We start from the raw sequence: 560,901 nt of genomic DNA on the forward strand, positions 1-560,901 counted from the left end.
AGATTTTAACATCTCTCTACAAGTCTATGCAGTAAGTGTGTCAGTTCTGTTTCTATTGATGGTGCAATTCCCATCACTTCATTTACCAAGAGCAGCGACACGGACGAGACCCCGCTCATTTCCATTTATCGAAATCCCATTTCTATTCCATCTGCCAGCTAGTCACCTGTGAAACTAGTTTTTAACCATGATTTGGAAGCGCGCTTGCTTTAGATGTCTACCCCCATCCCCTCGGCTAGTGTTTATTCCCAACCATAAAAACTGCTGGAGGGGCACACACTGCCAGCACAGGTCGTTACATTGTATAACATAGTGGAAGGGAAGCACACAACATTGGGCATTGAGAAGCTAAGTGTGTCGGGGAGGAATTAAAGAATAAATTTCCCATTCCAATTAAAAGGGGAATTTGTGCAATGTGAACGGAGGCCGGGAACATTATCAATGAGGAAAAGAAAACACACAGGCACAATTACTGAGGCTGGTAGTATGCAATTAAATAGTGCTATTTAGACAGCACTACTCCTCACTAATAAACACTGAACATATAGAGGAGACAGGCTTTGGATGTACCCCCGAATCTTAACAGCTGGGGGAACAGATGACTGAAAAGTAAACACAAACTCCTCCAAAATGCCTACAAAGGAACATGAGGCAACAAAACGTTACATTTACATAAAAACTAAATTCCAATAAACACTATTATCCACAATCTTAAGCCTTTAAGGCAAAATCAGCACTCCTGCAATAAACAAAGACAACACTTCTGGAAAAAAAAGAACATCATAGGTTTTATTGTGAAAGATGTGGGTTCTCAGGGTAGATCCAAATGAATTGTATGTAGGGCAAGCAACACACTACTCCCACACTGTATTAAAGCATGTTTGAGTCATCACCCTCCCTCTCTGCAGCCCAAGTCATACTGTGTGCGGGAAGAGTGGAACACACTGGCATTCTCAAAAATGTACACTTAAAAGCTTTAGGCGAGCAACAAGTCGAAATGTGTCAGAGAAGTAATACGAGTGGAAATCAATCGGCAGATGAGTCCTTTTTATTTGTGTCAACCCTTCTTACATTTTCAGAATATCTCAAAACATCAGATACTAGAATATACTCCTAACCCTCCCTGTTCTCTCCCTACCTTCTTGATTTTTATGACTATGCCTGCTCCTTGTACTGGTGGTGCAGCATGAGCACATCTTCCTGGGAAACCCTGGTCCATCCGTCACTGTGGACATGGTACAGGTTGACCTGCCCTCCACTGTATGCGTCACGGTATGTGGCCTGGTAGATGGCGCGGCGGCCAAGTTCGCAGGCCTCCTCCACGGACAGATCTTGCCTTAGGCCACTGTCCATCACACCGTAGGCGTACATGGAGCCTGAGCCGACAGCGAACAGGTCGCCGCACACCCGGTTTCCCTCTGAGTCAACGTAGTACAACCCTGAGGACAGAGGACAAAAGGTTGGTCAAGAGGGCGGGAAGAGGGAGGAAATCTTGGAAAGGGAGTTGTGTTTGTAGCAAAAGCACCCTCCTTTATCCTGACTCAGGTGTAGTAGAGCTTTGTCAGAAAAACTGAGATGGTGTACGTATAAAACTGCCGCTCTCACACAAACAAACACACAAACTTGGAAGCGCACACACTCCAGGTCCTCCAGAGAGAAAATATGAACAGCTGCAACCTCTCCAAGTGAAGAAAGGCTGGCAGATATGAACAGCTGCATCCTCTTCAAGTAAAACCAACCGGCCACAGAACCTGCTGACAAGGCACGGGCCACATCGCTGTCTGCCCAGGGGTCCTGCTCCAGGCCTTATTGATCCCTGCAAACACGCCAAAAATTAACTATCGACCCGCAACCTGAGCTGTACAGGTAACTGCACCTCGCACCTCAAGGGGGAGAAAAAAACCCCCCAGCAAATCCTGTGGACATCTGACGAGTACAGCACATTCATCTCTTTCCACACATCCACACACTTTCTTCTGCACAGACATTTATTTCATCTCCACACATACGCACACTTGAATGACACATGGAGGCTCGAGTTCACTCCACACAAAAACCGACCAAAAATGTAATCCCACATGCACTGCAGACCCAAAATGCTGATGGACCTGTGAGGGACAGTTTGCGCCACACCACGCTCCGTGGACACATGCGAGACATTTTGTTCCGCGCTGTGACACACTCACTATGCCTGATCCCAGAGTGACGTGGAATGGGTGACTAGCACCAGCCTGTGAGCTCGCCCACAGTCTGCCTGCAGATGGTAAAAAGACAGCCAGCAGAAAAGGCATGTTTTTCATCACACTTCACCAAGTGAAACCTGTGAAAATGATACTCACACAGAGAGACACAGCAACACATGCATTTAAATTGCTTAATATCCACAGCTATCGCTCAAATCTCACATTAAAAAGCACCTCAAACTGCCCTCAGATTGCACATCCTCGCCTACTGAGTTTCTCGGCTAAAGCAGCGACAGTCTATTAGAGGAGAGAGCCACTTGCCACAACTGGCAAATTGTAGCTTCCTCAGCCTGTCGTTCGCTTGCCACAATAGTAATCCAGTGCCTGCCTATGCATGGGGTAATTTGCCATTCTGAGACCTGCCTGTTCCTCTTGAAAACAGCAAGGCACTCGTTAAAAACATAATAGTCAGGGGTAGAGAGAGTTGTAAAGGCGGCCTCTTGTGTTGAGTAGTGCGCTTGTCGGAGGTGGATGAGGACTCTTCAGTAGGTCCAAGTTTAGAAGCAGAGCGGCACCAAAAAACACTTTGCCAAACCTATTCCTTTCCATAGGCACCTGGGGTCTTTGTAGAACCCTATGCCAGATCAATTAACACTCTCTGCACCTTGAAAACATGCGTAGAAAACACAAGGAATCCATAAGGGCCACTTAAAGTAGAAGCGGAGGCCAGGCTGCCTGGATGGTTAGGCGTTGCACCAGTGGCGGCCAAGTGAGGCTCCTTCCACTTCATTGATCAACTGACAGGTGCTTAAGGAGCCTTTTCTGAACAGAGGCCTGTGCAGCTGGCTGGACTGACAGCCTTTAGAGGCCGTTGAGGAGCACAGAGATGTGAGATGGGTGGCTGACAGAAAATGGGTGCATTTTTGTCCGTCATCTGTCCTTCCCACTAAATTTCTCCCCTGGTTTAGGAGTACAAAGAGAGCAGTGGTTATACTGCCAGGCAAAAAAAAAAAAAACTATTACATCACTCTCCTGGGAGTGGCGGTAAAACTGACTGCCACATGGGTCTCATTTCATAGACTTTTATTCTTTGTCATCATGGGTGCTACATCCAATTTAATCACATAGAAAAGGAACCCTTCCTGCCCTTGTGGGGAGAAGAAGGGATGCTGCTGCGTAGAGTATAGCCACTCTTCTCTGTCAATTACAAAGCCACTATAGAGTTATCAGGAATTAACTATACACTGATTACAAGTGTCATAACATTTAATGTTATAACAAAGAGCCATATTTGACAAGCTCTTCAACACAGCTTTTATTTGATTTATTTAGCATGCAGCTTAAGACACTCCATCAGGGGAATAAGTGCTCTTGACATGATTGTAGCCAGCTAATGAGCTTCCCACCTAATCGGGATTGATTTAATTTACATGACATTTACCTCTCCATTCAATCATCAGCATTGAGGGCCATGGCAAAGCTCCCACACCTATTGAACTTATAAAGGGATCATTATTTCCCCAATTGATTGCTCGAGATTTAACACGTGTCATTTAGGTTTGTTGGCATAACGGCCGGGCTGTTGTTGTTCACACAGCCCTGTGCGCTTTCCAGACAAAGCCAGCATCGATCTCAGCAGGTGCATGGGCATTATGCATGCGACCCAATTGTCCAGGGCTGAGACCCAACGTCCATCATCCAGCCGCACTTTCTCTGGCCCGCACTCCCAGCCTCATCGATTTCCCATTACTGTGTCACTGTGGCAGCCTCCTTAAGCACACGTTCTGTGATGTATGGCCTCACACTGCGAGGCATCAAAAACTCACAGCTTTAAGTACAGTGAGGGGCAGAACAAGAGAAAGGCTGCAGTGCCATCTAGTGGGGATCTCTGGAAACTACAAATGTGTGTCTAACTCAATGAAACAGAACAAATTCTAAAAAAAGCAACATGAATAGACGGATCTGGATGAAAAACAATGAAGAACAGAAGGAAACAAGACAAAACTTTAAAATGATTCAAGACAGATGACTAAAGTTTGGACTTTGGTTGAACAGTTTAGCTCTCAGTTTTGGAAGTGATGACTGCCATCATATAAGCTTCTTGTTTGCAACTAAATTACCAGATTTAACACCATTAAAAGCTTCAAATATAACAGAGCTGTTTATTATGCACATTGTTGAGCTTAAACAAAATTTAAAATGCAAAAACACAAACCACATGCCTAAATTGGGCAGGTAATGCATGCACACTTTTGCCTCAGAGACAAATTATATTAGTGATCACTTCATAGACTGTATATAAGAGTTAGGGGAAAGAATCAATGCAGCATAGTATCACTATTTTGCATGGTGATATTATATCGATTCATGGCGCCATGCAAGCATATTTTTATTATATTAATAGAAAATGTGTTTGTTTTTTTTTAATTGCTGAAGGGGTTGCATAATTCATCTTGAACAAGTTGCATTGTTAAAAATTACTGCAGTCTTCCATACGTGTTTGTGTCCAGTTAAGTTCAATTAGACTGAAATACCAACAGTTCAGATTGTGAGATGCATGCAGCCTTTTGCAGGGTTTTACTTTTATCACAGTGTTGGTCAGTCTGGGGGCTTGACTCACATTGTAGAGAAATATAAAGACTGAGATGAATAGACTAAGAAGGTTTTCTTATTTGACAGTTCTTGATTACTTTAATTTTGTGGCCATAATATGCAGTTAAAAAGTGAAATCGCAATATATTGTATTGCAATTCTCAGCATATCCCAAAATGTTTAGAATCGCAATAATATCGTATAGTGACTCAGGTATCGTGATAATATCATATAGTAGGGCCTCTGGCAATTCCCACCCATACTGTCTATAAACATGGGCAAAGTCAAAGTGACATCACCCATTGGTTTCTGACCCACTGTCTTGAAAGCTCATACATGGTGGATGCCATTATGGAAATGTTGACCATCAAACTTTTGTTCAACCTAACAGACAAAGGGTTGAATCTGAGGCGGGCCTCAATTCTCTTGGCCAGCTGCTACAACACGCTGTAGTCATTGTAACAGCCATGGTTTGAATCTGACTTCCGCCCTTTGCTGCATGTCTTCCCCCACTTTCTCCTACCAACACTTCCTGTCTCTGTTCGGCTGTCCTATCACATAAAGGCAAAAATGCGCCAACAAAAATGTTAAGCTTTGACCAAACTACATGCTTGAGGTCTGATCAAAATCTAATTTTTTTTCAAGAGCATAAAAGTTATCTTCGAAAATTCTAGTCGGTAAGACTTTTCATTGTTTATCAGCGTTCTGATATGTTTATACATATTTTATTATATCGTCTTTTATCCTATTAAAAGTCACAATATGGAGCGCTGGTTGTGCAGTGGTTAGTGCACGCACCCCATGTATGGAGGCTATGGTCCTCCATGTAATACCCTACTCTCTCTCCCTGATTTCCAACTCTATACACTGTCCTATCTGTCCATTTAAGGCACAAAAAGGTCAAAAATAAGTCTTTAAAAAAAAAACTAAGGAAATTATTGAAGTGGATCCTTAACTCTATACAAAACCATAAATTGGTCAACCTGTTACCAGCTGTAGTTGTTTAACTAGTTATATCATAAACTCAAATAGGCCATATATGCATTTCATGATTTTCTATTATTTTTACCTGGACCTCTCTTGTCCCAGCCACACACCATGGTTCCCATGCTGAGTCCCATGCCCTTGTACTGGTACACCATGTTAGCAAGCAGTTTGGAGGCTGCTGCCACAGAGATGCGCTCCTTGTTACGAAGCTCATAGATGCGGCACTGGCGGGCCAGCAGGCGCTCCCAGAAGCTGCAGTCTGCGGCTCCTCCAGCCATGGTACCCAGCAGGTAGGGATTGATCTCGATCACCTTCTTCACTGTCTGTGAGGCGATGTAGGAGCCAGCTGTCGCCCGAGAGTCCACCGCCACAATGACACCATGCTGGAACTGAAAGAGGCAACAGCAGGTGAAGTATGTGTAAGAGAAGCACAAACACTGATAAATCTGTGAGCACTATGTACACAGCAATATGTCTCTAAAACCCTCTTCTATCTGTTCAGACAAAGCAAAAATGTGCTTTTGCTCTTCAGCTGTCAGAGAGAAAATATATATTATTCAGCTCTGTCATAAAGCTGCGTATTTCCTCAAAAAGCTCTGTGTTACTAAACTGACAGGCATAACAGTATAGCGCTGAAGTAAAAACAACAGAAACGGCCAGCAAGAAAGAGATGTCTGCTGAGGAGGGTTTCATCTAACACTCTCTGGGATTAAGGGATAAAGATGGTGTTATTTTATCTTTGCTTTTCATCAACAAATCCCCTGAAGAGACAAACATCAACTACAGGGATCTTGCTCAGTATTTACTCTGCGCTGCCAGAGGAAAACGCTACACTGTTCTCACTGTAATAAAATGAAATGTCATCCAAACACATAGTTCTCCTTTATGTGTTTTTAATAGTTTTGGACCCAGTGGGGTTCCCAGGCACAGAAGGAGATCTTATATCAGGCTTTACACAATCTTGTTAGTAGCATGAATTTATTGTTGGCTTGCTGAGAATAGCAAAATAGTGTTATCCATCCTTTATCTAAGTTGAATGTAATGACACTTCATTCCGGTTTAAGGTTGATTTTAAATCTTAGTGACACAAATAAGCTGTCTTGACCATTAAAAACTCAATTCAATCTTTGTTGACATGATAAATTAGGGCTTTAGGAGCGCCACCTCTTTATTTCAAAAACGATTGTCACAACAGTTGTTGATTTGTTATGAGGTCAACTCAATCACAGGAAGTTTTTAATAGTACATGGGCAAATAATTAATGTGTAAATGTAATTCATTTAGATCCCGGAATAAACTGGTTGTTAACTCATTGCAAAAGCAAACCGTGACACATCAACACTGAATGTATTGACCAACATTAGACACGTTACATGAACCAAAGGTGTACAATCAAAGAACAATAGTATGAATAGTTACTAGAGTTAATAAATAATTCCAACTGGTTTTGCCTTCATATAAAAAGATAAAATACACAACATCTCACTAATAGTGTCAAATAAGTGTGCAATACTAACCTTAAAAACAAAAAACAGCGCAATTATACAATGTGAAAAGTGTGTGCAATAACCTCAGGTGCAATAAGAGATGTAGAAAGTTAGAGACAAGAAAACAGATTTATATTTTCATTTCATTGTGCAGTGTTCCCCTTTGTATTATATCTTTGCTTTAATATAGTGTATAGCTTCTGTACAGTTTATTTTAAATCACTCAGCTGTTACTACAACTTGTTTTGTTTTACTTTTTTTGTACTTTTCTTCTTACAATGTTATTCTATATTATATATAATTAACTTTTTTATGTAGAAGCTGACTCAGGGAGAAACGCACATGTACCTGTACTGTCCCGTACCTGTTGCAAAAGGCAATAAACATCTATTCTAATATGCATCACTCCCTTTACCTTCATAGACATGCAAAAACTGACAGCTCTTTACATGAAAGGTTTTTATAAACAACACAAAAATAGAGCACCTGTGCGATAATAGTACATATATCCAACTAGAACCGGATTTAAGCCATGTTTAGATTTATTTTTTAAGACAAAACTCAAAGCTTTGTTAAATGTCTGTCATGTGTACATTACAATGAGAAAGCGCTTTGTAGCCACGTTAGCATGCTAAAGCTAGCATGCTAACGCTGGAGACGGTACGTTTGTGCCGTTAAGAGTTTAAGGTCCAAACTATTTGCCAATTTAGACATTATTACACATTGTTTTGCTTTGAGTTGCCAGGCATATAGAAAAACACACTCAAAATACGTACTTTGAATGCTAAGGTGGTGGTTCCATGCAGAAACTCTATTTTCCTCTCCACACCGTCGTCGTCCCCGGCTAACAGCGGGTTTTTAACCGAGAAACTGAGCCCGTCTCCCGGCGTAGAGTCGAAGCCCAACCCGCTCTGTCCGGGCCCACATCGAAAACCAAAAGGCTGACATTTGTCAAAAGAAAAATCCGCACAATCACTGTTTAACACACTAGCAAGGGCCATCTTTGAAACTGTCTGAGGATGATCAAGCAACTTCCGCCGTTTAAGGACAAAATGATTGAGTCAAACCCCAACAGCGCCCCCTGTGGTCGTGGCGGACTGTAGTGTAGTGGTGTATATTTACAGTCTATGATGTAGACATTGATAAAAGGTGATACAAACTTTTACTTTCACAAACTGAAATAACGGCTCAGGATTACAACAATTTGAACTTTTATGTCTATTAAGGAATTATGATCCTAACACTATTCTAGAAAGCTGTTAAAATAAACTCAAACAATGATCTGATTCTACACTATTTCTATATTGCCCCCTATAAGCACCACGTTTCCTCATTATCCTGAAGCAGCTTATTTGATCAGTCTTTTTCTTTCCTCTGCTACCTTCTCTCTCCTTTTCATGTCTCTATAATATTCCTCTTTTAGATCCTCTCTCGCTCTTCGGCTCCATCCCTGAGCTGTGATGTGGAAGAGGTCCACGTTGTTCCCTGAGTATGCATCCCTGTGAGTGGCTCTGAAAACTGCTTCTCTTGCCAAAGAGATGGCCTCTTCTTTACTTAGACACCACCTCAGCTCTCTATCCAGGACTCCATAAGCATAAGGAGAGCCTGAACCCACAGAAAAGACATCCCCCTGCAGTCGTGCTCCATCACTGCACACGTATATTAACTTTGGACCACTGTTAGTGGCTGCAGTAACTCCCTTATCCCAGCCACACAGTGTAAGAGCAACACACACTTCAGTTCCTTTAAAGGGATGCAGCATAAAGGATAGGAGTTTAGCAGTCCCACATATTGAAAGGCGACGTCTGTGCCGCAGTTGGTAGAGTCTGATCTCTCTGGCCAGAATTCTCTCCCACAGCATGCAGTCTGCACCACTCCCAGAGGAGGTGACCACTAAATGGGAATGAATTGGAGTTATCTTATGAACAGCTGGGCATGCAACAAGCCCCCCAGCACTGGCACGTGTGTCTGCAGCTGCGATGACCCCACCTTGGAAGACAAATCCAAGGGTAGTTGTTCCGTGAGACAGTGGAAAAGGCCTACGGACCATCGCTGAATATTTTGCTGGTGGAGAAGGTAAAGGCCTGTGGTTGAAAGATGCAGAGTTAGGTAAAGTTGGAATAAAAAAATCCATAGGGATCCCACCATTTCCCTCAGATTTCTTTGGTTTCCTCAATCCAAAGGTGCAATTGTCTGTTAAATGAATAGATGAGATTGAATCTTCAAAAAGAGAGGTAGGAAACCACTTGGCATGCACAGGGGTGTCTGTGAAACCACAAATATCTTCCAAAGCCATAGCCAAACGAAGTAATATCCACAGGGTATATGTATGACTGCTGCATGTATTTCAATGTTGAATTCACTGGTCTGTCTAAAACACCAAGACAACGCTTTTATAGCCCTCCCCAAATATGACACCTTGCAGAAACACACAAGCACAGCCAAAGCCATCAAGTATCCTCTTTCTGCTGTGAAAGTAATAACTAGAGAAGCCACTATCTGCAAACTTCATTACTGCTGAGTGTCCAAGTTATCTTGGTAACTGACTGAAATTGTAAACTATATCTTTCGATGTGATTTCGTTTTGATTTCAGAGGAAAGCTACAAGCAGCAACAACATTAGTGATTTTCTGTGAACCAGTTTTCCAAACTGTGAAATATCATCAATGAGACAAAAAGATGCATGACAAAAAGTGTCCAAAATAAACTGGGCTTTCAGTGAACTTATCTGTAATAACAAATATTTGAATGTTGTGTTGTCACATTGCAAATAGCCTAAATAGGAAATTACATGAGGATTAAATATTGAGGATCAGTGAAGTAAAGTTTAACTGAGTGCATAACAATGAGATGTTTTTCAAAACAAGTGGACAAAAGATTTATTTATGACTATTCCTTCAGAATATGAGGGACAAAAAATGACTAAAGTATAAATAAATAAATGCATATATATAATTTACATATATACTTTTCCTCTTACAACCTGGACTCAGAAATAAATAGATGTGTAAATGTAAAAATACGGAAATAAATTAATAACTCAATTAATGTGTAAATGTATGCATTGATACATATATAACTGTAGAAATACACTAATAAATGAATAAATACATGTAAAAATATATGAATACCCTTTTTCATTAACAAAGTGTATTCATTATTTATTCATTGATGTATTGTTTTCAGCATTTACATATTTATTCATATATTTATTGATGCATTATTTATTTATTTATTTATTTATACAATATTGTATGCATTTCTCCCAACATTTATTTATTTATACTTTAATCATTTTTTGTCCCTCATATCAGAATGTTGCAGCATATTTGAAAAAAATCGTCTTTAAATGTTAATAGAAAGTAAAAAAATAAATTAAAAAAAAAGACAGGTTAATATCAATCAACCTGTTGAGCTGAATATTCATAAACTGGGGACCGAAGGTTCTTAGCTATCGCGGTAACTCACGCCATGTGGAACTGAGCTACTCGCAGAGCCATTTTGGCTCTAAACAGCTTTGTCGCCCAATGAGCTCGTATGTCGTTGCAGATCCAATATGGCGTCAGTTTCCTCGGGAGCAACGAGACGATCCATTCAGTCGGCTAAAACCATGGCGTCCGGCAGTACGGGGAGCAGAGTGTCCTGCGGGAGAGATTTGAATTGTGTGTCGGAGGTAGCAGATACGTTAGCCGCGGTCGCCAAACTAGGGTGAGGAGAGTGCTGCACTCTGGAAGTCGTTTTGTTATTAGAAATGAGCTGGTTTTCTGTCATACTGTCAGTGAGTGGGTCTACTAGCATAGTGCCTGCTTGATGCTAAGCTAGCCTGTAAATTACCAACACGTGCACAATCACAGTGATGCTTGACTCTGGTTTGTAACACTTTATACAGCCTGCTTGTTCAAACTCGTGTCTGTCTAGAGAACAAATCCCACCTCTGTTAAACATTATAAACTAAACGGATATATTTTGTTTAAATCATGTGGGTTTTTTTGTCCTCTGTCTTGCAGGTTTGACTTCCTCTGCATGCCCCTGTTCCACTCGAGGTTCAGGAGAGAGTTTGTGTCGGAGCCCGCTAAAACCAGAGCCGGTGCCCAGACCCGATCAGACCTGCTGTTGTGTGGAAGAGGTCAGTGTTTCTCCCCTCTCACCAGAAATAAGATACTATTCATTTACTGTTACTGTACCCCAGGATGCTGCACGTATAGGGCCCTGTGACACTATTAAATTAAAGATATTGTACAACTGGTCGAGCATCCATGCAAAATAAAGTAATAGAAATGAGCTCCTAATTGATTTGAATACTTCCTTCATTACTGACAATTGTACAGTTTTTAATTGTGCGCTGTCATTGTCAAACACTTTCCATTACTGCACTTGAAATATAACTTTTAAGGGACTGGTCGTACTTTTATGTTCAAGTTATTTTTTTCCCCCAAATAAGTTGTCTTGGTTTGTCGAAACCACGCAGTTATTTACATTTATATCCAAAATTTTAAATTAAAGAGCACTGACTTTTTCAAGGATAAATGGTCAACTCTATCCCCCCCAATCGTTCCCCTATTTTTACACAATCCTGCTTCATTTCATCTCGGTCATGACAGGGATTAAATGTCCTACAATTAGAATACAGAAATGGGAGCTATAAAGCCACAAAGCTCAGTCAAAAGATCAAACTATTTATATAAATTTAATATACAGGAAACAGACAAGAGACAGTACAATAGATTAGTTAAAAAAAATCATAGTAGATAGCAGTTGGTTGACAAATCTTAGAAATCAAGGTAGTGAAGGAGTAGTAATTGTGGTTTATTTGTTATGATGCATTTTTGATTTTTCTTCTGTGACACCAGATCTCTAGACCAGCACTAAGCGAGTCAGTGGTTTCACTGTGATACCACTGACTCGAAGCATTTCATCAAAGATTCTGTCTGTCTCCCTCACCCTTAATATCAAAATTGAAGTCACACAATAAAACACGAGCATGTTGTCACTGAGAGCTTCAGTGACTCCCTGGTCTGACATCTTTTTAGTTATTTTTTTTCTCTATCCATTATGTGTTGAATAGATTGGAATACTCTTATTGTCGGGAAGCTCTCTCCATGGATCGACGCAGATTCAGAAATCGAAACAGAACGCAGAAACTCAGAGGCGGTATGTACTGCAATTTGGTTTCTTTTTTCACCTTTGCTGATTTTGTTGCTGTCAAGGATTTTTTGATCCAAAATCATTTGGCATCTGTGGATATACTGTATATAGTTCATTCTCTCGCTCTCTGACCTCTCAATGCATCTCTTTGTATAATCCACCTGGTTCCTTCATTATTGTCCCCGTCTCTCTCTCTCTCTCTCTCCAGGCTCTGGTACAGGAGTTAAACTTCTCAGCCTACCTGGGTCTGCCTGTCTTTATGATCCCTATAAAGGGCCCTCATAATGCCAATCTTGCTCGCCTGCTGCTAAACCACATCCACACTGGACACCACACCTCAAATGTAAGAAGAACTGAATTAAAGAGTTCAGCATGAACATGTAGATGTTTGTGTTATAAAGCAGAGAAGCCAGACAAAGAGCTGACTTCTGTTTTCCTCCGTGTGTGATTAGTTCTGGATTCGTGTCCCGCTGATGGCTCCAGAGGACATGCGCGAGGATCTAATTGAGAACGAACCGCACACTTGCATTGACGATACAAGTGTGGAGGAGAAGACCTGGAGCTGGTTAGTTTCACACAGTCCACTTCCCGAGCAGCCGAGTGCTGTCTGCATGCTAAAACAGCTCTTATTGATTTCCTTTTAAATCCTGATGCATCGTGTTTACTCGCCTCTGGTCTTTTAGGTGGCACTCATTGAGAACCCTTTGTGATTACAACAAGAGGATCTGTCTCGGTGAGAGGACACACTGTGAAGGAACAGCCTGTGGCAAAGTCAGTGCATTAAGAAATAATTATGGTGTAGTCCTCCTCTGAAAACGTGCTTTCTGTTTGTATTCCTGAAGCTATTGAAGTTGGAGCTGACATGCCATCAGAAGCTGTGATCGATAAGTGGCTCGGGGAACCTATCAAAGCAGCTGTACTTCCCACCAGCATCTTTCTCACCAATAAGAAGGGCTTCCCTGTGTTGTCAAAAGCCCATCAGCGAATCATCTTCTCTCTCTTCAAGGTACAATCCAGTAGATTCAACCATAATAAATCACCTACCAAATGAGAAAGTGCTTCAATACAAATCTCTTTTCTCAGTTGGAGGCCCAGTTCATCTTCACTGGAACCAGTCGCCACACTGAGAAGGACTTCCGATCCTATCTGCAGTACCTGGAATACCTCAACCAGAACCGTCCTGCACCCAACGCCTACGAGCTCTTTGCTAAGGGTTACGAAGACTACCTGCAGTCTCCCCTCCAGGTGAGGAAGTCTCATTTGTGTTGAAGTACCTTAAATATATGAGCACGTGTGTGATTGTTGTCCTTTTTGTTGATGGAAGACTGAAGGTATGTTTGTCCTTCCTCCGTTCAGCCACTCATGGACAACTTGGAGTCTCAAACGTATGAAGTGTTTGAAAAGGATCCTATAAAATATTCTCAGTACCAACAGGTAAGGCCATCGCACACAGCTGCTGCCACTCCCCTTTTAAAAACATTTCACAGAATTTGAACACAAAAGAACAATTGTTCTTTCAAAAGAGAGATTGTCCATCAGGTCAGGTAGGACAAAATAAAGATACAGCAATATATCTATCCTGGTAAAAATTGTTATTGTGGGCCATGTGTCCTGTTTGGTGAGTTACCCTACGACTCCCACCACTACTACAAGACCGTCATGCAAAAACAATGTTTATTTGCTGCTTTAAAGCCACCCAACAGACCCACTGAGGGGTCGCAAGAATTGTTGATGCCAGGCTGGGCCCATTGAGCTTCTATTACATGTATGAACAGATATGCTCCTGTTTTAACTCATAAGTCAGGGGTTTATATCGATTTGAAGTCGGTTCATTACAGTTGCAGTTCACTCTTTGAGTTGTGAGTCTAAAATGATCATTAAAGACTGTTTTGATTAAAGATCTGTTTTGATCAAGTCAACTTTGAAGTCAAAGGAAAAATTTTACTTACTGAAGACTGCTTTATCTACAGGAGACCCACTGGTCTGACTCAAGAGAAAAAACGTTTAGTATTATAGTTGTTCTTGTATCCATTATTACTTTTTAATTCTGTCTTGATCATCTTCCCCTTAATCAATAAATGATTAAACAGACGAGCTAGAGGGACACTCATATTAAAGTGCTTTTTTTGTGTACCAAATGGAAAAAACATACATTTAGTCTTAGTTTAATGTAGCCTATTGACAAGAATCAATCACTAAATGTGTTGCTTCTTACCACATTGCTCTCTGACAGGTAATGGATATTGTATCTATATTGATTAATCGACACAGTAAAAAAACAATGCAGTGAAAACTACGGGTTTTGCTCTCAAGCTCTGCTCACCTACATTGAGTTCATTGTTTGAATTTTTCTCATAACATAACTTTATTTGAAACAACCCGTCTTGCTGTTGGTTTCTGCTTTCAGTGAAATGTTCACTTGTTTACCATTTGCACAGTTATTCATACTTTGGTCTTTGTGTCTACAGGCTGTATATAAATGTCTACTTGACAGAGTTCCAGAGGAGCAGAAAGACACTAATGTTCAGTAAGTAGCTGTGCCCTGTGCCTGAATATTGACAATGAAAACACCCAAGTTTTATGTAAAGTATGGAAATACTGGTCACTGTTTTATCATTTCTGTAACATATGGGAGGACTTGGGCTGTTTTCAAAACCGCATACTATACTACTAGTACATACTGATTTGGCCAAAATGCAGTTTGCAGTATGCAGTATGTGAACAACTGCGAGATCTGCAGTATGCCAAAAATACCAGGATGTCATACTGATTCGGGAAAATTGTACAGTATGCATCGGACTAGTCTACATCGCGTACTGTTTCCCACAATGCAAAGTGCCAGGTCAGAGATCAAAATGCCGGAGCGCAGCTGTTTGAACTCGTGCGTGGCGGTGACTGAATATCTTGCCACATTATGAACCAATAACAAATATGACATGTTCATATATTTATAAGTCTTACCACCTCGGATTTTCCTGCTTTGTAGACTGTACAGTGCATGTGCCACAGCTGGACAAGCAGCTGCAATTACAGGGTCCTTGGCTTGCTCTATTACTACAAATTATTCACAGCTGAGTAAAACCAGTTTAACCGTGCCAAGCATACTGCAAAATAACTGACGACTGGCAGTCATACTACATACTACTGTTGAACTCAGTATGCAGTATATACTGCATACTTAGATAGTAGTATGCGGTTTCGAAAACAGCCATAGTTTATGTTGTTAAAAGTCTTTCCATAAGATGCGTCATGGAGAAGTGATTGCAGCATCCTCAAAATACTCTTGTCCCTTCCTTAAAGGGTGTTGATGGTGTTGGGAGCCGGTAGGGGTCCACTGGTCAATGCGTCGCTGCGTGCTGCCAGACAGGCAGACAGGAAGCTGAAGGTGTATGCTGTGGAGAAAAATCCCAATGCTGTAATCACGTGAGTGAACCACTACTCTTTATGCTCATGTCTGTGCCCATGTAGGAAATAATCCACTGCTCAGTATTTACTAATGTGTATAGTTCTATCATTTAAACATACCAGGAAAAATCATGAAGTTGGGAAAGTTTTCAGCCTTCTGATGTGATCAGTTATGAGATGCGAGTTGTGTATCTGTGGAGTGGAGCCTTGGAAATAATGACGGTAAATGCTGATGCGATTGTGTCTTTGATCAGCCTGGAGAACTGGCGCTTCGAGGAGTGGGGCGATCAGGTGACAGTTGTGTCATGTGACATGCGGGATTGGGCTGCACCTGAAAAAGCCGACATCATCGTCAGCGAGCTGCTGGGATCTTTTGGTGACAATGAACTCTCCCCCGAGTGCTTGGACGGAGCGCAGCACTTCCTCAAAGGTACTTTGGTGCTTGTCCTGACTCAATAATCAGATGTACCGACAAACTAACGCTACACTATTAAACCAACCTATTCTATGACAAAGGATTAATTTGTAAGGGATTATGTGACATGCAGGGATTATTTGTCTCAAAAAGGTTTTTATTGCCATTTGCAGCACTCTGACTCTTACATGAGGATTTTTATGCCAGTTTCTAAGTTGTGAGTTAATCTATGTTTGTACACCAAACTGGTATATTAAAGCAGCAATCACTTTCCCCTACACAGTAATGTGAAAAAATACATAAAAATAAAATAAAGTTCTAAATAATTTGAGGTGTGAACGTTTGACTGAATTCAGAGCTATCATCACTTGCCTACCAATTCAAACATGTTTAAAGCATCAGTCATCCTCCATTACTCTCCATGCTTCTTTGAATCTCAAAACACTTTCATTTTCCTGCGTCCCATCATGTTACTCTTAGATGACGGTGTGAGCATCCCGTGTTCCTACACCTCCTTCCTGGCTCCCCTCTCCTCCTCCAAGCTTTACAACGAAGTACGGGGTTGTCGGGAACGTGACAAGGACCCAGAGTGCCATTTTGAGACGCCGTACGTGGTGCGCCTCCATAACTTCCACCAGCTGGCTGAGCCCAAGCCTTGCTTCACCTTCACACACCCCACAAAAGGTAGACACAAACACTCTAAACTGTAATAATACCCCAAGAAAAGAGAACACTTTATAAACCTCGGCACAGTGTTTTGAATGTTTTCACAACTCTCCCTTTCTTCTTTCAGAAATGAACAATAACCGGTATCAATGCCTCAGGTTCTCAGTGGGATGTAACTCAGTGCTCCACGGTTTTGCTGGTTACTTTGAGACCACGCTGTACAAAGATGTCACTCTTAGTAAGTTATCTTCATAAAGAGTACATAACACACTGCTGGCATTAGATCTACATATGAATGGTTTTATTGTGTGTTTGTGGCAGGTATAAAACCAGAAACACATTCACCTGGGATGTTCTCCTGGTTCCCCATCCTCTTCCCCCTCAAGGTCAGTCCCACAGGCAGTGTACCTGTGCTATTACATTTTTAAGATTTCTTCATGTTGAACTTGCAACCAAAACCCTTAAAAGCCTCCAACTATGTGATTTAAGGCTCATATCCACAATTATACAGATATTATGACTGTCAGAAATATAGTTATTACAATTTCAATCAAGTTTTCTGATACTGGGTTTTGGTTTGGTTAAGCTTGGACATGTATTATTAAAAGTAGGTAAGAACAGTCACATAACAGCTGTTTGTCATTTTACACAGAACATAAATGTTGTTATTGGACCAGGTATCGATGTCGTGTAGAGTATGGACTGCAGTTGTCTCTGATGCAGGAGTTTAGTTAGTGCAGTTTAATATTTCTGCCACCTGTTAAGATTAGAAGAGGGGAGTTTAGTTTGGTAATTATAAGGCACTAGTTTAAAAAAAAAAAAAAATAGCATTAAGCATTGTTTTCATGGCTTTAAAAAAAAAAAAGAGGGTATTTGAGCAAATGTTGCATGTTCTTCTGATCCACTAAACTCAATCATATGGTACAGGGTGGCAATATGGGCAGCTTGGTTGATATAACCTAATGTTACGTCACAATCTGAATAATATCTGCAGGGATGACACTGCTTCTTACTTGGTCACATTTTCTCTTAGCATCATTCATCCCTGTCCTCTTCCTCTTCGCCTTAGTATCCAACTGTACATAGACGGGCTAACTGGCTAGTGATGTTTCAAAACACCAATAGTTGTGTGAAGTCAGGGGGAGATCAATCATAACAATGGATATGTCAGTCGAAGTGTAAGGTTAGTTCCATCAGTCTTGAGAAATGTTCTAAACAGCAGAATGAGTTGCTTAGTATGTCTGCTAGGTTTTTGGGGACGCATATTGAACCTCTTGACTATGATATGTACAGGCTTTAACCAAAATGGTAATTTGCGTATTAATCCTCCCTGTGCATATAATTGTTCTCAACAGCAACCCATCTCCATATCCCGGGATGATTATGTCACAGTGCGGTTCTGGCGCTGCAACAACGGGAAGAAGGTGTGGTATGAGTGGGCCGTGACCGAGCCCTCCTGCTCTGCCATCCACAATCCAGCAGGACGCTCCTACACCATCGGCCTGTGAAGACGACGCATCAAAACACGCGTCGGCAGGAACACACACGTTACTGTAAGACCCGGTGGCAGTTAAAGTGAAGGTGGCTCTTTACATACACAAGAGTGTAACCTGGGTTTAAAAAAAAAAAAAAGCCCAGCGGTGGGCACTTTTGAGCTGGCAGTGAAAAGGTTAATGGGATAAACCAGATATCACGGTGTGTGTTTTTGAGAGGTCTGTTTCAGCAGACGTGGACTTTATCCTGTACACGAAGTGTATCGTTGCTGTGAGAGTTAATGTCAAATGCGCCACTGTTCCTTTCTTTTCTTTTTGTTTTTTACAGTCTGTTTTCTCCTTTTCTTCTGGTCGTCTTAGAAAATTCACACTCAATCCTACCGGACCTTTGCCTTGTCAAACACACATTCCATACGATGCACACACACACACACACACATGAAATGCCCCTCTCCTGACACAAACTGGATCAGAGGAAAGTTATGCAGTTCAGGTCACATGCTAAAAGGTTTATCTAAATCATACCTTCTGTTATTCTGTTGCTGTATGTTTGAACCATGTCAATAAAGACAACCCTGTAATGTTATCCATGTGCTTTGGGAATCAAAATGTGAACGTTTTAAAATATATATGACTTTAATCATGCACCAACTTCAAACTGACAACTGAAGTGTTTGAATTAAAATTATACAAGTGAGATTGCAACTTCAGCTGAAATGATGAAGTTGTCCAGTAGATGTCACTCCAGATGTCAACGTGTTAGAGGACAAGTAATCAACACTCGCAGGCTTCAAAGCCTACACTACACTGACTAATGTATTTAAACCAATAGAGGAACCACTGATACTGATGGGTGTCACGTTTAGATGTGTTTGGTTTTATTGCAAATATTTTACTGTAAAAAGAAATTCTCCCTCAAAAATTAGGAAGGAGTGCAGGCTGGTCTGAGGATGAATGTAGGATTTATGTGCTCTCTGGAGTGGGATACAAGGAGGCATAGAAAAAAGAGGATTAACTCTAAGGCCAGTTTCTTTTAAACTATTAAAATGCTTTTATTTTCTCACGTCATGTGGACCTTAAGAACTATCCATGACAAACCTGTCATATATAAAAAACAAAAGTCCCACCATGCTGGACACAACATTGTATCGTACAAGTGAGTCTGCATCAATAAGATAAACCTTTATTCATCCTACAATGGAGAAATGTACAGCGTTACAGCAGCAAAGAGTAAGGATCTCCAACAAAAGAAACACTGCACAATTGATTAAAAAAAACAAATCTCATGAGCTGTCAAGATCAAATCACACACTTAACCTCCTGACACCAATCTATTGTTTACCCCTCATTCACACAGTCTCTCTTGAAACCTCTCCTTAGAAGTCTGAGTGTTGGCCCAGGCACACGTCCTGTCTGCTCTCATCATGTTGCAGACACCTATTGCACATATCTAACGAGTAACGTTTGCTGAAGACGACACAACTGAGGTCAAAAGAGGATTTTGCCTGTATAAACTTAACATGAAATCTTGATCATTTTAAGCAATTACTTACAGTTATTTGACAATTGTTTTAAATTGACAATCATGTAATTTTTTCTGTTATACTATATTGAGATGTCCACATGCAGCTTTCAGATAATTATCGGTTAAGCTTTTGTGAACTTTTTGAGGAGTGGTCGAGGAGGACTGGACTAAATCCATGTGTGGTCCTAGGTGTGAAGTTGGCAAATTATGCAGATAAGTTGTTGACATCATACTGCCTGAAACCAACCCAATAAATACCTTTATTATTGTTTATTTTAAACATCCCCCAAAAAATCTGTATTAAAATAAAACAAGAATTATTAGCTTTAACATGTTAAACTATAAAACTGACGGTATACCCTCAATTAGAAAAGGTTGTTCTGCTGACAAAATGTTCATTCTTTCGATATATTTATTTTTTAAAATACATTTTCAGTTTGTAATAAGATTATCAAGCTTATTTATTCAGGTTGTAAATTTTGTCAATGGGTCTCAGTGGGCGGGGCCTGATCCGGAGTTGATAATTAAGCCTGCACTGATTGGCTGAAAATAACCAGCTTTTCTATTTATCGAGGCTGTCAGCTGGAAGTCTATTGTTACCCCGCTCCTCATCACGGCCAGCAATCAGGAACAACGCCGAACATGAAGTCCGTCACATAACACGAAGATTTCTGACGTTTTACAAGTTACTGCAGCTGACCGAGAAGGTGGGTCATCACGTTATGACTTCTTATTTTTTTAAAGTTAAACCAAAGAAACGAGTTGCCTCCCGGGAGCGTAGTGCTGATAGGATAATTGTTTGATACACGCGGAGGAAACTTGTACACCGGGGTGAAGATGGTTTCATATTTGACATTCGCCTGTTTTCGCGTCGATTACCTTCAATAGCTCAGAGTCAAAGCCTCGATTTCTCACAGTTTGGGGATATGTTGGAGAGCAGATTAAGACAGACGTTTTACAGTTTTGACAAACTTCAAATAACCAAAGATGACGATGCAGCTGGGAGCGCAAAGAACTGAATGTCTGTCCAATAGGTGACTATAGGCGGAGTTAGGGATCAATATTCAATATCTTCTTTGTTTTTCAACATAGACATCTCAATCCACTGCTGTTATAGAAGGTGACAGCCCTTAACATTTCACATCAATTAATACACAATAAGAATAACTCTGCAAATCATCATTATCAATGACATATTGCCTTAAATAAGCACATTTCAAGGTTCTCATTTTTGATTTTATTGACATCAAATCACCTCTCATGTGTCTTGGACATCCTCTCACAACTTTCACAGCTGTTGGTTTCTCAAGAAGACCTTAAATGTTTCAAACCACCTTAACCCACTTTCTAAAAAACTCTTATCTTTTCAATCTTGTATCTACTTTCATCCATGAGCTCTCAGATCTTTTCCAATGTCTAGTTGCATTACTTTTTTCCTTAGATGCATTATTGGTTACAAGTTTGTCAATGGAGCCAAGACAAAAAGTAAAAGTATATTTTTCAGAGAATTACAATATTATCAATCATTAACTTTAAATAAATAATAATGCAGAAATAAGTATCAAGAAAATATGTTTTATTTAATTTATTTTGAGTTATAGAGATAATGCTCCAGAGATAATGCATTGCTACATATTGTAGAAAAAAAAAAAAACATTAACTCCGTACTTTTTGAACCACAGAAGATTGGTGACTGCACCAGATTCTGATTGTGAAGAGTAAGTATACAGAGTAAGTAAGTATACACAAAGATAGAGGTACAATGATAGCCTGGCAACTTGGGTCTTGTGACGCAAAAAACGTCATTTTGTGTCACTGGAAGCTCCTTTTCAGACTTAGCAATACAAAGATTTCCCATCTCAGGGGAAATGAGGGCAGGATGCACGACCATTCAAAAATACTACCAGGTTTCTAATGATACAAAGCTTAATGCAAATGGGTGAAGTATCCCTTTAAGTATAAAGCCATAAACCACATACTGTTACTGTCAGTCACAAGCTCTCAATCCAACAGAGCACTCATAGTCTCATAGCACTGATAGTCACTCATCGTCTGGGGTACAATCATCTAGGTCACACAGACAGACACAACATTTCTTCAAGGAGTGTGTGTCAACAGGGAACCAGTACACATTCATTGAATATTAATTTTCCATTCCAACCTTGAAAATTGCACATTTAAAGCGACAGGCCCTTGATAATGGTATTAAGGCATTTTTTAATGGCCTGTTTCACAAACTATGAGCTGTGAAAGTTGTGAGAGGATGTTTGGGACACATGAGAGGTGATTTGATGTCAATAAAATCAAAAATGAGAAATTTATTGAGATTATAACCTTGAAATGTGCTCGGACACTAGGACCGTGAACATTCTAGACTCCCCTCCAAGCGCCGCAGCCGTCTGTCAGACGGCATATGCAAATGTAATTGTTTGTGCTCAGAAGCACACAAATAATGCGTTTCTTTGCGTGAGTTAAATACAACTTACTTTTATCTATAAACCAAATAGACTATCATCATTTAGGTTTAGTTTGCTTTGTTCTTGCTGTTTGTCAAAGCACTTTGTAAACCTGTGTTTTTAAAAAGTGCTATATAAATAAAGTTATTATTATTATTATTATTATTATAAGGCAGGATTGGTAACCTTTTAAATGTCCCATGTCAATTTACAATGTCTGTCGGCTTTTTTAGTGCTCCGTTTTTTACTGCTGCTCCACGTCTCCCGTTGCTAAAACACATTCTACAATAATGAAACATACATAACATTTAGTCTATTATATTGTTGGCTATATTAGGCTATGCATTTTAATGAAAACACTGCAAAAAAAAGAGATAAACACTGATGCTCCTCCTCCTCTCTGCAAATGGGTTTGTTTCCCCGACATAGAGGAAATCATTTCCCAACACACGCACGCCAAAAAACAACAAAAAAAACACGGCTATCTATGGGCATGACAAACTGTATAGCCTACAAAAAGAACTGCAGAAATCCATAACAGATGCAGCGGCGAACAAACAAACAGATGAACAAATGAACGATCGGCACCTTGGACAGCGCCGCGGCACGTAATGCACAAACCTGCGGCAAAAGTGCTCAACCTTTACGGTGCACTTTGCACTCACAGGGTGCTTGCACCCCTCGCAGGAGACGACGGTCATATTTTTCTTGCAGTGCGTGTTTGTCTGACACTGCCTCCTTCTCAGCTCTTGTGGATGCTGTGGCTCAGTGGGCACCGACGTCAGACTGGCCTTAACACACAGGTGTTTCTCTCTCTGTTCCTTTGCCAGCTCAAGAATGAGCATGTATCTATCTGTCTGTATATCTGTCTGTCGCGCATATATATGAAGTCTATAAATAGAAATAATAACTAATAAAAAATAAAACGACGTGCAATAACAATCCAGGGAAATGTATCATTTTCAACTGCCGTCAATATGACGACGGTGGCGGTTAGAGGTATAAATGCTCAGAAATCTTGTGTGTTTTATTTTAGTTACACACAGGCTTCAGAAAACATACAGGACACATATTTAAGAAAAGTCATAGGATGAGAGGCTCGTAGTTTTTATTTAAAAGAGTTATTTGTATTATAAAAACCCAAACCGTCTTTCAGATATGTTTGGCGGTTCTAGTGTTAAGGCAATATGTCATTGATAATGATGATTTGCAGAGTAAGTTTTATTTTGTATTCATTGGTGTGAAATGTTAAGGGCTGTCACCTTCTATAACAGCAGTGGATTGAGATGTCTATGTTGAAAAACAAAAGATATTGAAATGAGCCATATTGCACTTTTACGACGGTCCCTAACTCCGCCTATAGTCACTTATTGGACAGACATTCAGTTCTTTGCGCTCCCAGCTGCATCGTCATTTTTGGTTATTTGAAGTTTATCAGAACTGTAAAACGTCTGTCTTAATCTGCTCTCCAACATATCCCCAAACTGTGAGAAATCGAGGCTTTGTCTCTGAGCTATTGAAGGTAATCGACGCGAAAACAGGGGAATGTCAAATATGAAACTATCTTCACCCTGGTAACATTTATAAGTTTACAGTATCCTTATGTTGCTTAACAAACTGCATTCATTTAAAAGTCTGTTCGTCTTATAGCCGTAGCATAACCCCTTTTTAGCTGAAGTCTCCGCCTGGACCTCTGTTTGTGTGCACTCTGAATTATTAATGTGGTGTTTCTAATTTTAGCTCCACTGTAGTCGACTAAAGATAGAAGCCACTGGCATTGCTTTCCATTTAATGGGCAGGAGGGGAATTAGTCAGCACGTGTATGGTGGGAAAGAAACGCAGAACTTTAAACAATTCCGATTTAATAGCCTACTTAATTTATGTTTTAATGATAGGGTAAGTTGGGCGTACCACAGGTACCCGGACTTTAAAGAGGGGGACACACTGGACAGGTCTGCAGGATGACGAAGGGCCCGAGGAAGAGGAGCAGCAGCACCGGTGGGGGAGATCAGTCGGAGTCCCGAGACCCTCTGTCTTGTACGAGTGAAGATGCAGGAGGATCCGGGGTGGCTCTGAAGAAACGGATCGGCTTAGTCAGCGCTTGTGGCATTATAATCGGTAAGTGCACCCATGTGGTTTTATCCCATCACTCGTATGCAAACATTTATTATAAAAGTCCATCTCATAATCATTTGAGTTGAGTATTTCATGTGTCTGCATTGCTGTATGATCTGGAGACATGCTACACCCTATACACTTGTCTTACAGGCTCACTGAATACAGGTTGGAATTAAACACTTAGTGGGAAAAATAGCGCTTATTGATGAAAACCATCCCATGCCCTAATGATCATTCACATAAACTACCACATGGCCCCTTGTGGCCACCACAACAAAATAAGTATTGCCACTTTAGACAGACTCAGGCTCATTTGTGTGCTGGCCAGGTAGTGACAACCCCAATACTTCTACAACATGGCCCCTGATGCCCCCCACCAGATAAATAGATGGGTATCGAGAGCCAGGACATAAACAGGGTTATCAAGTGGGCACCTCCCCTCGCTGTTGTTGCTTTAAGTTAGGCCCACGACACCTTGGGGGGAGGCTGAACCGTTTGCTGTGGTGACCTGGAGCCACCCACCTCAATGCTAGGTCTCTCCACACATCAAGGAGCCTGTCTATGCTCACCCCGTCAGGTCGGTCTTATTCTCTTCCTTCCCCTATATAAAAAATAAACACGCAATCCTACAAATGGCTGAGTATCCACCGTTTTCCAGACAAATCTATCTGCTGTATTATAATACCATGCCTTGTTTGATCCTGGTTCTTGCTAAGAAGTAGCTATACCGTCGTGTTCAGGCTCATATCATTTCTACATTTTCAAATGAGTAAAAAAAAAACCTGTACAAATGTCTTACACCTTGCTCTAAGGCTTTCTTACGAATACTTGGTAAATGGTTTTAAATCTATGACACAAACATTAAAAATGAAGATATTAGATGAACTGAAATGAATCAATAAGAGACAAACTGTCTGACCCTCTCTGTACCCCTGGCCATGTTGAGCCAGAATTTGCAAAGCAGTCTATTTGTCACTGTTGCAAAATAACTATCTCCACCGTACAACCAGTAATTGAAAACTGTTGCCATCACAGGTACAGTGTTTTTATTTTATTCAAACTTCATACAACAGCAAGTTAAATGAGCCCCTCTGCCTTTTCTCACATATTCCCAGCTACTGAAATCTACACTGTGGATGTTTTTGTAGTAGAGAAACGATCTGTATTTCTATTCAGACTTTGTTGCTTTGTGCTGGTCCCTGCAGGCACAACATATGAACTCATTCTGCCATCTCTTCAGGCATTCAAAAAGATGGCTCAGACATCTTTCTGCTAGAAAAGGCTGCAAATAAAAATAAGTAACTGTCTGTTGCAAAAAAAATATGTGAAAGCTTTGCACTGTGTTCAAACACCTCAGATTTAAATTCCAAACACAGCTGGCATGCATGTCTAAGTTTAATTTTATTTGCCTTGAACTGAAGATTTCAAAGAAGCCAACAGTTTTCCCACAGGGGCTGACCAACAAATCCACATAAAGCTCAAGTTAATTTTATGATTGGAAACTGTAAACAGGAGCACTCAAGGAAAGGGGCAGCTTGTAGCAGGAAATTGTATCTTTTCCTTTGTGCCTGCACTTGTAGTAGATGCTTTGAGCTTGTTTTCAGACTGTTTTTGTCTCCCTGTGAATATGCAGAATATCAACAATTGTGGTTTTTGTGCATTTTAAAAGGATGCCAGAAGTTTCTGAATTGGTCTTTCTGGGTTTTTTATTTTATTTCCTCAGGCAACATCATTGGATCTGGAATTTTTGTGAGTCCAAAGGGGGTCCTGGAAAATGCCAGCTCAGTGGGCGTTGCCATAATTGTGTGGGTGAGCACAGGAGCCATCACAGCCATCGGTGCTCTCTGCTATGCAGAGTTGGGTGTCACCATTCCAAAGTCAGGAGGAGACTACTCATACGTAAAGGACATCTTTGGAGGACTGGCAGGGTGAGCATAAAAAATATGTGATTATCAAGCAAAGATTAAGGGAATCGAGGCCACAACTAAAGTTGACCAATTATGCTGAGCCCAATTTAAAACGTACATGTAGTGTTACAATTCTGGATTCCGATTATAAACATAAACAATGTGGGAAAAGTTTCAGCTCATGAGGTACTCGTATGTTGGTGTAATCCCAGGATAAGTCTGCAGAGTGCCCTAAAGGTCTTCTGCTAATCACGTGATAGATTTGAAACCAGTCTAACAAGAACAAAGACTTGTACCCTGCCATCCCTGGACACCCCTCAGCGTTCTGCCGAGGCCTGCAGCATGTGAGGCCTCTTGCAGACCATCTCATAGGCGAAAGAATTAAATGCCAAAGAAGTGAAGTGCATGGGTGACCTGGTTATCTTGCTACACAGTTGAACAAAGCTTTTCAGTTTGTTCTTGATTTTGACAGACACTTGCATCAAGCACTGAATAGACAGTCTGTACACTCTAAGTAAAGGTTTTGTTAAATAGTATATCCAAAGCTCTGTTCACCTCAAAACTTTTTAAAAATGGAGACGCTTTTGAGCCTTGAAGATCTTGCACCCCCATGCTCATAAATTTTGGGGTATTTTTTTCTTCTCTCATTGCATTGTTGTTTTGTAGTTAGTTTGTTGAAACATAAATCCAAGCTTTAACTGCTCCAAATAGACAAAAAATATCTGCAAAAACTGCAGGTATATAGCATACGGATCGGTGAGGTAGGAAACTGTATAATCTTCCTGAAAAGGCTGAATGTAAATCATATTTATTGTGAATTGTTAAACATGGCTTGGTTGGTAAAATACAGACTTAGCCAGTTTTTAACTGGGATTGCAATTCTCCATGAACAAAAACCTCAGTCCTTTTGTAACCGTCTAAAAATGACATGATTATCTACACAATGGATTTTACAGACATTACATGGGTTCCTGTATGATAAAGCTTTGCCCCAGTCCATTGTTCTTGCAGCAGTATTATGTCAAATGATGCATGAAAGAACTTGTAATGTACATTACAATATTGCATCGAGCCTTTTGTAATTAATGAGAATATTCAGTAGACCTCCACCCCCTCCCTCCGCCTCCAGCACCAGCTCACCATGTAATTAAAGCCTCTTTAATGTACTCCCAGCATCCCACAACGTTGCTGACCCAGTTCTAGGCAATCCTCTTGTCTTTAAAAACAATGCTCCAGTGCATTCCTATAATGCACTTGTCTAATATGTCTATTAGCCTTTGTTTTTCCATTACATTTAACTGTAATAAGGGATGGTATTCTCACACACTGTTGTTTTGAAAATGTGTGTGACACAGGTCTGTTTCACGGCTCATTGAACGCCCCTCTGTGTTGTCCCTCAGTTTTCTTCGGCTATGGATAGCAGTGTTGGTTATCTACCCGACTAGCCAGGCTGTAATCGCTCTCACCTTCTCCAACTACATCCTGCAGCCGCTCTTCCCCTCCTGCCTCCCCCCAGAGAACGGCCTCCGCCTGCTGGCTGCTGTCTGCCTGCGTGAGTCATTTAATAAAACTGAGGATTAAATGGTTGTTGGTTTAATGTTTAAGGTTTGCATTTACAGATACAGATCACGGGTAACCAACTTTGAAGTTTAATATCAGGCATTGGGTAATATAAGGCCTTGTTTTCAGTCTTTCCTCATTCATCGTTTATCCCTCGTAAGGGGTTCTCTTTTGTCGGAGAAAGCCCCGCCCATAGGTGGCAGATGAAATGTTTTCGAGTACGAAGGACTGTTTTGTGCTGTGTTGAGCTTTTCACACAGCTTGTTTAACAGATGTGGTCAGGGGAGTGAAGAAAACCGGACTTTAACTGTTTTCCAGTTTTTATTTTCTCCTGCAGAAGACAAAAGATTTTCAATTTGCCTTCTGGACATTTGTTTTCTGCACCTCTGCTCCCTCAGCAATGCAAAACGGCATTGTCAGAGCTCATAACACATTTATATTACATAGACGTACATTACAATCATCATTACAGTATTTTAACTACATGTACATATTTATAACCAAGAGCTGCTTCAAATGGCTGAAAAACTTCAGTTTTACAGTGTATACAATAAATCTTTAAAACAGTATACCAAATGGTAAAACAGTGACACCTAGTGGAAAAAATAAGCGACAACATGCGGCTATAAAACGAAACAGAAAATAAGAAAAACATACCTGCAGAAGACAAAAGAACATTCAATTTGCCTCGTAACCAGTTTAAAAACTTCCCAGAGGAGCTTTAATGAGGGCCTATTTATTTCCAAGCAGCTGTGGGAGTTGGGGTAGCATTTGGATATTTATGTAGGCTAATATGACAAAATATCAAAAACCATGTGGTTGATAAATTAAAATAAGACCATTCAGTGGAGAGTTAAATTTCAGGTGTAACCGGAAGTTGTGTAAGTGGTGTTGTCTACCTTGACACTACATGGATTCGCAGGATTTTCAGCCAACTGTCTACTGCCGAGTATTGGAGGGGGGTCGGCTGAATCGGTTGACTTTTTAAATCCCGGGGAGTCTCCGTACAGTGAAGAGGTACGTCGATATTTTATAGACTGAATCGTTAATGTAAACACAACAACATGCTAACTTTAGCTGTTTAGCTCCACAGTCTCTCACTGACATCTGCAAGGTTAGCTCTGCTCGGTCAGTTTGCTAGCCCCCCCTGACTCATTTCACTGACCTGTACTGTCGACTGGAGGAGTGCTGTGCTAACTTGACTGTCAACTAGTTCACTGAAAGGTTTCTTTACACAGTTATTAAGTATCACAGACGCAGATATTTGACAGCAACTTTCTGTCAAAGCAGCCTAAGGAATGAAACAATGGTACTAAAGGTACTAAACAGTATACAGCACGGATAGTAGGTACTGTCTACTGACTACTGAGAGATTGAGTAGGTACTTGGCAATTCGGATGCAGCCACGTGTTGACGATAAGTCTGTTTATGGACGCCATATTGTATAACCCCTTGTTTACCAGCAGATGGCGCCACTGTTACTTTTAAACCTAGGCGGTAAAGTTTATGTGGAGTAGTTAATTTACCTAAAGAGCTAATTTCTGCCATTTATATTTGTTGTACTCTAATAATTCTAATGAATATATTTATGTTAGAAATGATTGTTTGTTTACTAATCAATCTTTGTACTATAGCCTTAATTTGTTTACCTTTTTTTGTTACAGACTAAATACAATACTGGATGTCTACGTCTCCTCATCACTTATTACCTCTCAAACAACAACCATGTCTATCAGTCCAACTCCAACACTGTACCAGCTGGTTTTGCTTTCGACCGCAAACAGGAGACTTACAAGGGAGGGTGATTTTTCTACAACAGTGTTCCGTGTCAGGGAGAGGGCCCTTCTTTACGTTGCGCCCGAGTATCGGGACAACATTGAACTAACTCGTGCGTTAGTTATTGCCGTAGAAGCCCTTTTATACCTGCCGGTAACAGAAGCGGAGGCGAGTGGCGCACTATTGAGTGCACTACTGACAATAGGAGTCTCCAAAGCAGATGATTTCCTTAGAGCAGTAAGCAACCGGATGGGATGCCCGTCCACTCCTTATCCCATGGTGATTCAAAACGGTGTGCTAGCCGTTGCGGACAACTACAACCCACTTGCCCGCCCTATAAGGCAGGCCACAACCCAGGCTGTTGCCGCATTTCACCAAAGACGCCTGGAAAGCATCCGTGACCCCAACACCTTTGATCATCAAAGAGCCAACCCGCACATCATTCTCACGTCCCTGTGCGCTTATGTCTATGCGCTGGCCGCGAAGGCCGTCTCATGTTACAACTCAGCCGTTGACAACGTGCTAACTCGAATTCGCGAAGAGAACTTCAGCGGATATTGATCCTTGTTACCGATTGAGCAGGAGAATGATGACCATTCTTGCACAGTTGATCCGAGGACAAATGACGGTCCGATGGGTAATTGTTGATTTATCCCTGAGGATAAAACTCGAACCCACCGAGCCATGGATGAAGGTGGTTGTATACCTGTCTGAGTACATGCAGGATGCCGGGATTGCCATGTTTCTTCTAATAAGAGACGTCCTGATCGTGACTCGACTGCGTGAGCTCACTTGCCCACTTTTCAACAGTGACCTTTTTAAGTTCAAGGAGGCCTGCTCTGCGCATGTCTCGCTGGAGGAGTATGGCCCCTATGTGAGGTTTCTTGAGCTCCCACAAGCAACCCTGTTTCAGGCAGGCAAGTTCCCAAACTTGGTGCAGTTCATGAGAGGATTTACCTCAGAGTTTAACCCGCGTGCAGGTGATCTGTTGACAGGAGGCGGGAGGGAGGTCCTGGTCCGCCAAATCTACGACATGGGGGTAAGGGCAGGGCGCCGGGCAGCCGAACAAGCGGCCAGGGAATCCGGAGAAGCCATTGCATGACAGGCCAATGAACGGGCACATGGCGGGATGGACGCCTTCCTGTACAGGGCTGCAGCCAGGAGAGTCTGAACCTGGGACTTCTTTTTTCCTTTTTGTGTATCCCTTTTTTCCTTTTTTTTTTTTTCATTATGAAAGTTATGTGGCCTTTCTGTACATAGTTGTTCAAAGGCAGTGTTTTTTTTGTCCTTATATTTAAAGTGGCATTGTTATTTTAAAATCTGATTTCTTTTAGTACTTAAGGACACATTTTCCTTTTATGATATAGTTATTTAGAAAAACTTTAGCACTCAATGAGTGAAGTTCTCGGAGCAGTGCACCAAAACACCAGTCTTTCTTTTCTTGTTCTCAAAAATAAAGTGCATTTGAACTCTGTTACACTTGTACATGTCTTTTCTGTATATGAAGGAGGCTCAATATGTAAACCTACAGGCAGATAAACATTTACAAACTTAAGTATGTATGCACAATTTTTTTGCATTGCTCTGTGCAGGAGAATTTGTGGACTTCGGGTAGGACCTTTATGTTTAAAACAAATCAGACTATCCAACAGAGGACTTCCTCGGCCAAATAAAAAAGATCTTCTTGTAATCAGCAGTTGGGTACACTAGCTTTCCAGCGTTACTTTGATGCGAAACAACTGATACACAACCAGCTTGACTTTGGTGCATGGCATAATATTTGTTGATGGGCAGATGTCTGTCAATAGGGCTGATACTGATGTTCAGCCGATACATTGGTGCATCCCCATACAGTCATACAAATGCTGTTGAAATTGCAGGTTTATCTCATGTTTTCCTGAGACATATTCCCCTGGGTTTGATTTATCCATTAAGTTGCACTCAGGCAAAGCATCATTTGGACTTCTTTAAAAATCCATTCCAAAATACTTTTCCGAATATACTACATCCTTGCCTCCCTCTCATCTATGCTTGAGTAGGTCAGCACAAACCCATGAATAGAATCCTTTATATTGGAGGCTTTTAAATATTATTCACACAACTGTTACTCTCCTGCATTTACCCCCAGTTGGAATTCCTGAAGTTGAAACTTGTCTGGACACTGGCCTATGTCATACTATTGCAATAAAATTTTCTCTCTGTGCAGAGTGATGTTTATTGGCTTGGTCCTTAGGATGAGTCATTCCAAACCTTTCAATTGCATTGCGTTTCAAAATTGCAGATTAAACCGTACTATTTAAAGGAATTACGTGTATAATTTATACATGGGGCTAGAGTATCCTTTCCTCTACCCAGAGATACTACCATTGCAGTAATTAATTTTTCGCTCCTTTTAGTGTTTTTGACGTGGGTGAACTGCCACAGCGTGCGCTGGGCGACATGTGTCCAAGATGTCTTCACTGGGGGCAAGCTTTTGGCTCTGGGCCTCATCATAATCATGGGTTTGGTCCAAATATGCAAAGGTAAGGTTTGCTCCCTCCCTCCATCATATCACGACTCCTCCATTTTAACTGAACCCCAATTTGAAAATGACTTCTTCATAACACTAAAATAGAGGAAACCTGTTTTTAAAGAGGCAGCACTTAATTTACAACATGCACACTGTGCCCACACAGCATATATATCTCAGCTTTATGTAATCTGTTTTGGATTGTGAGAGAGTATGAATTGGGCTAAATTCTAAAGGTGATAAAACTGGGCTAAATCAGTGTGTAGAGTTGACTGAATAAAGAGCCTTTGATTTCAGCTAATTTAATACTTTCTAAAACATAACAGACAGAACATCACCTGTCTCTGAATGGACAAGGAGAGATTTCTTTGTTGATGAAATGCATAGTGAACACATACTTAGCAACACATACTCTGCATCTTTAGTGACAAGGCAGCAGGTCACAGATAATCATCATAATGATCATGTTTAAAGCCTGTAAAAAAAACAACAACATTAAAAGCATTGTTGTCTGCTGCACAGCTTGGGTTACACTTCATTGCATATCTGAGTTTTTATTTGTGTTGTTTTTTGGATCATAGGCCACTACTACTGGTTGGAGCCCGTCCATGCCTTCGAGACCTTCAAAGAGTACAATGTTGGTCATATAGCTCTGTCCTTCCTACAAGGCTCCTTTGCTTATGGAGGCTGGAACTTCCTCAACTATGTCACAGAAGAGTTGGTTGACCCGTACAGGTAACACAAGCACAATTTTTTTTAATTATTTTTTTTGTAAGTGATACTTCACCCGTTGAAACATGAATCTGTATTGACATTGGGTCATATATGTGAAATACATTTTGAAGTTGGTGCCTTCTTGACTGAGAAAAGTCAGAAATTGTCTTTTTGGCTCATGTTAATGAAAGACACCAAATCCCAGAATGCACAGCACTGCAGGCCACTCCCACTAAGGTCCGCTAGTTCAGAATCAGAATCAGAAATACTTGATTAATCCCAGAGGGAAATTCAATCGATACAGTTTCTCCAAAATATAAGATATAGCAGTAGAAATATAGTAATAAAAACATTTACAGACATATTTACTTCAACACATGAGGCCATTTCCTCAATAGATTCAGAGATTTCTTCCAGAATTGATCTTGGAAATTCTTGGCAGACAACAGACTCTATGTCTGTGTCCATAGGCAAACAGTGAGAGCACCGACACTACCAGTCCGCCCCAGCTCGAGCCAGGCTTGTGGCGGCCAGCGCCTGGCAGCCACAGTAGCCAAAACACAAGACCGGCCTGTCGACAGCAGCCGTCTCGCCGGTATATTTATATTTTTTCCGCCATTACCAGCTTTCTCCATAGAGCCTGTTAGCATAACTTCTAAGCAATATGGCAGACATTTAGTTCCGATTCTGGGAGTGAGTTCCCACCCACTGATCTGTGATTGGTCTGTAGCTTCAGTGGTCGAAAATATGAGGAACTAGCGTTGTAGTTTCACCCTGCTAACCGCAACAGCTTCCATTGACGCAAAAATCATCATTTTGCGTCACTGGAAGCTCCTTTTTCAGACTTAAATAATGAGCTATCTCAGTAACAAGTCGTGCGTTGCATGTGGACAGCTAAATTTGTTTTCAACAAAAAAATTGTTTTTATTGGTACCAGAAAAATCACACACTTTTACCAGAATAAAATATTTATATACACTATTATAATCACACACTTTTACCAGAATAAAATATTGATATACACGATGTCCACTTAATGCTGTGCGCTCTAAAACAATTCAATTAGTTCTGGCTTATTTGCTTCCACGTGCGTCTCTAATATTCTGCCCTCAGCTTAGCTGTGCTTGTCCCGTAAGTGTCAAATGTTTGTATAAAAAGAACCAAAACGTCACAGAAAACAGGATAAAAACATATATGATGATGCTGTAACTAAGTCATTAAAGTATATTGACAACAAAAAATGTCCACAAATTGATCCCTGAGGGATACCATAAATGTTAACAATTGATTTTCTGAGTAGTTATTCAAAGTTTATTGCTGTTTTTCTTTTGGTACATCAAACCTCTGTCACAGAAAGAATTTACATACAATGAACTGCGATCTTTCTTTCACCCACACAGAAATCTACCACGTGCTATTTTCATCTCTATCCCTGTGGTGACCTTTGTTTACGTGTTTGCCAACGTGGCCTACGTCACTGCCATGAGCCCGCAGGAGCTGCTGGCATCAAATGCTGTGGCAGTGGTGAGAAAACAAAGAATATGTGTGATTATGCATGAAAAGAAAGTGTCTTATAAGCTTATTATTCTCTAAAAGTAGTAGCGTCTTTGCAGCAGCCATCTAGAGTAACATCATTGATCTGAGGCATGTTCAATCTGTCGGCCTTTTACGCTCCTTTTAAAGATGTCCTGATTAGCTTGCTGTTATTCAAGTGTTCATGTTTTCTTCTCTATCTCTACTCCTAATATTTCTCTCAGACATTTGGAGAGAAATTGCTAGGAGTAATGTCATGGATCATGCCCATCTCTGTGGCGCTCTCCACCTTTGGGGGAGTCAATGGCTCCCTCTTCACATCATCGCGGTCAGTTTGTCCCTCACGTCTCCACCCACTCTGTCCTTCCTGTCTTCTCCGTCTAGCTTCTGTGACTGCTCTGATTTTATTGTTTTGAGTGTTGTTCCTTTGCTGCTTTTGAAACCTTGCACTTGGTAATCAAGGTGTAAATTAAAATCTCTACAGGAAAGTAATACATTGTAGAGTTATTGCTCATTTCTTGGGGTACTAACTCTGTCAGATTGAAGTGAAAAGGGCTGAGCCTAAATCTTTATTCTTCTAGAAGTCTTTTCAACCTGCAAAAATGAGCTCATCCAAAAGCACTGAGCCCATTTTACTCCTGTTTTTTGTTCAAGTTTTTACCCAGCATTTGCACCTGTATACTTTTCTCTTCACTGGTGCTGTCATTAGATTTGTTTTCTGAGTGTTACTCGCGGCTGGTGAGTGCACATGGCAAGCAGGCACCAGCTGGCTCAGCTCTCATGACTTAACCTCTCTTGTCTCTCAGGCTGTTTTTCGCCGGAGCGAGGGAAGGCCATCTCCCGCGTCTGCTGGCCATGATTCACGTCCAACGTTGCACTCCCATCCCAGCGTTGCTGTTTACTGTAAGTCTAAACAAAAACACATCTGCTCTTCTGCTTATATGTGACCTCTGCGCTCACCTTGTGCAGAAATGATACTTCTCTCCTCTCGCACCACATTCAGTTGATCTCCACTCTCCTGATGTTGTGCACAAGTGACATTTACACCCTCATTAACTACGTGGGTTTCATCAACTACCTCTTCTACGGCGTCACTGTTGCCGGGCAGATTGTGCTGCGTATCAAAGAGCCCAAGTTGCATCGACCCATCAAGGTAAAGAAACACATGGAACAACTTAATATGACCTTTTTAAAAACCCAACATGCCATTTTATTATAACCTCTGTGTCCATCCCCACATCCTCCAGGTGAGCCTATTTTGGCCAGTGATCTACCTACTGTTCTGGGCTTTCCTACTGGTCTTTTCTCTCTACTCTGAGCCCGTAGTCTGCGGTACTGGTCTGGCCATCATGATAACAGGCATCCCTGTGTATTTCCTGGGAGTCTACTGGGAAAACAAGCCACAGTGTTTTGATATCACGATGGGTAAGGCAACAAGCTGATGTGGGTTCAAGCATACGGATGCTCAGTTTTCACATTTCAAGTAAAGGCAAATGGGTGTAGATGTATCCCTAGAATTTAAAGTTAGAGGCCTCATAGCTATATTGGACTATTGGAATATTGGACAATATTGCACGATATTGGACTCCCTAAAATCACAACACATGATACAGATAGCTTGGTTTTGTTTTCACCCTAAAGACCACAGTCAAGTGATTTTATATTTCAGCCCAAACTCTGATCCTTTGTAAATGTAACGGAAGTTTTGGTGCTTAAAACCCACCCACATAATATTATTTAATTCTAATTAAAGAGGGAAGTGCATCACTGAGGGCTGAAGGTGGTCTATAGCAGCCTGCAACAGTAATGTGCAGCCTTTTTGAAACCTCAAGAGCCAGGAATTAAAATTGCTTAGTAGTCAGTGATTTGGAGATTAAGTACATCGAAATGTATAAATGGCCAAAATACTCAAGCAACACTTGTAGTATGAAGATCAACTTTACTGACAAATTAGTCCGACGCGTTTCGTCTTGTGGCCCTGCGTGTGACCCTGATGAAGGCCACAAGCCCAATGTTGGTGTTATCAGCCTTATTCTGGTTGGAGTGAATATTTGTAAATCAATGGTTCAAATGAATGCCATCTCTGTTTTGAAGGTACAATTAGGGGTGAAGTTTTCTGTGGGTTTAATCTCGAGGTTAAGGCAAACATTATGTTAGAGTATGATTTTACTAGCTTTTACAAAAAAAAGGTGTTTAACCAAATGTGAGCCAATCACAGCAGGCTTAAGTCACAGCACTGTGACTCATGACATATGGCACTGCAGCTGGTTTAAATGTGTTTTTATAAGAGGTGCCCAAGTTTTTACAAAACACTAAAAGACTGTTTAAAGGGTATAATTATCAGGATAAATGTCAAGTTAACTGAACCACAAATCACTAAATACATTTTTCTGGTCTCTTCTAACTGTATCCAGGTAAAATTACTCATCTGTTCCAAAAGCTCTGCTCAGTGGTCTACCCTGTCATGGACGAGAACCCAGAGCCTCCTGGGCCTCAAAAGACGGACGGCGCTGGTGAAGATGGAAACGTTTCTGATGATTTGTGATTGATGATTGAACATTTGCATAAAGACTACCTCACATTCACTTACGAGGTTTGGATGAAAAAAAGACACTTAAGTTTGACCCCAAGAAAAATGCACAGATGGAAAACATGCTCACTTCTTGTTCTGCATCCCTGGACTTTCAGCCTCTGTTTTTGACCGGCCTTAATCCTGACGTCTCTGATTTTTACTTGTAAGGGTGGGGAAATGTGATTGAAATGACACTGACTTGAAACATTGAAACTGCAATGATGGACCGCAGTCTTGGTTGTTTTTACATTACAATTGAAACCTTTTCTACTTGTTTATCTGCACTAGTTGTTTGTTAGTTTTGGAGCACAGTTGGAAAACATTATTGATATGCAAAATGTGTATTGTTGTTTATAATATTACCTCACTAATATAACACTAAAAGGACTTTTTCCAAAGGTTAAAGGCTTTTATACACATGAACTCCTAACATGAAGTGCATTTGTATTGTCATTGGAAGCGTAATATCTTGATGTGCATAATGCAATCAATCAATAAATAATTCAGAGAGGACAGACCTGGCTGTAGAGAGGAAATGTTTCTGAGTTACTAACTTGGTCTTATTCCACATTTTTCCCTGTGAGCCTTCAAATACACTCCAGCAGCTTTTCCTAGAAAATAAACAGACAAGACTTGCAGGATAGCAGCTATGGTTATTTGAATGCACAGAAGGCCCATAATGGTGAATTCTGAATGTTTTCATGGTACATATGCCAGATATATATATATATATATATATATATATATATATTCACCTCTGTGTTTAGAATTGATAATTTCTTGCAGCAGGTTTTTTTTCTTATTCCACCTAGATTATGTTTAGCTGGCTTACCCAGTGCCCAGTTTCTTTCACAATACACTCTGCTGCAGTAGTGTTGGTATTATGCTGCCTGCTGCACTTCCTCATCAATGTTTCATCCACCTGCTGGAACACCTGACGTAGGAGGGGCGGAGTCCACGTACACTGAGCGATCACATTACGGAAGTCACGGTCGGCTTTGACAAGCCTAGGCGGGTCAATTGTTACTTTCCCCGAAATACATCAGGATAGTGGATGGACAAGCCTTCAGAATAAAAGCCCGAATCTCCGCAAACAAAAACAAAGCTCCCTGACTTGTAGAATTTGCGTGTGTTAAAACAGCCATAATTTAAAACTCGTGCAAGGGTGGTAAAATAAATAAGGTGATTGTAATTGTCTTTGGCAAAAGATAAGTTCTGATTAAAATGTCTGATTGGGAAAGATAATATGCACCCTGAATCCAGATAAATTAGTCAAGGCTTCTACAAAATATAAAACTTGTTCACTGCACAGTTGTCCTGTCACAGAATGCAAAGTAGGGATGTAATTAACATTAGGACTTCTGAAGAGGGGTATACAGACTACATAAAGGTCCTTGTGGGGATTCAGGGCTTTTGATGAGCACTAAACAACATTTAGGACATATAAGAAAATTGTGTTGGATATGGAATTGAATTAAAATAAATCGAACTATTTAGTATTTCTTCCAGAAGGTTTTGACATTTTCAGAGTTTACAATTTACAGTTGATACTTTACGGCAGAAGAGCTCAGTTGTAAATCAATTAAAATAGCTGCGTTTTATTTAGGCTAGTCGCTTCAATTTGAGCATCCTGACATTGCATATGCTGACTTGCTGTAACAAAGTAACCAGTGCCCCCCTCCTGTTTTCATTTAAAGTTCCTGTGAGGAACTTAAATCAATTCAAGTGACCCCCTTCAGACAAAGACTTGCCTTTGTTTTTTACATGTGAAAGTATTGTAGGCCTAGGCTGCTTTCGACAAAAAAACCCTCCTTAAGAATCTTATAGGCAGTGTTAAAAAAATGTCTGTTTCATTCTCATGCATTCAAACTACTACACAGAAAGTCTGTCTTTATGCTGATGCTCTCGTATGCTAATGAAGCTCATAAAGGAGGGTTTAATTTCATGTCCGTCTGTGTCGTAACCAGTTTAAAAACTTCCCAGAGGAGCTTTAATGAGGGCCTATTTATTTCCAAGCAGCTGTGGGAGTTGGGGTAGCATGTAGGCTAATATGACAAAATATCAAAAACCATGTGGTTGATAAATTAAATCTACAAGAAAACAAATTAATTGCTGCATAGTTTTCTTTATGTTCTTTTTAAGACCGTTCAGTGGAGAGTTAAATTTGCACAGCTGAAAGGAACGACACCCAAAAACAGTTTAATAACAACCATACAATATCCTAATGCCAAATATTATGGAAAATATAAAGACTCTTTAAAAACAATGCCCTCTTTAAGAAATACACGTATTCCCAAAGTCTGCGTATCCAAAGAGATTTATTTTGAAAGGTGTAACCGGAAGTCGTGTAAGTGGTGTCGTCTACCTTGACACTACATGGATTCGCAGGATTTTCAGCCAACTGTCTACTGCCGAGTATTGGAGGGGGGTCGGCTGAATCGGTTGACTTTTTAAATCCCGGGGAGTCTCCGTACAGTGAAGAGGTACGTCGATATTTTATAGACTGAATCGTTAATGTAAACACAACAACATGCTAACTTTAGCTGTTTAGCTCCACAGTCTCTCACTGACATCTGCAAGGTTAGCTCTGCTCGGTCAGTTTGCTAGCCCCCCCTGACTCATTTCACTGACCTGTACTGTCGACTGGAGGAGTGCTGTGCTAACTTGACTGTCAACTAGTTCACTGAAAAGGTTTCTTTACACAGTTATTAAGTATCACAGACGCAGATATTTGACAGCAACTTTCTGTCAAAGCAGCCTAAGGAATGAAACAACGCAGCAGCAATCTGTCACTAGACATGGACATGGGTCACTTTACAAGACCTGGGTGGCATTTTAAGCATTATGAGCTTTTTATTTTATATATAAGAACAGTAGTCGTATGTTTTTGTGACAGTACATCTCTTTAATAGATGTATTATTAGTAGTAGTAACAGCTTTGTCTTTGCATATGAAGCCTTTTCAGATTGAGGAAGTGAAGTCACACAACACTATACTTCTCAATGAATGGGTTTGGTCTCTTTGAATGCTTTAGTTTAACCGTCTCTCTCTCTCTCTCTCTTTCCCCCCCTCCTCCTCTCTCTCCCTTTGTCTCTCTCTATCTCAATCACACACACACACACACACACACACACACACACACACACACACACACAGCCATGTCTCCATCAGTCCAGCTGCAGGAGATGATCCGGGCCATCAGGTCAGCCAGGACACAGTGTGAGGAGCGGGGCGTCATCCAGAGGGAGTGTGCAGCCATCCGGGCCCAGTTCAGACAATCGGACAACGGTGGACGATCTCACAACCTGGCCAAGCTTCTCTATGTGCACATGCTGGGCTACCCTGCTCACTTTGGTCAGGTGAGGGGATTTGGCTAATGCCTGTCATGGGTTTGCTTGTGTTGAGAGTTCCCTGTCATTACAGCTCGAGGGACTGTGGTTGATTCCCTCAGGCAAAGTCTGGAGCATCACTAACCCATATCTTTAAAAAAAAAAAAATGGGTCACTGAATCCATCCCACAGGGAGGGAGCTGCAGCACCAGGTCCAGCTAGGGCTGCTGCTAAAGACCCACGCCTGACCTTTTCTCTGAGCTCTATGAGGGAGAAATATCCCCCTCGGCCTTAACAGCGTGAGTGTTTCAAGTGACTTCACGTTAAAGGAGTTGTCGTTCTTCCTGTTAGATGGAGTGTGTTCGGATGATAGCCAGCCCTCGCTACAGTGAGAAGCGTGTGGGGTATCTGGGAGCCATGATGCTGCTGGATGAGAAGCAGGACGCTAGTTTGCTCATCACCAACTCCATCAAGAAGTGAGGACTGTCATTTTGACTTTAAATCTGCAAACGAAAATAGTTATAGGTCCTATACCAATATATATTTTTTTCAATTATTTGTCAGTTAAAAGGAACTTCATCAATTTAACACATGAACGTCTGTTTATGGGTCTCTGAGGTGCAGATTCATAACTGAAAATAAAATTGTATAAATCTCTCGTGGCCCTAGAGGTTGCTGAGTAAAGTCTCTTGCATTTCTTGACATAATATCACTGGAGAGGTTTTTAGTGTTGAATAAGAAAGAAGGGAGCGACTTGAAGCAACTAAATAACCTGATGGTAGCTTAAAAACACTAAAAACTCCAACTTAACAGTCAACGTTTATTTTATGAAGTTGACAGATTTAGATAAAAATTAATGTTTGCATTGGGAAAAAAAAGGAATACTGTAAAACTTCTGATAAATGTCCATCACATTTTAAGGCCCCCCTCCCCTTTTCTAGCCTGGTGTTACTGCACCATTTGACAAATGAATGCAGCTCTCAGTTAGAGGCCCCGATGCATTTCAGTGTTGAAATAGTTTCCAAACAAATATAAGGAGAAAGAGCAGCAAGACACAAACAATGAAGATGCAAGAACATCCCTTATGCTTCATTTTTAAAGCTATAAAATAAGCTTTAAAAATGAAATGTTCACACAGCTCCAGCACTGCGCTCATTAGTTGCTATAGTAACGAGTTAACTTTGTACACAATTACATATTCTGTCTGGTGTGGATTTACAATGTTATAGTCTTTCCTATCTCAATAAAAAACATAATTTAAAGCCTGTCTCATATAATGGCAGGGTGATGTCATAGGCTAAAGTAAATAAAAGCCCAGGCGACTATTAGAAGTTTTACGGTATATCATCCACCTTATATATATATATATATGTACAAACAATATTAGCTTCTATTACCATGAACGAACGCTAGATATAACTATTGAATCTTCTACACACTAAATTCAAGAGTTAATTGATCATTATTTAATTGACATAATTAACAGCAGCACACTGTCATGCATTCTAGTTTGTGCAAAAGATGATGAATGTGAAACTGTAAACATTTAGAAGAATACAGGCTGATGAGCGCTGTCCTTCTGTCTGTCCTTCAGTGACCTCTCCCACAGTAACCAGTATGTGCAGTCTCTGGCTCTGTGCACTCTGGCCTGTATGGGTTCAGCTGAGATGTGCAGAGATCTGGCGCCAGAGATCGACCGTCTACTCCGAGCCTCCAACTCCTACATCAAGAAAAAGGTGGGAAAAAAAGAAAAAACCCAGCTGCGGGGGTTATTGTTGTTTTTTCTCTTGCTCTCAGCAGCAATTAAGAACATGAATACAACTATCTCTGCAATCACCCTTTGACTGCTTCTACAGTCACTGCTCATAAATAGGCTTCATATTTAAGTTTACAGTACTTGCTCTTACAAGGTCGTTATCACAACTGACCGTTTGTTAAGCCCTGACCTCCTCGGTTACTGTCACTAGGTAAGACAAAATCTCTTTTCACCGGGTTCTTTCTCATTTGAGACAATTGAAACTGCCTTGAGATTTGACAGACTTGTATATGTCCTCAATTGATTCTTTAAGAAACATGGCCCCTGTGAAAGAAATGTGTAAAAATCATTTGGCTTCAAGCCGTCTCACATGTACTGACTTTCCTCTGGACTCAATCAGTGACCGTTTCTGAAGCCAGGGCTCTGAAATATCCTCTACGTGTCAGCAACAGGGCCTTCAATATGTAGTTGAGAGTTATGTGCGCAATTCTGTAAGAGTCCCTCTTGAAAACCCTCGAGCACCTTCATAGCCGTGTTCAGTAATAAAATTAAGGTCCAGATTTCACTGTGACACACTGAAAAGACTTGGCCCGGGCAAAAGTTTGTCCAGCAACGGTTGCTATGAGAGGGAGCTCTCTGATTGGTGGTCAGCAGACCAATCGGAGAGCCAACAAAGGGTTAAATATTGAAATGTTAAAGACAGATTGAGTTTTCCTCCTCTGTGAGGCAGCCTTTATGAAATGATGCTGCATTTTTTGATGATGCAAGATGTATGATCATCTTCTCTTTTCCAGTATTGTGATGATATGTTATCCATCTATTTTCAGTCGATGCAATCATCCAGCTGAATGTAATATTACTTGTTGGCCGTTTGTAATTCCTTGTACTCACAGGGTCCTACAGTCAGCTGCTGAGTGTAGTGTTGATGTGATTTTGTTGACGACTGTTCCCTCCAGGCGGCTCTGTGTGCTGTTCACATTGTAAGAAAAGTCAACGAACTGGGTGAGCTCTTCGCCCCGGCAGCTCGAGCCCTACTCTCTGAGAAAAACCACGGTGAGCTGCTCCATCTTTACGACACGCCTATGTTACCACCTTGTGTCACGTTGCTAACTTGACTCACTAATACCCATGTATCCCATGATCCTTCGTGGACTGCCCTGTGTTTACTTGTAGGCGTGTTGCATGGTGCCGTGGTGCTCATCACTGAGCTGTGTGAAAGGAACCCAGAGACTCTGGAGCGCTTCAGAAAGGTGCAGAAAGAAGAAACATCACCACTTTTCATTACATAAGAAGTTGTGTATCTCGACTCTCTCTTTTCTCAATCTCTCTGCTCTAACGTGTTTGTGCTGTGTGTGTGTGTGTGTGTGTGTGTGTGTATCTCAGACCGTACCAGATCTGGTTCAGATCATGAAGGGTTTGGTCATTTCTGGTTACTCTCCGGAGCACGACGTGGCAGGAATCAGTGATCCCTTCCTACAGGTCAGTCTGTCACACACCATCACATCCATCCATTTAAATGTCTTAAAAACACATGTCCGACTTGTTTTACGAGATATGTCTTGTGTCAATTCAAAGTCAAAGTCAAAGTCAACTTTATTGTCAATTTCAAAATATGCCAGACATACAGTGGAATCGAAATTTCATTTGTCTCCGTCCCACGGTGCAATACAACCAAAATAAGGTAAAATAAGATCAGGTAAAATAGATAAAATAAAATGAGGTAAAAATAAGATAAATAATATTTACAGTAATAAATTCTAAATTGTGCAAAAGGTACAAAATGGTAAATAAAATAATGTGTAGTAAACTGATTGTACTTTGAAAAGTTAGCTTCAGAGTTATTAGTCCAGAGTTCTTGGTGGAAAACGGGAGGGGGTTTCAATGTCCAGTGTTCGTGGGGGCAGAGGGGAGGGAAGGAAGAGAGGGCAGAGAGTTAAGCTTCCTGACAGCTTGGTGGAAGAAGCTGTTTCCCAGTCTGGTGGAGCCGGCCTGCAGGCTGCGGTACCGTCTCCCAGATGGCAGGAGGCTGAAGAGGCAGTGTGAGGGGTGGGTGGGGTCACGCACAATGCTGGTTGCTTTTCGGGTACCGTAGAGGTCCAGAAGAGAGGGGAGTGGGACACCGATAATCCGTTCAGCAGCCTTCACTGTGCGCTGCAGGGTCTTGCGGTTGGCAGCAGTGCAGCTCCTAAGCCACACAGTGATGCAGCTGGTCAGGATGCTCTCGATGGTGCCTCTGTAGAAGGAGCACATGATGGATGGGGGGGGCTCGTGCTCTCTTCAGCTTGCGGAGGAAGTAGAGGCGCTGCTGGGACTTCTTGGCCAGTGATGTGGTGTTGGTTGTCCAGGAGAGATCCTCACTGATGTGAACTCCCAGGAACTTGGTGCTGCTCACTCTCTCCACAGCAGCACCGTCGATGGTCAGTGGGGGTTTAGGAGTGGGGACTCTCCGGAAGTCGACAACAACCTCCTTGGTCTTGTCGACGTTCAGGAAGAGGTTGTTGTCTCTGCACCACGTGGCCAGTTGGCTGACCTCCATCCTGTAGTGCGTCTCATCGTTGTTGGAGATGAGACCAACCACTGTTGTGTCGTCCGCGAACTTCACAATGTGGTTGCTGCTGAAGGATGGAGCGCAGTCGTGGGTCAGCAGCGTGAAGAGCAGGGGGCTGAGCACACAACCCTGGGGGGCCCCAGTTCTCATGACGGTGGTTTTTGATGTGTTGCCGCCGATCCGCACTGTCTGAGGCCTCTCGCTGAGGAAGTCCAGCAGCCAGTTGCACAGGGAAGTGCTGAGCCACAGCTGGTCCAGTTTGCCGATCAGCTGCTGAGGGATGATGGTGTTGAATGCTGAACTGAAGTCTATGAACAGCATTCTGACGTATGAGTTTTTGGTGTCCAGGTGGGTGAGGGCTGGGTGAAGAGCAGAACAGATGGCATCCTCAGTGGATCTGTTACCTCGGTATGCAAACTGGTAGGGGTCCAGGGTGGCGGGGAGGGTGGATTTGATGTGGGCCATGACTAACCTTTCAAAGCACTTCATGACGACGGGGGTCAGTGCAACGGGTCAATAGTCATTGAAAGTGGTGAGGGCTTCTTTGGAACGGGTATAATGGTGGTGGCTTTGAAGCACGACGGAACAACAGCCTTTACATGTAATACCCCTTCCAAACGATTCACAAGACTTACAAGCCGGCTAGCCGCCATGGGTGGTGTCTGTGCTTTGGTTTGTGAACACATGTTTGTTGATCTTATACATTCTTTGTGTTTAAAACACATTAAAGCATAGAGAAACATATCATGTAGAACAACACTCACTCAGAGAAGACGGCAGCTTATAAAAACACAAGAATAATAATAATGATACTTCTTATAGTAAAAAAATCTGTTTGAATACACTTAAAATCAAAACACAATCTGCATCAGTTGAAAGAGTAGTGGGGATTAAAATGATGAATACAGAACTTTACAGTCAACATTTAGACTTTAAAAACAGCAGTACACAAATACACATAGACACACGTCCAGTTTAGACAAACATTCCTCTCACTAAAATGTATTTATTTGTGTCCTTTGCCTCTTTGTCTAACACTTCCGATGCTTCTGAAATGTCAACATTTTTGACAAATTCCAAAAATGTCTCCAAAACATCAACAAACTCAGAATGTTTTTGCCTCACTATTTCAAGAGTCAAACCTTCTGTTAATTCTGTTAACCATCTGGACTTTAGTTTGGATGTTCTCACATGAAGCTTGATTGACTGCTGTGAATGCAATTATAGTGAAATCTGTATTAAGTATTACTTTCCATATCAGTGTGGCTCTGTTCATTCCTGATTTAAGACCAAAGACTGTAAATATTAATGGACGTAGCCTGAGTGACGTCAGCCATCTGTTACTGCAGGGGGCTCTGGAGGCTCAGCAGCAGCCGCCATGTTGGAAATCCTGTCTCAGCCCAACTTTCAGTCAACCTAACAACAGAATGAGAGCTGGAGCTGAGGCGGGTTTTAAGCCTTACGACAAACCATTCATAAAATCAAAACTTTGCCATTTGACAATAAGTAATCAGACTTATTGTGTGTCGTTTTTGTACCAGGCTGTAAACATGTTTGTTTCTTCAGTACAAATGGCTTTTTTTTTTTTTTTTTAGTTGTGGTGTGTATGTGATTTATGGGGCTTTTGGAGCCAGCCTCAAGCGGACACACGACGTACTGCAGGATTTTATACTTCCACATTGGCTTCACTTGTCAAGACCAGAGGTTGCTGCTTGTTTAAAACAAACAAATAAATATGCAGAACCAAAAAGGACTCTGCGAACTGATTAAACTGCAACAGATGCTTGACCTGCATTCTGTGTTGAATGACATTGACTGTAGAGACTCTATAGATTCAGATTCTATGTAGACTTGTTGAATTAATTTCAATGTAAAGCAGCAGCCATTCAGCACTTGACTGATGCTCTCAAATCCAAATGTTGTGACCTTTTCTTCCTCCATCGCTCTGATTCAGTCTTCAGAGGGTTCAGACTGATTACCCCTTGTTAGCGTTTCTTTTTTTTTTTTTTCTCTCACTAAACAATGTTTATCTATCCTCTCATCCTTCCTCCTGTTGTCCATCATTCAGTCTACCAAAATAACTCTTCTGTCTGTTTTCTTCATCCTCAGGTACGCATCTTGAGGTTGCTGAGGATTCTCGGTCGCAACAACGAAACAGCCAGCGATGCCATGAACGACCTCCTAGCTCAGGTACGAGGGTCCCTGTCAAAAACAAAACAACATGAAGTTTTACTTATTCGTATGTTTAAATTTTCTTTGTCATTAGACAACTTTTGGTGTCAAAATGTGAAGAGGCCACTGATTACAAGAAGTCTAACGCCATCAAACCGCATAAAACCATGACTCTCACTTTCTCTATCACCTGAGAGATGACTTTTCAGTTCTGTTATTCTGGTGTCGTCATGCCCGAGTTAACTGCATTCCAATAACAAACTGTGCAACAAGTCAGACAAGCCACATGGACGCCCCTCAGTACATTTATTTTCTTAGCTAATACCAGGCGATGACCACACACTACGTGATAGTTTGCACAGGAAAGTAAAACGACAACATGTCCACCAATAGATTCTGCACAATGCTATCAGTGTGATTTAATTACACAAAAACAAGACTTAAGATGCTAATAAACATTTTAGTGTACAGTTCAAATGTTACTGTTGATACACGGAGCAGCCATGTTGGATTTTACCTCGGGCCACTGAAGTTCCTCAAAGTTTCCGAGTCAGAGTTCCTGATGAAGTATCCGACTGGCAACTCGGAATTTTCTGCCTTCTGAGATCAAATGGACTGCACCATCTGTCTCCCTCTATGCTACATTACAGTAACATAACAGTGATATAAGTGACACAACTTAAGTTGTCTTAATTATTGTCTCATATTAAATAGAAGATAAAGATGGGTATGCTTTAGTGTGTGGTTACACGTGACTGACCAGATCTCCGCAGCCCTTCAGTACAGGCACAGAAAAGTGTGTTTCCCCTCTTGTCCAAATGTTGCCACTTCTGTTTCCAATGGGGACGGCCAAAATGCAAAAAAAAATGGTCATCAAAATGTGACGACTGAGGTCACTGTAGTTCAGTCTGTTTCTTATATACAGCCTTTTTATTTGAATACATCTTATCCAGCCCTGTAAGAGCACATACTTTATTATATTATATAGTATTATTATACTTTACTTTATTTATTGAGCACATGTTTATTGATTAACTGTGTACGCTGCTGTCAATCCTTTCTTGTTTACTTCTCATGCTCACTACCCGGTTGTTTACTAAAAAAAAGGTAAACAAAGCATCACCTCTGTGTTTCTCCTGAAAGAATCACCACAAACTGTGTGGTCAGAACAACAAAAGTGAAAACGGGAATGGTTTTATCAATTGATGGAAGAGAGATGAAAAATGTCTCTTGCTAATCAGCGAGTGTATGTTGTTGTATTAATGATATTTTGACTCGTCTGACTTGTCATACAGGTGGCTACAAACACCGACAGCACAAAGACTGTTGGCAACGCTGTTCTCTATGAGACGGTTCTCACTGTGTTGGACATCAAGTCAGAGAGCGGCCTCAGGGTGAGACACTCCTCAGTGTGTTTTCATACAAAGGGATTAATGCAGCCTCATTGTTCAATCCACTCAGACATGCTTCTCTTGACTTGTGCCACAGGTTCTGGCTGTGAACATCCTGGGAAGATTCCTCCTGAACAACGACAGGAACATTCGGTTAGTTTCTGTTTTGTTTTTTAGTTTTTTAGTCTTTTTTTTCTCTTCCATCTCAAATTCCTTGCGATTGCGATACGGCACGATACAATGCGATATGATACGGTTCAATAGGGAAATCTGTTTTTGACTCCGGTGCTGCACACATAGCTGCCTCGACAGTAGATTAAAAAAAAAATAGAACGTTAAAACTAAAAACAATCCACATATGAACAACATATTGCACATTATCCTTACAGCACAAAATCTGCATAGAAACAAAACTGAAATAATACAAAAAGATAACAACCACATGACACTATTGCACATACAGCCTTAAAAAACATTCAACATTTTGTTGAAGGTGGGCACACCTTACTTCTTTTTCCCCATCCTCCCCTCCTTCCTCTCTTATCTCTCTGGGTCACTTTACCTTTTCCGTTGCACAAGGCCAACAGCAAACTCGCTGCAGCCAGAGAGAGAAACCTCCCCGCTGGCCGTTATCAGTCTGAGCCCACTAATCACTTTCCCCTCAAGCCTCAGTGGCAGGTCTCTGTCAGCCTGAGGAGCTGATCTCTTCATTTCTCATGAGACAGGGTGGAGGCCTGTGGCAAGTTGACTTTGTCTCCAGAGGGGCTGTGTGGTCACGCAGGCCTGTCTGGTTCTACCTGCAGGATACAACCAGACAGGACTGGTTCATTCCTCCGAGCAGTGCACCGCTAGATAACATCTCCCCCGTGCTCACATCAATACTTAATAAGTTCACGAGACATTTCAAGGGGAAAGATCAATAATTTATAATGCCAGGTTCAGAAAGTGAAGTTTGTACAGAGCTGTTTAATAATCTAACAAACTATTAATACTGAAAACACGACTTCTGTGTTATATCATGATGAAGTATAAAGATTAGAGATCTTTATTTGTGTCTCTCTTTTTACGTCCAGGTACATTGCCATGATCTCTCTACAGAAGATTGTTGGGACAGACCACAATGCAGTGCAGCGCCACAGGGGGACCATCGTGGACTGTCTGAAGGACCAGGACGCTTCTGTCAAACGGTAACTTTCACCTCCTCATTGCTTGTCAGGAACAACTGGTTTACCACTGATGTTTATCTGGAAAAACAAAGTCGGAGAAACACTTTAAAAGATCCACTGGAGATGATCAGAGTCTGATACAAACACAGTTGTTTGTGCCTTCAACAGCAAACGATAAAAACTTGAGCTACACCTGGAACTCCACTTTCAGAGTCTGCTCTTTTATAGCCTCTTAAAGGAGATCTATGAAACTCACTTTCACCATTAAAGGCCCAGACACACCAAGGAGATCGTCGGTCCTAGCTGGACCGTCGGTAAGCGGTCGTCACCCTAGTTTTTGCCTGTGTCAGCTTGCTACCCGTTGGCCTTTTTTTGGCCCGATTCGACATGTTGTATCAGCGTCGGTAGTCTGTGAGAGGAATCTCTCTGATTGGCTGTTTGGAGGTTTCATTTATCTCCAGCTCTCACAGGTTCAGGAAAGCCCCTTGAGCCTGACTCTGTACTATCCATGCTTTCACTCATTAGTGCGGTTTCTACTTATTTGTTGCCTCCGCCTCTTCTTTTCTTTTTTTTCTAAAAGACCAAGGGCCGACAACGCCAGCGCCATTTTCAGCGTTTTATCAGACATTATTCTCGATTAGTAGGTTCCCTATAACACGAGTGGTGAGCGACAGCGGTGTGTAAACGGTCTTCTTGTATCATAACAACGAACTACCACCTGCTGGCATGGAGAGTTATTTCCTCTCGCACATGTGCAGAACGTACTTCGTTGTGGTTGGCCATCAGCTGTAGTCCTTACGGTGTGTTCAAGTGCAACTTTTAGGCCAAGACAAGAGGCGAAGTGAGGTGACTAGTTCTTTGCCGTCTGCTGTGTCAGGGCCTGTATGATGTCAGGCTGGTACACCTACTGAGGTGGTTGAGAGATGTGTAACTCCTTATTTATCTTTGACTGTCGTTTTTAAAGCCCTCATTTCAGCCTCTACCTAAAACTCTTCACTTTAGCTGCTGTCTCTTTAAGGGCCCCCCCTCCCCATGTGCCCGCTTTCCTCCGATTGGCCAGCTTTGTTTACAGTCGCAGGGAGATTAGAGTGAGCGTCCGGGTGGGAGTCAAAAGATGCCAGGGTGGGCATGTAATAAAGCTTTGCTCCACGCTTCCGTCTAATATGTCGGCTGGCCAAGTTTACGCCACGGCCAACATCGTAACATTATATGTATTTATATAAATATGGATCAGTGGAATAGATCTCCTTTAATGGAGGATTGAAAAAAACACATACTGTCAAGCTTTTGTGGATTTACAATATGCTTAAAGGTGAACTTTTACAAAAGGCTCACCCTTCTTTTCACACACACATAAGCATAAAATGCAGCCTGTACAATCCACAACGTGTTCTCACAGCCCTCTGTGCTTTCACTTCCAGCGCATCTGCCCTCCACACAATGTGCAAGCCTAAGCAGATTTATATCTCACAGTTTCCCACGTACACATCTCTCCTATAACTCACTGATATTCCCAAGACCGTTTGTTCCCCCTCCTTCTCTGAAGCGCCTCTTCTAAAAGGTCCTCCAACCTTTAGCTCCTCCTATCTGGCATTCATGATACTCCCTGTCCTGCAGGGCCTCTGTAGCTGTGCTCTGAACGCACTCAGTCTATAGAAGACCTTTTAATGGCAGTAACATTATTTATATACTGTAGGTGATTATAAATGTAACACAGATGATATAATCTTAACAGAATAACAGCTCTCATAACAGAATATGTCACTTTTGACGATAGATACACTAAAGCTAATTTTTATGTAAAGTTTGTGACATTTTTCGGATGCTCTTAACAAACATAATAAATGGATACTTAAAGTTTTCTGAAGAGCTGCATCACTGCTCCCTAATCGAGGTTCAACAAAGGCACAGAACATAACTGTGTATTCTGCATTTTGATTGGGCAACAGCACAGTGATGGAGGCTATCTCCGAAACTCATTAGACAGCCAAACAGAACGTAATGTATCTTATAATAGGGAATGGTGAGCAGTATGATGCGACCCATGTAGCAAGTTTAGCTTCTATGTATTATAATATGATATCCAGACCACATTTATTAACTCAAAAACAAATGTTGAAATGAGGATAGTAAAAGAACAATCCTTACATGGTCTAGATCCGCAGGAAGGTCTATTACATAAAAGACCCCAGTGAGCAATAACAAGTCAGTTTGTAGGCAAAGGGCACTCACACAGGAGGCTTTCTGTTTACATAGGAGCGTCTTCCTCACCAAAACGGCCTCTGTTGAAATTAAAGGGGACATATGATCCCCCTTCTCCACTTTTTCAAACAGTCTTATGTAGTCTAAATGAAACATCTGTGCTGTGCTTTGGTCAAAATAAAACACGAATCAAGCACCAGAGGAGGTTTGTGACCCTGTATAAACCAGCTCTCTCAGAACGCTCCGTTTTGGTGTGTGTGTCTCTTTAAATGCAATAAGCCCCCCCCCCCCCCCCCCCCGAGTTTTCCCGGTAGACATCATCTCTCTGTAGCAAGATTAAAAATGGCAGACCTGCAGAAAAGTTTTGTTCTATGCTGGGGGTGGAGTCCATGGGTGGAGATATCAGGGGAGGGGAGGGGAGGGGATTTTGTTTTTTACCAGAATCCCACTGTGACATCACAAGCTGAGCAAATTTGAAATGGAGTATTTTACTCTGTGTTGTAAGACTTATGCAGACTACATACAAAGGACTGGATGGATGTATTTCACATTTTGTGAGTCAGTAGACACTCACAGGTTACCCAAATATATGTTCAAAAACACTGTAAAGTGGATTTTTCATAATATGTGCCCTTTAAGGATGTGTATGGATGCAGAGGGATGGAACACAAGTTTTCTGCACCTACTGAGTTTAATATAAATAACCAACAATAATCCTCTCTTTTAATCCCTCCAGCCGTGCGTTAGATCTCTCCTTAGCGTTGGTGTCAGCCTCCAACATCCGCTCTATGATGAAGGAGCTGCTCATCTTTCTCTCCTCCTGCCCGCCTGAGCTCAGGTCTCAGGCTGCCAGCGGTATATTCAATGCTGCAGAGAGGTGAGAGACACACTGCATGCAGACAGATACATATGTATTATACACACAAACTTCATGCATGCAAGGCCACATACGTTCATGTGCACGTGAGGACTCCAGCTGGGATAGTGTACGCATTAATGTGAGGCAGCTGTTTAAGTGTTAAGGCTGGTACAAAAAGTCTCTGTGCTAGTTAAGATTCACTGTCTCTCCACATGTCTCACTCTGTGTCTGTCTCCACTCTCAGTGAGGACACCCCCTCTCTTTTTGTTATGATGAACAGCCCTCTCTGTTTCTATTTTATATCACTCTGCTACTTAATGCTTTTTGTTTTTGTGTGTGAATGTAGCGAGAGGATACAGATGTGTGTGTGTGTGTGTGTGTGTGTGTGTGTGTGTGTGTGTGTGTGTGTGTGTGTGTGTGTGTGTGTGTGTGTGTGTGTGTGTGTGTGTGTGTGTGTGTGTGTGTGTGTGTGTGTGTGTGTGTGTGTGTGTGTGTGTGTAAGACTCCCCCTTAAGCACCACTGAGTGTGTGTGTCTCTGTCTCTGTCAGGTATGCGCCCTCCCAGCGCTGGCACATTGACACCATCCTGCATGTCCTCACCACGGTAAATACAGACTGAGCCGCTCACCCTGCTGCACTCTGCTATAGAGCCTGTTTACACCTGGTGTTAACATGCGCTCAGGTGATCCAATCACAGGCTCCACATGTGGCGTTCAGTAAACCTACACAATCTTAGAATAATATGCACCTGGGATTGGATCACCCACGTGTTAAAACGAGGTGTAAACTGGGTCTGAGTGTTGAATCCAGGGGCCACGAGGATGAAAGCTGTGTACTAAATGTTTGTTTTTATCAGAAAAAAAAAAAATCCAAATTGTGTGCACCTCTAAAAACTAACGCTCTTCCTTTTGCACATGGTTGCATCCTTACTCCTCATTCTGTACTCCATGGAGGTGAGGAAATAAAGTAAAGACCAAGCTGCTTTCAGCTGATGAAGGATGCAGAGAAAGAGATATAGAGGAAAGCTGAATACATGTCTGTAAATGACCTCCACAATGTCTATGAATGAACTGTGATAGAAACATCCCAAGTGGGTTCATTGTGTCTGGGAAAAGGACGACCCATATACTTGGGCCAGCTGTCTAGCTAATGGAGTTTAGTGTGTTTGAGTGTGAGTGTGTGTGTGCTTGTTAGTGTGTGCTAGAGATTGACTCTGGTCTTCACTCTGTCAGGCAGGGGGCGACGTAAGGGATGAGACGGTACCCAACTTGATCCAACTCATCACCAACGCCTCAGAGCTGCACTGTTACACCGTCCACAAGCTGTACAGAGCTCTGCTCACCGACATCTCTCAGGTGTGTGATTGTGTCTTTGTTTTTAATGTTCTTAAAGAAGTGATCAAACGTTTCAGCAGATGTACCTGTGGGTATTAACCGTCTATGAGAAGTCACTGTAGCCTTTCTGTTTCGTAACTAAAGCCAATATGGAGAGCACCTTAAACCTGTATTATTTCTAATGGCCAGCAGGGGGCAACTGATGCAACACCAAAAAAGGTTTATGGTTTTCATTGCTAGTTTCAAGTTTTTGCCTTTGAGACAATATGTTCATTTTGTAAAACTATGATGCAATGTCTATTTTATACTGAAGTCCTGCATTATGCTGCAACACGGGCTCGTGATTATTCCGGTTTAAATTATTTGAGCTCAAAGCATATTGTTTCCCTGACAAAAAGATGATGTGAAATACACCATCATTGGTGCATAGTTTGACTTATAATGAAACCAGATGATCCAACAAGTTTCATATCAAAGCAGAAAGATTAGAAATCAAGTGTTGTCTAGTTCAAACACAGTAATATGACAGATGTTTATAGTGATGACTTCCTTTTTATTCATAGCTATTTCAAGATTCAATATGAACTTTATTAACACATTTGTCTCGGGCTCTTGTCCCATACTGCAGTCATAAAAAGACAACATTCATCATTCACATTAAACTGAAAACATTGAATATTATTGAATAATGTCGGTAAAAAAGAAAAGGATAAATAACATCAGGTTCTTAAAACACCAGTGCAACAACAATTTTATCAACTTAATGGCATGTATTAGAGTTTAAGACATACAGTTAATCCTATAAATGGATGTTTTGTTTATCATCTTTTAGTTTATTTAAATCCTCGGAAAACACATCGAGGGAGAACCCTCGTTTGCCATGGTGCAGAGGTACAGACAACAATAGAAAAGAGGCAAGATACAAATAAAACGAGAGAACACAACAGGAAGTACATTCAATTAAAAGGCAAGAGAGGGCGTGGTCACACTGGCCATCCGTACCGTGCTGTACTCAAGTACGATTGCCCCCCCGCAGCGCCATTCCCCCGCTGGCCGGCGCGGCCCGCGGTCACACTACACAGGACTATCCGTGCCTAAGCACGATTACCTCTTGTACATAACGTCGTAATACAACACATGCACGCTTTATGTTATTATGGAGCGTGCTCAGTTTACAAACAGGCGGACGAGAGAGAGAGAGAGAGAGAGAGAGAGAGAGAAAAAGAGACGTGCAGTCGAGTCCGTGTCTGCACATCAGAGAAAAACACAGAGCATGACAGCTACTTTACTGACTTTACAGCTTATTCTAAGCCATTTTAATCACACACAGCAATAAATAAATTGAAAAATAAAATAGACGCGCGGCCGAGTCCACAGGCGAGTCTGCGGCCGCACATCGGAGAACAACACAGAGCATGACAGCTACTTTGTGGCTTATATTGAGTCATGTTAGTCAGATACAGACATGAAACTCTGGATTTCTCCATAATGAAGGCTGTCAGCGTTGTTTACCTGCGTGCTTGTGCTCGTGCATGAAGTGTACCGTGCTGAAGCACACCTCTCCGAAGTGTGCCAAAGCCAAGGAAGTGTACCGAGCCTGAGCACGATGCGGAGCGGTCACACTGGCCAAACAAACTGGACTTTAGGGTTGAAGCGTGCTTGGGCACGGTACGGATGGCCAGTGTGACCGTGCCCTGAATACAACGAACATCGAGTAAAAATAATTTGAACATTTCAAATATTAAGAGCAAAAACAGTTCAGATCACAAGATCAGAAATGAAAACTTTGAATTGTCTCAGTGTTCTTAATGTGTTGATCTTAAAAGATCTTTGAAGCAGATTCTAAGTGTTTCTCTGCATAGTAACTAAAAGCAGCATAGGTGAAAGATATGGAGGAAGTTTATTTAAAAGGGCTTCATGAATAAATAAATAAATGTGCTGGTCTCCTCTAATAGTAAGAGCAGGCAGGTCAGTTTTCTGATACAGATGACAATGATGTGTCCCATAGCTGTCTCCAGAAATGAATTTGAGTGCAGACTGATACACTGTATCCAAAGGTTTGAAAGCTGTGCTGCTGGCTGCACGTCCATAAATATCATCCCCATAATCACTGACATTTTAATATGAGAGAGAAAATAATCCTTTAATGAAATAACATGGATGTTCTAATATGTGAACATGCAGACATCAGAAGCAGGGGTTTTCTCTGTGCAGAAAAAAGGTCTGCGTCAGTCGGAGCTGCTGTGCTTCATGGCAGTGGGAATTGTGAGGCTTTCAGTTTAAAACTGGCTGATGCAACCAGGTTTATTTTTGGAACCGAGTCGGATGAGCAGCAGACGTGCTCTCCTCTGCAGTATGCTGCAGCTTCCACCACATTACCATTACACCATTAAGTGTATTGTGGTAAAAAAAAGTAGCTGTAATGTTTCAGACTGAATGTAAGGAGAAGAACATGAAGAACTCTGTGTACTCTTCTCTATGAATCTGTGATTACTTTAAGTGTTTTATTTGTGTCTGCAGCCGTCCCTGGTGCAGGTGGCGTGTTGGTGTATCGGAGAGTACGGAGACCTGCTGCTGAGAGGAGAGTGTCAGGACACTGAGCCTGTTCAGGTACACGGAGCACCAACACAGAACTAAACAACAGAATAAACTAAAGGAGGCTTATTTCAAAATGATATTTCCAGCTCAATAATGTCATCATGACAAAGCAGTCCAAAATGTTGCATTTCATTGTTTCTATAACAGAGTAAGGTTTCTAGTGCAGTGTTTTAGTATGAAGACTTACAGGGCAGATTTATTCTATCAGATCAGATTCTGTGTCTTCATTATTCACTTCATGCAATTCATTTAAGCAAATTTAACACCAGAACCAAAGATGTGCTGTGTTTTATCCTTTATAAAAAAGATAAAGAAATGTTCACTTTTGGACTCTGACATTGACATGTTTTTCAATCAGGTCACTGAGGATGACGTCCTTGATGCCTTGGAAACGGTTCTGCAGTCCCACATGTCGTCACCGGCGACCAGAGGTTTCGCTCTGACCGCCACCATGAAGCTGAGCACACGCATCACTGATAATGTGGAGTAAGAAACACTCACAGCAACCTCAGACTGCATTTAAAACACAGAAACAAGACACAGTGACAAACTAGAGCAGCAATAAGACAGACATGATTTTTTATTGTATTTGTTTATTATTTCAAAGGGAAGAGAAGCATTCAGTAGAAGATCTACATGGTCTGTGTTTGTCACAGCCTGTTAGTTAATGGTTAAGTGGTTAATCACCACCAGGCTGCATTCAAGTGCTACAACCCTTTTCAGTGAGGGCTGAATTCTGCCCTCTCAATTTAAAAAGGCTGATCACACTAACAAAAAAATGTTGAAAATCATTTATTTTCCTTTGTTTTTATAAACTCCTGGCAAAGATTTGATGCTTAAAGGTCACATATAACGAGTGGGCCTCGTTCTTTAACTGAGAAGAAAAATTCACCAAAGTTTTCTTATCTTAACTACCGGTGTATAAGACGCACTTTGAATACCTTTTTTTTTTTCATCTTAAACGTTGGCTTATACACCAGTGCGACCAATATACCAGTATATGCATTTACAGAAAACATTTGTATTGTTCCATAAATAAACCTTGTGGAGTGCTCTTTTGATTGATATTATATTAAAGTTAAAAGAGTGACCAGCGGAGTCGGGAAGAGAGCTCTTGGCTCTGGCAGCCTTGGAAGAGATGTGCTTCAGCGCGGTACAGTTCATCCATTCGCACAAGCATGGGCACACAACCTTCATTGTCGAGAAATCCTGCAGTGTTATGGCTGTATCTGACAAAAATGACTCAATATAAGCCACCAAGTCAGTAAAGTAGGTGCCATGCTCTCTGTGTTAGCTGTACAGGAACCCGACAGTGCATCCCTTTTCTTTTCTTTTTTTCTGGAGTCCTGTCTGGTAAACTAAGGACGCTTCATAATTACGTAAAGTCATGCATGTGTTGTATTACGACCTTATGTACAAACGGTAACCGCGCTCGGGCCCGGTTAATCCTGGAGCAGTGTGAGTGCAGGCCAGCAGGGGAATGGGGATGGGGGGAAATAGTGTTTAAGTACAGTACGGGACAGTTTTGCATTTTGAGGGGCATGGCTTTATTAAATTAAGAACACAGGTGCAAGGATGTCATTACATTTTTTTCTTAGGAACTTTTGTAACAAATCTTGAGGAGGTGAATGAGGCCCAGTGTGATAGGAACGTTCTTCTGTTCCCTAAAAGACACTCACCATGTTGTACATGTTTTGTTGTGTGCATTTAAGTTAAGCAAAATAAATAGGACAACCATACCCCTAGTTTATAAAAATGTAAAGTGCAGTGATTTATCGCTGATTCTCTTACGTCTGCTCTTTCTCCCCGTCAGTCGGATCAGAAGCATTGTCAGCATCTACGGCAGCTGTATAGACGTGGAGCTCCAGCAGAGGGCAGTCGAATACAACGCCCTGTTTAAGAAATATGACCACATGAGGTACGCAGAAGCTTTTTCAAAAAGTGGTGAACTTTTCCTGCTCTTTGTCATGTGTCCATGTGTCTAATCTTCTCTGATGTATGAACTGGGATTAAAGCGTTCAGGGGTTTCTTTACAGGTGGTAGTAGAAACTCTTCTTCTTCCTGGCCATGTCAAGCTGAGATGTGTCCTCTGTCTGCAGGGCGGCTGTGCTGGAGAGGATGCCAGTGATTGAGAAGAACTCTCCGGGTCATACCAACGGAGAGTCAATGGGCGAGACCGTTAAGGAAATCCAACCAGCCAAAGTCAAGCAGGGCGAGCCACTGCTGCCCCCCCAACCTGCTAATCAGGTACATTATAGACCCCAGCTGTAAGATAAGTATGTTGTGACTGTGGAAACATGTATGAAGCAGCAGAGGCTGATATTTTTTTAATGTGCTTAGCTTCAGTTTTTAAATATTTCTGAGTGACATTATCATACCCTCTGTTTCTCAGGAAGTTTATTTCTACAGCACATTTCAGCAGGACGGCATTCACACGAAACATCGAAAGCATCATGACAAAGAGAAAAAGAACATTTAAAAATCACTAAAACGACCAATCAACACAGAGGAAGTTCAATTTGAAAATATTGAATACAATTCAAATGGAAAGATCCAGAAGAACTACAGACATGTGACATTAAGTGGAAAAAAAGACATTTACATAAAATATCTATAAATAACCTCACATGTGTAATGGGGATGTTATCTGCTCTGAAGACCCCGACTACAGGGTCTTGCTGTCCCGACACTGATTCACCTGCTGGTTTTGCCTAATTGAGATTGGTTTAGGCTCACAGTTTGCTCCATCTGTGGAGGCCCTTGAAACCCCACCCAAGGGTGCTGTGGTGGTGAAAATCCAGTCATGTCTTTCTTGCTGTTTCAGAAGTACAGCCTGTTTGTTAAAGCACTGAGCAGATTTTATTTTACTTACTACAGTGTCTTCAACTAACATTTCCAGTTCCATGGTGTGTTTTTATTCATGGTAAGTCCAACTCAGCAGTTGTCTCCTCATGTTGGTACTTTTCCTCAGGTGTGTGACCTGCTCGACCTGCTGGGCGGCGCTGAAGAGACTCCGCAGCTGAGCCCAGCGGTGAGCGGTTTAGCACCAGGACTGCCCATCAACACACTCAGCACTGCTGGAGGAGACCTGCTGGATCTACTGGGAGGGTTAGAGCCTGCGCCTGCCGCACCAGGTCTGACCCTCACACACACACACACACACACACACACACACACACACACACACACACACACACACACACACACACACACACACACACACACACACACACACTATGCAGAAAGGGTTAAGGAAAGTGTAAGCAATTGTCTGGACAAAAAAGTAGGGAATGTAAAATCATTGCTCAGTTGACATTCTTTGTTTTCTTTTTTTAAATCAGCTCTTTTTCTCCACAGCTCCCACAGTGCCGGCATATGAGAAAGACGGCGTGACTCTGACACTAAGTTGTGAGAAAACGTCAGACTCAGGCCTCACAGTCACACTAACAGCCTCCAACTCCACCGACTCTGACATCAGCAGCTTCACCTTGCAGGCTGCCGTGCCCAAGGTTTGTCTCACTGCATCGTGTTCATCGTGTTCACCACGTTCACCACGTTCACCACGTTCACCACGTTCAGATAAACTCACCAACAAGTAGCCATCTCTGTCAACAGGGAGGTTTGTCCAAGGTTTACAGAAAAGATAAAGGCATAACGGACATTTTTAGGAGTTATATATTTCACACTGCTGTGTCGCATACAGACATGCATTTGTCATACACATAAAATACAACTTTTAAAAGGAAACATAGTAGAAAGACTGTGTCTGGTGAGGTAAGAAACCTGAAGAGGACTCTCTCTGTCTCTCTGCTTCAGTCATAGACACACACACACACACACACACACACACACACACACACACACACACACACACACACACACACACACACACACACACACACACACACACACACACACAGCGACATTGCTGCATGTGACGTCTTTGTTGTTGTTCTTTCCTGATGCTGTTCGGTTTAGGACCATTCGCACCTGAAACTGACTCAGGCCACATGGTTAAGAAATGAATGTAAACATGGGCTATAAATCAGAATTGAGGCTTGAGGCATGCAGTGTGAACGTAGTCTAATACACAAACTGTCTTTCTGCACCGGGTAGGAGTTGTTTGCAGGGTTGTAAACATGTTTCCATGGTAAGCCTGTGCTAGGTGCAGTTCATGAAGCGGTGAAACATGCAAATGTTTAGTCACGCAATGCTTCAAAGTTCTCTTTGTCCTCCCCACACACACACACACACACACACACACACACACACAGAGTGTCCAGTTACACATGAAGGCCCCCAGTGGAGATGCTCTTCCTGCAAGAGGTGCAGCGAAGGTGACACAGATGGTCATCCTCAACAACCCCAACAAGGTGGGTTTGATTTAAGATATTTTACGATCCTCTTTTTCCCCATACCGATTCTCATATGTAGACTGGAGGATTTGGTCGGTAATAGTCGGTTACCAAACTCTATTGAAGAGTCCCTGTAAGGAAAAGCTGGCGACCAAGCTCTTTCAGGAACCACCTACACAGTAACAATATTGATGCCATGTGATGTTGATTCATTGTTTTATGGCCTGCTTCAGGACACTGAAGGAATCCTAAACAGATATACAAAGTCAGAATTAGTTACAGCAACTTGTGGCCTCTTCCGAAGTCTGGAGACCGCAGAAGAGTTCTTTAGGAACCTTTTTTTTTGTTCTGCTTCATTCAGAGTTTTTACTGCTGTAAATTATTGAAACTTTGAAAATGTTATCTGAAACATTGCCGACATTATGCTAACTTGACCAATGTTACCCTTTCTACAAGTTTTTTTTGGGGGGGGGGCTGCTAATAGATTGATGGATTGACATGCATTCCTACTCATACCCAATCAGTGTGTAAAGGTCACATATTCTCCTCCTTTTCAACAAGTTTCAAGTCTCAGAGCTCCACAAAACATGTCTGTGAAGTTTCTTGTTCTAAATCCACTCTGATCCTGTATTTGATCATGTCTATAAAGCCCTCTATTTCAGCCCTGCTCAGAACAGGCTGTTTCTGTAGCTTTAAATGCAAATGAGCTGAGTCTGACCACGCCCCTCTAGGGAAGGGGATGTGGCTTGGGTTCTCTTGCTCCATGTCCGATTGTTTACGGTGAGAAGGCAGACTCAGAGGGCAGAACAAACACCTAGCTGTGGGAGGGTCACCCACCTGGGGGAGGGGCTACTGCCCTTTGTGATGTCATGAAGGGAAAATCTTCAAACAGCCTGTTTGAGCACACATGCTGGGGATTTGTAGACAGACTAGGGACACATATTAGAGTTAGAAAAACATGGTCATGTGTATTTTTCATAATGTGTGACCTTGTTGTGATAGAGAAAAACATCAAAGTTTTAGTTTTAAAATTTATGTTTCATATTTATCCCTCTCACATTGGAAACAGAGCTTACACTAACTGTCTGTACTGTTCTCACAGGTGAACCTGAAGATGAGGATCCGCATATCTTACACCAGACAAGGCTCGGCCTTTCAGGACACGGTTCAGATCGACTCCTTTCCTTGAGTCGTTGCTGCCAGACACTGACAGCAGCCTGTCGGTCTAACAGGACTATGACGACTGTCCCTGGTTGAGTCAGCTTCGTTCTGCTTTTGACAGCCCCGACCCTGCAGTCCAAACTGCTGGGACTTTCTCTCATTACTGATTTGATTCTCGTTACCGCAGAACACTCGTCCCTCACATGAACTCATCGTTTCTCCCTCCTCTTGATTCCAGGTGTAAACGGCACTGATGGTGTTGTTTGATACACAGCTTTCAAAAAGGCTGGTACAAGATGGAAACACTCAAATATATATATGAGATCTATGAAATGACATCTGTCAGTGGAAAGTTTGAACCATTCAGGGATATTTAACAGCTGCTTTTCTATAAAATGTTATACTCCATAAAAGTTGACTTCCTGGGTCTCCTGTCACTCAGATCGAGCCACTAGATCAACTTTCCCCTCATGTTTCCTCCCACTGAAGCGTTTTCTTTAATCTAACACTTGCTTCTACCATTGTCATTAAAAAGGTAGATTAACAAATGACACTACTACTATTAAATCATGCTCTCATCCAATACACGTGGTTTTAATGGGAAATGCACGGACTTGATTTAGAAATGGAAGGATTTTTATCACCACCTTGTCTTCAGTTGTTCCCGTTTTCCAAGCTTCATTCAGCTAACCCATCTCCTAAGTAATTCCCCTGTGCCTTTCATTCTTTCAAGAACTGCGGGTTTTTATCATGTACGAGAGAATATTTAGTTTGAGAAAGCAAAGAAATGGTTTTAAATGTAAGTGGTGTTGCTGTTTTAACCTGTCTGTCACTCCTGTTGATAGGTTTCACCTTGACTACTGTTTACAGAGGCTTCAGAGTTTATTTTATGGAGACTCTATAAATATAAGAGATGGCCATGACGCCGTCCGAAAGTTCTCTATTTTACCTGTTAAGCACATTAAGAGTTTTGAGAATCTCTTACACAACCGTTTTTGTAGAAGGAAAATGAAATGAGCTGTAAAACACACTTATCATTTATTTCTTAATCATGGAGCTCTGTAAAAAAAAAAAAAAAAAAAACACTCTGGAGACTGTTAATGTCAGTGATGGTGCTCCACTTCAGTGAAATTTCTACCAGACTGTTTCAAATCACATTAGCTAAACTGTAAAGAAAAGGCCATGAGGAGTATTCTGTGCGGTGTGTACACTGTCTTTAAATCTTCAGTTTCATGTCATTTTCTTATAAAAACAAAATCAGTTTTCAGGATCCTCAGCTGTGACTGGTCTTGGTGTCTGTGTTTGGAGTGTGTAAGTGTGTGCTGCGTCAGAGGACCACGCTTCAATCAACTTCACCATTTATTCACAAGCAAAAAAAAGACCACAGTGATGTAAAACTGTCTTTTGTACAGCATGGGTGCCTGCATCAACTGGTCAAACTCAGAATGCCAATGTGGGTTTACAAAAAGAAAGAAAGAAAAACGTCTACATAGGAATCAGAACGTCCTTTTTATCTTTGTTGCTGTTGGTGGATTTTTGTATTTGCTGCGGTCCGGGAGCGTGGGATGTCAGATCTCTGTGTTGTAACATGGTTAGACTGAGACAGACACCGTAAGCATTGGCACTCAGCCGGCCAAATCACAACAGCCAATCAGGACAAGGAGGAGAGGAGTGTGTGGGGCCTGTGGAGCGTAGAGCCGCCTCTTAGCGCCAACACAAGATGGAGCACAGAGCCTCCCTGGATCTTGTAGTCTGCAGCCGTCTTCTCATCATTCCTGAGGGGCAAAAGAACACAGGAGTGAGCGCGTGATGGTTCAGGAGAGATCTGCAGTTCAAGGTAGTTCATGGTGGGGGGAACTCACATCTGTTTTCCACTGTAGATGAGTCTCTGTTGCTGTGGAGGGATCCCTTCCTTCTCTTCCACCCGTTCTTTAATCCGCTCCACCTTCATTAACACAGAAAAAACAACAACATTTAGAAGTCGTAAAGCTTCTCCAGAGTCTTTTTTTTTTTTTATCTCACAGGGAAAATCTTTAGTCACCTTGTCTGTGGGCTCAATGTCGATCTCTATTTCTTTTCCAGTGAGAGTCTGAAACATAACGTTGACATGATCAATAAGAAACTTTGGTACAACATAAGAAAAAATCAAACCATAACGATACCTGCTTCAATAGCACGGCAGGTAGAGGTGGGGAAGAAATTGATTAATGTAAAAATCAAGATTCTTATCTTCTATAATTTAAAATCGATTCAGAACATTCCAAAAACCTGCTTTTTTAATTATTTTGGGCTAATCAGTCACGAGCTCTTTAACTCAGAAGAATACCAAATAGAGCAACAATAAATGTAGCCAGTCTCACAGATGACTGTTAAAGATCCTGAAGTATGTACTCATTCATAAATAGACTTTGAATCATGAATTGTTTTGAATCAAATCGTGAGAGACCCAAAGATTCCCAGCCCTAACAGCAGGTAATAAGACCAAGACACTCATTGTTTGGTTGTTTCTTGTTTTGGATTCACAGAAATTGCAGGAAAACGTTTAGATAACTTCAATATATTTGTAAAGTTTATACCATGTCCTCCCCTCTGCTCGCTGACTATGTGACATCCACGTAACTTTCACATGTAAATGAGATGAAAAGAACTTGAGAAATGTCAGTATTTGCCGCCCTTCAAATTCCCTCTCTCCCTCAAGAAACATGACTGAAGGTCTGTAGGCATTTTAAAGCTTTGGTACTTTTCGGTTCTATTGATCGTTGAAAAATCAGAGATTGTATCGGTTTAACACACAGTATCCAGAAATTATTGAAAAAAGATTAAAATTGTTGAAAACTTAATTACTTAGTTTTTTAAACAATATTGTCACAGTTAATGTTTTTCACATGGCCACACGTTGTATTTTCACAGCTGTTAGCAGAAAAGGTTCTATCAAGCATGTAAAAAAGGGATGACAATGATTTATACAGGGCGGCTAGTGATTCATTTTATTACCGATTTATTGTAAAGCCATTATACATGAGGAAATGGGAGACAAAAAACCTTGTCACACTCAAATGTTACTAACGGGGCCTAAATAGACGTCATTAGAAGTGCTGTTCCTTTCATAACCCTGACTTTAAATGACAGCTGAGTTTTCATGTGCACTGACTCGCCCTCCACCACTCTCTCACGTTGCTGTTGAGTAAGTAATGCTTCTCTTTCTTAACGCTCCTCTCTGTGGGACAGAGGCTACTCCACAGCTGGGACTCACCCCTCACATATTCAGGACTGCACTGACCCATCCACATTCAAATCACACATCACGACTAGTTTATACAGTGTTAGTTATTTGACCTGTGTGTAAAGTCTGTTCCGATCTTTTTATTTTTAAACTAATGCACAGTGTCTGTGTGCTTGAAAAGCGCTTTATAAATAAAAACTTATTATTTTTTACTCTTGGTGCAACAACAATAACAGAGCTTTTTGTTGTTGAGTAAGATTTGGTTCGCTTAATCATCAAGTAGAGTTTGTCTGTGTTGAAATTGAACAGACCCAGGGACAGAAATGGATGTAGAGATGCTGACTTCACCTGCTCAATGTGAGAAAAAGACACAATGTGCGATAACATCGTTCAGTATTGCAGTGACGACGTGAATCGCAATAAATAAACAGAAAACTAAAAGAGTGCATATTAGCCAAAAAAAGCAGTTTCAATGTCTATCTACTGTTTGTTTCTTTTCATCACACAACACAAGTGTTTACATGTCCCTCCTGTTTCTCAAATAAATTGGCACCAATTAATCAACCCTCAACGTGGCCCTCAGGTCAATTTTTTACACATCAATTAATTGAAAACATGAAGAAATCTGCCATGAAATCATAAAAAAAACAGAAATATGTCCATAATAATATTTGATCACTGGTATATGTTGAGTTAAATTTGAGACATAATCGTTTTTGTATTCTCTGGCAGTGAGAATTAAATGAATGTGGCCCCCTGCTGTGACCCATCCCTGCTCTAAGGGGAACTTTGGGTACCATGGATTAATATGGTGTGAACACAGAGTATATACCCACTTATTGTTCAGTCTCCATGGGGTATCCACACTCTGATTCACACCATTGATGGATTGGAAATATTCAGCAGTAGCAGGTATGAAGGGACGACCCTCCTAACTCTGTCTATACACACTCACTGGATGAGCCTCTTAAAATAAGAGTATATCCACTTCTTTAAGCAACACCACACCACGTATGTGAACATCCAGCCGGTTAAACACATGCTGACTCTGCTCGGTGTGTTTAATTGTTCCTCAGTCCTCTCAGGTTTTGTTTTGGAGGCTAACCTGCTGATGAAGTTTAGCAGGCTATCAAATAACAAAAGCTCCCGACCGGCGCCCAAAATAGAAGCATGCCAAAAGCTCGTTGGTGTCCAAACATACCCACAAAGAAATGAAACCAATGTCAGCAGAGTGTGAATCACATGTGAACAAGATTTAATTATAAAAACCCAAAAATAGATTAAGCGGACTGGCCAGTGGTGTTAGCATGCTAGCCAGCGTTAGCATCTAGGAGCCGGCGTAGAAGTAGAGCCGTAAATAAAACAATGTTCTTACCTTAACTTTGATCAGCATGTTGACTGAAGAGTGAATTTATATACTAAAAAGTGTAATCTGACCAAAACACTTGGTAAACTAGCGAATTACAACCTGCTCGTCTGGATGACTTGAATTTGCTTCCTGTGTACACAACTAAGCGATCCGGACTGATGTGACGTCAGAGCGCACGGAAACAAGGTTCCGCTCTATCAAATAAAGTCAGCTATTCTCTTTTTTTATTCCTCAACACTTACGCAGTTTAAAAAAAAAGGTTCAATTAAAATAGATATTTTAGTAGAAAACTGAAAGAAAACCCCGCTTAAATGAAACGAATGATAGTGTTTTTGTTATTGTCACTATTATGCCCTTAAAAGTAAGTACTAATGTTAGCCATCGGTTTTTGAAATATTTCTGTTAGTTTATTTCATGACAGTAAAATAAACACATACAATACACAAAAAGCACACATGCTCACATGTTCATTCAAAATAACACAAAGAGTTACTAGAACTTGCACTTGAGTGGTTTAATCAGAATAATATTGTTTTAAAAAGGAAACCAGTTTTGAGTGTAAAAATATTAATCTGTGAAATAATAGCTGTTAAATGAGAAAAAACACAACATCTGCCAGGTAACATATGAGAGGTATAATGAGTAAATTAATATGGAAACACTAGTGAATTAAAATTCAACTTTAAACAAAACTTAATTAACGTTTTACATTTCAACCCTGTGTTTAAAGTGAAGGGAATACAAATACAACTGTGAGAATGTTGAAAAACACCACAGAGGAAGAAGAGAGGGGACTAAATGCTGTGCTGATCCCACACAGATGTTGATCATTCAGCTAATTTGTCAGGAAGTCTATATATTGTGTGAGCTCTAGTGGGAGCAGGGTCCTTCAGTCATGGTGACTCATCTCTACCTAGGTGTGATAAGCGTGGCTGTTTTTGCAACAGTTGCAAATGCAGGTAGGTATCTGTGTTATGTGTGCTATTAATGTTTTTTTGGAACATTTAATGTGGAGAAACAGGGGTCAAAATTAGAATTTGTTTGCAGAGATCAATGTTGTCTGTGAAAAAGACTCTGTGAAGATCACATGGAGGATCCCTGCAGAGGGCGTGCCACATGCAGCTCGTCTGTTCCTGGGAAACTGTATGGCATCTCAGTTTAAAGTTCTGCCCACCGGGGAGGGCGAAGCTCAGTTCAACTACAAGTTTGTTGACTGCAAATTTACAAAACTGGTAATCTTGTGCCTTTATTTCACTAAAACAGTTTTCAGTCACTCCTGGAGTCCTAATATCTGTTTTTCTACAGCTGAAAGGAAAGAAGCAGCTTTTTCAAAATGAACTGACCTACAGGCCAAAAGCAAAGGGTCAACCTGCAGCGTTTGTGTATCCCATCGAGTGTGTTTATAAAAGGTAAGGTTAGCACTGTATTTATCTTTGAATGCACAAGACTCATACTGTTTAGATGTCATGAGTTATTTCCTGCTTTAATGTTGTGAGTTCAGCACAGATTTATCTTATCTGTTTTTGGACACTGAAAGCTGAAATGACTGCATAGGAAACACTAATTTTATATTTCAGGCCTGAGGGCTGGGTCCCCCCTTTCCTGAACCCTGGATCAGGACTTTCTGAAGGTCGAGGCGGACTGGTCTTCCACATGGCGCTCCTCGATGGTACATTTTCACACTGCTGAACACAGCTTGAGGATAAGAAAGACATTTCAAACATCTTTACTTACCCCCCCCCCCCTCCCCCCCAACAGAGCAATTAACTGGTATAGCAAAGACTAATATCATCCCGCTGGGCTCCTTCATGCCGATATGGGCGGCAGTGGAGCAGAAGTCCCATCAACCCTTGCTGCTGCTCATGGAGGAATGTTTGGCCACCACCACTCCAGAGCTGCAGCCTAATAGCCAGGTTCACCCAATCATCACCAACAAAGGGTAGGCTTGGATGTAGATGTGTCTTTGAGTTGTTAAAGAATTAAAATTTTTAAGCTAAGGTAACATTTAAATTGAATCCCTCAGGTGTCTGGCGGAAAGCATGACGGGGAACTCAAAGTTCCTCCCTCGGTACCACTCGTCTTCTGTCGTCCTTTACCTGCAGTCCAAGTTTGGTCTTGGACAGGAGGTGAGAGGGGGTTTAAAGATCATTGTGACAGAGAATATTTTGAACATAACCATTTTGAACAAGGCTGATGTGTTCCCTAGGTTTACATTCACTGTAAACTGGTCGCATGGGATCCACAAGTTCTAGATGAAAGCAAGAAGGCCTGCCATTATGTGAAGCCAGACATGAGGTAAATCATAAGACTGGATTTGCCATGACTTGAAACATGTTAACATTTGATTGAGATCATGAGAAATACAAATTATTTTCATGTTCTGTGCTAATGCAAAACATAAACTATTTTGTGCCGGTTGGCCTAACGGATAGCTTGCTCGTCTGAGATTTAAAATCCTTTCCCAAATGTCATTCCCCACTTTCTCCCTCTCCCAGTTACTGACTATAGCCACTGGCTCATTCCAATAAAAGCATAACGTTTGAATATTAGTGATTAAAGAAAAAAACATGGCTGTTTAAAATTTCTCAGTATCCTTAGATTTCAATGACTCTCTCTACGTCTGCTCAGATGGGAACTACTTGATGACCCTGCTCGGAGCTCCATCTGTAGCTGCTGTGACTCAACCTGCAGGTCTCGCTCCAGAAGAGGAGTTGATACAGGTAGTAATTTTTCAAAAAAAAATCTGAGGGAGTTTTTCTTTGCTTATTTCATGTTTCCTTGAGCCTCTTGTTCCCTGTCAGACTCCCGTGGCTTCAGTTACAATTCTGTGTTGGGACCTCTGATCATCGTGGATCCATCTGACTCAAATGCTGACAGCATGTCTAAGGTCTGTCCCTAAAACTGTAATGATGTGCCATTAGGGTTTATGGAGTGTTTCCTGTTTAACACTGGATGTGATGACTGATGTTTAACATTTTCTCGACAGAGTCCATTGTAAACTGAAGGATGCGCTTATGATCGTGCGAAACAGGAGAGCCGGATGCAGACAACCTCAGCATCCCGACTAATACTTGTTGTGATGTCAGCTTCCATATGCTCTATTAAAACCTCTGCATTAGTAAATCTGGTTAAACTCCTGAGATTCTGTTTTTCCCCCCCCTCTGTGTAGCTGTAGTCTTTTTGTCCCTCTGCTCTTGAAACACACTTGAAACTGCTGCTTTTTCAACACTTCACAATTTCTATGGAGGTGATTAGTGATGACAAAGCTAATTTGAAAATTCAAATGCATTAACAGAAATGCTTTTTAATTTTCAGAATGAGTGCATTATTTGACTCAAAAATAAAATTATGATTAATTTCACGTTGCGTTTTCAACTTAGAAAATGCACATTCTCTGACTAAATTAAAATGACATTTGCTTTATCATTTAAAAAAAAAAAAAATGCCCTGATAAATTTGTATCACAATTGAAATGAAAATACAGTGAAAGAAACACGTTTTAATTTTCAGAATATAGGTGCATTATTTGACCTATATTCAGTCATCCAGTTTGCATTATACTTTTGCTCTCTATGTATGCATATTGTATGATATAATTCAAATGAAAACGAAAAGGTCTTTGGCTTTTTGTTTTCAAACTTGCCGTGCTAAAAGTGATTGATTAATTAATTCAAACCAACTCAAAAACGAAATGGCGACGTGGACAGTGCAGGAAAGGCATGTCAGACTCCAGCTCCCAGGCAGGCGTTTTTTTTTTCATTTGAATGATGTCATACAACATGCATAGAGAGTAAAAGTATAATGCAAACTGGATGATTGAATATTCATTGTAAATATAGGTCAAATAATGCACCTATATTCTGACAATTAAAACACGTTACTGTATTTTCATTTTAAAATGAGCTTTTTCATTTGAATTATGATACCAATTTAGTGGGGCATTTTTTGAGAATGATAAAGCAAATGTCATTTTTTTTTTCTTTATAATTTAGTCAGAACATGCATTTTTGAAGTTGAAAACTAAAATTCAAATAAATTAATCATTTTATTTTTGAGTGAAATATTCTGAAAATTAAAAAGCATTTCTGTTAATGCATTTGAATTTTCAAATTAGCTTTATCATTTGAATTCTGATCACTAATCGCTTCCATAAAGGATCACATTTTAAGGAATTATCTTGAACTAAAACACAAGGATGGAGACTTTCAAGTCCTACATTCACATACTGAATGTTTTGATCAAGCTGTTGGTTCTCTGTATTGTCAAATGAACTTGTCCAATATCATGTCGACTAACTTGATTACAAACTTGGGCTTCACACTGAAAGAGCTGCCTGAATTATTTGTCCTGTTATGTAGATGATGTGACCTTGAGGTAAACATGACTATCTCTGTGGTTTGTGATTTAGATGATGTACAGTAGCCTCTGCATTGGGGAAACTGATATTCAATTTCCCACCAAGTCATTCAATTCTGATGCAGTACTTTCACACTGAGGAAGCATTGCATCGGACTATTTACAACTGAGCTCTAAAAAGAACATGTGTCTCAACATGGTGAAAAATGTTCTGTCTGTTACCGCTTCAGTTGAATGTCTATCACTTCATAAACATAAAATCAACATGTAACCATTAAGAGACAGTGGTTATGTAGTTAAAAGATGATAAAACCACAACTTTTCTAAAATGTAAGAAATTACAATTATATATCAAACAGCATGACATATTATTTCATAATACATATGCTGCTGATCAAGGTTCACCTCAAATGAAATCCTTCCCAAGCTGTCTTGCATCAGGCTGATCATTGCTGCGCCTGAGATCGTCAGGTGAAAGAGATTGTCTTAATTGAGGTTTCCTAGTTAGAATGAATAAAACCAAACACAGCAATGATAACAAGTGTTCAGTCATGATGATGTCTATAGGTGTACTGCTGTTCAGCCTGGTAGCTGCCATGTCAGTATATGCAGGTAGTACTGGAGTGAAAGTCAGGGTTTTTGGTGTTTGTCAGTGAAACGAAAGTCCTTTGTGTTTAAACTTACGGTGTGTGTGTTGGAACCTTTTCAGACATGAACCTGGACTGTGGGCCTGGTTTTGTGACCGTCGTGTGGACAGAGCACAGAGCTCAGGTTGACACGTCACTCTTTCGTCTTGGGAACTGTTACCCCACCAGCCTGTCTGCTAGGGAGGCTGTTTTCAATGTGGATGTCAATGATTGTCACTTCAAGAGACTGGTGAGCTGCTGACTGATCTGCCAATTTAAACTATATTTCCTACAGCTGCTTGACATGTTTCTCTCTGGTAGGTTACTGGTAATCAGATGACTTACACCAATGACCTGGTCTACATTTCCTCTCCTGATTCTCACATTGCTCCCTTCACTCACCCGGTCGTCTGTGCCTATGAGAGGTGGGTGTTCAATCAATCAAACCAATGTTAAGTGGTAATCACTTCTGCAGATGTTTGTGTGTAAATGTGTTTTTTTATTTTTTTTTTATTATTCTGTTCAGGCCCAAAGACTGGTACCCCATGATCTATGACCCAGTGTTTAACACATATGGTGACGGAGAGCTGGTGTTCCACATTGGACTAATGAATGGTGGGTGTCAAACATGACCTCATGGGGAATTGCAGACTTTGTGCAGGAACTCCTGCAACTTAAAGACTTCGTTTTTCATGTACTGCTTCAGATGACTTCTCAGGCCCGGCTGAATCCACCAGCTTCCCTCTTGGCTCCTTCATCCCCGTCATGGCCAGTGTGGAGCAGAAAACCCATCAGCCCTTGCTGCTGCTGCTGGAGGAATGTGTTGCTTCAACTACACCAGAGCTGCAACCTGGGAGCCGTATGTTCCCAATTATCACCAATAAGGGGTACGTTTGCTACTGTACGAAAGCAAAAAGGATTTTTTTTTTTTTTTTTTTTTTTTTTTTTTTTAAAAAGCTGTAGAGAAAGTGAGTAACACCGACTGTGTCAAACCTGCAGATGTTTGATGGACAGTAAGGTAGCCAGATCACGATTCGAACCAAGGCAAAAATCTTCAGAGATCCACCTATCCCTTCAAACCTTCAGATTTGCTCTGGGAGAGGAGGTATGCTTTATGTTCTGTTAATACTGCATGTGCATTTTTCAAAAGCTGGGCTTTATTATTTTTAGTAATTTAAAAATGGTGGCACTCAAATGTGTTGCCAATGACGATCTTGTCATCCTCAACAGGTTTTTATCCACTGCCAACTAGTCGCTTGGGCTCCCGAGCTTCTTGACCACACCATGAAAGCCTGCCACTATGTCAAGGATTACGGGTGAAATATCAGAGTTTCAACTACATCTGAATACAAAAATGAAGTGCTGTTTTCAAGAGCTGTAACATGACGAATTCAATTCGATGAGTCTTATCAACTGAAGTTGGAAATCTGCTCAACGTTTCTTGTTCATTATCATCCCTCAAACCTCTTTGAATTCAGTTGGGTGCTGCTGGACAATCCTGACTACAACAATCTTTGTGACTGCTGTGAATCCAGCTGCAAATCCAGGAGGAGGAGGAGTACAATATCTGGTATTTATTTGTATTCTTACTCGCATGAGTCCGCTTTTTTTTTTTTTTCCAGCTGTACTGAAGTTGTTTATTCTTGCTTTCAAAAGGGAACCATGGAATAATGCAGAAAGCTGTGCTTGGTCCGTTGACCATCACTGATGTGACGTCCTGACGTGTCTTTGGGGTATGATTAATTTACCTTGTAATTAAAGGCAGATAATTTGTTAATGGCAAGATAGAGAGAGATATATATATATATATATATGGCGTAAGAAGTTCTGTATTTAACTTTGAAAGGAAAAGCAATAATGACTTGACACAAACACTCACTTTTTCTCCATATTTTACAAAGTGTTTCTCCCCACAGGCCTGGCTCCATGTCAAGACTGGTTCCTTCTGAATTTTGTTTTTATTCTTGGTTTAAAGCTGAATGCCTGCCTGTATCTACATTTCAGATTGTAATATAAAGATGTTGCAAAACACAAACTCACTTGGCTCCTTGATTAATTTGGAAGAGCATAATGTTTCTGACAGTATAAACATCTTGTCAGGAGCTTCATAAATGAGAAGGTAAAGGTGGGATTTCTGAATGAAGCAGTTTTGAATATATAGCTATTACCAAGATGTCTTGTAGTACTTGACCTTTCGCTAACCTGCTTATTTGTACAATGAGCATCTGTAATTCTTACAGCCACTGTCAGGGGAGAAGATCCTTTAAACTTATTAAGCCATATCTTGACACTTTTGACAGGCTACATGGAACAACCATTTCCTGTGCTACGAAGACCAGGGCCATGACTTGGATAAAGGTGGATGGACTGAATTAAATCACACCTAAAATGTTGATGAATGGTACTATAGATGCATAATCACTTTGAGGCATGCAGCCAACACTGTGAACCCATTGGGTGAAGGAACCATGTTCCAACAAGAGCTATCTCACACACAAAACCTTGCCAAGGTATCTTGTTTCATATACCTGTATTTTTGAGAAATTAAAGCCTTGTTGATTTTACCAGATAATTGAGACCAATAGTTCTCACAAGGTGACTGGCTCTAGAGCAGCAGCACACACAAATGTTACATGATTAAATGGGTTACAAAGTAAAAGCAAATTATTAAACTGTGCAAATTACTTTGAAAATGAAGTGCAGTTGTTATGACAGGGTAAGAATTACTGGCTAGGCTAGATCACAAATATCTCTTTTTACATTTACCTTACTCATAAACTTCACCTGAGTGTTTAAGGATGACGTTAACCATTCAATTGAAAAACTTCTGCTTATTAACAAATCAACACAGCCGTAAATCACTGACTGTACGTCACTCCGCCGATCAACAGAGTGGAACTATCGCGAGAGGAGGAGACGCGCGGGATTTGAGCCGACTGAAAAAGTTCAGTCCAGAGAACTCCCACTAGTTTAACACTGAGAGGAGCATAATGTAAGTAATTATAAACAACACAGAATTAACGAGTGGCAGACGACCATTTCAGACAACTCCTGAAAGTTGTGTTTATTTCTTCGACCTTTGTTGATGAATATTCATCTAAACAAACAAGGGGATTTGACCGTTTTAAGCTAGCGAGCAAACCCGGACGGTTGGTGGTCTATAATAGTTTATTTTATTATTATTATTATTATTATTATTATATTACAGTATATTCTGTTTTGTGTGAAGTGGTATCTTCAGTAGATAATTCATACAAATGCTGAACTGGTTCAGAGTTTGGGTGTAAGCTTTAAATCTTAGGTTTTTGAGTTTTAGTTTAAGTCCTAATTCTTGAGTTCAGGTAATAAAAATGTTAAAAACATTTAACTGACAGCAGTATACAGAATAAACCTCTATAGTTTCATTTACCTTTAGCATAGTCATCTCAGTAAGTTCAGTGACAAACAAAAAGTCAGACCTGTGGTTGTTATCAGTCTCCATTGTGCTGTTTCTCAAGTGATCCAACACACATTGAACCCCTACAGTACATTATAATATCTCATTTCTGGATCAAAAATGTAAATAAACAGGTTGTTTGGTGTTCATGGATAGACTTTGTAAAAAGGAGACTTTTCCTTTTGGTTTCAAGAGCAGGCAGTGCAGAAATGCCTCAGGTGTTCATTCACGCCACAGTTTGTGAAAGAAAATCCAATTGTATGGCAACTCATCCTTCTTTCTACTTGATTCATTACATCAGTCGATTACTCTTAATGAGGTTTTGGTCTCAATATCTCCATTGGGGACCTGCCAAGCATGATAGAGTCATAGCATCATGTCTCAGTCCTCCTGTCCAGACATGGTCTCTCCTGGCTAAAAAACAAACTAGGATGGCAACAGCAAACATGCGGGTCTTGAGGGTCCAGGCTGGTAATCTACAATCCAGTGAGGCTATGTCAACATTGTGTACATCATTTTCTTTTATGAAACATTGCAGGACCTTTCCTAAACTGTTGCGACAGAGATACAATGATGTTTAAAAGATTGTATCATTATCATGATTCGCTGTTTCCTCTGAGGCCGAGTCAAAATATAGGAAAACAACCCCGTACTATATATACAAAAATAATGTGATGGTGTTGTCCTTCTACTTATTGTCATTTTGTGTGATATTTGTTGTTACATATTTACATCTGTGTATTGAAATCTAATGATTGCAGACAAATAAACCAGCAGAACTAGAAATGGACTGGTTCCACTGCAACCAGTGCTTCACGAGGAGGGGGTCCAAGTTTGCCGTGTCCAGCTGTGGCCACATCTGCTGTGAAGCATGCATCAAAACTAGTAAGAAAAATAATCCACTTCCTGCCCTGAATGATAAGTTCATTTTTAAAAACTATGATTACCAGACATTTCAAATTAAGAATGACTTTCTGGCTTCTTATGTCTCATCCTTTCCCCACAGAGCAGTGCAGCATATGTGGAACGAGCTGCAGTTATTTGCCCATCACAGAGGAGGTTGGTGAAGTAACTGTCTGAGACCACCACGAGAGAATGACCTTATTTAACATAAACGCCTTCTTTCTTTCAGATGAAGCCACAGGAAAAGGTGTTTTTCAAGGACCCTGTGAAGCTCATCCAATCACGGCTGGAGCACATTTTGCAGGTCCGTCCCTCTGTGCAGCGCTCGCCCAAAGCTCCCTCGCTGTTGCCCTTTTAATTGCAGCACTAGTGTGTTAAATGTCAGAGCAGTCAGTCAATTAATGAGTCATTCGACAAGAGACTGCTGGAGTCACAGTGATAGTTGACAAGGTTAAAAGCATCATTTAGGATTTATGTAAAATCATTTAGGATCTCTGAGTTACGACACCAAAGTCAGTGTTGATTGTTATCTTTTTTCACTTTTTGAAATATTTGATGTTGAGGTCTTCATTTCCGCCCAGGTTGCCCTTTTTCAGCGATCACAGATGGAGCGAGTTACAGCGTACTTCAAGCACAAGTCTGTTGAACTGGACAAGCGTCTGAAAGAGGTCACCGAGCAGAGTTACAGGTGATTTTAGTCGGTCTTTTAGTTGTTCTGCTGTGGCTGTATAAGTATAACCTCCCACATAGTACAACGCAACTCTTCCTACGTCTGCTATCATAAGGCAACTCTCCGAACTGAAGAGAGAGAATGCTGACTTGAAAAAGCGGCTTTCAGAGCTGAAGAAGGAGACCGCTGAATTGAAGAAGCCACTTTCTCAGAGGAGGGTAAGTGAGCCAACAAAAAAACAAAAAAACTGTTCAGGTTAAAGGTGTGTGTATAATTAATCAAGCTTGTTCTGTTTGTAACAGATTTCTCCAGGACAGTTTCTAATGGAAGGGTAAAAATTATTTCGATTTGAGGACCTTCTTTTTTATTTTTCAGTAGTTTCTTCAAAGTCATTTTGGACGATGTATTTATAACGTTTTGTCTTTTTTTTTTTAGTTCTCAAAGAATGTCCCTTCCCGTCGCTGTCACGTCTCCAGGTAAACCTGTTGATAAAGTAATGATTGTTTCAACTGTTGTTTGTCATTTTATATTTTTTTAATCAAGTTGATGAGTGTTTACATGTTTTTTTGTTACCTAGTTACCCCTCGCTCCAGGCCGATGAGGTATGTATTCCATGTTCCTGCTATTGTAGAGTTTGCGCTTAATTTCCACGATTATGAAAACAAGAATATCGAGATTAAACAATCGCTTTTCCGCGTGCCATGTTGCATCGTGTTGAATAATGGTGATCTCAACATCAATCTAAATAATCTTGATTATGATTTGTGCCATAATGGAGCAGCACTAAGGTGCACTATGTGGTACAATCACTCAGTTTACATTGAAGCATGCTGTTTGATATGAACGTTTATTAGGCCCAGTGGATTCAGGTTTTGTATGAAGTTGGGAAGTAGAAAGCCTTGATTACATTCAATAAAAGTCCATGCAAATCATTAGAAGGTTTCCCTGAGTCCCTCTATCTTAAAGGGATTGGTCTCTTGAAAGCTACAATCTCACCATCCAAGGGGCAAGAGGGGTCATGGAAGTGTCAGAGAAAAAGAGTAGTGTGAATATAAGCTCTGCCTTCACTGTCCAAGACATCAACTGACTTGAACACCGATGGAAGATTTTGAATCAATGTGCTAGACAGCTCTCCGCCACCATACTCAAACTCCAAATGAAGGAATATCATGAAGAGGAATGGTGTTAATCCCTCCCGAAGGGTTCAGTGACTTGTATATTTAATGACAAAGACATGATGGCTCCAAACACTACAAGACATTTTCTGGTCATTTGTCTGACTCTACACTTTACAGTTAAAATGTGAAAATATGTCATAGTTCAACATTTGGTCTCTTTTGTTTTTCGCAGTTTAGGCTCAGGAGAAACGCAGGGGTGGGCCAGAGATAGAGGTCCTAGTCTGTCCTCCCTCATAGTAAGTCTTTCAGTCCTCATGTTTGGAGGACCTACTCTAAAGGAATAACACAACTGACCTTTTTAAAAACATTCCTGAACTCTGTGTCAACATTTTCAAAGACCCTGGTTGACCTTATTAGAGCTTGGCAATAGAAACTAGCCATTAGGTGTTTTCGGACCGCAGAAACTTTTTCATAGTTCTAGGAACTGTTGGAACACTCCGCCTTTTTTTATTGATTATGCATCGCAGGAACTATGAACTTTTTTAGTTCCTAGAACCCCGTTTTGAGGAACCCATGGTTCGTAGTCCGCAGGGAAGACCCTAGTGAATAGTTCCACTTTGAAAAAGGCCCCAGAACAGTTTGGTTTGAAAACAACTATTGTCAACTCAAAAGCTTTTTTTCTCTAGCTTTACAAGAGGTTTTGATTTCCCTGTCTCAGCTCTTGTGTTTATGAGCTCAGTGGATTTAAACTTGGTAATTTAAACTTACTTACTTGGTAAATAACTAAAACCCGCAGATGGAACTTCTAAGTTGACCTTAGGTTGAGATGTTTTCCTGTCAAACTACAGTTTCCAAGGTCCAGAATCAGGTCCTCGTTTACATGAAATATTCTACTACAAACTTACTTTACAGCAGAAATCATACCGTCACACCTTGTGTTACTTATGATTAAAGGAAAACTTTGACCTTTTGTGTTTTTGTCAGACTCCTGGATCAGCTACGTCGATTTCTAGTCACAGTTCTCTGCATGAACATGTATACAGTAAGTCTGGCCATCACTCAAACTCTTGTTCTATGATTAAATCAAATAAATTCACCATGCTTTATTAATTTAGAAATAAAATGCAGTGTATTTTTTAATTCAAGTCCCTTTCACCTCTGCTTTATAAAGGAACACCAACATCCTACAGAACTTCTACGAGGTAAGAAGTGATTAGCAGAAAAACGTCTGCAATGAAACCTGCAATCTAATCAAAATGTTCTTGATGTACTCGCTGGGTCAATCTGTTTTTTTCCATCCTCAGAACTCAGCGTCAGACTCCTGATGTTTTCCAGCTCCAGTTTATGAGTGGATTATCAATACTGTCACCCAGGCATTAGTGACAGAGGTCTCTAATATGTTAACACTTTTGTCATTTAAGGAGTCGTTAGCGGAATATGTTCATCACTGTCACATCTTTGTTTGGTAAAGGTATTTTGTAAAAACACACAAAGGACGTTTTTCTGATTTTACAAAGTTGTTCCTCTGTCAAGATATTACAGTACTGCAACATTACAGTACTGATAGACTCGTCATGCATGATTCCTGGAAATGCAATCTTTATCTGCAACTGAATAAAAAATTGTTTTTGCAGAGACATTTCACAGCTGCTGTTTTCTCCTACAAACCCAGAGTTATCAGCTAGACCTAGCCGGAACAGCCATAGCACGCAGAAAAAACACAGCTTACACACGTGATTATAAAGGCAAATCCTTTACTGGTTTCCAGTGACACAATTGTGCAAATGAGATCAGGAAAATACATTGAAAACACCTGCAAAGAAAGACATTAAATGTTACATGACATGTTCCTACAGCATGACATTGCATTCACTTTTCATTACTAATAGAATGAGCTTCCACGATATTGAGGTCATTTGACCTTTGCCAAGACTTTTCTAACAAACTAAACTCAAACGTGACTCCGTTCAAAACTCACCTCACCCTCTGGAGGTCGATGACGCATGTCCATTAAGAGTTTTTCTCAACTCATAACTTGATGTACAATTTTTGTGCTGTAATTTGGAATATGAATTGACTGTTATATTTCTGCTTTGGATTCAAATGCTTTGCCTTTGCAGACCCCATCAGTTATGTTTATGTCTAGTTTACCTACGTCTTAAATCAACAAACTCACACCCTACACTCAGACATGAAACAGATGTAGCCCAAAATACTGACTGAATCAATATGTAGAAATTGAAAATGGCATTATTTACATCTGTATGACATCTGCATGTTTCCTGTACTGTGAGCCTTGACTGTTTGAAGGTGCAGGGAGGTGTATCATATTCAGACAGTTCATACAGAAATGACTTCAGTGTTTATCAAATTGGGAATGTAGTTTTTCTAAGTATGCTTAACAGTAGAAGATGTACTACACTGTTTTCAATAAGCGTGATAATAGATTAAGAAGGACACTGTTTAGATAGAAATTAAACTTTGGTGAAAGAATTGGGTTTAATGAAAATAACGGCTTCAGGTTTCACAACCAAGTGCAAGATGTCGATTTAAAGTGTACATGTCCAGTGTGCTTTCTATGACAAGGAATTATTGGCTGTTAAGGAATGATTACACACAGTGAAAAGTCGACAAATCCATCAACAGACATTTGTTCTGGAGGAGTTACACACAGTATCTGCTATAGTCAGGTACCAAAGGTAAAACCAGTTTAAATTATACTGCTACAATAGCATACTAAAAATATCTGTGACTGTGATAGCTAAACAAAAATAATGAGCTCAAAAAAAATAAAGCAAACCAGTGTAGAAGTTTCTGTCCTATTTACAGCAACACAGGCAGCACACTTAACAATTCAAGTCAAAATATATTAGGATAAGCAGGAAATGCAGCATGTACATAAAAAAACACAAACCTCTCTTTATTTGGCTTGTACTGGGAAGACTGGATGTTACAAACCTGCTGAATTAAAGCAATTAAAACCAAACTAATGACTATGCTTGTTGGTGTAAAGAACGTGAGTTAATAGCCTTAATACAAGTTCTCAGGTCTGCTTCCAGTGTGTTAATCAGTCACAACGGGTTCTTGGTCTGTCACCACGGCGTCCTGAGCAGCAAACCAGTCTCGCACTTGCTGGTAGCTCATTCTTGATTTCTTGCATAGAGAATCAAGATCTTTTTCATGAAGTTGTCCTATTGAAAGATAGTATGTTTCTAATGGCTGGATATCTGGAGAATCAGTACTTCTTCCATTTGCTTGAGATTTTCGTTTGCGACCACCCCCCGGCCGAGAAGCTGTTCCACCTCCGTTAGTTAAACCACTGCTGCTTTGCTGGACTGCCAGGTCTGCCAAGAACTGGTCGCGGACCCCTTTAACCCAGCGCAGCTGGCCGTTTTTAACCGCATAACGTGTGTCACCAAACCACTGAATAACGTCTGCACGGGGTAAAGCTGTAAGCTTCACAAGCTCAGTGTAATCTTCACTTTTGGGCCACTGGCAGCGTAAGAAGTGTTGCTTTAAAACATCCAACTGCTCCTTGGTTTTTCTTGGTCGCCCAGCAGGAGTGAGAGCAGGGGATGTGGATGCGGATGAAGAAGCCCCTGTGAAGCGAACAGGCGTTTCTGAGGGACTGGATTTGGCTGAGTGGGCTTTCTTTGATGTGCTGATGCTCTTTGAAAGAGGTTTACTGGGTGACGTAGACAGTGGTGGGCTGCCAGAGGGGGAAGAGCAGGGAGAGGATTCCAATATTTCTGATGGTTCCTGAGGAACGTCTGGCTCAATCTTGCAGATCTTGATCAGTTGTAAGGGTTGTTCTTCACTTTGTTCGCCATCACCAGAAAGCTCCTCCATAACAACATAACTTTCTGCATCAAGGACCCGTTCTCCAAACGCTTCGATGCTGTTTGACAAAAAAGTCTGAAAGAAATGGGAATTTCTTATCCCGTTGCTGCGGACTCCTTCCTGGCACTTCTCCCCATTTAGTGGATGAATCTTTTGCGTAATAAGTGAAAGAGGTTCACTTTGTTGATCTTGTTTACCTCCGACTACAGTCTGCTGAGAGTGAGTTTGGGCTGCTGCCAGGCTTCCTCGGCCAACCCTAAGCTGATACCGGCTGTCGCTGAACCATTTACGAATGTCGTTACGGCTCAGCCCAGTTTCTTCCTGCAGGCGCCTAAGCTCCGTCTCTGCAGGCCAGTTCTCTTTCAGAAAGCTCTTTCGAAGGGCAGCAAGCTGAACTTTAGTCTTTTTGTAGCGCCCATGACGATGTTGTTGTGTCGATGACAAAGAAAGGTCAAGGGAGACATCAGCAGCTGTACTTGCTGGTGTGTCTGCTGGCGGGCGGTAGAAATAAGAATCCTGAGGAGGAGGGAGGGTGGAACTGAAACACGGGACAGTGGATTTGGCTGGTTTATAGGAATCTGGTGACTCACACTTTGGTTTCTTTTTTTTCGGAGTGAAGCTGGGGAGAACGACCTCTATTGCACTGCTTTCATCATCCTCAATTACCAATTCTTCACAACTTCTGCTCTTGCTCTTCAGCTTTGCTTCCTCATTTGTTTCAGTAGAGTCATCAATAAGCTCGGGCACTGCCAGCTTTTTCCGCGTCTCCTCGATCTCCTCTGAGGACCAGCTTATACCATATTTAATCCTCTGCACCATAAACCACACCTTCACTTTGTCCAGTGGCAAGGCACATTCCCGGGCCAGGGTGTTAATCTCACGGGATGATGGATATGGAAATAAATTGAAGGCCTGAACAAGCTCTGGGATTGCATCAAGTTCACGGGTTTGGTCTGACTGTGTCCACACCAATTTCAGTCCCTCGGACACAAGAGGCAGGCACACAACGGAGTTGTGGTTGGTGGTGAAACTGGCCACACCACTTGCGCTGCTTTCATTTGAGCTGACAGAGTGGTCCAAATCCTTGGGGGAACATTTTTCTTCAAGCTTTTCTTCACATTCTGTCTTTGTAGCTTTCACTTTAAACGACTCGTTCATGACCACAAGAAGTCCGTTTCTGCCATTACGTTCACTGTAAGTTGCCATCTGGGATACCAAAGAGGTGGCCTCAACTACAAAAGAAACAAATATGCTGATTTTAGTACCAATGTTTTTACTTATTTCAACTCTTAAGATGTTTGCATTTAACAGACGAGGCATACAGTTAAGAGCTTTTTGTTCTCATTCAATCTCAAAGTCAATTATCTGACAGCTGTTTCCCCTCCCCCACTACTTTGCAACTCCTAGTTCTGAACTCCTATTGAAACTAGTCGTAGCCCAAACTCTGTCCAGACTGGGTACCCCTCCCCCAAAGTGTGGGGACTAACTTTTGTTTTGTGTGAGTGGGTGGGGGGAACAGGTCGCAAAAGGGTGGGAGCGTGGGGAATGGGCGGGGGGGGATCTATGAGAAATCCATCACGGTCTACTTTTTCTCACCCTTTCCCAGTCAGGCTTTGTTCCAGTCTCCCAAAGTGAAGTGTAGCCTCTTCACAAACCACAACCAGATACCACAACAGAAACCTGTGGAAGAGGAAACGACTCCGTTAGTCACATTCGAGTCAGAGTCGAGTCACCATACAGATCAGGATTACACATCAAATACTCTTTATGAAAAAAAGTTGATATAGTTGTAAGTTAGTTTTGAAGCAACAGGTGTTAAACACAGAGAAACACCACATATAAAATGCCAGTTTTCTTGTAAGAAGGCTAAAATAACCAACCAATTTTGATTAATATCTTTTTTTTTGTTGACATTATTTGCATTTATTACCTAATCGTATTAATAGGATGTTGGTAGCGACATATGTAACCGTGTATGACAAGTAACTTCCCCTTTTTAATTAAGTAGGAAGAGATTTTGTGACAGCTGAAGAAATGCGGCGTATTAAGTACGATTACGCCACGGCAGAACATTTGGGTCGCTTGAGCCACGAAAGAAATGTAGCAAAGTGTAGCAGAAACATAGACAAACAAGTATGAAATCACCGTGTTAGTCATACGTGATACATCAAAAAAAACCCCGCGGGTATGAGGTCATGCGGCGGTCCCACCAGTGTCTCATGTTTTTACTTTCACACTGGAGTAGTTGAAATTGTGTATCTTCGTTTTAGTGTAATGAAAAGCTGTAGAAGTTGCTCCAGGGGGGCAAGTAGCAGTCCAGCGACTCCCCCCCCCCCTTTATGGCGTACTAACTAAAACACTTCACACTGCACAGGCGCACTTCACCGTCAGACACGCTTCACTGAAACATAAAAATAAACTTACCCACTAAGCCAAAACAAGCCTTTTCTTCCCGAGGTCCGTGTGTGCGTAAAGACGAACGAAACCCGGAGTTTCCCACCCCCCTCCCCAAGCCACACTCCGCTTTTTACAGCCGAAGTTTAGAGGAAGAGCTGGGAAACAATACCGTCTGTCTGCCTGTTTGACCCTTGTCTTATTTATCAAGCTCCTCGACGGATTACGGTCAGCATACAAAGATGCGAGGCGACCAAGTTTGTCGCCTTCCGTAGGAGTTAGGTCCCCGAATCAATCCGGCCGAAGAGCGCACAAATATCTCAATCCGTGAGATTTAGGTTTGGATGATGAGTCGCCGTTACTTCTCCCCCCCTCCGTCCAAAAACCGTGGTTGCTTTTGTTCTTTAACTGAGAAGTGTTTTTTTTTTTCTCTGTCCGGCCAGATCGAGGCGAGGCGGAGCCGAGGACCAGGAAGCCCACAAGGCCCGACTCTCCCACAGTGACGGCGGGGTGGGTGTGCCAGTCTGAGAGCTGGCCGTGGATTGGTGGGAGGAGGCGCCTGTTTAATAAATCCGTGGCAGTAGGCTAAACAGTTTCACGTCAACCACCCACTGGTCACCCCCCGAAACCAGACAAACAAACATCTCTCATGATTTGCGATGATGTTCTAGGCTACGTCTTCTTCTTCTACTGTCTTTACCAAGAGCATTTAATAACAAAAAGTGTAGCCTACAGGGAGTTGTAGATTGATAGGCCACATGTCTGTGGATCCTAAAAACAGTAAAAACGTAATATTATACTCCTAAATTAACATAATAAATAATTCCTGGTGCGTTCAAGGTCAGATTCTGATCTTTTTGTACCAAGTATATCTGAAATTTAAAACTTTGGCTGAAAAAATAAGTTGGGTGACAGCATTCTCGTATCATTTTTTATCCAGGCAGCATAAAGAAGGCTTTTAAAACATCATTTAAACATTTGGTTTAAGTTTGGCAACAAAACTTAGAAGAAACACAATAGAATAGTCGACTGAACATTTAAGTTAAAAAAAACATACAGATAAATATCAAACCCAAATCTTATGATTAACATACTCATGATGTACCACAGCTCCATGAATAAATAACTTTATAACATGTTAGGTCATCTTTTTAATGTGAAGATGTGATATTCTGGGGCACCGATGGCCTATCGGTTATGTACGGAGGCTGTAGACCTCGCCGTGTTGACCGTGGGCTCGAATACGACCTCGGCTCTTTGCTGCATGTCGTCCCCTGATCTCTCCTCTCAACATTTACTTTCTCTCTTCACCTGTCCAATCTAATGAAGGCAAAAAAGGCCCCGAGAATACCTTGCAATATATTATTTCAATAAAAAAAAAAGATGCAATATTCTAAATTGAAATATGCTTCATACATGATCTTCTACCACTAAAAATAAAGCTGCTCTTTGAAAGTGATTTCTATCAAATCAAATTAAACCCAATGATGAATTGAATCATTATTAAGACAATATGTAAATGTTCATATCCCTGCAACACTTCCTTCATATTGTTTTCAGTTTGGGGATGTGAGGACTTTTGGAAAAATGAATGAGAAGTGTCACCAGCTGAGTGTTAATATTTCTTTATTTGAAATGTAATGATTTAATCCTACAAATCTACTTCAACTGTACTACTAATCAATGTCAAATAAAATGGTAGTGTTATGAGTACATGTTCATTCAATAGAAAAATTACAAATATGTGCAAAAATATGTAAACATACAAATTCGAATGTTTATTCTGAATGCTTTAGATCGCTGTGATATATTTGTATACTGCTCAAGACAATATATGGCATGTCATAATATAGAGTTCCCATTTTCACATTGTGTGGCTTCTCCCACATGAACACCAGCGTTCATGTTGAATGCTGAAAATGTTGTGGAGCGTCCTTCATGTTAAGCTTTTTTACCTTGACCTTCATCAAATGGCCTTCATCAGTACTCAAGAATGTAATATACAAAGTTAAATGACACATACTATACTCCTTCAAAATCATTTTGGCAGTCTTAATTGTTAAAGTCAGCCTTTAGTCATCCATGTACTTGTAGCTCAGATACTGCCACTGCAGCGCTGAAACACAAAATGTTTAGAAACGGCTATATGCCATTGAGAGCATGAAGCGTGGGACGCGTATGAATGAAGGCACAACAGCTGATAACCAGGAGACATATGGGGCCTGGGACAGCAGGAACTTCAAGGAAGTGTAATCCACTACACCCCGCCCTTGAAACAAAAAAAAGATTCACCGTACATAACGGTTAAGTTAAGTTCAAATTTAAGAATAAAACATCTGGAAAACACCTCAGCAGATAATACAAACTCACCATCAATATCTTGGATCCCATAGCGCCTTGCCAGGTCACAGGTCATAAGTACTTTCCCAGTCAGTGACATCAGATTTTTGTCTTTCAGAAACAAAATAGAACCAAAGTTACTTCATTTGATAGAGAACAACACTGATGTCATGGAAGGATCCAACATGTGAACAGAGTGACTGAAATGCTCTCTTCTATCAAGCCTTTGTGGCTCCCTTTCACAGTCTGACTGTTAGGGGAATATTTCATCTCATTCACCGCATACACACAGTGGACATTTTCCTCTGACATCACACTTGGAGTGGGAAGCTCAAAAGCTGTTTAATGTTGTCCTGCTGATCTGGGTGATAAACATGGAATATCACACATTTATATCATTTCATTGTTATTATCAGCAACCAAAAAGACAAAAGATGAAGACATGGAGGGACATTAAATAATAAATAAATAACATTAGCAATAGTTAGACATCAACTTTAGAAAGAACCATTAACATAACTGTTTGATAGTTTTACAAGACACTATAAAATAAGTTATTTATAGCTAAAATGATCATTAACTACTGCAGGGTGACGTACATCAGGTTGCTAAACAGTTTACATTTATTTGCCAATTTTGACGTGTAACAGTTTCTACGTAGCGCAACAGGATTAGTACAATTTCTGTACAGCATAGGGCTTTCCTATCGTCAGGCATGGGAGCTGCAGAGCTACCCCTGGAGGGTTGGCACAGGTGATAGTACTGCTGGTGCCGTCATAAAGAAGCGTAAAGCTTACTCTGGAGATTCATGCTTGATGTACGCTTGCTGCTCTGCGTTTTGTGGTGACATGGCATTGCACGGACTGAGGCTAAACGAAGAGGGAAGAAGTTGTTGATGGTGCGCAAGCTGTAAGATCTGATTGCCTGATTGCATTTTGTATGTGTCTAGGCGGCGCTGGTGTGATGCAAGTTGACTGAAGCCGGGGGAAAAGTGTCTGCTTTGTGGTGAGATCAGTACGTGTTTTGTTTACTTAGGTGATTTGCTTCACTCTGATTATTAGATATGGTTTTAGTCTGTGTCCTGGTTTTAAAGGAGAGTCGGGTGGAACGGAGTCAAGTGAAAACATATGCCACTATTTTTATTATTGTGTGTGTGTGTGTGTGTGTGTGTATAGATTAGTTTGTAAACCAACTGGCCATTAAATACTGCTTGAATGAATTTATAATGAATAAAGTTGCTTATTGACAAATTTATCTTGGGCTTGTGCCGATGCTTTTGTTGCGGGGCTGCATTTCTATATTACACCATTGTATTCAGGATCCCCAACTCCAGTTCTAGCTTGAAAGTGGTGTAATCAGTGGTCGTCTAATAGTAACTTTACGTTAACTTATATGTTGTTTAACTTGAAATACAGCCCAGTTTTCCCTATACTATACTATACTATACTATACTATAATTTTCTACGGCTTTGTTTGCTGATCGATCAAGAATCTGTGATAGGATAATAGTTTGTCAAATGATCTATACATGTTCATTCATCACATTCATTCAGCACATGAGCTTCCCACCCTGAGTGGCAGTTCTTTCAATATAATGATGAAAGTGACATCTTACCTTTTGCCAAGTTGACAATGCACTTCCCACTCATTTCTGTGGTTTCTCCATCGGCAAAGGCACTTTTGAACTGTGGGGGAGAGAATTAGTAAAGAAAAAGAGTACGCTTGACTTTTTTTTTTACCATGGATATGGACTGGCTGTTAAGACACAAGTCTACCTTAGAGTTGACACCCTCTGGGGATTCTTTCTCCAGTACTAACTGAGTCACCAACTCAGTCTGTACTGCTCCCGGCCACAGGCTGACAGAAGCTACTCCTCGACTTTTCAACTCATGACCCATGTCTGCTGCGAGCCTGTCACACTGGAAAGAAACCAGGAAACAAAAGTTTGTTTATTATGCTGACCTAAATACACAGAGATAAAGGGAAATCTTACGAGGGAAGAACTTACAGCTGCTTTGCCAACACCATACGGCACACTGAAGAGATAATAAAGCCCCCCAAAAGAGGAAATGGTGACTATCAGACCTTGACCTTGGGCCACCATCAGCCGGGATGCATACACTGAGAAGATATAGTGGCCCCTGTCGGACAAATATTATTACAAGTCAGTCACATTCTCTTCTATCCAGTTTTTAAACATCTCTAATTCAATGCAAATGAATTCAACTTGTATTTACAGTAAACATATCTCAAAGTATCTCAATGCTCCTCATCGTGGTATTTGGTTATGATTACTGGGAAAGCTACAACTGACGCAGTAAATGCCCCCTAACTCATAGCTAAAATTGACAACAAACCATGAGTAATAATAAATATCAGGAAATGTGTTACCAGACGCCAGAAGATGATTCAGCATTCTTCTGACTGACTCATTGGACACATCAGACATGACTAAGCAAAAAGCGTACCTGAGGCCCGTGTTGTTGACTGAATCCCAAACGGACGGCTCTGTTTCCCAGAACTTTTTCCCCATGTTTTCAAAGATGGCCTGGAATAAAAAGTCGTTTTTTTTTAAAGAGTTGTCGTACTAAGGTCACACAGGGGTACTTTTACAACATAATGACACAATCTAAATGTACACACTTAGCATTGTTTTAACTCCTAACTTTGCGAGAGATTTCTAAGTATGAGAGGCAAAACCCAAAATTCAGCGAGTCCTCATTGAGACCAGACAGAAGGGAGGCTTCACCAGACTTTAGTCATTTAGTCACCCACGTTGCATTGCAATACAGGTTGCAGTTTCTTAATTGCCAATGAAACTACAAAGATGAAGGTGTTAAACAATCGCTTCATTATGATGTATTTTGAAACATACGAGTCAGAAAATTATACTACTTTCATTACTGTGGTCTTTAGACCTGTCTATTAGCTGGTTATATCTTTATGGAGTTTCACATCCATGCAGACTAGGAGCACATCTGGAGTGTGTGAGGACTCATTCTGGAGTTCAAGGTGATAGACATTTAGATTCAGCCTAACTGTTCCCATAATCATTTGACTATTTCATGAATGCAGCACACCAAGTCCTGGGTCATGACAGTGCAGTAATCCTATACCTGTACTCCAGCGTAGGCATTGTTAACCAGGATATCCAGCCTGCCATTCTGTTCCTGTTTGATCCGCTCAAACAGATCTTCAACGTCTTTGTCTTTTGTGGAATCACAGATAACTGGCACACAGTTTCCACCCCTATCCTTAACCTGTTTTGAGAACAAACAAATCAGCTGTGAAAAAATTCAAACGGAAACACTTGCAGGAAAACAATAGATCATTTTTCTAAGTCATGGTGCTCTTAAAAAAGAAGGTGACATTTCTTGTATTTTTAGGAATACAATTTTGATAGCACCAACATCAGCGAGACACATAGTCAAATGTATGTTGGAAATCTGTCTGTTATAGTTCTGATAAGATGCTAAAGCTCAAGATGTCACCTCTTCAGCGGTCTTTTTCAGCGTGCTCTCCTGTCGCCCTGTGATGTAGACGGTTGCTCCTGCCTCCGACAGCTGGAGAGCTATTCCCCTGCCAATACCTCTGGAGGCACCTGTTACCACACACACCCAGCCAGACAAGGCCATTTTCTCTGGGGGGGATACAAAAACACCCACCTACAATAAACAGTAAGATCAAATTCCTCTTGTTGATTAACCAGATGTTAATGTTTGTTAAAAATGACCAGAGGTCAACAAAGATATCAGGAAAAATGAAATTGCAACATGGTTGCATAAAAGAAAATCCCCACCCACTGTCCATAGTTCACTTGAAGGCTGAAGGAACTTTTGTCTTGCGCAATCGATTTGATGCGTCATTGACATCTGACGTTGATTAAACCATGACGACGATCGATGATCATCGGTGATTGAGCATTGATATTAGGTTAGGCCTACTTAAATTATTAATTCAAAAATGGAAACTCTATCTTCAAAAATACTAATAATAAAATAATATTACCACAAAAAATAAATAGCAAACAAGCAATTGTATCTCAAACAGCTCTTATGTAACACAGCTCCTTTTACTTTTTAATAACGAACTTTCTTACCATATGGTCTCATTTATCTCCTTCTTTTGGTCTATCATAATCTTTAAAAAAAAAAAAACATGAAATACTTTTTCTTCTCCACGAAACAGTAGTTCTTTTGTTACATTTACATTTCTCTTGTTAAAGGTAATTTGGCATTTGCGATACGCTTTCAATACCGAGAAAGATTCGGTAATAGACGAAGAGTTTGGCGATTCGTTTTACAGGGTTTTGATGAATTGTAAGGCATGCGTATCTTCTGGGAAACTCTGGTTTTAATAAGCATAGTAGATAATGAAATAAAAAACATGAAAATACAGAATAGGTCAACAGCATAACAACGTCGATACCTTATTCTGCAGAAAGCGTTGGATCTGGTTTGTCTCGTTTGCAACGAGGAAGCGTCTCAGTGTAAATGTCACGGCTGTTGTATGAAGCTGTGATTAAATCATAATATTTGTGAACTATGTCACAGTTACACGGCTATCATTAACAAAGTCAACCCCTCGAACGTAATATCGCGAGAAGAAAGCGCCGACACGTACTGTGGTTTCAGAAAACATTGAGGGTTCACTTTAGCTAACTTCCTCTTTCGCTTAAAGTTTTGCAGGATGACGATACACACACTCCCACCAGCTAGGCTTTTTTTTTTATTTTTTAAAGCTAACACTGAAATAACTAATTTGTTTTAGACTTTTGTGAGCTGCTAATGTCATCTTGAATATAGGCTAAATTAAAATGACTTTTTAAACAATACCGATGCTGTGTTTTATCTGTTAACTGTTGTGCTTGGTGATTACGTATTAGACCCATAGACCAAATTCAGTGAACTATCTTGCCAGTCAGTGTCGAGTGTGGTCTTTGGTTTGGACGCATGATGGCGCTGTAGCACTCCTCGCTATAGGCCTACACGGAGCCAATCATGTGGTGAAATGAAACGTGTTCAGTGATTTAATTAAATGCTGCTAGTAGTTGTGAGTGAGAGTGTATGTTTTGATTGGTGGGTGTTAAAATGCTGCAAAATGAACGTGGAAAAAAACCAAAAAAAACCCTGTTTATAGCCCATTGTTAAGGCTACTTCTCTGACCAAACATTGTACTGCACATGCCCTTGATTTTCATTGTTGAATTTATTATACTGATACCCAATTGTGAAGTCAAACTCTGGCGTGGCAACAGTAATGTTCCCTCTAGCTGCAGGAAATATAAGTTCATTCACTTTCTCTTCATCGTTGTATCTAACTGTTCGGTTGTACACCTATTTATTACCAAATGTATCTCTTGGACATTACTCTGGATAACGTAGAACTGGTTTGTTGTTAACAGATATATGCCTTTTTCATAGCCTACTGTTGATTTATTAGCAGATGTGGTTGGTGGGATCTCAAATGTGTTCTTATTATATTCTAATAAAACAAGAATTACTGTAGATTTAACTTTCTTTTTATTATTTGTTTATATGATAGGGCGGTGGACAGAGTAGTAAATCAGGAGAGAGAGAGTGGAGAATGACATGCAGGAAAAGATCAGCAGGTTGGACTTGTACCTGGGCCGCAGTCTTGGAGGACTGTAGCCTCTGTAGGCTATATAGATAGATAGAATCTTTATTATCATTGTATACAAGGACACAACAAAACTTTGTTAGCAGCAATCCTAAACTAACTAACTAAATATGGGGTGCGACCTTACTTATTATTTGAATTTGCTTGGATAGTTCTGTTTTATGGTAACTTAGTGAAACGTCAAAACTTACTTAGTTTTTGTTTTTGAAATGTCCTCATTTCATATCTCTGGGGGGAGCTAATGATTGATTGGCAGTGTGCAGTTGTTTCTCTTTTCTATGATATGTCCCAGAAGCCCTGTAACGACTGATTCGGTGTTGTGTATATTGTTACATTCCTCAGTTAGTGGAGCACCATCAACTTGTATTGGTTCGGGGAATGGCAGCGCCGGGGTTTGCACTTGACAGGAATGGGGTCCTTAGGGTCCCTTAGTGAGCTGAAGTGGATTACGGATCAACTTTGATCTGATTCACCACTAAGTGACATTAATATCCCGCCTTGAACTGGAAATATAGTCTGTATGTGTAGGAGCTATTCAGTGGTTGTTAGAATTAGTTTGGTCTTTAGTTTACTAGTATTTGAGTGGTGTTGTTTATTTAGTTATTCGACATGTTTTATTTAAGGTTTTGGGTAGAAATGTATTTAGCTAGTTATTGTTTAGTCATTTTAGTTTTGCATTAGTATTTTTGTTAGGTATTTGGGTAACACTATGGGCACCTGAGGTTATTTAGGTAAGAGGCAGGTAGAGGACCAGCTTGCACCTGGGTGGGCCTATGTTTTTTTTTACCAGCGCAAGAGAGGTGGCCGGATCCATGATTTCTTTGTTCTTTTGTTTGTTTGCTTGCTTTTGACCAAACAAACCACCAGAAACGCAGATCTTTCGAATGGACAATGGACTTTTTTTTTGCCTGCATACATCACACTCCTGTGGTGCATCAGTGGTCATTTGATTATGTTTGATATAAGTTTATTTTGATTTTTTTTTTCAGACAAATAGCCACTACAATATGTTTCCCCTTACTCTTCTTTTGTCTTCAGCTCAAAGACCTGCTAGTGAGGAGGAGCCAAGATCTGGCATGAGTTTGAAAAACATTAACGACACAACAATAATAATAATAATAATAATAATAATAATGATAATATAATTTTAGGAACTTAAAGGCACTGTACATCCATTGAAAAAAAAAAAAGATCAAGACAACACAGTAAGAACAAACCAACAAACAGTGGTTGAGGGCTTTATGTGTGAGGAGAAGGATTATGAATTGTACACTGTACGGGACAGGGAGCCAGTGGAGCTTTTGCGAGGTCACGGGATTGGTGTGGGTGAGAAGGCGTGCAGCAGCGTTCCGGATGTATTGGAGTTTAATAAATGTCAGTGTTACATTGTCAGATCAAAGTTATTGAGCAAACAACCCTCATAATAACAATAATAACTTTATCTATACGTATAGCACCTTTCAAGAACAGAGAATAGTAGGTCTACTGAGTTCTGTGTGTACTGTTCTTTGGTGATTGTCTGTGAGACAGAAATGGAGCTGTGAAAAGGAATTTCCCCATGGGGAAAAAAGTAAAAGTCGAGGAGAGATTAAACCCAGTAACTTGGGTTCCCGTCTTCTAATAACAAAACAAGCTCTGAATCGAAATTAATTGAGCAATCTTTGTCAACACATTTTTCCAGTAAGCCCACTCAGGAATACTGTGAACATTAAAAAGACAAACAAGGTCAAAACTGGATCTGAATAGCAGAAAAAATATTCTGCTTTGTGGTAAACACAGCTCTTTTATGGTGTCAAAATCCAATTGCATGTTTTTCCAGAAAGTGGTAGGCCCCATATTCTGTGGCATATTCTTCCTTTATAATAAAGATTATCATGCACAGTAACAGAAAACACGTGTCAGAGAAAAGACGGCATTGTGATGCAGTATACAGTTGCAAGAAAAAGTATGTGAACCCTTTGGAATTTCTTAGTTTTCTGATTAAATTGGTCATAAAATGTGTTCTGATCTTCATCTAAGTCTCAACAATAGACAAACACAGTCTGCTTAAACTAATACCACACAAACAATTATATGTTTTCATGTTTTTGTTGAACACAACATGTAAACATTCATAGTGCAGGGTGGAAAAAGTATGTGAGCCCCTAGGCTAATGACTTCTCCAAGAGCTAATTGGAGTCAGGAGTCAGCCAACCTGGCGTCCAATCAATGAGACGAGATTGGAGGAGTTGGTTAAAGCTGCCCTGCCCTATAAAAAACACACTCCAGTTTTGAGTTTGCTACTGTCAAGAAGCATTGCCTGATGTGAACCATGCCTCGCACAAAGGAGCTCTAAGAAGACCTACGATTAAGAATTGTTGACTTGCTTAAAGCTGGAAAGGGTTACAAAAGTATCTCCAAAAGCCTCGATATTCATCAGTCAAGACAAATTATCTATAAATGGAGGAAGTTCAGCACTGTTGTTACTCTCCCTAGAAGTGGCCGTCCTGTGAAGATGACTGCAAGAGCACAGCGCAGAATGCTCAATGAGGTGAAGAAGAATCCTAGAGTGTCAGCTAAAGACTTACACAAATCTCTGGCACATGCTAACATCTCTGTTGACGAATCTACGATACGTAAAACATTAAACAAGAATGGAGTTCATGGGAGGACACCACGGAGAAAGCCACTGCTGTCCAAAAAAAACATTGCTGCATGTTTGATGTTTGCAGAAGAGAACCTGGATGTTCCTCAGCACTACTGGCAAAACATCCTGTGGACAGATGAAACCAAAGTTGAGTTCTTTGGAAGGAACACACAACACTGTGTGTGGAGAAAAAAAGGCACAGCACAGCACACCAACTTCAAAACCTCATCCCAACTGTGAAGTATGGTGGAGGGGGCGTCATGGTTTGGGGCTGCATCAGGTCCTGAACAGATTGCTATCATCGACGGAAAAATTAATTCCCAAGTTTATCAAGACATTTTGCAGGAAAACGTAAGGCCATCTGTCCACTAATTGAAGCTCAACAGAAGATGGGTGATGCAACAAGACAACGACCCACAAAGCACAGAAGTAAATCAACAACAGAAGAAAATACGCCTTCTGGAGTGGCCCAGTCAGAGTATCTGACCTCAACCCGATAGAGATGCTGTGGCATGACCTCAAGAGAGCGATTCACACCAGACATCCCGAGAATATTGCTGAACTGAAAAAGAGGAATGGTCCAACATTCCTCCTGACCGTTGTGCAGGTCTGATCTGCAACTACAGGAAACGTTTGGTTGAGGTTATTGCTGCCAAAGGAGGGTCAACCAGTTATTAAATCCAAGGGTTCACATACTTTTTCCACCCTGCACTGTGAATGTTTACATGTTGTGTTCAATAAAAACATGACAACATGTAATTGTTTGTGTGGTATTAGTTTAAGCAGACTGTGTTTGTCTATTGTTGAGACTTAGATGAAGATCAGAACATATTTTATGGCCAATTTATGCAGAAAACTAGGACATTCCAAGGGGTTCACATACTTTTTCTTGCAACTGTATATACTGTATAGGCCTACAATTAATTTTGTGTGGTCAAAAAAGCAGAAGTAAAGCTTTTTGGGTATTTATTTATCGCCCACATGAGAACTACCCAAAACATTTAATCACTAACTCAGTGTAAACATAGGTGCATTTTTTCAATTCATATTCTCATCATAAATAGAGGACTTGTTAATGATTTTTGAACCAATCACTAAGCATTTATAAACAAAATAAACTGAAGTTTACATTCGCAAAAGATATCGCTACAGTATTTGCAATTTACAAAGAATTTAGACTTAGATCTTTATTTTTCCGTCATTTATGTTTCAGTAAAAGTCTAAAGTCTAGGAGAGATTAAACCCAGTAACTTGGGTTCCTGTCATCTAATTACAAAACTAGCTCTGAATCGAAATAAATTGGGCAATCTTTGTCAACACATCTTTCCAGTAAGCCCACTCATGAATACTGTAAACATTAAAAAGACAAACAAGGTCAAAACTGGATCTGAATAGCAGAAAAAATATTCTGCTTTGTGGTAAACACAGCTCTTTTATGGTGTCAAAATCCAATTGCATGTTTTTCCAGAAAGTGGTAGGCCCCATATTCTGTGGCATATTCTTCCTTTATAATAAAGATTATCATGCACAGTAACAGAAAACACGTGTCAGAGAAAAGACGGTATTGTGATGCAGTATATGTACTGTATAGGCCTACAATGAATTTTGTGTGGTCAAAAAAGCAGAAGTAAAGCTTTTCGGGTATTTATTTATCGCCCACATGAGAACTACCCAAAACATTTAATCACTAACTCAGTGTAAACATAGGTGCATTTTTTCAATTCAAATTCTCATCATAAATAGAGGACTTGTTAATGATTTTTGAACCAATCACTAAGCATTTATAAAAAAATTAAACTGAAGTTTACGTTCGCAAAAGATATCGCTACAGTATTTGCAATTTACAAAGAATTTAGACTTAGATCTTTATTTTTCCGTCATTTATGTTTCAGTATGTATTTTGTTACTGCCATTTCAAAACATAATTAAGCATCCTCTCCTAATTATCCCTAAAATGAACTAGTTTAACATTACTAAAACACATCTGTTATATTGGAACTAAAAAAGACAATCTGTGGCCCAAGTTGTATTATACTATCTTCGCCTCTTAATTCTTGTCAACTGTTTTGCCAATTCATAAAAGGCTGAAACGAGTGGCCCAGTTTTTCGTACAAAGCTTCTCCTTACCGTGAAGTCTTGTGACAAGCGAGGGGGTTGCACAGCCTTTTCCAGGAAGTCAACAACACCCCCAGAAATCAATAAATCAGTGAAGTATAAACAGCATTTGGACTCTTGATAGAAGAGGACTCTTTAACAGGATTTCTTTTTGACACAAGAGAAATGGCTGAAGGTTTTCACCTCATTTGGTTTCCCCTGCTTCTTTCCTGTGTTTCTCAAGCCTCAGACAACAGACATGGTAAGGAACAGTTATCCATTTACACTGCACTTAGTAAATAAATCAAATTCCAAAAATTAAAAACCAGAATTTTACATCTAGATGATTGTTTATAATGACGTTTCTCCATTTCTTAGTCTATCAACAAGTGGTCGAGCTAACAAGTGCCATAGGACATCCTCTGTTGGACAGACTTTTTTCAAAGAGCCAGGTGAGTCCTTCATGAAAAAATTAATCAATGGTGTTTGTATCAACAGTGATGTTTAGCTTTTATCACATTATCTTGTTTGTCTCTTTGCACTTAGTCAACTTATGAAATATGTTTGTTCCCTTGCAGCGAGTAAAATGTTATGGTGAGTTTACATTTTAATCTTTATGTATGCAAACTCATTATAATCTGTGAAATATATTAAGGTTCCTGTGGTATTAAGGTTTTAGTTGGTTATTAAACTGATTGAAATGAATAATGATGCTTCTATATCACCTAAGCAAACAAGACCATCAGGGACAAGACTGATTCTTTAATATTTTTACTATAAAGGCCTGAAACCACAGTCATGGGGCACATGTCAGACAAGGTGATTAACTGCACACCAACAAAAATGTTTCTTTATTCAAACTTTTTTACAGCAAAGATTCCCATAAGTGTTAAAATACAGCAGCAGTATGAGGATTTGTTTAAAAACATTGCTTACAGGCAGGACACAATTAGCAATGAGTTAAGATGGTATACTTTGTCAACAGGGGGCACCAAAATTGACACTAACAGAAAGATCCTCATCAGAGCTTTAAAGAAGCAACATGTCACTTTTATATGTAGCATTTAAAATGGGTACTGCAGTCAAAATTCAAAACATTGGAGAAAGCTGTTTCACCCTAGCCCTCTCCTCCCTAGAGTTGATTCGCATGTGGCCACATGTGTGAAGCTTCAGTGTTTAGCCAGCTCTGCATCGATCTCAAAACCTTTCTTCATTCTAACCTTTCTCCATTTTTCAAAAGCATCTCCAATATTTATCCCAGTTTGACCATGTTTCTGCTTGTGGAGCTTATTAGAACAATACTGAGGAGTATTATCTGAACCAGTTCACTTGCCTGCTTCCATCGCTGCAAAACCTGTTGGTTTGTAGTTTTTCTGGCAAACAGTAGCGCCAGAAAAAACTAACATGTTTTCTTAATTTTTGATGAAATAGTAAGGTCGTTTTATGATTTAATTCAGTAGATATCTTATTGGTCCTTTAAGCAAGTGTTTTATCATCAATTACAGTTGCAGAAGTAAGGATAGAAAGAAATTTGTTTTTGTATATTATTGGTTTAACATGAGTGTAGGGCACTATGTTGGAGTACAAATGGTTTCCTTTTTTTGTTGGTGGAACTTTCTTTGCATATAGCACGGCGCCTTTAAGACCCACCATCATGAAAATACTTTTTGTACTGTTTAATTAAAATAATTCACTTTTTTCTGTATCAATTGAATCTATTTTTTGCAATGTATATGTAAATGTAAACATTCCCACTGAAAATGTGTAAACAGGGGTCTAGGCTGGTGTAGAGGACTGAATGTAACATAAGAACATACTGTGAGTTTCTCTTTATTTGAAACTGAAACCCTTCTCAGGTACCAATGGACAGCAATCAGCTACGAACAACAGCCAACTAGGTGAGTATTAATTCTGTTAGAAGCAGAGGTGTGACACTTGTCGGGGATGGTGGGCTTAATATTGCTCTAATATAACCTAGTTCTTTGACTCTTTCTCTGATATAACTTTGACTCTGATATAGCCTTGACTCTCTGATATAACTTTGACTCTTTCTCTGATATAACTTTGACTCTCTGATATAACTTTGACTCTTTCTCTGATATAACTTTGACTCTCTGATATAACTTTGACTCTCTCTCTGATATAACTTTGACTCTCTGATATAACTTTGACTCTTTCTCTGATATAACTTTGACTCTGATATAACTTTGACTGTCTCTGGTATAACTTTGACTCTCTCTCTGATATAACTTGGACTCTTTCTCTGATATAACTTTGACTTTTTCTCTGATATAACTTTGACTCTCTCTGATATAACTTTGACTCTCTCACTGATATAACGTTGACTCTCTCTTTTTGATATAACTTTGACTCTCTCTCTGATATAACTTGGACTCTTTCTCTGATATAAATTGGGACTCTCTCTCTCTTTGATAAAACATTGATTCTCTCTCTATTTAATTAGCTTTGATTCTCTCTTTCTTTGATATAACTTTGACTCTCTCTTTCTCTCTATGATATAACTTTGACTCTCTCTCTCTCTCTGATATAACTTTGACTCTTTCTCTTTGATATAGCTTTGACTCTCTTTCTTTGATATAACTTTGACTCTTTCTCTTTGATATAGCTTTGACGCTCTTTCTTTGATATAACTTTGACTCTCTTTGGTATGACTTTGATTCTTTCTCACAGATAATGAAGCCTTTGAGTTGAGGAGTGATTTAAGACTCCTCAAACTGCAGCTTGCCACATGCAGTTCGACAGTCTCAGCTATAACCAACTGTAAGCTTGTCATTGTGAGCTACTCTCTGTATGATATATAATTAGATGATATCTACTTAAACCAATGTTTAACTATATTTTCATTTAACTGACAGCTTATCAAATCCATCATGAAAACAAAATGAAACAGCTTCTGGACACTTATGATGATGATGATGATACTTTTCTGAGTAAGTTCACCTCACCTGCACGTAACCAAGTTATTTATTAATTATTATTTTCAGCAAATAATTGCACTGCAGCGCTTCTGTTTAACACAATATAACGTTTTTTCCGTAGTTCTGAAAGTGATTGCTCTCACCAGTGAGGTGAATACATTACAGAATAAGATCGAACATGCCGCTAATGTAACCAAAACTACTGAAATTGATGGTGAGTTTTGTATTGCTCTACATCTGCTGGCAAATTCAAACTACTGAGCGCTCTTCTCCTCTGTTACTGTCAAACAAGATTTCTAACTCCAGCTGCTGAATATATTTATTTCCATAAAGCTAACTCTTTTGTTAGCCATTGGGAGACTGACTTTGTTATCATAGGCTAAACATCTTTGAATTAAAATACTTCATAACCCAACTCTTGTCTCACAGCCCTGCAGAGCAAGTTACAAGTGAAAACTAATGAACTGAATGAGAAGATGAAGCACATAAATACACACCACATAAATGGAACACTGAGTAAGAGCATTTTATTTTATTTACAGGACATTTGAAGAAAATATTTTAAGCAGAGATTGAGGTTAAATTGTATTAAAAGTTCTGAATTTACATGTTTTTATATGTTATTACAGTTGTTGATTTCATCTCACTGCTAAATCAAATCTGGGATCTGGAACAGGACGAAAAAAGAAGAGGCCAAGATAGTCTTCGAAGCAGATTTCTGGGTAAATGTTTGCCTATTTGACTGAAACATTTGCATTTGTTTAAGCTATGAAAAATCCCCCTTATAGATCATGTATAATGTGAATCATTGGATTGTGCTGCCACAGTCGTACTTTGTGTGGTATTACCATTAGCTCACGAGGCTAATGTTAGCTGGTTTTTGCTCACTGTATGTAGATATGTCTGTATGATTCATATTACTGCCTCAGTTTGCTAACTTAAAGACTCTTCTTGATATTCCAGTAAGGCAGATGTTACCAGACGTCTCATAGTCTCACCATCACATTATTTCACACTGTATCTACTTTCTGTTTAGCTGCTACTGGCCATCTATTTTAGCAACTAATTACTTTGTTTATTTCATTTTTCTCATCATCAGTTCTACTCGGACAAATGTCCAATACGACCTATGACCTGCAAAGCAAAAATGATCAAATCCAAGAAAGTCAGTGCAACTCTCCAGCTTTAATATTTAACTTTAAAAATGATGTTGTTGATCTAAGATTTCCTGACAGCCATGTTCTGATCCTCATTCAGCGCTGGCACTGATATTTTTTCAAAGTGCTGTCGCTGCCGATCAGAGGCACATCAATGCTGTCATTGAACAATCCAGAGCTGAAGCTGCCGGTGAGATACGTAATGAGATTGCACAGTGTTGAAGCTTCTGTCTGATCTTGTATGTAACATTACTATAAAATACTTAACACTACTGAGGCTTCATTTGGTTTCTTTTTCAGACCGCCAGAGGCAATGGAAGCAAAAAGTCAATCTCCTTAAAATGAAGATTATGCAGTTGAACAGTGACGAGAAAAATTTTCAACTTAGTAAGTGAGAAACTTATTAAAATGATCACTACTTACTTCTATAACCGTGGCGATTATCTGGCATCATCTGTCTTTTTTTTCTGCAGCCAAAGACATTTTGGTTTTGCAGAAGGAGTTGGAGCTTTTTAGACAATCAATGCTGGACGCCAAAAAGACAACTGATTCCAAACTTGCAGGTGAACGACCGAACAGCTCAATGAAACCTGATTTACTTGTATTTATGTAGAAAAACATTATTGTGTTGACAATGAGTAAAATCAGAACATTTTTGAAAAACTGTTTGCTTACGCATCAAAGTCAGAAATTAATAGTGAATACTAAATAGTTTGTATTTTTATCACAGAGCTTAAAGTAACTTTGGAAGCGAAGAAGAAACAGGAAGACTCCGCGCATAAACGACTGGAAGAAGAAGACTATCCCAAAGCACAACTAAGTACAAAAACTAAGTGCATCTATGCTTTACATTTTCCAACCTTAAATGAAATTCAAACTTATTTTCTATTATTTATGGTGAACAGATCTTCAAAAATTTAAGTTTCCTTCTAAAAACCTTCCATAACTCTTTTTCAATTTAAATGTAATTTTCACAAGGATAAAACAAAAAAGTACCTGTAAACAGTGCACAGTATTGCTTCAAAGTCTGAACATTGGGATTTTTTCTTTTACTTCAACCAGTCTTCAAAATCCTCAGCATAATGAAAGAGCTGAGAGAGATGCAGGCTGTTGAGCAAGACCAGCTCACAACAGATACAAGTCAATCCACCAGTGAGTCCAACCCTAATATTTTATTGATCTATTTACTATTTTCTATCAGATTTCTGTTCAAATCGGGCTGAAGAGCAGCTGATAAATGCTCAAACCAGATGCCTTATATATTGATGACCTTGATCTCTTACATAACTGCTTTAAATCAGCTCTACAGAACCTACTTCAAACCAGAGAAAAGGAATATGCGAAAGCTCAGGCTGAGATAAATGGTGAGTTTATTTAAACTACTCTAAAAACTGCTGCATGTCAGAGCTGCATGTCAAAATGTTTCAACCTTGCTTTACCAGGATTTTTTTCCTGCCAGACCACTATTAAAATATCCGTGCTATATGGAGGTGTGCTGATTTGAGAATACTGCAGGAAAGTTCATCTTGAACAAGTGGGCGTCGATCATGACATTTATATCCTGCTACCGTCATGTAACCTGTGCACACTATGAAGCTGCTTCAATGTGTTTTTTTCTTCAATGATATATATATATATATATATATATGTATATGTGTGTGTGTGTGTGTGTGTGTGTGTGTGTGTGTGTGTGTGTGTGTATATATATATATATATACACACACACACACACACACACACACACACACACACACACACACACACAGTATGGGTGAATGTTTCTCTGCTATTTTGTTGATATGGTTAATATGTTAAACTACACGTAGCATTGATATAAAAACAAAAATTATCAACATAGCGTTGGTCTCTGTTGTTTCATCCTCCATTTCTATGTCGTTCTTTGACGTCCTGTCCTGGCTCCTGTCAGACAGGCAAAGTCTCCTTATGTGAACAATAAACTCAGGAGGATTTCAAGGGCAGTCAGACATGCTCCCCCTGAATTCTTCCTGACTTGCCTGTTTGCATCGCTCACAGACGCAATGGAAAATAACTTACTTGCATCAAAAAGTAATATGAAGCAGCTTCACTACGTGCACAATGATGGCACTGATTGCTCACCCGTATTGAGATATCGTGTCATCATCCCTGCCTGCTCACTCGAGTTGATATTTCTTGAATGCTTCCTGCTGCGATCACAAATCACTCAACTTCACACAGAAATGTACTCGGGGGCTGGCAGGAAATATCTTGGGTAAAGTCAGCGAGAAAAATGTGTCCATCAGCATATACATACGCAGCTCACCCCGAAAAGTTTTGTGAGTTTTCCGAAGTTTTGTGTTTGTGTGAAAACACCATTAGTGTGATTTATAGGCATTTTGAAGATCTGACTTTAAGTTTCTGTTCAACAGAGCTGCAGAAGAAACTGCAGTTAAAGAGTGAAGAGCGCTCTGGACCTCAAGAGAAACATGAGGGTAAATTTGACAGATTTAGTTTCAGCCCTGACTTTTGTGAAATGTGTGTGTGTACATAGGTAGGTGTGTGTGTGTGTGTGTGTGTGTGTGTGTGTGTGTGTGTGTGTGTGTGTGTGTGTGTGTGTGTGTGTGTGTGTGTGTGTGTGTGTGTGTGTGTGTGTGTGTGTGTGTGTGTGTGTGTGTGTCTATCTTTGATTATGTTTCAGAGATAAAGACTGAATTTGATCAAAATAGGACGTTTTACATTTCTCTAAGCAAGTTCAAATCTAAAGAATCAAAATTTCTCTCTGGGGTCCCACAAGGATCAGTTCTTGAGCCTTTGCTGTTTAATCTATACATTCTTCACCTTGGTACATTTACAAGAAACACAACATATACCAATTAAAAGGAAGGAGTCAAGTCCAGCTGAGCGACCTCTACAGTAGGCAGGTGGTCAGAAAGGCGACTTCCCTCCTGCAGAGCACAGATCACCCTCTCTTTGCAGAGTTTAGTCTTCTCCCCTCAGGCAGACGGTACAGACTGCCTGTGGTGAAGACTAAAAGGCATCGGGTCTCGTTTGTACCTGCTGCTATTTGTCTGTTTAAAAGCAGTTGAATTCTAATTCCTTGCTCATTGCACTTGCACTTCATCATTTTTATCGTGATGCTGGAGCATCTCTGCCGGGCTTCATGTTTCATGTTGTATGTACTTATGCACTTGAGGTTTGGATGATTTATTAGTTTTGTTTATGTATTTGTATGTCTCCAGCTGCAAACAAATTTACCTGTGGGGACAATAAAGATACCTTTGACTTTTGACCTTTGAATCTGTAGGAAGACTTCAACTTATTCAAAATTCAACAGCCAGCAGCAGAGTCCTGACACAAACAAGAACATTTGAACACATCACTCTTGTCCTTAAAACACTCCATTGGCTCTGCATACAATACAGAATCACTTTTAAAATCCTAGTTCATAAAGCTCTCCATGGTTCAGCTCCTGAGTACATTTTTGACCTGCTCACAGACTACAACCCAACCCTGCCTTTCAAGTCATCAGGTGGAGTTTTTTTTTAGCCGTACCCAGAATGAGATCAAAGTCTGGAAAGGGGGGCTTTAGTTACTGTGATGCTTCTCTCTGGAACAAGCTACCTGTTGAGGTCTATCTGAGGTTTGTATTGTACTGTGTGTAAGTGTGTATGACTGTATGTGTGTTGGACCCCAGGAAGAATAGTCAATGTGTATGCTGGTGCTAAGGGGGATCCTAATAAAGAAAGGAAAAAAAGGTCCATTAAAAATGGAGCTAAACTGCAAACCTATATATTCTCCCAAGCATATAAATAGTTGTTCTTAGTGTGTGTGTATACTGTATGTGATCACTTGTGTGGTTATAAATGTTTGCTTTGTGGTGTGTATGATTCTGTTGATTTGATTTCTGTGTCTTTTTCATGACTGTGGACATTTTCTTATTTATTAATTATGGTATTCCAGTGTTTTTAACATCAGTGTAAAGCACATTGAGCTAACCTATGAATGAAATGTGCTTTATAAATAAAAATGCTATTGCTAATATTTCAGAACTGGACAAATACGAGGGCTCAAAGGCAGAACTTGGTGAGAGATGTTAAATTACAGCACTGCCTCCATCACTTTAGTTCAGTGTTATAATGAGATACTGCTCAGTCTGCCTCAGATGGCTGCGTGCTGATTTTTTTCTGTGTTTTTTCTGAGTCAGTTCTGAACGTGATAAGCCTGCATGATGATATGTGGAGTCTGAGTTGTCATTACACATATTCAAGAAACCCCAACGAGACCTTAGGTGAGTAGTCGTGATCACAATCAATCCTTTGCACTAAAATGTGTTTTCATTAACTCCTCAGTTTAGCTTTGGAAAATGTGTGTTCATAAAAAAGATGTTTACAGATCACGCAGTGGAATGAGATTATTTCACTTGAACATTTGCGCTGAAAGACGGAACAGAAATTTACGACAGCACTGATTAGTCAATTAGTAGTCAGCAATTGCTTTATTTAAACAATTTGCTTCAGAAAAAGGTGTAAATGTCTTCTAACATCATGCTTTCCTTTGTATTATTGGATTTGTCAATTTTAATTGTTGTCTGCTCTTAACTTCTTGTTTGTAAACTGATTCTTAATCATGTAATGTAATATTCATTATGACATTTGCTGGTTCCCTCTTGGCCAGGATCCAATTGCGGACATTCTCTTGAAACCAGCGGGGTAAATCCCAGGGAAAATAAAGGTGAAAGCACTATGAGTGGTCAGAAGACTGAAAAAGTGATATACAAGCTCAAGTCCATTTACCATTTGTGTTGTATTATTTTCAATTAATAATACTTCTGCTACATATTCATCTATTATTGTTTTATTTTGACCACTGTTATGACTTTGTACCTCAGAGCTCAGGCAGCTTGAAGAGAAACAACGTGAACTGAACTCCAAGACTGAAGAAATAGAGAGACGCTTTACCGACCCAAAAATAAGTAAGCTCAATGATTTGATCCTTTGTTTCATCCTGTGTCTCCGTGTATGTCCTAGGCAACTATGAAAAACACTGCGCCATAAAGCTGTTTTTTGTATCATGCACTTTAGTAAATCAAGGTGCTGATATATATTGAGCCCTTTTTTTATATTTATTTGAATATTAATTAAAAAAAAAACATTAACAGAAATAACCTACAAATAATACAAGTGACAAGAGTGACAATTTCTACATATAAATTTACCTTCCCATTAATGTGAATGTCATGGGACTTAATGGGCAAACAAAGTGATCCCAACAGAGGCGTTACAAGGGTGAGGTGGGATCGGTGGAGCCAGTGGGGGAGAACAGCACTGTGTGTGTGTGTGTGTGTGTGTGTGTGTGTGTGTGTGTGTGTGTGTGTGTGTGTGTGTGTGTGTGTGTGTGTGTGTGTGTGTGTGTGTGTGTGTGTGTGTGTGTGTCTATCTTTGATTATGTTTCAGAGATAAAGACTGAATTTGATCAAAATAGGACGTTTTACATTTCTCTAAGCAAGTTCAAATCTAAAGAATCAAAATTTCCCTCTGGGGTCCCACAAGGATCAGTTCTTGAGCCTTTGCTGTTTAATCTATACATTCTTCACCTTGGTACATTTACAAGAAACACAACATATACCAATTAAAAGGAAGGAGTCAAGTCCAGCTGAGCGCGCGCGTGTGTGCATGTCTGAGTGTATGTGTATCTAAAGCTCCTGCTGTTTCTCTACATGCTGGGCTTCGCCAATGCCGTCAGTCACTGTTAATTCACAGACTGGTACACCAATATCGTGCTGTTGTGGAATCAATGAATGTACAAAGATGTAAAGACGGCAGAGCTTCGTTACAGTGCTGGCACGCAGGGACTGCATTGACACGTTTGACTGTTGAGAGAAAGATGGATGACAATTTTGGTAATTACTAGTCATGCATTTACAGGACAAGATCAGCAAAGAAATAATAAATACTGTTTGTTCACAGGGGACAAACAGAAAGTTCCTCACAGGAGCGTTTACTATTTTTAAAAGTCAGATTCATCTTTATGAGTGTAACTTATCACCACCACAGCATTCCCTGGCTCCTAAAATATCAATTTTGTTTCTGCAGTATCAGGTGACATGTAAAGTTTTACACACAGAATATATATATGCTTTATGAAATGTAATTAATCTTTTAAACTGTGGTTTAAACTTTAAAGTTGCTATCGCAACCTTGGGGGCTAATCATATCTGCCAACTGCTTAATATCTTTGATACAATGGCAACTCCATCACAAATAAAATAATTTATGAAACTTTATTATGTGTCACAAATTGAGCCTTAAATATGCTAAATGTTTAGCACTGAATACTTGACTGAAGGTTTAGGAAGAGGATAGTATGAGATCAAAATGATCTTTTGTAGGTTAGAAATATTAAAATATTTAGAAGAGGATTAGTTGGTATTCTTCTCAAATTTTCACAAAGGTAAAAAAAACACACGCACATCCCTCAGTGGGTGCTGGAACCAAAAAACACGACTAGGTAGAGAAAGCAAAACAAGATCCACTCAACAAGAAGCTCCCGTTTGAAGGATTTATTAAATGATGTTTCGAGCCAACATGCTCTTTCTCAGACTACTAGGAGCACATTGGCTCAAAACATCACTTGATAAATACTTCAGACGGGAACTTCTTGGTGTGCCGATCTTATTTTGCTTTCCTTACCTAATGAAAGAAAATGAACCAAACAATGATGTATAATGAATTAATGAAATATTGCCTGGCACAGAGAGCATAAAACAAGTGACATAAGATGACGTTACATGAGAAATTAGTTCATATCAAGTATTTAGCCGCTCTTTAATCAACTAAATACTGCATGGTACAAAAGATGTAATGTCTCTTTTAGTCCTCTTCCCGGGTCATTCTGTATGTGCAGCATGATGTCAAGTGTTCATACTCAGACCAAAGGGGGTGCAGAGTTGTAATTTTGTTGAATGAATGACAAATGTGGTGGAATAAACATAGAAAAAGACACGTTAACAAAATGGTAATATCTGTGTTGCTTACAAAACCATGTCACTAAAAAACTACACAAAGCATGAATGACTGTTAATTCAACAATGTCCTTTGACATTTTAAAATGACAATGTGCCTTATTCGACGAATCACGAGAAACATGACAAGGTACCCCTAAGCAGAACAAATCTGCTTCAACTGATGTATAAATGGAGTACATCATTTGAACAATGATGGAGAAAAAAGTAGTACATAGACATTATGTCTTTAATCAGATGGAGGACTGATTATAGAGATTTCTGTCAAACTCACTGAATGTTTCTATGTTTCAGTTCTAACAGTAATTGAGTTGCAGAATGAAATATGGAACCGACTTCACGCTGTTTACCATGGGATGGATGCTGGCAATATAGATGGTTAGTCTTTGTAAAATGCCAATGTGTGATTTTGAAATGAAAGCACAGAGAAATCAATAAAACTATATTGAAGTGTACTTTTTCCTAGAGGACCAGAGCAGAGTGGATAACCTCATCAGTAAAATAATTGACGAAAGCACAAAACTTGGTGAGCCGTTCATTCCTTCACTCGTCTCTCTGATGAAATCTCTGGTACCTATGTTGATATTACAGTATCTCTTGGTGTGATCTTCATTTTAGCCCTCTCTGTATTTCAGTTCTTCAAATCATGACACTAAATACACAACTAGAAAACAATAATTTACTAGGTAAGTGTCTCTCGAGCATTCATAACGAATCCCCAACAGGCAAATCATGACCAGCTGATTAGATTGTTTTGAAGTTTTCTTGTTGTATCTAAATCTCCTGCAGGTATCTACTAATAAACAAAAATTATAATGTCTTTTAGTGTTCTCCAAAAACAAATCTGATGGCCTGATAAGTAAGAGGCAAGAGCTGCTGAAACGTCTCGACTATCTGATTGTGAGGAACCCGACAGAAAACGAGCTGAGTAAGTGAAAGGTGATCAAAGTGTCGAAATCCATTCATAAGAAATTTCTTTACAGTGTGTTATATCTGTTCTTCAGTTGCTAAAGCCACTGATGTGCAGAAGAAACTCAGAAACTTAAATCAAGAAAAACAAACTCCGGACCAGGCAGAATCCGTCACAATTACTCGTAAGTAGCCTATCTCGTTTTCTACTGACATTACTGAATTCATGTATCAGCAGTGGCTCCGTATGAAGCTAAATCATTTCGTCATTTCTTTCCAGAGCTAAAAAAACAACTTAAGGACAAAGAGGAGGAGCACTCACGCGATCAAGCTGAGATCCAGTGTAAGTACATGTTTCAGCAAGTGTAGGTTAAAATATGATCGAAGGAGATCAAATACATGATGAATGTGTTTTTTTGTGTATTATAGCTCTGAAGAATCAGCTCAACCACACAGCGGATCAGTGCAGTAATGAGCAGAATGTTAAAGGTGTGTCACCTAACTGATGTTACTTTCTGTCACTCTCACGTCCTTCTGTGGTCAATGTTGCTAATCAATGAGTATTTTCTCTTTTTTTCTTGTAACTATCATTAATCATCATCCCTTTCTTCTGATTTATTGCCATATAGAAAAGCAGGATTACAAAGTGCCCAACATTAATATAGTTAAAGGTTGGAGGTAGAAGACTAAGGCCCCATGTCCACCTAGTGTTTTTTCTGAGCGCCATTGTCTTTTTTCTATTGTGTTAAATGCATAGAGAGTGTTCGCAGCAGAAAGGGGCTGTCCGGAGAAAAAGCGCAATGCCCAAGGTCTTTTTTCCGAGCTCTCCGGCAAATTTTGTGGCCGCTCCACGCACTCAAGTTAAAAATCTTTAAACTTTTCAGAAAGGAGCTGTTGACGTCACTGGCGCTCTTTTCAAAATGTGTAACATTCACTGTTGTTTTGTCGCCTGCAGATCGAGTCTTGTACCCACATCCTGTTTTCTCTGTGTCTGATCAGGAATCTCAAATAAAAAACATAACTCTATTAAAAAGTAACAGAGCTGTGCCGGTCAACAATCTGTTGTCATAGAGACAGGACCGACAAACACTTCATGCAAGCGTTCCCAAGCGCACAGCAAGCGCTTTTCCGCCCAGAATAAACGCTAGGTGGACACAGGGCCTTGTTTTTAAAACGTTGTGGCTTTTACTGTCCAATAAAAAAAACTGATTGATATTAGGGAGACCAAAGTGAATCACTGAGGGTTAATAGGTTGGTACATTAACAGGGTTTCACTTTCAACCATTCTTATTAGTGTTTTTAATATACCAAAGTTAATAGTCTTAAAATAATGAATACCTGAGAATTGATTTACCCTGTGAAAAAATCAAAAGAGATAAGACATGTACAAGGAGGAAACAGTGGTCCTTCATGCACAAATATCAGAGAAACAAACATCAGAGTATTTGTAGATATAGGACAGAATCATCTGCATAACATGATAGAAAACTGGGTTTGATATCGGGTCATTGTTTCTCAAGAAAACCTGCACAAGTGACTGGAGAAGTGAAATGAATTAGGATAATGGGTGGTGGGTGGTGAGAAAATATAAATATTCCTATCAAAACTAAATCTTTTGATTATCAAGAGAAACTTGTATTTTCATCGTTCACCTTCCACAGAGCCCCCTATTCAAGGCATTCAGATTTCTGACGATACAAATGTGTCCTTATAGATCTGCAGAATAAGCTGGATACCAAAATAGAGGACCTGCAGTCAAACTCTAACTCCGTTACTTCACTTGGTGAGTGCTGAAGCTGTGTTACCATGCAATTTAAATTTCTGTAAACAAGAGTTTGTTTGAATAAAAGATCTTGGGTGAAGTAGTAGTCTTTGCTGAGTTTAATTCTCTTGCAAGTAGAAGGAGCAAAGATCTTGGGTGAAGTGAGTGGGTGAAGAGTGTAAGGACAGTCTGCAGTAAAGTTCAAAGAAGACAAAGAGAAACACGCTTTTATAGTTGAATCAAAAGAAGGGGGTGGGTATCAGTAATCTCTGTTGTTGGGCAGATTGAAGAGTTTGCTGACTGTTGACTTCTTTTTCATCCTGTTTCTTTCAGCTCTTCAAGTTTCCACGTTAACCCTACAGGTGGAGGAGCTGAAGAGACAACTACAGAACACTGAATCGCAAAGCAAGATTGCAGGTCAGAGTCTCTGTCTTGAATTTAAACTTTTCAATTTAATATTAACAGTCATTTTTCCATCATAATTTGGTCCATATGGAGTCTCTACACTGTTTCTGACATATTCAGTTACAATGTTGTTCAAGCTAAGAACTCAAATGTGTGCTCAAAATCAGGTTATGATAGAGTAAAAACCATCAACCCTTTTCACCGTGCAATTCCCCTGTAACGAAGCTCAGTGGTCATTAAGCCTTGACACACTAGCCCTATTCAAACTGTCGTTTCCAGACGCAAAAACGTCCCTGTGACGTTTCGCCTTCAATCTGAATGTCGCAGATAGTGTTGTAGTACTCCAAATTGGTCCTGGTCTCAATATTGGTCTCGAGACCCCTTTTTGAAGTTCATGGCCTCGTCTCGGAATCAAAAGCATCTTTACTCGGTCTTGTCTCTGTCTCAGACTGGGTGGACTCCAGATTTTAAATCAAGACCAGTCAAGACCACCACTGACTGTTTTTTCATGTCATTACTGTGATTAGAAGGAAAACACTCCTTTCTGAAAAAAATGAATACCTTAAATTCATTTGTAGTTTGATTTTTATCCCCCGGTTACGCCTTTTAGGTGTTACGTCCTAAGTGAGTGACACACCTGCTGCACAGAAAATGATAATTTTTCAGTGATATTTATGGTGCTGGTCTTGTTTCGATTTCGCCCTGCCTTGGTATTGGTCTTGGTCTTGACTTAGTCTCGATCCCTAAATGTCTTGGCCTTCTCTTGGTCTCTGAGCACTCTGGTCTCAGGTATGTCTCGGTTAGTGTGGTTTTGACTACAACAATTTTCGCCGATCTGTAATGGGGGGATGACGTGTTCCCCCTGAGCCAGCAGAGGAGTGTAAAGCTGTGTGTGTGTGTATGTCTGACTGCGTGTACTCGGAGTTCCAGCTGTGCTTCCTGCAACACCAAAATGCAATTTGATTTCCAGACATCAATAAGACGCCGTGGCAGAATCAATATGAATGTACGAAGACGACTGAGCTTAGTTATGGCGCTTTTGCGGAAACACAATCTGAAAGGGGCTATTCATATTTCTTTTGGAACAGCTCGGGGACAGATAAACATATTCATAACAATTTTTGTTGTTTGGTTGTTTTTTAAAATGTTTTTTTGTTCTGCAGAAATTCAAAAATCGATTAGTGCGAAAACGGTTGAGCTTGCCAAAAAAAAGGAAGCGTTGAAAGAAGGAAGTGCTCAACCACAAAGACGTGAGTAGAATCTTAACCCATCAAAAGCATCATAACCGCAACAATATATATCCACATTAAGTTTTGAAGTTTTAGCTGTAATGTTTAACCCTTCCCACAGTTTTGCAGATTATTACAATCCAAATGGAGATTGAAAAACTAGCGAATGTTGCAGTAGATAACTCAGTCTACCTTAAAATGAATGGTGAGTGACAGACACTCTTGACTATACGTTACAAACTCATTTCACAAACTCCACTTGTTTAATTAAGCAGAAAAAAACATGTGCCAACATTACTTAATGGTCACTGTGTCTCTTCATCCTGCAGCACTTCAAGAACAGATGAATTCTTTGATTGAGGGAATTCAAGATGAAAACGGTGAAAACACTAAACTGAGTGAGTCATAATGGAATTGAATGAAACAAATTGTAAAATATGTTCATTTACATTAATCACTGTTCATTTACTTTTTTCAACTTAAAGTATTTAATCCATCATGTCCTCTTAGTGTTTCAACTCCTGGCTCAAAAAGATGAACTAGAAAGACTGAGGAAGCAAGAAGAGACTCATGCTCAGGCAGAATTAAAGAAAATTAAAGGTGGGAAAACAGTCTGTACATGTTATCCCCAATTCTTAAAATGTTGGTAAATTGTGTAAAATGTAAATAATAACATAATGTGGTGATTTTCAAAAATATATATTTAACAGAAAGTAGCACAATATAAACAAGTCAAATGGTCAAACCTAATAATTCACAGTTTTTTGGAAAATTATATACTCATTGTAAATTGATGCCAGCAACATGTTTCATATAAGTTGAGTAAGGGTCATGTTACACATCACCTCTTCTTTGAAAAACACTTAACTGAAAACTGAACTGAGGGGACCAACAGCCGGTCCTTTTCCAGTCCTTTGTTGCCAATGTCCCAACTTTTTTAAAAGACTTTGCTGGCATCAAAGTTAAAATATGAATACATAATTCCTAAAAACAATGACATTTCTCAGTTTCAACATTTCTCATTTAAATTGTTCACAAATCATCACATTCTGTTTTAATTGACATTTTACACAATTGGTGAACTTTTTTGGAACAGGGGTTGCCTTAAAAAAAATGTTCTTACATGTTGAGAATTAAAACATCTTTTCTGTCTTTCTCAAAGATCTGGAGAATGAACTGGAGGGCGTCAGAAATCAGATAAAAGAAAAGACACGGTTGCTTGACTCAAGTGGTACAAGGATTGCTAACTTGTGTAAGTTTCTCTTAGCTTTGAAAAAAAAGTATCAAATGGCATTGAAATAAATTGAGTGTAAGGGGTGATGATGTCCCCCCTTGCCTGACACAAACAGATTTGGGTATTCTGTACATATAGGACAGTATCATCTGCATAAAGAGATACAAAACTGAGGATGATATATGGAGCTTTTGATTATTCTTTTGTGCTGCAGCGGCTCAGATCACGGAACTTCACACTAAAATCGAACCACTTGAAGATGAGATATTAAACATAAAAGAAATGAACGCTGAGAACCTTGAAGGTGAAGAACAAAATATGTCACTTCTTTTACAACATGTTGTGCCGTAAAATGTAAAGAGAATCACAAATGATCTCTAATGTTTCAGAAATTCAGAAGAGACTGAATAGGACCAAGATGCAAATGCAAGACAGCGAACTTCAACTCAAAGAAGCAAATGCAAATAACTATAAACAGAGTATGAAAAATGTTTCTTCTTTTTTTTAGCTCATTTGTTGTGTTTTTTTTCTTTAAGTACAAAATAACACTGCACCTGTGTTTGCTTCTCTGATAGTCATGGAGATTGCTGACCTGAGGGCAGATCTGAAAAAAGCCCAGAAGCAGGCATCAATAGCTGCCAAAAAAGATATCAACAGTTTGTCTTTTATTTTTTTAATGTTTTTTAATTTGTATTTTGTAATCCAACTTCAGATTTCTGAGTGTGCATGCTATTATACACATTGTAGGTCGTCTTTGAGACTTTCTTTAAATGATAAAATCATCTGTCTAGTTGGTAAAAGAAACATCATATACTTCTTACGTTTTGTTGGAAAATCATCTCTTTTTTTTGTGGTTATTGTTTGTGTTGTCGTTTAGAACTGGAACAAATGCAAAAACAACAACTTGAAAGTCAGAATGAAGGTAAGTGCTGAACAATGCTGTTTTTTTACAATTACTCGTGAGTAGCCTATCTCATTTTCTACTGACATTACTGAATTCATGTATCAGCAGTGGCTCTGTATGAAGCTAAATCATTTCGTCATTTCTTTCCAGAGCTAAAAAAACAACTTAAGGACAAAGAGGAGGAGCACTCACGCGATCAAGCTGAGATCCAGTGTAAGTACATGTTTCAGCAAGTGTAGGTCGAAATTTGGTCAAAGGAGATCAAATACATGATGAATGTGTTTTTTGTGTATTATAGCTCTGAAGAATCAGCTCAACCACACAGCGGATCAGTGCAGTAACGAGCAGAATGTTAAAGGTGTGTCACCTAACTGATGTTACTTTCTGTCACTCTCACGTCCTTCTGTGGTCAATGTTGCTAATCAATGAGTATATTCTCTTTTTTTCTTGTAACTATCATTAATCATCATCCCTTTCTTCTGATTTATTGCCATATAGAAAAGCAGGATTACAAAGTGTCCAACATTAATATAGTTAAAGGTTGGAGGTAGAAGACTAAGGCCCCATGTCCACATAGTGTTTTTTCTGAGCGCCATTGTCTTTTTTCTATTGTGTTAAATGCATAGAGAGTGTTCGCAGCAGAAAGGGGCTGTCCGGAGAAAAAGCGCAAAGCCCAAGGTCTTTTTTCCGAGCTCTCTGCCGAATTTTGTGGCCGCTCCACGCGCTCAAGTTAAAAATCTTTAAACTTTTCAGAAAGGAGCTGTTGACGTCACTGGCGCTCTTTTCAAAATGTGTAACATTCACTGTTGTTTTGCCGCCTACAGATCGAGTCTTGTACCCACATCCTGTTTTCTCTGTGTCTGATCAGGAATCTCAAATAAAAAACATAACTCTATTAAAAAGTAACAGAGCTGTGCCGGTCAACAATCTGTTGTCATAGAGACAGGACCGATGTGCAGCGCTTTTCTTCTCAGCGCACAAACACTTCATGCAAGCGTTCCCAAGCGCACAGCAAGCGCTTTTCCGCCCAGAATAAACGCTAGGTGGACACAGGGCCTTGTTTTTAAAACGTTGTGCCTTTTACTGTCCAATAAAAAAAACTGATTGATATTAGGGAGACCAAAGTGAATCATTGAGGGTTAATAGGTTGGTACATTAACAGGGTTTCACTTTCTTCCATTCTTATTAGTGTTTTTAATATACCAAAGTTAATAGTCTTAAAATAATAAATACCTGGGAATTGATTTACCCTGTGAAAAAATCAAAAGAGATAAGACATGTACAAGGAGGAAACAGTGGTCCTTCAAGCACAAATGTCAGAGAAACAAATATCAGAGTATTTGTAGATATAGGACAGAATCATCTGCATAACATGATAGAAAACTGGGTTTGATATCGGGGCATTGTTTCTCAAGAAAACCTGCACAAGTGACTGGAGAAGTGAAATGAATTAGGATAATGGGTGGTGGGTGGTGAGAAAATATAAATATTCCTATCAAAACTAAATCTTTTGATTATCAAGAGAAACTTGTATTTTCATCGTTCACCTTCCACAGAGCCCCCTATTCAAGGCATTCAGATTTCTGACGATACAAATGTGTCCTTATAGATCTGCAGAATAAGCTGGATACCAAAATAGAGGACCTGCAGTCAAACTCTAACTCCGTTACTTCACTTGGTGAGTGCTGAAGCTGTGTTACCATGCAATTTAAATTTCTGTAAACAAGAGTTTGTTTGAATAAAAGATCTTGGGTGAAGTAGTAGTCTTTGCTGAGTTTAATTCTCTTGCAAGTAGAAGGAGCAAAACAACAGAGTGTAAGGACAGTCTGCAGTAAAGTTCAAAGAAGACAAAGAGAAACACGCTTTTATAGTTGAATCAAAAGAAGGGGGTGGGTATCAGTAATCTCTGTTGTTGGGCAGATTGAAGAGTTTGCTGACTGTTGACTTCTTTTTCATCCTGTTTCTTTCAGCTCTTCAAGTTTCCACGTTAACCCTACAGGTGGAGGAGCTGAAGAGACAACTACAGAACACTGAATCGCAAAGCAAGATTGCAGGTCAGAGTCTCTGTCTTGAATTTAAACTTTTCAATTTAATATTAACAGTCATTTTTCCATCATAATTTGGTCCATATGGAGTCTCTACACTGTTTCTGACATATTCAGTTACAATGTTGTTCAAGCTAAGAACTCAAATGTGTGCTCAAAATCAGGTTATGATAGAGTAAAAACCATCAACCCTTTTCACCGTGCAATTCCCCTGTAACGAAGCTCAGTGGTCATTAAGCCTTGACACACTAGCCCTATTCAAACTGTCGTTTCCAGACGCAAAAACGTCCCTGTGACGTGTCACCTTCAATCTGAATGTCGCAGATAATGTTGTAGTACTCCAAATCGGTCCTGGTCTGAAGATTGGTCTCGAGACCCCTTTTTGAAGTTCATGGCCTCGTCTCGGAATCAAAAGCATCTTTACTCGGTCTTGTCTCTGTCTCAGACTGGGTGGACTCCAGATTTTAAATCAAGACCAGTCAAGACCACCACTGACTGTTTTTTCATGTCATTACTGTGATTAGAAGGAAAACACTCCTTTCTGAAAAAAATGAATACCTTAAATTCATTTGTAGTTTGATTTTTATCCCCCGGTTACGCCTTTTAGGTGTTACGTCCTAAGTGAGTGACACACCTGCTGCACAGAAAATGATAATTTTTCAGTGATATTTATGGTGCTGGCCCTTGTTTCGATTTCGCCCCGGCCTTGGTATTGGTCTTGGTCTTGACTCAGTCTCGATCCCTAAATGTCTTGGCCTTCTCTTGGTCTCTGAGCACTCTGGTCTCAGGTATGTCTCGGTTAGTGTGGTTTTGACTACAACAATTTTCGCCGATCTGTAATGGGGGGAGGACGTGTTCCCCCTGAGCCAGTAGAGGAGTGTAAAGCTTTGTGTGTGTGTATGTCTGACTGCATGTACTCGGAGTTCCAGCTGTGCTTCCTGCAACACCAAAATGCAATTTGATTTCCAGACATCAATAAGACGCCGTGGCAGAATCAATATATATGTACGAAGACGACTGAGCTTAGTTATGGCGCTTTTGCGGAAACACAATCTGAAAGGGGCTATTCATATTTATTTTGGAACAGCTCGGGGACGGTTAAACATATTCACAACAATTTCTGCTGTTTGGTTGTTTTTTAAAATGTTTTTTTGTTCTGCAGAAATTCAAAAATCGATTAGTGTGAAAACGGTTGAGCTTGCCAAAAAAAAGGAAGCATTGAAAGAAAGAAGCGCTCAACCACAAAGACGTGAGTAGAATCTTAACCCATCAAAAGCATCATAACCGCAACAATATATATCCACATTAAGTTTTGAAGTTTTAGCTCTAATGTTTAACCCTTCCCACAGTTTTGCAGATTATTACAATCCAAATGGAGATTGAAAAACTAGCGAATGTTGCAGTAGATGACTCAGTCTACCTTAAAATGAATGGTGAGTGACAGACACTCTTGACTATACGTTACAAACTCATTTCACAAACTCCACTTGTTTAATTAAGCAGAAAAAAACATGTGCCAACATTACTTCATGGTCACTGTGTCTCTTCATCCTGCAGCACTTCAAGAACAGATGAATTCTTTGATTGAGGGAATTCAAGATGAAAACGGTGAAAACACTAAACTGAGTGAGTCATAATGGAATTGAATGAAACAAATTGTAAAATATGTTCATTTACATTAATCACTGTTCATTTACTTTTTTCAACTTAAAGTATTTAACGCATCATGTCCTCTTAGTGTTTCAACTCGTGGCTCAAAAAGATGAAATAGAAAGACTGAGGAAGCAAGAAGAGACTCATGCTCAGGCAGAATTAAAGAAAATTAAAGGTGGGAAAACAGTCTGTACATGTTAAACATACACCCCCAATTCTTAAAATGTTGGTAAATTGTGTAAAATGTAAATAATAACATAATGTGGTGATTTTCAAAAATATATATTTAATAGAAAGTAGCACAATATAAACAAGTCAAATGGTCAAACCTAATAATTCACAGTTTTTTGGAAAATGATATACTCATTGTAAATTGATGCCAGCAACATGTTTCATATAAGTTGAGAAAGGGTCATGTTACACATCACCTCTTCTTTGAAAAACACTTAACTGAAAACTGAACTGAGGGGACCAACAGCCGGTCCTTTTCCAGTCCTTTGTTGCCAGTGTCCCAACTTTTTAAAGATAATTTGCTGGCATCAAAGTTAAAATATGAATACATAATTCCTAAAAACAATGACATTTCTCAGTTTCAACATTTCTCATTTAAATTGTTCACAAATCATCACATTCTGTTTTAATTGACATTTTACACAATTGGTGAACTTTTTTGGAACAGGGGTTGCCTTAAAAAAATGTTCTTACATGTTGAGAATTAAAACATCTTTTCTGTCTTTCTCAAAGATCTGGAGAATGAACTGGAGGGCGTCAGAAATCAGATAAAAGAAAAGACACGGTTGCTTGACTCAAGTGATACAAGGATTGCTAACTTGTGTAAGTTTCTCTTAGCTTTTAAAAAAAAAAAACAAATGGCATTGAAATAAATTGAGTGTAAGGGGTGATGATGTCCCCCCTTGCCTGACACAAACAGATTTGGGTATTCTGTACATATAGGACAGTATCATCTGCATAAAGAGATACAAAACTGAGGATGATATGTGGAGCTTTTAATTATTCTTTTGTGCTGCAGCGGCTCAGATCACGGAACTTCACACTAAAATCGAACCACTTGAAGATGAGATATTATACATAAAAGAAATGAACGCTGAGAACCTTGAAGGTGAAGAACGAAATATGTCACTTCTTTTATAACATGTTGTGCCATAAAACATAAAGAGAATCACAAATGATCTCTAATGTTTCAGAAATTCAGAAGAGACTGAATAGGACCAAGATGCAAATGCAAGACAGCGAACTTCAACTCAAAGAAGCAAATGCAAATAACTATAAACAGAGTATGAAAAATGTTTCTTCTTTTTTTTAGCTCATTTGTTGTGTTTTTTTTCTTTAAGTACAAAATAACACTGCACCTGTGTTTGCTTCTCTGATAGTCATGGAGATTGCTGACCTGAGGGCAGATCTGAAAAAAGCCCAGAAGCAGGCATCAATAGCTGCCAAAAAAGATATCAACAGTTTGTCTTTTATTTTTTTAATGTTTTTTAATTTGTATTTTGTAATCCAACTTCAGATTTCTGAGTGTGCATGCTATTATACACATTGTAGGCCGTCTTTGGGACTTTCTTTTAATGATAAAATCATCTGTCTAGTTGGTAAAAGAAACATCATATACTTCTTACGTTTTGTCAGAAAATCATCTCTTTTTTTTGTGGTTATTGTTTGTGTTGTCGTTTAGAACTGGAACAACAAATGCAAAAACAACAAAGAGAGAACCAAAAACTTGAAAGTCAGAATGAAGGTAAGTGCTGTACAATGTTTGTTTTTTTACAATTACTCGTGAGTAGCCTATCTCGTTTTCTACTGACATTACTGAATTCATGTATCAGCAGTGGCTCCGTATGAAGCTAAATCATTTCGTCATTTCTTTCCAGAGCTAAAAAAACAACTTAAGGACAAAGAGGAGGAGCACTCACGCGATCAAGCTGAGATCCAGTGTAAGTACATGTTTCAGCAAGTGTAGGTCGAAATTTGGTCAAAGGAGATCAAATACATGATGAATGTGTTTTTTGTGTATTATAGCTCTGAAGAATCAGCTCAACCACACAGCGGATCAGTGCAGTAACGAGCAGAATGTTAAAGGTGTGTCACCTAACTGATGTTACTTTCTGTCACTCTCACGTCCTTCTGTGGTCAATGTTGCTAATCAATGAGTATATTCTCTTTCTTTCTTGTAACTATCATTAATCATCATCCCTTTCTTCTGATTTAGTGCCATATAGAAAAGCAGGATTACAAAGTGCCCAACATTAATATAGTTAAAGGTTGGCGGTAGAAGACTAAGGCCCCATGTCCACCTAGTGTTTTTTCTGAGCACCATTGTCTTTTTTCTATTGTGTTAAATGCATAGAGAGTGTTCGCAGCAGAAAGGGGCTGTCCGGAGAAAAAGCTCAATGCCCAAGGTCTTTTTTCCGAGCTCTCCGGCGAATTTTGTGGCCGCTCCACGCGCTCAAGTTAAAAATCTTTAAACTTTTCAGAAAGGAGCTGTTGACGTCACTGGCGCTCTTTTCAAAATGTGTAACATTCACCGTAGTTTTGTCGCCTACAGATCGAGTCTTGTACCCACATCCTGTTTTCTCTGTGTCTGATCAGGAATCTCAAATAAAAAACATAACTCTATTAAAAAGTAACAGAGCTGTGCCGGTCAACAATCTGTTGTCATAGAGACAGGACCGATGTGCAGCGCTGTTCTTCTCAGCGCACAAACACTTCATGCAAGCGTTCCCAAGCGCACAGCAAGCGCTTTTCCGCCCAGAATAAACGCTAGGTGGACACAGGGCCTTGTTTTTAAAACGTTGTGGCTTTTACTGTCCAATAAAAAAAACTGATTGATATCAGGGAGACCAAAGTGAATCATTGAGGGTTAATAGGTTGGTACATTAACAGGGTTTCACTTTCTTCCATTCTTATTAGTGTTGTTAATATACCAAAGTTAATAGTCTTAAAATAATGAATACCTGGGAATTGATTTACCCTGTGAAAAAATCAAAAGAGATAAGACATGTACAAGGAGGAAACAGTGGTCCTTCAAGCACAAATGTCAGAGAAACAAATATCAGAGTATTTGTAGATATAGGACAGAATCATCTGCATAACATGATAGAAAACTGGGTTTGATATCGGGGCATTGTTTCTCAAGAAAACCTGCACAAGTGACTGGAGAAGTGAAATGAATTAGGATAATGGGTGGTGAGAAAATATAAATATTCCTATCAAAACTAAATCTTTTGATTATCAAGAGAAACTTGTATTTTCATCGTTCACCTTCCACAGAGCCCCCTATTCAAGGCATTCAGATTTCTGACGATACAAATGTGTCCTTATAGATCTGCAGAATAAGCTGGATACCAAAATAGAGGACCTGCAGTCAAACTCTAACTCCGTTACTTCACTTGGTGAGTGCTGAAGCTGTGTTACCATGTAATAGAAATTTCTGTAAACAAGAGTTTGTTTGAATAAAAGATCTTGGGTCAAGTAGTAGTCTTTGCTAAGTTGAATTCTCTTGCAAGTAGAAGGAGCAAAACAACAGAGTGTAAGGACAGTCTGCAGTAAAGTTCAAAGAAGACAAAGAGAAACACGCTTTTATAGTTGAATCAAAAAAAGGGGGTGGGTATCAGTAATCTCTGTTGTTGGGCAGATTGAAGAGTTTGCTGACTGTTGACTTCTTTTTCATCCTGTTTGTTTCAGCTCTTCAAGTTTCCACGTTAACTCTACAGGTGGAGGAGCTGAAGAGACAACTACAGAACACTGAATCGCAAAGCAAGATTGCAGGTCAGAGTCTCTGTCTTGAATTTAAACTTTTCAATTTAATATTAACAGTCATTCTTCCATCATAATTTGGTCCATATGGAGTCTCTACACTGTTTCTGACATATTCAGTTACAATGTTGTTCAAGCTAAGAACTCAAATGTGTGCTCAAAATCAGGTTATGATAGAGTAAAAACCATCAACCCTTTTCACCGTGCAATTCCCCTGTAACGAAGCTCAGTGGTCATTAAGCCTTGACACACTAGCCCTATTCAAACTGTCGTTTCCAGACGCAAAATATTTATGTCCCTGTGACGTGTCACCTTCAATCTGAATGTCGCAGATAATGTTGTAGTACTCCAAATCGGTCCTGGTCTGAAGATTGGTCTCGAGACCCCTTTTTGAAGTTCATGGCCTCGTCTCGGAATCGAAAGCATCTTTACTCGGTCTTGTCTCTGTCTCAGACTGGGTGGACTCCAGAGTTTAAATCAAGACCAGTCAAGACCACCACTGACTGTTTTTTCATGTCATTACTGTGATTAGAAGGAAAACACTCCTTTCTGAAAAAAATGAATACCTTAAATTCATTTGTAGTTTGATTTTTATCCCCCGGTTACGCCTTTTAGGTGTTACGTCCTAAGTGAGTGACACACCTGCTGCACAGAAAATGATAATTTTTCAGTGATATTTATGGTGCTGGTCTTGTTTCGATTTCGCCCTGCCTTGGTATTGGTCTTGGTCTTGATTCAGTCTCGATCCCTAAATGTCTTGGCCTTCTCTTGGTCTCTGAGCACTCTGGTCTCAGGTATGTCTCGGTTAGTGTGGTTTTGACTACAACAATTTTCGCCGATCTGTAATGGGGGGATGACGTGTTCCCCCTGGGCCAGCAGAGGAGTGTAAAGCTGTGTGTGTGTGTATGTCTGACTGCGTGTACTCAGATTTCCAGCTGTGCTTCCTGCAACACCGAAATCCATTTTGATTTCCAGACATCAATAAGACGCCGTGGCAGAATCAATATGAATGTATGAAGACGACTGAGCTTAGTTATGGCGCTTTTGCGGAAACACAATCTGAAAGGGGCTATTCATATTTCTTTTGGAACAGCTCGGGGACGGATAAACATATTCACAACAATTTTTGTTGTTTGGTTGTTTTTTAAAATGTTTTTTTGTTCTGCAGAAATTCAAAAATCGATTAGTGCGAAAACGGTTGAGCTGGCCAAAAAAAAGGAAGCATTGAAAGAAAGAAGCGTTCAATCACAAAGACGTGAGTAGAATCTTAACCCATCAAAAGCATCATAACCGCAACAATATATATCCACATTAAGTTTTGAAGTTTTAGCTGTAATGTTTAACCCTTCCCACAGTTTTGCAGATTATTACAATCCAAATGGAGATTGAAAAACTAGCGAATGTTGCAGTAGATGACTCAGTCTACCTTAAAATGAATGGTGAGTGACAGACACTCTTGACTATACGTTACAAACTCATTTCACAAACTCCACTTGTTTAATTAAGCAGAAAAAAACATGTGCCAACATTACTTAATGATCACTGTGTCTCTTCATCCTGCAGCACTTCAAGAACAGATGAATTCTTTGATTGAGGGAATTCAAGATGAAAACGGTGAAAACACTAAACTGAGTGAGTCATAATGAAATTGAATGAAACAAATTGTAAAATATGTTCATTTACATTAATCACTGTTCATTTACTTTTTTCAACTTAAAGTATTTAATGCATCATGTCCTCTTAGTGTTTCAACTCGTGGCTCAAAAAGATGAACTAGAAAGACTGAGGAAGCAAGAAGAGACTCATGCTCAGGCAGAATTAAAGAAAATTAAAGGTGGGAAAACAGTCTGTACATGTTAAACATAGATCCCCAATTCTTAAAATGTTGGTAAATTGTGTAAAATGTAAATAATAACATAATGTGGTGATTTTCAAAAATATATATTTAATAGAAAGTAGCACAATATAAACAAGTCAAATGGTCAAACCTAATAATTCACAGTTTTTTGGAAAATGATATACTCATTATAAATTGATGCCAGCAACATGTTTCAAATAAATTGAGACAGGGTCATGTTACACATCACCTCTTCTTTGAAAAATACTTAACTGAAGACTGAACTGAGGGGACCAACAGCCGGTATTTTACTAAAGCCTGTCTCAGACTGCTGGAAAATCAGGGTCTGATTCCTCCTCCCGTCAATTGTGCGGTCACTCCCGACTCAAGGCTGTTGAGAAGTCGGAACCAATTAGCCTATCTGCCCAGATTATCTTGTAGTGTGAGTTGTGTGAAGATCGTCGAGGACGCCCTGATTTACTTCCTACATATCAGATATTTAGAATTTAAAATCTTGAGGGTTACTGTTATGTACGCACAACAGCCAGTGTGTCTGAGGGAGTTACGACATTCAGCAGCTTTACGGCAGTTAACGTGTTATGAGGGTTTAGTAAATAGAGCGCCGATCTCTGTGATATGTGACCCGTGTGTGAGGCTGAATAAAGCGAGATGTTCAGAGACGTCGAGTCCTGTGAGTCTGTGAATACAACAGTTACGTCATGAAAGGGTCTGGCAGAGGTTGTGTGTGGCTATGATTACTGCGGGAGACGAGGGGGGACAGTAATAAGTGTACCGTAGTGGTGACCAGTGGCATGACGCAAACCGGACAACTGTGACTGACCGTTACAATATGACCTCCAGCTCTTGCTGAAGTAATATACAACCTATGTTGTCCACGTCTCCCCAGGCATTTCTTCACCCAAAACTTATTTTTTTGTGCTTTTTCCTTTCTGCACGGAGCATTATGGTCCCAAATGAAGTAGTATCTGATGTGCTAAGAATTTCCTATGTTGTAGTGTGAACATGTTTGAGATTATAGAGAAGATCCATCAAGATTCTCCTTATGTGTGATGCAACCCAAATTCAACATTGGGGCGGATTTTAAAACTCCTGCAGTCTGAGCCATGATTAACTTGTTAACCAGTTAATCTTATTAATAGTGAGATTTGTCATCTGCGTTTGTTAATTTTTTTGTATTTTGCAACTTTTCCAGTCCTGTTTTCCATGTCCCAACTTTTTGGACCAGACTTTGCTGGCATCACATTTAAAATAGGAATACATAATTCCTAAAAACAATGACATTTCTCAGTTTCAACATTTCTCATTTAAATTTTTCACAAATCATCACATTCTGTTTTAACTGACATTTTACACAATTGGTGAACTTTTTTGGAACAGGGGTTGGCTTAAAAAAAATGTTCTTACATGTTGAGAATTAAAACATCTTTTCTGTCTTTCTCAAAGATCTGGAGAATGAACTGGAGGGCGTCAGAAATCAGATAAAAGAAAAGACACGGTTGCTTGACTCAAGTGGTACAAGGATTGCTAACTTGTGTAAGTTTCTCTTAGCTTTGAAAAAAAAGTATCAAATGGCATTGAAATAAATTGAGTGTAAGGGGTGATGATGTCCCCCCTTGCCTGACACAAACAGATTTGGGTATTCTGTACATATAGGACAGTATCATCTGCATAAAGAGATACAAAACTGAGGATGATATGTGGAGCTTTTAATTATTCTTTTGTGCTGCAGCGGCTCAGATCATGGAACTTCACACTAAAATCGAACCACTTCAAGATGAGATATTATACATAAAAGAAACAAACGCTGGGGACCTTGAAGGTGAAGAACAAAATATGTCACTTCTTTTATAACATGTTGTGCCGTAAAACGTAAAGAGAATTACAAATGATCTCTAATGTTTCAGAAATTCAGAAGAGACTGAATAAGACCAAGATGCAAATGCAAGACAGCGAACTTCAACTCAAAGAAGCAAATGCAAATAACTATAAACAGAGTATGAAAAATGTTTCTTCTTTTTTTTTTTAGCTCATTTGTTGTGTTTTTTTTCTTTAAGTACAAAATAACACTGCACCTGTGTTTGCTTCTCTGATAGTCATGGAGATTGCTGACCTGAGGGCAGATCTGAAAAAAGCCCAGAAGCAGGCATCAATAGCTGCCAAAAAAGATATCAACAGTTTGTCTTTTATTTTTTTAATGTTTTTTAATTTGTATTTTGTAATCCAACTTCAGATTTCTGAGTGTGCATGCTATTATACACATTGTAGGTCGTCTTTGGGACTTTCTTTTAATGATAAAATCATCTGTCTAGTTGGTAAAAGAAACATCATATACTTTTTACGTTTCATTGGAAAATCATCTATTTTTTTGTGGTTATTGTTTGTGTTGTCGTTTAGAACTGGAACAACAAATACAAAAACAACAAAGAGAGAACCAAAAACTTGAAAGTCAGAATGAAGGTAAGTGCTGTACAATGTTTTTTTTTTTTTTTTTTAGTGATAGTTCGATGTTTAATCGTCTTCTTCAGGGAGTCAGATTTGAATATGGTTAACACTTTCAAAAACATAGAGTCTCAGTGTAAAATCAGTGACGTTTCTGAAGAGGCGCTTTAAAAGCTTAACTGTGATGGTCGCTATATTGTAAATGCTATCTCCACCTAACTTTTGATCAATCTAATAACAGACAATGAGTTGGACTTAGGGCAGTCTAATCAGCCACACCTCTAATTACAAATGTATGTGTGTATGGATAATTCATAGCATTAATAGAAACAGTTGAGGTGCAAAACAAACCGCATTGGCCTTGTTTTGCAACACTGGAGGTTGCCCCTGAGGTCGGACTACTGTAAGCTGTATGCTTAGCACAAAGGCTGAAAACATGAAGTAACAACTAGCATGGAAACAGAGTGCATCGTATTTTTACAGAAGGTTATGTGCCAAACACTTCACAGCACTGACATTAATCCACAGGCTGACGATGCATGAAATATCACAACTAGTCATTCATGTGGGGACAAAATTCAATTAAAGAATTAGCTCCCAGAAATTTGTCTTAGTGAATTTACACTGTCTAAAGTCTGACAGTGTCTGAAACAGTATTACAAGATTTATATACAGAATCTGTGAGCTTATTATAGTGACAGGCGTCTCCAGTTCTTTAGCTGTCAGCATTTGACGAGAAAGGTATGAGGAGTGTCTGTTATACTCCCCAAGAACTTCTTCAAGGCTTTGTCATTAATTATTACTCACCAACGTGACCGAAAACTGTAGTTATTTTGTGAGAACGCACCTGATTAATCAGTATATCTGTATTAAAAACAGTTTTCCGTATTGGAATTGAGGGTCCCTTGTAACAACGCATTTAGTGTCCTTTAGTGAAATGGAGGGGATGTGTGAAAGCAAACAGCCAAATCCATTCCCCATGACTTTGAGATGACTTGTTTTCCTGCCAGCCTCTTGATAACCCCCTTCCTCTGTCAGACTTACAGCAGGAGGTCAAGGAACTGAAAACGTGCTGCTCTGATAGTGACACCCTGTGTGACGGTGAGAGCCACAATATGTCTTAAATATCAACCTAAAGAAAAAAAAGCTGTTTATTCTATGCATTGAATCATTATATGTATTTATTTTTAACAATTTTTTGTGAAAAGGAAAATATAGGCATATAACTTGTGTTCCGTGTTAACTTCTTTCAGCAATGTTGGTTGGAATGAAAAAAAACACAACTAAGTAGAAAAAAAGGAAAACATTAATTTAGCAGAAAATCCTTGTAAAAGAAAAACGTAACAGCTAAAAATGTAAGCAACCACACCAAGCCACCTACTCCCTGTGCTAGGTTTGATTTTAAACGTTTATTTAAAACAGTGCAATCACAAGAAAGTATTACAAACAGTTTAAAGTTTGTAAGGATAAACAAAATGATATACAGACTGAGATAATAATAGGTATTTATTATAGATAGAAGAAAACTTTGATTCTTATCAGGGAAATGATGGTGCTACAGAAGCTTTCTGTGCATTAAACATCAAATAAATATATGCTAACTGTACTAGATAAATATAACCAGGACTAATACTCAACAATGAACTAGTAAGATCAAATATAAAGTATAAATGGAGGTGTTGATCTGCAGTCACTGACTGTAAAAGTTTTTTTTTAATCAATATTTCATCAGCAGGTGTACAGGGAAAGCTGGAGCAGTGCCAGCAGGATGCAGATCAACTGCAGCAGCAGCAGCATGAGAACGAAGCCAGACTCAACCAGCTGCAGCAGCAGCTTGAGATCCAGACCAGAGAGTATAACGAGCTTCAGGACAAATACAACAGTAAGTTCAGAAAGTGTGGAGATTTCGGCAGACCGTCTTAATGAAGGTTTAAATCTTTTCTTTCTTGATTGAGAAAAACAAAATGTAGGAAAACATACAAAGTAAGTATTAGTTTTTTTTAGGAAAGAGCAGAGGGTTCACCATGAAACAAACATGCAGTTCATTTTCTCTCTGCAGATGACATTCAAAATAAAATGAATGAAGAAGAAGATAACACGATCTATGCAAGTGAGTTCCCTCAAAACTTATTTTCTTTCAAGGCTTGCATTCAACAAGCCTTGTATGTACAGTGTTACATATAAGGCTTGTTGAATACTCTATAAATGTAACTGTGTGTATGACTCCTATAGACTGTAAGGAAGAAGTGGATGTAGAAGGGCCTTCAACCTGCATTCTTTGCAATGGCCAGCAGGGAGCGACTGCACTATTTGCATAAATATGTCCAGATTTAACGAAACTGATGAAAAAAGAACGCAACTTCCCCCCTTGATATGACCCCAATGAGATCCTGCTCTCAATCACTAGTTTTATGTCTTCTTCAATACAGCCTCATGTGTATTGTTTTTTGAGTTTTTAGCACCTTGTGCCTCTTTATGACCTATAAAAGCAAACCAGACAATCAGTGATGATTCATTTTTTTATTTATTATTAATGCCTGAAAACGCAATTGTGGGGTAGATGTCGAGCAAGGTGATTAACTGCGCGCTAATTTTAGTTTTCCACGGCAAAGATTTACATAGGTTCAGATACACTAAAGCTGTTAAGAATTTCAGGAGGATCCCTGTCGGACGGGAGGGGGGACGAGGGGTCTCCTGAGGTATAGCCTTTTTTGATCACACTGGTCCATCACCAATTACTTGTTTGTTCTCCCCTCCTCAACTTTACGCGGTATTCACTAATGGGATAGCAGGAACATTTTGGGGGTGAAAAAGAATCAGCTGTTTGTGTTCACAAATGCAGCTCACCCGAAAAGATTTGGGAAATTTTAAGGATTATACACCTGCTGCTTTTATTGTGACCACATTTCTTTTACCTGACTTGTGCGTTTTTTTTTTTTACAGGGAGGATGACCATGGATCCAGACACAACACACAGACGAATCACTCTGTCTGCAGATAACACTGTAATGTCCACTGGGGAAATCCAACCTGTCATCGACAGTCCAAGCAGGTTTGATGTCTCTCTGGCTGCCCTGGGCTCGACTGGCTTCTCATCTGGCAGACATTACTGGGAGGTTTCTGTGGCTGGGAGGCTATGTTACCAACTTGGAATGGCCAGTGAATCTGCTCAGAGAAGGGGGACAATACAATTTAGGCCGGCAAATGGTTACTGGACTATAGTCCTGAACAAACAGGGTCTGTACAGAGCTGTGTATAGTACATCTGTGTCTCTTCCAGTTCATACGCAGGTTCAGACAATAGGCATTCTGCTGGAATACAGCAAGGGACAGATCTCATTCTACGATGTTAGTGCCAGATCTCTGATGTACTCTTTTGTTGGTCAAAACTTTACAGACAAAATCTATCCATTCATCAATTTTTGTGTTGAGGATTCTAAGAGTCCGGTCTTGGTACAGTTGCTTGCTCCTAAATCAGTTGACTGGATAAAGTAGAGAGGAGCACATTATGTATCCCATTTATGTTCCTCTAATCCCTTTTAAAGTAGTTAAAAGTTTTAGCTATAGGACCAGAGGGACTGAAATGTTTTTTGTTTTTTTTAATAAATGGGTGATGATGACGTGAATAGTGTGCAGGATTTTCTCTTTTCAACGCTCTTATCAAGTAGTCAAAAAATCACTTTGACTGAAGAGTAATTTGCACTAACACTTCAGTTATTATCGCTGATGAATGTTTTAGTCAATAGTACAACAACAAATATACAACAATACTTTTTATTTGTTTCGGTCTGCAAAGGGATTTCTCATCTTCTTCATGTCATTCCAGGGGTCTCTAATCAACAGGTCTAGTGAATTAAATAGCCAAGTGTTTAACCATTTTATTTCAATCGCCAGGTCACAGCGTCAGCCATAAGAAAGTGTGAAGCAAAATGTTCTGATCTTTGTTTTAAAAAAGTGTAGGAATGAGTGATGTAGCCACTGAGAGGCCAAAGAAAACAGAATCAAAACAGCTTATATTGAACAAACGTCTGTCCTTACAATGAAATGGTTAACCTTCAACAATGATTCCCACAGACCATATTAACACGAAGGCCATTTTCCGCTGACGTCACAGCCGGGTCGGAGGAGGCTCAGTTGCTGTTTTGAGGATGTCCTATTGTATGTGCAACAGTTAAAACTCTGCTGGACCCTTGGATTTAATTTGAAGAAAAAAACAACACATTTCATGATATGCCAGCTACCATCTAACGGGGCTTATGTTAGCATTTAACCACTTCTAAGCTAACGTTATTGTAAGATAGAAACTGGCTGAATGCTATTAAAATAGTTTGATGCGATAAGATATGATAGAACTCAGCTCTAACATGACACATGGTAACCCAATACTCATCCTGACAACTGATATTAGCATTTAGCCACTTCCAAGCCAATATTACCATTGGATAGGAATTAGCTTAATGCAAAAGTTAAAGTTTAGTGCTAAACGATTTGAGAGGAAATCAGTTAACACCTAGCCACTGCTTTGGTTAGCTAAACGGTGGTTGGATGCCAACGTTTGCTGTTTTCTAAAGGGGTTTGTGGGTTCCCAAACGTTGTTTCATCTTAAATACGGCCCATGTCCCTCAATAATTTGACTAGCTTGTCTTTTCAGTTGTTATTCCTTCAGGAAGCAGTACAGGATTTAGCAGGACAGCATTAAAATGGAGCTTCCAACCTTGACTGGGACATCGGCTAAACATGGCCGCCATGTGAATATGGTCAATCAGTTCCACAAACATTTCTCTGAAGAGAACTCTCTCTGATCGAACACACATTACCCACTTCTTATCACCTCTCTGACACATTTTGTCATATTCACTTTCAGTGAATAAACATTGCTCAGTCTCTTCCTGCTGTGCCAGCCACACATCTATAAAAGTGGGCAACAAAAACCGGGTCCCACTCCTCCAGCATGTGTAGGAAATGGTTCCTCTCTTCTTCTCCCCAAGACTGGAACCATTGGGTCCACAGGCGCAGCTGGCACTCAAAGATGTTTGGTAGTCTGTCTTTAACCTTGTCAGGGTACGAAGAAAGAAAAGTTACATTTAAGAAATTAAACAACATCAATAACTTGACTATAAGAAACAGAGATAGTACCTGAAGAGTACTGAGTGAATCTAGGAGGGTGCACACTTTCCCAGGCACAGCTTTCCCCAGAAGATCCTGCAGGAACTGCTCCCTCTGAGGGCCGGTCCAGCCCTTGAACCAGTACAGGACGCACCTCTGCTCCTGGAGGCTCACGTAGGAGATGGGCTCCGGATCTCCAACCTGACCTGTACTGGGAGAAGTGCAGGAGAGACTCTCAAGGCTTGGGGGGCTGACTACACCTCGTGGGGCTGAAGGGAAGTCTTCCGGGCTGGGGGCGCCGGGGAAGCCGGTCCAGTGTTGTGTTGCCAATGAGGGTGATCCCTCTGTCGGGACTCTGAGCCCGGAGTTATGACTGAGTCTGTACCCCTCAGTGGGCGGCTGTTGCTGCTGCTGATTCGAGGTTTGATTGACATGATTGAACCACGACATTGTTTGGAAGCACCGATTTCTTTCAGTCTAGTAATCCAGTTATCCCTCTGCTGTGTGTTAATCGGCGAACCCTGCTGCCAACGATCTGCTCCTACCATAAATAGTTAAAATTCCCCATCGTGTTTTAACACAAGTCACCTTATTGTCAGCATATCTGAAGAGTAGGCTAACGTTGAACGAGGCTCACGGTAATCTTCCCCAAAAAACATATACAGGAAGAGAGTGTGAGGCGTCCGCGGACGAGTCGGCTCAAACAACTCACTCTCTTTTCAGGGACGAGTTCAACATGTCCGGGACATTTTGGCATCAGCAGAAAAGTGTTCACAAATGACTTTTCATCAATGACACATGTGATGAGTATATTTTTTAAATAAAAGGCAGCCTAAATAAAGAGGCATTTGCAGGGACTCTTTCCATTCAACAGTTACTTTTGTAACAATGACGTCAACAGGTGCATTTGGATTAAAGGATGTCATCCCTATGGTCCCTCAAGGATTTCCCCCTCAAATTAGGCTCTACGTTCCATCAGGACGACATTCCCCAAGCATCAGAGCTGGCCCTTTCTATAATGCAGAAACGTGTTGTGGGCGGCAGTAGCTCAGTCCGGAGGGGGTCGCCCGGTTCAAGTCCCGGTGCGGACCAAATATGGAAGTTGGTCTGGTAGCTGGAGAGGTGCCAGATCACTTCTTGAGCACTGCCGATGTGCCCTCGAGCAAGGCACCAAACCCCCTCCCCACCACCAGCTCAGGAGCGCCTGCTGTGGGCAGATCCGTCACTCTGACATCTCTCCATTAGTGCATGTCCATAGGATCCTGTTTGTGCATGTGTGTATATTTCAGCCTATGAGTGTGTTGCATGACTTACAGAGTGTAAAAACAGAAATTTTGATCAATAAAGTTAATCTTAATCTTAATCTTAATTCATTGCTGTAGTAATATTGAGGGAACATGGGGCTGAGGGAACTGCTGAGGGAGCTTCTACTGACTCTACTTCGAAACACGTAAAACAAGTTATCCACTGAGAAGGGGAACTAAATCAAGAGCCTTTTGCCAAAAGTCAGTTTTTAATTCATGAGTTGAGCCAAATGAACCCACTCACTGAAAAGAGCTCTAACTCCCCACTTCAGTTTGTTGTGAAGGTAAAACAGTTTGCGCAGAATTAGCGCAGACATTGTTGTTAAGAAAATGTTTATAACAAATCATAAAAACCGAGCAGGAACTTAATAGTAAACGTGTGTTCCAGCCTTTCAATACTGGGAGTCATTTTTTTCCATGTGATATTTGATGAGGAGGTATTCGTCAACTGGGTGTTACCCTATGGTGTTACCTCTCACCGGGACTTCACTAGAGGAGAGGAAATGGCGGATCTGGAAGATGTCAAACCGGATGGGAGACCGCTGCGGTCCCTTCGTCTTGCGGAGTGGAAACGTTTAAATAAGGAGAGGAGACAAACACAAACCGCGAAGAAGATTGCTCTTGTTCAAAGGCCTAAGAAGGTGAGTGGTGCAGCCAAATAACGGGACCTGTCAGTCGGCCGATGCCCTTTTGTTACTGCCGTAGTAACTAGTAGAGTTATTGATGTTCACCACCAGCTTTCCACTAAAAATAAATTTCTCTGTAGCCTACTTCACTGTTAGGTGAGCTTCCAACGTGGTGAAATATACCAGGCATAATAAAGCATGCAAGACATGTTCGTTTATTTATGTTTTATGTTAAATCAGCTGATCCCGCTTGTCCAGTGCGCAATTGATCCAATGTTTACGGTAATCAGCCGATGGCTGTTTAATTAATACATGGATAGTTCCTCTACGTAACCACGAAACACATACCGCTACTATTGTTGAGATTTTTTTTTAAATGTTATGCCCCCTTCAGGGAGGTAGAATTAGTGTTTTTATCAAACATTTACTTCTGAAGTTAAAGTATATTCTGCTTCCTCACAGTATTTGGAGGTGTGTGTGTCCGTGGTGTTGTGCTGCTTCTGGTGTGCACCTAAGTTTCTCGTCATGGGGGGGGGGGGGGTGTAATGCTAGTTAAATTTGATCATCAAAACAGAAAGCAAAACTAGTAATGTCACAGTTTGCATTGTGTTTTGTCTTGCACAGATCTGGAGAAAACGCTGCTTTATATAAAGAAACCCATCTGTTTGAGCTGCTAAGGGAATGCATTGTTCTTGTGCCAGTTAGTTTGCACTTACAAGCATTTTGATTTTGATAGAAGACCCTGTTTTATTTTCAGGAGGAGGATGGAGCATTGGAGGTGCAATTGAAGCGTCCAAGACAGCCTAGTCTACCTGCATGTGAGGCTAAACCGTCAGAGGACGCTGCTGTCATGCTGCTGAAGACTCCTGTAGTTTGGTCACCTCTTACAGTTAAGGTCGGTCTAAAGGTTCATGTGTAAGCTGTCACCTATCACTGAGTAAAAGATAAACAAACCCAAGTCAAAATGTTATTCTAGATATTGAGTAATCTCCGAAACCAGAATATTACACACTTTGTCTTCTATTTTCACTTTCTACCATTCTTAGTTGCCTCGTCCTGATGTTCCAGCACCAGTACTTTTCCATTATTTTATCTTTGCAGGCTGCTGTGAGTAGATTATCAGGAGGTCAACATGCACAGTCTTCCCAGACCAGTCCAGCTGTACCAGCGGTCATAAAACAAGAAGATTCTGACTCGCTGCCAAAAGCTCCAGTAACATGGTCACCTGTAGCGGTGAAGGTTCGGCATCTTGTTGGAAGTTAACCATTTGTGGTTTTAAGTCATCTCACTTTGGCCTTGACACTCTTCTCCACTGTTTCATCTCCACAGGCTGCTGTGAATAGATTATCAGGGATGCAGCATACCCAGCCTAGTCCGCCTGTGTTTGGCAAACAATCAGCACATAATGCTTTCAGGTCAACAATGCCGACCGAACAAAGCAGACTAACACCGCAAGAAGAGAGGAAAAAAGAGATCAAGGTAATTCTATCAGTCCCTTCAAGATCTTGTTTTTTTTTGTCTGTGATATTCGAGGCATAAAATGCCCGATGCAGCTACATTTAAAAAAAGAAAAAGTTGCACTGCAATTTTTGTGTACATGATCCAATAAAACCATGTATAGTATAGCCTGAGCCAGCTGTTTTTATTGTGACATCACTTCCAGTCGATACCTGATAGAAGAGGCCAAATATAATGGGTAAATAAAAAACATGTTTAATAGCCATGAAATGCTGATTTTGCACATTTTGAGGCTATCCATTTGTGCAAAGAGATTTTTCTTGTTATTCATTACCCTACTCTACGCATTATTAGGTGGTAATGAGACATGGAGATTCCTCTCTCATCCTATAATGACTTCAGGATCAGTGCAGACCCATACATGAGTAACAGAGGGTCTGATTAGTGGAAAGTTATGACCACAGCCTCTGATAGTCCAGTATATTAAACCAAGATGCATCATGGTATGGCTACATAGACAGCAAACGGTTTTAAAAAACACAAATAAATGGATGTTCAATCTGAGTAGACATGAAAGAGAAACTTTAAGATGAGCCTGGTCAGAGCAGCTCTGTTGTCTGCTTCACAACTATAAAAAAGTTAGTCTTTAGCATGTAGCATCTCAAAGATAATGTAAATTGTACAGTCTGACATCATCAAGTGATTAAAAAAAATAATCAGAACAGCTATGGTGCTTAAACAAAATTCTAGATGCTGCAGAATGCAACACAGGAATTGTTTGAATTTGCATTGAATGTTGCAACCTCGACATGGCTACTTCCTGGAGGAAATGTTTTGTCCAATGCTGTTGTCACAATTTTTTTCTTATTCATTGTCTCATAATAGTATGAAATATTAATGTTCATTCTTTGACATTTAAGGTTATACAGACTGGACGCTCCCATAGGAGCAGAGTGCTGAGTGGCCCGTGGAGAAGAGTCGGTGATATCATTCTGCGAGGAAGATTTCAACGCCTCCCCAAAGCGATGATGAAAGTGCCTGGCTTTAAGGACCATATTGTTGCCGAAGTGCTCAAAGTGCTGGACAAAGAGTGTGAGACTCTGACCAGTGTGACATTCAACTCAGCACTTCGAGAGAACGACCCGGCGGCTCTGAAATCCTTCAGCTGGGACAAAGTGATGAGCGAGTGGAAGACCACAGCACCCACTTTTCTTCAGTTCCTCCGACATGCAAGCAAAGTCTTTGAAAATCAGACACTAACACCAAAAGACAAGCCATTACCGATGGCGATGGGCGGTGCGTTGCTATTAAGAGCACGGTCATCCTGCATGTGTGCACCGTTGTACATCAACTCAATGATCCTGAGACAGGGAGGGACAAAGAAAAGGTGTATTGCTCGGCTCAACAGACTTGGCCTCTGTATGTCTAACCGCAGGACCCTGTTGAGACTTAAGGGCATTGATGAAACACAGGAACACTCCAAGCAAAGATCAGAAGACACTGAAATGCCTGAGTCAACCGAAGATAAAGGAGATTCAAATTATGAAGAAGGGGACAGCGATGTTCCGGAGATAACATACATTGTGTCGTAATGTGTAATTAAATAAAATGTGCGAAAACACCTGAAAGAGCGTGTAGCTACAGGGCGTCCCACATTGTTTGTGTACCACATGATGCTAGATGTTGACATGAGATGAGTCCACTCCAAATCATTTCTCTAAAATGGCTCACAACAGATGTTTTTAATGGCATTATGGATCATAATGATACATTTGAAGGACCGGTATGTACGGATGTTAGAGGGAAACAGACGTGTAGAAAAATCAGTGCCATTATTTTCCCCTCATCATTTCATATCCTCAGTTCATACCCGATACCTGGCTTACAACACAATGATTCAGAGCTGTCAGAATGTCTTAACATCACTGGTTTATGTGATGTTAGACATGTGAGGCAGAAAGAAACTAATCTACCCTGGAGGCATGACAACATATTTTCCTAATGAGGTTGACAGAAAACATTGATGAACCGAATTCAGTGAGTTTAAACAGTGGTAGTCATTATACAAATTCAGACTATTCACCAACAATGTTTATTACATTCAACATGAACGCTCAATTTAGACAACAAGAACGCACCCAGATAAATTAGTGCTGCTCAAAAAAGAAAATAAAAAAAGAGAGCAAAACTAATCAAGCATGAAAAATTAACACAAGAATGAATTTCAGTGATGAAATGTTTGAAGATTTCTCTGTTTTCTTAATGTTACTGGGGTTTTCCTCTAGGTGCTCCATTTTCCTCATACACATTTATTTATTTTAATTGTATTTAACCAGGAAAGAACCTCTGTAAGATTTAAAATCTCCTTTTCAAGAGTGCCTTGGCCAAAACAGGCAGCAGCACAATTGACAGAGTTCCACACAAACGGCAAGGAGCCACACATACAAATAAAAAAAGACACAATAAGACATTAAAAGACACAAATAAAACATATATTGCCAAAACAGTCAGGTTGATGTGTGTAGATTTGATTTCAAATACAAAAAATAAAGACCCTGAGGAATCTTTAACATATTTTAAAACAGACTAAAATGAATTCTGATGCCTCTATATGACCTACAAAATCAAAACCAAACCACCAGTTTAAAGATGTATTACTTTTTTATTAATATTATTAGTAACTGAAACTGCATATCAGTAAAAAGGTATCAGAAAAAAGGGACCCTAACCCTGTAATGTATTTTTTGAATTTGATTCTTGGGTGTCGTTTAGATGTTGCATTGCAGCCGGTTTCTCCGTGTGGTCATCTTGCAGGCTGTTGCAGTGTGTTTGCCCTTGTTAGCCATCATCAGATGTACTCATTGGTAGGTAAAACGTTTATGGATCAAACAACCAAGTATCAACTTCTGCATCAAAGTTGTTGAAAGTCAGGTCCAAATTCACTCTTTTCAGACAGTAGCCATTTTCCTTTGGCATCTTGCTGAGGGTTAAAAGTCAAATTCAGCAAAGATTCCAACTAGTGGGGCAGTTTTGCAAATCATATTGAATAAAGAAAAAAACTAATATTGTTACGCAACTGCTTCCTGTCTAAACAGCAAATGAACACAAAATGAAAATAAATAATTTTGAGAAACTACAGGCCATATTTCAAACAAGTGTTGCTATCCTGAGATACTGCCATAAAAAACTCCTCATCCTGAGAAAACAACCAAATATGCTCGTAAAATAAGCTAAAATAAAATGTGTGGCTGTATGTCCCCTGAGGGCTTCCGTAGTTATTTCCAAATAAATAATGTATCCATATATTTAAGCATATAAGTAGCCTAAGGAAATAATTAAACGATAAGTGATGATGATGATAAGATGATGCACATAATTATTATTGGATATTTATTTAATATAGAATAAACTACACTACCCATTCGGGGATTTTTTTTCATCTGTAGTCTATATTTTTTTAAGTTAATTGGCGTTTTACCGCCACATTTACTTAATTTCTTCTTTTTTTATATAGTTCCACATACTTTTGTTTGTCTTTATATTTACACATTTATTACATTTTCTAAGAGGTATACTAAATCCTGCTCACACGACCAACTTGAGTCTCTTCTTTTACAGAATTTTCCTTTTTTTATTGCACTCCTTTGTCTCCATGAGATTTCTTCAAAAGATTACTCCGAGCGTTAATATGAAGCTTAACCCTGAGCCTAGATAGACACACTGCATCACAATTAAACGTTTTTAACACAGTTGTTTTAAGTCTTTATTCCCTTTAACGTAAAACACCACAGAACAGCAAAAAAAAGGGGGAAAGTTAGACAAACCAGTTCTCTCGCTTGGTAAACACAAGAAGAGTGAATGCGGCTCAATGGCTTTTGTGTAAGAAGTCACGTTTGCGCAGAATTTGCGCAGAGCGATGTAATAATATTATTAAAAGGATATTAACGGCGTGTTGTATATAAATTAAAAACATATATACACAGATATACTAATTGTGTATTTAATTTACTGCTGTTTTTGAATAATAGTAAATCTACAGTTTATTTGATTAGGGGGAAGTGGTCGGCGGTGACGCTGCGTGGAGGAAGGCGTTGCTCGTCGCTCTCGTTGGGAACTGACTAGAGGAACGGAAAATGGCGGATCTCGAAGACGTTACCCTGGACGGGAGACCGCTCCAGTCCCTTCGAGTTGCGGACTTAAAAGCTGCCCTAGAAGAAAGAGGGCTTTCAAAAAGCGGGCAGAAGAATGCGCTCGTTAAAAGACTTAAGGGGGTGAGTTTCGCTCTGCGGCACCGGAGTTGGGTTTCTGCGAGGTAGCGTTGACGGTGAGACGGGCTGATGCTCTCCAGAGGCCCGACCACTGAGTAGCGTTACTGCCGAGCGGCGGAGTACACTTATCGAGGTTAACCAACAACATAACCAGCTGAAATGCGTCTCCTTGCACGACAGCGTGCCCGAGCACTGTTTTAGATGTGCAGAAATACAGAATCTGCAGCTACTCCGGGAGTTCAGTAAACTTGGTGTCCATTCTGAAAGTGATGTTGTCTTGTTAGCATGTTAGCTCCCCGGGCTAACGCGGTGGCCTGGGTTTCTACTGTGTTACCGATAGTGGTCTGTGTTCCCGGCTCTGTTTAAGTGCATGCGTTTAACCGGGAACTTAATGTTTCGTCCGTAATTCGTATTCATTTTTTAAAGTACTTTATTTCACACACGCAGGGCCATATTAAAATAACAATTAATTTAAATGTATAAGGCTAACTAAACAGCGGCAAGGTTACTGCAGTTCACCAGGCAACATCAAAACACATTGATTGTATCCTAAAGCCAAATAAAAACATTGTGCTGCTTACTGTGTGTGTGGGGGGTCAATTAGGGCCTCTGTGATAACATTTTGTGAAACATTTCACCAACAACTCAGTGTATATGCTCAAGATACCAAGGGAAATTGTAAAAATAATACTCACAAAATTATGGTTCGCACTTGTGGAATATAAGAGATTAAAAAGATTCCTAATGCATCATTAAATGTTACGTAAGGTTACGTTAATAGCCTTATAGCCGTGGGAAAAAAACAAGACTTTTAAAAAAAAGTTTAACCTGATATCAATTGCAAACAATAAGTGGAGCAAATACTGAACAGTTTCTGTAATCCAACACTTCAAGGAGACAATACCATTAACTCATCACTGTATGAAAAGGTTTACCATTATAAGATTAAGATTTACTCTTTATTGATCCCGCAAGGGGAAATTCTGTTTTTACTCTCTGTAAGTCATGCAACACACACACAGGCTGAAATATACACACATGCACAAACAGGATCCATGCACTAATGGAGAGATGTCAGAGGGACGGATCTGCCCACAGCGGGCGCTCCTGAGCTGGTGGTGGGTAGGGGGTTTGGTGCCTTGCTCAAGGGCACCTCGGCAGTGCTCAGGAAGCGATCTGGCACCTCTCCAGCTACCAGACCAACTTCCATATTTGGTACTTGAACCAGCAACCCTCCGGTTCCCAACCCGAGTCCCTACAGACTGAGCTACTGCCGCCCCGTTATGCCCAATACGTTCTCCCTTTCTACTGTTAAAGAGGCCATCCATAACAAATTGTTGACGTTATTTCACACTGTCTCACCCCAATAGTAACTTAAAAGGTTGCCATATACTCTTACTCCATCTAGCTTGCATGTTTTGATGCAATTACCAGAAGTGCAACATTCTTATCAAATCTTTTTAGACCCCTAGATCCTGTGGTCAAATAATTTATCATGATGATTTCTTCCAAGGCTTTGGATGCATTAAGAGAAAACTCAAATAATGAAGTGTTTATGCTCTGTGTTTCAAAACAACCTCTTTCGGTTCATATTTACATGTGTCAGTGGCATGTTTGTTTTTGTGTAACTTTCAGGGCGATCCAACATATATTTTTTATTAAATATTGATAAAATGTATTGAAATAGAAGGAATTTGATATGTTCTGCCAAAGCTAGTAATGCTTTTTGATTTGATTACATTACTACTGGTACTCAATCTAACAAACTTCGTCATTCAAGTCTTTAAAGTCAGACCATACATTTTTTTATTGGGTAGTCTGGTTAACTATCTTTAGTTGGTCGTAAACCGTTAAGGCATCAAGTCCATTTTATGTTTGCATTTCCATCATAAGCGTTTGTCATTCGTTATGTATACCTATATGTTACCCTTTAATCACACCAGAACTCGGGACACTATTGTTTTGCTTTATGATGTTACAAAACATTTTGCTACAATGTCTTTTAAATGTTTATACAATGCAATTTTCAAATACCTTTTAAAATGACTCATGTTTTAATTGAACATTAACTATTTGTGTATATCAGCCTTGATTGGTCAAACTTCACTGTAGGTTTGAAAAGTCACCACATATTTTATGCCTTCCTGCGTATTGGAGATTAAACCATTAAACATACACGTGAAGTATGTTCTTGATACTATGATATATGCAATATTCTTCTAACCCTGCACAGGGTTTCAGTTGCTCTTGTATGTGAGTATACAGCAACATATACCTGAAATCATTAACTGAGGCCATAATGTTGATGTTTTCACATTTTTGGTGATAACATACAAAGGCACACAGACACTCAAAAAAGTAAAACAATGTTGGACGCAAAGTGGAAATCATTACCGAAACATTATCCAAAAACTTTTGTTGTCACTCAGCCATTTCATTTAAAAAGCACTAATACCAACCCTTCCAACTCTGGATGAATTCCTTCCTGTTAATTCCTTTAACGAACACATTCTTATTTCAACAACAGGCTCTCATGCTGGAGAATCTGCAGAGGACCTCCACTGCTCATATTGGGCTGCAGCCAAACTCACAGGTAAGTGGCTCAAAGATTTCGAACATTTAAATATATGTATGTATTGTTTTTGCAGATAACTAAAATAAAAATGACAAAATATGCAATAGATCAATTCTCACAAAAATGTATAAGGATTATGTGCAAATGGCCGTGATGGCGTGCACCTTATTTTTTATGGTTTTTGCTTTTAGATTGGTGAGGAAATGAGCCAGAACAGCTTCATCAAGCAGTACCTGGCTAAACAACAGGAGCTCCTGAGGCAGCGTCTTGAGAGAGAGGCTCGTGAAGCGTATGAAACGAATGGTAAGAATTGTCCAATGCAACGAAGTCATTTATGTACACATGTTTATTATGCATTACATTCTTGATTTTATTTATTTGTCTTTTGTAAACAGACCAAGAGGACCACACAGAAGTAAACAACAGTACAATGTGTCCCCCTCAAGCCCAGGTCAGAAATTACGTTCTGTTCTCATTTATTGCCGTAATAGACATTGTTTACATTACACTGTTTCTTTGTCTGGACATTCTCTGCTCCTAAAGATGTATCACATTTGAAAGGAACTTGCTGGTAAGAATTGATGGCCGAATCAATTAAATGGATGAAAACGTTCTATAAGTCTTACCTGTGTTTCTGTCCTCATTAGGATGTCACGCCAACAATGGCCGAGCAGCACAAGCCCCCTGGCCCCTCTGGTGGGGAGGGGTTGTTTGGTGCAGCAAATGAGGGAGAAGTCAACAGGAACCAGGATGCTGACATGTCTGGTCCTCCTGCTTCCGGTTCTGTGGCAATGCGTGTTCCTGGTGGTGAGCCACGGACAGAGAGGGGAACTTCATCCAATGAAGTCGCTGCTGACAGCGAAGATGAGGACAGCGAGGATGGAGATGAGGATGGTGACGATGAGGACTGGGACAGTGGTGCTCGGAGGAGAAACGTGAGAGAGGCAGCCAGAGTGCCGACGAGCAGAGAGAGGTCTGGAGCTTCCTGTCAGCCACCACAGCAACACATGCCTTCCCTTATGTCCCCTCAACTCCGCCAGCCAACACCTCCTCCCTCCCCACCTCCAGAGTTATCATTTCCCTTACCTGACACCCCAAAGCAGAGCCCCCCAAGTCCAGATGCAGCCCAAGCTCAACGTTCACCAAGTTCCTCCAGCTCTGGTTCCTCAAGCAGCGGCAGCCGCAGCAGCAGCCCAGAACCACAGAGGAGTGGACATGCCGAGCGCAAGCCCGGCCCGCTGACCCTTCTGGCCAGAAAGATGGCATCAGAAGGGGCTTTTTCAGGAGCAGGTTGGCATGGCGGTGTTGGGGGAGGCGATAGGCAGGACAGTAGTTCACCCTTGGCCACATCATTTCCTGGAAGAGGGCCTCCAGAGGCTCTGGTATCAGCCATCACTCACACAGCTAACACTGCAGGCCATGTGCCACCATTTCCCATGATTCCAGGCGCCAACCAGGGTGTCTTAGGAGCACATCCGGCCCACATTCAAGTACCTGTGAGTGTACTAAAAGCCACTGCAACGGAAGAGAGGGATAGAGAGAGGGACTCTGAGATAGAAAGAGAAAAGGCCCTTGAGCTGGAGAGGCAGAGAAAACTTGAGCAGGAACGAGCAATGGAGGAAGAGTGCCAAAGAGCTCTTGCAAAGGAGAGAGAGGAAAGAGAGAGAGCTTTGGAAAAAGAGAGAATAGAACGACAGCAAGCCTTGGAAAGAGAAGAACGGGAAAGGGCTTTGCAGCGGGAGAGGGAGCTCGCTCAAGAGCGAGAGAGACAGGAAAGGGAACTAGCTTTGGCTAAAGAGAGGGAGGAGCGAGAGCAAGCCCTGGCACGAGAGCGAGCCCTGGAGCTTGAGAGGCAGAAGGAGCTCGAAAGGCAGAGGGCCCTGGAGCTGGAGAGACAGAGAGAGCTTGAAAGGCAGAGGGTCCTGGAACAAGAGCGTTTGCAGAGAGAAAAAGAGGAGCGGGAGAGAGCAATGGAGCTAGAAAGGGCCAGGGCTTTGGAGCAGGAAAGGAAGGAGAGAGAACGGGCTCTTGAGCAAGAGAGGTTAGAGAAGGAAAAAGCTCTGGAGGCTGAGAGGAAGGAGAAGGAGAGGATTGAGAGGGAAAAGGCTTTGGAGCAGCAAAGGGTTGAAAGGGAAAGATTAGAGAGGGAGAAAGCTTTAGAGCAAGAAAGACTAGAGAGAGAGAAGGCCTTGGAGCAAGAACGACTAGAAAGGGAGAGAGCCCTAGAGCGAGAGAGGATTGAGAAAGAAAAAGCTTTAGAGCTAGAAAGGATCGAGAGGGAGAGAGCCTTTGAACGAGAGAGAGTAGAAAGAGAAAAAGCTCTGGAGCAAGAAAGGTTGGAGAGGGAGAGAGCGCTAGAACAACAGAGGTTAGAGCTTGAGAGGAAGGAGAAAGAGAGACTTGAAAGAGAGAAAGCAATGGAGCAAGAGAGGATAGAGAGGGAAAAAACCTTTGAGCAAGAGAGGCTGGCAGCTCTGGAAAAGGAAAGGCTGGAGAGAGAGGCAGCTCTGGAAAAGGAGAGGATGGAGAGAGAGGCAGCTCTGGAAAAGGAGAGGATGGAGAAGGAAGCAGCTCTGGAAAAGGAGAGGATGGAAAAGGAAGCAGCTCTGGAAAAGGAGAGGATGGAGAGGCAGGCAGCTTTAGAAAAGGAGAGGATGGAGAGGGAACGAGCTGAGAAGGAAAGGAAAGAGAAGCTGGAGAGGGAAAAAGCCTTAGAACAGGAGAAACTTGAAAGGGAGAGGGCGTTGGAGAAGGAAAGGAAGGAACAAGAGAAGGAGAGATCCCTCGAATGTGAAAGGTTAGAGAAGGAGAAAGCCATTCAGAAAGAAAAGGAGGAGCAGGAGAGGGCTCTGGAGCAGGAGAAAGAGCGATCTAGGATGGCTGAAAAAGAGAGGGAGAGTCATCTCCCTCCATTCAAACGTGGTCGTGAGATTGGTCTCACATCCACTGCTCCCCCCCTCTCCACAGGACCGGTCAGAAAGGCATCAACAGAGGCTGCAGAGCAAGAAGATGTCCATGCTCCTGTGTCCAGGAGTGAAGCAGCAGACTCTGGTGCACCTATGTCAGCAACTCCCTTGTCGCCTCAGTCCTCATTCAAGAAGTTTCGGTTCTTTAGAGACTCCCCAGTTCAGCCCCAACCTTCCTCCACATCCATTTTCATCAAGCGGCCGCGTAACTTCTCTGACACCCCCCAGCTTTGGGCCTCACCTGTCTCTGCTAATGTCGCAGAGAAACAGCAAGAAGGACACAAGCCCTCCGCTGAGCATGAGGATCGACAGATGCAGACAAAATCAGAGGGATCTGTGGACACCCAGCCTGACAAGGAGACCACAGTTAGTACCAAACTTGTCCAGGGTCCTAAAAAAGAAGAGGCAACCAGCCCCATATTGGAGGATAAAGACAAAGCAGATTCGGGGAACAAGAAACAAGTTGAAACAGTATCCACCCAAAAAGAAAAAGGAGTAGATGAAAGGGGTCCTGCAAGCCCAGCGGAAGACTCACATCGCAGAGGTAGAGATGCAAAGAAGGCAGACAAAAAAGCAAGACGACGTTCATCGTCAAATGATTCCTCTTCCTCAGAATCGGACTCTGGCTCCTCATCATCTCGATCGTCTAGCTCATCCACATCTTCTCGAGAGAAAACTCCCACCTTAAGAGATAGAAAGGTAAGTGTTTAAAAAGAAACCTCTTTTAATACTCGAAGACAAGGTGTGAAAAGATTCATACAACCAGAGTCGTCTAATAAGAAGGCATGACTGAAGGCTTTTTTAAATTAATCCACAATTGCCAATTTATCTGAGATCATTAATAGCCATGGAGCCGTTAAATAACCACATGACACTTTTTAGACACAATTTGTTCAAAGTCAATCACATGGCATTACAATAGAAGGTGCCTTTCACTGTAGTCTGCTACATTCATTCATTAGAGGAAAAAACACATGTTGGGGCTTAAAAGGGTTTTCACAATGCCAGTATTCAAGGGTTACATTAGGAGATTTACCATCTTATGCTATCTATTTGAGACATCAATGTAACTTCCCCATTTTTATGAGAGGCCAAAATGACTAGAGGAAAGTCTTTGAGTATGTCGACCTGTGAAGCTTTGAATAGTATTTTTTAAAGCCGTGGCACTTTTTGTTTTTGATGTTCACTAGACACCTTAAAACATACGGTATCATCTCAAATTTTGATAACCTTAGAGCACAGTAGGTCTGCACCATATTAGGAAAAGTCTGCATGGCAACAGTATTCAAGCCTTCAAAGACTAAGGGACTTGCAATAGTTAAAAAAATTATCGAGATTGGATGTTGGCTAAAACGTATCCTTCTACTGTTAAAACATGTTCTACAAGTAAGTGTGTGTGTAACATGTGGTCTCTTGTGATTCAAAGGTCTTCCTCAACCATTTTATCCCTCCTCTTCTCCCCTTCCCCAGTCGTCATGCTAGCTTACCTTGCAATTGTCATATCACACGAGTGTCTTGTTTTACATGGTTTAACAAGCTGCTGTATCAGATTGTGTCCAATATAGAGTATTTTTTCCTGCAAGGCTGTTGAAGTGTTGTCAGCCATGTCGTCCCCTCTGTCCAGCTTTTCATCAGCAGGGTATTGCGATATTGTTGTTACGTCGACAACCCTGGTAATTTCTGTTTTTAGGTTTAATGCTAGCCATTCTGTTACAGCATAGATTTGAGTATGATGTTTTATGTTAATGTTTTGACCAGTATAAAGCTTATAAACAAAACCAAAGAGATTATACTGACAAAACTGACTGATCTTATGATAAAAGGAAATAGCAGACTTTTGTCTCTTGATTACATGTTGGTGCCATTAAACAAAAATCAATGAGATAGAACCATTCATGTGTGAAATGTTTAGGGGAAAAGAAACACATGGCAAATATACAAATTCAAATAAAGCATGCAGCTTGTTTTGTGTCTATTTCTGTGCATATAATATTGCTTCTTTGTTTGTCTTTTTTTTAGGAAGGGAAACCAGAAAGAAAATCCTCACCACAGCACAGGGTGACTGTAGAGGCTCAGAATAAGGATTTAAAGAAGGCTCCAAAAGCGTCCCCACAGAAATCTGTCGAGAAGAGTGACACAACTGCTGATGGAGACAGACAAGCCAAGGTCGGTTGCACATAGGTTGATTTTTTTTTTTAACAACATCTTTGCCACAGTGTGTTATCCCGTCTTACCTACAATTTAAATGTCTAAGAAAATACGTTCCACCTAAAATCTAAATTCTCCTGATTCATTTATGACTGGTGTTTATTGTTTTCTCTATGCTGGGATTACTTTAACTACTCAACACGTTACATACAGTTGTTTTTTGGTCTTCAACTCCCTTGCCTTTTAAATTCCCAGAAGCCATTCATTGAAGCACTAACAAGCGATGACACCCAGAGGCAGAGGAAGGACAGCAAAGGAGAGGAGGAAAATGACGAACACAGGTTTGCACTGATGTCATGAACTTTTAAAACATGTCCTTAACATCGTCTGTCTGTTTGTCAGAAATTAACAGAGTGCTGAAGAAAAGTCTGCGGGCTGCCTGGTTGTAGTCGCTCTCTTTTTATCATCTGCTGTAAATACAACAGAGGTTACAACCATTCTTTATGGCACTAGTTGCTATGGATGCAACAATACAATCAGCCCACAGTTCATTGTTTTTGTTTTTTTTGTCGCTGTTTTCGGTTCGGTTCTGACGAGCCATTGGAGTTTTTTTTTTGTTTTTTTAGAAAAAGAAAGGGGTAAATTTCTGTTTTTTTCTTGTTCTTTTTTTCAGTTTTTAAAGAGCATTTGTGTGCTCATCTCAGCTAGCCTGCTTCTGATTGGGCAGTTTTTTGATGATCCCTGTGGACTGCCATTTTCCTCAATCAACTCGTAGAAAGAGCAAATCTAGCAATACCCATACGAACCTTGTCTCCTTCCTTTAAAAAGGAAAATATATTCCAAATATGATTATTTGTTTTCAGTATCATATTAAATGCGAAAGCTGTTCTTTGTAGTTTGTTCAAGCCAAGGGAGCTCATCATTTTATTTTCTCGGTGGTGATTTGATTGCCTTGAGTAACATCAATGTTTTATTCTGTTAGGAAAGGAAATGTCATGCTGGTGTCATTCAATAAATGTTAAGATATTAAATTGTTTTTATGAAAATAAAAACATGAAATATCTTTAAGAGAGAAAAACTTTGAACTAAGATTTTGGTTCTTACGCCTTAATTCTAGAGACAGGGCAGTGGATAAAGTCAGAAATCAGGGACAGAGAGTGACCAATGACATGATGATGCAGGAAAGGAGCCACAGGTTGGATTTGAACCCAAGCCGCCTGCTTGGAGGACTATAGCCTCCCTACATGAGGCACGCACACTAGTTATTAGGCTACTGGTGCCTCAAAAAGACACCTTTTTAGTGATTTCACATAAACAATAGGGTTGCGCTGCATTTGTGAACGCTAACTGCTGAATTTTCCACCTTGAACTTTGCTTATATGTTTTCTGCCAGTTGAGTTCCCTAGTGAACTTTCTGAATGAGCTTATATGTGAACACAGCAGGAAATATTAAAGACAATTCCCCACAAGCTGGCAGGTGTGATGACATTTAAATCACGGGGCCGTCATAACAGGTGCGACTATCGTGCACATAGTGAAGACGCTTTTTACCTTTTTCTGCTTGAACGTGTGTTCGTTACCACTAATTTGTTAATACAGTGAAAACACATGTAGCATTGATTTAAAGGCACAAACTGTCATCACAGCGTCAACTCTGTTGCTTCGTTTGCCAATTCTACATCCGCCATGTTCTCGCTCCTGAGAGACCCCATCAAACAGGGATTGTCTCCCGCTGTGAGGTGCATGTCTGAACAGGCAAGTCAGGAACATTTCAGTGCTGTGTCAAATAGGCTTTCGATTTCACAGCTTTTGCAATTTTCCTTTCTCTCATCATCATAGTGTACTGTGTTGCTTTGTCTGTCTTAAAGAATCAAATATCAGAAAAGCAGGTGTTTGGACTTTAGTACTCAGCAATAGATGGAACACTTTCCCCTATTTTCTTTGGAAATTTGCCCAAAAAATTTACTTGTTATATGCGACAAATGGATGTCGACTCTTAAAAATGCATCAAAGCAACTTGTCTGATCGGGACTATTTAAAAATTAAAAGAAGTCCAGGCTTCATTGTTTCGTATTGTCATCAGACATCACAGTCTTGCACTGAATTCTCAGAATCGTATGCTTGTTTTGTGGACGTTGTTACAAGGTGATTATTTCCAACACATGACACACTCCCTCTCCAGCCGCGTCATTTACATGCATTAGAAAGCGATGATAAAACGATGTCATCAGAGATGCTGGTGTTGAATTTCCCATCAGGCAATTGATGAGGCTGCCTTGAAGCCGGTGTGGCTGAGAAGATGTGGGTCCTTTCCATCCACGATCTTTTTTTTTTTTTTTTCTCATTTCTGTACAACATGGCTGAGCTCCGTCGATGGCTTTAGCTGTTGATGCCGGCCTGTGGTTTTCATTCAGCGGCTCAGCGCAGCAGCAGGCGGGGGTTAGTGTGAGAGCCGGCGCGGACATGAAAGCGTTCAGAGAGGAGCAGTCTCTGGTGAGAGGAAGGTAGGAGGAGGGGAGAGAGAGCTGGCTCTTTGCGTCGCAGTCATTTTAGCAGCAGCAGCAGCAGCAGCAGCAGTCTGCCTGTATGCTGCGTTTTAAGTTAATGGGAGTCGGAATTAGAGGACGGGCTCCCGCGAGTGTAGCGGTAGGTACGCGACAGTCAATGGTCTGGACTCTGCGGGTCTGAAGGATTGCGGTGCCTCTGTTCTCAACCATCCGTTTAATTCCTCGCCCCCCTTTTGAAAATTTAAGAGAAACGTATTTATGAATTGACAAAGTTGCTGTTGTCAATATTGTGAGATTCATTACAATGTTGCTGTTATTTTGGCATTGCCTGCTCGTTGTTTGTGTATCTTAGTCGAGTAGTATCATTAGCTGATAATTATTTTTTTAAAAATGGAGTTGACATTATTTAACACTAGAACAACGAAGGCAGTCATTTTGACTGTTTTTTAATTTTGCAATGTAATAACTTAATTAAAATAAAATCTATGTAACTACAGGACCATGAATTTTCCTAAATGTATATTTTATTCTAGCATTGTTATTTTATCAAAAACACAAAAGAGTTTTGAGTATTTCTACCTTGAAAGTCCATAGCGGTCATATTGACTGCATGCATTATAGCCAGTGTATCATTTCAGTATTTGCTACTTTTTCCCCCTCTTGAAGGTGCGCATCGCCGTTGCCTAGCAACTATTGATATTAACGCTCGAGCCAAGGAGGAAAGAAAGCTTACCCGCCTAAAACCATATAGAAAGAATAGAAGATATACTTTTGAATTAATCAACATTGAAAAAGGCAGAATAGACTAAATTAGTCATTAATATCTACTTATTTGATATTTCCACATTTAAAGGAAGCCAGTGCATTTTAGCCCCTTTTCCTCATACAATGAGGAGGTATTCTCACATTTTAATGAGTTTCAATTTAGAAATCAAATGTTACTTTTATTTTAAGCGATTATGACGTTTTAATCTGTGATCCATTACTCAGTTTAATCTATGCATATGTATGCTTTAATGTGTCCCTACACAGGCAGGAGCAGGAGACTGCCATGGCAGAGCCAGAGAAGCTTCCAGAGACCAGCGAGGAGGTAAGTAGTTGGAAGACCCTTGATTCTTCTTGGTCCTCAAAACTGTTGTTCGCTGAGGACTTAGATGATCAGATCCACTTGAGAATTTATAATAGAATCTCTGAGTTGTATATAGTTTTTTTAACTTTGTTGTGAAACAGTATCGGTTATTTTATTATGTCTTTACTTTTGTTGGAAATCTTTTTTTACTTTAAAAAATACTCCAACTTCAAGACTTTTCAAAAGTGGAAGAAAATGTTTAGGACATCATTTTTTAAGTGTTTTTTTGTTAAACCTTTGTTGGCACTGATCTAGCCAGAAACAGCAAGGGTGTTTTCTCACTGTGGCTGATGTTTAAACCCCAAATGATTGCTTTGTTGTAAAGGTGCTCATGCCTCTTCCATTGCCCCTTTTGGTACCTGCGTACTACCTCTGCCACTACTACTACTACTTCTACTACTACTGCTACTGCTACTGCTGCACCTGTTCCACTGTCCCCAAGCATCCAGAGTTGACCACAGATAAGCCCCCAGGGCAGCACTGCAGAGGGACCCCCCTGGCAACAATGGCTGCCTCATTTTCATGGACATGGCTTGCAAGAGCTCTTGATTGGACTTGCAGTTTCAAAGAGGGTTTTGGCTAGTCAATGTGCCCGGCCTTTCCTAGCCTTTTATCCACTAATCTGACCTTGTGTTCTTAAAATCCACATGGAGAAGAGACAACCAAGGACATGTGCCCACATCAAGTCAAAGCTGCCACTTAACTCTCAACAACAGATGTTTTCTCACCCTGTTTCACTTTTGAGACATTTTGACCCCTTCACACAGAGATGTGGGGTACTATGGACACGTCACATAATGTGGTTGGTGAACATGCATGACAAAGGACATTTTGGATTTTTCTAATCATTTGGAAATGGACTTCATGTTCTCCAAAAAAAATGCTATCATTGGACACTGAATGATGAGTCAATTCCTTCATCTGGAATGAATGGACCAGAGATCTTTATTTGAACTGTAGAAGGATTTGTCATCTGGTCTCTTTCAACAACAGCCATTGCCAGAGTTTTGCTACCAAGTGACTCTTGTTTTGAACACATTGCTTCTTAAAGACAACAGAAATCAAAATTCAGGATTCATGTGCACGGGGACTTTTGACAACAATCAACATTTGGCTTCCAGCTCATTGGACTTGTTTTGTTCTGTTACTATAAGAGCCTCCAACATTTTGAAAGGACTAATGCCAAAACTACTGAGGAGAACGACTATGGCGCAAAGAATTTTAAAAGCCCCTGCCCCAATGAACTCTTGAAAAAACGTCCTGCCAGCCAGCAAGCATTCAGATTTCCATCCAAACTTCTCAGCCACCTTTGATTGGACCCTTGTTGCCTAGATACATACATGCAGTCGTGATTGGGCCATTTCCAAACCAGTAAGGATCAGGTGTCAGTGGTACCAGGGAATAAGTAGACGTTTACTCAATGTTATTTTTCATGCAGTAAAATGCTAAGTTTCCAATTAGACACTCATAAATCTTTGTTGGGAGAAGGAACTTTTCAAAAATGTTTTATCATATTTGTGGCTACTGCAGTTAAATCAAACTAGTTCTATTTTTTTTTAATCAGTAATCCTAGTTTATTTTCACCTCTTTGTGTTGGAATAGTAACATAACTCCAATAAACTTCAGAGTTTTCAAATAACTAAATTTAAACGCTGGAATTTATACTGCAGTATAGAGTTATTTAATGAATCTATAGGGGTGAATATGAAAATAATTAGTATTAGTACATTACAGTACACAGCTTGGTGCCATTTATTAGACTAGAATAGACTAGTAAAACACTTTGCACAGCATCTTCTATCATTCAGCCTCTCAGTCCCTACTTACACCTATTATTGTTCAACCAGCCCTCCAACCTGTCTTTGACCATTTGTTTCCACCCACCGTGTCTGCCTCTCACCTCTCCCATGTATGTTGGGTTGTTTTTATCTTCTTGTGTTTCAGACGCCAAAGGCCTTCTCAGCTCGTAAGATCTCTCTTAGCAGTAAGTGGACTCTCATTACTTTCTTCCTCTATCAGCTTTTAAACCTGATCAATTTGGTGAATTCATATTTTATTGTTCTAATTTTATTACTTATATTAAACCTTTTGAAAACATGACTCCTGCCATGAGAGTTCTGAAATAAAAACCATTATAGCAACAGCCCACACTGTTTGCAGCTATAAGCTAATACTTCCTACTTTTATTACATTGTGCGCATGTTGAAGATGTTGCACGAATAACTGAAAGATGGTGGAAATGTGTGGGCGCTAGAGGGCAGCCACGATCTGGCCATAACAATTCAAGTCAAATCCACAAAAGCGAAAGAAAAAATGTATTGATTTGACCATTAGGTGATATAGATTTAATAATATGAAGCACTAGAGGATTTCTTTGAGGATATTGAGTTGTTCTGGTTCATTATGTTTTGTGAGTTCATTCAGCAAAACCTAATTAATTTTTGTTTTTATTTATGACCAAATTCTTAGAATTGTTAATATTAATATTATCGTATGTACTGCTGAATCCTCTCTGTTGCAGACTTTAAAAGGGTTTATAGCATTTTTAGTCGGGGAGAATTTAAAATGAATAAATTAAAAATGATGCAGGTTGTAGGATCATTTACATTTCATGAATATGTGCCCTGAAAACTTAGGTATTTTGTATAGATATGTGATGCATACAGTATATGCCAAGTGCTTCAGTTTTTGTTTTTTTTAATTTAACAGGCAGTAAATTGTCCCCAGGTGCTGGAGGGGCAGAAGGAGATCAGGAGTCGGGGGCGGCAGCCGGTCGTAAGAGGAGGTGGGGCTCCAGCACAGCAGTCACCGCCAAGAAACCTTCAATCAGCATCACTACAGATTCACTCAAGGTATTTGCAGCTTAATATGACTCATTGGACTTTATTGTTTTATACTTATGGAGAAGATGAACTGTGTAGAAGGTGCACTGCCTCTGTCTCCTCTGCTGAAAAGAGCTGGCTTCTCATCTTTTGCATCTGTGTTTTCTGCCGGCAGTCTCTGATCCCAGATATCCGGCCGTGTCTCGGCCAGGAGGCAGTAGTGGAACTGCACCCAGAGGAGGCTGTCCTATCTGGGGCTGAGGATGAAGAGAGGGAGCGCTCTGACCAAGACCTTCAGATCCGACGCACTGTAACACAGGTGTGTTATCTCTTTATCTGCTTTACATGAAGGACAGGTTAGGAACTGTATTTACTGGGAAGTGTTAGTTAAAGGAAATTAAACCAGGGTTGCTTGTGTTGTTGACTTCCTTCTGTTGCAGGTGGTCCACTCGGAGAGCCAGGAGAATGGACAGAAAGAGACGAAGAGGAGCAGATGTGAGGAGTTGGAGGAGGATGACATGCAGGGCGATAGAGATATGAGGGAGCAAGAGGAGAAGATGGATACCTCCTTTTCTGGAGCCTTGGAACCCTCTTCTCCATCACGTACCAGCCATGATGTAGAAATCAACACTGGTAATGGATCCATCACAAAATTGTCGTTATCAAGCGTTTAAGTCATTCCACAAACTGAAGCAGGAATTTTTTTAACTTAAACTTTACAATCGTCTTTAAGTTCAACAATTATCTAAATTCAATACTGATTATGTTAAATTTAAATCCTGTTTTATTGACAACATCAGGACCTGGTTTTTGTCATTTGGGGATATAAGTGTTAATAACTTAAAGGGTTTATCTGTCTTTACAGCATGAGAACTATAAGCAGAGTGTAAGTGTTCAGCAGGAATACTTTGTTGACTGTTTTTTTCTTTATCTCAGTGAGCCCCAGCGACACCCTAATTCGTCGCTCCATCAGCCAGCAGAAAACTGGAGTTTCCATCACAATTGATGACCCTGTCCGCACGGCACGCCAGCCCTCGCCAGCCCGAGGCAAAGTCTCCAGCATTGTCCATATTAGCAACCTGGTGAGTGTCCTCTTTTCCATTTCATCCATAAACTCAGTTGATCTTTTTTTTACTAAGTTCCATCAACACTAGTGTTATTTTCTTCGGCCCACGTTTTCATCTCTGATGTTGTACTTATTGATTATAAAATAGACAGTGGTTTTTAGCCCAACTCTAATATTGCTCTGAAATATTTTGTGTAGGTGAGGCCATTCACTCTGGGGCAGCTCAAAGAACTGCTGAGCAGAACTGGCTCCCTGGTTGAGGAGGGTTTCTGGATTGACAAAATCAAGTCTCACTGCTACGTCACTGTGAGTTATTTTAAGTAATTTTTCACTCAGAACATTTTTAAGCTTTGAACCAGACTGCTCTTGGTTTCTCTGTGTCTAAATGAGTTTTGTTCTCTGTGTTCAGTACTGCAGCTCCGAGGAGGCAGTTGCTACACGGGCAGCTCTTCATGGAGTGAAATGGCCTCAAAGCAATCCCAAAGTACTAAGTGTAGACTTCTGCCAGCAGGATGAGGTAAGACCTGATTGTTATCCTTCTGTTGTCCTTTTACACCCACAATGCTCAGCCATCTGTAGCCTGAAAATCTCTCTGCTTTGTAGCTGGACTTCCACAAAGGCATGGCCAACAAACCAGGAGCAGAGGATCAAGGGCCTGCTTCTGGCCGTGGTCGAACCTCAGGCCTGCCTTCTCTCCTCCCTGACCGAGACCAGTGGGCCGAGCGCGAGCGTGAGATGGAGCGCCGGGAGAAGGCTCGAGCAGAGCGGGAGTGGGACCGGGACAAGGTCAAAGAGTTTGGAAAACCTGGAGAAGAGAAAGAAGGAGGTGCCAGGAGGTCACGCTCCAGAGAGAGACGACGCAAGGAGAGGGGAAAGAGCAAGGAGAAGAAGGCCGACAAGAAAGGTTAGATACATTACTAGATTTAGACTCGGACTATTTAAATAAAGGGAACTACATTTTTGTAAATGCTGTGCAGAGCTGAAACATTACATTGTTTCAATTTATGTAAGTCATGGGTCATTTAATAATCAAGTTCTTTTTGGTTTCTACTGTGCAAAACGTCTTCAAATGTGTATTTCCCACCCTCTTTAGTCTTATGATTTGCTGCCCTTTTTTGAGTCATTGAATCATAAATTGAAGGTCTTTGTTTTTTGGACTGTTGGTTTAACATAACAGACTCAAAAAAGTAAACTTAGGCTTTTGGAAAGTACAATAGTACAATATCAATAATGGTTAGTGATCACTGCAGCTCTAAAGTTGTTTGTAAATATGTTTTGCAGAGAAAACTGCCGAGGATCCTCCTGCAAAGCTGCTTGATGATCTATTCCGCAAAACTAAAGCCGCTCCTTGCATATACTGGCTTCCACTTACAGACGAACAGGTAAACCAGATTCTATTCTTTATTTAATACTTTGTGTTTTTATTTTCGAAGCATTGCTTTTGACCCCCTAGATATCTTAATAAAGACTTTCTTTGTGTATCCTCTTCATTTTAGTTTGTTCAGCGGGAAGCTGCTAGAGCAGAACGGATTAAGGAGCGCCAGAAACGATGGAAGGAGCAAGAAGAGGAGGAGGGGAAAAAGAAGGAGGAGGAGCAACGCAAGGAGAGGATGAAGCCTGCAGCTGGTACAGCAGGAGAGCGCAGTGAGGGTGAGAAAGACAAGGACAAAGACAGAGAGAGGGACAGAGACAGAGGTAGAGACAGAGACAGGGAGAGGGAGAGGGAAAACGACAAACGCAGGGATGGCTATCGTAGGCCGGGGGGCAGCGGGACCGGTGGGGGCCGACGCTCACGCAGCCGCAGTGAACCGCGAGAAAGGCGGCGTTAACGGCCAATCAGCAGATGGAACTGTCTTAGAGACCAACCTCTTGCATTTGCCTTTCACTACATGTACTTTGTTACAACTAAGACCCAACAGAGGACCAACTGATGTCATCGCCATCTCTCAAATTGTCACCTTTTTTAAAGCACATCTCCACCTACACAGGCTTGCTTAAAGGGGACCATGATTCTTTGCAGTGTTGTTTCCCAGAGTGCTGTATGTTTTGCTTCTGTCGAGGTTTGCTATTTTTTTTTTATGTTTGCCTCTTCTTTTTTTCTTGGTTTTTGTTTTGATGGCATACCAGTATGGCACACTGGGTAATTTTTTAATAATTTCCCCCAATGCTCCCCATTTTCCCCAAAGTGTAGGTGCCAACTATAATTTGCATCGATTTTTGTGGCCTCGGCATATAACAGCTCTCTGTTTGGATGAGGAATCCTTTTGTCGCTGCTTTGTAGTCCAAGGCTCTTCTTGCCAGTTCTGCCTAAAGAGAAAACTCTGTCCTCTGCGCAGAGGAGGGCATCTAAAAATATTGGAAAGGCTTGTTTGGCCTTTTGTACAGACATAAAAGATTACTCGAGTCTTTAAATGAGGCAGCTCTGGCGTATTTTTGGACAGGTATGGAATTACTACCAAGGCAATGCAGTGTTCCTCTCTCTCTCATTTTAATCAAGATATGAGACGATTCTCTGAGAAGGGAGAATCTTTCTGTCACAAAATATTGCAAGTTAGAATTATGTCCTTATCATTGATTCTCTTCTTCCTCGCTCCTCTTCTTTCCGTTCTCTTACCCTGTAGTGTCAATACAGGCACATGAGAGGAGGTTGCTTAAAGAGTTTCTCAACAATGGTTTTAATATTGTTTTTTAATCATTATTTTATCATTTTAGTACCAAGGTTTGTTTCTGTTTTGTTTTTAATTTTTTCTTTGAGTACGCCTATCAGTGGTGAATGTACAAATAAAAATGGAAATTTGAAATTATTGTGATGTTTTTTTCCCCCCGTTTTCCTGATTAATCAGATTTGGCATATAGCAGATTTTGGTTGGGTCAAATTTATGGGCTGCAGATCTGTGAAGTTCTTTAAATTGAGAAGCGGGGCCTCCATGGATTGCACTGGTTGTCCAGCACATCCCACAGATCGATTGAATTAAGATCAGAGGAGTTTGAAGGCCATGTCATCATATTGTACTCTTTTCTCACATGTCCCTCCGGTCATCCTTTTCCATTGCTTTTTTGATCCAGTTCTGGTGCTGACCTGCTCATTGATGGCGTTTTGTGGTGGACATGGTCAGCATCCACGACACAGCCCAATACACAACAAACCTGATGAGCTGTGTGTTCTTACATCTTTCTTTCAGAACAGCAGATTTAGATTTCTGAATAACTTGAGTAGGTCTTCAGTTGGATCAGATCCCACGGGCTATCCTCTACTTACCTCTTGCTTTAGTGAGCACTGGCCCCCAATGACTCTTCTCACTGGTTTTCCTTCCTTGGACCACTTTTGGTAGGTACAACTGACCACTACAGACCAGGAACACCCTCAGGCTGCAAGTAAGAGATGCTCTGACTCAGAGGTCTAGCCATCACAATTTGGCCCTTGAGAAAGTCGTTCACAACCTTACCCTTGCCCCTGCTTTTAACACTTAAACGTAGTGGACACATTTTTTACTTGCTGCATAATCTCAATTTAAAAAAATTCTACATAAAAATCACAGTTTACTGTTGGATTTTCAACTGAATACAACTGAAGTAAGCCCACACATGTAGCCTAATAACAAATAAGCCCACATGTAACTTAACTATTAGCCTCTGTTGAGCTTTTGAACAGGCTACTACTCTCATCAGGGGATGTAAAGGAACAAGTTTACATCCAATTCCAGGAGCGCTTACGTTGTCTATCAGATGATGATTGCAGATGGGATCCGCCACTTCTTGCTGCCTTACATCCTCCACTGGAAGGGGCCATTGTAACAAGTTATATGAACAATTACTTCACTTCACCTGTCAGAGGTCATAATGTTATGGTTTGATCACTGTATACAGTTTAAAAAGTTTTTATTTTACTATTGTGTCATACAATTATATGCCCAGCCCACATGGGCTTACATGACACCATGAGTTAAAAACATTCCAGTATCAGAGTGCATAGTAGATCTATTCATTGTCATGAAACAAAAAAAAGACAACAAAAAGCAAGACAAACCCCTAATTATACAAAATATCTTGTCGTCTTTTCCAAGCTTTTGAGACAAAATTAGCAAGCACATCGAACTTAAACAGGCATTCCAGTTGTTGCACATACATGTTTTACAGTATATATGTGTTAGATTACTCATTCTACAAAGATCAATCTGTGGTTACACTTATAATCCACAAGGTGTCAGTCACACTACATTTTGGGCTTGGTCAGTCATAACTTTGACTTCAGTAGAACTGCTTTATTTGGCCAAGTAAGAGTTTGAAAAAGGAAACACTGATCTGTCAGCAACTTTAAAGATCTGTATATTAGGGGGAAAAAAAGATGACCCTTGGTATTCGTCTTTAATTCTGCAGTTACACTAAAATCTTTGGTTCCTCCAAGTCGTAAGTATTAACCCTCTGAACCACCCACCTCCTTGTCACAGACCCTTCCCTTTTCTCAGCCTGCTGTAAATCATGAGTTTGCCCTCTTCTCTCTCCTGTTCCCTTGTTCCATCCCTCCGGTCTTGACGTTTATCCTGCAGAGCTCAGCAGTGCTTCTATGTAATTACAGCCCTATGGTCGCTGAGCATAACATTTTTGTGCCCTGATGCAACTCGGTGTGTCTGGACTCAGGGAGGACCAGTGAATCCTTCACCCTGGCACCCAAAGAACACATTTCTAACTAGATAGCCTACTTGGAACTCTTAAAATGTAATCTTTAATCTCTAATGTGTATCTTTCATGCAGAGAATACTTCTCACGGCCCTATGTGTACCAGACGGAAAAGGATTTTAAAAAACAGAAGAAGTTTCCTGTTCTAGCGTCCACTCTCCTTTCCTTGTTTTCTTGATGAAATCTTTCCATGAAATGACCAGAAGAATGTTTATTTTGATGTTTAAAACTTTTACAAGGCCTTGTATAGCTAAGATTCAACATCTGTTGTTGTCTGACCAAATTTACTGAGTGTCAGGATCTCACAGTTTTTGAATTGTTCTTACTGATACTTTAAGTCTTTGTGCTTGTACTCTCTGTTGTCTTCTTAAAGACCCTGAAGCCCAATGTATGAAAGACTGCGCAGCTTTCATACTGAAAGAATCCATACTCACAAAATTGGAATAGTACTTATGCACAGAAGTTTCCACAAGTATCAAACTGTCGAACGCCTCTTCCTGCGCACCTTTCCTTTTTACATCCCAATTAATGTGAAACTGAGCGCAGCTGCACGTGCCACCTGGCCCGTCTTGTCTCCTTCCATTTATAACTATGCAGATGATTATAAATATGCCACATGCTGCAACCTCCAAGCCAAATAATGCTGGAAAAGGAACACAAAAGAAGATTTTTGGTGCTTGTTACTGAATGTTGTTTAGAAAACACATTTTATTTTGTGTTCTTTCCTCAGGAATTAGACGCCCCAATATGAGGCCGGGGTCTCCAAAGCAGCTGTACCACAGACGTCAACATGCTCAGTCTGATCGCGTCCTCACTAACGTTGTTCTGGAATCACTGAGATTCTTGATACAATTAAACATATATGTAGCGGATAAAATAGATTTAATGACGTTCCTTTTCAAATAATCACACATTAAAGACCTTAAATTAACAAAATACAGAGAAATGTTTAACTCTGGGGCCAGGGTCCCAGCAGTAACATCTATACAGTGTATCCAAGGAAAACCAACCCCACCCCAGAGGAACTAAAGATAAATCGTGAAGAATTTCCCACTGCAGCTGTAACCCAGGAAAGGAAGAGTTCTCTCAACTCAGTTTGTGACTAGGAAGGACAATCTCAGATCTGCTCAGCTCTGTGGAAAGCCTGCTTGGGTAATAAATCTCTCCCAGCAAATGTAAAGTGAAACAGCTGGACAGCTCTGTGCCAACAGATGAAAAGACGAGTCAAAACAAAGTTTCTACAGTTGTCAGACTTTTACAGATCCACTCGTGACAGCTCGAGGAACCACAACAGACCACCTGTGTGTGATGTAGAGTTTAGGTCGGTGGTGAAGGCCTCCATGACCAACCAGTCAGCTGAGCAGGGCCACTTTAATGCTGATGAGTAGGCAGTAAAAACAATATGTTTTCGCTCTGTAAGCACTCCCCCTCTCCTCCACTTCTCTTCCCTCCCCTCCTGAGTGTAACCACATAGGTCTTTGTGTCCAGCACTGTTAGGAACTCATAGAGGCCCACTAAGCTCCACTTTCAAAGGCAACCTCTGATGTGGCCTTTCTGATCTCGGCACGTCTCACTGACTTTGCTCTGACTTGGGAGTTTGTCTCTCTCAGTATGTCTCATATTTCCCCATGGTTTCTCTCTTTCATACATGCATACTCACTCCTATAGAATTCATTTTTGTTCTTTTGACTGAAGGGAGGATGGCAAAAGTCGTGATCACATATGTGAGAGGAGTTTAAAGAGACGATTAGAGGCCGTGATATCTTGACAGTGTGTGCAGCCACTCCTTGAAGTTCAATCCCCTCTTGATATATACACACCCTTCCCCCTCCTCTTTGTGATGACATGTATGTGCTTATAGAAACCAGATGTGCCTTTTTGCATTGGAAGAGACAGGGACAGAAAAATCAAAACCAGGCTTGAGATTGTATGATACTTCATTATCAGACGACGGGAGGTGTGGGAAGGAGGAGGAAGAAGACTAAAGACTTATGGGGATTCATTGCATCTCTTTAGGCTCTGAAGAGTTCAAACAGTTCAGACTGATATATATATTTAGAAGTTATATCCAATGTGCCAGCTATCCTGTCCAGGCCCTGAGCAAACTTGGGGGGGGGGGGGGGGTTTCCTCACGGATATGGCTGGGTCAGTGCGAGGGCAGATGGGTTTGAAGGTCTGAATCAGCACCTCTTCTGATGGAGATGTTTTTCTGTAGGGCCTGGGAAACCACGGCATATGAGACAGGGGTTGGATAAAATTAAAAAAAACCTCAAAATGTTTATTATTCAACTTCCTTGCACCTGTATTCTTCCCCCCACAATCCCTCCTCCATTTCAGAGGAAATGCTCCCACCAAACCACAACCGATTCAAAGCACAGACATTGTGCAAGTGTAACAAAAGCATGCACCTAGCGTTAAAATGATATCTTTATGCAGATTCAGCATGGGGGGGGGCAGACATGGGGCAGACATGGGGCAAAAACTGCAAGAATAAGAAAACAACGATCACCAACCATTAGAAATACGCTATGGAAGAAAAAAAACTGAGACTGAGACATCTGTGGTAAACAAAAAAAAAAAAAGTGTTTGTCTAATGAGCAAAGTTTTTTCCATGCATAGCTCGTCTTGTAGTTTAATGGAATAATAAGATGCAGACAGGACGGAAAAAAGTATTAGATATTGATCCCCCTCTTCCACCGCCAGTGTGCGTAGACCACAAATGAAGTGTGTGTATGTGCTCGCAGCAGCTTACGGACGATTCTTACACTCTTTCAGAGTGGTATCTTACCTTTTTGAAAGGTCAAACTCTTCTGCTTAATAACATTAAATAAAGTCATGATTGAAATCTGACCCCGATTTAGGCAATATGGACGTTTCACAGAGTTATATGTTGTGAGCTCAGGAACAGTGGTTGTGATTATCAACCTTAAAGATGGCTGCATCCCATTTATGTCAGCCAATCAGAAGAATGGTATGCTATTGTGCATCGTTACTCATATGTACTGCTCACCGAGCAACTTAGATGGACTAGACTTAAAGTAGGTGTTGCTGGTCACTTCTGTGCCTTTTCTGCTTCAAATTAAAAATGTTGCTCACTGTCATTACAAGCTGCTAACAGATTCCCCGTTCAAGCTGGGATATGAATGACCCTGATACCCCTCTGTGTGTAACACACCCCCAATGTGTGACACGAGGAGGCGGACTGTTAGGGCATTTGATTCGACGTATGTAGTAACAGGCGTGACGGTGGTAATGTGTAACATTGTAGCCAGCGGGATGTATCAGAGCTGTGTGTATGCATGCCTGAGTGTGTGTGTGTATTTGAGGCACCTTAAGGCAATGTGAAATCTCACACTGGGATACATATATGATGCCGTGTTGGATGCAATGTTTAAGTACAAAGGCATAATGATGGGAGAGCTTCATTCGGGAGTTTTTGCAGCAGGGTAATATGTAAGCAGCTATACAGTAGATGCAGGCCAGCATGTCACAGTTGTGTGTATCATTCCTACGAAAAACTATTATATCCAATCAACTTTTCATGGTAGATATGTGTAGTTTCTAATATGTTTCATGTTTAAGCTAAAAAAACAACAACATGAATAGCATAAACCCAGTTGATATTTGAGATTTTGGCCAACAATGACAATGCTAACATGAGGATGTTTTCCAGGTAGAATATTTACCTTTTTCATCGTCCCAGTTTAGGAATGAATCACATTTAACATTTGCTATTGATGTGTATTGTACAATACATTTAGATTAGCTGAATAACTCCAGACAGGGGCATGGCTGTTGGTATCAAAGCAAGCAAATGTATGCTTGTTCTTCTCATTTGACCTGGAAATGGAGCAAGCCAAAAGCAAGCACATCCCCTCTGCTCTTTGTTGGAGGAGTTGTACACTGCATCAAGCTCAACCTCTTCCTGCTTCACTTGTGAGCATGTGTGTTTAGCTGCTTGTGAGAGGTAGATCCAGAGACCCCAGAGAGAAAAGCCCCCATTCCTGTTGCTTTTAGTTCTTGGTTGCAGGATATGGTGGAGCTTTAACTGATGCAAATGAAAACCATGTGTAACCTATATAGCCACTGACTATTTCCATTTAGAAAAACCCCTTTCCATCATCCCACATCCTTGTTACCAGGCAGACTGCAACCATTCTCTGTTAATCACTCACCCTCGTTTAATGAGAAAGTTACTCAGTCGAATCTGTGGGGTTGGTGCAGCAATTATGATGTTCGGGTTGGCTATTATGAGCCACAATAGCCAAGAGCAGGATTTCCCCCACTTGGAAGTTTCTATTCATCAGCCTGAAGGCTACAAGCATGCCAACTAAATAGGCACAGGAAGTGTCCAGCATGAGGAAGACGGAAAGATAAAAGGGGCTTGTTAATGGCTCTAGTTGAGTAGAGTTCAATGTAGACCAAGAGATGAGAGATTAGTGGATTTGATTTGAGGCACTCAGCAAAAGAGGCGTTTAGGACCAGCTTTGTGGATTGTAGAATCAGGACTGGAAATTACCTTTTCATGTATTTGGGTTAAACGTGACAGCATACAGGGTAGAGTTGGCTTAAGAAGGCCAGGGCATTGTGGTGTGGTCTTTTGTTGGACTTGGTGAGAAAAAAAGTGAGTCATTCCGCAGACAGTGAAGAAAAGCTATCCGGTTACACAGAGAGATGAGGAAAAAAAGAGGACTGTGGGGGGAAATTATGCTGAGACTCTCCTTTTCTTTAGTGTGCAGAATCAGCTGGGAAAGACAGAAAACATTGAGTAGTGACCCGCAGCTAAATGTCTGAATTAAGTGCAAGGTCAAGGAGAGGATTTGTGCAAAGACAAACAATGCATGAATTAAAGCACAAACTGAAACCTGGTAAGGAAAGTAAGAAAACCCCAAAGCATGATTTTCAGCATATACATGCTTTATTGTGACTTTGAGGTAGTCCAAAAAGCTAATTAAACATCCAAATAAATTCCCATCCCCCATCCCCTCAGTGCCGTGTCCTGCTGTGTGTCTGGTCTACATGATGCAGTTGGAATTCCAGATGTTGCTCATGGAATTCTGCTCCATCTCTGGCCTCCAAATGTGACTTAACCCCTTTTACTCCTCCTTCATCTCCTCCCTTCTCTCCCCCCCCTAAAAAATCCTCGTGACTTCTCTCCACAGCAAAGTGGAGACAAATGGGCGCCCTAAATCTTTTCGGCACAATAGGAAAATACCTCATCATTTTAATTGCACAAAGCCCTGTTACTGTAATCATTACATATCATAGACGTGCTCAACCCTCACCCACTCTCTTTCTCTGGCAGTCACTCATCCTAACAGTGAGTCCTATGGTTACACAGCATTAATTGGATCGTTAGGGCGCGAGGAGACGCCTTAGTTTGCTGTTTGTGCTTTTATTGGCTGATGGCGGATGGGAGTGCACACATACACATTGCAAAATGCACAAATAAAAGCATTTATTGCTTTGCAAAACATGCATAAGCACCTTTGCTTTGCTGTACTTGTGAGGACCTACATCGTTTACTTCTAAGCCCTTCATTAAAAATGAACCTCTACTTTGCTTATTTAACCAGAAATCCAAACCTTTCGCTATAAGAAAACGTCCTCTTTGTATGACTTTTGTAAATCCCCCCCTCTTTTTCTAAGGGCTCATGGTATTGATAAGTATGTAAAGACAAGAATACACACTCTCTTTCTTTAACTGTATAACTGAGATATGTTTTCCTGCTGTGCAGCAACGGCTTCACACACTCATCCTCATCACTGTTTCTGCTTAGGCTTTGGATCAACTCGTTTTTTTCCGACCCAGATTCTCGGTTGCCAGTTTCCAGAGCCCCAGTAATGCAGAGTGGTGCAGTTGGGGAGCAAGAAACCTGGAGCTCCAGGAGGACTGAGGAAGACTAGACAGTGGAGTGATGTCAGTGATATGAGAGGGAAATGCAGAGTCCAGGTAAGGGTTTGATCATGTGAAAGCTGTTAGGCCTTTGTTCAAATGTTACTGAATTATATGGGGAGGAAACAGCTGGAGTCCAGCAGCTAAAAGAAGTTAAAGGAATGATGGCGTGAAAAGAGAAACATGTCTGACTAATTGAAAATCAAAGCACAGAAGCCTTTTGAAATTACTTTATTTTATAGGAAAAGCTTTAAAAATATAAGTGAAAAAAGAAAACACACACACACAATCTAATTAAGATATATGATCATTATCATCGTCACTAGAATCATTATGATTGTTGTTTAGCGTCTTTGAACCCCTGACCAGTAAAGTAGCACCATGATTAGAGAACTGTAAACAAGTACAATGACAAAAAATGAGTCATTTTCAGATCTTCAATTTATTTTCATTTTGAGATGGATTCAAGGTCAAAAATAAAAAACAATCAAGTTTCATTAATACATAACCCCTTTCCCCATTCACTGTCCCCACATATATAAAATTAAGGCCACCTTCAACTGTATGTCACTGTCCAGCAGGACTTTTTAATGACAATGTACAAAAACACATTCTTTACACAGAGGACAACAAAAATAATAGTTATAGTCATAATAATAATGACAACATCATTTACCATTAAAACAAATCAGCTCTCAAGACATCGATATAAAAAGGGGGGAAAAAACAGTTGCATTTATTGCTTTACTCTGATTTGATGACCTCATGCGTCATGAGGACTTGAGCTAATGTTTTGTTTCCCTTTTATGGTCCATACGGGCTCTGACAGTTGACTTTACTGGAAGTTTAAGAAACACAATGACTATCCCACTGTGGTTTCCACATGTTTGTGCTAATGTCAGTATGTCTAAGCTAACAAGGGGGAAGAACAAGCGATCAAACACTTTTTTTAGTTTTTTTTGCTTACTCAAAAGAACATGCAAGAATGGGCAACATGAAGATGCAGGTCCAAAGCGGAAATTCACAAAGACACAAACACTGACCACTGAAAAAAAAAAACTAAAAATAGGGCATTGAAAAAGGCTAAAACAAACAGCAATGAGCTGGCGTCACAAAACACGAGGAAAGAGGAAGAGACACATGAGAGAGAGAAAAAGAAAGCTTGGAAGGACGGAGTGGTTTAGAGAGAGAGAGGGCAAAAGGAATCTGGCAGTGGTACGAATTTTAAAAAATGCAAGTCTTTGCTTTTTCAGCTCTTTCTTGGGTTTCATCTCTTTCTCTCCTGCTCTCATAATCTCTGTTCAACATGTCTTTTCACTAGTTTCTTTTCTCTCCTCTGCGTTCCCCTCCTCTCTCCCTCACTACCTCGTCTTTCTAAACCTTGTCCAGTAAAGATCGTTGGCAGTAGAGGAGTCGGCGTGGGGTTCCGTACCGACGGAAAAACACCAAAGCCGCCAGCGTTGCGATCACACACACTAACAGGAACAGCGGCAGAACCACTGCTGCTGCTCCGCTACCACCACCTATCCCTTCCTCCTCATCCACTTCAATAATGATCACCTCTGTATCCTGCTCTGTCTCCCTCTCCCTCTCCCTCTCCCTCTCTCTCTCCCTCTCTCTCTCCCTCTCCCTCTCTCTATCTCTTGTTCTGTCCTTATCCTCGTGCTCCTTGTCCTTCTCCCTCTCCTTGTCCTTGTCGTGTCCGCCTCCCCCTCTTCCTCCGTCTGTCTTCGGGTCTTCGTTGGGGCAGCCCATCCAGTCCCGAAGGGCAGACTTGGGGTATCCAGGCTCCACGCGCATCATCTGGTTGTTGAACTTCCAATACTTGTTGGCTTTGTAGAAGTAGGTGTAAGCTGGAAGAGAAAGAGGTAGAAGAAAGACACATGAGACCAATTTGAACCTGAAAGGAAGAGAAACTGCAATGAGCATCAGTTTTCTTTGTCACAAAAACATAAGACCCTTACCTTGATCTTTGCTCATGAAGGCTGACTTGATGTTATCAGGAACTCCCTGCCATGTACTAATAGATTTTGGATAGCCAGCGTCAACAGATCTTGATTCCTCGTTGAAACGGTAATATCTAAACAAACAATGGAAAGGCAAAAGTTACAGAGAAGAAAAGCTGGGATGAATTCATCCTCCCATCCAGAGCCCTGAAAGCCTTCTTAACTTGCAGTCTGATTATGTTGACTTGTAACGGACATGAGATCTAACGGAGACTTGTCCTGATAAGCATACGATTATTTACTTGAACTCAACCTTTGACTTGGGCTTGCCCTAAAGCAGTGGTTCTCAAACTGGTCTATCCTCAGGACCCATCACCAACTCCTTAAAGAGAAATCGTGACCCACATTTCTGATCATTCTCAACCAATCAGATTTATTGAATGAAAAGTTGTGCAGTTTGGACCTCAGCTGGTACAAAACATCTGACAAAACAAAGATACTTAACAAAACAAACATATTTAAATAGTGCTTCATAGACCATTGAGAACCACTGCCCTAAACGACTGCAGACTTGAGGTTTGAGGGGGATTGCCATAAAGGGACTTGGGCTTGACTCAGTCTTTTTGAGAGGACTATACTTGTTCTTACAGACGTCATGGCTGTTTAACATGAGTCTGGTTCTTCTCAAGGTTTCTGCCTGTTAAAAGAACGATTTTCCTTGCCACTGCTACTTTGCTACATTGTCAAGTGCTTTGTTCATGGTGGAATAATTTTGGGTCTCTGTAGGTTGTACAGTATAACACAGAGTAAAGATAAGACCTGCTCTTTTTGCTGAAAGTCTTGAGATTACATCTGTCATGAATTGGCACTCTACAAATAAAAGTTGATTGATTGAAACAGATTCTGACAGGCTTGAAAATTGACATAAACTTCTCTCAACTTACTGGGGGCCTGACTTAGCCTCCGTATAGATTTGAATCTTGAATTGAGACTTGTCCAACAGACTTGTGTTTTCCCTCAAAGCCTTGAGACTTGTTTGGACAGATTTGTTCATTTTCCACCAGGCTTACCCTTAAGGACTTCAGTGTTGTTTTGTATTGTCAGGTGTCGGGTGGAATGAAATTGGACTATCCCTTGACCTAAAGGACTCTGGATTCTACTTGATACATGCGACAGACTTGAGATTTGACCTTGAGCTGGCCTACTTAAGTCTTGACTTACACTTGCTGTGAAAGACTTGAGATTTGTTTTGATATATTTGAGACTTGGTTCAAATTCCCAGAAGGATTAACTTGAGACTTGACTTGGAGTTTGAATGACTTGGGACCTGTCATTTCAAGGACGTTAGATTTAACTTTTTCTGCAAAACTTGTGTGACTTTCTCAAACAAAATGAGACATGACTTGCTCTTGACCCCAAAAACACATGATTCAGCGTGTCTGTTTTAGTTAGACTAAACCACTAGACAGACCACGAAATTAGCTTTGTTTTTGCAGAAATATGATGGAGGCATATGTGATACCTGTACAAACAGCCAGACCAGGTCTGAAATGACTAAGATAAGCAGTAAACATGTCTGGTCTCTAGGCATGTGCAATCTCGGGTTTATTTTGAAAGCACAAGCATACACTTGTCATTTACTTTGTTTATGTAGGTGGCTGTTTGCACTGTAATCACTGATTACCACATTATACCTAGTGTTTTTTATAACCATGACGAAGGAGTAAATATAAATAGGGTGAGGCCAAGCACGCCTGAAGGGTTTTTTGTATAAACGAGAGGAAGGAAGGTTATTCGGGATAAGTTACTGACTTTAATCTTTCTGACCTTATAAGGAAAACTCGGTTGATGGTGAAAGGTATTTTCTTAGAAGTTTATAAACTTCAGCACAGACACACACACACAGAATCACACGGACATGGACACACACAGAGAAGATGACTAACTGGTTTGCTCTGAAGAAAAATGTCTGTCCAGTGGGGGTGTAGAAGAGAGCTGCATCTATTCGATCTTTGGGAAGCCCAGTACCCATTTCCTTTATACTCTTCGGGTAACCAGGCTCCAAAATTGATTCAGTAAACAGCCAATACCTGTCACCTGAAGAAGGACACAGGTAAAAAGAGGCAGAGTGGGGTCAGAGAGACAGATCACGAAACAAAAAGTTTCTTTTTTGATGATGACTGCTTTTCTTGAATGAAAATCATGTTCAGATCATGTATTTACCCGTATACTAAAGCTAGACTCACCTTTAAAAAAGGCAAATTTCCCATCTTCCCTTTCAAAAGCGGAAGTGAGATGAGTAGGCAATCCCCTCCAGAAGTGACCAATCGGCATGGGGTATCCGTCCAAAACATGGCTGTTGCGTACCCTCCAGAACCATTTGTCCTGAAAGACGAGAGATATTTATCACATGCCTCCCAGACAGACTGTTATATCACAGGGTCTACTCTAGGTATCATCAGGGTCTAACAAATCAGACCTACCTTGAACACAAACATTTCCCCTCTGAGGATGGCAATGGTGTCGAAATGTCCATCACAGATATTGGGTCCAAAGTGAGGCTTGTCTGGTGCATATGTTGGCTCGGGATTGTGGTTTGGTGTACGGGGTGTCACAGGAGGGGGTTGAGGACCCGATCCAGTCCCTATGTGACCAAGATGTGAAATTGTGAAATCATCTCATGCTTAATATTTACCCATGAAGTCAGTAGATTACAGCACGAGTAAGGGCTTTGACAAAATAGACTTTAGTGCGTCATGGGAAGAGTCCACATTTACAAGTTCTGTATGCTTCAAACAATGGATATTGAAAAGTGCATCCAGGAAATGAAGTGTGAGCTCTTTGAGACAGTGATTTGGACAACGAAGGGTCAATAACGCACCATAAAGTTGCTGTACGCCTCTGATATCATCATCAGGCAGTTGAAAGTTCTCCGTGTCCATCCACTGGTAAAAAGGAGCCATGATGGCTGAAGGGTCATTGGAGTGCTCCAGACCAAGGGCATGGCCCAGTTCATGCACCGCAACCAGGAAGATATCATTACCTGAAACAAAGTCATCAACATTTATCAAGACTTCATCTCTTTATTATATGACAAAACATTTAAGGAGTTTGAGCTTGTTCTGATGAGAAAATGATTACTAAAGAAGAAAGAATAATGTTTGCAGTTTTCTCATTTTTAAGTGACTGAAACGCACACAAAGACTCGGACTTAGACTAGTACTTATAAATCATTATTACCGTTGGTCATGTGAAGATGTGTCTGACTCAAACAGCTGACACTTCAAAAATAAACACTTCCCCATTTTTGCAGCTTTATCATAGCCACTGGAATTCAGTTGCTAAATGTTTTAACACAACTCTGGACATGTTGCGGCTTGTGTTTTTTTTTTTTCCCCACAATAACAAGATCAGGAGTCCTGATTACCACCATACAAAGTAACTCCCAGCATTTGTGTCATCATCAGGCTTAAGGGAATAAAGAAAAAAATTCCCTCATTTTTCAAAATGTCAGTGTCAACATAGATTTAACGGAGCCTCACCCATCAAATCCTTGTTTCCAACAGTCCACGGCTCAGCTTCATCAAAGTGGGTGTCCCCACCAATTCCATTACCAGGGAAATAGGCGTGTGCCAGGAAGCCCCCCTCACCATCGAATGGGCTGCTGTCACCGTGGAAACCCTCGGCAAAGAAGAGCATAATGTCTGCAAAGTCCTCCACCTTGTCCCGTATGTAACTGTAGGGGATTTCTCTGAAACGGAGCGGGGTGACACCCTCCCACACTTTGAAGGCCTTCCTGATGGCATCGTGGGTCTCGTACTCGCCGACCTTTGGAGTGTAGTTCTGTATACTGAAGATTGTATGATAGCATGTGAGGATAAAGGAGTGGAGAGGGTGGAAAAGGCAAGACATTAAGTTATTCCATCTTGATGGGAAAACCATTTCAGCTGCTCAGTAGCTACATTATCATGTTGGTTTTTCACAATGGATGACTGGTTGCTAACTAGAGAAAACCAAAGCCAATAAGCCTAAAATATCAGCTGGTTTCAGGGAAATATTGTGTAACAATAACAAACAACTGCAGTGAGCTGCTACCAGGATGTCAATCTAAGCCATTACAATGTCAGGAATCTGCTTTTTTAAACCAATTTTGTGTATATTTGTAATTATACTAAACATATTTCAGTCTAGGTATTGGAATAATTATCAGGAAGAAAAACTTGTATTGAGACATCTCTAGAACAAAAATTGACTTGGAACTACGCAAACTTACGAGAACGTGATTTCATTCTTTTTCCACTTCAGGCCCTGGATGGCATATCGCTTCCTCCTCAGGTTGGTCTTCAACTCAGCACCGAACTTATCAGGTACGCCACAGCGGGGTCGCTTCATGGCCCTGCAGAAGACAAGACAGATCACTCAAAACAAAGGTAAGAAATACTCTAAATCGGATTATGACCCTCTTTGGAGGCTCTACTTTAAATATGTTCCAGGGTACTTACTCGATGGTGTTAGGGTCAAAGGTACCGCTGACAGTGAGGCCGTAGAACCTCTGCATGGCCGCGATAGCTGAGGAGACGGAGTTAGGGGAGCGGAGGGCGTGAGTCCTCAAGTCCCCCGGGGGAAGGTAACCATACTGCTGCAGCCATGACTTTAAAGGAAAACAAAAAGGGCAAAAGAAAAGAGTGTGACTCATACAAAATATGTCAAAATAAAACCAAGGGAACTCCAATCTTGCTATGCAGAATTTAAGAAGGTTAAATTGGAAACAGTGACAAAAAGACAACATGAAATCACACCTGTTTATTTTGTTGTTAAACAAATCTGAATCAGGGTAAAGGGACTTTTTGTTACAAGCACAACAAGTGCAGGATGTTTTGATTCTACTGCAGCAAAACACATTCCTTACAGGCTGCGAAAATACGCTTGTGAATAATATCTTTCAGTGTTTTGGTATCTGGATATTCAGACCATCATTACTTCAAGCACCTGGCGTGTCTCCATTTCATGACTGAACATAAAAGCTATTCAACCATCAACTTTTGGCCCTAAACTGAAAAACACAGTTGACTGAAACTTGGGTTGACATGAAAAAAAAAAAAAGGCTAAGGCCAAAAAAGCTTCGAAGACAGTTCAGGTTTCAACAACAAAAAGATAAAAGGAGGATACACCCCTCAAAGGGTTGAAGATTAACTTCAGTTTCTACATTCCGTTCCTTCTTGTTTGTGTTCGGTGCAGAACTCTGATGTTGAGTTAGACACGACAAATTCATACATTTCAAGAACATACTACTACAATGGTCACTGAGTTTTTCAAGCCTCCAGATCCATGGTCTTGGCTTAGCTTGACCTTAATTTCCCCTGGAAACCCATTTCTCTGCGGTGCTGGTTTGACATCTGGACCTGTGCCAGCGGCTTTGCTCCGCACCTCTCCCACACAGTTTCTCCTGAACTCTTTCCCTCTCAGACTAGAGCTGAAAATTAACACTAAGGCTATTGTAGACGCAGCAAAAACCAAGATTGCTTTGATTTTCAACTGTATACAGTCGCTTGGTGAACTTGTTCTGTCCTTTTAGGGATTTTATTGTTGAACAGTATGAGCTAGATTGTGAGAGGTTAAGTCATCAAATAACTGACACAGGCTTTCGATCCTCAAACGCAAGGGCTTGATTCCACATATAGTAAAGTGATCTGTAATGCTTTAACATTGTCTTCTGAACAAACTTTGGGCATAGGTGTTGTTTGTGCAGAGACAGCAGTTGAGAGAGAAGAGAGAAAAAGAGAGGGAGTGTCCAGGGGTGAGACTCAGGCCTTGGGCAACCTCAGCCGATGTCTCCAGCCGAGCAGCAGCGTCAGTCAGTAATTTAACTGGGAATTTCTTTCTTGTTGCATCCAAACCTCAAAGTCAAGCTCTTCCCCCACGTCCATGTCTCTGTCTTCGCCTTGTCACTCCACCCCTTCTCCTCTCTTTTCCCTCATCCACCTCTGATGGAAAACCCAAAGACTTCAGGGCAAATACTTATGAACCACCACACCCAGATCTACTCAATTATGGCTATATATCTGCTGCTTAAATTTGCCAGATGCAATGTTTCAGCATTTTTCACCTAATAAGTACAGCACAAAGCAATTGTGTACAAGTAGTGCTGACATAGATTATCTGCTCAGGTTTGTGGGTTTATATTTACGCATGACTATGCATGTGTGAGTTTGGCGAGGAGTGAATGGAAGCATGGCATTTTGGAGACACTTGAAGGTCTAATCCCTCCCTATGTGTCCGTCCTAAAGAGACATGGAGGTCTCAGTGTTTAGACTTCACCCCTGAATGAGCCCTTTCTGGTTCTGACTCACCCATGGTGCTCAAGTGAACACATAAAGACACAGTGTTCGCCACTGTTACAGAACATCCACATGAGTGGGAAACCAAAACTTTAGCATCTCAGAATTGGACTAGTTTCAGTGTCAGCGTTGGAAAACAGGGTGTTCATGGCTTGATGACTGTACTTAAAACCTTACTCTTGTAGTTATATTCACAGGTTTATTTTCTACTCAGTCCTTACTTAGCTCTCAGCTCAGTCTGTTGAGTGACACTGAACAGTTGTTCTGGTCTCTAAGGCTCCCACACCTTTTTCATGGGTACCTCAGTTGACTTGACAAAGTCTTATTCACTGTTGAGCTTTGCTATTTTTGACCACATTTATGGGCTGAGTAACTAAAGCAGTAGCAGGAAGAGGAAATGGTCACTATTTACTGTGGCATAGGAGATGACAGCCTCAGCTCATTTAAACTTTTGATGTAGCTAAAGCAGTGGTTCAGGTCAACTGTGCCACACAGCTTGAATACCCCTTCATTCAAAATCAGTAATGTTGGTTAATCCAGTAAACTAACAGTGTACCTATCCATAAATTCAAGATAACTTTATTTAGCTGTTTATTCATCTCTTGAAGCCAACATTTATAAATAGGCCTAACCTTAAGCTTACTTTTTTAACCAATAATACATTACCTCAAGCTGCCTATTGTAGCTGTTTATCCATTGTTTGATTGAACTGTTTCAACCACTTAACCATCACTTTCAGCTGATTAACCATTTTCAATAACTTACATTTTAATTTAACAGTTCAAGATAACTATTTTAAGACAGTTTAGTTTACGCTAACTATTCAACTGTTTATACACAACATTAAGCCATCAACAATGTACCCATTACTTTAAGCTAGCTATGTAACATTTATACACAACTTTAAGCTAGTTATTTCAACAGTTTATCCACTGATTTAAGCTAGCCAGCCTATGTAACTTATCAACAACTTTAAGCTAGCTATTTCAACAGTGTATCAATTACTTTAAGATAGCTATGTAACATTTTATATTTATCAGCTACTTATCCATAACTTTACATATAAGAATGTATTATTTTATCTTATTAATATACTTTTCTGTTTATCCGTCACTGAAAGCGTATTGTGTAGCTTTAAATCTGTACCATTTAGCTTTTAGCTTTAACTATTTTGGTCATAGATAGCTTGAAGATAACAGGAAATTAAATAATTTACTACGGACAACCTTTTTTTTCCACATTTGCTCTATTATTTCTAAGTTATCTGTTTATTGGTATGTTGTTATTTTTCTAGATTCCAACTCAAAATTGTCTAACTGCTTTCTTGCTAACGTTTCCTGCGCTCTCAAAACTGGCGTTCACATATTTCAGCTGCTACAATATGATAGCTTTATTTAACTCATAATTTCCCTTCTCTGTAACTGTTGTGACTGTTTTTATAACTAGTTCAGATACTTCGCAATCTTTTCTACATAACCCCTGACAACTTTTGTAATACCGCTTAAAGAACAGTCCCCCGTTAGAAACCACTGATTTAGTAAACTTACAACTGCTGCCCTTTATTGCTCGTTTTTAACTGAAGTACTTTTAGAAAGCAATTTCCAGGATTTTGAGGTAAAGGGCGCAGCTGGCTCACATGCTGTGAGTTTATTTTTTAATGGAAGATATACACGAATCAAACAACGGTTGCTATGCATGTGAGGGGGCACAGTGCTCTTTTTACATAGGATGAGAGAGGGAGAGAGAGGGATTGGGTTTCAGAGAAGAAAGGGAGTCAGTTGTTCCGTTTGGTGAGGGCCAATGGAAAGAAACTCTGGTCAACAGCGATGGGAGTCCAAGTGAAGCATGCTGGGTAAACAGCACAGACACACACACACACACAGCTGCTCATTACAAATCCACGCACTCTGCCCAGAGAGCTGCAGTATTATGTCAGATGTCATAAACATATGAAATTATTGCTCCTACTTTGCTTGCAACAGTTTGTTGTTGGCTGTTAGCACGTGATTGTGTGTAATTGTGTGTGTGAGAGCGTTTGTGAGTAAGTATAATCATAGCGTAAAGTTAAAATTGAGTTAATTAACTCCTTCTCAGTGCATGACCATTTACCCAAGGCTCATGCTGTTCCTATAGGAAGGCATTTAACGGCTTGCAGACCCCTCTGGTCAGGACAGATGTAGAAAAGACTTAAAATGTTCGTGTGTGTGTGTGTGTGTGTGTGTGTGTGTGTGTGTGTGTGTGTAATTCCACCAGCTGCTGTCTATTAAAACAAGAATTCTCCTGCCAACACCAATAAGGCTTGATGACAAAAGAGTGGAAAAACACAACTCTGCCAGTGTCATTTGAGCAATAAGTCATTCTTCTGGATGGCAGGATAGAAACAGAAAATTATCCCTAAGTTTGCTCATTGCTTGCTTCCTATGTGAACAAGAAATGAGGTAATGACTTTTTGTATAACCTTATTTCCTGTAACACCCCCTATCTTTCCTCTGGGAGGCTGCCTTAAGGCCACCCACTGGTGGTCATCAGGATGTGGCTTTGTCTAAAAACGAAGCTCTCTTCCTTGTTTTCGTCCTCTAAATGATTAGTAACAAATCAAACTGGAACATGTGTAAAACCATCAATTAATTAAATCTGAATCTCTTTAGAAGTATGAAAAGAGAGGCTTACAGGATGTGTGCCTGACAGCTGTGATATACATCCTGACCTATTCAGATGAATAATTGCGTCATTTTCCAATTTTCCCAGATTGCATCACTCCCTTCCCCACAATGGCTTCCTTTCTAGCAACAACAGTGTCCTCACTGTCTTCTGTGCTTTGCTGTTATCATCTCATTTTATGTCAATCTAGCTTCCTTAATAGTCAATGACCTCAGTTTAAAGCCATTTCTGTGTGTGTGTGTGTGTGTGTGTGTGTGTGTGTGTGTGTGTGTGTGTGTGTGTGTGTGTGTGTGTGTGTGTGTGTGTGTGTGTGTGTGTGTGTGTGTGTGTGTGTGTGTGTGTGTGTGTGTGTGTGTGTGTGTGTGTGTGTGTGTGTGTGTGTGTGTGTAAAGATCTGTGCACATCTGAGAGAAGATGTGTGTATATTGTTCTGTGTGTGTGTGTGTCATGGCAGGTGGTTGCTAAGTACACCCAGGTGTTTTTATATAGCTGCAAAACTCAACTGACCACTTCCTGTTGCTGCTAAAGACCAGAGGATATGACTTCTGCATCCTTACATCCCACCACTGTTTATTTCGCCGACGCAGGCATGACAAGCTCAACCACAAGCTTCATTAGACTTATTTTTAATTTAACTTCCTATTCAGTTAGAGGAACTGATACTGGTGATCTGTCGGTTTGTGGAGGTAACAATAAAAATCACAAACATTCCCTAATTGAATGACGACAAAGGAAGCTGTGGTTTTAGAAAACAATGTCATAGAAACAGAGGAGGCGAATCACTAAATGAATATGAACTCATTGACGAGCACCCTGAACAGTTCACTTTGGTACAAATCTCAACAAAAACTTGACGGTCTATCCACTGAAAGGTCCATCTGTGCTTTTTTAAACACTCAATCAAGTAGACTTTGGACATATTCAATATGTCTGTTTTGGGTTACTTGGTCTTTGACGGTCAAATAAAAATATCCACTCAACATAAAGGGACTTTTGAGGCTACAGTCCTTGATACATCCGCCAGTGTTGACTCCCGACCATGGCTCTTCAATGCATGTTTATCCCACTCTCTCCCCCCCCATTAACTATCTCTCTTCTCATCAATAAATCCAAAATCAAGAAAAATGAAAAGAGGAACTTTTAAATCATTCAACCTGCCAACAAAGTTTAAAACGACATTGATACTCATCTTCTTCTGTCACTTTCTACCTCCAGTTTCTGGATGATACCCTTGTAGATGAACTTCTTTATTTTCAGACTTCTCAAGTTTTTTTTGCTCATTTAAAAAAAAAAAAGGTTTAAATGTTGGCTAATTGCTGAGTATTGAAGGGGAGCTTCTTGGGATTTTCTAAGTGTTAACCATTGATTCAGGTTATTAATTATCTTTGCATCAGAACCACAGCCACTAGTTAAATAAACGCCATATGTGCAAATAATCTGTCACATGCCATTCAATTTTGAAAGTGTATTGTTGTCCATTTCTTAATTAGAACATATAAATTGTGGTAGTTTGCCAGTCCCTCCTTTGCCTTTTGGATGGATTTAAATGAATTGGATTGTGTCTTTAAGTTGACAGTCGTATGTAGGTCAATGGTGTTACTTCTGGTTTCTTCCACTAGCACAGATGGAATTATTATTCCACAATGATTAGAGAGACATTTGGAGCCACTCTGACCCACCTAAATCATCTAGGGCTCCCTGCTCTGATTCATATATGTACACAAACCCAGTAACTCTGTTTCTCCATATCAACCAGAGGGAACTTAGTAATACTGGAGGAGGCAGGTGTGTAGGGATATCCCAACTCAGTCACTTCCTGCAACAGTAACACAGACATTCCTCATGTTTAAGTAGGATAACTGATGCTGCAGACAGAAAAGCTGAGATCTGAGTAAACAGGAAAAATTCAAAGTAAACAGGAAAAATTCAGCTCAGTGTAGCCAGCTCTACATCACACTTAGACCTGCTACCTCAGCTCAGTAGGTTATTGGAAGTCTTAAATAGGAGCCAAAGTTCAAACTACGTTGGATGTTTTTACAAAACTGACCATGGCTGAGATGCTGCAGAAGTTCTCAAATTGTAAATCCCAACTCCCTGCAGTCTGCTGAGCCTTGGGACAGATGTCAACCATTACATTTCCCCATCCCTCTGAATAGAACTGTACCCACGACTATCAACCCCCCTCCCCCACTCCACTCCCACAAAAATTGTTTCTGTCTCTGTCCAGACCACAATACAAGTTGAAGCATTTCTCTCATTTGCTTTTTCTCTTGCTCGCCCAGTTTTGCCCTCTCAGCATTTCTCAGTGTTTTCATGAGCACCATCATCATTATGGGCTGCTTCCTCTAACCCCGGGTCAGAGCCCTTCCCAGATCTCTGAGCCAACAGACAACTGCTGAAATCATTAGCTATCAGGATGCAAAGTTTGAACAAAGCCTTTATGGGTTAAATATGTTTTATCATGTATGAAGGGCCCCAGCTGGAGTTAAGGTTGTTTCAAAATCAAAAAGTGAATGTTATAAGTGTGGTAACGGAAAGATAAAGCTCAAAGCTAACGTTCATTTTCCTTCCCTCGTGGTAAATCTCTTTTGTTTTGTTACTCAACTCTACTCTATTTGGTTTGATCTTCCAATCTGCTTTCTTCCCGGTTCATTCTGCGATATTGGATTTATTTATCTGCTTTTATTCCTTGGTTCATATCTGGTTGTATCCTTTGATTCTGGATTGATAAATTAATCAGGCTTTCTACAATGATATCGGATTTATTCCTCTGGGTGTAAAACTTGTTTGTTATTCCTTTATCTGCCTTTGATTCATTATTCATGATTTTATTTATATGTGTGATTGATTCAGGCACACTTGATTCAGGATCTCTTTATCTGTATTTATTTTATTGCTCAGGATTTACTTTTATACTTGGTTTATTTATCAGGCTTTACATTTTCACACATGATTTATTAACCATAGTTTACCTGATACAAGATATATGTATCTGGATTAAAGATCTCGATCTCGATCTAAATGTATTATTGGAGTTATAGCTCCAAATGTAATCCTTGGTTTGGGATTAATTATCCAGATTTATGACTTGTTCAGAATTATGTATCTGGTTTATCCGCAGGATTATTGAGCTAAACCTTTCTTCTGGACTTATTCATGCATTTGTAAATATGGCTTTGTTCCTTAATTCTTTCAGGCTTATCTGCTCTTTTTAGACATATTTACTTTTGCCTTGTTTGTACTTCTTCTGTTAAGCTTAATATCTGGCAGCAGACCGTTCTCACCTCTGGATTGACTTCTCGTTCCGTCGCTCCCTGTGCGCTCAGCTCCCACACCACCGCCAGCAGCAGTAGTCGGACAAGCGATTTGAGCTCCAGTGCCATCACTTATCGCTCCAAAAACACTTAAAAACAGACAGATCCTCTTGTAACAACTGACGCAAACTTCGAATAGCTATTTGTCAAAACATTATCTATGAAAAAACGTATCCGGAATTTTCGAGCGCACGTAGTTCGACTCAAAATCAAAAGAGACGTTTCCAGGAGATATGTCACGGCGCGTCTCTGCAACTTATCACTAAAATTGCCTAAACAACGGGAGCTATTTTTTTTTTCACTCTTTGCATTGTTCTCGGGCTTTGGTCAATTTCAACCAAATTAACGGGCGTGGGAAGCAGGAAGTGTGAAGTGGGCTCTGGGGCTGCAGTCTGTGCGTATTTTCTTTCCAAATTCAGCTCGCGCTTCTCTCCAGATGTTGCAGCCGTCTTTGTTTTTCACGTAGCTGTCTTAACTCCTCGCTGTCATATCTTCTCTATCCTCTACTCGTCTTATTTTGATCCCCTCTCCTCTTCCCCTCTCTCCCCTCTGCAGACGTGGTAGTTTGATACTCCCCGGAGACATTCAGCTGGAAAGTGGAGGATTGTATACCTCCCACTCTTAAATCAGCCCGCCCCTCGTACATGGAATCAACTTAGTGACCTTCATGTTAGACTTGCCACGGTTTTCTCTCCACAAAGGCTCTGATTAAAAGCCTCTGTGCTCCGTGAAATGTTTGAAGCTGGGATCATTGACAGGAAAGAGGGCTAAAACAATACATCGAATTAGTTTACTTCATACTACGCAACACTGTTTTGATCACAAATAAACCACCTTTGTCTTGTAGCAACATGTTTTCATGTTAAATGACTCCCGAATACCACCAAAAAACATTGTTATGCCCTCACATAACACTACTTTTCATCAATTTGTTTGGACATTTCTGCCAATTGTTTTCATTTAATTTCAAACTCAAGTAATAGCAAAATATGGATTTAATATGTGTTCCACACTGTTATGCTGTTTAGGTTTAAAATAGGGGAACCTATTGTTTGCTACTGTCTCCAATCACTTTAATATTAACTAACCAATGGCACTCCTGTGAAATATCTCAAACAATGGATGCTGAGCAATAATCCCAAACAATTTGTATACAATATGGAGCGGCTTGAAAGTGCTCAAAAAGAGGAATTGCGCCCTCTAATGTACACATTAAATATACATTACTCCAGTAGCATGTCAGACAAGATATCCTATGTATATCGTTATAATACGTGCATTACTGATATAACTTTTTGATTGCCTTGCATTACATGCTTTTTATTGCTGTCTAAAGAAAATGTTTTCCACATTTCCAAAGAATTGTCGGAGCGGAGAAAAGCAATTGTTGGAGAACAATCAAAATATTTACCTAAGTATAATTATTAATCAAGTCTGTAATAATTTAAAAAATAATAGTTGTCTATTTAGAAAAAATAATCGTGCCTTTTTCACTTTTATATGCTGCATTAAACTATGGCTATTTAAGATGTTTCGTCTGGTTATTTTCTTGATTAACAAATGGTTTGATTGTTTTTATAACAAATCCATTTTCAAAAGTATAAGCAGTAGACCTTCATTGATCAGCTCATCTTTTCAGCTTCTTAAACTGTATTGTGCTTATTTGCATTCATGTAGTAGCACTGATTTGTTTGTGGTAATGGCAACTTTAGATGTCCCATCACATAGCACCACTGGTCTAGGTTTGATCGTAATTAGCAGTTCAGTGTGCACTATAATAGGGGGGCAAATGTACAAGTTCAATTGTAAGACTTGTTAAACACTTTCCCCACAACCAACCTCATGACCCAGATTCTGTTACTCAGCTGCTTTTGCTAGCCATGAATGAGGAATCACAGCTGCTCTCCTCCCCCACTTGTTGTCTTGGTTTATTTGACACAAAAAAGGGGGAGCTTATATTGTCATGACAAAGAGCAGGAATCAATTACTGTTGACTGTAAGGATTAAAGGACATTTTGACTAAACAAAAATACCTACATGGGTGAATACATTATTTGTTTAATGAAAATAAAAAGTCATGACATCAATTAAAACATTTTGTTGTGTACAATTTTCTTTAAAGAGACAAGACACAAGTTTGTTTTTCCAAATTGGTTTTTAATATGGAGATACTGAAAGTAAATCCTACAACAAACAGACAGACTTTTATAGAAAGTTTTAGTAAATGAAGAAAAAGTGTTACACATAACTTCTGGACCAAACAACAATCATAATATTCACAAAGCTGAATGTCAAAGGTCACACGGAAGACCATGTCCTAACTGGCTTCACAAATGCTGCAGCTATGTTTCTCGTTAGACAATGTGGTCAAAAGTTAACCACTAAAACTTGAATGAGTAGTTTATTTCTATCAGAAGTTTAATTTGTCTGTATGTATTGTCCTGGCAAGCCAAAAAAAGTTCTATGAATAAGTTAAGCAAAACAAGCAAAACTTTTTTCCCTCCATTTTCTCTTATCATCATTTCTAGCAGTTCCCACTGTAATCTTACAAAATACTTTTAATATAAAACTAACAGGTTGGGATAAATTTGCAAATTAATTTTCTTTTGGTTAGCTTGAGCATCCTTTGGTGCCAGTTGGATCAAATTAGTTTTTTGGCAAGACATGTTGAGTCCAAAATTGCTTATTTACTGATGTACAGTTTTTAACTATTCTTCAAGTGTAATTCTCATTTAGTGACATTCAGTGACTCATTTATTATATCAGATTGGTTCAGATGTGTTAAACCTTGCCTGTCTGCTATCTGCACTAAGTAATTGGGGGTGGGGCGATAATTACTAACTTGACCAAGGTCTGATATGAAACATTGACACAACAGGGATATTTTGTTAGAAAGTGCATCAAGCTTTTGACAACTTCAGCCAGATAAATGTTATATCACATTTTTATCATATCCAGCAAAAACTGGAAAATTTGTCACATTTGGAATATTTCTATTTTTACAATAGCTGTCTCTTTTTTAAACACAGGACCAAGCTGGTTGACACACAACTTTCACATACAAACATATTACTGTGACTATCAAATTGACAGGCTACTAAAATGTATTAAGGAAGCAGTACTACACAAATGCCCATACAGTTTCACCAAAAAGTAAACATTGATTGAAAACACCAGAATATTATCAGGCCTATCACGTTGACCAAAGTTATTACCCATCACTAGACTCTTCTCCAGTTTCATCAGGGATTCTTGGATCCATCTGAGACTGAACAGGTGTTTTTGGAGACTGTTCCAACTCAGTCTCTTCTTGGTTTCCAGTGGTTGGGTTATCACTTGACTCGTTACCGGGGTTGAGATAGGCTTGGTACTGGTTCCAGAATCCTGCTGAGCTCCTTGTGGCAGGAATGTTCAAGGATGTCATGGATGTAGAAGACTGAAGCTGGTCAGCAGAGGAACGACTACTCCGGCCTGATGGACGTGTCGTTTTGGTTACCACACCATGGTGCTTCATGTGCCCCTGGGAACATAAAGTGAAGGACAAAATCCATGGAAATGTAGTCAATCAAATGACTAAAACATGTATATTTTCCCTTTAGGTGCAAAATACAACAAGTCCCTTAAAAATTAACTGCTGTTGTAGTTGTATTCTAAACTAAGCTTTATACTACTACAACTCTATCAACCTACTTGTTATTTTTTTAATATCAAATAGTTTTAAGCCCTCACCTTCAGTCCGCTGCGACTGGCATACTCCTTTCCACATTCTGCACAGCAATAAGTCTTCTTCTCAGGACGAGACATTGGAGATGGGAGGGTTGGAGCAAGGCTAATGGGGACAGAATCAGCCATTGCTTCACTTGGGGCCGATCCACTAATCTTTACATTTTCCATTGGATCCTCCCTCCCATATAAACCCAAATGAAAGCTCTGGCGTGTCTCCCTTACAAAAGTGGCAGCTCTTTGTGATGCACCCCGTACTTCAGAACTAGAGGTGTCAGCAGTGTCTGAAGTGGGCACCTTTTTTGGGTCCTCATCAAGCACAGTTGCTTGGTCTTGCTTTGGTGTTGCTGGTGAAGGAGACTGATCTTTGTCTTCATCCATTGGTTCTGGTGATTGGGGTCTTGGGGAGATTGATTCTGATTGTAAAGTTGATGTCACATTAACACTGGGTGCATCTTGACTAAGGATTGGGTTGGAGGAAGTGCTAGGACAAGTGTAAGCAAACTGGGCATCAAGGCCAGGTGCACTTTGTGAGTCTTCCATGTTAGATTTGGAGCCAATGAAGGAGGAGGTAGATGCTTCATCCTCTCCATGGTCAACTTCCATAGAATTAGACAATGCTGTGGTTTTGGTAACCGTGGAGGAAATTGGTGAGGATGAGGATTTAGAGAGATTGACATCAGCAATGGCTTGTTGTTCAACTTGTTTGTCTTTGCCAACTGTGGAAGCTTCATCAATCTTCTGGGAGGCTAGCAAGGGAGCACTGACACAAAGAACAGAGGGTTCTACACTGCCAGATGGTGAAATTTGTTTTGTGGTATCCATGAAGGGATCAGGGCTTAGGTCAGAGGGTGGAATGAGGTCCAGGCTTGGGGACCCAGACTTGCTGGGATTTTTGGTTAATTCATCTGATTTCATACTGCCAGAGACAGGGACAGAGCTGACTGTCGGATTTTGAAATTGGGAGCTTGGAGCTGGGTTCTTTGAGTAGCCTGCTAGAGGAGGTGTTTTACTAGAGGCAGTATTTGGGTCAGTGGACTGGGCCTGAGATTTTGACGGTTTGGCATTAGATTCTGCTGGTAACTCATTTGCAGAATCATCTGTGCCATCTGTGGGCAATTGTCCACCAAGATGCATACGGATATGGTGCTGGAGCACTAGGGCATTTGTGAACTTGCGCTGGCACAGTGGGCAAGAGTTCTGGACACGTGCATTTGGTGGACGGGCATGATGGGTGGCCACATGTGACCGCAGGCTACCTTTGGTAGAGAAGGATCTGCCACATATTTTACATGGAAAAGGGCGTTCTCCAAGGTGAGTAGCCTGGTGCAGACGGAGTGCTCTGGGACAACTCAGCACCCGTAGACACACTCCACACTGATTGGTTGCTAGGTTACCAGCTGGTCCTGTGATGTTTAATGATGGTAGCAAGCCACTGGCCATGGCATTTCTTCCATTAGCACTCATGCCTAGGGCAGCAACCATCTCATGGGTAAAGTTTGAAACAGAAGTGGAGACTAGAGTTGAAGATGGTGGGGTCGCCATGACATATGTTGTACAAGTGCTGGCATTTGTGAAACCCCTGTTGGTTGAACTTGCTAAAGAGGTAGTGGTACCGCTAGCTAACATCTCCAGCATGGAGGAGGACGTAGAAGATGAAGTCCATGGAGCAGAAGAGCTGGGAGGCATCTTTTCTAGCTTCTCCACAAGCCGCTGCAGCTTTGAGGTTTCAGATGTAGGAGTGGAGGTAGCCATAGAAGATGGCAGGGAGGAGGGAGTAGTAGAGGAAGGACCTTGAACTTTAGGAAAGGTAGAAAAAGGGAATGAAAGCTGAGAATGGCTAGAAGAAGCAAGTTGGTGAGACCCTGGAGTAGAGGGTAGTGGGTTGCGCAGCAAGCCCAAGGCTGGATGGTTGTAAAGGGAGGCATGTGCAGCAGGGGTAGAGGAAGAAGTGGAGACAGATGGAAAGAGAAGCTTGGGTAGGTGGGCTAGCTGGGAGTAAGCTGCAGGTGAAAGCATTGGGGCGTGAGGGGGAGTGTTCTCGTCAAAATGCTGCTGCTTAGTGCCCTTGAACAACCCTGCAATGGCAGATGAAGACAAAGAAGGGTTTGAGAGGAGGGAGGTAGCCAGAGAAGAGGTGGAGGCTGAAGAAGAGGATGACTGAGATGAGCCGGAAGTGATAGAAGCTGCAGCGGCTACAGCTGCAGCCCTATTGAGCTGTAGGAGTGAGTGGGAAATCAAAGCCAGATCCACGCTTGGGGGCAGAGGTAGGGTAGAAGGGGCAGATCCTCCAGAGGCCCCCAGAGAAAATCCAGAGCCAGTTCCACTAATCTCCAAATGATCTCCACATGTTTCATCCTCAGGCCTGTTTTTTGGCTTCTTCTGTATCATATTCATACCACTAGTATTGCCACCACTGCTCATGGCCTGTCCCATGTCTGATCCCCTAGTGGCTCCTAATGCTACCCCAAACAAAGAAGGTGGAAGGAGTGACAGTGAGAGCTCTGGGTTTTGCTCACGATGGCGTAGGAAGTGAACCTTGAGGTTTCCTCGTGTGGTGAAGCGGCTTAGGCACACAGGACACTGGTAGGGTCGTTCCCCTGTGTGTGAGCGAAGATGTATCTGCAGTGAGGAGTCACTGCTGAAAGTTTTACCACAAAAGCGACAGGCATGTGCGAGGCGACCAGTAGTAGTGGAGCTGGACACAGAGGAGGATTCTGCTCCTCCTGAGACAGATTGAAGAGTAGGTTGGGAGTTTGAGATCATTGGGACTGAAGCAGAGAAAGTTGAGTTGAGGAAGGACATGCCACTGTTCCCATTCGATGAAGGGGTATTTGAAGATTTCTCATGAAGATAGCTGTTGGGCATAGCTAAAGACAGGGCAAGTGGACAGTTTGATGAGGCCATTGAAATGGCAGCAGAGGAGGAGGTGGGGGTAGCTGTTGTCCAAGAACTTCCCCTCAGATAATCTTGAGCCCCTGTGGCCCCTCCTGCCCCTTCCATCTGGGTCTTGTGGGGCTGCAGGATTTGGGACAATGAACTGCTTGGCTTTGTTGGTTTGTTAGTTGCTTGAGAAGGCAAAAGGGAGGAGAAGCATGCCAGGAGAGGAGCCATAGAGGTGGAAGGTGCAGTTACAGTTGGCTCAGCAGTTGGGCTGGCTGCCCTTTTGCTGCCTTCAAGGCAGAGCTGAGGTAATGAAGGAAGGAGATGCTGGGATGGTGTGTCTATGGAATACGAAGTGCCACCAAGGCGTAGCACCTGTCTACAGATCTCCTCTGTTATCTGCATCTGGTGGATCTGTCTTTGCTGTAGCACCCTCAGCTCCTCCAGGATCAGGGCAATGCTCAGTTGGGCTCTAGAGGGTGCAGATGAAGAAGATGCGACTCCTGGGCTGGGAGTTGGAGTAACAGGACTTGGGGGGCCCTCTGGCACACGACTCGGACTACCAGGGTGTGGTGGAGGACAAAGGGAGGCAGAGGACGATGAAGAAGAAGAGGAGGTTGTAGTAGTAGCAGAAAGTCCTAACTTTGGAGAGGCCATGGTTGTACTTCTAGAGGATGGGATTAGGGCACTTGAAGATGACGTAGGATTGCAGTCAAACAGTCGAAGGGCAGGTGGATGTTTAGCCTTGTAAGGGGGAGAAGAGTTACTGAATTTAGGAGAGAGGGAGGGCTGTGGGTCTTTGAGAGGCTGGTGGGAGGGTTGGCTTGTTGAGCAGGATGGCAGTGGACCCTCAGTGGGTAGAGAGGGGGTCTGAGAGCCCTTGAGAGATGAACGAAGTGCAAGGGGCAACTGGGAGCTTTGAAGAGAGGTGGATGGAGAGCACAAGGGAGAATCCAGGATAAGTGGAAAGGGTTGTGACTTCAATGCCAAGTTGTCATCTAGGGAAATTAAAAGGACAAATCTGAATGTGTTATAATGTATTTTAATGTAATCATCCTTTAAATCTGTTAAATAGTCATGGTTTTCAAGATGGACTACAATCTTTTTGGTGACATAGCTTTTTTTTGTATTTAAGTAAAAGTCTACATTTTAGGGCACTTACAGGGGGGGATACAACTTACAAGAGCAAGCAAGGACAAGTGAAGGGTGTCATTAGATGTCTTTGAATTTCCACCACCGAATCATCCACCACTGCTTTCTTTACTTCTTTGGCCTATCTATCCTCATCAACCGAGACCTCCCCACTGCCTTCGCTTCGCCACACACATAAATCGGACATTTCATGCATGCAGGCACACATGCTAACATACACACAGATTCCACTATTCTGCAAGAATAAACTGCTCACCCGTTTATAAGTCCACCTTGTTTCCAGGGCAACATGCACAAGATAATGGACTTTACCTCAGCCCCCATCCCAATAAAAGAAGCAACATTAACTCACTGAGACACTCTTCCATCACTGCACTCTTTCTTTCTCTCTTTCTCCTGTCTCCTTTCATTCAATCTGTCTTTCTTTCATCTCCTTAAGAGCCCTTCCCCCATAGCCCAATAGGGGTGCTAAGGGTTATGTCCTGCCTGGGTACTGGAACTGTAGTGGGTGCCTCACTGGCTGGCAAACCTGACCTTAAACACCCTGAGGTCACATTCCTGATATGGTTTAGGGCCAGGCAGAGGAAGAAAGGTGTCACACAAACAAAACAAACAGCCCTGAAGACACACGTGACTCATACACCATCAAAAGCTAACTTAGGCCATAAAAGTATAGTGAGACAAGGACCCAAGCATATACACATAGCATATCTGTCAATGCACAGGACAGAGACATGAAAAATCTAATTATTAGTATGCACCAGGTTTCTCTTACACACAAACACATTTAGAACTATTGCTATTTCCTTGAAAGCTACAGATTTTATGACACAATGTGGGCCCTTTTCTGTAACTGGAGTGACCAGACACAGACAAATACACACAAGCGCGTACACACACACACAAACCCTGTCACATACACACTTCTTCATGTTCAAGCTTCAGTGCCCAGCAACAAAGCTCAAAGGGGACAATACGATCTAATGCTATTGCAGTAAGAACATCTTATATAGTGCCTCACAAAGTTTCCTTTTTCTTGACCACCACAAGCTCATCTTTTAGCCTAAGCAGAATTAGCATCTTGTTTTTTGTAACACATTTTCAAATTCCTTAAACTTCCTTTTTACAGATGTTTTTTCTTTTTTCTTGGGGGGTTACTCTGTATCCCCCTATTCTGGGTGGTCTGTGTCTTTGAACCTGGCAGTGATGAGCATTGAAGACATTTGGGTTTTACGGGCAAAGAAAGCTGCTAATGGCTGCCAACACAGAAGATGAATAAAAATCTCCGCAGGCCAATAATGCAAAGATTTCTTCTTCTTCGAGGGTACATAATATGCACCAGAGAATGTCTACTTTTAATATTTTTGAATTTTTTAAATGCAAATTAATTAAACAGATTGAACCGTTTAATTGCCCAGGCAAGATACCATTTATGGTTGATGGTTGAGAGACATAATAATAACCTCTTCATAAACATGACTCCCATATGAGGTAGGACAAGTGCTTAGGTCAAAAGTGTAATGTAATAGATATACATAATACTAACACTATCACCTATCAATTGGCATATAGGAAAAAGTATTATATTAGATTCAAATAAACCATCCAATGTGAATCCAAACTTTACTGAAAGGACAGTATTCTTTTAATAATAGTCTCACCATGCTCAAGTATCCGACTGGCACCGAGGGTCAGGCTCATAAGCTGCTGGGGTCGTTTCTGTTTCCGACGGGACATGCTTCTGCAGGATGGGACCGACGAGGTTGCGCATTGGCCAACAGACAACTTTTATTCTGTCTCCCTGCACACTGGAAAAAGTTGGTGTCTAGATTACTAAGAGGTAGAGAAAAAATAGAGAAAAACTAAAAGTACTATTTCCAAAATTGTTACAATATGCTCCGGGCTGATTCGTCTCAACAAAGCTTATCCACGTTGGTGGCATTGTGGCGTAGAGAAAGAAAAACAGAGCTAAAGTGCCATGTGACAGTTTCCCTCGACAGTTCTCCCTTTTCTCAAAACTCACCGTTGGCCCTCCTTCCTTACAAATACACACACACACACACACACACACACACACACACACACACACACACACACACACACACACACACACACACACACACAGCTCACTTGTTCATCTACTACTTTGCATTCAAATGGCGAGTGAACACCCCTTCTTTTGAGCCAAGAGTCCACTGCCTCTCTTTAGTAAACCCTCATAAATTGACGCCCAGTTCATCGCATTATGGCCCCTTCCTCAGCTTTCGTGCCCTGATTACGATCCTGTAAATCTAAACATCACGGTGTGTCTCGTCTTGTGCATAATGTATGAAAACTGTGCGCACAGGTGGCCGCAAAAGCCATCTCCAGCTCCAATTTTTGCATATTCAAACTAAATTTTGTCACAGTACACCTTATAGCAAATGCGCGCGCACACACCTCTTGGAGGTGTAAGGTTTGTGTGAGCTCGCTGGATGCTCCAGTCGCCTCTAAAACAGGCTCCTGTGTCAACTCAGTAAACAGAGCGGCTGAAATGAGGTGGAATTTGCAACAATGGCGTTGAGGGAGCACAGCTGAGTGAGCATCACCCTCTCAGAGCCTCTCCAGCACATAAGGCCACTGACTGGATGCACAATGCTCCCTATTCACCCTCATCCCGACTGCTTACCACGTGGAGAGAGGTAGTGAAAGAAACACACATGCAGTGTGATGAAGAAAATCATTTTTCACCCGGGCCCTGTGACACCCACCACCTCATCGACACCGCCACCCTCTTTACGTCTCACTGAGACTTGAATGGAATAACAAAGGCATCTGATGCTTTATGTAAAGTCTGATTGTAGGCTCATAGGTCGTCACGAGGCATTTGAAATAGCCTAAGAATTGATTTGTGTATAAACCATTTAAAACAGATCTTCCATTGTCAGACACGATAAGTAGCCTAATATTCATTATAAGCCTATAATAGACAGTTTAAGGCCGGACTTGTATAAATTCTGTAGGAAGATATGGTGCCTTTTACTATATTATCGGCAGTGATTTTCGACCAAAATTAAAAGATAAAAACATTAATTAATTACGTTGAAAACATGCACGTAATTGCATGATCGACCATTTTTTGTCAAAGAGAAAGTAGAAGATACTCTAATATCGCCGTAGTAATCAAACAGTCGAAACAGAAAATGTCTTTTTTTTTCCAAAGAAGGCTCCTCTATTGTGCCAACAACGCATTCGTATTTTCCGTGCCATCTTGCCGATATGTTCGCGTACACGACGGTGATACGCTATAAACGCCAATGTTTGGAAACAAGCGCAAAATACGGCGGTGAGATGCGCGTCCCCGCTACTGTACGGCGACCTGTTGCACGCCACGCGCGCTCCCCATCATAACAAGTTATGATTCATAAAAAAATATGACTTCTCCGAAAATACAGCCCCGGATGTGCATTTCCCCCACAGGCCGCTCGTCGCCGACACAACCCCGTTAAAAATTGCAGAAAACAACTTACCATGTTTGAAACGATGGTTTTTGGCAGCGATTTGTGTAAGAACAAGAGGGGAAAAGCTCAGGAGCTTATGTTGGGTCAGATCGGCTCCGTCTCTCAGCCGGGACACTGGCGCAGCGTTTCCCTATTCACTCCCAGTGATGCGCAGTCGGACAGCCGCATTTTTTTCAATTATTTATCTCCGTCGCAAATCGCGTTACTTTCTCATATGACAAAGGGTTATTATGCCTGAATGTATTTACTCATAGTCCTCTGGCAGCAGGAGAAGCGGGGCGGTGCACAGAGCTGTACTACTCGATACAGGGGGAGGATTATTTTTTTGGCCGTGCGTGCTGCTGCTCTTCCTCCTCTCTTTGTATTAGTCGGGGCCTGCTCCTGTCAGGCCTGTCTGCGCTCTCTGCGGTACTGTCTGTCTGTCCGTCTGTCCTGTGAGCTGGCTACCTGTCTGTCTGCCTGTCTCTTATAATTAATGGCCCTCGCCGCCAGACGGTCCTCAGGGAAACAGTGACCACGGTTACCTCCACATTGGCTCTCAGTGTGCATCTCACACAGGAGTGCAGGCCCGGACACATACGCACGCACACACGCACACACACACACTCTCTCACAAACACGCACTCACTCACACACACGCTAGCACGCACACATTCCTCTTAAGCAGGTCTGGAGGAAAAGAGGGTCATTAAGGAATTGAAGATATGCACAGGTGTGTATCAACCCCCCTCCCACCACCATAACCCTGTCAAATGAAATCATAATTAATAATTGACAATTTTTCAATAAAATCATATTTATTGACAATAACAGTTTTTTAAAGTCATAAGTAGGATTAGAGCAATGTTTAATAAATATGTAAATAATAATTAAAAACAAGCAGCACATAATGCACAAATGTATTAATCATAGGCCTAACATATACAGGCACAGAAAAATAATCATATAGACACTTATCCTACTAAAAAAACTTCACCATTTCATTAAAAAAATGTAAAGCTAACCTGTGAGACTGAAGTTAAAGATACATGTTTGGAACCTAATGCTAATATCAACAGCAGGATACAATCAGAGGATCAACTAATACCTGAGGTTCATCCTCTGGGGATCATGACTGACTGGGCCAATTACAGTGTCATGATGTTAATTACTATTCTACCAGTCTCGATCAACAGAGTTGGGCCCACTTTCAGTCTGTTAGAATCTTGTGCTTAAAGGTCAACGCATCTTTCCCATCCTAAATCCTATTGGTTCAACCGTTATTTTGGCAAGTCTGTGGACAGGTATTACCTGTGTGAAGTTTGGTCATCAGTAAACAAGAATAGCTCTAATCCCCTGATTTATTTCAGATTTAAATAATCCTTTAGTAATCCTTGCTGAATGTACAATAGCAAGAAACATCGCTAAACAACAAGAATAAATCTATAATTTAAAAAAACACTGCACTATAAAGGCTGTAACTGATCATTTCAGCAGATCATATCTAACACTGGTTGAATTAAATATGATAAGACCTTTGAGCAGTGATCATTCATTCATGTTTGGTTGTTCAATTAGCTGAAATATTTATAACTTTAAAGGCCTGTCATTCTCTATAATGGGTTTAACCAAATCACTGCCCTCATCCCCCCTCTGCTGTTTACTGGTGTACACTGTAAGAGGCTGAAACACCATATGTGACACTTATTTTGTGCAGGGGCAGTAGGTCGGGAGTATGCAGCATGACAGGAGCTCAGCAGATAATCACTTTATCCGCTCCTGAGGCTGCTGTAGCAGGACAGGCACTTTGGTATACACTCTGTTCCTTTGGGTACATTTTAGCTATTTATCTTTTGCCATATTTGGACACATTTTCTTATCAACTAACAACCATCTCTACTGGCATGCATGTTTCTACATTTGCTTTGGTTCATGTCATACATCTGTTACGCCACTAGGTGTCTCTCTAAGACAAAAATTGTAATTGAATGTAATTTTACTTCACTTTGTTTTACATGCAGAATAAATTCATTAATCTCTGACCTCTTATTATATAGAGGGAGACACTGAAATGTTGAGTCGTCAAACGTGTGCAGAAATAGGATATATGAGCAGTTTGTGTTTTCTCAGAATTTCTTTCTGCTGACTTTATCTTTTAAATCTGAGAGGTAGGCCTTGATCTTAAGAATTGACATGTCTAGTTTGTGAGGTCATTTAGAAATTCAAAGCTGTTGGGCGTAACATGGGAGGAAAAACAGATGACTACATGGAATGTGATTCAAAACCCCTCTTAGAAGCAGTTCCCTTAACAAACCAATCACTTAATCAATTATGAAGCCGTCTCTGCCCGAGAAGAGTCCTGAAATCCCTTTATCTTCATCAGAGCTATTTTGAGGCAGGGAAATGCTTCAACTGTGTCCCTAATGTCCTTTCTGATGAATATATAGAGTAAAGCGTCTATCAAAGGGCTGAGAAAGACCAGAGCACTGGTCACAACACTGGACAAATCCCTAACTAAGTCCTCTGCATCCGAGCCATTGTCACCTTTAAGAGAGTAATACAGATTCCTGAAACTGAAGGGGAAAAACAAAACAGTGTATGTCCCCAACACCAGACCCAGAACCCCCAAAACTCTCCTCCTGTTCTTTGTTCCGTGTCTCATGGCCATGCTCTTGTTGAGGGCTTTGTATGTGGCGATGAAGAGACCCAGAAGAAATGGAGCAGGCAGCAGGCAGACGATGGAGAACAGCAACAAGAGGGATCTGGTGTCGCTCGTTAGGAAATACTGCAAAGTGCAGTAGGCTAGTGAAAAGACCCACATGCCAACTGAGATCAGGATGGATATCTTTGCTCTGTTCTTTGTGTGGTACCACACAGGCCATGCCACCATTACATACCTCTCTGCAGAAATCAGCAGCATGAAACCCAGACTGGAGGTGAGGCCAAAGTAGACAAAGTGTCGTGTGATGCAGCGGGCACTGTGGAAGGGGTAGAAGGTGGGATCAAAAAACCTGCTTATGATGAAGACAACTGTGATCCCGATCTGAAGGAGATCTGACAGGAGCAGGTTCAGCGCGAAGATCGGAGCAAATTTGTCCTTCTTGAGTAGAAACAGGAGAGCGTAGAAGGCCAGGCAGACTTCAGGAAGTCCTATGAGGAATATCACCCAGTCCACTGTGATACCGATTCTACTTGTGTAATAGACGGGGTCTTCACAGAGAAAAGAAGTATTTTCATGTTCCCCAGTCATCTTGCTGCTGTTATTCAGTTGTAGATTATTGACTTTGAAGCTTTAAGATATGAACGTTTTCATTTGTAGGTGTTTTTTTTCATGCATTCCACTGATGGTAAGAGATGATTGAAGACAACAGCCGAGATCGTGATGGAGCTGTGCTCATCAGACGGTATCTCTTCCTAAATCCTATGACACATAAACAAACACACAAACCAGTAAGCCAAAACCAAATGCACAAAATATACTTAATTGAAACACTTAAGAACACTACAAAAATTAATATGAACATAAAAATGTGCTTTAAAGTTTAATAGCTGCATCATTAAATTAGTTAAATGTATACTTTAACACAAAAAGAAAGAAAGATAGAGGTTATTTCTTCAATGGAACGACTTACCTTTTCCTCTTACTTTAGTGTGTCATTCTGACCAACAGCATATTACCACCCCTGTTTCCTGTAAGAGCAGTGATGTTATTCGAGCAGTCTGTGGTTTTATGTGACCTTTGATCAACCCATTCAAGGGAGGAATAGGATGAAATATGCAAACTGTATCTTTATTGGACAATATGACAAAATGAATATCTTGGGGGAGGTCAAGTCACTTATTGTCTACTTTAAAGTTTTGATGAAAAAGTTCTGAAAGTATAGTCTTTCTTTCAGAATTATATTGAATTAGCCCTCATTTGTTTTGTGTTGAACAGACAATGAAAGACAGGAAATGACACTCTTTTCCAGGCTTATAATATTCAAAACCAGGCAAAACAGGCGCGCGTGATGCAGCAGCATTTTACTAAGCACATGTATTCAAAACACAAAAAATAAACTTGTAATCACACAAATATTTACACACCCAAATACAGCACAATACATTGAAGTGCAACTGTCACTTTAACAACAGCTTTTCCACTTGTCCAGTGTAAGGCTTTGCATGGTGAATGTGAAAAAAGTAACTTTGAAAGGCAATCGTTAGTATGGATGAAGCAGCAAAACATTTAAGAGTACAGAAACAAGCAATGTCTTTATTGTTTATGATTCACAGTTCATTGGTCAGAGGAGGAAGGTGATTTCTTCTTTTTGACAAAGTTACAAAAATCTTACTGAAAACATGCAGATGAAGGTAGGCCTACATTTAAATCTTCATCTCACTTTGATATCGAAAACGTCCATTTTCAAAATCAAGAAAAGTGTAAAAAAAATCTTTGCTGGAGATTTTTAGATTATCTTAGTTTAGCATAAAGACTGTAAGCAGGTAAAACAGCCTTAACTAAGTAATCTTTTGTTGTTTGTTATACATGTAGAAGTCTTAAGTGTAAAAATGAGAACTTCCAGTTTTACTGGAGTTATGCACAGAAATATTTCATGCTAGGTTGAATGTTGTTACTGCTGGATGTTTCCTCTTTGCTTGTTCTCTTTTTTCTTTTTAGAAAAGCTAAACGACTCATACACATGGTCATATATTCCACTTTATTACACTATAAGTTACAACTTCTGTATATGTATAAACTTGATCATCACTATATACGAATTGTGCAGATATTACCTGATGTCTGTTTGAATGTAAGTTACCCCTGAGCATGAAATAATAATAAAAAATAATAATAATGAAGCCGTCTCTGCCCGAGAAGAGTCCTGAAATCCCTTTATCTTCATCAGAGCTGTTTTGATGCAGGGAAATGCTTCAACTGTGTCCCTAATGTCCTTTCTGATGAATATATAGAGTATAATAATCTCACTAATGATAAAAAATAATAATAATTTAAAGTAGGCTATGTCTTCTAAATATATTTAAAAAAAACAACAACTAAAGGACAACTTTGTATTAACTGAATGGCCTGAGAGTCATATTAAAGTACTCATGAGAGAGTTTTTATAAATGTCTTCAAGATTGATCAGATCTTTACAGCTATCACTAAAAAGGCTAATGCTAGCTAGGACATACTATCATTATCTGTTTGTGCTTAACAGTAACCAATGTTTCTTTTTCTTATCAATCAGAAAGCTGTTCATGGTAACACTTTGTGACTCTTATACCACGATCAACCTTGAACACTATCGTATTGACAACAGTATTTCATTAATCCTGAGACTGGTGTCAGGTGGAACTGTCAACTCACTGTATTTTACGTTCTATTTAAGTTCTTTATTTAGTAGAATTTCACAATGATTAATGATTTGCTAACATTTTATAATGAGAGGTTTCTATCTGAACCCCTTCATCGACCACCATGACCGCCTTCTGTGAGGTTGGACTATACCTGTTCATCGTGTCAGACAAGGCCATTAACAGCACTCTGATGAAAACTATCCGTTGTTCCAATTTCTGCAGCAAAGATTCACAGAGTGATACATTTGACTGTGAAAAGAGATCAGGATGAGAGTTTACATCAGAAAATACAGCCTCAGGAGCGCCAATAGCTCAGTGGTTAGTGTGTGCGCCCCATGTAAAGAGTCTTTGAGTCCTTGAAGGCAAGCGGTCTGTGTTTGAGTCCGACCTCGGGCTCCTTTCCTGCATGTCATTCCCCATTTTCTCTCTCTCCCCCTAATTTGCCGACTCTATCCACCATCCTGTCTCTAAATAAAGGCTTACTAAAAAAGAAGAGAATACTAATTAAGCCAGTTCAGGACTTAATCAGTGAAAGAGACAAGAGATACTGCTTTGTCAAAAGGGGTCAACAATATTGACAACAAATAAAAGTTCTTCACGGGAGCTTTCAAAAGTTCCAGCTGCACATGCAGAATATATTTCAGACTGATGGACTGTGAGCTGACATCAGGGTGTACCAATAGTAGTTTCTTAAAATAAACAAGACCCTTTAAATGCTGAGGATCATGATTGTGATATTAGTTGACAGTTTACTTTCAAGTTGCACAATGATTCCCCCTCCCCTCTCATCTCAGGATCATGTGACCACCTTGAATCCTGTGTGAAGTTTCAAGCAGAGGCTGATCTGTTGGGATTAGCCTCCACAGCCAGCACGTTGAGCGCTCACAACACACACGATCACCGATGGCCACAGTCTGCAAACACAAGGACACCTACAGGTAAGAAATAAACACTCAATGTTTCTGTTAGATCGAGTCAAAATTCTCTTCTAAATCAGTTGAGCTGAGCACATTTGAGTTTGAGGTTAAACATGTAAAAGCAGAGCACATGTAGACTTAATCAGGCCAACAAGCTGTCAAGGATGATCTCCTGATCCCCTATGCTTGGGTTCGATTCAAGTTGACGTTCATCTAGGGTCAGTGTTACAGCCGTTTACATTGTCTGTGATAAACGGACAGTCATACTTAAATGTATATGTATTTTTATATTCTAAGGACATAAATATGTATGGTCAAATGTCATTGAATGAGCTGACTTTACACAAGATAACATGTACATTTATCATGACTCAGCTCTTTTGGGTAAATGTTTTTTGTGGCCTATTTGCCATTTTTATGTTTTTGAGGTGTGTCTGTAACTTTTGTCCACCCTCAGTACATTTCTTAGTAGCACTGGTTATAAGTGTTCTATAAATAGAGCCCAGTAGGCGAAAGCCCGGTATACAGGATTACTGGTCTGAGCGCACAGTTGGAGTGAAACAAGGACTTCACACTTGCCACCACCTCAAAACCAGCTGTCTCTTAATTCTCATCAGCATTAGTTCTTCTTCCATGCAACAGCAGCATATGTCCTGTGCAAATGTTGCCTTTCATTCGGCGTTTCACAGCCCACAGTGGGATGTCTGGTTTAGTTTATTTTGTTTCACACATTGATAGAAGAAAATATGAAGGCCTGTGTGGGTGTGATAGAAGCCTGTAAACGGCTTCGATAAAAACCTCACACAGAAGACATACAAGGTAATACACAAATGAAGAATCACCCTAAAAAAATGTGATTTGTCTGTGTCAAACAATATTAAGGCTTGATTTTTTTTTAAACAATGCTTAATTATTAGTTTAAAAAAAGGCAGAAAGCAAGAGATGAAGAAAAAACAAAAACATGTTATAAACAACAATTCTTTATAGTGGTCACAAATGGTCACTATTGAATCTTATTGACAGAAAAACTTGTTGTTTTTATACATTGACATGAAACTTGTGTGTGTTTAAAATAAGGATTTCCAATCTTAAATATCAATCTCTGTGATATGATGTCTGGTTAGTTTTTTAAGCCATATTTGACTGCAATCAAAGCCATTGTAAGTTTGAATTGTATGCTCTTTAATGAATGTGTTTCTGATCACACTGTTGTGTATAAATCAACTGTTAGCATCCTTGTGTGACACACACACAACAAACTACAGTGAGCCGTCTTCTGTTCATTATGGCGTCCGGCGAGGAAGAGCTGACCTGCTCCGTGTGCCGAGACATCTTCAGCCAAACCCACCCGCTGCCCTGCGGTCACAGCTTCTGCCCCACCTGCATCCGGGAGGCCTGGAGCGCCCAGGACGAGGAGAGAACCCACTTCACCTGCCCGCAGTGTCAGGAGGAGCACGGCGAGGTGCACTGCGACTGCTGCCCTTCTGATACAGAGGAAGAACAAAAACAGTTAGCCGTCAAGACCTGCCTGAGGTGTGAAGTGTCGTTGTGCGCCCAACACCTCCAACCCCATCTGGAGAGGCCGGCGTTTAGCACCCACCTGTTGGTGGATCCGCTGATGGACCTCTCCCAGCGACGATGTCAAACACACACAGAAATACTGCGCTACTACTGTGCCGATGAAAGAGTGTACGTGTGTGGAGACTGTCTCCTGGAGGGGGGCCACGCTCAGCACAAAGTGAAGGCGCTGAGACAGGTGGAGGAGGATCTGAAGGTCAGCTGGACGACTTCACAAACTGGGTTTCTCTGTTTGTGTGTGTCTGGTTTTTTCATGTGTGTTTCTCTGCAGGTCATTCTCCAAACACTGCTCAGAAAATCAGAGGAGAAGCTGAAGGAAGGGGAGCAGATCCTGAAAGAGCACGGGGATATGGATACCACCATGACCGTGAGTAAAACATGTAAAACTGCAGGGAACATAGGATCAGACTCAGTATTAAAATCAGCTGTAACGGCCGAGTGTGTGTACAGTAACATACTTTTCAATGTACAGACAGATGTCACGCGTGCCATGTACAAAGGCTTTAGTGCTCGGCGCAGTGGCCTCGGGTTCAAATCTGAACATCAGCCCTTTGCTGCATATCATGCAGAAATAAATTGATCACATTCAGTGATGCTATTCTACTCAATTTACAGAGAGTAAAATGTGAACACAGGCACCAGTGAGCTCAAATATAACATTTGGGGGCCAGAGGGTCACCAGTTCAAGTCCTGGTGTGGACCAAAGCATGGAAGTTGGTCTGGTACCTGGAGATGTTCCCGGTCACTTCCTGAGCACTGCCGAGGTGCCGTTGAGCAAGGCACCGAACCCCCAACTGCTCGGGCGCTCTTTCATGTGCACCCCCCCAACTCTGACATCTCTTACGTTAGTGCATGTCCATGTGTGTAATAACAGAGTGTGAAAGTAATTTCCCCTTGTGGGATACATAAAGTAAAATCAAACAAATAAAACAATACATAAAATATGACATAAGATCTAAAAGGAATGCTGATGTTTGTCATTGTCAGAAATGTAAAACCAAAGGAGCATTTAGTCATTTTTATGCAGGGAGAGATGGACGATTTTAAACAGCATTTAGTTTGACAAACAGGTCGACGTCATGGTAGCAACAGAGAAAATTCACTGGAGAGCATGTTTCTACAGGAAGCCTTCCTGAGGATCCGCTGGTTACAGATGGAATACAGATCTCTTCATTTCATCATGATCGTAGAATATTTATATGATCAAACCCTTGAGTATCCAAACAAGGAGAATGATTTTATGGTTTACAGGTATATTGGGTGTCTTTGTCTTTGGGTTGATCCTGATTCTGCATGACTGAGTTAAAATGGTCATCAGTAGAAGATGTTCTCTAAATCCTGTACTGTCTGAGGTACCACACACAAAGGATCACATTTAAATCCTTTCCTTGTCTAACCCGACGACTGGCCTTGTTCTACCCATGGTCTTTGGTTTGATTATCTCTCAATCACTGACGTGGCACCAACCAAGAACCTGTCATGTCTCTCGGTCGCTTCAGGACTCTCTGAAGCAGGACGACACACAGGTGGAGCGGCTGAGTTCAGACCTGCAGATCCAGGTGAAGAAGCTGGTGGTGGCACTGAGGGAGATCACCAAGAGGGAGAGACAGCAGGTGATAGCGCGAGTAAACGAGGACTGCTCCAAGGTGAGAGAGGACATGAGCCGAGTGCTGAGCATCCAGCACTACCTGTCCTCTCTGCTGGCAGAGCCCGACCCCTTCCTGCTCATCTGGGTAAGACTCAGTGCTGGACAGACACTCTGATTCACATCACCAGATCTGTTTTGGAGAAGGTCATGAAAATGATCATAATTATGAACATAGGAATAAAGATGTTAACAGCTTAGTTCAAGACTTATTTATGATTAAAAGGTGTGGCTGATCTGACTGACCTGAGGGCGCAGGGTAGATTTTTGTCAGGAGGCCCCGCCTCAGCTCCAGCTCTTTGCCTATTGTAAGATTGACCAAGCGATACAGAAGGTTGAGACCAAGCGGCAAAAATGAAGCAAATGCAGAAGTGCAAAATCCCGCAGGCTGTCAAGAGTCCGCTTGAGGCTGGCTCCAGGAACACTGGAGGTCACATACACATGACTGGCAAAAAAGCCATTTTTACAGCAGAAATAAACATTTTTAAAGCCTGGTACAAAAAACAAATGGATGGGCTGCAAGCGCCCCCTATAGTAACCAATGAGTGACGTCACAGAGGCTTCAACCAGGTTTATCTAGAGTCTATAATTGTAATTATTTTGGTCAAGGTTCCACTTTTTTTTTCCACGATTTTATTACCCAAGACATCCCATCAGCCTCAGCTGTACTGTGTTAAGTTCTTATTTAACTTCATGCTAACAAGCTCAACTGCACACGCTAAACAATCCCAGCAAACGTTAGTGTTGGTATTAAACTACCGTTGGCCTGGCCATATAAGGTCTGACCTGTCACCTGTTAGTAATCATGTTTCATTATTTAAAATAAAAACTTAGATGTTGTTTTCTCATTGCTGAGGTTTGTAAGCTGACAAAATTATGTATTATATGCTCAACACTATGCTAATGTTTATGCAAAACATTAACCTGCTTGCTTTATTAAAGGGTGAGAAATTGTCTGAAATATTTGGAAATGTACTCCATAGAAGAGTCTGGCGTCAAAGCGTTGAGGTTATAAGTACTAAAACAGTCCGAGCTAGTAAGCAGAGCGATAACATTGTTATTGGTCGAGCAGTTTTCTTTTACTGAAAGTACTGAAAGAAAGTTACTGAATTTCATTTCATCTTTAAAACAGGTTTAGAGGACAAAGTGTCACTTGGATCTGTTATTGATGTTTTTTTTTAAATCTTTGACAACAGGTTAAAAATTGAGCCTGATAGCGTCATCTTTATGAATGAGTTCCTACAAGAGCCATGTCTCATTAAAAAAAACTGACCTAACAAAAATCTCTTCCCAGTTTTTAGTTTAAAAGGAGAGCGGATGTTACTAAGAAAAAAAGTTATTTGGAGAGTAATGGTCCAAAAGAATCTTCATTTTTCCACCTGAGTATTTTTATTATCTTTTCATGGTTGAAAATAAATTAAATAGCTTCGAATGATTATGCAGAAGAAATCTTTTTTTTGACATTTCTTTCATCTCAAACACAGACATGAAAGTAATGCAGATCAGACTTTAGAGAAGAGACGGCCACATTCTTTCCGCTCTCCTCTCGGGGTTTCCTATATATTGAACAAGCTCATAAATTGAGGAGGAGAAATTGTACATACCCACATAATGAAATGTCCAGGGCCACAGATGTGGTTAGCTTTATGTGTGAACGAGATTAAACCTTATGTTTGTTTACTTTCATATGCAGCTCTGCACATTCAGAGGGACGTTTGTTAGACTCTCTTTGAATCGATGGCTCGATGTTGGTTTTTGTCTCAGCTGACCTTCACTCTTCTCTCCTCAGGCCTTTGAATCAGACGACACAAAGTAAGTTCAGTTTGAGTCAGTGAAGCTGTGAGACCTCATGTTAGACCTCAGGTGTCCTTACATGTTTGTGTGTGATGATATGCAGTCTTGGTGTTTATGCCTGTTGGAGATAGCAAAAATGGTCGAAGAAATCAACTAGTTCTTTACACCTGCCTTGATATGTGCTCATTCATTAAAGCAAGATAATTTCATCATGCAGTATGTGTGTTGTGTTTTTGTATTTAAGGTTACTAGAAGACCTGAACAACCCACTCTTCAGACCTGATGCCATCAGTCTAGACAGGAAACACATCTTAGAGGACATAGAGAGCAAGTACAGAGAGTTCATCACTGCCACCCTCCGCTGCCTCAGTGACCTCAAACGAGAGCTGTGTGAGTGACACAAGTCTGCCACGTTTATCTTATCCTAATGAAGGAAGGCTCTGATGTTGGGAAATACACTCTGGTTTCTTAGAGAAAGTAAGCTAAGACGATCAGTTGATTTATTGATGATCAGCCAACAGCTGTATGCCTAACATGGAGACTGAAAACAGGACAGCAATAGCCAGCCTCGCTGTGTCCAAAGTCACACACATAAACCCTGTAAAAACAAAACTGATATTCTTTGACCCATGTTTTTTTTAGTTAAAGTTAAATTAAACATGTGAGATATAACAATTGTGTGAGCTCTACAGCGAGTTTGCACTGAGCATAGGCTGACCGAGTTTAGCTCACTTCCCTTCTTTTTGCAGTACTGAGAGAAAATGGCAAAAAGACAAAAATAGCGTAACTCAAACATCAATGAAATGTAGAAATTTACCACAAGATGAAGTGCTGATGAAGTTATTATCAGCACGGTTATGAATTTGGAGATAACCACAGAGTGCTTGGTATTCCTTTTCAAATCTCATTGTTGAGTATGATATTGCTTTTGTTGAACATGGTTACAATCTGGAGATAATAGCAAGTAATGAGCAAGGAGATTTGTGTGATTTTTTTTATGTTTTTAATCTTTTATTTGCCAACAACCTTCCTGACTTAAACTGGACTGCTGCCAATTAAGGCCCTCGAACGTTTTCCTGCAGATTTGCCACTTTGTGTATGTTCACATATAGCCTGCTGTATGTTTATCTCTATATTTTCATACATCATACTGCTAGTTTATTAAGAGTCTTTTGACGGTTGTTTCTTGTACCAGTATGATCAAGCTGTAAGAAGACTGTCTGCTGTCATGGTAATAAACCATGTTCAGGACGCTTGAGGTGACAAATTCTTCAGGTTAACGGTCCCTGTGATGCTGTAATCTATATAAGTCATTATGAAATGCCTCTTGTCCAGTCAGATAACTTGGCTTGACCTGTTGTTATATAATCTATATTTTACTGTTTGGCTCTACTCTCCAACAGTAACCAGTCCTTTGACTCTGGACACAAACACAGCTCATCCTCTGTTGAGCATCACTGACGACCTTCGCTCTGTGACGCGGGTCAAAGGCCGTCTGCCCTGCTCTGCTCACCCCGAACGTTTCGACCACTGGCCCCAGGTCCTCACTGCCCAGACCTTCTCCTCTGGGACTCACTACTGGGAGCTGGAGGCTGAAGGATTCTGGGATATCGGCGTCTGTTATAGAAGTATTGGACGGAAGGGGAAAGATGGCAATGCCTTTGGGAACAACAAGGTAAGAGTGCTACACACTTTTGGATCAGTTGATGCCTCCATCATTCAAAGTCCATAAATCTTATTTTCTGGCCTTAATTTGTAGATATTTAAGAGGTGGAAGCTTCTGTTTGAAGTGTTTGGTATTATTTTACATCCTGAGAAGCATTCTGAGTTTGGGTCGTTTGGCTGCAGTGAAAGGCAGTGAAGGCTGTTTATCGTTTGAACTCTAATGCCTACCATACACTGGAAGCCTGTGACACAATGAAGTGTGACATCCTCTCATATCCTTCAGAATCTGATTGATTTTACAAAGACTGTGTATCGAGCAAGGGCCACTATTTAAAAGACCAAAGATTTATGTAGAGATTATTAGATTTGAAAGATGGGGTCCATGCCAGAGGCTCTTTGTTGGTAAATTAGGGTCCTCTGCATTTAAAAGTTTGGGAACCCCTGACCCTAAAGCAAGACACATTTTAAAATCAGTTCTATGTGGTAACAATGTCAGTTGATTGGAAACCCAATCAATCATTTCTGTCAGTTCTTGTATTCATATATTAGAATTTTTTTTTACCTTCAAAGGGATCCAAATAAAAAAGTGTAGAAATAAATCAAGTCTGCTTACAACAACGACTTTCATTCGGGAATAAGATGAGCACTTGTTTGATCATTCAATTGAACATTTAATGTGCAGAGTATTGATTTTTCTGTTCTTTATAAATGTTATTACCCAAAGTGCCGTTAGTCATATTCACTTTGCTCCTATTGTCCACCCAACAGTCCCCAGATCAAGAGTCAGTTTGGTTCACTATCAATGGAAATGAGAAAATCCCCAAAGGTTTTCAATTTAAGATTGGAGAACTTTGTTTTAATAATCTGTGCTCATTACAACATAAATCAAACAGCTCCATGCCAACAAGTCTTCATCTCTCATTTCAAATTAAAGCTCCTGTGAGGAGTTTTATGAAACACACTGAAACTGATACTAATGCCTCTTTATGAGCTAGACAATCAAACAAGACAAGCAGCATAAAGACTGAATATTTGTGTAGTCATTTTAAAGCGTTAACCAAATGCAGAGGTGGTAGGTGTCAGAAGAGTTGTATGCCTCGAAAACTGCCTTTAAAAAAAAAAAATCTCGGAAAAGATTCTTGATGAGTGATACATTCACATGTTAGAAGAAAGCAGGATAAGATTTTACTTGCACATGTACAAGACAAAATCAGCAAAGAGATACGGTGTACTCTTTGTCCACAGGGGGGCGCCAAAACTGACACAACTCACTCAGAGGAGCTTTAAAAAGAAAAGTGATTCCTTGATTAAAACCCAGCTGCTTGTTTTCCAGGTGTCATGGAGTTTGACTCAGCAGCATGACAGGAAGCTGGCTGCCTGGCACAACCGCAAGAAGACCCGCCTCACGTATCAGATGACTGGTAACAAAGTAGCTGTCGCCGTGGACTACGGGGCTGGCACCATCACCTTCTCTGAGGTGGGACCATCCAGCAACCTCACCCACATCCACACCTTCTCCACCGCCTTCACTCAGCCGGCGTGTTTGGGCTTCGGACTCTACAAAGCTGAGCTCAACAGCCACATCTCAATCGTCAAAGTCTGAGGACGGGGAATGGAAAATAGCGAGGAAGATTTTTTTAAAAGTAAACGTCTTGTTGGTTCACAAAGTCCTACCAAGACAAAGTGGCATTGATTCCTATCTCCACGTCAGGAACCTTGTTGGTGGCAGTTCTCAATGACACTCTTTGGTGTTTCTCCGGCTGAGCTCAGCTTCTTCCTCCATAATGACACAAAACTGTATAACTCTTTCATCTGTGATCAGGAGATTCTGACATTGAAATTATGTCTTAACAGAGAAATGTGAGAAAAGAGCACGTGAAAAGCAGCTTAGTGGACCAAGGCAGGACCACACACACAGAAGAAACGACATGACTCCAACTTTTTTTGTGCTTTCTTTCTATCTGTGTCAATTAAAATGTGATTGAAATCTGGTCAAATAACAGATGGCTGAAATGTTGTTTTCTTTGCATACCAGGTCGACTTCTTGTCTGTTTTCTTTCAAACATTACACCACATCATTCTTTTAAAGAAGCACTGCACTACCTCAGTTTGTCTGAAAGCTACATGTTTTAAATGCTGGATCATGTTTTTAGCCATTAGCTGTATCTTATTCATTAGACTGTTGTGAGTGTTCCGATTGAACATTGAAATAGTGTATACAAAGAGAAGTGTATACATACAGTGAATGCAGCCAGTTGTCTGCTGTAGTGTCTTATCACAGAAGCTTATTAGTTATTTAAAGCATTAAAGGTGTACAAAGTGTTTTCCCATTGAGGTTTGATCCTTATTACCTCAGCCTGAAAACACACACGAGTGACTCATTAAATCTATTGGACACTTTGAAAATAAGAGAATAAAACATCTGCCACTCACGCATTAGCTTTGCTCTTTGATGCAGCTCAGAAACCCAATTATCTTCTCTTCGTTTTTCCTTTACTTCACTGTAAAGGTGAGTGGGTGGTAGTAACATAGAGGGTGAGAAAGAAGCAGGAGGAGAGGAGGGTGTTGCTGCGAGATAGAGAGAGAGAGAGAGAGAGAGAGAGAGAGATAGATAGATCAGAGCAGACGCTGGCTCGGTGGTGATCATACTGACTGCCATGCTTTGAAATATGTGATAGAGGAGCAATAATACAGAGGTTTCAACCAAATGTCAGCTGGAAGGAATCTGCGGTTCTCCCCTGATATGGAATACAAGTCTTCTCAGAGGGAAACAGGTGATCATCCTTTTTTTTTTTATTCAGGCTTTTTCTGCTCAGGGGTAGTAGTGTCATTTTAGGACATTAGTTTTGACCTGAGTAAGTGATCGGTTTCCCATAATGCCATGTCTTCTTTTATTTATGAGCAGATGTATTAGTGTGTGATGGAATATGTTTTCTTAAATCTGAAAAAGACCTTTTCATACAGGCTGTTACTCGTCTTTGTTAAAGATAAATGAATGTTTTTTTTTTTTTTAAATGATTTATTGTTTTTAACTCGGGAGCATCATGTGAGGTCACATTTCATCTTTCAGTTCTTTGATTTAAACGACAAACCCAGAGAAATTAGAGATGAAATGGAAAAAGTGATAATTTCTGTGTAACGGATGTATGTGCATGCATAAGTGTGAAATGTGTGTGTGTGTGTGCGCGCATGTGCATTTGTGTGTGTATTGTGTGTGTATTGTGTGAGGGAATGCGTATTGAGCAGCGTTGGTAGGGAGGAGGGGATACGTGTAAAAGACAGATGGTCACTCAGTGGAGTTGTTCCCCCTCTCCCACTCTGTTTCTCACTCCCTCCTGGGTCCGACATCTTTTCCCTGTCACCTCTCCAGACTCTTACCTCAACTGTTTGTTTTTCCTCACCTCTCCTCAAAATGGTTTTTTTTTAAATTATCTTTTCCTCTTTCTCTCTATCTTTAAACTCTTTACTCACTTTTCTGCACTTTTCTCTCTCCATCCCTTTCTTTCTTCCAGCTTCATCTCTTCGGCCCTCGTGTCAGGCTTTATGCTGATGGTACCGGTTTGAAAATACCAGGAGGGGCTTTTTGGAGTGATTGTCACTCTGGACCCTGCTGTCACAGCACACAGGACACCAGGGGGATTTGGGATTTGAAGGGTCAAAAAAGAGCAATAGATAACTGACAGCTACATCCAATACACAGTTCTGTGTTTTATCCAAGTACCATTCGATATTGAGACCCATCTAGCTGGTTTTTCAGTTTCCTGAGTGGACTTCATCAACTATCCAAAAAGAAAGTTAAACTTTGGAGAATTTTCAAATTTTTCTTCACCATAGCATGTGTGCTTTTATCTCAAGTTGTCCAAAGTGACATTTCTTTAAAGTAAAATCAATCTAAGAAATTAAACAGAGTATTCCAGATCCAGACATGCATCCCAGGTTACTCCTCCCGCACCTCCCCGTCCTCCTCGTCCTCCTCCTGCTGATGTGGGGGCCGATGGAGTCCGTGAGCCAGAATGACACAGAGCCCATCATCCTGGAGGGGAAATGTTTGGTCGTATGCGACTCCACTCCTTCCTCCGAGCCCTCTGGTAACGCTCTAGGCATGTCGGTCCGCTCCGGCTCGGGCAGGGTCGCCTTCTCTGCCAGCCGTCAGACCAACCACGAGCCCACAGACATGAGCAACCGCACCATGATCATCTACTTTGATAACGTGAGTATTGAACTGCTGATGGTTGTCTGTCACTGACTACTTGAAACATTTCATATACATTTTTTTTGGTTTCGTCTTATTCCTCCACCTTTTAAAAAGTCTTCTCCATAAAGCTTCTTAAATCTGTTTTTCATAAAGAGTGTTCTGCCAATAAGATGCACATACCATTAGAGCTCTGAAGAATGATAATGGGGTAAACACTGACCTGGGAGAGGGCTGCATCTTCACCCACTTTTGGTCTTCTTTTGGAAATGGAAATGTAAAAAAGATCATATTTAGGGAGAGTCTTAACCACTAGTGACCCTATTTTCATATATGTTTTGTTATCTCTTGACAATAACCTCACTGTTCATCACCACTCATCTTTGGATTGTTTTCTTTCCAAACCTTCTAAACACAGTATAGTCTTTATGTGGATATCACCCATCATCTTGCCTTTCTTCTTCTCCCTCCGTATTGCTTGCAGATTTTGGTGAACGTGGGAACCCATTTTGACCAAGAGAGCAGCGTCTTCCTGGCACCGAGAAGAGGCGTCTACAGCTTCAACTTCCATGTTGTAAAGGCTTACAACAGACAAACTATTCAGGTACTAAACCTCAACTACGACACCTTTTTTTTTAAACTACGTCAACTTGCAAGTTTTCATCCCTTGTCCATCTTGGATCCCGGCAGATGGCTGTCACCCAATGAGTCTGGTCCTGGTCCAGTTTTCGACCTATTAAAAGGGACTTTACTGTCTTTAAGTGCTTGCTCATTTGTGGATAAATGTTTGGTCTCTCTAAATAATATATCAAAGAGCATGCCCTGCTTTTTGGTAAAGATAACTTGTTACATTTTGGAGCTATATAAATGGATTGATCTATTGGTTGATTTGCTGTTTTACAGGTCAGTCTGATGCTGAATGGCTGGCCAATGATTTCAGCATTCGCCGGGGACCAGGACGTGACCAGAGAAGCAGCCACTAACGCCGGCCTGGTGATCATGGAGAAGGGGGACAAAGCCTACCTGAGACTGGAGAGAGGGAACCTGATGGGAGGCTGGAAGTACTCCACCTTCTCTGGGTTCCTTGTCTTCCCCTTGTGAGGAAAAGTTGGAGGTGTGGGGGTGGGGGGGTGGGGGTGGGGGGGGGGAGGGTGTGATAGAAAGAGAATAGGTGAGAATGAGCAGGCAAAGCTTCAATCCGAGCCTCTTTATACAATGCATGAAGGGATGTGTTTTATGCAAAGTGAGATCAACAGAATTCTCATATGAGGCTAAAATAAAAGAAAGGTTGGAGAAGTGATCAGTGAACACGATTTATCTGTGGATTTCATTTGCTCTGTTTCTGTGTATAAATATATACTTGTCGGGTTTCCATAAGAGATAATTTAATTGTGACAAAAATATAAAGTAGCCATGTGCAATGTGGGCTTCTGTGCTAAGATGCTTTTATTTTTTTCACGGACATGTTTGAAACACGGCTGCGCTCCACATGGCCTCCTGTCTAGCAAACAAACTTTCCCTTTAATTCGATTGTGTTGTACGACTGATGCTCCTGTATATGCCTGTTCTTCTCCCGCAAAAATAATGTTTATTTACACAGAAATTTATATTGAGGAGAAAATATCGAAATAAAATCATATAAAGTTGGCTTTGTTTTTTCAGCATTTTACATTAAGTGACAAATATTCATTTCCATAATGAGCCAAGGAAATATTTTATGAATCACACCTAGATTAAAATCCAGAAATCACTGGGGTGATTGTGAAATATGTTGTGACAGTTTAATCTGCTCATGTAAATGAGTGTTCCTCCCTCCTCTCATGATTCTCAGTGCCTCGGCAGCTGTTTGTAAATATAGCTCTCACCAGCAGAGTTGGCGTTGGCGTGGACCGAGCAGAGCAGCGTGGAGCAGCGTGTGAGTGTGGAGGATAGCGGATACTCCTCGCAGGGCCACAGACAGATGGAGGCTCTGGCGAGCAGGCAGGTTCCTCTCTGCAGGGCTGCAATGGATAAAGTGCGGAGCCCTGTCACAGGCGGTCACTCACGCTTCTCTGCTTCATGGCCACTATCTCGGGCTGATACCAGAATCACATTTTTATGATTTAAGGAGACTAGAGAATTCCTGCAAATTGAGAAGCATGACATTAATTCATTGTGTCACATTAATGCACCAACTGAAGAAACGGTAATGTCAATAGAAGGGAGACTGAAGTGTGGGCTGTTCTTTTCAAAGTTCCTTTATAGAAAAATCAGGTCCTTTCATGTCTGTTTTATATATTTTTAAAGCTATAAAGGCCGACTGTCATCCCTGAAAAAGACTTCTATTAAAGCTGAGAAGAAAAAAACAGTTATTATGTTAAAAAAGGTAAGGTAGGGGCTTCGTATCAAGTCCAAGACAGCAGGAGAATGCTGGTTTCTTGTTCTTCATTTGATTTGTGGTATTATTATTAATTGTACTTTTTGTTTTGGATATTTCACAACTCAAATACAATTCAGTTTAATTCAATTCAATTCAATTCAATTTATTTTGTATAGCGTCAACTCATAACAAGTGTTATCTCAAGACACTTTACAAAAAGCAGGTAAAAGACCTTACTTTTTGCTATAATACAAAGACCCGGCCTATCCATCATGAGCACTGCCTTATTAAAAGGCAGAAATCTTCGGCCGGATCCCCGGCTCATGATAAAACAGCCTTCACAGGCCTAGACTGTGCCGGGGTTGGAAAGGGATAGGGGGAGAGATGGGATAAGATGCAGGAAGAGGGATAGGGAGCAAGGGGGTGGGGGGAGGCAGACCGTCCATCAACAATCCGGTGGGGGGGGGGGGGGGGGGGGGGGGGTACAGTATACAGTATTAACTGATATGGGCAACCTTATAGGCTCAATTCCCTGAGCCTCTGTCTTTAACAAATGTCCTCTATTTGAAAAGACCTAGTGTTTTTACTTTATTTAATGTTCATTTCTTTTCCATGATATGATTTTTAAACATAATTCTGACAGAGTAGGTTGACACACCGACACAAGTAAAAAAAAACAAAAAAAAACGGGAGCGTATTTTTGACTATGCATCCCATAACTGGATAATCTGTCCATTCTTAAAATAAGGTCTGAAAGTAGAGCCCAAACCCATAATAATCATGTTTCACATTAAGGTCGATAGAGGGCGCCAAACCCCAGACTGACAGAGCTGCGTCCCCGCGGCCAGCACACGAGCATCTCCTTGACATCGAAACTAGAGCCCTTATTAATAACTCAGGTTTTAATAATGATCAACAATAATCACGGAAATTCGCCTTGAATGTATCTACTGGATTAGGATGTGTATTTGATAAATAATGTAGTCAGTATCATAAGTTGAAGGTGATAACTGAGCGGTGGACAATGTAATGAAACCCTGAAAAAACTGCCAGTGTCTTTCACTAACAGGCCTCTTTTGTTGCTCACTTTATACTATTTTGAGATCATCTAAACGCCGTCTGCTTTTCTTCAGTCAGCGTTAAAACGAGTGTGCTCCCTAATATGAGCATCTATGTCTGTAAAAAAAAAACAGCGATGTACCAGATCATTCAGTCAAACGATCCCAGCTAGGCCGCATTTATTGTTTTCTCAACCTAACTACGTCTCGCATCCCGCCCAGCAGCGACCGCTCACAAGAACGACAGTTCAAGCAGCCAATAAAAGGGCCGCATGCTGCCGGCCTGGGGGGAACGGACCAATCAGCGTCCGAGAGCCTCCGAGGGGCACGCTTTCTACGCTCTCTCTGGCAAGAATGTTAGTTCCTGCTCTTCCCTGGCCGTTTCCTGTAATCGTACAGTGTTGTGAGACGGAGAAAGCCATGTGTGTCGATGCAAAGGTAAATTTAGCACCCCCAAATTATTACTGTGAGAGTTAGGGCAGTGAATATGATGGTTATTTTCAGGTATTTTTGCTGAAAAACAGGCGCAGACCAGGCGAAACAGTATTGCGGCCTAAGCTGTGTCTGAACGTTGACGGGCGATGGTTATTGTGGCACGTTGCTTTGGTTTGGTCCGGTTTGTTGATGAGATTGAAGGAGTCCAGTGGACTGAATGGTTGGTAGTAAATCACAGAGAAGAAATGTAACGATAAAAAACATACAATTTACCGTGTTGTTCAGCCTGACTCGCACACAGGCTTTAGTAACAGACACATCTTTGTGGCGGGTCGAGCTAATGCTAGCTGACGGGTTTAGAGAGCAAAGACTGCAACAAGCGAGCAGAGAGAGAAGCATCCTGTCCCTCCAGCATCAGTACCCTGCACGTCCCACCTCACAGGGTCTCTCCTGGGTCGTCTAACTTCTTGTACTTCAATGAAAACTCCCTTATTTCACATTAAATCATCTCCGTAGCCTTCTTCTGTCGCATAGAAACCCTTTTCTGATCACGGGTTGCCAAGAGTTTGATATTAATCTCTTCTTTAATAATTCAGGAACATTTTATTAGTTTACTTGAGGTTGTATGTCATTTAAACTTATTTATTTTACTCAACTAATCAAATGAGTTGATGAATCTAGACACAACTCTTCATGATTTAATATTATGTTGTGTTTTATTTGGGTAGAAATGTGGAGCAGAGACAGAAACAAGTTGTTGTTTTTTTTTTACCACTTATGACAAGGTTTTGGATTGTCTGTGCTCTCTTGTTTAAAAATGTTTTTACTGAACATTAAAGGCACGTTGAGTCACATTGCATTGTAGTTGTTGTACAGGTTTTAATCGAAACTTTATCACAAGCAGTACAGCAGTTGTGTAAATAATCTGAATGTGCTTCACTGACGTATTATCCTTCTTTTTTTTTTTCCCACCCCCCCTGTTGCCAGCTTTTCATTTAAAAGTTGAGACGAACTGGACTGCAACTGTTTAGTTTCCATCTCAGAGTTCCTCTAAGACTGCGCCTGTCTCCCTGTGTGGAGTGGGCAAGATGGCAGATCCGATCATGGACCTCTTTGAGGACACGCCCCTGTTTAACCTGGATGCCCTACCGGACGACTCCTTCACTCAGGGCTCCTCGGACCCTGTGGAGGAGGCTCTTAAGCTGGCATTGGGCCACGTAGACCCACCGGCTGAACCCGAGCTCACAGTCAACACGGGCCCTAATGCTCCTGCAGTAGCTCCTGTTATCCCTGCCCCTGTCCCTGCCCCTGCCCCTGTCCCCGTCCCCGTCCCCGTCCCCACACAGCAGCCAGTACCAGTGGTGACTGCTCAGACTGTTTCCATAGCAGCAGCTCCCACTGTAGCCACCATCCCTGTTGATACTGTGCCTCAGATCCAGGCCCATACCACCATACCTATTGTCAGCAACCCCAGTGTGGTCCCAAGTAGCACTGTCCTCCTAAGCTCACTGACTGTTTCTAGCCCCTCGGTCACCACCACCACTGCCACCACGCCGCACCTCACACAGATAACCCATCAGCTCACTCCTCAGCAGCTAGCCGCCATCACACAGCAGGCTGGGGGGAAAATCGTCATTCTCAAAGGTCCCCAAGGTCAGGCCCAGGTCCTGCAGACTGTTTCGGGAGCTGCAGGCCAAACTGGTGGAAAGGTCATCCGTGTGTTGTCTGGTACACCTCTTAAACCTGGCATGTCCATTCTGCAAGGGGGGGCCGTCTTAAATCAGGCAAGCCAAGGACAAGCTCAAGTCAAGATGTCTGCTGCCGGGGTGCAGAGGCTGATACAGTCTCCCAACGGACCGGTGAAACAGATGCTGCTGACCTCCATGCCTCAGCAGGGTCAAGGCCAGCAGGTTCAGGTGCAGATCCCAGCCCAGGCACAGATTGCACAAGGCCAGACTCAAGTCCAGGTTCAGCCCCAGACAACTCAGATCCAGGTCCAGACTCAGGGCCAGGTGCAGCTGCAGCCAGCGATGACGGCCCAAACACAGGTAATCACCAATATTGCATGAGCAAGTTGTAACCCTGACAGCTGCACCTCAGTAGGTGACTCTGGATGGTTTTAAGGTGCACTCACACTAGGAAATCCATTCTGTGCCTAAGCCACTTCACCCCAGTAGTCCAGTTCATTTGACTAGTATGAGTCCTCTGATGCGTGCTCAACCATTCCTTCCATTATGGAGAAATCCCAGAGTGTTATGGCTGTATCTGACTAAGATGACTCAAAATTAGCTGTCATGTTCTCTGTGTTGTTTTCCATGCAGACGTGGACTTAACCAAGCGTCCCTTTAAATTTTTTTTATTTTTGAGTCCGCCTGTCTTGTAAACTAAGCACGCTTCCTAATTATGTAAAGCCATGTATGTGGTTTATGATGTTATGTTAAAGAGGTAACCGTGCTCAGGCATGGAGAAGTGTGAGTGAAGGCCAGCGGGGTAATAGGGAGGGGTGGACAATCGTGTTCAAGCACGATCCGGGTAAACTGGACCTAGAGTGAGTGCGCCCTTAGTATTTGCTCATTAAGGCTGTTTTTTTTTGTGTGGGGGGGATACATAATAAGTATCATTCTGTGTATCTGATTCTAGGGTGGTGAAGCAAAGCGGATCACTTTAGTTCTCCAGCAGCCTTCCCAGACTGCTGGTTCAGCGGGTCAGCAACAGGTCACTCAAGTGCATCAGGTTCAGGCAGGCCAACAGCAACAGGGCCAAACTAGACTGGTGCTGGGTCAGCTACCTGGTGGCAAACTGGTGCTTCAGGGAAGCCAGCTTGCTGCCCTGACCCAGGCTCGAGCTGGCCAGGCTGGAGGGCAGCCCAAAGTCCTCACAATCCAGCTGCAGGTGCAGCAGCAGCCCAACCAACAAGGAGGAGTTAAGGTAAGGAACATCTATTTAATCAGATAAGGGGTTTTCCTGCAGTGTGTTTCACTCTTGTTTTTTTTTTGTTACAAATTACTCAGAGCTTTGATCTTCTCTTCGGTGAATAATGTTGTGTTCTTTTAAAAAATTGATGCAGTTAAAAGGGGATGTTGTAAATCTTAAACTTTGCTGATATCGATAGATAACAACAAGCGTTTCAATATCGACATTTGTCTGCTTTTAGTCCACTTCTCCGCCTATCTTCCGTAGTCAATAAGTTCTAATGATGTATCATAACATTTGACCAGTAATGAAATATTACTGCTCTGAGAATGCCCCCAGGTGAACCTCAGTAGGTGAAGCTCAGCGCAGCTGCTGATTGGTTTTGTGTTTAAAATCAGCAGTAGGGTTCTTTATCTCTAACAGAAGAGTCAATGTGATTGTTGGCTCTTTTATATTTTTATATCCTCCAAATATAGTTTGATAAATGATCACATCATTTAACGGATGCATCTTTGAGGTAAGGTGCTGTGTATCCGTTTGGTATTGTCATGGATTTATTGTTCTTTGTTTAACTTATTACCAAGAGTGAACTTCAGTATCATCTCTGTGGATTCAGAGCAGAAATTGGTCCAGGATGTATTTAGCCCAGCTTTGCACCGTTTGGAAGGATATAGAAATGGTTAACCTCACTGTTTCAAATGTGTCATGTGTAAACTGTAACATACAGAATATATTTGTTCTAGCCTACAGTAGAGGTGCGGAGAAAAAAAATGATTTATGTGAAGACAGAGAGTCTTATCTTCTGAGATTTTAAATAGATTCATAACATCAATTTTCTGTTTGGCTTATCAGTCACTCCCCGCTAAGTGCTAAGGCTAGCTCTTTAACTCAGTAGATTGCCAAATTGAGCAACAAGACATTCAGCCAGTCTCACAGGTGACTGGAGTAGATCCTGAAGTATGTACTGATTCAAAAATCGACTTTGATTCATGAATCCAGAATCGTTTTGAATCGAAAATAGAATCTCAATCGAATCGTCAGACACCCAAATATTCCTAGCTCTAGACTACAGAGATCTACAGATTATCTGACTCTTGATAAGATGCTGAAATGGGCTTGTTAGATTTTGTTTAATGTTTGTCTTTTTAAAGAAGAACATGGCTTGACGTGTCTTTTCTCTAACTCTCCCAGTACCAGCTGGTGTCAGGAGCTGGAAACACCGGCAGCCCACAGGTGTTGCAGATCTCGCAGGGCCAAGGAGGACAGAGAGTCGCAGTGCCACTCAAAATGCTCCTGCAGCCACAGGTAATCCTCCAGATGTGAAAATAAATAGTATATTTTAAAATGCAAAAGGGGCGGTATGGACTGAGTTAAAAAGTTTTCTTCCCAACTGACACATCCTCCTCCTCCTCTCAGACGAGTTCAGCAACCTCAGCCGGCGGCACAGTCTCTGTGGTGAAGGTCATCAACTCGTCTGCAGGCCCCTCCGCTACAACCACCACTCAATCGCAGGCGATTCGAATCACCAAAGCCCCCGGGGAGCCCGCCTCTGTCCGTCGGGTGGAGATCCTGTGCAAGCAGGAGAAAGCAAACCGTATCGTAGCTGAAGCTATAGCCAGAGCCAAAGCTCGCGGTGAAAAGAACCTTCCACGAGTCCTGAACCAGGACGAGCTTCCATCCTCACAGACCTCGACAGAGGCAGGGGGCACTGTGACTGTGGTGTCTTCTGCTAAGAAAAAGAGCAGCGGAGGAGGAAGCAAGAAGAAGACTCCAGTGGCTGGAGCAACAACGCCCAAAACCCCAGGAGGAGCCGACAAAAAGGGCAAAGCAAAGACACCAGGAGGAACACCAGGAGTGGCTGGAGGAACAGTGACACCTGTAGCAGGGAACAAAAGCAAGAGCAAAATCAAGACCAAGTAAGTGATAAAAAAAAATCTGAAGAGGAATCATTTTAAATGTATTTCTGTATTATTGGTATGATGAATGCACAGAGATAATGTATGTGCTTATGCTTGTAAAAGGCAATGAATTAATCACAGACCTGTTTGCTGCTTCTTCATGATTTGTGCCTTATCTCTCTGCCCTCACCTTCCCGCAGCACTATCACTCTAGTGGGAGCAAAAAAGAGAAAAAGAAATGCGTCCTCCGATCACTCGGATGGGGAGATGAGCCCTGCCTCACCCGCTGCACTGGAGGAAGATCTGATTACGGTACGGACACAAACGTGTTCAGGAAAATAAGTTCAGCACATGAGCCATGAGTTTGCATTGCAGCACTTAAGCCCCACATGTACTCTGACTTTTCATTGTCAAAAACATTTTTGGTTCAACAAAGATAATAAATGAAGGTTGTGGGTGCCAGATGGGGCCTAGCGGTTGTGTTATGCGGCTCCATGCACAGGGGCTCTGGCCATCGTCGCAGCAGCCATGGGTTTGAATCTGACCTCGGCCCTTTGCTGCATGTCATCCCCTGCTCTCTTCCAACATTTCCTGTCTCTCTTCAGCTGACCTATCTTATAAAGACAAAAATGGCCCAAAATGTAAGAAGGTTGTGTGAACGGTAATATTCTTACCCTGCAGACCACTCTCAGCTGTTTATTTAGCATTAGAGTCATTGTCCAGCTTTGTTGCCTAGCTGCGAGAGAGTTTGCATATTCACATTAATCATTTTGGAAAATGCTTCGTGTTAAAATAATTGTTGATAGTGTGCATGTAAAACACTTTCTGATGTTAAAGTGCAGATCAAAGTGTGCTGACCTCAGACAAACCCACATCCAGTTGTGCTCGGACTGTACAGAGTGTTTGAGTGGCTCTATCTTAGAATACAAAATGTGAATATTTTAGAAACCTAATTTCTTTCTCTTGTCTGTTTGAACTTTCTGCTCGGCACGCTCGCCTCATTACCCCTCTCTTCGGCCCAGAAGAGGCGCTCCAATCGCGTGGTCAAAAGGAAGAAGTACACAGAAGACCTGGACATCAAGATTACGGACGACGAGGACGAGCAGGAAGACGTAGACGTCACTACGACCGCGGCAGCCGTGGCCTCCATCAGTGGCAGTACAGCAGCGCAGCTTAAACAAGAACTGGAGCTGGATGCCGACGGGCAGCCCAGCATGCAGTTCTTTGTGGTGAGCGTCGAAAAAGATTAAACACATTCTCTTAAAGAGTTAGATGCTGTTGGGAAACAGTGGGTTTGGTGACGTGTGCATAATGTTGGATTGAAATATTAAGAGGATTTAATGTATTTAGGTGTTGAGTGTTCTATTTTTATGCTTTTCAGGAAAACCCGAGTGAGGAAGATGCTGCCATTGTAGACAAAGTTCTGTCATTGAGGTTAACCAAGAAGGAGGTATGTCTATTCCTTTATTTAAAATCATGAATGAACTCAAATCTTTAGTAAGACTCATAAATACCTCTTCTGCTCTTCAAGGTGACGCTGGGCCAGTACACAACTGTGGAGGAATTCTTTGTCAAATACAAGAACTAGTAAGTTTCAACGTTCTCCTTTCTATCCGTCTATTTCTGTTCACTGGAGAAATCCGAATGAGTAAAAGCGGCCTCTCTGTTCTCAGTTCATACTTACACTGTGAGTGGGCCAGTTTGGAGCAGCTGGAGAAAGATAAGAGAATCCATCAGAAGCTCAAGAGGTTCAGGACCAAACATGCACAGATGAGGCACCTCTTCCAGGAGGTGAGGCTAAAGCATCTATCTCCTTTAAGGATGGTGGATCAGCTGCTTCACATAAAGCTTTGGACATATTGCTCTACTCTCTCTGACCCTGTGCTTCTCTACAGGAGGAGGAGCCTTTTAACCCCGACTATGTAGAGGTGGACCGGATCCTGGACGTTTCTCACAGCGTGGACAAAGACAACGGCGAGGTGAGAGACGGGACACTTTATAACAGCTTTGTAATGAAACACTCTCTTCCTTTTTAATACTGACGTTCACTCTTCTTTCTGCAGCCTGTTGTCTACTACTTGGTGAAATGGTGCTCTCTGCCTTACGAGGACGCCACCTGGGAACTGAAGGAGGACGTGGATGAGGGCAAGGTGGAAGAGTTTGGCAAAATCGCAAATCGACAACCTCGCCTGAAGAGAACGGTGAGCAGTCACGTTGAAGATAGTCATGAGCAGTTTTCAGTTCACATGCAATATTTCATTTTTATGCATAGTCTGAGAAGACGTGGGTGAAAACATTTTATGTTTGTGTGAAGAGGGAAATATGATGCAGCAATGAGGAGAAGAGGTACTGAAATAGGACAGAAAATATCTTAATAATTACCTGTATGTGTTACTTTTAAAACACAAGCTGTATGTCCAAAACAAAAACAGTATCTACGTATTTCCAGGGGGACACACTGTGTAACGGCAAAGTCCCCTGTTTAAATCCAGCTATGTGATCCCTAGAGAGGGGCGTGATTAATCTGCTCAATGATAATTGTTGATCGAGCTCGCTTTGGTTGCCAGAATTACTGGTCGGTTAAATTAATAATAATTATTGGAACGAATGTAGGCCCTCATGCCGGTTAAATGTTACCTCTGTGCTGTAATGCAGCCACCTGCCACTAGCCAGGGCTGTGGCTCCCGTTGATAGGCTCTCTCTTTAGATGAAGTAGTATGTAGGCTGCGTCAGGCTGAATTGGCATAAAACCACTGGCCGATGTTTGGTAACACTGCTAACGTCTGCCTCACTCCGCAAACCATTCTGACATTGTCAACCAGCAGACGCTGTGATGCTGTTCAGTCAAAAGATAACAAAGCTCATCGTGACAATGACGGCACATGATTTATAGTATTTTCTCATCTTTAGGCTCGTCGACTAGTCTGAATTTATATTTCTGTGTAATCTAGAAGGAAATAAGCTGCAAGGAGCATCCCCAGTTATCCCTCACAGGGGGGCAGTTTGTTCCCATCTATACTTATCAAAACAACCCACACAAGAGACTTTTTTAAGAGAGAGAAAATGTATGAATCATAATGACAAAAAGGCTGTGTTTCCCTGTATTCACACACACTCTACAAATTGTAAATCTTTCCTGTAGAAATAAATGTAAAAAATATCCTTGTTAATCAGTAACCCATGAAAAAACAGTGTAGGTGTGTTTCTTGTGTTGCCATGGCGTCTCTTCATTTCATCCATTTCCTCCTCTCTTTCCTCAGACACGGCCGCCTGCTGCTTCGTGGAAGAAGTTGGAGGAGACCAGAGAGTACAAGAATGGAAACACGCTCCGAGAGTATCAACTGGAAGGAGTCAACTGGCTGCTCTTCAACTGGTACAACAGGTAATTATCACGCACAGGCACATACTACACCCCGTACTTATGCTTGTAATGGCAGGTCATTAAAGTTTTGAATCAGGATTGATGTGCAGCCAATCGCCGAACCCATCGGCAGCCATCGTCTATCAGATACGGGCAGCAGATATAAGCAGTCAGCGTTTAACGACTTCCAGCCAAGACATCCTTTTCCAGTCAGAGTTTACATCTTCAGCATAACCGCTGTCATTTCTTTGTCCAACACGTCCAACGGGGTAGCACCCATTCATCTGTTGATTCTTAGTTCAACAGTAAATGATAGTTACACACAGACTTCATTCTGACTTACTTCAGCTCTATGAGTCTGAATAAAAAAAGTTGCCATTGCGTATAAAGCTGTTTAAGTCAAGAACTAGAGAAAAGAAGAATAACAGCATACTCCCTGCCTTTTTAAATGTCAAGAAAGTGTTTTTAGATCACGACCATTCTGTGTCAATTTATATGGAATGTGAAGCATGTAAGTAAAGCATGCTAACATTAGCCTGCTAACACAACAATGCAGGACAAAGGTGGTTGCAGCTCGAGCAAAGGACAATTTTGTCCGCTGCTTGTGCTTAATAGTGTTTAATTATGGTGCATTCAAATGTATATCTCCATTGTGTGAATGCGAGGAGAGGGGAGTTGGTGGTGTGGGGGAGAGCGGAGGCTTCACTATGGCGGAGGTGTAGCTAAAAAGCAGTTTGCTTTGGTTTCATGCTAGTGCTCAATGGCGACGTCTAAAAGTCGCACATTCTTCCTTTAAGTCAAGATGTATGAGATATTTGTTTTTAGAGACGGATAAATCATCGTCACGTTATCATCGATGGGAGCCGGTACGTTACTAATACAAGTAACCGGTAGTCAATACAACTTGGACTACAGACGGAAAAGACAACACTACCCATGATACCCTTGAGAACAGAGTTCAGATTCTTCTCTTGTTTCTGGTCTCTTAGGCAGAACTGTATCCTGGCAGATGAGATGGGTCTGGGGAAGACCATTCAGTCGATCACGCTGCTGTCAGAGATCTACTCCGCTGGACTCCAGGGCCCCTTCCTGGTCATTGCTCCGCTCTCCACCATCACCAACTGGGAGAGGGAGTTCACCACGTGGACCGACATGAACGCCATCGTCTACCACGGCAGCCTGGCCAGCCGACAGATGATCCAGCAGTATGAGATGTACTGCAAGGACGATAAGGTGGAGTAATTGATACTGGATGCTTCTGATTAACTAAGCTGATTTTTCTCTTGTGTAAACGTATCTTAATGAAATCTGTCGTCGTGTCCACAGGAGCACTTGATCCCAGGCGCGTACAAGTTTGACGCCCTCATCACAACCTTTGAGATGATCTTATCTGACTGCCCAGAGCTGAGGGAGATCTCCTGGCGCTGTGTGATCATTGATGAAGCTCACCGGCTCAAGAATCGAAACTGCAAGCTGTTGGACAGTTTGAAGATGCTGGATCTGGTGAGTGGAACACAGCTGAACCTGAATATCTCAATAAAACCATTCCAGTCTGCTGGTCAAAGACTCTTATAGTTTCTTTGTTTAAGAGTAGAATTTGAGTTGTTCTAATTGTATTCATGAGCTAGAGACAGCTATAGAACTGTATTTGAACCTTTCCTGGTATTGGTATGTTCCTTATCCTCTCCCTTCTTCTTTCCTGGTTCTTCCTCCCTGTCTGTTAAAACCTGGTTTAATGTCTTCTGTCCTCCTGTACTGCCTCCCCTCTCTCTGCTCTCATCTCCTCACATTGTATTTGTGTTTCATGGTCTCTCAGGAGCACAAGGTGCTGTTGACTGGCACTCCTCTCCAGAACACTGTGGAGGAACTCTTCAGTCTGCTTCATTTCCTGGAGCCTGCTCAGTTCCCCTCTGAGACTGAATTCCTCCGAGACTTTGGAGACCTCAAAACAGAGGAGCAGGTTGGCACTATCACATTGACATTGACACACACATACAGTATCAATGAACTGTATCTTACATATCTGCACATTTTAGAGGCACAGTAAAGCCATTTGTATTGAGCTATGTGAATGTTTTTTGTGGGTTTACAGGTTCAGAAGCTGCAGGCCATCTTGAAACCCATGATGCTACGAAGGCTCAAAGAGGATGTCGAGAAGAATTTGGCACCCAAACAGGAGACCATCATTGAGGTGAGTGTAAAAAGAAACACCTGGTATTGAACCTGTGAGTTGTGAAAGGGGATCTGAATGCCACGAATGAGACCACATTTTGAGATCATGTTTTTTCGCTGTGATGACTCTCAGGTTGAGTTGACGGATGTCCAGAAGAAATACTACCGGGCCATCCTGGAGAGGAACTTCAGCTTCCTCAGTTTAGGGGCAAACAGTAACCACAACGTGCCCAACCTGCTCAACACTATGATGGAGCTGCGCAAGTGCTGCAACCACCCCTACCTCATCAATGGTAATAACAAGAATAACTTTAAGTGTTTCCTCTTTGCTTGATGTTGGAGGAGAAAGCAGGTTGAACACTTTGCACTAGGCGGCTTGCTCGCTCCTGAAACATGCCGGACTCTTTGTGAACTTTTTGTGAAACGCTGAAGTTGTTGCGAGGTGTTTCCTTTGGTTAGAAGGTATCACACTTTCTTTTTTTTTAGTTATTCAGGGTCAATTGAAATGTCATCCACATTGTTTCTACTATTGTAACATGGCATACTGTGTTCAACAGTAGTATGACTGCCAGTCGCTGGTTATTTAGCAGTATGCCCGGCTAAGATGGTTGAAAAAAACTGATCAATGATTCATTTTGATTGTCATGATTTTTAGAATCGATGAAAGGTAAATGATGGTATCTGAGGTGGCTGTTGCTCAGTTGGTGGAATAGGTCGTTTCTTAACCGGAAGGTCTATGGTTCGATCCCCAGCTCCTGCAGCCACATGTCCCATGTGTCCTTGGGCAAGACACCCCAAATTGCTCCTGCTGCTTCGTTGGTGGCGTATGAATGTGTATGGATGGGATTAGTTATTTCTGATGGTCTCACTACACAGCAGCCTCTACCATCAGTGTGTGAATTTGTAGGTGTGACATGCCGTGTAAAAGCGCTTTGAGTAGTCAGAAGGCTAGGAAAGAAATATACAAGCTCAATTTGATTTACCATATCTAGATTGATGGTTAAAAACTCACATAACTTGATACACAATGAGTTTCATTCAAATCTGTGGGAGTGTGGACAAATGGTGGATCAGTGAGTGAGCAAATACTGAAATGCTGCAGGCTTTGTAATGACAGGACTAGTGTGGGACTGGTCTTCCTCTGTTTTTTAAACAGAATTAAAGCGTCTTAAAGGGACATTTTCAACTTGTTGAGGCTTGAAAGCTGCTCATTATTGTTTGCAGCTTAAAAAGGGGCTGGAGTCCGCTTAATGCCTCTTTGCTCAATTCTATTACCTTCCCTTGTCATGACCCCTTGTTGAAGCTAGTTTTGAAGGATTTAGAGCACACACACACAACTTGATATCTGTAGCTGTTCCTTCAGTGATGCATTAAAGTAGACTGTGAAATATTTGCCTAATTATTGGTTACAAGTTTGATCAGCAAATGTGCCATCCTTACGACATTTCTCCCCCTGAGAAAGCTAGCATCATCCTCATAGCACCATTGAACTTTGTTCTCTGTCTGTTCCAGGCGCGGAGGAGAAGATTGTGGCGGAGTTGCGGGAGGTGTACGACCCGATGGCTGCTGACTTCCATTTGCAGGCTCTCATTCGGTCGGCCGGCAAACTGGTGCTGCTGGACAAACTGCTGCCTCGCCTCAAAGCTGGCGGTCACAAAGTGCTCATCTTCTCCCAGATGGTGCGCTGCTTAGACATTTTGGAGGACTACCTCATTAACAAGAGGTGAGAGGGCCAGACAGTTTCTATCACAACTCGTGATTTAAAAAAAAAAAAAAGCAGTGTTAGTACAGAGAATTAGATGATTCATGATGTTCTCATGGTATTTGACTGGTTTTCACAGATACCTTTATGAGCGTATTGATGGCAGAGTGCGTGGGAACTTACGACAGGCTGCCATCGATCGCTTCAGCAAACCCGACTCAGACCGCTTTGTCTTCCTGCTGTGTACCCGTGCTGGTGGCCTGGGTATTAACCTCACTGCTGCCGACACCTGTGTGATATTTGACTCTGACTGGAACCCTCAAAACGACCTGCAGGTACCAGACTGTTGTTCTGATGTCCCGTTGAAATCACAACAGACATTACAGTAGCATCTTACCATATACTTCTTTATTACAATTCTTTCCAATAAACGGATTGAGCCAGCAGCTGAATATGAATGAACACATTTCAATGTTTTTCTCCCAGGCCCAAGCACGTTGTCATCGTATCGGCCAGTCAAAGGCGGTCAAGGTCTACCGTCTGATCACGAGGAACTCCTACGAGAGGGAGATGTTGGACAAAGCGAGTTTAAAGCTTGGCCTGGACCGCGCCGTCCTGCAGAGCATGAGTGGCAACAAAGACAAGGAAGGCGCCAACGGGGTAAGGATCTCAAAATGGCAGCTCATTGAATATTTTGATCAGTTTTATTTGACACTTTTTGTTGACTAAATCCTGTTTTGTCTGTGTTAATATGTTGTGTTGTTGTTTCACCTTAAACAGATCCAGCAGTTCTCAAAGAAGGAGATCGAGGACCTGCTGAGGAAAGGAGCCTATGCCGCCATCATGGATGAAAATGACGAAGGCAGCCGCTTCTGTGAGGAGGACATCGACCAGATCCTTCAGCGGAGAGCCACCACCATCACCATCGAGAGCGAGGGCAAAGGATCTACATTCTCCAAGGCCAGCTTTGTGGCCTCTGAGAACCGCAACGACATCGCCCTCGATGATCCTGAATTCTGGCAGAAGTGGGCGAAGAAAGCCGACATAGACATGGACACCATTAATCGAAAGGTAAGCGCAGGAATTTATGACGATCATTCAAAACGTGCAGCGCATGTTCAACTCAACTTTGTTTATATAGGAGCTAGTCATGTGTGAGAGATGACTTTTGAGGCCTCTGTATTATCTCTTTGTATTCTTCTTTACAGTCTCAGAGGGGAAGTGATGCTTTTTTCAGGCTTGGAAATATGTTGTCTTTTTTTTTTTTTTTTTTTAATTAAATGTAAAGTTTTGATGATTTTATTAAATTAGCTTCTCTTACACTCATTTATAAATGTTTAAATCATCGGGCTTCTCTTAGATTGGTATTATGTAACACGTGGAGCTTCTAATGGAAACTGTAAAACCAGCCTCTTCTGTTCAGGGGATCAATATGTGGAAAGCTTCACCTGCAGAGCTCAAACAGGAACCAGACTGGAGGCGTTTTAAACTGAAACAGTTCTTAGAGAGGACTCAGTCTTGTGCTCATGTGTAATGCTGCTGTTCCTGTTTTACTTTGTTTCGTCGTATGATAGTCTGTTTCCTGTACTGTTCTGTATGTTTCTTGTTGAGCTTGTTTGGTTCTGTTTTTTTTTTTTTGTATCTATTGTTGAGTTTGATTTATTTTAAAGGCCCATCTAGGGACGGACATTGCAGAGTAGCTCAGGCTTTAAAGGCTGCAGTTTGTGGCAACGGTTGATTGCTCCATACTTGTTCTGATACGAATGAACATGAAATAAAAATAAATATTGGACTAAAGGTCATTTCTGCCCCCGACAGAACACCCTCGTCATCGACACTCCCAGAGTGCGCAAACAGACCCGTCAGTACTCGAGTCTGCGAGGTGAAGGTGGTGACCTGTCTGACCTCGACAGCGATGAAGAGTATCCACCCGCAAATTCCAGACAGTCTCGAGCCTCCCGACGTGCCGACCGTCACAGTGGAGGCGGTTACGGACGCACTGACTGTTTCCGGGTGGAGAAACACCTGCTTGTATACGGGTATACAGACTTTGCGAACACTTATTTTCTTAAAGTCTAATCGTCAATGTATCCTCACTCTAATGCCTATTTTATTTCCTCTTTAGTTGGGGTCGCTGGAGAGACATCTTGTCCCATGCCAGATGTAAACGTCGACTGAGCGAACGTGACGTCGAGACGATCTGTCGTGTCATCCTGGTCTTTTGTCTGCTCCACTACCGAGGAGATGAAAACATCAAGAGTTTCATCTGGGAGCTCATCACACCGCCCGAGAACGGACGTCAACCCCAAACACTACTCAACCACTCTGGTAGGAGCTGCACACTGACACACGCATTGAATGTTTGAAAGTTTGCTCAAACTGAGAGGGTTGATACATTTGTGTTTTTAGAGGAGGGGCAATGTTTATTTTAGAAGTTGAATTATGTCATTTGAATGTTTCTTGACTGTATAATTATTCTCTCTGTCTAGGTCTCTCTATCCCCGTTCCAAGAGGCAGGAAGGGTAAGAGGGTAAAGGCCCAGAGCACGTTTGATGTTCAGAAGGTGGAGTGGATCCGTAAATACAACCCTGACACGCTGCTCCTGGACGACAGCTACCGCAAGCACCTCAAACACCAGTGCAACAAGTCAGTGAATTCAGCATGCTGTGTTTGTATTGTGTATGTGTATCAGTAAAAGTTTAGTCCTCCACGTCGAAAACACTAAAACTTCTCCTCTCCATCTTCAGGGTGTTGCTTAGGGTGCGTATGCTCTACTACCTGAAACAGGAAGTTATCGGTGAACATTCAGAATCTGTCCTGAAAGGGGCTGACATCAGGTATCTAAGATTGACCATCATACATTAAGCTGAATTCAAACAATCAACAATATAATTACTAAAAGTCTCTGTGATAAACCTGAACACATAATGACTTACTTTTATTTTGTTATTCAGGGATCTTGACATCTGGATGCCTGAGATGGAGCAGCAGGAGTTTCCTGCAGGATGGTGGGATGGAGAGGCTGACCGCTCACTGCTCGCCGGCGTCTTCAAACATGGTAGGTTTTGTTTCTGTAAAGTCAAAGTAAATACCTGTCTTGAGTGGGGGAAAAACCCAACTTGAACACATCTTTAGACTGAAATGCATATTTTGCTTTCTTTCTAAATGTCCAACTGTGTATGATGATTCATGTTTGCGCTTCTCTAAAGCTCAACATGCTGTTTTTAAATGACGTTCAGTTCAAAGGACCTGAAGCTGACACCTAATGCTCATGCTACCAAACGTGACGTTCTGGTGACCTTTGCAGTAGCTGGTCATGAAGCCAGGGAGGCCATGTTTTCCCGGTTTGTGCTTCATGACTCTGTTTTCCTCATAATCATCTTCTTAATCTCTTCGTTGTTTTTGTTTTCCATTTAAATGTTTAAAGCTGCTCGGGTGGCCCTGGTGCTGTAACTCGTCATTGACCACACATTAAATTGTGCATTACATCTTTTCCACCAGGTTATGAGATGTACACCACTATGCGTGCTGATCCATGCCTCTGCTTCTTGGAGAGAGCTGGTCGGCCTGACGACAAGGCCATCGATGCAGAGCAGCACACTGGTGATGCAGAGCTGGGAGACGAGTGAGTGATCCTGGCTTTAAGAGCCAATCCAAACTTCTTGTACATTTACAGCAGACTTCAGAGTCAACTGGTCATTATAACCTTGCATACCTTTTCTCTTGTGTTAAATGTCTTAACGTTTCCTGTACCTTGAATTAAAATGTTTACAGATTAAAGACTAATTTTGTTGTTTGTTGTTTAGTGCTGACTTTGATAAATACTCAGAAGACCCAGAGTTCAAGCCTGCAGCAAGACACGCCAAAGATCTTTTCGAGGAGGTATGAACAGACATTTTTTCCTTTCTGTTTTGATCATTTTATTCATGGTGGTTTCTTACATTACAAGATCAAGCTGGTGAAACATAACTAAACCAGGAAAGGCGGTAATGATGATAATGATGTTCAAGTGAACGTGTAGGTAATGTTTGATTTGCAAAGACTTGGTTGAATATTTGGAAACAACAAAAGGTTAATTATTGAATGAGTGTCTGTGTGGCCTCCCTCTCCAGCCTGACTCCATGAACGTGGACGATGAGATCTCCGTGGAAGACAAGGTGGGACCAATGGTTATAGAAAATGTATCCAGTCAGAGCGGTTCGTGCGATTGGCCCTCCAGCTCGTCACTCACAGCACGACTGCGGCGGCTGATCACAGCTTTCCAGCGCAGCTACAGACAGGAGCAGCTGAAGATGGAGGCAGAGGCAAAGGGGGACCGCAGGCGCAGGCGGTGCGAACAGGCCAGCAAGCTGAAGGAGATCGCACGGCAGGAGCGCCAGCAGAGGTACATGCTGTTACAATATCTCATTCTCTAGTGGCTCTGGCAAAAATACGATTGAAGTTTTCTATTTATTGTGTGCTATGTGCAGCAATCAAAGGATTGTCAGATCATTCTGTCACTCCTTCTGTTCTAGTCTATAAACGTTTCCCCTCAAATCTTACTCGTATTATAACTGTAACTCTTTAAAATGCATTGAAAAACAAACAAAGGTGATCCATACATTCAGTGTGGTTACATAATAAACAAACATGCATTTCCCTCCTCATAAAACACCAGAAAACAATACAGCTGTATGTCTTGTAAAGTCCTTTATACTACTATCTATCATCTTTCACCTGCTTTGTTGACATAGTTCTGCTGATCTTGGTGAATCACATCCAACTGTATTTCATTGAATCACTGAATTTATAACCTGGAGGATATGATGTGTCTTATCATGTTGGACAAACTTCTACTTTAACTACAGGATAATGTAAGATGTTGGCTTTTAATTTAAGATTTGGTTATGTTCAAGTAAAATGTAAGTGGTGAATTTGTGAGGTCAGAGTTAAGTTATGTAGCATGCCACTATATTTAGACTTGCCCCTTTAAGTTATAAATGACTATAAGCTTATACAATGAATCATTATTGTCTGTTTCTCCCAGGTGGACACGACGGGAGGAATGCGACTTTTATCGGGTGGTGTCAACTTTTGGTGTTGAAAAGATAAAAAAGGAGCTGGGTCTTCAAGAGGCCACTGACCCCGAGTTTGACTGGAACCGTTTCCGAACCTTCGCTCGTCTGGACAAAAAAACTGATGAGAGCCTTAGCAGATACTTCCGCTCTTTTGTTGCCATGTGCCGCAGAGTTTGCCACCTGCGCCCAGGCCGGGATGAAGGTAACTCCTGCTACACATGCAGAAGCAATCAACTACAGTGAGCTACTTTAGAATCAATAGTTGGATGGTAACTTGTGGGTTAAAAATCACAATTTTCAATCCAGCAGTATATGTTATCAGACATTCTGAATGAATCTCTTTTCTTAAAATGGAAGGACAGGACATTTTAGAAATCAATGCTTCTATGCTCTAAATATTGAAATCTAAAATGTGTATTCTTCTATAGAGTTTAAAGTTTACAATGTCTCTTCTCTATCACTTTTCAGATCCGTCAGAGGTCCCCACGGCTGTTGCCCCAATCACAGAGGAGCGTGCGTCCCGTACTCTCTACCGTATCAGCCTCCTGCGTCGCCTCCGAGAGAGAGTCCTGCCCCACCCTTCCCTGGAGGAGCGTCTTCCTCTTGCTCCGACCAGCTCTGAGCTGCCCACTTGGTGGAACATACCGGACCACGACCGTCAGCTGATGCTGGGTGCAGCCCTGCACGGTGTGAGCCGTACCGAGATCTCCATCTTCTCAGACCCGCAGTTCACCTTCGTTCAGGCTCGAGATGACTTTATACAACACCAACAATCCCTGCCCCCTCCGCCTCCACCTCCACCTCCGCCTCAGGCACTGCCCGTCACACCCCTCGGCCAGCTGAAGACTGAGGAGGACGTGGCAGGTGTGAAGGAGGAGCGAGGTGAAGAAGAGGCTCTGCTGCTCGGAGGTCAGATCAGTGCTGACTTGCAGAGTACACCTTTGAGTCACCATCACAGCAAAGCAGCGGGGCAGGGCTGGAGCCTGAAGAGGAGCAAGATAAGGGTCGGAAAATCAGAAGGAAGAAGGAAAGGAGAGGGGGGCTCGGATTCTGACTCTGATTCTGATTCAGGATCATCTTCATCTGACCGATCGGGCAGCAGCGATGACAGTGGAGAGAGTGAGGAGGAGACAGAAGGAGGCGAGTTTTATTACACTGAAGAATGTTTTAAATGCTACCAGAATAAAAACAACAATTTAGTTATTAACCACTTTTTTTTTTTTCAGCAGGCATAAAGCTGTGTGATGGGGACGAAGAGAACAGTTTACTGTCAATAACCACATCTCAGGACGGTGTTCCTCCTCCAGATCCCCTCAGGGTGGATTGGCCTAAGGTAAATCATTTACAGGTTACTCGATGTATGTGTAAACCTGAGTCAAATTTCTGTTGACATTTTTCTACATCTTTCTTGTCAATGAAAGTGGCATCATTTTTGTTTTTCTTAGGACCGCGTGTTGATCAACCGCCTGGACAGCTTGTGTGTGCTGGTGGTGAGTGGACAGTGGCCCACGGGGCGACGCTATGTGTCCGAGGCCCAGCTCAACCCAACATCAGAGCTAACATTAGAAGAGATGGCCTACACAAGGGTCATGCGTAAACCCAGCGGCACGCCTGGTGGCCCGGGGGCCGAAGGAGATGATGGAGAGTTCACTGTGAAGCTTCTCAAGGTGATCATCTTTGAGACTTATGTGCAAAGTTGGTCAAAATAGATGTCATTCAGTGATTAAAATCAAAATAGAACAGGCTTCAGCTATGATATATATTTAGGTCATGACAATATTTGAGACTTCTCTGTCTTTACGCTTTCAGGAGGAAGGGCTGAAGCTGACCTTCTCTAAGCATGCTATGATGCCCAACGGCTCAGGAGGAGAGAGCAGCGGACGCAAGAAGCGCAAAGACCAAGAGGTATTCCATTTTTGAGTTCCTCATTATTTCAGGAAGAGTCAGTGAAATGCAAAAAAAACACACAACTGCGTGGAGCTTAGTTTGATAACTTTTTATTTTTATTTTATTTTTTTTAAGTTTTCTGACCCACTAAATGATCCACTGGAGCGTACTCCTCGGCGTAGGGACCCTCCCACCTGGTTAAAGGAGAACCCAGATTATGAGGTGGAGGGAGACATGATGGAGGTAAAATTAATAATATCAGCCTTAACTTAACCTAACTTTTCAGTGTTCGGTAATATACTGCAAACACCCCTTTCATATCAGCACCCTCATAGTGAGATTAGGGATCCTAAGGGGACTAAACAATTACACAACTCTGGTTGTCAACTCTCTTGAGTGTATTGCTTAAAGGTCACATATTATCCTCCTTTTCAACCAGTTTAAATAAGTCTCAGGGCTCCCCAAAACATGTCTGTAACGTTTCTTGTTCTAAATCCACTCTGATCCTGTATTTGATCATGTCTATGAACCCCTCTATTTCAGCCCTGCTCAGAACAGGCTGTTTCTGTGTCTGTAGCTTTAAATATGTAAATGAGCTGTGTCTGACCACACCCCCTCTCTAGAAGGGTTTGGGTAGCTTGTGCTTACTTGCACCATGCCTGATTGTTTACGGTGAGATGGCAGAACACACCTAACTGTGGGAGTGTCACCTACCGGGGGGAGGGGTTACTGCCCTTTGTGATGTCACAGGGTAATTCTCCAAACGGCCTGTTTGAGCACACATTTTCTGAAAAGTGGAGCAGGAGAAAGACAGAGAGGATGGACTTTTCTCATTATTATTTTTGACAGGCTAGGAACACGTATTAGAGTTAAACATGGTAAAGTGTATTTTGCATAATATGTGACCTTTAAGTTAGGGTTGGTGAAGCCAGATGTTGAAGTTATATCCTGGTTATGTTGAACTAGTACAGGTCGCAGGTCTTAAATTGATTATGAAATAAAATCTCTAAACTATATATTTTCTGATTCAGTGCATCATGAATTTTTTTTTCTTCAGCTTCTTGTGAACAGGAGCAAGAGGAAGAGGAGAAGGAGGGCAGATAAAGCTCTGACAGGCAGTGAGAAGGTCAAAGTCATCAACATGAGGACAGGAAAGAAGGTGAGACCAACAGGCCCGCTATCATTCAACTGATTTAATTTGTCTGTGTGTGAGGTTGTCATGACGCCAGAATTTTAAACTTTGATACGTAGGAGTAAATAATCAACACCATAGCCACAATTATGTAAGTCCTAGCCTCCCAGTATTTGGTCATTTCTTTTTTGATTACCAAAGATTACTGGCAAACTCCAACACATCGTCAAAATGACACCAATAAACGTTGCCAAGGCATTTAACACTTACGAACTGAAGAAGCGTCAGTATTTGCCAACCTGTGAATTTGAACCGACGACTGCTGCTCTCCCTCTAGCTCACGGCAGATTTTTGTTAAATATGACTGAAGATCCGTAGTTATTTTTATGCTTTGGTACTTTTTCATGCTATCAATCATTAAAAGACAGAGACTCTATCATTTCAAAAGACGTGGTTTTGAAGAGTATCAGAGCGTTGACAATTTGACAACCTTAGCTGTGTGTTTTCGCTTGTTGACAAATACAAATCTAAATGTTTCTCCTCTTTACAGGTTGGAAATGCTTTCTGTCCGATGTTGCAAGACCTGAGAGAATATCTGGAGGAGAATGCTGATAACGCTGTAGCACCCGAGTGGTCTGACGCTGTTAGAAACTCTGTACGTACACAAAACCTGTGTTGTTTAGAAATGTAACTTTTTATTGAATATGATTCCCTCTTGTCCTGTTTTTTTGTAAACACTGTTACATGTATCATGTTTTGCATGTCTGTAACACATCTGACTCGTTAAGACTTTGTAACAGTAGTTATCTCTGCATGAGGGAAAGGGAAAGTCTCCTCAAAGCATCCTGTTTTATGATACAGTGTAGACTTTCTAATGTAACTGATGTCTCTGTTTCTCACAGGGCTTCCTGCCTGAGACCTTCTTCCACAGACTGCTGACCGAACACTCAGAGGTCCCCAAGAAGAGCCGACGCCGGCATCACCATCACCACCACCACCACCACACTCCAGAACCCACGTCCGAGGACCCCAACCTGGACGGAGTGGAAGAGGAGACTCTGGTCTCAGACGGAGCCTACATGATGGACGAGGAGGACCTGGAGGCCTCCCATCACTTCCTCACCAGCCCAGACTTTGACGTTAAAATGGAGGGTGGCGACAGCCTCTCCCAAGGTGACTATGACAGCTCAGATCAAGAGGCGCTATTGGACGATGTCATCCTGGCACAGAAAGACTCTGACTCCTCGTCAAGCTCCGAGGATTGACTGAACCTCGCTCTCTGAACACATCAAACTGAGTCCCTGTCTCAAAAAATGAATCATGTTATTCCTCATTTATTTTTACCATGTTATGTATCAAATTATGGATGACTGTTTTTGTTGTTACTTTTATTCATTAATTTTATATAGGATTTTTTTTTCAATGAAAGGAGCAGCTTTGCACCCATCTGTTTTATTTCTCAACATCGCAATCGTGTTCATTTCATCTCCTCGATCCTCCTCTCTAACCTCTGACAAAATGGCAACAAGCTGAGCTTTCTTACTTCACGATTTGTCATCCCTCCTCCTCTTCCTCTGAAGCTTTTCTTTCCCATCACATTCCCAGCCATGACCAAAACGGGACCCCTGCTGTACAGACTCCCTTTTCTTATCTAAAACCTCAATGCTGGTCCTCTAGCGCTACATGAAACTGGACATGTTTGATGCAGAGCCCTGGATCCAGATCCCACAATCCCCTGCTCTCGTCTGGTCATGTGTTCCACGTCCAGGCGGGTCTGTGAACTAAACGGGGGGTCCTGTGTGTGGATGTACTGTTATTGTTTTCACTCTATGGGAAGGGTGGGATTAGAGGGGGGGAGGGGAACGGTGGCATATTAGTTACTGAAGCTAGGAGGATGGATGTATTGTACAATGTAGAGCTGGTCCATTGTGTACTATGGTGCAAAGATGACGGCGATGAGTTACTATTCTTGTTTTATGATCTGAGTGTATCTGTGAAATGAATAACAGCAATCTACAGTGAGAGCAAGTTTCTGTGTGTTATTGTGAGTCAAACCCAGCAGAAGCACTCAGGAGGTTTGCTTTTTTTGACACTAAGGTGGTTATGTCCATTCATGCAAGAGTTATATAATTGTGTCAAAATGACAGCAGATGACTGCATAGGAGCTAATATTCAAATGAATTATGAACTACAGTTTTATGGCAGCAATGTCAACTGACAAAGAAATCTGGAGACTTTAAGGACTGAAAGTTGAGGTAGGTAACTGCGAGACAAAACAGCAACAGAAATCTGTTTCAGTTTCTAACAAGAGAAATGTCAAGGCTAGCTAGCGAACAGAAATGCATGTCCCCTGCCTCACAGTGGAGGAAGGGTCCAAGAGAGCATTAGAGAAATGAAGCCAAGTGCATCTTGGTCATAATTAACTGCATCAACTCAACTTTCTCTGCCTTTCTTGCACCACGAGCTTCTAAGAGACTCCTCTAATGCACAATGAGATCACAGTCATGTAGGTAGACAGTTTGGTACACATAAAATGATAAGACAAATGTATTACTCACCCCTTTCACCTTTTCTTTTTACATATGTTTGGATTTCTGGATAAGTTTTTTATTTTTTTTTATTTTTTATTTACAAGGAATGCATTGAAAGATAAATTGCCAGCTCTGCTCTCATGAATAATACTACCTCATCAAGGGAGAGCTGAAGTCCTGTCTTCCAAAGCCTGTGATCATTTTGTAGTTCTTGATTTTCAAGAACTCGACAATGTTCAGTTGATTTTTCTAACATTTTAGCTACAACATGTTATTGCGTCAAAAAGCTTAAATTATTTAAAAAAAAAAAAAAAAGTTTCAATACATACAGAAAATTATTATCTTATAAATAATGTTTTTCTTTCATGAGCGATAGATAACCCAGTAAGCTGCTTGTGTATGAGGTGTCCGACTTCAGATGAGAGAAAGAAGGCTAAAATTAAAATCACTTCGTGTTCAGAGCTGCGTGTCATTGTATCGATCAATCTTTTCAAAGGATGGACTATTTTGTATTCTAAGGAGGCAGTGATGTAATACTGCATCCTGAGAGGAGGTGGTTTTGCTCTGTGGAAAGAACAACAATCAACAACTCAAATGTGCTGAAGTTGATAACTGGCAGCTTTACATGAAGAGGACTGATGCGCCTAATCACTAATGACGAATCAAATACAGACTGTGTTTGTGTTTATTTTGTTTCAATTGTGCTCATTGTTTCATTTTTCATGAAACAATTCATCAAAGTCTGAAGTAGAGGAGTAGTGTATATACAGAAATCAGAAGAAAATGAGCCAGGGGTACGTCACCCTACAGCAAGGGTTCCCAAACATTTTAGCTCGCAACCCCGAAAGTACAGGGTGCAAGAGACTGTGGACCTCCACTGTCCCTGGAGGGGGTTTAGGCATAAAATGTAGCACACACACACAGACAAATATACCTATCCAAACACTGGTAACAGAAGAACACAACATCCTATAAGCCATAACATTATTTTAGAGAGTAATTGATTGTAAGAAAGGCTAGAAGCAGAATCCGAGAAATTTCCATGCACAGACTTAAGCACTGAGTGGACAAGACTTCATAAATAGACACACAGGTGTGATTATCTTGAGGTGTAGAGATGCGTACATTGCCTCTGTCATTATATTTTAAGTAAGTAAGTTATCATTACAGAGTGTGTCAGGTAAGTTGATCACTTTACCATCACAGCATCCAAAGAAAGAAATCTATTCCACACTACCAAGTCCTCAGAGCGGAAAGGTTGCCATTGAGTGTCACGATGAAGCCTTACTGAACTGAAGACAGGATTAGACTCTGTTGTGTCGTAATGGGTCATTTCACAGGCAGAGTTTTGGCCCTAGGGAACAATGCTGTTATGAAACATGCCAGTATAGTTTATTCTTTATTAGAGTATTTAATATTGACTTATCTCATTGTTGTTTGCAATATATATTATTTATATATTCATTGCTGTTGTCTGATAAACTTTGACAGTCCAGAAAAAAACCTGCTGGCACTGCAGAGTAAACACCCCATCACCACAGACTGTATAATAAGATTATTGATATACAGCCAATGAGTTACCCTCAGGTGAAGTGATGTAAACATCAAGTTGATAGGCTCCAATGACATTATATATAGATGTCAGATTGAGTTTATTTTATCTCTTAATGTCGAATATATATATTTTTTTTTTTCAAAATTATTTTTATTGATTTTTCTTGGATGCATGTTCACATTGCAATTAGATGGCACAACAGCACATTCGAACCAAACATCCACAGTAGGTAGATACAGAAATGACTGTGAACATTAGTGGTGTGGGAAAGAACGTTAATGTCGAATATTTAATATATCTTTCGAGTAGCTTTGAAACTTTCTGAACCGCCGTTTCATCAACAATTTTTATAGCACGGCATTTTCCGATAGTCAGTGAATGCACCGCAAATTACTGCTTCCGGTTCACGGAGGGTGGTGGTTGTAGCATCCCTCCTGCTTATGAATGGGTTTTGTTTGGCGTCCTGTTAAGTTTGCGCCTCCCACGTAATATTTTGTCAACAAAGGTGTGCTTATTCGGGTGTAAACAGCATTAAATTGACTCCTTGTCCCGGTTCTTTTTAGGGTCTCCAAACAAAAGTAGCTTAGCATCGTCACGACACTAACAGTATGCTAACCCACGGTAGCTAGCTAGCCGCTAGCAGCTTAGGTTATTTCTTTTTGATTACTTCACTTAAATGGGAATTAAAATAAGTAATTTGAATTTCCACAACACTGCAAAGCAAGTGCTATTGTGTTAAGAGTGCGAAGTTTAAGAATGGACCTTAATTTTTACTCTGACTTGACGGATGGTTGTGCTCAAAATGTTGATCCGGAGTTTCTGGACACTCAGGCGTATGGCGGATACTCAGGGGAAAACAAGGTAACACGTCTCTCTCTTAAACCACTGTCTGTTTTTAACAACTGTAACGTCTGTTGCGCAATAGTTACCAAGTTATCACTACATTTCAGTTTCCAGAAGGAGGCGACAATTATCTGAACATCAGTGGAGCGGGTCATCCTTTCTTATCCGCCGAGGTCAGTGAGTTCAGACATGTTAGTGTTCAGACATGATAGTGTAATGTAACAGTGAGTTCAGACATGTTAGTGTAATGTAACAGTGAGTTCAAACATGTTAGTGTTCAGACATGTTAGTGTAATGTAACAGTGAGTTCAGACATGTTAGTGTTCAGACATGTTAGTGTAATGTAACAGTGAGTTCAAACATGTTAGTGTTCAGACATGTTAGTGTAATGTAACAGTGAGTTCAGACATGTTAGTGTTCAGACATGATAGTGTGATGTAACAGTGAGTTCAGACATGTTAGTGTAATGTAACAGTGAGTTCAGACATGTTAGTGTAATGTAACAGTGAGTTCAGACATGTTAGTGTAATGTAACAGTGAGTTCAGACATGATAGTGTAATGTAACAGTGAGTTCAGACATGTTAGTGTAATGTAACAGTGAGTTCAAACATGTTAGTGTAATGTAACAGTGAGTTCAGACATGTTAGTGTAATGTAACAGTGAGTTCAAACATGTTAGTGTAATGTAACAGTGAGTTCAAACATGTTAGTGTAATGTAACAGTGAGTTCAGACATGTTAGTGTAATGTAACAGTGAGTTCAAACATGTTAGTGTAATGTAACAGTGAGTTCAGACATGTTAGTGTTCAGACATGATAGTGTAATGTAACAGTGAGTTCAGACATGATAGTGTAATGTAACAGTGAGTTCAAACATGTTAGTGTAATGTAACAGTGAGTTCAGACGTGTTAGTGTAATGTAACAGTGAGTTCAGACATGTTAGTGTTCAGACATGATAGTGTAATGTAACAGTGAGTTCAGACATGATAGTGTAATGTAACAGTGAGTTCAGACATGTTAGTGTAATGTAACAGTGAGTTCAGACATGTTAGTGTAATGTAACAGTGAGTTCAGACATGTTAGTGTTCAGACATGATAGTGTAATGTAACAGTGAGTTCAGACATGATAGTGTTCAGACATGTTAGTGTAATGTAACAGTGAGTTCAGACATGATAGTGTAATGTAACAGTGAGTTCAGACATGATAGTGTTCAGACATGATAGTGTAATGTAACAGTGAGTTCAGACATGATAGTGTAATGTAACAGTGAGTTCAGACATGATAGTGTTCAGACATGTTAGTGTAATGTAACAGTGAGTTCAGACATGTTAGTGTAATGTAACAGTGAGTTCAGACATGATAGTGTTCAGACATGTTAGTGTAATGTAACAGTGAGTTCAGACATGTTAGTGTAATGTAACAGTGAGTTCAGACATGATAGTGTTCAGACATGTTAGTGTAATGTAACAGTGAGTTCAGACATGTTAGTGTAATGTAACAGTGAGTTCAGACATGTTAGTGTTCAGACGTGTTAGTGTAATGTAACAGTGAGTTCAGACGTGTTAGTGTAATGTAACAGTGAGTTCAGACATGATAGTGTAATGTAACAGTGAGTTCAGACATGATAGTGTAATGTAACAGTGAGTTCAGACATGTTAGTGTTCAGACATGTTAGTGTAATGTAACAGTGAGTTCAGACATGATAGTGTTCAGACATGTTAGTGTAATGTAACAGTGAGTTCAGACATGTTAGTGTAATGTAACAGTGAGTTCAGACATGTTAGTGTTCAGACATGATAGTGTAATGTAACAGTGAGTTCAGACATGATAGTGTTCAGACATGTTAGTGTAATGTAACAGTGAGTTCAGACATGTTAGTGTAATGTAACAGTGAGTTCAGACATGTTAGTGTAATGTAACAGTGAGTTCAGACATGATAGTGTAATGTAACAGTGAGTTCAGACATGATAGTGTAATGTAACAGTGAGTTCAGACGTGTTAGTGTAATGTAACAGTGAGTTCAGACATGTTAGTGTAATGTAACAGTGAGTTCAAACATGTTAGTGTAATGTAACAGTGAGTTCAGACATGTTAGTGTAATGTAACAGTGAGTTCAAACATGTTAGTGTAATGTAACAGTGAGTTCAGACATGTTAGTGTAATGTAACAGTGAGTTCAGACATGATAGTGTAATGTAACAGTGAGTTCAGACATGATAGTGTAATGTAACAGTGAGTTCAGACGTGTTAGTGTAATGTAACAGTGAGTTCAGACGTGTTAGTGTAATGTAACAGTGAGTTCAGACATGTTAGTGTTCAGACGTGTTAGTGTAATGTAACAGTGAGTTCAGACGTGTTAGTGTAATGTAACAGTGAGTTCAGACATGTTAGTGTTCAGACGTGTTAGTGTAATGTAACAGTGAGTTCAGACGTGTTAGTGTAATGTAACAGTGAGTTCAGACATGTTAGTGTTCAGACGTGTTAGTGTAATGTAACAGTGAGTTCAGACATGTTAGTGTAATGTAACAGTGAGTTCAGACGTGTTAGTGTAATGTAACAGTGAGTTCAGACATGTTAGTGTTCAGACGTGTTAGTGTAATGTAACAGTGAGTTCAGACGTGTTAGTGTAATGTAACAGTGAGTTCAGACATGTTAGTGTAATGTAACAGTGAGTTCAGACATGATAGTGTTCAGACATGTTAGTGTAATGTAACAGTGAGTTCAGACATGTTAGTGTAATGTAACAGTGAGTTCAAACATGTTAGTGTAATGTAACAGTGAGTTCAAACATGTTAGTGTAATGTAACAGTGAGTTCAGACATGTTAGTGTAATGTAACAGTGAGTTCAGACATGTTAGTGTAATGTAACAGTGAGTTCAGACATGTTAGTGTAATGTAACAGTGAGTTCAGACATGTTAGTGTAATGTAACAGTGAGTTCAGACATGTTAGTGTAATGTAACAGTGAGTTCAAACATGTTAGTGTAATGTAACAGTGAGTTCAGACATGTTAGTGTAATGTAACAGTGAGTTCAAACATGTTAGTGTAATGTAACAGTGAGTTCAAACATGTTAGTGTAATGTAACAGTGAGTTCAGACATGTTAGTGTAATGTAACAGTGAGTTCAGACATGATAGTGTTCAGACATGTTAGTGTAATGTAACAGTGAGTTCAGACATGTTAGTGTAATGTAACAGTGAGTTCAGACATGTTAGTGTAATGTAACAGTGAGTTCAGACATGTTAGTGTAATGTAAGAGGTCTTTATAATGTGTCCTGATAGTGTAATGTAACAGGTCTTCATAATGTGTCCTGATAGTGTAATGTAACAGGTCTTTATAATGTGTCCTGATAGTGTAATGTAACAGGTCTTCATAATGTGTCCTGATAGTGTAATGTAACAGGTCTTCATAATGTGTCCTGATAGTGTAATGTAACAGGTCTTCATAATGTGTCCTGATAGTGTAATGTAACAGGTCTTCATAATGTGTCCTGACACAGTACTCTCTCTCTTCCTCCCCATACAGCAGACATTTCACACTCCCAGTCTCGGCGATGAGGTCTTCGAGATCCCTCCCATCTCACTGGACCCGACTCTGAACATCGGCGATGCTGTGTCCCACTTCGAGCTGACAGATGGGTCTGAACGCACCGTGGGACCTTCGGGCTCCCGTAGTCTTGTTAGTAACCTGGTAGTCGCGGCCAACGACCCTTCTTTTGCTTCCACCTTTGTGAACTCTGGGTCCCAGGGCCTGGAGCAGCTTAACCTGGCGGTCATGGGTCAGTCTGGAGGGGGAGCCCTGCTGAGCTCCTCTGCACTGGTGAGTGAGGAGACCTGCAGACTGCTGCCATGATGTTTACTTTCATTCTTACTTTGTCACTAATGCAGTTAGTGTTCTGCCGTTTTTTTTTTTTTTTTTGTGATTCTCACTCTGCAGGAGCTGGGGAATTCAAGTGGTTCACATTTCAGCAGTTCATCCCCCATGACCATTGATGTCCAGCTCGGGGACATCGGTCATGGTCTTTTGGGAAGCAGTCACCTGTCCACTATTAACCAGTCTGAGCTCGCAATGGGTCTCGGGAGTCATTCAGAGCAGCCGCTGTCTGCTACCCCATCACCAGCAGGCTCCCTGCAAGATGAAGACATGGACGACTTTAAGGTGAGGAGTTACGGTGTTTACTCCAAGGTACTTCAGAATTCATCACAAACCTTTGAGGTATCTCAGTGCCAGATGTGCATGTGAAGAGGGTTTCTTTTCCAAACATAATACACAACAGAATAAATCATTATTATTACCTTAGGCAGAATTAATTGTTTGCGTGTTGCTTGTCCTTTTCTTTTGGTTATCACATGCCTGATTAAGTGTTTTGTATCAGATGATATATTATAGATCATGCAGCTAATATTTCATTACCCTTTATTTTCCCCTTTCCCTCTCTCTGCTCAGAGGAGTGTTCTGGTAGACTCCCCCATGACTCTCCCATCTTCTGCACTCACCCACATCTCATCTCATCAAATGCCCTCGTCTTCTTTGCTGCCGGCTACAGCCAGGAGAGGAGGGGGTAAGCCGGCCACGCTCGCCTCGGTGACGGCGGCTGTGGGTGCTAAAAAAGCGAGGAAAAAGAAAGACCCTAACGAACCACAAAAGCCAGTTTCAGCGTATGCCCTGTTCTTCAGAGACACTCAGGCAGCCATTAAGGGCCAGAACCCAAACGCCTCTTTTGGGGAGGTGTCGAAGATTGTTGCGTCCATGTGGGACAGTTTGGCTGAGGAACAGAAACAGGTGAAAGCACATGTTCTAATAATCAGTTTATAAGTATCTGTGTTAGGTCAAAGGTAAGAAGCAAAAATGATCTGCACACCAAGGAGCTTCTGTTAAAGGATTTATTAACAAGTGAAGTTTTGAGCCAACATGCTCTTCTTAGACTTGAGGTCACTTGTTAAGAAATCCTTTAACGGGAGCTCCCTGGTGTGATGATTGTTTTTGTTTCTTTATACCTATTTCTTTTTTTGGATCCAGCACCCACTTAGGGATGTTCATGTCTTCCTTTAGTTTAAAGGAGAGAAACATGTCTGTTGTGGTAATGTGTAAACAAAATTAATCTATTAATGACATCTGATGATTGTTTTGCGTCCAATAGGTGTATAAGAGAAAGAACGAAACCGCCAAAAGGGAGTATTTGAAAGCACTGGCAGCTTATAGAGATAACCAGCTCTCACAGGTACGACCAAGTTGTCCTCCAGAGAAGAAAAGTTGATTGATAGATACTGTAGTATTTTCATTCATGAGGCTTGTTTAAATAAAATGTTCCCTCTGTCTTTAACGCAGCCTGCCACAGAGGAGATGGAAACTGCCCCTTCACCTCCTCCCCCGGTGATCCACACAACACCTGCAGTCCTTCCCTCTGCAGGTCAGGTCCTCCGCCCAGGTAACAACAGCCTTGAAGAGAACACCATCACCAACATTTGTGCCTCAAACATTATCCTGGATGTTCCAGAGATGACCACACGTTCCCGCACAGGGGCAAACAAAGTCCCAGCAGCTCCAGCGCCCCCCGCCCAGACCATCACCAAGATCATAATCCCAAAGCACATGCTGCAGGCGGGGGGTCAGGTGGTGACGGTGCTGCCTGGAGGGGTCCGCACTCTGCAGCCCACACTGGTAGTGTCGGGCGCCTCTCGTCAGCCGCCTCCACTGCAACAGATGCAGAGCGCTCCGCCTCCTCCACGGCTGCAACAAATGGCCCCAGCACCTCCGCCCCTACAGGCAAAGCCCCGTGAGGGAGGCAACACAGCAGGCGTCCCTGTGTCACTCACAGCTACACCTCCACCTCCACTCCAGATAAAGATAGTCCCTTCCTCTTTGCAGGGCAAAGACACCCTGCCAATAATTGTCCCTAGCACAGTGGCTCTTACGACATCCGCTCAGTCTGCACCTGTGTCAGTTCAGGTGGTGAACTCCGCTGACTCACAGGGCAACACAGACGATGATGAAGTCACTGAAGTGCTGCATTCAGAAGAGGTGCGTTTATCTTAAGTGAAATTGTTTATTTTGTTATAAAATTATTACAAATAATGACTTTTTTTACAGCTGGACTATTTGTATTACTCAGATGTAGAAGGCCAGGCTGTTATCATAACAGAACAATTCTTACAACGTGCAGAATGTAGTTTAAATCAATGAACATTGAAGTAACAGCCACACTTTATCATATCTATCTATCTATCTGTCTATCCAGTCATAAGTCATAACATGCCACATTTTGTCCCTCACTTAAGTGTTGTTTTGAGGCTATTTATAAAGTTGGAGTTTTTATGTTTGTTTGTTTTTCAGGAGTGAATCAGAATGTGTTTCAGATATTTTGTAAATAATTCAGACGAAGAAAATGAGTACAGATTGATACGACAGTAAAAGCATTAAGTGTAAATCAAAGAGTTTTTAAGGTTCAGACATGGCTACCTGGAAGGTTGAACATCTGGTTGTTTCAGTTCTTGTCGGAAAAAACTCCAGAAAGACACAGAAACCGAGAGAAATACAAAAAGTTTGACATTTTCATGGTCGAGTCAGATCATTGTCTCGGCCTTTTTGACGTGGATTGTGAGAAAATCTTCTACATATATGACTTTACCCAGGTACTCACTTTACCCAGCCTCTATAAAAAACCTTTTTAATATATGTATGCAAGGGAAAACAATTCTAGTGTAGTCTGCTCAGCTGTGATCTGCTACACATGCAGTGCCACAATGGGGTCAAATCACCATCTGCTCTTATGAAAATGATGTGATTAAAAAAAGTTTTCTGTATTATGCACTGTAAGAAAAATATTTTCTCTGAAAAAATATGCAGTTACCAATGTAGTTATTTCAGCTGAGCTCTTAATGGTTGATATTTATTATTAGATTCGTATATTAATCGTCTTTTTGGTCCACGTATAAAAACACATTCAGTTTGATTCAAAGATGTAACATAATCATAACTCCATGTATTTATGATTTAGTGTTCTTGTGGATATGTAATATTGTCTATTCAGCAAAGCCTGTATCGGTGTACAGTTACTATCTGGAACGTATGTTGATGATGCTCCAACCAAGTTGTGCTCCTTTGACAGGAGGAGATGGAGGTCAATGGGTCGAGCGGCGGGACTCAGAAGTCGGTGTGTGTGAGGACGGGCTGTAACAACCCAGCTGTGGAGAGCAACGACTGGGACAAAGAGTACTGCAGCAACGAATGTGTGGCCAATCACTGCAGGTGTGTACCCGCTTCACACACGTACTTTAAACTGTTGGTTTCAGTGCACTTTGGAGAAGCTTTGTTAACCTGATATTTTTCTATTTTTCAGAGATATATTCAAGACGTGGTGTTCGATCAGAAATCAGAACATGGGAACAGTCAAATGAAGGACATCATCAAAGTGTATTCATCAATAGGAGCCAGCGTTAAAGGTCGGAGCAGGGATGCAGAACTGATGCAGTATGTAAAAAAAAAAAAACGCTTTTTACAGCAGTGTCGCCGTGTCCTCATCGTTTTATACTTGTACTGTAGGTTCGACAGTCGCTGTTTGACACTTAAAAAAGTAGTATTTGTAAATGGTACTGAATTAGGACAGCGATTCCACGTTGGTCTTTTTTTTCGACACAGCATATTCTGATGAAGTGTTACATTTGATGATCAAAACAGCCTTCAGTTTGTCTTCAAGGCACGACAAGGCAGCTAGAGAAAGATCAAGTCCACACAGGTCAGTTCCACACGTCTCCGACTGAAACAGTTACGACAAAAGGGATCAACATTTCACCTTCTTTTTATTTCCACTGGTTTAAAAACATGTTTGTTCAGTGCCATCTTTTACATTTACAAGACGTGCTCTGACGTGTTTGATGGGTCATATCTCATAAAATAAAGTGAGGGACTTGTACATCTTGTCTCTACGCAGCTGTTTTGTACTGTACTGAGGATTATGGCCTTCCATGTCTAATAATGCTTTTGTTTTTGTAAAACATTCAGTTGAGATCATTTTAGTTGTTAGTAAATGCTCGACTTCAGTGTTTCTTAATAAATGAGAAGTTATGCTCAAACAGATCTTCCTCTTCTTGGTTTCGTATAACTGCTGATCCCGACTCGTTGTAGTATTATGAAGGAGAAGGTGGCTACTGATACCAACTGTAGATGTGTACATCTCGACTGAAGTCACAAGTGTTTGCGTCAGAGAAAACATTTGGTGAATCAAGAGTTCCCCCTCTCATGTCTAGACGAGGTGTGACATAATGTAATATCTGACATGTTGCCCTGTACTTCTGTTTCTGTCAGCATCAGTTCATTTTTATGGTTCATATTCGTGACAAAACTTTGTGATTTTGAAATATTAAGCTAAATATTAAAGAGTTCATTCTTTTTTTTAATTGAAACTGATTTTCTCCATTAAACAAAAGACCCTCACCATTAAGCCAAAGTCAAACACAATCTCGTCGTAGTCGTTCAGTATTTCAGACACTTGGAAAGCAAACCAGTCCATCTTTATAAACACTGTAGAACAGTTAAAAATATTGACACATCCTTAATTAAAAGGACAATATATTCACACCATGATACACCTTGTGTTACAAAACTATATTCCTGAGTTGATTGACATCTTTTGGCTTTTATTTTTTACCCGTCCACATTGAGTTCAGCCTTTGTTCTTTCTTCTTCGGCTCCAGTGATAAATATTGTAATAGTCACTTTAGGGCTCATCACGACACTTTGACAATGGAGGCTCTGCTGGGGGGGTCGATGCCGTAAAGCCCCAAACCCAGGCACACCGGCTCGGTCAGTTTAGCCTTGAACTCGTGTAGATGTTTGATGGTGGACTCCACAGCGCTGAATCTAATGCTGCCTTCTTCAATATTGACGCTCACTGCTATGCGGCTGCTCTGCAAGGTAGCAGGGAGAAGCGTCTTTTCTTTGTCGTGATATGCGAACAGCTTTCCTTCCCCGTCGTGCGAAAGGCTCCAGGACTCTGCGTTGTTTCCGAAGGCGCTGCTGTTCTTGCGTTGGATGCTCTTGTAGGACACGGCGATGTCCCAGTATCCCTCAGCCTCCACCTCCCACGTGTGAGTACCAGAGGAGAAGCAGCGGGCGGAGAGGACCTGCGGGGCGTCATCGAAGCGTCCAGTTCTGTTGGGGTAGAGCAGTTTGGTTTTTACTCTCTCTGCTGTTCTGAGGTCATCGGACACTCCGAGGAAAGGACTGGCTGAGTCCAGATCAACTCCTGAGAAACACACGGACTGATTCAGTTTACATTTGACTTTTACATGAACTGAAACGTTAATAATTAAAAAACAAGTAATTGTGCTCCTACACTTAGCTGTGAATAATACTCTACTTAAAGAGGCTGTTAGTTTTATGGACCACTCCTCTGTGTCTGTTTCTCAAAGGAGCTGAGATCTGATGTATATAATAGTTGTTAGTAGTCCCTTCTCTTGAAATGTCCCTGATCTTTGTCCAGACTTCCACACTGCAAACATTTTCTATCATGATTGACCATTAGAACAGATCAGAGTGGGACTTCTTCTGCCCAATGAAACCTTCCTCTCTCAATACGCAAGTCAGGGTCACTATCTTCACAGCATTACCTTCCATCACATTATCTGCTGAGGGGCCGATACCGGACTCAATCAGTCATCAGATGATACATCGGTGCATCCTTAGAGATTATTACAGTTGGGCTAACAAATGAAAGATCAGTAACTTCATTGAGTACACAGGTGGGTTATTCTCATGAAGCCTGACTTAATCTGCTCTAAACATTAGCCTATGGTTGCTAGCTAATTTCAGATATTGATCTGTGGCCACTTTGCTGACCTTATGATTCTTCTTATTCCACTCTTGTGTTTTCACATTCATAGATCACTTTCTTATTTGACTGCACACTTGGTTCCCTCTGCTCTAAAGCTCAGATTGTGCAGTTTGTTTGCTCGCCTTAACATCAAATATAAACTGCTTTAAGAATTGAATGTATAGCAACCAGCTTGTTTCTCTGTTTGGATCAGGTTTGTTAGTTTTTGCATGCAAACAAACTCCTCTGTTGTTGTTTTTTACCTGGAGAAGCTTTGAGTACTTGAATATAAACAGATTGTGTAAAGACTTCATACAGGTTTCAGGATGCAATCCTAGTGGTAAGTGTGCTCAATATAAAGAGGCTAAAGTCCTCGAGAGCAGGCAGCCGGGTTCAAATCCGACCTGTCTCTCTCTCTCTCTCTCTCTCTCTCTCTCTCTCACCCCGGTCCTATCTCTCAATTAAAGGCATAAAAATCCCAAAAATAAATCTTAAAAAAAAGAGAGTGGATCCAGGTTTCTGATCATTCTTTTCCAAGCTCAAAGGTGCGTCGAGTTATACAAGTCGGAGAAAAAAAAAGAAAAGATGTTTAACCATATAGTGACGTTGTTTATGTTGAAATACAAGTTGAGGTCTAACAATAGATGCAAATTGTGATTTTATTGTTCATCCATTAATGAAGAAAAGATGAAGTTCAATCCAGAGAGGAGCAAAACAATCCAGGCAGCTAGGAACCAAACTGAAGAGGATCAGAAACCTGGTTAACGTTACAATCATGAGATGACGGTGATATGAAAAGCAAAATGTTTATGTCCCCCCTCTGATTCATCTCCTTTAATGCTCTAGCCTTATTACTTTTAAATAGATCATTCTGTACCTTGATTTTCTGTCTCTGCGTGGTGACTCTTCATGGGATGATCAACCAAGAGTTCTATGTAGGAGAAGGGGAGAAAGGAGGGGGGGGGGGGTTATTTATAAGATTTATTAGCTGGAAGACACAGAAAGCTTGTAGAGGTTTGCTGAGTTTCTGTAAGTGGAAAAAAAATGATTAAACCAAAGTGATGTTGACCAGAACTTGTCTCTTTGAGATAGTGTCTACTCTCTCATAGTAGCGCTGCTTCCAGTCAAAGCTCACTCGACAAAAACAACTCTAGATTAAAAAATATAACCTTGTAGGAGCATGGAGGACTGTCGATACCCCCCTTGTTTAACAAATCTCTAATGGGGAAGAATCTGCCAACAGGAGGGTGATTGATTATCAGGTGACCCTCAAATTTATGCTAATTAAGGACGGCCATGTATCACTCTTTTTGTGTAGGACCTGGGGTGGCTCAGCTTTTCTTAAAAACAAGTAGTGGGGCTCTGAGAAAAAAAAAAAAGGGAACCACTGACAGTGGAGCTGGTGATGGAATTTAAGAAAAACGCAGCGGCCACTGTCCCCATCAACCTCTGGGATTCTGCTGTTTCCACTCTGGAGGCTTTCTTCTTCCTGGGGACAATCAGAACTCAGGACCTCAAGTGGAAGCTGAACATCAGCAGAGGATGTACTTCCTGCAGCAGCTAAGCAAATTCAACCTGCCCAAGACAATGATGGTGCACTTTTACACCACCACCGTTGACTCCACCCTCACCTCCTCCATCACAGCCTGGTAAGCTGCGGCAACTGCTGAGGACAAGGGCAGGCTGCAGCGTATCCTGTGCTCTGATTGGCTGCAATCTGCAATCTGCCCATGACCTGGACACCCACAGGACCCTGAGCTGTGCAGGTAAACTGGTGCTCGACCCCTCTCACTCCAGACAAAGGCTCTTTGAGACCCTCCCTGCCGACAAGGGGCTGAGGTCACTCAGGACCAAAACCTCACACCCAGAAACTGAGATAGTTACCACCTGTTCAAACACTATTTATGATCTTACACGTCCTTTAAAATATATATAAATTACTTAATGAAGATCAAACATGAACAAGTAAGGTGCAGGTGGGTCAAATGGTGTTACTGTTTCTGTTTCTTGGTCTTAATCCTGGGTGAAGCTCACCATTTACAGGCAGTAGTTAAATTGATAATTGACATGATGTAACAGTGGTATCGCTTTTCTGAACTGACAAACAGAGCCTTTAAAATGCAAATATTAAACTCCATATTTTCCCTCAGTATCAGCGAACACTGCGCTACATGTTTGAACACAATCGACAGAAGATTGCGAGCTAAAGTGTAAATCTGTGGCCCTTCATTAACGAACATGCTGCTGAATTCTCTTGTGTTTGTTGTCGTCGTGTGAGGAGGTGTTAAAGGGGATCTTACTTGCGACACGGTTCTGCTGCGTCTCGAGGGCTTTCACTAGTGACTGGTTCTCCACAGCGTAGTCAGAGGCTGGTTAGAGACAAAGACACACATCAGTTCATGATGTCGCACATACGAGAACAAACCCCGACTAGAGATTGGCTTGTCTTACCATAATACAGAACAATGAACCACAGGAAGAGCAGCATCCCCGTGACTATGTTGAAGGGCCAGCCAGCAGGGTTCACTTTTGGTTTCTGTCCGCAGGGAAAAACAGTATTAAGATTTTAAAACATACTAAATCCTTTCAAACGGAAGCAAAATGCTTCTTTATGCTGGATCATTGTAGAATCCATATTACAAAGAGAACCATGGAGACCTGCTGCATCTCTTACTGTAAGTGTCATGAGATAACTGTTGCTGTGATTTGGTGTTATATAACAAAAAATGTCAGATTGATGGATTAAAGTCAATGATATAGACACTTGAACACTTCTTACCTTGAGTGTTTTCACCAACTCATTGGCTTCTTTCATTTGCTCCTCAATGATTTTGAAGTTCTGGTCCATGTACAGCTGTTGAATACATACACAGTTCTATTCTTAAAAATCAGGCTTTGTCCATACGTAATCATCTGGGCACTTTGGCATCTTCCCTTTATTTCTTTTTGCAAAGTAACCACGGCCATCTGGAGGTATCAGATATTTTACAGGCTTCAGAAATAATACAGCACTGGATCAATTCCTGTGAACTCACTAACTAGAGGTATTCAATCATTTAATTACTAACTTTAGGTACGATTGATTTCATGGATCAACTCTCCATATAGATGCCGGTACTTTAATCTTTAAGATCCTGTTTCACATTGAACAGTTGTGACACATCAAACCACTGATATTCACTCCACGTGTTTGCTCACAAATGACACTGTTTTGAATTTTACATTGTATAGCCTGAAGTTTAAGTGTAAAACATTTTAAAGTGAAATTATGAAGGTATAATGTCCAAAATTCATTTTAATATTGTAAAAATCTAAAATAACCTACAGTATGTAAAAGGAGAGTAAACTGGCTTTCCAAACCCAAGAAAAGTTTAGCTTTGGCCTAAAAAGACAGATAAGCGGATAAACTTTGAGATATATATATCATCCCTATAATCACTCGTCTTCTCCTCCTTCTGCCTCACTGAGGACAGACACTTGCAGGTTGGATGGGAGGGGCAGGGAACATGTAGAGACAGGAGATTTATTTTTTTTCCAGATCTTCATTTTGTAATTTAACAGAAGACACTCAAAGTTGTTTTATGACTGAAGTGTTGGATCAAATAGAAATATTCATCAGGTTTGTATGTTTTCTTTTGTATCAGCATTTCCAAAAGGTTCAGCCTGAAGTATTTGATATCATTGCACATATTTGGATTTCTTTGAATTCAAAGCTAAGGATTTTACATAAATTTAAATTAACTAGGTGGGTTAGGGAGGATGGGTTAAAGAGAAACTTCTGAATTCTCAGGGACCAGAAAATCCAGTTTTCCTGCAACATACTCGGCTTCAGGAATTCCCCCTCAGTTGCTCTCAGGTTATCAAAACTGTGGTGTTATTGAAAACTCACTGTCAGCTGTCGTCGCAGGACAGTACAGGCCTCGGTGGTCTGGTTGAGCTGCTTTCTCTCAAAGGCACACATGTTGCAAATGTAGCGTCTGGACGTGTTGCAGTAGTACTTGAGCACTTTGTCCTCATGCTGTGGGCATTTCCTCTCCAGGAAGTCACACAGAGGACTGACCAAGGGATGGCCTATGTAAACCGGCAGCTCGTGGTGGTTCTTGGCGTGCTCGTCGCACATTGACACCTCACACTTCAGACAGGTTTTCTTGGCCAGAGTTGTCTTCTCTGAGCAGAAGTCACAGTACACACTTTTTCTCTCCTGTTAACAAAAGTTAGGATGAAGGGCGGAGTGAAGGAGGTAGACATTTCTTGACTTTTTGAGTATTTGTTTTAGCTTTCCACAAAATATGTTTATTCTCAATATCTTACAAGATGAAATAGATGTAAGGTGAAAAGTCTTAAGGGTAACTTACCTTCCTCTTCATGTTCCCTCTGAACTCCTCTGCGATGCTGGACAGTGCGTAGCTCTTCTGTATCCTCAGGACCGCTCCAAAATACCCCCTGCAGTCCGGGCACCGGAAGGGAACATTTGAGGCGAGATCCAGCATGCTCTCCAGGCAGCTCATGCACAAGCTGTGGCCACAGGGCAGCTGCCGAGGATCCTTAAAGATGTCCCGGCACACTGGGCACGTCAGCATCTCCTCCAGGTTTACCATATTTGTGTCTGCCATTGTTGGCCCCTCTTCTCCAAAAGGTTCCATGAAAACAGACAACAGAAAGGAGTAAAGTTCAGACTTTGACCAGCCTTTAAATGTTGCTTATGAGATAACCAACGAAAGGTAATGACGTCTGATGGGTCAAATAATTATTGCATTTTAAAGTTCAAGCTGAGAAAGGCCGTCAGTGTTGCCTGTTGTCCTTCATCGCTCAAAGTGAAAGCACCTTTTTTATTTTTACTGTGTATGAACTTCCTGGTGGGCGGGGCCGAAGAGGAGGAGGGTTGAGACTCCTGACATGATAGATCACAGGATCACATGATGAAAACACAAGTTTAACAAATGGTTAAACTAGTTCTTTTTTTATACAGATGTTTTATGGACCTTTTTTTATTCGCTAATAGACTTTGACACGTCGAGTCAAAACATGTGAAATTATCATTTTAAATTGCTCTGTTCAATAAACACCTGTGTTTGTCCAAGCTTACAGTTTATGGCAGTAAATCTATTGACGTGATTGTTTCCACCTGTGCATAATGAACTGAAAACACCTGTGTGTGTGTGTAACATGTCTGTGTACACACACATATCTCCGACTGACAATGTTTTCTACCTGTTCACTTTTTATGGTGAACAATAGGCTATGTATTTGTTTGTTTAGTGACAGAAGTGGCTCTCGGCATGTCGTAACTTTAAGACATAAAATAAAAACCTACTCACTCAGTTGTTTGTTGACCCTTGAGCAGATTGAAGGATTAGAAGTTCAATAATCAGATTTAAATTCATAAAAAAAAACACACCCTGATTAATGTTTGTGTCCATGGTAACAGGACATGCTCACAGATCATTTATCCTAACTTATCATGTCGGTTGATTCGTCAAAATGTTGTTATTGAATAAACCAAAACTGCGTGGATACGCCTTCGAAACATCGCACTTCCTGTTTACATCTCCCAAAGCATTATGGGAACCCATGCGGCTAAAATGCATTATTTTCTAATAAGAAGAAACCGAAATGATAAAACCTAGAACATTTGTTTCGAGTTTAAAGTGAATTTCTTTATGTTATAAGGTAGAAGAATGACTCTTTTAATACACCTTCGTACAAACGTGTTTCCTTTGTACACACATTAAGGTATGGGGTGCCGACTGTAAAAACGTTGTTATATATATAATTTAGATATATTTTCAATATTTAGTTAATATCCTTCACATTTAGCTCTTTTTACACATAAATCATTGTAAAGTGAATGAGTAAGTGTTGAAGAAATATTTACTAATAAATCTAAATGTTATATCTAAATGTTAAATCTAATGACATTTAGATTTAGATATAACATTTAACATTTAGATTTAGATTTAACATTTAGATTTAACATTTAACATTTAGATTTAGATATAACATTTAGATTTAACATTTAACATTTAGATTTAGATATAACATTTAGATATAACATTTAACATTTAGATTTAGATATAACATTTAGATATAACATTTAACATTTAGATTTAGATTTAACATTTAGATTTAGATTTAACATTTAGATTTAACATTTAGATTTAGATATAACATTTAGATATAACATTTAGATTTAACATTTAGATTTAGATATAACATTTAACATTTAGATTTAGATATAACATTTAGATATAACATTTAACATTTAGATTTAACATTTAACATTTAGATTTAACATCTAGATTTCGATATAACATTTAGATATAACATTTAACATTTAGATTTAGATATAACATTTAGATTTAGATATAACATTTAACATTTAGATTTAACATTTAGATTTAGATATAACATTTAACATTTAGATTTAGATATAACATTTAGATTTATTATAAAATATTTCTTCAACACTTAAACTTTACAATGATTTATGTGTAAAACGAGCTAAATGTGAAGGATATTAACTAAATATTGAAAATATATCTAAATTATACATATAACAACGTTTTTACAATCGGCACCCCATATTAAGTAGCCTACATCCAATGTATCTTTTCACCTAATTAACACTGTCCTGATTTGTTGTATTTAAATGTATTATTCATAAAATATCAACCCTGGTGGTGACCAGCAAAGTAATAAAGTAACCTCACCTCAATTCACAAAAAGGTGCCTTTAAATAAAGGATAAACTGTAGATTTTATTGATGAGGCTTTTCATTTAACTTTTACACTGTTCTGTTTCTTCCTTCCTACTAAACTTAGTATAATAAGAGTTCACGCATCTACATTGCTTGATAACATTGTTTTACACACATACCTTTTTTTTTATTATTACCTAAAAAAAAAAAACAGGCAACAGGAATATGAAAAGATAAAAAACACAATTGTAAATGTAGAATATCTTTATTGAAAAGTATAAAACACTTAAAGATAGTATTTGAAAAGATTAAGACATCACAATATGTTTTACAGTAGGAATACTTTAAAATTAAACTCAGATTTTCTTATAAAGTCAGCATGGATAGTCTTAGAAAACAAGGTGAATAAAACAAAGTCAGTACATTCCAAAAATCACAAGCATAAAAAACTTTTTTAAAGACAGCTATATGTAAAGTGAAAAAAAGGCTTTATATAAAAACATAAAGATCAAAACACACATCAGTGGAAGTACTTTAAATATAGCTTTGAAACAGGAACGGTCTGTAGTTGAGGGTCTTTATTTCTCAAAAATCTCCAGAAATGTCTTCTACCTTTATTTATGAAAGCAAGAAATGTAACGGATGCCCTTCAAACCATTTACAATAAGCTGGAGAACATCAGCATGTAAGGAGTACACCTGGTTAACTGTGCCAGGTGCAAGGGATTCTTTAAAATGCATTTCTTAGACGGTCTAATGCTAGAAAGTGTTGAAGTACAATCCTACACACTGAACTGGTCCCTAAATTTGTCCACAAACATAAGAAGTCAAAATAAAAAATAAAATCCACAAACATCAGTAGAAGTAGTAGTGTGTAAAATAATGTCTGTGTCTCACTGAATGCCCCTCGTGTTATTATATAACCTTTCTGGAATGGCCAAATGATACTGAGCGTAACTCTGGTTCTAGTTTTCTACTAAAGTGTTTTAAGTCCGAGGTAGAATATGGTGAAAGCACTTCAACAAGCCACTTCTTCCACAGCTACAAGCCAGCAATCGTCCTGAATGAAGGAACAAATGGAGGAACAGAGACCACATCGCACTCGTGTTTCTCCAGGTTCTTCATGATCCTGAACGTCTTTCCACAGGTGCTGCAGTTGAAAGGCTTCTCTCCGGTGTGGAACCTCAGATGTGTTTTCAGATTTTCTCGCAGACGGAAGCTTTTGTTGCACTGCGTGCAGGTGTGCGGCCTCTCCCCCGTATGGAACCTCTGGTGGCGCCGGAGGCTCTTCCTCAGGGCGAATGTCTTGGAGCACACTGAACAGGAGTAGGGTTTTTCTCCGCTGTGAAAGCGCTCGTGCCGTCGCAGAACCTTCCTCCGTTTGAATGTCTTCTTACAGATGCTGCACGTGTATCCATCACGGGAGTGTGTGACCACCTTCTGAAGCCGCCAAACGCCGTTTCCACAGGAGGTGAAGCAACAGAGGCGATGGCCTGTGTGCAGACCCTGGTGGCTGCGGAGGTCTTTCGGCAGAGGGTGGTCAGCTTTGTGGTAAGTATCAGGACCTTTAACATCATCAGCCTGAGGCTTTGTCTTCCATTCAGATACCGTCACCACGTCCACAAGTTGAACCGTACAGGGGCTTGTCAGCTTTTTGTCTGGTGAAGACCGTTTCAGTTTCAGGTGGAGGTTGCTCTTTGTCTCCTTGGGAGTGTGGATCCGTTCCCAAACCTTAGCAGGAGTCACAGCCCCGTCAGACGGGGACGGACTGTAGGCTGTGCCCTTGGCGGTGCTGACGTGGGCCGGCTGAGGCTCGGATTGAACAGGAGTCTCTGAGCTGTCTGGTTTTGGGGCTGGAGACTCTGGTTTGAGGATTAGCGGGCAAACAAATTTCACCCTCTCCCCAGAAATGATATTACTCGTATCTGGCTGAATGATGAGAGGCTTCTGTTTGGTAGGAGTAGACCCGTGTCTTAATGTCTCCGTCGATGTCCCTGAAGACGCTGAAAGACATGAATATAATGTTAAACTGCCATCTGTAAAACACAAAGGGGTATATATCTAACATATCTCAGTGCATGGGTATTGCTCCCACATGGTTTTATGTCTGCATTCTTAGTGCTGTGTTTAATATTTATCAGACAAAACTTGATTGAAATCAATGGCAGAGATTACAGAGGGACACACAGGTTGGTTTGTGTTTTAGTACCTCACATCAGCCACTAGGTGTAAGAAAGACCACATCTATTGCTTTATATATTTTTTGAATGTGCACTAAGCTAACAATGCTTCAGTTCTATCGTTTTTTTTTCCTATTAAGGATTGATGGAGGGCCGATTGTATCCCAGCATGCATCGGGGCATTGTGAATCGGTATGTTCATTTCTGATTTTCAAAACAGCATTTTGAACATTTTGGTTTAACACAAATATAATGCAGATCATTTGTTCTGCTCTATTTTGATGATATAATTAATTATTATTATTACCATGGTGACAAATATCACATACTGAAATCTATAGATTTGTACTGTTAGGCGGTTCGACAATTTACATAGCATCCTCTGTGTGTGAATGTGAATTACATGTAGAGTAAAAGTGCTTAACATGGTCAGAAGATTAGTAAAGAGCTGTCCAAGTCCTTCTTTTAGGTCAAAGTAAAATGTTAGAAGGATTTAATCAATTTGCTATAAAAGTTAACTAAAGGTAGTTCTTCATTAGGCGGATGAAATATAGTAAACAACACTGGTCCTGTGAAAGTCTCACATCCATTTCCTATTTAGCACTTTTTTTTGGGGGGGGGGGGGGGGGGGGCTTTCTGTGCCTTTAATGGAGAGATAGGACAGTGGATAGAGTCGGAAATCAGAGAGAGAGTGGGGAATGACAAGCGGGAAAGGAGCCACAGGTGGGATTCGAACCTTGGCCGTGAGCTTGGAGGACCATAGCCTCCTACATGGCGCCACCAGCGCCCCAAGCATTTCCTCTTTTAGGTATATATTTTTTAGTTTCTTTGGCTAAAAACTCAAATAACAGTTGAATTTGTCTATTGAATTTTCTACATAACTTTATTTACATGTGCAACACAAAGGGAGCATTTCTTCATATTTGTCAGCATTCATTTTGCTCAATGTGAAAGGAACTGAAGTTAGAGATGCAAATGTTATGGTGAGGTGCAGCCTTTTGGAATTATAGGTATTTTCTGGGCTTCTTTATTTTTATTTTTTGCACCCATAGTGCCTTGAACTTTAAACATGTTTTAAGACGGATGCCAAGCAATAAAGAAAAACAACACATTTTAAAACTGTATGCCAAACTAGTTTTCTTATTAATGCAGTCTTGCGTGTTTAATGTGTGTGTCTGTATCCGTTTATTTTGCATTTATTTTGCATTTATTTTCCCATATCTAAAATATAAGACAGTGTGTTAGTGTTCCTCAGCTTTGAATTCTAACTCGTTTATTGGTACTTTTCCTTACCATTTACAACCGCTTCTGTTTGAGGATAGCTATCAGCTTTTGTCTCTGCTTCCAACTCGCTTAACTCATCCATTTCCATGTTCCCCAACACAATCTGATTGAGAGAAACACGTCAAATGTAAGTATGTCTGCAGGACAGTTCATGTCAGGAGAAACAACCTGTATGGCGCTCAATTCAAACTCAAACATGATTAGATGTTCTGCTGGAGGATCAGCGACCCTGGCTTTGATGACCAGCTTATGAAAAAGTCACAATTGCTCACTGTGACATTCATTCATGCCCTCCCCATTTCATGGCTGATTTAAGACCCCTTTAAACCCTCACTGACCTGCTCCTTAAGGGAGGACCACTCGGGGTCAACTTGTCCATTAACTTCAGCCAGGAGGATTTCTGAAGGAATGGGGCACCCCTCCACCTCCTCCACCACCTCCTCCTCCTCGCTGCAGTCCCGCAAACAATGATCATCTGAGATAAGAGGGGGACCTGTGGAGAAGAGGGGGAAGGGTTAAGACAGAGTGGCACGTACATTCCTTTACACTGGGTTTGCAGAGGGGACAAACAGCAGGACTTCAGTGCAACATCACAAAAAAACACAGTGGCATTTACAAATTGCGCATTGATGCATGCACGATTTGCAAATATTATGATTCTGATTTCATTATTTATCTTAAGTCTAAAGGAGCGACTTGTGTGCACTCCACTCGTGCATGCATCCCTGCAGCCTAGCCATGGACATAAACAGGAAGTACGAGTATTTCAATCTCAAAAAGACACCCACCACAAAGCTGCAACGGCACTAAAATGTCTTCGTCCACTTGCACTCCGATGCTGCGTTTAGTGTCTCCAGTCGGTGATCTATCCAGTGTCTCCAATGTTTCGTTTCCCTTTATGTCCTCGGTGCGGCCCGACTCCAGACCCTGCGCCGAGGCTCGATACCTGCTCTCGAACAGTTTCGTTAACTCCACCGTGGCCGCTTTGACCAGCGCTCCCAGCACCGACTCCACTTGCGCCTGGAGGTTCACACCGCCCGCGGACATCTCGGCTGCTCCGGCTGTGCAGACTTTGACGCGTGTACGAAAAAAAAAAAAAATCGGAATAAAATGGGACTTTAAATTTAGCAGAGATTTGTATTTACCATTGAAAGCCACATGGTTTGCATACTGAAGGGGCGTGTCTCATAACAGCGCAGGCGCGTAAACGCTGAGGGGGAGCCAGGGGGGGAGCAGACATCACAAGGGCGGAGCTAAAAGATTAAAATGGACTCACTCTCACTCACATGCCAAAGGGCTCTAATCTTTATAAGGCTTGATATTCTTTCTGCTTTTCTGTTTTAATACTGAGAAAGATATGCTTGACTACACAAATATTCCTGACAAAGTTGTTTTCATCCTCTCATAGTTAAGACACGTTCCTGTGCATCAGTTCATCTTTTGGCTGGTAAATTATATTGAGCTGAAACTGAATATGTGCGTCACTGATAAAACAAAATGGTTTGTAAGTTGAAACACTAAGTTTTGTTTACTTCCACCTTGACTAGGACTTTAAAAGTTCCATACACAGATGTTGAAAATAAAGGCTTGACACATATTATCCCCATTGTTTGCTTATCTACAGTATGATAATGCTTGAAGAAGAACACTAAAAGCAGGACGCTGGTAACGCAGTGGTTAGTGCGTGCGCCCCATGTATGCAGGCTATGGTCCTCCAAGCTGGCAGCCCAGGCTCAAATCCCACCTGTGGCTCCTTTCCCGCATGCCATTCCCCACTCTCTCTCTCTCCCTGATTTCCAACTCTATCCACTGGCCCAAAAAGCCCCAAAATAAGTCTCACTAAAAGCCTGAATTTCTGTACACGTTGAGATCATCTTACTTGCATTGACCCACCCACCTTCTTTTTACTTAGTGCAAAGTAAGCATCTATTACTAGCTGAACTACGGGGATCAGGCCTCACAAATTGGTGCATCAAATCACCTGGATTACTGTATAATTATTTATAGAATCATATCTCCTGTATCGTGATAGGTTCATATCCAAAAACTCCTGTCAATATAAAGCTTTAATACCATACACACTAGTATAGTCTCTTTTATTTCAAAACATCTATGATTCACACCCACACACAAACACTTTCAAAAAAGCTACACACTTATGGGGTTTCTGTCCAAGCTGTCATTTATTTAAGACTTTACAGTAAATTAAATTTCTCTTGTTACAAAAATAAAATTAGGCTGTAGTCATATTTTGTCATTGTAGAAAACATCCATATGATGTGCAGCACTTTCAGTGTACAGTGTTACAGTGTTTCACAGAGTAGGCTTGTGATACTTCAGAACTGTCAGAAAAGCCTGCTAGCACCTTCGGGTTAGACTTCAGTTATTTTTAATACTGGGGCAAACAGGAAAAACTGGACAAATAAAACACATTCAATCTGCAACACACTCCAAAGATGAACTCAGACATAATGCATACAACAATGCAACAGTACTTTGGAAAATAAAACTTTAATAATATGAAAATCAATAGCTGAAGATGGAAAGGTTTTGAAAGAATTTCTTCTTTTATTGTACCAGACAGTGTTACATGTGGGAATAAAGGCACTGCAGGTTCTTACAAAGTACTTTGTTACATGGAGAGTTCTCAATATGTAGGGGAGAGAGATGAACAAGTAATGGAATATTGTTCTTATTAGATGAAGAGAGAGGATGATGAAAAGATGAGATATCAAAATGAACTGACATGTTCAAAATAAGAACTAGATACAAAATGGGATGATCTGACTTGATGATGTTGACTTGAAACTGCATTGGTCAGAAGAATATATTATTACTTGATGATTTACCAGTCATCGTCATCATCATCATCATCGTCGTCATCATCATCATCGTCGTCGTCATCATCGTCATCATCGTCGTCATCGTCGTCATCATCGTCATCATCATCATCGTCATCGTCGTCGTCGTCGTCGTCATCATCATCATCGTCGTCATCATCATCATCATCATCGTCGTCGTCGTCATCATCGTCGTCGTCGTCGTCATCATCATCGTCGTCGTCATCATCATCATCGTCATCATCGTCGTCGTCATCGTCGTCGTCGTCGTCGTCATCGTCATCATCGTCGTCGTCATCATCGTCGTCATCATCGTCGTCATCGTCGTCATCATCATCATCATCAGGGTCAATTTCTCCTGACAGAGCATCCTCAATCCAGTCCTCCAGTTCATCTACTGAAGGCATGTCCTCACCATCATCCATGTCCAACCAAACACTGTCAGCCTGCAAGCAAAGTAGAAGATCCAAAGAATGTTTTTAATGCTTGCCTATCTAGTTCCAAACTGCATATCCAATCATTCAAAACAGAAAGCCAGGAATAAAACTGACTGCGTTGGTCCTCATGGCCCTAGGTCAATCAGAATTCCAATGCAAAGAGTCCCTTCAAATAATTGGGGCATGAAGATCACCAATGTCTTTTCTAGGGGCAACAGCAACCTTATCTGACAGCTATCAAAGGTCAGGGCCATGCCATGAGTCCACCTGTTGATAATTGCACCTATTGTAGAAGAGTTTTCACTTGTCAGCATACAGCGTGGTGATTGAGGATGCTCTAGCGTTAAGTACTTATTTGGACCACAGATGATTGCAACAACTCAGTAACCAACCTGGTCTGGCCAAATGTCCTCATTGGTCACTCTATTATGGGAAAAAGTACTGAGAAGCTGCTCCAATTAAGTAGAATTTAATGGAATATCACATGTAACGTTTCGAGCCCTCGCCCTTCACTCTATTATGAAACAACAAATCACTGGGAATAATCTGGCCACCAAAAACACTCTGTATGTAAATATTTTAAAAAGAAAACAGGTTGACTCTCTCTGTACCTGTCATAGATCAAGTGAACCACCATCAGCTTTAGTCTTCACTTGCCTAGAGAGAGCTTGATTCAGATCTAAAAGGATCGCAATGGAAGGAGCCCTAGGGAGAAGACTATTGTTGATTTCAATATGCCCATCAACCAGAAGAATGGACCACATGATAGCCTGACACCTCTCTGGAAAATGGAGAAAAGGCAGAAGGTGTCGTCCTCCAATACGATATAGGAAAAGGCCATTATGATACAGTGAGCCTCAACTACCTCGCTAACCAGAAGAGTTACTGTGTGGCAGAATGCTTCTTTTCTGATTCGACGCACGTATCAGCCAATGGTCCAAAATTGAAGGAACCTGTATGGTGCTGGACTGTAGCACATTGACTTAAATGACCTTTACCATCTGCTTCACCTGCCTGAGATCAAGGATTGGGCCATCCTTCATTAATTAAAAAGATAGGTTGAGTGGAACCCCTTTGGTTGAAATGAACTTTGCAAATGTTCTATGGCCCCTTCCCCAAAAGCAACACAGTTTCTTTCCTGAGAGCAGAGGACCTCAGAGAGTCATGAACAATATTCTGTCCCTGTCGAGATTCGGGGAACAGTTTCTGAAGTAGATTCTGTTCCATTTAGAGAGAGTTGATAACAACTAAGGGTCTTAAACCAAAACCTCAACTGAGATCAGAAGAAATGGCTGCTATATGGACCATGGGAATGAGGCAACCTGTCCTTTAGAGGCAGGCTATGGAGGGACCCACAGGTCACACCTGTAGAACAAGGAGGTCCTGAATCACAAATGACCCTGAGCACAGGTTTCAGGTCAAGATTGCTGGTTTGTCTTGTTTTATTCAAACGTGCCCCATGTAGGTCAGCAAACCACTGCCTTACCTTTTGATCACTTGCGCACCAATCTTTGAAAGACCTGTTGGGCTTAAGCACCAAACAACAGGCCTGTAATAATATGCAGCATGCAAGAGGGACTTGATGAGCCACACTAGATTCTGGGCAAGGCAAAGGTCACCTATGATTGAAGTGGCAAAAATATTACTCACATCGTCAGCATCAACGACACCAATCTGTGGGTGGGACAGGTCAATTCCAAAGGTCTTCTCCCAATGGGGCAGAAGCTGCAGGGGAAATTAATTACATTAAATCCAGTTGTTATCAGCCAGTGAAATGGAAATAATAAATTAATTAATCTGAGTCTTTGTTTGAGTGTTGGTGTGCTTTGACTAGACTGCTTTATTCAACTCGCACTGTGTAATATTCTTACCAGAGGGAAGTCATCAGGGTCAATCCAGACAATGCTGAGGTCGGGGTTTTCAGTGTTATCTTCAGCAACTTTCTTCAGGATCTCAAGGAACTCATAACCATCTAAGGAGTGGAAAGTACAAAATGGCATACTTGTAACACTCAAGTTAATAAAGCAAATCAACAAGGTGGTGATGAGTATCTGCCCATCCTTCATTTCCCTTTCAGGAACACTGTATAGCTGAAAGTCTGATTAGAATTCACTCAGCAATACATCGTCACCATGCACTAAACTTCCTGTAATGTAACATGTAACACTTCATAATTTGCTTTGGGCAAGTCAGGTCAGAAATGTTTACAATCAATTCTGGGTTCCTTTTACCTGGGTCAGATTCCTCTGCAAAAGCAATGATATGTTCACCATCAACATCATCCTCCTGTATAGAACATAAAGACAAGCTTAACCAAATGGAATGAACTAGTTTATAGAGAGGATTGAATGTGAATCTTTTCAATTACCTTTTGATAAGTGTAATGCTTAGACTTAATGTTCATGCCACATAATGTACACTCTTAGCATTAGCTAGCTACCCACTCCCCAAAAGAAGTACAATGTTAAATCTGGCTCCCTTTAAAACGACATAATTCATTACCAAATTAAAGTTTAAGAGATTCCCTTAATGAAAAAAATAGTGCAACACAACTTATCTTTGGCCTATTTTTTGTAATGTTGAAAGTTTTAAAGTTCTTACCCAGATCTCGTACATGTTGTGTGGTTGCAGCTTCCTCAGGGTTGGTCTTGAAAAATATAAAATATTTTTTATGTTTTATTCTCTGTTATTACAGAAGGTTCAGCTAATCCCTTATCATGACATTATTGTATTACAGCATTAATTACCATACCTGTCATTATCTTCAATGAAGTCCACCAGTTCTTCCTCAGTGTAAGGTTTTCCTGGGATAACCACTGGGTCGTCAATGAAGGGCTCGTAGAAGTCTACCTCATTAGGCTTAAGTTCCAAGGCCTTGGCAACCTGTAACACACCAAAAAAAGGATCATCACCATCAACCAAGTGTAAAGGACCAGGAACAATGAAGATGTTAACAGTTTGCTTATAAACAAAAAAGTCAATTTGCAAAAGCATAATCACCAATTGAGGTAACATGTATAATTGCTGACGACAGTATTAGCCCAAACGTTTTAGGACAAAATTTCAGTTTGAGCTGAGTAGGAAGATGTGAAGGCAGATTGTAATGAATGCTGCCGTGTTGATACTTTATTCATTGAAGGTTTGTTAATTGAATGACTCAGCAATTAAGAATAATCTTAACAGATATTTTTTTTTATGATCTTAAGCATGATCACCTTAGTCCTAAAATAAATACCTTATATTTTAACAACTTTGAGCAGCACTAATTTTTCTGAGTGTCTTTACCTCTTTCCAGTTAACTTCATTTTATTGTCTTTTAATTATAACTGTAAGAGATTTGAATTGAACTTTCTGCTGCCATCTCAGACTTGAGACTTTACTTGGAAAAAGTGACTTTTGGCCATCTCTTCAGTTTTTTTCTGACCCACTCTCACTTTCCCTGTTAATACAACTAGTCAAGGCAGATGGCTTTGCTCATATTGTCCAGTTCTACAAGTGCTTATTTATTAGACGTCATGATATCAAGATAACATTTATTGTAATTATGAGGCTTACAATTAAAAACGTAGTGACTGACTGACAAAATACTGAAAATGATGCCTGATTTAATCCTAGTAAGAATTATCCTCAATAAAGTGATGCAAAAGTTGACATTTTTGTGTCAGTCTACAGTAAAGATCAACTGGGGTCTGTAGTAAATATACAAAAAAGGTGTCAAAGTTAGCACACTGAGATATATTTACAGAACACAAAACATATTAAGATCTAAAAAAATATGTATATTGTAGATTTTTAGAAAAATGATTTATTCTCTAGAGAAACAAATCATTCATTTTGGTCAGGGTAATGAGACCTTTTTGAAGATATTTTAAAAGTCTCTAATGCAGAAGACCTTAATAGCATCGAAAATATATTGTTGGTCTAGTTTTAATACATGCTGTAAAGGATTTTTTTCTCTTGGGTTGATAAACCAAGTAGAGTATGTATACATCAGTGGTAAAATATTCACACTCTGTTACGATGTCCCTCAAGGTTCACTGACTGGCCCACTGATTTTTCAAAGTTGTGATGATGTATACTTACATGTATAATTTAATACCAGCTCTTGTGTTAAGGCTGTACTAATTAACATTTTTTTAAATCAACAAGAGAGACAAGTGAGAATGAACAGTCATGTCTCTACGTTTGATGAGTCAGTTTTTTTTTAAAAGTCAGCTTTTATTTGAAGGTTTAACAGTCGTTACTCACCTTGGGATTGAAGGTGGCGAAGAACTTGATATGAGGATGGAATTCTTCAGCAGCATCGGCAAATGCCTCAAAATCTGAAATTTTAAAGGCATTCATCAAGTTGTTTCAGTAGATTATCCCCTGCACAAACATCTAAGACTGTAAACATTTGCATATCATATATGTAGCTTTCATGTGCTCAAGAAGCTCTAAGTTAAATCATGCCAGCTGAGCCCGGTCCCACTTGCTTGATATGCTGTTGTTAGCAATTACTTTGAGAAGCGACTGCAAAAAAAAATTAAAACAGGTAATCAGGCTATCACAGTACAGATTCTTACGTTCTGACTTGTGACTCTTAAAGTAGCCCACCAATTTGATGTCCTCTTCGATGTTTTCGAAGCCTTTCAGTTCCCTACTATTGTCAATAATTTCCACTGGGTCCTCAAGAACCTACGGAGAGAACAAGGGTCACGGAGGAGAATGGGGGAGAGGACTGGAAGCAGAGCCCAGTGTTAGATTCTCTGGGTCATCTTCCAAGAAAACAAACTGAGAATTATAGACTTTTTTGCTGAAATAAGGCAGGCTATTAACTGGAAGATTATATCCTCACGAACATCATAGATGAACTCCACAAGAGTGTCTGCTGCAAGCTCGCCATCATATTCTATGACTTCATCCTCTATGAAGATGAAGATGCTGTCGGACTCATCAAGTCCTAGGAAGATTAGAAACAGAATTAGGTGTTTAGTGTCAGGTCCAGACTAAAGCTATATAGTTACAGTGATGAATGATCAGGCCTAATCATTCTAGATTTATTTTTAAAAATTTCATCTTTAAAACATGAAACATCAAAGTAAAACAGGAGCTGAACTCTCTCGAGGAAAGGATTTTTGGTTTGATACTGGCTTGTCTCCTTTTGCATTATGCTCTTAGTTACAAGTGTTTCCAGCTGTATTCTTTCAGGGGTATATATACCTAATTTCTTTGCTACGTCCTTGTCTTGCTTTGCATCAAGGAGGCCGACGCCAACATCTTCATCTTCAAACTCATCCAGGACCTGGGCTACAAGCTGTAAAACAAAGACATCGTCAAATAACCAAAGACATTTTCAGATGTTTACTATACATCTCAAAAACATGCCTATGTGAATGGACTGTAAAATTAGTTCTTATGGCCACGTTTGTTGCCCTTTTTCACCTTTTTAATAAAGCTGCTTCACTCAGTAGTTTCATTACCATAAAAGCCCGCTTTTAAGAGCGCTGCTTATGCACTTTCTAAATCTGTATGAAACTTGAACCTCATGACTGACAGCTAATTCAGCCAATGGCAAGTCCATATTCACACCCTGACTGCATTCAGGAAGTGGTTTGAGTGTTGTTGCAGTGTGTTTGGAGGGCATGCACTCACATACACACACATACACACACGGGTGCACGCTGCTGTCAGAGATCTTGAGCAGCTGCTTTTACTGGCATAAATAGTTTAACTAACCAGGATGTCCAGAAGGCTGTCGTGTAAATAATTCTTGGCATTTATTTCATTTGATTGGAGTACAAATGGGTGGGGCTTCTTAGAGATTTTACTTTGTAAATAAGCAGCAGGTAAGATAGCCTATATCTGAAATATGTTTGTGTGTAAATATGTATAGACGACCATAGTTATAAAAGCTTTAAACATGTAATATATTTCTGACAGGAGCTTTTTTGCATTTTGGTATACTTACAATTAAATGTGGTTGCAGACCCTACCCTTTTAACCTTTAAATAGACAAAAAATATTTAATGGGCCTGACATGAGTAAGGTTATGCTATCTGAGAAAAACAGACAAGAAAAGGCACTCGTGTCATTTGTCTGTAAAACTGTTTAAAAATAGATAAATATACATTTAAAAGGTAATATGTGCATTTGCAAATGTTCCATATCTTGACTTGAACATGAAATAAAAATATCTCGATCTTTTGTTGTGTTGTGACTTTTCCTTTTGCATGATATAAATAAAATGAATCATTAACTTTATTTCTGCATGTCTAAATGTACAACATGTAAAATTGTCTTTAGGCCTCAGTGTTCAGAATGTGCAACTGCTGTACTCTGGCTGGTATCATTTCTTCAGAGTAACTCAAACTCTCCAACTACATGTAAAGTTAAACCAACAGCATCAGGATGGGATTTCATTTCAGAGCTTGATATACTGCATGTTTTCCAAATACACAACATGCACCGTAGCACTACAATAAAAGAAAAACTGATGATGTTTGAAATGAAACCCCAAAATATGACTAAATGGAATTTCCTGCATTTGGATAAAATTATTTTGCCGCCTTTGGATTGATTGGCGTCGCCTAATTTTTAAAACTGTTGTGTTTTACAGCCCGTTTTCAAGAAGAGTGTCTAAAGTAATATTGTGCATTTAGTCTGGAGAAGACAAGTACTTTATATTCTAAAAACAGCAACCTAATCTTTAACCAAGGGAGAAGCTTCCTCATCATGTCACATTTAATTTAACTTTTACCAACCCCATAGAGCCTTGACCTGTGAGATTAAGAGCCCTTTGCTGTTGACTGTTACTAATATTACATCTTCATCAAATGTAAATCATAATACATTCATGAGGAGAAACACAAGCCTTCAGGGAGATCAACCAGCCACAAAAGCAGCTCAGGATAAATATAGCGCCAAAAGCCACACAGGGACTATTTTGGCGAGGTGGCAGTGATGCTCAGCGCTGCGGGATCCGCTGACGAGTACAGTACCGCAGATGTCAATCACGGCGGAGAGCTGACCTGGCGCTCCTGGAGCCAAAGCCTCCAGAGCTGGCCTCCTGCCCTGAGACCGAGCCCCGACGCTCCCATACACAGACACAGCAGGCTGCTGAGATGATGTGACATGCTGAGAAGAGCAGCATCTCTCATTCTCTTCGATGTTGTTTATTAATGTTTAACTTTCTGTGATGAACTACTTGGGTTGGGGTTTCATCCCATTTTGTTGACATTGCAAGACAACAATTTATTGGGGTTTTGCCAAAAGTTTTTACTAAATGTGTGCATCAATTATTAATCATTTATTTCAACATCAAAAGGATGGCTGTCAAAAAGGGGGCTTTTGAGCTCTGTTTAACTTTTTTAACTTTCAAAGATAAAATAGCCTACATTTGGCGTTTCACAAATGATTGAAAAAATGCTGTTGGAGATAAAGACAAGTCATATGTTTATTGTGTGTGCACTGATAAACCTAACTAACTTTACTTTTATGCTCTTTTTTTTTTGTCCAAAATCAAAATAGCTGATGGCCTTCAGCTGTGAGTTTATAAAGCTTTGCACTGAACGATGATGTAATGCCTCTCTGTGAGGAATGTGAGGAAAATGCTGAGTATACATGCTCAGAGCAGGTCTGAAGAGTGATAGGCATACTAATAGAGACCTGTTGATCTCATAAATGCACGCACATACACAAACACACACGCACACACAGAAATACATTGTGCGCAAGACATAATAAATAATATCTTTGCAACTGACAGCTCAGCTTTTCCCACCTTGTAGCATCATCGCTTTTCAATGCAAAGTATTCTCTTTTCTCTTTTACTTTTAATAAAAATCTCTTATTATGTTTTAGCATCTATATTAAACCAAAGTCACTCACCAGCACAATACAGTCACACACTTCACGTCTGTATTATTTCTAATCTATGCAACCAGATTAATTTAAACAAAACAAAAACACAACTTCTGTGAGACCCTCCAACCATAACCCAAACATATCTGGGTGCTTTGCATTATGACTTCAACACTTTAAACCCACCTCGAGGGCCAACTCCTCAATCTCAAACTGTCTCTGGGCGACGCGGCTGGATCCGGGATGGTCATGGTAGTAAACCACCATGGCATCATACTTCTTCATCACAGACTTATAGTTCTTGGCGTTGAGGTCGTGGACACGGTCCTTGCCATCATACTCGGGGAAGTCCAAGCTCTCCTTGCCCAGTGATAGCCCACAAAAGGAGAGCAAGACCGCCACAACCACCCAGGTCCACTTCATGGCTCCTCTCTGAGATAAACTAATTTAATTCACAGTTTCAGAAATTAAATGTAGAGGGGTTAAAAAATATATGTATTTAACTAAGGAGAACCCCTTCCAATCCGCGTCACCCAGAAGAGAGCAAGACCAACTCCTGCATCCACCTTATTAAAAACCTCACATGGGCAACTGGCAGAGGGGCGCAGGGTGCGAGGGGGGCTGGGCTAAGTTTGACATAGGTGTAAGTGTGTGTGTGTCTACGTAGGGTGAAGCTGAGTTGGGGGGTTGCTGGGGTTGCTGGGGTGACAGTTTGTGTGTGTGTGTGTGTGTGTGTGTGTGTGTGTGTGTGTGTGTGTGTGTGTGTGTGTGTGTGTGTGTGTGTGCTTTAGTGTCTGTTGCAGACATGTAAAAAGTGGGTGGAGTGAGGAGATAAGGACCAACCTGCTCTCCATCCAGACTGAGAAAAGAGTAGGATGAGGAAGTAGATGGAGGGAGATCAGAAATAAAAGGATAGAGATGTGTGTGCCAGCCTACTTTGTCCTAAACTGACTGCTTTGGACAAAACTGATATGCTAGTTTTAGAGGTAGTCGCAAAAACAAGACACTCTTTCCCCATATTAAGTACAGATGGAGGCTTGGATCCCAGCTAAAAATAATGGATGTAGGACAGAGAAGTACATATCAGGAGATGGTGCTGGTGTCTTATTTGCTAGGCCTGGCACAAACACAGCGCTAGAATGTGCAGCAGGGTCACTCAGGGACAGTGAGGAAGTGAGGAGAGGAGAGGAGAGGGAGGTGCACCTGCTGAGGACTCAGAGCATAGGTGTCACTTAGCCCTGACTCAAGAAGAAAGTGAAACATAGAGTTTTACTGAGGGGCCATGGGGCAATATTTTGGATTTCTTTAAATCTGATGCATCTCAACATACAGTACACGTGTGACCAGTATGCCGAAGATGATCACATGAGATATTACTTTACAAATCGAAAGGGAAGAGCTAAAGCTATAAATAAAAGCAGGCTACATGGTATCATAATACTTCATCTGACCCCCACAAACACATACACACGTACACGACACACCCATCTTTTCAGAATATGCAGCCCACAGTATTAAATGGGAAAGATTACATTTAAAGGGATTAATGCACTGACTGTCTGTGTGAAAGTGATGGCAGAGAGACTGTCGTGTGAGATGTCAATAAATATCAAACCACAGCTTTACGATGGGATGAGACGCCTGACGATATAAACAGACATGACATGATGCAAATGAAAACATAACTGTACGATACAATATTAGTGATAGGATAGGATACAATGGGATGAAGTGCGATACCACTAGATAAGAAACAATATGTGATATATTACCATACAATATTAGATCTAATTCCATACAATAAGTTACGATTCAATACCATATAAGAAACTATATGAATAAGGATAATAACGATAGGATAGGATACAATGTGATGTGATGCAAATAAATGATATTGTTCCTGTAGGTGAATTTGTCTTGGACTCGAGTGCTGCACACATTTAACTGCCTTAATGGGGGAATGCATGTGTTTGCACGGGTGAAATGTACTTTGTTTATGGGTAACAGACTTTTTGAATTGTGGTTGAGTTATCTGCAAAGTTAATGTAATTTACAAATTTTCCAAATGTGTAAGCCTATATATAATTTGCAAAAACAGAAAAATAGCAAATACATTTTTTTTGGCCAAGTCCCAATCAGTGATGTCACAGCAGGTGTCTTAACTTTCATTTTGTTAGAAATAACCTGCTGTGGCATCCACAGCTGAGGTACGGCCACAAATAAGTTATTCTCATCAGCAAAGATTCACTTCAAAAGTCTAAATGTATCCTCTTGAATACGTGGCTTGCTGGACAGAGCAGAAGTGAATGTTTAAATACAGCTTGAAAATCATCTAGAATGGGTGAGTTTTGTTAAGTCAAATCGTCTGCTGGGGAGAAGGCCTTTGCTGTTCAACCTTTTGTAGCCAAAGGTCAACTATATGTCCATCATGCACCACAATGTTACAATTAACGTTCAGACTCCCACTTGTTCCTGTTTTCTGTTTCTGTGTGTTGTCCCACTATTAAATCACATGCCTCTGCTATCCTGAACTTACACACATTTGTTGCACTGGAACTTTGACTAAGAATCAGAATCAAGTTTATTACCAAGTACATTTACACATACAACAAGTTTGTCTTGTTTTTGTTGTAAATAACTAAGATCATAAATTAGAAAGCCCTGCAAGATGCTGCAATCAGCTTGGATACTGGAAAGTGTATGATATATTGGATACTAACAGCTAATGCTTGGGTTTGACATTTGACACATAAGCTCATCAGAATAGCCAAGGTTTGTTGTTATTGCTTTGGGTATTTTATTTATATTGCGTGCTTTGTACTTTATGTAATTTGTATTGTCTGATCTGGACCCCGAGTGTGTAATCAAGTTTTGATTATATTACATGCATTTGATTCTCACAGTTGTAGGAATACCTGTGCTGTATGTAAACTCTAACAATCAAATAAAAACTTTACATCACTTATATAAAGATCTGTTTTGGGGGGGGGTTTGTGGGTGTGGCAGCATTGAAACAGTGCGGCACATCTTGCCACATCAGAATTGCACTCTCCAAAGAATGATGCTGCTCAGAGATCCATGATCAGCAAACTGCCTTCACTGTGCAGACTTTGGAAACATCTTGATTTCTGGAATAAGATGACGACACTGTTTGGATATGTTAAAGAACACTTAAGAACATGACGAAGACTTGAACAATAGACAGTAGAGGGCAGTAATACACCGGTGATTGTCTAGTCTGCCTAACCAAAGAAGAAGAAGAAGAAGAAGAAGAAGAAGAAGAAGAAGAAGAAGAAGAAGAAGAAGAAGAAGAAGAAGAAGAAGAAGGGGCGCGGGTAATACTCATAGGTAATACAGTTTCTTTCCGCTGGGCGGTGCTAAAGAGCTGAAACATTTCATAACAAGAGGAGGGACCTTACATAAAAGTATGACCTCTCTCTTCACTCCATGTTTCAGTTTTATTTTTATATTTTTATTGAGATTTATTGAGATGGTAGGCATAATAAAATAGCCTACCACAAAAGATAGGCTCAGACAAATTATCTATATAGTCTACATAATAGTCTACATAATAGTCTACATAATAGGCTACATAATAGGCTACATAGGGCATCAAAAAAACAAAATAATTTTTTTCATCATATATCCAATATTTCCTCTGCCTTCCGTCTATGTAATTACATTTAGTGCTACTTTGAAATGATGTATTTGGTAAAAAAGAAAAAAGAAAAAAAAAGAAGTTTCCTTTGAAGAGAGCCGAGCTGCAGATCAGTATCTGTCCTCTACATCACGAGACCACACAACACAGGCGGAAGAGGATTGTTGGTGTTGTTGTTGTTGTTGTTCCTTTACCTCCAGAACGAGGTGGGTTGCATTAGTAGTTTGTACAATGGAAAAGTAACATAGAAACTATCTACCATAAGAGTTTTTAAATGTCATTGTTATGTTATATTCAGGCTCTGTATCGTTAGCCTGCAGTGTTGAACGCTATCTGCGCGACTGTTACGTAGGCCAGGAAAATGTTGTAGTTTAATAATATAGAGAGACTGTGGTTTATTATGTTGTGCAGCAATGACATTAGTTACTATTGAAAGATAGCTACCGAGCAAATAGCTGCTGAACAATTTGTACTTGTGCTGTACACAGCCTGTTAGATAACAGGGGAGAGCAGTAGAGTGCAGATCTAATCAAACCTACTTGCTGCCTGTCATTTAAAGATTACCTGAAGAGGTTCACTGTCGGATATAATTGTTTAAATATATATTATATATTGTTTATAATAGTAATGTAAACAGCAACCCTGCAAACATCCTGGTTAAGTGACCAAAAATCTTTTGATATTTTCAAATAAGTCAGCGTAACATTTTAAACGTCATTTGTTAAAGGACAAATCCTCACGCCTGACGAGCTGAAAGAAAGTTATCTTAATAGCAATAATTGTCCTAAATGATCAACTAGTTCATTTCGCAATTATGAATTTGAAAAAGAACAACATGAATGATAGTATTTAACAAAAACACTTTGTTAAATTGTTTCTATCACAGATGGCCTCAGCTCTGGCCAACAGAGCGATGGGAGCCATTGTGGGATCAGCTGTCGCAGATGCAGCAGGTAACTGGTGAAAGTTTTTCATGGGGGCTATTTTGTATGAAAGAATATTACAGATTACCTCTACTGTCATTAAACATTTTAAAGCAAAATCTTCTCTGCGTCTCCTATAACAAAAGTAACATTCACTACATGCCCGATATCAATATTCTGGATGATTGCATTTTATGGATTCATCAGTGTAACTCTCCGTGAGGTTTTTCTGACTGCATAAACATCAATTCTAGTTTTCATATTTTATATGTTTGAGAGCCTCTACTCTACTTACTGCTCGGCTTACTGAGCTATCACTCTCCTCCTGCAGCGCAGCCCCTCCACTGGGTGTACGACCTGCAGAAGCTGCAGGGGATTCTGGCTCAGGATCCAAACCATGAGTTCCGCTCTGAGTCGGCCAACCCTTTTTACAGGAGGCAGACGGGCCAGCAGAGCTGCTACGGAGACCAGGCCTTTGTCCTGCTGGAGTCCTTGTCCGAATGTGGAGGTAGGGGTCGAAAGTTATTTGTCTTGTTGACCAAATAGACTGTGTCATCATGTTGAATTAGAACTCCAACATCTGTGAGTAAGAATAAAAACAACTCACAATGACATGCTGCTCAAACTATTGTTTTATTTACTGTGCACTTCTCATCATGTTGATACTTTACTTATATGTAACACTTCCACATGGCTTCACTTTAGAGTAATAAGCTTTACACCGGTTCTGGACATGTACCGTAATCATCCACACCACATTAACATTACCTCAACCTTTAACCCCAAAACAAGAACACATGTTAATAAATCCTTATTGATGAAAACTTGCAGTGATTGATGAGGGTCATTTTTATAGGTTTTTTTTTTTTCATCTGTGGCTGCTCATTAAATCATCTTTACAACAGTTTTATGCTGGTTCTCTTTGTATCAGGTTGGGAACTAAGATCATTTTTTAGATCTTATTCCAGACTTTTCTCTCATATAGAGACATTATGATTTTTCACATCATATTGTACGGTCTTTGTTTGCCCTTGTGTTATTCCTTATTTGTGTAACATGTTTCGCCAGGGCTGAATGTTGATGATCTGACGCAGCGCACCCTAAAATTCTTTGGGCCGGGGTCAGAGTATGACACTCCTGTCAATGATCCTTACAGAGAGAAAGGAGGTAGGAAACTATGTTTGAAAAGGAATTTATATATTTTTCTCTCAGTAAGATGGAAATACTGATGTCATTGTGTCTGTGTTTGTGCACATCAGGGCCCAGACCTCAGCTGCCCATCGAGGGACCATGGAGACAAGGGAGTTTGAAAGGCTTCCTGAAGAATGTGGACGCAGGCAAAGAGGAGACGGGTAAAAATTCAGACATTTAATCAAAAATAGTGAATGCTTGTGTAAGATCAAGAGCTCTAAGATGTGTGTGTGTGTGTGTGTGTGTGTGTGTGTGTCTCTCTCACAGGCTGTGAGAACGACTGTCAGATTGATGGAATAGCCAAACTGGCTCCTGTAGTGGCTTTTTATGCAGGGAAGCCTGAGATGCTGGAAAAGGTGGAGCAGGCAGTCCGAGTCACCCAGAACAACGATGAATGTGTGGCAGAGACTCTTGCAGCTGCCAGGTCTGCATGATTTATTGTGTAAATCAACTGTACCTGTTCTTTTTTCACTTTCTTTTAGTTTTATTGACAATCAAATTGCCCAACCCTCACAGGTTTATTAGACACCAGAAATTCAGTTTCAGTGGTGCAACAATTCCTAGCTCTACAAAGTTACATGCTCCTTTTACAGCTCGGTCTTAAATAGTGGCACAAAAAGTGCTTCCTGATAATTAATGCTAACACACACACTTATGATGCTAGATTGTCTTGTAAAGGACACTAATCTAAATGATCATTATTATGGAATGCTTGGTAATCATAAATATGACTTCCTTTTTAGTTGTGTGTTTAATTCCTAATGGCCTTTGTTAGTAGCTAATGCACAGTATCAACATTTTAGATGTGAAGGAGCAGAAATATTGGTCTATTTCTTTTTCCTTTTTTTTAAAGTAGAGACAAATAGAATAGAATATAAAATGTATACTGGTTTGTTTCCCAGGATCCTGGAGCAGTACATCCTGAATGGTCCTGATCCAAAAGCCTTGGACTCTGTGCTCGACCAGCTCAGTGACTCGAAGAGAAAGCAGCCACAGGACCTGGACAAAGCAGTCATTGGTATGTGAAGCATGCAGCATTGTTTTAACCAAAGTCATGGGACTGGGTCATGGACTGGATTTAATTATTTTGAGGTAGATATTGTATAAAATGTAAAATTCTGACTTTGTATCTAAATCATCTCTCTAGAAATAAAGTTAAAGTTGTGTTTTGTGGGGCGCAATGGTTAGGGCGCGCGTCCCATGTATTGAGACTCTCGTCTCGAGCGGTAGGCCCGGGTTCGCTTCCACCCGTGGCCCCTTTCCGCATGTCATTCCCCGCTCTCTCTCCCTGGTTTCCGACTCTACCCACTGTCCTCTCTCTGCATTAAAGGCACGAAAAGCCCAAAATAAACCTTTAAAAAAAAAAAAAAAAAAGTTGTGTTTTGTATAATTGTAGAGTCTAAACTTATTTTTATGTTTATTGTATGCAAGTGCCTGTGAGTTTACCTTCTTTTCTCCTTTATTACAGCTCACCTTCATCAGGTGAAGGAAAATCTATCCAAGACTCCTCAGGAGCTGATCCCAGCTGTGTTTCCAAACACATGAGGTAACTTCAAAAAGCTCATTCTAACCTATTATCAGAACTTTAAATAAGCCATGATCAGTATTTAAGTATTATCTGTGACACACGGAGATGTCGTTTGCTAGAAGAATACTGAGACAAGCAGCAGGGAGGACTCGGGGACTAAAATGTGACGCTGATGTTCCTTTAGGTTTGCCAGGTGCTTTCCAAGCAGCGCTGCATGGAGTCCTGACGGCCGAGCACTATGAGCAGGCAGTCAGAGACACCATGAGCCGCGGGGGATGCACCTGTAGCAGAGGGTCCTTCATTGGAGCTTGTCTTGGGGCTCAGGTATGAACGGGCTAATCTATATCCATTATTTTTGTAAGAATTTAATTAACGTGTCTCTTTTCTTTCTTTTTTTTTTTTATTTTTATTTTTTTTTAAATAAATTGTGCTTTTTTTCCACAGGTGGGTCTTCAGGGAATTCCAACTTCCTGGACTTCCAAAACCCTTCGTTACAACTTAGTGCTACAGCACGCCGAGAAGATTACCAAGCAGCACCAATAGTTTGTCTTTCTTTCCTGGCAGGGTGATAAGTTGAACAATCTGAGAACAAAAGAAAGACTGTTGAGCTTTTACAGAACAGTGAATGAAGGTTCTTGTCTAAACTGTTGGACGGCAGGAGCTGGATGTTTTTGTCTCTGTTTAAGTTAAACTTTTTTTCTGAAGTAAAGTCATTCTTACAAAACATTAAGTAGAGAGTCTTTGTGCAACATTAATTTGAATTGATCCATGATGCATGATGATGTTGGAGATTGAAGGTAAAGGTCAGCATCAGGACGACAGAAAGGAGATGAGAAAAGATGTAAAAGAAACAATGTTCATACACCTGATTTAAACAAGTAGAACAAGAGAAATGAGAGAAAAAGACCAATTGTAAAATATTGCAAATTGTGGAAATTTAAGTTACATGATGTAATCTTTAGTAGGGCCTGACAGATATGGATTTGTTTTGGTCTGATATGGATATTGGGACGAAACAAAACCCGATACCAATATATTGGCCGATATCTTAACTAGATCTCTGTTCAATCTGTAGAGACAGGTATAGATAGGCCTATACACAGTAAAAGGGATTGATCCCTCAAATGCAGTTATCAAACACTTGTGGAGAAGATATAACAAAGACAAGATGGTGACTGAACTGGAAAGTAACTGCACATGTACATGTGTCACTGCTTTTTTATTATCCATATAGATCACTCTACTGGTGACAGCCAGAAAAGGACTGCTAGTGTAATTCAACGACACTCAAATGAAATGCTGTTTAACTGGTAAATAAATCTATTAATCAGCACATATCTGCAATAGAACTAGCCAGTACTGATAGTCACTTGATATGCTAATATCGGCTGATGTTATCAGCTGGCTTATTAATCGATCGGGCTCTAATTTTAATTAATTAATGTTAAAATGCAGACTGCTGCAGAAATATCTTATCTTTACTGTCCATGCTCTGATTTATGCTCAATAAGAAAAACAAAAAACAAAAGTGTGTTGTGCAGTGGTGTGTGGGCTCAATTTGGGCCGCTATTGATAAAGTAATATCATTATCCTGTTGCATCCATATAACACTGACAGATAAAGAGCCTCAAAACAGAAAGGAAGAAGAAAAAGGTCACAAACACATGGATTGTACTTTTTCAATCTTGAAAGTATCACAATAATCTTTTTAAAGTTAAAATAAAAATACTTTTAGAGACTTCATTCTTGGTATGTATTAAAACACGTGTGTAGTTATAAAGAACATTAAATTAAATATGGCATAAATTGATAACTTTGTATTATAGAGTTTCAATACAACCAAACACACAGACTGTAAATATTAAGACCAAACACACAGACTGTAAATATATTAACCAAACACACAGACTGTAAATATATTAACCAAACACACAGACTGTAAATATTAATACCAAACACACAGACTGTAAATATATTAACCAAACACACAGACTGTAAATATATTAACCAAACACACAGACTGTAAATATTAATACCAAACACACAGACTGTAAATATATTAACCAAACACACAGACTGTAAATATTAAGACCAAACACACAGACTGTAAATATTAAGACCAAACACACAGACTGTAAATATATTAACCAAACACACAGACTGTAAATATTAAGACCAAACACACAGACTGTAAATATATTAACCAAACACACAGACTGTAAATATTAAGACCAAACACACAGACTGTAAATATTAATACCAAACACACAGACTGTAAATATTAAGACAAAACACACAGCCTGTAAATATTAAGACCAAACGCGACACGAAGTTTGTCCCACCGAGGACACCGTAGTGGTGTCTGACGACAGAGTGGGTCAATGCAACCTGTGCATCAAACATGGCCGGTAAAGGAGGAAAACAGAGTCGTTCTGGTCCAGGCATTTCAGGTAGAAAAGGTGCAGGTGAGCAGGAAGAAGAGGAGCAGCCACTTCAGGCAGTTTTAGTCGCTGACAGCTTCAACCGGAGGTTTTTCCCGGTGACCAAAGACCAACCGAGGGTAAGCTAACTGCATGCTAACGCTAGCTAGCTGATGCTTCCATGCTGTAAACAGTGACAGCGCTGCACTGACACTGATGAAGCATCTGTTTCATAGCTACACACGGAACTTTAAACCCCTCGATTGGTTGAGCAGCACTTTTTGTTGTTGTTGTTTATTAGTAGTTTCAACATGAACACTGTTACGTGTCACTTTATGCTGACAGGCTCTGCTGCCTCTGGGTAATGTGGCCATGATCGACTACACGCTGGAGTTCCTCACCTCCACTGGGGTGCAGGAAACATTTGTCTTCTGCTGCTGGATGGCCAGTGAAATCAAGGACCACTTGCTGTAAGTTTCTCCATCCACGTGTTAACAGTACAAACCAGTGTGCTAACTGGTCTCAATGGGAGATGCTGAGCTGTTACTGTGTCTGACAGGAAGTCAAAGTGGTGCCGACCCACCTCTCCAAACACAGTCCACATTATCACCTCAGAGCAGTACCGCTCCTTAGGAGATGTGCTCAGGGATGTCGATGCCAAGTCTCTTGTCCGCTCTGATTTTGTGTTGGTCTACGGCGATGTGGTATCGAATATCGACATCAGTCAGGCGCTGCAAGAACACAGGTGAGACCTAACTGCATCAAAAAAAAACAAAAAGACAATCCTCTAAACTATTTACTGTGATGCTAAATGTGGCTTTTCCTGTGCAGGCATCGTAGAAAGGTGGAGAAAAATATCTCTGTGATGACGATTATCTTCAAGGAGTCGTCACCCGGTCACAGGTCGCGCTGTGAGGAAGATGATGTCATTGTCGCCATGGACAGCAGAAGCCAGCGTGTTTTACACTACCAGAAGACACATGGGCTTAAGAGGCTACAGTTCCCCATGGTGAGGGCTTCACATTTAATCTCATCTTTATCAAACAAAGGCTTTGGGTGATGTGTGATGTGTGACAGTCGCTGCTGTTTGTTTCACAGAACATTTTCCACAGCAGCAGTGATGAGTTTGAGATTCGACACGACCTGCTGGACTGTCACATCAGCATCTGTTCCCCACAGGTTAGTGTCCACACAGAGACAGCAGACATTCCCCTCTTTATTACTCATTCAGGTCACATGGGTTCTCGTTCTTTTTTTTTTTTCAGGTTGCTGAGCTTTTCACTGACAATTTCGACTACCAAACTAGGAATGACTTTGTCCGCGGGATGTTGGTCAATGAAGAGGTACTGCGCTGCCGTGGTGACTTTTAATTTGACGAGAGCAATGCTAAGCTAGAGCTGCCTAAGACACAATCGCTCTTGTTTCTGTTCAGATTATGGGAAACCAGATACACATGCATACCACCAAGGACGGTTACGGCGTGCGAGTGTCAAACCTCCTCATGTACGATTCAGTATCGTCAGACGTCGTGCGGCGGTGGGTCTACCCGCTCACCCCAGAGGCAAACTTTGTTGACCAAGAGGGGCGGAGCTGCACGTATTCTCGCCACAACGTCTACCGAGGCTCCGGGGTCAGCCTGGGTCACGGCAGCCAGATGGAGGAGAACGTCCTCATTGGCTGCGACACCAGCATCGGCGCAAACTGTTACATCTCGAACAGTGTCATCGGAAACAACTGCACCATAGGTGAGCTCACTGCCCACCACCATGAACTAAAAGTGCTATTTGTTACGTGTTTAAAATGAGATGACATGTATGTAGGTATGTTCTGAAAGTGGTGTTGAACCTCTTTGCTATGACGACAGGTGACAATGTCAAACTGGACCACGCCTACATCTGGAGTAATGTTCACATTGCCAGCAACGTGGAGATCAGCCAGTCTGTGGTGTGTGACAAGGTGGAGGTCAAAGAGGGCGTCAGACTGAATAAACAGTGTGTCCTCGCTTATAACGTAAGCAGTGCATGTTTTCATCTTCTGACAGCAAACACAATTTATTTTAGATATGTACTGTCTATGTTAAGAGAGAAACAGGTCAACTACTTATGTAAAGCATGGATATTAACATTGATGCTTCTTTAAAGCCAACAAGAGCATTGTAGTGGTTTCTTCGGTCTTCTTAGTAAATCTTATGTTCTTAAACTGAGTTCTTTCTTAACCACTCTATAGTGACGACATTACACTGTTTCACGCGTTGAGTTGGCTTCACACATGTTCCCATGTGTCCACGGTAAAACTACCGTGTTGCTCCGCCGTCACTCGTTTATTTTACTTAGACAGCGTAACACATAACAATACACTTTACTTCCTGTCTCCTGATCACATGACTACGGAAGTCTTACAGAATCACAACAAACCTTCAAAATAAAATAGGAATAATCTCAGTAAGTATTCCCAAGATAAACACAAACATATCGTCTGCTATGCTCTAGCAAATCATAATCCAAACAATAATAATCAAACTTATTAATGCAGAAATGGCACTTACAAGCATAATCGACAGATCATTTCAATATTGTTATTTTTAATCCATGTACGCTGGGAGGTAGGTGTCAGACAAAAGTCATGAACAGCACATTGCAGAAATGGTCTTTTTTAATTATTTCCACATCAAAGATTCTAGATGAGATAAACTGTGTAACTGAAAAGAATCTAGGGCGTGAATATGGACACAGACAGAAAGCTCTTCACAGGAGCTTTAACATCGTACTTTACTCGCTAAGTCCATTGTGAGCGAAACATTTTAAAAAGTGTTTGACTCTTTTTATCGTATTTCTTTTCCTGGGATCTGTTTTGCCAGGTGGTGATTGGACCAAACATCTCTCTACCTGAGGGCACTGTGGTGTCCATGCACCACCCCGAGGAGGAAGAAGAGGAGGACGACGATGAATTCCTGAGTGATGATGCCGAGGTCGGTCACAGTAAAGACAAAACAAAACGGAAAGGTGCGTATGGACAATGTAACGACATACATTCATGAATTTTATTTTTAAATGTTTGGTACTGAGCTGCGTTTCTTCGGTCTCTCAGTGTTTAACCCCGCAGAGGTCGGAGCGGAGGGGAAAGGCTACATCTGGAGGGCCAGCAGTCTGGATGACACAGAAGATGAAGAGCTGTCGCAGTGCCTGTGGGGTACGAGAGCAGCTTGGCTGTTTTGCCTTTTGTAGTGTATCCTTATAATGTCCTTCAGACGGGGATTTCCTGTGATGCTGCAGTTCGTGAATTTTGTATTTCATGCCTCAGGTTTGGTGTTGAACCCCGACCCTGAGAGTGAAAGTGAGGACAGTGAGCCTGACGATGCTGACGATCCAGTGATTCCCTCGCCTGAGATGGATGACGTTAAAGGTGAGAGAAGTTCATTTCGCCTGCATGTGAAATAGCATGACTGCCCCCTGCTGGCAAAAGAGTCAAAACACAAACTACAAAATCAGTGATTTACCCACTCCGCTGGTCACGATCTTAGAATCAGCTCCACATTTTGTTTATGTTCTAGTTTATTATAAAACATCCAAATAGAAAATCTCAGATTTCGCAAGACACTTAATCAACTGTTCATTCATCCCTGACTTACACATGAACTCATTGATTCAAAAGGGAACTATGAGCAGCCAGTGATAAAGACTTTGGGAATCTCATTAAAAGTCAGAATGATGCTTAATGAAAATTACAGGCAAACTTTTGGCTCATGGCTTTTATCCAAATTCATCATTCGATGCTTCAGTTGTCTTTGTTGTCTTTACTCAAAAAGATTTATAACTAGGATTACATTTCAGGTCTGCTAAGATATCATTTCAAGAGGCTGTTAATTCCTAATACCCTTAAGGAACGTGTTCTGCAGGGAGCTAACTGAATACATGGTTTATATGGAAACAGCTAGCATAGGCTAACCTATCATCACTCAATACACATCATCACAACTGAACTTGTCAAAGGTAACATGTATCATCAGGCGCCACTCAGAATATTTGATCAAAAAAAGTATTTAAAAATGAACAATAAAATTGATTAAATTTAAACAGTAATCCTCCTCTCTCTCTCTCTCTCTCTCTCTCTCTCTCTTTCTCTCTCTCTCTCTCTCTCTCTCTCTCTCTCTCTCTGGTGTGTTTCAGTCTTTCAGTTGGAGGTGTTGGGGACTCTGCAGAGAGGTGTGGAGGAAAACATCGGCTTTGACAATCTTGTTCTTGAGATCAACTCTCTCAAGTAAGGAGGAACTTAAACTTGCCTTCAGTTCTTTCATTTATTACAAAGTGGACGGTTCTGTCACTTTAACACACACACACACTTCCTCTTCAGGTACGCCTACAACATCACTCTGAAGGAGGTGATGCAGATTCTAACCCGGGTGGCCTTGGAGTACCCTTTCCAGCAGCAGGGCCAACAGATTACCACGTCACAATACGTTACTCTGCTCCTACCTGTAAGTATATTCATTTTGAAAACACATTGTGTAAAAATATGAGAGTAATAAATATCATCACTGTAATTTTCCTTCTATTCTCTTCTCAGTTACTGAAGAAATGGGCTCCGGTGTTTAAGAACTATGTGAAGAGAGCTCAGGACCAGCTGGACTGTCTGTCTGCGTTTGAGGAACATTTCCTGGAGCAGGAGAGTCACTGGGCAGCGATGGTCAAGGTCAGAGTCAGTCATCATCACATCGCTCAGTAATCTGCTGACTAGGCCTGCTCCATATGAGATGTGCGATAACAGTTCAAAATTGCGATAACCATATGAATGTAAAAAATAATTAGTGTATATTAGCTCTACATCAGTTTCTGCTGTTCTCCATGTATAACAGACCACCTGTGTTCCTTCTAAATCTAAAAACTGTTTTTTTTTTTTTGGTTTTCCACTAATTAGTCCGAGAGTAGCTGATAGTTAGCTTTAGCTTCATCTGGCTGTAGTGGTTTAGTCAAGACCACACTAACCGAGACCAGAGTGCTCAGAGACCAAGACAAGACCAAGATCATTAATTATCACTGTGAAATCATCATCTTGTGTGGAGCTGGCGTGTCACTCATTTAGCACGTAACACCGGGGAAGGTTGCGGCCGTAACCGGGGGATAAAAAAAATCAAACTACAAATGTATTGAAGTTTTTTAGAAAGAGACATTTTCCACCCAGTCTGAGACCGAAACAAGACAGAGCAAAAATGCTTTATATTCTGAGATGAGGACTACAACACTACCTGACTGCATCATAGTGGTGTGAAAGCACAGTTCTACACAGGCCTCTTTACAAAGTTATTTTTGGGCCTTTATGCATTTATTGGATGAGACAACTGGAGAGGAACTGTTGGGATGCGAGAGAAGGGGACGAGGTTCCGACTACAATAGAAGAGGATGGTTGTTGAACATCAGGAACTGTGTGACTCAGCAGATCCTTTGTGTTCATCACACATGTCGTTTCTCCCTGCAGGTCCTGATGAACATGTACCAGCTGGAGATCGTGGAGGAGGAGATGATCCTCCGCTGGTTCTCCCAGGGAGCCACAACAGACAAGAGCAGACAACTCCGCAAGAACCAGGGGGTAGGTCCAGAGCAGGGTCATCAGGGTTATCAGGGTCTCAGAGGACACGAGGAGTTAAAAAAGACTGAGGATGTGTGAAGATATCATAAAATGAAGAAGTAAAACATTTGAGTTTAGATTGTATAGAGTGTGTTTATCATCCAATTAGAAGGTACAGAGGGAAGTTCAATAATCACACTTATTGTTTGTTACTTATTGTTCATCCTTTAAGTGCTGCTTTACAGCTGTCAAGGTTATTTACTGAGACTGTTAATTATGTTCTTTTTATGAGTAATAAAGGAGTTCAAAAGGATTCAAGTTAATGAAATGAGGGAATATTTTAATGAATAATTTGCCTTTTTTTTTTTCAATGTCCTTCAATTTAAAAAAAAAAAGCTTTGAATGACTGAACACGAGTTACAAGGAAAACACAAAAAATATCAGTTTTAAAAAAAAAAAAAGGAAAATTATTGTTTATTTATTATTGTTTAAATAATGGTTATTCACTTTCCTGCAATATCTAAATACTATAGGTCATGACATTGTTACTGTGTTGTAGCACAAACTACAATGTCACCTGTGAGGAATCACCGTGTTGTGCAACATTTAAATAAACACAAAGATTCTCACAGTTATCATTAGAATTATTCTGTTTCATATTTCTCAATTTACTCAAATTTTAAAAAAAATAGCCGTATCTATGAGCAGTTCATTCAGTTTATTTTAGCTGCTGTTGATCAACTTACACCTTGCTTATCTCCCTTCTCTGCTCTGATATTTGTTTTTTTTTCTTTTTTACCTGAACAGCTTCAGAAATTCATCCAGTGGTTGGAGGAGGCTGAGGAGTCTTCAGAAGAGGAAGGGGAGTAAATAGGGACAATAAAGGAAAGAGGAGGACTTGTTACATCTTGAGAACTGACAAAAACAAGGATTAGGGTGGTTTGTTTACCCTAAACATCAGCTTTCTGCCACTAATGTCTGTATTCCATCACTACATGCCCCCTCATGTAAAGACTGTGTGCTCTGAACATCAACACCCAAAATAAAGCATGAAGACCCTCACACTGAAATTGTGTTTAAGCATCATCCTTTTTGTGTGCACCACAACAAGTTACACCAAACATAAAGCTGATTGAAAAGTAGATTTATTTCATATTTACAAGACTGAATCCCTGTTCAAATAAGATTGTGTACAGCAAAGTTAAAGGTCTTTTTTTAATCTACAAACTGCCTGTAGGTCAGAAAACAGAAACACAACCATCACAAAGGATGACCTGCCTGATTGATACAGTCCTTTAGATTAAAATAAGTCAAGTAGATTTCATCCAGTCTGGACTTAATGAACACAATGATTCAATAACCGTATAGTCTTGGATTCTTTTCACAGTTTAAATCTTAAATCAAAAGAGTTAAAGAAAAACAAAAGGACATGTAAAAAAATCTAAAAATGATTTAAAAATAAAATGTCATAATAACAATACAGTGTTCCCTTGTTACAGTGGCTGTGGCTTTTTTATTTTATGTTTAGCACATCCAAAAGAAGTGAAATATCCTGATTACTTCCATCACATGGTACGTAATATTTATGGCTCAGTAACTGCAGAGAAATGACAGATGAACGATCAGGTTTCCCCAAACTCTGAGTTTCATAGCTCCACTTCACAACATTACACCTGCCAGGAGTTCATGTTGCTCTATTCAGCCTCACCTGTTCAGTGTATTTATAAGACAATACAGCACCACTCGGTCTCTGCTGTCATCATCAGGGGCAGGATCTTCTATGTTATGAAACTGCAACTTCAAGTAGTGGTTAAAAACATAAATTCCCTTCAATTAGTATGGTGGCCAACAAGGGTCAAAAACATTATCGAGGCGGCAGCTTTTTTTCTGGAGCTAGGTAACAACACCAGGATACTTTTTCTTTTCCATGTGTCCACTTTAGTTTTAGGTCACCTTGTTTACAAAACAGTTGTCTTTAACTCTGTTTTAGAATGAGGATATTATTACAAAATAAGAAAATAACATGATTAATTCTGTTTCTCTGATTACATTGTTGATGTTACCTTTAGTGTCATGTGAAATGTCATGCCTTCTGTGTTTATGTTTTTTTTTATATATACCATCCAATGTTGTGTTTTGACTCTGATGGCCACCGTACATGACACCTTGAATCAATTAAAAAAAAAAAACCTGTCAGTCTGGAATTTAAACTCGGATCATAGTTTGTTTCTTTGGAAAACAAGATGAATCACCTGAGGAAGTGTTGGGCCCACAAAACCTGTTATGCACATATTTAAGCTGTTTCACCTGCAGCCTCTCGGTGTTGAATCCTACTTGGATCTGTCATCTTGTTTTCCCACAATGCCGTAGATGACCTTGGCTAGAATAGTAGCCCCTGTGATGCCGGTGACAGCGGCCAGCGACTTCCACATGCTGGCCGATCTCTCGTGCTTGTCCATGAAGCTCCTGTGATCGGAGGGTACCAGGATAAATTTGCGGCCGTCCTGTGGGGCCTGCAGCCTCATCACCTGCCCGCCCTCCAGCACCACCTCGCCAAAACCAGTCAGGGTGCTCCCCACCCGCAGGAGCTCCTCGCTCTCCTCCATCGCCGCAGGTTTCTCGCCGCTGATTCCCTGCAACACCACGTCCACCAAGCCCTCCTCAGCTCGTCTCACTTTGAAATACACCCTCTCCAGATAGTCCCCAGAGGCCTCCAGAGGGTTCTGAACCCTCACGAACAAGTCACTGATGTAGGCTCCAGGGCTGACCAGACTAAACGGCACCGAGTTGTTGGTTTCTTTTTTGTTCATTGTCCGAGAATTCCTGCAAAAGTTATCAGCCACAAATCAGAAGGCTATTAGATTAATTAAAATACATTTTGGTTTAATTCTGCAGTTTTCTGTACCATGTCCTACTGAGGGAGTTCCAGTATTTCCATGTTTCCTCCACTGATATCTTCTGAATCACACCGAAGCATCGTGGGACAAACTGGCTGGCCAGAGGCTCCCCATCTGCCTGGACCAGACCTGCAAATCAGGTGCAACAACACAAAGTGTAACTCTTCTTCAAACCCCCCCATTCAAAAAGACATTACTGAAATGTAAACTCAAGACAAACCTTCAACAGCAACATACTGGAGTCTCCTGAGGGGAGAGGATTTCAGAACTTGAACCAAATGACGATCTGGCTTGAAAACGGGTATTTCCTAAGAAGAAGATGTATAAAAGATATTAAAAACATGCTACAGTTGTGTTTATATCTTAATGAGACTCAAAACATGTTATCTACTTGCCTTTAGCTTGACCAACTCCTTCTTCTTTTCTTGGTACAAATGATAGAAAAGGCTGGAGAAGGCAAAGCTGGACCCAACACCAATCACAACCAGCGGGTTTACAGGAAAGTCACCCATATCTGAAAGTTATCTGACACAATGCACAACAACAAGTCAACATGTGAAATATAAACGAGTGTAGACATTAACAGAACAAGCTTATCAGTCCGTACGATGAAAGACAAACAAGTGGACTAAATACCTGTTAAAAGCAGCGGGTTAAACCTTAACACATGGGGAATTTGGTCACATAAATCGAAAACAAAACCCCACAATTGCTTTGGATTTCACTTCCTTATTTGCCCCGCGTTGCGTCATGTTTCATCTGCCAATAGAAGACGAGCAAAAAAATGTTCTTCTCGTATTCGACCACCAGGGGGCAGCCGTGTCCCGTTGAAATCAAAGACTGTATTTAAATGTTTTATTTACGGTCTATGTTGAAACGTGTAACCTTCTTGACCATGATGCAATTACAAGTTAGAGTTTTTTTTATTTTGCATCAGAAATGAAAGCATTTTGTTCTGTGGGCTTCCTTAACATTTTCTTATATAGCCAACACTCGGTGAATTAGTTATTATAATAAATCTAAGTAAAAGTAGCAATTCTTGACAATTCATTTTACTAATATACAATAATACAAATTATAACTACAAGTTTAAGTCCATAGGCACATGTTTTTCTTCAGTAAAAATACAAAACAAAATGTAGAGGTATTATTGAGTTCCTCTTGTTAGTTTGATATTATTTAATAAGCTATAACACGCGTTTCTTAAAAATGATGGTTGATTAAGGTGGCACCAATTTTTACACCTTGATATACTTGATGTGTGTTTATAAGAAAACAACACATTTTATTAACTTTTGTGTGACAATCTTATTTGATTATTTGAGTACAATTTCTACAAATGTCCTTAAAAAATGTTTAGGAGGACTTTAGGAGATTGTGTTTTTAGTAAAGCATGGTTGATAAAAATCTGCTCACACTATTTAGCATCTTATGTCTGTAAAAGTTTCATATTGAAACAACACAGACTCATCATTCGACTCTGTATGATGGAGTTTGCTGTCCTGCATTATCTATTCGTAGAAAAATCATTGGCCTGTCCTTATTTATGTAAAACTTAATATACTTAATCTGCCTCATATTTGTGTAATTGTACTCATGAGGAAAGTGCTGGAAGCTACAGTCTGCTCTGTGACCCATGTAGTCTCAAAACTGATTCTGGTTATCTGTTAGATTGTCTTGAAATGGGAAAAAGGGGTTTTGTTGCATCTGCGGTCTGGAACCTCCTGCAGGAGGATCTGTGTCTGTGGGTGCTGCTCTCTTTAAATCTCTACATTAGTAGAAGGTGTTGTAAGTAGATGTTTCAGGTTGTAGATGCTTTGAATGATGACTTTTCTGCTCTGTGACTCAGGATATGTTGATCTGTGTCTGTAATCTCTCTGTGTTTTACGTCACTTCATAAACGGGCTGCTGCCTGTCTCGGCCAGGACACTAGTAACACTAGTTCCTGTTTGAATACATTTTTAAATGATATAAAGAACACACAAAGGACCACAAAATGCTAAGTGGTAAAACAAAATGATCTAATTTTTTTAAAAGCAGAACGTCAAACAAGTCCAGTCAGGTTTATTTGTATAGTCAAATATTATACAACGTGTCAGTGGGCTTGTCTGGCCTTGTATTTCTCAAACTCCCACAATCAGCGATGACTGGGTTAAGAAATGTGAAAAATAATATCTGCACTGTTAAAGCTTTTTTTGTTGTTGTTCATCCTTTAGATATATATACATAAATAGATATAAAGAGGATAATCACTCAAAATTATTTAGAACTTTAAAGGTTTGTATTAACCAATCGTAGTACAGCACTAAAACACGCTTAGTTTATCTATTACTCAAGGACAGCTCAAAGGTACTTGTACTTCACAGGAGTATTTGCAAGTTACGTAGTTTTAATTTTCCTGCCTGTTTTTCAAAAGACAATATTGAACTTTAAACTGCACTGCATCTATTCAACAGTTACAGTTTTCAGTTTCATTGTTAATTATATTAGAGGCTCTGCAAACTCACACAGTTTTCAATCACTCGGGCTAATTAAACCTCTAATCAACCTGCCCTGCATCTCAGTTCTCTCTGATGTTAATGTGCTTCAATTGAAGTCATAAGATGTCATTAAACCCTCTAAGTGTTAACAGGATATGTTGTCTCACCCTCTCAGGTGGGCAGATGTCAGTCAATGGTATGAATTTGCCCATGCTGTGCTTGGAAGAAGTCTAATAAGGCAACAAGGCTGAAGACACCTGTTGAGGTGAGCCACCTGGGGCAGGTGTGTGAGAAAGATTATACAAACGTAATACAGTTAAAATTCAAATATGTTGGATTATTGCAAAGACTTGCAGTGTTTTTTTTTATCTGATATTTGCATGAAAGTTCTCCAGAGGCACCAACAACACAAACACGTCTGCAGTAACCACATAAACTGAGGAGACACAAACAGCAAGCAGCCATCTGTCACTGAAAGCAACCACACAGAGGTGCATGGCTTCAGGCTTCTTAACATCCTTTCAACAACTGAGTTTTATTAACGTTGGAAGCTTTTAAATTACAGTCAATAAGAATTGCCTCATGTAGAAACTCAAGGACCTGCATGTTTTGGCACTTTGTAGTTCTTTTTGTTACCTCGTGGTTTGAATCTAGAGAAATCTGCTATTTTATTTAAGTCAGTGGCACTATACCACCTGGAGATTGTTCCAGTTACTCCTTTGAAATTTGCTCAGTTGTGCATAACAACCTTAATTTTTGTTTAAAAAAAACACAGATCTTGTAGAAAGGTTTTTCATAGCGAGGTCTTGTACCCTCGCATTTCTTCTGATCCTGCCTCCCGACCACAGTAGCTGTGTAGCTCACACAGAAACTGAATAAAAAGATGGATGACAGCGAAGTGAAGGCAAAACATTTGGAGCTCCTTAATGCTGACTGGCTGCAGTATAGATCATAAGCTCTGTCTCGTCCATGTTAACCATGGATCAAACTATAATATAATACGATAAGTCAAAATATAATACATTTTTTCTCAAACATGGTTTCTGTCATAATAGAAAGTGTTACATTTTCTAAGAAGTAGGTTAGTTTGAATAAGTTATCTGATGTCATTAAAAGAGGTTTAAAGACATGAATGATCCCTTTACGCACAAGATTATGAGAATTGAGGAGAAATGGAGTGAGGAAACGTTACAAACACAAACAGTCATCGATTTTTCATAACTGTGAGTGTCTGCTTCAGAACGATACAGGAATCTGTTCTGTGGTAGACTGTATGGACATGAGTCATCTTTGCTGTTTTATTGGTCAGTTAAAGGTGTGTTTTAGTAGCATAAAGCGCAGATGTAGAAATTTAGATGTAGGACCATCTCCAACTCGAAGAATTGTTTCTGTTTGATGCCCACTTTGACTCAACATGAATAAAGGTGACAAAACATCTGGAAATTATAAAAATGCTTGATCCATAAAAATAAAAAAAACAGTTTGAGTGTCGTCAGCTTTACATATCGGCAATGTTTGCTGTTTAACAATTATTTTTAATTTTAGGACCTTTTTATTTTGACTGAGAGACCCCGCAATCAAAACACAGTCATGTGTCTTAAGTACATCTTTCTGATAATCCTGTGAACATGAATCATATTTTGAATTCAGGATGTTTTTATTATCATTAGGGTAACCTTCACTTCTTGTTATCTTTGTGGTGACATATTGAATGATGACACCAATCTGAACGATGCACTCATGACAGGGGTGATGCAGGCGGAGTCAAGCTGCTTTTATGGAGACAGAAACTATCCCTCTTCATCACAGACAGCTGATGTCTGTGAGCTGTTCCATCGAGGAGGATTTTCCGCAAAACATTCCTGTACATCACAGGACAGTAGGAAAGTCACAAAAATGTCCAATAATTTTGCCTCGCAGTGTTACTTTTTCTTCTCTCCCCTCCTGTTAATCATCTCACCGTGTCAGATTCATCGGCCCCTGGAGAGATTCTGAAGCAGCTAATCCTCTTAATTGTTTTTCACTGAAAGTTGCCAGCGTTGACCAACATAATACAGCCATGCATCATAAAGTCAAGCGTCACAGCCTCTGCCAGCTTCCTTTTTTCTCTGCCCCTCTCTCTTTGTACGAAGTAGCCGTCTGTGTTCTCTTGGTAAACAGTGTTTGACTGAGTACACACCTGTTTTAAATGTGTGGTCATATTTTCTCCTGTCATTTGGATGTTATCTACACCTGCTATCAGACTCTTCTATTTATTTTCTCTCTAGGCTCCACAGTGAATAGAGTTGTTCAATAGCAAAGAAAATCCTGGATATGTTTCCTCTTTTGTTGTTCCATTGGTTTTCACAAATAGTTGTTAATGTCACAGATCGTTATGTATGATGATGGTAGATGGTGAGCATTCCTTTTTTCTCCTCATATGCCTCTCCTTTCATGCACACTGACAGCAATCGAGATTCAGCTCAAACATCGGTGTCGGTATTATTGTTGGAACACTTTTTGCTCAGATGTTCAAAAGCCTTTGTGCAGGATTTCCAAACCTGCATGGAGAGAACCAGCATGATGACATGGACAACACTGACTGTAGCTAAATACAGCTTTACATTAAGATTGACTCACTATAAAAAAAAAAACTGTCCCTGAATCTTCCTGATTCTTCCGTCCCACTTAAGGCCTTTGTGTTTTTATACTTGTATTAAGATGTAAAGACACTCACACTCTGTAGCCGCTCACTGATGAGCAGACAAAAGACACATTGCTTCAGAGCCACCGGCCTGAATGTTTACACAGAACTTTTTCTCTCTACTTTTGCAAGGGAAAAAAAAGACTGTAGCGTTTGACAAGGCGCTCTACATGCAGCGTTCCAATTACAATGGACAGCGCATTCCTGTACTATTCTACAATTCATTTAACAGACACTTTTATCAAAAGCGACGTACACCAGAGTGTAAGTACAACATAAGCAAATATCGAGAAAACATTGTAATGTTGAACTTAATGTGACTTTGTGGCCTTGAAAACTCTACATTACTGCTCAGTATATCAGACTGAAAGACCTTTCGTAAAAAGATTTTTTTAAAATGTGATCATGTTGAGTTAAATTAGGTCGACAGTTATCTTAGCTGCTAAAGTAGGAAGCAGGAATAATGTTTACCATGATCACTATCTTGATTATTTTCAGCATTTTGCTATTGTACTAAAAACAGAGCACAGCTGAGGATTATGGGAAGGTTGTTTCTTTCGCAGTTATTCATTTCATTTCATAATGGGCTGCTTTGAAAGATTTTAAAGACTCAGAATGTGATCTCTCAACATAAACATAGATTGCAGAGTTGTGAGTGTTTGTTTAAAGAGACTGTGCTCAAACAGTATGACATCACCTATTTATGAAATGTGGGTTGAGTTGCTCCTAATGACTGAATGAAGCTGTTTTCAGGCATCACCATCTGTTTTTTTCATTCAGGCACTTGAATCAGGCACCAAGTCGGGTATAGTAGCTAAATAATGACTTGGATGTTGTTGTGAAATGAAGTGGCAAGTTGAGAACTCATGATTACAATGACACAACATGAACAAGGCATTTTGTTAAAGAACCAAAATATCCAATCATTTGAGATCTGATCTCATGATGTTGAAAAGCTGAAAGAATCACAGGAATCCAAGCTGTGCTCGGTGACATAACATAAAATACACAGCAGGAATAAGCAAACACATAGACAAGCTGTGCTTCACTTATATGCAGGAAGTAAAGAGTCCCAAACAGAAGGGAGCAGTGCATCATTGGCAGTGTTAATTATAAAAATACAAATGAAACCCCTTTCTCTAACATTTTCATGCAGCTAGCTTGCTAACCTGAGCATAAGACTGTGGTCACCTAAAGGAGTCGGAGGCAGACTGCAGGCAGGTAGACCAGCTGGTCTAAATTAAGTTATTTCTGTCTGATAAATGTATTGGACGGCCATATTTTAGACATGGGATTGCCGCATACACTAAAATAATGAAGCTCATGGTGAAAGGGTGAAAAGTCAAGAAAACAGATGTTTTAATATTCTCTGGGGTAAATGAACTTCTGTGCAATACTGATGAGAAACCACTCAAACTGGCCTGTAAATCAGCTTTGTGTGTGACCATGGAGAATAACTGCTTAAACATCTCTACTTACCTGCAGCGTTGGTGAATTTTATGTTTCTATTTTAATTGATTGATGACACGGTTGAAAAAAATCCTACTTTCAAATGTTTTATGGAGCACTTTAAAGTCCCACGATATACTGTATTCACAACAGAGCAGTTATTCTTACTACCTTAAAAAATGTTTTTTTTTATTGCTAGCTGTTCTGTCTGAAATATTTCATATTGTCTCATCGTATTATCAAGATTTATAGACTCTCTCATCAGACACTTTCAGGCTCTCACAAACAGATTCACAATGGTTCAGACTTCCCTGCTTTCACCCTGCGATCCTCATTTCTGTTTGATGAGTTTGATGCACCTTGAGAAGTGGCATCATAACCTCCATTTGAATACCGAGAGCGTCAGTGACCATCTGTCAGCTTGGTACTTGGTTCAACAGCTCTGCCATCAGTGTATGATTCAAGCAGCTGGTGCTAAAAAAGTGAAGCCGATGCTGAAGTGCAAAATCCTGCAGTACGCTGAGTGTCCACTTGAGGCTGGCTGCAGAAGTAACAGAAGTCACGTACAGAGAACATTCAAAAAGCCGTTTTTACAGCAGAAATCAAAATGTTTACAGCCTGGTTCAAAACACCAACAGGTCTGATAAGCTCACGTCGGTATGTGGGTGAATTTTTTTGACTACTAATCCATTTAGATTTGATGGAGGATAAGCGTTATTCACAGTAAGGCCATAGCTGACCTGATTGACAGGTGAGTACATTGTAATGGTTTGTGAAGAGGCTTAAAACCCGCTCTCATCATGTCGTTAGATTTAATGAAAGTTGGGCTGAGACAGCATTTCCAGCATGGCGGCTGCCATCGATTGTACTCTGAAGCCCCCCCTGCAGTGAGAGATGGGGACGTCGCTCAGGCTTCATCGATTAATATTTACAGTCTATTGTATGAATGTGTGTGTGGAAGTTGTGGATGTGAAATTAAGTATTGTGTTCTTAAATTGTTTGAAGTCTAGAAAGGCGTCAGCACAGTCCATGGGGAATGTTCCTAACCATTTTGTGCGGTTAATGATGTCAGTAATTGGGAATAATGACCAGAGTCGCTTTAAATCAAATGTCACTAAAACAGTAATGTCCAATAGGACCAGTATTTCAAATCTAGACTGACTTGCCGTTCAGTCCGGATGCAGATCTTGGTCCTAACTTTTAGCCCTGCATGAATTAAATTAACCAAAACCTTTTATAGCCGCTGCTAATCTCATCAAAGAGGCCTTTGAAATACATAAAGCATGCTCACTGATGACAGAAAAGAGTTTAAAGTAGCTCACATTTTTGTCTGGTACATAACACCCACATGCTCATATTTATATATACAGTCATACTGTTTACAAAAAACAATGCTCCCCCACCACCACCACCCCTATGCAACCACATGATTGATTAGCTTGTAAAAACTCCATCAGCTTAATTTGAAAATGTTGACAGTGGTGGTCTGTTTTGGGTTCAGTGGGCGGCTCGGCCCACATATTAGCTCCCTTTTTATAGAAACGACGTCAGGACAAAGGAAGTTTTCCTGCCTGATATTTTACAGTTCCCAGCAGCAGAATTCCTCGTGGACGAGCTAGAGGCTGAGGAGCCCGGCCAGGGAAACACTCGTGGGTTAGACAGTCATGTGCAGATGAAATGTGATTGTTCAAACTCAGCATGTCCAGGATGTGAATGTGGTCAGAAGGCCTTTGTCTGATTATGTTTCTCATGATGGATTGTGGGACCTGTGAAGGGGTTTAGTTAAATGTTAACAGATTGAATTTTGACTTTTTAAAACATATACTCTAATTTTAAGTGATCATCCATCATTAGACCTTGATATTTGACCTGAGAAACGTGACAGATTAACTCGCAGTCTATCTTAAATCCTGCTACAGGTGATGTACTGTAGGCTGTCTTCTTGAGGAAAAATATACGGACACTTTTTTAAAACATTTTGTGTCAGTTTCACATCTTCTCATTCTTCATTTTTCAAACATCTTTTCACTGCTGTCTGACATTATCCTGCTTTAATCTTCCTCTTACATCCAGCTGTCAACTTGTAGCTTCTGTTTACTTTACCCTCCTTCATGTCACAAGAGCCTCTGTGAGGACTCATGAAGGGGGGAGGCCATGAGTTCAATAAGCAGGGAAACCTGTTTGAGTGCTCTTTTAAAAGAAATGTACCACAGGAGTCAGGGCGACGATATATTGCCATGTAGATATTTTGTCACATGTCTAGAATAGTCTGAAAAAGTAATCACGTTTTATCGTCTTTGGAATCACAGACCATCCTCTCGACTGAAAGTTTGAGGCAAATTTACAGGCGGTAAAAAAACTCTTGCCAATAAGTGTTATTGAGTGGGAAATATTGATGGTGTTGAATAAAGGTAACATATTTATTTACCACTGAGATTCTTCTGATTTCTGGCATTTCTGATAAATTGGATGTTAGGCCTCAAAGAGCAGCAGACGCGGTTGAGAACAAGAAACTGCAGAAAGACAGTTTCTGTCCTGAGATTCCACCAGATTTATCCAAACATTCGACTTCAATCCCAGAGGAAGGTTAATCTGACATCCATCAAAGCTTTCCTCATACTCCCACAGTCACACACTGACAGTAAAAACAGAGCAGTTAAACCTGAGGTGAAGCACACGGAGCAAACAGAGGATTCAGTGAGCAGAAAACAAAGCGCGCGTCTGTGTATTGTTGTCACTAACGTGTTTTCCTCATGTTTGGAAGTAAATGAATTAATGCTCATATCTTCACACTGAAGCCTGACAGAGAAACCACCTGACCAGAGACAAACACGCTGCATGTTTTTCACTTGTATTGTCCGTTTGCAGATATCCACAGGGAGCTCACATGTGTTTTCAGAGTTCCCACACTGTTGTTATTTGAATGCTGTAGTTTAAATCTCTCTTTTCTCCACAGTTTGATACATCCACATGTGTATCATGCATCATGTACAGTAGCATTATCTGTAAGCATTGTGACAGCCTTGAACAGCTCTGAATGAAGAAGACAGATATTGGGGCGCTGTTGGCGCATCGGTTAGTGCACGCGCCGCATGTACAGAGGCTGCAGTCCTCTGGGGCAGCCCAGGTTCAAATCCCACCTGTGGCTCCCTTCTCTCATGTCATTCCCTACTCTCTCTCTGTCTCCATGATTTATGACTCTATCCACTGTCCTATCGCTGCATTAAAGGCACAAAACTCCCAAAAATAAACCTTTAAAAAAAAAAGAGGCAGATTTTATTGCACATGACGGTACTGTTCACTGACTGTGTATAGTCGTCTATATAACCTGAACTAATGATAAAAGGGTTCTCAGTGGTGTGTATTTTCTGGGAGTGTGAATGTTAAGTCACAATAGTATTATGATGTAATAAGGCAATGTCTATAGATATATAGATTGCCTCTACTTGATGATTATATGAAGTATCCTGTCAGGTGGGTAATGAGTGAATGGACGTAATGCTCCTGCGATGTCATTGAGTTGTTGTATCTAGGGCCCGACCGATATGGAATTTTTGGGGCTAATACTGATATCGATATCGGGAAAGCCGATATAGTGGCCGACATCTTTCTAAAATATGAGCGATCTGTAGAGATAGATAGATATACACATGTATTGCACTGATCCCTAAAATACAGTGATTAATGCTCGTGTAAAAGATTTATAACAAAGGCAAGATGGTCATTCAACGGGATAGTAACTGCGCATTTACCTGCGTCACAGCCTGACACTCTGGAGAGTGATGATGCTCGTTGTTATCCATACAGCGCCCTCTGCTGGTGACAGCCAGAGAGAGAACTGCTTGTTTAATACAATGAAACTCAAATGAAATGCTATTTGTCTGGTGAATAAATCTATTAATATCGGCACATATCTGCGATAAAATTAGCTGATACCGATAGTCACTTGATAAGCTAATATTGGTCGGTTATTTTCGACTTGCCGATAAATCAGTCGGGCTCTAGTTGTATCAAACTATCTTTCTTGTTATTGTTGTTACAGTTTTTGACAGTTATATATATTTGCAGTTATTTAATTGAGGAGAATTTGACCCATGAGTGTGTTTGGATGCACACACAGTGACATGAAAAAGGAGAGATATAAGATTGTGAGACATAAGTGTCTCTGCATGGGAAGAATAAAAGTGTCCATTCTCATCATTTCATCATCTGTAGACCCCTCGAAGGGTCTTCAGTTCTCTTCTTTCTTTCTTTCTAGGGGGAATGTGTTTTTCTATATCAGCTGATACAACATTTTCTTTTACAGAGCATGTAATGCAGAAAACAATGCTTGGGGTGTTTTTAAAAAATGTGTTATCACAGATTGTCCAGCAGAGGGCGCAAAGACTCAATAGTTGACAATTACTTCAGCACTGTGTGCAGCACATGTAGCGGAGCATCACCTGAGCAGACAGTGGTTTGGATTAAACGTGTTGACAATTGATCATACTGTTAAATAACATTTATTCAATATGTTTAAGACAGATATATCTCTTCTCTGTAAAGTCATATTGATGCACAATCTGCATAAGAAAGTTATTTTATCATTACAGCTAAAAGAAGCACTTTATGGCCTCTCTTTCATTTCAAGGTGAATTTTTCTCTCTAATATGTTTTTAAGAATCGGCCCCGAGAATCCCAAATTGGTCAAACTCAGAACAGTTTAATATTGTACATGAAGGATTATCTGGATAACATGCATAACTCTAGCAAAGCAAAAAAAAGTCTCCAGTAGCTAGTTGTTCTCATTATTTTTTACAACATTATTCATTTATTTTGCTTCATTGCACATCATCTCCTTATTGTCTTATCTGTATTGTCTGTAAACGTATCATTTTACTGATGGGGCTGCTCTCAGGATGAATCTGAGGAGTCGTGAGATGATGGAATGAGCAGGAAAAGGGAAAAGAGAAGGTCTGCTTCACATTGTTTGTTTTCATTTCTTTTGACCTAAGTCTTTTCATATAAGGTATCGGATTATTTTACCTCTTTGGGCCTCCAGCTGTCTTTAAAATGAAACCATGTGAGGAGTTTGGTGGAACTTCCAATAACTCACATGTGAAACATGACAAGCCTTAAATTTGAAACCACATGTGTAATCTATCTAAAGTTTATATATGGTTGTATTTTAAAGAAGTAGCTTAAATTGTCAAATCAAAGCAATGGAGTAAAAGCAGTCTGCATGATTTGCCTCTGAACGTCAGTGCATTAAATCATGAATGCTCAGGTGAGGTGTAGGCTACTTATTATATGCCTACTTAAAAACTGTATAAGTCCGCTCTGAATGTAAAAATTCAATTACCGTATTGTTTTCCCCAGAGGATAAAAAAAAAAACCTTAACAAACATTCAAGCTGTATAGCCTACACTTGATTTGCTCTGTTTACAGGGTAATACAGAAAGTAACTGCAACAACACATCTAACTCCACACCGCAGCCACAGCTGATGACATTGTTGCTTTCCTCAGACTAGCTGTCAAAAAAAAAAAAACGCACACAAAGACTCAGTGGTGTCCTAATTTACAAAACCCACACAGTAGTTTCCTTCTTTTCTGTGCGGCTACATGTTGACGCCCTCACCCCCCCCTGACGTCCCCTCTGATTATCTTTCATTGGTTACTTGTTAGCTGTTCAAGGTGAAGCACGAGTGGGAGGAGGAGGAGGAGGAGGAGGAGGAGGAGGAGGATTTCAGGAGCGCAGAAATTCACTCCACTCAGTGCGCAAGAGCGCGTCAAGAAAGAGTCATCGAGGAGAGCCTCACGAAGCCGCGGGGGATTACAGACACATTGATTTGAACTTTTAACTGATTTTGCGCTTTTTTTCAATCTATATTTATTTTTTCAATAAGCTTTAGTAGGCCCACACTAAAGGATATGATGGTGGAAGTTTCAAAACGCGGCTCCATCCTTCTTTGCTGCCTGTTGCTGCAACCGGTGAGTATTTGAAACACTTCTGACTTTTTGCTCATTTATACTCAGGTTTATTATATCCGCAAATTGGGCGCATTATTTTGCACAGTACCGGATAACTGTGTCTCATGTAGTTCGCTACCTTTTATTATTATTATTATTATTATTTAAGCGTTGAAGCGTGACTCCGCGTTGCATGCAGCGCAGAGGTGTGAGAAATTTGACGTCATTTGGTCAATCATCACGTATCTTTATTTCTTCACATACATTTTTACAACATAGATAACAGTATTATTTGGGCTATTCAATAAAAAAAAGTTTTTATAATCCAGAATTAAATCCTCTCCCATCATGTCATCACCATCGGTCTCATTCAGGTGTCAATCCCTTCAATTTCACAGACCTCGGAGGCAGAGCCTTTAAATTAGATTTGGCATCCAAACAGAACACTGTTCAGAGTTTAATTAATTTTCGGTGACATTCAGGTGTATTTGTGCCATACTTGACCTGCTTTTATGGCTAAAATTAAGGTAAATTAGCAGAAGTAGACAGAAGATGGTTGTTTCTGCACACAGGGCTCCATGGTGATGTCTCCATGTGTCTTTTTGTCTCCAGTGGAGAAGCATGTCTGTTATGATACATGCAGGAATTCAGCTGGAGGTCAAAGCCTGCAGAAAAAGCATGCTGGCTTTTCTATCTATTTGTACTCTTGCAGACTGTTTGATTGCCTCAGTGTGACAGTGAAGCAGAGGTGAAGATGGGAGGTGATGTTTTTGCTGGCAGGGATGGTGAAAGTGATGATCACTGTCATGATGATGGAGTGCAGGAAGTTTCTCTTGATACTCCAACTTGTGCTGCTAAAGGCAGCGCTGATCCATCACTGACAACATCCTCTCCAGGCGTAGTTCAGAGGAAGTAACACTGCAGAGCCTGAGGAGTGAGATTTCTCATAACCAAGACCCTGGAATCATCATGCGTGTGGGGAGAGAGGTTGCAGTCACATTGACTCATTTCTTGGCTAACAATAGCCGTATACTACCCGTCTGATAAATGCCCGCAGAGAGGAGACTCATCCACCTAAGTAGCATCCATAAATCTTCTGCACCTGCACAGTGTCCATATCTCCTGTGCTGGTAAACCCCCCCTAGATTCAGCTGCGCTGGCCTGAAGATTCCCATCACATGTTTGAATCATACAAATCTTCAGAATATGTTGCCAGTGTCACACGAATCAAAAAGATGGATTGTGTCTCTACAGAGTGTGTCGGGTAGATTAATGTTATCATCATCTGAGGAAGACCCCGATGTAGACAGTAGTTGTGTTTTCCTTACGATTGATGGCACATATTTATCTCATGCATCATCCACTCTTCAGTGATGGATTATCTGTGAGGATGTAAAGACAACAAAGTGCTGTCTCTGCAGGTGTTCTCACTGCAGAATCAGATGTGTGACATGGTGAAGGAGATCGACAAGCAGAGGGGCATGTGCTTGGCGAGGATCGAGAACAAAACCACAGGTATGTAGTTGGTCTGTGTATGATACCTTTGTTTTCCTGTCTTTTCTTATCCCATTCTTTTTTTTTAAATGAACATGTAGGCTCTGATTGAAATGACACTATGAGCTCTAAAGACAACAGAAGCTGCTCAAGCCTGCCCTCAGGCTCTTCATTACACTTTGCATGGTTGAACGCTGTTTTCCTCCTGATGGCAGAACCTTTTCACACGTGCAGAGGGTCACTTTTAAAGTTAACTGATCATATTTTACCCCTGATTTTCATTAAATGCTATTAATCATCAATTAATCAGTTATTTTTTTTAATCCATTGTGTCAAATACTGAAAGTGATCCAGGGACACTTCCAGGGAAGACAGAAAGTCTTCTTAAAGGTCCTGTGAGAAATTATTATTAAACTAAAATTAATGCTGATTCCTCAATATCACCTGGGGAAAAAAAGATCATTAGTGAGAACATTGATTACTTCTTATTTTTAACGTCAGGTTAGAAGTGACACAAGTAGTGCCAAACAGCCTTCATTTACATTTTCCATGGAAAGGATTCAAATAAATGATATGTTTCACTGCTTAAAGAATACAGGAATGTTTCTTCAACAAAGCTACTTACACATGCACAGGACAAGTTTAGCAGAAAGAGACACAGTGACCCTCGCCTGCTGAAAGTGAAAGGTTTTTTTCACAGACTATTCACCAGAGACGTTTGGAAAGCTGCTTCTGTCACAACACTCATCACACGTTCACATAGCGATATTCAAGATATTTATAGCAGCTAAAATGATGTATTACTGTGCAGTGCATCGCAGTCACCAATGAAAAACATGCATGCAAAAAGCCTGGTTTCAAACTCGTGACTGAGGCTCTGTGTGCTCGGAGGATGTCAAAATTAGATTTGCATGTATTAACTTTAAATAACTTTAAACTTTAAATCATGATAACACACCTACTGGATAGTTTATATACAGAGATCTTTGGGTGTGTGCAGGTTTATGCTATTGGGATTTTATCAATGAAAACAATTACATTTAATCTTAATTTATTACAGCAAAGAATCCCTTTTTGGTGGGTCCTTGGGGTGCTCAGCTCAGCAGGGGGGTCTCCAAGGAAAAAAAAAACATGTAGATAGTAAGAGCTGCATTATATACCTGTGCTTGTGCAATCTTTACTGTTTTAAACTGCTCCCTTTTCCATGTCTCTCTACCTTTTTGATAAGAACACACAGCCCATCATTACGGAGATGTTTTATATTCGCATGCATCTTCTCAATGCCTTAAATCGTTGGATACTGTATATCATGGTGCGTTGAGGTTCATGACAATTCTTAGCGCCCTGACTCATTATTGTAGTCTGCACATTCTGCAGTCTATTGGTAGAAAAACAACACTGTTATGTCCTTTTTTTGTAAGGCTATACTTAATCTGCTTCCCTCTTATTCGCAGACCAAAGTATGAAAGTTGGTCTTGTTGTTGGAGAGGTGCCAGGTTAATTCTTGAGTACTGCCTATGTGCCCTTGAGCAAGGCACTGAACAAACAACACCTCTCCCTGTGTAGCAGCCCCACTCTGAAATCTCTCCACTAATGTGTGATTCGGGTGTATGTGTGAGAGAAGCATGTCTCTCAATAAAAGAGTGTAAAACCAGAATTTCCCCTTGGTATGTAAAAAAGGGTTAGGGTTATTTGTTAGCAGCACCCATACAATCATCATTTTCGTCACCCTGTCAATGCAAAAAAATGAACACATTGTAGAAATGATCAAACAAAACATGTGTTTCTGACACGTTGATGTTATAACCATTTTGTAGCTGACTGACAAAAGGTTGAAATAAACCTTTAGACTTTGAGACCTGATTTCAACCTTTTTTTTTCAACTCTTAAAACCCCTCTAGTGCTCTCTGGGCAACGGGAAAGAGAGAGAGCTGGATCAATCAATCAATTCATTTATATTATCCAAGTCATGACAACAGTTATCTCAGGAAACAATAACATCTTAGCCTTCACATACTACTTTTTTCTCTCTAATACTCCTGCCCACCACTTCTCTTTTATTTTGTTTCTTATTTCTCTGTTAATTTTTTATTTATTTTTTGGTCTATATCATTGCTGCTGCTCCCTTAGTTTTTGTTGTAGTAGTTTGGTTATGATCCATCTGCATGAATAAGATCATGAATAAATACAAAAATAAGATCAAGAAAAAACACACAGACAGGTTCACATACAAACAGAAAGTAAAACAGTCAAAGATAATGCAGACTTAGAAATATGTGTAGGATACTTTAATGATGCTAATATTGATATGGTAATAATAAATGTAGCAGTTGAATGAAATGAAACTGACAGTGAGGGAGCAAACTCACTGGCTTATTTGTTGTGTCAGTTTACCTCTGATGAAGCTATAGTGTCATGTTGTTAAAGGGATACTTCACCCGTTGAAACATGAATCTATATTGACATTGGGTCATATATGTAGTAGAAATGTGAAATAAATTTTTTTTAAGTTGGCTTTCTCCATAGAGTCTGTTAGCATAGCTTCTAAGCAATATGGAGGACGTTAAGTTTCTATTTAGTAATCTCAAAATTACTATTTTTGCGTCATCGGAGGCTCCTTTTCAGACTTCTGCAAGAGTACAGACTTCAGTTACAAAGCTTAATGCAAATTTGCGAAGCATCCCTTTCAGTGTTATGTCGCATACACACAGCACGCGCCACATAATTGTAATCTGCTGATGGATAATGATGCTTCAGTGAGCCTCTATTACCTCTGTGTGTAACTGAAACCCCACTGAGCCTCACTCACGGTGTCATGAGACTCTGCTTACCTGCACACGATAAAAAAGTCATTTAACACTCATTATCATTGGAATGTAAACATGACTGCCTTTAGGTTTGTAACATTTAAATATAGACAATGCTCAGGTGTTGATATATCGCCTTTTATACTGATGATTCATGGTGAGCAGGTGTGAGGTTATAAAGTGCTGTGACCTGATTTTAGTTGCAGTTGTCTGTTGAATATAAATAACAGTTTGTTACAGGAGGCTGTTGTATTAGTCAGTGTCGGAGTGTTGATTCAGGTTGTTCACTGTTTTGGCTTTAGCGACAAAGGATGATTTCTGTCTCTGTTGGGACAGACAATAAAGTCTATCTATCTATCTGTCTGTCTGTCTGTCTGTCTGTCTGTCTGTCTGTCTGTCTGTCTGTCTGACTCAAGCTGTCATGTTTCTGCTGCCATGGGAACTCCAGAGCTCAACCTTCACCTGGAGCAGGTTTCTGTTTGTCACTGAGAGGAGTTGTCTCGCACAGTTTCTAACATCAAAACTCTTCTTCTCCTGCATGTTTTGACCTCTCTGTGGGGTGGTGTTTCGATGTGTGACAGGTCTATCTTTTGACCCTTCTCTCTGTCTGACAGGCTGCAGTGGGATGTGGGATAAGATCACCTGTTGGCCCGGTGCAGAAGTTGGAGAGGTGGTCACCATCCCCTGCCCCAAATATTTCTTCTACTTCTCTGCTACACGTAAGAATTACGATTATTTCTTTACGGTTGGCTGCTATGACACACGTTTGGGGGGCCTTATTGCAGGAAAGTTCAGTGTAGACCAGCTACACCTCTCAATAAATACCATAATGAGCCTTCAACAACATATTCAAACATTTTACACATGAAAAAAAAAAGAAGAAAATTCTGAATCAAGTAGATAAACCTGGGAAAGTATGTAACTTATTTTTTTTTTTTTTTAGTAAATCAAAACATCAATAAGCAGACTCTGGGGGCGCCAGTAGCCTTGTGGTTAGTGTGCGGAGGCTATGGTCCTCCAAGTGGGCGGCCTAGGTTTGAATCCGACCTGTGGCTCCTCGACATGTCATTCCCCACTCTCTCTCTTTGACTTTGACTCTATACTTTCCTATTTCTAAATAAAGGCATAAAAATCCCCAAAATAAACCTCTAATAAGCAGACTCTGGCAAATGTTCAATGACTATTCAGTAAATGTGTCCAGTAGTCCTTTAAAAAGTTGGCAAGAAGCCACTGTAATCAATATTTATCTTTTGACAGCTCACATCACTTTAGGAAGGTCCTTCATGGTAAAAACAAACAAAGCCTGCAGAGAATTAACTGTAGTTCCCTTCTGAGCTCTATGGAACCATTTAGTGTCTTTGAGCTCATTGTTTCAGATTCATGGCCCACGCAGCCTTAATGTTTTGGTTCACTCTCGCTCTTCTTATTGGTCGGTTTCAGGCGACATGCAGCTCCTTTAAGTGAAACAGATCTTACAATCACCTTTATGCTATCTGCTCAGAGTCATAACAAATTTAACAACAACACTAAAGTGATGTCGGGGAGCATGTAGCTTAAAATATATTTATTTAGCTCGATGTTTCCCTGAGAGGTTGATGAAGATAAAAATGACATTGAAACTGAATATTGGACTTAGGTTTGTCAGGTTATGACAAACACAGCTCAAAAGAAACATCGTAAACTCACCTGTAAACTAGAACATTTTCTACGTAATCTTTTTAAGTTGACGACATGTTAGTGTTTTGTTTTCAGCATTGCCTCCAAGTGACACAAACATCACTGACTGCAGGCTGAACTCAGGTTTGAAGGTACAGATCCAAACTTTAAATCAACATTTTAGAAGTTTGTTTATTAGGCTTTTTCATGCCTTTAATTCAGAGATGCTGTAGGACAGTGGATAGAGTCAGAAATCTGGGAGAGAGAAAAAAAGAGAGGGAGTGGGGAATGACATGCGGGAAAGGAGCCACAGGTCAGATTTGAACCTGGTCCGCCCGCTTGGAGGACTATAGCCTCTCTACATGAGTTGCACGCACTAACCATTAGTCTGCCTGCGCCCAAAATCAACTATTTGAATCTATAAATCAAACCTAGAAGAAAAAGATATTGTGGCCTTTATATTCCTGATCAACAGCTGTGGATACAAGGAAATAGAAAACCATGATTACCTTCCTTTAATCGTGACAGATTAGCCTCGTCAAGCTGATACAGAGACTATTCTTGTATTTTTTAAACAAACTAAGTCTGAAACAATGTACAGTATGAATATTCAACCGGTATACAGATTACAGAGCATATTCCACATTATGCAGGTCCTGTAAATCCTCATCCTCTCGTTATAAAATTCCTTTCAAGGAGGAAGAAGTTATTTATAAATGATTTCAGAATATTTTGCTCGCTTTTATTCTTCCTTAACTTCCCCTTTGTATCTGATGTTCCCTGGCATTGAGCAGATTGAGACCACTTTAAGTTAGTATTGAAACGCTTAACATCAAGAGCAGATGATGTAATCCTGGCTGATGAGCTGTGTTGTTTCTAACACATCTCATATTTCACAAAGATTCAAGTAAAACTGAAAACACATGCCATGGCTGTGTCGCAGAGAGATTAACAGCTTCTCATCTGGCACCTTTATAGACACATAATTGTGTTTATTCATCATCCTGTAATCTAAGAGAAGCCTCACAGGGAAGTAATACTAATTATATTAAAGGAACACCACTCTCCTGAGAATTCACTGGCTCGTTTTATGTTTGTAGTAGCTGAGATGATTCCCCTCTGAATGTCTCGTACATCTCCATTTGTCATTAATGACCACACGGAGGAGTTACTCATTCGATGCAGCTCTCAGTGAAGCCTCAGTTTCACCTTTAAGCCTTAAGAAATGTTTGTTTATTGGAAGTTAAGATACTTTAAAAAGACTTGATTATAATGCTAGAACTGTTCTTTTATAACCTCTATTTCTTAATAAACTGATGCTGTGCTAGTGTATGAACGTTTCAGTGATGAACTGACAGAGTGTTATTAAAACTTTACTGTTATTCTGTGCTTAAGAGCTTTTCAGCATTTTAGCCTTTTTTAGCATGTTGTTTTGGTTTTCTCGGCCACAAGCGCTCACCTTATGAATATCGTGTAAATGTGTGGATAGCAGATTTAAAAAAATATAAACTTTGTTGAACCAAGTACACAGATCTCCTCCTGTGTTGTAAAATACTGTCACCTTGACTTATAATCCATCTGTTACCCTTTAACAGATCTTGTTTGTCTTAATCAGATGCTTGGTGCTGGAGCAAACAGATTAAGTTAGCCACTAGCTGCCGTAGTAGCATTTAACCGTATGTTTCTGACAATGTAAGATGGAAACAAAAATAAAAATTAAAGGGATTCAACTTTGGACCAACATTACTTCTATTATTTAAGGAGCCAGAAACTTAATTTGACCTGTATGCTTAATGTTTGCATAAATAGGGGTCAGTCCTTTGGTATCTGAGTCATATAGCCACTAATACTGTAAGATAGATCGATAAGGCCTATTTTAAAATCTCAAACAACTAAACGAGATAGATTTTTCAGATGCTGTTAAAGCAGTGGAATTATATGAAGATACAAATAATGTCAAAAACTGCCTCTTCCACAGATTTGTGGGTATAGGTTTTAAGGAACATAACATTATAGTATCTAAGCTGTGGGAGAGTGATGTCAACATTTGAGCAGAAACATACACTGAACATTTGACCTCTTGAAAGAAGAACATGGCTGAGAATATAAAAACCCTTTGAAAGTTTGTCTTAAAGCATCCTATTCAGACGATGTGTAGGAACATAAAACCCTAAGAACATAGATTCTCTTATATATAAACCTGTTTGCTCATGTGTTTGGTTTACTTAGTAACATTATAGAATGCCAATACATCCAAAGATGTGCTTTAGGTGTACCACATGTCTTGCAAGTGGCCAGAAAATAATTATTAGAGCTTTTGTGTACAATTAATTCATTGTGTAATTCAAGGAACCATTGTTTCATATTTAACCCTACATTTTAGTGTGCATGGTACCTGATATATTGAGGACATTTTCCCTGCACAAAGCTTCTGAAACTCACTCCGTCATTGATCAGTCATGTTTGCTGGAAGGTAAATTTGAAAACAGATTTGGGGTGTGCATGACTGCAGTGATTTACAAACCTGAGTGTCACAACAGAAATGATGAGGAGGTTCCTGGCCCTGTTATTTAGATTCCCCCCCCCCCCCCCCCCATCATATTTAGGTCATGAGAGGGACTACAACCAGTGATTTATCAGTTTAATCTGGAGGCTCAGTGTTGAGCAGAAAGGTTTTCTGGGAAGCTGTGATGTGACCCAGATGGGAGATAGAGTGACCTAAGAGAGGAGAGCCCTCAAGGGAAAAGGGGGGGGGGGGGCTCCTGTGAAGAATCACAGGATTTATGGGGTTAAAGGGAAAAAAGTTTGAAAAAAAACCTTTGACCAAGGACCAAGATGAGGCAAACAAGCTTTAAAATAAAACGGCAGGATTAAAGGTGATCTAACACTTAACTTTGAAGAGCATTCTATCAATTATTCAATAAATCAATAAATCAGCTGGTTAAACCTGCTCTGCTCTCAGGTCATTGTAAATCACTTTACCTGTCCGATGAGAACCTCGTAGTCTCTCAGAAACGAGGAAATAAGGCTCATTTGTGTAGCCTGACCACTGCACTTTTTTCTAGTGTATTCAATACATTTTCAAAGGTTTCACAACTCCAGGAGGTCAGAGAAATATATATTTTTAAGAAGTTGCCCTTTTTGTGAATGTGTCACAGTATCAAAAAAGTAAATTTAGCCTCTTTTCAAATGTGTTCACTTTCAGTGAATTGCAAAAGACTCAAGTTATTGACACATGCAGAGCCATTCATTTTTATAAGCCTTACACACACACACACACACACACACACACACACACACACACACAAACAAGCATGACGAAACACGGCGCCACAGAGATTAAAGGCGAGTCATAAATTTAGTTGAGATAGAGTTTGCCATTCTCATGAACTTTTTACCTAGTAGGTCTAACACAAACACGCAGTCATCCATCTCTTTCAACAACACTGAGACTCGGCCTCTGGCAGGCTGAGAGTGACAGCGTGCTGGAGGATTTCACCCTCATGCCTTTATATTCAGTTTATCCGAAGCTAATCATAGCATGCTAATACGGAGCTTACTCGAAGGTATAATTAGACTCAGACAAATGCAACACATTCAGAAAAAGTCAAGCTTTAAAAAATCCTTGAAATTAAAACAATGCAGGGGTGATTAACTTGTTTTCAGCTCTCCTTCTTGTTGTGCATGTCGCTAAAAATCCTTGCAGTCATGTTTTGGGGGATGATGAAAGCATTCTTCTGGCAATCCCTCAAACAAGCCAAATCCAGCGGTGGCATGGGCTGAAACAGCAGGGGCTTATCAGCACCATTGTGTCTTGTCATGTTGTTTGAGGAAGCTAAGCCTCCGTCTTCTCTGCAGTGCGCACTCAGATATTTGTGAGGCGACCATATTTAAATGGCAAACACACTCCAAGACTCTGGATCGCTTGTAATTTCCCAACTCGGTCTTGATTTGATAGCGTCTGTGGAGCGAAACAGTTGGGAAATGTGAGGAATGTCCTACATTTTGATGAATAGAGCACAATTCAGGGCAGGGATTAAATTGATGCCAACTCACGCAGCTTCTTTTCTTTACTGAGAGGATAGAGGTGAGGAAATGCGACAAATAAATATTACACAAGAGACTGAACTGAATCACAGAGGAGTCAATGTGTGCCTCGTGCTGATCACAGGATTAGATAAGCCTCATGTATTTAGTTAGAACAGCTGTCAATCTGATTATGATAAGTGTCAAATTTGAACTTTCATTTCCCTTCTGTTTCTCAACAAAAGTCCAAAACCTCGAATGCATCAACAGGTGTGCACATGTGGCACTTTTAAAGAAAGTTTTATGTTCGTTTGTTAAAGAGCTTTTTACAGGAATGAGGATTTTATTATGCATAGTGTGCATTATTTTGTAATCACTTGTGTCCACTCAATCCACTCAACATTGCATACCATCATCTTCTAAATGATTTTGTGACCATTTCTCTGCATTTGAGTCTTTAGTAAAAAGGTATATTAGACAGAACAAGAGCCACAATAAGAGAGAGAGGGTAACAGAAGCAACATTGAATGTTTTAATGTCTTAAGTGATGCACATTTACTATAAAAAGCTGTACTTACTCTTACAAGCTTGGCAGAGAGTATGATAGTATGAGCACTACTCTGATTTAGATGTTTCCTAAATGACATTAATAGATTGGTTTTCTTTGAAATGTTCCTACTCTGCAGCTCTTATTTACTTATAAATACAAAGAAGAAAGTGTAAGACAAGACTTGAATATTAAAAAAAACGCCTGATCTGTTTACTTGTTTTCAATCTGTGCTATTCGTTTCTTTGTATTCTACTCCATGGCACCCAACATCAACAACACGCTTTGTAACTTTACTCAGCTCAACCCAACTCTACTCTGCAGAACTCAAGAAACTTCGAGCTTTAGAGCCTAAGAATACGGTGCTTTAAAGAACTTGTAAAACATTCATCTTCAAAGCTCTTCTCTGTTAGGAACTATTGCTACGATGGTCCTCTACTGAGCTCTACTCTTCTTCAGACCTCTGGAAACCCTTGCCTTGAGCTCTCATATCAGAGCTCTAGTGTTTGGAGCTCTAAAGAGCTCTATGATGCTCTTGTCTTTTCTTCTATATGAAACTCTTTTCTAATGTACCTTAACATATTCCAGTCTACTCCTGTCTACTGAGCTCTTCAGAGGTTTTCATTACTAAAAACCCTATCGTTTACAGGACTCTACAGAGTACAAAACTCTACAGAGCTCTACTCTTTTCCCATCTGCTTTAGTTTACTAAACTCCATTGTACTCCAACAAGCTCTTCTATACTGACCATTACACAATGCTGATCTGCTATTCTCTACTGAGCTCTTCAAAGCACTATTGCACTGAGCTGCAGTCCACTGTACTCGACCAAGCTTTACAGAGCTCTACTATTTCATACTCTGTTAACACTTTAGAATACTTTAGCATATAGTAGAAGTAGTACTGTTCTGATCTGTACACTGGTGAGCTATGGTGCTTTACTATTATGTACTCTGGTGAGCTTTAGTGTACTGGATTTTCCAATACAACTTTCTTCTTAACTCTAAAGAGCTCAGTTCCAGCCAATGAGCTGTAAGCGTACTTACACTGAGCTCTAGCAGGATACACAACGCTTAAATGAACAGCTCTTCACTACTGGTCTGTAATGAGCTGTAGTTTTTGAAGTTTGCTGTTGGACAGAAAACTGCACTACATACTCTGGTGAGCTCTGTTGCACTTGACTTAGCTATACGGAGCTCTACTCTTTGTACTAATTGTACTCTTCTGAACTGTACGCTAAGTGAGCTCTACTGGTCTATAAAACTTAACTCTAGAGGACTTTGGTTGAGTATACTCTTTTCTTCACCTCTACTTTACTGCACTACACTGTGCTCTACAGAGCTCTTTCTCACTGTTCCTTCACATACAGAGCTCTACGCTGCTCCTATAATCTTCTCTGAGATGAAAGCTCCGTCTTCTCTTTATGGTCAGTCCAATGCTCCTCGACCTTTGACATCTGCCCCCATGGATAGGACAGAGTAAAAATATCACTCCGCTCCACTGTTGGCCTCCTGGTTGTGTGTACGTGTATAAATGTGTGTGTAGATTAATTATGACACAGATGGAGCCGTATACACATGGGAACGGTCCCGGCATCTCTGAGCAGTGGGACGACTGATCCCCTTCAGTCACTCCTTTCATTTCCTTTTAGTTTCATGAAGTATTCCAGTGAGACTCATTCATCTCTGCTTGACATCATTAAATGTGATTAAATGTAGGAGAAGTTTTGCCTTGTGGCTCAATCCAAATCCTCTTGGAACCCACAACAAACACATTCACACTATATAAGAAAACATTTCTTTTAATTAACATACACTGGGTCCCCCACAGAAGGCAGCAAGAGTAATGTTGAATATTCCCTCTTCCCCTCTGCTCATTAGGTAACCTGTCAAAGACTTGCACTGAGGATGGCTGGACTCCAATCAGTATAGACTCCTACATATTAGACTGTGAATACAATCCCAACAACACCATGGAGAATACGGTCAGTGAAGCAACAAGGATTCAAACTCCTCCTTTCCTCTGTTGCTACTTTTATTGAAGACTTACAGTATATTCCAGATCAAACGTATTCCTTGAGTGTAACTGAGTGTCGTTATTTTTTCTCTGCAGGGAGAGTTCTTCAACGCTATCAAAGTGGGTTACACCATCGGTCACAGTGTGTCTCTCATATCTTTGATGATCGCCATCATCATACTGTGTCTCTTTCGGTAAGCAGGTCCATCAAATGCTACTTAATGTCCCTGTGTAAGGACAATCAAACACCTTTTTCCCATCATTTAGAGTGATAAAGCCCTGATGTCCTCTCATCTCACACCATATTTCCTGCCTTTTATAGAAGCTTTACAGTGTTTTTCACAGAGTAATGTTACTCTACTAGATTTTATGAGGCAAGATTTGACATATTTGACATTATCAGCTGTTGCAAAACTTCTCAAACAAAGCCATTGACTGCAAGGAGCACTAAAGTCGCTTTGCCAAGCTGCTGCTGTTCACAGCATGTTCTGTTTCTGACCTCCAGTCCTCTAGTGAAGAGTGAAGGTGTTTTTGTGCATGCTGGCATGACACAGCACTGATCTTAAGTACATGGTTTGTATTGCTCCTAATAAACAACCGGGTCTGCTCAGTTGGGAGAGATTGCATTTGGAGTATTTGTGTGTTACAGCCTAACAGCCAAAGCAACGTGTTTACTTGTCAGGCTGATGAAATGTTAATGATTTGGACTGTGGAGCAGTGACACAGGATGTGAGGAGGGTCTTCTGTTTACGCTGTTTACGTTCGGCTGCAGCACGCGGCGTTGAGGCAGCTGGTTGATTCTGTGTGTCATTGCACCCGCCCTGATTAGTTTACACTATTTAACCCCTAAATGATAAGCTCACACGGAAGGTATTTGTCTGAGAACACCCAGAAGAGAGAATTTACAAATGTGACATTTTCTCTATAAAGCCCTTATGAGCTGTTCCTGTTTATCTCTGTGCTGAATGTGTCTCACATTTATTGGATGAATCCTTAAATAGATCATTTCATAAACCTGCATTAAGCTTTTCTGACATCTGAAGGGTTTACATGCTGCTTAATATTTCGACAAGTAGCTCAGCTTATATTGAGTGTTCAACTCCGATGTGTGCTGCTTTAAAAGAGGTCAGGTTTCTGAGTATTTTCCGAATATGTATTGCATTCCTGTCATAGAAACAAACTTGATCCAAGGATACTTATAAAAGTCTTTATATCTCTTTTCATTTTCTTTATTTACACTCATGTATCAGTGTTATGTGTTTTTGTGTTTATGTGTTATGAGTTCTAAGTATTGGACTTTGTTTGAAATGTTCTGCTTTTTTTATAAACTGTGCAGCACTTCGGTAAACTTTTAAAATGTGCCTTGGATGGGATTGAATTGGAAAGTTTACATTTTCTTGATTTTACATCTGTGCTGTTTTACAGGAAGCTGCACTGCACAAGAAACTACATCCACATGAACCTCTTTGTGGCTTTTATTTTGAAGGCTGTGGCCGTTTTCATCAAAGATGCCGTTTTGTTTGACGTCAGGGAGAGGGACGATTGCCAGTCGACCGTGAGTATGCCGCACGCCCCTGTGCCCCTGAAGGCTCCTGTCGTACTCTCCAACGTGTCCATTTTATTAGCAGAAGCTTACATCTCATTGATTTTCCTCCCTGTAAAATAACAAGTCCTGCTTCATGACAAACCGTTCGCGTGATGGACGAGCAGCAGCTGGCTGTCAGTTTCTGTCCCCGGCAGAGGCAAAATGCATCTATTTAATTACTCACTCTGCCTTTACTGACTTTGATGCTTTGTCTCAGAGTTTACTTAACATGCGAGCGCTCAAGTGCTTCTGGGTGTAGCCAGTGTTTGCCAAGTCCTTCCAACTCCTGAGACGTTGTTTCCTCATTCAGCTGTCCAGCAGGATGTCGTGAGAGTTCCTGTTTGTTGAACATTAGGCCTGAACTACAGAGAGCAATGTCAATAAAACACGCTCTGAATTTAGTTTTTTTATTCACTATATTTGACAACATACTCTTAAAACACAGTGTCTGCTTATTAAGTTAGATGCTGCATATACAGTAATATAAGGTATAGGTTTGATATACTCAGTTTAATTCGATTGATCAAGTCATCTACGTCACTGGTGTGTTTTCTCAGATCTTGCTCCAGCTGAATCCACCGCTTTATTGCCACAGAGGATTAGAAAGGCACACTGTAAATCACCTGCTTTACTGTCTCTAAGTGCTGCTTGTTAATGGTTGAGTTTAGCGATGTCCTCTGCGTGGTACACGGGCTGTCCTGATCCAAACACAGCTGTTCACTCTCTTATCTTTTCCCAAAATCAACAGTGAAATATTTTTTTTGGGGGGGGGGGGGGGAAGCAACAAAATAAAGGAGAACACCACCATCTTTACACATCAAGATCGGTTTACTTGTTTTGAAGCGCTACGCCTAAGTGAAAATCTAAAACCTCATTCATACAGGTGATATTTGTAAGAACACCAACATTCTTGACCCTGACCCTGATGAAGGCCACAAGCCGAAAACGAGCCGGTCCAATAAAGTTATTAAAGTTGATCTTCACAATACAAGTGTTGCTGGTGTTTTTTGACCTCTTTAAGAGCCATTCACTTTACCACTCATCCAGAATCTTTGCCAGGGAAAGTGTACAAAAAAAGAAGACGCTGTTTTTGCAGTATGCTCCAAAACTCCTCGTGTGACACCTTTCCTGTGGCGGTTTCAGGCATAAACAAAAACATTATACATATAGATACTTTATAGGTACTTCTCCTCGTAGTTGTAGGAGAAGTCTCATTGGAAACTTGGGCTGGTGGAGGGAAACATGTACACCTGTCAATGTTTTATGAAAGATAGAGCCAGTGTTTGGTGGGTGTTTGTTCTTACTTAATTCTTACTCTAAAAAGTGACAATACCTCAACCTGCTTCTTAGACTTCTTTTTATGTCTCTCATACGTCCCTCGTCTTTAAATTCTACAGCACACCAGCTTTGCTTCAGGATAATAAAAATAATTATACATGTTATTTATGAAACTCTTTTCAGGAACTCAAAGACAGTGTTCATTTATTTAAAAAAAGAAAGAAAGACAACACAGTAAGAACAAACCAACAAACATTGCGACATTACACACAGGTCATATAGACAACAACATATAAGCCTCACATTAACAGAACACAAATCACAATCACACATTAAAAGCTCTTTTGAAGAGGTGAGTCTTGAGTAATGATTTGAATGTGGATGGGTCAGTGCAGAGTTTAATATGTGTGGAAAGTGAGTTTCAGAGGGAGGGGGCAGCTATGGAGAAGGCTCTGTCCCCCCCAGGTCCGGTGTTTGGATCTGTGTGGGGGAGACAAGAGGTACAGAGCCTAGGGGAAGGAGTGTGACGGTGGAGGAGATCAGTGAGGTAGGAAGGGGCCTGGTGGTTGAGGGGGCCAGTGGAGCTTTTTTTCAGGACAGGGGTGATGTGTTCACGGGATCAGGTGTGGGTGAGAAGGTGTGCAGCAGAGTTCTGGATGTATTAGAGTTTTATTAAGGACTTTGGATGATGTGCTGTAAAGGAAACATTTCTTTGAATCACTCAAAGGGTTTACATTTACAACCTTGGTCCTGAATGAAGTGTATGACCAGGAACTGGTACCTAATTTGAGCAAATGGTTGCAAGATTAAGCAACACAGTGATTCATGAGTCTACAAGCTGGCTACATTATTCTCTTGTGATACTGTCACTGGAAGCTATTGAGTAACTGTAACAGAGTGAGTGAATCAGTGTGTTTCCCACCATGTCTTTTGAGTGAAACACCCGCTGAGCTGCAAACAGCAGCACGATATTTGTTTTCTTTGGAGGCTTCAGATATAAAAATGAATCACAAATATACTTTGATTGCACATTAAGTCAGTGTAGCAATCATTATTAGTGTAATCAGCCCCACTGTAGTGTTTCCTCTTGTTATCTTAATGTGCTCATATTCCCTGTGATAATTAGTCTCCTCGTGGCTCCTTATAACAAATGACTGCTGAGCCTAACAGATCGTTTTTTTTATAAGCAAGGCATCAATACTAATTTGAGAGTAATTTACTAAAAGCTTTCTCTGTGTTGCCTCATGAACTGGCAACATCATTTGTCTTCATCTTTCAATGTAATGATAACGATCCCTCACAATGAAATGAGCCACTAATGTCTTTGTTCTACTGCAGGTGGGCTGCAAGGCCGTGGTGGTCTTCTTCCAGTACGGGATCATGGCCAGTTTCTTCTGGCTGCTGGTGGAGGGTTTCTATCTCCACACTCTCTTAGCCGTTTCCTTCTTCTCTGAGAGGAAGTACTTCTGGTGGTACATCCTGATTGGTTGGGGTACGTGCCATGCAGCATCTATACCATATGTCGATGAATACTAACACCAGATCGTTTGCGAGGAGATTTGATCCATCACAAATAGCAACATTAAATACTCAAATCCCCATCAGGTCACAATCACCCGGCGACTCAGATGTCTGTTTTGTCTTTACTCTGAAGAGACACAGCACACATGATCAAATGTACATGAATTTATGAGCGATGTTTTGTTCATTCACAGGAAAATACTCTGTCTTTTTAATCTGCATATGAATGAGTCTTGCATCCAGCTTTAGATGAGCAGCAGCTGGCACTCTGCTCTTGTTATAATTTCATCTCCTGCCATGCTTTTGATGTTCTTAATAGGAAAAAAAAGACAATTTAGAATATGTAACATAAATAAATGCTGAACTGAAGGGAATTGGGTCGGCTGTTGCTCAGTGGTAGAGTTGGTCTTCTCTCAAACGGAAGGTCAGGAGTTCGATCCCCCAGCTCCTGCAGCCACTTGTCCGATGTGTACTTAGGCAAGACACCTAAACCCAAGTTGCTCCCGCTGCTTCGTATAAATGCTTATGAATGGGATTTACACTTTACATAGCAACCTCTGCCATCAGTGTGTGAATGTGTAGGTGTGACCTGCGGTGTAAAAGCTTTTTGAGTAGTCAGGAGACTAGAAAAATTGATATACATGCTCAAGTCCATTTTCCATTTACCAAATGAAAGATCCAACACTTCTTTTTCATTTCAAATATTCTATTAGATACATACATTTCTCAATAAGATGCCATTTTGTAAGCACTTTTTTTATAAAATAACTGTATTCATCCAGGACTAAGGGCCTAGCCTTAAAAGCGTCTTTAAATATTTTGTCCATGGGGCGCCAATAGCCGAGCGGTTATGTTGCGCATCCCTTATATGGAGGCTATAGTTCTGTGAGGGAACACTTTCTAGCTTCTCACTGAGGTGGTCTGCAACTGTATCCCTCTTCCCCTTTTCCTGACAGTTGCAGCGGCCACAGGTTCAAATCCATCATTTCCTGCCTCTATTCAGCTGTCCTTTCCAATAAAAGCCAGAAGAAAATAACTTTAAATATTTTGTCCATGTTCCTCCTTCAAACAATTACTCTGGCCTTCCAGGCTTTACTTTCCATCTTACTTGCTCTTAAGACATGTATATTCAATATTCATTCCCCAAATTTCTTGTTTTCTTCTCAGCAATAAAATGACTCTATAAATAGGCCTGAGATGTTGTGTCTACCAGCCGGAAAATGGAAACAAGCCTGTGACTTTCCTGCAGATACCAAAGATAAGCAAATATTGGCACGGAGCACTCAGTAAAAAACAATGATATGCATACCGAAAAAGCAATATCACTGAAGCTATAAATGACTCCAAAAAGAGAATCAGTGTGCACAAGCTCAAGCCTTACTTTCCTTTTTGGTGTTGTTGAGTCAACATGCTGGTTGTTTGAACTCTGTGGATATTAATACTAGTGTTTGTTATTTTAATGTTGAAATCATTTACACAAGTTCTGTTTATGTTTCTTCATTTCAGGTGCTCCAACCATCTTTATCTCAGCATGGGTGATTACGAAGGCTTATTTAAATGATCCGGGGTCAGTGAGTCATTTGTGTGTTTTTTTTAAGGCACTTACACACTCAAAAACAAAAATAAAAAGGTTCTTGTGATGATAAGCTGGTTCTCAGTGGATTCAAACATCATTGCGAATAAATGAAGAGCTGAGCGTTAAATACATTTTTATAAAGTAAAAAAAAAACAGGAAAACAGATTTTTTAAAATTAAAATTAAAACAGCATTTATAAGTAATGTGGAATTTCCTAATAAGTTCCCTCACCGTCTTTTGATTTCTAACCTCATGTTTCCTTCATCTTTTGTGAACTCACCATGGGTTTTCTCATCACTGTGTTCCCTCAGTTCATGTGATCTTCACACTTTGTTCCCTTATATTAACTTTAATTCTGCAATTCAGCCCAATGTTTCCTCAGCCTCATGTTCCCCAACCCATGCGTTCCCTCACCCCCATGTTTATCAGTCAAATGATCCCCCAGCACTATGTTCTCTCCATGCCATTTTACTCAATCCAATATATCCCCTGGTGTTATCTTATTTCTCTGTTCCCTCAGCCTTATGTTCCCTCCGCGGCAACCTCCGCTGTTATAAAAAAATAAAGCCGATGCAGACGAGCAAAAAGCTGCAAGCAGGAAGTCATGGACACACCCCGTGTTGAGATGCCCATTTTGATATCCCTTATGTTCCCTCACTCCCCTGTTACTCAACTTTCATAATCCCTTTGCCTATGTACTCTCAGTCCCTTCTTTTCCTCGCTCAGATCTTCTCTAACCCGGTGTTCCCTTTAATGTTTACTCGCTCTTAGTTCCTTTCAGCCTGATGTACCATCAACCTAGCTATTTCCTCTTATGCTTTTTCACCGACTTTTTTCTCAATCTTATAACCTCGTTCATGACATCACAAGACAACGTCATTGTCATATTTTAGAGCTTTTGTTTCCTTTTTTTCTTTTAAAGGAAACTCAGACACTTTGAAGTCGCATATTTAAACATATTGAGCCAATGTTCATCATGTGAGTTCATTAGTCGTCATGAAGAAAACTCATTCTGTGTGGCCTCAGTTTTAAATGTTTTTCTACCTCTGTTCATGTAGTTGATGCTCTCTGCCTTTGTAGCAAAGTTAGTTTTTTTTAATCAAAAGAATATGTATGTATTTACACTGTTATCTCCTCTAACAGCTGCTGGGATATAATTAATGATAGGCCATGGTGGATCATCGAGACACCTATTTTAGTAACCATACTTGTGAGTCACGACGCCTCTTTCACGAGCAACATTTTATAAACATCTCTGCATAATCTGATTACATCAACAAATCTTCTTCATCCCCCTTTTACCTTGGCAGGTGAACTTTTTTCTCTTCATCCGTATTATCCGGATTTTGCGACAGAAAATGAATTGCCCCGACATCGGAAGAAAGGAATCCAATCAGTACTCGTAGGTTACCAGCTCCTACATTGCACCTTTTGTACATTGTGGGTTTTTTTTTTATATTTTACATTTTTAAATTCTATTTTAAATATTGTAATATCTTCTTATACTGTATTATTTAAGTTGTTGCTAGTTCTGCTTTATTTCTTTGTTAATTGTTTAGCACCAATACACCAAGTCAAATTCCTTGTATGTGTAAATGTACTTGGCAATAAAACCCGATTCTGATTCTGAATCATGGGGTACAGTTATATTGTTATTTGAGGTGACACTGAATGTAAGTGTAGAAATTAAATTATTTTTAAGTTAAAAGTATAACCCGCAGTCTATCTTTTGTGTCTTTTTCAAAAAGGATGGACTCTTTTTGTTGAATACATTTCTTTATGTTTTTAGGAGACTGGCTAAATCCACACTGTTGTTGATCCCTCTCTTTGGAATAAACTACATAATTTTTGCCTTCATCCCTGACCACATCCACCCCCAAGTGAGGATGGTGTTCGATCTTATTCTGGGGTCATTTCAGGTAATCTCATATAACAGCACACAATGTGGGATGCAAGCTGTCAGACACATAACTATACAAATGTAATACAAAAGCAGCACTGCTTTATAACTAATTAAAGGATTTGATGCTTCTAATTCTTGTTTGCTGTGTGCACAATGGCCATCTTGTGTTGTGGCACCATAGACTGTATAAAAATGGATGGCACAAGAGCTCTTGAGAAGTGAAACCAAAAGATTTAGATCGCCCCCTGTTGACTGGCTGCAGTATAGGTCCCGCCTCCACAATGTTGACAGATGAAACAAGGGGGCAAAATACACGTCAAATAATTGTTTTCTCAAACATGGTTTCTGTCATTGTAGTTATTATCATGCTGACTGAAGTGTTTTTTAATTAAGCCCAACATCAGGTTTTGACATCAGCCCAAGCTCCAGGTCTGATGCCAACTCAGTGTCAGGTTCTGAAATTAGCCAAATTATGGGACATGACGTCAGCTCAGCGTCCAGTTTTGACATTAGCTAATTGTAAGGATCTGAACAGGTTGGATCTAACTTGATTTTACCAATTGATTCATTCTGCATGTGTCTTGGCTCCAAATAACATCAACAGCACAATAGGTTTGCATCCGTCGTGGAGGTATTTGGCCTCACTTTCCAACAGAAGGAGATGGAGATGTTTCATCCATATTTATATAAAGTCTATGTGTGGCACCAGATAGAAAGCAGTGAAATAAGAAGATAACAGCTTGGCAAATGAAGACAATTTTGTCCCGATAAAAACAAATAACTTGTTTGTTTAGCTGACATGTTTTATATGCTAGAGGAATGAGGTTACTGATTTACTGACAATGAAATTGAATGTGAATGTTAAGAGCCAAGTGCAATGAATGATTCCTATGGAAAGTATTTTTAATTTATAACCATTTAAGCTCACTATGATATCTCCTGGGAACATTTCCCAGAGATCTGCATGATGAACCTCCTGTCTAGAGCCTCAAGATGGTCATAATCTTACCATCATTATTCATGCACAAGCATGTTGAGTGTTTCCCCAGCCATACTATCAAATCACACTGGTATGTCTTTGAAAAGCAGTTCTTATTTTATCTAGATTTCTGTCTCTTTTGCAGGGTTTTGTTGTTGCTGTTTTGTACTGCTTTCTAAATGGAGAGGTGAGTACATCTCTTCAAGATGTTTACTCTCCTTTTATGTCACTAAATCACATTTTCTCCCTCCTGTGTGCCATCCCACCTTTTAACGCCCCCTCCTAATCCTGTTTATCCTCTTCCTCATCCTCTCTTTCAGGTACAGGCGGAGATCAAGCGTAAGTGGCGCAGATGGATGCTGCAAAGGTTCCTGGGTGCTGGGACTAAGTACCAGCAGCCCTCTATTGGCAGCAACGGCAATAACTTCAGCACCCAGATATCCATGTTGACCAAATGCAGCCCCGCATCTCGACGGGCATTGGAGTGTCAGGAGCACCTCTCTGCCATCTGAAACCATCTAACAAGTCGGCTTTTTGTTTTTCTCATTTTTTTTACTCAAAGCATGGCTCCAAATGTGCTGCTGCAATGCAGGTAAATCTGGTTACTGAAGGACAATTTGACATTTTAGTGCTGAAGCCGACAAGTGATCAGTGAAAGGCACTGAAACCACTTTAACAGACAGGACCAGCTAAGTAAATGGGTGTAATATTTAAGTTCACGTTAGCAATGAATGTCTTAAAAACACACAAACATGACCACTATAAAACACTGTTCTCCTACTGTATTAAACGTTTAGTGTTGATACACAGGTAAACAGTTACAGCTTCTACGGCTCCATCTGATGTGGAGCTGCGATGGACAAGAACGAGAGACGAGCTGTGTCCTATAGGAAGAAGATGTTTATTAAAAGGGTGTGTTGCACCGGAGAACTCGGAGCACTTAACCTAATGGCCTGTGTCGCTAAGAGGAGCAGTAGTAACATCATGAATGACATTGTCATGTTTTCACTGAGGAGGACTCTATAGTATAACCTGTGTAGTCAACGTTCCCCTCCTGTCTAAGACAGTTTTATACGGAGCAAACACTCAGATGAATTACTGCCGGATAACATTCCAGAGGAAACAAAAAAAAAAGATCCTGTTTTTGCAATGTATCTCAGATTACAGAAGCTTTTAGTTTAGTCTGAGTGCACAGTGCCTCTGCAGATGTTCATTTTGACCGTTTCTGCAGCTAATGGAGCAGATGTTTTCAGTTATTAGTCCACACTACACAACATTGTCCATTAACATGTCAGCAGAGATTACTTTCAATTAACTGGATTGCATGCACGATTCATTTAATTTAATTGATTGTTTTTTATGTAGTCTATCGTATACTGTTCCATATGTACAGATTAGATAACTTTATTATTGTACCGCGTTGTTTTTTAGCCATGTTAGTGGCAACGCTCCTAGACCACTTCAGTCAAGACGGAAATATCTCCAAAACTCTGAGATGGATCAACATCAGTTTCTTTGAGACATTCATGGTCCCCCAGAGGAAGAATCTGAATGACCCTTTGACTTTTCCTCTGGCTCTACCAGAAGGTCAGATTTTCCTCTTTAAATATGTCGTAATTTACAAACTGATTGGGACATTTTTTTTTTTTTTTTTTTTTAAAGAAGTGTATTATTCCCAGTAGAAGAGTCCTCATGACTTTGGTTGTCCCCTGACTTTTCCTCTGTTGCTACCACAGAGTTTACATTTGAGGTTTCGAGGGAAAAGTCTCAATGATAATTTGATGGATTACCATAAAATATAATTTAAATGACTTTTAATGATTACGGTTATGCCTTAACTTTTCATTCAGTGCTGTCATCAGAAGAAATCTTTAAAGTTGTCCAGTATATCATGACTAGCTGCAAAACTAATGACATTCCCCTTAACCCCTGCTGTACTGTGTGTTATGTAAGCACGCTAAAATGTGAGAATAACATTTCTAACGCTCTAAACTTCAGCATGTAAGGTTTGCCAGTGTGAACATGAAACTGAAAGCGCTGCTTCACACAGAGCTTGACTGTAGATTCTTAATTTTGTCGATGTTATAGGATTGATCACTGTAAAGAATGATGATGATGGTTGTAACTTTACTTTTCTCTTCCTTCATATAAAATGTAAATCCACCTCTTGCCTCAAAACAGACATTTTAAAAACGTGTTCACATTTCATGTTGCTGCATGATGTTCACTTTAGTCCCCTTCTTCCTGTTCTGTAAACCTGAAACTGAATTTAGACAAAGTCAAAGAACCGCAGATTCATTTTTAAATTACAGCAGTTGTAAATACTGTGTGACCGTAAACACAGCTGAAGAATTGATCTGTAATGTATTTTGTGTTGTTGGCTTGTTGTGCTCAGGTGTCAACTGGAAATCGACGTTTACATTTAAAACTGTACATTCCTCACACATGCCGTTTGCATAATGTCAATAAGGTTGTAGTATTTGTTGCTATGTACATTTTATGTAAATACATTGTATGTGTGGAATCAGATGAAAAGATGTTATTGAACAAAATGATGAAGGTGAATAAAAATCTTGCACAGTGAACAAATCTCCTGTCAGAGAGACTCGTCACTTTAAATCGATACACTGAGCCCGTATCTTTATTGCAGCATCACATAAGGCAAACAACTAATAAAGAAAATGTAAAAGAAAAGACAAACACATTTACAAAGAAACATTTTAGCTTTATTATAAAATACATTTAGAGTGAAATTCAAACTGGATACAGTCACCTCTCCTACATACTCAGCACGTATATGTCTCCCCCTGCTGTAAATATAAGAAACAACAACTTGAAACGCTTTCTCTTCCTCACACATATAGTTGTTGCCCTGAAACATTTTTTGCACCTAAAGCCAATGTTTGTGCCAATGTCCAAAATGAGTACCCTCATGTTCTTGCTCATGTGACAACATTGGGTGTACAGCACCAACAGTTCAGTTATAACTTGGTGAGACGCAGAGTGTTGAGGCGCACTGGCAGGATAGTGGATCCCTCTGCGTAGCTTATCTCTCGCAAAATCCCGTTCCAGCTCTTCTCTGATTCATCATACCTGTGGGAAACATACATGTGACAGTGTGTTTAAACCTTACAGCACCATTTGATGTAATACGGTGAGAACACACAGTCAAGTCTCAAAGCACTTCAAGAAAGATTAGGACATGAAAGGCATTTTTCTGTTGGAGTAAGGCTGGTAGTTTAAGAACAACGATTTCAACAATTTCTATTGAAGTTTATTTTTCACCCTTTGAATGTCTACTGTACATTTAGCTTTAGTTGCATAATGATATCCCTGATTTACAGTATCGATTTCAACTTTTCATAGCAATGGCTCAATACTTAATACTAATAAGAAACAACAGCTGTGACTGTGATTTAATGGGAAAATACCACAACCTTAATACTAATACTGTATGTAACTTGAACGCAGAGGAGCAGATTTAAGGTTTTTGCATATTATTCTCATTTTCAAACTGTTTAAATAAGTGTCAGAGCTCTCAAAAACATTTCTGTGAAGTTTCTTGCTAAATCTCAACTCCAATCTTGTATTTGATCATGCCTATTAAACCCCTTTTAGTTCAGCCCTGGTCAGGAAAGACTGTATCCGTGTCTGTAGCTTTAAATACAGGTCAGCTGTGTTCGGCCACGCCCCTCTTGAAGGGCTTTGGTGACTCAGACTACCTTGCACCCTGTCCTATTGTTTACAGTGAGAAGGCAAAAAACAAACACCTAGCTGTTGGAGTGTCAACCACCTTGGGGGAGGGGTTACTGCCCTTTGTGATGTCATGAAGTGAAAATCTCAGAACAGCCTGTTTGAGCACACATTTTCTGAAAAGTGGAACAGGGAAAAGACGGAGAGGATGGACTTTTCTCATCATTGGGGGGTTCAGACAGACTAGGGACACTTATAAGTGTTCTGAAACCTTGGTAAAGTGTATTTTGTATATTACGTTGCCTTTAATGTTGTGATAACATTAATGTAACCTAATGAAACACATGGTTTTACATTATTCTAAATAAAGGGCTTATGTCGCAATACGATGATCTTTCTTAGTTATTTATGAAAAATGTTTTGATTATTTTTTTCAGGTAAAAGTTAATTTTGTTGGAAGACAAAAGGGACTGACTGCTGCTTGTTTTTTATTTTACTACAAGGTGAAGTTACTTTTTTTTTTACAGGAACAACTTTTGTCATTATTCTATACCTTCTTTGTGAATTGATGACTTTATTGCAAGCTATTCATGTAGGTAGAGATGTTATTATAACGTAATGCACTGATCTTGTAGGGGCGTGTGTGGCCTTTTTTTTAATTCTATTGTAAGTCTACTGTTGTTCTTTAGTTTCCTCATTTGGCAACAGATCTCACGAAAAGACCAAAACTAACAATGCACTGGTTTGTGTTCACTATAAAGACACAAACGTTTGAAACAAGTCACAGAAACTTCAGGTTTATTTTCAAACAGACTCAGTGATTCACAGTGGGCAGTGGGCAGTGTGGATCAGGTACACACAGGAGAAAACGATTTATTTTTGTGGGTCTATTTTCAGCAGCTGATTAATACACATGCGATGCTCGTGTGAACATGAAAAGAGCTCCATTACACAGACAAATAAGCTATGTGAGGCTTTGGTCACGCCTGTCTGTCAGTAAGTGGTTCATTTTTAAGGGGATTCATCAATGCATGTTTTTTTTTTTATTCTATCAGGTGTAATCGGTTAATTTGGTCTTAAACTCTATGACATATTTATTTATCCAAGTCTGTATGTTATTATATTGTAACTGATGAATAAATGGAGCAGGGCCTTGAAATCTGATTCGTCACCCCTGGAGCCAGAGGCGGGGAAATAAAATATATGGGCCGTGTATCAACAGGCTGCTTGTAGCTTGCTTCTCATTTGAATGTGACATTTATATGTCAGAAGTTAAAATTGTGACTTTTGATGAACATCTTCCTAAAGAATTAAGCAAAGACGATCTATATGTGTTGCCCCTCTATTGTGTTACTTTTGAAATGAATAAAAAATACCAAGGATGACATCATCTTTTTGATGTAGTTAATGTAGATATGACTAGAGGACAAAGAAAGAGTTTATGCTTTATACTAATTTGTTTTATTAAAAATACAAATGTTTTGTTCCATCCCTGCATAAGCCAGCACCCCAGTTGGGACAGTCCCACACCCCTGCATGGGGGTAGTAATATATATGTTGGGTAAAATCTTTCAGTTAAGCTAAAAACAGCCAAAAGATCTCTTGTTTACCACCTATTGATTATGAACAGTGTAATATTAAAGAAAGTCAAGATTTGGGGGCTACTCTCATATTTCAGTCATTTTGATCCCATTATAATTCCTCATAATTCATATCAAGTGAATGTAGGTGGTTGTACCTCCAGATGTCGGTCATCTCTGTGGGGACGGGCTTCTCGCTGGTCTCACTGGGCATCATGGCAAAACCCCCCAGAGCGTACAGAAAACCTCCCATCGAGATCAGACTGAGGGAACTGCGCTCCTGAGGGAACTCTGTGAACTCAGACCACCTGGAGTACAAGAGGACAATCACACACACACACACACACACACACACACACACACACACACACACACACACACTCACACACACACACACACACACACACACACACACAGAAGTGATGATGGTGTTAAATCTACTACTGTATTGTTGATTGACACCCACACAGGACAATGAGTGCTGTTTTATGATCTGTTGTTCACACTTGGGACAGATGCTTCACCTCATAACATGGACATAAAGTGGCTCATATAAAAAAAAACATATACTCACTTGTTGGTGGCGATGTCATAAACCTCCACAGAGCTGGTGAGACCGGAGTCTGTGACCCCCGTCATCACAAAGATCTGATCGTCATGGACCGTGATCCCAAACAGAGAGCGAGCCGTCTTCAGAGGAGCAAGGTCCTTCCACTCAAACTTAGTTGGGTTGTAGACACACATTCTCTTCATGCATTTCCTACAAAAAAAATAATAAACAAAGTTAACAAGTCACAAGGACTGCTCAGACTCCAAATCCATCAGGAACAAATTATTAACACAACTTTTCTTTTTGCTCTTTTAAAGAACTTCCTGTTTGCAATCATTTTGGTGCCCGCAGTGGACAAAGCTGTACCTCTTATGTCCTGTGCAGGCATAAGTAGTGTCTTTTTAAAAAATAAAGTAAATCTCAGACTTTTTACTCTTTAACTTTCAAATTCAAAATTTATTAAGAATCTCTGTAAAAACAAGAGAGTAAAAAGAAGAGGCTGTTCTTTCAGCATGCTGTTAATTGTTTGCCTGACACCAGCCCTGTGTCATCAGTTTCAGGCTTAAATAAAAACAACATGAAAAAGATCAATGTTGTTGCAGAGGGTCACGTTTGCTTATATACGTCGCATAGGAGACATCAGTGTTAATTTCATTTAATTTCATAACCAGTAAAAAATTCTGCAAAGGAGCTCTAAAGATCAACTATATAAATAAAGTAAAATAAGTTTTCAGCTGATTATGAAACAGGCTGACATCTTTAATAATGCCCTATAACTTACAACAAGACCATCAGAGACAAGACTGATCTTTTCAAAATTTTTATAGATGCTTAAAACCACAGTAAGAAAGCTAGGTGTCAGACAAGGTGATGTTGATACAGACTTTTGACCACTTTTCTACGGTAAAGATTCTCAAAGAGTGATACGATACAACAGAAGGATGAGATTTTTTGTGTGCGTTAAAAACACTAATCACGTAAAAAATTACAGAGATAAGATTTACCACTTTGTCAACAGGGGACGCCATAATAACACAAGCAGAAAGTTCCTCACAGGAGCTTTAAATGGAACGAGAGGGCATTGTGTGCCTAAAGATCCACCAGTGTCCGATAGAGCCAGCATATAAACTACAGCTATGAATGCATGACTTGTAAAGAATAATTAAAATGCTCAGAATAATTTTGCTGCACAGGTTTGCTTGGACATGAAACTATTATTTATTTTCATCCAGAAGCCTGAATCATAAAATTAGAGTTTTGTAGTTTAATGAAAGATATGAGCATTTAGGAGACAGAAAGGGTGTCACAAAAGATGCAGCTGCTTTATGAAAAATGTAGGGCCTGGTGTTTCTGGATTATGCTTCATAAAGACTGAATTAAAGTCAGCATACATCGGCTCCTGCTGCCTTGATTTTAGTTCCACATCTTTACAGAAGTGTGGTACTGAATCACTTGAGTACACCTTTAATACTGACTAATTAAATGAATCTCAAGCTTTGTGAAATCCAAATGGTACCTGTTGTTTTCAAAAGGAGTAACAGAGCAAACTAAAACATCATATGTAAAGGTTTTGGTTTGTTATACTGCACAGGTAAATTGGGAAACTTGTAACAGTAGTCATATTGTATAAATGAAGCCCTGAAGTCCATTTACAGATGGTAAAATAATATACAGTTTGTAGATTAAGAGTGAAACGTACTTGCTTTTAGACTTTCCTCCAATGACATAGATTAGACCTTTGTGTGATACGGTTCCATGTCCGTAAACTTCATAAGGCAAAGGGTCCGACTCTCCCCATTTGAATGACCTGTTACAGAAAGTAGGATAAATTATTAACGACCCTTTAGATGATGAAGGTGACTCTGTAGACCCATTTCCCAAAGGACACCACATAACTCAAGATTTGTTTATTTTGAATTTTCAGATTTCAAAGAATGATTAAGGTAAACAGTAGGCAAAAGATGCACCTTATAACAAATTAAAATACATTTAAATCCAAAGTCTGGAAAAAAACTTCTTTCATGAAGCATTTCAAATAAATAAATGTAATATCATGTAAATACTATCAATGCTTTTAATGTGAAAGGGCCTGAAACTTTTAAGTAAAACCCATCCCATAAAGTAAAAACGTGTCATATATTCAGGGCTTACTGTCTGTCGTAGATCATAACTGAGTCCAGGACGTGTTCCCCATCCTTCAGCTCCTTTCCTCCAACAACAAAGATAGAGTTTTCAGCTTCAGTCAGCCCAAACAGACAGCGAGGGCTCGGCTGTGACGGCATCCCCAACCATTCCGAACTCACCGGGTCAAACTGGGGAACAAAGCAAGACGTTGTGAGGATTCATGGGCGAGAAAATTTGGAAGCAGGTTTAAAGCATTTCTCACTTAGTGATAAATTGAAAGAAACATTTTGACCTACCTGTAGGAAGTAAGAGGTGAAGGGTTCATCTTTGTCCTCCTCGTTGAAGAGAAGTCCTCCAACAACAAACACCTGGTTCTGCTCGGTCGACAGGCTGCAGTGGTTCTTGGGGATTTCTGTCGACTCTGATACCACAAAGCATTCATTCCCGACTGGGTCATAGGCCACAGTCCCCGTGTCACTAATCATCAGTATTAAGTCTAATTCAAACATCCCAAAGCGAGGGTTGTTGTTGAGTATCCCCGGCAGGTACCCTTCCTCCTCCTCCTTATCCTCTTCCTCGTCTTCCTCTTCACTTCCTTCCCCCCCTTTAGCCCTGTCACTGCTCTGCTTCCTTGGCTTCGGGAGACGCCCTTTGTAGGCATCCTTGACGAGATCAAGGTCCTTCTTGAGCTCCTGGCTGAACTGTATATACTGATGACGCTCTACTTTCTCTTTGAAGTAATCCAGAGGTATGAGTCTGAAGCGTACGCAGTGCAGCAGCTCAGGCAGTTCTTTGACTCGGTTTGTCTCGTCGTGTTTGACCCAATCCATCACGGTCTCAAACACCTGCTCCTCTCGTTCCACGTTGAGGGCGTCTGAGGTGATGATGATGGCCAGCTCGCTTGGGCCCAGCTGCAGGAAGTCCTGGTCCCTGGCGACAACCTGGTAGCGTTCGCAGATGAACTCCCGAGCAGGCAGAGTGAGCCGGGGACAGTCCAGAAGGAGTCCCAATCTGAAGATCGCCAAGCAGTTCCCCAGAACAAGCTTCTCCTGGAGGTAGGACACGCACACGGAGAAGATGGAGGGGATCTGGTACATGTTAGCAACCATGAATATATCCTGCACATTCTGCTCTGTTAGACTAATGTCAGATGTGTACAAGTAGCGCAGGATCATCCCCATTACTCCTGGTTCTACATCTTTCAGGACAATCTCCCTCTTCTTGCTCTCCTCCAGGTCAGACAGAAACATGGCCTTGAAGAAGGGGCTGCTGGCTGCCAGAACCAAGCGATGGCAGGGATATTCCTTGTCCTGGATTTTGAGAACACAGTCCACAAACTTGTCATTCTCTAAGAGGTCACACAGTCCGTCCTGAAGCAGGGTCTGTTGGTACATCCGAGGCTGCTCCACCGGGTCTATAGTCAGGGCAGCCATCTTGTCCGATTCTCTTGGTCCTGGTTGGGCTCCCGTCTTACTCACTACAGCGCAGGACTGTAAGCGCTCACAGGGCGTCTCAGATGGCCAGGGATGGTCCACACGGGTTGGCTGGCTGGTGGCTGCAGCTGTCCAAGGCTGTCAGTCACTCTGTAAGTCAGGGGTATTTATAGACAGGACCCTCACAAAGAGGTGGATCCTGACTGCAGCACACAGACCCCCACAAACAGCTGAGTGACTAAGCGGGGGGGGGGGGGGGGGGGGGGGGGGGACACAACTCAACAGGAAGCCTGACATAAAGCTTTGGTATTTAACACATTTTGTCTCTGTGATCAAACACTAACATATATACTCTGGAAGATGAACCTTGAAATAAGCATAACCAGGAAATAGGGTTTTTATCTCTTGTTTTGTTTCCCTCTTAGTATCTGTCTGTTTTTCTTTTGTAATGGTAGACATTCGTTATTTTAGTTGCGTCATTTAACATGTTTTTATAACTGTTATACCATTTGAAAAATGTAAAAAAAAAAAAAATGTTTGGGGAAAAAACTCAACTGACATATTTAAAGTGAATAAAATGGCTACATGGACACTGAGCATTTAATAACAGTGCATTTATTGTTAGCAGTACAGGGCAGTGTTTACTGTTTATCGGCAACTGTAGTTCCTGGAAGATTAGCATGTTACATAATGAATCCCTCCTGAAACCAGAAATAGGCACAAACTCATGTTTTAAACGCACCAGGCATGGTCACAACACTTGATAGTATTGTTTAGTCACAACATCGTCATGAACCTTCATCAGGTTCAGACACAGACGCTGACACATTTCACTAGATATAACTCACTCTTCATTTATGCATAATGTTCCTTCCATTTACATCACTAGAGACTCCCAGAGAAAAGGACAATGGCAAAATAAATTCCAAAAAATTTAATCAAAACTACAATATAAATAGTATTTATTCTGTAGTTGTTTAAATAATAACACCAGTTACAAACAAAGTGGTTTGTAATGAAAATAAAAAATTCAGATAACCAGACAAATTGTCCTCATCAGTAATTTTAAACCCTGTGAAATAAATAAAAAATATGATACATTAGGAAGCCTTAAGTGTAAAGACATCCATTTTTATTTTTTTGTTTATTTACATAATTATCCTGAGATAACAACACTGGTTTTCCCACGATAACGAGTTAATTTCTCGAGATCTCAAGTAACCGTACCAGTATTCAACAGGTAGCTGTAAACAACAGTTACACCCGTTGGCTGACAATTTTGAAATCCATCCATCCATTATCTTTACCGCTACCCCCTTTTGAGGTTAAGTGGAGCAGATCGCAGTTGTCGTGGGTTGCAGGAGTACACCCTGGGCAGGTCGACAGTCAATCACAAGGCTTGAAAACTTGAAATGAAATGAAAAACACAAGTCCTATCCAGGGTTAGGAATCAAAACTGTTGTCAGATTACGTCCACCACTTTGCTTCATACAGACACAGAGAGTATTCTTCTCTTTTACTTCCAACTCTGACATGTGATGTAGATCATTATTTCTCAAGAGGGGTATGGGTTGTGCAATAGCGTCTTGATATTCTTATCTTTTCACTGATTATGTTGTATTTCATTTGGATCTTGTGCAATATGAGTAATGTGCAATATGCTGTATGTTGTTTGTGTAATATGTAGGTATTTTGCTAATTAGATTTTTGGCTTACAGATCGTCGTGCTGGGGATGATTTTAAATCAAGCCTTGTCGGTTTGTATGGAGTGGCTGCCCCTTGGTCTGTGGGGTTAACATGAGCTGACCCTTGGTCACCAGTGTTCACAGCGCCGAGCTCTCTGACAGCTAGTTTAGATTGAGTGTGTTGTTTGAATCAGTGCTTCATGAGTTTAGAGTTAGACAATAACCCACCACTATATTCTTGTCCTTTATCTTGAGAAGGAAAAACATTGTGGTATGCCGGAGAGAGAAAGCTCATGCCTTAATGATCATCAGCCATTGTGTGTGATAACTGCTGCTACATTCTTTCTCCCAGGATACCACTCTGGCGTTAGCGTAACATCGGATATTGATAAACATCAATCTTAGTAGTCAGCTATTCCGTAAAGTGTAACAAGTTCTTTTATTTTTCTGTAATTGAAACATTGTTTTCGAATTTTAAAATTAAGATCCACTGCTAGTTACTGCAAATAGTAGAGTAACAGTAATGCGTTACTAGGTAACGTGTTACTCCCAACACTGCTGTATGGAAGGCCGATTGAACATTTAATAGCTATCCTTGATATCAAAGCTCAGTTTCCTGTACTAGTGAGGTCTTTGACTGCACTAGTTTACTATTAAAACGCTAAAAGATTTACTAGTAAACTAGTAGACAACAAAAATTCATACATGTTAACTAGTAAGGTGAAAAATATCTACCTGTTAACTAGTAAACATTTTGAACCTCTCTAGTTAAAAAGTAAGGTTAGACTGAGTCAAACTAGTTCAACTATTAGTTAACTAGCGAACATTTTTGGTTTTGGTTTACTAGTAGACGCAAAATATATCTTACCAGTTAACTAGTAGGTATTTTTCACCTTACTGGTTAACATGTAGGAACTTTTGCTCTCTACTTGTTTACTAGTAAATCTTTTAGCGTTCTACTAGTAAACTAGTGCAGTCAAAGACCTCACTAGTACAAGAAACTGAGCTTTGATATCAAGGATATCTATTAAATGTTCAATCGGCTTTCCATACATCTTTTTTTTTAAATGATTTATCTTTGGGCTTTTTGTGTCTTTAATAGAGAGTTAGGACAGTGGATAGAGAAAAGAGAAAAAAAGGGAATTATGGAGAGATAGAGGGTCCTGGCATTCCATACTTCTGATGGTATTAACAATGGCTCTGCTCAAGTGAAGTGTCCCTGTAAACCATGACAATGTGAAAACGATCTTTCCAACAGCAGCACCCTGACACTGGAGCAGCTTAAGGGAATACAACTATTGTTAATTGTTAGTTAACAGATGAGGAAGATGACGATCGAGTTCCTTAAGAAAGCGTGTCATGAGACAGATCAAGTGAAAGCAGATGGGGCCTGGTTTGCAGGGATGTATATTTTCACGTGAACTACAATTTTGATCAAACTTGGCCATCTAGTGGTGAAAGAAGAAAATGTCTCATTATAGTACAAATTAAATCCAATACAGTGTTTATTAACTGATTAATGCATTTCAATCCATTTAAACCAAAAGAGATTTTTGAAATGTTTTAATGAAGACATGCTTACCAGAATAAAACATACTGACACAAAGGAAACTTAGAGCTTAACTTGTAAACTTTGTGATGAAGGAAAAAAACGTGTTTAAAGTAACATCTTTAATCTTTAAATTAAACACCCTTTCATAATACCCTACAAAGAATAAAAGGTAGTAGTCTGTGCATTCAGGTCCTCTCTCAGCCTTCTGCACTGAGGGCACACAGCAGCTTTTAGTGACAGGCAGGAGGAGTCTGAGTGGGCCGATCGCCTTTCACAGCGACAGAGGGCCTGGATCATGTGAAAGAGGGTGGAGGAAGACATGACCAAATGTCACACAAACAGCAAATCTTATTTTGTACAGTAAAGCTGTCAAGACGGTTGAACTACATTCAATCTTTCGCAATCCTAGGAGGTCCAGTACATTCTTAATCCCCTCTAAAATAGACTCTCCTTGACATAATGACTTGTATATTAGCTAGGTGACAGTAGAGTAAATATACTGTACACTTGCAGCACCAAACTTTTATTGTCTTCATAGCACTCATGTGTCCCTGACTTTAAGATTCTTAAAGTTTTGAACCCTTTCAGTGTTGTTAACATCATGTAGATTGGGATGTAATGTGTGTAAGGCAAATTAAGACACTGTCTGACAGAAGAAAAATCCTGTCACTCAGAATATGATTAAAAAAAGGGTCTAAGAAAAAACTGAAACTGATCACAGGAAACAACCACACAGAGCAAAGTAGTTGTTCCTTTACAATACTGCATGTCCTTAAATTTACTTTTATGTTTAGCCTCATTCATGTTAGGCAGGCCTTCCTTTAGTTAAACAATTTTTAGTTGAGATAAAATACAAAATGCACATTCGGTTGGTTTGTGCCAAAGGACGTGGTGATTGTCTACAGCAAGTGCACTTGAGGATTTCTTTTCACAGTTCAAAACATTGCCTCGCTTCTGACAAACAAAAGCAAAAACAGGCTTGTGAACATTATAGATGTCGACTGAATGTTACAGTCAGATTCGGTGTGGTTCGCAAGGCCGAGGACGGAGCAATGTGAGGGAGGGGCTGTCGACCGTGAAGTCAGTGAAAGTCCGCTTTCTCTGTCTGTTTACTCGGCTTTTTCTTTGCCTCCGTCTTCTGGCTTCACGGGCTCCGGCTCCTCCAGCAGGGCTTGTTGTCTCTCACTCTCCTTCACCACCTGCACGCCACAGTAGGTCACGAGTAACACTGAGAGGGTGGACAGAGGGAAACCTGGGAGTGAAACGCAGAAAAGAAGAGAGAGGAAAAGGAGAAGAAAGAGCATTAGACAAGTAGGATTTTAAAGGGACATCATGTCAGTTCTCTCTCTGATTAAGATTCTTTTATTCTCTGTGAAAGAAACCATCAAAAGAGGATGCTGTGTTTGTGTTGTTGTGTATGTGATATCAGGAGGATGGGGCGCCCTGAGATTCTGTTTCTTTTGATGTTGGCTGTTTTGCTCTTGCTTAAACTAGAAGTGACAAGAAGCCTTAGTTGTACTTTCATAATATGCTCTTCATGTTTCCTACCTTTGAAAATCAGCCGTCTTCCCACCAGTTTGGCAAACTCCAAACTGTTCAGAGCGAGAACATTGTAGAGGACGATGGCCCAGAAGTTGGCCGCATTGAACACACCTCGGATCCTGCGCGACATGGCTTCACCCATTGCACCCTTAATATAACGCAGAAGTGTGTTTGTTAAGTAATGTGGCACAGAATGACATACTGCATGAGAGTGTGTGAAAAGAGAGTGGTCTTCAGCTCAGTGTCTCTCACCTCTATGGTAGAAAATGGAGGCAGGGAGAAGAACTTGGCAACCCACAACTCAAAGTTGAGGCCGAAGCAGTTGAAGAAGGACCAGATATAGACCAGCTGACACGGGCCCAGCCACAGAGTGGTGATGGCGAAGGTGCAGATGGTTGCCAGGAGCTCCTTAAAGATTTTATCGTGGTCCCCACCGATGAAGTCATAAACATACCTGCAAAAATGACAACTCATATTTCATTTGCTTCTATGCACTGTATAGGACATAAACAGATGCTATGTGATCTAAACACTCACTTGCACAGCCAGTCGTTGATGCCTCTGTCAAAGTGCCTAAAAAAACAGACATTTTCAATGTTAAAATTTATCTCAATTTTATGGTTGACATGGTCAACAAAGAAACTACACGATAAAAATAAAAAGACTGAAAACTACACGTACGTTTCAGCAAAGACATAGAGCTTGGTGATACACTTGGGGGGCTGAGGAGGGTCCAGGTGATCCAGTGTAGACACGGTGTTGATGACTCCAAACATCATGGCTGCTTTCACCCAGTCATACACCAGGTTGGAATAAGCCAAACCAGCTGCAAAGGAACACATGGAAACAAAAGGCTGTACAGTGGCAGTTTGTATAAATAGTAAATGTCAGGTGAAAGTGATGCAGTAAGCCTTTTGGTAAATATTGAATGTTAGAAAGTTCACGGCCACATGTTGACAGTTGCAAAGTTTAATGACATGTTTTTTTTTTTTGGTAAAAGTTTCAATGTGGGTGGTTAACAAGAATCTGACTGATATATCACCTCACAGATATTAACAGTAGATATTGGCCAACAAATAAATAAATATATATATATATATATATATATATATATATATATATATTAGTTAGAATAAAATAGAAAGCAATGGTTAGGGTGATTTATAAAGTTTATTAAATAAATGGGACGTGTATGCAGAGAATCCCAGCTGAGCAGATGGAGGATAGCACTAGAAATGTTGGACATTTTTATGTATAGTGTATAATGTTCATTATTCTTTGATAAAATTATTCATATATAATGCTGTCATCTGTGAACCTTTGCATTGTTATTTGAATCCAAAAATTGCACACAATGCAAAAAATGCAATGCCCATCAAAAAGTCCTATTTATTCCAGCTCAAATATTGAATTCCTAAAATCATATTTTACTTTAGTAATCCAGAGGGAAATTGAACTATACTCTCTGTTATAGTAAGATACACTATACACATAGGCTTGAAAGCACAAACAGGACCTAGACATGCATATGCAGAGAGATGTCAGAGTGAGGGGGCTGCACCAGGACTGGTGCCCAGAGCAGTAAGGGTTTAGTGCCTTGCACAGGGGCACTTCACCAGTGCCTGGGAAGTGAACTGGCACCTCCAACCAAGTCTAATTCTATACTTTGTCCGTACTGGTACTTTATCCGGCGACCGTCCAGTTTGTGACCTGAATCCTTACAGACTGAGCTACTCCGGCTTCTTAAAAATGCTATCAGCATTTGTCTTGAAAATCCCAAATCAGTCGGGCTCGATTTACACTATTCCAAATGTTTCTCTGCTTTTAGCCAAGTATCCAAAAGGAGGTTAAATGTGACACAATCAATTTGTTTGGGCTTTTTTTTAATCTTTAGGCTTTATCTTTTTTAATTTCCAATTGGCAAAATAAACTCAATGATCTACAATGATAATGTCAAAGCCTTATAGTCTCTTAATTGTCTTATAAAAGATAAAAATGCGTATATGTAAAAACTAAATATGTACCAGACTTACTATTCTCACACACAGTTGGTTAAACTCACCCAGACACCAGTCGGACAGCTTGGAAACCAGCTTCATGTCAGTAGGGATTGTCAGGATGTAGAGGTAGTGGAAGAAGACGTCCACCACCAGAATCCCTCCAAGATGCAACAAAGCCTTGGTGGTGATGTTCCACATCTCTCTCTCCTTACGCGTCAGCTGGGTGTTGTTCGCCTGTGGAATCAAAAGTTTTCACTCGACAAGCCATTGTTGTTGTTTTTAAATAGTTTTTTTTACTGTTACCGTCCCAGAAAAAATATATTTCTTGAAGTGATATTGTCAAACTTGACATGGCTGCTCACATTTCGCTCACTTTAATTCTTTCCTCTCGTCAATCAACATTTTCAGATGAATCTTAAACCCTCACCTGGACATGATACTTATCGAAGGTCATGATGGGTCCAAAGAAGAAGAAGGGGAGGTAGAAGTTGTATTTCAGCAGGTCACAGAAAGTGTAGTTTCCGTCCTTCTTCTCACAGTTCTCTAAAGCGAAGCTCATACAGCGCATGATGCTGAAGCCACAGCCTCCGTAAAACAGGATGTCTTGCAGGTCAAAGGAGCCGGTCACTAAGGATTCCTGAAAAGGAGGTGAGAGTTATTCTGAGGCTCAAACATCATCATTATGAATATGGACGATGTCTCTTCAGTAGTATCACCGTCAATCAGTATGGCTGTTGCATAGCAAATCAAGCACTTTAAATAACACACCTGCACCATCTTCTATAGGATATATAACCATTAGCCTCATTCCAAGAGAGGTAGGAGCAACACTTTACATAGAAAATAATATCACAATATGATAACATTGTATTAAGGCTAATGTAGTCGTTATTAGTTTAACATCAAACTTCCTGTTTTTTTTTCCACTTTCTGAACTCTCTGTTTGTGTCGATTTAGCAACCCATTTGGACAAGGAGGTACCTTTCACCTCTTCGTTGATTTCGTCCTGTACATTTATAAGTAGCGTTTTTTAACTAATTAAATCCTAATTTAATATAACAGTCAAATGTTTGACTATTTGAGAATCTTATCTGAGGAAACTGTTCAAATAAAAGGCTGTTTCATCCTTTAATCTCCTCATCTGACACCTACAGAGCAGAGGTTTCAGGTATTAAAATAATCAGTCTTAATGCTGGTGGTCTCAGTGCTTTTGAAGCTTAAAATTGACATACTATGTATACATGTATTAATTTTTGTACATATTTGCACCTTTTTCATTTAATCAAAGGTATTTTTTATTCTCGCCGATATAACATAATATTAGTTTAAACCTTTCCAGTCTGTTTTCTTTTTATTTACAGTATTTCATTTTTAAAAGTAAGAAGGTTCATGTCTCAGCCTGTCTCTAGTGCTGCTGTAATATAAAAATTACCCCTCATGGCAGTCAGTGATGTCACTCCTCAACACATTCAGGGTCCTTTAAAGTGTCTGTTAAATAGAAGTTAAGTAAAGCTGATGAGGGAGATGAAAGCGCTTTGGTAAATATTGTCAAATAGCTGTAAGGACTAATTCTACATTAATAACGTAAAGGTTTCTTTGGGGGGGGGTTAAGTAGAGCCAATCAGATACATCAATAACAGATAGAAGTTATATATGTAATAACAACAGATACAAATGTAATTGAATGATTGCTATATGTCTACAGTTTAAACTCTAACTGAATGTTATGATGGTTTTTCAGCAGGATGTTTTTTTTTACTTTTGACTGTCCAAACCTTTGCACTTTACTGCATTGTCTTATTCACTGGTCTTTCTGCATTGTATCAATTATATCATTTTCTAATGGTAACCTCCTTGGCGCAGAATTGCCTTTAAAAGCATCCTCCTGGTCTTTAAAGTTCATAAGACCCTAAAACAGACACTTCTACAAGTACTCACCTGCCAGGAGTTATAAGGCTCCAGCTTGATGGAGGCTAGTGTGGCCAGGCCGGCCGCAAAGCTCAACCACTTGCTCTTGACCAGAGCGACACTGTAGAGGATGATGCAGTGAGACAGAACCAGAGCTATGAAGGTCCAGCCCATCGTCACCAGGACCGCCAAACCCCCATACACACCAAAGATCAAGGATCTGTGCTGTGGGGAAAGAGGAGCCAGCGTCAGTGTGAGCTCATGATGCCTCTACTATTCATCATGTATAATCCCACACACATGAAGAGTGCTGTTAGTTCAAGAACACACACACCACAATAGAAAATCATCAGGATGGAATGATTACATTGTGTCTGTTAGTAAAATACGATATTATCCATTTATGTTTTTGATGAAGGATTAAATGAAACACGTGACAAATGGTATAAAATTCACAAGTTTATTAATGTTACCTTACATCCTTCTATACCAATCTTCATTGTACGCATGAAACAAGACAGAAAACATGTTTAAAACATACTGAATTGTTTTAAAAATGTCAAAATATTTACATGAAGGATTGACTGGTTCTCTCTACACAGAACGGAAGTCATGCTCATGCAGCAAGGCAACAGTATGATAGGTTTTAGGGTAAAAGAACAACAAGTGATTTTGGTTTCAGCAGAAAAGGAAAGACTGACATTGAATCAGACTGAGAAGAATACCAGTCCAGGGCTTTGTGTTCACAGCAGTACATTGCATTTTTGCCTTCCACATATGAAAGGAAATTCCATGTTCGTCCTTGTCTTTTGCAAAATGTGTGTTAAAGCTCAAACACATGCACACATCACTCACAGATAATACATAAATATTGAATAGACACAGTTACACATTGTAGCAGACATGCAGTTTTACCTGTATGCACTCAGATTACCGTGCTAGCTCATGGACATGCACACTCATGCACGCACCTTTGGAGCTATCAGGGTGAATATCTTGGCAAAGATAACGTGACCGGCGAGAGCAAAAAGGATGTGGTTACGGAAAGTAGAGAACCACATCATCCACTCAAAGTCCGCAACATCCTGTGGGGCAAAAAACAAAAGATGCATTAATAACAAACACTCTGTGTTCGCATCTGTAAGTCCATTTATAGAACACAACGAGATATGTTGAAGGATTATTTATGAGCAAACTTACCATTTTCCTGCCAAAGTAATGCCATCCTGGTTTCACGCTTTCCTTGAAGGCCTTTCTGTTTACACTCTCTGAATGAAATAAAAAACATTATATTTATCAAACAAAACATAATAAACCGTGCACTTCAAAAACATTAATTCAATAATGACTGACCATATATGGTTCAAGGTTGAGTTCTTTTTCACTAAGATTTATCGCAGCTTCAATTTTTTAGGGTCAAATGTGAACATCTTTGGTGTAATTGTTGGATTATTCTGAGGGATTTAAAGGTGTTAGAGCTCATTCAACCCATTTTGATCATTTCAAATATTACATAAAGTACTCATAGTGAAGTGTTTCTATTTTGGACGCTGACACAACTACACTCACACTTTCCTCACCTGGTTTTAGGAGATTAGTTCACTCTTTACCCTGAATGAAACACTCAAACAGAACGGCTGGAAATAACAATATTAAACACACTACAACAAAAGATATCGCCACACCCTCTTATAGTACTTCCTCCTGCTCTGCCTGATCACACTAATAGCCGTGAAAAAGGAAATAAAAATGTGAGGGTCGGTCAGAGAAAGCCTCTTACTCCTTGGAGCGCAGCCAGGCTTCTATTACAGAGCTACTGTAGCGTGCAAGACCTGAGCAGCATTAAAGCCCCAAGACTGAGCGTCCAAAAATGGACATTTCAAGACACAGAGAGTAACTCCTGAAGAAAGACAATCAGGACAGAACAGTGACCGACAACAACACGGTCCTGAAAACCTCTGTGCTCAGACAGTGACAGACTGTACCACTCACTGGATTACACTCAGAGCATTCAAATCAGTGAGTTAGGAGGACAGTTTCAACGTTTTATTGTGTGGAGACATGCACACATTGGGTCAGTGTCTCTGAGTTGTAGACTGAGAAATCTCTATCATAAAAATAATTACAATCTAATTAGAGCGTCTTTAAACGGTCCTCATACTAATATGAATATGCAGGAATTCCTCAGGGTGGTGGTGTCTCTTTTAATCAGCTAAATGTGATCTGCTCAGAGCAGTTTTAGGTTAAATAGAGCAGAGTGTGGCATGACACTTGTGTAATAAGTTCTTGTCTCTACATGTTAAGTTTTATTTGAATTAGAAGTGTTTCCTGGAGTGTTTTTCTGTTCATAAAAGTAGATACAGCTCCGGAGCAGCTGCCCAAAAAGCATCATTCAACCTGACTTTGATGGATACAAGTGGATTACATTCCAGCATTTCGTTATCGATTTTAAACTGAGTTACATCAACAGTGTGGCATGTGCTTTGGACAATTCTTGACATGTCGAGCACTCACCACTTGAAGCCTCGAGTATCCAACTGCCTGCCCATATCAAGGCCCCGACGAGAACGACTCTGTAGAGATACAGCTCATATCTGGGGAGGGCAGCCTTGATCCCCATGGTGAATCTGCACACTGGAAGCCTAATGGGTAAAAAAAAAGCAATCAGCTGCATGTTATCCGACATGACTGAAGGCAAACAGCAAAGAAAAAAAAACATTTGGAACCAGATATGAAAGATCAAAAATATGTTGGTTTTTTTGTGTGTTTATCAAGCTTGGTTGAACCTGTGTTTAGAGGATGATGTTCAGATTCGATTGATTGAGAGGAAAATGTTTCTTTAATTGAATCCGAGACATTACGGTGAAGGCATTCCCAACATGCTTTGCATTAAGAGTGTGTGGGCTATGGTATAATAATGTGACTCATGTTTCAGACCTTGATTTTCACAACAAAACATAAAAGGTTTTGAGGCTTATGTCACTGTGGGGTTTTTACATGCAACACTTTCTCAAGCCAAATGGAACAACACCTACAATTTAGAACAGGTTCCTCATGGCAGAGACGGACAGAGGTGTTTGAAAGAGGTGGCATTTCACTAATAAGCCTTTAGGATCCACAGGGCAGTGACTTAAATAGGACTGCAGAGGAATCAGCACCGTCAGCTGCGCAACCCTACCTCTCCTTCCTATTATAGCTCTTGCAGTTGGTCTGCTGTACAGCAGGGCAGCTGCAGTGCTATGTGATCTGAGGCGCTGGGGAATCACTTCACAGAATATTTAGCCCTGACTGGAATGACCAAGAATGGTTCATCAGAGTAACAAAACAGATAGACAGCTCGTTTTCTGTGAGAACAATATGCTACACTTACACCTTGATGAGTGTGTTGGGGTTTGAGTGTGTGTCAGGCTCAGAAAGTTAAAGGAGTTGGACTAACAACTTGTCCATGCCTAGATGTAACCATGGCTAAGCAGGACCCCAGCAAAGCCTCCTGCATACAAATAGAGGATTACTGTTTCACTGCCCATGCACACAGAGCTGGTTACACAAAGGTTTTTTTTACATTGATGTTTCTGCACACTTTTATGTTTAAACCTATATATAGCCTATACATTTATTTTATTTTTTAAATACATTTGTTTTTACTAACCTTGTATCCGCTTCACACTGTCAAGATGAGCAGCAGTGTTTACAGCCCGACTCTTCTCTACAGGAATAAATGAAAGAAAAGAGGGCTGGCCGTGGTTTTCTAATTCATCCGTCTTTTGTCGCTACCGCTCCTTACGATCACCAGCCTCGGCCAGTCGGGATGTTGCGGACTCAACGAAAGGAGGAGGAGGTGGAGGAGGAGGAGGAGGGGGAGGGGGATATATTTATCCTTCACTACGGCACCGCAGTGAGGGGTGGTCCACAGCGCGCCCATCAAACCTTACTGGAGCGAACAAACACACTGGGACAAATGGTTAATATGAGGAAGAAAGCACCGCCCTGCAACAAAAGGATCCGACAATATCTCAGTGATGCAACATATCGCTGATATCATACACGTGAACTAGGACATGAAAATGTGTGTGTGTTTTGAAATTGAATTAGGACTTAACTGATTTATAATGACTGACAGCTGAAAATATATATATATATTTTTTTACTATAGGCCTTAATTCTTGAGTTAATGGTAATATTCATGCATGTGTCTTGCTGTAAAGTACTGTAAAGACTCTCATTCAAGTAATGAGAGTCAGCTGTACAACACCTCACTGGTATGGCAGGAGAAAAGCAAACTCTGGACTAAACTTTCATTTTTTTTCCAAACTTCAGAAGGTCTACACTTTTATTTATTTTTATGCACAGGTCTAATTTTTCCAATGTCCCTTTAACAGTTAGGTTCCACTTAAATTACACATATACATATGTTTTTATTCCTGAACGGGGTTATGTAATTGTTTATTTAGTCTATTTTTAATTGCACAGGTTTAACTTTATTTCATGTAGGGGCTTACTTAAATCTTTGTCTCGGGTTAATATATATGTATGGGAGGGGGGACAGCGGTTGTTTGTTTATTTGTAACGGATGTTTCATGTCGTGCATGTCTTTTGTAAACAGCTACTGGATGCTTTGAATTCCCCTCGGGATTAATAAAGTATCTACCTATCTATCTATCTATCTATGTGACAAAATAGCATCACATAGTGTAGACTGTCTGTGCATTCAACCGAAGTAGCCTATATGTGAATTTGGTGAAAGGTGTAGGCTTCATAGTGTAAATAGCCTACTTTATTATTTTTTTAATCACTGATTGACCTTGTTTCACTGCCTCTTGAGCTGCTTTAACATGTTGAATTTCCCCAATTCATAACTTGTGTATTAGGTACCTGAGCTTAGTTACCAAGTGGTCTAACTTTAGACAAATATATGCAAACACGAAATAACCCATGATATTTGGCTGCAAGCCACCAGGGCAATTACAACTACGATTAATATAATTGAATACCAATTCAGTATAAGCCTACTGTAATATTATTATATATTATTATTTTATTGGTGATGATATAACATGACAGGAGAAAATGGGTTTTATTTATGTAGGGCTACGTCTTTTATTTGTTTTAGCTTCTCTAAAACCTGATTTATGGTCGTAAACTTTAACAATAGCAACAATAATATTTTCCTTCATAGCCTTTTAGGCCTATTGTATTATAAATGCATTGTAGGCTCTACCCATCAACCCTCAACGTGGCCCTCAGGTCAATTTTTTACACATCAATTAATTGAAAACATAATGAAATCTGCCATGAAATCATAAAAAAACAGAAATATGTCCATAATAATATTTGATCACTGGTATATGTTGAGTTAAATTTGAGACATAATCGCCTGTAATCGCTTTTGTATCCTACAATGTGGCCCCTCTGGCAGTGAGAATTAAATGAATGTGGCCCCTTGCTGTGACCAAAGTTGCCCCCATCCCTGCTCTACCTAATGGAAGCATTTGCCTGATTTAAACACTAGGTGGCGCTATCGCCTTGTTAACATTACCCACAAACGGAGAAAGCGCACACACTTATCCTAAGGGTTTTGGATTACAGTCAACTATTTGCTCGGATTGTTGAAAGTGATGTTGTTTGCCCATGAGCCGGTTAAAAGGGTTTGTGGTATTCAATAACGCAGTTTCTATTACGTGTATATTTGTTTATAAGAAAAAGCTTCAGTTTATAAAACAACAGTAAAGAGGAAAGGAAGCTTGGAGAAGCCTCGTCCAAGCAGCTGCATAGGCTGAGTGAGAGAATCCATCACAGAAAACAAAACGCCCCCTCCCACTCCGAGTGCCCCCGCTTCACATGCAACTCAAAACACATAAAGCCTCCATGTTGCACTGGGACTGAAGGGCCGCTACACATGAACTGTGGTAGCTAACTTTACCGTTCAACAGCTTGCATGTTTTAAGATAAGAACAATCGTCCGACGGGCTTCCTTCTGTTTTGTTCGACACACGGCCTCACATTTCAGGATACCCGGAGCTTCAAGGCTAACACAAGCTACTTGCTAACTTCAGCTAGTTAGCAAATCAACCTTTGTTGCTTCTGTTTTTTTAAAGCTGTTTGCGCAGTTGGTTTTTTCCCACGAAGCTTTTTTTTGCTTTTGCAGCGATGATATTATACGGAGAGCCATAAATGACAGCCATTCTCCGGCTTCCTTTTAAACACCGTGCTAGCTGGCGGGCTAACACCGCTGACACAACACTTCAGCCCCGGACGGTCATCCTCTTCTTAACCCGCTAAGCTAACAGGAGTTAGCAACCACGTTAGTAACGAGTAACAGTGAGGGGAATACAACAGGAATAACTACCCGCATAAATGGACCACATGTCCATAATAACCCAAGTTTCCAACCCAAAGGAGGAGGAAATAATATGTTTCAACCAGGAAAAAGGTAAGGACAAGTCGGTAAACGGTGAACTAGCGCTAACGCATTAGCTCTCCGCTTCAATATGTTTAGACACTGGTTGACTATTTGTTTCACACTTTTCACCATTAATCACTGCAAGATACAGTCCACAACATGTTTGTAGGCCTACGCAACAAGTTTATGAGAGCAGGATCATCACGTTTTTGTGCTGTGCGTCAAATAGTGCGCATCCGTTCAGTTTTATCTGATTAAAAGTCAAAACTAATGTGACTGAACTTCATGTGTTCACACATCACGCTGAAGAAGAACAAGTGTGACTTGTCCATTTAATGTCCCAGGTTATCACTAAGCTGTTTGTTTTAGGGCCATATAACATGGCAAGCCCTTTTAATATTAAAACAGTCTGGCTGACAAGCAGCAATTTAGTTTTCACTAGTGGAAATGTTAATTTAAGATGTCTGTAATTACATTCTTAACATGTTGTAATTCCAGGTCAACATGTCAATAATGTAATTTCGACTTGTAAGAATTGCGTTTTTGTTATCTGTAATTAATTTATGATATCTGTCATGTTAGAACAATTGTCGATATAATAAATGAACTTTGTCAATTGTTGATATCAAGAATTAACATTTTTACTAGTGAGAATTGAGTTGTAGATATCATGAATTAGAATTGCGACATGTCAAAATGTCATTATGGATATGTCGACTTTGAATTACAACATGTAAAAATTGAATTACAGATATCTGTAATTCAATTTGAATAGAAGTCAATGGCACAAGCCGACTAGTTAGTAATGAAGTTACAGATATCTACAATGACCATTTCCACTAGTGGAAAATAAATTGTAGATATCTTTAATTAGAATTGTTACAAGTGAAAATTACATTGTGGATATGTCTGCTTGATATCTACAATTGCTATTACCGCTAATACTTAAATGTCAAAAGGGCTTGCCATATGTATAACAGTACAAATGATCTGATAGGTGACTCATTCCTGCTCATTAAATGAATCACCGCCGCAAGAATCTGAAAAGTTCATGGTGGTTTGATCCGATGGGCTGCAAAAGTTTTACTTTGACGTGGCTTCCCAGAAAACTGGGGTGTTTGATGTAAAATGTCTGGAGAAGTATTTTGCTCGAGATATGAATGTTTGATGTTAGAGAGTAATCACTTCTGTGGTCTCATTGTAGGATGCACAGGTTTGCACAGGCCATTCACTGATCTGCAGTTTGCCCATGTTGTTAACAGTAACTACCGAGATAAAATCACTTGTAAAGGCTCTCTTGTGAATTTTCTATGTTTTGTATTCAGTTGTAAGTTTCGTATTAGTAATGATGGATTTTTTCAGCAAAATTGAACCTATCGCAACCCTTTCTTTATTTTAAGTGAATATTCTCCCACATAAAAGGGAATATCAGAGGCAAAGTGATTTTCTAGTGCCTTGATTTCACTACACTCCATCATTTTTTTTATTATCCCTCCACTCACTATTTAGTACAGCATGGCTTTTTTTTATTGTGCTGATATTGGCCTAGAACAGATATATCTGTATTGGTCTAAATGTTTACAGATAAATCATCAAGTGATTTGTTGAGCATGGTTTAAAATAAACTCAGAACTGTCTTCAGCACATGGAGCAGAGTGTCACAGCTAAGCAGCTCTGGGTTAGCACGATAGGTTAGCACTTGAGTTGACTGACTGTATAATGAGGTTTAGTTTTTTTACTTTAAGGTATTTTTATTAAGGAAACAGCCTCCTGAGTAGACATGAATAGACATGTCTTCAATTTGATCAGTTCATAATAAAACATATGATCAGTTCATAATAAACCATAAAAATAAGTCCATACAAAATAGATAACCTCTCTTTATCAGTACCCGTTTAAGCCTATACAGGTTGGGCTACACTTTTTAGTAGGGCCCAACCGATATGGGATTTTTTAGGGCCAATACCAAGTTTTTCTTCCTCCTTCACATTTTCGTTCTGTGAAAAGGCCAAAATGAAAAGAAAATATTCCTCTACATTGTGCTGCTTAAAAATAACTAAATAAATCAGATCAAATAAATATTAAGGAGAGAAAAGAATCAGACACCCATTTATCGGCCGATATCTTTCTTGGATCTATTTTAGATCCTTAGTGATAGATACACGCATTTACTGAGTTAATCCCTGTGTTTCCCCTACCATTATATTAGGGGGGGCGGCCTGCCAAATGAAATGCTATTTGACTGGTGGATAAATCTAGTAATATCAATGCATACCAGAAATCAAATTAGCCGCTAGTCACTTGATATGCTAATATCGATAGATGTTATCGGCTGGCTGATTAATCAGTCAGGCTCTAGTTTTTGGCATGATCTGCAGCTCAAGCCAAATCTCATCCACACAATCATTTCAGCTGGTCTCCATTGAGTCCTGTTCCTGGGGCTACCCTGACACTTTCCGGGTCACACAGGCCCATGGGATGTGTTTCAGTATCACATCTCAAACGTCACATGTCAGACCATTAGTAATGTGAGAACTTAAGCTTTTAGCCACGGCAATGCTTTCTCCTGAGGGAACAGAGGTATCCCTCAGTAACTACCATTGACTCAATGCAACTTGAACATGCGAGTGGATCATTTAAGGTATTATCATTTCAGGTATATGGGAGTTGAGGGGGAATATCATTGCAGATTGGGATTTGACCCCCACACTAATTATTTGTGGCAGGCAGGACAAATAAAGTGTAAATAGTTTTGACCAGTTCAGTACATGTTTGTTAAGGACACATTGTATTCTGGTAACTTTATTCTAGGCTTGCAATCATTATGCTTATGAAATGTTTCAAGCTGTTATAACACTTTAGTTGCATATTGTTGTTTACCAATAGAGAGATTTGAGTAGCTCTTAACAGTCACTCAGCAGGAATTCAACACGCTGCATCAAAATCGCACCTTGTATTGGTCTGAATTGACTGTTATACTGGACACAGTTGAGTTAGATTAAAAAGTAGAGCAGCAATGTTTGTGTTTGTCTGCTACCTCTTCTGTTTTCTTCTAAGAATAACTCACACACATTTCTTTCCCTGGGGCTAAGTCAAATATTACCGGCATTATAAGAATAGAACAGCGTTGGTCTTTCTTTCTTTTGTTTGAGACTTTTTGAAAACTGTAGTCTTTGATTGTGTGGTGCGTAATTATGATTTATGTGAAGCCGTGATTAAAAAAAAAAAAAAAAAAGATTCATGAAATTATTTTGACTAGCTGTAGTCATTGCGATTATATTACAAGTATGCAACGATTTTATAGTCTCTTATCTGGTGCCAAGCACTGAACGTGAAGCCCATCTCAGCAGCTGTCCTGGAGGAATCTGACAGGTAGTCTTCTGCTGCTTGAACAGGCTCCAAACTGTCTGGACAAAATTGACTACCTTTGCTCTCAGTGTTTCTCTGCTGACTGTCTCAGGACATGTGCCTGGCTTCCACACTGGTTTAGCTGCCAAGCAGCGGACTAAATATAGACTCACTGCCCTGTTGGTCAGAGCACCACTGACCTCAAGGCCGAGTATAACTACAGCAGAGATGACAATAATCTGTTTTCTATCCATGTAGTCATACTCTGTCTGCTTAAGTTTGGGACAACAACTTTGTTTTCAAAAGAAGATAAAAAGGGCTGTGGTCTCAGTGCCCAAATTGTTTGGTTTTGGGAGGGTGTTTATGAAGAGTGTTTTAACTAATTAAAGTTGGCACTCCTCATATTTTTGAGTTAAAACTTGATTGCATTTCTGAGATGCGTGGGTGGCTTTACACCATCCCGTCTCCCTTCTCCGTTGTCAAGGAATCGCAGAACATGTTGAAGACCTATATAAGTGTGGTAAACATTGAACATTGTATTTTGTAACATCATCGATATCACACTATAATTATTTTGGATCCCTTAGTTGAGATCCTGAAGTTTGACTTGCAAATGTAAAGTCAAATCACAACTGGAAAACAAACAGATGTACTGGTAAGTTGTGTAATACTCTTCCTAACACAGGTTTAGTGGGGTAATAGGAACGCTACCTAATGCTTAATATTATTGAATTTTCTTAATTTCCCCCAGAAATTCATACAAAATATAATTTATTCTTAAACTTCGACTGAGACATTCTATTTTGTAATAAAAGGCGTGTTGTTTTTTTGATTATGACAAACACAGTGACATGGTTATTAGCTCTGTCATATCATTGCAAGAATATTCTGAGTAAATTTAAAGAGCCAGTTACCTCCCACAGCGTAAATACAAGGCATTGGCTAAGTCAAGGAAAATAAAGGTTAGAGGTATAGTGAAGTTACTCTAAATGCCTAAATGCCTGGACTTTAAAAATAATGGTTGCTTTTTTAATTTTTTTTGATATCTTTTATTAATCCCTGAGGGTAAATTCGGGTTAACACTGTTATTTTATAGGGACATGCTTCTCACACAAATAGATGTCAGAGTGGGGCTGCTACAAACTGCTAAGCGGAGAGCGCACCCGAGCAGTTGGGGGTTCGGTGCCTTGCTCAAGGGCACATCGGCAGTACTCGGGAAGTGCCCTGGCACCTCTCCAGCTCTTGCATATCATTTTCTATTTACCTCCTTTTTTAAAAAAATTGGTTGAATCTTTTTGGATAGTTGCCATTGTAAAATGTATGTATATACATGGAGTGCTTGTCTTCAAATGACATGAAGAAATTACACTTATAAAAACATATATAAAACAACTTTCAGGTTACATAATTTACATATTAAGCAATACTACAGGTCTGTTGCCATACTTCTCCGGCTAAACACAAACACATTTGCTGTTTGGATATTGGTTATATTGTCAATATCTGCAATGTTGTATAAAGATCAGAATATTTTTTATTGTTAATTTATCTTCTATATCTTTGGAAAGCTGCATGCTAGAGTTGTAAGCAGACAGCTGCTCTGTTCTAACAAGGCTCTGGTGTTATTGTCCCTCTTTCTGGCCACAAACAACACTTTCTTGTGGAGACTTGATTCAGTCTGAATGAATCCATATTAAGAAATACAATACCTGAGTTCTTGTAATTTTTTATCCCTCTTTCTGTGTTGAAAACTGCCGTTCTTTTAAGCCACATCCCAGTGCTTTGTGTTGAGTTTTTTAACCAATCTGAGCCTGGGCTGTTAAGTTTCCACACACAAGAGAGGCTCTGTGTCAGTCATTGCTGATTTTAAAGTGTTTGTGCAGTGCGACAGTAATACCTCAGTCCCTTTATCTACCTTTTTATATTATGTATATTGTTCTTTGCGTGTATAGCATCGCAAAAGGCAAACCTTGTGTCAAGAAAATCTTGAAAAATCCTGGAGGGACTGATTGAATTTAAATCAAACCTTCTTGTGAGTAAACATCTTCCCTCTCTTTATCTTCAGGTGAGTGATGTGTGTTTGAGGCAGAGTTGTGCTCTGTGCATGACTCAGACATCCTGTGTGTTTTCTGAGGGTCTTTGTGTACAGGAATTGGTTGGTTGTGCTGATGAATCACAGGAGGCTGACAACTGTCCCAGTTTTCCATGGATACAGAGCTAAAGTGACAAGACAAAGTCTAGTTTAACAAAGGAAGTCTTTGGCCCTCATTAGGTTATTTTTAGATTTAAACCCGGCTTATTAGGGCAGATATGATGATCTTTCAGCAAACCTCTCTGACTGAAGTTCAGCGGGGACCATAGAGAGCAATTTGGTTAATTTCCCTTTAGAGCTATTTCATAATGTCACAAAGAAAGCAATGGATCTTAAAATCAGTATGTAGTACGTTTTTTTTATTTTGTGGTTGCTGCAGTGTTGTGTCAACGTTTGGTATTTTCCAGTGGATAGGGTCAGATGGTAGCCTTAATTCTCTGGAAACATTGGGCAGAAGTTGGACTTTATCATACATCCTTTTCTCTTTTCTGTTCCTCCTTTCTGTTGGCATTTCCATGTGTCTTTTGACATAAAATAAAAGGATACCCCCCCCCCCCCAGAGGATTGACTACATATAAAAAAGTGAGGAGCATAACATGTTTCTTCATGGCTCTTGATTGGTTTATTCTCTATTTTTTTTTCACCTTCAACTTTTTGGTGTTGCCATCTTTCAAAAAAAAAAAAAAAACTCTCTATGGCCGTCAGTACAAAGGATCAGGAGCCCTTTATTGCAGATTACTTTATTTATTCTGATTTTGCTGTTATAAAGCACCCAAGACCATGTTGTCATGTAGAACATAAGTGTGTTTACTCCTGTTACTTTCACGCAGGAATCACACTCGTATGTAGTCTGTGGTCCTCGTCCCACCGGCTGTGGATTTTAAATCAGACCGTGGCTCTTTCCTGCATGTCATCCCCCACTCTCCCCTCCCAACATATCCCCTCTCTCTTTAGCTGTCTATCCATTATCCAATAAAGACAAAAAGGCCCCAAAAATAACTTGCATAAACAAATAACACAACCACACGTAACATGTGAAACAGCATAGCTCAAGACACAAAAACACTGTCCTTGATTATGTCTAATGTATGCTGGAAGTGGATTTGAAAACTCCTTCCCCTTAGTCAGTGCAAGAGCTAAAGAGACCACTAAGTGTATTGTTGTTTTAAGGAGTTCATCTGATGATTAACATGTTAGAGCCAGGTGTAATGACTCAACAGCATAATTGGCAACGTGACACATCTCATCGTGTGTTGAATGTATTGTTATGTCCCTAGAACTACATGCTGTTTTAATTATCCATCATTATTGTTTCAGTTATCACGTGTACAAGTTTAAACATTTCTTTAAAAAGTCACTCAAATTGAAAGGATGCATATTGTACCTAACTTATCTGGAGGTGAATGAGGTTGTATCTCCAGAAAGTAAAGATAAGGTCAAATAGCCAGCAGTGTGATTTCTTGAGGCTGTGCTCTGCTGTCTGATACCTTTTCCTGCATTCATGAATATGTTTACTCGTGGAATATACAATTGAAGTATTTTGATAAAGTAAAAGACTGTGGTTACTCAATATTATCATTGAAAGGATAGCTTTGCTGGTATTAGCAGAAGTATTTGAAAGTCTTCTGTCTTCACTAATATTTTGTTTATAAAGCGTGTTCGTCATTTTATGTATCTTTTTTATGATGAAAGCCTAAAGGCATGACATAATGTTCTTTGCTGGTCTTCAGTTGCAAAAGCATTCTGATAGTGAGCTGAGGGGAAAGAAGGGAGGGCACATGGGTGGAGAGGAATGCAGCCTTGTATAGGCCCTGCGTGGGTCTGAGGGCCTCCCACCTCCTCCCTCCCCTCGTCTCTTTGCATGTCCAGGCTGCTTCAGTCACTCACCTGCCAGCTGAAACATGGGAAACGTAAGCAAGCGTTCAAAATGGAGAACCCCAAGGCCAATCAGGAGATGGGATCCACGGCTGGGCAGGATCCATGAGGAGGGAGGGTTGTGCAGCCTCCCAACTTGTCACTATTAATATAAGCTGAGTGTCTGATTTAGGCCCCGCTCTGTAGTCCTGGAATGAGAGGCGATTTGCAATCAGAGGCGAGCACGCACTAAACTGTCGCTATGTGTGACTGATGAGGTCACCCCAGTCAGCCGAGTTATTTTCTGATCAGTACTTCTGCCAGACTGGGGCAACAAAACCAACACTAATGCCATTTAATCACACTGTCAAGGTCTCACCTATTGTGATTGAGTGCAGCTCACACCACTGTGGTCACTTAGCAAAAGTGTAACGAACATATAACTGTTTGTTCACAGATATTCAAGCACCATCCACAGATCAGCATGCAAAACATAAACTCTTCCCATCTTCAGCCTGCTACATTTTTATGACAACCATTTGCATTCCCACTTGTTCCCCCTCCGCTCTCGCACCCCTCCCTGTTGTTTTGACAGCGTCCCAGTCGAACAGCAGCCTAAAGAAGCAGAGGAGCCGGAGCATCTTTAGCACATTCTTCTGCTGCTTCCGCAATTACAATGTGGAACCCCCAGCCAACAACACCAACACCAGCGCCCTGCCTCCACCTGTTGAGGAGAATGGATCTCCTCCCAAGGTGAGCTGCTGCTCTACCAACCACACACTGTTTGTTTCTTTTTATCGATGTGGACTCTTTTTGTGTCTTTTTTGTTGTCCTTCCTACCCCTCACCCTGTTTTTGTACATGTGTATCTGTCTCTTTTATGTTATAGTGTGACCAGGTCGAGGTCATCCCTGTCCCTAGTGTATGTATTGCATTTTATTTCTTTTCCTCTGCATGAAGGCTGAGTGGGCTGCTGCTGGCACATCCTCTCTATGTGGGCTCCAGTGCTCCTCAGAGAGCTTTTGCTCGGCTATCGTACTGCGGTTCATTTTCAGCCGATGGTTGCACTGGCTTTTGGAAGGTGTATGTTCACCTGTGGGTTTAAGTGGTGCCGCAGTGACTGATCTGCATGAGTGATCCTCTGTGGTTTGTATGCTCTCAGAAATACTGTGACACTAACTTTCTAACAAGTTCAGTTTTGGAACTATTTTAATTCATCAGGTGCTTCCATGCCAGAAGTAAAGTAAAAGTATTATAATACAACTCCTGCACTGAGCCATACTTTCCCCACATAACTTCATCCTATCATGTTTTAAGTTTATCAGCATTTCCAGACTGATAAGAGATCTTTATTTTTTTGCTCAGCAGCTTACCTTTTCATGGACGAGATGTTGTGAAAAATGTTATCAAATCTTCACAGATCTCCAGGGGGGAAGGCCTAAAAGTCCTAGACTAAAGGAGTTAATCCTGACTGATTAAATAACCTGTTTAGATCATGCACATATGAATTATCATGTGCACCAGAGGAAGCAACATAGCTCATCTGATCTTGTTTAAACACACAGGAAAGCAGATTCAAACAAAATTGACTAAAAAACTTATGAAGCGATGCTTTGCATAAAAGAAAAGTCTTGAAGAAAATGTTTGGGCAGACATACAGTAGGAAACATGGGTTGTCTGTTCTCCAAAAACAACTAGGGGTGTGATTGTATCTGATCCGGTTTTGTCAGCAGTTGCATGCTAATCAAGTTACTTTGCAATACTTCTAGGTGCTTTGTATCCATGTAGATCTCACTCACATGAGCCATGATGGCCCCACTTTGAACGTATTCCCATGATCTTTCTGATTTTAAATGAAGCATATTAGTTAATATTAATGGCCTGAACATTGATACCGACCGAGGTTATTAAACCAGAATTGCCCTATGACTGTTAAATGAGTGATTACACTTAGGAGTTTACCTAAAACTCCTTTAGTCGTAGCCTGGCCTTGCAGCTTTACCTTCTATGAGTTAGGCGTCTGTAAAGAGGGTGTGTCCTGTGTTTTTATTTGGTGTCCTCAGGGTGTTGTTTTTAAGATAAGAACGAGTCTATTAAATGCATCATTTAAGACATTGCTTTATCAAGCTTCATTGTCACCCACTCTTCCTAACATGGTGTTTGCTTTTTGCTCAGCCTTGGACATTAATTTACGCAAAAAAAATGTGTCTTAATCTCTCTCTCTCTCTCTGGTTTTCTCTCTCTGTTACTCTCCATCCCCCTCTCCGTATATCTGACATAATCTGCATTGTCTATTTCTACCCAGCCACCAGCCAAATACCTCCTACCTGAGATGATAATATCTGACTATGGCAAAAAGTGTGTGGTGATTGACTTGGATGAAACGCTCGTCCACAGTTCATTCAAGGTAAGAAGAGGCTCGAGTTTTCTGTTAATGCAAACAGCTATAAAGCTGTCTCTGAGTGTGAGTGTGAGCCACTTAAGGTCTTTTATATTAGTGAGAAGTCACCAGCTGGATTTACTATTTTAATGATAAAATCCTAAATCTAACAATGTTGTTCACATAACTATTTCCTGTAACATTATAAATCATACTGTGTATATAAACCGCTTTGCAACAAGAAGAATACATGTTGTATAAGTGATGCTTTATACCCAAGAGCCAAACAATAACCGGCCTGAAGTCAAAGCCGTGTCAAACCATTAGATCACTGTGTAAACACAGGCAGGAGAGGAGCAGGTGGTGGAGGATGTGCTGAAGTAACAACAGCAGAGATAATACTCTCCTGATTGTGCAGTAAAAAATAAGAGCAGGCTGGATGTAGGCCAGAGGATGAGCCTGCTGATGTTTCTCTTTAAGTTCCTCTTTAAGCTTTAACAAGCTTTGTCACGTATAGAAAATGATGATGATTGTGGTCCTCTTCATCCATTCTTTTTTTCCACCCTGTCTGAGGAAGGCGTCCTAGTTCTCTGTTGGGTTAGACTGCTAGAGGGACCGCAGACACTGAAAAGAAAATTGTGATGTCTTTGTTTTGGCAGAAAATAAATGGACTATATTATTATTCTTTCAGCAAGAGTTTAGACAATCTGCAACATGTCAAGTTAGTGTTCCTAGCAGGACCTCTGCTGGTCAGATGTAGTACTACATCAACTGTCTGAATGCCTCAGATGTTCTTTTGTGTTTCCTCTCACAGCCCATCAGCAATGCTGATTTCATTGTTCCAGTGGAGATCGATGGTACCGTTCATCAGGTATTACACACAGACCGTAATGAGACATGATACAAGGCTGCATATCTTTTTATTCAGGAATGTTTCAATGTGAAGATCCTGAAGAGACTGGCTGTGATCCAGTTCAAGTAATCCAGGATAGGCTGTGTGTATCCTGGTCGGCCTATTCATGATTACTTGCACTGGGTGGTAGTCGCTTGCAAAGAGATGAGGGCGTCTAAACTGTGAGTAAGAATAACGTCTGTGAAGGAGGGTTGTCACCAAGTAGAAGATTTTTGATAATGTAAAAACAAGTAACAGGAAAATGCAGAACTGTACGATATGAAAACCTTCTAAAACAATCCTGACACCTGTGTTTAAGTATGCATGTTGTTTTCCTCTAACCTGGGCCTAAAATCTGCTGCGTCCTGCAGGTTTATGTGCTGAAGCGACCCCATGTGGATGAGTTTCTTCAAAAGATGGGCGAGCTTTTTGAATGTGTGCTCTTCACAGCCAGCCTTGCCAAGGTGAGTTGAGCTCGGACGTCTTTTATTCTGACATGAGTTTTGGTTAACGAGCCAATGTCTGCCGTGAAAGAACATTTTATATATTTCCTTGTTTTGCTCTGCGTTTTTCCTCTGCTCTAGCTGTCTGTTATTTCACACTTCCTCTGTTTCACTCTCCTTCTGTGTGTCTTTGCATCTTAGACAATAATGCATGGGTAAGTTTAATGGAGGAGACAGAGAAGAGCCTGCTGTTTGTGCCTTAGCAAATATTCCCCGCGCTGAGTTTAAAGCAGCAGTAGGTGTCAGTGTTGCTTGTTGTACAGTCTAGTAAACCCTGAGGCATCTTCCTTGTCAGGTAGAAGTCTGTGAAGGATCACCTGCTTTGAATAATAGTGTAGCACTTTAGATCTGTTCAGAAGTCTTTACAACAGTTTATCGCTGTCTTTTTCTTTCTGTCTTTCAGGACATATCTAATGTTTGTGTAACACTTTCTGTGTGTGTTTGTCTTGGACAGTATGCAGACCCTGTGGCAGACCTGCTGGACCAGTGGGGCGTGTTTCGAGCACGACTCTTCAGAGAGTCCTGCGTTTTTCACAGAGGGAACTATGTCAAAGACCTCAGCCGGCTGGGACGAGAGCTCAGCAACGTCATCATTGTGGACAATTCACCCGCCTCGTACATTTTCCACCCAGAAAACGCTGTAAGTGTCAGAAACCAGAAATAGAACGGTCATAGCGTCCGTGATATACTCTGCCTTGCAGCCAGTTAGTCTTCCTATCACCCTGAATGTTTCTATCATCTTGAAGCTCATAGAAATTGTGGCTACTATAGTAAAAACAAATGTAAAAAATTCAAGTTAAGAGCCTCATTAATATAATCAAAACATTTCAGACATCTGTTAACAGAATAACAGTGGAAACAGGCTCACACTTTGTCTATTTATTGTGATAAATAACCAAATAAAACCAAAACAAATATCAGAGGTCTCTAAAACTTGATTGTTGATTTACAAATTATAAATTTAGTTGGCTACTTTCGGTTGTCCTCCCCGTGACTTGAAGTCGATCTGTATTTGTCTTTTACAGTTCATTTGTCTGGGGTGTGTTTCCATTTGTACATTGGTATTATTTGTGATAACGTTGATATAAAATAAAAGCTAACTGAATGTGGTCTCCCGCCTCTAAAGGTTCCGGTCCAGTCCTGGTTTGACGATATGAATGACACAGAGCTCCTGGACCTGCTGCCTTTCTTTGAGGGACTCAGCAAAGAGGAAGAGGTTTACGGGGTCCTGCAGAACCTAAGAGGCAGGTAGCAGGACACACCACAGTCTTCCTCTCTGTCCACCTCCGCCCGTCTCTACAGCCACATCATCTCTCAGACTCAGGCAGATCCTCCCACACGCGACCCTCTTGTCTCTGCCCCAAGGGGACGCCATGGAGTCTCACTGTGGAAACCGTCACGTTTAACCCCGTCTTATTTCCTGGTGACCGGCTGCCTTCTGAGTGCAATCAGAAAGAAAAAAAAAAAAACCCAAACACTAAATATCCCAGGAGCACTGTGTTTCACCAGAAGACACACGTGAACGTGTACAGAGCGCCCTATGTTGGTAATACTTGGGACAAAAAGCTAAGAGGATTGAACTCTGGTCTTTATTTTCAAACCAACAAAGTTTTACTATTCGGTGAAGTGCTTGTTATGAAACCAAAAAAAAAAGGAAACAACTTTTTTTTTCGGAAACTTCTTTTGTGGTACCACACAAAAGCCTGAGAAGATTTAGTCCTCGTATTGTTGCTATGCAGGCAGTTTCTGGTCGTAGGAAGGACTGTGATTCTCTTTTCTTACCGAATGAAGTGCCTTGTGTGAATGTTGTTTATATAGGGAGATATTTTGTACATGGCATATTTCCAGAGTACTCCTGTCTTGACACACAATATGCTTTAAAGTGGACACAGAATATCTTGATAAACAAGTTTGACTTTGGTTTTCTTTGAACATCAAACGCTGGGTAAAAGTCTCCATAGTATTCTCTTTATTTTCCCAGTATGCTTGTGCCATTATCTAGATGTGACTTTGTTTCTTTCTGATTTCATTATATGTAGAACTAGTTACTTTGTTTCAGGCAAAGGAGTATGTTTGCAATTGTGAACCTTATGCCCGACCTTTACAGTAGATCTTTGCGTTTGATAGTTTTGATCTGAATGCTCAGATAAAATGTGCCATTTATTTCTGTCTCTCATATGATTCTCCCTCCCCTCCTTCATCTCATTTTATGAACTGCCAAATAAGGACGTTGTTTTGAACAGGCTTCATATCTTTTCCAGGGGTTCAGCTAACATCTAAAACCATTAGTAAGTATATCATTCTAGGTTTGATTCTTTTGACAAATAGCTGTCAAATACATTAGTCCGGTTTTTCATGTTACGCGCTCCTCGTTTGTCTTGCTTATCATACGGCTAACTTTTAGCCCGCTGCTTTTTTTCTTTCTTCTTCTTTGGCACACGATGTGCAGCTTCACAGCGAGGGGATTATCCTCCTCCAGAATTGTACACAGTTGCAAAGGTATCCCTTTTTTCTTTTTTCTTCAAATGGTCAGATCTTACAGGAAATGGGTTGAGTGCCATGTTTCTATGTTTTCATGAGGTCGGTGTCTTTAAGGGAGTATAGTTCAGTGTCTGGACGGTGTTAAAATCACACCATCTCTCTTGATTTACATCCAGTGATGGCCGTTGTTTAAACCAGTGGAGACAGCGTGTGGTGTTTACCTTCCCAGACTCTCTTTAACTGCTCTTCACCTCAGTGCCTACGTCTTGAGAGGAGCCACACAAACCCAATGCTGCAACATTAGCTACCATGGCAATAACCTTTTTGGGGGAAAGTTTCCAACCCGAGTGTTTGGTTTGGGTGTCCGGAGCACTTGACACAGCTCGCCAGCAGAGGTTTGGTTGACAGTGCAGGCTGGCTTAGTTATCGTAATGACTTTAAGTGTTAATTATTGAACTTTTAACCTTTTTTTTGTCTATAATTTGACCTAAAAATTAGACAAATAATTTTGGTCTTTTTTAAGAAAGAAGTTTGATTTAATTTTATTTTTAGAATCAAAATACTGAAACAACTTGAATGTTGCTCTTTTATTTCAGCAACATTAGCCAAACAACCTTGTATAGTGAACTTCATTGCCACAGTTATATCAGCTTCTGTTTTGGAAGAAAGTAAAAAAATAAATTAAAAAAAAGACGCCTTCCAAACCTTCAGTGCTCCGTGTTGGTCCATCGACATGCAAGGGGCCGACTAAAAGTGGAACAATACGGGAGCACTGCAGAAGAACTGTGAAGAACCTCATCAGGGCGTTGATGCCTTACTGCCTGTGGAGGCACAAAGCAATGTTTCTTCATTTACTCCAACATCACATCTACGACTTTAAGCATCTTCTCATTAGCATTTACTTTATGGAGTGTAAAGAAGCGAGCGTATATGGCCAGTCGGGTGACCTAACATTGGAAGGAAATACAAACGAGCTAATGAAGCATGAAATCCTTTCAGCTTTATTTGGCCGTTTTTGCTTGGTTTATGGGTCATGATGTTTTTTTGTAAAGACCTACGCAACTTCATGATTCCCGACATTTTTCTGTCTCGTCGTCAGGCTGCTGCTTCTTCAGGCGTATCAGAATTTTTTTTTTTTTTTTTTTTTTTTTTTTGTAATACGTGTTGGTGGTGAGTGTCGAGCTCATGAAGATGGTTTCAGTGCAATGTCCTTTTATAAGACTTTCCTCCACCTCTCAATGATTTACCTTTCTCTGAAAACGTTGTTTGTATCATTGTGATATTTTTCTACCAACCGTTTGTCAGTATTTGGTTTTAAAAAGTCGCCTATGATCGGTTGTATTCATTGTTTTTCTCATCCTGTAATCTCCTCTCTCTCTCTTGCCTTTGGTGATAAATCTCAGTCAGGTCTCGTCTCTCCTATCAGGGGACATACACGTGTGTGTGTGTAAGTGTGTGTGTGTGTGTGTGTGTGCGTGCACAGACGTCTTGTTTGTGCGTCCTTACAGTGTTTCTTTGTGTATCACCTCACTCATAATCACAGTCATCATTTTTTTGTATTGATTTCACACCAAAGTTCTACAACTCTTGAGTTCAAGTCACTGTGCATTTTATTTTCTAAATATTTGCTTCTTCTTCTTTTTTAACACTTGTTGGTTCTTGTTGGCTTACTTTGCGTGTTGTCATCCTGAGCATCACTGTTTCTCTTTCTTTCCATAATAAAAGGCTTCATTGAAACTAACCTGTAATGTCTGTTTTTCTTTTTTTTTTTTTAATCAGATGTTTGGTAGAGTTCATAAAATCAGGCCAAAGATCATCACTTCAGATGGTGTGATTGAGGTTTCCATCGTCTGTATGTTCCCGTTTTTGACTATTAACACAAAAGTCATGAGAGAGATCGGCACTTTGTTCTGAGAATATATTTTACAGTGAAGTCATTCATTTATCTGCACTTTTCCCCCTGCCAATAATGTCACAATAAAGCACATACGTATGGAGAATGTTGCTTGTCCTCTTGTCTGTTGACTAACTACAAAAACTGTTTTATTTCAACCTTCATGAGCATGCAGTGGTGAGACATTATATCTGAGAACAATCTCACCTCTTGTGAAAAGTTAGCCAGTACCACAAATGAACTTAGGAACTTTTGATTTGTGTTGATTTTGGCGACCCTGTGGACTATCTGGACTAGTCATTAATTTGCCATTTATGTTCAGTACAATAAGTAGTAGTGTTTTTAAGCAATAAATCTCATCCTGCTTTTTAAAATGTAGAAGTGCAGTTAATCTCTTAGCCTGCCACCTACTCCACGGTAGGCAGTGGTTTCACGCACTATTAACAAAGATATGATCCATCTTGTTGCTGATTGTCTCGTTTGCTTTTGTAGGTCATAAAAAGGCATTACTGATTAATTCCAGTCTGTATTTATAACCGGCCAAAAACTCCACTCAGGGGCTTCAAACTGAGGTAGGCAACTTTGGAAAACAAGAAAAAGCTCAAATGATCAAAGCAGAAACATTTACTTCCACCGCACACCTCCAAAATATAAACTCAACATGCTCTGCCTCAACTTTAATGCAGGAAAAGTCTAGGAGAGTTCAGAGCGTTGTGGTCTTGTTAACTGTGTTTCACTTCATTTCGCCGTCCTTTCTTTTGTGAAACCAGCCGATCAGCTTTAACTGTGGAAACCACTTAGACACGGTGAGTGTGAGCAGGAAAACCCTCCAACCAAATAAGATGACTGGACAGACTTGTTGTTGTGACATTCACAAACACAGGAATTTCCCATTTCGTTTTCAAAGCTTTAAATTCCTATCTTTATTCGGATGTAAGACTTATATTGGTTAGAAGAAAAAGTGCATCCAGAATATCTAACCCCACCATTAGTCTTCATTAATTTCCTATTTGCCCACTTTAAAGCACAGGAGAAAACTATCAACACAACATTTAGCGTCTTCTTACTCAGACATTGACAATCTTTTTAAAGAGCGTTTCTTTTTCTTTTTTGGGCGTGGCAGTAGCTCAGTCTGTAGGGACTTGGGTTGGGAATCAGAGGGTTGTCAGTCCAAGTCCCGGCACGGACCAAGTCTGGATATTGATTTTGTAGCTGGAGAGGTGCTAGTCCACTTCCTGAGCACTGCCGAGGTGCACTTGAGCAAGGCACCGAACCCCAAAAAACTGCTCTGGAGCGCTCACTGTGGGCAGCCCCCTCGCTCTGAGACCTCTCCATTAATGCATGTCCATAGGATCATGTTTGTGTATTTCGGCCTATGTTTGTGTAGCATGTTAACTAGACAGAGTGTAAAACTGAATTTCCCCTTGGGGGATTAATAAAGTATAAATTATTATTATTTTTAGACGGAGATATAGAGCATTACTGCCATTTGTTTGGAAAGTTTCATCCATCTGAATAAATCTAAACTCAGTATTCACTCTTACTATTGGTCTCTTTAGCAGCTAAGGGCTCCACCATGTTCACTAGCTAGCTGCTAATGCTGTTACTTTTGTTCTTGGGTAAAGCAGAGTGTTTTGAGAGCTTTCAGTTCCCTTTCGTCCTGAAAGACTTCAGAAACATCTCATGAGTTAAAGTCAAACTGCAGAGTGTGTTTATCATCCAAAGGGAAGTCATCGACAGCATCCCCTTTTACAAACAAGACGTCATGTCTGTGTTTCTATGAAATATTGATGACCTTTACATTTAGATCGTGTGGCGTTGGATATTGTTACATTAGACAAAGGGCATCAGGCCGTTCAGCTGACAGTTTACCACTGAATTGTGCATTCATGTTCAACACCTCCTTGACTTCCTTCTGATTGTTGGACTGACGCCATGTTTACTAAAGGTGTTTCCATCCAAAGGTCATCAGGTAACCACTTTACAGTGAAAGACTGAAGCAATAGAAAGAGACCAAACAGGTTTCTTTCTATCCTGTTTGCATAAAGACAGTAACTAATGACCTATTGTATGCACTGCACACACAATTATATGTAGGTTAAGAACAATACAGCTCCATTGTTTCACCTGGTACCTCTAGAAGAGACGCCTGGAGATTCATAGGAAAGAGTTTTGATGATGGTTGAAACAGTGTTTGGAAAGAAGAACAGAAAAAGATCAGGACAGGTGTTAGTGTTTAAAACTTTAATTTTCATCTCGATTTACAAAAAGATAAAGTCGTGATGACGTCACATAAAAAATAATGATTCATTGACTGATATTGCTACTGATTAAGACAAAGCACATCATCGTTTATTATGTTGGCTTCTGATGCTACGGATTCAGAAAAAGGACAAAAAGATTGAAATAGACAAACACTAATACAACTCGTACAAACAAAATCATACCGTTTGTTTTGAGCATTAAAAATTATATCATGTGTCGTATTTGCACGCATACACTCATCTAATACACAGAAGTCCCGATGTCGATGACTCTACTGTCCCTTGAGAAGAACGATTCAGAGCAGCTGCTCAAACTACTGGAATGAAGCCAATAAGTGAATCATGAACTCACACTAAAAAGCTAAAAAAAAAAAAAGAAAAAAAAAGAGGGCATTAAATCCAGATCAAACCAGCTGCAAAATGGCCGTGCTATGGAGAGAGGCGTCCTGCAGAGAGTCTGTGACTTCTTACTCTGCATCGACGATCATGATGTGTACAAAGAGTCCAGCTGAGGGGAGCAGGTCTCCATTCTTGTTGAGCAGAGGAACATGTCTGTAGCCTGTGTAAGAGCACAAAAGTGTAATCAGAAAAAAGAGAATACAAGGAGCTCTTTGTGCAGGGACTGAATTGAATTCTCTATGTAAGCTGTGAAAAAGAGACAGCTCCCGTTTCTGTGTCAAAACAAAAGATCTGCCGGTGAGGTTACTCTCCGGGTTACAGAGAGGATAAAATTATCCTGACAAATCCTTAAAAATGTCCACAATGAGTCAAAGAACTTACCCATTTTCAAGCTGTTAAAAGGAAGTGTGTACTGTCCAACAAACTCGTTGGACGACGTCGAGTCGTAGTCTTCAACAACGAAGCGCACCATAGCCAGGTCCGGCACGAACACGTCAAACTGAAAGTTTTCATTCCATGTTGGATTAAAACCTTCAAAAGAAGAGAAAAAATGTACCAGTTAGTACCAGCATTCATCACAAGGTGCTTGAAAGCCTTTCCATCTTTCCCAGACTGCATTGCAAAGACCCTCAGAGGGCATAAACACCCTCCACTGCTGAAAAACGAAGCCCACGTGGAAGGGCAAAAAAAAAGAAAAATAATTTGGCTTCAACATCTAAATTCTTCATTTGTACACACTGTAAGGGGTTGACATGTTTGTCTTTAACTCATCAGTTTTTATTTTATTACGCTTAAGAGTTACTGTTAAATAACTGCTGTTTGTCAGGAGGCCTAAAGCCCACCTCACTCCACCTCTTTTTTCTAGATGATCAAAAGTCACATTGAGACGGCATTTCCAATATGGCCGCTGCCATCACTGGGCTTCATAACGCCTTTTCAGCAACCAATGACGCCACTGAGACGACGTCCATTTTTTATCCAGTCTATGATAAACACACTCGTTGCAGATGTGTGTTTTTATGTCTTAAAGAGAGATACACAGGGTAGGCAGAGACTTGACCCATCATACTTCATACACTGTGGCTGCATTGCATTCTGGGTAATTGAGGCAACAGCCTGATGAGGCATATTCTACAACTGCTCCAGATTAAATTGAAGTTACACACTGATGAATATCAAACACCATCACTGCTATGAGCAAAATGTAAATGTTGCAACTTGTAATCTTCAAAGTTTAAAGATGTGCAAGTATATAAACTTCTAATTCTAAAAGCTTTGTTAATATGTTTGAAAGGAACAGGTACCGTTGTTTTCCATGTGATTGGTCTCTTTCTCAGCATTATCAGCCGGCACTCCTAACACCTCCACTTTAACCAGCGGGTCCAGGATGGAGGACTTGCTATTGTTCACTTTAGGGAGCTGCTGGGCCGATATAATCTGAGGACAAGCAGAGGGAACATGGTGTGAGATATTAGAAGATCTTCTAACAACAAACTACAGCAACTGCTTGGACATTATGTAACATTATAAAACACACACCATGACATGTAGCGTCTTGTGCTTCAGCCAGTCTCCCCGGGTCAGGGTGATGGGGTCAAACTCTGTGTTCACGTCCCTCATGTAGGGCGGTTTCAGGATGTAGCCGGTCTTGCCGTTAACTAGGAATCTGCCCTGATTCACGTCCATGTCGGGGCAGGTTGTCTGGAAGTTTAAGGCCACTGAAAAAGAAGTGATAAGAACATGAGGTGAGTCATAAACTAAATCTAAAGACTTTTAATTGTTCTTTTCAGACGCCATTGTGCATGCGAGAGCTTTTAGTTCCTTCTTTTGTGTCAGTATCACGTACCGATCTGACAGCCAGCGTTCCACAGAGGAACAGGGTTGTAGTTGGAGGAGTTGGTCCTGGAGCCGGCTGGATAGATGCGGCTCAGCTTCTCCACATTGTGATGGATGTAGGCATTAGCTGCAGAGAACACACAGAGTTATCTACTCAGCCGAGAGTTAGCGTTTCGTTTCCTATCATCATACCTCAGGGTGCATATTATGAACGATGTCTTCTGAAATCTGAAAAAATGTGTCAAATGATTTCTTAACCAAAACAAAAAACTGTTCAAACATCATAATTACAAGACTCGAAGATGGAAAAAATGAGGAGCGTGTCCTGGACAGCCTTCTATTATAACTTCATAAGTAATCTAATGAGCATTTTTAGTGAAACACCAGTAAGTTATTTGTAGAAATTGATGAACATGTAACTTCTTGAGATAAATCAATACAGTAAATTCAGGCTGAAGTCGTCCTCACCAGACTCCTCGGCCAGCTCCATGGCCTTCCCCTCTTTGAAGGACGACATCTCGTAGAAGCTCAGGTTGTTCCTCGCGTCTTCGAAGCCGTGAAAGTGGACGCTTTTACAGTAGATCACCATATCAGACAGCGATTTGGCCAGTTTCAGCTTCTTTTTCTGCTTCTGTTAAATCAAAATTCAATCTGAGCACAAAAGTAACATCTGGTGCAGTTTAAAAAAACGTCTTAACCTCTTACTGTTTTTTTTGTTGTTATTCTCACCTTGTTTTTCTCCTCCTCCTCCTCTTCATCATTCGACTCTTCCTCCTCTGTGACGTCGGTGTCGTCGGCTGCCTCGTCATCGGGAGCGTACATGACTTCCAGTTTGTTTAACCTCTTCCCTTTGATCAGGAACTTCCCCTTCAGCTCCTGGAGGTATGTGAACACACACACAAAAGCAAACAGTGTAGCTGTGGGAGCAGTTGCTAATTGAAAGCATCATGAAGGTACAAATATAATGAAACACAAACCTCAGGAGAAGGGAACTCTTTGGGCATGCCTTCACCCAGGGGGGAGGTGACCAGAGCGCTGCCCAGGATGGAGCTCAGGTGATGGGCCATGACTTCCTGCTGCTCCACACTGCAGTGATTCTCCAAGGAGATGATCACCGGGTACTCTGACGTCTGGGAGCAAAGAATACAGAAAAGGAAAACAGAAAAACAAAAGTATTATTGGAAACTTTTTTTCTTTAATATTCCAGATACAGCTAAAAAAAAAGCAACGCCACAAAACGCACCTTGAAAGCGTACTCCTTAATGGCTTTGATGGCGTCTTTAAAGAGGATCTGGGAGGTGAGGGTGTAGCCGTGGTAGATCATGGGCTCATCGTCCGAGCCATCCCAGCAGTCGAGCTCTACGCAGCGGCAGCCCTTCAGCAGAGCCCTGACAGAGACACAGTTAGCTTTAGAGCCGAGAGTAAAGGCTTTGTAAGAAGCCTAAACCTTCGCTCTAGAGACCTCACATTTAAAGAGACCAAGTACGTGTTATCATAGATCATAGAGGCTTCACCCGAAAAGTCCAGAATTCAAATCACAAGATATCCACATTTGGCATTTTGTCAGTTAAAGGTCTGCACTTTCTGTTACTCCTTAACTCCGAGTACTAAAGAAACGACAGCATTGGCACGATGCACAGTTGAAACTAATGTAACTGTATCTTTCTGTTGGAAGCTTAAAAATATCACTAAAGGGCTGCACCTCCATAAAACTAATAGACCTGCTGACTTCAACAGAAACACTGAATAAAGAACTTTACATTTCAATCAATGTTATTCCAAACCTGCTCAGCTCACAGTATGTCAGAATGGGCTTTGAGCTGAGGTGCTGCTAGCTTCTTTCTTATAATACTAATAATAGTCATCTTTATTCATAGAGCACTTTTCTAAACTCATGTTACAAAGTTATTCTCAAGAATAACACAAAGCACACAAAGCACACAGGCAAGTCAACGAGACGAGCACTGATCAAAACGATGCAAATTAAACGGATCAAATCAATGAAGGTCAGAGTGACCAACATCTGGACGCTCAATAAACTTGAGTGAAATCAGGAAAAACTCTCAATTCAAAAACATGTTAGAAGATGACATATAAAGTGGTGATCACCTGAGTGATTTCCTCAGTGAGCTTGTTAGTTCACAGTCAGAGCCGAATCATCTACGAAGGTCTTACCAATTCAAACTTAAATCAATTCTTCTTACGCTCCTTCATCCACTGCAAGCTTATCTGGTAGCTTTAGCTCTGCTGTTGCAGATGTCAGATGACTAAATCCTTTATCCGGTTTACACGATGTTCACATGACTAGACACTTTCAGAAAAACCTGTATGTCTCCTAGTTGAGGAGGAATTATTGTGCAATTTACAGGAGGAGTTATTAGACTAATATAGGCTAAAAAGAATTGTTTTGGTTACCCAGGACAGGAAAAAGGAACCAAGAGTCCAAGCTTAATATTTAACAGCCAGCTCTGACTCAGCAGAGCTGAAGTTGATATCAAATCCAAGCTGTGATGAATGTGTCTCGAGAATTGACAGAATTTGAACAAACATCTACCAGGGAATAGACACCCTGCATTTGTCAGCCTCGTTTGATCAAGTCAGAAAGAGAGAAAGAAACCAAAGAAGGAAAAACATCTGCAGACTGATGTGATTTTATCACTTAAGTAAAACGACAGCAGCTGCATTCAGAAGCTGAAGGAACAGATTCTTCTAACCACGGGACAGCTGATCTTACTTGATGTACGCCTCCGTGCTGCTGGGCCCTTTGAGCTGGTCCTCCATCAGGTAGGTGTTGTGTGAGGAGGAGATGAAGTAGTGGCTGAGGGGCTGGCTCATGTCCTGGTACAACTCTCTGTGATCGGGATTGAGCACCAAGGCCTCCGGATGGTGCAGGTACATGAGGAAGCCATCTTTGGACAGCAGCTTGTTCTGCTTGGCTGGAAAAAAACAAACGAGCAAAGGCAGAATGATGTCGTGAGCGCTGAGTAATTATTGACCCACAGCAAAGTGTAAGAGTGTTACATATCTGATTGTGCTCATTTCACTGACACATGACTTATTATTCACCTGTGACACTAAATAGACTCCTATCATTGCATCCTACGGGTATTAATCTTCTAGGTTAATATTCATAGGATCTACTTGCCAACAAAAGGTAAATGTAAGTGACGGGCTGGTGTTGAAACAGGATGTTTGACTTGTAAATCGCTAAAGTGGTGCATGTGTCATCACCACTTAGTCATGCTGTGCTCTGCAGTGATCCCTCAGTTTTTGTTTTATCTTGAAAATATCTCCCCTCCATGTAAAGTTAGTCATCAGAGCAGGACAATAAATAGCACACGACACTTTGAGGTACCTTTAGACTTCTTTACATTGGGCACAGACAGGCTAACATTGCCCCCTGTCTTAGGGCGAAATGTTAGCGAAGCTAAGCTAAAGCTTCCTGAGTTTAGCTCCATAGTGCACAAACAGCAGAGTGTTATCAATCTACTCAACAAACCTGAGGAGGAGAAGAAGTATGTTGTTCCACTTTACAACTTCCAAGTCCAACTGATAGAGTTTTATCACTGTTTTATCAAAGTGCTTTTATTGACCAAGTGTTTTCTCTTTTGTTCAACATGGGATTTCTGCAATTTTTTTTTCCATAGTGTTACGAGAAAGTATGGCTTTGTGGCAGCTACATCATGGACGGACTGAAACATACAAGTTGGTTTCAGCCCCATTCTAGGAACACATCGGCAATCATCGCCAATAATCGTCCAATAGAAAGCCTGCTGATACATAATTAGTCAATAAAGCATGGACTCTAAATGTACTACAAACTGAAACCAGAACACTTTCCCTGCTGAAAATCGAGACCACTGTGTTAAGATTTTACATCACGTTGGAAACGCTTTGGATCTGAACTGTGCATTTTAAACCATTGATGAGGTTGTCATGATACCACACTTTCAAACTTAGATACGACACTATTAAAAGTCAAACAACGTCCATACCTGTTCTGATAACACGGCAACAACAATAGAAGACCTAAGCACCCTTTGAGTCTTGTTGTTCATGACCATAACATGCAGGTTAACTCCTACACACTGTCTAAATAGCACAAATACCTGGGAAATATTTTGATTCTGATGACCCGATGTTAGGTGACTAGGACTTCTACTTGTCTTGCATCTAAAGAAGTATCAATATCGTTTAAGAATGTAACGATTCACTCAACGCGATACGTTACGATACTGGATTCACAATACGATTCTCTTTATAAAATGAGACTGTAGACAAATGATGAGTGAAAAAGATTCCTTTAGGGGCTGCAGACCCTCTTGTCAGTGTGGTTTGGCCTTTTAATGTTTTTATTCTGGCAACAAGGGGAAGTGATTGGAGCTTCTTGTTGTGCTGAGGATTAAATGTTGCATCATGTTGTTCCCTGTCTTCTTACAGTATTTGCACACAGTTTTTGTCTTGTCTGTTTTCTTCTCACCTCTTTAATTTTGAGGAAGCCAAAATGCTTCAAAGACTGTGTTGCATCCTCAATTTCAAAATCTTGCTCTGCAGCTGCCAATCGCCTCTGCTCTAAAGCCGCTGACATTCACCATATTAATTGTGAATTAATTTTTCAGAGTACCGATGTGAATCTTTACACCTTAAAAGCGATTGATTTTTACAAGTATCACATCAAAGTTAAAGATTCTGGTGTTGAGACAACCCTATTCTGGATAAGGTGAGCTCGTGTTTCTGCACTGTGGTTCAAATCTCTTTGGACTGAGTCAGTGTCTTAAAGAAGGCTCACTTCTTAACCAGTAAATATCTAAAAAAAACTAGAAACTTAGAAAAAGTCATTTACATCACCATTTTAACACAAAAACAACAGTGAATAAAATGTAAATTAATATGCCGAGTGTGATGAAAAGCTTAAAGAGAGAAGCGAGAGAATTTAAGAGGTGAAATAAAAAAGGCGTTATTTCTCAAAGACACTGACCCTTTTCATCGGGCTCGTACTTCTCGATGATGCTGTGTGCGTCAGCAAGCGTGGCTTTCTCTCTCTGCTCCTTCATCAGGAAGTCCACCAGGTTCTCAGGACTCATGTAGCCTTTCGTTTTAGCGTACTCCCCGTAGATCACGCCGATCTCCTCGCGACGCGTCAGCAGGTCGTAGAAATGTTCGATCTCCTCTCCAGACAGGTACCCAGATTTAGAACTGTCACATTGCTGTATGACGGACAGATCCACACCAGAGTTGGTCTCCATCATTATGACCTCAGCTTTGTATTAATAAGATGTATTATTACTAATAAGAGGGCGGAGGGTCAGGTGAAAACATCTCATATTCAAAACTGGATCTTTTGATAGTGAGCACATCAACTCATGATTTGAAAAATAAAGAATCACCTTGAAGAGCTCCTCTGCGTAGTCGTCATCCACCTCGATGTTGATCAGACGTAAGAAATCTTTGAGCTCCGACTCACTCAGCTTATCGTCGTTGTTCTTGTCTGCTTTCCTCATGCAGCTGTAGATCCAGCTGGAAGGTTTTTGATGTAAGGAGCAGATGATGATGATGACAGGATGTGATTTGGCAAGATCAGCCAAAACAATGTGTTACGTGATACAACACGTTCAGTCATGCAAACAGACCAATGGAATTTCATTTGTAATTATCACAAACTGATAAATGGAAAATCTTTGCAGTAGACTGAGCAAGGACATCAACATTTTCCTTAATGAAAAAACTTGCATTAACTATCATAAAAAAACGTATACATTGTTTTGTGAAAGCAAACTGAATCGTAAAGTATTATACTGCAATTATAAAATGTCTCAAGTATCTTCTTACACCCCTCCTTTTTTGCTTCTGTGCTTTAAAATCGGTGAAACAGTCAGCCGGCTGACTCCTAACCCTGTCTAACCCGGTGTTACCTCTCCTGCAATGTTAAGGATACTGCTCTGTCTTCTGCTGGTGGCTGAGGTTGTTCAGGCTCAACAACATTTTATCCAGGCTCTTGACCCACATCTTGGCCTCCTCCTCGGAGCTGGCCATCAGGTCAAGGTTTTTACGATGGCCCTTGAAGGCGATGGAGAAGCAGCGGTCCTCCACGTGCTCCTCTGTGTTCTTCCTCAGGCCCTCTGACTGTCGCCCCAACCGCACCGCCGAGATGTCACCGAGGGAAACTGAGGACAGGAGAAGAAATGGTATTTAACACTTTTATTACATCAATAAGCGAAGGAAATAAAGCTCGGTCTGCTGAAGCAAAAGCATAATAGATAACTTCAGTATCTTCAGGGGACACAGACCTGTCTGCTTTGTAAACATAAACCTACTGTTTACAGATTACATCAGTCACATTACAAGTTCTAGATAGATAGATAGATAGATAGATAGATAGATACTTTATTGATCCCGAGGGAAATTCAAAGCATCCAGTAGCAGGTTACAAAGACGTACATGACATGAAACATTTGTTACAAATTAAACCACAAAACCGACATATATATTAACCTGAAAAAAAGATTTAAAGAATACCCCTAGACGAATCAAACTTAAACCTGTGCAATTAAAAATAGATTTATACAAGAAATGTACATAACCCGTGCAGGGATAAAAATATATGTGCAGTTAAAAAGGAACCTATAAAAATAAATAAATCTGTAATAAGACCTGAATATAAAAAATAAAAAGTGTTGACCTTCTGAAGTTGTGTTGTTTATACATGTACAGCAATGTTTAAAAAGAAAATAGTGCAAAATTATCAAAAAAATAGACATTAAATAACAGGCAGTGCAAACATTAAAGGTGCGATTTGAAGGATTGTGAGGTTAGCATTAGAGGCTGACTCTTGGGACAGCTGTGCAGATGGGAAAATGGAAAAAGGAAGATTTAGTCCAAGTGTGTGTTTTCCCCCTGCCATAAACGTGAGGTGTTGTGCAGACGTATGGCCAGGAGGACAAAAGAGTTCTTAAGTCTGTCTGTGGAACAGGATTGTGACAGCAGTGTGCCACTGAACACACTCCTCAGCCTGGTGAAGGTGCTGTGCAGAGGGTGGTGGGTGTTGTCCATGATGGAGACAAAATGAGTTCAGGGCATTTTCTATATTATACTGCTCCTTGTATTTTCTTATTCTGGCTTTTCTTGGTGCCTCATTTGTGTTTTATTCATTTGAGTTCTTAGTTTTAGCCTGTAGTATCTGCACTTCTTTTACTTTGCAGGTTTATTTCAAGTCTTCTGTTTTCTGTTTATTTCAAAGCACTTTAAACTACTCGTCCTGTATAAATTGGGTTAATTATTATTATTATTAATATCATTAATATTGCCTCTTAAGGGTTGCTAAATCTAACATATGGTGCAAAAAATAAAGATAAAGCATACTATAGTTCTTTAACTTGACTGAAGGAGAACAGTTTATGTGACACCACTCGTCCAGACACTAAAATAAAATCACTATCTGAAAAAACACGCCCAGAACACAGATCCCTGCTATCAAGAACAATAATGTGATCGTAAAAAGGACTTTCAGACGGCCTCTTGTTTTATGACTATGATTCACTTTTATAATCCAGGAAGGATACACATCCAAAGTTATACCAGACAACTTTAGTGCCACGAGTTCAGAAACAAAAATGAGATTTTAAGTCAGAGTTTAAAGCCATGTAAAGAGAAGGTATGAGATGCATGTCCACCACAGTATACTGACAGATGTGTACATGAGTTGTTTTTTTCTGTGGGGGGCGGCGGGGGGTCTCACACACATTCGGGTGGTTTGCTCGGACAGCACTCACAGGTCTGCTTTCTCCTGAAGGTTTTCTTCGACTCGTGCCACATGGTGTTGAAGTCCTCCTTGAGTCTGTAAAAGCGAGTCTTCTTCCAGGATGACGAACGGACCTTGAGGAGGTCTCCCCCCTGCAGCAGGAACTGGAGTTCCCGATCTCCCTCCATGCCTGGGAAACAGAGGAGCGCAGTGAAACAATTTGACCGTTTAAACACCAAGTAGCTGCATTTACTCCCATTTCACAGGAACCATATGGTGGATGACTGAAACCTTTGACCATGTCCAATGCATGTATCTCATCAGGATAGAAAATTCAGATTCAGAATCAGAGTCAGACAACTTTATTTATCCCAGAAGGGCAATTCAGTTTTCAAAATGGGAAGAGAATGACAAAAATCACAGATTTTAGATACAAAATATCACACATTTAAATCCCTTTAAAGATCCACACTGTGCAGAAAAGACATTTGACCGTTTTTAACCCCTCGGTAACATCTGTTACAAGAATCTGTTCAAATAAGTGCAATGCAGCCTACCTAGGATCTTTAGGTTCGTTTGAATCACCTTCTCGCTGTTGGCATGGCGCTTGAATTCCTCAGATCTGCTGAGTTCAGGTTCTCTTTGCAGGCAATGCATGGTGCCCAGAGGTACAGACAGGCTACGGTGCCGATGTGAGTTCACACAGCTGTCAGGTCCGAGCACGGTGTGTGAGGAAGGGCGTGAACCATCCCCACTCAAAGTTCACTTCTCCTCTGTCAGCTGATTTGCCTGACACGTAAAACTCTTTTGACAACTAAACATGAGTGCATGTCTCGGCAGGGGGAGGTGAGGTGGTACACAACTTCTATCACATGTGTAAACTTGTTATTGTTTTGAAGCATTAGGCTACACATGACACTTCAGGGGACATAGTTGACAGGTTTACGGAAACCGTTACCTCGCGTTCATGTGGTGTTGAAATAATCTGAAAAATGTGTTCCTCGTGGGGAAATTCAAGCAAAAGCTCCATCAAGTTGAGGGGATTCTGGTGTAGTCTAACGAAAGTAACGAAAGTAAATGATGGCATGATTGTCAAAAATGTATCAACTTCCATTACACTGCACATTGCATATTATAGGCTATATGCTTTTTTGGGGGGGCTAATTTGTTATTTTTTTGTAATGTAAGACTTTAACATTTAGTTGTGCTTCACATAGTTTAGTTTTGAACTGTAAATACAATTAATGTAATCTTTAAATCCATGAGTGTACTTTAATGACTTTAGAACACAGAAGAATCACTTCTCCATCTAGAAACTCCGAGCATCCGAGGAGCACTTGAATGCAGCCAGTATTTAATAGCCGCGGTATCTTTTGTGGTGCATTCATGTACGTGTTGGACACGTCAGAAATATGAGTTTTCGAGTTGTAAAATGCGCATGAACACCTGCTCAAGTCGGAACAACAAGTCGGAAACTCGGGAAAGAATAAGTGCCCGAAAATCGTCATCACATGTTAAGCTAGCCTATTTTTAATAATTCATGTAGCCTATGGCACATCAACTTCTTGCTGGAACAAATCTTGTAACAGAGACACCGCACATCTTCTTCGTAGCATAATTGACACAAGATTACACTACATTACGCACGCAGTTTCCAGGCAAAGTGATGTTTGTTAATGCGAACTTATTCCATTTCTAAATGAATGGAAAAACAATATTGACTAGTCAGATAATGCTACACCTTCATTCGTGTTGATTCCTGGAAATATTGACTCACGGGCTCCATCTAGCGGTGACTTCTCAGTACTGCCAGCTGCTGTGATTTGAATAAACTTGACCAGGTTTACTAAGGATTACATGCAAACATGTGAACGAACATATCCTCCAATTCTTATAAAACGAGAAAGTTTTAATGTTTCAACATTGTTGAATAGTTAGTTTTAATATCTGCATTAGGTGGGGCTGTCGACTGTTTTGGTTTGGCAGCAGTTGTTTGTGATTGCAGCCAGGTGAAACTTGCCTGTGGATGGAAGGGACCACACCTTTTGGCAGAGTAATCCAAGAAATGTATTCAGGACATCTTACCCAAACACACGTCGCTCAACAGAATACATAAATAACCTCTGTAAATGAAGACAACAGGTAGGGAATGTAATTATTCTCCCACTTTAATTTGCACAATGCCGTGAGCTGATTATCCATTGTTCAGTAATCCAGACGACTGCAAAACGCACTTAATTTTTAGTCCCGTTAAAGTGTCTTACCTGTTTTCTTTTCGATGCCATTCGTTTCCATCCTCTCTAAATTGTAGGATATCTTCGTTTCCACGCAGTCAGGTCTTCTCTTTCCTCGTTTCTGTTGATGATCCGTTTCATCTAAAGTCGCTGCAGCTTTCCATGTGCGCAATTTTTGTGAAGAGTTAAGTTTCAGATTGTTGAAAACCGATTGTAAGGAAGGAGTACACACCTAAAGGCGGCAGCACAGGTGGGTTTCTCCTGGCGGTCTGATCTGTGTCACCTCCCTTGCTTGCTCCAACACCGGTTTGACAAGCCTGCCATGCAATCTGCACTGCTGATGTCACAGCAGGGTAGGTTAGGCCTACACCTTAACACCAGCTCAAGCTATCTTGTGTGTGGCTGGTTAGCACTCTGTTGACTGAAAACACAGCATTTAAAGCATGCCTCTTTATTACCTGGCCTTTGCACCTGCAGCCAGAACAATAAAAAAAAATTCTTAAACCCCCCTCCCCACAAAGTATGTGTGAATGAACAGGGAGGGGACATTTCCCCAAGAAACACCTTCAAACCTCAAGACACTAATCAGATTTTATAAGTAGTATTAATACAGACTGGAAATTTCCTGACACTTTATGTCTAGAATCACTTCTGCTAAAAGCCTTTGTTAACTGTATTTTAATGTGACACCATTTAAACACAAGGTAAACATGAAGAAGGCTGAACAGCAGAGTTGGCTCGCTGCCTGTCTACATAGTTGACATTGAGTTTGAGCATTTTGGTTCCACTGAATTGGACAGATGAAGTTTTTCTTCTTTTCTTTTCATGTGCAGCTTAGCCTTGGCAGGATAATAGCACTGCAATCACCGGTGCGTTGAGGCCCTTGTGGCTCTCAGCACTTCCCTTTCAGGCCTGGCTTACCCTCAGCGCTCTGTCAGCATCAGGATGAGTGAGCTTTAATGCAGCATCAGATGGGGTGCGTGGGTGGGAGCTTCCGGGGAAAGGACCACCGCTAACAAAATGTGCACAAGGGTCAGGGAAACATTCAGTAAAACAGAGTGTGGTCTTTAGAGGGAGAAAAAAAGCAAGAAAACAAGTGTTTTTATCTTTGTTTTACATTTCACTCTTTTGCACATCTTTATCTGGTCATTGTCAACTCTTTCCCCCATGTTCATATCTGGTGAGGGGCTAGGGGGCCCGAAGCATCACATGAAGTGATGATTTCCATTAGATGTTAGTTGGAGCAGCTTCTGGTGTGACGATTCAGTCTCCCATTATCCTTTTTTCCCCGTGAATGCCTCGCCCCTTCTGATGAGACAAGAGAACGTGTCAGTTAATCTTTTATTCTGGTCTATATCTAAATATTTAAAAAGCAAAACCTTAAATGATAATAGTTTTTTTTAAGTGTATCAATGACAACTTTGCCATTGTTGTCAATTTAGATCTTATGAATGATTACACAAAATCAAAGAGGATTGGGAATTCTTTACATTTAATATTTTTGTTGAATCACATTTTTTAAAAACAAATTATAGCAGATATCTCTTTCAGTTAACATATTAACTCTAACTCTAATGTGTCTCTAACCCCCCTACAAACCCTCCAATAATGTGAACCGTCCAAACTCTCCGTCTTTTTTTTGCTTCACTTTTCAGAAAATGTGTGCTCAAACAGGCTGTTTAGAGATTTTCCCTTCATGACATCACAAAGGGCAGTAACCCCTCCCCCAGGTGGGTGCCACTCCCACAGCTAGGCGTTTGTTCTGCCCTCTGAGTATGCCTTTCCACTGTTAACAATAGGGCATGGTGCAAGAAAGCCCAAGCCACATCCCCTTCCAGAGAGGGGGCGTGGTCAGTCACAGCTCACTTGCATTTAAAGCTACAGACACAGAAACAGTCCGTTGTGAGCAGGATTAAAATTAATTAATTTTTAGAAAGAAACTTCATAGACTTGTTCTGGAGAGCTCTGTGACTCATTTAAACATGTTGAAAAGGAATATGTGACCTTTAAAAGAACCCCAAAGGTTGAAAGTTACTTAAGTATTTGCTTCCCTTGACCAGCTGCATTGACAAATCCTTGAGAGAAGTAAAGTCCCTTTTCAACAAGTGTCTCTGGGTACCAGAAATTATGGATAAAAATCATAAACGCTTTAGAAAACCCCCCTCCTTCCCTGACTCTCCTGACTCTGTAACCTGCATGGGCAAGGCTTCAGAACCAATAAAGGCTGCCAGCTCACCTGTGTCATCTCTCTTAGAACAGTGGAGCTAGCTGCAGCATGTGGATGCATCATCACCTCATTAGTTTTGAACTGAGTGAATTATTGGACTGGAACTATCTGTGCTGCTTTATCCTTACCAACAAACCACTGAGTTGGAATTGAATCCTTGAAATGATGTATTCTGAGATAGAAATACCATTTCTTAATATTAAATATTATTCAGAAGAAATATTATTCATTCCCTAACCCTGTTACTCTATTTAAATGAGTGAATTTAAGTTAAATAGGGCAGAAGTGGAGTGCATTACACAAAGTGTCTTCTATCCAGAACACTTTAAATGGTAAACAGTGAGTAACTTTTCTTGCTGGGAAATCTTTCTTTGCTACAAGCAACAACAGGCCCGCTGTTTCCTCACATACCACTCAGATACCAGTCATAGTTCTGCTGCTTTTCCCCAAAACATCCTCATGTCTCAGAGCACTGTTTGAGTGACAAAGATTATGCAACGCCCGGGTTAATGCAGGATAAAGCCCAAAGAAATTTGGCTGCTGAGGGAGTTATGAATACTGTATTCTTTTGAGTGCAAAGCCAATCTGCTTTTCACAAAACTTCTGCCAAGTTCCAGATTCCAACATGGAGACTAAAGGATTAAAGCAGCCTACAAATAAACCTTGAAGAAACTGCAGTCCGCATTCAAAACACTTTTTTTAAAGTATCCAAGAGCAGTTAAAGGAACTGTGCCAAGTTGTTATCTTTTTCTTTTTCTTGAACTTATTTTATGCACCTTTTATTTTCTACTAAACAGTTTAGAGATGAATTTACTTTTTTTCCTTCACTATATTCACTTTATTGAACTGTCACAATTAGGCTACATCTAAAAAGATTGGGCAGTCCATCATAACTCTGCGTATCCATGTCCGAACTGATATAGACAAAACTAACCTGTAACTTAATAATTCAGTTTTAATTATCTCCACCTGCATGCTGCATATGTGGACATGCCCTGCTAAATTATTAATGAATTAACATTAATAATTAATAATAAGTTAACATGCAAGCATTTCAGGCTCCACAACATGCTTTTTTTTTTCTTTTTTTCTTTTTTACTTTTGACACTCTGGCAACATGTTGGTATTTTTTAGACCTTTCAAATTACACTGTACAAGACTCAACATTACATAAAAATGTGCTACACTCAGATTCAGGTATTTTATAGTACCGATAGGGGAAATTGTTTTGCAGCAGGAGCACAAAGACAACGTACAGAGGACATCATCAACAGGCCAAGACATGACAAACGCTTTGGCGCCCTCTATTGGATTCACTGGGAACACTTGGGTTTGTTAAAAAGACTTCACTTGATTTAAAAGTTGAACTAACATACTTGTCATAGTCTATGAACTGTCGCATATAACTATTTTTCATCATCCAATGTTCTATTTCTACGTTTTGGAAAATTTGTGAGACTTTTGCCACACTCAAGATGGCGGCTTCTATATGCCTTCTTCTGAGGTCGTACGTCATACGTCAGTCGCGCGTAAAGTTGTGTTGACAGGATCGGCAGGAGTTGTCAGCGGAACAGCAGCAGCCGAATGGAGTAACCAGAAAGATATAACTCCAGACGGATCATCTGTTATTATTTTAGAAGCACTGATTACACAGTCAAAACTGCGAAACCATGGCCGACGACCAGTCCACTCAATCCTGGACCATCGACAGGGATGACTACGAACTCAATGAGGTGATAGGTGAGTAGCTTAGCCTGCTAACGTTAGCATCCTAGCTTCCCCTGTTTCAACATCGGTGTCGGCTGCTACTAGCCAAGTAGCATGTGCATGTCTGTAGTTTAGCAGAAGGCCATTAACAACCCGTATCTACATGGCAGGAAGGTCAACAGCCATGCAGAGTAAATTAATTAAGGTTGTCTGCGTGTTGGCCTGCTGAAGTAAAGACGGCTTCTCGGCAAGTTGGCAAGAATCTAAACAGTGAGCTAGCTAGCGTTAGCCCGTGAGTGAAGACCCGTCAGTGTTTGAAGAGGGTGGTGCTCCTTTACTGAAGGTGTGACACGGATTACAGAGAGCCATTCATACTTTACTCTAGTCCCGGTAACGTCACCAATTACTTTGAACGAAACATTTTGAATTATGTGACAGAGGCCTGTATTTTTCTACAACATTGGTGCTACCATACAGTACTGTTGATGACCTTAGTCACCTGTAAGAATAGAATAGATGTTTATTGTCATTTGCAACAGGTACAGGTACATTGGAATTCTTGTGCCTTTCTACCTGAGTCAACTTCTACAAAAAAAAGTTAATTATATATAAAATAGAATAACATATTAAGAAAAAAATATAAAAAAAAAAGTAAAAATGAACAAGTTGTAGTAACATCTAAGTGATTTGAAATAAACTGTACAGAAGCTAGTATATGTATAAGTATGTGTAAGAAACTAGTTCACACTGAAGTTCAGCGTGAATGTGTCGCACCTTATTACCTTGCAAACTAATCATTTCATTTAGCTGTCGTATTCCTGCTGCTGTCTCTAAAACAGTCGGTGTGCTCCTCTGGTCCGATTGTGTGATGGTTTCATTAAAATGTTTTACCTTCAGGGAGCGGAGCCACTGCAGTCGTCCAGGCAGCGTACTGCAGGCCCAGGAAGGAGAAGGTGGCCATCAAACGCATCAACCTGGAAAAATGTCAAACTAGTATGGATGAGCTCCTGGTAAGAAACCGGGGGGACGGGGAGGACGGGGGGGACGGGTTTGTGATTTCAGTTCAGGGCAGATAAAGAGCGTGATACAACAATTATCTCTGACTGGATGAAATCAGCACATTAAAAAGACAAATTACATTTGTTCACACATTTTTGTTCCTCTGCAACGATTTTCCTGTTGAGCACTGAAATGCTGTTTTTTTTTTTTTTTATTGTTATTAATCACTTGACAGTCTCTTCTCAAATCTACAATAAGTGATGGGTTCAACACTTAAACGTAGGTAAATGTTAATAGAGCGATTTTTGAGATAAACTGCCCAACTAGTCACATCCAGGTTCAGTTGTGAGGACAAGATACACTAACAGGAAGTCAGACCCCCGACTGAAGTTAGTTTTCATGATCAATCTTAGACACATCTTTTGCTCAACAGAGAGGAATAAGGTATCACAAATGACTGAGGGAAACTGCTGTTTCTTTTATTCTGTAATGAAATAACAGGGTAATTAGAGGGGAATGTGTATTTACCTTTATTAAGTTAAACAAATACAGGACCAATAAGGGTTATAAATCACTTTGAGGCAGCTTCTTGTAAACATGACGCCATAAAGGAGCCTGGAACATTTTTCCGACACAATTCAACCTCTAATCTTTAAGACTAGGGCTGGGAGTCTTTGGGTGTCTCATGATTCCATTCAGAATCTATTTTCGATTCAAAATGATTCATGATTCAGGGATTCAAAGTCTATTTATGAATTAGTACTTCAGGATCTACTCCAGTCATCTTGGAGACTGGATGAATATCTTGCTGCTTTTTTGTCATTCTACTGAGTGAAAGAGCTAGCCTTAGCACTTAGCAGGGAGTGACTAGACACCAAAAAAAAACCAAACAAACAGATTTTTGTAAATTGTGATCTATTTTAAATCTCAGAAGATAAGAATCTCAAGTTTTACATAAATCATTTTCTTCCCACCTCTATTTAAGACTGCTATGTTTGTTGAATCTGTGGGGAAAAAAAATCATTGTCAGTTGTGAGATCTCTTTTGTCTCATAAGACTTTTAATGTGATTTTTGTGCAGCTTTTTTTGTGTTTGCAGCTTTCTTTTCCATGGAAATGAAACTTCAGATAGAATGACAGAGAGATGACTCGTCATCCGATCAGGACTTTTGCTTTTCAAGCATTGTGACATATCAACAATGCAGAGTTGTTGTTTTTTTAATCTCTTGGGAATATTTTATTACATTACCTCTCCTTTAGGTCGTCCACCTACCCAGACCTTATGTCAGACATCAAGGGCCTTAATTCACCTTTGTTTGTCATCTAGGTTAAAAATGTCTTGGCTTGGTGGCTGAGTGGTGATGTAACCCAGGTTACTCTTCTGTCTGGAGTCAGGGCGGGGCGCTGGGTTCTTCTGGTTTAGGATTGGGCCCTTTAACAAGACAGGTGGTCTATGAGGGAAGAGTGAGAGCAGGGATTGGTTTGTCTTGTTCAAACTAAGAGTAAGATTTGATTAGATTTACTCCACATGAGAAGAACAAATCCTAATCAAATCCAGTATGGCTAAGCTGCAGCTTGTAACTTGAAGTGTGTTATAAATATTTAGTTAGTTTTTTGCTTTGTGATGCACCCGTCCTGTTCCTCGTGTGACCTTGTATTTCTTCCTCTCTGTGCAGAAAGAGATTCAGGCCATGAGCCAGTGCCACCATCGGAACATCGTGTCTTACTATACCTCCTTCGTGGTGAAGGATGAGCTGTGGCTGGTGATGAAGCTGCTCAGTGGTGGTAAGTGCTGAAATATTCAAATAAACTTTGCCTCTGGCAGCACTTGAATAATCTCTGATTTAAATGAAATAAACCGCCTTCTTTTTAGATTGAAATCAATCTCTGAACGTTTGTATTTATTCACCAGGGATCAACATATCCTGTCACTGTATTAGTTTATATTCGTCCAGATTCTTTCTTCGTCTGATGGTCATGCGTTTCCTTCTCACCGGGTGAACAGACCACACGTATTGAGTGCATCCTCAGTGATTCATAGCTTATTTGAAAATAACTCGCCTTATTCAGTTCCTTCTTTTTGTGCGTTGTATCTGTCAGTTGACATTTCTTCTTCTTAACCAGATTCATGATACATGAGAATACACACTTTATTCTGAAAACGCCATGTCACTCAGCAGCCTTACTCCTCCTTGCTTCATCGTTTTAATGAGGTGAAGGGGAAGTTTCCTCCGCAGATCAGCAAAACACAGTTTACACTGAGGCTGATTTCAATGGGCTAGAATCAAAAGCAGTAACACTCTATCAGACGAGCTGAGTGAAAATAGGTATTTAATAGATAGTTTCTGTGTCGCTCTTTTAGTACCATCTGTTTTAGCTTTGTGGAGTTTGCACTCCTACTAGCTACAGTACGGTAGTCTAGCTCTCAGCCTGCAGTGACAGTTGTGCATTACGGACCCACAGCCCTAGAGTCATTGCCACTGGTCACTTGTTGTCTTTAATTGAGGGCTCTTTAAATGAAAAGAAGATCTTTCCACAAGGTTTATTTATTGAACAGTATAACACCGTTTTTTTAAGTGCATGATTATGACCTAATGAGGGAGAAAAGATGTTAAAAAGTGGCGCTGCCAGCCTGAAGGTCGCATGCGATGTGTGATGGTGGCAGCTGCACTCTCGTGGTAATGAAGGTGTGTGTGTCAGGATTTTATATTGGTGTATTAGTCACACCGGACGCAGCAAACCTTTTAGATTTAAAAAAAAAAAAGGTATTAAAAGTGTATCTTTTACACCAGAGTTTACGGTACATTGATACAGGTACATTCATGTCAGCAAACGACATTCTTTACTAAGAAATTTCCCAGCTTTGAATCTATTTTATCTGAGATATCTTTATGGAATTAAGTTCTGAGTTCTGCTGTGTTTGCTGAATTAAAAAAGCAAGGCATGGATTTAACTTTCTCAGTAGCACAACCACAAACAGATAAATATGTGTGTGACAAACCAGAGGCTCGCTCCCTGTGCCGTCAGCATGTCTGTTGAGTCTCTTCCTCTCTCTCAGGCTCAGTGTTGGACATCATCAAGCATATCATCTCTCGTGGCGAGCACAGGTCCGGGGTGTTGGATGAGGCCAGCATTGCCAGCATCCTGAAAGAGGTCTTGGAGGGTCTGGAGTACCTTCACAAAAACGGGCAGATTCATCGGTGAGCTGAGATGAACGGTCATCACCAGACTGCAGGGCACACCTTGTTATCGCTGTATGCTGTGTTTATGTACAGTGAGTGCTCGTAAGCACTGTATCCCATCATTCACTCTCCTCTCAGCTCGCTGTGAGCCTTTCATCTCTGCATACCAGCGTGTGGCTTCTTGCTCCTTCAATATTTAATCCAGTGGAAATGCATAATTGAGGAGGTTTGTTTTACATAAAAGTCCCTCCCAGGAACCCTGTGAACCACTGCTGAGCAGAAAGGCCTCCGTATATCCTCTTTAACTTGTTGTATGACACTCAACTCAGCTTTATTAAAATAGCACCTCTCATATCCCTAAAACATGCAGCCTCAAGTGCTTCACAAAAGAGCAGAGAGAAAATAAGAGAAACTGATAGCGGTAATAGAATTATAAAGATGTGAAAACAAAAAGGAAGGTTTTCAAAGTGCAATTGCTTCAGATGGACTTGTACATTACCGGTTTTCTTGAGCAGTATTTTCTTCTATGTTCTTCCAGTAAAATAAAAACCATTTAGTTTGCTGGAGGTAGTTCAAATGCATTTAATGTTACAGGAAGGCCCAGTGTCCACCTAGACTTTTTTCTGAGAGCAAGAGTCTTTTTTCAATTGTTTTGTATGAGTAGAGAGTGTCTGCTCCACCTTTTTTGTGCAGCCGCTCCTTGTGCTAAAGTTGAAAATCTTTCAACTTTTCCGAAAGTCACTTTTGACGTTAGCTGTCAGTATTTTCAAAAGACAGAGAAAGCTGCTGCTGGAAGAGTTGAAACACAGTGATAACTCACTTACATCTGATCAGTAAGAGAGCGAGTGTTGAGCCACTCTGTTCTTTCTGCAGTGTTTACAGTCTGTGTACCCAAACAGAAATCAGGTGGATCAAAATGAGTCAGATCAAAGGTACTGCTCTAACTTGTTTGTGTGCAGGAGCGATAAATGTTTGCTCATTTGTAGAGTCAGATGTTACAGCCCAACCACTCCTCTGTTGGTGCACTCACTGACTCATGACATCTTAATTGTTTATGATGAATTAATGCTCCTTCTCTTGATCCACAGGGATCTCAAAGCTGGAAATATCCTTCTTGGAGACGATGGCTCAGTGCAAATTGCCGGTACTTTGTCTTGTTTTTCACTGCATTTAATGAGGTTGTTGAACACATTTTGTCTGCATGGATACAAGAGTCTCTTTATTTGTCTGTTTTTAACTTCTGATACATTGTCTATATTTCATAGTATTTTCCCCTTGAAATGAGTTTTTCTCATTATTGAAGTTTTTCTCTGATTTCTCTCTCACACCGTTCACATCACTCACCCTCCCAAGACTTTGGTGTGAGTGCCTTTCTAGCAGCCGGAGGAGACATGACGAGGAACAAGGTTCGGAAGACGTTCGTCGGGACACCGTGCTGGATGGCTCCTGAGGTCATGGAGCAGGTGTGAGGCTTGTTCTTTAGAGGGACCCTTTCTCTCCCACTGTCATCTGTTGCTTATAACTCTGTGGTACATCAAGACTTGAGCACTTTGTTGAATCCGTTTTTATTCTGCAGGTGCGCGGCTATGACTTCAAAGCTGACATTTGGAGTTTCGGGATAACAGCCATTGAACTGGCCACAGGGGCTGCACCATATCATAAATACCCTCCTATGAAGGTAACTGTGTTTACTTACTGGTGCCTTATATCATATCTGTATATTTTCTAAAATCTTTGTGAAGCAGCAGAAAAAGACCATTTGCTCCATACAGAGTGGGTTTTTGATAAGGACCTGTGTTCATTAAGAGTTCTGTTTGATAAGATAATAAAATAAGATTTACTTTATTGTCCCCAAAGGGAAATTTTTTTTGCCGACAATAAAGTATATCTTATCTTATCTTATCACCTTTTAAAGATGATAAGATAAGTTTGCGCTGGGGACGCTCATGACCTCAGTTTTAGAGCGCTTCTCACTCGCACTTAATTGTTGTAGGTTGTAAGAGTTAACTCCCTCTTCCCTCTGTAATGTCTGTAAGGTCTGTTTTAGAACGCTCTGTGTGCCAAATATGAGCTTTTATTCAAGGACAGGTCAGAGCAGCTCTACTCCTGGAAATAGTTCCCTCGAAAAGATGAGTCACATTCGTTTTCTCCTCCACCAGTTGTTGACAAAGCTGACATCAGAAGTCAGTCCTTCTTGATTTTGATTAGTCATTGAAGGAGAAGGGACATTGATGAACTCATGTGTGTTCCAAAAGTTGAACTTTTTCAACTGAGAGTGCTGTGAGCTCAGCAACAAAGATCAGCTGAGCACTGAAATGTTGAACTTTAACAGAAATGAGTGTTGCCAGCACACAAAAACGCCTTAATAGACACAGGCCGTACAGGTGACCTTAGTTAGATTTACAGCTTTTATATACAAGTTCACTGACTGCCGCTGATCTTTGTGCATTTTTAGGTGCTGATGCTGACTTTGCAGAACGACCCACCCTGTCTGGAGACGGGCATCGCAGACAAAGAGATGGTGAAGAAGTATGGCAAGTCGTTCAGGAAGATGCTCTCCCTGTGCTTACAGAAAGATCCTGAAAAAAGGTCAGCCTATTGCAAGACTGTAGTTGTGCTTGTTTTGCCTTCCTCAAGATTCTCTGGTTGTGCAAAGAACATAATGAAAAGCCTTGTGTCTCTTTCCTATTTAGGCCAACCGCTGCTGAGTTGCTGAAGCATAAATTCTTCACGAAAGCCAAAGTGAGCCTTAAACCACTGTTACGGGAAAAAAAAATTACATAAATCTTGTGTTTCAAATAGAACCGTTATAGATTCAGCAGTAAATGTTTGTCTCTCTTTCACAGAACAACGAGTATTTGCAGGAGAGGCTCCTAAACAAAGGTCCAACAATAAATGAGCGTTCTAAAAAGGTTTGGCAGTCTTTCCTTGTTTACTTTAAATGCAACATATTTCAAATTTGAATGTATTTGTGTTACTTTGTTTTATGTCTTCACTGGTCCACTCTGGAAAAAGTGTAAACCAGAGGAAGTGAGTCAATATTCAGTTCTTTTTTTCTATATTGATGTATATTCTGTAGGTGCGTCGTGTTCCTGGCTCAAGTGGGCGCCTCCACAAGACGGAGGACGGGGGTTGGGAGTGGAGTGACGATGAGTTTGACGAGGAGAGTGAGGAGGGCAAAGCTGCTGTGGCTGCTCTGCGGGTGAGACTCTGCATGTCTTTATAAAGCCTTTATTAAGTTACTCTCAATACACACTGCAACCTTATGGCCAGCAGAGAGTGCTGCTGGAGTTCAGGACAGAAAATAGATGTTCCAGCATGCAATATGAATCTGAATGTACTATGAGTCTGTCTGTTCAGGGATGTGGGGTAGCCTTAGTTTGACAAAGATTTGTATTTGGGTCTTGGTGTGGGATTTAACTCTCTGTTGTCTTTACTGTGATTTCAGTCCTGTGTCTAAAGTCACTTTGTGTCAAATTCCTCCAATCCTCCAATTCTCAATATGTTGGGGGGGGATAAAAGGAGAATTGCATGTTTTTAATCCTGACAATCTGTCATGTCCATCCTGCAGTCCCCCAGAGTGAAGGACGGGTCCCAGAATCTGGAGGTGAGTGCATTTTTAGTGGACATGACATGGAAATCTTGATTTATCTTAATGCCTTAAAGAGTGATCCGCATGACTTGTCCTGTGTGTGCTCTTTTTTTTTTTTTTTCTACGCATGTAAAACTCAAAAACAAGTGCTAATGTTTTTTTTGCAAAATGGTATCTCGTAGCTTTTCCCAGCAGCTGACGGCACCTCGGGAAGTCTGCAGCCGCCTGGCGTGGCACAGGAGAGCCCTGCAAACGTGGGCCAAACAGGAGAGGAAGCGGCACCGCAGGCTCCCGCTCAGACAGCAAGCCCTTCACATGCACCCGCTGCTCAGGTACAGAAACCAGGAAATAAGCAGGCGGATAGCCCACTGTGCTGGTGACAGAGAACTGCTAATGTAATACAAGAATACTAAAATGAAATGCTATTTTACTGCTGGATAAAACATGTAATATCAGCAAATATCGGCCATAAAATGAGCTGCTAGCAATAGTAACTTTATTGATACCGGCCGATATCATCAGCTGGCTAATGAATTGGTTGGGCTCTACTGAGGACCCGATTATAAGACTGTTCAGGACAACATCGGCAGCTGCTGAAAGATATTTAAAGAAAAGAAAAAAGAAAAAAAAAACTTCCAGTAGAGGTGAAGAGAGTGGAGTCCGAACAAACACCTGATCTCCCTGTTTACCTGTTGAACCTGAAGAGTAGATTGTACTGACAATGTGGAGCTGGTCTCTAATGTGTACCTGGACTGTAACTTAACTTCTGTGCTGCTGCAGGATCCAGCTGCAGCCAATGCCAGTGTTCCTATCAGCCTCGTCTTGAGACTGAGGAACCCCAAGAAGGAACTCAATGACATCCGGTTTGAGTTCATGTCTGGCAGAGGTAGGTGCCAACTGCTGGTCATTCCTGGCTAATTTGTGTTCGAATGATTCTTACCTGAAGTGTAACTCTTCATATCTGTCCTCAGATTCTGCTGATGGAGTTTCTCAGGAGCTGGTCTCAGCCGGTCTGGTTGACGGGAGGGACTTGGTCATTGGTAAGTAAGAGATATAACAGTGTATGATGTGATATCTCAACAGGGAGAAATCTGCTCACTCTAAACCTGCTTGGGATGCGTGAACCATCAGAGAAATCCTGAACTGTTCATTGCAAAAAGCTTTGCATTTCTCCCGTGTTGTCGTCGCAGAGTTTTGTGTTCTGAAATGTTACTGCTTCATTTTATGCGAAGTTTCACATGTAGGTGGCAATAGATGACTCATCTCGGCAGGTTGAAAGCTAAAGTCCAAGTAGAAACAGGAAAAAGAATCTTCAGGGAAAGGTAGTCTTATCTGGAACCGGCTGTCTTGTGATTTGATTTTGTGCATCCAGATTAGTGTCATTCAAAGATGTGATGTGCAATGACAATAAGAAAAGAACATAAGAGTGTATATTAGTTAGAGCTCAGTTTGTATGACTATCTGCTGTTCTTTATATTTAACACAACACTTCCTGAATCCAAAAAGCTTTATTTCCCGCCTCATTGGGTCCATGTTATCTGAGGGTAGCTGTTAGCATTAGCTTCATCTGACTTCATCCAAATGGTGTGAAAGAATGATTATTATTCCCAGGCCTCCATCTTATAGGTAAAATGTACTCATGCTGAGTTAAAAAGCTGAGTTTGATTACTTAAAAATATGTTTTCTCATTTATTGTGGTACATTTGTGGTGTTCTTATCGTGAATGTCCGTAATGTGATGACGATAAAACTGCAATACATGTGCAGCCCTAATCTGGATTCAAAACCGGTTATTTCCTGTCTGCGCTGCTGATCAACGTCAGTTGTCGTCATCCGTGCTCACTTTATTTAATCTCTTTTGTAGTTGCTGCCAATTTGCAAAAGATTGTTGATGATCCTCACAACAACAAAAATGTGACTTTTAAATTGGTAAGTACTGAAAAGTGCATGAAAGCATTCAATGTGTGATTGATTTACAGGTGTGAACACTTATTGCTGTTTCAGATATAAAAACAGTCAGTCCAGTCTTTAAGAGGTTGTTCACTGTCTTACAGGCGTCTGGCATTGAGGAGTCTGAAATTCCTGACGATGTTAAGCTCATTGGATTTGCGCAGCTCAGCATCAGTTAAGTCGAGCAGAGCCAGAAACAAAGGACAGAAACTAATGGTATTGCACAGCTGCAGTGTAGTCAATTCCAAGAAACCACTACTGCCAAAGACAGGAGGAGGAAGACGTTGATGATGAGGAGGAGGAGACGTGGAGCTGGCAGGAGTGTGACACTACTGCAGGATGCATGAGGACCACAGAGAGAAGAGGCTCAGTTCATCACAGGAATCACACTTGAAAAGTTTACAGTGCGCTTATACAGTAAATGGGAGAAGAGATGCAATCAACTATATCAACTCCTAATTTCTTTTATTTTCTTCCTCTTCATACATAAGCACAATCCAAACCATCTCCTGCCAGTACTGGAAGTGATTGCCTTTTTTTTTTTTTTTAATTCAACTGTGCCACAAAACTCCAGTGTCGTGCCACCTCTATACGGCACTTTATTGCTACACTGAAATTGAAAAAGTGTAAATTCAGCCTTAGTTAAACAAATTATAAATTTTTCTGAATAACAAAATTGCCTATCTGTGATTATGGGGTGTTTTCAATGTACACTCATCCAAGAAATGTAAGAAAACATCCCATAACACAGATACAGAGAACCTTTAAACAAACAGTAGCTTAGTGTTAGTTTTATAAATCTGTAAATTCAGATGGAATTGAACTTTAGAATATGACAAAATGACCTGATTTCTGTACAAGGCAGCCCAGACGTGTGGTGTGGTGGTTTTGTCAAAGCATAACCAAAGAGCTGAGACTCTGACTGGACTGCTTAAATCCTTTAGATCCACACAAATCCAGAGTAACGGCTCTGCCCCATGACTGCAGGAAAAACACTTTGAAAGATCATTCCCCCAAGGTTTTCAAAGACAGGAATATTTAGACCTGCCTATTATTCTTGCACTATGCAATAGATATTTTCTTCTCACCGTATGTGACCACTGGTTGCTGAAACTTTTTTTTTTACTTTGGTTGAATTAAACCAATATTTGTGTTTGCGTCTCACACTGAGTTCATGAAGTTGTCCTGCCAACCAGGCAGCTCCAGGCAGCTGCAGGGAGAATTATTTTCATTTTTACAAGTAGTTTAATAAAAAAAAAAAAACGTAACAAACCAACAGACAGACACGGGTAATGATTGCTGTTTTCTTTGTCCCCTGTAAGAGGATGTTATTATTGTTGACCTATTATTATTGATCTAACAGCTGGGAAGAATCCTGAATGCTGGCAGTTAGTGTGGAGCCTGGAGCTGCTCGTGTTACAGGCTGACTTTAAAATGAACTTCTGTGGGGATGCGCACACACAAATTGAAACAAATTCCTCCAGAGAGAAAAAAAAGTTTAAAGGGGCTGTTCATTCAAATTGGAAAAGAAAAAGCTTGTGTCTTACCTCTTGTGGTATTCAGATATGGAGATAGTTTTAATCGTCTTTGTGGACGTTTCTGAGATTTGTGTCTCTGAGTACAATGGAGTTTCATCTGAGGCCATGCTCGTCACTTTAGTGATGTCGATTGTGGTCCACTGTTCAAGTAAACCACTCTGATTAAGACTTCAATAACTCAAAAACTGTTTCATCCATTGACGGGACTTTTGGCTCCATGTATTTCAGGCCTGTTATTGATGAATACTCTTGACATGAAGTCCTTCCTTTTTTCATCTAGTGTCGTTAGCGGGTCACTTTTTCAATTTGTAATGCATTTTGTTTAACGACCAATTAGCTGCTAAGTATTTTACATTCCCATTAGTCTCAGCTGAACTCTGTGTTTTTGGTTTACAACTAGCAAAGTTTACATGCTAACATGCTAAACTGAGATTGTGAATGTGGTAAAACCTCTGAACCTGCTCTATATCAGCGCTGTCTTTGTGAGCATGTTTGCATGATGTAAGCAACAAGTCCACAGCACTACTTGACTTCATCATGGATGTAGGCTGATCTTTGGAATTCCATAACTTAAACTTAAATCTGATGAAGTTTAACATTAGGTGAACACGGACCCTGCTGTTAAAAAGTCTTCTTGGAACTGTGTAAATATAGTTCCTTCTGCAGTCGAGCAATTATTGGTTTGAATGATTAATAAAGAAATGTTGATTCATTTTGCTCACATTAGCGACGTGGTTTAAAAACCTTTGTGCTATTTTAGTGAATCATCTCAAAGACTTGCACACGAGTTGCCATTAAAATTTGGTGTACACAAATGATTCAAATGTTATCATGCTAACTAAGCATAGGGAATGTGGTTAACACCACATCTGATAGACATTAGCATGTAGGCATTCTGCCATTGGCATCAAAATTATTGCACATCCTCGCAGAGCTGCTGGCATGACCGTAGACTCTTAAACATCACACAAACTCCCATTTTCCTCTGTAGTGTTACTGAGCGGCACATGGACTGTCCAACCTCGGCTAATAAAACCAAACTTGTTCATGTCTGGATACCACTGTTGGTAAATTAAACACATCTATATTTGGGTGAAGTAACCCTGTTAACGTCCTCCAGAAGCCAGTATTTTCTTTAGTCTTTTTGTCACTAGGCAACTTGTTTTGACTGTACTGTAGTCTGCTTTTTAAACACTCACCAACGAATCACTGTCGTCACTCCCAATGTAGCCGTGTGGTTGTTTTCGTACCACGTGCAAAGGGCTGTGAAAGAGCTCCAAGTTCAGGTACTGATGTAAATGGTGTATGTAAAAGATGTTGTAAATGTACGTATGATGGCAACTCCATGCACTGTCACACAAACATCCTGAGGTTTGTATGTAACGATGTAGATGCGATGACTCTTTAAGTGTACATGTCGGATAAAAGGAACATTTAACTTGTAAATATTGATTACAGATTGAAACAGGCCGAGGCGCATCATGTTCATTAGACAGAGTTTAATTTGTTTTGTAGTGTTTCCCACTTTTATTGGCCTTTTTGTCGGAGCATCACTAACCATGCACAAATGATTTGTTCAATTGGCACCTTATTGATCTGCTAACATGCATTTTATTTTTCTTTGATAATTACATGGGGAATCTTTTCAAAAACACTCTGTGCGTTGATGTCATGAAATGCATTTTTTCTCACTGAAACCTGTCAGAGGCGTCTTCATGAAATGCTGTTTTTAAAGTGGCACAGGTTACACTTCTCTCTCCCTGCGTGTGTGTGTGTGTGTGTGTGTACTTGTGTGATTTGGTGATACAATGATTGATCATGAAAGGCTTTGAGCTGATATCCACTTTCAAATTTTCTGTCCCTTTTATTGTTTACTCAAAGAAAACCCTCATTCTGCCTCTTTATGGGTCCTCTGAATGATTAGTATTAATGTAATCATTTGATTGGCGAGTACATCTTTCTTTTTTAAACCTTTTTTATTTTACAGATCATTGCATATATTTTTAAAATATGATTAATTATGACTCGTGTATATCAACAAATGCGTCATTTGAGGTGGAATATTTGTGATAACAGACAAAAAGAGATTCCTCGACATATTTAGATTATTGTCAACACATGAAGATGATTTTTGGTAGCTGAATAAAGTCACATGATGGAATACAACGAGTGAGGACAATGTTTAATTCAAATAAAAGTTTAATCTTTTTCCTCTGCATCTATAAGTGAACCATTACCAGCCATGGTTTATATTTGGCTCATTTTGTCCCCTGCCACTCATTCAGTGACTGACCACAGTCAGATGGTTAAACATTCATCGTGAGACTTAATAAGACACTGAACCGGAGTTTTCTGACATTTCCCTTCTCGTGAAAATGGTGGAGTTTGGGGAGATTCTGAAATCCATCGGAGACTTTGGTTTCTTCCAGAAGCTTCTCGTATGTGGGTTATCTTTCCCAAACTTCCTACTGCCCCTTATGTTTTCAAGTTTTCTTTTCGTGGAGTTTGATCCGGAGCGACACTGTAACACAGACTGGATCCTCAGTGCTGATCCTGACTTGAGCCCAGAGGAGCAGCTGAACCTGACTCTGCCCCGGAGGGAGGATGGGACCTTCAGCAGGTGTAGGATGTTCAAACCTGTGGACTGGAACATTAGTACCATCAGGAAGCACGGACTCAATGAGACCTCAGGCTGCCAGAATGGATGGGTGTACAGCAAAACGCTGTATGAAGCCACCGTAGTCACTGATGTAGGTCTAGAACTGTGTGTCAATGTGATGTTTTCCCTTCTTCCATCCTGAGTTTAACTGTTTTTTGCAGTTTGATCTCGTCTGTGGCAAATCGCATCCAGCAGAAATTCTGCAGACAATCTTCATGACTGGTTTACTTACTGGTTCATTCGTCTTTGGACCCACAGCTGAATCGTAAGTGACTTTCAAAAGACACAACGGGTCATGTTTATCAGATTTTTAATTCTACCTTTTTTCTTTACTTCAGGTACGGCCGGAGGAGAACCACCCAGATACCAGTTGTCCTTTTGCTAATATTCAATATAGTTTCTGGTGTATCTCCAAACGTCTATGTTTATGCGGTGTCACAGTTCATTGTTGGAGCAGCACTTGGAGGATACAGAATCAACTCTGTTGTATTAGGTATGAACAACATTTTGGTACCTCACCAACATTCCTTTAAAGGTCTCATATTATTCTCCTTTTCAAAAGGTCAGTCTCAAAGCTCCCCAAAACATCTCTGTGTAGTTTTTTTTTTTATTAATGATCCACTCTGATGCTGTATGTGATCATGTCTGTAAACTCCTCTATTTCAGCCCTGCTCAGAAACGGCTGTTTTTGTGTCTGTAGCTTTAAATGCAAATGAGCTGTGTCTGACCACGCCCCTCTCTGGAAGGGTTTGAGTGGCTCGTGCTTTCTTGCACCATGCCAAATTGTTAACAGTGATATGACAGACTTAGAGGGCAGAACACACCTAGCTTTTGGAGTTTTAACCACCTGCGGGAGGGGTTAGTGCCCTTTGTGATGTCACTAAGGAAAAATCTCCAAACGGCCTGTTTGAACACACAAATTTTTCTGAAAAGTGGAGCAGGAAAAAGATGGAGACAATGGGGTTTTGTAGCGGGACTAGAGACACGAGTGTTAGAAAACCAGGGGAAAGCCAAGTGTTTTTTTGCACAATATGTGACCTTTAATTTTTAATTTTTCACGACCATAAATTTACGAGTCCTGCTCTTAAAAATATATTTTTTTTTGTTCTACCTCTACAGTAATTTTGGTGTTTAAATTGTGTTTGCAGCTACAGAGTGGATTGGGGTCAGCAAAAGGTCCATTGCTTCCTGTTTGAGTCAGATGTTTGCAGGGCTCGGACAGTGTGCTGTGGCTGGTCTGGTCTATGCTATCCGTGACTGGAGAACAGCTCAGTATGTGATTGCAGGAGGACAGGCTCTAGTGTTCTTGTACATATGGTATGTGTTTGACATACATTGTATTTTCTTTCTCAACACAGTCACTAATTCAGACTTAAACACACAATTTCAGCTGGATCAGAAAGTTGCTGCATATTAGCATTCTTGGTAGCTCAGGTTCTGATTGAAACTCTGAATCATTAACAGTTCATGTGCAGCTCTTACGATTGTGATTGCACTTGTAAGGTGGATTCCTGAGTCTGCGAGGTGGTTGCTTGGAAGAGGAAGAACTGAAGAAGCGAACAAGTTGATACGTAAAGTTGCAGCAATCAACAAAGAGAAAGTCCCAGAGAATCTGCTGAATGAGGTAAATCAGAGGTCTTTGCAAAACATGAGACTCAATGAAGCTTAATAGATCCCCTAGAAAACAATTTAATTTAAGATGAAAATAAAAGAATAGACCATCAATTTGCTCTCAGCAGTTGAGGCTTTCATTGTTGAAATATTAAAATGTGAGTTTCAGCTTTAACCTGCATAAAAAAGCAGTTCTCTCTGACAAACTTTAAATGCATTTGGGAAAACACTAACGCTTATCAAGCTAACTACTGTAGAGCAGTTTATAAGACATTTCAAGCCGTCTTAAGCATTTTCTTTTTTTTTTATTCTCTTTTTATTGAATAGTTTTTTAAATTAAAACAGAAACAGGCAATGGGAAAAACAGGCAAGGAAAAACTCTAAACATAAATTATTCAGAGGCTATATTTTCCCAAGCCTGCCTGCCTGCCTATTGCAATAGCAAGAGGCTTCAGAGGCACAGGCCCCAGAATATAAACTACAAACACACTGGATGAAATAGGAGCCAATCCCTATTTCTCCAGTATATTAAACAGGTAACCCCATTCCACCCTGTCAAAGGCCTTTTTCAGCATCTAAGGACAGTGTCAGGGTAGGAGATGGGGAGTTTCTTTTTGCCCACTTTATATTCAATAGATGCCTGATGTTATCGGAGTTGTGCCGTTGCCTAATGTAACCTACTTGGTCTGGATGAACCAATTTAGCTATTACCCGTTCCAGCCTATTAGCCAACACTTTGGACAATATCTTAATATCACAATTTAGAATAGACAAAGGACGCTTGCTCCCGCAAAGCAAGGGGTCTTTATCTTTCTTGGGAAGAAGAATAATTGATGCTGTATTTGAAAAAGTGGAGAAAGCGCCAGTTAGAAAAACTTCATTGTAGTGTGCCAGTAGGGGTGTTAGTTTGTGTTGAAACTTTGAGTAAAATTCTTGTGGGAGGCCGTCCATCCCAGGTGATTTGCCGGGAGCCATTTGGAGGATAGCTATATTTATTTCTTCTACTGTTATATCTCCCTCTATTATACTTTCTTCCTTAGCATTGATAGATGGTACTTGTATATGATTAAGAAATAGCTTCATCTTGTGGTTAATACTTTCGTGGTCAGATGGTGTTATTTCTGATTGGTATAATGACTCAAAATATTCCTTATAGGTGTTGTTTATTTGTTTCTCATTAGTCAGCACATTGTCATATTTATCTTACAGCTGTAATTATGTTCTTAGTTTTTACTTTTGCCAAGAGCTTAGAAGCTCGTTCACCGTCCTCATAAGATTTTGCCTGTGTTGTGAACAACGCATGTTCCACTGACTTTGCGTATAAGGAGTTAAGTTGAAATTTGAGACTGGTAACCTTCCTAATATTTCCAGTTATGGGATTCGTGTACATTTCAGTCTCAGCTTCTTTTAATAATGCTTCCAATTTTAGTTGCTTCTCTGTCTCTTGTTTCTTCCTTCTGGTTTGAAATCCCATTATGTGACCTCTTAAGTAGACTTTTAAGGCCTCCCACAATATACTCGATGAGGACACTGAGCCCATGTTATGTTCAAGGTAGTTGTCAATTTCAGTATTAATAAACTTGCACAGCTCCTTGTCTTGAAGTGAATACTGAGACTGAGACAGACCCCCTGATTATAATAACTCCTGGTTCAGATTTTTTTTGCCAACTTCATAAAACTAAACAGACCATTTCAACTGCTCCTTCACACATTAAACCTCGTACATCTGTTCAGTGTCACTTTTTCAACAAGGTTTTTTTTTAATTTAATTAACGATATTTTTGAGCTGCTGAGCACCAGCTGGTCACTCATTTTCTGTAGTCTATCTAGTTATCATAAAGAAATCAGTCTTTTGTCCTTTGAATTGTGTAAATACTGTTTTTTATTGGGGATCAGTTACAAGCACAGACCAGGATCCAGTAGGTTATAATAGAGTTGATCTGTTAAACTGTGTTTCTGTGTAATGGCTTTTTGTAAATGGACCTGAGCTTCTATAGCACTTTTCTAGTCTTCCACTCAAAGTGCTTTTACACCGCAGATCACATCTACACATTCACACCCAGTCACACAGAGGCTGCTATGTAAAGTGACCATCAGTATAAACTAATCCCGTTCATACACAGCCGACAAAGCAGATGGAGCAATTTAGGGGTTAAGTGTTCTCCCTAATGACACACCGGACATGTGGCTGGGGATTGAACCCCTGACCTTCTGGTTTAAAAGCGACTGACTCTACCCACTGAACCACAGCCATCCTATACCTGATCCAGTTATAATGGGATTTATCTTCTGATTAAAAATATGTGAATCTAAAGCTTTACAAATCTTATACGTGAATATTAAAAGTCTGAAGATTTCTAACTCTCAAACTTACGCACTAGCTAAGACAAACATCATTTACAAACATAGTTTATCTTATCTTTGAGGGTTATGGAGTAACTCAATAACAAGAAAACACCCTTTGATATCAAGACATAAAATATCTCATATTTTAACTCTAGAAAAAGCTGCTCAGATTTTCTCAGATTCAGCACAGACGTTTGCCAACCAGCATGAACACCAAGGACAGCTTTGGGCTCTTTAGATTTGAAGGTATTTTGTCTTAAACAAAGGTATCATCAAATTCTAGATCTTAACATGAAGGGATAGTTTCTTAACCAACATGTGTGCGACATAAAAGTTTGAAACCTATAGTAAGCCTTTTGAACTCTAATAGAGCATCAAATGTTTTGTAGATCGTAGTCCCTTACTCAGAAAAAAAGGTTCATTGAGCCACATTTTAGGAGTAGTAACTATCACCTGATAAATGTCTGATAGCAGCTTTATTTTCTTGTGTTGTTATAATGATAATAATAATAATGATAATAATACATTTGGCCCTTAGGTAACGTCAGAACACGAGGTCCACAAAGGAGGACTCAAAGACATTTTCACCTCAGCAGTCCTGATCAAATATTTATTGATTTTATCTTTCGCCTGGTAAGCTCAGCACAATTGAATTTTTTATTTTTTTTGTATTTTTAATCTGCTGTGTAATTTTTGTATTTTTGCGGTTTGAAGGTTTTCATTAAATCTGGGCTACTTCTGCCTTGTTCTGAATGTGGGTAAGTTTGGTCTGAACATCTTCCTGGTTCAGTTCCTGTTCGGGATCTCTGATGTGCCGTCTCATCTCCTCTGTATCTGGATCCTGGAGTATGTTGGGAGGAAGAAGACCCTCATATCAACCATCACGATGGGCGGTTTTGTTTGTCTCTTAACTTTGGCTTTCCCTCAAGGTGAATGTCCTGTTTTCCACATTCATTACATGAGAAGAAATGTATCTGACTTTGATAGGTCTAATGTACTTTGATGTCTATTCCAGACAATGCTGTTGTCATTACAGCCCTTGTAACCACTGGAAAGTTCTTTTTAAACTGGGCGGGGTCTGTATGTATGGTCTACATTCAGGAGTTGTTTCCCACTTCTGTCAGGTACATGCAAGATCAATACACTAAATATATAATTGGAGATATTGCACCTATAAACTATATTTAAATTAAAGTTGAACTCCATTCCGTCAGACAAACAGCTGTTGGCCTGGGCTCCATAGCCTTTAGATCGGCGGGTTTACTCTCCCCTCTGCTCAACATGTTGGAGGTATACCACTGGTCCATACCCATTATAGTCTTCAGCAGCCTGGCTGTGGTCAGTGGAGCGCTCGTCTTCTTGCTTCCTGAGACCAGCAGAAAAGAGCTTCCTGATTCAGCTAAGGACGTAGAGGGCAACAGGTAAGCAAGCTGCACAATTTACTAAGAAAACATCTCTATTCGTTTTCATTGAGGGTTATTAACAAGCAAGTCCAGTGAGACTCTTTACTTGAGGGTTATGTGCCTGAACATTAAGTGGTAGATTGATTTTCTTTTCACTGTTTGTCAGTGCTAAGCTAGCTGCTTGTCTGTGTAGGTTCTCAGTCATTCAGGTTCATGGTAAATTCAAAGCTTGATCCAAAGGCAACTGGATCAACAAAGTCTTCAACCAGTCCAGTTGCCTTTGGATCAAGCTTGGAAAGCTAGCTGTTTCCCCATTGTTTCCAGACTAAATTTAGCTACCAGCTATTAAGCATCATATTTAATCAGTGGGTATGAGAGTGATAAGGCTCTTTCATCTTATTGACAATAAGAGCTAGTTGTTGTATTTTCACCCATTATCTCCCTTGGAGTCATTTTAATTTTAAAGAAAACTGCTTTGACTTCACCTGGAGTTTCAGCCATACATTGAATTCTGGGTGTTGTAGGAAATATTTCAGACTCTTTAAGACTCTTTATCTAGTAGGCTGTATACAAAGTGTCTTTCTCTTAAAGGTGAAATCTCTTAAATCCTAATGCTTTGGTCAAACTCCCAGCCTCAGGTTTTGTAGTAAGCAGTTGTCAGCATTTTTACATGATGGAGACTTGGCAATAATTCTCACAGTTAAATCATCCCATTGATGACAGCAAACACAATGAACAAAAAGTCAACTAGGTGAAGTTTACGTTCATAATGATGTCTTCTAAATGTCTTTGAATTGTAGGAATGGGACGTCCAAGAAGACAGGGAGTGACTCAAACATGGCCGACCACAACAGAAACAAATCCACCAAACTCTAGTGGAAATACTGAACTTAGTTTTATATTTTTTGTTGTTGTTTGTAACATGAGCATCATACTGAGTGGAATATTTGGATTCAAACTGCTTTTTTTCTTCAGGGTTGCTGAGTCATCCTGTGTGATTTCTCACGTGCTTTGTCTGTCTGACAGCCGGTTTCTATTATACATCTTTATTGCTGTCATTAAAACCTTCTGACTGGCTTTTGAGAAGGGATAATGAACCTTGTTTGAACTGATGAACTCAGGTGAGCAGGAATATTACTTTACGGTTTTTGCACTCAGTGAAAATACATTCAGTTCAATTACATCATATTTAGCAATCGCAGCCAGCTGAAGGTATATTGAGTAAATGTCTTAGCAGGGAGGAATAAACTCATGCAGGTAGGGTTGTTTATTCACAGCAGCAGTAAAAATGTCACAGAAGTCTGAAAATGTTCACACTTGTCTTTGGGTGAGAACGTAAAATCATTTTCAAGCACAATCTCTTCTGTTTTGATCATTCTTTGGTTTGCACACACAAAGATGGTTGAAAATCCAAACGATGGGAGTATTGACCTGCAGATGCACTTCAAAAGTTTCTTAACAACCTGAAAAAGCCAATATTGTTTTGTGATTGGGAAACTATCAGGGAGTCCAGCTGTGACGTTCTTATGAGGGGTTTGCTGACATTTATAGCTACACTATACAGTTGCAGGAAAAAGTATGTGAACCCTTTGCAATTTCCCAATTTTCTGCATAAATTGGTCATAAAATGTGTTCTGATCTTCATCTAAGTCTCAACAATAGACAAACACAGTCTGCTTAAACTAATACCACACAAACAATTACATGTTTTCATGTTTTTATTGAACACAACATGTAAACATTCACAGTGCAGGGTGGAAAAAGTATGTGAACCCTTGGATTTAATAACTGGTTGACCCTCCTTTGGCAGCAATAACCTCAACCAAACGTTTCCTGTAGTTGCAGATCAGACCTGCACAACGGTCAGGAGGAATTTTGGACCATTCCTCTTTACAAAACTTTTTCAGTTCAGCAATATTCTTGGGATGTCTGGTGTGAATCGCTCTCTTGAGGTCATGCCACAGCATCTCTATCGGGTTGAGGTCAGATACTCTGACTGGGCCACTCCAGAAGGCGTATTTTCTTCTGTTGTTGATTTACTTCTGTGCTTTTGGGGTCGTTGTCCTGTTGCATCACCCATCTTCTGTTGAGCTTCAATTGGTGGACAGATGGCCTTACGTTTTCCTGCAAAATGTCTTGATAAACTTGGGAATTAATTTTTCCGTCGATGATAGCAATCTGTCCAGGACCTGATGCAGCCCCAAACCATGACGCCCCCTCCACCATACTTCACAGTTGGGATGAGGTTTTGAAGTTGGTGTGCTGTGCTGTGCCTTTTTTTCTCCACACATAGTGTTGTGTGTTCCTTCCAAAGAACTCAACTTTGGTTTCATCTGTCCACAGGATGTTTTACCAGTAGTGCTGTGGAACATCCAGGTCCTCTTCTGCAAACACAGCAGTTGCTTTCTCCGTGGTGTCCTCCCATGAACTCGATTCTTGTTTACTGTTTTAGATAAGAGATGTTAGCATGTGCCAGAGATTTGTTTAAGTCTTTAGCTGACACTCTAAGATTCTTCTTCACCTCATTGAGCATTCTGCGCTGTGCTCTTGCAGTCATCTTCACAGGATGGCCACTTCTAGGGAGAGTAGCAACAGTGCTGAACTTTCTCCATTTATAGATAATTTGTCTTGACTGATGAATATCGAGGCTTTTAGAGATACTTTTGTAACCCTTTCCAGATTTAAGCAAGTCAACAATTCTTAATCGTAGGTCTTCTTAGAGCTCCTTTGTGCGAGGCATGGTTCACATCAGGCAATGCTTCTTGAGAATAGCAAACTCAAAACTGGAGTGTGTTTTTTATCGGGCAGGGCAGCTTTAACCAACACCTCCAATCTCGTCTCATTGATTGGACGCCAGGTTGGCTGACTCCTGACTCCAATTAGCTCTTGGAGAAGTCATTAGCCTAGGGGCTCACATACTTTTTCCACCCTGCACTATGAATGTTTACATGTTGTGTTCAATAAAAACATATAATTGTTTGTGTGGTATTAGTTTAAGCAGACTGTGTTTGTCTATTGTTGAGACACATTTTATGACCAATTTAATCAGAAAACTAGGAAATTCCAAAGGGTTCACATACTTTTTCCTGCAACTGTATGTCGTTTCATAAGTTGCTGAGCGTTTGACCCCTACCGGCCACCTCCCTTCTCTTTGGTCTCCCTCTCACCCAGTCCACCCACAAACTTCAACTGGTCCAGAATTCTGCCGCTCGCATCATCACCAGAACGCCCTCTGTTAATCACATCACCCCTGTCCTACAGCAGCTTCATTGGCTACCGGTTAAACATCGCATCACCTTCAAAATTCTGCTTCTCACCTTCAAGGCCATCCACAACCTCGCTCCGCTTTACATCTCTGAACTCCTGCACATCAACACACCTACTCGCACTCTCAGGTCTTCTTCTTCCATTCAACTCACTGCACCACCCGCCCGCCTGTCCACCATGGGGTCCAGGGCCTTCAGCCGCTCTGCCCCCCACCTCTGGAACTCCCTCCCACCACAAATCCGTAATATCGACACTCTCCATTTTCAAATCTCATCTCAAAACACATGTTTTTAAACTGGCATATTCAGTCTGATCATTCTCCACCCGTTCTCATAACTCCTTTACATCCTGTACATTTGTGTTTTTTAATGTTAATTTTATCGTTGTGTTGTTACCTTGTTGTTTTTTATCTCTGCTCTGTAAGGTGACCTTGAGAGTTTTGAGAGGCGCCTTTAAATAAAATGTATTATTATTATTATTATTATTACGTTTTGCTCCCGCGAAACTCTTTTCAATTTTAAGCTCGGAATCGTAGGAACTGCAGACCTCTTTTCCGTTTTATATTCTATGACTATTTTTTCCATTTTTCCATTCGGCGGAGTTCTCCTGAACGCAACTCATAGTAAGGAGCGTTCTGAGTCAGTAGTGGTTGTGTAGGAGCAAAGCTTGTCGTATCCTAATCAAAGCCTCTCAATCAACTTTTACACCAAATTTATTAAGTCCCCTTTCTTTTTTTAAAATCCTTTCCTAGTTAAATCACTCAAACGATATCGCGTTTTACCTCGTTACTCTAACTTAAGAACTTCACCATTCCAACTTAGAAACCAATACATAACATTGTCTCATTTACGTTGTCACGTCAGTATCACTGTCGTCATTTTTATCCTTTGCATATTTACTCCATTTATACATCTTTTGTTCACCATTTTCTTTATTAAACTTCACTCATAAAATTTCAGTACTTTGTCTGTGTATTTTTCTGGTTTTAAACTGCTTGAGAATTTGCTCCGATGATATGAGATAGATTTATAGATTAATTAATTACTACAACTAAGGTTAGTTATCTTATGCTTATACTTTAAGCTGGTGCCCCGAATTAGAATACGCTACAGTTACATACTACAAAAAACACAAATATGGCTATTTGAATTGGATGTTGTGACACTGTGCAATGTTGAAAAGTCCAAAAGAGTGAGTTCTTAGGCGTAGTAATGGACAGTTGCAGGAAAAAGTATGTGAGCCCTTTGGAATTTCCTAGTTTTCTGATTAAATTGGTCATAAAATGTGTTCTGATCTTCATCTAAGTTACAACAATAGACAAACACAGTCTGCTTAAACTAATACCACACAAACAATTATATGTTTTCATGTTTTTATTGAACACAACATGTAAACATTCACAGTGCAGGGTGGAAAAAGTATGTGAACCCCTAGGCTAATGACTTCTCCAAGAGCTAATTGTGCTAATCTGAGGGTGAAGTGTCAGTGTTTGATGACAGGGAGAATGTTAAACTGTTGCAAAGAGATGAGTAGCGAGCTCAACCCGGACAACGGGGATGGCGAAAGCACAAAGTGTCAGGCTGGTAAAGCGGGTGCAGAGGGATAAGTTGGAACTGGAGCTCATAGCCCCAGAGCTAGCACTATTTCCAGGCATCCCGGGGCTACAGCCACAGACCCACACTCGGCTCTCGTCCCCGATGTCAAAATCCCAGTCGGACTCGCTTTATCTCCGCGTTTTGGTAACAGGGAAGTTATCCTGTGTCTTTCAACGATACAACTTCCCTATCTAAACATAACCTTCTGATACTAGCTGTCTCTCTTACGCTGTCCCGTTAATAAACAGTTCCACAGCGCCCCTACAGGCCTGCAGCACTTCTGTTTAAGGCTGAACTTGCAGCATTATTGTGTTTGCTGTTGTTTTCGGGTTGTGTGTGTTTTGACTTAAAGGCTTAAGATGCGATTTTTCGCACTTAAATAGAAATCAAGTTTATCCTCTGAAAATAACTCTGTGAGTCATGACTGTCTACAATGGGTGTAACACCCGAGTCCCACTGTCTGTGATGTTTTCAGAGTTTTCAGAGTCCTATCTTCAGTTTGTTTACAACGCCGGGACGACGGCTGACTCCTTTTGAATGTGCAGCGTTTCTATACATGCTGCGCGTTTTTCTAAATGTATGTCATTTCATCAGTTGCTGAGCGTTTGATCCCTACCAGCCACCGTAAAGACGGGAAGAAAGCAAAATGTAAAAGTAAAATAAAAGGGTCGGAGAACAAGAGAACAAGAGCATAAGATAAGAGAGTGAATTTGTGGAGACGTGCTGTTTTATCTCCGGCTGTATTTTAAGAGGACAGAGGGGCTTGGCATCTACCGCACCTCCGAAGTTGTTTATTAATTTGATTCAATCCGAGTTTTTACTTAATAAGAGTATAAATATAGAATATATTTTACATAACACAGTTATACAGGTATCCTTGTCAGTATGATGTAACAGGTTAACTTCCATGTAACAGTGCTGGCATAAAATGTTTGCTGAGTCAGCATACTGTAAAAGTTAGTGAAAGATCAACAGTACTCTGTGAGAGAAGCAGAATGTAGTAGAATAGTGAGTTATGGTACACTTTCTGCAACAAGTCATCATAATACACTCTCTCCTCAGATTGAGATCTAAGTGGTACTTAGATAAAATAAAGATTTACATACCGATCTAGACATTATATTGGCACCGCCCATAACATTCAAAAGTCTTTGTGTTATTTGAAATGTTAGATATATATACTACAATTACTAAAAATGTCTAAAGTGAAGTTGTCAAAGTACACAGAGCTAGGTTTAACTCTACACGTCAAGGTGATGTTACACAGAAAAAGGTAAACTGATGAACTATTTGGTTAAACAATCACAAGATGCGTTTTTTTTCTGCAAAAAGAAATGTCCGTACATGCTTTGTCATCTTTCCTGAAATCCACAGTCCATAGTTAAACATTAGTGAGCATTGTTTAAAGGTCATTCTCAGGCAGCATCTTGGAAGTGAAGGACAGCTCCCTGAACATGGCTGATTTTGGAGAGATTCTCCAAAACATCGGAGAGTTTGGATTATTTCAAAAGATCACACTATTTGCTCTTTGCTTCCCAAATATGATTCTGCCTTTTCAATTTTCCAGTGTATTTTTCATCCAGTCAGATCCAGAGCGACACTGTAACACAGACTGGATCCTCAGTGCTGATCCTGACTTGAGCACAGAGGAGCAGCTGAACCTGACTCTGCCCCGGAGGGAGGATGGGACCTTCAGCAGGTGTAGGATGTTCCAACCTGTGGACTGGAGCATTAGTACCATCAGGGAGCACGGACTTAATGAGACCTCAAGGTGCCAGAATGGATGGGTGTACAGCAAAACGCTGTATGAAGCCACCATAGTCACTGATGTAAGCAATAACATGTATGCTAATAGTTAAAATAGAAAGATAAAAAAAACATTATTTTATAATTTGTTTTTTATTTCCTACAGTTTGATCTAGTATGTGACCAGGCCAATTTGTTGGAAGTGGCACGGTCAGTGCTGATGGCTGGCATTCTTGTAGGTTGTCTCCTATTTGGACCTTTTGCTGAATCGTAAGTATGCCTGAGAGTGTACAGAATACATGTTTTTTTAAGCTGAACCATCTTTTATCACTTTTACATAAGATAACATTTGATTATTTAACACAGACCATAGGGCTGACCAGAAGGGTCTTATCTCTTCCAGGTTCGGTCGTAAACGAGCAGCTCAGATGCCTTTCTTTTTTTTGCTCATCTTTACTGTAACAACTGGATTAAGTCCCAACTTCTATTTCTATTTGGCATCCCAGTTCATGATGGGAATCGGCTATGGAGGTTATCGACTGAACGGCGTCATATTGGGTAAAGTATATGCACAATAACACTTTAATTGGAGACATTTATTTTCTGTTATTATCTAGCAATATGTATTTAATTACGTCTTGTGGAATGCTTTGTTTGCACAATTTTTTTTGTGAGATGTTTTTTTTTAAAGTTCTGTTTTTGAAACATCCCAGTGCATTATGGTCTTAATAGCCCCTTCCACTAGTTCACTCAATACAGACAGGTGGATTGTAAGATTACTGCGGAGTTGTGTGGGCCTGACAGAGTTGTGTCAGAAAGTTTTCCTGTGCCAATAATACTTTGGTCTTTGCAGTCTCTATTGGACAATAGACCTCTAATATCATCTAATGTTTTGGCTCTCTGTTTCTATTCTGAGGGTCTGCATGGCGGTGATTTCAGCCAGGCATGAAAGATTAGATAATCAGAGCACTGATTTGTTGTTTCTAGCCACTGAGTGGATTGGGGTGTCCAGGAGATCATGGGGAACATGTTTGACTCAGATCTTTGGTGCCATTGGACAGTGTCTCCTCGCTGGTATGATCTACTTCATCAGAGACTGGAGACTGGCTCAACTTATCACGGCAGCTCCTCTTGCAGTTGTTGGTGTTTACATATGGTGTGCACTCTTTTTATTATACTTCATTGATTTAAAGGTAAATGACAGATTGTTGATACATGTTCTTGTATCTGTCAGGTTTATTCCAGAGTCAGCCAGGTGGTTATTGGAAAGAGGAAGGATAGAAGAGGCCAAACAACTGATAACCAAAGTGGCAGCAATAAACAAACGCCCTGTTTCAGAATCTCTGCTGGAAAAGGTACTGACACCAAACAATAAAGATGTGTTACTATTGACTCAAAACATATATTGTGTGCACAATTAATAGCAAACAAGTAGTGTACATTGATTGTGAAAAATAATGGATAATAAAGTAATATATGTGATTTGATGAACACCTGCAAACCATGATGTAATCTAAAAGGGGAACCTGGGAACAGTTGCATAATTTTTGCATTTCTCTGAATTACTCTGGAAATATTTGGATTAGACAAACCACATTTACATAAATTAAATTTGCATCTGTCAATCTATAGCGATTACATTTAAAGATTAACAGCTATGACATACTTTTAAAATATATTAATTGGATGGGAGACGTCTGATGTTTTACAGTAACTGACCTAAATCATGGGGATAGTGTTATTATTAGGGGCTGCTGAATCATATTAAAATTACATAAATCTTCTCTAATTAACACTTGTTTTTGGTCTCAATAATCATACTATTTCAAAAATATTTGCTGTTTTACAATTATATTATAGCACAAATGTTGCGCAATCTGTTTATTAGAAAATACAAATTTAGATTCTTATTTAGAGAGAAAATTCCTTTAGGCCTTTATTCAGGTTTTTTTAAAATATATTTTTGTAGAAGCAAATGTTTTATGTGTCTCATGTCAACTTGGTGGGTTGAAAGTCCAACTAAGGATTGTGTAATGAGTGCTATCTCTAGCATCTTTCTGACTTATGGAATAAGACTGGGTTGTTTCTTCCTCTTGTTGCAGTCTCCTCCACAATAACTCTACTAGAGACATATCTCAGTAGACTCTATCAGGGAGATCCTAGTTGAGCAGTTTAGTCACTTTTAATGCAACACTGTGCTTGATTGTCACAGCTTAAAATCACTCAACTTCATTGGACTTTACTCAAATGCATAAAGTATTTATAGGAACATTTGACAGAATAGCTGAACAACAACGATGTACCATGTTGATAACCTCTGTGACCTGCTTGATACAGTGAAAAGAAAAACTAAGTATGTCCTTTTAGAAAGGCTGTTGGATCTCAAGAAATGCTGACATAAGCAAACGTTAGCATGATTCTGTGTCCAACCCCTGTGCATTACAGATTGTTGAAAAAGAAAATGACAAAAAAGGAGGCATAATTACTCTTATGCAATCAGCTGTGCTTAGGAAGTATTTCTTTACACTAATATTGGGATGGTAAGTTACTTTTATATTTACCATAACTCTACAGAGTCCTTAATACAAATTATGACGAGTCACTTAATACTTGTTTTTTTCCTTCTGAAACCCTCAGGTTCGCATTGAATGTAACCTACTACTGCCTGTCATTTAATGTGGGAAATTTTGGCTTGGACATCTTTGTGACACAACTCATGTTTGGTCTGACTGAACTACCCGCTCATATACTTTGTATCTGGCTGTTAGAGGCACTGGGGAGGAAAGTGTCTCTGATGTCAACGCTTCTGATTGGAGGATTGTTGTGCTCATTAATCTTAGCTGTTCCTCAAGGTAAAGCATCTCAAAATGTATCTGACTTAATCAAATCTGTTTTTGGATTGCTCAAGATGGCAATGTTGACCTCATCATTGTGACACTTGGGTCCACAGTGAAATATCTCTAGATGTTTTGCCATCAAACTTGATGCAGCTATTCTTGGTTCTCGTCTAGTGGATCCTTAAGTTAGTAATAGCAAGACTTTTTATGTAGCTCCACAAGCAGGTTGACATTTTCAGCTTAGAGGTATAATAAATTTTAGCAGAGAGAATCACTCCCATGATTCACCTGATGATACAAGGATTTTATATACTGTGCGTTTAAGTATTTTCAGGTGTGCGTTTATCAGCCAAGCTTGAATTGAAGAGGTTCGTCATCCCCTGAGGCACCATTGTTACTTTAAATGTTCACATTCTTGTATCAATTAAAAAAATGAACTATGAATCAAAAGTTTTGAATATTTAATTGATATAAATTGACTTGATAGTGTTCAGAAAAAATAGGAAAGTATATTGATTGAGCAAAGATGAAATAATAGTCTACTTTTATTAAGAATAACTTATAATCATAAAATGTTAACTCGTCATTTTTGTTTACAGAATAGTATAAACTGATTTAATTTGACTGTAAAAGATGTATTTATTTAAAAATGTCACTATTTATATTCATATGCAGCATCTCATGACAGTAGTGAAGTCACCACTCACTCAGCTGTCAGAAAGCCACCTGGCTCTCATGTTAGCCAGCTCAAAAACTGCCACAAGAATAAGCTAGCACCTGTAAACTGGAGGCTTTGTCATTCTGAATCAACCATCTTGTTGCCAATCTCTCCTCATTGAATCTCAGTGCAAAGTGATACACTGCATCCAGAGGGTTTTAGAGTAGTAGCCTATTGGCTGCATGTACATAAATAACAATAATCTGTGTTATTGTGTTCAAGACAATGCTGTCGCTATAACCACATTAGCGACTTCAGGACGTTTCTTCATAAACTGGGCTGGATCTGTATGCAATGTGTATGTTCAGGAGCTGTTCCCGACATCTTTTAGGTAGGTCTCTCTCTCACTGTTGTTCATGATACAATTCAACATGGCAGTCTTTTTCTGATAACATCAGAGACAACATCAGTCAATACCTTTTGATGGGAAGCACATTAGCAGGTCAAACATTACAATCACATATCACAACACAGTGATTAAGTACTTGACTCTGATTGGTTGTGACATCACTAAAGGATCAGCATGTTGACTTTTGGCTGCTGTACATTTGTTCTGTTATCTTTGAAGGACACTGTCTCACAGAGAGTTCAATATTAGACTCCATTACTTTTTGACCTATTTTAGTTCAAATATCATATGTGGGCCAGCCCAGCAGCCGTCTGATCCAAATGATCCCTTTATCATTGCTGATACTTGTGTCAGTGTTGTACTGACATTTTTAACGATTAATTAATTGTTCCAGTCAAATATATCTAATATACAAAGGATTGTATTCAAAGTGGTAACTGTTTTATAGTTCTTAGATAACGCTGCAAACTTTTAAGGTTTCTGTACAAAAATGATAAAGACATGCCCTCATTTTAATATGGTTTATCATTATGGTAGACTGTATGACTTTTACTGCACTAAGAAGGACACTCATTTTCTGATGTAACAATCGTGTCTGAGCTCTGTATGGTTTTGTTTCAGACAAACTGCCTCTGGTTTGGGCTCAACTGCGAGCAGAGCGGGGGGACTGCTGGCTCCTTTGCTGAACATGTTGGCAGTTTACCACTGGTCCATTCCCACTGTAGTGTTCAGCAGCCTTTCACTGATCAGTGGAGTTCTCAGCATCCTGCTCCCCGAGACACGAAGGAAAGAGCTCCCTGATTCAACCGATGAGGCCGAGGGCAACAGGTAAGCTGCAAGCTGATAAAGGATAACATTTCTATGCATGTTACTGAGGTCTGTTAAATATTGGGTTTGTATGAGGGGTTAAGAAACAATTTTTTTTTGTTTTTTAATTAGAACTGTATCAGTTTTCTACAAATTATTTTATACTGCCAAAATTACTGAACATGAACCCGATTATCAATGACTTTGTTTTGATGCTCCTAAACTTTTGAACTCACTGCTTCTCAATATCAAAATGGCAAGCTCTCTAAGTACTTATGAAAGTAAATACCTTTCTTTTTACTCTGGTTTTAAGTTTGGAGATTTTCCAGTTTTTCAATGTTTCTATCATTTTTTTAACTGTAGTTTTGTCTCCGGTATTTTTTTGTCCTATTCAACAGTTTATCAATTTTAATATGCCTTTGTTCGTATGAATGTTGTTTTATTTTTTGACGTCATTCTTTTAAGATTATTTTATGACATCCTTCTTTTTTGTTTGAGTCCTTTACATTTTAATTTGTTGCAGTTCTGTTCTTATTTCCTGCATTAAGGGTGACATACCCTCTTTCATTTGAGATCAAGGAGGACTGTTAAGCGAATATTTACATATGTAAACACCGTTTTATGAATAAAAATGCTTTTAAGATGGCGCGGCCGTGTCCAGACGCCGTCCGGGTTGCTCTGCTGAGGCTGTGTGTTTTTTTTCTTTATTTATGTGTTTTTTGTGAACTTTTTTACATCAGCTCTTTCGGCAAAGATAACTTATGACCGAAATACGCTTTTGGACATAAGGAGACTGGTCACAAACACAGTTTCCAGCTGTTACAACAATGATCAGTGGTAGCCGGTCGAACTCCTGCGTAACACAACACAGGACGGGAACAATGGCCGGAGGAGGAAAAAGCACCGCGGAAGACGAGGTGGTGTCCGAAACAGGCTAAGAACTCAGGCCCACCGCCCACCCCTGCCAAGCATCCTTCTTGCCAACGTCCAGTTCCTGGATAACAAGATGGATGATCTGAGGGGTCGGGTAAAATACCAATGGGACATGAGGGACTGTAACATCATCTGCCTGACGGAAACATGGCTCACTCCTGTGGTGCCGGATCAAGCCATCATGCCATCGGACTCGTTCTCTGTGTTTCGCAAGGACAGGACGGAGGAATCTGGCAAGCCAAAGGGTGAAGGGGTTTGTTTTATGACCAACAACAGCTGGTGTAACCCAGAGAACATTAAAACTCTCTCCCACTCCTGCTCGCCACATCTGGAGCACCTAACCATCCTGTGCCGTCCATTTCACCTCCACCGGGAATTCACTTCGGTCATCGCTACATCTGTTTACATTCCACCACAAGCGGACACGGACACAGCTTTATCGGACCTGCATGACGTGCTGTGCCGGCACCAAAACAAACATCCAAACGCTGCCCTCATCGTGGCTGGGGATTTTAACAAGGCGAACCTGAAGAAATGTTTTTCCAACATGTCACTTGCTCCACCAGGGGCAACAATACACTGGATCATTGCTACATGCCATTCAAAGAGGGCTACAAGGCCCCCACTGGGTAAATCAGACCATTCCGCCATTTACCTTTTGCCAAGGTACAAACAGACTATTGTACGTGAAAAAGGTGCTGACGAGGCAGGTTAGGCGATGGAACGACCAATCAGAGGCTACGCTGCGAGACGCTCTGGATGACGTCGACTGGGGCATGTTCCAATCCAGCTCGAGTGACGCAGACGAGTTTACGGAAGTTGTGACGCACTTTATAGCAACGCTGGTAGACGATGCCGTTCCTATGGTGTCTGTCCGGTTTTTCCCAAACCAGAAGCCATGGGTGGATAAATCTATCTGCACCGCTGTGAACGAACGGACCGCTTCATACAATTCGTCACTTCTCACCGGCAGGACGGAGGAATACAAAGCGGCATCTGACAGACTGAGACGAGCAGTGAAAGACGTTAAGCGGAGGTACAGGGACCAAGTGGAATCACAGCAGCGTGATTCAAGCAGCTTGTGGCAAGGACTGCAGACAATTACTGACTACAGGAAAAGAGCCCATGTCTCGGTGAGTGCAGACGCCGCTCTGGCTCACGAACTTAATGACTTTTATACGCGATTCGAAGGTTAACGCTAGCACCGCTAACGTTAGCATGCCAATTGATGCAGCCAGCAGGATCTCCGAGGCCGGAGCGGCACACTCGCACCCGCTCACTGTGTCAGAGCACGACGTGAGGAGGATACTGAAAAAGGTAAACACCAGGAAGACTGCCGGGCCAGATGGTATTTCTGGCAGAGTGCTGAAGTCCTGTGCCGACCTGTTAGCTCCAGTGTTTACCACCATCTTCAACCTCTCCCTGAGTCAGTCTGTGGTCCCCACATGCCTGAAAAAAAGCCATTATTGTCCCTGTACCGAAGAATGCCTCTCCAGCTTGTCTTAATGACTATCGCCCAGTAGCACTCACCTCAGAAGTGATGAAGTGCTTTGCGAGACTCATCAAGATGCAAATCTGCTCCTTGCTCCCTGAGTCTCTGGATCCACTTCAGTTTGCATACAGACTGAACAGATCCACAGATGATGCTGTCTCCCAGGTACTGCACACCACCCTCACCCATCTGGACAGAAGGAAGGGGGACTATGTGAGACTGCTGTTCATTGATGTTAGTTCAGCTTTCAACACCATAGTCCCCACCAACCTCCATTCCAAGCTGATCAACCTCCCTGTGTGCTTGGATCCTGGACTTCCTGACGAACAGATCCCAGGTGGTCAAAGTGGGCAGACACACCTCCAGCCCCTGCACCCTCAACACCGGAGCACCACAGGGCTGTGTTCTCAGCCCCCTGCTCTTCACCCTGTACACACATGACTGTGTGGCCACAAGCAGCTCCAACATCATCGTGAAATTTGCAGATGACACGGTGGTTGTTGGTCGCATCTGCTACAATTATGAGCAGACGTATACAGGGGAGGTTGGAAACCTGTCACAGTGGTGCCAGGACAACAACCTGCTCCTGAACGTCAGCAAAACCAAGGAGCTGATTGTGGACTTCAGGAGAGGACTGCAGAGCGATTACACCCCACTGAGAAATGATGGGACGCTGGTGGACAGGGTGTGCAGCTTAGTACCTGGGGGTGCACATCTCTGAGGATTTAACATGGACAACCCACATAGACAGTCAGGTGAAGAGGGCGAGGCAGCGCCTCTATCACCTCAGACAGCTGAGGAAATTCAAAGTCTCGAACACAGAAAGACTCAGGAAGAGCTTCTTTCCTCAGGCTGTCTGGACTGTTAACTCCACTCTCCTCAGTTAAAAACAAAACAGAACTGTGACTACATGATGCACACACACCACACATTCCAATCTGCACATTGCACTTTGACACCCTGGACACTTTACACACTGACACTTTACACTGTTTACATTATTCTATATTCTATATTTTGTTTATTCAAATATTTATTTTTTAAATTTTACATTATATTCTATTTTACTGTATATATGTGTATTAGTAATTTGAGTGTTATTGCATGGCCTTGCGGAACAGTCTTTACATTTCACTGCACATCTGTATGAGTATGTGACAAATAAAAATCTTGAATCTTGAATCTTGAAAGTGAATCTGTAACATTGTGAATATCTACCTTGGATCAGGAGATTTATACCAGATTAATCACACCAGAATTGGGCGGAATTCCCCCATCCTTTTGGGGACGACAAAATACCCCGAATGGAACCCCCTCTTCGGAGACAGAGGTTGTATTGCACCTTTTTTCTATGAAGGCAGAAATCGCGTTGGCCAGAATGGTGGAACGGGACCTGTCCCTTACCACGGCCTACAGAACCCCTCGAAAGTGGGGTGGGCAGACTCTGAACTACAGGCGGTACCCAAACTGCAGTCCTGATAACCCCCCATCAGGGGCGCTGGCGGGACTTGGCTGGCCTCCGGTCAGTGCGCTCCCAAGAACGGGGTTAAAAACGTGGGTGGCCATGCCCTTGCTTTGGGGGAGGTCCCTGCCTTACCTTCCCAGAACCCCAGGAAGAGCTCTGTTCTGCGCACGGAAAAAAACTCCCACGCCTCTTGATGGCTCGCTGCACCGCAGAGCCTGACAGCCCTGGTCGCTGGACGGATTGTGTGCGCAGTCTGACTTTCTGTGCCTAGGCGGCCTCCAACACAGCACTGCGGTCTGCATCTGCTAACCCTAATAGGCTCAACCAGATGTGACGTCGAGCTATGGTCAGCTGTTTCAAGGAGTTACCAAGCACCCTGGCCTGCGAACTAGCACCTTGGCTCACCCTATAAACAACACTTTCCATCTCTGGCCGGAGGTTATCTGGGCTCTTGGACTCCAGGTCCCTTGTCAGGCCCTCCAGATACACCATTGGTGTTTGCCACTCTAGACGCCATGGCTACGGACTGCAAAGCCTTCAGCAGCAGCCCATCAGTTGTGCAGCACTTCATATTTGGGTGATGGGCCACCCTGCTACCTGTGGTTGAACCAAGCCAACAGTGCAAAGGTTGGACCCACCTTTGACACGCCATCCAGGCCGTGCTTGGCTGCATGGTTCAGGAGGCTGAGGACAGAGTGGGGTGCAGCAGCCTCCCTGGGGTGACTGGCCCGTCTCTGGCTCCTAGGGTCCCCCAGCGGCAGCCGACCGTGAGAGCAGAGCCTCAACTGAAAAATCACAGGACCCAGAACCGTCCATACCACCCTGGGAGTCATCCACAACGTGGTCCTCCCCAGCGTAAACATTTACCTGCCCAGAGGGACCACAGTCAGAGCTGTTGGTCTTATCCAGCAGCAAGGGACACAGCATCAGGATGCGGACCACATGGAGGAATCTGCCGGTGCAGATCAAAGAGGAGTTGCTGATTTGCAGTCATACATTCGATGATCTTAAGCATATCCTCCAATTGCCTCTGCATGAGGTCAACCCGCGAGTCACAAAGCGAGCTCTGCTCAGTCCACTTTCGGGGGCACACTGGTCTCCAGGCCACTGTCCCTCTCGCCACTGCCCTGAGACGCCATGATCCAATTACTGCAGCACCTTTCTGTCTTCCCTCTCAGTACTGGAGGGTCTGTGAAGAAAACCACACATGCAGCAATTTAATATGTAAACTTTTTTTTTCAAAAGTAGAAACAGCTTTTAAAGGATGAAATCATTTTTATTTTTCATTTAAAATGTTTTTGTCTTTGCATAAGCAAAAGAAAATCATACAGCACACGGCAGCTCGATAATCTGCAGCCAAGATCGTGAGGGTTTTAACAAGGAAAAACAATACAAGAAGATGGTATAAACACTCCCCGACCAGGAAAATAGAAAGAGGGAGAGTGTGAGGGTGCGCATCATACATATAGTGTGCAGCGGGTGACATTGAACAGGTGTGATTCATTTGGTATCATGCTCCTGATTCGAGGTAGAGAGTCACAAGGTTACAGGTTCACTGAAATGAAATGAAATAAGTCTGCACTTTTTTTGTTCTTGCAAAAACACAACAACAATCCAATAATACAAATGACTGTTGGATAAAACTAATGACTATGTGTTCCTTTGTCCCACAGGAAACAGGTCACCACGAAGAACAAATATGAATCACACAACTCTTCACAAAGCAAATCTACGAAACTGTAGTCTCCTTATATCTACACTCACCTCCCTGTCTGTTGACTTTGGTCAGTTGTTGGGCTACTAGTGCCATATGGGCCTGACATTTACTGCAGATATTCAATGATTTCTGATAGTAAGTCTGAATGTCTGTCTGAATCAATCCTCCTGAGTACTTCATGATTCATGATTTCCATTTAACTGTTACACCAAAAAACCTGATCTGATAGCTGGAAAAAACCCTGTTAATGTCAGTGACACCATGATATCACATCTTGTGCCACACTGGCTGACTTTATATGTCTTCAACTTGTTTTACATTAAACTAATACTGTAGCTTTTCTTAAATTATTAACTGCTGTCTGAAATCTATTGTCCACTAAAGTGTGATGCTGAAGTTGTAAATTAAAAATGTTCAAACAACTCTCTGTGCTTTGTTTTGTTTTCAGACTGACAGACATATGCAAAGTTATATATATAAAATACTGGACATATATATCTGCAAAGAATTAAACGTCAAAATCAGTTGAGTTTTGTTTCTATGTTTCTAGCGGTTAACTACCAGTCCAAGCAAATTTAGCTTTTTAATCCTTGCTCAGAAGTCCATTTGTAACTAATTGTCTTTTATCCCTTTTGAAATGATAAAATAGTATTTCAAATGTGTCTTGAAAAGCTCACTTACACATCTAAAATCAATTATTTTATTTGAGACTAACATTATTAAACATTTTCTTAATTTGAAGACTTTTCTTCTCATAAAATGTGCAAACTACTGTCTGTTGTCAACCCCCCACGTGTGTCACATCTTAAGCCTCTTAATATAAAATCCCTCCTGAAAATGTCCAGACCTTGGCCAGTATGTTGAGGACATTAACGTCCAAATCCATTCAACCAGACTTTTCCTGACGTAAGAAATCCAAATTGTACCTACAGTATACCTTTTTTACTACAACACTTTGTTGGTTTTGTGGAAAAAACATGGTGTTTTTTTTTTTTACTTCACACATGGCTCTGTTAAAAAATCTGAATCCTTTGTGTAAACTGCATTTAGAACATATACAAAATAACAGCAGGTTAGGATCTATTTTATGAAAATACAACTTTTTTTTGTCAAATATGGGCAGTAAAGCTTGTTTTAACACAAACAGATATGTTGAAACCAACAATTCAAATTAATTTCTATGAGCATCAGTAAATGGATCTCTGTTGTTGCATGTCTGTGTTACAATTTATGTTTTTTTATGGATCAACTGGTTTTCTACAGGACATGGACTCGGATTGGCGAGGAATTTTATGTGGAAATCCAAAAATATAAGTATTTTCAGTTTTCATCAAATAATGATTTGGATTGTGACATTTATGGACAAACCATTTAACCTGCGTTTACCCCGTTTCACCTCAGTGTTTGTGGTTTGTGAACGTTGTTCATTTGTGTTTGCATTTTAGCTTGACCAACAAACGCATTTCTCTCAACAGGGAATCATCTCTGGGTTACATTTTACTAATATGGTTTCAGTATGGAGCCCAAAAAAGCCACTTGAAGAACCCATGGGCTAACCAATGAAGGGCCTCAATAAAAACATTGGCTGGGACCCAGTTGTGTATCCCATTAAGGCTCTGTGTGGGTGTGCTTGCTGAAATATACAGATAACATTCAGAAGTTGGGTTCAGGTTCAAGTTAAACATCAACAGGTTTTGTTTGGACCTGCGGTACACAGACATTCAAACCTTCAGTGTAAGACAACAGACTCTAACATGACGGATTTCGGGGAGATCCTGAGGCACATAAGAGAGTTTGGATTATTCCAGAAGCTCACTCTGCTTGCACTCAGCTTTCCAAATTTGGTTCAGGCTTTTATTTTTGAAAGTTTTCTTTTTGTGGAGTTTGATCCGGATCGACACTGTAACACAGACTGGATCCTCAGTGCTGATCCTGACCTGAGCCCAGAGGAGCAGCTGAACCTGACTCTGCCCCGGGAGGAGGATGGGACCTTCAGCAGGTGTCGGATGTTCAAACCTGTGGACGGGAACATTAGTACCATCAGGGAGCACGGACTAAATGAGATCACAGGGTGCCAGAATGGATGGGTGTACATCAACAACATGTATGACAGGACTGTGGTCACTGATGTAAGTAAGGAGGTGTGAATAAGCAAACATTTATTATTCATTTATTGTGTTTCAGTCACATTAAAAATGTCATCAAACATTTTTTTTGACAGTTTAACCTAGTGTGTGACAACGCTAACTTGGTGGAAGTAGTACAGACGGTGTTCATGGCCGGCGTTCTTATTGGTTCCCTCATATTTGGACCTTCTGCTGAATCGTATGTAAATACTATGCAGACGTTTTTTTTTCCTCTTTCATGTTAAGAAATAACCACACACATATCCCAAGTATGTATATAATTTTATCATATCAACAAGGGCAAATGTGCAATAGGCCTACCTATGACAATGTGCACACATGTACATGTTTTCAAGTGGTAAAAGACACACAACCTTCAAACATAAAGGGGTGCTGGGCTAAATAATAAGTGGCAGGGGGCCACACCCACTACCATGCCAAAAGGACAAACTGCTAATTTTTGGCCCCTGTGCCATATTTCAGCCACCTTGAGCAAATATTTTGGGAGGAATTTAACAGCGAGACTCAACAACGGGTTTTACATCTGTTAACTCAACAACAGGTCAGGATGAAAACACCACTAGTGTCTGTGCGTCTTAGAATTATAAAGCATTGCTTAGTCTCTCTGAATGGATCAGGATGGGTTTGAAAGTGTTAAACATTGTTTCTAGGAGTTCAGTTCTACAATGTTTAGGTTTCAGGAAAAATGTAACTGTGTCTCAGTGAGCCCCATCAAACTAAAAAACATCAATACTGCAACCCTAGCAAGAAAGCTTGTTTTTTGTGTCAATTTAAGCAAAATACATTGACATCTAAAAAAAAGAAAAGGTATTCCATTATTTGAGATGAGATTCAACTTTATTGTCATTACACATATACAGGTATAGAGTAACGAAATGAGGTTTGGCATCTCACCAGAAGTGCAAATAAGCAGAAAGTGCAAGAGTCTGTGCTATGTACAGTAATTGAGTGCAAGAGTCTGTGCTATGTACAGTAATTCTGTGCTATGTACAGTGATTCTGTGCTATGTACAGTGATTCTGTGCTATGTACAGTGATTCTGTGCTATGTACAGTAATTGCAAAATTTACAGATGTAGCCAAAAAAAAGTGAATTATGAGGTATATCTGGATGGCTGGCTTAATGGGATGCAATAAAAATAAATAAATGCTATAAATAAGTAATGCTACAAAATAAGTGTGTTCTTAGGATTATAATATACAGATTAAGATGCAGTGAGCATCTATACTAATAATATACAGATTAAGATGCAGTGAGCATGCTATACTAATAATATACAGATTAAGATGCAGTGAGCATGCTATACTAATAATATACAGAATAAGATGCAGTGAGCATGCTATACTAATAATTTACAGATTAAGATGCAGTGAGCATGTTATACAGTTTACAGATAATTTACAGAATATGAACGTACTATAATAATTTCAGGTCAAGAAGGCATGTATTTACTATACATGCATGGAGCCCAACAAATTGACTGTACATTGCCATGGCATGCATAGCAAGGGGACACGTTTCATACTGACACACTTTAGACAGTTTATTGGGGAACAGGTATAAAGAAATCCCTCTGTGTTGTCTAAAAAAGGTCCTTCAAAGTCTCAAAGTTTTCTTGAACAAGGTTCTGCAGCAGCTGTGAGACTCCTTAACACGCTGTGTATCTGTACTTCTCTTTCTGTTGCAGGTTTGGTCGCAAATCAAATCCCTATTGTTATATTGTTTGTTTTTATCATAGCAGCAGCATTAAGCCCAAATTTCTACCTGTATTTAGCCTTCCAGCTCATAGTGGGAGTTGGAGCTGGAATTTTTCGAGTCAACTGTATCATACTGTGTGAGTACTCTCAGTTCCTATAACACATTTAACTCTACTTATTACATATCATGAATTTCAAAGACCTTTAGATATATACTTTATAATATACCTGAGACAACATATTAAAGAAACCTACATAACAGAAATTTGATGGTTCATGGCAATGTCATTATTTCAAAATGAGCTGATTATGATGTTTATCCTTTAAATTGTGAATAAAATCAAAATATGTGAAATGTTCCCATGTTACTAAAACATGCTGTGTATGATTCTTAACTCAGCCACTGAGTGGATTTGGTGCAGTGGGTCAATGCATCCTCGCTGGTCTGATCTACATCATGAGAGACTGGAGAGTCACACAACTCATCACAGCAGCTCCACTTACTCTTACCGTCGTCTACATTTGGTGTGTATTACCTCTTGATAATTTCCATTTTTGTTTTATTTGTAAATTACAGAATATCTGATCAGTCGGTTTGTTTCTGTCAGGTTTATTCCAGAGTCAGCCAGGTGGTTGTTGAACAGAGGAAAGACAGAAGAGGCCAAACAGCTGATCATGAAGGCAGCAGCCATCAATAAGCGCACTGTTCCAGACTACGTGTTGGAAAAGGTACTGAACCTTCCACATTAGTTTTCTTACAATATGGACTTTTATAAGAGGTAGATGTAGCCACTTTGACTTAATGTATTGGTTTGTGAACTCCCCTTTTGGTACCCTAACTTTGGCATATTAGCTATTGTCATCTTGTTCTGTTTTTGTTTGTTGTTTTTTTTTTAGCAAGAAGTGACAATATTTGAATGAGAGGGTGAATCTCTATGGTTGAAATTAAGACTTGAAACAAGGAAAATGTTAACAGGCCTGATAAATCAGTAGGGTCATTTTCTCATCATGTTCCATCAAATTGGACTTCTCTTAAAACAAGTAGGGTGCTCCCCCCTCTGGTCATTAGAAAGAATGCAGGCTGTTTGCATTTGTTTCAGGTATTGAAGATGGACAACACTTCCCCCCCTGTTTCAAAAGTGAAATCCAATATGATTTCTATCGCTGTTCCTCCTCTTTTCTGCCAATCACACAGTGCTAGAAGGGCCTCATTTTCCAACAGAGCTGTCAATCATATCGTTATAACTTTTTTATAGCATCAAATAACAACCAAAACTCAACTTCTCTGAGAAACAAACTCTCAGACACATATCAGTGTGATTAGACCTAACTTTAAAACACAAACCATGTTTGAGATACATTTATGTGCAGTGTACTTTCATTTTATAGTTTGACTCATGTCCCATTTGTTAACATTGAGGAGACTGTTCATGACCTGTACTGCAGTCAGTCAGTAGGGGGAGCTCTAAATATAGGCTTCACTTTTGGGGAGCCTTTGGGGATCTTTTATACAGTCTCATTGTGCTTTCAAAAAATATAGTGTTGAGTTTGCCCAAAGAAATTAGCTTATCTAAAAAGCGACCACATAGTTAAATTGGAACACATCATAATTAAACACCATTAAGCGCTGGCAGCGGACAAAATTGTCCTTGGCTTGAGCTGCAATTGCCTGTGGCCTGAATTGTTTTGTTAGCAGGTTAATGTTAGGACGGCGTCCCGTCCATGTAAACCTGATGTAAATGCGGCTCTGACAATAACACAGCTTGCGGGACTTGCGTGTCTCACTCATTGTAGACTGTCATGACTCAGAGGGACATTTACATTTAGGATATACTGGACTTCTGCTGTAATTATGTTTAAAATGTTGCACATTCTATCTTCAATTTTTTACTCTGTTGATCATTTTTTATTGCAGATTGATGTGAAAGAAGTTGGAAACAAAGGAGGCATTCAAGTTTTATTTAAATCCCCTGTGCTGATGAAATATTTCTTTATAATTGTACTGGCAATGTGAGTTGAAATTTCCAAAAACTTTACTTTTTTAAAATTCAGAATGGATGAAATTACTGTGTGTAACTTTTAAGCGTTTACGTGTATAAAGACTCTACATATGCTAAAGTTATCATGTGGATATTATAAATGCTATAAAATATATCCTATATTTAATTAGTTGTGCTCAGTTGAACCTATGTGTCACATTTGTGTCTTTGCTGCAGGTTTACTACGACCCTTGTGGTGTATTGCCTGTTCTTCAATATGGCAAACTTAGCCTTGAGCATCTTCCTCACTCAGTTCTTGTTCAGAGCAATTGAGATTCCAGCCCACACACTCAACATGTGGTTGCTGGAGGTTTTTGGAAGAAAAAAATTATTGATAGCTACAATTCTGTTTGGAGGAATCTCTTGCATACTTATCCTGGCTGTTCCTCAGGGGAAACTCCAGCACATATAAGCAAAGCACTATTTTCTACCATGCCCATTTAGTTATAAAAAAGTTGTTTTATGCATGGTATGTTTTGTTTTTTCAGGATGTAACAACGCTGTTACGGCCTTAGCCGTCATAGCGTGTGTTCTCCTGATGTGGGGGGGTACAATATGCTGTATTTTTATCCAAGAGCTGTTTCCAACATCTGTAAGGTAGGTGCTCAATGACTTTAAAAGTAAACTTTAAAGAACTTGAGGAAAACATCAACATATACATTTCTTAATATTTACTTGCTTCTGTTTCTGATTAACTTCTGATAACTTCTGTCACAATTTACTCCACTTGTTCCCATGGCCACCATTTTTAAATAGCTTAGCATTTCAGGTTATTCTTCAGACATGTTTCATGTGGTTTTCTCAACTATTTTACAAATACATCATTGAAAGATCTTCACAAATTTTATTTACATAAACGTAAATACACCAATACTTACTTTGACAAAAATACTTAGCACTTCTCATGTGTGATTCTCGACATCACAGAGAGGTAGAAATTATGCTTCCTGATATATCGCCACATGAACAAGGTAGTGGGTCAACTTACCCCTTGGCTCCTCTCAAACCAAACTTTTAAAAATTCAAACTTGTTTATTGTGCGCCATTTCCCTCTCATATGTTCTGCTAGCTGTAGCTATGGTGTGTGCAGACTGCTCTATTGACAGCTAACTTTGTTGACTTTGGTTTTGTTAGCATTCTTGGGAATCATCTAAATGTGTTTCTCTATCAAGTAAACTTAACAATGGCTAAGTTGTGTCAGCCACTCATACAAGTCTGTGTTTTGGGTGAAGTCATCTATTGAGTGTTAGCAGATTCGTGTCAGACAGCAGACATCTCTGATATGCTCCACATTCAAAATACTGCTTCTGAAATGTAGCTTGATATGCCGCCACCTCAATGGATCAATTGAAGAGCTAAGCTACTGAGAAGCTATTTGATATCTGAACGTGTAGAAACTCCACTAGTATTTGCAGTATAGGCTAATGCCCCTGCTAGGCTACTTACTGTTACTTCCTCACGCTGCAAACGTATGTTGTTTATTTCAACAATAAAAAACTTGTGTGAAAGTGATATTTGACAATGTGTCAGAGCCAGGCTAACAGTGTCCAGTCTTTATGCTAAACCCAAGCTGTAGCTCTAGCATTGAAATAATCAAGTGAAAACTTGAAACTGACTGCATGTAATTATTAATGGCTGGATGACAAAGGGCAGAAAGCAATCATGTGTCCCACAATGTAAAAGTATTGCACTAAAAAAACGTATAAAACTTGGGTCTGGCCTGAAGGTGAGGCTGAAATGTATAATATACTTAAAGGCACCTATATTGAACTTCAAAGTGTCATCAAACAAGCATTATAAGTGCCCAAAGTAATTTTATTACACATGAATCATACATTCAAAACACATAACTTTTATATAAGTGTATTGACAGCTTCATTTTCTCATTTGTAAACAAACATATCATAAACAAATCAAACGTAAAACATATTGACTCTTTATTTTATTAAAAGTTTATTCATGGAAAGTAACTTTGAAAAAAATGTATCAGTACATAAAATTTCATGCTTCTCTTGATGTGATCTATTTTAACTTAATCAAACCATGTGAAAACATTTCCATCTTCTAAGTGTAATGTAAAGTCCATATTTGAAAGGCTGATAATTGTCACAGAATTTATTTGATACATATTTCAAAATGAAAAGGAATAGTAAATGAATCAAGTTGTTCTGTTTTCTAAACTCGTTACATTTGAATGATTATTGTATCAATTTTTGTGCATTTCAGAAACATTGTGCCGTACCATTTTTATTACTGTTGTGCATCCAAATTTTTTTTTTAATCATGTAAACATTGTACTGCTTTTACCCGAGTAAATCATCCATCCAGCTACTGTTGGTGACAGTATTTTTTGCTGGTTGCTCACTGCTGTTGTTGTCGGACACTAAGAGACTGTCCCCAAAAAAATCCACATCATTCGGCTCAGACACTGGCAGCAGCTGTGGTTCTGATGCAAAAATGTCACCTGCAAAAAGATCTGTCTGTGCTGAAGGAGCCACAGCAGAAAATGTATCTGCACCGAGTAAATCGTTTAGTGAGTCAGAAGTTTGAGGGCTGGATGGCGACAGCATTGAAAACGCATCTACAGTGCCTGAGACGTCACTGACTCCAAATATGTCATCGGGAAAGGCAGAGGGTTGGTTTGTCAAGGCACTGGCTCCATCTTGATGAGGCTCATTATCAGCTGGTGATTGAGTGAACAGAAAGTCATTTGAACTGAAGATGTCAAAGTTGCTTTCCTGCTCATTGGTCTCACCGCTTGGATTAAAGGGACTTTGATCTTCTGTTTGGTTTACAGACGATGAATCAGGGACAATAAGAGAATCCGTCAGGCTAAGCATCCCCTCCCCCGCAGCCGATATTGAATCAGTTTGAGATTCGAGCAGACTAAAAGTATTAGCAGGAGCCACTTCGGACAGAACCTTGTCACCTAAAGAAGCTGAAAATGGATCACTAGGCTCAAGTGAACCAAAAACATCAGAAGATTCTTGATGAAAGCCATCATTGGTATCAAGTAGCGCTCCACCAAACAGGTCTTGTCCTTCTACGTCTCTAGCATCAAGCAGTCCATTTGGCGTTTGAGCTGATTCATCAGTATTTATCTGAATAGCAAATGGGTCAACATTGGCTGAACTGAAACTATCCCCAAAAATATCATCATTAAATGGAGCTTTGAATTCTTCATCATCTATTTGCTCTGCTATTGACTGGATGCTTAATTCATTGGATGCTTGGCTCTCTAATTCAACAGTAATGGGAATATCTTTAGACTCAGCTTTTTCAGGCTCAGTGGAAGACAAGCAAAAAGACTGACTCCTTTGTGAATCTGAGTCTTGATCATCAGTTGAATCAGTTCTTTCTGGAGCAGTTAGCTCATCCAATGTTTCACTTGCTGCTGTCTTGAGCAGGTCAGATGGCTCTTTGCTTACTGTCTGACTTTGTGTGTTGGGCTCTGGACAAGGTGACTCTTCTTTTTTATGCTCTACAGCCTCTTGTTCCTGCACTAGTACTTCCAACATGTCACCTATCTTTAGTGTTTCTTCAGGAGCATGCTCCTTTACCTCTTCAATTGTTTTGTGATCAGTATTTGTGTCATTTTTTTCTTCTTGCGTTTCCAGTTTCGTTGTGTCCTCAGCCATCTCTGAGGATGATTGAAACAGTCTTCCTAAAAGTCCACCACTTGGTTTGACATCTGGTTTCTTAACATCTTTGGGTTCACCTTTGTTCGTCTTGTCACTTCCAACTGTTGTGAAGAATCTCGATAAAGGACTCTTTCCTTTGGACCAGGATCCAAACTTGGCCTTTGGCTTTTCAGCAGGTTTTGCAGAACCCTTCAGTGACTTTGTTCTTACAACAGGCTTCCTCAGACTGACACTTTCTTGGTCATTGGCAGAATCAAAAGTCTTTCCTAACTGATTTTTATTCTCCTCAAGTTCAGCCTCCTCTCTGTTCAGATGTTCTGTAGGAGCACTTGGATTTTCTGATTTAATTGGGTTGACGGTTGGATTGATATCTGATCTCTCAGTTGGCTCTTGATGTTCAGCAACTTCTTGAGTGGATTTAATAGTATCAGTGAAAGCATCAACTGATTCCTCAACCTTTTCTACATCTCCATCCATAACTGTTAACTCCGCCTGACTGCTCTCCACCTTAACTTCTGGCTCTTGGTTTGATGTCTTGCTTATTGTTCTGTTACGTTTAAATTCAGGGATTTCAAGGAATACCTCACCTTTGCTCTCCAATGACAAATTGTTAGTATTATTTTCATTACTGACATCTTTTGTACCCTTGGAATGACTCAGCATGCTATCTTCAGTTGGGTCTGAGAGCTGAGTAGTGTCCTCTTTGTCTTTGTCTCCTGGGTTCGGTTGAGAGGATAGTTCATACTGAGCAACGTCAACTTTTGGAGAAAACCTTACAGACTTCTTAGCTTTATTTGGATAATTGTCCTGCATTTTGAGATTTGGTATGTGGTTGGTTTTTGGAGTTGGTGTCACATTTTTCTGTTCTGGTTTTTGGTTTGTGTCAGTTACACTTTTCTCTCGGGTTGGCGCCGAAAAGTTAAGCACTCTTGGAGTGATGCCGTCCACACTGTGTTTGAAAGGCCCTGCTTTGATTGGATCATTTTTTGTTTTGGTTTCCTTTGAGCTGACCTTCTCATTTGAGTTATAAACTGTTGTCTTAGATACTTCCTTTATGTCTGAGATGGAGAAGCTTGACATTGCCTTCACTTTGTCCTTAGTTTCTCCACCATGGTTAACCTTTACTTGGTTGGTGTCACTCTTTGGATGCTCTGACAAGCTCTTACTAAAAGAAGATGCTTTGCAAATGTCTGATATCTTGTTTTTCATGTAAGTTTGCTGTGATGGATTCACCCCTGCACTCTTCTTCTCTGGTGGCCAGCTCATTTTTAGTTTGCCCTTAACATCAGTACTACTACTACTGGATCCCAACTGTCTTGCAGGTGACTTTGTGACAAACACATTAGCATAAGACTCTCTGATGCCATCAGTGTTCAAGTTGCTTTTTGTACTTTTTGTCATTTTAGGAGTAGATCCAGCATCTGGCTCATCTGTGCATTTATTTTTCTGAAGCCAGTGGTCTTTATGTTGCTTGTGACCAAATCCTTCATCATAATTCCCTTTTCTTTTGAAAAGCTGTTGGTAGTGAGAAATGCAGTAGAATTCCCCATAAAGAGATGAATAGTTGTGAATGCTGCAATGAAGTAAAACAAAGTATGTTGTTGTATTCGGGCCAACATTCAAATAAATTTGTTATATGATTTGTAATTAGTGCTAGACTAGCTTCAATCATGATTTCAATGGATTGGAGAATTCAATAATCACATTTTAATTTCTTAAATCCTCACTAACAATGGCTTTATTCATTATTGCCATTGTTATAATCAACTAAGTTTACGTTTCAATTATGATTAATATCTTTTATAAGCGATGATTAGAGTCATTTTATAATACTCTGAAAGATATCTCACCTGAGCTTCTTCTTACAGTGTTTACAGCAGAAACAGCTGTTATGCAGGACAAGTTTATTGGCCACCATTTTTTCCATTGGATAGACAGGTGTCAGACAGGCAGAACACATTTCCTTGGCGGGTGACAGGAACTATGACGATACAACAAAATAATTTTAACGTGACCAGGATGCTTCATTAAACATTTGAATTCAAATAATCTTTCTATCGTATTTTTAATTTATAAAAAAATATGCAGGTATATTTGAGTGGTTTATTATGGTTGAATGATACATTTTCTATGTTTTCAAGCTACTTTAATAAAATAAAAAAAACTTTAAATCAATGCTCACATCAACAGCATTGTTTTACTTGAAGGAGCCAATCTGAATTATTACAATACCATTGAATATCACATATCTAGCTTTGATTTGTTGCAGATTTATTGTTAGAATTAAGGCAACCACAGTTGTGGAAACATTTTTATTTGAAAAAATGTATAGGTATAACAAGTGCAGTCAGCAACGTGGAGACCTAACTAAACATATTTGAGCAGGGCTGTTTTTGTACCAAGAGAAAATAAATTAATAGATTTTTGAAACATGCAAATTTCATAATCCTCCCCATAAATCAATATCAACTCAATTATTTGTATGTGATGCATAGAGGGTGCTTTTGAAGTAATGTGTATGTATGCTATGTAATTGACATAAGACTCAAATTTCAGCCAAGAAGCCAACATTTTTCTAGAAAATAATGGTGCTAACATACAAGTGATGTCAATAGCTGATGTGGATGGTGTCCTTCTGTCAGATATGTCAGATAAATTAAAGACTTGGTTAAAAAAGATATAAAATGATGATTTAAAATGGTATATTTTACCCATTATTGTAAAAATATAAACAAAAAATGTATTCATTTTTAAATGAAACCATTGTCATGAAGTCAGATTTATGCTCAAATTAAATTAATAAGTAATTTTACACATGACAGCAACAATGTAGGTGCTTGCTGCTCTTTACACATAAAAATGAACACACCTGTGTATATTTATTAAGTTTTGGCCATGTCCACTCATTGATTAAGTCTACATGGAAATTACTTGTATTCTGCTTCTAGCCTTTGTTAGAAAAAATACTTTATAGAGTAATTAGAGTAATACAATGGTTTTTAGGCTGATGTATTCTTTTGTGTTGTTCTTTTGTGTCACCAGTGTTTCAGTTTTAAACATGTGGAGAAAAAACAATCCAAAAATCTGTTGAAAAAAGAGAAACCACATTTTAAGATGGGATCTTTTAAAGCGTCATTTATTTGACAATTTACACAACAAAACATAAGGTATCAATTATATGCCTAGCTTCAGTTTAAAACTACACTATCATGTGGTTACAGTAAAAAATCTTAGACAATAAAAATAATGATATTAAACTTTTTGATAACTTCATAGGATCAATTGTATGACTAACACAACCTTTTTTCAAGAAAAAAAAGATAATAAATACAAAATGGAATAACTGCTTTCCTAGGATAAAATAATTGAGAACTGTTAACTATTGCTTTTCCTTTGGTTGGCTGAATGTGACAAACACTGTCCCCTCCTCCTTGGGGTTGCTCAACACTTTGTCATCAAATGGGCGTCCAGATCTTCGAATTAATGGGGAAGTCATGACTTCATATCTGGCTGGACTTCCAACTACTTCAAAAAGTGCAGATGATTTGCTGTCTGAATGTTTGGTGACAACAGTTGAAGTCACAGAGGAAACAAATACATTGCCAAAGCCATCGGTTTCTTCATACATTTCGCTCACAGTCTTTTTGCCAATTATTCCTGCTGGTTGCTCTGGGACAGTTTTTACCTCAAGAACACTGACCTTGCGTTGTGCAGGACTGTGACCACCTTTCGAAGTGTCTACAGCAACAGACTCCAGTCCCAGATCACTACTTGCATCAGGGCAACTATGAGAATGGCTATCTGTTTTTGGATTAAAGGTTGACATGGTCGACTTTTGTTGTTCAACAGGCTTCCTGGCAGCTGAGTGAATGGAGATGAATGAAGGGGAAGACTGGGATGAGGACTGTCTGATGAGTGGCTTATTGTGCACTTTCCTGGGTAATCCTTCTGTAGATTGACTTGAATCTAAAGTTGTTTGCAAATTCACATCAGACTTTTCTTTGATTTGACCTGATTTGGCTTTGCTTGACACGATACTTATTTTCCTGATGTTGTTGACTGGTTGAAAGTTTTGATCAGATTTCAAAGACTCGTCAAATAGTCCTGACAATCCTGCAATGTCTGCCTCAGATTTCAGATTGGAGACTGAATACAAAGCCTTTTTAATTGACTCTTCAATGTCTAGAAGTTTTGCTAATGTTTGTTCTTTCAGATTCATTATTTCTTTGCTTGCCTTTTCCAGATCCTCAAATGCAGTCTCAACGGAGGAGATGCTTTCCAGATCATCGTCCTGTGGCTCTGCTTCAACTTTCTTTTCCTCAGTTTTTCTTCGCTGTGCATTTCTACTAGGTGTATCTATCCAAGCAGGGACATTGTCATATATTGTCTTCAATGAGCTAACATCTGTATTGCTGGTCTCACCCTCTATCTCTTGCACTTGACTCAGGATTCCTTTGAGTTCCTCTCGTTTTCTCAAATTGTCAAAGATTTCCATTGCTGCTTCCACATTTCCTTTCATGATCTCGTCCTTGTGGACAGAAAGTCTTTGTCGTCTTTGGTCATCTGTCTCCTTTACTTTCTTTTCTCTTAAAACAACTTTCTCTTCAAGGTTGATTTGTCTCTCTGGAGGTTTGGGATGTGATTGGTTTTGTTGAGTTTTGGCTTTGTTGGTTTTTTCATGATCACTTAAATTGTCTTGAATTAGTTTGACCTTCTTGGACGATGAAGGGATTCTTTTGTCCAGAGTGTGACTTTCTTTCCTTTCAAAGTTTTTGAGCGCGGCCTGCAGGCTCATGTTCATTTCATGTTTACCTTCTTCTGCGTAATTCTTCATACATATTTGTATCTCTTCAGCTGCATTTATTTTCTGTATGACATTTCTCTCCATTACCCCTTCATAGGTGTTTAATATCATCCCTTGGCAGTCTGATTTGTTTCCTGTAGATGGTGTTGTTTTCTTAATGTCCTGGGCTTTGGAGTCCATTGGTAGATGTTCAGTTGCCTGATCTGACTGTTGCACTTCTTCATCAAAACATCTTTCTTGGTAGGTTTCATGCAAGGTCTCTTTACCTATTTTGTTGGGTCTTGTGTTTTCTTGTAGTTTATCTGTAGAAGGTTTTGGGAGTTCTTTGCCTTGAACTGGTGGAATTGCTGAATTTTTCATTTTGTGTTTAATGGGGCAAATGATTTCAGGAGCAGGACTCGATGTAGTATTCTTTTCTTCCACAACTACTGATTTCGTCCACTGGGGCTTTGGTGGTAAAGCTGGCCTCTGCACTTGCAGTTTCCCACTTGTTTTTTGAGGGATTGGAGGTGGAGATACACTCTCAGGGCTGGATGAATTAGAGTATCCATTTGCTACAGGGTTGGTTGATGGATTCTGTGTTGTAATGGTTGGTTGTCCTTCATAGGTTACTGAAATTGAAGGAGACAGTTTTGTGTCAGATGGAGGCATAGACACCACAACACATTGATTGTGAACAGTCTCGCTCCTACCTGAGCAAGCCCTCCCTGAATTTCTGTATATCATTGCAGCTTTATAGTCTCCTTTGGATACATTTACACTAGACTTTTCAAGAGATTGCAGAGCCAATTGGACATTACCTCTTACAATATCTTCTTTATCTGGGAGCTTCTGCTCTGTTGCAGCACTCTGCAGAGACTTAATAGCTGCCTTCACATCTCCCCTGACAATTCCTTCTGTCTCATCTTCTGTTGTCTGACCATTACACTCATAACTTACAAATGGTGGCTGTGATACTGGTGCACAATTACTAACTATAACTGCACTTTGTTGACTAGCCTCACAGGAAACATAGCTTTCCCTAGCTTTCCCTGATTCACTGACCTTTGAAATGTTTGTCTTGATTTGCTGACATCTGGAGGAAGACGAACATGTAGATTGCGTCGTTGCTGACGTGCTTTGCTCTTGTGTTTTGACATTCACGTTGTATATTTTTCCAGGGACAACGACTTCACGTTCCACCTGCATGCTCTGCTGCTTGGCCATTTCCAGGGACTTTTTTGCTGCTTTTACATCTCCGGATACAATGACCTCTTTTTGTGCATGGCTATTTTCTAATTCAGGAACTTCAGCTGACAAGTCCATGTCATAGATAGTTCCAGGTTTAATGAGCTCCCGCTCAACCAGCATGCTCTGTTGCTTTGCACGTTCCAATGACTGCATTGTTGCCTTGATGTCACCAGCCACAATGTCCTCTTTTTCTACAGTGACAGGTTGCTTTTCTGCAAGTTGTTGCTTTGCTGTTGAGATGTCCCCAGGGATTATTTCTTCTTTTGGGAGACAGTTTTCAACATTGATGGAGCACTCTGATGAAAAAACCTTTTTAGTATTCTTTACATCCCCTGGCAAAACATCAGAAATGGTTCGCTCTACTTGGTCTTTTTGCTGACAAAGACTTCTTTTTGCTTCCTTCACATCCCCTTGAACTATTTCAATATGCTCCTCAGCCAAAAGGCTGTGATCAACTTCATCTCCTGATGCCTCAGCATGAAGACTTTTCAGATAGTGCAGATCTCCTTTCTCAATGCAACTTTTGTACAAATTCACATTTCCCTTTTCGTTTTTGTCCACTACACATGATGCAGCAGTCCTCTGACTATTGGCCGTAGCTAAAAGACTTCCAATTGTAGACTTAACATCTCCCTTTTCTATAACATGACTGTCGGTTTTTGTTTCATAATTGCAGATAAGTGAATAAACTGACATTTCCGCTTGTCCCTCTTTAGTCTCTTGCATTATGATTCCTTTTTTCAGACCCTTAACTTGAACAAGCATTTCCTCGATCATCTGGACAATGTTTTGTGTTCTCTGATCCCTCTCCAGGTTGATAGTCGTGGATGACTGGTAAATTGGAAGTTCTACTACAGTGGTGTTGACTTTTCCCTTCTCCAGTTCTCTGAGAATACAAACTTGGGGCTTTAGGTTGGATGTTGGTTTGAGCATTAGTTGTAGCATGATGTTCCTGATGTTACCCCCGACAATATCTTCTTTCTGGATTTGCACACCTTCATTACTTTCGAGTGAGTACTTTGCCATGTTAACATTCTTGTTCTCATTTGCTTCTATTATGATGCCACTTGAGTGAACATAGTTCATTTGGTACAGATAGGACAGGGTGTCAGCAACACTGCTTGCAAGGATTTTGTCCAGGGGAGTAGTCTCAAAAAGCCAGGTGGTGCACTTCACATCAGCTTTTGGTATCTCCTCTTCAGAACTTTGCACTGACGTCCCCTCAGACTCCTTGATTTTGTCCAGCGGCTGTGATTCAAACATCCAAGTGCAGCGTTTCACATCTCCTTTCTGGCTGTCTTCTCTGTGGACTGTTTTAACTGGACCTTCCTCCTGAGGTTCCCCTTTTAGACTGTCGATGGCTTGATTCTCAAAGAGCCAAGTGGATGTCCTGACATCACCATGCTGGACATCAGTTACACTAACCATTCGCACAAACTTCTTGCTTGACTGCTCAGATTCAAATATTTGTTTATTGAGCTGCACATTACTACTTCCTAAGTCTTCAACGACTCTGACAGAGGGTTCGTCTCGGGGGGTAAGGGAGTCCAGGGGTTGGGTCTCAAATTTCCACTTTGCTGATTTTACGTCTCCTTTCTTGACGTCCTCTTGGGTGACGGCTCTGATCACATAAACTTCATTCTCTGCTTTGATTGCATCAAGGGGTTTCGTCTCGAACATCCATCTTGCTCCTCTTACATCACCACTCATTACCTCCTCTTTCTTCACAGTTGTAACTTCATGAAACAGGCCCTCTTTGTCTCTTATGGCATACAGTGGCATGGACTCAAACATCATGGTGCTTGACTTTACATCAACATTGCTCACAGGCTGTTCCACAGAGTCTGACTCCTGTTCAATGGGTTGATCTTGAATTTTGTCCAGTGAGGAGGTTTCAAAGATAAACTTTTTGTTCTGAACATCACCACTCTCTGCACCAGTGACTCTCTGAATATTTGCATTATTTTTGTCCTTATTGATCAGGTTCATGGGACAGTTCTCAAACATCCAAGTAAATGTATGGACTGAACCTTTTTCAATCTGTTCATCTTGGCTCTGTTGATCCCATGTTGTCATCATTTCTGACCCTATTTCATCCAGAGACTGGGATTCAAAAATGTCTTTGACTCGTGAGACATCTCCAGACTGAAAGTTGACCTGGCTGACACATCTCACATCATGTTCAGGATTTGCACCCCTTCTTATTCTATCCATGGTTTCTGTTTCGAAAAGATGTTTTACTGTTTGCACACCAACACCTGATTTGACAGAATCCTGTGTGGTGCTGCAGAGCTTCAAGTTGTATTCTCCTCCATCTTTGATGCTGTCAAGAGGCTGTGACTCAAAAAGCCAAGTAATGGACTTAACATCGGCATTGTCAATGGTTTCTTTATCATGTTCTTTTTCCGATTTGTCATACAGAATGTCCATTGGTTTTGTCTCAAACAGCCATTTACAGGTCTTTACGTCACCTTTACAAGACTCTTCTTCACCAGAAACGTTCATCTCTGTCTGGTTGAACTTGGAATGGATCCCATCTATTGTCTGTGTCTCAAAAAGCCACTTTGCCATCTTGAAATCGCCAGTTGTGTCCTCATGTCTTGTGATGCCTTTGATGACCTCAACATTTTCTTTCCCCTCTGCAAGTTTGTCTAAAGGCTTAGTCTCAAACATCCACTTGTAGTTTTGGACCTTCCCTTTGATTAATTCTTCCCGGCTGACTGTTGTGACTTTATGTAGGTTTCCGGAGCAGTCCTTTATTGCATATAAGGGAGTTGTCTCAAATGTTGCTTTGTTGTCTTTTACATTCCCTGCAACAATAACTTGTTCCTTCACTACTGATGCCTCATCAGAATGAGCAATTTTGCTCAAAGGTATTGTTTCAAAAAGGTGTTTGAATCCCTTAACATCACCTTTCTCAATCCCTTGTTCCTTGACCGAGGTGTTCTTCTTAATACTTCCACTCTCAAATATTTGTTTTCTGTCTTTAACTTCTCCTTGTTCGTCAGCTGAAATGGTGACTTTCTTCAAACACCCAACTTCATAGCTATCATTAAGAGTCTCCATGGGTTGAGTTTCAAATAGCCACAGAGAAGTTTTTACATCTCCTCCAATGACTTCCTCTTTTTCCAAAGACTTTTCTTCAGAGTCTCCTTTCAGTGCTTCTAACGGTTGCATTTCAAAGAGTTTTCTCTTGTTCCCAACGTCTGCCTCTCCTGCACATTCAGCCAATGTTCCTTTAAAGTTGTTCTCTCCAACAACTTCTTGTATTGTGTCAAATGACTGAGTTTCAAACATCCATCTCTTCTGGTCAATTCCTCTTCTGTGACCCTCTTCCAGAGAGATACCCCGAATAACTTTTACCCCATCAGTTCCCTTATTAATCAGGTCCAGTGGCTGTGTTTCAAAAAGCCAACGCGCAGTGCTGATGTTACTGCTGTTGATCTCCTCCCTGCAGATAGATTTGATCTCATGGATATTGCCACTCTTGTCCCTGATGGCACAGCAGGGTTCTGCCTGGAAGAGTTTTAATGTTTTATGGACATCTCCTTTCTGCTCCTGAAGCTCAGATTTCAGTTTTAGGAAGCTGTGGTCTTCTACAGAGTTGCAGCGTCCCAAGTCACTCAGTGGTTTAGACTCAAAGAGCAGCCGAGTCCCTCTCACATCTCCAGTCTGGATCGGTTCTTTCAGCACTGCTTCAACCAGCTCACCTTCTTCTCTCTTTGATTCATTTAGAGAATCTAAGGGCTGGGTCTCAAACAGCCACATTGATGTTCTCACATCACCCCTGACTGAAATCTGTCTTTTGGCAGACATTTGTTGGGTGCTGTCAATGTGCTCAAACATAGAGGAGGTGCCGCTAACATCTCCACCTTTCAGCTCTTCATCATACAACAACTTCTTGGTTTCATGTGTATCCCCAATGTTGTCCAGAGTCCAGTTCTCAAAGATCCACCTCATTGATTGGACTTCCCCCTGATAACCTGCGTCCGCTGCCTGAGGGTTTTCGGACTGCACCGCCTTTAATATCTCATCATCCACTGCAACATCAAGATTTGCCCTTAGGTCCGGGTGAATGTGCTTGAAGAGCCTCTTAAGCTCACTTTTTTGCCGTTCTTGGTAGAACCCAGAGAAGGTTTCTTTGGGTGGAGGCACAGGAAGGCTACTTCCTGAAGACCCTTTATAGTCAAGGGGCCTTGGTGGTATGGGAGGAGGTGGGGGGAGAGGCAGGTCGTCGTCATCATGAGATGATGGTGACACTGTGATTTTCCTAGCTGCTTCAGCCATCTTTAAACGAAAGACAGATGGGAGTAATATATTCAGGTGTCAGTAATTAAAACACTTAGATTAATTAAAAAATGTTCAAATATTAGAATGGCATGCATTTTAGCAAGTGAAGACATACGTTACCTTTCTATATGCTCTTGATGTTTTTCACAGCAAACCATCTTCTGTCACACCAAGGTTATTAAAACACCTCAACGCTGTTAGTAGGCGGACATCACACACCTAGACACCTGCCCTGTACTTTAACTGCCAATGGTGGACTCAGGGGAGGGGGCGCCCCTTGTGCCCTAATGTTTGTGAAAATAAAAACGCAAAGAAGTGCCCTCTTGGATGCCCTTGAGTTAGATAAAACATGATGAATAATAATTCCCTGTCAAAGACGCCCAAATGGGTTAAGAGAGTTGAAGAGCTAAAATGTATTGTTGTGTTTAGTTAGTTTGCGGAATGAATTGTGGTAATCTCAAAAAAAAAACACACTCGGCATACCAAATTCAAAGCAGATGTCAGGAAAGGTTACAGAAACGTAAGTTTCAATTTATATTTGAACATATATCTAATCATTTTATGCGTTTCTATTATAAACTCAGACCCTAAATTGTATTAAGAGGTTTTAATGTTCACACATTTTTGTTGAGCCCATCAAGATTTTTAATTTCAGGTTCAAGAGTACCATGCATGATTATGACTGAAGTCTCATGGTTGTTAAATGTGATTCATTTTACCATCTCGATGGCACCGGATAAATCATCAGTGGTCTGATGTGCAGATATACATTTTCATTTTAATCATAATTCAGAGATTATGAGTGGATAATATGGAGCTGTACACTAAGCCGTTTGCTGGTATTGAAGCTCTTTTATCTAAACATTTTTTTTTTTTATGCTTATAAAGTACAGGTCAAAGGTGAACTGTGTCTTTGGTCATAAAGGCAGAATAAGAGTGAGTTACACAGCAGACAAACAAACAGCAAACACACACTTAAAGGATACTAAGAGAACTTTAAAGTACCTTTGTGGTTTTAGTCCTTGTCACTGGAGTATCAGAAAATTCCTGGTGAACAAAAAAAAATAAAAAATGTGGGTCAGATTAATCTGAATCATGAGTTACTTTATTCTGCACAGGTGCTTTAGATTAAAAGCATGTGACAGATTTATTGTTTAATGTTGGGTCTCTTCTATTCTAACAGAGCATAGCGGTCATTCTCTGTTGAGGCCCTGGACCTCAGTGTGTGTGGAGGAATGAGAGGTATGTCAGGAACTCACTGTGTGAGTGGAGCCTCCTGTGCAGTCTGTGGCTGCTGCTCTCGACAGATACAGAGCTGATCTGTCTCTCACCGACGACAACAAAGATATCCTGTCTCTGCTTTGTCTTGATGGGGAGCCCCCCTTGGTCAGTGATGGACTGTATTTGTCATCTGCAACAGAAAGGACAGCAAAATGTAAATCAATCATCAAATCTACCTGGAAGATCTCAGTCTGAATTTGCAATCTCAGTCTGAATTTGCAGAAAGTAATATTCAGTTAGCAAACAAGCGGAGACGAATCCTGTCTGAGTGCAGGTTTCCTCCTTCCTGTTTTTTAGTAGATAAAAAAAAAGAAAAAAAAAAGGTGATCCTATAAAGTTTAATAAAATATAATAATAAAAAAAACCTCACTTTGGTTAGAACATAAAATCAGAGCATGGTGAGACTTGTACAAAAGTACAATCCAAACACATTTACAGTAATAAACAGCTAACAGTTTAGCCATACATGGATGAATTGCTTCATCTTCGGTATCAGGTGATATTGATCCTGTTGACAGACATCGGCACATCGGCAAATCAATTCTCATGAACCAATATCGGCTGTCTCTTGTGTCGTATCAATTTAAGCCTTTATCCCTAACCGCAGATTGATTGAAGAGGTTTTTTATTGAACAGAGGAAGTCACCTGTTGGACAGACTCTGATCTGTTTTCATGGTCAAACATGAGAGGAAATGTAGGCAGAGTCTTACACCAAAAAAAGTAAGGAAAAAGGAAACATCGTCAATTACCAAACATTGGCATCGTCTTGGATTTTCACAATCGAGCATCTCTCTATACAACTGTTTTATTCTTCGTGCCTTAATTTGAAATGGATAACAAGGAGTGTCATTATATAATGTAATTAAAAAGACATTTTTAGTGTTTTTAATACCAAACATTATTATTATTATTATTGGACATTATAGGGCTTAGTATAATTATAATGAATCATTTATAAATTCCCTTATTGGTCAAAAGATTGTTACATTTGTGTGAATTGTGAAAATAGTGGTACTTTGCTTGGAGCTTAAAGAGATGACTCATTGTTGGGTGGAGCCAAATAATCTATATCACTGACATGAGCCCAAATTCTCCTCAACAATAACAAAGACTGAGATCATTCACCCAGTTCATAAAAGAATAGCTTTTTCTTGTTTAGATAAGTTGACTTGCATGGTTAAAGTGGGACTCGAGCTGAGTGTGTTAGTGCCACCAACGACTTTAATGATAACACTGTGCATGCCTATTTATAGTGATGCTGATGGTGTTTATTTATAGTGATGCTGGAAACTTTCTTATCACTGTTTTAGCTGCCTGTTAACGCTCAGAAAATACTTCATCTGCAACAAGAGCTTCATACGATGTCTCTGCAGGGATTTTGAGCATCTTTAGGGGGACTTCTTATTTAACTGAATGTAGGACTATGATTTACTGAGTTAAAGACAAACACTGTAACCACACAGCTTGTTTACGCTGGCTTTGATCCCAAACCGGCCCACACAGCCTGCCTGCTGCCTGGGAGCCTCACCAAACTGCATACCACTGACTGACCATGACGCCTAAGAAGAAAAAAAAAACAGCAACTGCTAGCTCAGCTGGAGTTACACAGATTGTTTGCACATTGTTTGTGTGAGCTCTTTGCCATCAAACTATCAACACCTGACCACAGGAATGTGAGAGCCGAATCCCGGGGAAAAATGTGGAAATCATCTCGGCCTTGAGTGTGTATTTCACCTTGTTATACATATTTATTCAATAAACAAATACTTCTGTACGCTAATAATATCAGTTTCATTTAGGAGTACGGAAGATTTGATTCATTTGGGAAATATTTCAGCAACAAGTGCACAGGGAACAATATGGCTGGAGGTCAACAGTCCAGTGTGTTGCACAGTGCCATCCAGCTGTAACTAATGTCCAGATTTGAACACACACCTCGCTCTTTCACCCACTAAGCCCTCCCAGGACAAAAGGATGGACCAGCAGGCCGGCGCCTCTCACGAGTCCGGACTTAAAGCATTTTCATAGCTGAATGAGCAGACAGAATGAGTCCTCACCGCCTAAACTGAGAGGTCAACTTCATCACTTGTCATCATCAAACACTCGCACACACTTGAATCAAGAGCTCGGAGTTTTTAGCTGGAATAGAAACCAACTACATTTTTTTTATTCACGCTTCGTGAATGAACCCGAAGAGGAAACCAAATCATCAGGGTAGCTCGTCAGGGTACAGATGAGGGGATTAACAGCAGCCTGGGGAAACAGCTGTTTTAAAATATTCCCAATCCAAAATTAAAAATAAATCCGGATGGGAACTGATAAACTGATGGGAACTGATAAAGAGATAAGCAAAAAGGTGAAAATAACACTTTGTCCACAGGGGGCATCGGTGATGACATAACTCTAAAATTCCCTCACAAGCTTTAAAAGCATCTCAGAGCTTCATTTACTATTTTTTCCTTGGTCAGTTTTTCCCACACTTTGAAAGCGTTTCCCGCTGACAGCTCTTTGATCTGCCTTCATTCTGCAGGAATGAAGAGGAGCTATTAGCAGCGCAGTAATGTGGGGGCGTTTTGGGCCGCGGGCAGCTGTACAAATGACGGTGAGATACAGTTGGTATTTTTTCTTCACTACCACCACCTTCACAACCATCAGCTGTCGCAGACTGTGGCCACATTCACAGACGGTAATGAAAACCTGCATGCTGATCTGCAGGAGGGCCTCGGAGCCTCACAAACAGCACATCGCACGACAATAAAAGTTACATCCGATTGTCGTAATTCCTCAAACGACAGATGTCCTGCTTCATTTTCACAGATTATCGTGGCTCTTTTGATGATAGAAAAGACAGAAAGCACATGTCTGACCTCACATTCCACACATTTTTGAGGATACATGGCTGTAAATTGATATGCTCTTAAGACTTCATGAAGATGCCAGCAGAATACAGTTTGTGTCAAGATATGACTTGTGAAAAAAGTCAAACATATGAGGCAAAACTGAGAGAACTCAGATCATTATCATGTCATCCTTTTTGTTTTGTAGCCACATTCAAAGACGGTAATGAAAAGCTGTGGCTGGTCGGGCATCAGACCTGTTAGTAGCACATTGATAGAAGTTATCTCTGATTACCATTATTACTTTTATGACTGATATACTTACTTATATTCTAAAGATAGAAGAAAAGGAAAGCTAATGTCTGACCTTTCATTCTTGACATCTCTAAGGATGAAGAGGCGTGAATCGGTATCCACTTAAGACTTATTGAAGATGACACGTTTACAACGGTTTGTGACTTTCATGTCACTAATGGAAATAGCCGTAAATAAGAACTCAAATGGAAAGCTTTCAGATCATCAAAGACTTCTGTTTTTGTTTTTTCCATTGTCAGTCAAAGTTGGTCATCGAATTATTGAACTTAATATTGATACACTGGAAAAATTAGAAACTTTAACATAAAGAGTTGTATTAGTTTTGAAAAGTGCAGAGCATCCATTCCAATAGTTTATTCTGCTAATCTCAGAGCTATGAACCTCTTCGGACTGAAACAAAGTGCCGTCAGTAATAACAATACTATAAAAAGCTGGTTTTGCAGTCATTAATGAACAGTTGTGCTTAATCTTTAACAGTGTCTACACGTTCACAACACGTTTCATTTAGCATGTTTCCTGATACTTACTAAAACACCGCCCGGCGTGGTTCTGGGTCCCTCCCTGTATCTCCTCAGTTGTGATGTGTGTCTCTTCAGGTCTCTATAATACCGTCTGTCTCCTCTCTCTCTCTCTCTCTCTCTGACTGAACTCTTTCTCGTCCTGTGGCCTCGGTGACAGCTGATTTTTATCAGAGCCCCGCTGGAAGACTTTGGCTATTTTGGGAGGGTGCTGCTATCCGGCTGAGTCAATCTCCTGTGTTAGTCAGTTAGGGGACCCCTCCACCTCCCATTCCCACAGATACATTGTCACCCACTATAACGGGCACTGGGTGGGACCTGTTGTTGTATGTGTGTCAGTGTGTTTGGAGTGCAAAATAATAAAAAAATACTCAAACTAAAAGGCTTATTTTGGTAAAGTGTTACACTTATTAGGATACAAAAAAGCTTTTCATATAAGTAGTAAAAATAGATTCTGCTAGAATATAATAATAGACCAGATCCTGGTTGTTCAGAGGTTTTATTCTGGATAAGATGATCTGGATTTGGAAATCCACTTTTTTTGCATTTAGAAAAGAAAAAAGCTGGACTGGATCAACCTGAGCCAGATACCGAATTTATAGTTTACCAAATCTGAATTAACAGACTTCAAAAATGGGAATTCAAGGTGTTTCCGAGTGAATCCATTGGATCGGTAAATACAAACCTGATGGCCCAGTTTTAGAGTTATTAAGCGGTTCACTGAGATTTTGCCTCCTATAGCCTGCATACTGTTTAATAACCACTTTCTAATCCCTGTCTTATCGACTATGTCACTGTAGTAGTACAGCATATAAGTGCCAAATATGTTTTGTCATTTATTCTGGTAAAAGGGTAAAATGGTAAAAGGGCAGTTGTTGTTTTTTTAAACCTATTTAAAAGTTTCATATGATTTTGTTCCTCTAACGCGTCCTGAATTCAACAAATATAAACTGGAGCTTTTATCTGGATGAAGCTTAGACTGGATACCTGATCCTGCCAAATTTCAAAATCCTTTTTTCTTTTAAACAACAACATTTCAAGATGTGATCCAATCTGAAACCCATCAGAACAACAGAACATCTTTTTAAAGGTTTCTTGGTTTATTTCCACTGTTTTTAAAATGCCCTACAGTTCTTATTCAGTCCCCCCTCCCCCCACAAAAACAGAACAGTTAGACAGAGCTGTAGATATTCTTAATGTAAAGGACCTGAGATATAGACTAATGGGTGTGGGGGCAATGATTTACGCTGTGTCAAAGCTTCCTGAACAATGACGGAGAGCTGCTGCCAATAATTTCAGTATGAACAGATTCTTTAAACTTAGCAGTTCAGGCTCTCCTGCTGCTGCTCAGAAAGGATAGCCTATATATTTGAACTTAAATATTCACTTTCATACCTAATATGACTGAATGCTAAATGTTTGTGGGCAGGTTTTCCTGGAGGCCTCAGGGATGGCTGTAAATACAACGCTGATGTTTAAAAAGAGGTTTTCCAGGTGTCTCCTACTTTTAAAACAGTCCAAGATTAAATAGAAAAGTTGACCTTCAAACATATTTTTTTCCATTTTTGGGGAACTACACACTGATAATTTTGTTAGTAATCCTAACTGTATTTGTCCACTCACATTCCTACCTGAGTTTAACTCACTCCAGACACATCACAAGGTCAAAACGTCAACTACGATACTGCAGCGATATCACTTACAGGACTCAGAGAGGCATGGCTCAGAGGGCCAAGGTCTGCGTCACGGTCAGTCATCAGAGGCAGCCTCACTCCTATCTTAAGCGTGTAAGCCCAACACATAGTTATGCTTTTACACGCTTCATCCTCGTCTTTATTTAGCTGTTTCACCACAGAGACGGAGAACACACAGCTCTGTCAGGATGTACAAAGTGACACTTTAAAGAGCAGAGGCCTTGATCCCGACATGTTTACTCTGCTGTAACTTCATCTGGATTTATTTGATATGATGGATGTGTCAGAACGCACAGACGGGTATATATCTAAACCTAAACACATGTTTCAAAGAAGCCCCAAAGACAATAATTAACACAAAGATCATTGACTGTGATTTCTAAATGCTGTCCTATAACTGATTGTGAAACATGATTGTGAAACATGCCTTCAAAATAAAACAGTGATCTCATGTCATAAGGGAAGCCCTGGCACACATTTCCCCCCCTGTCCTCCCAGATCTCCATGACTCAACCTGTAATCCAGCCCTGCTGCTTACCGTGTGAGTATCTGAATGATCTGTCGTAAGACTCTGGCAGCCCATTCGTGACCTTTCCTCTGTCTCCCGTGGAGTTTGTCTGTGAAGAAACAACATACAGAAAATTACAACATGCTCTTGTGACATGTTGGAAATGAGTTTTTCTTCTTTCCTGAAAAAGATGATAAAATCAGTACCAGTTTCATATGTAAGCTTCTGCTAGGAGATTGTTAGCATATAGCATAGCATAGTAAAGACTAGTAACAGAGTCCCAATGTTAAGTCTGCGGCTCTGTCTGGCTTGAATGAAGTTGTGAAGCAAAGTCACATAGTTCTTGGTTTGAATTGTTCAACGTAAGAAAGGAGACATCCAGAAACCACCATCCATACAGAAAACACCATCTAAGATTTCAAATGTAAATCATGGTGTTGTTTTTGTACATTAAGGTATCATTTCAAGGTGAAATAGAACACTAATAACCGTCTTGCTTTAGGGCATGGCCCCTTTCTGTGGCCTGCGATTGTCAAGTGGCCACCCAGGGCCACCTGACAACCAGGACAGTGGCCGAGCAAAGTTGGCCAAATATGGTCACGACAGGCTTCACAACACCAAGATGACAACATCAAATATCAAAGTCCATATTTTAAAAGTAGGAATCATGAACCAATAGTTGACAACATAGTGGGTTCATCTTTTTTTTGCACCATTTTATCAAAACTGCAAAACCTCAACTCTGTTTTTTTGAGAGAATTAGACCTACAGTTAATTTTGTATGTTATTTTTTCTAAGGGTCACATGATATCACATATCATGTAAGCTTTATGAATGCTGCAATGTGGGCTGTTACCCAAGGCAGTTTCTAACCACCTGCTTTAGCTTCTTATTCAGCGTCCACAGATGATCATCATCACATTTCAATCTTGGAAGGAGAACCGACCAGCGAACTTTGCTGACAATGGACCCTTCTTAAGATAAAGTCTGTGCTCTCACACGTAAAGTGAAGTTCATTGCTTTACGGTTAATATGCTGAATTAAATGTGATGTGATGAATTAAATGTACACACCTGAATGGATGTTTCCTTTAAAGAAGTGTTGTGACTTCTCCAGTCCTGCAGGGGGCACTGTCTCCCTGTCTTACTGCTGTTATTAGGCACAGAGCAGAGTGGGGAGCTGCTGAAGCATTGTTGCAGGGAGGCCTTGGACTCAAACAGAGCGCACAGAGCTTTAGTGCCTGAAGTGTCTCTCTGAGGGAGGGATTCCATCGAGCGGCTCCTCGACAGGTTGGAGCTCCTTCCAGACCCCCCCAGAGAGAAACTCTCTCTGCTCTCCATCCTCCTCCATCCCCCGTCCACACAGCTCTCTGAACCCTGACAGCAGGGATGGATTTTATGTTCTGTTATTTATCACATTTTTATACAACAGCTTGTTGATTGGACAAGAGGCATTCAATGAGAGCTGATATAGGAAATAACATCACTGGGACTTTAGTCAACATGTATCCCTCCGCCTCAGCCGGATGCTGGTACCTCTTAATCACAAAACAGACTCTTATTTTACTCATTGCATGATCAATTAAAACATACAAATAAATGTAAAACTAAGTAGATGGTCTGGGGTAACTATGGGCACAAACTAAGCAGCAAGAGTTTGAGTTGCTTAGCAACAGGTCACTTCAGTTAATATGTGGAAAAAGTTAAATTGGTGGAGTAAGAATTTTATGTTTTTTATTTTTATTCTACTGTTTTCTTCTTTTGCCTCTGTTGAGCATATCTATGACAGCTGCTGATGCCCAGTACAACATCACTCCCAGGAGTGTTATGAAGCTCAAATAACTGGAGATGGAATTTAAAAAAATATATATATATATATCTTACCTGAAATTTAACATCCACCTTTTTGTCACTGGTTAGGTCTGCACAGCTTTGGTAACTGTTTGAAGACATTCGTTGACAAATTTATTACAATGGCACTTTCAATTTTGAGCAAAGACTAATCTGTGGTAGAGTTCATAAAACCTTCTACCCTGAAAAAATGTAGAAACTGGATTTTTTCAAATGAAACCAAGACATAAATAATTCATGTTCATAATCAGTTGGACCTGTGTGTTGTTGTTTCTCAACTTAATGCAAACTAGAATCTGAAGGTTGTGGAAACTCATTTTTACAATTTTTCTCTTAATTTGAAAAAAATGTACGTTGTCATTGAACAAATGTAAAAAAATGGTTGAGGACTGCCCTGACGCAAACTGACATATTGTACCTGCAATGTAAAAAAACAAAACAAAAAAAAGTAACAAAATCGGTCTTTGGTGTCTGAAAGTTAAAACAATTCTTGACTAAAAAAAACAAATAACAACTAGTTTGTATAATTTAAATCGTAGTTTTTAAAAACATATTATTTACTAATTAGAGCAGTGGAAAACATTGAATGAACAGCCATCTTGTTTTGCTTGATAATCTCCTTAAAAATGTAGCATGAATCATGGCTGTTCTTACAGTAAGGTAGGGTTGTAAGTGAATGTGCACATGGATAATATTGTATAGAACTCACTGTTGCACCAGCTGAAACACAGACTTCCTGTCCCAGCGGGTGGAGACTGGCATGACCCATGACCTCTCCTGACCCCCAGAGAGACTCTTCAGGGACTGAGTCCTCCTCAGACCGAACGTCTCCATAGCAGACCATGTGACAGCAGCTACAGTCAGGAAATGTTACACTTATTAGGGGTGACAACAACCATAACATCTTTACATAATATCTTGTTTGTTTCTGCTTACAAATGTTTCTTAATAAAAAGTACATTTATATTTTTATTTCCTCTTTATGCAGCATCCCGGCAGGACTTTAAGACTTGGATTTATTACATATTAGATTGTCAGGCTGACAGTCATATGACTCTGTTAATGTTTATGAACTCCTGCTCAAATCTGTGCCTAACAAAGACTGTGTGCTATCATGCAAACATCAATGTATAATTTCACTGCTGTTAAAAGACATGCCCATTAGTACAAAATAAAATAATAATCATCTGATAAACATCCGATGATCTTAATTCTGAACACAGAAATACATTTCCAAACATATGTTACAAAAACGTATCCAGGTACAAAGATCATATCAGCTAGAAAACAGCTACAAAGTCTTTACAAACCAGATTACACGGCTCTGTCTGCAGAATCAATATTAAACGTCAAACTGCGTACCTGAAGAGAAGAAGCAGGAGTCACCTGTGCATCTCGGGCTTTGTGCCTGAGTTGTGGTTTAGGAGCATCTCTCACAAGACACAGCAATTTCCCCTGTCCAAAGTCCTTTCACACCTTGTGACCTGAGGCTTCCGGGTGTGAGATCTTCTACTTTAACATCGAACACACATTTATTATACAAAGGTTTATACATACATGTATACAAATCATGATTTTAGTATCCTTATATCCTGATCTTATGTCATATTTAAGTCGACACCTGTTTCTAACTATTGATGTGATGTATTCGTTATATATTTAAATATAACCCCTAATTTCTTTTTTTTGATTTACTTCTGTTGTGTTGTTGTTTCATTGAATGTTGTTTTATTTAATTTGTTGAATGTGAACTAATCAATTAGTAAATATGAATCTAAGGGCTGCTCAACTTCAACTGCAATGAGTCACATAATCAGTCTTCCCTATTTCATTTCATTATAGTTGCTAATGCTAATATTAGACTGATCAGTCCATTAGCTGTTACTGCTAATACTACACAAACTTTCAACATTATCTCTGGCATTCAATAAATCTATTTCAGTCATTGTTGTTGTTGTTGTTGTTGTTGTTGTTGTTGTTGTTGTTGTTGTTGCTCTATCTTTCTCCTTCTTCCTGCTTCTCCCTCTCTTTACCAAGTCTAACACAGTCTCTGCAGATGTCTGTTCAACATGAGTCTGGTTCTGCTCCAGGTTTATTCCTCTTAAAGGACATTTTTATAACAATGCAAAAATGTTTCTTAGTGTTCATGATGGGTTTATGTTGGGTCGTCGTGAATATTAGATCTGCTCTATTTGTAAAATGTCTTCAGATAACATTTGTCATAAATTGGCTCTATACAAATTAAGATTGATTGATTGATTGATTGATTTAATTGTTAAATGTATTGATTGAATGTTTCATTTGATTTAAACTGTGTGCCTAAAAAAGTGCTACACAAAATAAAGTCATTATATAATATTATATTACTAACATCACAGAATTTCTATTATGCAAAACAAACCACAAACATCAAACCTGTGTATTTAATTCACTTTGGTGTTTAAATACTAATGTGATGCATTGAGAAGCAGAGAGCAGACCTGTGTGCTCTGTGACAGCAGCTGCAGTCAGAAGTCAGTGTTCAGATACCGGACATACTCGTTCTGTATCTCATGTCAAACCTCAGAGCAGCAGCATTTTTTTTATCTGCGCCTCACATGCTTATCACGACCTTTTTATCACTGCAGCACGAGTCACGAGTCACATTCATTCAGCTCTCACACCATTACTACTGAAAGTGCTCACAGACGGTTGACGAAGAATTCTTTTTACTGTTGTTCTTCTTTTACTGCATATCAATCTATGTACTCATACATGTTAATGATTACAGTCTGCAGGTGCTCAAAGTATAGTTCAAATTATATCAAACTAATTCTGCAATGCACGCGCACACACACACACACACACACACACACATATCTCAACAAAGAGATATCACACCTCTCTTCAACACAAGCAATCTTATCCTCAACTGTCTTTCGGATTCTTTGTGTAAAACATTCTGGCTCGCTAAACCCGATGCCACTTCAACCAAGCAGGGCAAAAGGGGGGGAAGGAAAAAGATGGATGACATTTTTAATGCACACAAGAAGGTTTGAGAGGTGAGGTTTTGGTTTGCTTTTCTGTAAGTCACAGTTAGATTGATATGCCTGACAGTGCTCCTCTGTCAACATTTCAAAGTTCATGTATTAGTGGAGAGGTTAGGACATTGTTTTGTTTAAATATTTTGAAAAACTAGAGAACCATTTTTTACATTTCCTGAAGTTTCCAACCCCAGTTCAGGTGATGCTAAAACATTAGCTAGGCTAGCTAATGTTACATTCCCAAAACTTTCCTGGGCATGCTTACCAGGCCACCTTAGATAGTTCTTGTGGTACAAGGGGTCACATTATAGCTAAATAAAGTCTGATTCTGATTAAAAATGGATCAATCTATGCAGCTTTCTACGGAAGCCCTCAGCGGACATATCAATGAATCTTATGTAGCCTTCTTCATTTTCCTGTGATTTCCAGTTGTTTTCATAAGATTTCTACTTATTTTTTTCCGTATCCCTAGAGTTGCCAAAATCACAAAACAAACATAAATGTTATATAACCTCTTTATTTTGGGACTTGGCAGCATGGCATGGTCTGGCCTTTCAGTGACCAGTCTATTGTTTTGTTTTCTAATCCAGAGCACCAGAACATTTAACAAAAAAAAAAAAAAGGGAGCTTATTATATTTGCCGTGGTAGCTACCAGAGGCTAGACCTACCAGAACTAACACGGTAGTTTAACGGTAGGCCGGTCGCAACAGTAGTGACAGTTGCAGCTCCCAGTAGCAACATGCTGCGTCAAGCTTGCAGAAATACCGTGGTAGCTCTGGTAGGTCTTAGTAATCCCAACTATTTGAGATAACGAGAAAGATGTTATCACGAGAAAACAGACTAAAATGAACTCTTATTCAAGGGAAAACCAGCATTTGAGAAAACAACTGAAAGGAAATGGATATGACCAGAATATGGAGCAAATGAAATGTAGGGATCACTCTTCGCTTAGAGCTACCATAGCTATCAACAGTAAGCTATAGGGAACATACTGGAGCGTTAAGCAGCTACAGGGGCCGCTGTGGGTCAATACGTGTCAGGGTTTGTAGTTTTCCTACTGCTTCTCGTGTCCACATGTTGGAATTTCCTTCAGCAGAAAAACAAACTCTTGATAAAAGTTTGGTATTGTCTTGCTTTTATGTGTAATTAAAAGAGCTTTATTAAATGTTGATGATGTGTAAATGTTAGAGTTGTCCACGTTTTCTGCTGCTATCACATGTCCAACAAAATGACCTGCAGAAGAAAAATTATTGTTTTGTTGGCATGGAAACGTTTTTCAGACACTTGTTTGTTGATGGTGTTTGGCAGCCCTGTTTCAAGTCAAGGCCCTTAGTCATCATGACTCCTCATGATCAGAAAAGAACACTGATTGTTTTTGGCTTTAATGTCCTATGACAACCAGACGATGGCGCCAGAAGAACAACAATCCCTGCAGCATGTGGTTAAAAGGCATCTGCACTGCCTAAAAAAATTGCTTGTTAACAAAACATTTGTTGTGTTACTCATCCAGGTGAGTGCACGTGTACCACTATTTTAAATATTAAGAGGATGTCTGGCTGCTTTTGTTTATAAGCTTCTAATAATGTTATAAAGAGTGGTATTACACCTAAATGATTTGTATAAACACATAAATACTGTATATTAATATATTCACAAGAACAGTGGAGTGCAGTTTTTAAAAACAGTCTTGAAGTTGTGTTGTCAGACTTCTGTGCATGTGTTTCACCAGCTGCACTACAAGAAGAGAAAGAGAGAGAGGAAATCAGTGCGCGATCGAGCATGAAGGGGAGGGATCGGGGAGTCAGACAGTCTCACCCACACAGCTCCACAGAACAGTCAGTTCTGGCCTGAACAGCTGAGAACAGAGCAGGTCTCCTTCCTCCTCCTCCTGCTTCTCTGTGCTCCTGTGGTCGCCTCACATGGAGACACATGTGACAGACAACACTGACAGCAGGATTCAGTCTGCTGCAGCTCACAGCCAACGCAGGAGCTCCCTCTGCAGGACTCAACAGAGGCCATGATGAACAAGAACACACACTTTGTTAGGCTGTACAATCAATAAAACAACAAAGACATGAAGAGAGATATGTCTTTTCCATCTTCTCACAGGGGGAAAAAAAACGCCTGTTGTGTCCACATTGCATGACACAGGCCGGTTTGTATGTTTGTAAGAAAGGTCACCGCTGCTCTCTGGCTAATGTTGACAAGAGGCTCATTGTTAAAGGGGGAATGTCAAACCCAATCACACAGCTGCTTGGCTGTTACAGCCTGCGCTGCTCACATGCAGCGACAGATAAGATCACTGCTGCTGAAAACTGCAGTTGTGTAACCTACTTTGCACTCTGGGCTGCAGCTTGATTCCTCTTTGCAACAATACTGTAAGAGTGAAGCATGGGGAAATTATGTGCAAAATGACCCTTACAAACGAGATAATTTAACGTATCTAGTGAACGCTGCTTCATGTGTAACATAAGTGTAAAACTTTGAGCCCATCTGCTAAGAAGAGGAATTAATTTATTTGCAGTGAATCACAGGCTGCAGTGTAAATAAAGAGGATTTACAGTTACAGCACAGATCTCAGGTGCTGCTGGTTACATGTCTCTTTTATGTTTGTTTTTTTCTGGAGGCAGACAAATGTGTGCTTTGCTTGAGTCCAGGACACCTTTGTATCATGTCCAGGTGTATGGTAATGTGCTACCTAACATCGACGTAATAATTAACATTTTGTATATGTCTTTTGTATTCATTTTTCAACCTACTCAAAGAGCATTTTCAGGGTGTTGCACAGCATGCGAGTGAGCTTCAGAGATACAGTATCAGTCCTGGACCACCTCCAGGATCAGGCAGCCGTGCACCTGGCACAATGCCATAAGGTTACCTCAGGAAGCTCTCTGGTATCAGACCCTGAACTGACACCACTGCACCACTGCACACACAAAAAGATGACAGTTGACACATCACTTAAGACATGGGAGTGAAATTTTACCCAAAGTCTTATCTGATGGCCTTTTCCGAGTCGAGAAAGTGAGATTAGCGCCTCTGTGTCAGAAGTTTGACACACAGTTGAGGTTAAAGGTGATGCGTACATCCTCCATCTGCAAAAGCAACATGAGCACGACATTTGGGTTATTTGTAGTGAATTACCAATTTTCTCGTCTTTGTGTCTTTTCTGTCCTATCTCTCCATTGAAGCCACAAAAAAGCCCCCCCCCCAGAAAAAACAAAACAAAAAAAGAAACAGTCAGAAGAGTTTTCAGGTGAGAATCAAACAGGAACAAATAAACTGTCTGAGTTGTTTCATCACATATTCAGTCAACACAGATAATGCTCGTGTGACATCAGTTTTGAAGCATTTAAACACACATATATCTAAAGCTCCATAAAAAAGCTGATATCTCATCATTTTGTGAGCACAAGAGTGATACCCACTGAACAGGATGTCATGTTCGACAGAAGAGATCTTATTTTGCATAGAAGTCAACAATGTGTAACAAACTAGAAAAGTGCTTCTTTGGATGGATGAACTGTGAAAAGCAAGATAAAAAAAAATGCAGTATCTGAAATGCTTTAGATTACTTTGTTTTTCTTTGAAATAATCTCTTGATAGAGAGATTTAAAAAAAAAAAAAAAAAATCCGAAGCACAGCTGAAGCTAATCACTTGGAGACCGCTTTAAATCATAATAATGCAACTTTTGGTGCTTTGTCTCAGGACAACAACGATGTGGGAAATCTGGACTATGATAGTATTCTGCTGATAATGATGATGAGGTAATGAAGGCGTGATGATTCACTGCCTTTCAATCCTCCAAAATAGACAAGATTGGTTAATCTTCCCCTGTGAGCGTGGTGATGAGTCAGACAAGAGGACATTAGAAGTCGTTTTAAAAAGACGAGTCATCACAATATCTATCTATCTATCTATCTATCTATCTATCTTTCTCTCTCTCTCTCTGTCTGTCTGTCTGTCTGTCTATCTGTCTATCTGTCTGTCTGTCTGTCTGTCTGTCTGTCTATCTCTCTCTCTCTCCGCCTGTCTGTCTGTCTGTCTGTCTATCTATCTATCTATCTATCTATCTATCTATCTTTCTCTCTCTCTCTGTCTGTCTGTCTGTCTGTCTATCTGTCTGTCTGTCTGTCTGTCTGTCTGTCTGTCTGTCTATCTCTCTCTCTCCGCCTGTCTGTCTGTCTGTCTATCTATCTATCTATCTATCTATCAATCTATCTATCTATCTATCAATCTATCTATCTATCTATAGATCTATCAATCTATCTATCTATCTATCTATCTATCTATTTATCTCTCTCTTCGATGAGAAAGGAAGTGTTCTATATGACTACCTGCCTGTAAATCTCTACCTGTTACTTCCTGTTGTGTTGATGAAATCTGACACGTAGCTTCAATAAAAAGGGGTTGAATCACTAAGATTGTATCCTCAGAGAGGAAGGAGGAACTGGGACAGAGTTTCACATGCCTGAAGCTTTGTCAAACCATGTCAGTATATCTGTGAATGTGGGCCAATCGCTGGCCCAGCTTGCCTGGAGAGAAACGGGTACACAAGAGCCAGTGGCAGCAACCTGAGAGGCAGTGTACATGTAGGTTGACTATAAGTTATGTAATGTGGACTCTGGACAGAGAGCACAGTGATGGTTTACTCTGTGTGAGTACAATATCATCTGTCACACAATAAGAACATTATAATGACTTTTTCAAATGTGTAAATATATCAGGTTATGAATCTGGGTCAGGCACATTGTAATAGCTACAGGAAATAGTATCAGAGTATGTTTAATCTTAACAAAACTGTTGGAGGGCTTCAGAAGTGAAATATTCATTTTCTTTCATGACTCATCTCTTTCTGTCTTCGTGCTCCGTCTGTGTGGTCGGAGATGTGACACTGTGCGTGGTAACAGCCAGCAGAAGGAACAGGAAACTCCAACTGTATTGCACAAAATGTATTTTTGGACACGCAGTGTGATTGTGCTATAAATAGACACGTGGCCTCATGTAGCACTTTGATCATGTGTTATTAGTAAGTCACAGTGATATAACACAGAGAGAGGAAACACAGGCTACATGAATCCTCAAGCCACAAACTCACCCTTACGACATTTTCTTAAAGATTATAACAGGTTATTTCACAGAGGTTTCAGCTTCAGCGCGCTCCTCTCCTGCTGCTGTCTCCCTGCGTGTTTTACTCTGCATGCAGGTCAGTGGGAGAGAAACACACATGGACTAAAGTGATCCCGGCCGAAGTGGGTCACACTTTCATAAGTCACCTGCACTCACCCTAACCCTAACCCTGGGACTGGGGACGAGCTCTCCTTCCTACAGCACCAGTGTTTGGACAAACTTTTTTTTTTTTTTTTCGTTGTAGGCACAATTCTTTTTCAAAATGAACATTGATGTGCATCAACACGGGGCCAAAGATCAACCGTGTTTTAGACTTGTTCTTCTGTGAAGGCCCTGGCTCTGTTTGTCTGGTTTTTAAATGCTGATCTTCATTTTCTAACTTCCTTCAGAGTGTCCTGTGATTATCTGTAAAATCAGAGACACTGGAATATCACAGATTTTCCTCTTTTACTTTTGGAAAACATTCAGTTCAAATTTCTGAACAGGTAGTTTGTTTTTCACAACAGATTACAAATTCTCATTCATTCAGTCAAATTGCATTGTTTCGTTACATGAGTGCAAAAGATTAAGAACAGGTTTGCACACTAATCCCTCCTACATGGCTCTCTGATCAGAAGTGAGGAGTTGATTCTCAGTGAAACTGTCAAACTCTTCACATTTTCTGAACCTCCTTTCATCATTTCAGCTGTCAAAAGCAAAATGGTCCATCCAGTTAAAAAACCTGCCTGCTAAAACTGCAAATGAGCTGCCAGTTGACAGTAATAAACGAGGAAACACATCATGACTCAGGTCATATAGTGACTAATGTTCTGTATCTGACTGTACATGAGAGACCAAAGGTGAATTCTCTGTATACAGTACAAACAACACACAAAAAAGGTTTACTGCTTACAGACGTACTGATCTGTATGTGTTCTGTGGATCGTGAAAAAACAACTTTTCACATTTTGGTGGCATTGACTCATTTACTGACACAATGACATATCCCATTAAACAGTTTTAACAATCATTCTTACAGTTTAAAAAAGTATAAGACTGTTTCGAAAATGAGCCGAAATGATTGAGAAAAACTGAAAAACTGTAATCCAGATGCTTTACTTTCTACCAATGAGTCAACAGCGTGGGGTTGTTAGAAATAAGCAAACTTCAGATTTTAATTCATGCCAAAATTAGAATATAATTGGAATATAACAAAAAAGAAGATAAATGATATTATAAAGGCTTTACACTTATCCTGCCTATCTACATCGTCTCAAGGGGGGGGGGGGACACAAAAAAGCAGACAGTCTTGTGTGGTAATCACAGGAAATAAAACCACAGTTTGGAAAGTGAACGTGTACAAACCAAAATAGACCCCGAGTTTTTGTAAATGCCTTATCAAAATTAAAAAGAGGATGGATTGTTTTCAGAGTAACATTTTTAATTATACATTTTCTATAGGGCCAAGCCTCCTAAATAAACAATTGAATGTAAACACACTTGTGCCGAACAATATGAACTTCAACTTGTACAATGGTATTGCGATTATTCAATCCACCATCAAAAGATTAGAGTGTCTTGTTTCATTTACTTAAAAAAAAGAGAAATGATCCAGGTAGATAGTCTACAATAGATGTGTTCTCACTCGTTTTATAATGGTTGTTGAAAGCTCTCTGGTTATCAACAGCTGGAGGTTGCAAAGTTCTTAATTCCCCCCCCACACACACACACACACACACACACACACACACACACACACACACACACACACACACACACACACACACACACACACACACACACAGAGAGAGAGCACTGTAGGAAGCAGTGACAGCATGTGCGTCTCCCTCCTCCGAGTGTGTCACCGTCTGCGTCAAAGCAGCACAGGGGAGCAACAGAGATGAGACATGTGAGGCGAGATGACTCCCTGTATCAACCACTTCTGTTTGTGTCGGACAGAAATGTTAGCCCGCTAATTTTAAGATTGTTTAGGGGGACGTTGTAAGCTACGTGTGTTTGAACATAGCCTTAAGATTGAAAACATTGTTGTTTTTGAGCTGTAGTGTATAAACTTTGGCTGTTTTCGCTGAAATATAGGCCTTACGTTTTACTGATTAGTAACCGCCTAACGCTGGGATTTAGGCTAAGTGTCTACTTGACTCAAAGAATAAACTGTAAGCGTGGCTCTGGGTCGCGTTTATTCAAACTAGCTGGCATAGCATGCTAAAAGTCAAATAAGAATACCCATTTGAATATAAAAATAACCAAATTAACCCCTATTTATCCTGACAGTTGTGCGGGTGTGGGATCTGTCAAACGTCATTGGGGGGGGTATCCTCTTGTCGCTACATGTTGTGTCTTTGGGAGCTCCCAGCCAGTCCTCTCATGTTCACACTGGTACAACTGTGAAGCGTCATAAACACAGAGGGACACATAATGCTCAGCTGGCTGCACCGCGGACTACACTCATAACTTCGTATCACTTACAGCCTTCTTTGTTATTATGCTGCATTTTACTTTGTGGTGAGTAGCTAACGAAGAATCATTGTTTGAATGTCCGATAAGGGTTTTTGTAATTAGTTATTGTTTTAAATGTGTAGCCTTATCATTTTAAATGTTCACGTCTTAGTGTTTAGTGTATCTTAAAATAGTCTTATTATTCGGTGAAATGTGAATGAACCGTCTGTTTTACTGTCTATTGAACCGTGTATTTTACGTTTTTACGTCTTTGTTTCGGTAAGACAAATGCGTACAAATGTTTAAACAAACTTTGCTCTGTCTGTGTTGTCCCGTTGTGGAAGGGCAGAAGAAGTTTGCTGTATTTGAAAGAGACTGCACTTGTGTGAGACGGACTTACAAACAGACGGGGGGGGGGGCAGTGTTGTCATTGTGGCTGATGATCGTTGTGTGTCTGTGCGGGGGGGTGAAGAGGTCACCTGCCTAATAACTGTTGTTATGTTAAACAGGAAACTACTCATGGTCTCCTCTAATAAAATAAAATTCCTGTGGGGATTTAAACGAACTTATTCTGCGTATATTGTAGTTCCCCCCTCAAATTGCGTCACTACAACATTGCCCTGCAGCCTTTAACTACTTCAGTAAATTATAAAAGTATAGTCCCCCCCCTTCAGTTTCACGTGCCTTTTCTGCTTTGAACCTTTAAATTATAAATGTGGTCTCAGTGGATACCCACGTGCACAGTAAAGCCTCTCTCCAAGTTATCAAGTGTAATAAATGTGATTTAACTGGAACATGAGGGGGCTGTAATTACACAGCAGTGCAGCATTGTTTCTAACTCATGTCTTTGTGTTTTTAGGGATATTTAGCAATCGTGCTGCTAGTGTTGTCATAAAACCTGAATTTTACATTTTGTATAAAATACTAATTAAATACAAACAAGATCAAACATTTGATACCATGGTAACAAAAAGTCCCAGACAGCCAATTACTTCAATTAAAAGCATGTAAACTCCTGAACTCTGAACTGATATATTGGCAATTACTGAAACATTGCCAATATGTGCTAATTAGACAGTGATCTCTGTTTTATGTTAAATATGACTGAAGATCTGTAGTTGTTTAAATCGTCAAAGTGATAAGTGGAGATTGCGTCTCTTTAAAACTCATGGTAACAAAAGGTGTTCACATTTTTTGACAGCATTACGTGTCACAGCGTTGTTTTTTTCATGCAGAGATGAATCTGTGAACGCATAACCATGCATGAGAGGGTCACACAGTGTGAACAGTGTAATGGCACAAGAAGCTGTCTCTTGTTTTACCTCTTTGCTGATGGATCCAGGAAGTTGTTCACTCTGAGTGAACACACACAACACACACACACACACACACACACACACACACACACACACATTAACACACACAGGCACATTGCCTCACTGGTTGAAGTATTTGCTTAGTACAGACAATCAGAAGCTTCTTCCAGAGCACTCTTTCTCTCAGAAACACACATACTGTACTGTTTTCAGTGGCTTGTGTATGGTTCCCTATATTTCCATTTTGGACCGGAGGAAGGGCCGGTCTAAATCCTGGTCAGCTGCTTGAATTACTGTCACTCACTGGACCATGATCTTGAGGTTAAACTGTCTTGAAGATTTGAGACATTAGTAACAGTTTTTCTTTACAACACAATCCACTCACATTTTTCTTATTCCCATCAGCAGTGGGCAGCCCTGCTAAGGTTTGTAACCCTGAAATAGCTCATGTTTGGATTTCTTTTCCCTTTTCACATCCAAAAATAGCAGCCACTTGAACCATCACACCCCCTCAGTCCTCAGCATGCAGCCATTGGACGCTCCGTTTCCAAGTATTCATCACAAAAAACTTAAGGAATCATTGGAATGTTAATTACTCTGCAGGGAGAAGAAAAAGATCAGTTCAGTTGTTTTTTTTTTTAACTCTCTCTTAAGGGCTCAGCTGGTTATAAAGAGGGAAGGAGGATTTCATATTTGTGCTCTTGTAAAACAATAGTTTCTCTGATAATTATCAAGATGACCTTAGCTTAAACAAACTTGTGCGATGAAACCGGCTCGACCAGCAGAGTTGCAGCAGGAAAGAGGCCATTCCTGCAGTTGTCATGTTTACAAGACAGATTATTTGACTTTGGGTACATTTCGGCTTTTAAACAGAAGCGGTAACACATCATTGTTGCTGTGTTGCAGGACTGTTTCTTCATAATTCATTCATTTATTTTTCATAGGAAAGCTGAAACAAGTGCTGCCGCTTGCACGAGTATTGATCTGTGCATTTATCACCACAGTGTGATGAATGTTTCAACCGTTTCTTTGTGTTCACGCAGAATGTATTTCAACCACCACAGCCAAACAATGAGAGGCATCCTGAAGAGAAAGTTCACAGAGGTAGACAACAATCCCTGCTACTCCTCCTCCTCCTCTTCCTCTCCTGCCTCCTCAGAATGGGAGTCAGACGGGGAGAGCAGCCCATCTGAAAACAACCAAGATGTCACACCTCGCTGTCTCTCTTCACCCGGTTTACCCCGTAAGTCTTCAAACCCACAAACACTGTCGTTTAGTCCGCCCCTCTTTCAAATAATGCAAACCTCTTCCTTATCAGGCGTTTGTTTCCATCTGTGTTTTATAGGAGTGTCTCTTATCATCCTGCAGCAGTGCGGGTATGAAAACGCTAACTTGGTGTGGCTCTAGATAATGCACAGTGAAATGACTATCCTCAGTCCGATCGGGTGAAGATCATTTGCCTGAGCAATAGGATGTTGTGGAATCAATTTGAATAGCAAGGCCCCTTTAAACAAGTCGTATCAAATATTCTCGTTTAGATATCACAGAGCTGCACAGAGGGCTTCCAATAACAGAAGAGTACTCTGCAGTCGTTGTTGTACAGTCTGAAGTACAGGCTTGTTGTTTTCAGTCACATTGAGTCATGGTGCAAACAGTGCCACAGTGTGGAGCCTTTCAGACACACAGAGCAGCTGAGACAAGCTTTGTCAGCTGCTCTCAGTTGTTTACTGACTTTTGGAACAAGAGTTCAGCCTCAGTTGTGTGTGTGTGTGTGGGGGGGTCGATCATTTGTTGAAGCCAAACTGTCAAAACAAACACTAGTCTAGAAGAAAGAATCGTACTGGAAAGTAATCTAGAGTCAGTTTTAATAATTTTTTAGTAAACCTAACACAGGACTGCAGGTAGAGTCTGCTTTTCCTGTTTTCTTCCTGCACTGCTGATCTTTTCACTGCTGCATATGTCTGGTATTTCCTCCACACATGTATGTTCGACTATTGACCCAGGACACTGGAACATTGAATTACCTTAAGTGTGTCACCTAGTGGTCACTCAGAGACATACAGAAAACAAAGCCTGAACCTGTACTTATAGGAATCATTTGTTACTGTGCTTAAAGTTAAAACCTTTATAAAGTCAACGACCTTTTGTAGCGGTTTGTAGTATTAGAGCGAAGAGTCAATATAGACCTTGTGTCAAAATCCTGCTTATAATGAGATCATTACTTGTAAGTATTAGAATATCTCATCATTCACTATAACTTTGCAGTTTTTGCCCTTCTCATCATAACGCAGGGAGAAATTTAGGAAAGGGTGATACTGTCCAAAGAAAGGCGTCAAGGCAAGGCAACTTTATTTATGAAGCACATTTCAGCAACAAGGCAATTCAAAGTGCTTCACACAAGACGTCAAAAGCATTAAATTAATTAAAATAAAAATAGGAAAAAAGCAGTTACTTCCGCTCTCAATAGGTAACATTTAAATACAATTATTGATGTGGTTTCATACAACAATCCCCCTTTATTAAACTGATTCTTTTGTCCTGTACATGTGTAAGTGGTGCTTTCTGATGGAACATCTCATCCAGCTGTCTTTAAAAAGTCAATCAGTTAATTTATAGCTGTGAAAAATGTCAAGAAAGTCTGTTCCTGTAGTCCTCTGCAACTTACTTTATATGACACCTTCTCTGCAGTAGCGCTTATAGGCATTAAAAATAACTATCTAGAAAAGATGTGTTCTCTTCGCTGATATGTCAAATAACTTCTAACAGTTTTATCAACCGCTCTCTTTTTCTTTTCTTTTTATGTTTATGTGACTTTCGAAATGTATGTAGAAGGAGAAAGAAACTATTCAGCATAACCCTGACCATTCGTATTTAAAGTTTTGCTGAAATGATATACTGTATTAATGCCAGAGCGAAAATGTATCTTGTGTTTATCAGGCCCTCATCTCATTCCCTTCTTATGCAGAATGTTTGTTTGAACATCATCTCTTGTGGGTTCTTTAAGTAAAAAAAAAAAGGTCAAAAGAGGTTGATGAATGCTTTTAGTCCTACCTCAAGATTTTAGATCCAAGGACATAGCTTTAATTGTTTTTGACCATGTTGGACTGATGTAGCTGCAGCCTGACAGCCATGGTCATGTTTAAGAGAACCAGATGCCCCCACTTTAAAATCAGTTTCCCCTTTTGGTGTGTCTTCTTCTTGCCCAACCAGTTCGGTCCATCCTGAAGAGGCCCAGGCTTTCAAACTCACACAGCAACGTGCGCTTTGATCAGGTGACAGTGCTCAGCTTCCCACGCTGTCAGGGCTTCACCAGCGTGCCCAGCCGAGGAGGAGCCACCCTGGGCATGGTGCGGACACACGGCAGCATCCAGAGATACACGATGTCAGAGCATGCACTGGAGCAACGGCACAGACACAGAGAGAGGCTCAGAGAAAGACTGAGAGAGGAGAAGTTCGAGGCAATGAAACACAAAGTGAGTGCACGTCAGTTTGGGTTAGTTTGCAGTACTCCTCTACACTGCAGTGTTCTTATTTGAGACTTTTGTTATGATTCCAGTTGATCACTAGTGGAGCCATTGACCAGAGAGAAGCAGAGAGTCTCTCCATGGATCAAACCCTGTCTGAAGACTCTGACATCCACATCAGTGACACTGAGCTGGAGGAGGGAGGATTCCTGCAGCCGTACTCCTCGAGACAGCGGCAGGCTCTCCTCCTCGCAGCCGGGGTGAAGCGTATAGACCGGGAGGAGAAGAGGCAGCTTCACGCCCTGAGAGTCTCCAGAGAGGCCTGCGGATGTGACTGTCAAGGCTTTTGCGAGCCGGAGACCTGCGCCTGTAGTCTGGCGGGAATCAAGTGTCAGGTACGACACAGAAACAAAAACTGCTTCACCTGTAGGTTCCATGTTGGTTAGCATCTTATATGAATCCTTAAAATGCAAGTTGAAGACATGTTTAGTTAAGTCATGAGTCACGTCTACTGTGACAGCCATCTCTTTCATTTTCTTGCTGTCCAGCAGTTCTTACACTGAACGTGTTACTGCCCTCGACTGATGAACTCAGATATTCAAACAGACGTTAAACTGTGAACTGTAAAAGTTAAACTTATAAAAGTGACAGTTACAACTTTGTTCTTGTCCAAATGTTTTAAATGTGACTCAGCAATTTCACTGTATACTTTCACCAAACCCTCTCTAGTGTTTCTGTGATACTTTAAACAGTTTCAACTGTTATCCACGTCCTTTAGTCAACTTTTGAAACATTTTTATAAATCTTTTTGCCAACCTTAAGGACTTCCACTATTCTTCATACTTTAATTAAACAGTGTAGTCGTTCCTTTAAGCTAACATTTACTACTTAATCCATGTCTGTACTTGAAGATAACTATCAAAACGAGGTATACATACATTTTAGCCTCTGTTTGTTAACTGTGTATTCATAACATTTAACTGACAAAAAACTGCTTCTGTAACTTATCTGTACTTATAACTAACTATAACAACTGTAGCCTATCCTTTAATTTAATCGAAATTTTCACTTTTCAAGATTTTTAACATTTATTTATAATTAAATACAGGGATATTTTGGATTTTATTACATCACCTCTGTTGTGATTATAAGTGAATGTGTTTTTCTGTTCATCTTGTATTACCTGTGATGTGTTGTGTTTCACATTTTCTTTTCTATTCTGTGAGTGTTTTTGATTACCCACAGGGCTAATTTTCTCTTCCTGGTGTTTTTTGTGCACAGGTAGACCGCTTAAGCTTCCCATGTGGCTGCAGTAAGGATGGCTGTGGAAACACTCAGGGCCGCATCGAGTTCAACTCCAGACGAGTGCAGACTCATTACATTCACACCGCCATGAGACTCAAACTGGAGAGACGACTGCAGAATGAAACGCTGAGCGGGGAGGACCAGGCAGGACTTCAAGAGGACCTTGAGGAACACGAGGACCAGGATGAGACCCATCAGGTGCAGAGTGAACAGGACAGAAGCTGCCCCTTCAGGTTCAGCATGGAGGAAGACGCTCTCACCATGCCAACAGCTCCTTCTTTTCATTTCAACCCTGAGCGCTTTGTGGCCGAGGAGAACAGCTGCAGCAGCGACATGACTGAATCCTCTTCATCCTCCTCTGACTCTGATGCAGCAGGAGGACTCAACGGGAATCAAAGTCTCCCTGAAGTTGATGCAGGGTTGTCCCATTCCCTGAACATCTATGACTCTGAAAATAATAACTTCTCTACATGTAGCCAATTGAGGCACATAGGAGAAGCACTGACACAGCACAGCAGAAACCCTGACACACAAACAGACAGTACGGGACCACACACAGATAACCCATTCACAGATAACAAAAGCAGGACTTCGCTGACAGATTGTCTCGATGAGAACGCGAACCAAGCAAGAGACTTCTTTGACGACAACTCTCTGGAGGGCTTCCCCCACACTCCCTCCCCCACCATGGATTATTCCTCAGGCATGTACATGGACTTGAGTCTCTCCTCCGACTCGGACCTAGAGTTTTTCGACTGCGACTACACATCTGGACCTATCCACAGCTCTTTCAAAGCACACAGACACACAGACAGCTTTTACCACCTCCAGCTGAACAGCTCAGTGAATCTGCCACAGTACGAGTCGAGCACCTACCTCCTGGAGTCTCTGATCGGCCTGACTGAGCCGAGCCCAGAGCAGGTCGTCGGTCCTCAGCTGTCATAGCTGCTGTGAGGCATTCTGATGACAAAGAAACTGTGTAAATGATGTTTATGTACGAAGCACTGTATGTATTTGTAAGAATATTTCAATGTACAAAGAATGATTGATGAAATATTTTTTAAAGCTGGATATTTTTTCTATTGCCTGAAAATCATTTTGCCTTTATTATATAGAAATCACACTGATAATATATGTCTTGTTCTATATCCCTGGACCTTTATAATGCTCTCTGAAATGGTATTTCATTTCTTATACCATGGCCACAGTAAATGAATCAGACAAAGGGCACACTTTTTTTTAAAAGAAGTGTCTCTTTATTGGGCGTTGCATATTAATCGCACAGTTTTTAAGTCTGCAAAGAGGTCAAAAAGGTCAAATTCTAGAAAGTATTGTCCAAGATATCAACAATAAATACCAATGTCCTCCTGGCTGCTGGCCAAGGTATAAGATGAATTAATACACTTAAACTGCTTGGCTAATTTTGAATTTTTCAACAGTATGTTTATAAGAGCTCTGTACTGGAGTTATACAATAAAGCCTTATTATTTATACGCTGATTTCAGTTTGTTTTGATGAATGAGTGGAGCTTTCTTTCCTCTAATCTCCCGTGTAATGCTGTGAAAACATGAAGTTATAGGAGCAATAATCAAGACAACAATGACGTTCATGAAGGCACTTCAGAAGAGGTTTGAAATCTGTTGCAAAATGTTTGAAAGGGTATTTTAATGGTAGACATTTGGCTCTTCATTGCAGGAGAAGCATATATAATGTTGAAATACTAAAGAACTGGACTTCAAACAGCAAACACATTATCAAGCCCCAGGAACGGGCTCACCCAGAGAAACTCGTTCTGCTGCAGTTTTTATTTCTTCTGTGCTTTCCTTTCTTTTACATGTCAGTGTCTTCTGGTTAAAACGGTCCATTCCCCTGCTTGTTTTTTATTCTCTACCCTCTCAGGGATGTTATTTTTTTATTTCCCTGCCTTTAATGTCCACATCCTGCACTGTCCCTGCACACACTGAACCTTCAGTGTCTGAGGCGGCAGTCCTAACCACTACACCACTCTGCTGCCTGTCAGTGCTTTCTTTTTTTGGAGGTTTGTCCTTTTCATTTCAGGACATTAGGATAGTTTAAAATCATCGCCAATGGGAGAAACGCAGATCAAGTCAGAATTCAATCCCTCAGCGTCCTGGATGGGAGTCACCTCTCTTAACCACTACGCCAACATGCCATCTGTCTATGCTTGATGTTTTAGGGGGTTTATCCTTTTTATTTCAGAATATTATAGTAGAGGAACAAACCCCCCCAAAATGGCTTTAGTCTACAAGATACCCCTATCTGAGGTAGAACAAAGCCCCACCACATTTTTCATAACTTTAACATGTCTAGTTTATAAAATGGATGGTTGTATACAAATATTTTACTGCAAAATTACTTTTGGTTTAGACCTAAATTGAAAGGTAGGACCTCGAAGACTAAAGTCATTTTTGGGGGTTGTTCAACTTTTAGGGGCCCAAGTTCCTCAACTATACGGCCATTAAATTAAGTTAAATGGTTTTAATGCATATTTCATGTAAGGTGTAATGGCCAAATCAGTTTCTAATAGGCACTGAAAGTAGCTCTACTTAACCTGCTTTTAAACGATAGCGATCAAATTAAAAAAAAAAAAAAAAAAAAAAAGTCCGTTGCGCATGCGCCGTTCGTGGCCTTGTTCGATACTATCGATGTTCGTTTACTTTAGACTACAGACAAAGATGGCCGCGGACTGTCAGGCGAAATAATTCACTCTCTTGTGATTTTCTTCTCATATTGGCCAATTTTCGACACTTCCTTGAAGAAATGGGTTTATCACAGAGTTCAGAAGTATCCGAGGGAGGGACGTATGGATACCATGTGCACAGCGTAAGACAACATTCATCTTTTCGTAGTTAGAACAGCGTGTACAGCAGCTTATTATGAAATGTTTCTGTGTGCTACGAGAGAGTTAGCTTAGGAGATGTGGCTGCAGACCCCCCTTCCCCTCTTCCCCCCCCCTCTCTCCCCCCCCCCCCCGGTCAAACCCGATGAGCTGGCGCTGCTTATCAGCTTCATCTTGTCCCACACAATGCAACAGAAACTAATTAATTTAACTTGTGAAATGTGAAGACTTGCAGCTGTCTTCATTGAACATGTCTGATATCGTATTTTTCTTTAAAATAAATGTGATAAATAAACACTCTGAGCTCAAGCTTTAACTCAGAGCCTCTCATGTTTGTGAGCCTGAGGTAAAAGAATAAAACAACACATAACTTTATCTTTTTCATGCTCTTGTCACAAAAGGAAAGATTGTACATTCACGTTGCAGCACTTCTCATAGTGACACATTATTTCGTGGTTTAGTTGATAAACCGATCAGTTTTTGTCATGAAGAGGACAGGAAGTGCTGCATTATGGATTAATGGTTGTAACTTGAATGATCCCAGTGTTTGTCTGCTGGTTTGATCAAGTGATTTGAATGAATTCGACCCTTGGAAGCCGGACTCTCATGAAAGATTCACCAAAAATCAAACACATTGGTCCATGATAAGATTATGACTTGTTGCAGCTGTTTACTGTAAAGCTGCAGTTGTTCAAAAGCAAATCCATTCTCTGGTTTTCTACTATTGTTAACCTTAGAGAATAAGTTTTCTAAAATAAAATACAAATGTCATCATTTTATTCAAAGGTGAAGCACCACAAGTTGTTCACATGTTGTTGTTTGTTGAACAGGTGCAGCCCAACTCCCCTGCAGAAAACGCTGGACTGCAGCCCTTCTTTGACTTCATTCTGTCTCTGGACAACAGAAGACTGGTGAGTCATAAAGGATGGACATGAAGTAGAGTGTACATACCTCCTCCTACTAATTGATTTTTTTTTACTTCTACCATTCCTGTTCTCCAGAATGAGGAAAATGAGCAGCTGAAGGAGATTCTGAAGGCCAGCGTGGAGAGAGCAGTGAAGATGGAGGTGTACAGCACTAAAACCCTGACGCTTCGGGAGCTGGAGGTCATGCCCAGTAACTTGTGGGGAGGGCAGGGTCTGCTTGGTGCCAGTGTTCGCTTCTGCAGCTACCAAGGAGCCAACGAGAATGTTTGGCACGTGCTGGTGAGCATGAAAACCAAAATGTGACTCTGACGTGAACTTGTGCACTCATTACTCCAAACCTTCATCTGCTGTTTGTTTCATTAGGATGTGGAGGCCAGTTCTCCTGCTGGACTGGCAGGGCTTCAGCCTCACACTGACTACATCGTCGGAGCGGATCAAGTGATGCAAGATGTAAGACTCCTTTTCATTTCATGCTTTTATTTCTCATGTTTTGTTCTGATATTTACTGCTAAAAACAGCATCTCGTGAAAATCTTTTTAAGAGCTGAGTTGTAGTAAATTCAGAGCTTCTGATTTCTAGTCGGAAGACTTCTTCTCGCTGATCGAGGCGCATGAAGGGAAGCCCCTGAAGCTGCTGGTGTTCAACGCACAAACAGACACCTGCAGAGAGGTGGTGGTCACACCTAACGGAGCGTGGGGCGGAGAGGGCAGGTATGTGACAAGTTACTAACTGGAGAGTTTTAACCTTTGAAAATCAGTTATCCAGGATTTATGTTTCTCTTTTCTTTGAAGTCTATTCATATTTGAAACGGTGTAAAGTTCACAAAAGTCAGCTGGCCAGGACTTCTCTGATGATGCAGCGTTTTTGTTCTGTCAAAACGTATCATGGATTATTCAGTTTTATAACTACAATTGGTCTCTGAGCATTTCAAATGTTTGCCTACAGTTTGGGTTGTGGGATTGGCTATGGCTACCTGCATCGAATACCTGCAAACCCTGAAGTATCCACGGCAACACCGCCCCCCCCTGTTCCTGAGGTTCAACCCTCTCCAGAACCGCCGGCTCATGGATTCACGGAGGTAAAACTTATTTGACCACATTTAGTGTCGCTGCTGTTAATGATGAATTTGTTAGTTGACTGATCTCTCAGTTTATAAAATACTTAAAGTTGAGAAGCTGAAATCCATAAATGTTTTTCATGCGTGTGAGATAAAAAAATTAAATGTTAAAAAAAAATTGTTACATTAAATCAGCGATTTGATTTTTTGTTTTGGCACTGCTTTGTTCACAGCTTTTTAAAACTTTTGACTGAATGAATCTACTTTTAAATGAGATCAAACTCATTGTTTTTTTTTTTTTTTTACATTCTCCAGACACCTTTGATTGCACCTTCATACCAAAGTGATGATGTAGCAGAGCTGGAGCAGGTCAACCTCCAGGAAGCTCCTCTACCTCCCCCTGTGCAGAGAGTCATGGACCCCGGTCAGTTCAGATATCTGGGTTTAAGAGAACAAGGATTCTAAACATATGTACCTGTAGTTTTAAACATAACTATTATTCATATATTTTTAATATATTTTTAATATGATGATCCACCTGACAATAATTTATTTATATTAAAAGTTGAAATATGAAACACAGGAAAAAAACGAAAAGGAGCAACATTCATGTATTCATAAAAGTCTTGTCAGCAACGTCTCGTGTTTGGGTTTCCAGGTTTCTCCGACTCTGAGGGGGCGTTGATGAACCCTGACCCGTCAGACCTCATGGACAGACTGGATTTGTCCATGTCGTCCATCGACATGACCAACACCTCACTGGCCATGCACGAGGAGAAGGAAGGTGACATCTCTGGTGTTGGTAAGTCCACAGCGCTAACTTGACAGACGCTGGAATGCCAAATCCAAAAGTAGTTTGAATTTAAAAAAAACAAAAAAACACTTGGGAGTGTTGACCCTGATTGTATATCTGGCAGCAGACTTTAACAGCCATGTGGGGATTTTTTTCAGAATTATAATAAAGCATTAGCTAACAGTACAAAGCCATAATTGATCATGCATTCAAAGCTTTTTTAAAAGATGTATTTAATATATTTTTGTGCCTTTATTTGAGAGACATGTCAGTGGATAGAGTTGGATATGGAGGAGAGAGAGAGAGAGAGAGAGTGGGCAATGACATGTGTGCACAAGCTAACCACTCGGCCACCAGCGCGCCTGCATTCATAGCTTTAAGAAAAAAAGAGAGGGATCTTGGCGAGGGGCGTCTGTAGCTCAGTCTCACTTGGCTTGAGAATTGGAGTTTCATCGCTTTGAGTCCCTCTTCAGAGCGAGCATGAGAGCTGGGACTGGTGGTTGCCGAGGCCCTTTTAGAAATGGCTCTGGGCACTTTATTTTGTGCAGCTCCTTCAGTCATCTCTCCATTAATGCATGTTCACAGGGTCCTTGTGCATGTGTTTGTATTTTGGTGTGTTTGTACTCAATAACAAAGTGAAAAAATAAATTTCTACTCGGGTATTACGGAAGTAATGGACCACTCTGTGTGGAGAAATAGTCCAAGCTTCTTTTGAATTTGTTTTTTTAAGTTATGACTGTTCTTATTCACTCAGGTTTTTGTTGATACTTAAATGTGACTTCTTAACTTTATTATCATTTACATTTGGACTATTCAAAGCCCATTTATACAGGCTTAAACATTGCTTTTATGTCCTGTTGTGCAGATGTGCTGGAGGACAGCGTGCTGGTAACCTCATCAGCAGACCAGACACAAGAGCTGAGCTCTCAGGCGGTCATGGACCTCTCCTCTGCGCTCTCTGCTAACGACACGTTGTCAGATTCAGGCGTCCCACCAGCTGAAACGTCTCACCTCATCTCTGAGGCCACAGAATCGTCTGTCTCTTTGTGTGAGACACCTCTCCCTGCTGAGGCTCCCGAGCCTAATGCTGAGCCCCCCGTCTCATCTGAAGAGCCTCGCTGCCCTTCTCCAGTCGACCTCCTCCAATCCTCTGATGTGACTGAGCCGTCAGCGGACGATTCTCTTGCCCAGGCCATCGAGGAAGCAACAGGGCCAGAGGAGGAGCAGTCAGAAGAGCCTCTAGATTCAGCTCCTGCTCACCACTGCAGCCATGACAGTGATGAGGAGGAACCAGAAGAGCAGCATCTTGAGTAAGCTTGTATCAGGCCATGAGCACAGTACAGAGAGAAGCTGACAATCACTGGGGCTTTTTTATAGAAACACTGTACAGGGAATACAGAACAGAGTAAGGGAAAGCATTTTGGAAGTCTTACAGCCGACGGCCTGTTTACACCAGGTTTTAAAATGCATCCTGAGTGATCCAATCAGAAGCAGACCGCTTTAAGATGTGAACACCGTGTTCGCTAATGTGTCCCGGGACACAAACACTCTGTCTCTGTAACGAGGCTAACAGTGATGTCTACAATGATGTTGATTGGCAGACAACTCTCCTGTCATTCTCGGCGTGGACTTTAGGTCCTGTGAAAACCTTTTGATTCTTTTATTTCTCAAGCAGGTGAAGCATAGTGTGTGTTTTATGGAGGGGTGTTAACACGGGACACATCGGGTCCATATCATTGATCCAGTGAGATCCGGTGTGTTTAAATTGTAGATATGGAATGGACTGAAAAAAAAAAAAATGCTTCTTTGTCTCAGAGAGTGAGACAGATGCTAAGATTTGACCCACAAGCTTTTCATGTTAATTTTTAAGATTTCAGAAATAGTTTTTCTTTAGAAAGTTTAAGATGTCAGAATGAGTGATCACATTCACACTTTATTGATTAGTTTTTTAAGTAGTATGAATCGTATTAGGTGCTGGTTATGTGTGTATTTGTATTCAGAGAAGGGACGTGAGATGTGACAACAAGCTGTCACTAGCTTTAGATTTAAAGAGGCATACTCAGATCACTCAGGACGCATGTTAACACCAGGTGTGAACAGGCTCAGTGGGGCTCCTTTTGTCAGGTCACATATCGGGGAAAAAAAGCAAAAGGATCAACAAACAAGTAGGAAAAACACTGTTAGGAGCTTTCACATATGCACCCCTGAAAACTTCTGGAATATTTAAGCAGGCAGCGTTCCTCAAATCTTCCTGAGTTGCACCTCAGCTAAGTGGGAAGGGGGGGGGGGTGTCAGGAGGCGGGACATATAGGAATTCCGATGCTATGATTACAAGTTTTGCATTTACCTCAGTGTTAAATGTTCCACATTGTCACGGTATCGATGAGGGGGAGAAGAACTTACCGGCGAACAGTAAACATAATAATTCCATTAAGTGCACAGAGATTGCATCAGTTGTGCAGGTCACAGGATATAAATGTCATCACCCCCCCCCACCACCCAACTCACTCCTTTTTCCTGACTATTTCCTGCTGTGTTCTCTCACACAATGACTTCATGTCAAATATTCACTAGTGAGCTGGCAGGAGAAATTCAGGGGAAAGTCGGGGTGAAACATTTGGGTATTTGCGTTCATATACTTGAGGAAGTTTTGGGGAGTTTTGTGCATGTGTGAAAACACCATCTGATTTATATGCTAGAATTTAAAGTTACTGTTGATAAGTTCATCATGTGAGCAATTTTTCCAGTGTAGACAGGTGACATACTGGTACTCTAATATGGAGCGTACTTGAACACTTTAAAAGTTTAACACAAAAATGTTTGTGAGGCAAAGCAACGCGGCACCTTAAAAATCCCAAACACTATCCACCATGTTAAAACTAACAGACTGTCCACAGTACTCGTGTTGCAGTGACAACTGCTGTTATAGAATTATACATCCAACACTACAGATTAAAAAAGAAAAGGAGAACTTTTAATGTAGGTTTGTTTTTTTATGTTTTTCCCCAGATTTGACAAGGTCAGTTTATTTTAAACACTCTTTAATGTGATGTACATTTATTTTAAAGTCTTTGATTTGATATTTGAAGCCATGCCTGTGATCTGTAAAAAAAAAAAAAAAAAAATGTTTCACTTGATGGAAATAAGTCCCAACAACTCTTCTTTTGTAATTATTGTAATCTATGCAACAGACGGCGAGTGCTGCCTCTGATTTCACACCTTTGATGTCATTATTGATCATAAATCTTTCACATTCAGCATTCAAGAAGTCTGATAGCGGTGAACCTGCTGTTGAGTCATGTTTTTGTTTTTTAGAGGGCTTGTAATTTTTTTCACAGTCAGAGTAGGTGCTAGGGTGTCAAATAATGAAAAGTATTTTTGCAGATATTTTATCAAGTAATTGTATGTTTTATTAGGAATGAGAGCAGAGTCTCTCGGTGAATGTGAAATGGGTGAATCTGATGGTTAAACAATCATATCACTTCAAAAAGAAAAGTTGTCCCTTGTTTTTTTTTTTTCCTTCTTTTTCACACTCATCAGCTGAACACATAACTCAAGAAACACCCACCTATAATCCCCATAAATCTGTCTTTGTTAAACCATTCCAATTTATTTCTTCCTTTGCCTAAAATATACATATTTCACAAATTATTACAACAAGGGATATTGCAGTGTTATGGCCTCATTCTGGTACCCACCTTTCGATTTGGCCAATCATAGCTCACGCGCTGCATCCCCCCCCTTAATGGCGTTAACACACACTCATCAATGGCAAAAAATTAACGGCAGAAAAATGTACAATGAAACGATCTGTGTTTCTGCTCGGTTTCGCACTGAGAGAGAAATGGTAATTATTACCGTTTATTTCACTTTGGTGAATTTCCCCCACAGTGGTTTCATATTCATATCGTCTGTTTGATGAGATTCCCCTTCAAGTTATATTCATGATTCATTGAAGTCCTATCCAATCTAAATGAAATATACATTAGGAACAGCCCTCACTGTCGTTGGAGTCACTGCTCATGACCGAAGCGCAGAGCGAGTAAGTGTGAGTTACTGTTAAACATACATACTTTATATATTATTCCCCCTTTGCTAAAATGACTTGGATGACAGCTAACATTCTTAAGAGTAGAACTGCATTGTCTGGGTCGTAGCGAAAAACAACAAATGCAATGCAAGTTTTTTTTTCAATCCAAGTCAGATTACCTTCATGACCATGAATGTGCTCTAGGGAATTGGAAAAATAACTTGTTTGTTTGAAGTAATCTGTACATAACACAATAAAACTGCTGCAAAAAAAGTCACTTAAATCAAAAATGTTTTACATGTATTTACAAAAAACAACAACATTCTGTCCATTTGGAACAGCACAGCTAAAAAGAAAAGAAACACGAGTGCCTCTGTCAATGGGGTTCAAGCTCTGCAGTATTTGGAAGTCTAAACCAAGGTTAAAGTTAAGGTGATAGCAGAACAGAAGGAGACGAGATGCTACCCAGAGACAGAGTGGATCGTAAAAGGTGTGACGCTGCTGTGGAGTGTTTGTAGAACGAGGACAGTTTCTGGAATGTACTAGAACAAACAAACAGTCTACTACTACACCCATGTGCATGTACACAAACACGCTCAGACACAAACACGAACTGAGACTTCTGTCGCTTCAAAAGAAAATGCCAATCAGAAGAAGAAAAAACAAAAGCAGTGAAAGAAAAACAAACTAACAGGTGAGCGCTGGAGAGAATTGTGTCCGTTCTTCAAACTGTAAAAAAAACAAAAAACACAAACACTTCAGACCGCTTTGTCTCCCCGATGTCTCTGCCGCTCCAGCCTGTCCCGTTCACTTCCCTATGATACACCATGAGCCTCGTCCTCACACACTTCACTGATGCTGCGACTGACCACAATGGGGGTTTTTGGGGACTACATGTCAGAGGTGGGTAGTGATTGGCAAATGACGAAGAGTTCTTGCGTTAAAAATTCAGACTTTCACGTGGACTTCTGCCTATAGTGAAGCGTCAAGTCCCCTCCACTCTTCCAGATAAAATGTTTAACTGTTCGCAGGTCCATGTTGGGATCCAGAACCTGGAGGGAAGATTAAACAAAAAAAAAAAAAAAGAGTTAGTAAATAAAATCACAATTTATTTGGTAAAGCACTTTGACAGAGCAAGATCACAAATGTACAGTACTGATAATTATTATAATAAAAACAACAACATATCACAAAAGGTGACTCTCTGACGATGTTCTCTGTAGTAATACTGTTACCAGAAAACACACGAGAGGCACATTCCTCTGATACAGCCTCAAACCTCAAATAGCCAATGCACCGATTCAAAAGCATTTTGTTTTAGCATCTTATAAAATCAACTCAAACTACAGTGTTGAGAAATGAAGCCAAAGTCTGAGTGCAAAAAATGAAGTTCCTCATGTGTCCACTCGAGGCAGACTGCAAAACACTCGGATGTCCCAAACACACCCAATGAAAAACAGTCCATTATGACATCAGAAGTGAACACGTTTAGAGGTCCCAAAAACAGTTTTAGTCTGAATAGCTGATCTCTTTCTCAGCACATACAGTAAAGGGGCTGATTTTTTTTTTTTTTAATGACTCATCTGTTTTGATTTTATGTAGGATAAGAGTTATGTATAATTAGGGGCAGGACTGATCTGACACGGGACTGAGCTGCACGCAGCAGCTGTTCGTCAGGAGGATTAAGGCCTGCCTCCTCTGCACCTCTTTGCCTGTTACTAGGTTGATCGAGAGTGTGGTTGAAATAGCATTTAAATACATGAAACCATAACACACAAAAACACGACGATGCTATGGGAGTGTTTGTTATTAGTCAAAGTTTTTGACAGTTTGAATGTTTGAATGCACTTGTATCTGAGGGGGTTAAGACTTAGAGTAAGTACAGGCATCAGAACCGGTATATGGAAAGAACTGCAGTGTTTGTAAATCTCTACTGAGGATTCTTTGGTGTTAAAAGTTCCAAAACGCAATGCCCACCTGGTCTTGACACATTAGTTCAATCTTCTCCTCGGCTAGCATGGCCATGTCCTCCTCCTTCTCCTGCTCCCCCGGCTTATCGTTTGCTGAGGAGCTCGTCGTCTGAGACTCGTTGTCCAAGTTGATGATCTTCTCATAAACGTGCTCCATCACCTTCCTCACCTGCAGCATGTCACTGGCGGACAGACGGTCCCTGCAGAACACAACGGGTAAAAACAATCAGCTTTCAACATGTCTGTGTTGGTTTTTAGAAGAAAATACGGTTGAAGACTAGACGGGGAACTCACTTCTTCAGAGTTTTTGCACCGGAGGAAGAGTGAGGCTGGAGGTAGAACGGGATTTTGTTGAACTTGGGCATATTTTTCTGTAACAGAAGAGAAAAATAAAACATGTAACAGGAATCCTAAGCAAATAGTCATGGCAGGAGCAAACTTTTTGTGCATGTGCTGCATCTAAAGAGCTTCTCAAAATGTACACACATTGCCTTTTCAGTCCAAATGTTGTAATCGTTGTATATATCATCTTATAAGCAGGATTCACCGGATTTGGCTTGCTTAGTGAAGGCCAGCTGATCAAGATGTTTTCACAGCCTATTCCATTCACAAGACTCTATTTATACAGAGATCTATATGTGACTGATTGTGTCGTGTCTACCAAACACAATGCTTTCTATATTTGGGCCTTTACTTTCCATGATTCCTCACATTGATTTTTTTTTTTTTTGTTCTGCAGAAGAGAAACCTTTCGAGTGAAGTGATCAGTTTTCAGGCCTCACCAGCTGTGAATCCTAAATCCCTAATCCTGAGCTACAGAAATGATCAACACTACATCCATTATCCACCGCGCTGCAAGGAGTTTTTCATCTTGTATTCAGACTTCAAATGGAAACAAGAATCTTTTTTTGAAAACAGAAGGCTGACTTTAAGATGTTCCATGATCGGTCTAAATACAAACTGAAAACAAGTGTCCATTAAGTCAAAATAACGCCATGATTCTTTATAACGCAGCAACTGTACACTGATCAGTCAGAACGTATTTAGCAAAGATGTTTTTATTTCCCCTCGAGTTTAATAAAGTATGTAAAAAATATAAAAAAAATTCCATCTCAAATTAAACGCATCAACTTATTGGAGGAAGGCAAAAACAACCTTAAGCAATCATACACAATTTGGGGTTAAATTTCATCAAATTGAGGACTTTCTATTCCGCATATCTAAAGCAAAACTTCTAATCATGTTTATAATAAGTCCATGGAACCCAACTTATGACACGTTAAGCTCAGAATAAATGTAATATAAAGGCTTCTTACACAATGATGGGCCTCTACATTTTCATGAATGGTTCATTGAGCCTTTAATAACCTGAATATGAATTCATTTCACCTTCATAGCCTTATTTGATTCAATGTAAAAGGATAAATAAAGAGTACTCACATCTACAGTTATATCGATAACCCACTGTGGAACGGTCTCATTAAGCAGCATGGACTCAGTCTCTCCTCCTGAATCTCTACAGAGCAACCTGCAACACAAAACAACCAACATGAGACGCAATGAAGAGGAGCAATCAGAGAGTCAACTTTTAACATTTCTATGTAACCTTCACGGAGAATTACCTAAATAGAGTTCTGCCTCCTGCTTCTCCGAAGATGACCGGCGTGTGTGGTGGCACTTGGAAATATCCATTTCCTTTCTGGACCCTGTTCTCCTGCTCTCCGTTGACTGTGGACACACAGACACAACACTACTGTGAGATCATCTGAATACACACCTTAATCACCAAAGCCTCTTTTTCTGGACGCCAGTGTGTTTTTTTATTTTTTTGCAACGTTGAGCGTTTATCTAAGATGAGATGAGGTTTAGTTTAAGATTAAGTATGTGCTTGTCACTTTTTACACAGCTGCCCTTTCACATCGAAGGAAGAGCAAGATAAATAACTTTATCTTCACATTCTTCATGTACAAGTGCTACAAAACAATACATCTAATCTGTAATCATACAGTCTACTTAGAAGAAAAGTGATCTGACAACACTTGACAGAATAAGCAGTTTAGGCTGTACTCTTTGTTACAACTTCTACCAAAGACAAATCTACACTGCTGTTCCCCCGCGTGACACGTGATGGCAGTTTTTACCTCTTTTCCCACTTGCTTCACCCTTCCCCTAATCCAGAGCAAGCCGGCAAAGAACAAGCACTGTACCTAATGTTCTGGAAACAAACACCAGATGCAGCCACAGCGGCAAAAAATATGGTGCATCTTGATGAGCTCAAGCTTTTTCAGAAAAAGCACTTAACATTTTCAGCTGGATAAAGGGTGTGGTGGACAAGCCGCCTAAATGTAGTTTAGCGAGCATCACTGCAGACGTTGATTGATTTACTTTCACAATGGCTGTGGATAAAAAAAGTCAGCCCTCAATTCTTACCGTGGTTCACCTCGTTCTCTTCCTCGTCCATGGGGTTGATGCGAGTTCTGGGCCAAAACTCCAACAGAGCCTGGAGCAGAAGTCCACCCAAGTTCACTGAAAACAAGATAAGCGGGTAAGAGGCCGTGAAATATAAATGAAACTAATTTGTTTGTATGTAAAACCTGATGAGGGAAGACATCTCACACTTTGGATCTGATCCATCAGAGCTTGAAAACCCAGCATCCTTTGCGGACACCCAGGCAGCGAAGCAGTCGCTCTCATCCAAAGTGATCGTGAGCATCTTTTGAAAAAGAGACACAAAAAGAGGAACATCCATGAGACCACTGACAAAGCTCAGGAAGGACGGCTGACTTTTTAATAGTCAACTGCTTTTGAGACGAATGAAAAGCTCTCTAATTAACAGGTTTAGGACTCACCCCAGTTTTCAGATCAACAGAAAACCAGTTTGGCACATAGACCATCTTGAAGCGCTTCTTTATCTCTTCGTCAAACTCCACTTTTCCCAAATCTTCACCCTTACATGCCTTTAGACAAAAACATGCATAAAGTATTTTTAAATGACAGGTATCAACGGGAGGGAGAACATAGTTTCAAACACGATTATTTGGTCCAAAGATGCAGTTACACTCTAACTTTACGGATCTGAACAATCGGTCTGAGTTTACCTTTAGGACGTCCCAAAAAGCCACATTGTTGTTGGTATCTTTGGTGAGTATATGCCTCTTGTCATTCAGAATGTGGCACTGTATGATACTGGCACCTCCTGAAATAAAATAATGCTGCTTTACAAATATCCAGAGAAAACACATGTCACAAATACTGCTGTTCAAAAAGAATCTATCTGTTTACCCTTAATGACTTGTTCTGGCTGAGTACACAGTGGTGTCAGAGGGGTAGTGCAGTCGTTGTCATACTCCCCTGATGATCTGAAGTTGTGTATTCCCTTTAGAGACTACACACACAAACACACACGCAGGAAGTATTCATTATTACAGATTATCCTGGATTTTTATAATCGCTTCCTCACTATTCTGTCCAATCTAATAGCGGTGATGTAATTATCTTTTGTGTATCACCCACAGCATCACTGAGCTGGTTTACATTTTTCCACAAATTACAGGAGGATTAGCGATGAATAGCATTAGTCCACGCAGCATGCAGGGGTCTCTATCTGCACTGTACTGCAGGGTCGTTATGCTGATGGCCGGTCAGGCAGTGATCTCAGAGGTGTCACGCATGCTTACCCATTTATTAACGGATGACTTGGTGGTGGAGACCCAGATTGCTGGAGGCGGGTCAGCAGATCTGTCCAGTTCCATCTGAGCAAAAGAGAAAGATGGAAAAAGGTTGAATGACTCCGAATGGTCGACTGTGAGCACGCGAATGACTGACGCAAATACAGAGTCGGAGTTGTTATTCAAAACTCTTCTTCTTTTGACCTTTAGAAAAATTACAAACACAGTACAACTTATCTTTAAAGAAGCAGCAGGACAGTAAACGAGCCTCAAAGAAAACAAAATAACAACAAACAAAAACAAGCAGGTAACAACTGAAATGATAACTGTATGCAAACACCAGTTCAAAAACAATCGGCAGAATAATCAATAATTTTTAACATAAAAGCTACAAAAATAAATGCGAGTGTATTGCGCCGCAGACTTACACAACAGAGAATTATATCCAGTTTAAAATGTGTACTGGCTCCTTACTTTGAGCACCGGCGCCTTCTCTTCACAGATGAGCACACGGATGTCGGGGTTACGCAGGTCAGTGCAGTAGATCTTTTTGTCTCTGCCTCCAGAATAGACGTGTGTGAAGGCCTCGTTGACCTGCAGGGCCCAGACACCTTCATCGTGCACCCGGTAGGTGGCGATACACCTCTGCTGGCCGAGTGACCAGAGGCGGATGGTCCCGTCCGAGCTGCCTGACAGACACTGTGGACGAGGAGCAGGTTTAGTTTTCTTGTTTTTTTAGTTTGCTCTGTTAAACAGCTGCCACTGATGCATACTTCAGTCATATGTGCATACCTGAGTGCCATCCCGATTCAGCAGCAGCGACTTAACGTTGTCTGTGTGACCCTTTAGCTTCATTAGTTTTGCACATGTTCTAGGATCCCACACTCTCAGAACCTGGAGAAAGCAGGAAAAAGAGAAAGTGAAGACAATCGCTCTCAGACTGCATTTCAATTCATACTGGAAACTGAGATTTAAAAAAAGTGAAATAATGTGGATTAAGGTAACTGAAGAGCCCCTGTAACACCAGTTTGCATCATGTGTAGAATAATTAATTTCCACCCATAAAACTGTAGAGGGAAAAACTGAGCAGGAAGGTGTGCAATGGGAGAAGCACAGAAAACAAAATTCCTAAAAGAGGTGCAAAGCCAGATTGGAACCAGCGATGTCATCTAGTAGCCACAAGGGTAGATATGAAATACGGTCGTCAAAATTCCTCGGAAAAAATCAAATTACAGTATATTGATACCCTTTCTGTACCACTGCAACAAAAACAGAAGTCCTAGACACCCAGTATTGGGTTATTTCTTTATTTTAACTACAGACAAATACAGGCCAACTCCTGCACCCTGCCTGGTACAGAAATGTTGCCAATATACTTGTGAATTTAGACAGTCTCTCCTCTCTGTCTGTCTGTAAATTAAACTCATCTTACTGAAATGCCTGAAGGGCTTTAGAAATGTCAGTATTTGCCAATCTGTGAAATTGAATGGCCCAGTACAGCTCTCTCTTTTTGCTTGCGGCAGCATTTGGTTAAAAATCTGTCTAAAGATCTGGAGGGTTTTTGACAACTTTAATATGAAACAGGTACAGAATAAGGATATCTCTCCTTTGCTTTCTCTCTGCTATTCCTCCTTTTCCTTGGGGGGCCTCTGTGTCATGCAACACACGTTTTCTCAACAGCTTAGTTGTTATTTAAACCTTGAAATTCTGAAGATAAACTCCCAGAAAACCATCTACTAATAGTATTAAGTGACAAAAGTATTTTTTTTTACAGATTTGAAGATCCTGCTACAGAACAGCGGTCAGATTAAATCCAGGTTGATTTAATTAAAAACTTTTAGGCCTTAATCCCCATCCTGCAGCCTGAAAACAACGGGAGAGAAATGTTCATCAAAACTTCTCAACAGTTAGAAAGGGTAAATGGAGCAGCTCGTCACTATTTCACACTGATGAGTATAAATACACTCTCAGAGAACATATTTCGTTTCTAAAACAGGAATGAATGAGGAACGAGTTCAGTTAGAAATACTAAATGTTATCTTCATGGTGCATATGTGGAATCCAAACAGCATGTAAAAAACAAACAATGAATAAACTAAACAAGAGCACCGTTTTCAATCTAGACACCCTGTACCTTTTCTGTGGATCCAGATACAATGACTGTTCCCATCTGGTTCATGGCCAGACTGTAGATTGAGTCTTTGTTCCCGCTGAGTGACGAGGCTGCAGGAGACAAATTACAGTGAGTACAGTGAATTTATAGACTGTACGGTCAGAACCGGGCTCACAGAGACAAACAATACTTACTGGTGACAGTGTTGTTGGAAGCAGTGAGTGCTGTTAGTGTGTTCACATCCCAAAGGAAGATCTGCCGGTCCAGACCTGCCGAGGCCACGAGCTCCTTGTCCTTAGCATAGGCCAGAGCTTTCACGTAGTCCTTGTGTGTTCGTAACGTCGACATGCAGAAGCCTTTGTGCGCGTTCCAGACTTTGACTGTCGTATCTGATGATGCAGATATCACTGAAGATGGAAAACACAACAGTTACAGATGTCAAACAATGCTTTCATCATCAAAAGAAAAATAGACATCAGGATCTCAACTCACAAGTTTTTCCATTGCAACAGAGGACTATGTCATTGACCCAGTCTGTGTGATGCTCCATCGAGGCAATATATGGGTCCTGCTGCAGTGACAGAGAGGGGAAAAGAATACAGTTGAGAATAAATTAGAGTGGGAATACATAAATATAGATAACGGTTTACTGCTTTGGCACATTTCTTCTATGTTTGTCAGCGACAACAACACATTTCTCCTGAAACAGCTCACACATATAGAAAGCAGGAAAGTTAGGTTTTATTTTGTCGGACTGAAAGTAAGAGTATTACAGCCTGTCTCCAAACAATTTTGTCCTACATGTTTTCACTTCTGAGTTTCATCTGAAGCACGTTGGTGTCTGCTTTCTCACCCTAACCTCCTGCTGGATTGCTTTAACATAACAATTATTTGGCTAATGATTTAAAGAGACGTTGACTTAAAAGATCATGTTAAATAAGAAGGAAATAATTATTTTGGTTTGGCGGCACGATACATAAGCCTATGTAGAACAACTAAAATGTTTATAACCCAGCACATTGGACTCAATCAACATTCTATCACTCCTTCCTGTTTGGCATTTCCTAACAACGAATTTATCGATTTGACCAGGAGTGATGTCATACTTCATGTTAACGCCTCCTGGTGGAATATGACAATCAGCTGGATTATTCACCGTGTGATGACTTACACATTAAAGCAATACTGAGAGTCAACGTTTCAACCCAAAAGAAACGGCTCTATTTTAATCAGAAAACTTAAATTGTGGTAAAATGCTTCGTTATTTGTCTAAATGTGCTGAATCATTAAAGTGGTCACACACACACAAAGAGATGCTCTGACTGCTGTGTGTAAGCATAATAATGTAAGCACGATTGATAAACTACTGTGAATAATTTAGGGAATGTTTTGGCAACTTCATCTTTGGTTTGAGAGATGAGCCACAGCAGATGTGTAACACTGTAGGAGTATGAGGAGCTCTACTTTGTGCTGGTAGACGCTCCATATCCGGATGATTGAGTCCCTCCCGGCCGTGAAGAGCCGGTTCAGCGCCGGGTCTAGCTGGAGTGCATTCACCCCGTTCCGGTTGTACTTCTCCACCTCATCTCTAATGACGTAGGACACCTGAAACACACAGAAAGAGCAGTATGAAGGCTGCGGTCAGAGCACCACCTCCTCTCTCCATCACAACACACCCACTAACTCGTGTGCGCGTTTAAACGAGCTGATGAAACATGAAGCATCGCCAAATACATTTAAAACAACTCCACATTCATTTATTTGAACACAGGAGACGCTGAATGCTTAAAACGGGCTGTCATGTGTCAGGTATACAGGGACAGGGGGCACCACGGAACCACCGAGACAGGTACGTTTTCCCAGCAAATAGACCGAGCCCACTGTCAAGTGTTGCTAAGCTAACACAAACGTTATGCTGGCAAATAAATTCATCTACGACAGTCAGTACACAATGTATGCCGGTTAATCAGCATGAAACCACCGATGTAATCCAATATCCACGTTCTTAAATGTTAATAACAACAACATATCCTCATTCAAACGCCAGCGTTAGCAGATATTAATGCTAAGAACTAGCCACCGGAAGCTAAGCTAGCTTGGTTAGCCGGCTTGAGTCATGACTCATAACAGCAACACTGTCTTTTGTGGACGGTTCCCTCTGTCTCTGAAGTACAAGTCAAACACTTATTGTAGCTGCAGACTCTGGTGGTGCCGCTGTCAGAGACTTAGCAATAATGCAGCTGTAATAAAATACCTGTACTTTTCTCCGCCCAGCAGCATTCTGCCTGTGATGCGTGGCCATCTTGCATGTTGACAGTCAATTCATGTGATGCTACATCCGGGGAAAAAGAAAACATATTCGACTGAGCTTTATGGGTAATGTGGTTTTAACTCCGTCCTACAAGGTTTCTTGTTGGGAGGACGCCCCTCTCAGGATGGTCAGGTTCTGGATGACTTTTATGTATCTGTAGGAACCGGGATGAAGATATATAATATAAGATATATACAAAGATTTCCCATCTCAGGAGGAAATGAGGGCGGGATGCACGACCATTCAAAAATACTACCAGGTTTCTAATGATACAAAGCTTAATGCAAATGGGTGAAGTATCCCTTTAAGTATAAATCCATAAACCACATACTGTTACTGGTAAGTAAGGCAGTTTTTTCTTACCACTGTAACTTTCGCTGCTTTGTTAAAGTGCTCATGATGGATAGGCCGGGTCTTTGTAACATAGCAATAGGTAAGGTCTTTTACCTGCTTTTTGTAACATAACAATGACTAAGGTATTGATGTGGATTTCCTTGTTGTTGACATGTTTGATGATGAAGAAATTCTCCGTTGACACTGACTTGCTTACATAATGATCATTTTATTGACAAACAAGTTACAGCATCGCCAGGCTCGCCATGGTTCGACCTGGGAGAGACACAGCCAAAAGTGATCTCTCCCCTTACACACAGAAACTCTGGTATTTATGGACACACCTCACAGGAGAACAACATAGGGACATCTGTTTGTTTTCAGGACACCCCTCTTCATACAACTGCAGGGGTTTCTGTCTTAGTCATATGTATGTCATATGTATGTCATAAACTCAAAGGACAACACAGGTCACAGATACAATCTCTTGTCCAGAAGTCCCTGGGCAACTCTCTGGATACAGGGGCCCCATTGTATACATTCCACTGAGAGGGCTCCTAAATCCCCTTCAGATACTCCTCCTGATGCGCCCATTGTAAACTTATATTACCTCTGTCCTGATTACATCAGACACTTCATAGTCCCCCCTAGCGAGACTATAGTCTCGCAAACAAGAAATTATACAATTATGATGTTAATTAGCCTCATACGAATCACTTCTGTTCATGCTTAACCTTAGTAATATAGTAAAATTTTATTTGTGGAGTGTGAGAGCGAAAAACCCATCAAGCAGCTATCTTTCTTTATTATCCATCAAACAATCTAGACAGGAAAACTCTCTCACGGTCCCTCTGCCCCAGGCAACCACCTATAGTACTCCAAACCAATTAGAAAGAAAAGGGTTATGAAAACTTTTTAGGATGATATATAAATGCACACATTCAAAACCTCAGAAATAAAATCTAAAAATTGTCCAAAGTCAGGCTGGTCGACCCATCGCACCTTCCAATGGACCTCTCCCTACCTAACACCACTTTCCCTAAGGATCGATAAAGAAAGAAAACACCTGAGGTCCCAATATATGCATCCTATACAGTTCCAGAAAAATATGTCTTGCTAAAAATATCTACTATAAAGTAAAACATACAAAAATATTTATCAATATTACAAGTTACATTGTAATAAACCCTCAATGATTTTTCAATCGAAACCCCTCATCATGATGTCTTCATTCAGGTTTCCGTTGTCCATTTCCATCCTCCATTTTCTTAAGTTTGGTTGTTTCAACTCCATTAATCTGGAAGGATCTCTGGACAATCAGCCACCCTCACATTGGTCTCCCAAATATCATCCTGGGAAGAAAAATCAACAGCCAGTATCTTTGTACATACAAAACCATCAAAGATATTCATTTTTGTATCATACTTTCACATTATTCCACTACATGATTAACATATACATGATTAATATACATGATTAAAATATTCAATTCCCCCCTTTTATCAATTCACTTCCAGTTCAAAATAATAGTGAGTCAATGTTGAATTCAGATATTCAAAAATGATATTTCTCTCCAATCTCTATGACCTCCTCACCTTCACTTAGGTCATTACCACTCAGTAGCGGCAAGAATCTGAAACACTATAGATCCTATTGGTCCTAATTGTTATTGCATCCAAACATTCACAGACCATCCTGCTCCTTCTGATGGACCAAATGAATCCCTAATTAGTTTCAAAGCATCTATGACACTAGTCATATTGTCAGTGGTATCAGGAATCAAAGTATAACAGGCTTCTCCAGTTAGATTCAAAGCTACACAGAGGCCACCTTGTTTGGCCAAAATGTAATCAAAAGCCATGTCATGTTTCAGCAACGTCAATCGATGACTCCTCTGAGTATTCGACAAATATTCAAAACCTTTTATGGTCTCGTTTGCAAAACCTTGCAGGGTATATGTAATATTATCAATATGATCAGCTAAGTATATAACACCATACCATGGAAACAATCCTATTCCCCATTTCTCTCCCAAACTTATCCTCCAATGATAAGACTCCAAGTTGTGAAATTGTGCCAAATCTCTTTTCTTTCTACTGCTAGAGATTGTCGTAGAGTTATCCTCATCAGACCCTTTTCCCTTCTGAATAACAAAAACATCATACGGAAGTTTCAACTGTGCCATATAACAACATCCAATCCAACCATAAGGTAAAAATAAGTATGCCTTATCACCACAAATCCACCAGATATCTTTAAATGTTCCTATGGTAAAATTACCCTGTAATATCTTCATACTGATAAAGGAGATTTATATATGATAAGTTCTTCAACCAAGCACAATTCCCTTGAGGTGTAAATAGATGCACCGACACGGCCATCCAATAATCATATGGTGCTTGTTGCTTAAATACCAACCACGATAGCGCATACTTCTGACATTTAGAAGTTAAAGGTTCTGGTACCGTCTCTAGAATTGAAGGCCATGTGCCTGGTGCTGGAACTCTCACAACACACGGACCACTCAAATTACTAGCCAATCTAACAGAGTGAGTCAACTGTTGGTACCACATATTTCTACTTGCCCACGGGTCTGCAATTTGCAACACCGAGGAATCAAACCCATAAGCTTTCCATTGGGTTTCACGCTTCTCTAATGCATGAAGATGTTTAGTCATGACTTCTGATGTCCCGTCAGCATCTACAAAATCACCAATCAGATTCGACATAGTCATCTGAATTGTTTCAGCTGCCTTAACTAATGTAGATGTAGCAACAGATGTCAACATCATACCTACAGACTCTGTAGACACCAAAGAACTCATCATTGTTTCGTTGATAGTAGATCCCATCTTTACAACCTCACTTGTAAAATTACTCGCAGCTAGAGTAGTAACCAAAGTTGATACGTTAATACTACTAGTTATTCTCTGAGCTACAGTAGTAGACATCATCTGTTCATCAGTCACCCTTGGAGTGACTAGTTGCTTTTGAACCTCTTTAGCCACCGTAACTACTTCAATAGGATCTAGGCCTTCTACCACAAGCATTATCTTACGAATTCTATACCCTTTTACCCAATAATTGTGATGTGGTACAAATTTAAACTCTGGATCCAAATAAGTGCATGTATATTCTCCCTGATCTTCCCCTGTTACATTGATTAGGACAAGTGTACAGTCGTCTTCAACCCTAAACAACCTTATGTGATTATACAAAATATACTTTCTTTGATCATGAGGCACACTATTAATTTCAGGTCCTGTTAGCACTATTTCTTCACCACGAGCATTTTTCCCATTAGGGGGATTATTACCATCATTATTCCATTTTCCACATTTACATGGAAGGCGTGCTGAATTCCCTAACGTAGCTTTAATCACAATGTTTACAGGAAATTGAGTTGTAGAAATCATTTGAGGCTCAGCTGTATTTAGACGCAATATCTCTGTGACGTCAGTAACCTTCAGTTTTGAAAAGGTGGATGTCTGCTTTATTTTCTCAATCAGCGGAAGAGTTGATATGGTAGTTGACAGTTTTCCTACTTCAACAACCACGGGTTTTACAATTCTAGTTTCATTTAGTACCACTAAAGTCACAATACTGTTTCTGTAACCTAACCCCCTTTGGACACTATGCTCTCCCATATTTACTAATTTTGGGTCATAATATGTACACTTATAGTCACCTTGATCTTCAATCTGAGATCTACGTAAATAAAGACTACAGTCTCCCTTAATCTTTGACCTTCTTCGGGTTGGCCTTGGACTCCTTGGTCCAACTGGGTCTGTGAATTTTCCTGTAGAGGCATCACAGCCCTCTGGAGTCTTTGACTCATGCTCCTGAAAAATAGACTCTGTTGTTTCTGGGACATGTTGTAAATCAATGTCACCAAATCGTCTTTCTTGCTCATGGACTGACAAGTCATCCCTGACATCATCAAAAGTGTAATCAAAATCATCATGCATAGCCCCAACATGGTCAATCCCTTCTTCCGGATCTTGACCTTGGGGGTCTGCATGAACCTCTGCTGCTTCTGCAGCTTCTGTTGGCTCTCTTTCGCTTTCAACATCTCGGTTCTGTAATCGTGGAACCTCTTCTGTTGGCGCTTTAACACAATGTGATAAATGATACCAGGTAGGAGACCCTTTAACCTGGACCGCAGTTCCCGTACTGCAGACTACTTCAAATGGTCCTTCGCAGCGTTCATTAAACCACTTCCTCCTAAACACCTTCACGAATACCTTGTCTCCAGGTTACACTGCATTCGTCTTTTGCTCATCGAGTCTCTCTTGCACCTCCTCTCGTTTTTGTCTATCAGAGACATATGTGTATATTCTCTTATGTAAAGCAGCCATGTAATTAACATACACTTGCATTTCATCTTCTAAAAGGGCTAAACTTGGACCCTTGCCACTTGTACGCAAACAAGGTGTCGGCATCCGTCTGCCCATTGCCAACTCATGGGGTGTCATGCGCAAATCACGGAGCCCACTTGAACGACACACCATTAACGCCAGTGGAAGCGCTTCCACCCAATTCAAACCTGTGTGTTGGCAGATTTTAACAATGCGGTTTTTTAACACACCATTCATTTTTTCACAAGCACCTTGGCTTTGCGGATGATAAACAGCTCCTAGACGTTGTTTAATTCCCAATTTTTGCAGAATTAGTCTTACTGTTTTATTCACAAACTCTTTCCCATTATCTGAGGATATGCAGTCTGGGAGTCCCCACCTGCTTATAACCTCACAACACAAAAACTTGAAAACTTGGCAGCAGACTGAGCATCTTTCCGCTTGGTTGGACAGACTTCAGCCCATCTTGAAAATCTATCCACAACAACTAACATATAGGACTTATTGGCGTCCTAACATTGTTTTTTTAGACAAATAGTACACCTGCTTATGACATAATCAATCTGCTCATGCAAATACAGTACCCAAAAACCATACTTTCTCTTAATCTTTCTCCTAACTCCCCCCTTGCACCATGGGCTAACCCATGTGCTTTCTAAATCATCAGACCTAGCAGGTCTAACAATTTCCTTCACTGAGCATTCACTTATCTCTCTACTTCCTGAACCTTCACTATTCTACCTTACAATTCCTTCAACATAAATCTAACTCCTTGACCTTTCCTGTAAACAACAGAAAAGTCCTCTCCAACCTCAACATCCATCTATACTCCTCTGAAATCTCCTCTGTTCTGTAACATCCACAAGCAAAGTGGCTTAGCTGTCCACAATTATGACACACTCCTGAAGACTGTTGGAAATTTCCTCCTCTGCCTCTTTCTAAACTTCCTATCTGTGGTTGGTCAAAAACTGACTGTGGAAAAGGTGCATTGGGGATCATGGATAACAGCTGAGATAGCTGAAACTGGATCTGGTCATGCTGCGGCTGTGGTGGTAATTGATTTGGTTGATGCTGACTTTGCATAACCACAGCTTGTTTCATCTCCTTCTTATTATCAACCAGCTGTAGTTGGTTAAGTTTTCTAAGAGTCTCCTGGTCCTGTTTCTTCTGGACTGGTAGATTCACTTATGTTCACAAGGCATCTATTTATAGACCTCTCAATCTCTCTTAAAATCCTGCATCCATCATCTTCCACCCCTGCATCGGCTGCTAGCTGGTGAAGATATGTAGGACCTTCTCTCTCTGAGTCTCCATCACTATCACTCTCATCTGTGACGTGATAGTTGCCCTCCTGTCTAATCACTGGGAGCTGAGGATAAACATCAGTAAACTTCACTTCCTTCTCATAAGGCGGGGGCTTCTTTACTAAGGCAGTATGTGAGAAGGGTGTGTTAACCTTCTCCATTAACTTTCCTGCTTCCTTATCATTTTTCTTTATTGCTTGCATACTTCTGTTCCTTTTTTCTCTTGCAGCTTCTAACAATTTCTGTCCCTCATTTTCAAACAACTGCAGAATGCCAAGTTCAGTTTGTCTTTTCTCCATACGTCTATTTCCCCTTTTTGCCTTTCATCTGATTTACCTTATATGTAGACACAAGCACCTGTATTGTTTTAATCACATCCGGGTTCAAAGTCCCCTCTACTGGCCAAGGCTGGTCAATGTCAGGCCAACGCTTACTCCATTTTTCTTAATATTTTTGGAATATCTTTAACAAGAGGATTAGTCTTCTGTACTACATCAACAGAAGTGATTGATTTTGTAATTTTGGTGTCCATCTTTGACATTACAATGACCCTCTTAGTTCCTCGTATTGTAAGTCAAACTATTTAGTCAAACTATTTAGAAAGTACTGTTACCACACTTGAAAGTGAATGAATTTGCCAACCCCAAAGGAGACCAAAGCCTTCTTACTATAAAAGCAAAAGCACTTGTTTATCACCTAGTGCATCTAATCACACTTATTTATCTTAAAATTATGGAAATAATGTCAATGTTCCATCTCAAAATAGCCCAGGTCAAGCTAGACCATACTCAGATAATGAAACCAGCATTCACAGCACTCAACCGTATTTGAATCAAATCAACTTTTCCATAAATGATCAATCAAATCAAAAATACTCCATTATTGACCAAATGCTTCAATTAGTCAGTCTGTTGCCAAGACTTCCTCCTATATAATTGTAATGTGATACATAGAAGAAACAATGTAAGCCTCTATGCGAAAACAGACTAAGCATATATCAAAGATGTTGACTATAAAAAATGTGTACACACAGATAGAAAAGTTCAGGTGTTTGTTGAAAGAGTTTGTGGATAAAACCGCACTGGCCTTGATCAAGCTGGATTCAGGATCCCTACATGCTGTCATCCGCAAGCTTCCAGTGTTTGTGAAGTACTGCCAGATCTCTCCTCATCTGCCTTTTTTTTTTTTGACTGATCCAGTTCAGACACAATCCATCTCCTCCAGTTCTCACACAACATAGTAAAAACAGAGAAGACAAAAAAGAAACAAAACAAAAGTTGAGTGTCTAAGGGTCACTCTGAATTCATATACACAATGCAATAACAAATCAGTGAAATATGCACACATTATCTCTCATCTCTATCTATTTTTTTTTTAATCTATTGCAAAGGCTGTCTCCCTACTGGGGGTGTGTTTTCCTTCCCTCTGTGTCCCACAGAGAGAAGAGAGAGGAGGAAGGGCTCTCTCTCCACTCCTCTTCAAAAGGAGTAATCTAATTGGCTTTCTATGTGAGGCAACGCCTCTTGGACCCACCTCCTAATTTCTCAAGAGCTTCCAGTCTAGCCTGGCTGTCAAAGGGTTAACATCGTCTCCAAACCCCATGGTCCAAACCTAGTGCATTTAATGCACAGACAAGCGCATCTCACCCGTGGGTGCTGTGACACCCCTACTTTCACTGAAATGTACACTTTTTACTAGTGGAGTCATTAAAAGACTTTTTGGTCAAGTAAGATTTATTAAGTGACAACTAAGCCAATCATAGCTATTTGATTACAGTTGAAGCACAGTAAGGTTACATTTGCATTTAATCCTCCTGTCACTCATCACTGAGTCAGAGCTCAGAGCTCACACATGGAAACATGCTGCATGTAGCATCCTTCTGAAAGAGAGTAAGTCACCCAAACAGAGGTTTTTAAGATAAATCCACCTCACAAAACAGCATAAGTGTAACATTTTCTCCTCTTGGTTGTTATTTTAGCTGTATGTATTTACTCCCATAACTTTACAATGTAGCAGAAGTCCCCTTTGCAGTTTTTCAATATAACGGCATCACAAAGAACCGTTTTGAATCTGGTTTCTAGACATCTTCACCTATTTTAAACCAAACTATATGTTCTTTTGAACAGACAAAATTCGCAGCATAATGTGGTCACACACATACGCTCCAACAGACAGAAAGAGAAGTTCACACTCCAATCAGCCGGCAGTTCTAAACTTTATCAGGAATTTTTCTGTTCTTTTCTCAAATCTTGCTATCTGAATGGGTACAGACTATCCTCGCTGGTCTCTCCACTTCTGTTAAAAACAGATACTATATACACTTATGCTATGTATAAACGTCCTTTATTAGGCTCATGTGTATTTATCAGATTAAACAAACATCCTCTGAGGGGCTCATAGATTTTTATCACTGATGAAGATCAGATAAGTAAAAGTCCTCTGAAACAAAGGCTCATATTTTTTATCACTGATGAAGCAAAAATGTCCCCTCTTATAAGTTACTAAATCGCCTTTTAACCAATCACCTGCTATATACGCCTATTTAATAATACATCTATTCTATTTATCAATCACACATATACAAGAACATTTCCGGATCAAATACACATCTTCACACCACACAGACCTCTCAAAACCATCCAAATCACAACACAAGAGACAAGACACAGACAGAGACAGAGCCCTTCAACAGCCACACACACTTCAGTTCAGATTTTGAAGTCGACTCATTTATAATTTTCCTCTATCAAATTTTTACTTTGGCCAAACTTTTAACAAATTGTCTTTTAACAAATTACTTCACACTGCATGCTTCAATGCACACTTTTTCCTTTACTTAGCGCTTTTTTCCCACTTTTCTCAAAACTCTTATCTTTATTCCTTATCTTCACTTTTCATCTTTTTACTTCTCATCTTTACACTTCTCATCTTTATACTTCTCATCTTTATTTCTTCTCTTTTATTTCTTCTCTTTTATTTCCCTACATTATACGTTTATCATCTATTCAAATACCCTGGCCAGGGATCCCCTTTGTTTTATTTTTACTCAAATTTGACTACTTCTTAAAGCCAACTTTCACTTCAGTGTCTAATTTACACATGACTTACTGTTAAGAGGATACGGGCCCTGTCCTTGTTAAACTTGCATAGTTTTTTAGCTAACTGGTCTCGTTACTAGTTGCGCTTATGCTATCATTACCTTTCAACTTTTTATCTCTTCTTCTCTTATTTATCTCTTCTTTATTTTATTCCCCTTTAATTACATACTTTTTAACTCAATAAACCCCAATTTAGACAGAGAATTACTCCAACATCAACACATCATTGCACTTCAGTTCTTTGACAGTGCGGCCAAAATTGCCGATAGACGACAGAAACAGCTCCGCAATATGTGCAGAAAAAAAAGAAAGAAACACTTACGAAGTGATGGAAATAATAAACAAGCTGTGGTCCCCTGCAGAAGGCCCCAACTGATCCTGTTCGTGACGCCAAAATTGATGTGGATTTCCTTGTTGTTGACATGTTTGATGATGAAGAAATTCTCCGTTGACACTGACTTGCTTACATAATGATCATTTTATTGACAAACAAGTTACAGCATCGCCAGGCTCGCCATGGTTCGACCTGGGAGAGACACAGCCAAAAGTGATCTCTCCCCTTACACACAGAAACTCTGGTATTTATGGACACACCTCACAGGAGAACAACATAGGGACATCTGTTTGTTTTCAGGACACCCCTCTTCATACAACTGCAGGGGTTTCTGTCTTAGTCATATGTATGTCATATGTATGTCATAAACTCAAAGGACAACACAGGTCACAGATACAATCTCTTGTCCAGAAGTCCCTGGGCAACTCTCTGGATACAGGGGCCCCATTGTATACATTCCACTGAGAGGGCTCCTAAATCCCCTTCAGATACTCCTCCTGATGCGCCCATTGTAAACTTATATTACCTCTGTCCTGATTACATCAGACACTTCAGTATTTTACCTGCTTTTTGTAACATAACAATAAGTAAGGTCTTTTACCTGCTTTTTGTAACATAGCAATGAGTAAGGTCTTTTACCTGCTTTTCGTAACATAACAATGAGTAAGGTCTTTTACCTGCTTTTTGTAACATAACAATAAGTAAGGTCTTTTACCTGCTTTTTGTAACATAGCAATGAGTAAGGTCTTTTACCTGCTTTTTGTAACATAACAATGACTAAGGTATTTTACCTGCTTTTTGTAACATAACAATAAGTAAGGTCTTTTACCTGCTTTTTGTAACATAGCAATAAGTAAGGTCTTTTACCTGCTTTTTGTAACATAGCAATGAGTAAGGTCTTTTACCTGCTTTTTGTAACATAGCAATGAGTAAGGTCTTTTACCTGCTTTTTGTAACATAGCAATGAGTAAGGTCTTTTACCTGCTTTTTGTAACATAGCAATGAGTAAGGTCTTTTTACCTGCTCTTTTGTAATGTTAACAGACAAAGAGTAAGGTATTTTACCTGCTTTTTGTAAAGTGTCTTGAGATAACACTTGTTATGAGTTGACGCTATACAAAATAAATTGAATTGAATTGAAATACTGTCAGTCACAAGCTCTCAATCCAACAGAGCACTCATAGTCTCATAGCACTGATAGTCACTCATCGTCTGGGGTACAATCATCTAGGTCACACAGACAGACACAACATTTCTTCAAGGAGTGTGTGTCAACAGGGAACCAGTACACATTCATTGAATATTAATTTTCCATTCCAACCTTGAAAATTGCACATTTAAAGCGACAGGCCCTTGATAATGGTATTAAGGCATTTTTTAATGGCCTGCTTCACAAACTATGAGCTGTGAAAGTTGTGAGAGGATGTTTGGGACACATGAGAGGTGATTTGATGTCAATAAAATCAAAAATGAGAAATCTATTGAGATTATAACCTTGAAATGTGCTTATTTAAGGCAATATGTCATTGATAATGATGATTTGCAGCCCCACTACCAGCTCAGGAGCGCCCGCTGTGGGCAGCTCCGTCACTCTGACATCTCTCCATTAGTGCATGTCCATAAGATCCTGTTTGTGCATGTGTGTATATTTCAGCCTATGTTGCATGGTTAACAGAGATAGAGAGTTAAAGATAGAGAGGTATGTACTGTTTGTGTGGAGCTTTCCATTTTAAACATGTGATGTGGTGTACATACAGGGCAGATTAAGTGGTGTAATGTTAATGTTACTGTGAGACTCTATCATACATTAACTTAACCTACTTACTTAGTATGGTTAGCTGACAAAGTGTTGTCTGTGAATTTGTTTATTTGTGAATGTTTAACTAAGATTTCTTTTTATTGTTTGCATAGATGCCGAAGGGAGTACTTGAAGTTGGACTTGGAACAGCTTCCGGAAGAAAAAGGCATATGTTCCAGTCACCTCATGATCAGCGATGAGCCTGTGACTACACCAGACAATTCTATGACACCTTACCTCCCCCTAGAGGTCAGTCTGTAACTGCTGCAACCGGTCTGAGCCATTACATTCTGGTGCACATCTCTCATCTTTCCTACATCCTTCACTTAGATTTGAAGAGTATGACTGCCGGACTCCAGAAGACTGGCTGGCCTGCAATGCTGATGGAAAAACTGTTCATGGAAAAGCCCTGCTGCCTACAGAGAACAACATTCCTTCTGGTAAGATTTCCTCAGATGTAAATCTTTTTTTTCAACACTGATGATCAGAATTCTGTTCTCTGAGTTTTACTTTCATATCTCTCATTAAGATGATCCTGAAAGCTCCCTGCTGGAGTACAGCTGGCATTTAGTTGCAGTTCTTGAATTCAGTAAGGAGAAATGCTAGTATCTTGTACAGAAGGTTCACCAAAACACTAAGCCGACAGGTAAAAAAAAAACGTTTTTGTCTTTAAACACAGACAGAATTATTACAATATTTCTTTTATTTTTTTGTCTTCTAAATACTGTGATTATTTTTTTTACCATGTATTCATGCTTTCAATCTCACTCAGTTGCTTAGAGGTAAATACTCTGCAAACAGACACTGGGCACTGGGTACCCAGGATTAGATTGTTATTCATTGCTGAGGACCCACGTGTATTTGTCGAACGGATCCAGTTTGCCCTGTGTTTGAGAGATAAAGTAGAGGCTCTGATTTTCTATCACTTGACTGTGGACTGCATGCCCATTTGGAGTGAAACACCATCTCTTGATACTGACAGTCTACAGCGTATCAAAACGCATACCCTTTCAACTCCTGGGCTCAGGCAAGAAATGTGAGTATAAGTGTTTAAGTGCTTCTGCTGTCATTCACTCCTTATTCAGTTTAATATCAGTCCATCTGAGTTGAAATGTAAACCAACTACTTGGTTGAATAATTGAGATATCATGTGTGCAGTGTGGAAAAGTGTTTAGGGGACCTGGAGATGGAGGTCAAGCTAGATTATGAGCGAACAATGAATCGCATGATCTTTGACAAAGTTGTTCAGAGCCAATCAGAGGATTTTTCACACATCAACTTGCCAGAGACGGAGTCTGTACCCGAGTCTGTACCCGAGTCTGTACCCCAAAGTGGTAAGGCTGTTAGTCTTGAATCCATTACTTTGAGTTAATATCAAACAAATTAATTACCACCAAATACAATTGTTAACATTGTTTTGTATTTTTCATTGCACAGGTTGCGTTCCAGTACCTTACTTTGACAATAAGAGAAAATTCTTTTTTTTGTCTTCCATCCCCTGCTAACAAAGCCCGAGGTGATCTGTGTGTTATCTATAATATGGCTGGAGTGCCACAAAGTAGCAACCATGAAACTGTTCAATGTCACTTCAGTCAAACCTCTGCAACTCGACGAGTTTGAGGTCATGCAGTTTCAAGTACACACTCAGGTATTTTGGTAAAGGGAATCTTTTATATATATCATACTGGGAGAAATACAACTGATCTTTAGAAGCAGTGGATCTATTTCTCCCTCTGCAGATAAACTTGTTTCTAAGAGAAAAGTGGATAACCACGCTGAGCAACAGCATCCTCTCCAAGCTTAGGGGTCTGGGCAGGGGCTCTTATAAAATCAATGAGTCCTGCTGGGACATGTACAAGTTTTCCAAGATGCCCAGACTGATGGCTGTGGTGCGCTTCAGAATGCAGGACTCCCTGCGCTTCCTTGTGCAGGATTCAATGGCCACCCTGACTCAGCTGCTTTTAGATGCCTGCCAAGATGTGCTGACATCACATCTCAGGAACTGGTCTGGGGAAACAACCTTATCACAAGCCCCTATAGGTAAGATAGTATGCACATCAATGAATAAAATGACAGCACATTTGCAATCAAATAGACAGCTAAGCACACCTTTGCACTCCTCTTCCATTGTATTTCATGAGTATACCTTTGAGCCTGTTTTATATTTTGTATGCTGTGCAATTGTAATAAGTGTTTGATGTGAGTAAGACATAACAAGTTACTTTCGGAATACTCAGTTTTGTGTTGGTAATTATAAATCATTCCCAAAAACAAGGCCAAAGAAGAACCCTCTGTTCCTGGTGGACTTGGTACTGGATCAGACTGGGGTCCATTACAGCCCTCCTCTGGAAGATTTTGAGCCATCCATCATTAACCTTTTTGACAAGGGTATTTTGGTCACAAAAAAAAAGGTACCATAGCTTGAAAAGGTAAACTAAAATCTGCAATCACACGAGATACAGATAGTTGAATTAAAGATGTGAATATGAGGATGTGAAACTTGTTAACTGGGAGCTCCTTATCGATTGATGATAACAATCACATACAGAATATGCTCAAAGTGGCGATGATGTTGAGGATTAATTTGACCTCTCTTGTCCATGACAGTTTGTGATGAAAAATGTGTTATTCGGCGATGATCCGTTGCGTGACTCAGTGAGTTTGCAGGAATCAGAAGTATAGAGAGAAGGTCCGCAGTGCCGTGAAACAAGCAGCCATTCCGCTCAGGGCTTACGCTGCTGAATATGAGAAACACTTGGAGCGACACAACCTGGACATAGAAACTCATCTCAAGTAAGTCTGTCTATATTACTTTGGTCATTTCTCCTACAAGTGCATAGAGGTAGTAATTCTGGTTTATGTTCTACTCTGCTAGTTTTCCTCTATTAGTAGAACATTTCGTCTTCTCTTCCAGATTGAATACAAATGCAGAAATGACATCAAATAGTGAAGAGAGAGGTGGAACAGCATCTAAAAGACCAGGAATTAATCGAATACACCCCGCCAGCCTCGATTGTCATTGGCCCATTTGTAGTCCATGTCGAAGCTGTGCGTCAGGCTCTCGCAAACAAAAAAAAGTCTTTGGCCAACGCTATGTTGGAACAGCTTGCTCAAAAGTTACGCAAGCAGGTTGATGATGTAAGTTATTTATTTAAAAAAGTTTATAATGTAGGGGATTTATGTTCAGTAAATGTAAACAAAACACATCAATTAACTTAACTTGAAAGTGACCCTCACCTGCTTATTAGCTTGCATGAAGTTTGTATCTTGTCTGTGTGTGTACAGGCGTGTGAAGAGTATAATGTAATTAGTAGAAAGTTGCGTGAGAATCCCAACAGCATTGAGGAACTGACTGAAAAGAGGGACTGGATGAAGCAAATCCCTGAACAGCTCAAGATTTACAAGGTTCAAAGACAGAAACTGTCTATTCCAGTTCTGTTAAATCTGAATAATACATTTTCGAACAAATCTGCTTAATTTTTAATTAAAATGTTCAACAGGAACTCATTGACAAGACCCTGACAGATTATGATCTACTTGAAGAATTTGTCTATAGTCTTTCAAACAACGATTTTAACAGAAAGTAAGTGTTACTTCTTCAGGATAATTTAAAAACAAATCTGGTTAGTGTCATTTGGGATTAAGAGCGATTTGTTTGGTTGATAGTGAGTAGAGGGACGTGGAGAGTTATCAGTGTGATGCTTAAGTAATTTATCTGTGCAGATGCTCAGCTATTGGATGGCCACAAAGGATTATCAGCCAGATGGAAGTAGCAGGGATTCAAAATGTGGAGGATGAGGAGCGCTTCCGTAATATCCAGCTGGTTGACCAGAACAACTTTGAGGAGCATCTGGATTCTCTACAGGTGAGCTGTAATATCTACCCTCGTGTCAATAATTTAAAAATTCACATGCTCAGACCTTGGTTTAATTTGTATTGAAATTTGAAATTATTTCTAATTCCTCTATGTGAGTGGAGGCATGTATGAATCTGTCCAGATGTATGTCCTCAATCCCAAGTCTATCACAATGGGACAGCTCTATGGATAGTATGACTTGCTCAAATAGAACTACAAATAGCAAACTACAGTACAAAGACAAAAACTCTGAGATTGACTTAACACTCACTTTGCTTTTTTGTCCATCCCTATAGGACCGATGGTATCCTCTCATCTCTCCACCTTCTTTCTGACTTAGGGCCCCTGGGTTGAGAACATAATGCACGCTGCAATGAAACAAGGTCATTGGGTCTTCTTCCAGAACTGTCACCTGGCTCCCAGCTGGATGCCCTCCCTGGAGAGACTCATTGAGAACATCGACCCAACAAAGGTCAGAACATCTGCATATGTATAATGCACCCCCAGGTAATACTGTATGTTAGACAAACCTTTACTGACTTTACTGATGGGCACCACATTTATCTTAAACTATAAAACAGGTGCACAAGGACTTCCATCTGTGGCTCACAAGTCTCCCCAGCAACAAGTTCCCCGTCTCCATTCTCCAAAATGGATCCAAGATGACCATCGAGCCTCCAAGGGGAATCAAGGCCAATCTGCAGAAAACCTACCTGAGACTCACCATTGACTTTATCACCTCTTCAACCAAAGTCCTCACTCACAGTCCTACTTTTTAAATTGACTTTTTATTACACGCCCTGCTATGAAAACGATGTCCAATTATGTCTTCTGTATTCCTCTCTGTTCTTCTCAGGTGACACACACAGTCTTTGCTCCTTTCTCTGTGTCTCTTCCATGGAATTTCTCTTGAGAGATGGAAGTTTGGTCCATTCGGCTTTAACTTTCCCTACGAGTTCACAGACGGAGACCTGAATATCTGCATCAGCCAACTCAAAATGTTCCTGGACGAGTACCAGGACACCCCATTCAAGGTGGGGGAGAGTTTATATTTCATTACAACCAATCAATAACAAATCTAAAGCCGCACGATTTAAACAGTGTTTTAAATCATTGTTCTTTGTCTTTTTTTTTGTTGTCCCTCTTTCTGTTTTATCGTCATCACTTTAATCCTGTCCCAGTAATTCTTCATTTTCACTACATATCCATTGCTGTTCTGGCAGTAGGCATCATGAACATTCCAATGAAAATAACCTTTTGGCTCACCCTCTGCTACTTCATATTAACTGGTTAAGCAACTCCCACCAAATGTAGAACCTAAATTGCACTCCAGCCACTGTCACAACAAAACTGTCTTATCCACTCTGCTAGTTATGTCACACTTAGAGGACAGAAACACTGACATCTGATCAATACACACGTGGAAAAAAAGTGGAAAAAAGTAGCAACTGGTGTGCTCTGTACACCATTTGTGCTCTCAGCCCCATGTGGCGAGGAGAGTGAGTGAGAGAAAGAGAGAGAGAGAGAGAGCGAGCTGCCACTAACAGACACATGGAAGCTTGATGATGCAGTTTTTGCTCGGGGGCTGTGATTGGCTAGTGTTGTGCAAGCTAACCCTGAGCGTTTTCTGTTGTTCCGATCAGTTTATTTAAAAAGCAATAATACAAAGGTTGCAGGAGCTCACAGACTCAGATCAGCATTTATTTAAAGGAAACTTTTAATTGAATATTGTTAATAATGTGCAAAGATCAAAAATTGTTATTGGAACAATGTTTCCCGCTGTAGCTTTAATTGCTAATGTGCTTTTTTTCGTCTGATCACTGTAGAGAACTGATGTGTGAGCCTACAGAAACATAGTCCTTTGTAAGTTTCAGAAGTTTTTGTTTTAACCAGAGAATGTGTGTTAATGCTTGTTTATATGCCTGTCCAGGTACTAAGATACACTGCTGGAGAGATCAACTATGGCGGCCGTGTGACAGATGACTGGGACAGACGATGTTTGCTCAGTGTGTTGGAGGATTTCTACTCTCCCAATGTGCTTGTTGATGAACACAACTACTCTTCATCTGGAGTCTACAGGCAGATTGACACAAATCTGGATATCAAGATCAGATAAAGGCCTAAGACCTCGAAAGATTGTAATAGAAGACATGCATTTGTCTTCACCTTTGTCTAGCATCAGTTTGTTGCACCCCTTACTGAACCCCAGATTGGCTCACTGGTCAGGATAGATCACTTTGGCTGAAAATCACATGCTGTAGTATGTGAAGTATCTCAGTTAAATCCAAGCACAAAACGTCTGTACTGCTGAACCTCAAACTAATTGATGACAATTACTATCAGCAGTTACTATCAGTATGTGACCTCACATGGTAAATCTTACCCTAGGGTTACTTGTCATACATCCGTGGTTTGCCCATCAACGATACACCGGAGATCTTTGGTCTCTATGACAACGCTAACATCAGTTTTGCCCAGAATGAGACTTTTGCCCTGCTGGGAACCGTGGTTCATCTCCAGCCTCGAACTGCCTCTGCTGTGGGAAAAACTCATGAGGAGGTACAAAAATACATTGATGAAGGAGTTTTAGTACAACTTGCATAATTAAAATGTCATGTTGTGCTTCATGGATGATTGTCCTCTTTTGTTCTCTAGATAGTGGAGGAGATAGTGGCAGGCATCGTTGTAAAGATCCCCAAGCCTTTCAGTGTTCAGGAGGTGATGAAGAAGTACCCGGTCCTCTATGAAGAGTGAACACAGTGCTCATGCAGGAGGTCATCAGGTAACACAACAGGCTGTACTATTAGATAACAACATAAAACACACATTGATGCTCTGCACCCACTTAAGACCAAGCTTTTATAACTTGCTTTTAACACTGTTCAACACATTTTTAATGATTTAAAATAGTATGATCGTTTTAGATGCAGACAAAACCAAAGTCATGACGTTTTCTAAAAAATCTAAACCATCTAACCTCCCTTCGATCTCCACCTCTCATGGTGCACAAATTGAGTCTGTATGGAGCAACAGATATCTTGGTATTTTAATTAATGAGTTTCTTTCTTTTACTCCTCACATTCAGCAGCTGGTAAACAGGTTAAAGCTGAAACCGGGATTCTACTTGAAATTTGCCCCTCTTTTCAATCTAAGAAGAGGTTGTTTGCTGCACTGTCTATTGCTTCAAGTCCCGTGGGTTAACTCTGAACTTGGAAAATCTGCTTTTAGCTATTTTGCTCCAAAAATGTGGAATAATTTGCATCCCACTCTTGTTTCTCTTGGACAAATTAAGACAATTATGTCAATCCACTTTACCACAGTGTGTGATTGTTTCTTTCTATCTCGACATCATTGCAAATGAGGGAACACCTTAATCATTTTCGAGGCTTCAATCAAGGTTTGAAATGAAATGTCTGTGCTGGACTACACTGATGTATTATACATGTACGCCTCCTCACAAAGCTAGCATACTAATTGATACTGTGTAATATGGAGCTCTGAGGTTCATCACTCATTTTAAATCCCTCTCTCATCACTGTTTATTGTACGCACATGTTGGATGGACTTCACTTGGACAACAGGCTGTAAAATATGCACAACTTGATCAAACTAATAAACCAAAGTGACGCCCATGTCCAGTTATCTGGATGAAAACTAGACAAACATCAAATGAAAACATGAATAACATAAATCATGAAAACGTCAGTACTAAAGTGGCGCTTGTATCTTTTTTTTCTTTCAGATATAACAAGTTGCTGGAGGTCATCTCGCAGAGTCTGGGTGATATTGTGAAGGCTCTGAATGGTTTAGTGGTGATGTCATCAGAACTGGAGCTTATGGCCAACAGTCTGTTTAACAACCTGGTGCCTGATATGTGGAAAGCTAAGGCAAGACGCACACCACTTTTACGATGCTCTTGGTGATACCAGTGGGCTTATAATCACTGTTTAACAAACACACTTCAGAATTTGAAATCTTACAACTTGACACAAAATGTCAAAGTACAGACAGCTGCTGCTTGTCTGGAACTGAACCTTAAATATGATCTCCATCTTTGTTTGTTTGCATCATGTTGGAGACATTACTCAGATATTCTACCTTAAGAAGCTTTATAATAAACATTTTGATAAAAGTTCTTTAATTCTGTTACCAATGCAGGATCTTCTTTCTAACAATAAATACCTCTGGTGGTGTGTCTCTCTCACCCCAGGCCTACCCGTCTCTGAAGCCTCTGGCCTCCTGGGTGTCAGATCTGCTCCAGAAGATCAATTTCCTGCACAGATGGATCTATAATGGCATGCCACCTGTCTTCTGGATAAGTGGCTTCTTTTTCCCCCTGGCTTTTCTCACCGGAACCCTCCAGAATTATGCCCGTCGCTCGGGCTTCTCCATCGACACTATTGGATTTGACTTTGAGGGGAGACGTAAGCTGTTTATCAGAAAGTCTGTCATCTGTCATTTCTACTGTTTCTGTCTCACTGACAAAAAAACTGCTCTGCTCTGCTACTGTATCCTACTGCCAGGTTTTGTGGATTTAAAAATGTATTTTCTTTTACGCTGACTTTTCTTGTTTTCCCTTTTCTTTTTGTTTCTTTTCTACCTCAGGTTGTAGTGAAGCCAGTGTCAGAGATAACAGAGAAACCAAGCACAGGCTGCTATATCCACGGTCTATTCCTGGAGGGTACTCGCTGGGATAAGCAGGAATGTCAACTCACGGATTCCAGGCCCAAGGAGCTCTACACAGAAATGTCGGTCACCCGGCTCATCCCGGAACCTAACCGTAAACCTCCACCCACTGGGGTCTACGTGTGCCCCATCTATAAGACCCTCACACGTGCTGGTTAGTCTGCGCAATGTCAGATTTAAAAATGTATTAAATATATTTTCCTTTTGGTAGGGAAATAGGCAACTAAAACCTTTGCTGCATCATTAACACTTTCTTTAGCATGACTAAAGCTCTTGTGTTTGTGTGTACCTCCTCTTGGTGGTTTTATTACTCTATTTAAAAATAGACTCCAGTTAGTGTCCTGTTTCATGAAGCGTCTAAATGTGCAGCTCTGTTTTTTCCATCCACAGCATGAAGCTGACACCTTCATGTTGGCACATTGGACCGGCAGAGAACTCAGTGTAGTAATGGAAAAATAACTTACTATCTGAATTTTCTCACTAAATGGCTTTGTTTGCTTTGTAGGGACTCTGTCTACAACCGGTCATTCAACCAACTATGTGATTGCAGTGGAGCTGCCTACAGATCAGAGTCAATCAGAGTGCATCAAACGGGGAGTGGCCCTCATCTGTGCATTGGACTACTAAACACAAATACACACATTTTTCCTTAAACAAGAAAAAACACCTGTGGTGACTGTGTCTTTATTTTAAAGCCCACATGGTAAAAATGGGAAATGGGCTTGAGTTGTATAGCTCTTTTCTAGTATTCTGACTACTCCAAGTGCTTTTACACTGCATGTCACACCTACCCATACACACACTGATGGCAGAGGTTGCTATGTAGCGAGATCATCAGAAGTAACTAATCCCATTCATACACATTCATACACATTCATACGCCGCAGGAAAGTGTCTTGCCTAAGGACACATTGGACATGTTGCTGCAGGAGCTGGGGATCAACCCTCAATCGTTCCACTTGAGAGACTATGACCTGTGCTTTAAAAGACTAGAAAAGCACAATACAAGCTCAAGTCCATTTACCATTTCCTTCTCTGTGACTTTATACATCCACATAGCCTACATCTCCTCCTTTAACGACCAGTTGTAGCTGTTATCAGATGTTGAGAAAAGATTCAGAACCTTTACAGAAATTAAGGATGGTGAAGAAAAACTTATCATAAGAGCAACATCTTCAAGTTACTCTAAAATACATAAGAAAAGTAAAAGAAACACATATTGAGCAAATAAGTCTGGGAAAACATAATCTTACAGCGTATTATTTGTGTAAAAACATTGTATTCTGAAACACGGGGTTACTGTATCCTACTTTATTTAAATATTCTGTGTTATTGATATTCTGTCTTGAAGATGTTTTGAGAAGTCAAAACTGCTATTTCTCATTAAGAATGGTGGTAAAATAAAGTACAAAATGACAGCCAAAGAAAATGGTCAAGTATTAGACAACACATCTTAACTGATCTCTCACACACCTGCTTCAGTAATAATTATGGCAACAGAATGAGAGCCTCAGGCCTTTCCAAATTTCCCATTTGCTCTCGAACTTGACCCAAGTTTTAAGATTGCAAAGAAACTGGAAATCCTTATCTAGAACTTTGTCTGCAAGACAAAATCTCGAACCCCTGAAGAGAAGACCACCTGACTGAAAAGCTAGGTCTACAAAGCTAAACTCACCGGCTGGACCCCCTGTGGAGGAGACCCTGCAGACCAAAGTCAGAGCTGCTGATTGTCACTCACTGTGGTTGAAAAAAGATGAGTATGAGTTTCTGACTGAAATAAAAAATGAAGTACTCCAAATGCTGATCGTGTTTGAGTGGATTTCATCACTAGTGAAATACTTCTTTTCAACTTCCACCCTAAAATATTATTGTATTTTAATCTGGTGCTTGTTCATCATTCTAACATAGTTTTCTTACTCCACCACCATGCTGCTGCCATTCACTGTGTAAGTGATACATACATACACAATGAGATACTACTTTGTGAAGAAAAAAGTAACGCAGAATACTTTAAATCAGCATAGCCTGGTTATTTATGTGATATGACTGATTTACAAACTCAGAGATTATAAATCTAATTTTTCTCTCCTTTTATCTTACTCGACTTCATGAGCAGCAGACCAGTAATAGCTCCTGATTTAGCTCTCACTGTAAGTTCAATTATAAAGACAAACCTGTTTATTCATGTAAAAGTAAATTTAATCAATCACATTTTTTTTCTCATCTTACTCCATCACAGCCAGAGCTCCTGCAGTTCCCTTGTGGTGGTCAAAACAGTAAAACAGGATGGAATACAAGGACAGCAAATTCAGCACATCTAATATTTGCTTGACGGCAAAGATAAAGCAATGACCTCTGACCTGCAGGAGTAGTAAATTAATAGTCCATTAGTGTAAATCATTTTATATTAACTTATTGTTGAATACAAGTGGCTAAGAAATATGTATTTCTTGTTTTCTTCTATTTCATAGATCTGGGCTTGATCCTGGATCCCCTGTGATTGGACGTTAACCAAACTACACAAAGCATGTATGTCATCATTCTTTCTAAATCTAACTGGTTTGTTTTGAATTCAATAAAGCACTCACACATCTTAAGGAGTATTGGTATTTGGTGAATTGATTTCCCTCGAGGGATGTTTGGCTGGTGGAAGATTTTCTAAATGTAATCAATTGAAAGTGTTACAAAAATGTGTAGTGGTTAAACTACTCGTAAAAGAAACGTGTTATCAGGAGCCTCTTTTCAACAAGAAGTTACACAGAGTCATCTAGATCACTTTGTAGAACTCTGAACAGATCTATTTAAATCATTACGGCACAGAATGAAAGCATAGAAACAAATCAACAGTTCAGAGGAATCATCACAAATCAGTGAAATTATTTATTTCAAACATGTATTATATTCAAATGTTATTGCATAGAAATGTTTTGGTACATGCAGTTGTCACCTGTATAAAGAAAAATTACATTTCCTCTTGCTTCCCATCATTGAGCCTGATTAAGCATCCCTGGCTGGATGATGGTCTGATGGTTCTCAAAGCTTGTTTGATATTAGCTGCAAAAAACATGGCGTGGACTGAGTGATAAAACATCCTCATGTTATCTTTGTGTATTTTACACATGATGTTTGTGCTCTTAATGATGTATCAACCATTTCAAATTTCAAAGTTTTTCCTTCCTTGCTGTGATTCCCGGACTGTGGGGATTGTCATGACACACTTGGTCACAACTTCCCACACTTCATAGAATTTGAGTAAAGGTGTTTTTGTTTTTGCATACAGCACATCTGCTCTTGATCATGACCTGTAGGATGTGACTCATGAACAGTCTACTCTTTATTGTACTATGAAAGTTTGAGTTTTGTTTCTTTTTCTATTACAGTTATTTCAACACATATTGGGTAATACATTAAAAGTTATTGGCTCATCCTTATGAAAGTGTCTTGTAATCGTGTCTGTCCTTTATTACACTTTTTGTTTTAGCAGGATTTTGTCAGAGGACAACAATATAAGAGTTAGAGTAGTGAAAATCACAATCCCATGAGTCGCAGGCTGGATGAGAAAAATGACTTAACTGTAGGTGGGTGGTGCTTAAATCAGCAGTGACAGCGACTGGCCATGTGAACACAACCACAGGACTCCCGATGAACGGGAAGCTGAGCTCACCAGGATCAACAGAAAATCCCCACTGTTGCTGTCTCCTCAACATTCTGACTGGAATTATCCTTTTGAGACTTTCAGATGTTTGTCTTTGGATTTCTATGAAGACACATATTTGACAAAGAATACTTCTTAGGTAGATGGACAAATATTTAAGTCGAATGAGAATGAATAGTTATTAAGTTGTGCAAACAATGTTATTGGTTTTCTGTGCTACACTCTAGGTTCATTTGGATTAATCTCTGGAGTCCTCACAAGTCTGCGGCACCAGGACAACCAGACGCACCAGCGGTTTCTCCCTCGCAGCTTTACAAAATTACCGGAGGACAGCAGGAGTCAACGCATTGATTGACTCACGCTTTCTTCCTCTGCTGGTAAAAACAAGCCGGTGTGACCATGCTACAAAATGAAAACAAAAAGGACAAACCGCTGCAGGCGCCGAAGGCTGAACCTGAACCCGACTCCCCGGTTCTGTAGGAGTTATTAGGGCCCGAGCACCGACCTCGGAGCGAGGACCCTATTGAAACTGAAGGAGTTATTCTTCTCCCTTGCCTCAATGAACTGCTTAAGTGGGGGCTTTAACATGCACAAAAACTCAACAAACTTCACCCAAAATTCAGCCTCATGTGAAATTTATGTATGAAAGTGGTTCGGTGCGTGGGCGTCGCCGACTGGCTCCACCGCGCCCCCAGACGTCACTCAGGGTACTACGGTTAAGCTACATGCAAAAAAATTGGTGAGTCTTATGTAGCGCAATGAGACGAGAAAAAAAAATGCATTATGACCATACTCTTAAATGTACAGGAAGTGTGCTATGTACAGTGAAAGTCCAATTTTGGCTATTTTTCAGATTTCACCGCATCCATATTTGAACGCACTTGTCTGAGCAGTTCATCTGATCGATTAAAGTTTGGTATCAAATGAAAGTGAACAAGTTCAAGAGTCAAAGTTGTGTGAACTCACGAGGTTTCACCATAGGACGTGGCGGGCTCTCGAAGTTTGATGTCGCCAACGAAATAAATTGTAATTGTAATAAATAAACTCTGACATGTAGTGTTCTATCATCACCAAATTTGTCATGCAAGATGTTTGGCCATGCCTGAACACATTCATATTAGTAATTTCTTATATAGTCACAGCGCCACCTGTTGACAACAGGAAGTAATGCTTCTGAATTAGCACAAGCCATTCCCTCACAGTTGCTCATCTCCCTCCAAATTGGTGTGGACCATCCTAGGACCTTAGACATACTACCTTTACGAGCTCGAAGGCCTGCGTCAAACGCTGTTGCCATCATACGCGTCGTTCACCATCAAACAGGAAGTAGTTATTTGAAGAGCTTAACATAGTCGTATACACATGAAACTTCATAAACATCATCCCAGTGTGTGGGTACAATGTGGGCATGGCTCAGTGGCGCCCCCTTGACATTTTCAAAAAGGCCTCCCCATAGATATTTTTTTCGCCTACATGCATGACAATTTTTATTCACATTTATCATGTCAGGACCTACATAAAATCCTCTGGCACACATATTCAAAACTCAACAGGAAGTCCGCCATAATTTTTTTTATGTAAGAAAAATGGCAATCACAGACTACCTATTTGAACAAACTTTACCGAGGGAGTTCATCCGATCATCACAGACTCAGTGTCAGTGTGTTCTAGACATGTTTAAGATCGCCCATTGTGCCCCGCACGATTCTACATAACAGGGCGTGGCCATGGCGTACTGTCAAACTTTGATGTCTCTGCCCCTGTGAACTTTTCCAAAAGGCCTCCCCATAGAGGTTTATTTCACCTACATGCATGACAAGTTTTCGGTATATTAACAATGTCAAGACTTACATATAATCCTCTTGCACCCATTGTCAAAACCAAACAGGAAGTCTGCCATATTTTTTTTTAAAAATTTAGAAATAATGGCCCCAATTTCGAGTTTCACATGCTACCTATTTGAAAGTACTTCTCGTTCATCCTCGCCAACTCGGTGTCAGTGTGTTCTAGACATGTTGAAGTTCTAAAGCTGTTTAAAACCGAGATTCTACCTCAAAGGGGCGTGGCCGCGGCATACTGTCAAACTTTGATGTTAAAGATTTTCAGCTCAGCTCAGTGAATCAAGTGAAGGTTAGAAAGCACATATCAGTAGTTTACTGTAGCAGGTGGTCGATGCTATAGGGATTTTAATGACATTGATCTATAGTTGTTCTGGATATAATTGTTGTGCTCAGTTGCGGGTCTCCTCTCTCTTTGGCTTTACTAACCTGGAAGACAGGATCTCCTCCAGTAACACGCAGTAGCCTAAAATAGATGTAACATGGGGTCGCAGAAGTTATGAAGGCATGGTTTAGAATTATCTGCATTATTGTCACGTTTTTTCTCTGTTTTATGTCTACATGCCCAGACTCAACAGACGACAGCTTTGGCTGTGTCTGAAGTTGGCTTTGTCCAGGGTGACTCCATCCAGCACCAAACTGTGTAGATGAGACTCCAGACAGCCAGAAGAATATGATTAAACTATAGGCCTTTTCTCGTTGAAATTACCCCCCAAAATGTTCTTAACTTTTGTAAAGTTGTATGTTGTTCTTTAATCATAAAACAATGCACAATGTTTAAATAATATAGGGCTTTTATTGTATCATATGTATACTGGCTATAAAGCCGGAAATATTCTTAGTAGGCTGTCTTATGTGGCATATGAGTGGCATATGCCGCAGCATATTAGTGGCGATTTGGGAGGAAGCCAATTAGATTTTTTTACAACGGATGGAGTGTTCCTCAAGGAAATCTAGAATTATTTTATTTACAATACTACAAAATAATCCACCCTTATTGATTGGGGAAATGAGCCCTTTGCACCAGATGTCGGGAAAACGTCCTGACTGTAACACAACATTGAACAGTTTTAACAATGCATCCTGCTTCTCTGGGATGCTGCATTTGAGCATTTCATTTTTAATGCTGTCTGTCCATCTCGGCTGGAGAGATTTTGTATGTGTTGTCAATTCTTCCCAAGTAGCCTAATTGGGAAATCAAGGGGGCTTTGGTTATCTTTAATGGTTTCTTCTAATGTTTTGAGTTTTTCTTTGATTGATCAGGATTGATTTGCTTGGTTGGGTATTTGTACAGATTTTCAAAATGTGCTCTCCAGATGTCACCATTTTGGATGGGTAATGTTTGTTGTTGCTGTGTGTTGGATTTGTTCCACATATCCCAGAATTGATTGTGATGTGGATATATATATATATATATATATATATATTTTGTTCCTAATTGTACATTTATATGTCTTTATAATTTTGATGTATCTAATTCGTAAAGCTGGGTTGTTTGGTTGGTGATGATTTTCATTTTATATTTTTTTCAGGTCTTTTCTGATGGTCTTACATTCCTGATGAAACCATTTTCAGCATTTTGCCTTTTAACAGGTTTCTGTTTTAGTTTTATGAGGTCAGCTTTAATAGCTGGCTTATGAAACATCATATTTATATAGTCAATGGCCTTGTTTAAATCATCTCTGGTAGGGACATACTGATTTTGGTAATATATTAATATATCATTAATCAGATCAGGTGAGTTCAAGGCCATGATGAATTTGTCTCTCTGTAAGTAGGATTCAATTCATACAGTTTACTGGGCTCCCTATTCGTGTGACTGATTTAACCTGAGAGTTTACAGAACAAATGTATTTGGTTGTGGTCTGAAAAGGGGGATTGCTGTCTGACAGTGAAGGCACTGATGGTGGAGGGGTCCATGTCAGCTCTGAACCTACCATTTACTATGTACAGAGATGCACTATTTCCCTGCCACTTTGATTTATTTCAGAGTCAAGCTTGTTCCAACAGAGTATCGTTGGTGTGGCCAAATACATGGTTGTTCTCTCTCTCTCTCTCTCTCTCTCTCTCTCTCTCTCTCTCTCTCTCTCTCTCTCTCTCTCTCTCTCTCTCTCTCTCTCTCTCTCTCAGCAATAATTCAAAATAGGGTCGTTGGTCTAAAATTGACTGAACTACTCTGTCGTACACTTCTATCTTTGTTTGGGCAGCTCGTTGTCATGCAGAATTAGTCATACTGTTTCTCTCAGGCAAATACCTCTATTGGCCACTAGAGGGCGCACTAAGACACCAACACTGTACCCAACCCACTAAAAGTCAATAAACAGCTGACAGCTTGTGTTTAACCTTGGCCTTTTAGGGTTGAAGTTAAATGTTGTGTAACAGCCTGTTCTCTGATCAAAACAAAAACAAGAAAGTTTTGCGCTTTGTTTTTCAATAGGCTGCATACAATTAGGTTAAACATTCAATGCTGACTGTAGGCTGTAATTATGTTCATGTTGTAATAACGCCAACGCACAACTATTAGCCAAATAGTGAACACATCACATAACTGTAAAAATAAATCTTTCCCGCAGTGAACTCTGGGTAAACTTCACGTCCCCCTCTCTTACTGTGTCCTATATCCTGTAAGTTTTGTATACTGTGTGTCAGCTGTCCCCGGGGCAGCTATAGGAGAGCTAATCCTCTGTGGTCCAGCAGCATCCTCCCTCCCTCGCGCTCCTGCTGAAGGGCAAATCGAGGTGCTTCTCTCCCCTCCGCGCGCGCAGCATCCTCTGCTCGCGACCTCACCTCTGTGCGATGACCACGGAAGAGCCACGCGGATGGACGGAAAGAGGACAGCTTGTACGTCGCACCTGTGGCAGGTTTCAAAATGTCCAACGTAAGGTGATAAAACGACTGGAACTTTTCTAGAAGTCAGTTTTTACCGCCAAACTTTGGATTGTGGTGATAAGACGCACTTTTCTTTCTGTCCTGCTGGGTTGAAGTTTTTGGTCCATCATGAAGAATAAACCCTGAGGAGAGGACATGGATTTTGCACGGAGAGTTTGGCTGTTCCCTCTTCTAAAACTCGGAACAACTCAACTCTGGAAATGATGCAGTAAATCTCAGAGTTTCACATGTAAGTATTTTCGAAATATATCCAAGTCCGGTTGAATTAATAAGAGCACGTATTGTGTCAACGTTTTTAAAGAGTAGATGCTTCATATTTTAAATAGGTTGTCCTAGGTTGCTTTTTTTTCACTTGAGAACGTATCCAAAATAATAATAATAATAATAATATTTATAATTACGATAAAACCTTTATGATAAAATACAACATCAATAGTAGTAATACTAATAATAATTAAAAAAACAAAAAGTGATGAATATTAATTATCCAATAAATGTTTTATATGCAGCATTGTGCAAAAGACATTTACTATAAGGTTCTCCAAAAAAGTCTTGTTGTGGCTAAATTCTGGTGACTTAACCAAGCAGAGATGTCATGGTCAGTGTAGTGCACAATGTTCCTTGGCTTCCCTAAATGATTAAAATGTAATGGCTGACGCATTATGTAATGAGAAGTGAAGCAGTGGTTGCATATTTGAGATCAGTTTTCCCTCCATTGACGTCTGAATGCTTATTTACTTTTTTGTCCAGATAAAGGGCGATTAAAATAAATAAGCACATCATGGAAAAGAATCAAACGTTTCTTCCACGACTTCATTGCCCTAGTCATAGTAATAATTCCCCAGCTGTCTCGTTTTGTAGGCCCATACCTTCTGTTTAAGCTATCTGATTCAATTACATTGAAAGGTTTTTGCAACAGAAGTAGGTCATCAGTTCAGTCTGCGCACCTACGATCACTCAGAGAGGCCCAGGCACGTAACACAACACAACTACAGTCTCAAAAGTTCAGGTGAGATCCTACTGTCCTGACATATCCCTTTAAAAGATTACAACTTTGTAAAAAATAATACCCAAAACTCTAACATTAAGTAAAAGTAAGAAAGCAATCCTTTTAAATATTAGTGTAATGACTTTAAAATGCATAAATACCCTTTATTACACATTACATACCCATCATGACAACAGGATGATGACACCTGTTTTCTTGTCGAAACCATAATCTGCTATATTAAATGTAAAAAAGTCAAGGGACCACAAATGAAAACATGTTCATGTTTTCTGCTCACTCAAATATGAAGAACAGAGTCAGGCAAAAAGTCAAACAATGAAAAATTATATAATTTAAAAAAAGGATTTTGTGACCTTTACATTTTATGAAATAGATTAAAAAGAAATGAGTAAAAATGTGATGATAAATGGACAGTAAGACGTAACATTGTCTAAGAGATGAACCCTCTAACCCCCAAACAGCAAAATGTGACGAAGCTGAAAGGAGAGCCGTGCGTGACGTCGTGGGATTGTGGTCTTTTCTGAACTTTTTTTTTTTAACATATAAGACCAATGACATTAAAAGCTACACAATATTGCTAATTTAGTTTACATACACAAAATTGATTAGTCAATCTTTAATTGTTTAGCTCCAATTCGTATCAAATGTCATCTCAAAACATTCGACAAAAACAGCACGTAAAATACCTTAATCTTTGTTATATTATCTACAAAGACCCAACATGAATCCATCATTAGCACCAAGCATCATTTAGCAATGTTACAGTGAAGATTGAACTTCCGTTTAACAGGCAAAAATCTTGGGCAAAACCAAACTCATGACAAACAGCCATCTGCTGAAACTGTGCTGGTTGATCATTGTTCATTTGTGCTGTGCAAAATTAATGATGATTTACAAAGAACGTTTTGTCCTTTCAATCAGTGAGGCCTCGACAACTAATTGGACTCTATAAAAGCACAATGGAGATAGATGTCTGAATCCTTATAGATATAGCAATAGTATATATTTCATTCCAAATTGTGCAAGTTTTAATAACGTTTTATGTCTGCAGGTTCTGAAAAAAGAAAGATGTATTGATATTAAAGAACTAACGTATCAGTAATCTGTTATGACGTAAACACATTTTTTTCACATGGTCAAGGTAGTGCCACACTTCTGAATTTGTCATTTTTAATCATTACGCCTTCATCATACACGATTATCTATGTGTTGTCTTTTGTCCGTGTTTTTAAAGCTTCAGGTCAAAGCTGTTTCTACTTTCAGTAACAGAGGATTATCAGTTACAGTGCCTGTTTATTTTACTGACTCTCACAGAAGCTGTACTTTTTCTTGTAGGGCAAATGTCTCAATAGATTCTCAAGTTTAATTCATTCACATTCTGTAGCACCAGTGGATTTAATTGTCCGGCTCACCTGTGGGAGAAATGTGCTGTACTTTGTTGAAATAGTTCTCCTCAAGTCAGCAGCAAGCTTGTGTGTTTGGTTACTTTTAGAGTATTCTTCTTCGACTCATAACATTACATCACCTGTTGTCATCCCCTCTAATCCTGTCATAATGCTCTAATAGCAGATCGTCTTCTGCCTCCCATGTTAAAAAAGGAGAGAGACTTGAAAAAAGTTGCATATTCATTCTGACAAGGACGGAAAACATTTTAGAAAATTTAGATTAAGATATTGTGTCACTCTTTTGAATATATGTCTGGTGCACGTGCTGTCACATGAAATACTTTTGTTATTTTTAAGGAGGTGATTGCAGCTTCATCTCATGAAGTAGGTGCGTTGGACAACAAACTGTCACTTGAAAAGAAAAAATCCTGCACACTGCTCTTGCTAAGCGTGATTTTTTTCTAATGATAATTTGTAGTCTGTCTTTCCATTATGAAACATTAAACTAGTAGTATTACAGTGTACATGTGTCTAACTGTGTGTGTGTGTGTGTGTGGGGGGGGGGGGGGTGTGAGTCCATTGGATCAGCTCTACTTTCATTTAATTATCATAATTACTTGCACTGATGAAGACCAAATCACATCTGGCTGTTATGGGAATTAAATTTCATTCAGCTCAAATACTCCCCCCCCCCCCCCTCTCTGTTCTCTAAATCTCATCCACCATTTCCCAGCATGCACAGTGGCAGATATTCATTCTCTTTAACTGTAGATTAATGCTATCCATATATGATAGTTTGGGTCACATACAGGTCATTGTCATAGCTTCTTATACTGTGACACTGAGTGTCTTTGTGGATGATTTGACTCATCCCGACTGTAATATCATTTATCTGCTATGTGACGCTGCAAAAAGACCTTAACCTATTTATTCTGATAGCGAATGGGAGAGCGCTGGATTCAGTGTATGAGACGAGCTGATCTGAGATCAACCTGGGCCAAATAAGCAGATCAAGTGAAAGCAGATAACTAGCGTCTGGTTGGACGTGTGAAGGGATCAATGCATTTCAGGACAGGAGGAGATGGAAAAGTCACAAGCTTAGTCAATCTGAAAGGGATACAATGGTATCTCTATGTCAGGACGGGAACATAGAAATGTAATCCTCTCTTTGGAAAGCTTTTTCAGTTATTAAAATATCAGATTCCCTCACTGGATAAAATGAGGAGTGTGGTGGTTCTATTGGAAAGCCTTTTAGTAATGTCTTTATTTAGACTATGGCTTTAATCTCTAATCAGATTACCTTTAAACTGTCTTTATGACTTGTTTAAGTCCAGAGAAACAACGTTTTCTGATCAGAAAAAAAGAAAATCCCTGACATTGATAGAAGATAGATGGATAAAAGGATATAGATTCATTCATTCATCATTCAGTCTTTTGTGCAATTACATTTTGACACAAGGACCCTTAATTTGGCTCTTTAGATTTTTAGTACATTTTCCTTAATTAGGCATAATAAAGGGTGTGGCTGATTTGACTGACAGGTGGGCTAGTAGTAGCTGTTTGCTAGAAGGCCTAAGGGTGCACTCAAACTAGACAATATGAGTCGTGCCAAAATACGTTTGACCCCCGAAGTCCAGCTTGTTTGAGTGTGAGTGCTTCGTACCATTCTCAAGCACGCTACACTTCAGTGTTTCCCATACCATTCATTTGGGATGTTGGCCCACCAACCTATCCCCGCCACTCCAAGAGGAAGGCACAAAATACTTTATTATGAAATTATGAAAACATTATTACAATGTTTTTGAGTCTTACAAGGAGGGGCGAATACAGACCCAACTGGGGACCCGACTTATGCAAGGGTGCCATGAAGTTTGTATTTATACACACAAAGGATCATCATTTATTTACCTTTACCACCAATCATATCTACTTCTAAGATTAAAGTAGGCTGTCTAAAATACGTCATGGTATAATTCTTAAGCTGATAAAGTATGCACTGATAAAAACAAACCTTAGGGAAAAACTGCACTTCCTTGGCCGTGGTACGATTAAAAGAGTTTGAATTTGGTTGCTCATGTACGAGCACAAGCTCAGGTACATGACGTAATATTGATGGGACGTTTCATCTCCACAATCATTTCACAGTGGCAGTCAACTAGATGACCCACAAGCACTCGGAGGTCTTTGGAAAAGATTTACGCGACAATCTGACGTGATATGTACAAGAGGTAATTGGCTCAGGCCCTGTTGAAACTGAAGCACTATGAGTTCAGGCAGGCAGGGGACTTGGGGAGGGGGGACAATCATGCTTCGGTATGGTACAGAGCAACTGAGCCTAATGTTAGTGCACCCTAAGTCCTGCCTCCGCTCCACATCGTGGCCTACTTCTAGATTGACTGACAGTTAGGTAGAGTCAGTATTTCCAATATGGCAACCACTATCCTTGGGCTTGAGCACGCCTCTTCAGAAATTGATGGGTGATGTTTTATACAATCTGGTGTAATTAAAGGAGTCACTCGTTTTGACGATCCCTCAGAAAACTGCATTTTGAATCTATGCTCCTCTCTGCTCTGTAAACAGTTTTTTTGTGTTTTTTAGTCACTTGTTTGGTCTCATAACCTGCAATTTCAACACATAAATTCTCTTACCGCTCTCGGTAGTAACAGGGAGAAGTTTTTACAAAACAAAGTTCACAGCTCAGATAAACCCATGCCACTATCTGCTTAACATCAAACAGCATGTGTGGCTAAAAAAGCAACTAGCTTAACATGACATAAAGCATTAAGAAGCTAAAGGTTAAGAGGGGTTTGAAAACAAAACAGAGCAAAAGACTTTGGTCTACTATCCTGAAACCTGAATGTGGCTCACAGTCTGCTGGGTGTGGTAATTGACAGTTGTTTGCTAACTTGTCCACCAATAGCACCTTTAAAAAGTGCTAATAGGTCAAAGTAGTGTTTACAGCTTGGGGGGCTAATAACAAGTGGCTACAAACGTGAAGCCTTTTGGCATGATTGGCTCCCTGCTTTTTGTGCAGTCTAATACTTGCAGCAAAGTCCTTAAGAAGATTTGACAGTGATATATTTCCAGTATGTCAACATAATCATCCAAAATCTTGTGCCTGCACTTTAAAGATGCACAACGTTGGTTTGTAACTGTGCGCAATATTCCCTGCTTGACACCTTATACAGCTCAGTTAAAAGGCTTTGAAAATATTTTAGCATTACGGGGTTGATTTTGCTTGGAACTGATATTTTAAAGGACGCTGGCAGGCCGGTGACTGGCCCTGCAGTTTTCTTGAGTTCAGCTCAGGAAAACAAGTGACTGTGATTCCAAATCACTGCTTGTGATGCCCTGGTCAGGGCTACAGCCTGTGGACTTAATCCCTCTGACTCAGAACCATGGCTGGCCTAGTTTGACAGAAACAGTTGGATAACAGGAAGCTGTGGTCAGTGGTGAGGGTAAAACACATTTATAACGTGTCTGTGGACCTCCCTCTGTGCCATCTTCCAATCAAAAAGTCAGAGGCCATCCAGCTTTTGACTTAAGCCTTTATACATCGCAATTACACAATGTTTTGAATTAGAAAACATGAGTGAGCTTCAGTGATGGAGACCGACATACCTGTGCCCTTGATAGATAACACAGAAGCCATTTTAAATTCTGTGGTGAACTGTTGCGATAACATCAATCTGACCTTCTACATGCCTATAGACACAAGGTTATTTAGAACTAATTTGTGTGTTTAATCCAAAATGTGTAGAATGTTAAGTGAATCTTCAAACCAAATCTATCAGAAAGACGCTCTGCAATTTAAAACCAGAACATTCTCACTGAAGGACACTCCCACATGATATGCAGAATAGTCCCCACTTTCAACAAGCTTTTGAAGTCATATGGAAACAATCAACTCTTGAAGTTGGTATGGCAGACAGGCTAGCTAACACGTGTGGTCCAAGCTTACTGGATCAGAAACAGAAACAATCAAATATTGAACCAAGTTGGGGTTTTTTGTGGGTTAGTCATTACAACCTCTTGTTGGACCCATTTACTTTATTTTATTTGAGAGACAGTGGATAGAGTCAGAAATGGGGAGAGAGAGAAGTGGGGAACTATATGTAGGAAAGGAGCCACAGGTCGGATTTGAACCTGGGCAGCCTGCTTGGAAGACTACAGCTTCCATACATGGTCGCACTAACCACTGCACCCCCATATACTGTTATTTTAGCCATAGTGAACAGAGAAATATGATTAAAGCAGTTTAGGAATTAGGACTTAACAAATAGAAATGCCATTTTTATGTAGTAAATGGACTTGATCTTGTACAGGTAAAGTACTTTTCTCATTTTCTGCGCTTTTACACCGCAGTTCACAGCTACCCATTTACACCCAATCACACACTGATGGCAGAGACTATATGTATAGAGTCCATAAGTATTAACTAATCCATACATACATACGAAACAGTTGTGTGTGTCTTGCCCAAGGACACATCGACATGTGGCTGCAAGATCCTTCCAGTTGAGATACGGATGACTCTACCACTGAGCCACAGCCGCCCCTGTAGTGACAATACAGTATCTGTTGGAGAAAGTGTTTAGACAGTGGGTAACAGTGGCTTCAATCAAAGAGTGTTCACCAGTGGATACAGAGCTGAGTTTAAAGACCAGCCCTTATAGTGCTTGATCCGGTTCCTTTTATCAAAACATACCATGCAGCTTGTTCAACATCACCAAAAGAAAAGAAACCTGTAAGGTACCAGTCCTCCAAATACAACAGTGGAAGAAGCGCACCTTTATGCATTAAACATCCATAAAATTGGTGGTGGACTATAATCCATTTTGACACTCTGAACATACCAGTACTCATACTTGACAAGCTCTTGACTCAAGGCCAGTCTGTTAATGATTCAATGGATTATAAACTTCGAACAGAAACGAGCACAACGTAATGACTAAAGAGGGTTAGTGATGTCACCCATTGATTTCTTAAGAGGTGTTATGAAGACCAAAGATGGTGAATGCCATACTAGAAATGTTGACTCCAATGAACTTTTGGCTGATCTAGAAAAAGGATCGAGGTTGAGTTAAGGTAGGCAGGATAAATCTTGGATCTTGACCAGATTTCGCTAAAGTTTTTGCAAATCAACCTTGTCCCTAATTGGGGCCATATTATGCGTAATTCTTCACCTTCAAAAAAATTAATCCCCAAACTGTTTTACCAATAAATGAATGGACTATAGAGACTCAACCATTTTTGAACCAGGCTGTACATTTGTTTATTTCTACCAAATTAAGATGACTGATTCTCTCTCACCTTTTTGATCTCTGCTGTGTCTCGACTCCCTACTTTCTCGCTCCTAGCTGTAAGTAAATTCAAGTACAGGAGAATCAGGATGAAAAGATGGCAACCCTGCTGTTACCAACGGGTCCTGATGGCTTGCGGCGGTTCACTCGCGAATCCTTGGCTGCGCTCGAGCAGCGGATTGCGGAGGAGCAGGCCAAGAACGCCAAGGATTGCCATGAAGCTCACAGGAACGCAGAGCCACCCAAACCCAGGATGGACATGGAGGCAGGCAAGCAGCTGCCGCGAATCTTTGGCGACATCCCTACAGAACTCATTGGGGTGCCACTGGAGGACATCGATCCGTTTTACTACAAGAACCAGAGGGTGAGAGCCCTATGTATGTGTGTGTGTGAATTTGTGTAGTAGGTTCGATGGTGATTTGATGGTGGTTATTCTATAAATATAGAAACTATTTTTAAGCTCGGTATAAGATAAGATGAACTTTATTGTCCCAGTGGGAAATTTGTCTTTGTATGATACAAAACAGCACAGTCCCTGTGGGGTCTTTTTCATTGAGATAATCCCCCACAATTTAACAGATTTAAAAAAAAAAAAAGATCACTTGAGGACATAAAGCTTAAAAACTGGCAACTTTTCAACTGTGTACTGAAACCATCTTTCACTCCACCCTTCTTCTCTAACTGGAGGAGATGGTTTAAGGGTGTGGCAGCAATAACTGCAAAAGCATATTGGTGATTTTGTATCTTTAATGGAAAGTACAGATATGATTTTAGTGATGTTTTTAAGAGAAGTGTGATTCACGGGATGGTAAAGGAAACTCCTGTTGATATTTGCTAAAAAAAAAAAAAAAAAAAAAAAAAGGTTATTTGAAGAAAATGCTCTCAGGGCATTTAATCGGCCTTTACATTTCATTTTACACCCTGAGCAGACCAGTTTATCTACTACACTCGAATTAAGACCTTTGGACTTAGGTCTGTAGTCACTGGGACACAGTGGTGATATTTTTAGAGTAGCTAAATAACAGAATTTCCTTTTCAGGTTTATCATATTTCTTATAAACGTCTCCCTTTTTTTATGAAATGAGCCATAGTGAAGGAAAAGTTTCTCTTTAAAAGATCTACATCTCAACCTAATCAAATGTTTTCTAACATAATGAGGACTGTAGACTCAGTCTGTCATTGCTTACTGCACATTCAGGGATGTATCATCTTTTGATGATGTGTGTGTGTGTGTGTGTGTGTGTGTGTGTGTATGTGTGTGTGTGTGTGTGTGTGTGTGTGTGTGTGTGTGTGTGTGTGTGTGTGTGTGTGTGTGTGTGTGTTTGCAGCATGAACAGAGAGAATTATTTCATCAAGCAAAGAAAGAAACACTTGAACATTTGTAAATGTAATGTTTAATATTAGTTTTGATAGTTTGCATGAATTCAATGAATGGTCAGATGTATTCATTATCTGCTTTTGAAGTTGTGTCAGAGATGTTATTGTTCTGTTTTCCTGATACATATTCCTGCATGTTTATGTCACATCTGGATTTGGGACCATGATATGACAGCGATCCGAACGATTAGCCGAGGTTTTCACTGAATTCACCAACTGGTGCTTTAGAGCCGCTCTTTGAGATGAGAGGAGAGCACACTGCATCTCTTTAGATCTCTTGTGGACACAGCAATGGGATTAGCAAGTTTTGATTTGCAGAGTAGATCAGGCTGCTGCCCATTAATGGGCCGCTTACGGAGAGATGAAAAAGGACGTGGCAGTCATTCTCAGGGTCTCTTTGTTTTGGCATGTGATGCGCTTCTGGATGGGAGGATTAACCAAAGACGGAAAAATATTTAAATAAATGCCACATCTGTTGGGGAAAGGTTCAGCCTGCTTTGGAGTTGCCTCCATTATCGCAACTGGCCTGGCCTGTTGCGTGTGCGCGCGCGCGCGCGTGTGTGTGTGTGTGTTCACTGCTTTCTTTGAGGCAGGAGTGCTTGTGGTGGAAGTCAACACAGATGGTAGACAGAGTGGTAGACTCAACACCACCGCAGATCCTCCCTGAACTGCTGCTTACTGCTGCATGTCAGGTTCCTCTGCAGAATTGAAAACAGAAATAGTTGCCAAAATGTGTGTGTGAAAAATATCTTCATTGTGATACTTGTAACAATGTATTTATTTACAGAATTAAAGCATTATGTGATGTTCTTTCCTCTAATGATTTGTGCTTTTCCTGTTCTCTTTGCAGACTTTTATAGTACTAAACAAAGGGAAAGCCATCTTCAGATTCAGCTCCACATCTGCACTTTACATATTTTCTCCTTTTCACTTCATCAGAACAATAGCCATCAAAGTTTTAGTCCATTCATATCCTTTTTGATTCAACAACACTTCTGTTTCTGACAAAGAATGTGAATTCGTTTTTCAATGGAGTAACCAGCTTTTTACTGTCACTTGAATTTGAGGGTCATTTCAGTTTTCTGTCATAAAGTAGTAGTGTCTAAACACTTTATGGGGGGAAATGCTAGAAAACAAAATAATGTGACGTGAGGATCTTTTAAATGTGAATAATCAGTATGAGTTGAGTCTGAGGCTGATGGAAAAAACATATGAAAAAACACTTTAAGAAGTATTAATGTCATTGTCCTGACATCTGCGATAATATGAACATCAGGCAGTATATAAGGCAGTCTGCTTATGACAGAAAGTTTCCATAAAACCTTAGCTGTATGCTTAATGTGAAAGCATTCAGCTTCCACTCCTATCTGAAACTTGCAGATAAGCCAATTTCTCATATTTACTGTTTTCTGCTGTAGGTTTCTATTGGATTTTTCCATAGTCCCATTTTTAAAACAGCTTTGTGATGGCCCCCTCTGGCATCGCAAAACAAATCCCCTGATATCCCTCTTTTAATCTCTGGAATGAAATAAGAGCAAGGAGATTTCAAATCATGTGACGGCTGCCTGTTAGTTCTCAGACAGCCCGTTCGTACTTTTCATGCGGGAGGGAATCTTTCTGCCGGATCAAATCTGTGTTAAAGATTACAATTAAACAGCCATTAATCACATGATATGTGTAAATTGAATGTATCAAATATTGATTCAAAAATGAATCACAACAGCTCCGATCTACATTAAAAGAGTCCTATTGGTTGTTTTATTCTACAATGAACTGTCGGTGAAGAAAACAAGATTATTGAATGAAACATGTTTATTTTCTATTGATTTTATCCTGAATTGTTTTTAAGTGTTTAAATATTCTACACATCCTCCAAAGTTTATCAGTTATCAGATCCTTATTTGCTGTTCAGTGATCCATGAAAACAATGATATCACTCTCCTGACTTCATGTTTCATGGAATTGACTTACATTTTCTATAATCTGCATTTACTATAGGTTTAATACCTTTGGCATGCACAGTGGTGGTTTATCCTAATGGGTATACTGTAGTTCACAGGATTACAAGAAACATTCTGTCATTGTGTCATATATTGCTGGCATATAAAACATATTTTGACTAAGAAACTGTATGTGACTATTTCAAAGAACACTTTCCTTAACCTGTTCCTCACATTATTTAGCCTGTTCATAATGTTCACTATCCTCACCAACTGTTGCTTCATGGCCATGTCGGATCCGGCCCCCTGGACAAAGTACCTGGAGTGAGTAAACACAGTGTTTTTATATCAATACCTCGTGTTGCAGACTGAATAGAAACAGTGCTACATGTGATCTAATGATGGGGGTTTGCTGTTTTGTCAGTGATGACTGAAGAATCAGTTGACCCGTAAGTATACAATGCATGTTACCTCAGTCAGGACTTTAAAAGAGCAGTTTATAAGAAAGCATGTGGTGTGCATGCCATGAAGGATGTGGCTAAGTTATTGTCTTCATTAGTTGTTATCCTGAATTATGAGCACGCGCATGCTACAAAGACTTTCTGAGGGGGGCTCGGTAGAGCAGGTGCCCCATGTACAGAGGCTCACAGCCTTAGCACTGAGGGCTGCTCGCCTGACTCTCTGAAGGTAACACCAATCTGATCCCCAATGTCATCCCTAAACTTATTTTAACAATTAGACTTTTGTTGGGCATACATAAATGTGATCAAAGCACAAAATGTCATTATGCAGAAAGAGCCTGGCTAGCTGTTACAATTTTTTATGATAAATTATGCTAAGCTAACTAACTACAATGTTGCTCACTTGGTAAATGATGGCAGATCTAAAGTGCATGACTGTTTACAAGTACAAATACTTGTATGAATTATTTCTCATGGCTTTTTTTACCACAGTGAAAACTTGAATGTACTGATGACTTGTGCTTACTGCATGGACCTACTTTACTTTCTGCATGTATTTTTTCTTCCCAACATAGAACATGAATTACTGTAGACCACAGTTATATATGTGCTCACTTTTGTATTTAAAACAAATAAAGCATTAATCAGTTTTATATCTAGCAAATAAAAAAGTTACATTGAATAATCTGGATTTTAGTATTTGCACATTATCCATTCTTTGATTTCGCTGCATGGAGACTTTGTGGATTGTTTTTATGTTGAGATCCATTCTGAGCCTGTTGATCTTGAGCGCTTGCATATTCAGATCTGACTGCATTTTCTCCCCCCTCTCTAAATATTTCTCTAGGTACACTTTCACTGGTATTTACACGTTTGAGTCAGCGATAAAGATATTTGCGAGAGGATTCTGCATAGTACCGTTCACCTTCCTGAGAGATCCATGGAACTGGTTGGACTTCTCCGTCATCGTCATGGCGTAAGTAACAATATGACTCAGTGTCACCTGGCATTTACTTCACAGTGTGCTGATCTACAGGCAACTACCAGAAACACATCCAATGCTCACATAACCATGTGGGACAGTTTTTCTGCAGACTGTAATGAGGGGCAGTAAGCCATCCCTCATTTCTGTATTTTTCAGTCATGTCAAAGTGAACATAGTCTGTCGGTCTTCCTGAATGGTGATTTGAAACACCATGAACGATAAGCCTATTGTTGAGGTCAGAGGTATGTGTGCCATGGCTCAATACCCGCAATGCAGGCCACAGATTAGACAGGTGACCTCTCGGTGCATTAATGCTGCTCTGTTCAAGCCCAATCATCCTGATAGGATGTCTGCTTTGTTTGAAAACAGCCAGACAAAATCCCCCTTCACTGTGTGTAGACATGCTCAAAGCTGCCATTACCTGCACCAGTAATTTGTTTTCAATTAATTATGGTTCAGCTAATTCAGATGCGCTTTCTATTCACAGGTACTACTCTGTTGTTTTCACTCTCACTGAGGATGATATCAGTGTTTTCATGTTAACAATGGATCACATGACTGAGGGCCTGATTTACAAAGATCTAAATAGAGTACTAAATTGCGTTATCATGCCGAACATTTGATTGTGCTAAATGATCTTATTAGCATTCTCTCCTCACAGTATTTTGCTCACTAGGGTTCAAACACCCTATATTGCGTATTCATTACACATACTAAATGCACAATGAGTGTTGTCTTGCATATTTGAAAGAGGCAATCCTCAGTACACACCATTAATAGATCAGTTTGCACATTTTTTGCGGGTGATTTCAAGTCTATAAATGTTTTTACTCACTCATATCTTTAGTGAATCAGGCCCTGGGTGTGTGAGAGGAGTTGCCTTTAGTGATGAACTCTGTAGCTTTCCTCTCTCTATGTGTTTTTTTCAGTGACTTCAATCTCATTGTTTTGGTTCAGGCAGGAATTTGTTTGCTTTTGGTAAACTCAGGACCCGATTTATTAAGATCCCAAGTAAAAAGTACTAAATTGTGTGTTGACTCCGAAAAATTTCCAGTTGGTTGGTCTGCAATTTGCAGGTGATTAACTGAGAAAATTTGCTTGAATGATAAGAGGGGCAAAACTTGTGGAGGCGGTAGTATTGAAATTAGGTTTTTGCATGTTTTACTGGTTCACATCATCATCATTGGCTGCAAGCACAAAATGAAACTCAGTCCCGTGTTATTAGAGATATTAGTGGAAAAGGCAAATATTAGTTACAGCAAAAGACTAAAAGAAAAGTGATATGGAAGAGTAGAACATCAATGCCGTTGGTAAACAAGAAGAACAACAGATGAAACTGAGAGAAGGTGGAGATATAAGGCGAAGAACAGAACTTGTTGGAGACTAGTGGAGGATTAAGCAGAAAAAGAATGGTATGTTTACTATCAAGTTTGTGGAGACCAAAACATTAAAATACAGTGTGTGTAGGTTTCATCAGTTGGAAATACACATTTAAAAAAAAAACTCCCTTTTGCACTATTTAAGAAGAGAGAAAAATATGAAGTCAGGCTGTGCAATATGTCGCATTGAAGGCAGCGAGCAGCGTTGAACTGCTAGTCTAACAACGATGATTTTAAATGTATTTTAAATATGTAAAATAAATCCTTTTTTTACACACTTCCTCTCTGTTTGTGAACTCGGTGGAGGGTTGGCCACATTGAGTTCACAGCTTGTTTCTTTTACCCCAGCTGGCTAAGAGTCAATAATTGCAAATATTATCAAATTACAGATATGTGACAGAGTTTATAGACCTTGGAAACGTCTCTGCATTAAGAACCTTCAGAGTACTGCGAGCACTGAAAACCATCTCAGTTATTCCAGGTAAGAATATCGTTAACTCGAACCTTTCAAATTCTTTTAGTTTTGACCATCATCAGTGTTACATTTTATTTGTCTGTGTGTTACCAAACAATTTCAATTTTGTCTCTTCTCCTTCCTCAAGGTCTGAAGACCATCGTCGGCGCTTTGATCCAGTCTGTGAGGAAGCTGGCCGACGTGATGATCCTCACTGTCTTCTGTCTCAGCGTGTTCGCCCTCATCGGCCTGCAGCTCTTCATGGGGCTGCTCCGACAGAAGTGCATCCGCAGCCTCTCACACTGCATCAACTCCTCCTACAGCGCCAACGATTCCTTCATCTGCAACAACAGAAGCTGGAGTTCCAGAGATGACTTCCTCACCAATGAAGGTCAGCTGAAAAGTGACTGGTCCTCAGAAAAACACGTCATTCTTGTATACTTATCGAGATACTTTCATGTATCCTTTACATTCATTGTTTAGAACAAAAAAATTCAACTTTGAACTCTTTTTTTCTTCCTCTCCTCTAGATAACTTTTACAAAGTTGAAGGAGCAAAGGATGCCTTAATATGTGGATATGGAAGTGATGCAGGGTAAGTGAGTGTTTGTCCTGCGTTCTGCTTGATAATCATCTGCAGACGATGGCATAATATGTTTAGCATCTAATGGCTTTTGATCCCACAGATGTTGTGTGTATAATTGGATATAGAAGCTTGAGCATCAGGCTTGGCTCAAACAGTTATCCCGTAGAACCAGAAAAAACAGAAACAACGATAGATACTGTGCTCAAGGCCCCGTATATACAAGTCTGACTTATAGGCATTATATACAGAGGAATGACCCGCGTGGGTTAGCGTGTGAGAGGCTGTGCACAAGACGACATGTGGTGTGGATAATCACCCCGGCCTCACTGGAGCCCTTTACTGAGAAACACGGAGTTGCCAGCTGTTTAGAGAAGGCGGGGGTCTTTGGAGATTTCCTCATCTCAAAAGCTCTATGACATGATTAGGTACCCCGGATCACTTTGGATTGGTTGTGTTGTTTAGAAGAGATGCCACACTGACGTCTTCAAGCAGTTCCTCAGGTTGTGTCTTTTCATTTGAATCTAAATAATGGGTATAAAATGTTAATGGTCATGGATGAGATTTTGTCTGTGGAGTGTCAGACTTTGTTCCCAATCAGAGGCAGAGTGTTAAACCATCCAAATATTGCTACTCAGCCTACGTTCTGAATAATCCTGTAAATCCGAATGCTTTAGAAACAAGCACAACAGGATGAACCCGCCCCATGCCAGGCCCAGTTCAAGGGTTATAGAGAACTAAATACCCATCTGTGTGAATCCAAAATCCTGCAGCTTCAACAAATGGCTTCCATTAAGGTGCTCTGTTAATGATAGATAATGGATGACAGCATATAATAAAAAATATGGATGATATTTAGCTTGTATGTTAAAGTTTTATGTAGTAGTTCCATATTAAGCCTTTTTAGATTCTATATCGTGCTTCTTCCTCCTGTCCAATTCACATAGAGCCACTTTTCGTGGTTCACTGTGAAGAACCCTCAGTGTGTTACTAGACCACAGCAACGACTTAGGCACCAACATATGAACAAGCTAATTAACCCACAACCATTGAAGGCAAATAATCAGACAAGAGGTCAACAAACCACAACCCAACTCCATAAAGAGGCAAAGAACCTCCCCCACCAGTGGACCACCCCGGGACTTTAGCAGCAAATTAAAATTACCTTATGATGTCATCAGACATTAAGGAAACATGCCGTGTTGAAGTGCTGGCTTCTCTGACAACAATGCAGCAGCCAGTATGTCCTTCTTCTAAGTTTAGATTTGGTTGCAGAATGGTTTGTTTTGTTTTGACCAAAGAAGGTAGCCGATTTTACAGAACCCCCATGCCGCTGTTTTGGACTCCCCTTGGTTTGTCAGGCAAACAGCATGTCCCCTGATGCTACTCTGTAGGACGCTTGGATTGGGGGACCTCACCACTGCTTGTACCCCCCGTCTTCAATCCCTCTTTCCAGTCCATTTATGTCCGATCAGACACAGCGCTGGCCAGCTGTCTGCTGTGCAACAACGGCCCGAGTGTCGCGCTTGCTTTGCCAGAATGGGGTTCATCTCTTTTGCAGAGGGCCACAGTACAGTAGCTCTACTCTCTGATAGTTAGTTTATGAACACAAACAATATCTTATTTTTAGTTTTATGTTGAACCTTTTGGTTCAGGGGGACCACTTAATTGGGAGAACTTAATCTCCCAAGACGTCAAACCTTATTCAGTGCTTTCCAGTCAAAGCTCGGAGAGGATACATTGGAGGGCATTCATTGTGAAATGACATCATTACTCGTAAATAGTAAGCTCGGTCAGTAAGACTTGAATCCACCCTGTCCAGCTGTCCCAATGTTTACCTACCAGTCACTGAAAGTGGATTGTTTTAGATTTGTTTCCTGATGTTTTTGTTTTGGTCTGTTTGTGGAGCTCTAGCAGTGCACTGTGATCGACCTTCAGTTTCATTCAGGTTTAATATTTTTTCCTTTTCCTTCATGGTTGAGTTTATGGCTGTTTGGACGTCAATGGAACGAGACAAATCAGGCATTTTGTTTCCCTGTAGTTTTATCTTCGCTCTGTCATCACCAAGACGATGTGTTTTCATTTACTTTTTTGTGTGTTCTTTGTGCTGAGATTCATGTTTACTCAGAGACAGAATCACAGATTTATGAGAGTCTTGCCTTGTTGAAGGTCAAAGTAACCATATGGTCAATAATATGACTGTTGACAAAATGACGGAGGCTGCCTTTTAGCTTGTGTGAGGTTTTAGAGAGAAACTTTCTGAGGCTGGCTGTGGAGACGAGCAAGATATTAAGCAGGTCAGGATGGAGGACGTAAAACATAGAGGATGCTTAATCTTTTGAGTGTATTCCAACAAGTAATCCCTGAGTAGATTTCCAAATTAAAGCTTTGGATACGTTATGATGGCACCCACATGCATGCACACAAACACACACAGAGACAAGTGGGCACGCATATGCACACACATTTTCACATGATATTTTCAGCCTGGATGGTTAACAAGTTTGTGATAAATGATTTGCTCAAAGGACCAGGCTGTTTCTCATCATGCCTACTGTTGAGTTCAAGCAAACACTTATCCCCTCGCATCTTAAAGCCACTGTGCATCAAGGATTAGGACTTTCAACTCTTGCCCTTGACTGCACAGATGATGGCATAGAAGCCCACCGCCTTAGCCAGACAAAGAGAAAACACAGTTGTTTCTGTTGTATTGTTTAAAAAAAGGGGCTTAATTTTAATCTTTTAAAGGTCAAATGAATTGTGCGTCTTCATTTAGCAATCAGAGTTAGATTTCAGAACAAAGCTATCAACACTGCAATCAAACACTGTCTTTAAATCCAATAAAGAACCTTGTGATTCAAATTTTAAAATGCAAATGATGCATTTTAGTTTGCAAATTCCATGAGTGTTTTACTTGAATCCAAAAGTTCTGGTTTTGGATCTTGTTTTTGAGCTTTGCTTTCAGAGCTATCATAGAGCTTCTGTATACCTTTGATAGTTATTTGGTGATTAAGTGCAACATTATTAGATCAATTTGAAAAGTGCATCCTCTCAGTCTTCTGCCTGCTTTCCAGAAAATGTGTGCTCAAACAGGCCGTTTGGAGATTTTCCCTTCATGACATCACAAAGGGCAGTAACCCCTCCCCCAGGTGGGTGACACTCCCACAGCTAGGTGTTTGTTCTGCCCTCTGAGTCTGCCTTCTCACTGTAAACAATTGAGTATTGTGCAAGAAAGCCCGTTCCACCAAAACCCTTCCAGGGAGGGGCGTGGTCAAACACAGCTCATTTACACAGAAACAGTTTCTGAGCAGGATCTTTAATAGAGGGGTTTATAGGCATGATCAAATACAGGATCAGAGTTGAATTTTTAGCAAGAAACGTCATCAGCTTGTCAGCTCTTCAGTTAATGAACTCAAATCATTTCAACTTGCAGAAACCTGAATGTGGCTTTAATTGCTGATTCAGTGAAAAGTTTCAGTTAAAGCACAAATGGATCAGTCTAATAACTGTAGTAATGTACGTTATAAACATTTAGTGTTTCTTTTTCTCCTCCAAAGGTTGACAGAGTTTCTTTGATTACAAAGAGAATAACTTTACCTGAAGCTTCTGAGTGTTTACACTTTGCCATATTGAGCACATATTGAAATGTTGGTGTCCGGTTGAGCAGCGCAGCAGAGAGAAGAAGCGGCCTGACAGTAAGACGTCGCTGGCCTGATGCAGCCTCGTCTGCCCTCATGCTGGATATTAGTGAGCGGTCCTGCTCAGCTGGCTGGTCAGTCAGATCTACAGCTGTTCTCACAGCAGCGCCGGGCCGCCCAGCTGTTTACCGGCCATTACAAAATTATTCTGTGCTTTGATTGACGGAGCAGTCCAGCTTGTTTTCAGCCGCTGGACTTAAATATTTGCTGTAATGCCACTGTGCTGACAATGAAGATCAGTAATGGAGGCATGGCGCTGAACGTTGTATTTTATGTTATTTATTTCATCTGCACTGCAATTTGAAATCCATCTGGCTCAGTGTAATCCCTTTTGCTACAGCGCTTTTTAGTGCTCCTGCGGGGAACACATTTGAAGTGCCCTCTCCAGTTGAAATAATGGCTTTGATAGCAGTGTATGTACTTACTCACTCATCACTCATCCGCTTCTCTGCACTGTGGAGTCAAAGGCCGGGGCGTTCTGTAGATACTGGGGATGTTTTGAACTCTGGCAAAGCGGCATGCACGCTACCACAGCTATATCTGTCCCAGCTGCCTTTGATTTAGTTGTGCATAGCCTTTGTTTATCAGTGTTGTCCTGTATTCATCCCTCCTCTGCCTTTTGACTGTGTGTACATTATAGGAAGTGTCCCGATGGATTTGACTGCCTCAAAGTAGGAAGGAATCCAAACTATGGCTACACCAGTTTTGATTCGTTCGGCTGGGCATTCCTGGCCCTCTTCAGACTCATGACACAAGACTACTGGGAGAAACTCTTTCACCAGGTGACATTTTTCAATCCTATTTGGAATCTGCCAGTATCATGTGATTATTTGAGCTGCCCTTTAACTAGTTATAATAAAACATACATTTAGATTCTCATAGAAATCAATTGATCCCTGTAACATGGTCGAATTAAATCGTTTTATTCAGTCAAATGTCAAATTATGATCGTTGAAAGAACACTCAGTTTGTTTTTTTTGTATTTCTTAAAACCAGGCAAAAATTATATATAATATAATTTTCTACCATAACTGCTTTGATTTCACAAAAAAGGGTTATTCTGTGATTCAAAAGTCAGCATTAGCACTCAGAAAGGATTTAAAACTTTTTAATTTAAAGCGCACATGTTGAATTTCCCATGAAAAGAGACTACATGTAGGTTTCAAAGTTAGTCACCTATGTCTTGCATTAACTGTCACATTAAACACAAAATCATAATTTTTGCTGATTCTGCCATTATTTAATAGTTAACTTCTAACCATGACAGTTTCTGCTTAGTGATCATTTTACAGGAAACATAAATATGCAGGACCAAAGTCAAACTAAAGTTCCAACCTAACGGATACATAAAGTTATTTGAAGTTGAAAGGCGTTCTGGAGCAGTTTAATGAACTTCAATGTTAACAAAATGTTTAAAACTTCACCTAAATTTCAAAACACTATAACTTTATCTTATGAGTGGGTCATGTGATTCCTTTTCATGTGAAATAAGTTTTGTTCTGACAAACCAAGAAACATCATCAGACTGTGATTTGTGAATTTAACTGCTGCAGTCAAATTAAACTGATCAGTTTTTTAAATAGCCATTGTGTCATGTGACTGTGTTTAACATGATATGAGTCATCTGTAGATACAAACCACGGAATATGTCCAACTCTGCCGTTCTCAGTTCAGTTCTTTCAATTCTCCTGCAAAGTTTCTGCCAGACTGAAACATTTAACTGGCTGGTGAGCAACAGAGAGCAGCCGATGGGACAAACATTTCCCAACGAATCAAGGGACAATAAACGAGCCAAAAAGAGATTAAATATTGTGCTGAAATTGATCAAGTCGCCAGAGACATGACTCTTAAGCAGTGCTTTTTTTCACCCCTCATCTACACGATTTATGCCTCAAAAAAGAGTGCATAAAGCAAGTAGAAGTAGTTGTATAAACCAAATGGGTTATAACACTGACTCAGCTGTTTTTAACTTGAATTGCTCTGTGTCATTCACTGAATTGTGAAACAAAATATAATGTTATTTTCCCTTAACCTGTGAATTTTACAAACCTCATGTCCGCTTCTTCAGACCCTGCGCTCTGCAGGAAAGACCTACATGGTTTTCTTTGTGCTGGTGATCTTCCTGGGCTCCTTCTACTTGGTCAACCTCATCCTGGCTGTGGTAGCCATGGCTTATGAGGAGCAGAATCAGGCAACCATCGCTGAGGCCTGGCAGAAGGAGAGGGAGTTTCAGCTGGCCATGGAGCATCTTCGCAGAGAACAAAGAGTAGGTGCAAACATTCAGCAAGGATTTTCATTTTTTAATTTCTGCTTTTGATTTACAAATAAAATCATTTTTTTTGTGTTAAGTTGGCAGCAAAAAGACTAGCACAGGAGACAGACTCTGTGTTGTCCCCAGAGATGTCTCCGTTCTGTCTGAAAGCAGCAGGAAGTATACGACGGAGCAGCAGCAGAAGAAGACGATCGCACAGGATGCTGTCGGAGGAAACACCTGAGGAAGCTGCTGAGGAAAAGTTTGACCCACTGGATGAGCCAATGGTACATCACTGATCATCGCTCCCACTTTTTGATGACCCTATTACAAGCTGCAGGAGCTAATGTATCCTCTGTGTCTCTGCAGCCTCCACTGTCTCCCCTTCCCGCCCACCCTCTGCTGGCCACGCTCTCCTCTCACCCCCTCAGCACCAGGAGAGGAAGCCAAGTCAGCATCTTCAGCGCTTTCAGGGTACGTAACAACTCAGAGGCCGACTTCGGGGATGACGAGTACAGCATTCATGGCGACGCCTTCAGGAGCCGCACCAGTTCAACAGCCACACCCTGGAAGAGACGGACGGGCAGCGTTCGGAGCCACTGCTCCCAAATCTTCACCACCAACCTCAACATCAACGGCCGACTCAACATCTCCCTGGACCAGAACGGAGTCACCACTACAGGACTTCATACTCCTAACTACTTACCGGCTTACAGCATGGAGAGGGTCAGGGAGGATACAGTAAGTGAAAAAAATATGTTTTTATGAGGATGTAGTATTCTTATAGTCTTTCTCTCTTAATAATAATTAATAGCCCACCAAATAAAAGGAGTCTTTTTTGTACTGTTTGGGTGTCTTCCGTCTACCCAGACGCCCTTCAGTACAGAGGAAACAGTCCCCAAACCAATCCTCCAGCCTTCCCCATCTGTGACTGAGCCTCGTCCAGTGACCAGGAAGAGAGGCCTGAGCTCCGTCAGCTTTCTAAGTGAGGCCATGGAAGGTGAGTCCTTAAGAATATTAAAAGAGAAGATTGGGGAGGTACACTTTTTTTCTCCACTTTTTAAAGAACAAGATGAGAAGATTCAAGCAAATCTCTTATGTATGTATGCAAATAATATGTTATCAAAAAGACAAAACTCATCACAAGGACGGCTAAATCTTACTAGTTAAGTCCTGAAAGTGCTTTTATCACTTTTTTAGAACACTTTTTTTTAAATTATTAAAGTCATTTTTTATAGGGTTATGTGGCAGACTATTGATAATCCAGAGCAGTACTATCTTGGACCTAGTTTGTCATGTATCTCTCTGTGAAAACAGCTTGTCATTAGAAAATCAGTCAGTTGTCTGAACTCCTTGAAAGAGGATTTTGTTTTGCCTGCGAACTGAACCAAACAAGCTTTTTCCCCTGTTCCTGGTCCTTATTGTAGGCTCAGCTAACCATCTACTGGCTATAGTTTCACATTTACATACAGAATTACAGATGTGGGAGTAGTATCCTTTGCATCTTCTCAGCCAGCAAGCGACATACCAAATTCCCCAAAAAATAGGAATAATTCCTTAAAGTTCCCATCAAATGAAAACAGGAATTTAGTTTTTTATATCAAGTATGTCATGCACTGAATTTGTCCTGTTTTCCAATATCTTGATGTATAAAAAAAGATTTTAAAGAAGTATGTTGAAGACTCATTTTGAATCTGGGAGCAAATTCCACTTTTGCTTCTAATGGAAAAACTCAAATTTTAAGCCCCTCCCCCAGAAAACACAGGACCTGGCAGCTAGCTGGATGTTAAGGGTTGTCGCCTCGCTTGTGTTTGAAGGATCTCGCATTTAAGTCCACTGGTGTTTGCAAAGAAAAAGGGAGCAAAAGGGAAAAAGAGTTATTTAACAGAAAGCTGCAGATGAATCGTTCCCTTTGGTGTCTCTTTGCAGAGCTGCAGGAGTCGAGGCAGAAGTGTCATCCCTGCTGGTTAACTTTCGCCAAGAAGTACCTGATATGGGACTGCTCCCCCTGGTGGCTGAAGATAAAGGAGTGGGTGAAGTTCATGGTGATGGATCCCTTCCTGGACTTGGGTATCACCATTTGCATTGTGCTGAACACCCTGTTCATGGCCCTGGAGCACTACCCCATGACAGAGGAGTTCAACACCATGCTCTCAGTGGGAAATCTGGTGAGGAATGATGGGTGGGAGGGCAGTTTTCTAGCATTCGACACATTTTCTCTTGGAAGTGCTTTTGATGAACAGCGAAAAATACTGAAAGCATCAGAAGACAGTTGAGAGGAAACAGAAAAATGATTAATCCAGATCATTCTTTTATGGTTGGTGCAGGACTTTAAGTTCAGGTTCTGACTATACGTGTCTTCAAGAATAAAAACAAACTTAAAGGCAGACAATTTAATGTAATAACTTTTGGGTTGGGTTCATCAAGCTGCTGATGTTTATGATGTGTAAAAATGTCATGTGCTTTCAAACATTTTAGGACAATCCTTATTAGACTGCTTTGACATTTAGCATGAACTTTGTCCTTCACAATAAAAGGCTACTCTGTGTTTTTAAGTTAGTGTTTTTATTGCGGGAGGACATTTTGACATATTCTGCTAATTGTAGCATCCTCAGTAACCTGTTACAGATGGAAGTTAGCATACAATGAATGACTTGAACATGCTCAGGCTTCAGTCCACTGGTGTTGAAAAGGGAGCCTCTTTAGTGGGATAAAAAAACAGCAGGACTATATATGTAAGAAGAATTTTTTGCTGTTTAGATTTTTTCCTTTGCCCTTTACGTCTGTAACCTAAAGCTCAACTTTAAACAAACTTCAACCCGCTGTCCCTGACAGATCCTATTTGACCACTTTGGAGTCGCTTAACAGCCTGTAAACAATAAAACATACATCTGATATATTAGTTCCTTGCAAAGTTGTTATGGAGAACCTGTAAGCCCAACTTTCATTTAACTCTTTGTTTCCAACAACTTGAGCGGTTAATTCCTTGCATTTCCTAAAAGCAATGTTCACCAACTATTCAGGCAAATTGTGTCTCTACTATTGTACCACTGTACTTTTATGTATCAGAGCTCTTTTAGCTGAAAACCACAGCCTACTGTTGGGTTGATTTGAACAGTAAAATATGCAGCTAAAAAGAGATCAATACAATTTAAATAAATACCATTAAAACCTCTCACTGTGTTTCTGTCTTTTCTAGGTGTTCACTGGGATCTTTACAGCTGAGATGGTGTTCAAGCTGATTGCTATGGACCCTTACTATTACTTCCAACAGGGCTGGAATATTTTTGATGGCGTCATTGTTTGCCTCAGTCTGATGGAGTTGGGTCTCTCCAATGTGGAGGGGCTATCTGTCCTGAGATCCTTCAGACTGGTAACGGAAATATTAAACTCTCAGTTTTGTACTGGTGTACCATTGTATTACTTTTTAAAATGCAATAAATGAAAGGTGATGGATCAGACGAAGATGAGAATGTAAAAGTTGCTAAATTATAACTGAAAGATTTCTTCACTTTGTTCTCTTCTTCAGTTGCGAGTTTTCAAGCTGGCCAAATCCTGGCCGACTCTCAACACTCTCATCAAGATCATCGGCAACTCTGTGGGCGCTCTGGGGAACCTGACGCTGGTGCTGGCCATCATCGTCTTCATCTTCGCTGTGGTGGGCATGCAGCTGTTTGGAAAGAACTACCAGGACTGTGTGTGTAAGATCTCCATCGACTGCCAGCTGCCTCGCTGGCACATGAAGGACTTCTTCCACTCGTTCCTCATCGTGTTCAGGGTGCTGTGCGGCGAGTGGATCGAGACCATGTGGGATTGTATGGAAGTGGCCGGGCAGCCTCTCTGTATCCTGGTGTTCATGTTGGTCATGGTCATAGGGAACTTAGTGGTGAGTACTTAACTGGAAAGTTATGAATCATTTTACATTTCTGTCATTCATTTCCTGAAGCCCAAACCAAGATTTATTTTCTATTGACAAGGATTTAGGGGTAACCAATATAAAATATAATATAATAATTATAGGAAATAGACAAAGCCTAATCCATCTTGTTCTTCAATACACACCAGTTGGCCACAGCGTTTCCACAGGGTTAATTATTGTAATATTACAAAAAACACTGTCATGCAGACTATCTTGCTTTAGCCCCCAAACACAAACATAAACACATCAGCTTCAATACCGTCAAGAGCAAAAACAGCTGTTGTCTCAGAATGAAAAGTGTCTATAGACAGCTTGATCTGGCCAGCCTGTGCTTTTGTTTTGGCAGCTTTCAGCAGGATGCTTGTCAATAAGGTTCTGTATTTATCTGGGACTGATTATGAGTAATTATGGTAATATGGAAATTAAGTTGGAAACTCAACTGTGTAAGTTAATTCATCTGAAATAGCTTCTACTACAACTAACATATCTGTTTTCTCAGGCATTTTAATTTGGTTGATTGACCCTCCATCTCTTCGGTCATTTCTCTAGTTTTTTTCCTTTTTCTGACATTTGCTTCAAATGCATGTTTAGTATTCTCTACGAGACAAAAACTCATTTTTTTTTCCTTTACTGGCAAACTAACCACAGTGGACTCATCTTTTCCAGTAACGTAAACACAGCTCTTTGGGCTGCATGCCGTTGATGGCTTTGACTGAAGGTGATCTGACCAAGCATTGTCAGTGAAGTCCTCCTCCAGCTGATGGTTTGGTTTGCTTTTGGAGAACAAAAAGAGGCTTCTCAATATATACTCTACACTATTTTAAACCAGTTAAGACTCCTCACAGTAGGTTAAATGTTCATTTGACATTTGTAGTTCAACCAGTGGGCTTGAAGCAGACAGTCAAAGATAAGCTTGGGAGGGCTGAAAATGTTCGAAAGCCAGACTTAAAGGTCGTAGGTTTTTGGTCTCTTTATTGGATTTGTTGGCAATAACATAAATACAGGTTAATGCCAACATTATCCTTTAACAATATATGAAAACAGGAAGTCCGTCTAGAGAGAAATCCAGTTGCATGTCAATGCAACCAACTGGAGCTGCTTTCAAATCCAAATGATGATGTCATGAGTAATCAGGGATTACGTTGCACCAATGAGGATTGGTGATTCCATATTATCATTAATGGGACATCCTTGAACAGTCGGTGGATCGTCATGGTACATTTTTGCAAACTCAGATTTCTGCCTAGTTATGATGGATCATGCATATTTACCTTATTGCTTCTGAATACTGATAATGTGGCTCTGTGACAACATCATGCTAACAGTCTTGCAGATTAGCATAAGCAAACTTCAGAACAGATCATGTCTGGACGACGTATAGGCCATCTGTTGTCTCCACTAAGTATGTATTATCTGTACATGCTACTGTGCTAACTGTATCCATATCACAAACACGTGCTGTGCGAGGGCAGGTTCTCTGCAGCATCATGTCCAACAGGGCTGAGGGTTTGATCCACTGCCAATGAACTCCTTATGCATTATGGAAGGGGATGAGACCTTAGGACTGTACAAAGGATCAGCTGACACCACTGGATGTTCTTCAGACATTTCAGCAGGTGTAGATTTTCACACGGGATGAAACATCATTTCATACAGATGTTTTTATAGAAAAACAGTTCATCAATGTAACAGCTCACACGCTGTGCAGTAGCATGGATATGTATATTCATCCATCCACCCGTCCCATATGGTGATTTGTTGTCCAGCTGTGGGCTGTAATCTAACGTTAATGAGGACAAAAAAAAAATCCCGGAAGTGTAGACAGCCGGCTGCCAAAGAGTTTATTCATGGTCAGTGTGCTTTTTCTTTGAACGTGGTGTCATTGTAGTTGATGCTGATTCTTGACATTTATATAACCACACATTGCTGTGTTTGTGGAGTGAGTAAAATCTTTTTCCATTTTATTATTATAATCATGTTTTTTTTTCTCCATAATCCATTTTCAGGATTTCTTTTCATTTTATTTTTGCTTAGCCTTAACTGCCGGCCTGATCCTCAAGTGTTATGCAAGTCTAGACAAGAATTAAAGTGCCTTGCAGCTATTCCATATCATGCTCTGTACTTATCTCAATGTTTTCCATCCATTATCTTTAACGCTTATCCCGTCAGGGGTCACGGGTGACTGGAGCCAATTTCAGCAGTCAATGGGCGAGAGGCGGGGGTACACCCTGGAGTCTGGACTGTTCACCAGTCAAACACAGGACTGACATATAGAGACAGACAACCAGTCACACTCATCCTCAAAACTACGAGTCACCAATTCCCCTAATGAGCATGTCTTGGGAGGAAGTCGGGAATACCCAAAGGGAACAGGAGAAAGGGCCTGATCGATGGGGATTCAAACTAGTAACCTTTTCCCTGTGAGGTCACAGCACCAACCACTGCACCACAGTGCAGCTCCCAAATATTTAAAAAAACACAAACTCAGTTCAAACATTAGCTACAACACAATCAACTCTGTCACCTTTTTTATGCAGCAGGGCTTTAAAAAATAGAGCAAGGCTTTGAGCGTGGAGTTTTTGTGGTTACAGTTCAAAACTTTCTCCCAGCATGCCTTCTGTTCCCCTCAGCCTTATGAAGCATATGCTCTGAAATATATACGTCTGTCAAAAAAGGAATGAAAACCTTTCTAGTTTTCTAAAATTGTTATTGGTGTTGCCTGAATGATAACTGACCCTTTTTTAATGCAAATATATATCCTAACACTTATTTAAAGGATCAGTGGTGGACTATTTGTAGAAAGGTTTGTTTTGGTTTATTTCCCCCAAAATGAAGGATCGCTATGTTTTTATAAGCTTAGAGAGAGCTCTTAGTATCTAAAGACTCTCTCTTCAAAGCGATCCACAATTTTTACAGAAATGAAAAAAGGACCAACAGAAAGAAACTCTAGAGAGATCTTTTTACATGTTCTTGTTACTGCTGTAGCTGTTCATTCACACTGCTCCTCTGAGTCCTGTTTGTCTTTACAGAACTCTGTGATTTTCATTTCAGTTTCATATAAACAGGTTAATCCATTTACTCAGCACATGAGCCACACCTGAGCCTTGCTGCTCATGTGCTACTGCAGCGCTGAATAATAAAGAGATAAGGAGGCTCACCTATTTTTTTGTTGACATTATACCAAGAATAATACACCTTTGACTACAGTTTAAATGTCAATACTTGTAGAATATCACACAGGAAAAGAATACTTTTTTTCAACTCAACACTGCCTGTATTTGTTTCAGATTTCTGTGTCAACTAATTATGTGGGGAATCTCTAATGAAATTAAAGCAACACACAAATATTTACCATCGTCGACACAGGTAAACTGAAACGGAAAACACAGGGCTGGGAGCAGCAGCTCAGCCTGTGCTCCAAAAATATGTCTGAGCGGCAGCGGCGGCTCAGCGAGTCCGCTGTCATGCTCTGCTCAGGCAGGCTGCATGAAAGAGCAGTTTTTAGAAGTGTGAAATCTGCCATGAAATGATTGTGAACTTCATTATATGCTGTGCCAGAACGCAGCCCCCTCATAAGAGAAGCAAACATTAAAGGCTTAATCTAAAGACACTGTTACTTAAAGTCCCCCTCCTTCCTCCAGCTCTAACACCATTACTTATGAGCACTTTTTTACAGTTTCTGGATGCAGACATCTTCAGTGAATGTGTTGTCTGGTCAGGGTAAAGAGCAGATCACAAATGCTCCTTATAGAGTTTAATGGACAGAAACATCCTCCACACATGAATCATGGGAAAGCTGTTTATCCAAGGGATTATCCAGGATGCTTAGGGGCGAGAAGGTCAGAGGGCATTCATCACTAATCATCTGCTCATGCTCCCCATCGCTGACTGGCTCAGTGGCTAAAGATGATCCTTAACAACTGTGCACATCGCTCATGCACACAGGCAGTACACACACACACACACACATGCAAAACATGCTACTGTGCTGCTCTCTAAGCTAGTAGACAGATTACTTAGGAGTTTGTTGTTTGGAAACTTGAGTTCAGTGTAGCATAAGAAAATCCGGGGCCATATGTTTCAGAGCGTAGCTGGGGAGAATATCCTCCTGAATCTACAGTGCAGGATTTTCCAGTGTTAAGAAAAAATAAGTGGGATATCATGTAATATATAAGGATCACTAGTGCTGCTGTTTTCAGGCTAACCTGTGCCCTGACAGCTAAAGAAAGATCAATGTTGATTAAAGCACAACATGAATCCAGCATAATTTACCGTTATGAGGTTTAATAGATAAAAAGGGATTATTCACTTTTTTTCCAAATCAAACAAAATGTCCTATATTTTCTGTCGACAGGTGCTGAATCTTTTTCTGGCCCTGCTGCTCAGCTCCTTCAGCTCCGACAACCTCTCTGCTCCAGACGAAGACGGTGACCTGAACAACATCCAGATCGCCATCGCCCGTATAAATGCCGGCGTCTCCTGGCTCGCCACGAACATCTCAAGCCTCTTTAACCGGAGCTTAAAGCGCAAAAAGCAGATAGAAAAGGAAGCAAGTTTGGTCATCAAGCCAGTTGGAAATCACGTCGAAAGCAATGGGGGAGTATTTGGATGCTATGTAGAGAAATACATCATACCAGAGGAGGACAGCTACATAACAAACCCAAACTTGACCGTTATTGTTCCCATCGCACCCGGAGAATCCGATGTGGAGTTTCTCGAGGAGGAGGAGGAGATTTCTGAGTCTTCAGAGGATGAAGACAAGGTGAGTTTTTAATTTCCATATACGGGTGTATGTCTCAGCACCAGACCTTAACCCTCATATTGACCGTTGTTCTCGTCTTCTGGACCAGTTTTCTTTTCTACTCTAGTAAACATATTTACAACATCTAAAGAGTAAATTCCTACCTCCTCACATGCTGATCTCTGGTTCATTGGTTGAAAGCTTGACATGATCTGGTGCACTACAGTACCATTTTAAAGCAGGGGGTTATGCTTTTGTTTGGTGATGGCAAGGTAGAGGCAACACAGTCACCAGAATCGATACAGCAAGATGAGCAAAAAGGATGCTGTGAATATGAAACTCTAAATTAACCTAAATCAACAATCTAGACGGCAAATGGTAAGTTGACTGGAGCTTCTACAATGTACAATGTACATCACTTTTCTAGTCCTCTGACTACTTTTTAAACTGTTTCTTACAAACACCCATTCACACAGTGATGGCAGAGGCTGCTATGGAAAGAGCCCGCTAGTATCAGGGTTGCCAGGTCTGTGTGACAAAACAAGCCCAATGCCGGAAATCAAAATAAGCCAATAAAACCTCTGTCAAGACTGCGCACGAGCGTGAGGGCTGCCTCTGTGTGTGTGAGTGTGTGTGTGTGTGTGTGTGTGTGGGCACAGCAGGTCTGTGTGTGTATTTTTGAGTACATGTGTAATTGTTATTGGGATATATTCCATGTGTACCTGTTTTGTCGATTTGGATGGATTTTTGCGTTAAAAAGGTGGTTTATTTATTATATTGATTTTTATTATTCCTTTACATAAAAATGTAATATCAAAAATAGGGCAACTTAACCTGCGGACAAAAAAAAAACGACAGAAAAAAGTATCCGAAAACCCTCAGACTTGGCAACCCTGGTTAGTAATAACTTATCCATCCAAACACATTCACTCGCCGCTGACACAGCGGGGGGGGAGCTTGGGAAACAGAGCTAACTGTCCACTCATTTACACACATCTAGGGATGTAGGGACAACAAATGCAGAGTTGAAAAAAGCTTTAAATCATATAACACTGGAAATCACTTGCTGAAAAAAATTGGCTTTTTGGAGCCAGTGGCCAGTAGGGGAACTGCAGTTAACAGCACTCCCACCTTTTCAGCACCAAAAGTGGCAACACTTTTCACCTGCCATGTGAATATTGAGAAATAAAATAAAAAGGGAACAATAAATGTATAATGTGTCTTAGCTTAAGAAACATCACATCTGTCACTTTTTTTTAAAGATACAGAAACTTTAAACTTGGTGCTTTGTTTTAAAGTCTGGTTATTTCCTAATGGTTTCCCCCAAACACTCATGAGCAGTATACTTCTCATGGGGAAAATAGGCTCTATGTGGGAACAAATATTCTTCCTTAGTTGATTTATAATTGGAAAGTAAGTTGATGTTTTTTATGCTGAATTGACCTGACCTGTTGATTTCACGATTATTTTCTTGTTATTAAACTTTTGTCATTGTTGTTATCGTAAGAACTGTACTTGTGTAAGAAGTAAAAAAATAAAAAAAATAAAAAAATAAAAGCAAAAGTAATTTTACATATTTAAAAAAGAATGAGACCAACAGGCAGACCTACATGAATTAAGCCTCCGATTGTTTGCTGGCTTTGTGCCACAGATGGTTCTAGAAAACGTCTAAAAAGTTCTGTCAAAGGGGGCACAGGCAGTGTGGATGAAGGGGGGGGGTGGGCTGTGAAGGGGGGGGGCTGTGAAGGCGACGGCGGTGTGGAAGCTCTCCGGACACATAAGCTGTTGATCTGTCAGACAGTAGGTGAACTCTTAATAAAGACTACTGTCCTGGTTGAGCAAATATATCTTGGCAATCCAGATGTTGCATTTAAGTCTGAACAACTGAGTTAACATCATACAGTGAACATCTGGCAAAGCGACCTCAATAACCTCAGCTGTATGCAGAAGAGATAAATATAGCAACAAAAGATATCGGCTTTTGGACTTCACAATTCAGAGAATTACTTTTCAAAGAACACATCTTTACATGTCACAGTATGAAAAGTGTTTATAAATGACACATTAGTGGTGGCTTAACTCAACAGGCTGCTTCAGTGTCAGGGTCATAGTGCTATGCAATGACAAGTCTTAGTGAAACTGCCTTTGTATGAAAAGGTCTCTGTAGTAAAGTTAGGTAGACAGTTAAAAAGACATGCTAATCTACAGTGTATAATGGTACATAGACTTGAGTTTAGGGTTCAGTGTCTTGCCCAAGGACACTTTTACATGTGACTGCAGGAGCTGGGGATCGAACCCCCAACCTTCTAGTTGACAATATTTGTTTGTTGTCTTTCCCAACATAGACGATCTTCACCTCCCTCATGTCAACACTGTAAATATGAAGTCAGCTAACTTAGCAAAGAGACTGGAAACAGGGAAACAGAAAGTCTGACTCAGTGGATATGACACAGTTTTTAGAGATATCACTTAGATTGACACAGCTGTTTGATGGGGGGGAGGAATTCACAGCTGTTTTGAAAAAAAGAATCCACGTTTCATGCAAGCCCCCTCATGTTGTATTGTCGTATCTCTTCCCCTGCCTTTTTAAAATCTGTACAAACACTGAAGAACTGAGATAATGTGTTGTGGTTTTTTCCAGGAATGATGTGTTAGCCTGTTTCTTTACACGATGCAGGTACACTTGACATTCACATGAGGCTAAATTTAAGATATTTTATGTGGGGGCGCTGGATGTTGTACACCCTAATGTACAGAGGCTATGGTCCTCATCGCAGCAGCCATCGGCCCTCTCTCTTCTCCGCACGTTTCCTGTCTCTCTTCAGCTGTCCTATCTGATAAAGGCGAAAAAAGGCCCCAAAAAAATGTATTTAAAAAGAAGATATTTTATGTGAAAAATCGAGCTTCAGAAAAGCTGTTAGGTCAATTTTGTTGCCTTTTTTCCAAAGCCAGGCTGGTTGTCGCCTTATTTTCTTTAGTCTTGCTGAGTCTAAAACCTGCTGGTGTTCTGAGCAAAAAAATTGAACTTCCTAAAAACACCATCTAATCTTTTTAAATTTAGAAAGATATCACTTAGATTGGCACAGCAGTAATATTTAAGACGTTAGTTGACTCTGACTAAGCGCAGTTGTGTCAGAAGTGTCACTCCGGTGCTTTGTAATATTAGTGAACATTTGGAGCGCTGCATGGTTCAAGCTTTTTATTTATTTTATTTTCTAAGTATAACCGCCAATGAACAGCCTGGATTAATCATGATCATTTATTAAGCTGATCATGTTGCCTCTGATCTCGCTGTCCAGTCGCCCTAATCCTTCAACTTGTTTTTTTATATTAGAATATCCTCCAATAAATGTTTAAAGAATGAGTGAATAATATTAGCTTTTTAATTTCTTTATTTATAACTTATTGAGTTCGACCACAAAACCGTCAAACCAACCTTCTCTTTAAACTTTTTAACACGTTTATTAATTGAGCATCCGTCTCACTTTCTCTTGATCGCGCTTCCTGGTCCTCCTGGATTCCTCCGTCTCTCATTGGCTGAGGGTGGGGGTTTGTTGAGGTAGAGGGTGTGTCTCTGCTGTCCCCTCTGGCAGGCCGACAGCAGCAGGCCAGATGTGGAGCCAGGCCCCGGCAGGACAGATTATACTGACACAGCTGAGCAGAGCCAGGCAGGCTGCAGTATGGCGCGCTCTGTTCCTCTTTCTCTGCCGTGCTCTGCTCCACATCACACCAGAATTAGGCATCAGGGGAAATGGAAATGAAAAAAAAAAAAAAAACTCCTTCAGCCCTCCATCAGCTTAACAGGCATCAGCAGCTGCTCAACAGGAAAGGAGGATACATGCTTAGAGCTTTTAAACACTAAACGGTGCAGATATTGGTTAATAAAACATAAACAATGTATTTAAAGACAGCAACATCCCAGATCCTACTTTTATGTCAAATGTTGAATCAATAAAATGCCATTGTTACACTTTCTCTGCTCTGTCTTTGACATGCAGACTGGTTATACTGGTAGTGGTCTCCAGGTCTTGTGGATGCTTTTTAATGCTGGATTAGAGTACCTATCGGTTTATAGGATTGAAGCTGCACCTCTCACCTACAAATCATCTGAAATGTGTTGCTGTTACAACACAAGAAGATCTCATCAGAATGTATTATAAGATTGAAAGGAAAGGCACTTACATGTAGGTGATCTGGCTTTGATGGGATAAATCCACGGGGCAGAAGACGCAGCGACACAGGTTGATTTGGTTTGAAACTGAGAAGTATGGAGTACACATATGGTCACGCCCCAGTCAGTGATGTCACATCATAATCTGTTTAAAATGACAAATCAGATCTAAAATCAACGTTAAGCTATATGAGAAGTTGGTTGGTCACTTTGATACGTTTCACTTTTCAGGAGCAGATCAGCCTATCAGAGGGCAGCACGGTGGATCTGAGGAAGCCTGGAGAAGAGTTGGACAACTTCTCAGAGCTGGATGAAGAGAGTATGGAGCCGGACGAATGCTTCCCAGAATGTGAGCATTAAAAATAAGCAGAATAACTGATAACATACGTGTTAATTAGTGGTTAGTAAAATGGTGTGTGTTTGTTTTTTTTGCTGGTTTAGTTTGCATGAGGCACTGTCAGTGCTGTCACATCGACACCACTCATGGTCTGGGCCAGGCCTGGTGGAGGCTGCGGAAGACCTGTTACCAAATCGTGGAGCACAGCTGGTTCGAGACCTTCATCATCTTCATGATCCTGCTAAGCAGCGGAGCCCTGGTAAGATTGCTATGTGCCATTAGAAAGATAAAATACTAAGCATTTTTCAAAAACAACAATAAAATCCCTAAGATTTCCGTCTTGATTGATTTGATGTCAGCCATGATTCCTGACAGGAACTGAAGAGTGTGGTTCAGTGCTAGGGCCATTGTAAAAGGCTGTCTGTGATGTGTGCAAAGCATAAAGACAGAACTAAACAGATGGCTCTGTCTGTGTGCTCACACTGCTGTCCCTCCTCTGCTGCAGGCGTTTGAAGATATCTACATCGAGAGGAGAAAAGTGGTGAAGTTGGTGCTGGAGTCCGCTGATAAAGTCTTCTCTTACATCTTTGTGCTGGAGATGTTCCTCAAGTGGATCGCATATGGCTTCAAGAAATATTTTACCAACTACTGGTGCTGGCTTGACTTTCTTATTGTTGACGTGAGTAGATATTTCACTGTACCTCCTACGATTTTGTTGCATGAAAACACAGGATCCTGGTATTGAAAATATAAACATGCAGATCATTTAGTTTGAACAACACTCAAACAATGAGGCTTTTTATGTTGGGGGGATTTACACATAGGTAGGTGTCACTTTTTAAATGAGATTGTGCTCTTCTCGTCTTGATAAGCTTCTCCTATTTACATTTACACTGCACAACTACACTAGAAACAAGGAGATGCGTCATGTACTAAGGCTGTGACATTGCACAGAGCTTTGTTCATTTTCAGTAAGCCTGGATTTGACCAGGCAGATTGAAACACATGCTTGAGTGAGAGGCGAGTTTACCTTCAGTACACCGTTCATACTAGGGCCGCTCGATTATGGCAAAAATCATGATTATTTTTGATTGATAATCAGATCAGGATTATTAAACACGATGACTCATTGATGCTTCTGCATAGTTTAGATCGGTCTTTCTCAAGACCACCTTTTGAAGTCTCGGCCTCATCTCAAAATCGAAAGCATTTTTACCCGGTCCTTTCTCGGTCTCAGACCGACTAGACTCCAGATTTTAAATAAAGACTGGTCAAGACCACCACTGAAAGGCTATTTTTCCACGTCATCACTGTGATTAGAAGGAAAACGCCCCCTTCTGAAAGAACAATTCACTTTACTTCATTCATCATTTTTATTTTAAGCCCCCGGTTACGGCCACAACCTTCCCGGTGTTACGGTCTGAGTGACACACCCACTACACACAAGATGATGATTTTTCTCCCCCGGTCTTGGTCTTGGTCTTGGTCTTGGTCTTGGTCTTGGTCTTGGTCTTGGTCTTGGTCTTGGTCTTGGTCTTGGTCTCGGTTAGTGTGTCTTGAATACAACACTGCTTCTGCATCACATACATTTATCGAACATAAACACTCATAACACTTTCACGTTCTGAACACACTCAAGTGAAAAATGTCAATTTTTAAAGATGATCATATATTAATATAAATGAATAAAAATAAGTGAACAATGTTTTTGAGCTCATCTAGTGGTGATGTTCTCTTGACAAAACAACAAAAACTCTGAGAAAACTTTTGGACAAATTGAGCGCAGCACTCATGCAGCAGAGTAATCTCGATTATTTGTTTTCATGATTGTGAGAACCAAAATCGCCCCAATCCATACATAGAGCAACTCAAGTGCTCTACACTTATTTAAGAAACCGTATTAAGATAATCATTAAGCAAAAATCAGACCTTATAAAGATTTTGTCACTTAAACCGTTAAATGCAAACAAACACTCCTACCTAGACCGAGTCTTTTCCTATGAAAGGTTGTTTTCTGAACTTCGAGCCTTTAACTCTTTATATATATTCTACAGGGACATCATTCACATGATTCTTAGGAGACTTTTATACCTCAAATTGTGGTCTTAAAGATATCAAACTCTGTAGTTTGTAGTCATCTAAGTGCCCGAGGCGTACAGCCCGAGGCCTGACTTGACCTCCTCTGATTTCACCTGCTGTTACACAGATGTCCACAGACCGCTCTATTTTTAGGGTAAGTTGTAGTTAGCAGGTCCAGGTGAGTATGGCCTCTGGGATTGAAAAACATCTGCATCTCAAATGCTTCTGTGTTTCTTCACTTGTAAGTGCTTTCTGTTGTGATATCAAAAGCCACCGTCTTGCATCCAAACAAACACACTTCTTATGGTCAATGCTTTAATACCAATCAACAGCTGTCCTTTGACTGAATGAATTCAGGACCTTGGCTTTTATATCAGAAACAAATGCAGCGCCATGTACTCTGAGGTTTATCTACAGAAGATCTGGTGTTCTATGTACAGCATTTGAATCCTTGAAAAATGTTGCTTTACAAACATTTCTCAGTCAAGTTAGAAAAGCAGCGGTTGTCTGAACTTTAGAGTCTAGTTCATGTACTCAGTGTGTTGCTCTTTCGACAAAAATAAAAACTCCTGTTGGTTATTAGCATCACCTACCTTTCTTTTTTCTTTCTGAGAATTACAACTGGACTTTCTTTTAATGTGTTTTTTTTCCCTGTCTGAATTCTCTTTGGAGCCAAAGACTGCTCTTGTCCTGAGAATGAATTCTGAGTATCTTCTTTAGATATATTGGACACACACATGTGTAAACAGACTTTTATAAAGAAATACAGTCCATTGGGACCTTGTTGGTCTTAAATTATTTTGATGAACTTATTGGATCAATTGGATGTAAATTGGGAGACAAATTTGGCAAAGACAGATATTAATTCTTTATAAAACTCACTCTATTTGATATATATACATATATTATATGCATATATAGCTGAGTATGCCTGTATGGACGCTTTTGTCTATTTGTGCATACTTGTCTGTGTTTTGTCATCATCCATCAGGACATTAATTTCTTCTTCCTTCCATTTATATCACATCATTTCCATCCTTTGCCATCACCCAAGGGTCATTCAACAGCGGAATACCATTTTGTTCTGTTCGTTTTGGATGTAGAATAGAGTGGAAGTCTAAATTTGTCCAAAGATGAAACTAAAACGAAACCAAATCTCCACCTCAAAAACTAAGTAACTGTGTTCCAAACTGTGGAATGTCCCAAAAGGCACAAAAACTCTTAAATATGGCTCTTTAAGTACGTTCTGTCTCTTATTATCTTCTGTCTTCTTGTTTGTCTGCATTACGTTAGGTAGTATAATGACTAAGAACATGTAGTGCAGTTTATTCTTTAGTATTTTAATGTGACTGTGATACTGTTTTATTCAGTACTTTTCACAATGTCGTTGTTCTTCACTTTGTAGTATAAAGAATAAAAATTGACTTTTCCTAAAGGTTTAACTTAAACAAGAATGGACAAACACATATCAACTTTATTTAAGGATACTTACAATTCACATGTCTTCCTTTACTCCTCACAGGTGTCCTTGATAAGCCTGGTTGCAAACTCACTGGGATATTCAGACTTTGCTGCAATCAAGTCTCTGAGGACGCTGCGAGCTTTAAGACCCCTCAGAGCTCTGTCCAGATTTGAGGGCATGAGGGTAAGAAATATGTCATCACACATTTTTCTGTTGACTAGTGAGTTCTTGATAAATCTCAAGATTGATCATTTACCAAACCAAGGAGATTATGTTTTTGACGTATTCATTATTCTGTTGGACAGCGGGGATAAGCTCTTTGATATTAAGAGATTCATACATTTGTAAATGACAAAGTTAAGAGCAAAAATTTGGGACTGCCACTATTTGAAAGTCTTTAGCCAAGCACCAACAGAGCTGTGGGGGTGGCATGGTTGGTCAGGTCGTCGCTCAGTAGATCAATCCATCACTCTGGACTAAAATATCTAAAAACAAAAACAATCCAGCATCCCCAGAGGATGTGAACCACTGACTTTGGGGACCATGAATTTCTCAGAACACCATGTGATTCAGTTTCATGGTTTTTCGTGAAATGTCTCAAAAATTGTTGGCTGGATTGTCATGATATCTGGTTCAGACGTTTAAGTCTCACTTTGGTGATCCTGGTCATAAATACCTATTAAGCTAATATTACAATCACCCTGAGCTGTAATTTTATTAAAGTGCTAATTTGCAGACATCACAAAAAACTAACATGATAAATATGGTCAACATTACATCTGCTAAAGTGCTAAGACATGCTTAGCTTTGCTACTGATGGAGCTACTACTGGAGTTGACTTTATCTTGTTAGGGGTGGAAACTGAATCTTTGTTCAAACTGTCTTTATCTGAATGAATTATTTATTTGTCAGGATGGTCATTTATACATTCAGATCAGTATGTGTGTGTATTCCCATAGCTTTTCATGAAGTGCTCTTGGCACAAAGTTTCCCAGGTGAACCCATGTAGTGCTTCTTCATTCATTCAAATGTTTACCATGACACACTGAGACAAAATTCCTTATTATTTTCAGTATAGATCACTGTGAAGGCTTTGTGTAGCTTTGTTTAACCTTCGTTTGAATTGGGTTTTTTAGCAATTCCTCTTGAGCTGACAAAGAATGGACGTGTCAAATGTTGGTCACCCGTGCTCATTTTCTCTTTTTGCCCTCTCAGAGATTTAGCTGATCTTCTATACTCCTGGTTTAGCATGATTTGTTCCTGTACCCTTGATCGATTTTTTATCAAAAGCTTTGTTATAAACTTGTATCCCAACTTCATATTAAATACAACTCATGGAAAACAGCATCCGAATATGACCTGAAGATGTTTTTCTTTTTTCTTCCAGAAATAGTCATAACTATAAAACTGTGTCTGTGGCTCGATTACAAACAATATCAGCGTGTTTCTATTAGTTGTTTTAAATTATGTACACTCTTAAAGTCAAGGTCATTTCTTCAGGAACTTTTAGACACATTTTACACAAGCTACTTTTAAAGTTGAAAGAACTCCATTAATCAGTGTAAATCAGTTTCTTGATTGGCTTCAAATGAGCCAGCACTAAATAAAACTATTCTCTCTGATAATCAGACTGAATTACAACTACTTACTTAGTAAATCAAAGATGTGTGCAGCATTTTGGAGATGTGAAACCAGGCTGTGTTTTTAGACTAACCTGTGTCTGACCTGTCGTCCATTAGGTGGTTGTGAACGCTCTAATAGGAGCCATCCCCTCCATCATGAACGTGCTGCTGGTGTGTCTTATCTTCTGGCTCATCTTTAGTATCATGGGCGTCAATCTGTTTGCTGGCAAGTTTGGGAAGTGTGTGAACAGAACAGGTTTCGTCCACAACATCTCTATCATCAACAACAAGTCTGATTGTCTCAACATGAATGATACCCAGTTCTACTGGACCAAAGTGAAGGTCAACTTCGACAACGTGGGACTTGGCTACCTCTCCCTTCTGCAAGTGGTAAGTCTGTCAAAACTGCATTTTAGGAAAATGAAATGAATGTGATTGAAATATTAGTTTTATTTTTATTTTCTATAGCTGAAGTCAGTGGTTTAACACACCCTGCCCAGACACTCATAGTGGGAAACCTTGTGTTGTGTTTATAGGCTACATTCAAAGGATGGATGGAAATAATGCATGCAGCTGTTGATTCAAGAGGAGTAAGTATTTGTTTCTTCTTCCAGGACAAACAACACAAAGCAGTCACAGTAACCAGCCAACTTATACAAATGTTTGGTTTCAGGTGGAGGAACAGCCAATCAGAGAAATCAACCTTTACATGTACCTCTACTTTGTCGTCTTCATCATATTCGGCTCCTTCTTCACCCTCAATCTCTTCATTGGTGTCATTATTGACAATTTTAACCAGCAGAAAAGAAAGATGAGTATTAACACCATCAATGTCAGGTCTGGGTCACCTGGTATTTAAAAATGACTATGCTTGGAAAAACTACAATTTAGCAGCATTTCTTGCTGAGTCGCTTCTAATCTTGAAGTCACAAGTTTTAAATGTTTCTATATTTCCTTTCCTAGGATAAACTAATAAGAACCATTATGTGCAAATACTTACCCAGTCAGTTTTGAGGGAACTAGCCAGTTTTTTTCTGTTACTGTGAAATAATGTTAGGTGTTTTTGGCTAAACTTAGGTGGACAGGATATCTTCATGACGGAAGAACAGAAGAAGTACTATAATGCTATGAAGAAATTGGGATCTAAAAAACCCCAAAAGCCAATACCAAGGCCTGCGGTAAAATACAATGTTTTAAAATGTTACACAATTTCTGAAACATTTTCCCTTTTTTAATTTGAATGTGGTTATCAATATGATTGAGTTTCTATTTGTATTTTCCAATCCCAGAACACTCTCCAAGCTTTCTTCTTTGATCTCGTGTCCAAGCAAGCCTTCGACATCATGATCATGATGCTCATCATCATCAACATGGTCACCATGATGGTGGAAACCGATGAGCAGTCGGAGCGCATGGAGTCCATCCTCAACAAGATCAACTTGGTCTTCATTGTGATCTTCACCACTGAATGCCTGATCAAGATCATTGCCCTTCGTTGTTATTTCTTCACAGTTGCATGGAACATCTTTGATTTTGTGGTGATTATTCTCTCTATTGTAGGTAAGTAAATGCATCGCCAAATTGAGATTCTCCATCATATCTTTTTTCTATAGTTAGCATTAACATTACTTATTAGCAACTGGTCCACTATCACCAGAAACAGCCTTCTTGAAAAAGAGGGCAGAAAGATTAACTCTGTAAAACTGGATAAGGAGCTTGGTGATGCTCAGGTGGAGGCAAGGCAGATCTCACTTAAAGGAAAGTTTTGCAGGGCCATAAAGGAAGAGGAGAGACTGCTTATTCAGTGGCCCTTAACATTGTGGGGCAAAATCTGCCTCTTTCACCTGTATTACTGCTTAATTACCTTGATAATCCACCTGGAATGGCTCTGCTTGGAAAGGGCATGCCCCTTCGTATGGCCACCAAGCAGACAAAAAGATCGGATCACTCCGTTTAATTTCACTGTTATACGGGAAGATGGTGGAAAAGTATCCAGGATGGGAGCCTGACCATGGGTCCCAGTGCACTTGTCTCCATTCTGGAGAACCAAAGTGTATTGAGGACTCTGAAACACATAGGTCCATTCCCTCTGTGGAGTATTTGTTCCATATTTCTTCTACCATATTCTCCACTCCCTCGAGCTCCCTTTGTTATGTCTGATTTGTCTGTATTCCCCACTTCAAGGCCTGCTGTACAGCAGGGCTTGAGAGTGGCTCTACGCTCTAGCTCTGAAAGTGGGGACTTTTGCAAGCCATACCTAGTGTTGGGCAGTAACGGAATACATGTACCGAAGTTACGTATTCAGAATACAAATTATGGGTAACTGTATTCCGTTACAGTTACAATTTAAATAGATGGTATTCAGAATACAGTTACATGAAATCAATGGATTACATGACGGTACTTCTCTGTTTCACAAAAAGGGACAATTGGCCAATTCTTCTCTTTTTTAACTAAGCAAAACATATTTAGCGTTAACTTACCATTATAATATTTGTTCCGCTACAGCAAATTATAATATATTGCACTTTCAGGGAGACTTGGGCCTGACACATTCAGCCAGTTGGAACAGAAGATCACACCAGAATAGGCCTGTTTAGTAAGCAGGATGTGATTGCAGCATTCCTACACACTTATAAAATGCAATTTAATGTGGAAGTAATCCAAGTATTCAGAATACGTTACTCAGATTGAGTGATGTTACAGAATACATTACAGATTACATTTTAGGGCAGGTATTCTGTAACGGAATATGTTTTAAAAGTATCCTTTCAACACTGGCCATACCTAGAGGCATTACATTGTAATCATTATGGCCTTGAACAGTGAGCAATCGGGTTTAAGGCCCTCATCAGGTGATACAATGAGGGCAGCTATAGCCTGCTCTAAGGCTGCCATCTGTTCACGATCAAAACTGCTAGCATTCTTCGCAGAAGCCCAGGCTGCAGTCTGGTGAGATAGACATCCAGTCCGGTCAGCATTTCTGGAGTTCCTTAATTTGTAAAGAGGGAGACACAGAATAGCAACATGTGTTCTGTAGCCTGAACGCCTGCTGTAGGAGCCTTATCCAGGCCCAAAGCCCCAGGTCCAGCCCCTGACCACTGGCTTGACTGTGGCTAGAGCAACCTCAGAGCCAAGTTCAGCTGACCCTGGAGCCATTTCCTGTCTGCTGGAAGCCTTGGTCAGTAGACACTTCTTCCACTTTCCATGCTTGTCCTCACAGAACTGTCTCAAGAAAGCCCTCTCAGACATGGCAGTAATCTCCCACTCAAGCGGGAAAGGATTCGAAGCCTGTGGGCTGCTCACTTAGGTTGCATTGCCGTCTGGTTGAAGTTTAAGGAGCAATGAGTCTATCTTAATAATAATAATAATACATTTTATTTATAAGCACCTTTCAGGACACACAAGGACACTGTACAACAATCAACATTTTAAAAACAGCGATGGATAAAAAAAAACAGCATACAATAAAGAAATGGAATTGTGGACAGTGGAATTGCAGTTTAAAGTGTCAGAGTGAGTAGGCGATCTTGAACAGATGGGTTTTGAGTCTGGATTTGAAGATGGGGAGAGAGTCAATATTGCGAATGTCCGGTGGCAGAGAGTTCCAGAGCTGGGGAGCAGAGCAGCTGAAAACTCTGCCCCCCATGGTGCTGAGACGGGCAAAGGGCACGGTGAGGTGGATGGAGGAGGAGGATCTGAGGGAGCGGGCTGAAGTGGCGATGTGAAGAAGGTCAGACAGATATGGAGGGGCGAGGTTGTGGATGGCCTTGAAGGTGTACAGGAGGAGTTTGAAGATGATTCTTTGCTTCACCGGGAGCCAGTGGAGTTGCTGTAGGATGGGGGTGATGTGATGGTATGAGGGGGTTTTGGTGACAATACGGGCAGCAGAGTTTTGAACCAGTTGGAGCTTATGGAGGGATTTATGAGGAAGGCCAAAGAGGAGAGAATTACAATAATCAATACGGGAGGTGACGAGGCTGTGGACAAGGATGGAGGCAGTATGGGGGGTGAGGGAGGGGCGGAGACGGTTGATGTTTCGTAAGTGGAAGTATGCAGACCGGGTAATGTTATTGATATGGGATTTGAATGATAGTGTGCTGTCGAGGATGACACCCAGACTCTTAACCTGAGGGGAAGGGGAAACTGAGGAGCTGTCAATAGTGAGGGAGAAACTGCCAACTTTGGATAATATGGATTTAGTGCCGACGAGAAGGATCTCGGTTTTATCACTGTTTAATTTAATTAAGTTTGAGGAGAACCAGGATTTTATTTCAGATAAACAAGAAATGAGGGAGGAGGGTGGAAGTGTGGAGTTTGGTTTACTGGAGAGGTAGAGCTGGGTGTCATCCGCAAAGCAGTGGAAAAGTATATTGAATTTATGGAAAATACTGCCAAGGGGGAGAAGGTAGGTGATGAAGAGAAGGGGCCCCAGGACAGAGCCCTGGGGCACACCTGTAGTGACTGGGGAAGGCGCGGATTTGAAGGATTTGAGCTGTATGAACTGAGTGCGGCATGAGAGATAAAAGTGGAACCAGGTAAGGGGGGTGTGAGTGATGCCAATGGAGGAGAGTCTACTGAGGAGGATGGGGTGTGAGATAGTGTCAAAGGCTGCACTCAGGTCAAGAAGGATGAGGATGGAAAGTAAGCCGGAGTCAGAAGCAATGAGGAGATCGTTGGTGATTTTTAGTAGAGCAGTTTCTGTGCTGTTCTCTTTAAGTGAGACTGTAGCTGGGTGGCCACTATTTTTTCCAGAATTTTGGAGATGAAGGGTAAGTTAGAAATGGGGTGGAGGTTATTGAAGTTGTTAGGATCTGAACCAGGTTTTTTCAATATAGGAGTGACAGCTGCAGTTTTGAATAATGAAGGAACAATTCCAGTGGTGAAGCAGAGAGGAGAGGCAAGATCTGACCAAGGTTGTGGGCAGGGGATCAAGCTGACAAGTGGAGGGCTTGGATTTTTGGATGAGGTCAGAGATTTCAGAGGGATCAGGGAATTGAAAACAGGAAAGCGACTGATAATGCGGGAGAGATTCAGGAGGGGAGAGAAGCAGTGGGTTTGGACATAAGTGCTGGTGAATATTGTGAATTTTCTCATTAAGGGTTAGGGTTAGGGTTAGGGTTAGTGATCCACCCCAATAGTCGCATTAGTGATTCACAGGTGTCAGTAGAGTACAGGTGGAGGGGTAGGAAGTTTGGTGGCTGGAGAATTTTATTTATCAGTGTTTTGTTGTTTCCTTCATTGGAGATGATTAAGCCAGAGTAATAGTTGGATTTGGTTTGAGCAATTGAGTCCTTATAGTGTAGTATATGGGTCTCTTGCCAGCTTTAGCTGCTTATCAACAATATTTCTTGGCATTTTTCCTAGGTGGGGTACAGATGTACCTATCAGCAATAATAAGCCTTTCAAATATAAAGTAAAACAAAGAACTGGCCAATCAGGAGAAAGCAGACATTTGGAAAGGGATCCTTAAAGAGACAGAAGCTGAAATGAATTATTTCAGCTGAATAAGGCTGAAGTGAGGTATTTTATGGATGCCAGTTTAAGATACTATAAATAAGGAGGTTTTTTGGAAAGCTTATCTATATGGTTCAAATACTGACAAATGTATAACATATTTCATCATAAGTATATTTAAGTGTTCTGTACAATGAGTCTTACCCTCTCTCCCCTTGTCTTTCTCTGTCTTCTCAGGGATTGTTCTTGCAGACATTATAGAGAAGTACTTTGTATCTCCGACCCTCTTTCGAGTCATCAGACTGGCAAGGATAGGACGTGTACTTCGACTAATACGTGCAGCCAAAGGAATAAGGACTCTACTGTTTGCCTTAATGATGTCCATGCCAGCTCTGTTCAACATTGGCCTCCTTCTTTTCCTTGTCATGTTCATTTATGCTATATTTGGTATGGCAAACTTTGCCTACGTGAAAAAACAAGATGGGGTTGATGACATGTTTAACTTTGAGACCTTTGGGAATAGTATGATCTGTCTTTTTCAGATCAGCACCTCGGCAGGTTGGGACAACTTACTGAGTCCTATAATGTCCAACTCCCCAGAGGAGTGTGATGTTAACTTTGTCAATACTGGCACCAACACACGTGGAAACTGTGGCAGCCCCTCTGTCGGCATTGCTTTCTTTGTCAGTTATATAATAATTTCTTTCCTTATCGTGGTAAATATGTACATAGCTATCATTCTGGAGAATTTCAGTGTAGCCACAGAGGAGAGTACAGAGCCACTGAGCGAGGACGACTTTGAAATGTTTTATGAGGTCTGGGAGAAGTTTGATGTTGAAGCCACACAGTTTATTGAGTTCTCCATGCTGTCGATCTTTGCTGACACTTTGTCCGAGCCTCTGCGCATCGCCAAGCCCAACAGGATCAAGCTGATCTCAATGGATCTCCCCATGGTCAGTGGGGATCGGATCCACTGCCTGGACATCCTGTTTGCCTTCACAAAGCGAGTCCTGGGAGAGTCTGGCGAGATGGACGCCCTCAAGCAGCAAATGGAAGAAAAGTTCATGATGACCAACCCCTCCAAGATTTCCCATGAGCCTATCACGTCCACACTGCGCCGCAAACTGGAGGAGGTGTCTGCGATCATCATCCAGAGGTGTTACAGGAGGCATCTGGTGCGCCGGCAGATGAAGCATGCATCCTACCTCTACAGACAGATCAACTTCGAGACTGTGGTGGATGTGGAGAACGCTCCGGAAACAGAGGGCCTGATAGCCTCTTTGTTTCAGCACTATGGACCTGTGGGGCCTGAGACTGAAGGGACGACAGAGGACCCTCTAATGTCCTCACCACCATCTTATGACAGTGTGACGAGGGCGGCCAGTGACCAGCATGAGGTTTTCAGAACAATACCCAGAGACTCTGAACTTGGAGATCCTGGTGAAAACTATGAGGAAACGTTTCTTTGAGACTCATCTGTGTGGAGAATGTTTGTGTGTTTTTTGTCTGTTTTGTTTACAGCACAGAACTACTCATGGTCAAAGAGATGAACTTTTTTTTTTATATGTTAGCACATTCTAAAATATTATGCAATATTTTTTACAGACCTCAAAGCCTCTGTTTAAATTTAACAACCCAGAATTCAATTTTGTTATGTCATGTTTTGTCCATGAGAAGGGAATTTCTCTTGCACGTTTTCCTCTCATCTTAGAAATTCAAAATTGGTAGGTAGTTTATCATAGTAAGATTTTTTTGGAAGTGACATAATAATGTTAGGAATGTTTTTCAGAAGTCATAAAACTGTACAACATACATAGGCCAGTCAATTAACCACTCAGAGAAATGTTAATTTATGTTTGCCAAGTAGCTTGCTAGCAGGCTAGCTAATTAGCTACTATAGATTATTTTTACAACATTGGTATTAGGTTATATGAATAAATCCTGAGCACCAGACAAGTGAAATCTGAACCAAGAGGAAAACAATCCCGTCAAGGAAGACAAAAGGATAAAGGGACAAATATAATCTGTCAAGCTAACTAATAAAGCGGCTAATGAACATGTATTAAGCTAAAAACAACATTGTTGTAGGGTACAGCATTTCAGAGTTGGTAAGAATATATTGTTGAAGTATTTGGAACAAAAAATATTCATGAGAAAATCAATGTCTTTGATGAAATGTTCCTGATCCTTCTCACATCTTTTACAAGTACAAATGAACCTCTTCATGTTTGAAAAGTGATACAAATCCCACTCGACCATTGTGCTGAGGTTTTGAAACACATTGACAGGAGTGCAGCTCTCTGGTGTGCCAACAAACTAATCTAAAAGCCGGTTAAAAAACATGAACAGTACACAAATTCCTACCAAACGTTTCTCAATTAGCTTCTATAACGTAGCTAGCTAGGATTTATCAGGTTTTACTAATATGATCAACATTAGCAAAGCCTAACTTTGCTTCTTTTTTGAATTCTAACATTTGGAAAGTAAAGGAAAACTAAATTATCAGCTGAAATCACTAATTGATTTAGATATAGTGATGACTGTATGTACTAATAATCCCTGAATTATGTGCCTGATGTTGACTGTTGTTCGCACACTTCTCTGAATCTCTTTCGACCAGATGATTTGAAATGACTGATGTGGATTGGAAAAGCATGAATGCACCGTGAGTACATTTTGTAATTAACTTTGTAAAGAATTTTGAGGCTGTGTAATGTACTTAAAGCTAATTTTTACCTATTTTTTTGTAATGTATTTATATTTGAAAGATAGTATCTGTGACTCACAGCCATAAAAGGATATGATCAACAACATATAAATAGACTATGTCAAAGTTTTATATGAAAGACGACCCTCAAGAATCTTATTGTCTGTACTGCATTTATGTTGATCATTTCATGGATTGTTTTATGAAAAGGTAATAAAACTCTTTTCCATATAATGAAGTTTTATGTTAACTCTTACTACTGTTCAAATGTTTGATTGAAATGACAAGATTTAGCGAGACTATAAATCATTAAAACATTTTAATTACATGATTTTACAGTTTTAAATATGCTTAACTCAAAAGAAAAACTACAGCTTTAATCTAAACTGCAGTGTTTGTCTATTTTCACGAGGAACCAGTTAGCTGATTTGACCTCATTACATGGCAGGGCACTGTTAAATCTCTCCATGTGTATAAAAAAAGCAGGACAGATGTGCAAACCTCTGCATCGCTGTGGTTCTCTGTCCCTGTGAGTGAATTGCCCTTTAAAGCTTGAATTTGTTTATAATTCCTCCACAAATGCAGCACTATCACATAAAACCCATCAACAATGTGACCAAAATGATCCATGCTGATTACATTTTTTTATTTTAATATGTTCGAGAGCAGAGAATCACAGAACCATCGTGGAAAACCCTTATACACACATACATACATAAAACCTCAGAAAGTTGATCCTTCGCCCTTTATTTTTGTATTTGTGTTGCATTTTTCATCCCTAAGAGCTGTTCTTCCTGAAGACGTCAGTAAGTTATATCACAGGAATTTTTTATTACTTTTAGGTTTCAGTGCCAAGCTCAAGTTAATAGTTGAGCACTGCCACATTTTCAGTTTGGAAAAAAAAATCACCAAGGGTGCCAATTTGGATTTAGCCCCAAAGAGATTTCCTCTCTCTGGTTGTCGGGGTGGTCAAATCCAACTCTGACCAGCTGGGATAGAGGGATAATCTGTGTGTAAAAAAAAATCACTTGTTTTAATTACACACTCAAAGACACACAAATGCACGCACTCTCTCTTTCTCTCTCTCTCTTTCACACTCACACACACAAGTGTACATACAGTACACATGTGGACATACATGTAATAACACTATTACGCCCCCTCACCACACACACACACACACACACACACACACACACACACACACACACACACACACACTATACTTCCAGCCTCATAATAGACAGATGCTTACTTTGTATTAATTTGGGTTTGTGTGTGAAGTGCCAATGAAATGTGACTTGACTGAATGGGACTTGGTAATTGATCTGATTTTTAAGCGTTTGAACATGTGGCGCAGATTAAAGCTTCATCAGAGAGAGCAAACATTTTTAAAAAGATTAAAAAGGCACTATGTCTAATTACAAAATGCACCGCCACATGTAAAACACCGCAATGTCAGCGCAGTGCATTTCAAATCACCTACATGTAACACACACGCGTGGACATGCTACACTTTAATAAAAAAAAAGACATTTGATGGATTGCATGTTCTATGTGTGTCATTTAACATGAGGTTAGAGTGTCGTCATCATCGGTCAAAGAGGTCAGAGTGAATGCATTTCATTTTTTTAAAGTCTCTTATAATCTGTGCACTGCTGGATCAAATATGCAAACTTCTAAAAGTCAGTCATGATGGTTGGGGTCATTATTATTGTTCTGATTTGAAGATTTAATCATCAAGAAAATATCCACATCCAAATGATGCTACCAGTGATATTTTTTTTAAGTCACGTTACCTTAAATTAAATCATCTATGTTAAATATTATTAGGTCATAATCAGGATCAATCAAACTGTTTATAAATTTAATCTTTATCGACTGATTGGATCACTTAGCTGGTTGAAATAGTTCTGTTCACATCCTGGATTTATAAAACATGAAAAGTGTATATTTGGACTTTTTCACTCTCAGTTCATCACTGTTTAATTCTTTAATAATTTTGAGGGGATTAAACAAACTGTGTAAGTGGGCACGTCCCTTCTGGTTTTAGAAGTCAAGCCTTAAACCTTCATCCTGTCCAATGAGCAGTAAACGCTCTCTTGACGTGTTTATGATCTCTATCACTGAGTGAAAGTGTTTCTGTTGACAAGGTGCTACCTCAGCGGCCTCTCAACTCGGATGGCTCAACATTTATGTAGTTGTTTTTTTTTTTTTTTAGGTGAATCTGAAACACACCATAAACTATTGTTTCCCACCATGTTTTATTTGCTTTCTTTAACTTATCACTTGACATTAACCATGATTTCATTAAATAATTAGGTGATGATGGCTGGCAAAAGTCCTCTTGACATAAACCCAACAGTTTGAAAATAGGAAAATAATAAAATGTGTTTTATGGTGCTGATTTTGCTGAGTCAGTAGAGCAGGGAGCCCATGTGTCATTGACTCATCAGCTGCAGGTTCAACTCCGACTCTCTGCCTTTTGCTTCATGTCCTCTCCAACTCTCCCCTCTTCATGATCACCTGTCTCACTTCAGCTGTCCTGACACCCAGGGCACATTCCCAAAAATATATAAAAAATATATGTGAAAAAAAAATTTTTGGCTCATGAATTTACAAGTATGAATAAAACAGTGTGGGAAGAAGATAAAAAGGACTTAAAGGACATCTAAATATCAAGATAAAAGACGATAGTGAGGACATAAGTTGATCACACCTCTCTGCCCTCCACTGTGCTGCAGGTTAAGATTCATGTCAAGTTTTGAGAGCACTTACTTAGCTTACTTAGTAAAAGTACTTTACATTTGTAGGTGCACTAATCCTTTCAGTGTAGCTTGTTGATTGTTGTTAGCCCTGAGTTGCTGTTGGTTTTGACAAACCAAAAACAAAAAGGCAAAGTGTCCACAAAACAAAAGTAGAGAGGAAATGGCCTTTTTGGGCACATGACAGACCTTCTGTCAGCGACTGTACTCTGCAGGGATTTAGTTGGTGTCGTGGTGGCTAACGCTGCCCAGATGGTGTGATGAGTGAATATCTAATTACTTTTCCCATGGTTCCTCATTTTCTCAGAATTGCTTATTGACACAGAAAACCTTCACTGCCACCAGCAGGAGACCCATGAATCTGCAGGACAGAGCGAAGGATGACTGGATTTACTTCGTTCACACATACATGGAACCAGGTTAACTTCTAAATGTGGTGAGAGGAAAAGAGACAACAGAGAGGCCAGAAACATGATAAACTCTGGAGTTTGGATCTTTGTCATTTACTTTTGGCAGACTGGAGGACACATCGTGGAGATTAAAGGGGTCAATATCAGCTTTTTATATAAAGAGTATGTTAATTTAAGAACAGATTAAGTCCCTCTGCATAGTGGATTATAGATAAATGAAATAAAGAAACAGAAAAAGTGTATGATGACAAGGAAGATGTATCAAACGAACATAATAATAACAGTAATACTGATAACTTTCTTTCTAAAGCACCTGTAAAAACAGATGTTTACAAAGTGCTTTGACTGACTGACTGACTGACTGACTGAGCAAAGGCATGAACTCCAGAGGATTATAAAATGAACATCAAAGTTTGGGTCAGGCAGGAAGAAGTCTAGAAAATGTAAACAAAGAATAAAGAATGAAAAGCAAAAGGTCAATAAAAATAAAAGCCGAGAAGGATTAAAAGTGACACAGCAGACAGATGTAAAAAGGCAGTTAAAGAATTAATCAGTGCAATTCAGACAATCAAATATTTGCTGTATGTTTGTTGATTTGCTGTTTTGTTATGAGTTTGCAATATTCTCAGTGGCTTATAGTTTATGATTTCAAACTGCAGAAAAAGGAGCTTCTCAGACGCAAACAAATCTTCAGGTGCACGACAAAGTCAGCACGCTCGATGTCGAAGCCTTCATCAGCGTTCTCTACCCAGACTATGAAACCTTAAAGGACATTGAGTGTTTTGACTTTTCTGTTTCCATATAGTTCTGGATTTGTCACATAAACTGTAAATGTAAATTAATATTTGTAGGTTGTCTGAGAAACAGGAAGCCATAACTTGCATTTTCATATTGGAATACATTTTTTTGTTTCTTTATGCAGTGTCATTGTGAGACTTTTTTTTTCTTACCAACTTTTTAACAAAAAAAAATGCAGGTGTACATTATCTTGTAAATTCAATAGAAGCAAGTCATTGCTCTGTAAAAGTATCCTCATAATAGAAAAGAGTGATATTTTTTTAACACTATTTTGCCTTACAGTATAACTGGATATGATAGCTGAAGTTTAAAGACTCAAAATATGGGGAAGAAAGAAGTAAATGACATGCTGCAAAATGTAGAGGGTCAGAATCAAACCAGGGGAGAATGCAGGTGGGAAAAAAACACCACAACAATTTCAAAAGTAACAGAAATGTTTTATTGATGTTTGTTTTAAATTGATAGTTGTGAAATTATGTGGAAAATATTCTAAAACACTATTGCTATGTTTGTTGCTGCTGGTGAGATGGTGAATGTAAAGTAACAGCAAGACGACTCAATAACATAATAAGAAGAACATAGAACTAAATAAAGTAGAATAGAGTAGAGAGGGAGTTGTGTTCAGCTTCATTTGACCTCAGAAACAAACGGACACCAAACATTGAAAAAGTATTGACAGGAACGTTTACTGGACTGTGGTTAGATATGTATGACTTGAGAGTTAAAGACAAGATTATTTTAAAAAGGAGTGAAACTCTAATGTTCTTTGGTGTGTGTCTTGATCTGACAGTTGACTGAGAGTCAATGATGATGGCGATGATACATGGAGAAATGATTCGATCACTTATGGATTATGGATGCGTGGCTTATGGATCAGCAGCTCATAATGTGATTAAAAACACGATGTAGTACAAAATGAAGCTCTGATAATATGTATGATGTCAGTAAACACAGAGAGCGGTATGCCATTTTACTGACTATCCCAAGTCTAGACCTGTTTTACTGACTAAGATGTTTCAAATGCAGTGTTGGGAAGGATACTTTTAAAATATATTCCGTTACAGAATACCAGCCCTAAAATGTAATCTGTAATGTATTCTGTAACATCACTCAATCTGAGTTACGTATTCTGAATACTTGGATTACTTCCACATTAAATTGCATTTTATAAGTGTGTAGGAATGCTGCAATCACATCCTGCTTACTAAACAGGCCTATTCTGGTGTGATCTTTTGTTCCAACTGGCTGAATGTGTCAGGCCCAAGTCTCCCTGAAAGTGCAATATATTATAATGTGCTTTAGAGGAACAAATATTATAATGGTAAATTAATGCAAAATATGTTTTGCTAAGTTAAAAATTAGACGAATTTGCCAGTTTTCCCTTTTTGTGAAACAGAGAAGTACCGTCATGTAATCCACTGATTTCATGTAACTGTATTCTGAATACCATCTATTTAAATTGTAACAGTAACTTAATACAGTGACTCATCATTTGTATTCTGAATATGTAACTTTGGTACATGTATTCCGTTACTCCACAACACTGTTCATATGTTATACAGAAAGGTAATTTACTGCACTGCAAATGAGTGTAGAGGGAAACAAGGACCAGATTATGTTAAAAGGAACTCATGGGGACAGAATAAAAAGTGCAGACTAGGCTTCAATTAGGCCTATATACAATAAAATACATCTGAAAGAGAAATACGGAGGGGGGCGACATGGGAAAGTCTTTAGTTTGCATTACGGAAAACAGTGGGAGAAATGTCTAAAGCAACTTTGAAAAGAAAGGACATCCTCATCATGTGCGACGTTTATAGTCTACATTTAAGAAGAAGGAGGTCAACCAAGAAGCTGTGGGAACAGCTTCTCAACCTGGACTACAGGTTTATACACCTTTATAAATACCATAGATATCAAACAGCAGGGAGCAGCACTACGACACTGTCTCAGACACCTACACCAAAGAAGAAGAAACGACAGCTAGCTGTTTGTTAAGAAACTTTCCCATGTTTCACAGCTCGTCATTGCTGAATTGAGGTCGTCACAAACCTCCTATCTTCACTTTTGCAATGCTCCATTTCACATATCCAGGTTCTCTGCATGGCAATGTGAGTGTTTGCAAATGTGTGGCTTTATTGCGACAGTACAGTGTAGTTGCACATGAAGCGTATCAGTCATTGAGTTTATGTGTAACATGGGGACTTTTCAACAGCCTGTACACTAGAGCAACTTGGTTTGTTTTGATAGTATTCCACATCTTATCTGACTTCCAGCTAAAGGAGCTGATTTCAATCACTATATTGATTTATTGGCTCTGCATTGTCCTAATGAATCAATTTAAATCAGTGTCCCTTTAGTGAAGCTTCCTTTCATCGCAAATGACATCATCTGATTTCATCCCTATGGTAGCAAGGAGTGCCAGACCGTAAACAGTGAAGCATCCCACTGCAGGTACAACCCACTTCAGCACACTTAACACGCTTTTGAAGCTGACAGTATCCAGACCAAATAGTATCCTGACATTTTACATTC

At 40.3% G+C, this 560,901-nt stretch overlaps 42 protein-coding genes, 3 long non-coding RNA genes and 1 pseudogene across 76 annotated transcripts; 28 read left to right on the forward strand and 18 right to left on the reverse strand.

The window, feature by feature from the left end:
- Positions 1-775: 775 nt before the first annotated feature.
- Positions 776-8,276, reverse strand: psmb5 (proteasome 20S subunit beta 5). The gene is made up of 3 exons (XM_020653177.3): positions 8,026-8,276; positions 5,845-6,151; positions 776-1,439 (listed from the first exon to the last, which is right to left on the reverse strand). The coding sequence occupies exons 1-3, from the start codon at positions 8,248-8,250 to the stop codon at positions 1,156-1,158; spliced, it is 816 nt and encodes a 271-aa protein (XP_020508833.2). The 5' UTR covers positions 8,251-8,276; the 3' UTR covers positions 776-1,155.
- Positions 8,277-8,415: 139 nt separating this feature from the next.
- On the reverse strand, positions 8,416-9,590 carry psmb11a (proteasome 20S subunit beta 11a). The gene has a single exon (XM_020626536.3). The coding sequence runs from the start codon at positions 9,543-9,545 to the stop codon at positions 8,598-8,600; it is 948 nt and encodes a 315-aa protein (XP_020482192.3). The 5' UTR covers positions 9,546-9,590; the 3' UTR covers positions 8,416-8,597.
- A 1,200-nt stretch (positions 9,591-10,790) lies between these two features.
- prmt5 (protein arginine methyltransferase 5) lies at positions 10,791-18,959 on the forward strand. The gene is made up of 16 exons (XM_020653168.3): positions 10,791-10,957; positions 11,257-11,375; positions 12,315-12,400; positions 12,603-12,737; positions 12,847-12,959; positions 13,078-13,127; positions 13,237-13,400; positions 13,478-13,639; positions 13,751-13,828; positions 14,863-14,921; positions 15,695-15,817; positions 16,054-16,229; positions 16,695-16,898; positions 17,008-17,118; positions 17,202-17,266; positions 18,236-18,959. Exons 1-16 carry the CDS (start codon positions 10,806-10,808, stop codon positions 18,386-18,388), a joined length of 1,950 nt encoding a protein of 649 aa, XP_020508824.1. The 5' UTR covers positions 10,791-10,805; the 3' UTR covers positions 18,389-18,959.
- Positions 18,960-20,449: 1,490 nt separating this feature from the next.
- On the forward strand, positions 20,450-37,558 carry slc7a8b (solute carrier family 7 member 8b). Of its 4 annotated transcripts, none has more exons than XM_020653169.3 (12): positions 20,450-20,605; positions 24,250-24,472; positions 26,196-26,400; positions 27,780-27,931; positions 32,112-32,237; positions 32,806-32,959; positions 34,339-34,462; positions 34,696-34,799; positions 35,278-35,374; positions 35,475-35,624; positions 35,719-35,896; positions 36,886-37,558. In XM_020653169.3, the coding sequence occupies exons 2-12, from the start codon at positions 24,316-24,318 to the stop codon at positions 37,014-37,016; spliced, it is 1,578 nt and encodes a 525-aa protein (XP_020508825.2). In that variant the 5' UTR covers positions 20,450-20,605; positions 24,250-24,315; the 3' UTR covers positions 37,017-37,558. The 4 variants fall into 4 exon arrangements, with proteins under 4 accessions (XP_020508825.2, XP_029136884.2, XP_029136885.2 ...); XM_029281051.2 differs by having other exon boundaries at positions 20,469-20,605; positions 24,256-24,472; XM_029281052.2 differs by having other exon boundaries at positions 20,486-20,605; positions 24,271-24,472.
- A 1,821-nt stretch (positions 37,559-39,379) lies between these two features.
- ap1g2 (adaptor related protein complex 1 subunit gamma 2) lies at positions 39,380-63,184 on the forward strand. The gene is made up of 22 exons (XM_065953757.1): positions 39,380-39,526; positions 40,200-40,402; positions 40,724-40,848; positions 41,967-42,108; positions 43,085-43,181; positions 43,302-43,378; positions 43,512-43,607; positions 46,786-46,866; positions 48,144-48,242; positions 48,337-48,392; positions 49,313-49,426; positions 52,344-52,484; positions 53,016-53,070; positions 53,699-53,821; positions 56,321-56,410; positions 56,757-56,884; positions 58,212-58,316; positions 58,498-58,645; positions 59,370-59,532; positions 59,756-59,907; positions 60,673-60,771; positions 61,856-63,184. The coding sequence occupies exons 2-22, from the start codon at positions 40,202-40,204 to the stop codon at positions 61,940-61,942; spliced, it is 2,379 nt and encodes a 792-aa protein (XP_065809829.1). The 5' UTR covers positions 39,380-39,526; positions 40,200-40,201; the 3' UTR covers positions 61,943-63,184.
- A 76-nt stretch (positions 63,185-63,260) lies between these two features.
- On the reverse strand, positions 63,261-66,671 carry nedd8l (NEDD8 ubiquitin like modifier, like). Its single transcript, XM_020650869.3, has 4 exons — positions 66,513-66,671; positions 63,956-64,003; positions 63,777-63,859; positions 63,261-63,689 (listed from the first exon to the last, which is right to left on the reverse strand). The coding sequence occupies exons 1-4, from the start codon at positions 66,528-66,530 to the stop codon at positions 63,566-63,568; spliced, it is 273 nt and encodes a 90-aa protein (XP_020506525.1). The 5' UTR covers positions 66,531-66,671; the 3' UTR covers positions 63,261-63,565.
- A 539-nt stretch (positions 66,672-67,210) lies between these two features.
- Positions 67,211-69,633, forward strand: LOC109997300 (zona pellucida sperm-binding protein 3). The gene is made up of 10 exons (XM_020651725.3): positions 67,211-67,465; positions 67,554-67,738; positions 67,812-67,915; positions 68,084-68,175; positions 68,265-68,445; positions 68,530-68,632; positions 68,713-68,801; positions 69,135-69,226; positions 69,308-69,393; positions 69,493-69,633. Exons 1-10 carry the CDS (start codon positions 67,402-67,404, stop codon positions 69,502-69,504), a joined length of 1,008 nt encoding a protein of 335 aa, XP_020507381.2. The 5' UTR covers positions 67,211-67,401; the 3' UTR covers positions 69,505-69,633.
- A 1,701-nt stretch (positions 69,634-71,334) lies between these two features.
- LOC109997244 (zona pellucida sperm-binding protein 3) lies at positions 71,335-73,523 on the forward strand. The gene is made up of 10 exons (XM_020651659.3): positions 71,335-71,474; positions 71,572-71,738; positions 71,810-71,913; positions 72,015-72,103; positions 72,195-72,375; positions 72,488-72,593; positions 72,719-72,804; positions 72,967-73,058; positions 73,145-73,221; positions 73,405-73,523. Exons 1-9 carry the CDS (start codon positions 71,372-71,374, stop codon positions 73,207-73,209), a joined length of 993 nt encoding a protein of 330 aa, XP_020507315.3. The 5' UTR covers positions 71,335-71,371; the 3' UTR covers positions 73,210-73,221; positions 73,405-73,523.
- Positions 73,524-74,408: 885 nt separating this feature from the next.
- On the forward strand, positions 74,409-79,248 carry LOC109997359 (RING finger protein 212B). Of its 2 annotated transcripts, XM_029280215.2 has the most exons (13): positions 74,409-74,480; positions 75,686-75,809; positions 75,931-75,983; positions 76,057-76,131; positions 76,409-76,515; positions 76,613-76,715; positions 76,800-76,828; positions 76,933-76,973; positions 77,075-77,099; positions 77,848-77,911; positions 78,600-78,657; positions 78,787-78,817; positions 78,920-79,248. In XM_029280215.2, exons 2-13 carry the CDS (start codon positions 75,710-75,712, stop codon positions 78,993-78,995), a joined length of 762 nt encoding a protein of 253 aa, XP_029136048.2. In that variant the 5' UTR covers positions 74,409-74,480; positions 75,686-75,709; the 3' UTR covers positions 78,996-79,248. The 2 variants fall into 2 exon arrangements, 1 of the variants encoding a protein (XP_029136048.2); XR_010666320.1 differs by lacking the exon at positions 78,920-79,248 and having other exon boundaries at positions 77,075-77,911; positions 78,787-78,813.
- Positions 79,249-79,352: 104 nt separating this feature from the next.
- homeza (homeobox and leucine zipper encoding a) lies at positions 79,353-84,338 on the reverse strand. The gene is made up of 3 exons (XM_020650597.3): positions 83,880-84,338; positions 83,052-83,135; positions 79,353-82,687 (listed from the first exon to the last, which is right to left on the reverse strand). Exon 3 carries the CDS (start codon positions 82,659-82,661, stop codon positions 80,679-80,681), a length of 1,983 nt encoding a protein of 660 aa, XP_020506253.1. The 5' UTR covers positions 82,662-82,687; positions 83,052-83,135; positions 83,880-84,338; the 3' UTR covers positions 79,353-80,678.
- Positions 84,339-85,458: 1,120 nt separating this feature from the next.
- On the reverse strand, positions 85,459-90,778 carry dhrs1 (dehydrogenase/reductase (SDR family) member 1). 3 transcript variants are annotated; one of them, XM_065953758.1, is made up of 10 exons: positions 90,618-90,762; positions 90,289-90,329; positions 89,681-89,829; positions 89,306-89,449; positions 88,658-88,737; positions 88,198-88,330; positions 87,965-88,108; positions 87,805-87,874; positions 86,220-86,300; positions 85,459-86,118 (listed from the first exon to the last, which is right to left on the reverse strand). In XM_065953758.1, the coding sequence occupies exons 2-10, from the start codon at positions 90,299-90,301 to the stop codon at positions 85,982-85,984; spliced, it is 951 nt and encodes a 316-aa protein (XP_065809830.1). In that variant the 5' UTR covers positions 90,302-90,329; positions 90,618-90,762; the 3' UTR covers positions 85,459-85,981. The 3 variants fall into 3 exon arrangements, with proteins under 3 accessions (XP_065809830.1, XP_020506266.2, XP_065809831.1); XM_020650610.2 differs by lacking the exon at positions 90,289-90,329 and having other exon boundaries at positions 90,618-90,778; XM_065953759.1 differs by lacking the exon at positions 90,289-90,329 and having other exon boundaries at positions 89,681-89,854; positions 90,618-90,768.
- An 8,436-nt stretch (positions 90,779-99,214) lies between these two features.
- On the forward strand, positions 99,215-99,993 carry LOC136179038 (uncharacterized). The gene is made up of 4 exons (XR_010666308.1): positions 99,215-99,329; positions 99,425-99,499; positions 99,609-99,701; positions 99,917-99,993. It is a non-coding gene; the product is annotated as an uncharacterized lncRNA (long non-coding RNA).
- A 603-nt stretch (positions 99,994-100,596) lies between these two features.
- Positions 100,597-101,205, forward strand: LOC136178958 (uncharacterized). The gene is made up of 3 exons (XR_010666271.1): positions 100,597-100,834; positions 100,945-101,031; positions 101,118-101,205. It is a non-coding gene; the product is annotated as an uncharacterized lncRNA (long non-coding RNA).
- Positions 101,206-101,705: 500 nt separating this feature from the next.
- On the forward strand, positions 101,706-129,481 carry si:ch211-14a17.10 (putative leucine-rich repeat-containing protein DDB_G0290503). Its single transcript, XM_020652176.3, has 55 exons — positions 101,706-101,796; positions 101,946-102,008; positions 103,053-103,115; positions 104,671-104,706; positions 104,828-104,911; positions 105,298-105,354; positions 105,512-105,595; positions 107,939-108,022; positions 108,111-108,170; positions 108,280-108,330; positions 108,471-108,572; positions 108,649-108,738; positions 108,834-108,896; positions 108,983-109,042; positions 110,268-110,336; positions 110,649-110,732; positions 111,884-111,970; positions 112,071-112,154; positions 112,279-112,347; positions 112,460-112,549; positions 113,112-113,201; positions 113,398-113,487; positions 113,573-113,662; positions 113,759-113,839; positions 114,061-114,105; positions 114,238-114,300; positions 114,386-114,445; positions 115,697-115,765; positions 116,058-116,141; positions 117,295-117,381; positions 117,482-117,565; positions 117,690-117,758; positions 117,871-117,960; positions 118,530-118,619; positions 118,816-118,905; positions 118,991-119,080; positions 119,177-119,257; positions 119,479-119,541; positions 119,675-119,737; positions 119,823-119,882; positions 121,127-121,195; positions 121,488-121,571; positions 122,728-122,814; positions 122,915-122,998; positions 123,123-123,191; positions 123,304-123,393; positions 124,861-124,950; positions 125,147-125,236; positions 125,322-125,411; positions 125,511-125,591; positions 125,812-125,874; positions 126,895-126,957; positions 127,592-127,738; positions 127,916-127,966; positions 128,800-129,481. Exons 1-55 carry the CDS (start codon positions 101,727-101,729, stop codon positions 129,348-129,350), a joined length of 4,698 nt encoding a protein of 1,565 aa, XP_020507832.3. The 5' UTR covers positions 101,706-101,726; the 3' UTR covers positions 129,351-129,481.
- A 134-nt stretch (positions 129,482-129,615) lies between these two features.
- On the reverse strand, positions 129,616-131,638 carry c4h14orf119 (chromosome 4 C14orf119 homolog). The gene is made up of 2 exons (XM_020652190.3): positions 130,992-131,638; positions 129,616-130,907 (listed from the first exon to the last, which is right to left on the reverse strand). The coding sequence occupies exons 1-2, from the start codon at positions 131,409-131,411 to the stop codon at positions 130,734-130,736; spliced, it is 594 nt and encodes a 197-aa protein (XP_020507846.2). The 5' UTR covers positions 131,412-131,638; the 3' UTR covers positions 129,616-130,733.
- A 904-nt stretch (positions 131,639-132,542) lies between these two features.
- Positions 132,543-135,977, forward strand: LOC109997007 (uncharacterized). The gene is made up of 5 exons (XM_020651365.3): positions 132,543-132,906; positions 133,649-133,786; positions 133,993-134,130; positions 134,221-134,370; positions 135,270-135,977. Exons 1-5 carry the CDS (start codon positions 132,769-132,771, stop codon positions 135,939-135,941), a joined length of 1,236 nt encoding a protein of 411 aa, XP_020507021.2. The 5' UTR covers positions 132,543-132,768; the 3' UTR covers positions 135,942-135,977.
- Positions 135,978-138,462: 2,485 nt separating this feature from the next.
- Positions 138,463-156,631, forward strand: acin1a (apoptotic chromatin condensation inducer 1a). Of its 2 annotated transcripts, none has more exons than XM_020651140.3 (18): positions 138,463-138,620; positions 141,145-141,210; positions 141,384-141,495; positions 141,588-141,643; positions 141,840-144,857; positions 146,178-146,324; positions 146,562-146,647; positions 149,846-149,903; positions 151,887-151,926; positions 152,652-152,794; positions 152,940-153,083; positions 153,205-153,397; positions 153,701-153,846; positions 154,029-154,136; positions 154,240-154,347; positions 154,434-154,734; positions 155,112-155,212; positions 155,327-156,631. In XM_020651140.3, the coding sequence occupies exons 1-18, from the start codon at positions 138,483-138,485 to the stop codon at positions 155,657-155,659; spliced, it is 5,298 nt and encodes a 1,765-aa protein (XP_020506796.2). In that variant the 5' UTR covers positions 138,463-138,482; the 3' UTR covers positions 155,660-156,631. The 2 variants fall into 2 exon arrangements, with proteins under 2 accessions (XP_020506796.2, XP_065809832.1); XM_065953760.1 differs by having other exon boundaries at positions 152,670-152,794.
- An 8,194-nt stretch (positions 156,632-164,825) lies between these two features.
- On the reverse strand, positions 164,826-179,228 carry mmp14b (matrix metallopeptidase 14b (membrane-inserted)). The gene is made up of 10 exons (XM_020651499.3): positions 178,632-179,228; positions 170,851-170,999; positions 170,622-170,744; positions 169,891-170,198; positions 169,230-169,391; positions 168,832-168,992; positions 168,595-168,733; positions 168,295-168,445; positions 166,367-166,482; positions 164,826-166,255 (listed from the first exon to the last, which is right to left on the reverse strand). Exons 1-10 carry the CDS (start codon positions 178,728-178,730, stop codon positions 165,777-165,779), a joined length of 1,887 nt encoding a protein of 628 aa, XP_020507155.2. The 5' UTR covers positions 178,731-179,228; the 3' UTR covers positions 164,826-165,776.
- A 1,569-nt stretch (positions 179,229-180,797) lies between these two features.
- sall2 (spalt-like transcription factor 2) lies at positions 180,798-190,139 on the reverse strand. 3 transcript variants are annotated; one of them, XM_065953761.1, is made up of 4 exons: positions 189,929-190,139; positions 188,081-188,227; positions 182,391-186,265; positions 180,798-182,181 (listed from the first exon to the last, which is right to left on the reverse strand). In XM_065953761.1, the coding sequence occupies exons 2-4, from the start codon at positions 188,154-188,156 to the stop codon at positions 181,873-181,875; spliced, it is 4,260 nt and encodes a 1,419-aa protein (XP_065809833.1). In that variant the 5' UTR covers positions 188,157-188,227; positions 189,929-190,139; the 3' UTR covers positions 180,798-181,872. The 3 variants fall into 3 exon arrangements, with proteins under 3 accessions (XP_065809833.1, XP_065809834.1, XP_020507053.2); XM_065953762.1 differs by having other exon boundaries at positions 188,081-188,252; XM_020651397.3 differs by lacking the exon at positions 189,929-190,139 and having other exon boundaries at positions 188,081-189,862.
- A 353-nt stretch (positions 190,140-190,492) lies between these two features.
- Positions 190,493-204,837, forward strand: trim110 (tripartite motif containing 110). The gene is made up of 9 exons (XM_065953763.1): positions 190,493-190,631; positions 196,033-196,176; positions 197,387-197,929; positions 198,005-198,100; positions 199,233-199,466; positions 201,168-201,190; positions 201,417-201,562; positions 202,576-202,847; positions 204,171-204,837. Exons 3-9 carry the CDS (start codon positions 197,441-197,443, stop codon positions 204,438-204,440), a joined length of 1,530 nt encoding a protein of 509 aa, XP_065809835.1. The 5' UTR covers positions 190,493-190,631; positions 196,033-196,176; positions 197,387-197,440; the 3' UTR covers positions 204,441-204,837.
- LOC109997368 (proteinase-activated receptor 2-like) lies at positions 192,228-193,148 on the reverse strand. The gene has a single exon (XM_065953402.1). The coding sequence runs from the start codon at positions 193,146-193,148 to the stop codon at positions 192,228-192,230; it is 921 nt and encodes a 306-aa protein (XP_065809474.1).
- A 583-nt stretch (positions 204,838-205,420) lies between the features above and the next one.
- On the forward strand, positions 205,421-208,676 carry cbln12 (cerebellin 12). Its single transcript, XM_020651510.2, has 4 exons — positions 205,421-205,611; positions 206,350-207,047; positions 207,514-207,633; positions 207,933-208,676. Exons 2-4 carry the CDS (start codon positions 206,763-206,765, stop codon positions 208,128-208,130), a joined length of 603 nt encoding a protein of 200 aa, XP_020507166.1. The 5' UTR covers positions 205,421-205,611; positions 206,350-206,762; the 3' UTR covers positions 208,131-208,676.
- Positions 208,677-210,755: 2,079 nt separating this feature from the next.
- Positions 210,756-233,027, forward strand: chd8 (chromodomain helicase DNA binding protein 8). Of its 3 annotated transcripts, none has more exons than XM_020650709.3 (39): positions 210,756-210,884; positions 211,869-212,929; positions 213,522-213,809; positions 214,986-215,099; positions 215,211-215,710; positions 215,893-216,004; positions 216,718-216,921; positions 217,074-217,142; positions 217,224-217,279; positions 217,366-217,483; positions 217,588-217,671; positions 217,756-217,893; positions 218,953-219,074; positions 220,043-220,286; positions 220,380-220,556; positions 220,870-221,013; positions 221,146-221,244; positions 221,359-221,518; positions 222,738-222,948; positions 223,067-223,262; positions 223,414-223,587; positions 223,708-223,998; positions 224,746-224,966; positions 225,053-225,255; positions 225,417-225,573; positions 225,675-225,764; positions 225,882-225,985; positions 226,429-226,552; positions 226,734-226,809; positions 227,040-227,311; positions 227,954-228,186; positions 228,453-229,124; positions 229,211-229,317; positions 229,430-229,651; positions 229,794-229,889; positions 230,007-230,114; positions 230,929-231,030; positions 231,554-231,658; positions 231,906-233,027. In XM_020650709.3, exons 2-39 carry the CDS (start codon positions 211,970-211,972, stop codon positions 232,266-232,268), a joined length of 7,716 nt encoding a protein of 2,571 aa, XP_020506365.3. In that variant the 5' UTR covers positions 210,756-210,884; positions 211,869-211,969; the 3' UTR covers positions 232,269-233,027. The 3 variants fall into 3 exon arrangements, with proteins under 3 accessions (XP_020506365.3, XP_065809836.1, XP_065809837.1); XM_065953764.1 differs by having other exon boundaries at positions 229,214-229,317; XM_065953765.1 differs by lacking the exon at positions 230,007-230,114.
- Positions 233,028-235,474: 2,447 nt separating this feature from the next.
- On the forward strand, positions 235,475-244,009 carry tox4a (TOX high mobility group box family member 4 a). Of its 3 annotated transcripts, none has more exons than XM_065953766.1 (9): positions 235,476-235,950; positions 236,040-236,105; positions 239,459-239,752; positions 239,870-240,118; positions 240,380-240,715; positions 241,074-241,154; positions 241,262-241,954; positions 243,042-243,181; positions 243,273-244,009. In XM_065953766.1, the coding sequence occupies exons 1-9, from the start codon at positions 235,846-235,848 to the stop codon at positions 243,328-243,330; spliced, it is 2,022 nt and encodes a 673-aa protein (XP_065809838.1). In that variant the 5' UTR covers positions 235,476-235,845; the 3' UTR covers positions 243,331-244,009. The 3 variants fall into 3 exon arrangements, with proteins under 3 accessions (XP_065809839.1, XP_065809838.1, XP_020506555.2); XM_020650899.3 differs by having other exon boundaries at positions 239,870-240,091; XM_065953767.1 differs by lacking the exon at positions 236,040-236,105 and having other exon boundaries at positions 235,475-235,950.
- Positions 243,714-251,285, reverse strand: LOC109996660 (E3 ubiquitin/ISG15 ligase TRIM25). 3 transcript variants are annotated; one of them, XM_020650920.3, is made up of 8 exons: positions 251,063-251,285; positions 250,100-250,368; positions 249,634-249,945; positions 248,524-248,598; positions 248,196-248,280; positions 248,045-248,113; positions 246,622-246,675; positions 243,714-245,177 (listed from the first exon to the last, which is right to left on the reverse strand). In XM_020650920.3, the coding sequence occupies exons 2-8, from the start codon at positions 250,355-250,357 to the stop codon at positions 244,660-244,662; spliced, it is 1,371 nt and encodes a 456-aa protein (XP_020506576.1). In that variant the 5' UTR covers positions 250,358-250,368; positions 251,063-251,285; the 3' UTR covers positions 243,714-244,659. The 3 variants fall into 3 exon arrangements, with proteins under 3 accessions (XP_020506576.1, XP_020506567.2, XP_020506583.2); XM_020650911.3 differs by lacking the exon at positions 251,063-251,285 and having other exon boundaries at positions 250,100-251,034; XM_020650927.3 differs by lacking the exon at positions 251,063-251,285 and having other exon boundaries at positions 244,674-245,083; positions 250,100-251,037.
- Positions 251,286-252,687: 1,402 nt separating this feature from the next.
- Positions 252,688-257,108, reverse strand: si:rp71-1g18.1 (uncharacterized protein LOC559922 homolog). Its single transcript, XM_065953768.1, has 4 exons — positions 256,693-257,108; positions 256,243-256,397; positions 255,914-256,007; positions 252,688-254,443 (listed from the first exon to the last, which is right to left on the reverse strand). The coding sequence occupies exons 1-4, from the start codon at positions 256,949-256,951 to the stop codon at positions 253,482-253,484; spliced, it is 1,470 nt and encodes a 489-aa protein (XP_065809840.1). The 5' UTR covers positions 256,952-257,108; the 3' UTR covers positions 252,688-253,481.
- A 952-nt stretch (positions 257,109-258,060) lies between these two features.
- Positions 258,061-267,635, reverse strand: casq1a (calsequestrin 1a). Its single transcript, XM_020649017.2, has 11 exons — positions 267,210-267,635; positions 264,384-264,477; positions 264,023-264,123; positions 263,747-263,858; positions 263,430-263,503; positions 261,934-262,064; positions 261,783-261,828; positions 261,413-261,467; positions 261,053-261,153; positions 260,832-260,906; positions 258,061-259,190 (listed from the first exon to the last, which is right to left on the reverse strand). Exons 1-11 carry the CDS (start codon positions 267,444-267,446, stop codon positions 258,750-258,752), a joined length of 1,467 nt encoding a protein of 488 aa, XP_020504673.2. The 5' UTR covers positions 267,447-267,635; the 3' UTR covers positions 258,061-258,749.
- Positions 267,636-270,735: 3,100 nt separating this feature from the next.
- LOC109997017 (crystallin J1A-like) lies at positions 270,736-275,053 on the forward strand. Its single transcript, XM_065953769.1, has 10 exons — positions 270,736-270,887; positions 271,568-271,634; positions 271,936-272,112; positions 272,673-272,771; positions 272,864-272,956; positions 273,063-273,219; positions 273,698-273,813; positions 274,264-274,341; positions 274,508-274,647; positions 274,768-275,053. Exons 2-10 carry the CDS (start codon positions 271,568-271,570, stop codon positions 274,864-274,866), a joined length of 1,026 nt encoding a protein of 341 aa, XP_065809841.1. The 5' UTR covers positions 270,736-270,887; the 3' UTR covers positions 274,867-275,053.
- A 1,622-nt stretch (positions 275,054-276,675) lies between these two features.
- Positions 276,676-283,375, forward strand: eif2b5 (eukaryotic translation initiation factor 2B, subunit 5 epsilon). The gene is made up of 16 exons (XM_020651465.3): positions 276,676-276,883; positions 277,089-277,213; positions 277,303-277,488; positions 277,575-277,752; positions 277,842-277,922; positions 278,009-278,086; positions 278,176-278,488; positions 278,608-278,753; positions 279,601-279,745; positions 279,831-279,932; positions 280,044-280,145; positions 280,910-281,000; positions 281,094-281,217; positions 281,307-281,432; positions 282,216-282,326; positions 283,113-283,375. The coding sequence occupies exons 1-16, from the start codon at positions 276,725-276,727 to the stop codon at positions 283,173-283,175; spliced, it is 2,130 nt and encodes a 709-aa protein (XP_020507121.2). The 5' UTR covers positions 276,676-276,724; the 3' UTR covers positions 283,176-283,375.
- A 58-nt stretch (positions 283,376-283,433) lies between these two features.
- On the reverse strand, positions 283,434-285,950 carry mul3 (mitochondrial E3 ubiquitin protein ligase 3). 2 transcript variants are annotated; one of them, XM_020651477.3, is made up of 5 exons: positions 285,839-285,950; positions 285,598-285,727; positions 285,423-285,510; positions 285,211-285,331; positions 283,434-285,128 (listed from the first exon to the last, which is right to left on the reverse strand). In XM_020651477.3, the coding sequence occupies exons 2-5, from the start codon at positions 285,712-285,714 to the stop codon at positions 284,636-284,638; spliced, it is 819 nt and encodes a 272-aa protein (XP_020507133.2). In that variant the 5' UTR covers positions 285,715-285,727; positions 285,839-285,950; the 3' UTR covers positions 283,434-284,635. The 2 variants fall into 2 exon arrangements, with proteins under 2 accessions (XP_020507133.2, XP_020507142.2); XM_020651486.3 differs by having other exon boundaries at positions 285,598-285,716; positions 285,839-285,945.
- Positions 285,951-297,565: 11,615 nt separating this feature from the next.
- LOC109995265 (vasoactive intestinal polypeptide receptor) lies at positions 297,566-321,775 on the forward strand. Of its 2 annotated transcripts, XM_020648936.3 has the most exons (13): positions 297,566-297,785; positions 299,186-299,279; positions 302,680-302,784; positions 310,175-310,278; positions 310,407-310,504; positions 311,736-311,865; positions 314,512-314,665; positions 316,201-316,261; positions 317,414-317,480; positions 317,581-317,672; positions 318,060-318,189; positions 319,298-319,339; positions 319,473-321,775. In XM_020648936.3, the coding sequence occupies exons 1-13, from the start codon at positions 297,726-297,728 to the stop codon at positions 319,662-319,664; spliced, it is 1,329 nt and encodes a 442-aa protein (XP_020504592.2). In that variant the 5' UTR covers positions 297,566-297,725; the 3' UTR covers positions 319,665-321,775. The 2 variants fall into 2 exon arrangements, with proteins under 2 accessions (XP_020504592.2, XP_020504598.2); XM_020648942.3 differs by lacking the exon at positions 302,680-302,784.
- An 81-nt stretch (positions 321,776-321,856) lies between these two features.
- On the reverse strand, positions 321,857-328,658 carry LOC109997693 (kelch-like protein 40a). The gene is made up of 6 exons (XM_020652272.3): positions 327,396-328,658; positions 327,127-327,287; positions 326,675-326,782; positions 325,000-325,185; positions 324,584-324,733; positions 321,857-322,245 (listed from the first exon to the last, which is right to left on the reverse strand). The coding sequence occupies exons 1-6, from the start codon at positions 328,530-328,532 to the stop codon at positions 322,134-322,136; spliced, it is 1,854 nt and encodes a 617-aa protein (XP_020507928.2). The 5' UTR covers positions 328,533-328,658; the 3' UTR covers positions 321,857-322,133.
- A 3,107-nt stretch (positions 328,659-331,765) lies between these two features.
- On the reverse strand, positions 331,766-341,053 carry hhatla (hedgehog acyltransferase like, a). 2 transcript variants are annotated; one of them, XM_020649041.3, is made up of 13 exons: positions 340,869-341,053; positions 339,734-339,861; positions 338,420-338,487; positions 338,191-338,304; positions 337,693-337,713; positions 337,250-337,444; positions 335,739-335,948; positions 335,374-335,545; positions 333,993-334,137; positions 333,849-333,884; positions 333,564-333,765; positions 333,318-333,459; positions 331,766-333,021 (listed from the first exon to the last, which is right to left on the reverse strand). In XM_020649041.3, the coding sequence occupies exons 2-13, from the start codon at positions 339,837-339,839 to the stop codon at positions 332,879-332,881; spliced, it is 1,554 nt and encodes a 517-aa protein (XP_020504697.2). In that variant the 5' UTR covers positions 339,840-339,861; positions 340,869-341,053; the 3' UTR covers positions 331,766-332,878. The 2 variants fall into 2 exon arrangements, with proteins under 2 accessions (XP_020504697.2, XP_020504706.2); XM_020649050.3 differs by lacking the exon at positions 337,693-337,713.
- A 1,977-nt stretch (positions 341,054-343,030) lies between these two features.
- On the forward strand, positions 343,031-359,168 carry LOC109996776 (CTD small phosphatase-like protein). Of its 2 annotated transcripts, XM_020651066.3 has the most exons (8): positions 343,031-343,649; positions 351,509-351,666; positions 351,802-351,834; positions 353,218-353,319; positions 354,107-354,163; positions 354,556-354,648; positions 355,142-355,327; positions 355,814-359,168. In XM_020651066.3, exons 1-8 carry the CDS (start codon positions 343,574-343,576, stop codon positions 355,937-355,939), a joined length of 831 nt encoding a protein of 276 aa, XP_020506722.1. In that variant the 5' UTR covers positions 343,031-343,573; the 3' UTR covers positions 355,940-359,168. The 2 variants fall into 2 exon arrangements, with proteins under 2 accessions (XP_020506722.1, XP_020506730.1); XM_020651074.3 differs by lacking the exon at positions 351,802-351,834.
- Positions 359,169-361,291: 2,123 nt separating this feature from the next.
- LOC109996897 (1-phosphatidylinositol 4,5-bisphosphate phosphodiesterase delta-1-like) lies at positions 361,292-373,922 on the reverse strand. 7 transcript variants are annotated; one of them, XM_065953774.1, is made up of 15 exons: positions 373,564-373,922; positions 371,301-371,489; positions 369,497-369,725; positions 368,949-369,078; positions 368,540-368,768; positions 366,296-366,497; positions 364,805-364,949; positions 364,539-364,691; positions 364,291-364,437; positions 364,030-364,192; positions 363,572-363,688; positions 363,265-363,443; positions 363,030-363,162; positions 362,107-362,256; positions 361,292-361,885 (listed from the first exon to the last, which is right to left on the reverse strand). In XM_065953774.1, the coding sequence occupies exons 1-15, from the start codon at positions 373,592-373,594 to the stop codon at positions 361,794-361,796; spliced, it is 2,289 nt and encodes a 762-aa protein (XP_065809846.1). In that variant the 5' UTR covers positions 373,595-373,922; the 3' UTR covers positions 361,292-361,793. The 7 variants fall into 7 exon arrangements, with proteins under 7 accessions (XP_065809846.1, XP_065809847.1, XP_065809843.1 ...); XM_065953775.1 differs by having other exon boundaries at positions 371,331-371,489; positions 373,564-373,921; XM_065953771.1 differs by lacking the exon at positions 373,564-373,922 and adding an exon at positions 371,857-372,121 and having other exon boundaries at positions 364,030-364,189.
- Positions 373,923-377,286: 3,364 nt separating this feature from the next.
- On the forward strand, positions 377,287-390,892 carry oxsr1a (oxidative stress responsive kinase 1a). Of its 2 annotated transcripts, XM_020650819.3 has the most exons (17): positions 377,289-377,500; positions 378,365-378,477; positions 380,142-380,250; positions 381,524-381,665; positions 382,736-382,791; positions 383,001-383,110; positions 383,224-383,325; positions 384,103-384,236; positions 384,341-384,389; positions 384,494-384,559; positions 384,727-384,849; positions 385,219-385,254; positions 385,422-385,571; positions 386,020-386,125; positions 386,211-386,279; positions 387,103-387,167; positions 387,293-390,892. In XM_020650819.3, exons 1-17 carry the CDS (start codon positions 377,431-377,433, stop codon positions 387,365-387,367), a joined length of 1,575 nt encoding a protein of 524 aa, XP_020506475.1. In that variant the 5' UTR covers positions 377,289-377,430; the 3' UTR covers positions 387,368-390,892. The 2 variants fall into 2 exon arrangements, with proteins under 2 accessions (XP_020506484.1, XP_020506475.1); XM_020650828.3 differs by lacking the exon at positions 385,219-385,254 and having other exon boundaries at positions 377,287-377,500.
- A 118-nt stretch (positions 390,893-391,010) lies between these two features.
- LOC109997378 (solute carrier family 22 member 13-like) lies at positions 391,011-400,970 on the forward strand. The gene is made up of 10 exons (XM_065953778.1): positions 391,011-391,476; positions 391,547-391,650; positions 391,724-391,878; positions 392,534-392,702; positions 392,889-393,009; positions 395,881-395,975; positions 396,057-396,271; positions 396,358-396,466; positions 396,557-396,763; positions 397,546-400,970. Exons 1-10 carry the CDS (start codon positions 391,102-391,104, stop codon positions 397,619-397,621), a joined length of 1,626 nt encoding a protein of 541 aa, XP_065809850.1. The 5' UTR covers positions 391,011-391,101; the 3' UTR covers positions 397,622-400,970.
- Positions 400,971-403,016: 2,046 nt separating this feature from the next.
- On the forward strand, positions 403,017-414,094 carry LOC109997648 (solute carrier family 22 member 13-like). The gene is made up of 10 exons (XM_020652201.3): positions 403,017-403,436; positions 403,520-403,623; positions 403,757-403,911; positions 404,341-404,509; positions 404,588-404,708; positions 405,799-405,893; positions 405,991-406,205; positions 407,131-407,239; positions 407,879-408,085; positions 413,628-414,094. The coding sequence occupies exons 1-10, from the start codon at positions 403,062-403,064 to the stop codon at positions 413,695-413,697; spliced, it is 1,620 nt and encodes a 539-aa protein (XP_020507857.1). The 5' UTR covers positions 403,017-403,061; the 3' UTR covers positions 413,698-414,094.
- Positions 414,095-414,293: 199 nt separating this feature from the next.
- Positions 414,294-421,212, forward strand: LOC109977356 (solute carrier family 22 member 13-like; annotated as a pseudogene).
- A 5,102-nt stretch (positions 421,213-426,314) lies between these two features.
- On the reverse strand, positions 426,315-444,013 carry xirp1 (xin actin binding repeat containing 1). 5 transcript variants are annotated; one of them, XM_065953781.1, is made up of 9 exons: positions 443,885-444,013; positions 443,232-443,376; positions 442,556-442,610; positions 441,746-442,048; positions 440,703-440,781; positions 434,778-434,929; positions 434,524-434,565; positions 429,043-433,515; positions 428,472-428,609 (listed from the first exon to the last, which is right to left on the reverse strand). In XM_065953781.1, the coding sequence occupies exons 2-9, from the start codon at positions 443,354-443,356 to the stop codon at positions 428,607-428,609; spliced, it is 5,232 nt and encodes a 1,743-aa protein (XP_065809853.1). In that variant the 5' UTR covers positions 443,357-443,376; positions 443,885-444,013; the 3' UTR covers positions 428,472-428,606. The 5 variants fall into 5 exon arrangements, with proteins under 5 accessions (XP_020506405.2, XP_065809851.1, XP_065809852.1 ...); XM_020650749.3 differs by having other exon boundaries at positions 426,315-433,515; XM_065953779.1 differs by having other exon boundaries at positions 426,315-433,515; positions 443,833-443,926.
- Positions 444,014-453,037: 9,024 nt separating this feature from the next.
- Positions 453,038-460,697, forward strand: LOC109995256 (cysteine/serine-rich nuclear protein 1-like). The gene is made up of 5 exons (XM_020648924.3): positions 453,038-453,179; positions 455,473-455,672; positions 457,640-457,902; positions 457,986-458,288; positions 459,175-460,697. The coding sequence occupies exons 2-5, from the start codon at positions 455,474-455,476 to the stop codon at positions 460,141-460,143; spliced, it is 1,734 nt and encodes a 577-aa protein (XP_020504580.2). The 5' UTR covers positions 453,038-453,179; position 455,473; the 3' UTR covers positions 460,144-460,697.
- Positions 460,698-461,878: 1,181 nt separating this feature from the next.
- On the forward strand, positions 461,879-468,673 carry gorasp1a (golgi reassembly stacking protein 1a). The gene is made up of 9 exons (XM_020650517.3): positions 461,879-462,042; positions 462,889-462,969; positions 463,060-463,263; positions 463,348-463,434; positions 463,564-463,694; positions 463,930-464,062; positions 464,357-464,465; positions 464,700-464,843; positions 465,700-468,673. Exons 1-9 carry the CDS (start codon positions 461,980-461,982, stop codon positions 466,146-466,148), a joined length of 1,401 nt encoding a protein of 466 aa, XP_020506173.1. The 5' UTR covers positions 461,879-461,979; the 3' UTR covers positions 466,149-468,673.
- A 465-nt stretch (positions 468,674-469,138) lies between these two features.
- wdr48b (WD repeat domain 48b) lies at positions 469,139-478,958 on the reverse strand. 2 transcript variants are annotated; one of them, XM_065953782.1, is made up of 18 exons: positions 478,870-478,958; positions 478,080-478,220; positions 477,108-477,183; positions 476,810-477,022; positions 476,637-476,725; positions 475,295-475,396; positions 474,977-475,201; positions 474,512-474,586; positions 474,117-474,219; positions 473,933-474,030; positions 473,684-473,791; positions 473,451-473,547; positions 473,265-473,360; positions 472,457-472,562; positions 472,275-472,362; positions 471,129-471,205; positions 470,842-471,034; positions 469,139-469,916 (listed from the first exon to the last, which is right to left on the reverse strand). In XM_065953782.1, the coding sequence occupies exons 1-18, from the start codon at positions 478,915-478,917 to the stop codon at positions 469,821-469,823; spliced, it is 2,031 nt and encodes a 676-aa protein (XP_065809854.1). In that variant the 5' UTR covers positions 478,918-478,958; the 3' UTR covers positions 469,139-469,820. The 2 variants fall into 2 exon arrangements, with proteins under 2 accessions (XP_065809854.1, XP_020506162.2); XM_020650506.3 differs by having other exon boundaries at positions 477,108-477,186.
- Positions 478,959-490,483: 11,525 nt separating this feature from the next.
- Positions 490,484-491,459, forward strand: LOC136179046 (uncharacterized). Its single transcript, XR_010666321.1, has 3 exons — positions 490,484-490,590; positions 490,680-491,186; positions 491,309-491,459. It is a non-coding gene; the product is annotated as an uncharacterized lncRNA (long non-coding RNA).
- A 133-nt stretch (positions 491,460-491,592) lies between these two features.
- On the forward strand, positions 491,593-500,494 carry LOC109997392 (uncharacterized). Its single transcript, XM_065953783.1, has 16 exons — positions 491,593-491,798; positions 491,890-492,190; positions 492,426-492,943; positions 493,065-493,288; positions 493,436-493,555; positions 493,651-493,733; positions 493,874-494,015; positions 494,347-494,478; positions 494,588-494,758; positions 494,863-495,040; positions 495,937-496,565; positions 496,662-496,788; positions 497,749-497,893; positions 498,217-498,430; positions 498,612-498,846; positions 499,198-500,494. Exons 4-10 carry the CDS (start codon positions 493,244-493,246, stop codon positions 494,917-494,919), a joined length of 750 nt encoding a protein of 249 aa, XP_065809855.1. The 5' UTR covers positions 491,593-491,798; positions 491,890-492,190; positions 492,426-492,943; positions 493,065-493,243; the 3' UTR covers positions 494,920-495,040; positions 495,937-496,565; positions 496,662-496,788; positions 497,749-497,893; positions 498,217-498,430; positions 498,612-498,846; positions 499,198-500,494.
- Positions 500,495-514,377: 13,883 nt separating this feature from the next.
- Positions 514,378-555,132, forward strand: scn12aa (sodium channel, voltage gated, type XII, alpha a). Its single transcript, XM_065953784.1, is given in 27 exon segments — positions 514,378-515,135; positions 516,999-517,117; positions 518,323-518,412; positions 519,397-519,525; positions 521,303-521,357; positions 521,524-521,777; positions 521,851-521,961; positions 526,288-526,429; positions 527,716-527,913; positions 527,997-528,185; positions 528,268-528,639; positions 528,769-528,898; positions 529,828-530,066; positions 531,098-531,271; positions 531,428-531,784; positions 536,172-536,579; positions 540,961-541,078; positions 541,171-541,325; positions 541,572-541,745; positions 543,273-543,299; positions 544,668-544,790; positions 546,347-546,619; positions 546,766-546,819; positions 546,903-547,044; positions 547,307-547,407; positions 547,519-547,789; positions 551,924-555,132. Coding segments are annotated over 27 exon segments (5,904 nt in total). The 5' UTR covers positions 514,378-514,868; the 3' UTR covers positions 553,156-555,132.
- Positions 555,133-560,901: the final 5,769 nt, after the last annotated feature.

The sequence above is a fragment of the Labrus bergylta genome, chromosome 4, assembly GCF_963930695.1.
Source record: "Labrus bergylta chromosome 4, fLabBer1.1, whole genome shotgun sequence".
Lineage (NCBI taxonomy): Eukaryota > Metazoa > Chordata > Actinopteri > Labriformes > Labridae > Labrus > Labrus bergylta.

What these genes read in the sequence shown, in the direction of transcription:
- LOC109995256 (XM_020648924.3), top strand. Translation starts at nt 455,474, where the DNA reads ATGTATTTCAACCACCACAGCCAAACAATGAGAGGCATCCTGAAGAGA. An exon ending in CTCTTCACCCGGTTTACCCC is followed by an intron (nt 455,673 to 457,639) that starts GTAAGTCTTCAA and finishes TTGCCCAACCAG; the next exon opens with TTCGGTCCATCCTGAAGAGG. An exon ending in TCGAGGCAATGAAACACAAA is followed by an intron (nt 457,903 to 457,985) that starts GTGAGTGCACGT and finishes TTATGATTCCAG; the next exon opens with TTGATCACTAGTGGAGCCAT.
- LOC109997392 (XM_065953783.1), top strand. Translation starts at nt 493,244, where the DNA reads ATGTTGGAACAGCTTGCTCAAAAGTTACGCAAGCAGGTTGATGAT. An exon ending in AGAACATCGACCCAACAAAG is followed by an intron (nt 494,479 to 494,587) that starts GTCAGAACATCT and finishes ACTATAAAACAG; the next exon opens with GTGCACAAGGACTTCCATCT. An exon ending in TTATCACCTCTTCAACCAAA is followed by an intron (nt 494,759 to 494,862) that starts GTCCTCACTCAC and finishes TGTTCTTCTCAG; the next exon opens with GTGACACACACAGTCTTTGC.
- mmp14b (XM_020651499.3), bottom strand. Translation starts at nt 178,730, where the DNA reads ATGGCACTGGAGCTCAAATCGCTTGTCCGACTACTGCTGCTGGCGGTG. An exon ending in AGGCGTACAGCAACTTTATG is followed by an intron (nt 168,993 to 169,229) that starts GTGCGTTATTGA and finishes TTGGTCACATAG; the next exon opens with GGACTGGATCGGGTCCTCAA. An exon ending in GAAATTTGCCTTTTTTAAAG is followed by an intron (nt 168,446 to 168,594) that starts GTGAGTCTAGCT and finishes GTCCTTCTTCAG; the next exon opens with GTGACAGGTATTGGCTGTTT.
- chd8 (XM_020650709.3), top strand. Translation starts at nt 211,970, where the DNA reads ATGGCAGATCCGATCATGGACCTCTTTGAGGACACGCCCCTGTTTAAC. An exon ending in ACCAACAAGGAGGAGTTAAG is followed by an intron (nt 213,810 to 214,985) that starts GTAAGGAACATC and finishes TAACTCTCCCAG; the next exon opens with TACCAGCTGGTGTCAGGAGC. An exon ending in ACAAGGAAGGCGCCAACGGG is followed by an intron (nt 223,588 to 223,707) that starts GTAAGGATCTCA and finishes CACCTTAAACAG; the next exon opens with ATCCAGCAGTTCTCAAAGAA.
- c4h14orf119 (XM_020652190.3), bottom strand. Translation starts at nt 131,411, where the DNA reads ATGTCGTGGTTCAATCATGTCAATCAAACCTCGAATCAGCAGCAGCAA. An exon ending in ATTCACTCAGTACTCTTCAG is followed by an intron (nt 130,908 to 130,991) that starts GTACTATCTCTG and finishes TACCCTGACAAG; the next exon opens with GTTAAAGACAGACTACCAAA.
- dhrs1 (XM_065953758.1), bottom strand. An exon ending in ATGCCTACGCTGGAGTACAG is followed by an intron (nt 88,738 to 89,305) that starts GTATAGGATTAC and finishes TTTTTATTCCAG; the next exon opens with GCCATCTTTGAAAACATGGG. An exon ending in GTCAACAACACGGGCCTCAG is followed by an intron (nt 88,331 to 88,657) that starts GTACGCTTTTTG and finishes TTTGTCCGACAG; the next exon opens with GGGCCACTATATCTTCTCAG.
- hhatla (XM_020649041.3), bottom strand. Translation starts at nt 339,839, where the DNA reads ATGGGGATCAAGGCTGCCCTCCCCAGATATGAGCTGTATCTCTACAGA. An exon ending in TCGATAAGTATCATGTCCAG is followed by an intron (nt 335,546 to 335,738) that starts GTGAGGGTTTAA and finishes TTGATTCCACAG; the next exon opens with GCGAACAACACCCAGCTGAC. An exon ending in GCTGTCCGACTGGTGTCTGG is followed by an intron (nt 334,138 to 335,373) that starts GTGAGTTTAACC and finishes GTTCCTTTGCAG; the next exon opens with CTGGTTTGGCTTATTCCAAC.
- mul3 (XM_020651477.3), bottom strand. Translation starts at nt 285,714, where the DNA reads ATGGGTGACTTTCCTGTAAACCCGCTGGTTGTGATTGGTGTTGGGTCC. An exon ending in CCAGTATGTTGCTGTTGAAG is followed by an intron (nt 285,332 to 285,422) that starts GTTTGTCTTGAG and finishes CCTGATTTGCAG; the next exon opens with GTCTGGTCCAGGCAGATGGG. An exon ending in AACTCCCTCAGTAGGACATG is followed by an intron (nt 285,129 to 285,210) that starts GTACAGAAAACT and finishes TAACTTTTGCAG; the next exon opens with GAATTCTCGGACAATGAACA.
- trim110 (XM_065953763.1), top strand. Translation starts at nt 197,441, where the DNA reads ATGGCGTCCGGCGAGGAAGAGCTGACCTGCTCCGTGTGCCGAGACATC. An exon ending in ATATGGATACCACCATGACC is followed by an intron (nt 198,101 to 199,232) that starts GTGAGTAAAACA and finishes CGGTCGCTTCAG; the next exon opens with GACTCTCTGAAGCAGGACGA. An exon ending in TTTGAATCAGACGACACAAA is followed by an intron (nt 201,191 to 201,416) that starts GTAAGTTCAGTT and finishes TTTGTATTTAAG; the next exon opens with GTTACTAGAAGACCTGAACA.
- LOC109997007 (XM_020651365.3), top strand. Translation starts at nt 132,769, where the DNA reads ATGGCGGATCTGGAAGATGTCAAACCGGATGGGAGACCGCTGCGGTCC. An exon ending in TTGTTCAAAGGCCTAAGAAG is followed by an intron (nt 132,907 to 133,648) that starts GTGAGTGGTGCA and finishes TTTTATTTTCAG; the next exon opens with GAGGAGGATGGAGCATTGGA. An exon ending in GGTCACCTCTTACAGTTAAG is followed by an intron (nt 133,787 to 133,992) that starts GTCGGTCTAAAG and finishes TTATCTTTGCAG; the next exon opens with GCTGCTGTGAGTAGATTATC.
- LOC109997693 (XM_020652272.3), bottom strand. Translation starts at nt 328,532, where the DNA reads ATGGCTGCCCTGACTATAGACCCGGTGGAGCAGCCTCGGATGTACCAA. An exon ending in GGAGGAAAGTCTAAAAGCAA is followed by an intron (nt 325,186 to 326,674) that starts GTACGTTTCACT and finishes TTTTTTTTGTAG; the next exon opens with GAAATGCATGAAGAGAATGT. An exon ending in TATGACATCGCCACCAACAA is followed by an intron (nt 324,734 to 324,999) that starts GTGAGTATATGT and finishes CTTGTACTCCAG; the next exon opens with GTGGTCTGAGTTCACAGAGT.
- LOC109997378 (XM_065953778.1), top strand. Translation starts at nt 391,102, where the DNA reads ATGGTGGAGTTTGGGGAGATTCTGAAATCCATCGGAGACTTTGGTTTC. An exon ending in CTAGTGTTCTTGTACATATG is followed by an intron (nt 392,703 to 392,888) that starts GTATGTGTTTGA and finishes TGCACTTGTAAG; the next exon opens with GTGGATTCCTGAGTCTGCGA. An exon ending in TTGATTTTATCTTTCGCCTG is followed by an intron (nt 395,976 to 396,056) that starts GTAAGCTCAGCA and finishes TGCGGTTTGAAG; the next exon opens with GTTTTCATTAAATCTGGGCT.
- LOC109997300 (XM_020651725.3), top strand. Translation starts at nt 67,402, where the DNA reads ATGGTGACTCATCTCTACCTAGGTGTGATAAGCGTGGCTGTTTTTGCA. An exon ending in ATCGAGTGTGTTTATAAAAG is followed by an intron (nt 67,916 to 68,083) that starts GTAAGGTTAGCA and finishes TTTATATTTCAG; the next exon opens with GCCTGAGGGCTGGGTCCCCC. An exon ending in CCACATGGCGCTCCTCGATG is followed by an intron (nt 68,176 to 68,264) that starts GTACATTTTCAC and finishes CCCCCCCAACAG; the next exon opens with AGCAATTAACTGGTATAGCA.
- xirp1 (XM_020650749.3), bottom strand. Translation starts at nt 443,356, where the DNA reads ATGGAGACGTTCGGTCTGAGGAGGACTCAGTCCCTGAAGAGTCTCTCT. An exon ending in TAAAGGAAACATCCATTCAG is followed by an intron (nt 440,782 to 441,745) that starts GTGTGTACATTT and finishes GTTTCTTCACAG; the next exon opens with ACAAACTCCACGGGAGACAG. An exon ending in CAGGAGGCTCCACTCACACA is followed by an intron (nt 434,566 to 434,777) that starts GTGAGTTCCTGA and finishes TTTGTTCACCAG; the next exon opens with GAATTTTCTGATACTCCAGT.
- LOC109997368 (XM_065953402.1), bottom strand. Translation starts at nt 193,148, where the DNA reads ATGACTGGGGAACATGAAAATACTTCTTTTCTCTGTGAAGACCCCGTC.
- psmb5 (XM_020653177.3), bottom strand. Translation starts at nt 8,250, where the DNA reads ATGGCCCTTGCTAGTGTGTTAAACAGTGATTGTGCGGATTTTTCTTTT. An exon ending in CCACCACCTTAGCATTCAAA is followed by an intron (nt 6,152 to 8,025) that starts GTACGTATTTTG and finishes TGCCTCTTTCAG; the next exon opens with TTCCAGCATGGTGTCATTGT. An exon ending in CTGGGACAAGAGAGGTCCAG is followed by an intron (nt 1,440 to 5,844) that starts GTAAAAATAATA and finishes CTCTGTCCTCAG; the next exon opens with GGTTGTACTACGTTGACTCA.
- LOC109997359 (XM_029280215.2), top strand. Translation starts at nt 75,710, where the DNA reads ATGGACTGGTTCCACTGCAACCAGTGCTTCACGAGGAGGGGGTCCAAG. An exon ending in ATTTGCCCATCACAGAGGAG is followed by an intron (nt 75,984 to 76,056) that starts GTTGGTGAAGTA and finishes TCTTTCTTTCAG; the next exon opens with ATGAAGCCACAGGAAAAGGT. An exon ending in TCCTACAGAACTTCTACGAG is followed by an intron (nt 78,818 to 78,919) that starts GTAAGAAGTGAT and finishes TTCCATCCTCAG; the next exon opens with AACTCAGCGTCAGACTCCTG.
- si:ch211-14a17.10 (XM_020652176.3), top strand. Translation starts at nt 101,727, where the DNA reads ATGAAAGAGCTGAGAGAGATGCAGGCTGTTGAGCAAGACCAGCTCACA. An exon ending in AAATCCCAGGGAAAATAAAG is followed by an intron (nt 105,355 to 105,511) that starts GTGAAAGCACTA and finishes TTTGTACCTCAG; the next exon opens with AGCTCAGGCAGCTTGAAGAG. An exon ending in TGCCAAAAAAGATATCAACA is followed by an intron (nt 113,840 to 114,060) that starts GTTTGTCTTTTA and finishes GTTGTCGTTTAG; the next exon opens with AACTGGAACAAATGCAAAAA.
- acin1a (XM_020651140.3), top strand. Translation starts at nt 138,483, where the DNA reads ATGGCGGATCTCGAAGACGTTACCCTGGACGGGAGACCGCTCCAGTCC. An exon ending in TTCCAGAGACCAGCGAGGAG is followed by an intron (nt 149,904 to 151,886) that starts GTAAGTAGTTGG and finishes CTTGTGTTTCAG; the next exon opens with ACGCCAAAGGCCTTCTCAGC. An exon ending in TTCCACTTACAGACGAACAG is followed by an intron (nt 155,213 to 155,326) that starts GTAAACCAGATT and finishes TCTTCATTTTAG; the next exon opens with TTTGTTCAGCGGGAAGCTGC.
- prmt5 (XM_020653168.3), top strand. Translation starts at nt 10,806, where the DNA reads ATGGCGTCAGTTTCCTCGGGAGCAACGAGACGATCCATTCAGTCGGCT. An exon ending in GAGGAGAAGACCTGGAGCTG is followed by an intron (nt 12,960 to 13,077) that starts GTTAGTTTCACA and finishes CTGGTCTTTTAG; the next exon opens with GTGGCACTCATTGAGAACCC. An exon ending in CAGAAAGACACTAATGTTCA is followed by an intron (nt 14,922 to 15,694) that starts GTAAGTAGCTGT and finishes CCTTCCTTAAAG; the next exon opens with GGTGTTGATGGTGTTGGGAG.
- eif2b5 (XM_020651465.3), top strand. Translation starts at nt 276,725, where the DNA reads ATGGCCGGTAAAGGAGGAAAACAGAGTCGTTCTGGTCCAGGCATTTCA. An exon ending in CAGGCGCTGCAAGAACACAG is followed by an intron (nt 277,489 to 277,574) that starts GTGAGACCTAAC and finishes TTTCCTGTGCAG; the next exon opens with GCATCGTAGAAAGGTGGAGA. An exon ending in AGTGTGTCCTCGCTTATAAC is followed by an intron (nt 278,754 to 279,600) that starts GTAAGCAGTGCA and finishes CTGTTTTGCCAG; the next exon opens with GTGGTGATTGGACCAAACAT.
- LOC109995265 (XM_020648936.3), top strand. Translation starts at nt 297,726, where the DNA reads ATGATGGTGGAAGTTTCAAAACGCGGCTCCATCCTTCTTTGCTGCCTG. An exon ending in GTACATCCTGATTGGTTGGG is followed by an intron (nt 314,666 to 316,200) that starts GTACGTGCCATG and finishes TCTTCATTTCAG; the next exon opens with GTGCTCCAACCATCTTTATC. An exon ending in CTATTTTAGTAACCATACTT is followed by an intron (nt 317,481 to 317,580) that starts GTGAGTCACGAC and finishes TTACCTTGGCAG; the next exon opens with GTGAACTTTTTTCTCTTCAT.
- si:rp71-1g18.1 (XM_065953768.1), bottom strand. Translation starts at nt 256,951, where the DNA reads ATGTCCGCGGGCGGTGTGAACCTCCAGGCGCAAGTGGAGTCGGTGCTG. An exon ending in AGTGCCGTTGCAGCTTTGTG is followed by an intron (nt 256,398 to 256,692) that starts GTGGGTGTCTTT and finishes TCTTCTCCACAG; the next exon opens with GTCCCCCTCTTATCTCAGAT. An exon ending in AACAGAAGCGGTTGTAAATG is followed by an intron (nt 254,444 to 255,913) that starts GTAAGGAAAAGT and finishes CATGTCTTTCAG; the next exon opens with CGTCTTCAGGGACATCGACG.
- tox4a (XM_065953766.1), top strand. Translation starts at nt 235,846, where the DNA reads ATGGACCTTAATTTTTACTCTGACTTGACGGATGGTTGTGCTCAAAAT. An exon ending in TGCTGAGCTCCTCTGCACTG is followed by an intron (nt 239,753 to 239,869) that starts GTGAGTGAGGAG and finishes CTCACTCTGCAG; the next exon opens with GAGCTGGGGAATTCAAGTGG. An exon ending in GTTACGGTGTTTACTCCAAG is followed by an intron (nt 240,119 to 240,379) that starts GTACTTCAGAAT and finishes CTCTCTGCTCAG; the next exon opens with AGGAGTGTTCTGGTAGACTC.
- gorasp1a (XM_020650517.3), top strand. Translation starts at nt 461,980, where the DNA reads ATGGGTTTATCACAGAGTTCAGAAGTATCCGAGGGAGGGACGTATGGA. An exon ending in CGGATCAAGTGATGCAAGAT is followed by an intron (nt 463,435 to 463,563) that starts GTAAGACTCCTT and finishes TCTGATTTCTAG; the next exon opens with TCGGAAGACTTCTTCTCGCT. An exon ending in AGGTGACATCTCTGGTGTTG is followed by an intron (nt 464,844 to 465,699) that starts GTAAGTCCACAG and finishes CCTGTTGTGCAG; the next exon opens with ATGTGCTGGAGGACAGCGTG.
- LOC109996660 (XM_020650911.3), bottom strand. Translation starts at nt 250,387, where the DNA reads ATGGAACCTTTTGGAGAAGAGGGGCCAACAATGGCAGACACAAATATG. An exon ending in GAGGGAACATGAAGAGGAAG is followed by an intron (nt 249,946 to 250,099) that starts GTAAGTTACCCT and finishes TTTTGTTAACAG; the next exon opens with GAGAGAAAAAGTGTGTACTG. An exon ending in AGTTGGTGAAAACACTCAAG is followed by an intron (nt 248,281 to 248,523) that starts GTAAGAAGTGTT and finishes CCCTGCGGACAG; the next exon opens with AAACCAAAAGTGAACCCTGC.
- nedd8l (XM_020650869.3), bottom strand. An exon ending in ACATTGAGCCCACAGACAAG is followed by an intron (nt 63,860 to 63,955) that starts GTGACTAAAGAT and finishes GTGTTAATGAAG; the next exon opens with GTGGAGCGGATTAAAGAACG. An exon ending in ATCTACAGTGGAAAACAGAT is followed by an intron (nt 63,690 to 63,776) that starts GTGAGTTCCCCC and finishes TTTGCCCCTCAG; the next exon opens with GAATGATGAGAAGACGGCTG.
- LOC109996897 (XM_065953770.1), bottom strand. Translation starts at nt 371,956, where the DNA reads ATGCATTGCCTGCAAAGAGAACCTGAACTCAGCAGATCTGAGGAATTC. An exon ending in AACGAACCTAAAGATCCTAG is followed by an intron (nt 371,490 to 371,856) that starts GTAGGCTGCATT and finishes TCTGTTTCCCAG; the next exon opens with GCATGGAGGGAGATCGGGAA. An exon ending in AGCACGGAGGCGTACATCAA is followed by an intron (nt 364,950 to 366,295) that starts GTAAGATCAGCT and finishes TGTCTCTGTCAG; the next exon opens with GGCTCTGCTGAAGGGCTGCC.
- LOC109997244 (XM_020651659.3), top strand. Translation starts at nt 71,372, where the DNA reads ATGAATAAAACCAAACACAGCAATGATAACAAGTGTTCAGTCATGATG. An exon ending in TGCCATGTCAGTATATGCAG is followed by an intron (nt 71,475 to 71,571) that starts GTAGTACTGGAG and finishes GAACCTTTTCAG; the next exon opens with ACATGAACCTGGACTGTGGG. An exon ending in GTCGTCTGTGCCTATGAGAG is followed by an intron (nt 71,914 to 72,014) that starts GTGGGTGTTCAA and finishes TATTCTGTTCAG; the next exon opens with GCCCAAAGACTGGTACCCCA.
- LOC109996776 (XM_020651066.3), top strand. Translation starts at nt 343,574, where the DNA reads ATGGACCACATGTCCATAATAACCCAAGTTTCCAACCCAAAGGAGGAG. An exon ending in AGGTCATCCCTGTCCCTAGT is followed by an intron (nt 351,835 to 353,217) that starts GTATGTATTGCA and finishes ATTTCTACCCAG; the next exon opens with CCACCAGCCAAATACCTCCT. An exon ending in TCACAGCCAGCCTTGCCAAG is followed by an intron (nt 354,649 to 355,141) that starts GTGAGTTGAGCT and finishes TGTCTTGGACAG; the next exon opens with TATGCAGACCCTGTGGCAGA.
- oxsr1a (XM_020650819.3), top strand. Translation starts at nt 377,431, where the DNA reads ATGGCCGACGACCAGTCCACTCAATCCTGGACCATCGACAGGGATGAC. An exon ending in AAAAACGGGCAGATTCATCG is followed by an intron (nt 381,666 to 382,735) that starts GTGAGCTGAGAT and finishes CTTGATCCACAG; the next exon opens with GGATCTCAAAGCTGGAAATA. An exon ending in AAAATGTGACTTTTAAATTG is followed by an intron (nt 387,168 to 387,292) that starts GTAAGTACTGAA and finishes ACTGTCTTACAG; the next exon opens with GCGTCTGGCATTGAGGAGTC.
- sall2 (XM_065953761.1), bottom strand. Translation starts at nt 188,156, where the DNA reads ATGTCCCGTCGGAAACAGAAACGACCCCAGCAGCTTATGAGCCTGACC. An exon ending in CAGTCGGATACTTGAGCATG is followed by an intron (nt 186,266 to 188,080) that starts GTGAGACTATTA and finishes TAATTTCCCTAG; the next exon opens with ATGACAACTTGGCATTGAAG. An exon ending in CCAGTCGCAGCGGACTGAAG is followed by an intron (nt 182,182 to 182,390) that starts GTGAGGGCTTAA and finishes TTATGTTCCCAG; the next exon opens with GGGCACATGAAGCACCATGG.
- slc7a8b (XM_020653169.3), top strand. Translation starts at nt 24,316, where the DNA reads ATGACGAAGGGCCCGAGGAAGAGGAGCAGCAGCACCGGTGGGGGAGAT. An exon ending in TCCCTCTTCACATCATCGCG is followed by an intron (nt 34,800 to 35,277) that starts GTCAGTTTGTCC and finishes CTTGTCTCTCAG; the next exon opens with GCTGTTTTTCGCCGGAGCGA. An exon ending in GTGTTTTGATATCACGATGG is followed by an intron (nt 35,897 to 36,885) that starts GTAAGGCAACAA and finishes AACTGTATCCAG; the next exon opens with GTAAAATTACTCATCTGTTC.
- cbln12 (XM_020651510.2), top strand. Translation starts at nt 206,763, where the DNA reads ATGCATCCCAGGTTACTCCTCCCGCACCTCCCCGTCCTCCTCGTCCTC. An exon ending in TGATCATCTACTTTGATAAC is followed by an intron (nt 207,048 to 207,513) that starts GTGAGTATTGAA and finishes TATTGCTTGCAG; the next exon opens with ATTTTGGTGAACGTGGGAAC. An exon ending in ACAACAGACAAACTATTCAG is followed by an intron (nt 207,634 to 207,932) that starts GTACTAAACCTC and finishes GCTGTTTTACAG; the next exon opens with GTCAGTCTGATGCTGAATGG.
- psmb11a (XM_020626536.3), bottom strand. Translation starts at nt 9,545, where the DNA reads ATGGCTTTGGAAGATATTTGTGGTTTCACAGACACCCCTGTGCATGCC.
- casq1a (XM_020649017.2), bottom strand. Translation starts at nt 267,446, where the DNA reads ATGAAGTGGACCTGGGTGGTTGTGGCGGTCTTGCTCTCCTTTTGTGGG. An exon ending in TTGTGGAGTTCATCTATGAT is followed by an intron (nt 263,859 to 264,022) that starts GTTCGTGAGGAT and finishes TTCTCTCCGTAG; the next exon opens with GTTCTTGAGGACCCAGTGGA. An exon ending in TCGCCACCTTCAATCCCAAG is followed by an intron (nt 262,065 to 263,429) that starts GTGAGTAACGAC and finishes GGTGTGTTACAG; the next exon opens with GTTGCCAAGGCCTTGGAACT.
- wdr48b (XM_020650506.3), bottom strand. Translation starts at nt 478,917, where the DNA reads ATGGCCACGCATCACAGGCAGAATGCTGCTGGGCGGAGAAAAGTACAG. An exon ending in TATCTGGATCCACAGAAAAG is followed by an intron (nt 475,397 to 476,636) that starts GTACAGGGTGTC and finishes TGCTTTCTCCAG; the next exon opens with GTTCTGAGAGTGTGGGATCC. An exon ending in GGTGCAAAAACTCTGAAGAA is followed by an intron (nt 471,035 to 471,128) that starts GTGAGTTCCCCG and finishes TGTGTTCTGCAG; the next exon opens with GGACCGTCTGTCCGCCAGTG.
- homeza (XM_020650597.3), bottom strand. Translation starts at nt 82,661, where the DNA reads ATGGCAACTTACAGTGAACGTAATGGCAGAAACGGACTTCTTGTGGTC.
- ap1g2 (XM_065953757.1), top strand. Translation starts at nt 40,202, where the DNA reads ATGTCTCCATCAGTCCAGCTGCAGGAGATGATCCGGGCCATCAGGTCA. An exon ending in CAGGACGCTTCTGTCAAACG is followed by an intron (nt 49,427 to 52,343) that starts GTAACTTTCACC and finishes TAATCCCTCCAG; the next exon opens with CCGTGCGTTAGATCTCTCCT. An exon ending in TCCTGCATGTCCTCACCACG is followed by an intron (nt 53,071 to 53,698) that starts GTAAATACAGAC and finishes TCACTCTGTCAG; the next exon opens with GCAGGGGGCGACGTAAGGGA.
- LOC109997648 (XM_020652201.3), top strand. Translation starts at nt 403,062, where the DNA reads ATGGCTGATTTTGGAGAGATTCTCCAAAACATCGGAGAGTTTGGATTA. An exon ending in AAGCCACCATAGTCACTGAT is followed by an intron (nt 403,437 to 403,519) that starts GTAAGCAATAAC and finishes TATTTCCTACAG; the next exon opens with TTTGATCTAGTATGTGACCA. An exon ending in GTTGTTGGTGTTTACATATG is followed by an intron (nt 404,510 to 404,587) that starts GTGTGCACTCTT and finishes TGTATCTGTCAG; the next exon opens with GTTTATTCCAGAGTCAGCCA.